Source organism: Neolamprologus brichardi, chromosome 5 (assembly GCF_056152115.1).
Source record: "Neolamprologus brichardi isolate AB-2024 chromosome 5, ASM5615211v1, whole genome shotgun sequence".
Taxonomy (NCBI): domain Eukaryota; kingdom Metazoa; phylum Chordata; class Actinopteri; order Cichliformes; family Cichlidae; genus Neolamprologus; species Neolamprologus brichardi.
The window spans coordinates 6,735,079-7,289,241 of record NC_142108.1 but is presented as its reverse complement, the minus strand read 5'-3'; the positions used below and the strand labels follow the sequence as shown (position 1 = coordinate 7,289,241).

At 41.3% G+C, this 554,163-nt stretch overlaps 19 protein-coding genes across 30 annotated transcripts; 12 read left to right on the top strand and 7 right to left on the bottom strand.

Annotated features, from left to right (window-relative positions):
• The first annotated feature begins 23,441 nt into the window (after positions 1 to 23,441).
• Positions 23,442 to 29,455, top strand: LOC102782500 (inositol hexakisphosphate kinase 2-like). The gene is made up of 5 exons (XM_006784645.3): positions 23,442 to 24,165; positions 25,755 to 25,977; positions 26,588 to 26,772; positions 27,237 to 27,412; positions 27,983 to 29,455. Exons 1-5 carry the CDS (start codon positions 23,907 to 23,909, stop codon positions 28,619 to 28,621), a joined length of 1,482 nt encoding a protein of 493 aa, XP_006784708.1. The 5' UTR covers positions 23,442 to 23,906; the 3' UTR covers positions 28,622 to 29,455.
• A 10,376-nt stretch (positions 29,456 to 39,831) lies between these two features.
• On the top strand, positions 39,832 to 44,263 carry LOC102782792 (protein transport protein Sec61 subunit alpha-like 1). The gene is made up of 12 exons (XM_006784646.3): positions 39,832 to 39,988; positions 40,820 to 40,887; positions 41,022 to 41,087; positions 41,182 to 41,260; positions 41,459 to 41,590; positions 41,751 to 41,860; positions 41,951 to 42,104; positions 42,208 to 42,368; positions 42,450 to 42,647; positions 42,773 to 42,964; positions 43,057 to 43,133; positions 43,226 to 44,263. Exons 1-12 carry the CDS (start codon positions 39,982 to 39,984, stop codon positions 43,410 to 43,412), a joined length of 1,431 nt encoding a protein of 476 aa, XP_006784709.1. The 5' UTR covers positions 39,832 to 39,981; the 3' UTR covers positions 43,413 to 44,263.
• Positions 44,264 to 46,184: 1,921 nt separating this feature from the next.
• chchd4a (coiled-coil-helix-coiled-coil-helix domain containing 4a) lies at positions 46,185 to 49,594 on the top strand. Its single transcript, XM_006784647.3, has 3 exons — positions 46,185 to 46,354; positions 46,867 to 46,965; positions 48,520 to 49,594. The coding sequence occupies exons 1-3, from the start codon at positions 46,333 to 46,335 to the stop codon at positions 48,849 to 48,851; spliced, it is 453 nt and encodes a 150-aa protein (XP_006784710.2). The 5' UTR covers positions 46,185 to 46,332; the 3' UTR covers positions 48,852 to 49,594.
• On the bottom strand, positions 48,884 to 55,819 carry si:dkey-202e22.2 (netrin-4). Of its 2 annotated transcripts, XM_006784648.3 has the most exons (10): positions 55,287 to 55,819; positions 54,305 to 54,795; positions 53,908 to 54,228; positions 53,536 to 53,662; positions 52,653 to 52,841; positions 52,272 to 52,488; positions 52,061 to 52,188; positions 51,900 to 51,968; positions 51,615 to 51,785; positions 48,884 to 50,815 (listed from the first exon to the last, which is right to left on the bottom strand). In XM_006784648.3, the coding sequence occupies exons 1-10, from the start codon at positions 55,363 to 55,365 to the stop codon at positions 50,679 to 50,681; spliced, it is 1,929 nt and encodes a 642-aa protein (XP_006784711.2). In that variant the 5' UTR covers positions 55,366 to 55,819; the 3' UTR covers positions 48,884 to 50,678. The 2 variants fall into 2 exon arrangements, with proteins under 2 accessions (XP_006784711.2, XP_087696710.1); XM_087840584.1 differs by lacking the exon at positions 55,287 to 55,819 and having other exon boundaries at positions 54,305 to 54,928.
• An 8,520-nt stretch (positions 55,820 to 64,339) lies between these two features.
• dnah1 (dynein, axonemal, heavy chain 1) lies at positions 64,340 to 93,479 on the top strand. Of its 2 annotated transcripts, XM_087840582.1 has the most exons (78): positions 64,340 to 64,436; positions 65,162 to 65,329; positions 65,435 to 65,486; positions 65,619 to 65,802; positions 66,023 to 66,161; positions 66,288 to 66,420; positions 66,811 to 66,963; positions 67,084 to 67,339; positions 67,426 to 67,583; positions 67,694 to 67,905; positions 68,549 to 68,847; positions 68,981 to 69,131; positions 70,181 to 70,377; positions 70,514 to 70,736; positions 70,907 to 71,026; positions 71,117 to 71,199; positions 71,291 to 71,432; positions 71,831 to 71,986; positions 72,083 to 72,281; positions 72,397 to 72,650; positions 72,867 to 73,079; positions 73,167 to 73,331; positions 73,430 to 73,551; positions 73,769 to 73,874; positions 73,969 to 74,148; positions 74,226 to 74,366; positions 74,489 to 74,652; positions 74,770 to 74,883; positions 74,955 to 75,143; positions 75,235 to 75,340; positions 75,645 to 75,758; positions 75,853 to 76,002; positions 76,447 to 76,533; positions 76,641 to 76,827; positions 76,902 to 76,993; positions 77,069 to 77,223; positions 77,306 to 77,483; positions 77,573 to 77,767; positions 77,866 to 77,985; positions 78,065 to 78,223; positions 78,348 to 78,446; positions 78,532 to 78,672; positions 78,783 to 78,943; positions 79,045 to 79,202; positions 79,435 to 79,608; positions 80,008 to 80,186; positions 80,493 to 80,723; positions 80,905 to 81,101; positions 81,280 to 81,415; positions 81,572 to 81,780; positions 81,859 to 82,030; positions 82,667 to 82,858; positions 82,962 to 83,072; positions 83,223 to 83,408; positions 83,515 to 83,706; positions 83,830 to 83,997; positions 84,102 to 84,293; positions 84,526 to 84,657; positions 84,855 to 84,980; positions 85,091 to 85,210; positions 85,814 to 85,963; positions 86,062 to 86,222; positions 86,410 to 86,635; positions 86,788 to 86,983; positions 87,095 to 87,246; positions 87,332 to 87,528; positions 87,643 to 87,787; positions 88,239 to 88,397; positions 88,914 to 89,045; positions 89,181 to 89,351; positions 89,497 to 89,676; positions 89,904 to 90,080; positions 90,700 to 90,870; positions 91,054 to 91,184; positions 91,783 to 91,927; positions 92,228 to 92,434; positions 92,621 to 92,855; positions 93,264 to 93,479. In XM_087840582.1, the coding sequence occupies exons 1-78, from the start codon at positions 64,434 to 64,436 to the stop codon at positions 93,383 to 93,385; spliced, it is 12,552 nt and encodes a 4,183-aa protein (XP_087696708.1). In that variant the 5' UTR covers positions 64,340 to 64,433; the 3' UTR covers positions 93,386 to 93,479. The 2 variants fall into 2 exon arrangements, with proteins under 2 accessions (XP_087696708.1, XP_087696709.1); XM_087840583.1 differs by lacking the exons at positions 64,340 to 64,436; positions 65,162 to 65,329; positions 65,435 to 65,486; ... (56 more) ...; positions 85,091 to 85,210; positions 85,814 to 85,963 and having other exon boundaries at positions 85,993 to 86,222.
• A 206-nt stretch (positions 93,480 to 93,685) lies between these two features.
• mapkapk3 (MAPK activated protein kinase 3) lies at positions 93,686 to 110,228 on the top strand. The gene is made up of 10 exons (XM_006784651.3): positions 93,686 to 94,444; positions 99,960 to 100,099; positions 102,782 to 102,846; positions 103,006 to 103,085; positions 103,196 to 103,322; positions 103,479 to 103,554; positions 103,706 to 103,830; positions 107,457 to 107,542; positions 107,637 to 107,717; positions 109,361 to 110,228. The coding sequence occupies exons 1-10, from the start codon at positions 94,142 to 94,144 to the stop codon at positions 109,514 to 109,516; spliced, it is 1,239 nt and encodes a 412-aa protein (XP_006784714.1). The 5' UTR covers positions 93,686 to 94,141; the 3' UTR covers positions 109,517 to 110,228.
• Positions 110,229 to 112,934: 2,706 nt separating this feature from the next.
• Positions 112,935 to 128,470, top strand: pfkfb4a (6-phosphofructo-2-kinase/fructose-2,6-biphosphatase 4a). Of its 4 annotated transcripts, none has more exons than XM_006784654.2 (14): positions 112,935 to 113,153; positions 120,337 to 120,453; positions 120,583 to 120,679; positions 120,772 to 120,838; positions 120,947 to 121,021; positions 121,098 to 121,154; positions 121,235 to 121,356; positions 121,468 to 121,675; positions 121,791 to 121,937; positions 122,027 to 122,131; positions 122,703 to 122,832; positions 124,118 to 124,180; positions 124,277 to 124,341; positions 127,468 to 128,470. In XM_006784654.2, the coding sequence occupies exons 1-14, from the start codon at positions 113,099 to 113,101 to the stop codon at positions 127,525 to 127,527; spliced, it is 1,368 nt and encodes a 455-aa protein (XP_006784717.1). In that variant the 5' UTR covers positions 112,935 to 113,098; the 3' UTR covers positions 127,528 to 128,470. The 4 variants fall into 4 exon arrangements, with proteins under 4 accessions (XP_006784717.1, XP_006784718.1, XP_006784715.1 ...); XM_006784655.2 differs by lacking the exon at positions 127,468 to 128,470 and adding an exon at positions 125,895 to 126,701; XM_006784652.3 differs by lacking the exon at positions 112,935 to 113,153 and adding an exon at positions 119,117 to 119,385.
• A 1,347-nt stretch (positions 128,471 to 129,817) lies between these two features.
• On the bottom strand, positions 129,818 to 132,512 carry arpc4l (actin related protein 2/3 complex, subunit 4, like). The gene is made up of 6 exons (XM_006784656.3): positions 132,266 to 132,512; positions 131,561 to 131,679; positions 131,127 to 131,238; positions 130,938 to 131,033; positions 130,416 to 130,586; positions 129,818 to 130,336 (listed from the first exon to the last, which is right to left on the bottom strand). Exons 1-6 carry the CDS (start codon positions 132,266 to 132,268, stop codon positions 130,331 to 130,333), a joined length of 507 nt encoding a protein of 168 aa, XP_006784719.1. The 5' UTR covers positions 132,269 to 132,512; the 3' UTR covers positions 129,818 to 130,330.
• A 188-nt stretch (positions 132,513 to 132,700) lies between these two features.
• On the top strand, positions 132,701 to 136,531 carry tada3l (transcriptional adaptor 3 (NGG1 homolog, yeast)-like). Of its 3 annotated transcripts, none has more exons than XM_006784660.3 (9): positions 132,701 to 132,931; positions 133,243 to 133,486; positions 133,620 to 133,867; positions 134,023 to 134,128; positions 134,233 to 134,368; positions 134,459 to 134,562; positions 134,684 to 134,790; positions 135,190 to 135,381; positions 135,488 to 136,531. In XM_006784660.3, the coding sequence occupies exons 2-9, from the start codon at positions 133,277 to 133,279 to the stop codon at positions 135,678 to 135,680; spliced, it is 1,296 nt and encodes a 431-aa protein (XP_006784723.2). In that variant the 5' UTR covers positions 132,701 to 132,931; positions 133,243 to 133,276; the 3' UTR covers positions 135,681 to 136,531. The 3 variants fall into 3 exon arrangements, with proteins under 3 accessions (XP_006784723.2, XP_035761122.2, XP_087696707.1); XM_035905229.2 differs by lacking the exon at positions 132,701 to 132,931 and adding an exon at positions 132,947 to 133,142; XM_087840581.1 differs by lacking the exon at positions 132,701 to 132,931 and having other exon boundaries at positions 133,205 to 133,486.
• A 15,254-nt stretch (positions 136,532 to 151,785) lies between these two features.
• Positions 151,786 to 161,159, bottom strand: LOC102780276 (RNA-binding protein 38-like). The gene is made up of 4 exons (XM_035905230.2): positions 160,715 to 161,159; positions 158,560 to 158,683; positions 157,995 to 158,049; positions 151,786 to 153,544 (listed from the first exon to the last, which is right to left on the bottom strand). The coding sequence occupies exons 1-4, from the start codon at positions 160,925 to 160,927 to the stop codon at positions 153,202 to 153,204; spliced, it is 735 nt and encodes a 244-aa protein (XP_035761123.1). The 5' UTR covers positions 160,928 to 161,159; the 3' UTR covers positions 151,786 to 153,201.
• A 1,830-nt stretch (positions 161,160 to 162,989) lies between these two features.
• rae1 (ribonucleic acid export 1) lies at positions 162,990 to 170,761 on the bottom strand. Of its 2 annotated transcripts, XM_006784659.3 has the most exons (13): positions 170,670 to 170,761; positions 169,940 to 170,051; positions 168,765 to 168,869; positions 166,538 to 166,630; positions 166,361 to 166,447; positions 166,193 to 166,279; positions 165,629 to 165,700; positions 165,429 to 165,536; positions 165,174 to 165,280; positions 164,972 to 165,047; positions 163,950 to 164,144; positions 163,772 to 163,857; positions 162,990 to 163,127 (listed from the first exon to the last, which is right to left on the bottom strand). In XM_006784659.3, coding segments are annotated over exons 2-13 (1,107 nt in total). In that variant the 5' UTR covers positions 170,030 to 170,051; positions 170,670 to 170,761; the 3' UTR covers positions 162,990 to 163,126. The 2 variants fall into 2 exon arrangements, with proteins under 2 accessions (XP_006784722.1, XP_006784721.1); XM_006784658.3 differs by lacking the exon at positions 162,990 to 163,127 and having other exon boundaries at positions 163,768 to 163,857.
• Positions 170,762 to 172,658: 1,897 nt separating this feature from the next.
• LOC102785557 (bone morphogenetic protein 7-like) lies at positions 172,659 to 181,568 on the top strand. 2 transcript variants are annotated; one of them, XM_006784657.3, is made up of 7 exons: positions 172,659 to 173,214; positions 176,869 to 177,058; positions 179,922 to 180,070; positions 180,177 to 180,383; positions 180,734 to 180,807; positions 180,890 to 181,000; positions 181,091 to 181,568. In XM_006784657.3, the coding sequence occupies exons 1-7, from the start codon at positions 172,818 to 172,820 to the stop codon at positions 181,238 to 181,240; spliced, it is 1,278 nt and encodes a 425-aa protein (XP_006784720.2). In that variant the 5' UTR covers positions 172,659 to 172,817; the 3' UTR covers positions 181,241 to 181,568. The 2 variants fall into 2 exon arrangements, with proteins under 2 accessions (XP_006784720.2, XP_087696706.1); XM_087840580.1 differs by having other exon boundaries at positions 180,890 to 181,568.
• Positions 181,569 to 182,331: 763 nt separating this feature from the next.
• Positions 182,332 to 188,102, bottom strand: LOC102786628 (uncharacterized). The gene is made up of 4 exons (XM_006784661.2): positions 188,022 to 188,102; positions 187,579 to 187,752; positions 184,936 to 186,112; positions 182,332 to 183,820 (listed from the first exon to the last, which is right to left on the bottom strand). The coding sequence occupies exons 3-4, from the start codon at positions 185,989 to 185,991 to the stop codon at positions 183,449 to 183,451; spliced, it is 1,428 nt and encodes a 475-aa protein (XP_006784724.2). The 5' UTR covers positions 185,992 to 186,112; positions 187,579 to 187,752; positions 188,022 to 188,102; the 3' UTR covers positions 182,332 to 183,448.
• A 2,001-nt stretch (positions 188,103 to 190,103) lies between these two features.
• Positions 190,104 to 203,051, top strand: si:ch211-253b8.5 (dysbindin). Its single transcript, XM_006784662.3, has 4 exons — positions 190,104 to 190,362; positions 201,942 to 202,094; positions 202,185 to 202,328; positions 202,403 to 203,051. Exons 1-4 carry the CDS (start codon positions 190,320 to 190,322, stop codon positions 202,657 to 202,659), a joined length of 597 nt encoding a protein of 198 aa, XP_006784725.2. The 5' UTR covers positions 190,104 to 190,319; the 3' UTR covers positions 202,660 to 203,051.
• Positions 203,052 to 206,460: 3,409 nt separating this feature from the next.
• Positions 206,461 to 212,186, top strand: cdh27 (cadherin 27). The gene is made up of 17 exons (XM_087841269.1): positions 206,461 to 206,481; positions 206,917 to 207,039; positions 207,428 to 207,577; positions 207,934 to 208,075; positions 208,180 to 208,343; positions 208,678 to 208,809; positions 209,319 to 209,501; positions 209,711 to 210,027; positions 210,112 to 210,254; positions 210,325 to 210,549; positions 210,651 to 210,872; positions 210,984 to 211,105; positions 211,194 to 211,358; positions 211,468 to 211,554; positions 211,640 to 211,687; positions 211,768 to 211,872; positions 211,962 to 212,186. The coding sequence occupies exons 1-17, from the start codon at positions 206,461 to 206,463 to the stop codon at positions 212,184 to 212,186; spliced, it is 2,574 nt and encodes an 857-aa protein (XP_087697395.1).
• Positions 212,187 to 217,294: 5,108 nt separating this feature from the next.
• LOC102780846 (cadherin-like protein 26) lies at positions 217,295 to 225,206 on the top strand. Its single transcript, XM_087840579.1, has 21 exons — positions 217,295 to 217,380; positions 217,795 to 217,917; positions 218,203 to 218,352; positions 218,750 to 218,903; positions 219,645 to 219,808; positions 220,171 to 220,302; positions 221,413 to 221,595; positions 221,749 to 222,065; positions 222,150 to 222,292; positions 222,363 to 222,587; positions 222,689 to 222,910; positions 223,008 to 223,129; positions 223,210 to 223,374; positions 223,484 to 223,561; positions 223,644 to 223,691; positions 223,770 to 223,853; positions 223,999 to 224,202; positions 224,310 to 224,381; positions 224,462 to 224,509; positions 224,590 to 224,676; positions 224,765 to 225,206. Exons 1-21 carry the CDS (start codon positions 217,360 to 217,362, stop codon positions 224,984 to 224,986), a joined length of 2,964 nt encoding a protein of 987 aa, XP_087696705.1. The 5' UTR covers positions 217,295 to 217,359; the 3' UTR covers positions 224,987 to 225,206.
• Positions 225,207 to 225,551: 345 nt separating this feature from the next.
• LOC102787227 (protein LSM14 homolog B-B-like) lies at positions 225,552 to 227,630 on the bottom strand. Its single transcript, XM_006784663.3, has 8 exons — positions 227,481 to 227,630; positions 227,189 to 227,352; positions 226,947 to 227,076; positions 226,642 to 226,824; positions 226,460 to 226,537; positions 226,084 to 226,221; positions 225,882 to 226,002; positions 225,552 to 225,794 (listed from the first exon to the last, which is right to left on the bottom strand). The coding sequence occupies exons 1-8, from the start codon at positions 227,602 to 227,604 to the stop codon at positions 225,638 to 225,640; spliced, it is 1,095 nt and encodes a 364-aa protein (XP_006784726.2). The 5' UTR covers positions 227,605 to 227,630; the 3' UTR covers positions 225,552 to 225,637.
• A 2,262-nt stretch (positions 227,631 to 229,892) lies between these two features.
• taf4a (TAF4A RNA polymerase II, TATA box binding protein (TBP)-associated factor) lies at positions 229,893 to 243,055 on the top strand. Of its 2 annotated transcripts, none has more exons than XM_035905189.2 (16): positions 229,893 to 230,226; positions 230,557 to 231,471; positions 231,756 to 231,889; positions 232,141 to 232,260; positions 233,408 to 233,497; positions 234,196 to 234,318; positions 234,637 to 234,726; positions 234,856 to 235,068; positions 235,936 to 236,077; positions 236,203 to 236,305; positions 236,569 to 236,738; positions 238,511 to 238,641; positions 238,766 to 238,891; positions 239,074 to 239,130; positions 239,224 to 239,346; positions 241,667 to 243,055. In XM_035905189.2, exons 2-16 carry the CDS (start codon positions 230,694 to 230,696, stop codon positions 241,829 to 241,831), a joined length of 2,565 nt encoding a protein of 854 aa, XP_035761082.2. In that variant the 5' UTR covers positions 229,893 to 230,226; positions 230,557 to 230,693; the 3' UTR covers positions 241,832 to 243,055. The 2 variants fall into 2 exon arrangements, with proteins under 2 accessions (XP_035761082.2, XP_006784728.2); XM_006784665.3 differs by lacking the exon at positions 229,893 to 230,226 and adding an exon at positions 230,241 to 230,411.
• An 11,373-nt stretch (positions 243,056 to 254,428) lies between these two features.
• On the bottom strand, positions 254,429 to 472,168 carry cdh4 (cadherin 4, type 1, R-cadherin (retinal)). Of its 2 annotated transcripts, none has more exons than XM_035905221.2 (17): positions 471,974 to 472,168; positions 470,591 to 470,702; positions 386,464 to 386,487; positions 331,697 to 331,923; positions 323,153 to 323,335; positions 301,647 to 301,802; positions 296,416 to 296,560; positions 284,952 to 285,124; positions 277,243 to 277,380; positions 272,400 to 272,585; positions 271,827 to 272,080; positions 268,180 to 268,331; positions 264,405 to 264,641; positions 262,031 to 262,264; positions 261,772 to 261,911; positions 258,652 to 258,816; positions 254,429 to 258,152 (listed from the first exon to the last, which is right to left on the bottom strand). In XM_035905221.2, exons 1-17 carry the CDS (start codon positions 472,025 to 472,027, stop codon positions 257,946 to 257,948), a joined length of 2,787 nt encoding a protein of 928 aa, XP_035761114.1. In that variant the 5' UTR covers positions 472,028 to 472,168; the 3' UTR covers positions 254,429 to 257,945. The 2 variants fall into 2 exon arrangements, with proteins under 2 accessions (XP_035761114.1, XP_006784729.1); XM_006784666.3 differs by having other exon boundaries at positions 268,189 to 268,331.
• Between the last annotated feature and the right edge of the window lie 81,995 nt (positions 472,169 to 554,163).

The window sequence follows — 554,163 nt, the reverse complement described above, 5'->3', positions numbered from 1 at the left end:
GCCTGGGACCACAGGGCACCAAATGGGTCACGAATTTGCGTCATTCCTTTTGAAACCGGAATGAACAGCCAACTGGCTCTCTGTGGTGATGTGTTAATCAGCAGCGCAATGATAATGAAAAGACAGAAAGCGGTTCAGGGATCTAACAAGGTGCAAAGTGTTCAGATGGTTTGTGTTTGCATACATAATGTCTGCAGACTCAGAAAGACACTGAAGAGGACTGGTAACAGGAAGGCAGTTGAAGTAGCATTTAGGACTTAGAAGCTGCAGTAATATTTGAATTTCCTCTGAAGAAATGTGACAGTGCTCAGCTGAATGTACTGCAGTTACCAAATATGATATCAGAATACTGAACACTTAAATTATCCTGTAAATAAGATTTTTTAGTTTGTAAGACACTGGGCGACCAATGTTACACTGCATTTTTAATATGGATTGTTATATTTAACAGTGACAATGCTGAGAATACAATGTACACCTTTTCAGCTTAGCCATACTTATTTAAAACCCAAACTTTAGCAGATCATTCAAATTAATTGTATGCATTTTCATTGTCTCTCCTCCCTCATTTGTTGCCATGTAATTTGTCACCACATAATATCCTGTGCTGTTGGTTATGCAAGGTTCCCTCTCTCTTCCTCTTCATTGTTGTTCACACTTTCCACTGCTGTCATCTGGTTTCCTGCTGGCTGTTTTCCCAGTGGTCTTGGAGAGCAACAAAGAATGCCTGGAGAAGCCAATCAAGCCCAGTTCACCAATTCAGTTTGGTGGTTGAATAAAAACCTCACAGGTGGAGAGCGGTCCAGCCAGCCGGGCGGATGGACAGGCACAAGGAAAGGATGTTTTTGCTCTAATTAATCAAAAAAAAAAAAAAAATCTATTCAGTAGCGTTCCATTTTCAAGCAGCTCCCACAGACGTCTCGACTAATTTGGAATGGCTTCAAGGCTTGCATAACTGGAGCAAAGTGACTTCTAACCGACAAACTTTCCTCATTTCTGTGCCATTTGCCAAACAGATTGAACAGGTTGAACTAGAAGCAGAGTGGTTCATGACATACGTCTCGGCAGGTTTTAGAAATATGCTTTCATAAAGTAAAAAGAATAAATGATCATTGTTATTAGACAGGTTGAGAGCATGACATCACGCTAAATTCCTATGATGCACTGCAATCTATTATTGCATTTATTATTTATGGGAAAAATACAGAAGAAGCTGCATCTGCAAAACTGTAAAACTGAATTGGTATCTGTACAATTTACAGAAATGTTTAACAGTGCTGAGAGACTGTTACTATTATGCTTTAAAAAAAAAGAAAAAAAAAAAGACTGGTACTGGTTTAACTGTGTCTGTCTATCTCCAAAAGTTGATTCTGTTCATCTGGACGTAGCGTTTTGTGGGAGAAACGATTTGGTCCTGCAGCTGACCTGCAGTCAGCTGAGACTGAAGAAGTCACTTGGATGAGTGACGAAACGTTTCTCCCACAAAACGCTACGTCCAGATGAACAGAATCAACTTTTGGAGATTTACTTCCCTGGATGATTGAGCGTGCATCAAGATGTGTCTGTCTAAATCTCGCAGATTTCTTTGATTATTTTTCTAGCTATATATAAAGCAGCAGTAACTTTTCCAGGTTTTATATTCCCGTACTATTCAGTGTCCTACTCAGGTGTAGTAGAACAAGCTGTAAACACCAAACATGACACGAAACATGACCTGCCAAAGTTTATATGCTGATGACGTTATCAAATGTCTATTTACACATTTAGCATATACAGAGCATCATTACTGTTCTCTGGGAGTCATGTTGTTGGTCACCGGATTAAACGAAATCCTGTGTTTACACTCTCTCTGCCTTTGTTTATAACTTCAATGGATAATTAGAAAAATCTGTCTCTTCAGCTGCTGAATGTTTTTCTATGTCACCGACTATAAACAGTGATTAAAGGGGGGAAAAAAGAGAGTCAACAGCTGTCATCCCTGTATGTGAGCCGGATTTTAAAATGCACCATGGGTACGACCTACGACTATCATGTGTACCCACATGTTCAGCTTAGCTTAGCTGTTCAGATATTAATTTTATTACTATCCAGTACCACTCTGTGCACATTTGCTTGTCTGTCTCTATTCATCAAGAAAGAAAACTGGAAGCCAGGTCTTGTTAAAAAAAAAGATTGACATTGGCTTCTGTTGTTAATGCTGATAAGACAAGAGACAGCAAAAGACGTCATGACAGAGCAAAAAAGTTAATGACACAGTCACTGTAAAATTAAAGAATAACCTCTTTTATTCCTAAAGGCTTTATGTGTCAGGAAATAATATTAAAACATTTAAATAATCCGGTCCTTACCAAGTCTTAAAGTTGGGAAAACCTACAGAGGAACTACAAAAACCCAAAAGCTACATCTGCAGATGTTTAGGTCAGGTTAGCTTAGGTTTGCAAGCTTGCATCTGAATAAACAACAAGACCTCTAGCACAATGTCCTTTGGACAGATGAGACTGGATGTTTGGCCATGGTGCACAGCACCACATTTGGAGAAAACCAAGGCCGATAAAGTCAGAAAATGACTGATTGACGTTGTTGCTATAGCAATGGAAGTGGTTCTTAAAAGCTACCTAATCATGGAGTTCACACAGCTTCTGCATTTTGGTTTAGTTTTTATTAAACAAATAATGACATGGTGCAATATGTCAAATGTTGTTGTTCACCTCAGGTTGTATTTAAATCATTTTACAAGCTGGCAAGGACCAGATCATTATACATATATAAAACCCTAAAATCTACTTTCTTTTACCATGACTGCAGGTGCATTTTATCCTGACTGCACACTTTCCTGCTATGTCCTTGTTAAGAATACACAAAAAACAATATGTGGTCAAAATGAATAGCAAGTGATCTGAGTGATTGATCACACTGGATCTTGGCAGTTATTTTTAGTGCTATCCAAATGTGATCACTTGGATTACACAAACGTACACATGCATAAACGTACACGGTCGGCCTTTATTATCATTAAAAACTTCCTTTTTTGACAAGTAAAACATATTACGTGACGAGGACATGATCAACTTCTCAGCATTTGTTTACAGTTTCCCCAAAAGTTGTCTTTCTTGTTTGATGGTATGAACAGTCAGATACCTTAAACCACAGTCAGCATCATCCAAGCTGTCAGATGCAAGGCAAGTATTTTTCTAAGGAGGTCTTGTTGTAAAGCTCTTGTGACATAACCCACCATGATCCATACAGTCATAGTGTGACAAGGGCTTGTTATCTGAGGGAACAGTGACTGACCCCCGCTTTTGTCCTTTGAGACAATAAGTAGGCATTGTCTCCTCAGACTGACTGAGTTCAAAGTAACAAACCCACTCAATGTTCCTTGAACGAGCTCCAAGGACATTAGGAAAGCTTGATTCTCTGTGTTAATCTGTGCAGATGTCATCTCATAGAGTCGTGTTGTTCTTTCACAGCGCTGCACTGACCTTTGTAATTGCTTGGGCGCTGATCTACGTCATTATATCAAAGCCGCAATTGAGTAAAGTCTGCTGTCCTTGCTCTTTTGTTCTCTGCTGAACAATGCAGCTGAACTGGCAGCTGGACTTTTGTAATAAAATAAAAAAAGATGCTTCAAATATAATAAAGGTATCTGAGGTAGTTATACATTACTGGAAAAGAATCTCTAAGAATTTTATTTTTTGTTAACTTATGGAAAATAATCTACATTTATCTTGTCTGACTAGACCTTTGCTTTCCTCAGTGTGTATATGTGGTTGGACCACAGGGAAGCTTTGAAGGTTTGTGTAGTTTATGAGCAGGTTTTCATAAGCCAGATGAAGATCATTGACATCATCCACCGGAGACTGACACCACCAGGTGCCCCAGTCATGGTGCTCTGTCTGTGAATCTCCATGCTCGAAAGATTTCAAACACATCACATTCAGTCGTCCCCGTGCTTCTACATTTCACATCCTTTCCCTTTGACTCACACAGGTCACAAAGGTTAATGACCACAGTCGCGGCTGTTACCCAATGCGCTGTGTCACTATGTGCTCTCCAAAAAAGTATTGTCGTCTTAGCCAATCTATCCCTTCCTTCTTCTCTGATGTAAATGTGTGTATGTTTTAGCACGTGTGCTTCACATGGGGTGGTGCATCTGAGGTTTTTCTACCATCTGCCAAAGGCTTAAAAAATGGCCAAATTTAAAATAGAAACTGAGTAATGCATTTAGGAGACGCCCTGAGATTATAAGAGCCAGAGTGGGCTCCAGAAAGCAAACACTTTAAAAATGTGTCCCCATTCTCTCTGTCACTGTTCATAAGTGATCTCTCTCTCACACACACATAGAAAGAGAACATGGGTGGATGTGTCTCTGGAAAGGATTTGTCTATTGATATCTGTCTGGGGCCTGGCTGCCTGCCACCCCTCACCCCCCACCCCCACACTGCAAACTCAAGTTCACGACCTGTTATGCAACTCTGCTCATTGGCCATTGTAACAGATTTAAAACACATCTGCATCTAAAACAGATGTAGTTTCCATTCGTCACTTAAAAGCAAGTAAGTAAAAAATCACTCATTTGACCCTATGCAATAATACTTATGCTCCAGTATTGTAAATATATACAGTGCTGTGAAATGCATTAACAATTTTGTTAATGCATAATTTTTTTTACATATTTGTCACATTTAAGTGATTCATATCAAGTTAATTTGAATTTTAGACAAAGATAATATGACTAAATACAAAATACAATTTTTAAGTGATGATTTCATTGATTAAGAGATAAAAGCTTCAAAACCTACCTGGCGCTATGCAGAAAACTAACTGCCACCTAAACTTAATAACTGGATGTGGCACTCTTAGTAAAAGAACCGCAATCAAGCATGTGTGATAACTGGCAACGAGTCTTTTACATTACTGTAGAGGAATTTTGTCGCACTCTTCTTTGTAGAATTACTTTAATTCAGCCACACTGGTAATGGAGGACCAGCACAATTAATTATTATTATTATTATTATTATTATTATTATTGGGGGGATGTGTGTGAGTCTTCTGGTTCTCCACAGTTTACAGTCAAAGCATCTCAATCTGATTTCAGTCCAGACTTTAACTAGACCACTTCAAAAACTTACATATGTTATATTTCCGAGGTGGACTTGCTGGTGTGTTTCAGATCACTGTCCTGCTGTGCACTCAAGCTTCTGGTTATGAACAGATGGCCACACATTCTCCTTCAGGATTTTCTGGCAGAGAGCAGAATTCATGGTTCCATCAGTTACTCATCCTGGATGAGTCATCGGGCAGCAGCAAATATCTGACTAGAGTTTTGTTTGATGATCTGAAACATTTAAGTAGGACAAATGTACACAAAAGGTAAGAAATCAGGAAGGGGTGAAATACTTTTTTGCAGCACTGTGAATTGTTTTGTCGTGAATAAAACAACCCGCACAAGTACAAACACCACAGTGACATAGCCAAAGCAGTGAAAAAGCACTTTATTTATCGTTGTTTTTTCAGCTAAGATTTAAAGTGTGTTTTTGGCTGGTAAACAAAAGGTCTATTGACTGTTTGTGTATTTCAAAATTACATTTTAATATTAAGTTTGCAAAATATTTTGACGTAGTCAGGTATTGCATTCGGTTTCTTCTGGCCTTAAGTGTGTTATCCTATCTTAAATCTGAATATATCTTAAACATATAAAACAGGAAATATAGCAAGTAAAATAGCAACCTAGCATTCCTCATGTGCCAGCTGTATAAAATTACAGAAGAGGATTAGGGCCACTGGAATAACAAAGTGGGCATGTCTTTTTTTTCCTTCTTTTCCAGAATTCTGAGAAAAAAGTCACAATTCTGAGATTAAATCAGAATCAGAATCAGGATACTTTATTGATCCCTAGGGAAAATTGTTGTGGTTACAGTGCTCCAGTATAAACAGTAACAAAGACAGACAATACACTAAGTAAGAAATAGACCCAATATATACAATATATACATGCATATCTATACACATAACGTATGATGCCTTTCGTATGGCCTGCTTTAACAACGTGCTAACCTTATTTACAATAAATATTGTATGGATGTAATAATGATGCTAAAGATACAGAGGGCTGTTAAAAAATAAAAAGAAAGTTTATCCAGGTCAGTTTACTAAAAGTGAGTGATAATGTCAGCTGAACACAAAAAACTCCTACGGTTCTGTCACTCTAATGGGAATAGAGTGTGTGCAAAAAGGGTGCAGCTATTGCAGCATACAGTGTGTTAAGTGGAAGAGTTGTACAGGGAGATGGCCGCAGGCAGGAATGATTTCCTGTGTCGTTCAGTGGTGCTTTTTGTTAATCTCAGTCTCTCGCTGAACGTGCTCCTGTGACTGACCAGCATGTCATGGAGTGGGTAAAGTCACAATTTTGACTTTTTTTTCAGAATGGAAAAGAAGAAAAAAAAGATGTGCCCACTTTTTTTTTCTTTTGGTGGCCCTAATCCTCTTCCATATGAAATAGGGCTGCAAATAATGATTAATTAAAAAAAATATTGTGCAGTTTTACACTTTAGATACATTTACTGTTTCTCTGTTATAGTCCTATAAATCAGTCACACATTGAAAGTTTCACTACTTTCTAATGAGTATTTCTATTATGCTTGCCTTTTGTTTGCTTTTAACAACTAATTCTTCAGGTCTGCTCAGACTATATATTTTCTTCTTCTTCTGTTTTTGGTATCCTCCCATTCACGTTATGCCTATGAGCATGGACTTCTTTACATCACCTTACATTACCTGTGGAAACCTCTGAGGACTCACTAAAAGCTTAGGTTTCGTTTTAAGCCGCATCTAAAACATGATACAGGGATTCCCCTGCCCTGGGGACATTGGCTGGGAGGGCTGGCCTCCCCTGAGCTGGATAGTGCCTCTGGAAACTGCAGTCAGGTGGTTGCATGTATGATGACAAGCTGTCATCGGACTGAAAATAAATTTCGGAGCCATACATTTCACAGAGACTTCTCGTTTTCATCTCCCACAGTGCTTGCGTGCACGCTTGACCCAGACATGTTTAAACTTTCTTTTTTCTTTTCCCCCAGTCAGATTTACTGCACAATAATTAATCATTTAATCTGTATTTAGTTTCTACTGTTACATCTTTGTCCCATGTCTCCAGGGTTCCACTGCTATGGGTTTGTAGTCTGTACTATGTGTTTCAGGACCATTGCTTGTATTATGTGCTTGAAATGCACATTACACTTGGCTGCTGTATTCTACTTTCTGTCCACAGAGCGCCGAAAATGTGAAAAGTCTCTGCAAAATGACCAGGACCTGAGTGAGATCATGTGCAGAAGCTGTTTATGCAAAGTAACAGGCCAAGTAAAAAGATTTTTTTAAAAATGGTAAGTTGAATGATTCTGGTATATCCTGCCAGACAACTTGTGACATGCTACTTTTTTGGAACTAGCTTTGCTTGAACTATTATTTGTTTGGAACTATATTCAAACAGCTTTAGTAACCCTTTAAAAGTCATTTATAGCTTTTGCATAAAAACCACAGTGCGTAACCTTTCTATTCCGGTTTTTGATTACATCAGAGGCATTTCTCACAAGTCTTACCCTTGTGATGCTCATTCGGTTTGCCTGACGTCTCATACAGAGATTCCTTAAACGCATGCGGTTTTTCGAAGTTAATCTCACTGTCACTCAGCTCCTGTTAATTTGGCAAACCTCTGATCTGGAGGATCTTGTTACACATATCCGATGGAGTGTTCCCTGCGGTAGAGCTAGCTGTGAGCTTTAAAAAATGGGATCTATATTTATGACCTGATTTAACTTGCTTGGGCAGTTGTCATCATTTGTATGCACACTGTAGAAATTTACACATTTGCCTAATATTCAAACGCTTACTGGTTCAGTCTTTGGAGGAGACACTAATCTCTTTTGGGGCTGCGTCAGGAAGGGCATCCGGCATTAAAAAATTGCCAAATAAGGTATGTGGCACTACCTGCTGTGGCAGCCCGTTGTGAATAAAGGAGCAGCCAAAATTAGCTTTACATGCATAGGGCTTTATACTTTGAGTTGTTATGGAGACATCTCACATACCTTACTTCTAATAGGCTGTTGTCACCACAGTGAGGCTACCTGGCCAGCAAGCATTTGTAGGATTGTTTTAATGAGAGTCACAGAGTATTTGCATTATACTGTGTCAGAAAACCTTTGAAACGCTGCCCTATTGCCTCAAGGTGTAAAGCATAGCGTAGTCCACAGCTTTTCACCAGCACAGGGTGATATAGATGCTTGACACCAGATGGTGTTGTTATAGAGAGAAAGCGACACTGCGCTGCTGCTAGGCCCACATATCTAAGAATGGCTGAGTCCTAGAGCCACCAGTGCTTCTTTGACCGTCTTGAATAATTTAGGCGCTTACTCGTTTCAAGCTGGGCTATCGTTCCTGTTTATGGCTGCCACTTAGCAGTCGGTCATCATCTCTCAGTCATGGAAGGTGTGACAAGTTTTAATCCCGAGATTGGCGATAATCTCCCCACCATCTTACTTTTTTTCTGCTTAGTTGCTGTGAGCCCAGTTTGAAAATGGCAAGCGTATTCCTGGAAGGTTGAGCGTGAGGACAGATCCCTGGCCCATGCCAGGGAAACCAGTTGGACAGAGAAATAGAGCGAGATATTTGTCACTGAGAGGACGAAAGCGGTTCTGTTCAGTGCGTCACTGCTCCGAGTAGTTGTGGTATAATGTTGAACAAATGCCAGCTGCATTCCTGTTTCCACCTCACTCTCTGTAGCTCCCACCCTGCCATTCAGGCAGACTCATTAAGTGCCCTTTTGTTGGGGGGGATTACAGAGTTTATATTTAACCTGCGTTCTCACTGTCAGTGGACTGCCGAAGCAGTGGCTGGCAATGCCAGCTGTGGTCATCTGGTGTCTCACTCCCACAAGTGTCTCCACACATTGTCAGCCTCTCTGCCTCTCATCTCTCGGCTCCTGGGACTTTTTTCCCTCTCAACAAATCAGAGCTCCCCATCTATTCCAGTTATTGTTTTATCTATATTTGCCAATACAGGTTCAAGTTTCTTCACGTGAGGGTCCAACTTGGCACATGCAAGACCTGAGCACCATGGAAAATGCCTCTGATTTTAAGCCATTGTCTTGCACCTGATTAGTTAGGCATCTCACGTTTTCTGAAATCTTCCCAACTGCACTGAGTGTGTTTGTGTGCATGTACGTATATAAAGTGCCTTGAGGCGACTGTTGTTGTGATTTGGTGCTATATAAATAAATTGAATTGAATGTACGTGTACACATACAAACATGCATTCACGCAATGCACTTGCGTGAATGCACTATGAGTGTGCACTGTGGCTTCAGGGACATAGTGTGCTCATCATGCTGAGCAGAATGACTCGTTTGACTTCTAATTTGTCACTGACTCATACGGAATGCAGTTTTATGGCTTTAACAAGTCCTTAATAGCAGAAACATTGTAATAGTAGATGAGTTTTAAGACATGGAAGCAGGGTTCTGTTTTGCGTCTCTTTGTGGCTGAGTGTTATTTTGACCCTGATGACTTTTTTAGTAGCATATGCAGAGCGTGTGATAATTCTGAAGTGGTGCTCGTGTAGTTTTTTGCTATTGCACGTAGACCAGCAGGCACTGTTCTTGAAGCACACTAAAGCAGGCAAAGGGTGTTTTTGCTTCAGCTGAGCAACGACTCTCATTGGTGTGCAACAAACACTAAACTCTCTCTCTGGACTTTCTGCCTCGTGTTTCCTCTTCTGCTTCCTCAGGCTCAGTTTCTATCTCTCTGTCTGACTCCATCTTAGGTTTTGTATTAACTAGTCAAGGCATGATAGAGTTTTGGATGTATGTTTTGGACTGGCAGATACAGATCAGGCATTTTGGCTCCTGTGTTCAGTACATAGGTATGGATCTAAATGTTCTTGCCAAGTGATAGGAATTGCTATGTATCTAGGCTCCCCTCTGGCGCCCACCGCGCAGCCACAATTGAAAATAGATGTGCATAATTTGGCTGAGCTCTTACAGGTCTCTTTCAAAGGCTACATGCTGAGCAAATATCCGGAGGCTACTTTGTACCTCGGACTATAGATGGGTGACAAATGGAAAGAAAACCCTTCTTGAGATCTGGTGCCATTTTCAAATAAACCCTTCAGAACCTTTAAACCCTTCTTTCATTGATTTGTCCCTGTTTTAGTGATGATCTGTCTTTTGTGATAGTAATGAATAGTTTGGACTTATTTGCAGATGACTCAAACCTATACTGTGAATATATATATTTGAGAAACCTTTATACAATTTTCTTCTTTTATCCATCTATACTTCCTCGTGAAAGCACAGGATGCTGTCAAAAACTATTTGGTACTAAGTCATAGGATCTACATAAAATACAATTTGTGAAGTTACTCATTATCTGTTTGTGTTAAGGTTGTACAAGGAGGATGCCCTTTCATTATCAAGAAAATAAAATGAAATGTAGTCAAACAGTACTTTGGTTTATAAAATGAGTCAAATATTAATGAGCCCATGTAATAGACTGATTAAATGTGTCTTAGGAAAATTCATAAATTAATACTTTTATCATAAAAATAAATGTATTAATGTATTAATTTACCCTCCCAAGACCCAAAGTCTTTCGTGGCATTTTTAATTTCTCTTTGCTATTTGGGCTGATTGGGACCAGATGAATGTAAAAACAAAGAATTATCTTTTACCTGATTTTGCTCTACAAGGGCCGGACATCCACATATGAGGGCATTTGTTTTAATTTTCGATAGAGCAGTGGCAGAATGTCCTCGAAGCGATGTTCCCTCAAAACTGTGCGTGGTAAGCTAAGATGGCACGTGCGCACAAATTTTTTTAACCTGTATTGAAATTAAAATAAATACGTTAACAATTCATTCTGTTTTGAAGTGTGAGTCAGTAAGTGACCGGTGACTGGCTGCTCCAGCCAATGATGCGATTCACATTCGTATATACGCAGCTAATCAGCGTCGTTGACAAGCTATGACAGCGTCCTTATGTGTCGACACCGGTGTTTTAACTAGGAAAGCTGCTGATGTGGAGTGAAGCCAAGTTTGCAATGTTTGCTTTTTTCCTGAATACTATCATTGTTTGTATTTACTGCGGGAGAAACGGTAAAACGGCGTTTTATAAGGAAAGCACTCGAAAGCACTCTCCGCCTGTGAACAAAAACAAAACCAAAAAAACCCCCCACCCTTTCCTATTGGTCGAAAAATGTACCATGTCGACCAATCAAAAAATGATATGGCAACATGGCATTTAGTTGTTTAGGAAGGGGGGAAGTTTTAGGAGTTACAGCAGTGTTTTGAGATGTGAGAGATTTGCTACATTTAGCACGTTTGGAGTCTAAAGTTAGTGTGTTGTCTTGTGTAGTTAGTGTGTAGTGTAGTCAATAGTTTTGTTGTGTGTGTCAGAACAATGAGGCGACTGCTGAATGTTACAGGTGTTACAGGAGTGATATATCTCCTGTTGTCAGGCCTGCAGGTATCAGGCTGTTGTTCTCCTTCATCTCATAGTGGACAGAAATGATTTTTTGGAGTGGCACAAATAATTTGTGTGGCATCAGATTTGATGCAGAACAGCTGATTGTTCTGTAAATAGTTTGTTTATTTAAAAAAACGCCTTGGCTGCATTTTTAGGTAAACAGCTGCAAAAAACTTTGTTGTTTGCAAAACTCAGTTACTTTTTTTAAGAAGTAACTATTATATTACCCAACATTGGTCATTGTATACTGTATTGTGCAGACAGAGAGTTACAGGACTCTCTCCCAGACCACAGACTCATACTCATAATACAAGTCAGAGCTTTATTTTAAAAAAAGGAGTTCATGCTATTTTTACTTCCAATAGTGTTAACATACAACACAGGTCATGAACAAGACTTTTTAAAATTTTCATTGTAAGTGGGCTAAAGCAGTTAATTAAAAGTAGTCTAACATAAATGTAAATGCTGTAATTTGATTATTTTAATAAACCATGTAACTGGATTTGATGCTGGCGTGACCACAGTGCACACGTCTAATGTTCCTCATAGTGGTCCAAGGGAGTTTGTGTGTTTGCTCAGACACATGAAAAATTAGAGGGAACATTGCTCGTAAGGGATATCAGGCCCTTGTTGAGCAGAATTTAGTATTTTGGTCTAGACAAACCCAAAGTTTTATGTCCACATATGTGGATGTCAGGTCCTGGGAGGTTAAATTAATAAACTAAACTTATAAATTAATTAACAGTACAGATAATTACTAAAGAAATTGCATGTTTCTATAATGGTTAATCCACAGGTATGCACAGGCTCTTTAATCAAAATGATATTTTTAATGCCAAAATATAATTAATGTTTGAATCCATGCATTTTTGAATTAACATTTTTAGAAAAGCTCAAAAAATGAATCAAATAGTAAAGCACATCATTATCTTTGATTAAGATGCAAAATTACAGTTATGTTCATGTGCATCCCCAACCTGTTTGGGAATGTACATTCAGTTTGATGCTGCTGTTTTAAGATAGAGGAAGGCTCATTCTAGTTACTTTCTTCTTAGTAATTCTAATTACCCAGCAACACGCTCAGACAAAAACTGGTTGGTGTTGTAAACCACCGCCTCTGTTCACATGCCAATGTTCACATGTCTGAATGTGTTGTTGGGTCTGACCCAGCAACATACTCAAATCCAGTTTTGAGTTCCCTCCCCAGATGCCTTAACGCCCACTCACATCCTGGGCCATCTGACCTGAGGAATTCGCATGATAAGGTGGGGCCAGGTTTCACAATGGCCAGGTTTCACAATGAGCTCACCCGAAACTCTGGCTGATTGGGACCCACAGCCAGTTTCACACCTTGGCTCAGGCGATTAGAGGATCATCAGGGGGTCCTTTTGTCCCTCTATGGGGGGATACTCCCACTAGGTTTAAATCTGGGACTCTCCACCATTTTACCTTAGAACTGAAGAAGCTTCTCGGATGAGAGGTGAAACGTCTTCAAGCAACTTAAAGAAGTCCAGACGCTTTTCTTGCAAGCTCTTTTGACTAGGGCAGATAGGCTTAGCCTTCAGGCCTGGACAAAGCAGACACAAAACTGGGTTGTAGATTGGGAGCCAGCTCCACCATATTTTGAGGTTTGTGGTGAAATCACAGACATGTACATGCAAATAGTCAGGACTCAACTTTGAATGGTGTATCTGAAAATGGCACCATTTCTGTAGGTTCACACAAAAAAGACCTCAAAGAAGATGTCAACCAAATTTAAATCAGGTACATTTCTTACTATTTTTTGGAGTCACAACTTTTTGATTGCTCCTTATATCTGACATTAACAGTTGCCAAAAGTCAGTCTGGTTAACCTAACAAACTGTCTTTAACCTTATTTGTGAATCATTTACTTTTAATAGCAAAATGCAGTAAACAGCATGTAGCTCCATGGTTAAATTCAGCACAGTGTACTTGCAAAAGTGATGCTAGTTCATATTCTAACAAAATATTTGCAGGAAAGATGAAGTTACAAGTGTAAAAGAGCCACAGGATTGCTATACATAGCTTCCTATTCAGTTTGTGGCCATTCTAGAGAGGATCTGTTTCCTGTTTACATCCCTATATATTAACCTGTTAACCCCCCTACATATATTTTTATTTCTTTATATTCATTGATTCTTACAGATGTTATCTGGCTAACTGTTAAAGATTGGGAGGGTATAATAAGCTTTCTGTTGTACATCACTTAGATTTCCTCTTTTCTACTTCCATGGGCCCCAGGTATTCTCTAGACCCCCTTTGGACCAGCGCCAGGCTTACAATCAGCCCCCACTTAGAGACCATCTTCTGATTCATCAGCCTCCCCACAACCCTGCATATCTGTCACCTCCACTGCTCATTATCCAGGTACAGAGCTTTATATTAGGATAAAAGCAGCCACACTAATGGGTGGAGAGTCCAAAAGGTCATTTCAGTTTTAAATGAAGTGGAGGATGAGAGGTTAACAGCGGGTATTGATGTTTCATCCCATTTTGTCCCAAAATGGAAGTTTCCTTCTCCTTTAGGCATCAGTTTTGTGGACTGAGTATAATCTGTACTGTGTCATCTTGCTGGCTAGTCTTTTGCTTTGAGAGGATGAAGTGCTTATTATGTTGGATAAATGCTGCTGTTTTGGGGGAAGATTGAGGACTGGATGTTCACTTGACAAAGAGATTGAAGTGATGGCTGCATTAGTGCGGGAGGGGGTGTAGTTTCTGTATGGGAGGAGGATCCTTTGGAGGGGGATGTGGATGGGCTCATCTGTAATCCTCTGACATGTGCGCTGTTTCTCACGTGCACACACAACCACTGCAGTGCAGAGCAATCTATGGCACAGAAACATGCTGCACTGCTGCCAGCGCAGCCCACGCTGCTTTGTAGCAGCCAACGTCCCCGCCCACACACACTTGAACCCACAGTGCATTTCAGTGCCTCGCTAGACGTTTCTGTGCTGTTGTACCTGTGCTACAGTGGAGTGGAGTGCATCTTCACGCTGACCTTTTTCTGCCCTGCCACAAAAATCTGCACATTAAGGCCACAGTGATGCTTGTTGGTACATTTTGAAAGCAGTTTCTGGCCTTTGCAATTATGTGAATCACTTCTAATTGACTGCTTCTTGACCTACTTACAGAGTTAGAACTGGTTGTCCTATTTGTGTTCTCCAGTTAAATTATACAGTTTAATACCAATAAAAAAGCTGTTTGGTTGCTTTGGATAAGCTTAATAGGTATTATATTGCACTGCTTTATACTGTTATATCTATACTGTTAACAGTTTATATATCACTGTGAGCTTAATTTAAGAGCAAAGGAAATATTATTATAATAATTATTATATTAAAATCCATTTTTTATAAAGTCATCACTTAAGCAGGTCCAGTAAAGGGTAAATAAATAAACATAAACTAACAACTACAAGTATTTTACAACTGACATCAGTGATGTCAGCGCTTTCATCAGTGTGAGACACACAGAGTTCACATGCAGCCTGTGCTGCAAGCCGTGTGAGCAGCAGTCAAAATATTAGGCAGACTATCACTGAACCACAGCAAGCTTTTGTTTCCCATCACAATAATGTGCATCTAATAGTATGTGCATGTACTTGAGGTCAGTCAGCACCAAGCTTCTAGGTTGCTGTAAGTGGACACCGTATTAGAGTCTGATCTTACCGTATTATGTTTATGCACGTGTGTGGGTTTTTTCCAAGGATTAATATTCATCTGGGCAGCAGTCAGCAAGAGCTGAGACTGTGTGGGCTTTCTTCACGCCGAGTTAGTTTACAGTGTAAAGTGTCCTGGAAGGGTACTCTTGCCTTCAGGGCAGTGGTCACATTTCTTTTAATAAGATGATAGCAGGTCTCAGCCATTAGTATGTCTGACTTTACTCATACTATTATCCTTCAGTCCTCTCTCCACATCTCTCTTTTCTTCTTTTTCATCTAAATATTACTCACTCCACTGTTTCTTTTTTCTTTGTTTACTAAAATTACTGCCTCTTTTAAGTATGGCTCTGGCCCTTCCTTATAAAGACATAAACAGAGATGCACGTGGTTGGACAGTGTGCTGTCACCTCTTGTTATGGTGCATGTCCTTGTTGGGTAGAAAGTAGCTGTATCCAAATGGCTGCATTTGGCTGTGCACATTAGTGTGTAAGTGTCTGCATAGAGCCTTGTTATAAAGATTACACTGAGGACATTCCATGGGGTTTATGTCAGATCACCGCTTTTAAAGGTTTACGATGAGGGATATGTGTGCTATTCCTGTAGGTGAAAGACGTGTGTGTATGTTTTTATTAGTTCTGAGAAATGTGCTGTTGTACTAAATGATGTGTAGCGTTCGCTCTGTTCCGTCACCTCGTGCAAAGCGGTAGATAGCTGGAGTTGACACACTTCGGAGGTGGGATAATGTCAGTAATTCACATACGGTATTCAAACACACGTGCAAACGCATGCGGGTTAGTTGTGTGCTAGTTATTTTTACAGAACGTGCAACAGAAATGGAAACACTTGACCGTGGTTGACTGTGCCGGAAAAACTATTGACACTGCATTCAAAAGTAAAAAAAAAAAATACAGAAATACAAAAAAAACCCCTAATCACTGGGTTGTGCATTTACAACTGCAGCATCTGCAAAATGTTGTTGTTGCCTGTCTTGGAAACTGTTCAAATACCCACACTGTCATGGTCCCTTAAGGCAAAGGAGGAGTGATGAGTGTTGTTGACATGCTACTATGTCAAGAGCCCTATCTATAGGATTAGCAGAATGAGGGCTTCCAGCCACCGTGCAAAGAACAAGTTGACGAGATGCCTTAAGTCCTGTATGACAGGTATTATTTCTCTCAGCATCTTGCCCGGCTCCAAGCTTCCTGGCAAAGACAGAGAGCCAATAATGGATCCATTAAAATGTTTATGCAAAACTAACAAAAGCCAGTAATTTTTTTAACAGCCATGCCATAGAACTGCTGTTCTATCTCTGTTATAATCTTCATTCTTTAGTTTTTGAAAACTAAATCAGAGAGTGTGGGCGTGCCAATGCCCTTTGACCTTTCTCAGCTGCAGTGGAGGAACTCAGCCAGTAAGCCATGGGAAAAGTTCATGCAAGGCCTGTATGAGCACAATCCCAGACCCGGATAAATCCGTAAGGACTATGGGTTCAATGTCACTGATATGCTAACGTTACCAGTTGTGAAAATCTATGAAAACATTATTTGAATAATATAGTGACCTTTTATTAAAAGTATTTCTGGGTATCATAGCTTAATGACAAAATCTGCACTTTTTGACTTACTGTGCTGTCAAATTAGTGATGAGTTGTTTCCTTCAATGAAACTGCTGTGTTCATGAGACGTTAAGCAGCACCCAGGAGTCCATTTGCAGTTCTGTGTCAGACAGGAGCTGGTAACCTGCATTGTGTCAATGGACTGGAGCCAGCTCAGTCTCTCTCAAATGCTTCTGTGTCACAGTGTCTGTCTGTGTGTGAAAGAGAGACACTTTAAGCATGTGGCAAAGCTTAATCCAGGAAGTATGTGACGTCTACGTCCTCATTTCCTGTACATTGCTGAGCTTTACGGCTTCACAAGTACTCCCCTAAGTCAGTGACTCGCCATCCAGTCACAAACTTTGGCAGTACTCCTGGATTAACAGTTACTGGGAAGACTGTATTATACTAAGAAGCATTGTCAGTCCTCTATCCTCTTTTAATTAATTAGATGACCAAAGACAAGTCAGAAAAGAGTTTTGCATCTATCTCGTTAGACAGACTTTAAAGACTTGATTTAGGATGGCATGACATCCTCTTGGCACTATACTGAGACTAAATAATTAGCTAATTAATGCTGGATCATTTGCCACTTGCAAAGGATTGGTGTCTTCTAGAACAAGTTCTAGCTGCCCTACTTTTTGCCCTCCAGAGTTCTTTGTTATTTTCATGCTCCAGCAAATCATATTTATTGCACATCTTCTTGCCCTGAACCAAATACACATAAAAAAATAAAAGAAAATAAATTAGTTCTACAAAAATTGTCCTTTTGAATTTCTTAGTTTTTTACAAGTCAAAACATCTGGTAACATACTATGTAATTGTTTAAAAATTATTTATAAGCCATTTAATTTGGTAATGGAAATATTGATGCCTCATCTTTACACTCAACATGGTTTGGTCAGAGAAACCGGTCCAGCCTGTGTGTGTGTATGAGTGCGATGCCCTCATTGCTCATGCATTTATGTACACACTTGTTAAACAGATAGAAAGAACCGTGCTTATCCCTTAGCTGTAAAAGTTTAAAAATCTTCTTTTATTGATATCCATATACACAAAAAAGAAATGAGCACTAACAGGAATAGAAAGAGAACTCCTGCAATTTTCCCGTATTAGCTTTATTTTATTAGCGCCTTAATAATTACAAAAGGAAAGACGGAGCCAGAGGCCTAAAGGCCATTACAGAGCACGTTACAAAAAAAGATGACAAGAAATTCCCAGTTTTTTGGATGCAAACTTGTAAATCCACACCAAAGGCTTGTGTTTTTGTGAAAAATTTGTCCTCAAAATATGCACTGTGGAAAAAAATAGATATGTCCTGATGTTTCTAAACAAGAAAAGGAAGAACCTAATATTCTGGGTTCAATTTTCAAGAGAAGGCAGCAGCAGGGAGAATTTCATGGTTTGATCTAGGAGTTAAAGCTGTATCATGACCACTTTTGTACATATTTTAGCATTTCAATGGGGAAGTTTGAGCTTTTGTTGGCAGGGTTAGGACATCTGAGGAGGCAGAGAAATGATTTCAGAGAGACGACTGATCCAGAGCAACGTCTAGCTGCGTGTCTGATTCGTCCAGCAAAATTACACGGTTGATTTGAACAGCTGCATTAAGAGTGGAAGAATCTGAAAAATATTTTTAGCACACAAAACATTCACACATGTTTATGCGCCTGGCGTGTAAAAGCCTTTAGACTGCTGAATGCTTCCCATAAGGTGCTGAGCATTTCTCCATTCCCATGTCTTTACATGCTGCTATTGCACGTTATTGAAGTCTGTCTTCTGTGTTGTGTAGTTTGTGTTTTGCTCTGTTAATTATTTGTGTTTATTGTTGCTTCTGCTCGTCTACCAACCAGTTATGGCAGACAGCTGCCTCTGGCAGAATCCTGCTCAGAGAGGCTGAGAGTTTCTTCCTTTATGTGTAATCATTTTGACAGCTTCAGGTTTATTTGCATGCATGACAAAAAGGACAAGACCAAAAATAGACTGTACAGCCATGGTTGAAATTTGACCAGTAGGTACAACGATAAGTCTTCTATGTATGCCCTCACTGGCCATAGTGGCAGCCACTGAATTGTTTCCTCTCAGTGTGATTCCTGTGTATAATTGTCTGTTGCTTTTGGCATGGTGCAGACTTCGTTATATAAATAGCTACTTTCTGTCCTGAATTGCCAACAGCCTGTGGTATTTTTAGTGCTGGATTAGGTGTTTGGTGACCCATGAGGATTTGATTACCAGGTTTATCGGGCTCAAAGCAAGGTGATCAGTCTGAAAATTGACCCTGTAAATCTCCACACAGGTAAGATTATCCTTTTTCCACTGTGGCCATGCCATGTGCCAGATCAGGTATATCAGAACATGTACAAGCTTGTGTAGTGAGATGTTTTGATTGTTTGTTTCGATTGCCTTATCCATGTATGCATTTCTGTGTTTGTTTCTGTCAGCATGCATGACGCCTGGGTTCTGCACACCTGAATGTGAGTCATTGTACCTTGCATGCGTTCATTGTGTAAATTGATCCAGTAAAAATTCAGACGCGTGCCACCTGATTAAGATTATGCACTATGTCTCATCCTAAATCTTGTTAAGCACTTGCAGGACATAAGGTCGACACATCAGACTTGTAATGTAGAACCTGAAAAAAAAATACTGTGTATAAACAATATTTAATGATAAAATGTCCTTGGTTGTATAAAAAAGTTTTTAAGATTTTTAGGGGGTGTTCTCTCTAAGTAAAACCATGCTTCTTGTTACTTTGTACTTCATGTTCTCCACTGATGCCTCTATATTTTTCGTCTGTATGACCACAAGGAAAAAGATCTTAGCCACCCATCCCACCTGAGCTCATTCAAGATCCTTCTCTATAATTTTCATCTTAATAGAGACATCTAGTCCAGACTAGTTTCGGAACAAATTGAGTCTTACATGCAGTTGCGGCATTTCTGGACTTACACAAGGCATTTGACATCCCTGACCACAGATTATTATTGAAAAGGTTAGAAATGTATGGAATAAGGGACAGCAGATAGTTTGTTAAGCAGTTGTTTAGAAGATCAGTATTAATATGTCTATGTAAATAATACAAGGTCACAACTAGTAAGTGTCACATGTGGTGTTCCACATGGTTCTGTACTTGGTCCTTTACTTTTTATGTTGTATATAAATTATTTATGTGGGTATTTATAAATTTAAAATGGATTTTGTTTGCTAATTATAGTATTGGAAAGGAAAACAAGAAAAATCAAAATGCGGTAAAAAAAAAAATAATTTAAATAAATTATTTGCAAAGAATATGTTTTCATTGAATTTAAATAAAATTCATAACATTTGAGAATCAACCAATAATTTTTAATGGTAAATTCAGCATAAATTATGTTGAAATTGGAAAAAAAAGAAGATTATATGTGTCTTTAATTGTTATTAAGTTGGAAATCTCACATAAAACACATAAGAACGAAACTGTCTATGACAGTCACAGAAGTACACAAAGTCAAATAACTTGTAAATCCAGATTTTCTCTACATACTCTCCTGCTCACTTACGCCTCCATACTTGACCTAAAGCCTGCAATGAGAAATACAAGGTGTGAACAAAAAGGTATTTAAAGAACTCACAAACTGCTCATTCAGTTGACAGTTGGCACTCCATAGCCTATCACATTTTTAAATAGTGAAACTATCCAAACATGTCTTCTAATCATAATTTTAGAACAGTCACGTTATATAAAGCCTTGTAAATCTACTGCAGCCTTGAATCGACCCATCAATCACCCAATGTCCTCAGTGACATACCAGCGCTCACTGTATCTTCTGGGCCGCCGTATTTTGTTGATAGATAAAAGCTCACCAATTAAGATTGCTAAGTGAGCCCTTTGATCGTTCTGTACTTGTTAATCATAGTTAAGGATGCTTAGACAGGTGTCTGTATGACTTTGAAAATGACACAGAAGGTGAAGTTGAAAGGGATTTAAGGTAAAGGTGTAAACATAGACGGTTACTTTTCCAGCACAAAAAGAAGAAAAGGTTCGTTTGGTCTTTCTTGAGTACTTTTTGCAAGATCTTCTTGCCTAAGCATTTGCTTAATATGTGTTCAGTCGGGCAAAGGCATATTTATATTTGAGAAGATGTGTTTTTGGAATGAAGAGAAAAGCAAATGTTGTCCAAATATAAATTCCTATTTTTGCAAATAAATATCTATATAAATGTAAGCGAGTCAATTAGTATAAAATACACAAGGTGAGTGTAGCGGACATGGTGTAGGCTCAGTATTTGTGTAATTTCCATGGCAACAGCTCCAATAGTACATATAAAGAGTTTGAACTTGAGCTTCACAAATAGCTTTGAGTGAAGTTTGATGGTCTGTGTGCCTGATGATCGACTGCTGATATTCACTTTGTTCTTCTTTCCATTCCATAAAGGCCCCTGACTCTGTGTTTTGAGTTTACTGGGGATTAAGATTCACGTTTTTGATTTGCAAAGCTGTTTTCTTCATGTTCTGTGGTACACAGATTAAAATCTGGCCTCTTTTTTCAGCAGCGCAAGACCTTATCACCTCATCAAGAGACGTTATTTTGACTGTGCAGTTGTTGAATTGCCCGTACAGGTGAGGGGTTGGATTTGGGACTTTGCGTCACCTGCATATCTCATATCTCAATTTCTCTGTTTGTGACTGACACGTGCACTGGCATCACCGTGAAAGCCCCTGTTAACCCCATGCTGTGCATGGCTCATTACTTTCAAGGTCATAGCAGTCCCTTACACTTGTCTCTCATGTTGACTACGATGACCTGGATGACTGAGAACCTTCACAGACACTTGTCTCTCATGTTTGTCTTTTTAGATTTGTCCTAGTGTATCCTATCATACATTTTAAATTCCTCTGTGTAACTTAAAAAGTAATTTGTTGTTGTGTGAAGTAGATCATGTTTGTTTCTGTTTGTGCTCATTTGAGCTGTTGGAAATAAAAAGCATGCCTGAACTCTTATAGCTTCAAACAGCATGCGTCCTGTAGCTTTAAATGTAAACGAATGCCAGCACGCTGTTTCATGGTTTTATGGCATTGTCAACTGTCGTTTTCATCTCCTGTTTCATGTTAAATATAGTGGACAATGCAAGTCTTGGCACTGATGTTGTTTCGTATTTGAACAGCAAGACCAGTACAGGATCATAAAATTGTTGTTTAATCAAAGATCTCAGTGCCACTGCTCAAATGTTGCTTTAGGCTTCAGTTGACATATAGCATTGTACGATTTTACAATCAAATCTGGATTTAAGATAGCAACCTTTCTCTAAAATTACAAAGAAACACGCCATTGACATTCATTTGTGTTTTAGTTTAGCAGCCTCACTGCTCACAGATAAAAGGAAGATGTGCAAAAGTCGGTGGCTGCCCCACCCTATCTTTTGTCCACAAAAAAAGGTAATTGCACTGAACATACGTGTTTATTTAACTGGGAATATTCCCTGCTTGTTTACCATGGCCCATTTCCCCTTTTGTTCCAGGAGACAGGATTAGAGAGATTAGTGCTGACTCTGTTCCTACAACCCCAGCCAGTCACCATCTCTAACTTAAAGCACACACTGATATCTGCACACAAAACATGTTATGATATGTTGGAGGCAGCAAACGTGCATTTATATGTTTTGGGAATAGTACACTGTGCACTTCCTCGTCAGCAGTTTAAAGTTAGCCTCACTGCAGTTAGCAGTGAACGACTGGTTTAATCAGATGTTGTTTTGCCTGCTACGATAATCTATGTCAAGGAGGTCTGGGAGAATGCAAGATGAGGATTATAGTTTCCGCTCAAGTCAGAGCACAAGCTCTTAGAAACCTTACACGTCACTCCTACCAACGCCTTTACTTCATAACAACACCGCCAACAGCGACTGAAGAAATCACTAAAAACAGTAGAAGATTATGCGAATGGAACCGGCTTTACTATCAACAACGCTTTACTATAGATTGTAAACTGAAAGTAGGGGTCCCCCATTTTTAATCATGCTGTTTGCTACGCTGTTATTACTAAAATGTGAAAGGTGGTTTGTTAAATTGCAATATTTTAAAAGAAATTAAAGTTAACTATTTTATTAGCAGTAATTACAGAAAACCTAAATTTGTGCTATGCAGTAAATTGTATGAGGAACAATTACAAGTATGTAAAAAATCTCCTAAGAGTGACATTAAATTCGAGGCGTCTTCCTTTTTGCATGTTTTCCTGGAAGAGCAAAGCTACTTGTTCATCCAGGAGTCTAGTTTGACTTTTTTACTTATATTTGACTGCCGTTTTGCATTGGATGCCAGTTTGTGTGTTTAACTCCTGTCCTAGTTCCGTGCTTCTCTCCCCCACACCGTACGTCTTTTAAGGAAATGCTGGTGCTTATTCTGCCAGTTTGCTAAAACCCCCGCTGTCGCGCAGAGAAACAGCAGAGTTCAGCTCTGCCCTCCCTCCTTGTTTTTATTCTCCTCTTCCTCTCTCCCTTCACCCAGACTGCCCCCTCCCACCCCTGTCTTTGTTTGCTTGCTTCTCTGGGCTGCCACCCAACAACCTGCTTTAGATGCACGTGATTGGTGGGCTGCCTGTGATAGGGCGGGCCGAGTGTCAGGCTCCTGAGAGCTTTACCAGTAGTGAGCCAGCTCTCATCTGTCATAAGGCGTCGAGTCTGCGGAGAAGGCACAGGCAGGAGCTGTGTCTGGTCGCCTTATCTGCCGCAGCAGGACAACTCCAAACCTTAATATATAAAGGACATAAGACGGCCTTGTTTTTTTTTTCTACCCGGCTACAAGGACTGTAAGGCAAGGAGCCGAAAGGAATTGAATGTTCAGTAAACCTGAGTCGTGTTTTCTGTTTCTCTTCCTCCTTCCTGTCCTTTGTTTTCGAGCAGCAGTATCAGTGATTGTATCGGCACAGCAGATCACCATCACAGCAAAAGCTTCGGAAAGCACCGCGGGAATAACTCATAACAACAAACTGCGATCTTTAATGCAGCGTGCTAGGACTAGTCCTCTGGGGATCTGTAGCCCGTGAGTGTGTGCGAGTCCCTGCCGGAAAGGGCCCCCACCATATTGTTGGTGCGTGCGTCAGGAGTCTAATGCCCGCGGCAGTGTGGTCAGGGCCAGAGGAGGATGAGTCCGGCTGTGGAGGCTCAGGCCCAGGAGGTCATGGATGCGGAGCAAAAACAAAAGCAACAGAACAAGCTGCAGCACCAGCAGTGCTACATGGAGAAAGGAGTGATGCTTGAGCCCTTCGTGCACCAGGTCGGGGGACATTCCTGCGTCCTACGCTTTGGAGAGCAGACCATCTGCAAGCCTCTCATTCCCCGCGAGCATCAGTTCTACAAAAGTCTGCCTGCAGCAATGAGGAGGTTTACCCCCCAGTACAGAGGTAATGACAGCTACTGTGTTTTTTCATGCATGTCTCTTTCTTTACGTGCATACTTCTTTTTTGTGCATACATACATCAGATAGGTATAGATGTGTGCAGAGCCTGCTGGCATGTGTCAAGTGTGCAATTTTAGATTATTAGGAACTAGAGATGCCCATGTCTGCATAAGTAGGCGCTTGCCAGCTTTATGCCGCATTGTGCCACAGGAGGGTGCTGTAGCTGAGGCTGTAATTGGGACAAACGGGCCTTTCAATTGTGCTGCTTGGCTAGCTGAGTGATGAACTGAAGGTAAGTCAGGTGAGCAATTGCGAGCCGCTGTTTTTGTGTTGTTTTACTTTTTTCTTTTTACCGGGCAACACACCAATGAGATGAAAAGGGAACTATGTGAGATTCTTCCTCCTTTGGATCCAGAAATTCAGGCAGTTGCTGGAAGAGGTCACCTGCAAAGGTCAACGTAGGTGGTGACTCACAAAACCACTGAATGGCTTTGTATTATTTCACTGACGTTTGAGTCACTCCCACGTTTTTTTTCTTTTTGTTTTAAAGTTTGTCAAATATGAGGCATAGTGAGTGACGATAGCAAGCAGAAACTGTTGGACCGGTTAGACATACCATCTCTTATTTACATAGCCAACATTGTTCCTGCATTCATCTCATTCTTTCATTCGGAGAGTGTGATGGATTAAAGGGATTAAACTATGAGTAACAGCAGAAAGGCCCGTTCTTTACAGCAAAGCCCTTTGCTACTGTGTCCTTATTTCCCTTCACGTTACACTACAGCAGATCCTCTTTAAATGCTATCTAAGACCCTCCCTCAAAGAGCAGCAGAGCCGGTTCTTTTGTGTCACCAGCAGAGAATTGTAAGGTGATATAGAGCAAACACATGTCTCTGGTCTTCCTAAAAAGCACTGTGCTGCCTTCAGTTTGCTGTCCCATATAATAGTTCCAACAAACCCCAGAAGTGATGAAGTTAAATTCACTCTGTAAATTGACTGTTTTGTGACACCTGTGCACTGTTTCCCATGTCAACAGTTTCCCCCATTTGTATTTGTCTTCACAATGAGGCATACTTGCTTGCAACGGGTGCAGCTGTTTTGGACAAATCAAATGGGAAAATTATGGAAATATATATTTTCTGTTGAAGTTACCGAACTTGAATCTTCCAAACTTTTCCGACTCACTGAAGCTCCTGTTATTTTTGTTAGAATCGTATATTTTCTGATGCTTTCTCCTGTATGTGGCTTTCTGGTTCCTACATGTTTACAGTGTATGTATACTATTGATTAGTTTGCTTTAGATAATTGGTGGTAATCAATAAACTGAATTCTGACCTAAGTTCTTATATCCTGGTGTCTTTTGTGTTTGGCCTGTTATTTGAATGTGTTAGAGCTCAGTGTGCGTCAACCATCCACTTCAGTCATAGTTTTGTATCATTTCAACATACATTTCTTATCCAAGTCGTGCTGCTTAAAGCAGTGAAGAGATTTCCTTTAAGTTTGTCATCCTCTTTGATAGATTCCTGTGAAACAAATTCCCTTCACTGTTCAGTGAGTCTGTGTCTAAAACGTACCTTTCTGTCTCCGTCTCAGGTGTGGTGTCCGTGAGCTTCGAGGAGGACGAGGAGGGGAATCTTTGCCTAATCGCCTACCCCCTTGATAGTGACCCAGCCACAGATCTGGTGAACAATGAGCACTCGGTGGACTGTGACCCCAAGAGTAAGATGATGACGTGGGGGAAAATGATGGCCTCCTCGCTGCTAGCGGACAGCAAAGACGGCCGAAGCCGCAACTCTCGTAAAGACAAGGAGAAAAGGTGAGGCGGAAGGAAATACCCTATCACAGAGAGTAGTTGACTCAGGAACCTGTTAGTCATGATAAGATAAGACGTGTTTGATGCATCAGCAGGTGGGAACAAAGTGAGTCATTTTCACGCTGATCTCACTGCTCATGTAAAAGAAATTAAAGCTGGTTTAGGAGCCGTTATGCACCCGTATTACATCATAACCAACTTTAAATTTTCCGTGAATGTAGCTGTAGAGGCATACCACGACTTATGATGCACACACTGACTGATACATACAATCTTAAGCCTAACTGTCTTTAAATACAGCTGGAGGCTGATCCTTGGGGAGAGGGTCAAAGAGTCATTGTTGCATAATTGCAATAGATTCATTCTAATGCCTTTATACCAAAGCAAAACTTTGACTTAGCCCTGTGCTGGGGATTAGAGAAACAACTAGAGGGATTATTGTGGTTAAACAAGGAAAACTGATGTTTGAATGCATGGATGGTGGTGAGCGAAAGATTCCACTTTGTACCTCTCTCCAGGAATTTTTTTCTTTCTCCATACTTTACTCCCCATTTCCTGCTCTTTAGCCATGTGTAACTACAGTGGTTGCTTTCTTTCCCTGTCTTTCATTCAGTGTTCAAAAGCTGCAGGAGGACATGGAGTTTGAGTGGCTGAAGCAGGCCGAGGTGCGCTACTACCGACTGGAGCACAGCCACAGCAACGCTGTCCCACAGCTCAAACACAACCCTTGGAGCCTCAAGTGTCACCAGCAGCACCTGCAGAGGATGAAGGAGAATGCTAAACACCGCAACCAGTACAGTATCCTTTCTCTGACTGAGTTTTCTTTTCAAACTGGCTCATATGTGACTGCAGAGAAAAGCTACGTAAATTTATTTAATTCTATTTTTTTTGGGGGGGGAGGAGATTGTAATGAAATGCATTGTAGGTTCCAGGCCAGTGTACATGGCATGAGTCCTGGCCAAGTAAGCCACCAGATTACGGTTATCAGTGGATTCAGTACCTGCTGCCCGTTATTGTTGAGCTATTCTGTTCTCTGTTCTATGGCATTGCATTTCAAAAGCACTCTTATCGGTTACCTGATGTTGCTCTGATTTGATTTTACATATTGCATGGACAAATGTTAACGAGCTGAATCTTTCGAGGAAACGCTCAGTTATGTTGTTTCCTCATTCAGCCTCGTCCAGCAGGTTTAACTTAAAACTGGTTAGTCCAGAAGAAGGTAGCGTTTTGTCTGTCTTGTCTTCCTTGACTCATTTTCTCAGAATTCATTCTGCTTGAAAACCTGACCTGGCGGCACACCGTGCCGTGCGTGTTGGACCTAAAGATGGGCACGCGGCAGCATGGAGACGACGCTTCAGAGGAGAAGAAGGCCATGCAGATACGCAAGTGCCAGCAGAGCACATCGGCCTTAATAGGAGTCCGTCTGTGTGGCATGCAGGTGAGCTTTCAGGCAAAAGCTATTATCTGTACTCGTTTCTTACTCTTAAAGAAATAGAAAAGAGATAGAAGATGATATTTGGGGAAATATACAGCATGAAATGAGAGTATTGTCTGTCTATTGAATGCTGTATAAGCTGATTTGTAGCTTAGCGTAAAAACCGGAAACAGACAGAAGGCTCACCCATTTAAAACATTACAGCTGTTTGTCAATTGTCTGAAAACACAATTTGAAACAATGTCTTGGTGGTTTATGTGGGTAATCCAGCTTTAGTGCCCAAGACTGCGACTGTTAAAAGTTAATGCTTTTACCCTACAATGCTACAAAATCTGCAACAGTTCCTATTGTAATCTGATTAACTTGTTTTATAGCCATCTACACGCTGGCCTTTTAATTATACGAGAACACAAGTCTGTCTGTTTGAAAACTTTGAATAAGGCACAAAATATCTAGCTGAGGTGGAAAGATTGACTGCAGATCCACTCTATAGCCATTGTAATGCGGATGTTTGAGAGTCTGTGAACTCTTTTCCAGCTTTTTCAACCTCTCCATGTTTTCTCATCACTATAGGTGTACCAGAGTGACACAGATCAGCTGATGTTTATGAACAAGTACCATGGCCGCAAACTGACCCTTGCGGGCTTCAAGGAGGCTCTGTTCCAATTCTTCCACAGCGGTCGGCGTCTGCGACACGAACTGCTTTCCCCGGTGCTCAGCAGGCTCAGAGAAATGCAGGCTGCACTGGAGGCCTGCGAATCCTACCGCTTTTACTCCAGCTCTCTGCTCATCATCTATGATGGAGCTCCACACAGAAAACACACACGCCGACACACTGAGGACGGGCTCTCTGAAGAGGAAGAAGATGATGATGAGGACGAGGAGGTGGAAGCCGAGCCAGAAATGGACGAAGAGGAAGAGGAGGAGGAGGTGGGTGAAGTTGCAGGTGCGCTTGGTTTTCCACACAGTCCCTCCACATCTAGTGATAGTAGCAGCAGCAGCGGGAGCTCAGGTATCAGCCAGGCTCACCTGTCCCGCTCAGACACTCACAGCTCCGTGGTGGATGTGAGAATGATAGACTTTGCCCACACCACCTGCAGACATTACCGGGAAGACAGCGTGGTCCACGAGGGCCAGGACAGCGGCTACATCTTTGGTCTCCAGAACCTGATCACCATCATTTCTGAGCTGGAGAACCAAAGTACAGACTGAATACTGACATAACATTCATCCGTTCAAACACAGAGGCACAATAACACACTGTCTGAGCCTTGAACGAATGGAGGAAGAGCAGACTGCATTAAAGGGAGAGAAATTTCTTCTCTTATTGTCAAAGTTGGACTTCATTGTAGCTGGTCTTTGATCGGACCCCCTTCCTGTTTCTGCCACTGGTGCTTCTCGATGTGGCCGTTGAGTACGTCCATCCTCAGGATGTGAAACAGACCTGCAAGTAACATAAAAGCCATCTGTGTGAATGATGCAGTGATTTACCCGTTGTCACCGTTCTGTTTTAACCCATTAAGTAACCATTAGAAAAAAGGGTAGGCAGCAAAAAGTAAAGGCAGTTTGAGACAGTAGAAGTGTTTCCTTGCGTCTGATTTCCAAAGAAAAGTGTTGTCATTTTGCACACGCAAACATGCACTTCTGCTGAGTGCGTGTTTAGACAGAGGGCTATCATAGAGAGCAGGAGTAGTATGAGAAGAGAGTCCACGGGAAGAGAGGCGGTGAGCGCACGCCCTCCATTCTCCTCTTTTACCTGGTCATTCTGCCATCCTTCTCCCCCTGTTCATCTATATTCAAAGAGACTATATTCATATAGGTGTCAGAAAGAGGTGAGATAGAGCTATTTATTTATATGACATCTTTCATAAAATAATCTAAAAGTTCAAAAAATGTGAATGGAAGGTAGTACATTCCATGTTATTAATGTTACAATAATGATATTAATAAATATTGTTATTTGACATGTTTGGATACCTCTATCTTGTATATCTGTGCTGTCCACAGTTTGTTCACAGAAAAATTAAAAACCTTGGTTTGTGGTAACATCAGTGTCCTCTTTAATATTCGACGTTGGTTATTTTTTTTCCTTTTTTTTTGTTTTTTTTTTGGGGGGGGGTGTTTGTTTTTCAGACGTTTACAGAGAAACCACATTTCCTGCTCAAACCAAAGGGAAATGTTGGCAGTCAAATCTTATGCAAACGAGTGCTCATTGCCTCTGTGCGTGAATGTATGGAGGCAGGTGACCTCTTTTTGGCGTGCCGCTCAGTACAAGCCCGTGATGACCGACTGATTAATATATCTACCATCAACACTGAAAGTATGAGAGGGCTGCAGACATTTCAGTGCAAGCAGGTGCCGGGGCTTTTCCCCCAACACCACCACCTGCTGTGAAGAATTACTAAGGCACATGCCCATGCTACTGTGGATACTTCTCGTAATATTGTGCAACCAATACACCACCACCCTCACCTCCTCCTTGCCCCGAAACATATTTACAGCCTTACTCTTCGGTCTAGAAGAGTTTCTGTTGCGGGGCAAGAGGATGACGGCATCATGTCCTGCCTCAGCCAGTCCCGGTCATCTACAGCTGGTCTGTGGCAGAGTCATCTGCTCTTGGAGTCACATCGTGTGATGTGAGGACAGCATCAGCAGTGTGAGTGGAGAGGAGCCGTTGCGCAGACAAGCTTGTGTCAACAGAGTGCATGGGCCATTACTGCTCCGCTGTCCTGTCTGTGGAATGTGCTGTCCTGCTAGCACAGACATCCATCTGGCACCCGATATGAAATCAGTCAGAAGTATAAGGCACGATTATGTAACCGAAGTCTTTTATTTCTAAAGAAACATTTTGATATTTCAGTTAACGCACGCTGTAATCATCCACGACCGCACACGCTGTTCTCCTGTAAAATGAGAACCTAAGTATTATAAGACATTTTCAGATATGGTGTTGTTTATAGTAGCATAAAAATAAAGCACAGTGTGTGCTGAGTTACTGCCCGCGAATCACCATCTGTTACATGCTGGCGCGATTTTGAATGTGAGTGGTTTGTCTCATAAGGTTTGACATAGACATACTTCCCTAAACTAGTCATTGTATTTAAATGGGGAAATACAAAATGGCTAATAATAATCTTTTTGAAGATTTTGTTAGCCTCTGTATGTGCGTGTGTGATCATATTAATGCACATTTTAGTCTTTGTTTGGCTAAATATTGAGAATAACTCATGTAAAATATTTTATATTCGTGTGTTATTGGAATTCTGTAGCATAGTGTGATAATCTGCTTACAGCACTGATCCCACTGGTTGACCTATTGCTCTTAATACTGTGTTACAGCGTTGCTTGGCAATGGCAAAAGGGGAGGACGCACAAAAAATTTATTAAACAAATGGAATAAACTTCAATACATCACAAAAGCACAAAATTAGCAGAGTGAAATTTAGGGAAAACGCGTGTCCACTGGGTTGGCAATCACAGTCTAGAACCTTGCTGATTGTAACTGCGGTATCACTTTGAGACTACAATATAAATTCAAACCCTTACAGTTTGAGCAGACAGTCGTGGTAGCTCATTCCTGAGAGTGTCTTGTAATTGTAAAACAAAGGTTTTGTTAATTCATAGAAAATGTGTTTTCAAAATGTGGACTCATTGTAAAAAAAAAAAAAAAAACCCAAAACGAACAAACAAAAACCTGAAATTTCTATGGTAGATGATGGAATTATTATTAATGCAGTTGTTAATTGTTTATCTGTTACTTAATAACTGTGGTGTAGTATGAATAGCCATGGGACAGGTCTTCATTAGTAGGAAAAGTTGTAAAATTTTTTGCAGATACAGTTAAAAGCCCAAAACGTAAGCCGCCCTTCACATTTTCCAAAGCCATCCAGTGAGCTGGATTGGAGTCTTTGGCGGACCAGTTCTGGCCCCTGGGCCTTATGCTTGACACCCTTGCTTTAAAGTCTTGGTAAGAGGGGAAAGATTTATGAGCACTTACTGTATTTGTATTAGCAAGAGTCCATCAGACCCCAGTGTTTGCCATGTTAAATGGAGTGCCAGGGATCCGCTGCGGAGCTGCTGTCAGTTTTGTGATGTTTCGGAGTTGTGTGCATGCAAAGGGATGGGGAGACTGATAGATGAGAGGATGGAGAAGATAAGCTCTCCGTCTCCACTGTGCTGCGAAGAGTGGGGTGGGGTGGGGGGTAACCAGTGTTACATAACAGCCTCAGGGTCAGTGGGCTGCTTTCAACCATTAATGAGATCTCATTCTGTCACTGTGTTGTGAGCATGCGTGTGAGCACGTATATTACACAGATTCACTGTTGCGCTACGCTACAATTCTTGCTTATTTATTTATGAGACGTGTGTGTGTGTGTGTGTGTTTGTGTGCATGTGCATCATTGTGCCCCATTGCTTTGTGAAGGTTGCTGCTGCAAGTGGAGCACTTGCATAACATTGGTTAAAATCACCATGGCAACAGCAGCCTTTGCCGGGAATGAAATAGTGTCAAAGCTTTTTGGGACGCCAGAGTAACAATCCCCCTCCTCATCGCTATATGAATACACGTTCTGTCCCCGTAGGCTTCATTCATTAAATCTGCTCTAACATCTTACGAGCGCCGAGCCTTTCCTTGCACACCGTTCGCTCTCGCTTGTTCTTGCACATTCAAGGCAAGACCTGCTGCAAAGACTGCTTTGAAATTCATACTAAAGTTTGAGGCCATTCTTGTTTTTTCATTTCTGTCAGCTCGTTTCCTTATCTCGGCACCTCAGTGTTTCAGTTATCTAATAACTATAATTATACAACTAACCCTTCCACGAGTCTTCAGTTCTTATGGAGGAAAGCTCAGATTAGGCCTGCTCCACTTTATTCTTGGCTCTTGTTTTATGTTTATAGGACTCATCCTTGACTCGTGCTCAAACAGAGATATGCCTCAACATGCAAACATGAGAGGGGAAAAATAACACAGCTTTTTGCTTTTAATTTCAAGTGTTTGCAGTTTCAGTTGTTGGTAAACGTCCATTAAATCTATTTTGAATTTCCTCCACCTGAGAACAGCGTGAAATCCTGATAGGTTCTACAAAATTTAAGATCAGTCCCTCTGCTAAACCCTACATAAACTCACCCACATGCAAGCGCATTACAGCTTATGGTTTGAAATATAAAATAGACTTAAGGACTCGTCAATTCAAGATTATAATCAATAATGAAAAATGTTAGGTGCATGAAGACTAACTGCCCAGTGACTAACATGTGATCTGCTGCATCATATGTCTCACTGTGCCATCTGAGAATTGCTCCATTGTTTTCCACAGAACTTAGAGCTGCTGCCTCAGCCTGAGGCGAAAGTACACTGTGCTATTTATTTCTCCTATAGGACACTGCACTGATCTATCGTGTCAAAACCAGTTTATTGATGTTATATTGTTAATACCATTACATGTTTTTGTGCTATTTATTTCAGCAGATTGACCTTTACTTGAGCACTTTACTTGAGCAGATTTAGCTTCATATCCTGTTTGTAAGGTTTGTTTTGCAAACATCTAGCCTCATCAGACCAAAAGATACCACACATAGATTCAGATTATACGGCTGGAATTGAATTTAACGCGTGCAGTTCATTTACACTCAGTAAAGTAGCACAAAATGAGCAGCTGAATGAGGACATAAAAGCAAAAATATTTAGCTGTGAGTAGGCAAACTGTGAAATTTTGCCATATTCATGCTCAGATATAGACAGAAACTTGGAGATGCATCAGTCAGAAGCAGGGCCAGGCCTATTTTGACAGGTGTTAAATTAAGCTTACTCGACAGTGGCGAGCCCTGCACAGGCAGTTACATAAACGGGTCAATCATGTTATAAGAGGGAGATGAAAGCAAGGCAGGACAACTGAATGGAGTCGTTACCTTTCTATCATTTCTCACACATTGGGATTATACAGGAAAAAAAAACCATTGTGTAATATGATGATTGTGAGAATTAATCTCCTGACCTGCTTTAAAAAATATACATAAATTTGATAAGAGCTCAGGCAGCAGTGAGGTGTGTGTCTGTGTGTGCACCATGTTTGCATATCTTTGTGGGGACCAAAAATTGGAAGTTTACTGTACTTGTGGGGACCAACAGCTCTTATGGGGACAAAATCCCGGCCCCCACGAGTTTGAAGTCATTATCGAGACTCAAAATGTGGTTTTAGTGTCAGAGTTACAATTAGTTTATGGTTAGGGTCAAGGTAAACAGCTAGGGAAAGCATTATGTCAATTAGATGTCACCATCAGGATATGACAACACAACTGTGTGTGTGCTTGTTTGTGTGTGGATGCAGAACCTGCTTATACAGTCACACAATTTGGTTTCAGGTCAGTGCTGGAGAAAGCTGCCCTTTACTCAGAGCAACATCAGGATTTTTTATTGCTACATAGAAATCCAAAAGGAAAGTTTTTCTGTGATGTGCGTTTTAGATATGCATGTGACGTAGATGTGCTGTGAAATGAATTAACCCACGACAAATGATAGTTAGAAGTTAGTGTGGTACTTTATTGTATGACAGTATTCAGGCATGAAGACCTTTTTATTGCAATGATTAAAAAGGGACTTTTATTGTCAAAATATGGGATCGTGTAATTTAATTTTACCAAAAGATGCTCCCTAAGATCTAGACTCACAGGAGGTAAATTTCTTTCCTTTTCCACACAAGCAAATGTAAAATGGTGTATGTGTGTACTGTATATATGAAAATGCTTCAAAAATTTAGGAATATACTATGTAAAATTTGAGATTAATACTAGACAACAAACAAACAAAAAGAAAAACTGTTCTTTGTCTGGAAATGACATGAAATAATCAGAGTAAATACTAAAAATTGCTGACATAATGGGAGTGACTGTTTATCACAGCATGATAAAATCATGTCATAACCTCATTCCTGTCTGTTTCATTCAGTTCATCTAATCCCAGCTCTTGCACTTCATCCAGCTCTTACACACAGAGCAGCATTAACACTAGCAGAGCCCATGTCTAGCGGGTTTTAACCACTGAATGGAATCAAATGGACTGTCCAGTCACAGAAAGAGCCAGAAAAATGGTTCACACACGCAACAGAGGACAGGCAAAATCGAGCCAAGATGTAATTAGAGTATTACATAACGTTGGCGGTGACGCTGTCTGCCAGGCACTGAGCTGGCCTGAGGCGCTTGTTGTGCACATCCCTGTCAACCTATCATCCTCATTTACACTGACCTCTTAATTACTCTAATGGAGCATCACGGGAACAGATTAACAATAAACAAACTATTTGTGCAAGCTAACCCATGAAGGTCGAATCAATAGAAAGACTTTCTGACCTCTTAAACCAGACTTTGGGTGTCACTGGATTTGTACTACTCCGCTGGGCCTCTATAGGATTAGTCATGGATTACATCAGTTTAGGCTTTAGTTGGAAATTAGATAAATACTGTGAATACATAAAACCATTGTTTGGAAGGCTTTGCGGTCATAGGTGACTGCCAAAGCGAGTCATTCCTCCTGTTGATTTACAGATAGACACCAGACATGGTGTTATAAAGTGAGAATTCAGGTATGGCAGCCAAGGCTACATCCCATTTCTTTCTCTTTCTAACTATGCTTCGATGTGCTCTATCCTCAGTGGTGGGTTTATATAACACCAATATATATAATAGCCTAAATAGCACTGGGCACTGAGGTGTTAATTCGGGAGTATCTATAAAGTCATGATTAAACAAGACTGAGGAGCACAAACTATTGTACCTGTGTGTGAAGGAAGCATAAAAATCGGTTGACTGGACATCACTGCTTTTTATTCTACTGGTTTCGGTCCACTCCCAGCTTCTTTAATGCAATTTTATCACCCAAATCTCCCTGATTTGCTGAGGACAGCTGCCCACTGACTGAGTAAAGGCTCACACATGCATCCACGCCCTTGGGCACAATTCACTGTTAAATTCACACATCTCTAAAAATAAGGATAAAAATCTGTGACTCATCTGGAACAGGCGCAAACTACCCGACCGGCCTCCCACTGCTCAGTCGGGCTGCACGTCTGTGTCACCCTAGACGACATCACTACGTGGAGGCATATGTGTCTGCTTATGTGTAGGTGAATACACCAGGGCGTAATTTATTCTGAAAGGTCAGAAATCATGGATATGATGATACGTGATGTACTTTACAACCGCAGCAGTATGTGAAGGGAAAGTTAAACTAATTAATGGCTTTTTTTGTTAAGTCTCTTTTTCGTCCTGCGATTGAAGAGGGAGTGTTGCTGCTTTTCATCAAGAAATAATTCACTGACATCCAAATGAATGAATTTAATTACAGCATGTTTACCAGCTGTAGAAAGCCAGTAACGTCATTGGACAGTCATTAGCTGACAAAACAGGTAGGACTTCTAAGGCCTTACTTGGCAGTAAATGGGTTTCTCATATTGGTCAAATATCCATACTGGCTGATTAAACATGGCGATGGATGATGTTTATCTGTACCAGATGAAGTGTTCAAAGTCAGCCTGAAGAAGAGCTGAAAGACTTCAGTTATTTTATATCATGAAGATTTTGACATTTGGAAAACTGCTATTTTAAACATAGGTAAGACATAATGTGCAAGAAGTGAAACTTGCTTTTGCTGTAAGGCATAAAAATGTAAACAATTTCTTTCAATGAAAAGAATAAAAATACAAAAATAAACATTTTCTGGCATTTCTTTTGCTAACAATAATTAAAATTCTCCTTACAGTATTGTGCAAAAGTATTGAGCCATCCTTCATTTCTTTATATTTTGCTTCAGAGGAGCAATGTATCCCACGTATTGACTACCCAGTGTCACAGGACCGAGTGGTCTGTACTAAACAGGACTCAGGTGCAGAAACCCAGAGCAGAGACAGCAGATGATGTAACAATGATTTATTAGGCTTAAGTGCAATAAACGTAGCAAGGACAAAAAGAAAAAAAACCAATAAGACGTGGAGTTTGACGTGGCGTGGCCTGGGAAACGTGGCTAGGGCGAGGGAACGGGGCCTGAGATGCAGAGTGGAGCTGAGCAGGGAACAGTCACACTGAAGAGAGAAGACAGTGGAGTTAGGGAGGTAATGGCGGTAGCTCTGAAGCGGTAAGTTGTAAGAGTAGCAATTCTTACTTGCAATAGGGAGTATTGAGAGGGGGGGGGGGGGGGGGGGGGGTGATGAGAATCCAGGGGAGCTGAGTGGCGTGGCAAGGCTGACCTTAGATCCGGGGTCTTCAGATGTAGTGTGATGGCAGGAGGGCAGGCAGGTGAGGCACACAGTGATTTTCAAAATGTTTGCTTGGTATCCTGAGTCCGGAGGTAGAGCGTGAGCCAAGGTGAATCCAGCAACCGCAGCACAAGAAAGTCTTGTTAGCAAGCTAAATCACAGCAAGAACTTGAAGCATAAGGCCTGTTACCAACATGGGTCGATGACGAACTGGCAGTGAATGAACATCAACGTGTGGCTTAAATCCCTCTGGCTTGATTGCCTGCAATAGGCTCCAGGTGTGCAGGAGCTGGAGGAGTTGGCCCTGCCAGGGGCGGATCCCAGGTAAGTTCAGGAGCCTTATGGAAATTCCAGCCACCCACCACAGACCATGACACCCAGAGCCTGGGCCTTAACATTACTGAAACAGCGTGAGGTCATCTTAATAGAGAACAGAGCAAAAATCAGCCAACATCTAAAGAAGAGCTTTGAGTGTTTTTCAAGGACCCTGGAGAACTATTACTACTTAGAGAAATAACCAAGAGAGTTCAGGCGGTGTTGAAGAATAAATGTGGTCGTTCCAAACACTGAACTGTACAAACTCACATTTCACTGCACCTCACATTCCTCTAGCAAAATATGAAGACATGAGGAGTGACTCAAGACTTTTGCACAATACTGTAAGCACCATTTTAATTATTGTTAGCAAAAGAAATGCCAGAAAATGTTTATTTTTGTATTTTTATTCTTTTCATTGAAAAAAATTGTTTACATTTTTTATGCCTTACAGCAAAAGCAAGTTTCACTTCCAAGTTTCATTTAAAATGTTTTTAAATGAAACAAAATTAGGAAAGCAGTGGTAGTTTATCCATTGCGTTATCTTAGTTTTTCCTAAAATGATCTAATATCCCTATACTTTTAATAGGCCTGTCTATATGATAAAAGTCCTGTGCATCATGAGGTGTATTGCATTTTAGGCCACCAAAATAATTTTGTTACCAAAGAGCAGTCTTGATTCCAAATTTTTCTTTTTGCCACAAAAAAGTGCAGCAAAGTCTTTTTTGGTTTCATTAGAAATAATTATCATACATCTCAGCTTGAACTCATATTTATCTGTTTTATAAAGTTTAATCACTTGTAATTTGTTTGACTACACTGACAGGCTTGAATATTTACTTTATAGTTATTTCTGTTACAGAATTTTAAAAGTCAGTTAATGTGAAATTTGTGAGGTCTCATTTGTAAGCATTAAAACATATTTCTACAAGGCACTGTTTGCCCTTCTGGGAGCTTTTTGCTTTTAGCTAAAGAGGAAATCTCGTCAGATTTACTTTCACCAACTCCTGGGTCCAGCCCAGAGGATAGGTTTGACTTTGAGCACCTGAGCCTCTGGCAAGATGCAAATTTAAAATGCAAAACAGTGGACAGAGTCTCTTTGCTGTGGCTTGAGGTTTCATGTAATACATAATTGAAGGCTGCAGACAGCCATCGTATCCTCCATGGGAGCGCATCTTTACTGACTGACATTATAGTTTCATTTGCTTGAAATTTTCCTATTGCGTCTTTACACTGCTGTTTTCCATGAATTTTTGATTCTGTTGTTTTCTATAGGAAAAACCCCCCATGTAATTCACTCCAAAATATATGCACACATACTTGTAATAACTTGTATTTAGTAGATCAAAGTTTCCACATGACTGGCAGGAAAAAATTTAATTTGGATTCTAATAGAATTCAAAGTAGTGGGAAAACCAGAGACTGGTGGGAGGCTGTGTGGAATTTGCTTGTCCTCACCTCAGTGTTAGCTCACTGCTCTGCGGTCATTATGTAACCACATGAACAAATATCTCTTTATCTTAGGGCAGATGAGCAGGCTCCCAGCCACCCTCCACTGTGTGTGTGTGTGTTCGTGTGTGTGTGTGTATATTTCCTGCTGAAAAACAAATCAAGTGATTGTTTATAGCAGGTCCACAGAGTCTGACTGATCAGACGGACAGCCGGCTGAAAGATTCAGTTGACATTGTGCTGTTATTTGAATTTACAGGTCAGGTCGTCACCATTAAATACCAATGAAGACTTCACAAAGTATAACAAAGTGATGACATTCGCACAGAAATTCAGCCCTAAATCAATGGATTTATGTGTGGAGGTTGTTTAAATACTCAATCAACAGTGAAATTTTAAGAAATCATAAACCACACACACACACCTTACATCAAGGCTATAGCAACACTGAGCTCTAGTGGTGAGAACTGATATTTTAAAGCAGGGATGTCAAACACAAGCCCCTAGGAAATGACGGAAATGTTCATGATTCTCGTGATCGATGGAAATTTAGGTTTAGGCAATGAACAACCAGAACTTTTTCTATAATTATACACATCATGTGGAAAAAACAGAGACTGCTGAAAATGCCATTCTTTTTCTTACATTGAGATAAATCTGGGACTTAATGTGTAGTTGCAGATCTTTACACTGACAGAAAGTGGAGTTTCACTTGTCGTCCCACTTAAGAACAAACTGGTCTGTATGATGTAGAAATTAATTAGCTCTCAGTTCACTGCTGAGTTTATTTAACGCCTGCCAAGGACCAGGTGATGATTTTTATTGTGTCTATTATTATGCATAAAAGCTTAAAACTGAAGCAATGTGTACTTTTTTGAAATCTAATTATACTGAAAAATAGGGAAAGTGGGGCCATACCAAATCTACCAGGAGAACATCTTCTTAAATATCTTCTCAAATACCTAAGCTGGGCAACACTGGGGTGGGGCTATTTGGGGGTCTCTGTGCTTGTAGAAGTTCAGGGTGACCAGGAGGATTTATTTCTGTAATTATGAGGCATCGATATAAGAGGTAAATACAAATATGTTTTTAATACCGTCAGCACTGAAACACACGTCAAGCACTACTGATAGTGTGGAAACTACATTTATTGGTGGAAACCAATGAGGGCAGCAAAGCACCTTTTAGCTTGTCGTCTTCTCAACCGAAGAAGGAAATGACGATCGCTGGAGGTTGGGGCGCCCCCTGTAGGGTAGGAGGACTTTGTGGTATAGCTGCTAGAATATAAATGTTAAAAAAATTAAAATCACGCATTTTCCGAGTTAATATTGTTGGTTTATCAGCTCTGGCAACGTGTCTTCACAGACTGAGCTGTGGACGGCCTGCAGCGGGCTTCGTGTCGGCTCTGCTGGGCTCGGAACAGTGACGTGGGGTAGCGGCTCGTCTGGTGACGTGTCTCTACGGCTCCCTCTTTTCTCACGGAGCGGCTGATGGAGCCACACTGAAATTGCACAGCACTCAAACGGATACCAGTAACACGGCAGGAGTCGGACTAAGGACACCATGGGAAGTACGTGTTATGTTTTCTTGTGTATATGCTTGTTTTTGGTGCTCTAAAATACGTGCTATCTTTTTCCTTTTTAAAATCTCGAACATTAAAGGGCACTCGGCGCTCGTCGGAGAAGCTAATTGGCTAACCTTGGCCAGGTTATGTGGCACTTGGAGCTAGCTCATAACGGGAGAAGGTTCACAGCCTAGTTATTTTTCGATTGGATTAAGTACCATTATAGTGATTTATATCACGCTGGGATGCCTCTTGTGTGTCTCTTTGAGCTGTGTGTCAACTCTTCATCTTAGAAAATGATGGCTAACTTGTTCTGTGATTGAACGCCAGTTAGCATCACGCTAAATGAACTAACCATGTACAGCACAGAGGTCTTTACTTTCCCTTCACTTTTATAATGTAACTAGCTTTTAAGTCCAGTTTGACTTTCTGTGCGGCTGGGGAGCAAAAAAAGAAAAGAAAGAACCGAAGCGTGTGTGTGAAATCACTTTCTGTCATAGTCAGTTTCATTGATTAATAGATCGGATCAAGGTGACAAAACATTAGGCAGCTCCACCGTAAGCGGTCTAAAAGTGAGCACACACCTAATATTAGTAACTCCCAGCTGTGCTTACTTTTCTACATCTTCGTTGTTGCATTTTAGCGTGATGACGAGACTGGCTTGTTTGGTTTTGCTGCCAGCTGTTTAGCTGCTGGTTAGTGATGACGTAGCATCAAAGTAGATCTGGCTAAAGAGGAACAAAAGCTCAGATGTTGTCGATACTCATAGTAGAGCTGCTTGATGTGTTGTTTGGTGTAAATTCATATACATTTCCTAACTCGTCACTCTCTTTTTAGTCAAATTTTTGGAGGTCATCAAGCCGTTCTGTGCAGTCCTGCCAGAAATCCAGAAACCAGAAAGAAAGGTAAGCTTTGAGCTATAGTTTAGTACATTAGTACACGGTGGTGATGATTTACACCATGAATGAATGCGAACAACAGCTTATCATCTCCTCTGTTTTTCCTCTTTTTTTAATTTAATTTTTTTTAAACCTTGCAGATTCAGTTTAGAGAAAAAGTACTATGGACCGCCATCACACTATTCATCTTTTTGGTGTGCTGCCAGGTTGGTATCTGTCAGTGACAGCCTTCGTACTGGTTGTGCTTTTGGTCATAGTGCTTTGTTGCATAATTTTTTCTCTTTTTTTTTGTTCTTGCAGATCCCACTCTTTGGCATCATGTCATCAGATTCAGCAGATCCCTTCTACTGGATGAGAGTAATCCTGGCCTCCAACCGAGGTGTTTACTTATATTTAATTGGTTTCAAAAGAACTTTGCATTTTGCGTTCTTTGTGACTTTGCCAAGGAGAAATAATCTAATCCCACTGTCTTGCCATGCAGGATTTAATCTTTTATCACGTGTCGTAAGTCAAAGGTCAAAAGTTGCAGGCACTCTTACATTGTTTTTGTGTTTGTGACGCTGACTGTGTTCTTCAGGTACTCTGATGGAGCTGGGTATCTCACCCATTGTCACCTCAGGCCTCATCATGCAGCTGCTGGCTGGTGCCAAGATCATTGAGGTGGGAGACACTCCCAAGGACAGAGCCCTCTTCAACGGAGCTCAGAAATGTAGGTGTTATTATTACTCATCAGACAGCTGCTATTTTCAGAAGCTGTCACGTACCTTTTTGAAGCTTTAAAGATGTCTTTGATACTCTGATGCTTGCACTTTCATAACAGCTCTCATTTCAGTTGTGCCTGTTTCACATTTTTTGATGTACTTTTGCAGTGTTTGGAATGATCATCACCATTGGACAGGCTATTGTGTATGTCATGACTGGCATGTATGGAGATCCTTCAGAGATGGGTGCTGGGATATGCTTGCTCATCATCATCCAGGTTAATATAAATTACAACTGCTAACACCATATGAAAAAAATGATTTAAACCTACCTACAAAATGAGCTGAACTCCTGCTTTTGTCTCCAGCTCTTTGTTGCAGGTCTGATTGTCTTACTACTGGACGAGCTGCTGCAGAAGGGTTATGGCCTGGGATCTGGTATTTCTCTCTTCATTGCAACCAATATCTGTGAGACCATCGTCTGGAAGGCCTTCAGCCCCACGACTGTCAACACTGGCAGAGGTATTGGCACTAAGAAACAAAAGGCTTTAAAGCTGAGTGATTGCAGAGCGAGGTATTTCTGTGTATCTATATTACACTCACTTAATCTGTGGGTCTTTCCCAGGTACTGAGTTTGAGGGAGCCATCATCGCTCTTTTCCATCTGCTGGCCACCCGTACAGACAAAGTGCGTGCTCTAAGAGAAGCCTTCTACAGGCAGAACCTGCCCAACCTCATGAACCTCATCGCCACTGTCTTTGTGTTTGCAGTGGTCATATACTTCCAGGTGACTTACTGTTTATCTCACCTGATTTTTATTTGACTCTGAGGAATATGCATTGTATTAAATCAAATGTTTCATCATCAGGGCTTCAGGGTTGACCTGCCCATCAAGTCAGCACGCTACCGTGGCCAATACAACACCTACCCCATTAAATTGTTCTACACCTCCAACATCCCCATCATCCTCCAGTCTGCCCTGGTCTCCAATCTGTATGTGATTTCTCAGATGCTCTCAACACGTTTCAGTGGCAACTTCCTGGTCAACCTCCTGGGAACCTGGTCTGTAAGTACATTTAGTCCAAGTCATGGCAGCATAGATATGAAGCAGGCGAATTAAATGTTGCTTTATTAAGAGGAGCCATGGCTCGTCTCCACCCTATTCAGTACAAATACAATATTTGTGTTTAGGACACTTCGAGTGGAGGACCAGCTCGTGCCTACCCAGTGGGTGGTCTGTGCTACTACCTTTCTCCACCTGAATCATTTGGTTCGGTTCTAGACGACCCCGTTCACGCCGTCATCTACATCGTGTTCATGCTCGGCTCCTGTGCCTTCTTCTCCAAGACCTGGATCGAGGTCTCAGGATCCTCTGCCAAAGATGTGAGTGCGTCTTCATGCAAACATGTAGGATTTTCATTATGTCAGAGTCATGTATTAAATATGTCCACCGATTTTTATTTTGTGCATCTCAGGTGGCGAAGCAGCTCAAGGAGCAGCAGATGGTAATGAGAGGACACAGAGAGACCTCCATGGTGCACGAACTTAACAGGTACACACAAAAAAAAGACTTGGAAATGTGCTCTTAGGTTTAATGTTTGCAGCATATTTAAGTCTTTATTTCTGTCCAATTTCTGTCTGCAGGTACATCCCCACAGCTGCTGCATTTGGTGGGCTCTGTATAGGAGGGCTCTCAGTCATGGCAGACTTCCTGGGTGCCATCGGCTCAGGTACAGGAATCCTGCTGGCTGTGACCATCATCTACCAGTACTTCGAGATCTTCGTGAAGGAGCAGAGTGAAGTTGGCAGCATGTCAGCGCTGCTCTTCTAGAAAACACTAATTATTTTTTTTGCAACAGACACAAAAGAATCCCCCCCTATCAATGTTTTTTTATGTTGCAATATGTACAATCAGTCTGTTTTGCAGCTGGAAGACGTAAATTTTATGCCATCGTCTTTGCGCTCCACCACACTGCTCCTGCATTTCAATGCTGAGAAAACTTTTGGCTACGTCCAGGGTTGAGCATGGTATTGTGTCTTTTATTTCCTTTTTTTTTTTTTGTCCCAGTAGCAGTTACCCATCTCTCTGCAGGCTGCCTGAATCCCCACTGACTGTCTTATCAGCTGAAGAAGACCTTAAAAAAAGTTTTAGGTGCTGTCTTTGACTGACCTCAGGCATTGATCATTGCAGCATGTTCAAGGAACACTAACGCAGCATGTTGATGCTTATTTCAAGCTGAAAGCACTGTGCCTGGATATATCAGGGGGAACTGAAAGAAAGCCATCTTGTTCATCACCTAGCAATCATTTTGAGGTTTCTAGGAGCCTATAGTAGGATGTGGAAAGTACAGATAAGATATGTTTGTACTCCTGATAAGGTTTCTGGTAATCTCATACAGTTTACCTTTGCTTTGATTTTAAATCTCATGGACTATGTTTATATTCACTCTGGTCTGATGTAAGGCGCAGTGGTTGTCCTCTTGTCTCTGGGTCCTCAAAGGAAAGTGTTTGTCTGTGTTGTCATGCTCTTTTTATTCCCAGACTGAATCGCTGCACAAAACTGCCGAGATGGTCGGGATGAGGGTGGGTTTGATAGGGATGGAAAAAGGGGTCTCATTTTTGTTTTTACTTTATGTAACAGACATAATTGTGTTATTAAAAAACAGGATTTGTTTTCCAATACACTTGTTTTGATTCTTGTTGTTGTTGTTGTTTTTATTTACAGTAGCAACTATTCTTACCACATGTTATTGATACAGCAACCAACACGTAGATAATGAGTTACTATTTAGTTAAAAGGTTATATCTAGAGTAGGGCATTATTGGGTGCTGTAACTTGTGACTTCCTGTAGAGGTCACTGTCGTTTGAGATACCTGCTCCACATTTGAGTTAAACTGGCAATGTGGCTAACTTAGAGAGCCACACACTGTTGTATGCACACCCACAGTCAATCTAGAGTCAACAGTTACCCTAACAAGTGTGTTTGTGGACTGTGGGAGGAAAGTGGACTTTCCAGGTAAAACCCACAGAGGTGCAGGGAGTCCTCAGCTGAACACATACTTTTAAATCTAGCTGACTCTTACTTGTAAGTGTCCCCTTTATACCCTCATTCATAATTTTTTCTCAGTATAATAGCATATATTAATGAGATATTTAAGTTAAAATTTTGTAATTGCAGACCCAAAACATTAAGGCCCCACTTACCAATGAAAATGCATAATGTGGACTATAATTCCATAAGGAAGTTGGAATCTTTACTTTTTCTATTATGGGATTGAAGTTATTGAAACATTGCTGTGATTCATTAAGTTCAATATTAAGTTTTTCACAGGGATATGTGAGATAGAGTCAATATTACAATCCTTCGTCCTAAGTCACATTTTTTAAGCTTAAGAAAAAGACCAGAAGCTTTAGACAATGATTTTAACAAAAGAAATCTGTGAGTTATATTTTTTAAAAAAAACAAAACAAAACAATGTTGTGTTATTAGCAAGTTGACTAATGAAAATTGTCATTTTAGTGATATTGTAAGATATGTTAAATGCCCTGTAAGTTGCTAGATTTTATATGAGACCACAGTAGCTGAGCAACAACAAGAAAAAGTTATGATGAAATCAAATTGAATGAAATTATGATGTCTGGTGCCAAATTACACATCATATCTGACTGATGACCCATGTTTAACTGTAATACAGCAGTTGGCATTGTTACATAACACTAACCGCGTTGCAAAAAAAATCTCCAAAACCATGCTTTTTAAGTAAATGGTGTAAAAGCTGGTGTATACTTGTGTCAAAGGCCTATCTAAAAAAAATTAAAACAAAATATAGCCATTATCTGGAAGTATGAGTAATCCAACAGATCCAAGGCAAGTCTGATATTACTGGAAATATGTTTGTTAGGTAAAAAGCCAGGTTGCTCATCATCAGTTATTGGTTATAATACCAATGTGATTTTCTGTCCAAAGTCAAGAGCCAAAATTTTGTAATCATTATTTAATAAGCGCATCGGACACCAGCTGTCAATTAAACGCAAATCTTTTTTTTAGGTTTGGGAATTAGAGTAAACACTCCTTGAGTCATACTGCAGGGTTATGCACCAACTAATATGCGTTTATTAAATTTTTAAAAAAAAAAGAGCTAACTGGGGAGCAAATAATTTATAGAATGAGATGAAAGGCCACCTATCCCCGGTGATGTATTATTTTCAGCCGTCTTACACAGTCTACGATTTCGAAGTGATAACGGAGCGCCACATAATTCCTTATCTTCCCGTTTGGAAGTGTTTTGTAAAGAGTTTAGAAAAGCCAGAGCATCACTCTCACACTATTTTGATGTATAAAGTTTTTTTATATAATAAAATGAACAGAAATTAGATATAATTTTATCAGTTACCACTTCTTCTATTCTTAAACGAGTAACTGTATTCAGTTTTGCATTATATTTGCATTATATTTTTCTAACTTAAGAAAGAGGAATTCTGCCCTCCTCTAGCCATCGTTTCCGAGACACCACAGATGCCCCTCCTTTATACGTTGTCTAGTCTTTCTTTTAAATCTTGTTTTGTAACGCTATTATTTACGGAACACTTGAGTGACGTCATTACTGCGCGCCCGCGTGTGGTCGGGTCAGGCGTCTGGACGCCGGGTAGCCTGTCAAATGAAATCGTTTAATTTGCTAAATAGTCTTTCTCGCACTAGTCAACTTTGCTCCCGGAGGACGAGGCCCGACGAGCCGTAGCATCAGCAGACATGTCTTACTGCAGGCAGGAAGGTAATTTTTATCTTCTTTCATTCATTTTTGCTTCCATGGCTGAGCAATGTCACCGAGCGACCCACCACCACCATGCTAGGCTAACGTCTACACCCAGCGAGACCTTACTGTTTGTTACAGTATGTAAGGAAACCGGCCAGCCTCCTGCTATAGTCAATACAGCTTTCAAACAGATTGCAGTACTTTTTGACTTAATGCTGTGATTACTGCAGTAAAGTGCATGTAAAACAGTGACTGCGGTGCTGTTAAACAGCTAGCAGTGTTGCTCTTGGTGCTGCCATGAGTTTCAAGCAGCAGGTGAAAAGCCAGTCACTGTCATACTTATTATAGCTTTTCACCTGTCCTTGTTCTTCAGTCAGCACATAATCTTCTCAGTTAATTTTCAAAGTGGAGCCAGTTGTTTCAGTCAGCAAGCCTTTACTTGTTGCAGCAATGAAAGATTATAAATGAAAGTCATAGACCCAGTAACCCATTTCCTCGTGTTTTTGTGTTTTGCCTTGTTTTCATTTAAGGTAAAGATCGCGTCATCTTTGTGACGAAGGAAGACCATGAGACACCCAGCAACGCTGAGCTGGTAGCGGATGACCCCACCGATCCATACGAGGAACAGGGTTAGTCTTTCAGACTGTATAGATGTGCTTTCCAAAAGACTAATTTGATTTATTTGCTGATGTGCAGTTGTTTGCTCTCCATAGTGTAGTGGCTTACACATTTGCCTGACAAATGAAAGATCCCTGGTTCATCTCCTGAGAAGAGACACAAATCCCTGTGGCGATACATCAGGAAGGGTTTATGATGTGAAAGGATCTACCCACTGTGGCAGGTTCTTGTGAATAAGGGTGTAGCTGATAGTAGCTTGTTCTTATTTAATGATTATAATACTGTGCAAGTTCTAAGCCACCCCTCACATCTTTATATTTTCCTTCCAAGGAGACAAAATGTTTTTTGTTTTTTGTTTTTTTAAGTGGTCTTGATCAATAGTTCTCACAGTTTCAATGTTTTTCTTTGGAAATTGACAGCTTTTGACACTCATCTTCAGTCTAGACCTTGTACCTGACCATTTTCAAAGGGTTTTGTTTTCTTTTATTTTGTATGCTACTTAACAGTAACTTATAACTCATTTGAGTTTAAAAAAAAAAGAACCAGTATGTTCTTTAAAAAAATGAAAGGAAGCTGGACAATTGGAGCACAAAAGAAGAAGTGGCAGGCCTAAAAACCTCTTTACAGCAAATGAACAGTATCTGAAAGTCACGTCCTTAAGAAATAGCAAAAATTCCAAAGACCTGACACAAGACCCGAGAGATGTATCTGGCTCTTCATTTGTTGCTGAAGCTTCATCAGAAGTGGTCTCGGTGGAAAGATCGCTGTCAAGAAGCTATTTGTTAATGAAGGGAAAAAAGTGGCTGAGTCAAATATTCACTTTTAAGCTCATTAGAATTCTGCAAACTCTAAATTTGCCTTAGATGCTGTTTTTCCATGTATGTTTCCACATCTTTTAGTAGGTTGCATCTCCACTGAAAATATGAATTTGGAAGGTGACTGAGGACTCGTGCACAGTACTGTATTTGTATAAGGTTGATGGATGTGACTGAAAAGAACTGAAGAAACAGTTGGACGAGAAAGAAAAACCTGGGTTGTCATTAAAAATAGATTTGTTTATGTCATTGTGCTATTTTTCGTACCAGGTTTAGTTGTCTGGAAACCACATAAACACATTAACCAGAGACCGTTCATTTTTAAAGAAAAAAATGATTAATTATCAGTACCCCCCTTTTCTTTTCTTTTTTTTTAAATTTCTCAGATAACTTTTGTGAAAACATTTATGCCATAAACACAGAAATGTTTCTTTCTCTTAAGACCACCTCATATAAACAACATTGGACCCTCCCTGAGCACTAAATATCTGTGACTAATTAAGCAACAGTCAGATCTACTTTAGGTTATTTTGTAATGAATAGTTAATGAACAAGACTGTGTGTATGTGACTCATTCGTAAAATACCATTTAGGCTTGGAAACTGTGTGGCTCAGTTTTTTGTGATACTGTCCGCTAACAGCTACACATCCAGATCTCTCTTGGTGATCTTGGTAGTGCATGATGCACTACTTTAGTTTCATTAAACATTTAAGGTTTTCTGCTAACCTGCCACGCTCTGGTGTCTTTAGGCCTCATCCTGCCAAATGGAGACATAAACTGGAACTGCCCGTGTCTGGGCGGGATGGCCAGCGGACCGTGCGGCTCTCAGTTTAAGGAGGCCTTCTCGTGCTTCCACTACAGTAAGGAAGAAGTGAAGGGTTCCGAGTGCATCGACCATTTCCGTAACATGCAGGAGTGCATGCAGAGGTACCCCGAGCTCTATCCCCAGGAGGCCGACAAAGACGAGTCCGCCACCCCGTCTGACAGTGCTGCCTTAACGTCCGAGAGCGACTCTACTGCGGTCACCTCAGCTGTTTCGTCTGACAGCACCTCACCTACAGACGACCAGACCACCTGCTAGAGTTGATTAGGTCAGCGTTAGAGACTTGTCCAAAAGGAGCTCCAATTGGTCTCTTCTCCCCAAGCCTTCAGCGAGGGACTATTGATACAGTTCTGACACTCACAGGAAATCGACGGGCCATCAGGAGAAGAATTTCAGAGAGACGTAGAACATGTACACAAATACGAGCTGCTTTATTGGCTGAACACAAAAAACCTAATTAAGTTATCTGATTATTGACAGTGGGCCAAGTGATTTGCTTCAGGGACATCAGCCGAAATGCTCATTTTTATGCAGTGCAAACATCACTTGCCACCAGTCAGAATTTCAGCATTTGTAACTGTATCCCGAGGTCAGTTGTGTAGGAGTATAACTAAGCATTTATATTAGTCCATCTAAGAAATCAGAGGTAGATCTTTTGATTTGAGTGACGCTCAGCTTTATTTTACCTCAGACAGTTTTTTAGCACTTCAACTTGTTTTCCACCACTCGAGACCAAAGCAGAAATAATCGACAAGAAAGCTGTTGAAGCATCTGTGCTGTTTTAGATGTTCTGTTTCTGACTTGTTGGCATCATGTATAAACCTACTGAGTCTCCATCTATAACTGTTAGTTTGGTCATCTCTTCTGTTAGTTTTCTGTCTGGCCTGTCACATTCACCTGTGAATGCATTAATGTTTTTGTCATTTTAATGCAATCACGAGTCTTCACTTGAATGCTGTGGTCACCACTCGTGGTTTTTCCAGATTAAAATGATTGCCTAACATTTTCAATCTCCATTTTACTTTCATTCTAAAGAGAGAGGGCAGTGTCCCAGTTTCTTGTAGGATAAACATTTATATTTATTAGACAGTCGGCTGTGCTCGTTCTTCAATGCTCAGATTTAACAAGGTGCTGGCAGTGTTACAGAGTTTTGCGTTTTTTATTGACATCATAGTTTACGCAGTTGTTGCAGGTTGGTAAGCGCAACATTCACATTTGGCTGCACTCTGGTGGCTCTGCAGGCTACTGACGCACTTACTTCAGCTCATTGTCATGAAAGCAGGCTAAAATTATATGAACTTTGTTGTCCTGCTTAAAGTAGATATTAAAAGATGAGTAAACTGAAACGATAAGGGGGTGCAGGTGGTCAGCAACATTACCGGAGTAGGCTGTGGCATTTGAATTTTGCTCAAATGGAACTAAAAGATATCAATAATCAGCCCCCCACACAGTACACCCCTGAATTATAGATCCATGGGTTCACTTCACGTCAGATCAGCACACCTGGCTCATGTTCAGAGTCACTAAAACCACCTTCCTCTCTGCTATGCTTAAACTGCAGCAGATCTTCCTGCACATCTATCTGCATATCTAAATTCACAGAGTCCAAGCCACATGATTGGCTGATGAAATATTTTCTATATGAGCAGGTGTAGCTGATGACGTGCCTGATGTTTATATGTTAATTGCAGTATTTCACACTTGGTTTTCTGCTAATTAAATAAAAGGAGATGTAGTATTACAGGAAGATTTGTTAGCTTAACAAATCAAAGTATTTTTGCAGTAGCTATCCAGATCCAAAATGAATCTGACTATAAGGGGAAAAAACAAGCAAAAATAAAATCAACTATTTATACAAATTAGGTCTTTAACATCAAGTACAACACCACCTAAGTCAGACCACTTTAACATCCATTCACTCTCTTATGCACATGTTTGATGCTTCTCTTCAGTTATGAAGCCTCAACGAGCTTGACAAGTTTGACTCCTAGATTTTCAGTCCGCTATCTGAATTGGTCACTCACTCATGAGTATCTTGTAGAATCCTTCTGGATTGCATTCCTCCTCATATTTAGATCATATAGATCAGCGGCATCCATTTCTCAGGCTGTTTGATACAATCAGACCTACACGAGGTGTCCATGGAACCACGATGCTCTGCATAGTGACGAGCAAACGGCCCGTTCCACGCTCCTCTTTGCCTGCAAGCAGGTACTCCATACCTGCGAGAGAAAAAAATAAAGATACTGTATATGGATTCAGTCTAAAATGTGAGTATTTTTATTGCAGGGATCTCAAACTCAGTGGGCCACATATGAAAGAAATCTGTCAGCATGACAGTTCGGGCTTGAATTGCCCAGATGGTAATTATAAAGCAGAATGTTTTCGTTAATTAATTGGCCAATTTTATTTATTTGTTTAAAAATGTAAAAAAAAAACCCAAAACAAAACCATTTTTATAAAATGTTTATATTAGATTGTGATAAATGGTAGATTATCTGTCATGTAATTGTTTATGAAGCTTATGCATAATAAGGAACATCTGTATATTCATTACACCATTTCCACTTCCTACTGCTGTGAAACTCAATGCTGACATCGTTGCTGTTTTCCAGTCATCTTTCTTCAAACCAGTCAGCCTCCCCTCTGTGTACTTTAAATTGTTCATTTTCCCTTCTGGACTCCTTCGTGCAACCCACCTCCTCGCCATCTCTGCCTCACACAAGTCCCTTCATCCAATCCTCCATCCTTTCGTCACCACCACTATCAGTGTCTAGACTTCTGGGCATCCTGCATCCTGTGATGGCTATCACTACTGGGATTTCATTCTGCTGTTATTGGGGCATCAGTCTAATCGCCAAATAGCATAATTGGATTCTATATATCAATAAGTCATATTCTTAGTATTGGTATAAGTATTGGAGTCTTCTAGGTTTAACATCCCTGCTTTATTGTTATTGATGGGGGATAATAGTTGGTTTTGCAGATGCCTTTTAAAGATTTGCTTGAAACATTTCTTACCTGGGTTTAATATGGGGCATGTGCAGCCACGGCTGGTCCAGGACAGAGGATAGATAATGGTGATTCCTAAGCGCAGCGCCACCTTACCCGATCGAAGGACCTTGCGAACTTTGACGTGAACTTCGGCATGGCTGCCTTTGTCATGAGCAGACAACACATTGGCCTTGATGACTGTAACAGGCCACAAAGAAAGAAAACAGAGAGATCATTCTGAACCTTAAACCAAACTGTAGATGTATGTAATGTTTTTTTAATCGAGTGAAGGCTGGACCTTTTGTTGCTTACCATAATCATGTTTGGTCTTGCAGAGCTCAGACGCACTTCTCAGCTTTTTCTCTTTACAGCTACACTTCCCTGTGTATAGAAACAGAGTTATGCTCTGTATATTTACATAGGAGAAAAGTGGTTGAACCAGCGTTATTTATCATAATGCAGATTAACATCACCTGTGTAATGCAGAGCAGAGACTGTGAGCTCCTGAGACAAGTGTGTTTCTTCTTCAGTTGGCAAAAAATGATCCAAATCAGGTATTTTCCCACCAATGGGCACATTTAACATTTGCTTATTTGTGTAGCTGTAAAAGTGGAATAAAGCATGTGATTATTACCAATTACTCATCATTCATTAAATTTAGTCTGATAAGTGAAAAATATCTACCTGTGGAGACACTGGCCAGTGAATGGATCACATTGGTGGGGGCATGTGCAAGGTTTGCATCCCTCCCCTCCAAAGCCCCAGTAGCCAGGTAGACAGTGGCTGCAGCTTGTGCCCCCTACACCAGATTTACAGTGGCACTGGCCACTCCTAGGGTGGCACCAGGGTTCCTCCTTTCCAGGTGGAGAAGGAAAAGAACCCTGAGGATCACACCAGCAGCCTGAGTGACAAAAGTTAATTAAAACAGTTAGAAAAGTGCCAGCCAATGGAGCTATAGCATTTGTAAGCTTCCCCAATGTTAAATCTGTTTTACTAATAAAAGCTATAGACATGTCAGCCAACCCAATGCCACAGTAAAACACCCCTCTGCCTTTTGACTCTTACGTGTGCACGTGTGGGGGAAGCTGAGGGGCAGGGATGGGCGGCGGTGGTAGCCATAGCGACAGCGATGGCATCTACGCCCCGCTGTGTTGTGCTGGCAGTCCTCACACACACCCCCACTGAGTCTGCCAGAGGAAAGCCATGCCCGCTGAGAGAAGTGGCAGGTAGCTGCGTGACCATGGCACTCGCACTCTTTGGTTGTGAGGATGTGTGATGTCACAGCGATCAGAAGGATGAGAGAGATGAGAGAAAGTGAACAGGTAACACACTTAGCATGGTCCAATTTAAAATTAAAGTAACCAAGACATTCAACTGTGTATTTAATTTAAAAGGTTTGGACTCATTAATTTTTTTAGGCAAGTGAACACGATTGCACACAAATAACCATGCATGTTACTACCCTCCCATCTGGAGCAATGCTTGGTTCAGTATCTTGGTCAGGAGGAGTTGGGGTTTGCACCACCAACTCTGCAACTAGTAGACAACCTGCATTCCACCACATCTTCCTCTAACTATTCCCCCCCCCCCCCCCCCCCCCCCCCCCCCATGCTTTAAAATCTTCTCTCCTCTCTGTTATTTTCCATCCATCCATCCATTCGCTTCCGCTTATCCTTTTCAGGGTCGCAGGGGGCGCTGGAGCCTATCCCAGCTGTCATAGGGCGAGAGGCGGGGTACACCCTGGACAGGTAGGAGGAAGCCGGAGTACCCGGAGGGAACCCACGCAAACACGGGGAGAACATGCAAACTCCACACAGAAAGACCCCGGCCTGATGCAGGACCTTCTTGCTGTGCGACAACAGTGCTAACCACCGTGCCACCGTGCTTTGTCAGCAAAACAGCATCTCACATACGTAACAGCTGTACGGAGCTGCTGTTGGTCACTTACTCTGGCATGGGTTGGCCTCCCCACTGCTTCCATTGGCAGGCCTCCAAGGTTGATCATTGTAGAGCGGGGCGCACTTGTCACAGTGATCTCCAGCTGTGTGGTGAGTACACAGACACCTACCAAACACCTGGAAGACACATCTTCATCTACATTTGATTTTGTTGCAGATGCCTGCTGTACAAAGAACCATAAAATATGTCAAGGCTGTTAATGTAAAGTGTAAATTTAAAGGACCTTTAACTGTGACCTAATCTAATCTCTTTAAACCAATATTCTGAGTGCGTAATTAATTATTTTTGTACCTTTTTCACTTCAGTGTTTTATCTTTTCCTTTTGATACAAGCATACATACATGCAGGATAAAATGCTCACCATGTTACTGTCCTCCGTTTCCTTGTTTCCATTGTTGTGTGGTACACAATACTCAGCATGTCCATGGCACAGGCAGGTGCCTCTTGCCAGTAAAGTATAAATAGCATAAGGTGCTGAAGCAGAGTTTTCTGAACTGGACGGGGGGGTGTGGACTGAGGATGTGAAGCTTGTCCAGCGTCCTGGGGGGGTCAGAGCTGGGCTACAGGTCTGGGACTTTAGCAGTCTGACACGGAGATTTGTGATGGTCAGGTGAGAGAGGGCCTCTGGACTGTAGGGGTCGAGTGTCATAGCACTGCTGGGGTTTAGAGTACGTAAGATGACCTAGAAGAAGAAACATAGCTTTAAACTGCACTGAATGAAACATTTGCACAATGCATTATATCCAAATATCCTCTACCTCTCCACCCGTGCAGGGTGCAGCATCAGTATAGCGGGATGTACACGGTGACCCTGGCTGATCAAAGTCATCAGGCAAACCGAATTCTAAGCTGCAATTATACGCAAAAACCTTTAAAGCTTCCCACGTCTTTCCAAAGTCCACTGAGCGTTCAATGGCCATGGCAGCAGGCCGCGGTGACTTGAACACCAAAACCAAGTGAGTAAGATAGAATTTCGTTTCCAGGTCTAAACGTATCTCATCATGCTGCCCCCGCATGGTTCTACCTCCACCTGATGCCCACCAGGTATCTGGATGCAAGAAAGGGTCATCAGTCATGTGAAGAGCTGGGTGAGGATCCTGAGAGCAGGCCTGAGGACTGACAGAAGGTTGGGGACACAGAGGATGCTGGGATGTGCTGTTCCCACAGCAGTTGGAGAGGGTGAACAGGGTCCTGCCACTTGCCAGGTTTCCTATGGGCGGACTACAGGCACGGTCCAGGCAACTAGAAACTGAGGCAGAGGGTGAATGAGAGTCAGTGAGAGTGTGAGACAGTAGTGGAAAATGTTTATTCCGTGACTGAGCAATACAGATCGTTCTTTTGATCTGGCGATGTCCGTGCTGCCAGTGCGTTTTCCAACACATGGCATTGCGGACAAAGCCAAAGTGCTGCTCATTACGTTTTCCATGAATATTTAATTTGCCTGACCGCTGTGCTGTCACAGAATCCTGTCCTGCCCTCCCGACTGGACAGCGTTAAGACTCGGGTTACATGTAATGGAAGGACACAAAGCTGTCAGACTATCAAATGCATCAGGAGCGAGCGTAACTTTTGCTTTACGTTTGGGACAAGATCTAAAAACACAGCGAGTTCTTCAGTGTCATAGAAATTTACGTTCTTTACAATAACTTAAAACATAAGCCGAAATAGAGGGCACAAGGTCGCTGCTGATTTTTTTTTTTAGAAATAAGAGCATCACTGCAAACGGATGATGCGCCTCACCTGCTTCGCTGCCGCGCATCACAACCAAAAATAGCCAACCGAGAGCCACCAGCATCAGATGTCGAGGTGTCCCGAGCATATTAGACAGCGTTGTCCTCGTCCCTGCTGTGTTTACAACATGCACGGTGCGTCACACGCTTCCCCGCAGAGGTGGGTCCCAACATAATGTGTGCCCTAATTAACAGTCCAACTCATTTCTTTGGCTAATTACGCAATGCGCAAAGTGTCCAGATAAATCCAAGAGTAAGTAATTTTTTCCCCCCTCGATGTCCTTCCAGGAACAGTGCAGACGTCTGAGGCTCAGTTCATCGTCAGGGACGGCTCTCTCGAACAGATGCGGACTGTGCGTTTCAGGTGCACCAAATGAGAAGTCAGTCTTTCGGCAGCGAATTTAAAACGAAATATTGCTAATTTGCACGTGATAGACCTTCTATGTCCTCCATACTGCTCCAACTAAAATGCAAATAAACTCAAGTAAACATTTCCACGAATATCCATCCAACGCGACATCTGTGTGCACCGCCCAAGTCCAAAGCTCCATGCATTTATGCACAGAGAGGAGTGTGGGCTCTATTTATGGATCTCCTTCACCCACCCACCCACACGCTCACACAAATAAAAAAAACCCTATTTTACTTCAATCTGCCAATCTTTTATCCACATTGTGGTGCGTCGTGCGCTCTAGGGAAGGGACGTGCGATTTCAATGTCAATCAGTCTCACACACGAGCTAAACCAGGTCCCCTCACTAACCTTAATAGGGCTATTTAATTACTTTATCTGCTTCTGCCCCTTTGTTTTTCAGTAGCATTAATTCCAAGTCATAATGCTCTTTGAAGTCTGTAGCGGGAAGAAATCCGAGTGGGGAGCCAAGAATACTCATTCGTGCAGTTATTTGCAGCTTGATGGACATTATGGCAACAAAAGGAACATCCAAATGAGAAGGACAAGAAAAGGGCAATTCTTCTTTAAAAACCGGCTGCCTGGATAGATTACAGTGACGTTTTTCTTTTTAACACTGGAATATAAACACATGTTCTGGTACTTAAAAAACATACCGTACAGTTCTTCGCTGAGCTTGATGCATTTTCTCTTCCTGGCGCGCACACACACACAACAAATTAGGACAATAAACACAATGTCTCCTCAGTTTTATGGCTTAACTTCAAATAAAGGGGCGCTCGGAAAATCGGAAGAGTCGCACAGAATTGGATTGGTTTCCATAAACGTCCCCAGTGACATAGAAAGTGTTTGCAGGACTGCCTGCCTGGTTGTGTGAAGTTAAAAAAAAAATGGAATTAGAAAGATTAGCATGGACCAGCCATGATGTATTATTTTTGTTACCTTCAGAAAAATTACAGTTAATTTTCATTTTACCTCTACAATAAATAATAATCCTTGAAAGCGCATTTCCTGTCCTTTATGTCTGGATTTAGAATATTCGAGATGACATTATTTATGATCATTTATTTACATTTAAGAATATATTTCTCTTTTAATACAAATATAGAGAGCTTAGTCAATATGGACAAAAAAAATCTATTTAAATTTGTTAATGCAAAGTCAACTATGTCACCAAATTTCATAGGAAGTTATTATCCATCCTGCTCATCTGTCTCCCTCAAAATGACTGACAGAGTTTTCCTAGCCCACCTGACTGTGTGTGATATTTTAAACTGGGAGCCATTGCATTGCAATAAATACTTCTAGCCATTAAAACAGTGCAGACCCCCACCAATGTGTTTTGAACCTTGAAGCCAAAATGAGCAGTTAAAGGCAATTTACTTGCAGTGGTGATTGCTTGTTGCTCTTTAAAATGTTTTATAGCTCTGCTGCAAACTTTTACCTCAAACCTACAATTTTCAAGCCTTTTTCAAAATGATAACACTCAGACGCAATAAGAACTTGTGCTAGAGCCAACTATACCACAGCAATGATTTGACTCTGTGCTATATCCACTACCCGTCCTCCTTAAACGCACAAATCCACACGGACACCTGTGAAAAGATGTGAAATCAACTGCATGTGTGCCATTAATGCAGAACCGACTCTAAATTGGGCTAAAGCAGCCATAAACTATAGCGTGTCTGTGTGTCTACAGCATTACCAGAAAACAGCAAATCCCTCAGAAATGGCATTGCCCTAATCTCCCATAAAACTATTCTTAGCATGTAGTGCACTGCTGGAGTAAAACGAAAGGAGAAACCGTGAGATGTGTGATGTGGATGTAGGCCAGCCTCTCAGGCTTTATTGTGTACAGGCCCGCCAGGCACGAGCTGCTCTCAGAGTGGAAAGCAAGAGGAAAGAGAGATGAAAGAGTGAAGGAAGAAATTTACAACAGATATAGATGAAGTGACATCCATCTGAGATTTTTTTTTTACAGCATTTTTTGCAAATAATGTTTTGACAATAAAAATGATCATTATGCTGTTTGTTTTTTTGGTATGTTTGTTGGTAGGATGAGTAGTAAAGTGTGAACATATTTAAACAATAATTTAGAAAAGAAGAAATTAATCCACTGTTTCCAACATGTGCTGCACTCTTTTTTCCAAGCAAATACATTCTCTCAATGTTCAAGATGTATCTTCATCAAAGCTTCCAGCTGTGAGAGGTCAAATACCAGCCTGAAAGGGTCAGGGGGATCTCCTACCTGCCCCATGACTGCTCCTCTAATTGCTCCTCTAATTGCTCCTCTTTCTCTCATTTACAGGGCTTAATGGGGGCCGGTGGGGTTAGAGAGCCAGGGTCAGAAGAACAGGGACCCCCTACCTCTCACCCTTAGTGTTTGTCCAGGCTGTTCATACATGTGTGTGTCAAGCACATGTAGTCCACACTTCTGCATCTCCTTCTCCCTTCATGCTTTATTTGCGATCTACATGTCAGCTCATTTGTATTTCCAGGGATGAAGAGGATTAAGCTCCTTCCTTACATGACTTTACTCCACATGGGCCCAGAGGCCGACATGATCGCGCTTTCATTTGCTTTGACTTTTTTTTTCCCAGCTTAATTTAAAACATCTCCATTTTGTTGTGGACATTTTGCTATGGCAACACACAGTAGGATTTCATGCCATTATCCACTGGCCACAGGGGCAACCAGTAGAAGACATGGTGTGCTTGAGTTAAGCACTCGGGTTAGAATTAATTGGCATGTTGACATTTTTTTTAAACTTTGAGTCAGATTTCTTTTCTTTTCTAGGCTTTTCAAGATGAACTAAATAGGATAGATAGCCCAGTACATCCAATAAATCCTACTAGCAATCAATGACGTTTAAATACTTTATCCTGAAAACACCAGTTGAAATGTGGTAGAAAGATCTATGGTTCAAATATAATGGAGAGATTAGAGGTGTATTTCCCCAGGATTGCAGGACCAAGTCGGTCCATTGCTTTAATTTGTTATCACTGTGAGAATGATAACCAGTGTGGAAAGCTTTCAAAGAGACATCCTTACTGGTGTTTATTGTAACAGTCCTCATGTCGCACATTGACATTAATCGAGCGCAGACAGCGTACAGGCAGACTGCTAACTTGTTGTTCATTTGCACATCTACTTTGCGTGTGTGTGAGACGATGTGTGCATGCTTACGTTTCAGCATCATAGGTTTAGATTACACTGTGCCTCTTTGATGTGAGAGAATGAATGACACAGATTAAGTTGTCAGGCCAGAAAATGATAGATGCCAGATGAGGCAGAATGACAAATAAGGTCCTCTGGGAAGCCCAGGGGCACACTGCCAAAACAATAATGTGTGCATCTGTGAACTCATGGGTGGATTTGTGAGTGTTTGCTCACAGAAGACTTATGGCGATAATCTTACATATGTGTAACCTTAATTGAAACAATCCAGAACTGTTCCTTTACACAGAGAAAATGGTAAAATTAGCCTCCCTGTGAAATTTTATGTTTTTGTTTAAAATTTTCCAAATACTTTTTCATCAGTGTAAGGAATTTTTCAGCATAGCATTTCTAAACATACTTGTTTTCCTTAGAAGCAGAAATCATTTCTGCTTGACACAATAACAGAATTATTTCAGAAAGAACAAACAAATATTACCAAAGCCAGTTGTATTAGCTTCCTGAAAAACTGACCTTTTTATTGAGCCACAGCATAAAGCGCTGCTGTGCAGTGATGTGCTTTAACTTTTTGATGCTCAAATCAGGTTTAAACTGAGGGTTTTCTTGAATTTACACACAGTATAAAAACATCAGCAAAGGTTTAAGCTGTCATTTAAGAAATAATCATGCCAAAAACAAAAGAAATCACTTTAGACTTGAGGGGGAAAAAGATTTGCTGGTGCTCACAAAGCAGGAGGCGGATATACAAAGTTATCACAGCGCTTCCAAGTATCATCAAGAAATTCAAAGAGTGCCACACAGTGCAGAACAAGACTGATAAAGGTAGGAAGCAAAGGATTTCAAAAGATTTCATCTCTAGCCAGTTTTGAAATGTGTCTTAAGATCCCAAAACAACTGCCAAACACTAGTGAATGACTTAGCCAAGTCAGAGAACCGTAGAGAGAACTCCGTAATGGGTGACCTCCAATTCTGCAGAAGTTACACCTTCAAGCCAGACTAAAGTATGCTAAGGACAACCTTAGGAAAGCATATTGGAAGCACATCATTTGATCAAATTAAATAAACAAGAGTTTTTTGACCACAAAGATGCTGCCTTTAATTTAGAGAAAGAAAGGAGAGCTCAGGAGGCGTGTGTGAAACTTGCTGAGAACTACAGCAAACCGCTGCAGGCTGTAATCCAGCAAAAAGGACACAGAACTGATGATCAGCACTGGGTGTGCTAATGATTTTAATCCTGGCAGCTTTTGTTTCTGTGTGAAAAGTGAAATAATGTAATCATCCAAAATAAAACCAGGATATTTGGAAAAGCTGTGCTAAAAAAATCTGTGCTCTGTTTGACAGCATTTGGCAAATACTTAAAAAAAAAGAGGAAATTTAAGAATAATTCTGCTTTCCTCCTCCTATTTGTTACTGCTTCTAAACAAGCATGCTGGGAATGCACCAGTTGAAAGTTGATGGCTTATTAATAGATGAAACTGTATACTGTACACATACACACATGAAAGTACACATTAAATACTGTCCACTTAATCTTTTGTCTCTGATTTTTATTTTTATTTTTTTGGTATATCTGTTTATGATAATCAACTAAGAAACTCACTATTTCCTTATGTTTGTGACTCACATAAACACACTGTCACTCCGACACATGAACATATGCACGAACACATGCATGCAAGCACTGACACAGTCACTTGATAACCTTTTACTTTGCCCACCCACTCACTGGTTTTCTACAACAATAACACACTACATGTGCGTGGATTCAATTCTCTGCCTTCTCGTTCTTCCAGCTCAGATTTACACACCCAGTTAAAACACATGTTTCAAACAGCTTCAGTGAATTCAAAGAAAATTACTTTGGCATGAAAATGTGACATAAATACCAAACAGCGAAATGAAGAAAGCAGCATAATGAAGCAGGGTTACGTGATTAACACTAATTCTAGGAGTTTGGGATAAGTAACCAAATGGATCTTTAGCTTTGAGTATTTTTACTCTGTCCCCCTTCAGAAGTCATGCTTAGAAATGGGGAAAATGAAAAATCAAATGCAGCTGCTTCAGGTCCCAGGACATAAGTTGCAGGCTCTGGGCCGCTTTGTTGCTTTGAGGCCCTTTTCAACTCATTAAAAGTGTTTTTACTGGCATACCAAGTCCACCTGTGAGTCATCCAACTCATGATGGCAACTTCAATGCATAGCCAAGTGCAAAGGTCACCGTTAAACAACAGTAACTCATAGGAGCAGGCAATGTCAAAATTGAAATCTGCACGGGTACCGCGTCATGCATGTGTGGCTCGTATCGGCTTCGCCCTTGTAAAATGCAGAGGAACAAAGCGCGGCCATGTTAATGTGACATTTGCTGCCCTCGTGGTGCGTCTTTTTCATTTACCAACTGACACTCGTGACATTCATTGACCACTGTGGTGTTATCTTCCAGATCAGATGCCCTTTAAATAAGAAAAAGGGCTTCGAAATGGGGTGTTTGTTCTAGGTGTAAATTATTCCCACTGTGTTTCCAGGGGTTTGAGCTCCAGTGCAAAATGTGCAAATATATATAATCCCTTACGAGCATTTGTTAGCCATACTCTCAGGACATTTAACGATGCTCCCTGGGAGGGTATAGCATAGTTTTGTATATTTCCACTGAAGTGTGCAAATGTGAAAAAAATAAATAAATAAATCACACTCTAACAGGGGTGTGTGCCCACTTTTGTGGTTGGATTTGTGGTTTCTCTATAAGAAAAGAGGTATGTGGGAATCTGTGCAACCATTAAGGCCTTCCCGGACTGCCCAACAATGAGGCAGCGAAGGAGGAATAAGTGGTGTTTGATCCTATCAACCAACATCTGGCCTACAGGAGGAGCTAAAGTTAGCAGCCCATGCTGATGTCATTAGGGTAAAATAGCAAGTATACTGGCAAAGGCACAGTGTTCCCAAAATGACAGCACTGTTTGTGTAGTAGGGAGGTGGCAGAGATGAGGACAGATTATACCTGCTGGTGATTATGTAAGTGACTCATCTTCATGTCCTTTTAACAGCTGATCTCTTTTGTCAGTCTTCTGCTCCTAGGCTGCTGGAGTTAGCAGGGAGGCCTCCTGGGAGAGAATGAGAAATACAGGGTGGATCAAGGCTGTAACAAAGCTTTTTAGAGTTTAATCAGTTCCACTCATCGAGAGTTGCAGGCCACATCTGTCCAATCAAGTCCCATTTCCATGGCGGGCTCCTGGCTCCAAAGATGGCTACAGTACTGTCAGCCAGACTTTGACAGGCAACTCTGTTTCGAGGACCACCACCTCATCAGAGACTTGTGGTTCTTGTGTGGGTTTCTTTGGAACCTCTCTCGGCCGGATCTCCTCGCTGATGTAATCAATAGCTCTGGCATGTGTTAATCATTAATAAACTGCTGTGGTCAGGATGATTTAAGCGCTGAGAGCACTCTGATATGATAATGTCATTAGATGTGGGTTGTTTAGCTCCTTAGGGAAGTTTTTTATTTTCATGTCCTTTTTGTGTGAGATCATCCTTTTGGAGCTCTTTTCAGTCTAGGACAACGAAGAAAAAGACTCCTAGCTAAACATTTAAGCAAGCCCATCCTAAATGATAGATATGTGTGGCACAGAATTACAACATCGATAGGACCCATATCAAGTCAGTAAGTCTTTACTCGACCAGTACCTCATAGGAGCTGGGTACAGTAACTTAGATCACCTCATAAACCTAGCTACAACGAGACACTGACCTCCTACACCGTGAGAGAAGAACATTTAGGGTCAAGGGAGTGTGTGCTCCAGTTGCATTCCATTATGTTATCATCACAGACATTATTGAAGCAGCAGCTTCTTTTTTTTGGTCTTTTTTCTTTAAGAGCAGCCAGAAAAGCAGAGCCTTTCCAGCTCGATCCCTCAGTCTAGCCAAGAAAAACCAAGTCTAATCCTCTTCTCCTTCCTCAGTGTCCAACCTCATATACAACTCACAGTAAGGCCTTACCTTTGCCACATCTTTCTTTGCCATAAACCTCACCGTTCAGTACTCTAATTTCTTCATCTCTCTTGCTTTTCTACTCTTCTTCATTTCACTACCAATCTCCTTTTTCTCCTTTTTTCCTTGGGGTGGCTGTAGCTCAGGTGGTAGAGCAGGTCATCTACTGATCGGAAGGTTGGTGGTTCGATCCCTGGCTTCCCCAGGCTGCATGCCAAATATCCTTGGGCAAGATACTAACCCCAAATTGCTCTCCGATGCATCCATCGGAGTATGAATGTGTGTGTGAATGTTACCTTAGAAAGCACTTAGAAAAATGTGCTTGGGTGAATGTAAAAGTTGTGTACAGCGCTTTGAGTGCTCAGAAAGAGTAGAAAAGCGCTATATAAGAACCAGTCCTTTTTCTTCTTTCCTCTGTACAGATGATACACAAAATGCTTCCCTTATGCCACCCTATGTTCCTCCTTCCACCACTATCTGTCCTTCCACATTTCTAGACACACTCTACCACTTCATCCAACTTACTTTAGAATTCCTCTCTCTGTTCTAACTAATATCCAAGATGTGGGGCATTCAAATATTCAAGATTATATCTCCAATTTTAAGCTTCAAACTTACAATCCTATTGTGGTGGGGCGTGGTCTGTGGTGCCGTGCAGGGAGGGCGGACGCACCTGCACGGCATCCGTAATCACGCCCGCCGAGTAAAAACACAGGGACTCAGGTGTGTGTGGTGTTGTGTTGTGGTGAGTGTAAATAAAGATGCATTGAATGATGATCTGTGGTCCCGTCGTGCCTTATTCTCACCACACCTATATCATCACTTCCTCAAAACCCTTCACGTACTCTTCCTTCAGGATTACCCCTCTTTCTTAACTTTCTCTTCCACAATTTGAATCCGCATCCAAAGCTCCTGGCTTTGCTCCCCGTTCACCTGGTCTTCTGCACATAAAACACATCTACCTTCCTTCTCTCCATTATATCATCCACAGACAACTTCTGTAATATGTGAGACTTTTGGAAACCTAAAGAAAGGGTAGCAGATGTGTGCTCTAATGCTAGTTTTGACCCAGGAAGAGACTCATACCTGGAAGACATACATGCATCCGTTGCCACTGCAGGTTAGATTAAATGGATAACTGATAGTCTTTTTGTTCACAACATAGAAAAAAAGAAAATAAATTATAGGGGAAAATTAACATTGTTCTTCCTTTAGCCTAATATTGTGTGAGTTATTAAGGACCCAAGATGCCTTCACATCGCAACTACTCAGTATTTTTATTCCTTGTCTCCCTGGCCCACATCTTGAGACATTGTCCCACATTCTGACTGGCTCGACAGGTCATGCGCTTTTCTAAAATCTGGATTTTACCCAACACATGTGAAGGGAAGGCTTTTTATTATAGGGAAATAAAGAATAACCAGTCTAAAGTTTCCCCACTACTATCTACTATCATCTTCGTCCCCATGACAACCGTTTCTGCGTCTAACAGTGCTTCCACTTAGAAACTAAGCTTCTCTACAGTTCAGTTTCAGCTATGTGGTGGACACACAAAAGACCCGTAACAGCTTGCAACTGAATTGAAAAATATGGTATGTCGTACTTATTTTTTCCCCTTTTGCTTACAGAGTTAAATTACCAAATGCTACTCGTTAATTGTGTTCAGCAAAGCCAATCACAAAGGCTGAATGCTAAGGCTAAGCACCCGGCGTATGTTTAACACCCTGTCGGTTAAAACAGCGGTCCCCAACCCCGGTACCGGTCCGTGAGTCATTTGGTACCGGGCCGCGAGAGTGAGACTCGGGTGTAAAATGTATGGTTTTCAGTGTTTTCATCGGTTTTTAGCGTTATTTTGTTATCGGTTTTTTTTTTTTTTTTTCGTTAACTCGGTTTTCCTGGGTCTTTTCACGTGTGTTATGAATAAATCTTCCTTTTTTCGGTTTTATTTAGTTTTATTTAGTTGTATTTATCCGCGACACCTTAAAGGCCGGTCCGTGAAAATATTGTCGGGCATAAACCGGTCCGTGGCGCAAAAAAGGTTGGGGACAGCTGGGTTAAAAGACTACCTCCAGCTGAAGTCGGGCAAAACGTTTAACGTACATCGTGTATTCAGCGTTAAGTAATGTCTAGTTTCCCTTTTACATTTTGTACTATTATCTACTTTAGTAACGCGTGTATGAACTTATATGTGCAACATATAAAGCTTCAACTTTTCATACACATTTAATATTCGTTAAATCATATCATTGAAGAAGTAGGTGACTAAACCCAGCTGTCATTGCTCACACATACACTTTTTAAAAATCCTGCTTGAAAGAGTGAGAACACAGGATTTCCTGGTTCCGGGGTACCTCATCCACCCAGAGATCCTCCAGAGCCCAAGCTTTCAACTCGTCAGAAATACAATGTCTTTAAAGTGGGGAAAGGATCTATGAGAGATCAGAGGGGAATATTCTCTGAGACAATCTCTACATTAAAATTCCAGGTAAAAGCTTCTCTGATTCCTCTAAAATGACTGATTGTTGTTGCTCTAATGAGAAACTCTTGAGTAATTGCTTATGTGTTTGCGGCTTGTACATCTAATGCCCAGCAGGTGTCAGAGCCTCAGTCCATGGTGACATTTGGTCATAACTCACGGGAGGGTGAGTACTGTATGGCATTTTAGACATCTGATATTTTATTGTTGCATTGATTTTTTTTTAAAATCTCCTAGAAAAAAAATCCCAAAACATTTTGTGCTATCTGTAAAATATGACTTCTGTTTACTTCAAAAGCAGTCGCCAAGACTCCACCTCATCGACCCAGATGGGCTGCTGAGGATTGCCTTGTACCACATGTACAACATAATTCATTCTTCTCGGAGAATCCATACTTTTGCCGGGGTGGAGAAAAACCCAAAGTCCAAATACCCTACAAAACCCGTCCTGGCTCCATTCCCCGCAAATTAGCGATAGAGAGGTGTGTACTATTTTTGTGTACTACACATGGCATCTGCTGCTGTAGTCATGGTTATTTTGAATACTGTAAGATCAGATTCAGTGGTCACGTCTCATATAGTGTGCAATACATGCTCATTTTTCCTATATTGTACAGCAGCTTTTAGTAGAGTCATTAAGTTGTTTTATCTCAAAGTACTGCTGTGAAATAACTGCGTCTTTATATACTGTGTTGCTAACAGATGTCGAAGGGAATACTTACATTTACATGTTGAAGAGCTCCTGGCAGAAAAGGGCATAGATTCTGATCTCTTATTGCCAAGACCATTGAAAAATAACACCATACCAGACGGTCCTATTTCGCTGTTCCTCCCACTGGAGGTGAGCCTGTTACACAACTGTCCAATCAAGTCCCTCTTTTTAGACTTTTTTTTTTCCTCATTGCAATACTTTCCATATTTATATATAATGTTATATACACCAAACTTTCCCATGTTTTTTATTAAGCTGTTTGATAATGAAGAATATGACTGCCGGACTCCAGAAGACTGGCTTGCTTTGGGCAATGCTGAAGGATCACCTGATCGAAAACCTATTCCTGGAAAAGCCCTGCTACCTACAGATGATGAAATTACAAATGGTAAAGTATCATAGATATGTACATGTAGCTGCTGTATTGGAGTTGGAGCTTGGCCTCCTAATGTCTGTAGATCTATGTAGGCAAAGGTCAATTTAAAATCAGTGAATCAATGAATCTTCAGCCATTTTTTAAAAGGGTGTTTAGTTTGTTACAAATGATACATAGGATATAGTTTATCTGTAAACTGCATTTCAACAATGTGTGGTGCTCAAGTTTTTTGGCACTTTTTCTTCCTTTTAATCCTTTTTTGGGATTAATTTAAGATATTCATTAAAAGGTAATGAGAAGCAATTTATAAGTGGCCATACAACAATACAACACAGACACCAGTGAATTTATAGATAAATGTAGTAATGTGTTATTAAATCCCTCTTTTCTGTTCTTTTGCAGATGAGTCTGCAAGCGCAAGCCCACCTCCGAAGTACAGCTGGCATTTAGTTGGAATTCTTGATTACTGTACGGAGAAATGTCAGTATCTGGTAGAGAAGGTCCACCAGACAGACAAAAATGGAAGTCCTGATATAAATGAAGAGCATAAGCAGAGTAAATCCCCTGGTTGTTTTTAATGTCTTTAAACTGTTGTAACTCTAGAGTGTTGTCTCTTCATCTCTCTCTCTGCTGTTACTGACCATGTCATTGATCTGTCGCCCTCTTTCTGCATAGAAACAGACTCTTTAATAGCAGGCAGTAAGTACTGGATACCCAGGATCAGACTGTTATTCTGTGCTGAAGACCCACGTGTCTTTGTTGAGCGGGTCCAGTTTGCCTTGCGCTACAGAGAGGAAACAGAGGCACTTATTTTCTACCACTTTTCAGTGGACTGCATGCCCATCTGTAGGAAAACACCGTCTCTCAATACTGATAGTCTCCAGAGAATCAAACGACGTGGCCTCTCAGCTCCTGGCCTTAAGCTGAAAAAGTGAGTGATATCCTGTCTTATTAATTCTGTATGATCTGCTTTTTTACTAACTAACAGGATGGATAAATGCAATATTGTGTGTGCAGTTTAGAGACGTGTGTTGCAGGCTTGGAGAAGGAGGTCAGACTGGATTATGACCGTACAATGAACCGCTTGATTTTTGACAAAGTAGTGATGAGCTGCCCTGAAGACCTTTCACATATCACCCTGCCACAGAAGGACCCTGAATATGTGCCTTCACAAGGTAAGATATTTAGCATTATGCACTTCCTGGTCACTCAGGTCTTAATTAAGGAAATGTAGCATCTGCTAACACCTTCAGAATCAAAACACTGTTGTGTTTTATCTATGCAGGGTGTGTTCCGGTTCCTTACTCTGCCTATGAGGCGAATCGAGCTGCATTTATTTTCAAGTCCATGCAAACTAGGCCAGAGCTGATCTGTGTGCTTTCTGAAATGTGGCATGAGTGCAAAAAAGTAGAAAACATGAGGCTGTTCAACTTGATGTTGGGTAAACCACTTCCATTGCATCAATTTGAACTTGACCAGTCTCAGACGCATACTCAGGTACTGTTGCACCGAGAGAGTATCAAGTAAAAACCTGTGTTTACCGGCCGGGGTTACTAAATAGGGCAAATTAGCCTGTGAGTGCAATCCCCAAATAGTGCTGATAGTTGTGGTCATTTTTATGGGTAATTTACAAAAGTTGTGCTGTTTGCAAAGCACAGACAATTCAATTCACTATCAAGTGCAAAAAAGTTTCAAATTCAATGTTAAATATTGGCACAAATAGCAATAAATAGTGAGTTGCGAGTGTTAGTAAATCTGTTTGCATACTTGATTTAGATATTCTCTGTGTTTTGCGCCTTAAGAAAAAAACTCCCAGACATCCATATGCAACAGAGCTAGTCACAATAATCTCAGACTTTTCACCTCTAACATGCAATTTTGCCACTGCGTGATCTTTTCAAATTTCAACAGTACTTTGTTTTTACACCAGAAAATGAGTTTGCTCCGGCAAATCTGGCTAAATGTCTTCATATCCCTTTTTTGTTCTGACTTGAAGAACAGTCAAACAAAACATACATCTTAGCCATATAAACAAGATAGCGTCTGTAGTTATTTAATAAGCATATAGGAGATTATTCATTTTGTTACTACAGGTTTACCAATATAAATATCTTAATCTAACCTCTTTTTCCTTATCCAGATAACCCTGTTTCTTAGAGATAACTGGACCAGCACACTGTCCAACAGCATTCGGTACAACCTTGCGAATATGGGCAAGGGAACATACAACATAAACGAGACTTGCTGGGAGACTTACAAGGTTTCTAAGCTGTCTAAACTCCTCAATCTGGTGCATTACAACATGCAGGACTCCCTCCGCGTCCTTGTGAAGAACTCACTGGTCAGCCTGACCAAGGTCGTGATGGATGCCTGCCACAATGTCCTGATGTGTCCTCAGGACTTCGTCTGGGGGAATGACCTAATCACTAGCCACTACAAGTACGATAAAATGCATTTGCACAACTTTCTCTTTTCCTTTTCCCATTTTTTGGACTTTGTAATAATGAATGAAATATAACTGATTAAAATAATTATTATTTATGTCTGTAATATAACAATTATCCATGTCTAGGCCAAAGAAGAATCCTATTTTCCTGGTGGACCTGGTTCTGGATGAAAGTGGGGTTCATTACAGCACCCCCTTGGAGAATTTTTCAGCATCTACAGTGAACCTGTTTGATAACAGCATTATGTGCACACGTAGTGTGCCTCTGCTTAATAGGGTAAATCAAATCTCCTGAGTAATACAGCATACTTTACAAATGAGAATGCAATGAGGCTTCAAAATATAGTACTTTGAAAAAAAGGTTTAAGTATTCTCTCTTTTTGTCAAATTTTATTAGGAAAAATGGGACGGAAACATTCAAGCATAGATGGAATTAAAGTATATAAGACAAAAACAGAGAATTTGTGTAGTTCTAAGGAGCTCGAAGATTAGTATTTACTATGACCACCTTGATTCTCCTGCACAGTCTGCACTCTCTTAGAAAGGCATTCTAAGAAAGTGTAGTGTTCAGGATTAGTTTTCCAGGTTTCTTCAAGGACATTCAAAGCTCCTTGGATGTGAGCTGTCTTTCGTTTCATGACAGAGTCTCCACTGTGTCTTACAGATGGACACTCACTCCATATAACCTATTGTCACTGATTTTCAGTCCAGTTCTTTTATAATTCAGCATGCCTCAGCCTTTTCTCCCTGTTTCCCTTCCATAAGGTTGGTTACTTGACAGCCACCCTTCAACTTAGACCGTTTCTGATGAAGCTAGATGGATTAACTCAAGAGCCAGATATATTTCTCAGGTCCTGTGTCAGATCTTTGTTGTATTTTTACCTATTTCTACATTACGTGACTTTCAGATACTGTTTATCTGCTGTAGATAGAGTTTTAAGTCTACCGTTTTTTCTTTTGTCCAACTTTTCATTGATTTGACTTGTGACAATAAATGCCTAAAGATACAATTTAAAAGTGGACCTTTGCAGCCTTTGAGTTAGGCACCATTTTTATGTTTGAATTGTTCTCTGAAAATAAGTACTAACCCTAAAATTTGTAAAATAAAATAAATAAATAAATAAATAAAAAGCAGCCAGTGTCCAAAGAACTTTGAAAGACCTTCAGAAAGCCTGGATAACTATTGCTCAAGACTACTTTGGGAAATCAGAAGAAGGTCTGGCTCCTTGGAAGTAAAATGCAAAGAAATGGGGGTATATACTCTTATAATGATGAATTTTGAAAGTGACACTGATATTTGAATAGTTTTGCATGTGCCTGTACCAGTTTGTGTTGCAGAAGTTATTTATGGTTGGGGAGCCTTTACTTGAGTCAGTGCGTTTGGAGGAACCACAAATAACCGAGCTGAGGGAGAAGATCCGTAATGTTCTAACACAAGCAACCATACCTCTCAGGGCTTATGCTGCTGAGTATGAGAAGTACTTAGAGCTGCACAATCTGGACATACAAGCTTACATTCTCACGTAAGTCTGTGTTTGAAGTGACGTGCCCACTTTTCACAAGTGTGAGATGTGGGTCTGTTGGATATGTGGCCTATTACTGAATGAACTCGTGCTTTTCTTCTCTGTTTCTCTCATGTCCTCATCATTTGGCTACCAGATCTTGTGATGCAGAAATGACATCCCAAGAACTGAAAAAAGAGGTGCAGCAGCATCTCAAAGAAAAGAGAATAATTGAACAGTCCTTGCCATCCTCCCTAGTGATTGGTCCATTTCATGTTTGTGTTAACGGGGTACGCAAGTCTCTCTCAGAAAAGAGAAAGGCGTTAGCCACGGCACTACTAGACCACCTTGCTCTGAAGCTACGTATTCAGGTTGACCAGGTAAGGCTAAATATTTTCTTCTATTGAGAACATGAATAATAATAACTTTAATTGCTATTCATTTAGTCATTTATTTATTTTTATTTATTTTTAAAGACATCCTTAAATTAAGCTTGAAATGACATTTTTCTTGTTTTTCTCTTAATTTTTGGTTATTTTTTTATGTGTAGGCATGTGAAGAATGTGAAATTATTAACAGAAAGCTACGTGAGAAACCCTTTGGCATCGAGGAACTGAGTGAAAAGAGGCAGTGGATGAAACAAATCCCAGAACAGCTTAAGAGTTACAAGGTCGAATGGGTGAAGTGGGTGTTTCTGTAGTACATATTAAATTAAGAATTACTTTATGAATCCATCCTTCTTTTTCTAATCTGCAAACAGGAACGTCTTGCCAAGAACTTGTCAGACTACGAGCTCATAGAAGAATTTTTCCACTCTCTTCCCAACAATGATGTCAACAAAAAGTAAGTGTATGATTATCGTTAGTTAAAAGGGAATTTGTTTTAGATACCTTGTAGGAGACTTTGTGAGATTTATAGTGACTTATCTGTGCAGGTGGAAAGCCATTGAATGGCCACAAAAGATAATCAACCAAATGGAACCAATAGCCACCCAGCACTTGGAGGATGAGGAGTGCTTCCGCAAGATCCATCTAACTGAGCAGAGCAACTTTGAGGAGCATTTAGCTGATCTACAGGTCGACTCAATCGGCTATATTTTATACTTTTAGCTTTTCTTTCCAAGCTCCTTAGACTACGATGACCTGGATGACTGAGAACCTTCACAGACTCTTAGCTGGAGGTTTCTTCCTGTTAAAACTGAGTTTTTTATACCAAATGTCGCCAAGAGCGTCTTCAAAGGGGGTCATCTGTTTGTTGGAGTTTTGTCTGTATTTTTGTAGGGTCTTTACCTTACAAAATAAAGTGCCCTGGAGCAACTCTTGTTGTGAATTGGTGCTATGTAGATAAAACTGATTTGAATTGTTTTTTGCTTTATTAAGCAGACACTTAGAACAGCGCATGTGTCCACTATATGACAGAGCTTCTAATTATACTGATGTTGCATGGTTCTAAAGTAGTCACTGTATGTTTCTAGATGATTGTTGCTAGGTTTGCGAGCCATGGAGGCATTGATCATGCCCATGAGATGGCCAACAAGGTCAGGCAGAGCAGCAAGCAACTTAAGGAGTGCCAAACTATGGCCCAAACTTACAACAACAGGGAACGCTTGTTCGGCATGACAGTCACAAATGTAAGTAAAACAGTGGCTCGGGTTAAAGGATTTTTGTGTGATTAATTCAAAAACTAAAGAGTATCTATTTATTATGGCCATTAATGTTTATTACAGTATGACCGTGTGCAGAAGCTTGTAAAAGACTTCCAGCCTTATAGAGATTTATGGACCACCACCTCTGATTGGCTAAGCTGGAGTGAAAGCTGGTTCTGTGACCCACTGTCTTCCATTGATCCTGAGCAGGTTGAGCACATTGTCACTGAAGCCTACAAGACCATCCACAAATGTATTAAACAGTTCAACGACATTCCTGGTAGGTGATACGTGTATTACCATTTAAACTTCACAAAGCTGTGCCTTCCATTTCAAAATATGACTGACATTGTTGTTTTTTAATGGGCTTTTCTTGGTGTCTTACACAACTCTAGACTGCCAAATGGTGGCAAATCTAATTCTCAGCAAGATTGAGGACTTCCGTCCTTACGTCCCTCTAATTCAGGGACTAAGGAACCCAGGGATGAAGAGCCGCCACTGGCAGATGCTTTCAGAACGCACTCAAATTAAAGTCATGCCTAAAGCCAACTTGACCTTGTCTCACTGCCTGGAGCTTGGCCTACAGAAGTACGTGGATGACATAGCTCAAGTGGCCGAGGTGGCTGGGAAAGAATACTCTATTGAACAGGTGCTGCTGAACAAGAATCTTTGTTTAAACTGTTTCATATAGTGTTTGTAAAAAAAATTTTTATCATCTGCAAAATGTAGTTTAGAATGGGATGCTTCTGCTGTTTTAAAGCACTAGGGACTCTACTCATTTTGGCTATGTACACTGTCAGTGTGTGATTTGTTTTTAGCTAAAACCGATGCTGCTTCCTCTTTTCTCCCATACCTTTTCACCCAGGCCCTGGATAAGATGGAAAAAGAGTGGTCCACAGTAGTCATTGATGTTTTGCCCTACAAGAACACAGGAACTTACATTTTAACGAGCCCAGATGAAGTGTCTCAGTTGCTCGATGACCACATTGTCATGACACAGAGCATGTCCTTGTCACCCTTCAAAAAAACATTTGAGGCACGAATCAGCTCCTGGGAGAGCAAGCTCAGAATGACTCAGGTGCACAACATAGACACCTATCAGCTGTGGAAGTCTTGTGATTTGTGTTTCTCATGTTGTGCTGCTGCCCTCTTTTGGTGAATACAGGATGTACTGGAGGAGTGGCTGATGTGCCAGCGTTCGTGGCTGTACCTAGAACCCATATTCAGTTCTGATGACATCAATCAGCAGCTGCCTACAGAAGGAAAAAGATACCAGCAAATGGAGCAAAATTGGAGGAGTATTATGAAAAGTGCCTTTAATAATCGAAAGGTCAGAGAGAGGCTTAGAGTTCTGTGTGGAACTAGAGAATATTGGTGGTTCACTAGTTGCTGTGGACTATATATGATTGTTTTTGTGAATGTTTCTAGGTGATCGAGCTGTTTCCAGATGCTCATCTACTAACGCAACTTAAGAATTGTAACGGACTTTTGGAACAGGTGCAGAAGGGTCTCAGTGAGTACTTGGAAACAAAACGAAGTTTATTCCCCAGGTAAGACACAGACAAAATGGATCAGCGTTAAAAATACATATTTTTTTAAATTAATTGTTTATGTTTTTAATTTTATGTGAAGAGCTTTTGTAAATCACCTTTTTCCACATCCCAAACAGTGAGGAAACCCCTCAAAACTGCCTTTTCCTGTTATAAAGATTTTGAGTGTAGGTAACAAAGTAACTGTGTTTGATGCACCCTAAATATTTGCTTGTAGGTTTTACTTCCTGTCAGATGATGAGCTCCTGGAGATTCTGTCCCAAACCAAAGATCCCACTGCAGTTCAGCCACACCTGCGTAAATGCTTCGAGAATATTGCACAGGTTTGCTTTGGCTCACTATTACATGTTAAGACAACATGTGCAAAACATGGCTAAAGTAGTTAAGTAGTGAAGTTGGATTTCTATCGTTTCTTAGCTTCAGTTTCAGTCAGACCTGCAGATCACACACATGTACTCTGGAGAAGGGGAACAGGTAAAACTGTTCTCTCCAGTTTGTCCTACTGGTAATGTGGAGGACTGGCTGAGGGATGTGGAGAAGTCTATGAAAGCTACTTTAAGAGATAACATTGACCGGTCACTCAAAGACTACCATGAGGTACATGAACCTGAATTTTATTGTTTTTCACATGTAATAGGCATTTCAATAAGATGCTATGTGATTTCTTTTCTCAGCAACCACGTGTAGAGTGGGTGTTATCATGGCCTGGTCAAGTGGTGATAGCAGGCTGTCAGGTCTTCTGGACCGCTGAGGTGTCAGACGCTTTGGAGCAGAGAAACTTAGCCACTCGTCTTTATCCCCAACTACAGACACAGGTGTGGATGTGATTTAGACTAGCCAGTTAAAAATATTGCCATTTTATTTGCTCTCATTGCACTGAACACTGTTCACACGAGAGTCTAACAACATTGTTAACATTCTACCTTTTTTTGCGAAGTTGGGGGACTTGGTGAAGCTTGTGCGAGGACAGCTCTCCAAGATGCAGCGAGCTGTGCTGTCTGCCCTTATTGTCATAGAAGTCCATGCTAAAGATGTAGCAGCCAAAATGGTGGAGCAGGAGGTCTCAAGCATCAATGACTTTGAGTGGATCAGCCAACTAAGGTTTCCTTCTTATTTTGCTGTTGTTTTTACTTCTGAACTTTGGAGTTCATTCATGGGGTAAATGTGAAACATTGTAGGTGCAGAAGGAGTGTTACATTTATGTGATGCTGTTTGTAGATACTACTGGGCAAAAGGTGATTTGTACATCCGCGCAGTGAATGCAGAATTTCTGTATGGCTACGAGTACCTTGGTAACTCTGGGCGGCTGGTCATCACTCCACTCACTGACAGGTAAAGGTTACTCTACCCTGTTTTTAACTGAATATCATTCACCAATTTGAACACCAATCTGGCTTTTTTAGATGCTACTTGACCCTGACAGGAGCTCTGCACCTGAAGTTTGGAGGGGCACCTGCAGGTCCAGCAGGCACAGGAAAGACAGAAACAACTAAAGACCTTGGAAAGGCTCTGGCGATCCAGACGGTAGTTTTCAACTGTTCTGATCAGCTGGACTTTATTGCAATGGGCAAATTTCTCAAAGGACTGGCCAGGTAACAGCTTGTTGGTATGACACAATGATTCAGCTGTTACAAAATGTAGCACCGTACATTTGTGATTCCTTATCTGGCTCACACTTTGTAGCTCTGGTGCCTGGGCCTGCTTTGATGAGTTTAATCGTATTGATGTTGAAGTGTTGTCCGTGGTGGCGCAGCAGATCACCACTATACAAAAGGCCCAGCAGCAACGGGTGAGAAGCTGATTGCACTTTTTTACACTTTCACACCCCCTACCTACCAGCTACAGATTTAAATATTGTGGAGGTAAACACAGACGACACGAGAGCTCTCAATTGACACTGCTCGTTTATTACTCATCACCACACAACTGAACACTTTTCCCTCCAAAACACAGCAACAACACTTCCTGAGAACTGGGTGTGAGTGGAGCCCTCCAGTGGTCCACCACAGTATCACTTAAATATGTATACATATATATTATCTAATTCTTTTTATAAAAGATAATTATGCATGTTATGTATGTTATTTTTTTAGGCAGCGAGGTTTGTGTTCGAGGGGGTAGAGATCCCTCTTGTCCCCTCTTGCGCGGTATTCATCACTATGAATCCTGGTTATGCTGGCCGCACAGAACTGCCTGACAATCTCAAGGTTTGACATGATAACTCGAACTTAAGTAATTGTGTCATTGTAACACTGAGGATAAGCTGATGAGGTTCAAAAAATGAGATCACATCTTCCACAGGCCCTGTTTCGTCCCGTGGCCATGATGGTCCCTAACTATGCGATGATAGCTGAGATCTCCCTATACTCATTTGGCTTCAGTGATGCCAAAGTTCTCTCCAACAAGATCACAACAACTTTCAAACTCTCCTCTGAACAGCTGAGCTCTCAGGTATGAACTCAGAGGAGTCTTCATACCTCCTCATAGATGCTATAAATAGCACCACCAGTGTCATTTACAGCAGAAAACTGAAATGATTGTATTTTATACAGAATCTGCCACAGTTGGGAGTGATACACTACTCTCTACCAGTGAGCATTTTTATCACTCATTGGTAGAGAGTCTTCAAAATTTTTGCTTTTTTTCTGGTAATTTTTTGTGGTTTGTGTAGTTTTGCTTTAATATTGATGTTCATGTTGTTTTTGTTGGTAAATAAATGATTAGAACAGCTAACTAAACTGCAGTAAATCTGGTCAATTTGAACAGAAATTCATTTTTGTTTTTATTAGTTTTTGACTTTGTAAAATTGGCAAATAGGACATTAAACTGTATGTACAGTCATAATGTTACAAAGAGTTGAACTCTGTGATGACCTTTGTGTTTTGTCCTGTGAAGGATCATTATGATTTTGGTATGAGAGCTGTTAAGACTGTGATCTCAGCTGCTGGAAACCTAAAAAGGGAAAATCCGAACATGAACGAGGTGCCATTATTTTTCTCTTGTGTGTATCTAGAAGTAGATTTGTGAGCTGTGAAAAATCTTTTGATTACAAATTTAAAAATGATATTATTTTACAATCTGTCCTGTAGGAGCTGATTTGTCTTCGGGCCATTCAAGACGTCAATGTACCAAAGTTTTTACAGGACGACCTGAAGCTCTTCAATGGCATCGTGTCTGATCTTTTTCCCAAGATAAAACAGGAGCCGATCAATTATGGCACACTGGAAGAGTCCATTCGTAATGTCTGCACCGCGAAGAACCTCAAAGATGTCGATGGTCAGTGTTTCTAAAAGTGTTTCTTTTGTCTTTATTTTTGAGTGAGTTAATAACAGAACTGGTGGGCATTCCAGGGTATATTAATAAGTGTATTCAGCTGTATGAAACCACTGTGGTGAGACATGGCCTGATGTTGGTGGGACCTTCTGGATCAGGGAAAACCAAAGTGAGTCATTTTCATGTTGTTCTTGTGTTTAATGTTTTTGTGTTACTTTATCTTAATAAACACTGTGCATTTTAGTGTTATGAGATTCTAGGTGCAGCAATAACAGCTCTGGAGGGCCAGCCCTCTGTGAGCGGTGGTGTCTACGAGGCTGTTCAAACATATGTCCTCAACCCAAAGTCAATTACCATGGGACAACTTTATGGAGAGTATGAACTGCTCACACATGAGTGGTAAGAATGCCCCTTCTGACACGATTTATAGAGGAGTTTTAAAAAAGGCACCAACATTTTGGCTTTTTTTCCACCCCTGTAGGACAGACGGTATCCTCTCGTGTCTTATTCGCCAAGGCGTAGCATCTATGGACCAGAAGAAAAAGTGGTACATGTTTGACGGGCCAGTGGATGCTGTATGGATTGAGAACATGAACACTGTCCTGGATGACAACAAAAAGCTTTGTCTCAGCTCTGGCGAAATCATTAAGCTCACCGACGTAAGATGAAGGTTTCGTTTTCCCAACCTTGGGTTTTCAGTCAGTCTGTTATCTCTTCACCAATTTTGTTTCGCATCTTTCTCGAGTAGGTAATGACCATGATGTTTGAGGTGCAGGACCTGGCAGTTGCATCTCCGGCTACAGTGTCTCGCTGTGGTATGGTTTACTTGGAGCCAAGTATTCTGGGACTCACCCCTTTCACAGAGTGCTGGCTGAGGCAGATTCCTAACGCCATGAAACCATACAAAGAGATGCTCAGCTCTCTGTTTGACAGGTTTCTGCAGGTAAAAGAGTAGTCAACATAACTGAGACAGTACAATATTAAAGCTTCTGGCTGTTACAGTGTTTATAAAAACAGTTTAATTCTCTGTATTTTATTCAGGACTCCATTACATTTGTCCGCACTTCAGTAAAGGAGGTCATCGCATCTCTGGACAGCAACCTTACCTGTAGTCTGCTTAAAATGATGGACTGCTTTTTCACTCCCTTCAATATTAAAAAGGTTTGTGTCAATCTTGGCTGTGTCAGATTGTCTCTTATAATACTCATCCTTCCCTCACAAGTCTTTCATTATTGTTTAGGGTGAGAAGCCACCACCTCAAGTGAAATTGGACCATCTAAAGGAGCTGATTGAGCCCTGGTTCTTTTTCTGTCTGGTGTGGAGTGTAGGAGCCACAGGAGATGCAGCTAGTAGCCAGCGCTTCAGTGCGTGGCTCAGAAACAAAATGGCAGAAGAGAGGGTCAGCTTATCATCTTTGCTTTGGCATCCCAGACACATTGAATATATATTAAGTATAATATATGTCCACTGGATAATTTTTGACAGCAGTTTATTTCAACATTGTAAATGTATTTCTTCTTCAGATCAACTTGTGTTTTCCAGAAGAAGGCTCGGTGTATGACTACAGACTTGATGATGGAATAAGGAATCAGGATGGTGACGATGAAGATGAGGGAGGAAAAGTAAACGAACAGAAATTTTTGCATAGATGTTAGATGAAACTATCGATTCATTTTTTGCTGAGTCAGCCTTTTTTCTGTACTATAGGTCCAGTGGGTCAGCTGGATGAAGTATGCAGAGAGTGTAGTAATCACCCCAGAAACAAATTTTTCAGACATTATTGTTCCAACTGCAGACACAGTGAGAATGTCTTTCCTGTTGGATATGCTTTTAACCAACAAGAAACCCGTGAGTGCAGCTTCCTGTGATTAAAGTAATTTTTAAGGTTTTCAATGGAAAGTTGAAAATGTTGAAAAGATTAAAACAGTTTAATCTGTTTAATGTGTGTGTGTTTCCAGGTGCTCTGTATTGGGCCAACTGGCACAGGAAAGACCCTGACCATGTCAAATAAGTTGCTAAATAGCATGCCTGCTGAGTATATCACACACTTCCTCATGTTCTCTGCCCGCACTTCAGCCAATCAGACTCAAGATTTCATTGACAGCAAAGTAGACAAAAGGTACCGAGATGTGTTCCAAATGAAACCAACTAGATATTTTCAGCAAGGCAACAATATCGCTGAGCCTCGCCTTTTGATTGGTGCATGTGCTTGTGTGTCAGGTGGAAAGGTGTGTTTGGACCTCCAATAGGGAAGTACTTTGTATTTTTCATCGATGACCTAAACATGCCCATGTTGGAGACCTATGGCGCTCAGCCTCCCATTGAACTGCTGAGGCAGTGGATGGACCACGGAGGCTGGTACGACAGGACTCAGATAGGTGAGAGCTTTCAGCCTATTTCATGTTCTCACTTTTACTGTTCCCTGGAATATTTCTGTGTAAACATTTGAACCTTTTAGCTTCATTTTGTATTAATTGCCTAGTTGTACCATCTGAGGGCATTCTTACAACATTGATCGTTCATGTTCCAACACTAAAATTTGTGTTTTATTTCAATATTTTGGATCAGAAATGAATTTTGTATTGAGGTTCTCTTTTTGTTTGTACACAGGGACTTTCAGGCAACTAGTGGATATCAATTTTGCCTGTGCCATGGGACCCCCAGGTGGAGGGCGAAACCCGATAACTCAGCGCTTCACACGCCACTTCAACTTCTTGTCCTTTACTGAACTGGACAATGCCAGCAAGAAAAACATTTTTTCTACCATTCTAGGAAGTTGGATGGGTAAGCAGAACTACCGAGTCCTACCACTGGGTTTGAATTTAAGACCACATGTTAACGTTATGTTAGTGAATGCAGGATAGATATTAGCCTAAAAACCTTTCTGGCTCATTATTTGTTCTCTTTCACATGGAAATATGAATAAAAAGGAACCAGGCAGTGAGTTTAGGGATACAGAAAATGGAAATGTTCCTAATACTCAGTCAGTTTTATACGTGTGTTTCTTTAATACAAAAAGAACCAAAGTGTTTTTGAATTATGGTCAGGTAAAACAGCTCAATTGTTAAATGGAGGATTTTGGAAAAAACAAACTTGGACCAGTGCTTTGTGAAAGTCTTCCAATCTAATGCATTTCTTTATTTCTCTGTGTGTCTCTCTATCTCTCTCTTTTTTTCCTATCAGCACCCGTACCAACAATCCAGCCACTGAATGAGTCTCTTGTAGATGCCACTATCCGAGTCTACTCTACCATTACCTCCCAGCTGCTCCCAACTCCAGCCAAATCCCATTACACTTTCAATCTCAGAGATCTATCCAAAGTCTTTCAGGGCATCCTCATGGCTGAAGCTAGAATGATAGAGGTAAGTCTGACATGATTAGTTATGTTGGTAGTTATGATTAAATAGTCATATTTATAATGTTGAATACATTGTAGGTCTATCCTTTCATTTCCTAATGTCACATGACTTTACTCTTTACTGTAACCAATAAAATAAGTAACGTCATTACATTATAGCACTTTAAGATCGACCTGCAAAACTCAGACAACAGGACTTACAGATTTGAGCGGAGCATTAATAATTCAGTGGCAACTGCTGAGATTATTTTAAAATCCCAAGTCCAAAGTTAGCTTTTTTCTTTGGGGTTTTTTTGCTTGTTTATTTTAGGATAAAGTACAGCTGCTCCACCTGTGGTACCACGAAAGCTGCCGGATTTTCCAGGACCGCCTGGTGTGTGATGAGGATAGAGAGTGGTTCAAAGGGGTCCTGAAAGACTGCATTGAAGAATTTGACTGCTGCTTTGAAGAGGTTGTCCCCTGCCATCCTGTTTTGTACGGAGATTTCATGGATCCCAGAGCTGACCACAAAGGCTATAAACCCATAGATGACAAAGAGAAGGTGAGCGTTGTTACTCCAGCCTTAAAAATTGTTTTTCGGTGGGGGATTTTTTTTTTCTTTTCACCTTTTTAAACAGCTGATTTAGAATCATGGATCTTTTTCTGTTGGCCTCATAAATGTGTTTTTGTCCTTTCAGCAGAACTGATTTTAATCTTGTTTTTCTTTATATGAAATTGTCTAGTTGGTAAAAGTAATGGAGGAGTACATGGAAGACTACAATCACATCAGCATGACCAAGATGAAGCTGGTGCTCTTTATGGACGCCATTGAGCACGTGTGTCGTATCAGGCGGATCTTGCGGCAGCCCCTAGGCAATGCCCTGCTCCTTGGAGTGGGTGGCAGTGGACGCCAGTCACTCACTAAGCTGGCCTCTTATATGTAAGATTCCTATCATTCTTATAGCTGAGATGTATTTGAGATGTAGATTCAGTAACATAAAACTATCAGCATTTGGTTGCTTTTATTTTACATTAAAGTTTAATTGTTATAGAAACATGGAGAATGTGCTCCAATCATGTTGTGGCTCAGCTTTCACAAAGCATTTGTTCATACTCAGATCAGAATATGAGTGTTTCCAGATTGAGCTCTCTAAGAACTATGGCCACACTGAGTGGAGAGAAGATATTAAAAACATCATGTTCAAGGCAGGCCTCCAGAACCAGCAGATCACCTTCCTCTTTGTAGACACACAGGTATACTGCTGCACATTCTTACCATCTGATATTCTTGACTGTATAATAAGCTGAAGAAACTACATGTGTGGATATGTACTTTTACTTCCTACGCAAAACCCGAGTCAATTTTTAAACTCACTGTTTAAAGTTAACTGTTAAATGTCCAATCACCAGATTAAGAGTGAGTTTTTCCTGGAGGATATCAACAGCATTTTGAATAGCGGTGATGTGCCCAACCTGTATACATCAGAGGAGCAGGAGCGTATCCTGATGGGAATGAAGCCAGTGGTGCTAGACCTGGGCCACCAGCCAACTAAAGCCAATCTTATGGCTGCCTACATCAGGAGAGTTCGCAGCAATATTCACACTGTTCTCTGCATGAGGTTAGTAACGCTGAGTTTTAATGTGTAATCTCCCTTTCCTGCTGCTTATATTTCCATTCTTCTTTTTTTCCACTACAGTCCCATCGGTGAGGTGTTTCGTGCACGAATGAGGCAGTTTCCTTCACTGGTGACGTGTTGTACCATAGACTGGTTCAGCACTTGGCCAGAGGAGGCTCTCCTGGCTGTGGCCACATCATTTCTTAGTGAGATACCTCAAGTGGAAGCAAACCCAACTGCCATGGGGGGACTGGTGAGAATCCTGGATTTTGTGTCTATGCATGTAGACAAAGCCAGAAAGCACTATGTTCAAAGTATATGTAATAAAAATAAGACATTGTAGCAACCATGGTGATAGCTTTCACACATTTAAACATGAAGCCAATTTGCCACTGGTGTTAAGTTTGAGAGTTAGCATTGTATGCTTTCCTTTTTCATGGGTTAATTGATCATTTTTATTCCCTATATAGTCAGAATCTGTCTTTATGCTTCCTTTTTTCACATTAAGGGCCGAATAAGTTTTAAAAAAAACCCCAACCTGCTCTGTTCTAAAATCCTTCATTATTTGCAACTATGCACAAAATTGTTCAGACCTAAGAGATAAAAATGAATTGTTTGGAAATTTTAGGGAAAATGTACAGTAATCTGAAAAATGACTCTTAAACTGTTACGGGTTTGTGTTTTGCTGTGCAAAGAATCTGCATTTCTGCTTCTGCTGTTTGGATTTAGAGCAAATGTAAAAGTTTCTAATGCATTAATATACACAAAAAGGAGCTTCCAGGTCTCTACAACACAGTTTTATCCTTTGATTTTGTAAGGTGACACAAATAGCTACACTAGTGACTATATATTTTTTTTTTCCTAACTGATTTTTTTTTTTTTTTTGTAGACAACAATGTGTGTGAGGATTCACCAGATGGTGGCCAGGAAGAGTGAACAGTACATGGCTGAACTATCTCGACGCAATTATGTCACACCTAAAAGCTACCTGGAACTGTTCAAAATCTTCTCAGATCTCATTAGACGCAAAAAACAAGAGCTGTCTGGTGCTCGACAACGCATGAATACTGGTCTGGAGAAGGCAAGGCATTGCATAATAACAAGAAAATTTATGGTTCACGGTTTAAATTCATGCATTTAATGAGAAGTCTTAGTTGAATGACTGTTATATGGTGGTCCTGTAGCTTCTTAGCACTGCTGAAGGTGTGAGTAAAATGCAAGAAGAGCTGGAGACCATGAGACCTCTTTTGGAGGAGGCTGCTAAGGACACTAAAGTTACCATGGAGACCATTAAAGTAAGAAAACATTAATGTAGTTTTCTTGACCACAATGCAGTCAGAGTTAGAGCAACCAAATCTGGGACCAGTTTCTTTTGTTCAGCATTGTATGAGCTGTGTATGCTTTGTATGTGTATGTTGAGTGTAATTCTTACTCTAAATTACTAGAAAGACACAGTGGTTGCAGAGGAGACCCGTAGGTCAGTGCAAGAAGAGGAGGCAAAAGCTTCAGAGAAGGCCCGTGTTGCAGGAGCCATTGCAGCAGATGCTCAGAGAGACTTAGACGAAGCTCTGCCAGCCTTGGATGCTGCCCTGGCCAGCCTCAAGTCACTCAACAAGAATGATGTCACTGAGGTCAGGGATTTTGATAATTACTGGCTAAGATATTTATCACATATCAGATATGTGCAGATGTACAGTATCAGTATCGTTTTAGTTGTTTTTTGTTTGGTTTATATAGGTGCGAGCCATGCAGCGACCTCCTCAAGGTGTAAAGCTGGTTATTGAAGCAGTGTGCATTATGAAAGGCATCAAACCCAAAAAGGTACCTGGGGAGAAACCTGGCACCAAGGTTGATGACTACTGGGAGCCTGGGAAGGGTCTGCTCCAGGACCCTGGAAAGTTTCTGGAAAGTCTCTTCAAATATGATAAGGTGTAGTAAGTATTGACGAGAACGTTATTGTTGACTTTCTCAAATTTGAGTTTATGCTTCAAGTTTCAGTGTTTGATGCTTGCAGTGTATTAAAAGCAGCTTTTTCTGCCTCCTATACTGCAGGATAACATCCCAGATAATGTGATCAGCTTAATCCAGCCATATATAGATAATGAGGAATTTCAGCCAGCTTCCATTGCCAAGATTTCCAAAGCTTGCACTTCCATTTGCCAGTGGGTGCGAGCCATGCATGCATATAACTTTGTGGCGAAGGCTGTGGAACCTAAAAGGGTAAAACTGTGTTAATTATCTATGTGTGACATACAATAGATATAGTAATATGTCTTTCAGATAACAGAGTAATCAAAACAGTAAATGTGTAAATTTGCGTGTAGATAGCTCTCCAGGCAGCCCAAGAGGACTTAGCAGAAACCCAGCAAACTCTGGATAAAGCCAAAGAGAAACTGGCAGGAGTGGAAGCTGGGATTGCCACTTTGCAGGCCAAGTACCAGGACTGCCTAGCTAAGAAAGACGAGCTGGACAATAAGTATCAACTATGTGAGGCTCGCCTCGTCCGAGCAGACAAGGTCAGACAACCGGGAGAAAAAATTAGCATTACAGTTACAACCCACATGGCCAAATCAAGCAGTTAGAAACAACACATTAACTTATATAGTAATGCAATTGTTTCAGTCTATATACTCAAACTGTTTGGAACATATACATAAATATAAAAAAATAAAACAACAGAAAGCAGAAAGGTTTATGGTACCAGTTACTATATGTCCTTAAATGTTAGTCTGTTTTTATATTTTCCAGCTTATTGGTGGATTGGCAGATGAAAAAGTGCGTTGGAAGGAGACAGTACAACATTTGGATTACATGATCAGTAACGTAGCCGGTGACATGCTTCTGTCTGCAGGATATATTGCATACTTGGGACCCTTCACTGTAAGTTTATCATAATAAAATGTTGCACTGTATCTGTCTATATTCCTCATTTTAGCATGTCTCCATCTGGTCCTCTCCCACAATACAATATACTGTATATGCAGTTATCAATGAAGCATAATTTGTGTGTTGATTATTTTTGTTTTTGTTTGTTTGTTTGTTTGTTTTTTGTTTGGGGGGGGGGGGGGGGGTGTCAGGGAGAGTACCGAGCAGCCATGGCTAAAGAATTGCTGAAAGGTTTCAAAGAGCTGGGTGTTCCACACACTGATGAACCCAACCTGGTCAGCACTCTGGGAGATCCAGTGAACATCCGCACCTGGCAGGTTGGAGGCAATTTATTTATAGGAGTGGCTTATTTTGTTTTTTCACCCTTTCTGGGTTAATTTGACTTTTTATTGTGTTAATGTTATTTTTTATTTCTTTGTGCCTGTAGATAGCAGGTTTGCCCAAGGACAACCTTTCTGTGGAAAATGGTGTGATTTCTCAGTACTCTCTGCGCTGGGCCCTCTTCATTGATCCTCAGGGACAAGCAAACACATGGATTAAAAACATGGTGAGGTCAAACTGTGCTGATTATGTCAAAACTTGAGAGAAGAAAAAGAGCAGTATTTGGATATACACTGCCCAAAAAAGATAAAGGAACACTTTAACATACATTTAACTATACAGATATTTACTTGGGAGTGTGTTAGGAATTACAGGATGCCACATTGTTTGATGGAAATGAAAATGATTAACCTACAGAAGGCTGAAAAGATAAGAAGGGGAAGATGTCAGTGGCCTCTACCTGTAAATTATTGCTGTTTTTGCCTCATTGACCCTCCAGTGTACCTGTTGTTAGTGTCATTAACACCAAAGCAACTGAAACTGAAACTGACCCCAACTGCTACTTAACTGACCACATCAATATCCCATAAGTTTAACTATCTTGATGCTATACTCTGATTAAAAAGTGTTTCTTTAATTTTTTTTTAATGTGATATGTAATTATATGATCAAGCGTCGGTATCATAAAGTTTCTAGTGCACATAATTAATATGTTAACAACAACATCACAGTGATGTGTAACAAACTCTGGACATATTATTAACACATACATGCTTAAATAGATGTTTGATTTACTGCTTACTCATAAATGTTTCCTGTGGTCACCCAGGAAAGGGACAGTGGGTTGGAGGTTGTGAAACTCAGTGACCGGGACTTCCTGCGCAGGCTTGAGAATGCAATCCGCTTCGGTAAACCCTGCCTCTTAGAGAATGTGGGGGAAGAATTAGATCCTGCTCTAGAACCTGTCCTGTTACAACAGGTGATTACTCACACACCTGCTGCAAACAAATGGTTCTTTTTATTTCAGTGTTATTCACCTTTCTAACACACCACTATGTTTATTTCACACCTATTAAGACTTTTAAGCAGCAAGGCCATACTTTACTGAAACTGGGCGATTCACTCATCGACTACCACGAGTCTTTCAAGATGTACCTCACAACCAAGCTGCCCAACCCACACTACTCTCCAGAGTTTTCTGCCAAAGTCACACTCATAAACTTCACCCTATCACCCAGGTAACACACATTTTAATTTTAGTATCTGCTGTGATTATAATTTATTTAGTCCATAACTGAAAAGATTGGCAGGATGTTAAAATGTAATTGCTTGGACATTGTCCTGACTCCTGCAAACTTGTTTCTGTTAGTGATACTTACTCATGCCATCTGAATTTGTGGGACTGGGCATTCTATTTATATTCAGTGGTCTACAAGACCAGTTGTTGGGGATGGTGGTGGCTAAAGAGCAGCAAGACTTGGAGGTTGCAAAGAACCAGCTAATCACCAGCAATGCCAAGATGAAGCAGGAGCTGAAAGAAATTGAGGATGAGATACTGTTCCGACTCAGCTCCACAGAGGGCAACCCTGTGGACAATGAGGAGCTCATCCGAGTGTTGGAGGCTTCGAAGATCAAAGCTGGAGAGATCAAGGTCAGGCAGTGGAAAAGTTTTGTGTCCAATATTGTATATCGGGAAAGTGTTTAAATAATTTTCTTTACACCCTTGTTCATAAAATGTTGGTGATGCATCATTAAACTTTTAAGCCACATTTGCTCTGTTTTCGATGTCGGGGTTTCTGGCAGGCTAAAGTGAAGGCAGCAGAAAAGACAGAGCAGGACATTGATGCTGCCCGTCTGGAGTATGTCCCTGTGGCTGTGCGTGCACAGATCCTCTTCTTCTGCGTGTCAGATCTGTCCAATGTTGACCCAATGTACCAGTACTCTCTGGAGTGGTTCCTGGGAATCTTTTTGTCTGGTATTGCCAACTCTAGAAGTGCAGGTAGTCAGCAGGATTATACACTGAACTACATGTGTGAAGATAACAAAATCACAAGAACCAGATGTGAACAATGTTATGGTAGCACCTTTTTTCTTGACATGTTTCACACAGACACAGTGGAGGAGAGAATCTGGAACATCAATGAATATTTCACCTTCAGCCTCTATGGTAATATATGTCGCAGCTTGTTTGAGAAACACAAACTGATGTTTGCCTTTCTCCTGTGCGCTCGCATCATGATGAACGACAACAAGATTGACATGGTGAGTAACGGCAAGAAGGGGATCTGTCATCTTCTATAAGCAGCCTAAATACACGTGATGAAGCTGCATCGCCTCCTTTTGACAGGTTGAGTGGCGCTACCTGTTGTCTGGAGGAATGCCTGTCCAACAGCTGGCCAACCCAGCAGTAAGCTGGCTGTCAGAACGTGCCTGGCAGGACATTTTAGGCCTCAGCACTCTGAAAAATTTTTCTAACCTGGCGCAAAGCTTCCCTGAACATCTGGGGGGCTTCAAGAAAATTTTTGACAGTAGCCAGCCTCACAGGCATGTAAAGCCAAACACCGTGCTAACACATTCACACTTTGCACCTTTATTTGTATGTTGCAGAAGCTGTGAGTGTCTAACAAGCTGTGCTTGTGTCTGTATATTTGCCTAAAGGGAGCCCCTCCCAGGAGTGTGGGATGTCATCCTGGACTCTTTCCAGAAGCTGTTGGTCCTGCGCTGTCTGAGGGCCGACTGCCTCATTCAAGGCCTGCAGGACTTTGTTGCTGCTGAGTTAGGACAGCGCTTCATAGAGCCTCAGGTAAAGTACTTCTCCCTTCTTAAAATGCATAGTAAAGCTCAGTTGTGTGCAGTAACATGACACAATGACACAGTATGTGATAACATCATTTGGGTGGCTGTAGCTCAGGTGGCAGAGCAGGTCAGCCACTAACCAGAAGGTCGGTGGTTCGATCCCAGGCTGCCTCCTGGCTGCATGCCAAATATCCTTGGGCAAGATACTAACCCCGTGTTTGCCTACTGGTGGTGGTCAGAGGGCCCGGTGGTGCCAGTGTCCAGCAGCCTCGCCTCTGTCAGTGTGCCCCAGGGCAGCTGTGGCTACAATGTAGCTTGCCGTCACCAGTGTGTGAATGGGTGAATGATTGAATGTAGTGTAAAGCGCTTCGGGGTCCTTAGGGACTGAGTAAAGCGCTATACAAATGCAGGCCATTTACCATCATTTATGGCTTATTTCTCTTTCCATCTTTCTGCAGACATCAGACCTGTCTGTCGTCTTTACAGAGTCATCTTCCTCCACTCCCCTGATCTTTGTTCTGTCCCCTGGCACCGACCCTGCTGCTGACCTCTACAAATTTGCTGATGTCATGCAATTCTCCAAGAAAATGAGCGCCATCTCTCTTGGCCAAGGCCAGGTCAGTTTTAGAAGGGGGGCCTGGGAATTCTCACTCTCTCTAACACACACACTCTCTGACTCACAGGAATCTGCTGTAAATCACATTTTCACTGAACCAGGCCACTGTCATTTGTCTTGGTGAGAATGAGAGCACCTCTGTGCTAATTGTTTTCACTATTTGTGACCATTCCAGGACAATGTACTCTAGGGGCCATAAATGAGCTTAAGAAGCTTGAATGATAAATGTAGACTCAGTGTCCAAAAACCTTAAACCGCGCTGGCAACATTCTTCTAGCAGCACACTTTAGCCGTTCAATAGACATTAGCATCACATTACTTGGAATTACGTGATCTTGGCTCGTGTCAGGCTTTTTGTATCCCCCCTTCTCAATTTCTGTCTGCATTCAACTGAGTGTCCAAAACCTTTCAGCTGTAGGGAGATGCACTGAGGCCCACAGTAAAAATATTATTTATGAGACCAGCTTCTCCAATAATGATTAAACTTATCAGAAATGCTGTCATTTGTGTGATTCAGGGCCCCTGGGCTGAGAGTATGATGCACGATGCCATGGAAAGAGGTCACTGGGTCTTTTTCCAGAACTGTCATCTGGCACCCAGCTGGATGCCTACCCTGGAGAGACTTATTGAAAACATCAACCCACTAAAGGTGACAACAGGAGGACACAAATATAAACCAGAAGCAAAACAGATCCTCAGTGTGTATATGTTAGACTAGCCAAGGACACAGAGCTTTTTCATCCTTTATATTCCAAGTGAAAAATCTGTCTCTTTTCCTGTACAGGTGCACGAGAACTTCCGCCTGTGGCTCACAAGTCTTCCCAGCAATAAGTTCCCGGTGTCTGTTCTGCAGAATGGTTCCAAGATGACCATTGAACCTCCAAGAGGCATCAAGGCCAACCTACAGAAAACCTACATGAGGCTCACTAATGATTTTCTCTCCTCTTCCACCAAGGTCTGTCTCAAGTACTTCTAGTGTCTCTGATTGGTTTCCCATATTTAGCTCCTGCTGCTTTGGTTTGACAACATATAGTAAAGTCTTCTCAAACCAGTGTGTAGATTTGCTATGAATGGTTCCTCTACTCTTCTTTCTTGTCTAGACAGCAGACTTTAAGTCTTTGCTGCTGTCTCTCTGCCTGTTCCATGGAATTGCTTTGGAGAGACGAAAGTTTGGCCCTTTGGGCTTCAACATTCCCTATGAGTTCACTGATGGCGACCTGAACATCTGTATCAGCCAGGTCAAAATGTTCCTGGATGAGTACCAGGACATCCCATACAAGGTGGAGGCAACACTTCTGTCTCTGTTTCATTACCTATTTGAAGATGATGTTTCAAATTGCTCCTACTTATACATACTGTTTCTTACAGTTATAAGAATGTTTCTTACAGATAGTTGATGTATAAGCTGTAAGCAGAAACACAGGCCATCTAGGAAAGACGCCTGTGTTCTGCCTGTGCCGAGCATGTTCATTTGTCTGTCTCCCATTGCTGTCCTCCACCTGTCCAGGTTCTAAGATACACTGCAGGAGAGATTAATTATGGTGGCCGTGTGACAGATGACTGGGACAGACGATGTCTGCTCAGTGTGCTGGAGGACTTCTATTGTCCTGCTGTCCTCAGCAGTGATCACGTCTACTCTGCATCTGGAGTCTACCGGCAAATCGACACAAAACTGGATATCAAGGTTAGATAAACTCAGAACTCTCTGTTTACTATACATAATTTTGAGTTCATAACAGGCTATTGATTGTGAGACAAGCAAAGTATAAAAGGCAAGTGTGTGCCTTATCAAACTTAAATAGGGGCATATGTTTTTTTAAAAACCAGAAAAGAGTCATGCTATATGCATTTTTTGGAAGTAAGGCTGAGTTAGCCAAGCCTGGGGGGAAACATCAGTCATGTAAAACACCATGAGTCACACAGCCATCAAATACAAATCAGTCATAGAGAACAAAAGTTTCCACAGCTCAGAGAAGTTAAACTATCACAGGAGTTACTGTGCTGCAATGCCACAGTGTGTTTCCCTTTGTGTGAGTTTGTTCTTTAACAAGTTCACAACAATAGAAACTGTTTTCTCTCTTCTTGCTGCCATTCCCAAACAAGGAAATATAACAAGAGAGGTTGTGAGTATTTGCCTGCAGTAACACAGATTGCAGAAAAGCCTGAAAGCTTGTGATTTATGCTTAGACTAGAAATGCAGTCCAATCAAGACATTTTGTTAAAAATGCTGTAAAATGTTAACTCTGATCATGTCAGACACTGACTGCTTGACTGACTCGCTGTCATGGCAATTGTGACCCTAGGGTTATTTGGCATACATTCGTGGTTTGCCCATCAATGACACACCTGAGATCTTTGGTCTCCATGACAACGCTAACATCAGCTTTGCTCAGAATGAGGCCTTTGGCTTGTTAGAAGCTGTGGTTCGTCTCCAGCCCCGAGCTACATCTGCTGGGGGCAAAACTCTTGAGGAGGTACCGATACAGATTCATTTGTCTTTAGATGTCTTTATTATTACTACTAGCATCATGTTATTGATTGCTTACTAATTCAATTTAGCACTAATTGTTATTGATTGCTTTGTAATTAAATAGAGTTTGAGAGGTGCGGGGCATGTGGTGTGTTGTCTATGATCTGTGTTTCTTTCTTCGCTACAGATAGTGGAGGAGATAGTGGCAGGCATCGTTGAAAAGATCCCTCCTCCTTTTGACGTTGAAGGAGTGATGGAAAAATACCCGGTGCTCTACGAGGAGTCCATGAACACTGTGCTCATCCAGGAGGTCATCAGGTAACATTAGGCTGTACTATTAAACAATTAATTACATGGTTAAAAAAATGTCATTCCACTCTGATCTTCATTATAAGAGCAGAGTGGAATGGCAAAAAGGGTTTTTAAAAGAAACACCACTCAAATAGATATCAATAACTATGTAATCATACTTGTGTATGAGCCGATTTAACTGGCGTCAAAAATTTGTCCAGAGTAAGTCTGGAGGCTGAAGGTCCCAGAATCCGACTTAGCATCTCCCGAGCCATTCGTATTGATCAACAAACTTTTTTTTTTTTGTATATATAGAGAGTAGAAATATTTTGTCCATTAAGTGAAGGTTTTTTGTTATCATGAAGAAATTTGAGGAGGAATGAAACATACGGGGTCATTTCATCATTCCTCTGCAAGGTGAATGCTTATCTGTTTTTGTGGAACTATGCACAAAAAGAAATTTTTGCACATTAATCAACCTGATCTGGGAGTATCTCATTACCTCACACATATTAGTAGATTTCTGGTAAGTCATGCCCTGAAAATTGCGTTTTACTCAAACTGTGGGCATGTGGTTATTAGTGCTTTAGTAACTTGTAATTATTATTATTTTTTAATCTTTCAGATATAACAAGCTGCTGGAGGTCATCTCTCTGAGTCTCAGAGATATTGTGAAGGCTTTGAAAGGTTCAGTGGTGATGTCATCAGCGCTTGAGCTTATGGCCCGCAGCTTATTCAACAATGCGGTGCCTGATATGTGGAAAGCCAAGGCAAGGCACACACAGCTGTTACTTTACATGTGACTCACTTTGTAGCAGGGGCTGCACATGTGAATGTATTCTCTTTTTCTCTCTCTGTTGTTATCCTTTTTTTTTCTTCAAATTTTTGTATCACTAGATTGTGCACACTTGTGACTTGAATATTTGAAATGCCATTTCACTGGGCAGAAAATCAAATAAAGTTTTGGTGATATTTCTGTTCTCCTCCTAAAATGTAATAATGTGCTTTCAGAGAATGCACAGAGCATACAACCAATACAACAGTTTGACTCCGCTGTTCTCGTTCTTCAGGCCTACCCGTCTCTGAAGCCTCTGGCCTCCTGGGTGTCAGACCTGCTTCAGAGGATCAATTTCCTACAGAGATGGATCTCTAACGGCATTCCACCTGCGTTCTGGATTAGCGGTTTCTTTTTCCCGCAGGCTTTTCTCACCGGAACCCTCCAGAATTATGCCCGTCGCTTCGGCACCTCAATTGACACGATTGGATTTGACTTTGAGGTCAGACCGTAGGCTGCCTCACTAGCAGCAATGTTTTGAAGAACAGTCTTACAGATTTAGAACGTTGCTTTGTATCTGTATGTATATAAAGTGCTATATTCATAATGACTTTACCCCCCCACCCCAACCCTAACCCAGGTTTTCACTGGTCTTGAACTACTTTTTTTGTGACGATTTATCCTTCAGGTATTAGTGAAGTCAGTGTCAGAGATAACAGAAACACCAGACACAGGCTGCTACATTCACGGTCTATTCCTGGAGGGGGCTCGCTGGGATAACAAGGCAGGTCAGCTTGCAGAGTCCAGACCCAAGGAGCTCTACACCCAAATGGCCGTCATCTGGCTGATCCCCAAACCCAACCGTAAACCTCCAGCCTCAGGGATCTATGTATGCCCTATCTACAAGACACTCACACGAGCTGGTCAGTATATAGAGGAGTGATATAGATTAGTATAGAGAGTATAAGAAATAATATAGATTAATTAGAGTTTTTTGTAAATTTGTGGGGAAAAAACAAAAGAAAAGTCCATGTTTGTGAAACTCTGGCTCAGGTTATGATCGGTAGTCAGTAGGTGTGCCGTCATAGGTTTGTGCGTATCTCTGTTTGCTGGTTTTATTACTCACCCAAAATAGACTCCAGTGAGGGTCCAATTTCATGAAGCATCTGAAAGTGCTGAAAGTGCAGCTCAGTTTTTTCCACTCGCAATGCCAACATCTTGGCACCTTAGGCTGCTCACAAATCCTTCCCTCAGTGTAGCGATGAAAAAACAGAAATGGTTTAAAACACTTTTGTCTTTAAGTCACTGAAGTGCTCTGTGTGCTTTTGCAGGGACTCTGTCCACCACTGGCCACTCTACCAACTATGTGGTATCATTGGAGTTGCCAACACATCACACCCAGAGGCACTGGGTCAAACGGGGTGTTGCACTCATCTGTGCACTGGACTTCTGAACCAGAAATTAGTTATATTAGTTATTGCTATTAGTTATTGCTGCTAATTATTGGTTATCTACTTTAATCTATCTAATAAACTGTTCACAAGCAATATCCTCTGTGTTTATTTACCATCACTAAAATCACTTGGTAATTGGATCCTTTTTTGTGTGTATTTTCTGCACAGCCAAATATACAACCGTTATTACCACTGACTAGTTTCACCTCCCCGCAGCGCTCATTTGATGCTTGAATATCCGTCCTGCTCCTTTAAGGCGGCCGCGTAGGTCAGTTGAGAAATATGACTTGACTGAAGGAGGGTGGCGCTTAAACTACTGTGACAGCGACTGGCCATGTGAATGCAGCTGAAGGAGTGATCAGCGGGAAACCGAGATCAACAGATAATCGTCACTACTGCCTTTTTTTTTTTACCCCCCAAACACGTCTGACTGGAATTTTCTTAAATGGTTCATTTGCGCTCAAATTATTTTTTAGATTTTCTCTCACGGGCCACCCCGGATCGCTAAAGTTCAGAGAGCTACATTTAAAGAATATAATTATAGTGTAGTTTCCCCAAATAGACTCTGACTTGTTAGCCTGTGTGAAGATAGAGTGGAGTCACTGTGGTAGAGTCCGCACGGGACAGGCGGATGCGTTAGAGGTCTCAGCTTTACGCATTTACCGGAGGAGGGCTGGACTCATCGCGTTAATCCGGAGAGTTGCTCACAGTTTGTCCCTCTGTGCACCGCTGTTGACAGCAAGCCGGTGTAAAACATGCTGCAAAATGGAAACGGAAAGCAAAAAGCTCCGCAACCGCCAAATGCTGGTGAGACAGAGTCAGACTCCACGGATGGCAACCCGAAACTGCAGCAAGAGCAGCCGGCAGTTCTCCCAGCCGCCGACAAGAAGGACGCAGAGTCCACACTCTTCCCCATGCCCACTTACCCTAAACTGGAGATAAAGCGAAACGCGGTGACGGACGATTATAAAGTCTCCAATCAGGTTCTGGGCTTGGGGATCAACGGCAAAGTCCTCGAGTGCTTTAACAAGAAAACCGGAGAGAAGTGCGCGCTAAAGGTATCGAAGTCTCATGAGTATATCATAAATTGTCCCCGACCCTCCTGTTTACACTCTCACAGTATAACTGCAGACTTTATAGCTTTTAAGCGATAACTCTAGATCATCCCAGCTGAAAGAACACCTGTTTCTGATACAAGTTTATCTCTCACTTTGTTTGGATGTAATAACATAGATGTCGACTGTCCAGACTGGTCAATCCATTTGGAAAAACAGGCGTCAGTCCATTATGTTGGATTATGGTGGTGTGTCTAGGTATTTATTTATATCACTTGCTGCTCCTCTAAATTTGATCCTAATCTAATACAAGTATGGTTTAAATACCAAACTGTATGGAAACACGGGTCCATAAGCTATCCTAAAGTGTTTGTTTGCACTGTGGGTTTAAAATATAAGAGTGGAAACTTGTGTAGACAAGAATCAAGAACTATGACCTTTATGGAAGTAGGATTTTCTTTTTCCAGGAACATGAAAGGTTAAAGGTTACTAACAAAACCAGTGTTTGACATAGACAGATAGATGAATAGACTGCTGGTTTTGCATGTATATATACCTACTGATCATACTGGGTTTGACATGCACTGTACATGCTTCTCCCCGAGCTCACATTCACATATCTGGTGGTGTTTCCTGGAAGGTCAGCCTTTTGCAATCAGTTCCAAGTTAATGGGTGTGTGGTCACCTAGCCATAAAATATCACGTGCTACACTGCTTCAAAGAGACACGGACTGTGATGGTGACACTTTATTCTGGGAGCGGTAGAAACCTTCACACTCATCTGCACACATGCACAGGTCGTCAGGTTTTCACCTGTCACCACTGGTCCACAGACCCGGAGAGATTTACTGGCTTACAGTAATCCATCTGGATCTGAGCTGCCAGTCAGGCAGCAGTGTCAAAAGGAGAGCAGACCCAAAACTTTGGGATAGAAACTAAAGCTAAAGATTTTAAAAAAAGAGATAAACTGCAGCAGGAAATTGAATATTACAAAAAAAAAGATAGAATGCCAAAATCAGAAAGGGGATACTTTTCTTGATAGCATCATGGGTGGGACCGGTAAAGAAAACAATTCTGCTTAGAAATATGAGCAGAAAGAATTACTTAAAATGAAAAAGACTTCCGATGCAGAAAAAATCTTCAGGCAAAGTGCTAATCTGAATCCAGCAAGTTTTTGTCTTTTGTCAGAAGTAATGACAGAACTGAAACACACAAAGAAAGTTTTGTGTCTTTTAATGTTCTGCCAAAAGACTGTGTATGTGTGTGTGTGTGTGTGTGTGTGTGTGTGTGTGTGTGTCACTGCAACCACACTGTTCCATAGGGGAAAGCCTGCAATAGATCGCTGTGACCCAAGTAGAGAGGGAACGCATCACATTAAACCTCTGACCATCTTCTTCTCTCTGAAGATCTGTTAAAAGGTGCAGAAGAAACACCTCTGATGGCTCAGTCTGTCTTCTCTATTGTAGCTGCTGCAGTTTTTCTTTTGCACTGTGCTTGTTCATACAGCCGTTTATGTAAATTTGATTAATTTTGTTATGTCAAGTTAAATAGTGAGTAAAAGTAAACAGAGGCTAGACTGATGTAGAGTCGGATGACCGGCCCATTGGGTTTTTAAATTAAGTGTTGCTCTGAGCGCTGAATGTAATAGATGACTATGGCTTTAATCTACTTTGCAGCAGTGCTTGAACAAAGCCATCCTTTCAGTGTAATGTAGTTAAAGTTATCTTGGTTCTTTTAACTTGGATTTTTCTTACTTAACAGCAGGGAATGGGAGAGAGAGCCCTGTGCTGTTTGGATGCGTTCGTGACCTCCACCATTAACTGCTTAGACAGAGGTACAAATCTGTCCGGTGATTGTTCCATTTAAGAGAACATTGGGCCTTTTCGAGTGAAGCTAAATGGCCTGCAGGTCTGTTTTACTCATAGTCAAAATCTTATCAGTGGCTTTGGGTTCTGTGGTTATCACTTTGGCACACTTGTTGCACATATGAGTGTATTTCAGGGTGTAAATTTTCCACACCATAAAGGAAATGCCCACTGTTTTGGTTAAAGGCAGCTCCAAAAAATACTTTTGTTTTGAAAGTTTCTGTAAGATGTCATAGGTTAGGGTTAAGCTCCCTCCAACAAGTCAATCAGTCTCTGGGGTCCTCTTGAATGAATGGAAGGATTTAGGCTTTTAAACCTCATCAACCCAACTTCTGGGATCACTCTGATCACTCTGTACCTTTACAGCACAGAGGAACTTTATGTTTCCATTGCTTCACTTCCACTTTCTATATGCAAAAATGCATTGTGAGTATTTTTATACTTGAGCAGTAGAAGTCTTCTAAGAGGTGGCTGTGGCTCAGGAGGGAGCACAGGTCATCTGCATCCTTGGGCAAGATACTGAACTGAAGTTCCCTTGATGTGTTCATCAGAGTGTGAATGTCAGACAGAAAGCAAAGTGTGTGAATGGCTAAGGTTCAAGTAGAAAAGCACTATAGAAGAAAAAGGCAATTTTGAGTGAGTTTTTCAGGCCTTTTAAATCATTATAAAGAAAAAAAAGTGATTCTAGGATTGGCATCATCAGTCTGTGTATCACTTTGGTCCAAAAGCAAAAGAAACAACCCAACAAATCTTTGATGTTCTCTGAATATGAACATGTTAGGATTGCTGACATTAGTATTTAGCACTTACACAGTCTCCTGCTTTCTAGACCACTTTGCTGTAGCCTTTATGAGCAGATCTTTATTGGCAGATGTTGTAAAGATAAACCACATTTTTATGAAGATATACAGACCAGCACTTTGAAATTCACTAATATTTAATAGAGTGTAAACATGTTCGAGCAATTAAAGTGTGTTTGTGTGTGTGCGCGCGCGTGTGTGTGTTAACCAAGGTTCTGTGGGAGGCAGCATGTGGTTAAACTTAGTGGGCGTTATCAGCTAAAGGTGTGTGTCTCAGTGTTTCTTAAGCTTCTGCTGACACAGATCTGATTCGTCTGAGTGTCGAGTCATCGTTGACTGGTTTACGTGCCCTTTCAAATAAGAACAAAATCCTCTTGAAGATTAACAGTCTCGTTCTCTTAGTCCTTCCTCTGCAACCCTTTTTATGTTTTACTACAGTGCTACAGGTCCCTTTTTATTAGAGCCGATTCTGTTTCGCTGCAGGAAATTAAGGAAACCAGCTCATAAACTATCTGCTCTTGATTGGAGTCATAAAGCTATAAATTACATAGCAAAAGCAAAACCTGCCCACTGCTCCGCTTAAAGTCAAGGCAAGTGGGCGAGGGTGAGCAAAATAGGACACATGTAGTAGCAGATCAGACACCGGAAACCCTCAACTTCTTCTTTAACACACTGCCGTCCTCTGAACCCTTTGCTTCCTCTTTGACATTAGCAAGCAAAAAAAGATAGAGGAAAAAAAGGCACTACACAGATGAGCTGTTTCTTTCCGGCATTTTGGGGTTTCCAAGAAATTTCATGTTTACCCACCAGCTGAATCCAATTTGCTCGGGTAGAGCCTTGCGAAAGTCACCTGTAACACACCACAGATTTATGTATGTGTGTCTGTCATACGTCAGTGAGTCAAACTCTGTGTGTGTTGTGTATTCTAGGCGCAGTCTGTAAGCAGACCGGCCTTGTGAACAACAGGGGATAGCTCCATCACTGTCACATCCAAAAATACCCCTTGACTGTGCGCTATGTCAAAGTCTGCCACCTGCTTTGTACGTCTGTGTGTGTGTGTGTATGTGTGTTTATGTGTGTGTGTCTGCTGTATTGCAAACTGTGTGAGTACCCGGCTATTCCAGTATTTATAGGCATCAGTTCTTATACTGACGTTAGAGCTTGAACTACCAATCCACTTACAGTCGTTTTGAAAAGAAAGTACCCTCTTTCCGTGCTTTGGTTTTACATAACAACAAAAAAATCATCTGATTCTCACCAGTTGTTAAAACTATTTAAATGCCACCTCAAAGGAGGAACAGCACGCAGCATGAGATTATAAGTCATTACTTATTAAACAATAGCTAAGCTAAAATACGGAAGTTGTGTAAGCGACTAAGCACACCTCACGATTCAGTAGCTTAGAGAATCACCGTTAGCTGCAGTAACCTTAAGTAATGGTTTTCTGTATGAGTATCAGTCTCTCACATCTTTGTGAATGAATTTTGGCCCCCTTTCTTTGCAATGTTATGGGTATTTGTTTATGCACAGCTCTCTTGGGGTCATGCCACAGCCTTTGCGTCAGGTTTATCTGGACTTTGACTGGGTCAACACCTTGATTCTTTTCTTTTTCAGTCATTCTGTCTGTGGATTTGCTGCTGTGCTTGGGATCAAAACAGTATCATTGACCCAGTTTAGCCCAAGCTGTAGTTGTTGCACAGACGCCCTCACCTTTGAATTTAAAGTACTTTGGTATACAGAGGAGTTCACGGTTGACTCAATGAGTGCAAGGTACCCAGGTCCTGTGGCTGGAAAGCAAACCAAAATCATCACCCCCTCCACCACCGTGCTCGACAGTTGGTGTGGGGTGTTTGTGCCGATGTGCTGTGTTTGGTTTTCACCAAACGTAACACTGTGAAATATGGCGCAACATCTCCACATTGGTTTGTTCATATGAAACTTTGCGATGCTAAGCTGTGCTGCAAATGTTCCTTTTAGATTGAAGAGGCTTTTTTTCCCCAGTCACCTCTCAAAAAAAGCCATATTTGTTCAGTCTTTTTCTATTTGTCCTGTCACAAACTTTAACTTTTAACATACCAACTGAGGCCTGTGGAGTCTGAGGTATAACTGCATTGTCTGACCTTGGGGTCAATTTGATGTCTTGAATGTTTTCCAGTTGTGAGTAATCAGACTAAAACCAGGACTGATGAGCAACAAGATCACTCGTGATGTCTTGACGTTGTGTAACACACACCTGAATGCTGCAGACCAGAGAACTGCCAAAAATCATCTGCTTTTATAGCATTGAATGCATCTGCCTAGCAACACCTGTCTCACCCTTACCCTCTTAACTCCTTTGTAAGCAGTAGGGATGTACTGCTGACTGCTTTTACAGCTTTTGACTGACTTTTTGTTAAAAAAAAAATAACAACACAGTGTAATATATCATGTAATTTTTTCATACAAGTACATATTTGCCAATTTTTAGACCCACGTATGTCTTGACATGTAAAACCTAAGATGATGTAGATTATTTTTACCATCAATGTATTTAGTATTGATTCATCTACTTATCAGCTTGGCTCATGTATATCGCATTATGCAGAAAAAAACAAAAACTGCTTTCCTGGACTAAGATGAATAAATCCCAGGAAATATTTGGATTTTTTTTTTTTGCTGTAAACACAGTTTATAATTAACAGCAATTGATTTTTAACTTTATTTATTGTTTTCTGCCAGCTGTATGGAAATGTTTTGATAAAATGATGCTGCTGCTTTGTTACACTACACCAAAACTATCCATGTTAAAGTTGAATGACTCGTCATAAACGATTAACGTGACATGATCTGTCCTTCTCTCTGCGTCTCTCCCAGATTCTCTATGATAGTCCCAAAGCGAGGCGAGAGGTGGAGCTCCACTGGCGAGTGTCAGGAGGGCCGTACATCGTTCGCATCCTGAGCCTCTACGAGAACATGTATCACGGGAAGAAATGCTTGCTCATCATCATGGAGTGGTAGGATCTCACCAGTCAGTTAGCACTTCCTTGAATCAAACACTTTCTCTGTAATTTCTTATTTAAAGCTTTTCTTAAAAAAAACAACAGTGTCTTGAAACTTAGAGTAACTCTGCTCTCTTTTTGTTGACAGCATGATATTAAAGAAGTTTTCATTCTGTGGGATGTAACGATGAATCAGTATTTTAATGTGAAAAAGAGCTCGGAGTGGGTACAGAGTCCCATAAGTCACAGCTCTGAGTAGGACAAGAGATGGTGTAAGATGACGCCCTTTGAATAAATGACAACACAACAAAGTGATAGATTAAGAATAACAAGCTAAAGTTGCCCTGCATCATTTTTACAGCTTCCACTTTTGCTTTTTTTCTCTCTTTTTTTTAACCTTGCTTCATGACAAACAAAGAAAATGAGCTCAGCAGTGATTAAGGTCTTACAACATGCCCACATGTTTTTCCAACAAGATACTATCAACGCTGTTGTGACACTGTAACTGCACAGATAACAGCAACTCAAGCTCAAAGTGTTAGTTGGGCTAAATATAAACAGAATTAAGAGGCCGTCCTGTATATGGTCTCCTTCTGTCAAATGATAACACTAGTTCTTTACTGAGGTTAGGTTAGGATAGAGCCGGGCACACGCTTACGTCATCTGTGGATTTTATTTGAAATGAGAGATTATGTCACCTTTCAGCACAGCCGGTGAAGCCATTCCCTCGAACGTTATGCAGATGTCACGGCAGCCATGTTGACACGAAGTAACGCAGGTGTTACCGGTGTGATTAACCAGGGAGTCTGATTTATTTACGAGCCTTAATTATGTGATTAGTAACACCTGCGTTTTCCAGCTACGTCATGTCACGTGGCCGCTGGGAGAAAAGGGTCTATTTTTTTTAAATATGTGTAACACATGTTTAGTTACATAATAAGCTCTGCCCCACTGAGCCATAGTGACCTTTAACTTTATACAAGTTAAAGGTCAGTTATAAGAGCTGCTGCTCTGAAGCTGACATAGAGACAGAATTTCATCTGGAATTCATGTGTCATGACAAACTGTTTGTAATGCATTCAACGCCATTGCTAAACAGTCTGTGTGTGTGTGTAAGTGTGTGTGTGTGTGTGTGGTTCAGGTATTACTCATGTTGTGGGGAAGTGTTTTCCTTATAAGGACAAAAACACACAAAAACGCATTGACTTGGACAAAAACACTGTCCAAGTCAATGCATGTTGTAAGGTAGGAGAAGGTTAAAGGTTTGGAAAGAAGCTACAGTTAAGGTGAATATGAGTGAAGGACGCATAACTGTGTGTGTGCGTGTGTGTGGGTGTGCTTTGACACATGTTTGAACACTTTTTATTTCTCTAAGGGAGAAAATGTGAATAATTCAGAGGAAAAAAAAAGGTACTCCATAGGCACGACACCTTTGCTCAGTATGTGGGAATTTTAAAGAGTGATTGTCATCACCGCATTGACTGACATGGCAGGTGGTTGTTATATGTGCGTAGTGACCTTGGCGGTACACACACAGCGAGAGAATGTCTGCTGCTTCCTGTATGAAGGAAGTTGCTCGGCTCGCTGTGGGTAGCTTAGCAGCTCCCGTTCCTCCTTCAGCTCTCAGTTCATTTGTGATCCACAAGAAGCGTGCTGGAGTAAGTGCGCTTACTTAATGCAATTATGGAGACATTTTTCCAAAGAACCCAAGGTGGAGTTTCAGGTATCAGTGATTCTCTATGACACACAGTGAAAGTGGAGAGTGGGAAGCACAATCATCTGGTTCAAGATGTTTTTGGTAGTGAGTCTCTGAACGTTTCTCAGATATAAAATGAAACCAAACGTTTATGTTATTGCAAAATAATGTCTGATTGTGTTACTAAGTCATTAATGACACTACAGAAGTGACAAATAGTGTTTATATCACTCCAAGATGAATTAATAATGACACACTCATTCAGTATAAACACCGTTTTGTTTAGTAGGAATTTGGTGCTTTTCCCTTCTTCCTGTTTTTAAACTGTCTCGGTTTCACTTTCACTCAGTATTTTTATTATTTCACTTACCGTTTCGTCACAGAAGAAACTCCAAAAGATTTAGCAGTGTGAGTAAATAGTTCATAATTAAGTAAAAGAATCCCCACTTTAAAAAATAACACTAGTAGTTTAAAATAAACCTGGTGCTTTTGCTTTGGGGGAACACCAACATTTCTTTTGGTCTTCCTTTCCTTTACTGATTAAAAAAAATGCTCCCAAATGTTGGTGTAAAGGCAAGCGGATCTTTAATGATCTCTAATGTGTAATTTACAGACAACCTTACATGGACAGGCTCCTGTAGCAGAGCTCTAGTCTCCTGTTGTCTGATCAGGGTCACCCATCTGCACACACTTATTTTAAAACCAGACGTGATCACACTTTAGACCCTTAACTTTGGAACAGCCTTCCTTATCAGGTTGGCTGATGGTTGACTCTGTGGTTTGTTTGAATCTTTTGTCTGTTATCTGTGGCTTTTTGTATGCAGGATTGAATGAAAGGCTGTGTGCTTGACTCTGTACAAATATGTACACTTATTTTTAAAGCCTTTTTATCCAAACTGTGAAGCACTTTGTAAAAGTGTTACACGTGTACTAACAGAAATGTGGGTACTATTCTATAATACACCAATCCCTGTTCTCTCCCTGCTTGTCTATGTGTCCAGTATGGAGGGAGGAGAGCTGTTCAGCAGAATCCAGGCCAGAGGAGACCAGGCGTTCACTGAAAAAGGTGAGGACTGATGGAGGGCAGACTCCACGTGATGGATACACAGCAACGGTGACGTGTTAACTAGTTAAAGCGAGCTCTCTTTCATTTGTGCCTCCTGTTGTTTTAACACTGGAATTGCTTCTGGTTTGAGAGAGTCTGCTTACCTGTTTTTCCTCCCAGAGGCATCAGAGATTATGAGGGACATCGGCACGGCCATCGATTTTCTCCACAACATTGATATCGCGCACAGAGACATCAAGGTACGCAGAGATGAAGTTCAGTGCCCAAATCGTGAAGCATGTGATGTCATGTCTGGGTAGTTTGGTGAAAGCTTGGTTCACTTGTTTTCCTCTGCTGCTTCCACCTCCAGCCAGAGAACCTGCTGTACACAAGTAAAGAGAGAAATGCGGTCCTCAAACTGACAGACTTTGGCTTTGCAAAGGAGACCACGCTGCACAATCCTTTGCAGACTCCTTGTTATACTCCGTACTATGTGGGTAAGATGTCTTACTTTGTCCCGTGATGGGTTTGGGCCTTATTAACAAATGAGCCAGATGTTTCAAAATGACAGTAATAAGCTGCTGAGTCACTTTTTGCCTGTTGCCTAATCTCCACTGTTATATTGTTTGTACGTGTGTCTTCCTGTTGATAAGCTCCCGAGGTTCTGGGTCCAGAGAAGTACGACAAGTCATGTGACATGTGGTCTCTGGGCGTCATCATGTACATCCTGTGAGTACTGTCTTTGTGTGGAGGCCAGTGCTGATTTCACCACAGATGTTATTGTACGACACATGTATTTGGGTATTGTTACAAGAAGCGCTGCTTAATTTTATTACGTTTTTAAATGGTTGTCATCATTACGGCTTGTTTGTCTCTGCAGATTGTGCGGCTTCCCTCCGTTTTACTCGAATACAGGCCAAGCCATTTCTCCTGGGATGAAGAGGAGGATCAGGATGGGCCAGTATGAATTTCCTAATCCAGAGTGGTCGGAGGTGTCACAGGAAGGTGAGGAACTCAAACTAAAACACTGTCAAACAGTATATTAGCTTGCAGCCATATAGGCAACGAGCACACATAGTTACCGTCAGGTCTATTTGTCTTTGGACAAGGACACAGTTTTTGTAGGGTTGCCTCTTTACACCAGCACAGTGGATTTTAAATCAAACAGATGATTTAAGTGCAGATTTACATCTTTGACAAGGGGTTTGATAAAAATTATATAATATATAAAATTTTGTATAAACTATTTAGAAAATTAAAGCCATTTTTTCTGCTTAGTCTGCCATTTTCAGAGGTTCAACTGGACAAAGTGGCATCATTTTAAATAAAAGGATTTTTTTTTTAGACTTGGATAAAAAACCTCTGCTGTCAGATACTTTTTGAGGTCTAGAAACCACAGACCAAATGTTGTGCTTCCTATCTTAAGATGCTCTGCCAGGCCTGTACTGCAGCCTCCTTCAGTTGCTGCTTGTTGAGGTTGAGATCAGCTGACCGACGTGGCCATTGAAAAATATCAGATCTCAAACGGAGGGTCGTTTATAAAAAACAAAACTAAAATTTTCTAAAATTACTGTAAATTCCTTAGACGTGTCAAATTGAAGCCACTGTGCTGTTTAAGAAATGCAAAATTCATAAACATGTTTCATTCTTCAAAAATGTACAAATTTTCTACAACTTTTAATTTTGTATGGCAGCAAAAAAAAGTCTGTAGCTTTCCTCTGTTTAATCCATATGAATAGAAACACCTGTAGGCTAAAAGTCTGAGCTTTTGTGAGAGAATTACAAAAAAACCCATTTTTAATATATTTGTCTTTTTATTGTAAACATTTGCAGGTTTTACAAATGTTTACAATCATGTGTGACACCGCAGTGTTTATCTGCATTCATGCGTGTATGGCCTGCTTATCTGCTACCGGTCTCTCTTGTCAGAAACAGGAAACCTTAAACAGCAGGGGCTGCACTCAGGCCAATTCTGCAAATTTACTGAATGTCAATGTATGTCAAGTTAAGATATTATCATACAGAAACATTTTCGAGAATCATATACAGCAAGATATAATCTTGCCCCAGTTTGCATCTTGCTGTTGCCGGCTCTTCAAACTTTACTTACAGTGTGGTTAAAAAGTATTCGGCCCCTTCTTGGTTTCTTAGTTTTATGTATATTTGTGTATATGTGTATATTTTCACAATTAAATGTTTCAGATCATAAAAAATGTAATATTAGAGAAAGATAACTCACGTAAATAAAAATGCAGTTTTTAAATGATGATTATTTTTATTAAGGGAGAAAATACTATCCAAACCAACCTGGCTGTGTGTGAAAAAATGATTCCCTCCCTTGTTAAATCTTGAATTAACAGTGAATGATAAATGATGAACCACATTTCTTTAGAAAGCTGAGTTTAATTTCACCCGTCACACCCAGGCCCGATTGCTGCCAGACCTGTCGAATCAAGAAGTCGCTAAAAGAGAAACTGCCTGACAAAGTGAAACAAGCTAAAAGATCTCAAAAAGCAACATTTCATGCCATGACCTAATTTAAAAAGTCACTGACAACTATCAGGCTTAGAAAGGTTACACAGCAAAATCTCCAGTGTTAAATTGACACTAGAGAGTGTCTATATGGGTCCACCAACCTGAGTGTTAAATATAACACTGTTGAGTGTTAAATGAACACTTTTGACAGTAACCTAGTCAGTTTTGAAGTTTAACAATGACCAACACTGAGCAGTGCTGATTTTCTAACACTGGAAAATAACTCAAAATGTTAGAAATTTTCCAAAAGAGTGTTCATTTAACACTCAACAGTGTTATATTTAACACTCAGATTGGTGGACCCATATAGACACTCTCTAGCGTCAATTTAACACTGGAGATTTTGCTGTCATTTTTAAGGCTTTGGGACTCCAATGAACCAAGATGAGGGCCATTATCCACAAATTTAGAAAGCTTGGAACAGTGGTGAACCTTCCCAGGAGTGGCTGGCCTACCTGAAAGTTCTCCAAGAGTACATCAACAACTCATCGAGGAGGTCACAAAAGAACCCAGAACAACATCTAAAGAACTGCAGGCCTCACATGCCTCAGTTAAGGTCAGAGTTCACGAGGCATCTATGGGGGAGGTCCAAGGAGAAAACCACTGCTGACCCAAAAAAAAAAAACCTCACAAGGGCTCGTCTCACATTTGCCAAAAACCATCTTGATTATACCCAAGGCTTTGCCTCTCTGGACTGACGAGACAAAAGGTGATCTGGGCGACTTGCTGTAACTGATGGAACTGTGAATTCTGCTCTACCACAAAATCCTGAACTGTGGCCATCAGTTTATGCCCTGAAGCTCAGGTGCACAGCAGGACAGTGATCTGAAACACACCAGCAAGTCCACCTGTGAATGGCTCAAAAAAACAAAATGAAGGTTTTGAAGTGGCCTAGTCAACGTGGAGTGAAATGTGATTGAGATGCTTTGACCTTAAACAGGCGGTTCGTAGTCGAAAACCCTCCAATGTGACTGATTTAAAATAATTCACCAAAGATGAGTGGGCCAAAATCCTACACAAACACTTGATGCAATTCTTCCTGCCAAGGGTGACACAACCAGTTATTAGGTTTAGGCAGGGATTACTTTTTCAGATATAGCCAGGTAGTTTGGGATTTTTTCCCCAATAAATCTTGTTCTAATGTTCAATATTCTATCCATTGTTACTGTCTAATTAAAATGCATCCAGTGTTAAATATGTGGCTCCGTTTGCTCCAGTGACTCCTTCTTCTTCTTGGTATTATATTTAAACTCTGCTCTGACCTTTGATTTAACCTTCCTAGATGCAGGAAATTTGTAATGATGCAAATTAAAGTTACAAGGGGTTTTTTTTAGCATAATATCCCTGAGTAATATTTTCCTTTTCCTTCACAGTGTGCTGTTGAAAGTACTTTGACTCACAGAAAATGCACCAGTGAAATATATTGTTAATTCAATAAGTTTGGTTGTGGAAACATCAACAACTGGGGGGAAAACCTTTTTTTTTTTTTTCATATCAAGTCTTATTTATATACAGTACTGTACAAAAGTCTTGAGCCACATGTGATTTCTTTATATTCCGCTTCCACAGAGCTAATTTCAGACAGTGGTACTGGGTATATTTTCAAAATTGATGTCAAAAAAGTCAGATTTTTAAATAAAATGTTTTGAAATAGCTTCTCTGTAAAGCATGACAGGGATCCCAAATGCACTGATAATAGATAATAGAAAGACATAAAACGCTATCAGTCTGTTCTCCCCAGAGCCTGAACCTCGAGACTAGTTGAAGAAATTACAAGAAAGCATGCCTAAGAGTTCAGCCTTTGTTAAAGAATAAAGGGGGCCATGCAAAATATTAATTTCGATGGTTGTTAAAACTGTAAAAACTCTGTTTTTGCCTTATATCCTGTATTTCCCTGTACATTTGCCCATGTTTCAGCAAATCACAGCATATATTTTCAATTTATCAACCAATATATAAAACAATGAGACAAGCAGCTGTTTTAATAGTGACATTTGAATTCAACACATCAAAATCCACTATAAATAGGACATTTTATCTCCAAGGCAAACATCATGTGAAAAGTTGTAAACTTTGCATTGCCTTGTGTCTCCCAGCAAAAGATTTGATCCACCAACTACTGAAGACAGACCCTAACGAGAGAATGACCATCACCCAGTTTATGAACCACCCCTGGATCAATGTAAGCACCCGTACACGCCTCATCTACTGCTTCCTGCTCGTCTGTGCATCTGTTTGCTCACGTCCTCATCTGTGTTTGTGTTTTGACTCTGCAGCAGTCCATGATGGTTCCTTCCACTCCCCTGCACACCACACGGGTCCTGACAGAAGACAGAGAGATGTGGGAGGACGTGAAGGTCAGTAGCACGACAACATCGACCCCCTCTGGTCACATCTTGACATTACAGCTTGTTAATGATAGGCTGCTGAAATGTTCAGCTTGCGGTAGGGTCTCAGTTAATGTTGCAGTGGTTTATAGACCAGTATGGGGGCAAACTCCAAAAATATTGAACTGGTAACTTTCCAGAATGCATGAGAATGTCCCAGTTTACTCTGGTTTCTCTTGAAACCTCGAGCCTCCATGTCCGCTCTGAAATGCACCTAAAGGCATACGTATGATGTAATCAAGGCCGCTTACAATCACATCATTAAAAAGCTCAGAACCACAGAGGACATATACAACAATGTCAGCTGTTGGAGTAAAACCCTAACGACCTCTAAACAGATTTTCATGTGTGAAAACAGCAAAGTGGCCCTTTAAATATTCTAATGATCAAAATGTGAGGAAAACTGCCATCCTCATGTCTTTACATCCTGATTATCTCCTGACAGCCAGCAGGGTGAAGAAGTGTTCGCAGTCTGTACAACTGTATGAGTTACAGTTTAATATTTAACCCAAACACACCTAAGCTTAGCTTACCTTTTGCCATTCCTGCATTTTTTCCTGATTTAAACTACTAAACAAAAGAAAACACCGCTTCCTCATATCAAGTTCATTCAACCATGCAGAAATGTACAAAATGTCTCGCTTAGGCAATCACTTATTTTCAGTCCCTGTAAATAACATGTGGAATGGCACATTCCTTCACAACAGCTGAATGAACAGGTTTGTCATGATAAGGTGTGAAAAGACCATTCAGCAAAATGATACGCTCACAATACACCACTGCTGTGGGCACTGGGTACAGCGTTGCATAAAAGGCCACTTCTCAAAAAGCAAAGAGTCAGGAGGGTACAGTCTGAGCTTTATTCACCGTAAATGAAAAAGGTTTCGTTTTCTCTGAGGTCTGTTCTGACTCATTTTGACTTCAGTCCTTTTTTTAAATCATAAAAATATTTCCAGCCTGTTTCCTTTTTTCTTTCTACCTTTGCTTAGTTCTTTCCCGCTGCACGGATCTTGAACAGCAGCGAACTGCGTGGAAACCCTTGCAGCAAAGATTTTGACATTATAGGAAACGTCCTCCTTTGTTTCCTTTCTAAGAGTTGATGGTGTGAAAAATGACTAATGAGAGGATAGATGTCAGCTCTAATTATTTTGGGGTGGTGTGAAGCCTGGAAACAGCTAACCTGACACCATCCTACAGCAATAAATTCCACTTATCAGCACTTTTAAAGCTTCTCTGGTTAACATATCATCTCTTTTTTTTAAATTCAGACCTATACTGATGTGTAAACAAAAAAAAGTTGCAGGCTCTTTGGGTTTTATGTCCTCACAGTTTCTTGACCAACACCTGCAACTGTTCCCTGCTGAGAAACAGTCCTCACTAAAACCTCAGCTTCTCCTTTTTATACTTTTTGTTTGGAAAATAAAAAGCAGACACATTGCGTTAATTCATTAGCTTTAGCGTGCTTGCTTGTTTTCTCCATTTTGTGTCTTGACGTTATGCTAAGCTAACTGGCTGCTCTTTGGAAACATACATGTGCCACTGGTAAAAAGCAAACGGTTTCCACATCCATAAGCGCCAGCTAAATCCTCCAACATCTGCCTCTTCTCTCGCAGGAAGAGATGACCAGCGCTTTAGCGACCATGCGTGTGGACTATGACCAGGTGAAGATCAAAGATCTCGACACCTCCAGCAACCCTCTGCTCAACAAGAGGCGCAAGAAGGCCGCTGCGGGGGGCAAGAGTGGGTCCACGGTATGCCAGAGTCAGTGAGGCAAGGATGAGCTTTGGTGGAAGGTTCAAGAGGTGCTTTAGACTTCTGAGAGACTCAACTTCAAGCAAGTGCGCTCTAAAATAAGAGACATTAGGAACGCCAGAGTTAAACCTGGATATTTCGGGGACGTGGAGACGTGATATCACCTGTCTGTTGTCACCGCAGGCCTGTCTGTTTTTAATTATTTTGTGTAATAATGTCTTTTCTTTTTTGGGAGGGGGCTGGGCTGTTTGTAAGAGTACCTGTGTGTAGAGATATTTGTAGTGGTATATGTTGTGTATTTGAATGCTGGATTTACCTGTCTAAGGTGTAACTATGCAGTTGTGTGCAGATCACACTCAAAGAAACTAACTGTGGACAGACTGTGAAACTAAAAGGCTCATTATTGTCTTTTGTCTTAATATCATCCTTCGTTTGCTGCCTTCCTTTTAGGATTCAAAATCCTAAAATGTTAATAAAATGTAGCCTCCACAATCGCTTCCATCTGAGAAACTTTTTTTGTACAGAATCACTGCTGCAGATCAGTCTGGTGTCCTGTTAACAGAGCAGCACTCAGACTGTCCTGTAGCTGCAGTGGGCTAACGGCTGATTGTGTTGCATTGGCAAGTTGTGTCAGTTTTCCTGAGAAATTTCTTATGTGTCACTGTGGTGATAAAATGCTTCAGGTAAATTGTGACTACAGTTTCTCTTTAAAATACAACCTTAGCAGGGAGAAAGGAAACCTCTTATGTTGGGTGAATCCACTTCACATAGATGCTAAGATTTTCCACGTGGTGGTTCTAAACACGCTCCTAAACTTAAAATAAGAGTTTTCGTGTGACAGACACGTTTCCTGTGGATGTGGCAACATTTTTCTTTTTTTTGGTATCGTGTATTTCAGGCTTTGTCAGGCTGCTATTAATAGGAGCAGCGAAGTAGTTGTGTGGGACGCAGCCATCTGACATGTCATTCAACTGCAAAAGGTCAACATTTTCATGTTTATGATTGCAACCTTTAGCCCACTTTGGTCATGTGATGCTGAGAGTGTTAAGGGGACGCTGATCATAAAAAGCTACTTGGCTTTTCTGCCTTTGGGATGTTGCCATACTGTCAGTGGGACTGCGCAGCTCTTCTTCGGGCCTCTGTGAACGTAAGAAGTTTAGAAGTTCTGAGAATAAAACAATAAAGTCTCAGCTTTCCCCGAGTGAAATATCACAACATATTCCAAAAGATGTTTTTTTCCTCGTGACATGATTAGGGGAAGGAATGTTTTTGTGCTAATCGCTCCATAATACAGAGACAAGTCCAGTCATGATGTATCACTATGTCTCAATTACTAACATGATGTTGACATGACAGTGTCTTGAACACTTCCCTTTTTTTGCGTAATTCCACAAAAGCAAAGGGTTGCAAACCAAAAGGTTAAAATAATAAAAGCATGCCTGCTTAAGTTAGGAGTCTGTTTCCTCAATGGGGGATCACAAATTACATCTTTGATTGAGTCATTTGGTTGCTGTTATCAAACACAGTTTTTTAAAATGTGGTTATCCTGGTGTACTGTGAGAGGTTTTGGGTGCGAGGCTAACAGCAGGAGCATAGGGTGAGTGGGATGAGTGGTTTGATCTCTTTAGCCTTTAGGGAGGAATGTGCTGAAGGTCGGTGGAGAGTTACGTGACTTTCCACTGTTTCTACTCCACCCCGTCATGAATAGTCTGTGTTGTACGTGAAGCCTCCCGAGTCCTGGTCGTTTCCATTTCCACGTGTTTTTCTGCCCATGCCTCGTCGTTTCCCCGGTGTCGTCCTATCTTATCTTTTCTGTGCGTTCGTATGCGAGGCTGTCTTATTCTTTATTCACAGATCTGCATTTGCAGGCTCCTGCTTGACAATTAGTCTCACCATCACTATTATAGTTAAGGGTATCATCATTGCCACCAAAATAGCCTCAAGTCCTCACAGGCATGTCACATGATGCTTATATTATCTCCAGAGGGTCACAGTGCTTGGTAGCTCAGTGCATGTGTGCTTCGTTTCATAGCATTGTATGGAAGATCGGAGAATTCTTTACTGCAGCTATAACTGATACTTAGATGCGCCTTGACTTCATTTTTTTTCACAATTGTTGTCTTAGAACTTTAAATAAATTAAGTTGGGTTTTGTCACAGAAAAATATGAAAAGAAGCACAAAATAAATGTTAGTACCATTAGAACCACAGAGAATCTCTTCAAGATCACAGGTCTCCGTTTGGTGTGATTCATCTTGCACTGATCATACTGCACACATCATATTTTGTAGTCTTTCTTCCATTCTTTCCGTCACAGGTGCAATAACTCTCCAAAAACTATTTTATACCAGGAGTCTTCCTGTGTGTATTGTCCAATTAAACGCAGCATAGCTGTAAACAACAGGCCCCACCAGTATTGGCTGAGTTACGTCAAGGCAAGGAGGAGCAGTCTTCCTGAGCTACAGAGAACAAGTTCTGCAAGTATGACAGCTCCTGGAAAGCTTTTAAACTTTTTTAAAAATAGGATTTGGTTTTCACATTCAGCAGTAAATAAGTGACATGGTTCAGTTTTTTTTTTTTAGTATTATTTGAGCAGAATATTCTATATGGCTAAGTAGGATAAAGAAATTTTAGAGCACATTCAGCATACACTGGATGATTTTTGAGTTTTTATTGTTATGGTATGAACTATGGAGGCCTGTGTAATTGAATGATTCTTTCTTGAACTGCGCATTTTATAAGCCATAAGTGTCACGTGAAAGCAGATGAGGTGAAGCCCCAATAAGCTGCAGTGTTGTGGACGGGTCCCAGAGGTGCAGACGCTGTACCCCCTGAGCTGGATTGAGAATCAGTTTTACTGATAGTATTTTTTTTAATTAGAAAATCAATTTTACTGTAAGTGAAATTAAGCCATACACTTTGGTTTTACCCATACGTTATAGTAACAACAAGCCCATGGTAATATTATAGTTAACTGTAGCTTAGAGAATCTGACTTAAGAGTACAGTAATTTCTGAGTGCATGGGCCTGTGCAAGTCCAACACAAGTCAGACCTGGGAAAGTCGGCTTCCCCTCAGATATATGACTGTGGAACTTAATAAAAAAAAAGGTCATCGCCTGGTCGCAAGACTGGCTTTAAACCATAATCCCACTGAAGACCTGCAAACCAAACCAACGTACTGCGCGTTTATGGATATTTTCCAAACCGGTTCATGATATATATAGGTTTGAGTTCATGCTGTGCAGGTATTTTTGTTTTTTTTTTGTTTGTTTTTGAATGAAATATCACATCCCCGCATCCCTGTCAAAGTTGGCTGCCAATCCAGTCCTTCTTCTTTTGCTCTGCCTGTAAGGGTTGGGCTGGTAAAGACGTTCCGGACAGTCTAAACGTGGGTGGGGTGTAGGAGGGTCATAAGGCAGGTAGGCTGCTCTTTCATTATACCCATTTTGTCGAAAGCCGTCCTCCTGACTCCAGGTTCCCGCATACGTACACATGCGCGCGCGCACATCGGGGGTGTGTACAGTGAGCATCAGTGGCGCTGGCTGCTGTTGGACGCACGTACACACCGCCAGGCACTGCGCTCCATCAGACGGACGCCCATGATGAGAGGCTGCTCCAGCAGGTCCAAGCTCTCGCAGAACCAGGACAGAGCGGGTAAGAGGCGTCGATTTCCACGCTCCTCGGATCCGTTCGTTCAGCACTTTGAATTGTTCTCCTTTAACAGACAGACAGCGTAGGACGGCGAGGGGCAGCCCTTAAAGACGTAAACAAGAGTCGATGCCTGTTGGTGTGCTGGCGCTTTCACCTTTACCCTACATAACGGCAGCTGGCGACAGTCTCTGGGTTTTTCTCTTAAATAGTTGGCAGACTTATTTGGAACAGCAGCAGCTTCACAGCTACAGCCGGGCGGGTGTTTTAGAGCTGCTGCTAGAATAAAAAATAAAAAATAATAATAATAACAAAACGACAATGTTAAGATTTGGGCGCGTGCGTGCGACACATCTTCCAGGTTATTAGTGTGTGCCATCACCGGGCTGTGATTGCTGTCATGGCCCTACACTGATTCCTGTGGTGCTGCTGGAGAAGCTGATGCTTTGCGTTTTATGGCTGTTTGTTGTGACTGATCAGATCCCGCTGCGATGTAACCGCAGCCTGACGCCCGTGTCTGCTTCATCCTCGATCGTAATAAGCTTCGGGCTCCCCCACACTCCCCGTACGGCCAATGCCGACTTTACTACCAAGTGTAATGTTAATGTCCACTACTATATTAGGGAATGACTTGTCCAGTATGTTACAGGCTACAAGCGGTTAGCTGCAATCAGAGCCTGACAGCTGCTGGGAGGAGGAGGAGGAGCCCGGCTCAGCTCCGTTTCCTGTTCATGTTCTCCAGTGGAGCTTTTTAAGACGACACTGAAAAATGTGCGAGAACCTCCTGCCAAGCAGGAGTGTCAGTGGAGGATTGTCAGTGGCTGATTTCTCATAGGCCGTGTACAACTTTATGCAAATATCCTTCATCTGATGTTCTCTAGCTGACTTTTACGCAGTTTTGCGGTTTCTGTCAAAACTTTTTGCACTGCAGCATGTTTATTTGACAGCTGAAAATATAAAAATAAATCACGAGTTACTGTGCCATTTCTTCGTGGACCTGATGAACCTGACATATATTATAGTCTACTAGCAGACAGGGAATTTGAGCGTGTAGGGCCTATTTAATTAGAAAACCTCCATCAGAGCATATTTAGGTCAAGGGCCCTGTTGCTACCCCATCACGATCGACTCTGTGCTCGAAAATAGTATAACTATAACGAGAGGTGGGTAGGGTAGCCAAAACATTGTACTCAAGTAATAGTAGCACTACCTCAACATAGTTTTACTCAAGTAAAAGTAGCCGTTCAAGAAATGACTCAAGTAACAGTAAAAAATAATTTAGTTTAAAAGAAATGCTACTTTAGTACTGTGTAACTGATCATAACATCTGATTTAATGTTTAAAAATGAGATAATCAAACAGACACAAATATAAAGTTTAGTGCAAATGTTGGTGTTTGAAAGACTGAAAATCAAAAAACAACAACAACTTGACATAAACTGTAGGTTTGTGTCAGTGTCTCATGCATTTTTGATTAAAATGTGTTTATTATTCATGCAGTGAAGTTACACTGAGTAGAGTAGCGAGAAATTTTTCTCAAGTAAGAGTAGCAATGCTTCATAATAATATTACTCAAGTAAAATTAAAAAGCACAGTGCAGTAAAGCTACTCCTAAAATATTTTTTTTCCAAAGTACTCAGGTATATTTAAATGAGTAAATGTAATTAGTGACTACCCACCTCTGATTATAACACATAAGCATAAGAAGCAAACGCGAGAGTGTAAAGAGCTTTGAAAAACATATTAGGTACACCAGTGCAGTGATGTAAACTTTTTATACAGGTCTGATCAGGTCTGCATAAGTTCTGCCTTTGTGAAGCTTTCTGTGTTTAGTTTTTATGTTTAGTGCCTGTGTGGTGTGCTAAGGTCTCTGTCCACTGCAGGGGTTTTGCACTCCCCCAACTGCTTTACTCTGTTCACCTGAGATGAAGAGTACATGACCTAACATATTATTGTGCATATATGACAAAATTGGACTTGCAAAAATTAGTCACCAGTGAGATGTGTTTTCAGGCTGGTGAGTTTGATTCCAGTAGCAAAGTTTAATATACTAATAGACTGCAGACTTACAGATGAGGACAGATGGAGAGCAATACTGCCATCTCATGGACATTGTCAGGGAGTGGAGTGAAGTGTGTGAGCATGTGGGGAAAAAGTTGTTTGCCATATAAAATGTGAAAGAAAAGCAGATATTTTTCACTTTACGTTTGATGTAGTGCAAAAACTATGGTTTTTCGACAGGTCTGTTTGTGAGTATGAAAATAGAATAAGTGGACTCTGACTATGACTAATGAGTTGAAACTCAAAGCAGTGCTGTGGTGTATAATCCCACATAAGTGTCATCTTGTTGCTCCACACCTTCAAGAGTCAGGAGGAGTTAGGAGCAGCAACTAGTCATGGCTATCTCTTGGCCATGACCAGGCTAGTTGCTGCTTCAGGACTATTTACTGTTATTTTATTACATTTTACAGACACATACATCTGAATCGGGAAACACCAAACCCCTGTACTCAATTAAAACTAAAACATCTTTCCTAAACACACACACACACACACACAGTGTTTTTCCTGCTGACTAAACTTATGTGAATCAGGTCAAAGGTTAAAGGTGGAAAGAACTATGCTGAAAACGTGGTTGCCAGGTTGGACAGTGATGAGAGGAATGGATACAAGTGAAAGCACCTATTTGGCTACAAAGGGCTATTGAGGTCCATTTAAAGTAGAACTTTTAGGTTTTCATTAGTGAGTTTATGTAGAAGTTCAAAACTTTAAAAGAAGAAGAAGACAGCATGACTTTTACATACCTGATGTCTAGGAAATGTGTTGTTTATCAGTACTCCGCTGAGTGCATTTGAAATACAAACATGATATGGTTTTATGTGATAACACATATTGTTGAGTCTCCTAATCATCATACGTTTTTTCTTATTGTTTGTTTTAAGCATTATACATCAGTTTATGACCTCTCAGCTAAAAGTAAGCCTTTGTAATTACTGTCTTTTCAGCATTGATTGCTTATAAAATGGGTTCTGACCTTCATCTAAATCTCATTTATAAACCAACACAACTAGAGTAAATAAACAACACATGATCACTTGACCTTTATGAACACATTCACCATGTAACCCGGAGCTCTGGGGTATGACTTTTCCAAAAGCTACCTTGGATTCAAGCGTTCCAGTTAAGGATGTAAACCTGGAAATGTGAGTTAGGCTGCTCTCCATTTAAATACAAGCAAACAAAATTTGTCCTGACAGGGTCTGCTCTTCTCAAGAAATACTAGTTGTGTAAAGCATGCTTCTGTTGTGATAGCTTTTACAGGATCTTTGCCAAATTGTTATTAAGCTTTTCTAAAGACCTGTGCATTGATTAGTCCACAATAAGGTAAACTATACAACAAGAGAAAATTCAAGACTGGTGATCCACTCTTTTTTTTTTCTTCCGCCTGTCCCGTTTGGTTCTTTTGCATCAGAATTATTGTCTAAAGGCAAAGAAAAATGCCCAGTGGATTTACTTTACCAAATGGACCATCCTGGCCTTGTTGTATTGGTCTATTTGATTCACCTTTGCTTTTATTGTTTATTTTATTTTATTTTCGCTTGCTACACATGGGACAGACATGACTGAGGGAAGGAAAAGGGAGAAAGAAAGAGAGGTAGGGAAAGAAAAACAGTGGGGAAGAGGAACGGTGATAAAGGGCAAAAAACAAAAAACAAAAAGACAAAAAAATACATATATCAATCACTGGATCACCTGTTGAGAAAGAAAAAAGAGAAAACGAGCAAAAAAAAGAGAGCAATATAATAAACAACATCATCACGATAATCTATGTGAATATAACAGTAAATACTAAATATTGAATATTATTGTGCAGCATGTAGGATCGACAGCTGGTGATCCACTCTTGAGGAGTGAGTGTCCTGCAAAGTTCACACTGGGGGCATCGCATGCACTCCTGAAATAGGCAACAAAGTAGATAGTTTAGAGAAAAGGTAGTAGACAGTGTTCAATGGTTCAATAGTAACCTTATTGTCCCCAGTGGGAAATTGATTTGCAGTATGTCCACACATGAAACAACACACACACACACACACACACACACACACACACACACACACACACACACACACAAACAAACAGCCCAGAGAGAACAGCCCAAATGTTATCATCAACAAAGTCCAATGTCCAGTAGTGATGGCAACAACGCTTATGGTTTAGTGTTATTAATCATCACAATAGCAGCAGGTGTAAAAGGCACTCTATGTCTCTTGGTTACTAAGGTTACTAAGTCTGGTCTTATTGGTCAAAGACAAATTACCATGCCAACCAATGATACAAAACATTAAAATACATCCAATAAAACCTTTATAAAAAAGGGTCATCATTTCAGAATCTCCTTAAAAAGTACGGTCGTTATTGGACCTTTTTCACTGTAGCATCAAAATGTGACTCAAAGGACAGAACCTTATCAAGAACAACCCCTAATTACTTAAAACTATCCACCAGTTCAGTTGCTGCACCATGTACTACTGTTGGTGCAGGATGGGGGGATGGCTTCCTGAAGTCAATTACCATGTCCTTACTTTTCAAGCTGCTGATCTTAAGAATGACTGATCACACCAAGAAGCAGACTCATCCACAACAGGTCCAAAAGTCTAAAATCCCACGAACAATATTAAAATCCAGTTTAAACTGGCTAAGAAGTTTATAAGCTAAGAGATGTGGCTGGATAGTATTAAAAGCTGAAGAAAAGTCAATAAATAGGAGCCGAGCATGCGCTTTGGTCTCATCCAGATGGCGATATAGGAAATTAAATAAACTGACCCTAGCATCATACAAGGCCTGTTACTGAAATTATAATTATCACTTATTAATAAATGTATTAATTAATGAGTATTGGAGAAAGCATGCTATGAAAGAAGCCAATGCAAACAAAGTCTAAGTTTTCGCTCCGCTGATGTTACGCACTGCTTTTGGGACATGCTGTAGACGACAAAAATGATGACAAGAAAGCTGAAGTTGTGGAGCAAGGCAGATGTTAAACTTCAGTACCAACTGTGAAGCACAGTGGTGGAAATTGTGTTTTGAAACTCCTTTGCTGTCTCTGTGCCTCTGTGCCTTGCAATTACTGAAAAAACAATGAATTCAAAACTGTATCAAAATGTTTTATGGCAGAATGTCAAAGCAGCCCTTCGTTATGTAAAGCTTAGGAGAGGTTGGTTGGTACAACAGTGACCCAATGTCACTGTGAGCACTTTAAGCCAAATGAGATGCTGCTGAGGACCATTAAAAGAGGACCATTAAAATCAAGACCAGCCAGAAATATTTTTGAGCTTAAAACTGTTATTTAGAGGTGGGACAATGCAAATGTCAATGCTGCCATTGGTGCTGGATTGAAACTAGGGCAGTAGGATTTACACTAGTTCTATATCCTCTAGGTTCAGTATGTAGCGCACTGATTTATTTATCTATTTATTTATTTTGCGGAAATGAAAAAATAGACCTCAAATACTGCACTATAAAAGTCCCTGAACCTTTTTGTGTTCACTGTCACATCCATTTTACTTCTCGCCTATAGCACAGTGAAACAACAGAAGTTGACCCAAAGCGTTTTAGAGTTTCAAAATACACGAGAAGCTGAAAGGTGTGTCATTGTGGAGAGTAAACGTCACAGTGATTTAATTGTCATTAAAGTGTGTTCATAAAATGCAAACTGATCGTGATGCATGTCATAAATCATGACACCCTGTTAAATGCGCTGCTTTTATAGGTTAACAATATTGATATCAGTAATACTGGCCCCGTTATTATTAGTTATGGGGTAATCGGTGTAATTATGCAACGATTGTGTTTTGTGGTTGCGCAAAACATATAAAACTTACGTTTGACCACAAAATTGTTTTGCGCCTGTGCTGTGATCATTACGTCCAACTGCCGGTTGTTGGTATCGGCAGATCAGGTCACGTGACAAGTGGCACAGAGAAAGAGAGAAAAGAACGCTCGTGCCGTCTCCATCCCGCCACACCAACGCGGATGAAGCACCGGTCGCCTTCAGAGCAGCATCACGGGAAGAAGCCCCGTGTTCCTGCTGCCGCCGCGGCAACCTCCACCTCACCGCAAGACGGAATGGAGGACAAAGCAGCGACAAATCCGCGGGAACTCACGCAAAACCCCCTGAAGAAGATTTGGATGCCGTATAAAAACGGCCTTCCTGAAAAACACATTTGTCAACGGAAGGGTGCGTATGACGTGGCGACAACAGTTAGCTTGGATATATAACGTTTGTGGTCATATGAGTATCAATGGTTGTGCTTCACTGTTTCTCCGGAACCCTTTTTTCTCTTCCGCGCGTGAGCGCGTGTGTAGAGGCTTCCAGCCCGCCGTGAATAATGAGCGCTGGGTCAGTATGCATTAATATCTGTGTGGCAGTAGCTGCCGTTACCGCGGGGAGTACAGTTCACAGAGGTCAGACGTCTCTCTGCTGCAGCAGCCATCTGGTTCGCCACGCTTATGTAAGGACTCACATGATGCTCGCCGCACATGAAGGCTGCTCGTATCGAGGAGAAAGGACTGGTACGAGGGATGACCCTCTGTGTCGACCGCCGGTTGTAAACAGGAATTGTATCCCCGCAGTCATGCGGCTCATTCGCCGTGTGGCTGTGCTGCTGAGTTTTACCAGCGCGCCGCAACACGGTCAGGGTCTCCTCACTGTGGCCTGACTCGGAGAGGATTATTGGAATGAGCGGAGTTTAAAATAATGAGCATGTGGCGAGTGGTTGACTGCTCTCTGGCCCAGTCACCTGTGTACGCAGTGGCTCAGTGTGCTGGCTTTCTCCAGATGTCTGTTGCAGTAAAAGTGCTGTTTCACAAGACCCCCGATACATCTTACAGCAACTGTGACCTCTGTTATACTTCTGTCACTCCACGTTGTCAGGGTGGTGAGACTTTATCAAGATGAACGATATCAGCACCACGCAGGCACACACATTCTGATAATGCCAATCTAACGTTCAAATTATATCTTTATAAATTGTGTAATATGAAATATAGCATTTTAGAGCCAGTCTCCTAATCTAACCCCAAACCTGGTTGTTGACAGTCTTGATTGAGTAACTGCGTGTTTTTAAATTTGACTTTCGTGTAAGGGATCAGCTCAGGACTGAAGCTTCTTTGATCTCTTTCATTTCAGTATGTATGACCAACTGTCCCACACTCATTGTTACCGTGGGCCTACCTGCCAGAGGGAAGACCTACATCTCCAAGAAGCTGACCCGCTATCTCAACTGGATCGGAGTGCCCACCAGAGGTACATGTGCCATAGAGTTGAACAGAGTGTGTCAGATTTTAGTAAAATTATCCACAAGAGCAGAAGCAGCAGTGAGAGTGTTTTCAGTGCAATTAAATAGCTTTTGCCTCCATTTTTTTTTCTCTTTAGAGTTTAATGTTGGACAGTACAGAAGAGAGTTTGTAAAGATCTACAAGTCTTTTGAGTTCTTCCGTCCGGACAACGAGGAGGGGTTAAAGATCAGAAGGTAAGGGTGCTTTTGGCATCATGCTACCTTAACAAGTTATTTAATCACTAATCATGTAACATTTTATGGCCGATTGTCTGTGATTTTCACAGAAAGTGTGCTTCAGCGGCATTGAACGATGTGCGGGAGTACCTCACAGAAGACGGAGGCCAGGTTGCGGTGGGTCATATGTTAATTATCACACAGGCTGAGATATTTTCTTCAGCTCAGATACGGGGTGCAGTGCTAAAAAGCTAAAAAGCTCATATAATCTGTGTGTTACTACAGGTGTTCGATGCAACAAACACTACCCGAGAAAGAAGGGAGACCATCCTGGAGTTTGCGGAGCAGAATGGCTTTAAGGTAACCTGGCGGACTCAAAGTGAGGGTTTGGGTTTTGCTGGCGGTCACACTGACTCTGTCTTCTGTCTTCCTTCAGGTGTTCTTTGTGGAGTCTGTGTGTGAAGACCCAGATGTCATACAGGAGAACATAGTGGTGAGTGTCTGTGTTTGTTGGCACTGTTTTAACTCGTTAGAAGATGCAGGGCTCACTCCTCTGCTGTTGCTCTACTTTAGCAAGTGAAACTTGGTAGCCCGGACTACACCAACTGCAACACAGAAGAAGCAGTGGAAGATTTCATGAAGCGGATTAAGTGCTATGAAAACTCGTACGAGACACTGGATGAGGTTCTGGACAGGTGAGGTGGAACCTGGTGATGGTGTGTGTGTGTCCCCATTGCAAAACTATGGGAGTAACCGGCTTAAAAAACACATTTTCTTTTTGTATTTTATCTGTGTTCTCCCCTCAGAGATCTGTCCTACATTAAAATCATGGACGTTGGTCAGCGGTACTTGGTCAATAGAGTGTTAGACCACATCCAGAGCCGGATTGTCTACTACCTCATGAACATCCACATCACACCCCGCTCCATCTACCTGTGCCGCCACGGGGAGAGCGAGCTAAACGTCAAGGGTCGTATCGGAGGAGACTCGGGTCTGACGATTAGAGGGAAGGAGGTACAACGAAACTTTACAATCAAAGAAAAAATGTCTTCTAAACCCTTACCTGTCTTCCTCCTGACTGCATGAGCTATTGTGAAAATAAATAAAGGTTTTGTTTTTCTTCCTCCAGTTTGCTAAGAAGCTGAGCAACTTCATCCAGGAGCAAAACATTAGCGACCTCAAGGTATGGACTAGTCAGATGAAGAGAACCATCCAGACAGCCGAAGCCCTCAATGTGCCCTATGAACAGTGGAAGGTCCTGAATGAGATTGATGCTGTAGGTGGTGCTCTCTTGGCTTCCGCACATCACTGTTGACTACCTCTTTGTGCTTCTGTGTTGAAGTTTAACCCGTATGTGCATTTTAGGGTGTGTGTGAGGAGTTGATGTATGAGGAGATCCAAAAAAACTACCCTCTGGAGTTTGCACTAAGAGACCAGGACAAATATCGCTATCGCTATCCAAAAGGAGAGGTCAGTGGTTATTTTTTAACATGTGGAACATTGCTAATGCAGAGAGGATTTTCCTTTGTGGGTATAATGAAGTGCTTTTTTTCTTTCTGATAACCACAAACATGATCTAATTTGATCTTAATGGCTTCTGGCAGCCTACTCTGTGCTAATGAGCTTCAGCTTCTCAGACAGTCTCGGCTTAACACTAGATCACAGTAAACAAAGGCTTCAGCATTAGTCTGTGTGTGTTTAAGGTGCCTGCTGGTCCTTTCTCACCTTTAGTTCATTCCATTACCTCTCCATTAATCTGTAACAGGAAGATGGATATGGGCATTAGCTGGTTGCCCAGTCAGGCGGTGACATCATGCTTTCGGAAATGTCGTTAAATCCTATGTTAGTCTACACAGCCTGTATGGATTTTCCATTTGCTCAGATGTCATCCTGTTCACATGTGAATTAATTACTCTGCAGGATGTGTCAATGTCAAGTGGAAGTCTTATTTTAGACATTCAGTTTTTTATATTGTTTTGGGGATTCGCACCGTGCTTTCTGTCTGTGATTTTTGCCTTTTCCGTTGTTTTGTGCCACTCAGTCCTATGAGGACCTGGTGCAGCGGTTGGAGCCCGTCATCATGGAGCTGGAGCGGCAGGAGAATGTGCTGGTCATCTGTCATCAAGCTGTCCTGCGCTGCCTGTTGGCATACTTTCTGGACAAAACAGCAGGTCAGTCTTCAAACTGAAATGTCAAGAAACCTGAGAGGTGTAAGAGAAAAATAATTTTAGGAAACACAGTTTAGTGTAAAACACACACAACATTTTTATTGTAGATCACGTAGATCCTGGAGCTATCTGCTCAGTTTCATGTTCACATCTATTGAAGGCAGAGTGATAGATGAATTATTGTGCATGTCCAGTCCCCGGCTGCTTCCGCAGCTTCACATGCCAGACTAACTTTTGTGCACCTCACAGACCTTCTTGGTTGGGTTAGAGTCTTTAACTAAGATGCTGGATGAGAGGTTTGTGCGCTGACGTGTTTTGCATAAAGCTCATTTTTCAAGTGAGCAGTTGGAGACGTACGTGGCTGATTGACCTCATTTCTGTTTTTCCTTTATTTCAATAATTCCTCCACTTCAGAATTCTTCACTGTGTCACTGTCGCACACTCACACTGTACTTGAGGGGTATTAAAAACTGCCATATTGTATTTAGCGATTAATGGGTTTTTTCACCCCTCCAAAATAATGATCCACGATGAGTTTACTAGCAGACAATGTCCTTGCTGTTATTTTGAAAGTGACCTTGTTGTTAGCCAGATAGTCCACGATATCATTAGCAACCTCTCATGAGTGCAGCCTGTGACAGCAGTCTTTGTTGTGAGGCTGCACAAACTAAACTGCAGGTCCAAGAACGTGGAGTTGGAGTCCATGTGCTAGAAAATAATAATAATAATGGATTGCATTTATAAAGCGCTTTTCGGGGCCCTCAAAGCGCTTTACAATTCCACTATTCATTCATTCTCACATTCACACACTGGTGGAGGCAAGCTACAGTTGTAGTTACAGCTGCCCTGGGGCAGACTGACAGAAGCGAGGCTGCCATATCGCGCCATCGGCCCCTCTGGCCATCACCAGTAGGTGGTAGGTGAAGTGTCTTGCCCAAGGACACAACGACAGAGACTGTCTGAGCCGGCTGAACCAGTTACTCAATCAACACCGGCTCGAACCGGCAACCTTCCGGTTACAGGATGAACTGCCAACTCTTTGAGCCACAATGGCCCCAAAGAAAGCAGAGAGAACTGATTTGGACCCATTTTTTATTCATCACAAAATACTTGTTTACTACCTGATGAATCATATCTTTTATTAATTCATTTTAAAAAGTGCGCATGTGACTCCTTTAGCATGCACATGCACGAGTACTTGCTCCCACTATGAAAAGAATGTAAATATGTGAAAAGCACTGTGTGTACTTATACGGTGGTGCTCTAATGAACTCATCTTTCCATACAGAGGAGCTTCCATATCTGAAGTGCCCGCTACACACGGTGCTGAAGCTGACACCGGTGGCCTACGGTAGGTCCGCTGTCGTGCCAGTGTGCAATGTACAAACTGAATATACATCTGCTGCCACATAAACTAATCAAACAAACCTTCTTTCTGCACGCTTAGGCTGTAAAGTGGAGTCCATCAGCCTAAACGTGGATGCAGTGAACACGCACAGAGAGAGGCCAGCGGTGGGTAGCATGACACACACACGCACACATTAAACAGACACATACAGCAGAGCCTGCTTTCTCACAGGTAAGGTTGCTCACTGTGGTGCTTCTTTCTGATTTCCATGCTTCCGTAATCGATGCAGAGCTGGCTCGTTTGGCAGATCCTGTGTTGGTTACAGACAGTGTTGGTCAAGTTACTTGAAAAAAGTAATCAGTAACTAATTACTGATTACTTCCCCAAAAAAGTAATCCCGTTACTTTACTGATTACTTATTTTCAATGGTAATTAATTACTTAGTTACTTTTTAAAAACATGATTTACAACCTGAATAGGTGATAAATAGATCTTTCAGCCCAATTCTTCTTTTTCTGCATAATCCATCATACAAAATGTAATCAAATGGAAAAGTCTCTTTTTTTTAAACTTGTTTTATTAGTTTTAATCTTTTAACTTTATGCATCATGCAAAAATTTTATTATATGCACCATTCTCTGACTTGAAGAAATTTGTTTAACATTTAAACCTATTTTCTGCACATTCCAGCACATAAAATAAAATATTTTTTTGTTTTTACACTCAGTTTTTCAAATGGATGCAAGTAAAACACAGCAGAAAATAAATAAAATCAAAGACTCAGCGGTCCTGTTGCTCTATTTTCACCTGTAAAGCAGGAGTGGGGCAGGCGGAGGTGTGCCCTGGTGCAGGTGTGCGCAGAGTTTCTCTGTGAATTTCCCATTACGTCGTAGCTCACTCGGTGCTTGTTTAGGGATTTTTTTTTTTTTCACTGTAAAAAGAAGTTTTCTTCCGACGCAGTGAGCAGCGGACACTAATGTTTTTGTCACTTTTTATGGAATCAAACTCAAAGTAAGGTCAGTACTTCCACGCTTTAAACGCTGCACGCTCATACTCTCTCCGTACTCGATATATTATCCATTGTTGATCTGCACAAAGCTGTTGCCACGAACGTCGCACTCGCTTACGTCATTGTCATGAGACATTCTCGCAAAAAAAATCACGGTTTTAGTAACACAGTAATGCAGCGTGCTTACGGGAAAGTAACGGTAATCTAATTACGTTACAAGTAACACGTTACTGCCCATCTCTGGTTACAGATTAATGAAACACTGACTAACTGCTCCTCACATTCTCCCTCATTTCCTTTAGGTAAATAGTCCTCCAACTGGACCATTTTAACTGTTTTTTATTATTATTATTATTTTCTAACAGGAGTTGATTCTGAACAGCGATGAATTCTGCATAACAAATACTACAACAGTGAATGTTTTATGCTCTGCGTGTGTTTTATGGTTGAGCACTTACATTATTTTATTTTTTAACTTTTGCACTAGATTGGCAAAACCATAAATATGTGCATACAGTGGTTTTCATTTCTTCTTGATGCTGTCACACAAGTGGAAAAACAGATAAATCCACGTGGGGGGAAAAAAACGTTGAAACCTTAAACGTGATGCATTATTCCAAGTCTTTGACATGGTGTGTGCCCAGTGGATTTCATGTCTCCCTTGTGTTTTGATCCCTCCTCCTCTTTGTCTGTTTTTTTATCAAACAGAACGTAGACGTGTCGCGGATGTCAGAGGAAGCTTTGCTAACAGTGCCATCTCACCAGTGAGGCAGTACCCTCCCCTCCCATCACCCCCAACCCTCCCCCCTCCTTTAGTCCTTCATTACCCACACAGAACCCTTCAGATGCACAGTGTACCTTCAGGAAAAAAAAAATCCCTGACTGAGTCTCTTTCCACTCTTCATGTCTTCTATTCTTCCTTCTCTTGTAATAATAAGACGTGATGATGGTGGTAATCGACTGGAATCCAGTTTGTAATTTTTCATTTATTAATCCTGTCACGGACCTTGTGACAAGCTCATTCTCCTATTTTTGGAGAATGAATAAAAAAACAAAACAATCAAACAACAACAACAACAACAACAAATGAAGGTGTTTTTGAACTGATGCTGTACTCCCGACTGTGAAACAGTGACACTCCAGCACCTTCTGAAGTGCAATCAGTGAACACGTTGTTTATTTGATTCTGTCTGTTGAACTGATTTTTAACCACGTTAACTTTTAACGGTGTGCCATCACTTTATATGTTTGTTGATAGCAGTCAGGAAACTCTTAAGATTAGCGCTTTGTGACGTAGCAAAGTGGTGCAGTTTCTCTATATTTGCACATAAGCTCCTGTTTAATTTGTTAAGATGTCCTAACACTGTCTAATGAAAATGCTGGAAATATGAAATTACACTTTTCTTGTGAAACAATGTGAAGACTCTCACAGTGTTTTTCACGTCACTGATCAGAACTAAGAGGAAACTATTTCTGTTGACTGTTTTTAAATAAACTACACTTCCATATCATGTATCTTTATCACACTCTTTTTGTGCTTCATTTTAGAAAGCATGGCATGAATCTGCTTCACTCTTTGATATTAATGAATTGGCAAAGACTTAAAATGGGTGTAGAACGCTGACTTGGGTGTTTCTTACTGATATCAGAGGGAGATCAAACAAACGCTGGAATTTCCTTCGTATCTTCTGTGTACACATGAAACGTTCAGTGCAGTGCAAACCAGGAGACTGAGATCTCTCCCGGTCATTCATATGCAAAGACTCCACTGGGGTGAATAGCAAACAGCTAAACAAAACACTCACTGTGCCAGTCACAGATTTCTGTCTGCACTGACTTCACAAGGCTCTCTGATTAAAATTAAACAAAATAAGAAAGGAAATTTTAAAAAATCACATTTAAAGTAAAGAAAAAGTAGTAACAAGCATTTTAGGTTAGTCTCAGGTGCTGCTGTGAGGTTTAGAGAAACATGTACTTACCAACTTCCAGACACCAATTACTTGGCAGTCTGCTCACGCCAGTGACTGTCATGGTGATGGGGCTCTCCAGATGGTGCCTTGGGCAAAAGAAATGCAAAATGTCGTGGATGGAAAACTGATGGAAGAAGTCACAGCAGCAGCAGACAAAGGCATTAACATCCACTGACAGAGAGAAAAAAAAGGCTTTCTTTTTTTCACCCCAGTAAAAGAAGAGTCCTTGTTTTGGTGACTTCTGAGAAAAGTGGGCTTGTGTTGACGTATATTCACTCAGGACACTGACGCTGCTGCATTCCTTCTTCCAGAACGTGAACGTCCAACGTACGGCTGAAGACGCCTTGCAGACCGTCCCTCCTCATCTCTGATACCTCTGCTGGCTGGAACCCGGTGATGCTGAAAGCTGGACCTTCCTCCTTTTTCTTCCTTTTTTTTTCACCTTTCCAAATGTGCACAACCTCCTCACACTGGTGACCAGCAGGTTAATGTGTCTCCTCCTTCCTCCTCCACCAGCGCCATACACACACACACACACATTTCTCTGTTACCCCTTGTTTAAGTATATTTTTTTGAGGAACCTGCGAGTGTCCGGGCCTCAGTGTTCAGCGCGGGGCCCTCGGCATCGCTGTTCCAAATTATTTATGAATCAAAGTATTGTCTTGCACAGCAGGGAGTTAAACGCTTGGCTCACACAGCAGATTCCTGTCTGCCTGTTACTGTACTCGGTGTGGTTTCATTGTGTTGATTTTGCGCAGCAGTAGCACTAACACTGAAAGTTACTGTGATGTGTCTTGAAGTATTAACCCTGTGATTTTTTTTTCCCCGCTCCATGTTTTTGATATGCAACTGTAGCGTGCAATCATCATCGGATGTGAAGCTGTGTTCAGTGATAATGTGCAATTTGTAGGCTGCAAACCCACTCGGACAACAGCTTACTATTTTTAAAGTGCTGATTCAGTAATAGATTAAAGGACTGGGTCGTTAATTTTTAATGGTAAACAAGTAGCCATTTCATTTTGTAGGGCTGGCTGGTGTAATAGCTTTCCTTAGCTATGTGGTGTACTGTATCTGCTTGTACAGTGTCAGCTGAAACTGATGTTTTTATGTAAATGATGATTCCACACACGGGCCTTCAGTGAAATACACTCACATGCTTTCACTCATTTCTGTGGAGAACACATCAGAGCATTAAACATGCAAAACAGAAACAAAGAACACAATATTAGCTTGAAGGTGGTGTTGTGGGTTAAGATAAAAAAAAAATGTACATCCCAACTACACGATAATAAAGATGTTATTTTTTTAAGCCAACCACTCCAATCTGTCTTCTCACTTGAGATTTTTGTGACTGCATACCTTGTGATGGGTTTCTTTATGAGGGTTTTGTGCAGTACTGGTTCGTGTTGTGGTTATTTCTTGATAATGGGATTCTTTGTGGGCGGCGCGGTGGTTAGCACTGTTGCCTCACAGCAAGAAGGTCCTAAGGTTGACTCCATCATCTGGACGGGGCCTTTCTGTGTGGCCAACATGCTGCGCAGTGTGCTTAAAAAATTTAAGGAAACTGAGCGAGTAATTACACAACAACTGGACTGAAAATCAGTGGCAACAGATCTCCAGGAGTGAGGGAGCCAAATCAAAAACGTCAAATCGTCAATATGTACGGAGGTGTTTACGACAGTGAGTGCCTACAGCCATCTGTAAAACACTGTGGAGGGGCTGTCATGGTGTAGGGTTGCCTTTCAGCCAGTGGTTTTAGAGATCTTGTTAAAATTGATGGGATTTTAAACAGATTAATCAGATTTTGATCAACCAGGAAATACCATATGAAGATAATCTGATTATCAACATTGAGCAGTATGGGATCATCTTTGATGTCCTTCAAGAAGCCTGCAGAACTATTTCTGAAGACTCATTAAAGAAATGACAAGAGAGCTTACCTAAAAGACATCAGGCTGTGATTAAGAATAACAGTGATCAAATCAAATGTTGACTTACAAGCTGTTCTGCCTTTTAAAAAAGTATTTCTATGTGCGTTTATACCTTCCAATCAATTGCTGCATTTCCTACTTTCTTAGCAAAATATAAATATGGGGTGATTTAACACTTATGCACAGTACTGTACAGTCAAACGCATGAACCATGGTATCACAATGGAAACTTAGGAAGTTGCAAAGCTATCTTTCCATTATTGTAAAGTTAATTTGGCTGCGTCCTCTTCGAGCCAGGACAGAAACACAAATCTCTTCCTCCCTGCGTGTGACGGCAGTATCAGCCTCCACGAGTCACAACTTTTGTGAAGTGTGTGTGTGTGTAGTAAGTACAGCTGCTCAAATTAAAGTGGATTTTTATTTTTTTTTATTTTTAGAAATACTTAAGGTTATTGTGAAAATGGCGCTTTCTTCACAGCACACTCAAGTCTTGATTTGGATCGAACGATTCGGATTAAGTTGTGAATGTGAACAAACGCCGTCAGATGCAGCGACTCACACCCTGCCTGCACTTCCCCTTCCTGGCGGCTGAAACGGCGCACAGCAGTTACGCATAAGGCAAAATGTGGTTAAAGGGCAGGCTCAGAACAACTTCCTCTGAAACAGAGCAAATCCATTTATAGGAACAGCAACAGTGCAGCAAAAATGGCAGCTTTCAAACACAAACAGGTATAAACAACTGAGTTTTATTATTATATTTCCGTATCTTCTTGCATGACTGATGGCAGTTTCTTTACAGTGAGCTCTTTCTACGTGTGACTTAACACTTCCACAAACAAGTATGTCCTGAACAGAGAAAATTTGGAGACAAATTTAAAACGACAGCGACAGAACACAAAAAAATACAAAATTCTTCTGAGTTTTATTTGGAACAGCACAGCCTCAGCGCTCCTGTACTCATGGTTATCAACTTGATTAATACTTTAAGGACCCGCCTTTGTTTGGGGATTTGTTCTAAGTGGCTGAAAATGAAACTGTAAATATTTCATTATGTACAGTCATTGATATTCATGAGTACAGGAAGACACTCGGGTGTAAAGGGTAAATAAAGGGCATCAAAGCCAGATTGGTCACGTTCCTCTCCTCTCGGGTCGGCTGCTTACTCCTTTAACTCTCCACTCTTGTGCTGAGTGGCCCTTGGAACATTCCCAGGGTGGCACGGGGGGAAACACCAACACTTCCATCAGAACTGTAAAGACAAGAGAATCAAATTAACACGAGGCAATAATAAAAGCGGAACCGCTGCAGGAAGCGAACAAGTCACTTACATTCTTGAGGAATTCTTCGGCAACGATACGGGCCCTGGCATTAACCGAAAGTTTCATCTCACTGATCTCCTTGTCGATCTCCTCCATGAAGTGGATGACAAAGTCCACCAACTTGTGTTTGTACATCTGCTCCGTGTGGAAGTTGGTAATCAAGAAGCTAATATCATATCCCTAAAATAAGAGTGGAAAAAAGAAAAGACACCATTTGTGTTACTGCATTAAGCTAGTGTAAATACTGAGATATTTAATGTTGTTTCCTTCTTTTGCTTGCTCCAACAACACAGCGGATCGTCTGCCTCCAACTCCCCCATCCCTACCATCCTCCCCTGCTGCACCAACCCTCTTCTGGATCTTCTTTATTGAGGTGTTTACTGTCTGTATGATGTTTCTAAAACATGCATGCATGAAGACCTTTATGACTCATTTAAAAAGTTCCCACACTTCCTCGTTTTGTACGTAGTATTCTTCCTCTGATACTGTTAATAAGTACTGATTTCTCTTTCGTCACTCGCTGTCTCTTACCTCTACTGGCTTCCTCCGCAGAATGAAGAAGTTCTCTGCTCTCATCATCATGAAGCGCATAAACTTGTGGCAAAGGATCTTCTCGATCTCGTCGGCCTGCAGTCAATCATAGTAGTTTTAAAAGAGTGTTAGAATATTCTGGAAAGTCATAACCACAATAAAAGTTAAAACCATGCAAGCTCTACTGACCTGCTTGACAGCAATACTGACTCTGACGGAGTTGATGGATCCCTCAATGAGAACCTTCTCCTTGTCATTACGGCTGATCACCACCGGCTGAAGCAGCAGCTCCTTACTGCTCCTGTAACAACAGCAAAAACAGTCTTTCTAAACACAGTAAAACTCAACGTTATGCTCGAGACCCCGCAACACTGAACGAGGAGGACACCTGCGAACAAGCTGAGGCAAGTCCCTTCAGTCCAACTTTAAAGCCTTGCCCTTGCTTGTAGCCATTTTTCTTCCCTCCTTGATTTTCTTATGCAAGTTTGCACATGACTGAACTCGTCTGCCAGCAGCTGATCATAATACACACATCTTTAGGGCAGGAGAAACATGAGGAAGCATAGGGTGGGAAGCAGCAGGGAACAAACCAGTGAGACTCAATTGAGTGCTGCTAAACATACCTGACCTCCACCTCTGGCTTGTTGTGGCGCTCCACCACCTGAGAGGAGAAGTTCTCCAGACATAGGGCTGCCTGCAAGGTGGCCCTCACAGCGTTTAAGTAGGGGCGCAGAGTCGCTGTCTGAAGAGAAAAGTAATAAAAGGTAAAACCTGGGAGGATTCGGGCACATGCAATGAGATCCTTCCAGTTGAATAAAGGTAAATCGCCCGGCAGGGACTGGTATTTAAGGCTACGCATGACAATAATCCGTGTGCAAGTCTCACTTGACAGCTATCTGTTATCACAGGCAGAATGAACAAGTATCTACTAATGCGACGTAGCTACGTGTAGATCTCTCTGCGATATGAATGCAGAAGAGGATGTGATGCCTTCAGGTGATCGACACTGCAGCTCATCCAAATTATTTACTGTGTTTATGCCAGCTATATACGTCGCTTTTCCACGGTTTAAGGACAAACTGTGGTGGAGCTACAGGTCACAGAAACGAGCAGAAAAGGAAACGAGAGGAAAAGACAGCTCAGTCAATCTGTTTCTGCAAACCGTATCAAGGATGCCCGTAATCTCATTTTGCTGCAGCCAACCAGAAACCACGTCTACAAGGAACACACAGCTAGCTAGCTAATCTTAAGTTAAATGTGGCAGTAGTTACTTGGGGTAATTCGCTAAATAATTAAATATAAAGCTGAGTGTTGTGCTGGAGACTTACCATTTTTGAGCTGTAAAAGACGGAAGTTCCTCAGCCACGCCTGGGACGACTCTTCCGTAAATCCTACATAGTCGAGAAAATCTATGGTGTGTTCGTTTTGATGCAAGGGTTAGTGTAATGAATAGTTTTTACCCACCCAGCGTAAATGTCACGGTTCGCATTTATTTCTCCGCCCAGGTGGAGTGTATTTTTCCTAAAACGAGCACACCCTAGGGTGTTCCCATTCTGCACTATGAAGAGGGGACAACAGCTGTTGTCTCACGAGTTTTTATTTTTACCTTATATGGTTTTGATAGTTAGATGTCAATTATCAAGATTAACGTACACAAACTATACTGTCTAACTTCCAAATTAAAAGCTTGGCAGCAAATATTTTTAATACGCCTAGGTTTGGTATCATCCGATGATACCATTGTGATAGACTACTCAACAGGCTCTATGAAGCGCCAAGTCTCCAGACTCTGTATTCTCAGACTTACCACTTTTTAAATTGCTTTTACGACTTAAAATGCCTGGTTAGGTTTTGTAAAAATTTAATTATCTTATTCTTTCTCCTCAGAATCGTCATTATATATAAAATTGGACATCATTTTAGGTGAATAATTTTCACACACACACCCCTCTTACCACAATGGTTTCACCCATCATGGACGCCATTCAGTGAAGGTAACTATCGCTGCTCTAAAACATTACACACATTATAATTTGTGCGCTATGTTTGTGTGGTGTGGGTTTAAAACGCCCACATTTAAAGCGTCTGTGCGCAAATCATGAATATAAAAGAAACCCTTGTTAGAATTTAAACGTATTCTACAGCATTTCGGGCCCAGCGAGCCTGCGCTCTTTAAAGCAGTCCTGACTGTACGTGCGGCCGTACGTAAGTGTTTCTGAATTTGTGTGTGAGAGCTACAGGCACAGAGCTGGACTCACATTGTATGTCAGTCTGATAATCTAATGAGTATTTTGTCTTATGCCAGTAAAATCACTGTCAGGTCTTTGCTGCAATACATCATGAGTGAGCTGAAGGACTGCCCCCCACTGAAATACTACGACTTTAAGCCCGTGGAGCATGTCAAGGTATGCCCCCGCTACACTGCTGTGCTGGGCCGCTCAGAGGATGATGGCATCGGCATCGAAGAGCTGGATACCCTGCAGCTGGAGCTGGAGACACTGCTGTCGTCAGCTACCCGCCGCCTCCGAGCACTGGAAGAGCAGAGACAGGTAGGAACAAGCTGGTGACCTCTCTTCTTTCATATAACTTTTCTTTTAACCATAAAACTTTCATCTCTAAGCATCTAGATGCAACCTTGTATATTAAAGGCTACCATAATTTTTTCCTCTCTATTTATCTCAGATCCTTACAGACTGGCAAGATAAGAAGGGAGATAAACGCTTTCTGAAGTTGGGAAAAGACCCAGACCCCGCTGCCTCATCTCGCCACAAACCAAAGAAGCAGAAATTGGACAGTAAAGGGGGTCATGGGCCAGGCCAAGGTCCCGGCAGACCCAAAACTAAAAACCTGCAGCCAAAAGTACAAGAGTATGAATTTACAGATGACCCTCAAGACATTCCCCGCAACCCTAAAAATGATGCTCCCAACAGGTCCGCAACAACATACAAAATATATCTGCTTAGTTTATTTTCTCTTTGATGTTTTAATTTTTTTTCCTTCTAATTTTCAAGTTATTCTCAAATGTGTGTTTTAGCAAGTAAAGAACTTTATTCTTATATTACCTTGTAATATTTCTGTTTTTAAGATTCTGGGCCTCAGTGGAGCCATACTGTGCAGATATTACAAATGAAGAAGTACGATTGTTGGAGGAGCTTCTTAAACCACCAGAGGATGAAGCAGACTACTTCAAGGTATGACATAGAGCCATGTACGCAACGTTATGTTACAAATAACTGTATCCAATGCAGTGAATAAGAGTGTTTTGTGGTTTGGGGCTGATCTGTGTTAATGGTAGATTCCAGCATTGGGAAAACACTACTCTCAGCGGTGGGCTCAGGAGGATCTGCTGGAGGAGCAGAGGGAAGGAGCACGAGCCAATGACAAAAAGAAAAGCGTCATGGGAGGGCCGCTTTCTGAATTGGACGCAAAAGGTGAGGGGAAGGCTCACCTGCACCGACACATGACTGTGCATGAACTAGTAACTCCACCTTAACACTAACATTTATCTTCACTTGCTGTAGATGTGGACTCGCTGCTGAAAAAGTCAGAATCCCAACACGAATCTCCAGAAGACGGTTGTCCCTTTGGTCCTCTCACACAGCGTCTGCTGCAGGCCCTTGTAGAGGTCAGACTCATCATTTTGTGACCAGCTTATGCCCTGATAACGCTTATAATAATGCATCATTGTGTTTTAAAAAATACAAATAATAATATACATATAAATACATGAGCATGGTTTCTTCCAGGAGAACATTATATCCCCCATGGAGGATTCCCCTATACCGGACATTTCAGGAAAGGATGCTAACGATGGTGCTGGGACTTCACCCCGAAGCCAAGGAAAAGCTTTTAGGTATAATGTCAGCATCAAATACATTTTTGATGTATTACATGAGAGGACCTTCTGAAATAGCAGCCATTTTTGAACACAATCTCCTCATCCACACAGACCTCGGTATCCTCAGCATGAAACAAAAGACAAAACACATTCAATCTTTTTTAGGATGTTTTGGCAGGTCAGCAGCTAACTCTTCAAAGTACCTCAATTTACTGTCTACTTTCATGCAGCTGTGCCTGCACACACAAACATGGATGTTTATTCCTGTCCATTAAATTTAAAGGGAAAAATTGGTTCTAGATTTAAGGTGGTAACATTTTTTAATATATATTTCCTCGATGATATTCGTTGGTTGTTTTAGTGGTGTTTTCCGCTCTGCATCTGCATATTTCTTATGATCTTCGCCATCTTTAGCGTTCCTCATACGCGCTCCCTGGAGGCTCGAATCAAAGAGGAGCTGGTAGCCCAGGGGTTGCTGGACTCCGAGGAGCGACCTGGCCAGGGAGGAGACTCTGAGGATGAGGTCCTTGCAGAGCTGCAGAAGAGACAAGCAGAACTCAAAGCCCTGACCGCTCACAACCGAGCCAGAAAGCAGGAGCTGCTACGGTGAGGACAGAAAGCAGCAGTGGTTCTGTTTGCCACCTAAGTGAAACTGTACATGTGTTAGAGATCTTTGATCACATGAAACTCTGGATTTGCTGTTTTTTCACAGGTTGGCAAAAGAGGAGATGCGCAAACAGGAGTTAAGGCAGAGAGTCAGGGTGTCTGACAATGAGGTGATGGAGGCGTTCCGGCGAATCATGGCAGCCAGGCAGAAGAAACGTACCCCAACTAAGAAGGAGAAAGATCAGGCCTGGAAAGCACTGAAGGAGAGAGAAAGCATTCTCAAATTACTGGATGGATAGAGGAAACCACAGTTTCTGTGGTGAAAAAAATATTGGAAGAAACCTCTTCAATCTAACACACAGCTCGAACAGCTGTCAGTTGCATCAAAGGCCTCTTTCAGGCTTCCCTGTCCGTTGATCTGCCGGCAACTGGACACGCCGGCTTCATGATAGAACACAGACCATGCTGACTTTTGGGAATTGGAAATGGTCAAAATGACTTTATTCTTACTGTAAATAGAAATGAATATAACTTGTTATTGCATGGTATTTTCTAGTGGGTTGGGCTGAGCAACTCGCAAATATGCACTGTGCACATGCAGTCATGTTAACTCTGCAGCAAACAGTCTCACTTGTGTCGCTCAGCCTGACCTAGTGGCATTACCGTTGCAATGCAGGCTCCTCACTGATGTATGAAGCCACGTGTTCAGATTCCTGCAATTAAATGGAAGGTATGTGAAAGAGGCCAGTGATGTAACATACCATTTATTACAGCTCTGCATGATTTAGGTAGGGACGTTTCTGTAGTTGTTTTTGTTCCATGTGATGTACAGCAGAGCAATCATCGGATCAGTAACATTCAGCATGCATCTCTGAGTTTTATACTGTTGTTTGGAACGTTTTTCTTTGTTGGTTCATTTTTATTATTTTTTTTTTTTTACATTTTTTAAATTTCAGCTGCCATTGTAATGCTGTGAAAAGAATACATCAGTACAATTTAAGAACAGGTTTTGTATATGTTAAAAAAAAACCAGACAAGATGCTGCAGTGTGTGCAGCAACATCTCGTCCCTTCAGTGCTAACAGTGGGTCCGCCCGGAGCAAAAAAAAGACATAGACCATTGCTACTTATTAAAACAATAAAACTGTCACATCTGTTGATATTTGTGCTTTTGCTTTCTTTATGTTCTTAGTCAGTTTATTTATTAGCAACCAATGTTAAAAAAAATGCTGACCACATAATTAACAATACATTTGAATAAAATTAAATAAAAACACAAACGTGAGAGAAACAATGTGATCAACATGTCAAATGGGCTGAAAACCAAGAAGAAGAGGTGAGCCCGATGCTGTAACCTAGCAACGTGAGCTTCTGATTACAGAAAACTGTTCCCAGCAGCATAACGTGGTGCATTATGATTAAAGAGGCGGTAACGTCCATCATCTCTGTATCTCAAAGATATATTTACTGCATGATATTCAGTTTTCAGTTGCTGATGCTGAAATCCAGGGTGGGTGGAAAAGGTTTACCTGATCACATACTTAAGTACTTCTAATACGGTGAAGAACCATTCTATGTAGGTCTCTAAGGAATGATTAAAACTGTCTTCATTTAAAAGGAAAACAAGATATTTTCTCCATTCGGCTGCTGGGCTGTAGAATAAAATACAGTCACATTGTTCCAGCAATAGCAGTAGTAATTAAGAGACAACTCTTAGACTGGAAGTTATTCTGTTTGTCACCAGTTTTTTTGCTGGTTAGGAGGATGTTCTTAAAATCTTTCTAAACTGCTGTACATTAAAGCTACATGTCTTCATTATTAAGCCACATTGCACATTGCAAATCCAGATTTCCTGCAGGGTAGGTGGAAGTATCAGGATCCAGAGGCACCACTAGATGGCAGTCTGTGCCTTTTGGTATACATTGTAGCCCATGGTTGACATAATTGCAATACTGTGTGTGTCTCTTTGTTGGTCATTGTATATGTCCATCTTTCACTTTATGATCCTCACCGATCTGGATTTGGGGATAAAGTAAGAGACTGTTGCTCAGTGTGCAGCTGTGGGTTACACAGTTCATCCTACAGAGAAACAGACACCCAAAGAAATGTTACCAGAAAGAAACAGTTTCCTTAAGAAACTGTCACATGGTCACAGCAAAAACCACCAAACTGCTGTTCACCCAGATAGATTCAGAAAGTATCTTTTGAAAAGACCGCAGCCATGCTGATGTTTCTTTGTCATTCTCAGCAGTTTCAAACAGCTTTTCTGTGATTCTTTCTCCTGATGTGTGTGATAAGAAAAGACTCGCCCATGTGACTTTCAAACTCAAGAGGCTTTGTTAGAAATGTGTACAAAGTCCTATCATTACTGTCTCTATTTCTTTTGTGGTAGTTTCATTTTAATGAAGAGAGGCAAAATATTAAATAAGTATTTGATCCCCTACAACTCAGCCAAAATTCAGGTTCCCACAGATTGCCTGTGTGACCACATGACACAAGATTACAATCAGTCAGTCAGTTATAGATTCTCCTGATCTCAACTTCGTACCTATATAAAGCACGCCTGCGCACAGAATCAGTTTCAGTCCTTTGACAAATCGGACCTAAGATTTGTCAAATCATCAGGGACAAGATTGACCATCAGCTTAATGAGAAGATGACAACTGCTGGTGCAATTATTCAGAAATACAACAAATACAAAATGACCATCAATCCACCTCAATCTGGAGCTTCATGCAAGATTTTGCCTGATGATACGAAGAGGATCATGAGAAAGGCGGTGAAGCAGCACAGAACAACATGGGAGGAGCAGTGACCAAAAACACCACTGTAACACACATAATAGAACTTGCAGACGCTGCAATTTAGCAGCGTCTGCAAGCTCCACCTGCTCATGAAGACACATGTGCAGGCTTGTCTGAAGTTTACCAGTGAAAATGCTGTGGTCATATGAAACCAAACTCAAGCTCTTTGGCATCAACTTAACCTGCCGTGTTTGGAAGAAGAGAAATGCTGTGTATGACCCAAAGAACACCATCCCAACAGTCACCATGGAGGTGGAAGCATTATGATATGGGAGCTGTTTTTCTGCTAAGGGTGCAAGACGACTTCACGGAACTGAGGGGCCAAAAGACCGGGCCATATACCATAAAATCTTGGACTAGAACCTCCTTCCCTCACCCAGAACACTAAATTTGGGTCATGGCTTGGTTTTCCAGCATTAAAGTGACCCAAAACATACTGCCAAGGCAACAAAGACGTGGCAAAAGAAGAAGCACATTAAAGTCATTGAGTGGTTTAGCTAGTCTCCAGACATCAACTCTATAGAAAGTCTGTGGAGGAAGCTCAAGGTTTGGGTTTCCAAACAGTAATAAAAAAAAAAACCCTAAAGGATTTAGAAAGTTTCTGTAAAGAGGAGGGAGCAAAAATCCCTCCTGAGATGTGTGCAAACCTGATGAACAACTACAAAACATGTCTTACCGCTGTGGTTGCCAACAAGAGTTTCTCCACCAAGTATTAAGTCATGTTTTTGGGATCAAGTACTTATTTCACTCAACGACATGTAAATCAACTTGAAACTTTAATGTAGCTTTTAGGTAATGTGTTTTTTCTGGATTATATTCTGTCTCCCTTCATTAAAATAAAACTACTAAAAAAAATAGAGACTGTTCGTTAATGTGAAACTTCCAAATTCAGCAGGGGATCAAATAATAATTCCCCCACTGTAGCACCCATAAAGCTACCTCTTTTAATCTGTGAGGCCTGTACAATCTTATGACACGGAGCTATTTCCTGATGAAACTGCTGTAACTTGGTCAGTCGGTCAAGTCACGATCAAGGCAGTGAAACTCTCTCTGTTGAAACTCTGTTACAAAGCATGTGAAAACCCCACAGATAAAATCTTCTCTTCTCTCAACATGTTTAGGTTGACGTCAGATCCCCAAGCATTGCTGACATGACGGATTTCAGGCTTTGAACTACATCTAGTCAGGTTGATGTTTGTATTTTAAATAGCCTTGAGCTCCACAGTGCAGGTTTGTCAGGAACAAATCAGCTTACATCTTGCGACACTTTAAAACTCGGCTGAATCATTACAAATTTAACAGCAGCCTGTCGGGGGGGGGGGAAGGGTGGCAATAATGCCCTGTTTATTACATTGTGTGAGTGTTTTGCTCGTGTGTTTCCGTGTTTGTGTGTAATGGCAAGACCGTTAATGGAAACTTGCTGAATCTACATTAAAACAACCCAGACGATAAAATCAGGAACTGGCATGTTGTTTAAAAAAAAAACACCTCATGCTCAGAAAGCTGGAGTTTCTAACAATGGGGCAAACAGTCATTATTTTAAAAACTCCTCAGTTTAGGTGAGTGTCCTCTATGCAGATCCATAATGCCATCAGCCCTTGTGTATGAAAGCTTTTAATAACATGCAAACCTATTGAGTCCTCCTCACAGGTGAATGAGAGGCTGAATAGATTGCTGTGGTGGCCCCTCGAGGCCGGGCGTATCACACAGGTCTTTTGTTGCATTTGTTGTCATTAGACCTAAACTGAAGGGCAGGTGGGTTTTGTGTTAATACACTGCTCATACATGCTCAATGATGCTCGTCCTCTGTTTGCTCATCACATATTGAGTCTCTTTTTTAAAAAAAAAAAGAAAGAAAGAAAAGAGGGAAAAAGGGCTAGTTAGACTCCTTTTGACAACCTAGGTGGTGCGTGTGTCCCCGATGCTCACTGGATCAGCGAGGCTCCGTCCCCTCTCCCCGTGTGAAATTCAGCTACGTGGTGAGCTTCTTCACTCCTCTCTGCCATGGCCCGTAAAGTTTTACGGCTGTTTGAAGAAGAGGACCCGCCACTGGAGGGTGTGGGTAAATAAGTTTGGCACGAGATATGCATCTGCTGCACATCAACAGACAGACTATAATAAATATATTTCTGTTATGTGAGCAGACATTGTGCGGGGCGACGTGTGTTTACATGTGCACACATGCACAGTTATCCCATGCTACTATCACCCCAGATCAGAGGAGGGCGTTCTCTCCATTGCCTCTTTGTTTTGCCACTGTGTACCAACCATATTTCTTTCTCTGTGGCTCTCCTACTCCACCTCCATGCCTGCGTTCCTTAGCTGGAACTGAGCATGCATAAAAGGCTGACACACACACACACACACACACAAACACAAGTACGCACAAGCACAAGGAGAGATACATAGAGCTGGAGGGTTTCAACATAAATCTGTTGACTCTTTGTCCTAATGCTATGTCAGCTTTCATGCGGAATTGAAATTGTGTGTGTGACAGAGATACAGACAGAGGTTGAGACAGCTGCTGAGGCTGGCTGGTCCACTGAGAAGACCCTCTGTCCAGCCAGGCCACGCCTCGGCCCTTCTCCCGCACAGAGAACTATTGTCTCCAGTGCTCCTTTCACTGTTCTGATGTCATGGTTTGTCCTTCCCCAGAGGGTTGCTGCTGCTGCTGCTGGTGGTGCTGCTGCTGCTGGTGGTGCTGTTGCGGTAAAACTGGAAAGGCCTTTTAGCACAAGGCCAGAAGCAAAAGCGACTGGATGGTGCACACAGCAAATAGTTCTGCATACCAGTACACAAAACTCTCATATGCTCTCATCTTTTTGGCCACTCCTTTAACCCGCCCTGATTTGAATCTTATTTGCTTCCCATTTGCGTGGCAGTTGATGCCTTTCTTCTGTGACTCCGGAGTTTGGCAGCTCAAATGCAAATCGCTCTCTTCTGCCCTGATCATCCCCACCTGTCCGGGCTCCTGGGCTGTCTGCTCATTGGTGAAGTAGAAATAAATATTCTTGGGCTACTTCTTTCAGCCCTGTTGTAATTCCTCTGGTGTATTTTGTAGAATATGAGCAGTCTACCACAGACTCGCTGCTTTTACATTAAGCTGTGAGGGCTTTGCTCATTATTTAGGTGTACAAGAAGAATTGTTATCAGAGTAGTCTAAGTTTGGGTATATGAGAGATTGTGTTTGTGGTATTTTGGAAATGTAAAAAAAAAAAAATGCATATCTGGTTTCGATCCGAATAAATGACACAAGGTGAGGTTGAACTTCTGTTAGATCCAAGACCTACAAGATAAATCACGATAAAGTGCTGATGCTAAATTCTGCATACAGAGTCTCTCCTCTGAGAGACTCAAGCCATCACAGGTCCATGATCTCTCTCATTCCCTTCTGCATTGGTAGCGAAGTTTCCTAAGTACTGTGACAATTTGTGTTTGGCTGTTCTTTGTTTGAATCACCTAGGCAATGAGTGAGATAGGAACGACAGAGTGTGGAGTTGTTAGGAGGCTATTTATCTTTGGCAGTAAATGTGGACAACAGCATTCAAAGCTCTTGAAGTATGTTTTGCAGTGGAGATAAGGCCTGATAGCAGAGGTATGTAGAGGGCTATGTATGGATAAATATGCACATATTTTCACAGAGATTTAATGCAACGCAATTAAATCTCTGTGATTTAATTTAACGCAACTTCTGGAATAGGGAGACCACTCTTATAGAGGTGGGATTTGGAGAATTGTCACACTCTTCCTTATTGGGCTTGGATAAATAAACATACCACTTTCCTGCTACGGTTCTCCCTCTAAGACTTTAAGCGAGAGGACATCACTGGCAGTGTCGATGATAGTTGTTGAGGAGCAAAGGAGACACAATGAAAAATGCTTCTGTCACCACCCACCCTTTGTCACCCTCTCCCCATGTTTCTTTTGCTTCCTCTGCTCTGTGATTATTATCAGCCAGATCATTATCAGGCAAACTCTCCCCTCACTGTGATGGAGAGGAGGGTCGGCCTCCCACATGGCTTTGGTGAGAGATTTCTAACAGCAGCAAAGGAGGAGGGGATGGGACAGGGGAAACAAGACAAGAGGCCTAATAAAGTCCATCTAAATTTAGAGACAGCGGGGCCTTTTTCCCCTTGTCCTTATAAAGAGCTGCTGGTGAATCCAGGCAGGCTATCCTCCTCGCTGTACTGAGCTCAGATCACTCCCTACAGGATGGGGAACATAACCGTCGGTGCATGAAAACACACACACACACACACTCGTGTGCGCAAACACAGAGGACCATGTTGTTTTATGAGACAGAGGACGGGGAACTTGGAGGGGTATTTTTTTTTTGTCTTTACACAAGAGGGCAAGTTTGGTGGAACATACTAAAATAGGAGAGGTTTGAGGAAACCACCAAAAAGAAATGATGGGAGAAATGAGCAACTGGTGGGGGGCGGTTCACGTGCAGGAGATTGTGAAAGAAACCACAGATGAATTCGTGGCTAAAAATATCTCAGAGGGCGGGTTGTATATTCAGTGTTGGGAAGGTTACTTTTAAAATGTATTCCATTACAGAATACAGAATACATGCCCCAAAATGTATTCTGTAACGTATTCCGTTACGTTACTCAATGAGAGTAACGTATTCTGAATACTTTGGATTACTTAATATATTATCATGCTGTTTACAACTACATGAATGTACTATTGCTGTGATTTATTACTGTAACTGAAGGTCCGCGGCTCCGAACCGTAGTACGTAGTAAAGGGACCTCTGGCTAATACGGTGGGTTCTGTGTAGGGCTCGTAGCCGAAAACTAGCTTTACTTTGTTGTTTGGGTCAACTTTGCTAGCGAGAGACAGAGAGGCGCTGAAAGGCTGCTCCAACGGAACTTATTGTTTTTGGAGGAAAACACGAACACGGTGTACAGTCGAGTCTTAATAGCTTACTTACAACTGGGCTCGTCAGGCACTCTTCTTGGCTGCAGTGGTTATTATTATATTTACATGCTTCCAGCTCCCGTTTTTGCTCGATGACAACTCGTACTTTTCCTTTTTCTCCCTCCCTCGCTCACAGACACATAACGGGTATGGCAGTCCATTCTCCCTGCAGCACGGACTACACTGCCTATGATGCTACATTCTTTAGAGCTATACCTGTAGCATTCTGCCTATTAGCTTAGCACAACAACAACAGGCGCTCTCTCACCCAGGAAACACGCAGAGAGAGAGCGTCACCCTGTAACCATGGCAACCGTAACGCTGCCGCCTGGAACAACAGAACGTAGCTGTCAAACAAAACCCAAACAGGCCTGACCCGCCACAATATGAAACAGGGAAGTACCGCCGTGTAATCCATTTATTTCAACAAAGTAACTGTATTCTAAATACCACCTTTTTAAACGGTAACTGTAACGGAATACAGTTACTCATATTTTGTATTTTAAATACGTAACGGCGGTACATGTATTCCGTTACTCCCCAACACTGTGTATATTTCATCTTATGTTAGCACAATCTCCCTTCCCCCAATCAAAAGATGCCCCTCTTTTGATCTCATTAAGAATCATTGTGTTTTATAAAGTTTTATAAAATACTAAGATCTCGCCTGACCTTTTGGGGATCTGTCCATGGAGAACAACACACATCATCTACAATCATATTAATTAGTGGGCTTTAGAAAAGAAAAAGCAGAGCCAAGCCCTCTCCCTGTTTCCTGCCTTATTGCTAACAGTCTGCATGGAAGCAAATGCAGAGAGTTCAAAATAAGGCAATGAGAAACATACCTTTAAAATGTTTCTTGAACTCTCGGTTTCACTGATGACTCTATCCATCTGAACTTCAAGAAACACCTGTTGCACAAGGTAGGATGTTTTTTTTAAAAATGTAAAATAGAACTGGAGCTCTCCACTGTTTGAAAAAGCCTCGCCGCTTGCAAACGATGAAGCCAGCAAACATAAACGCGACCTTTCCCCTTATGACAAATTAACAAATTCAACAGCTGTGTCACCGATGCAAGTGACTAATGTGATTTACTGCCATATCTGCTGCTGTCTGTCTGAAGCGCTCTTATCAGGAATGGCCTGTCCTGGGTGTGACATCAGCAGCTGCTTCCTACCCCCCACCTTTGATTAAATAACAACCCAAGTGAGATGCAGGTCATGTGCTGGTTCGTGCGGACGGGAGACACAGAACCAGAACACTTACAGTTCACTTTTGACACGAGGAGAGAGATACGTATGATGTTTTGTTTTCGCTGGGCGCTGCTAAGGCAGAAGTCATTTTCACAGCTGCCCTGGTACAGTAAGCCAGGAGTGACAGCAAAGGGTCAAAAGGCAAACAGGGTGGAGGGGTGGGGGTGGAAGTAGTGGTGTTTTTTTTCCTTTTCTTCTTAATTCCTCTTTTACACCTGTTGCTTCCTGCCTCTTGTGGCCTGTTACCACACAGGAAGACACTGGTGGACACACTTTAAACCTACAGACATAGGGACCGTCTGAGCTGATACGCAGAAAGGCAAGCACACAAAAACATTGCATTCATACAGTCACACACTTGTTATATAAGAGCTCCTCCTCTACACACACACGCACACACACATATATAGTGTGTGTGCTTCTGACACACAGTCAGAAGCACAGTCTGACAGTCTAAAGCTAAAGTGGATCGATCATTGTGTTTTGTGTGTGTGTGTGTGTGTGTGTGTGTGTGAGAGGGAGAGAGTGTGTCAGTTTGTGGTCACGAAAGCCCCACTGAGAGAGGAAGCTCAGCTGTCAGTAGCTGTCAGGTGCTGGGCCTCTCTCTCTGTCTGTCTCTCTCTTTATTTGCTGCTCCTGCTGTAGAGACCTCAACCCCCTTCTCTTTCTTACTCTCCCTTCCCTTTTCTGCCCTCCAACAGTGGCAGGCTGGGTTTGAGGTCGAGGTGGAGGCGCTGCTCCCTTAGCACAAGCATGTTGACCAGAGATAAGGAAATATGGCACACAACCAACACCTCCACTCCCCCCCACCAGCCCTACCCGTCTGGGGGCTAAACATGTTACGAACACATACATATATGCACACACATATGCAGCAAACAAGTAGTTATTTTGTGGCGTGATGACCGGACCTTGGTACCACATTACCATCACAGCACTTTAAGTATTTCTTGCCCGTTTACCTCCTCTCTTGTCTTCTGGCACTCGGCTCCGCTGCTCTCTCTCTCACCCCGTGAAGGGTGTTACCCATGCTACATTAGGTGCTCACATGCAGAAAGGCACAGAACAAACAGGCACTCTCTGCAAAGCATGCTCCTCATTCAGTGGGAGTGAAAACATTTCCCTGAGTGTGCATGCCAGCGCTTCTATAGACTGGTGGTTTGGCGTGGTGTGAAATGGACACGGGATGTGAGGCTGGAAGCGTCTGTGGCGCCTCAGCCCCTTGCTTCGCGTTGTGAGATGTGTTGAGGGTGGGCGGGGGGTGGTTGTTGTTGAGGGGGAGAGCAGAGTGGGGGGGGTGCCTGAGCTTGTGATTGCAGATCGGCTCTGATGGGTATCCCCTTGGCCCTTTCTTGAGTAAGACACACTCAGATCACATTACAGGCCTGAGAACTGAGGGAAGACAGCGCGAGTGAGGGCAACAACTACTAGGAGGAGACACACACACACACACATGCATGCAGGGTAATAAACTGCAATCCACATGTTCACGATTGCACAGCACAGCACTATGACATGAACAGTGTTGGGGAGTAACGGAATACATGTACCGCCGTTACGTATTTAAAATACAAAATATGAGTAACTGTATTCCGTTACAGTTACCGTTTAAAAAGGTGGTATTTAGAATACAGTTACTTTGTTGAAATAAATGGATTACACGGCGGTACTTCCCTGTTTCATATTGTCGCGGGTCAGGACTGTTTGGGTTTTGTTTGACAGCTACGTTCTGTTGTTCCAGGTGGCAGCGTTACGGTTGCCATGGTTACAGGGTGACGCTCTCTCTCTGCTGTTTCCTGGGTGAGAGAGGCCTTTTTGTTGTTGTTGGCGCTAAGCTAATAGGCAGAATGCTACAGGTATAGCTCTAAAGAATGTAGCATCATAGGCAGTGTAGTCCGTGCTGCAGGGAGAATGGACTGCCATACCCGTTATGTGTCTGTGAGCGAGGGAGGGAGAAAAAGGAAAAGTACGAGCTGTCATCGAGCAAAAATGGGAGCTGGAAGCATGTAAATATAATAATAACCACTGCAGCCAAGAAGAGTGCCTGACGAGCCCAGTTGTAAGTAAGCTATTAAGACTCGACTGTACATCGTGTTCGTGTTTTCCTCCAAAAACAATAAGTTCCGTTGGAGCAGCCTTTCAACGCCTCTCTCTGTCTCTCGCAAGAAAAGTTGACCCAGACAACAAAGTAAAGCTAGATTTCAGCTATGAGCCCGACATGGAACCCGACGTATTAGCCAGAGGTCCCTTTACTACGGTTCGGAGCCGCGGACTTTCAGTTACAGTAATAAATCACAGCAATAGTACATTCATGTAGTTGTAAACAGCATGATAATATATTAAGTAATCCAAAGTATTCAGAATACGTTACTCTCATTGAGTAACGTAACGGGATACGTTACAGAATACATTTTGGGGCATGTATTCTGTATTCTGTAATGGAATACATTTTAAAAGTAACCTTCCCAACACTGGACATGAATGTAATCAATTCCCTTCAATGGGGGGACCATGCTGTTTCCAGCTGTATGTTTTTTTCTGCCTCATCATTTACTCCTGTTTGACTTCAAGAAGTTTCAGCACAAGCTTGACTCCTGCATAAGGCCATCTCGTGTGGCTCATCTCGTTATCACCGACCTCTGTGGAAGTGCCAGAAGAATCAGCAGGTGTGAGAGTGGCGTGTACAGCCGTCCAAAAGCAGCTGATAGGACGCAGGCCTGCAGTTGGATAAGCACTACTTTCTGCCAGAGCCCTGAAAACTCACACTGAGCCACAAATGTCTCAGCCTTTATCAGCCACAGACACCACGGCCCCCGCGTGCACACTTTCCAAGTCACTTTCCAGAAACACTGTTGACTTTCAAAGATTACCATACTTCCCACCACCTTACACTATCCAGGTATCATCACTTAAGCACAGTGAAATAGAGTATGAACACTATTTCCAAGCTTATGTAAACTTCAGATCGCTGATTCTTCTCAACTTGGGATTTAGTTACAATATGTATGTATAACACTGACTGCTGTTCAGCTATAGTTCCAAATATTCTTTTTAAAGTTCGAAGAAAACATTGTTATATCTAGAAGATAGAAGTCTATTGCTTTAAACCTCTGCTATCTGTGCAGTCTTACAGGTTCAGCAGGCTGAATGCTTCCTTAATTATCTGAACAATTTGAGGTTACTGGCAACTCTTCAATCAGTTGAAATTCTTTTAGTTCTCATTTCCTGGTTTCTGTTTGTTTTGTTTTCATGCATCATATATGTAGTTTTCTTTCACACTTCTTCTATTGCAAACTGGGTTAAAAAGCAAAACAACCTCCAGCACATTACTGAGATAAGCGATCCTTTATGCACTGTGCTCTGACAATGTCACCTTCAAATACGGCTAACACACAGCACGGGTGTCCCAACTGGAGATTCTTCATCCACTCAATTGGATTCTGTTGTCATGAGCTTCTGTTCCCCTTGGTTACAGTTAGAGTGTCTCTCATTTTGGGTGCAACACAAACAATGTCAGTACACCCTGTTTAAACAAGTTAGTGTCCAGAGATGTTTTTCCACTTCTCCTGTTTAAGTCATCTGTTCTGTTGATTGGCCTTTTAGTGCTTTAATACCAATCACTCGTCCCCCACCCCTCACTGACCTGCTGACTGTCTCTGCTTCTAATTTAAACCTGACTCTCTCCAGACCTGTCCATGTTATCTGAATGTGTTGTTGATGTGGGAAAAGGCCACAGGAGAGAACATGTGATGGGTTTCTTGGGTCTGGTATTTTCTTATGAGAGGCAGGGTAAATATAGTAGCTGAAGCCTATCAGACGCCACTGCACCAACACTCCCCAGGCCCAGATGAGCCCATCGGGGCTGCGCCCTGACGAGCATCACAGGCACAGGAGGCTCTATAGACAGTCAGATACTCATTCGTGGTTATATCCCAAATATTAAATAACACGCTCATAAAATGGGTAATTTATGACTCTTATGAAACGTTAACTTTCAAATCGGGGCTGCCTGATTCTCACACTTGTCATATAATTTCTAAATAAAATACAACTCTTACCTTTCTTTAATAAGGTGCAAGTAATCATGCTGTTACACCTTCCATTGATATTTTATTCTATACACACATAGGACTTATGAATTATAGAAAGGTTCTTTTTTTTCATATGGGCGTCTAATTTGAGAGTCATGGTGATGCGAGCAGTTTGTGATTAAAGTTGAGCTGGGGTATGATAAGATAGGACTGTTTTCATGACTCTTCTGAGGAATCCCTTGACGTCAGAGTGGCACAGCAGAGCGAGAAGCAAGCGGAGAGTGAGATTTGACTGAACCTTTTATTTTGTATGTGCATGTGAAAGAGAGACAGGCCGAGAGACAGACAGAGAGGCCTCGTGGTGACTCAGCATAACGAGGTCTGCTGGACCTCCGTGACCTCGTTCGTCAAGCTGACACCAGGCTCTGTTTCTGCCATGTAATTCAAAAGAAGAATGTGACGAGGAGAAAAAGATAAGCAAGGATGAGAACAGACGAGGAGAAAGGCAGAGAGTGAAAACAGGGGCGAGAAAAAAAGGGGGAAACGGCATGTGAGGAGAAACAGAACTGCTAGCACTGAAGTGAGGTAGACGGGGAGGTGTTAGGAGGAGGGGGGGGGGGGGGGGGGGGGGGGGAGAGAGTACAAATGACAAGCAGAAAAGTTGAGTAAACAAATGTGTGAGCGAGTTCACAAACACAGAACCAGAAGGACGGGGGTGAGATAGTGAAAGATTAACTGTGACAAAGTGAAGTAAAGAGAAACGAGTGGGACCAGAGCTGCCTCACTACAGTCGCAACCAGTAAACACAGCAACAGCAGATATAATAATTCTGCTCAACACAAGTGTTTAAAAATCTCTGACATGTTGCAGCTATAAAAACTGCAACTTGTTCTGTGTTGGAATCGCCTGCAGTGTGTCCTAAACACATTGCATGGCTTCTTACTCTGTCAGTACATTTTGATCCTTAACACAATTCCTGAACACAAACTTATTTTGCTATCATCAATTCAATTTAATTCTTTAATAAAGCAACAAATTACACTAACAGTTGCTTCAAGATGCTTTATATTATAAAGACCAGAGGATAATAGGGGGAAAAACCCCAACAATCAGATGACCCCCTATGAGCAAGCACTTAGTGAGAGTGGGAAGGAAAAACTGTCTTTTATCAGGAAGCAACCTCTGCCAGAACCAGGCTCAGGGAGGGGCGGACATCTGCCGTGGCCTGTTGAGGATGACGGGAGGAAGACGGGACAAAATACATACTGTGGAAAATAGCCAGAAAATAATCATAAGTAATGATTAAATGCAAAGTGGTGTATAAACACATAGAAAGTAAAAAGAGGTGAATGATAAGGAAGCCCCCAGCAGTCTAAGCGCTAATATGAGGTATTTAAGGCAAAATAGGTCCTGATTATTCAAGACTTTGCATGAGAAGGATTTGATTTGATTTGATTTGATTCTGGATTTAACAGGGTGCCAGTGCGGGGGAAATATGCTCTAGTCCCTGACAGCACTCTTGCTCCAGTGTTGTGAAAAACAAAATGCTCATCCTCTGGTGCTAACTGAAATGTTATTATGCTAACTTGCAAAGCTAAGATGATGAATACGGTTAAAACACAAAGTGTAGAATAGCAAGATGGAAATGGTTATTATGATGTCACCACCACCGCTTTGCGACCATTACCATCTTTGATTTTTTTGTTGTGTTTTAGAGCCATATGTGACCATATTTTTAGACACTACAGTGGAGTGCTAAGTTATCAGCTAATGCTATTGCTAGCAAGCTTGGCTCGTAAGATGGGACCATAGACTATGTTACAGAACATATTTAGAACAATGAGTTACAAGAAACGCTCAGCTCTCATAGAGTTGTAATGTAGTGTGAAATTTGTCATAGACCACAAAAATGTTTTAAATCCTGCTTTTTAACCATTTTTTAAAAAGTGATAGATGTAACCACTTAAATGTTACCCATGATTTCTGCATTTTAAACCTTCCTCATTCAAGTTTTGGCTTTATAATAATTTACCATATTTAGATGCAAGGGTGACATGCTAGGGTAAGTGCTCAGCAAACTGCATCTATGAACTGTATGCATGCAACCCGCTCCATACCTGCTAATCGATGCTAATAAAATACTACACCTACTACTCATCAAAACTGAAGCTTCTTGAACAGGCTGCACCACCAAAGCTGAGGCCTAGCAGTGACCGGCTACAGCATTATCAGCACACCTGTCAATCAAAGCAGCCACGCTTCATTGAGCCATTATACAGGTGTTATGAAAAGACCAACACTTTTTATAACAGGTTAAACATGGATTTTAATGCTGTTGGGTATTTTAACACAGATGTCTGTAGGGATTGATTCCCTTTTAGCTTAGAGTCGCCTTGAAGGCCGTTTTGGTACAGAGACTGCACTACTTTGTGTGGCTCTGTGATTCTTGCTTGGGTTAAATTTTAACAGTGCTGAGTTAGCATCGTTAAGTCATTTTAGCAGTTCTTTACAGCCTCGGTCAGCCTAATACAGCTACAGTTGTTTTGTATTCATTAATCTCGATGTCATTCAGTGTAGAACGACACTACACTGCATTATTTAAAAGAAACTTGGTGAATCTTTTGAAAAGAAAGCCTAGCCACGAGAGAGAAGTGTGCAAATAATTACATGCAATAAAACTCATACAAAAACAACTTGAAGGTAAACATGTCCAAGTGTAACAGCTCTATCAATAAGGTGTGAATGGATTTCAATGAAAAACAATAGCACCTAAAAAAAAAAAAAAAAAAACATCCCTTGAACTGAGGATGATATTGTAAATCATTGTTGCATGGATAAAATTGAGGTTGAGAACAAAATGATGTGTTTTTGTGTCTTACAACCCTGCCTGCATTTTGTTTTCCCGGGGTTAGCGGGGTTTTAGAAGTGACACATCCCCTAAAGAAGCTGATGTAAGCACAAACAGGGAAAAAATGCTGCTGGGAGACAGTGCTAGGCAGCCTTGTTTAGCAGAGACAGAAAAAAAACAAAACAAAACAAAACAAAACAAAAAACAAAAAGGCCCATTATGCAGCTCAGCATAATGGGCCTCAAAGCACTTTCCGACAAACACCTTTTATTTAAGTTTTATACTAAACTCTCAGCAAGGGAACGAAAGCAAAGTGCACTGTCCAAGGGAACACCCAGCTCTGCTGAGAAGGTGGTGTTGTTGCTTGATAAAAGTCCTGCTCTCCCCCACCCCCAACACTCATATGCAAGACCTGACAGCACTCACTCACACACACACCAGGATGTGTATTTTGTTACAAATTCAATGACATAAATTTGCTCTTTGGTTTTCATCGTTGACACGTCACATTAATAATAAAGACAGAAGACAACAGGAGGCATATTTAAGTACAAATTATTTTATTTTTTGGTATGGCTTCTTTGAAGGAACTGTAAAAGACATTCTTATTGGAGAAAAAAAAAAAAAAAATCTAGAGCATTTCCAGAAAATATGAATGGGCATCAATGAGCCAGCTGACAAATCCACTGACGGGGTGCAGCTGTGTCTCTGCAAGTTAAATGACATCAGTGTCATAACTGTAGTCATAATAACAAAACAAAAAAAAGCTATTTTAACTTAGTACCTCTTATAAATACCTACATATAAATATTGTAAATGTACTTAATGACAGACAACATTAAAATGCTGTACATGAATGTCCTTTTTGAGAGCAACAGTTTGACAATCTCAGTGACAAAAGACAAAGAAACAACACTGGTGTTTGAGCTCAGTGTCAGCTACCTTTAAACATCGATATACAAAGCTCCTGGTCCCCGTACGGCCACATACTGCTTGTGATTATCTACATCCATCTGAAATTATCAAGACCCAAGTCAGATAAATGTGACTGCTGGAAACAGTCAGGTCAGTTTCAAGGAACTCTCTGCACTTGGTTCTCTGGTGTGGGAGGGGCACTTAAGTTTCAAAAAGGAAGTTGTTATTGTTTTTAAATTAAGGCCTCTTCAAATAAAATAAGTGTGTAGTCCTGACATCATCTTGGGACAATGGAGCTCCGACAGTCTTATACTGAAACTTTCTGTTACCTCTTGAGGTGAACTCTCTTGTTGTCCTCCTGTGTGGTGCTGAACGCTGGAGGTTTGTTCATGGGGCCGTGCTCTGCCTTACTGTGTATAGCACCAGGATAGGCTCCCCAATCACCACCGTACACCCTCATCTCTGACTGTTCCCCCAGTGTCCTAAAGCAGCATTGCCCTTCATATCCACCCCAGATCCACGGGAATCTGGAGGTAACAGGGGTTTAACATGTCCCCGACAGCTCTCAAAACATCAAAATGTACCATGGACATTTACAACTTCCACTGATTGAGCAGAGAAACATGCGAACATTGATAATAATAGCATAGAAATAAAACATGGACAAGGACATTAATACAATAATAAAGAAGGATAAAAATAATAATAATAATAATAATAATAATAATAATAATTAAAAAAAAGAAAGAAAAAAAGAAGAAGTGTCAGCTTCTGGAAGCTCTCGGAAGCAGCCACATATACTGCTCAGCTTCTCAACCTGAACCTTAGTCCTCCCACCACTTTTAAGCTTTAACCAATGAGCCAAAAGCTCATCCTGATCATATAGTGCAATAGTCCCACCCTTTTTTCCTGAAAGCTACTTCTGGCAACAGCAGGATCACCCCGTAGGGCATTTTTCAATATCCTCTGTCCAAAGGCTTGCAACCACTCCACCTCCATCTCCTCCTCTTCCTCCTGCACCCCTTCCTCTGCTCCTCAACCTGCTCACTGCATACGGTCTGGCTGGATGTGCTGCTGTGGGGCGTAATGCAGGAATGCTGCACCAGGGCCAGTGGCAGAAGGGAGAGTGGGGTGTACGGTAGGTGGGGCTGTGGTGGCGGTGGAAGGCCCAACAGTGGCTGTGGGGCTGGCGGTGTAGCTGTAGCCCAAGAAGCCAGCCGGGGAGGCGGCGTACGGGTACTGCTGCTCAAAGGCAGCCTGGGCGTACTGGGTGTAGGCTGCGCTGTAGTCCAGGTACGGGCTGGTGCTGACAGAAGTAGAAACCTGAGTGGGCAGCACCAGGCTGGGCTGCACATATGCTTGCGGGTAGATGTAAGGCTGGGCCAACCTGCACACAGACACAAGGGGGGGGGAGGGGTGTTAGACCAGAGGACTAAAACAACTACAAGAGAAATCCAACGCCTGGCTCCATTGTTTACACTGCGACCAGAGGGCGAGCATGTTAGAAATATACACTCGAGTGTCCAGAACTTTGAGAACTCCCACAGAAATCCACTGTTATTAAGGATATTACGGATAATTACACGAAAGTGAGGTGAGGGAGGCAGACTCAACCCTCAGTCAGTGTCAGTTAGTAAAAGCTACAGAACCTGTTGGATAGGCCCTCCTGGAAGGACGGGGGAGGGAGGGGGTGAATGAGAGTCAGCCGTTACTGGCAGGTTTTCAAGCTCAGGCATCAGCAGAGTGTTTTAACAGCTGCTGCACTTCACTTACTAGACACACACAGACACACACAGGGAAGTGCATGGAGGGAGGGCAGAAGTTGCAGTTGCTCTTGTTCTGGCTTAGTTTGAAAATCTCACTACAACAGGTGAACATGTTAGCTGGGGAGGGGAGGGGGATTATGGTGGCAGGGGAGCTCATCAGGGTTGGGTGCGAGGCTCTGCCAGGCCACATGGGCAGACTCTCAGATGTAGCTGATTAGAGCTGTGGGGTCTGGGGACTGTACAGTCTTTGCTTTGCCACTTTATCCACAAAAGAAATGGAAGTGGAGAGGGTTTTAGATTAGTCTATTTTTACTCAGGATTTGAAGTACATCTTTGGAGTTTGTTGTATAAAGGGATTAGTGATGGCAGCAAGCAAAAGAGCCCCCCTCTTTCATATACATGGTGATATAACTGACTATTGAGAGAGCCTTGACCCCGGATCCTGCAGTCGTGCGGTGGGCAGGGCGGGGCGGGCGGGGGGTATCCGCAGACAAAGGCAAGATAGCAACAACAAAATGTCACCTTGACTTACACTCTTCAACTGTATCTCAGTGCTGAATAAAATCTTCCTCTCATGGATTGTTTTCAAGTTTCAGTCTTATTGTTTTCCCCTCTCACACAGATTCAGTCCATTAGATGAAGGTTAGTATTAAAACACAGCTATCAAGCAACCAGAAAAAACAAAAACTCAAGCATGCAGGATAGGGATTTCATCATAGTCTCAATACACTCATTTACACACACCTATCTAATATCTCTGCCCTCCCCATTTATCCACCCGCCAACACACACACACACACCCGTTGCCACTGCAAACCCCAAACCATGCCATAATAGGGAAAGAGTCACAGTACAAATCAGGATAACCTCTTCACTTCATATCACACAGAAGGGTAAAGATAAAAAGGCACTCCAGTCCATCACAGCACACGGCACTTCACTCTCAAGCCATCACTGGCACCTTGGAGAGAGGCTGGCTGAGGGAGGAAGGAGGGGCGGGTGGGTAGAGATTTTCTGCCATATCCCTTCTCGGGACTAGTCCGAGTACTGTGGGCATCCTCTCATCCTCTGCTGGCGCACTGGTCAGCTGGCAGCAGGAAGCAACCATGGCATAAGAGTGATTATTGTCAGCAGTAAAATTAACGTCCTATTGTGTGGTTAAATAGATGCAGGGAAAAAAGAAGCATTTTTCAGGTATCATCTCAAATGGAAAATTCAAACTCCATAAAACTTTTATTGTATTCAAACAACAAATGAGTCATCTGGCAAGTGAAATGAGTCCTAGTGCCAGTGGTCTGAGCACAAAACAAAACAGTGGCTTTTAACAAGTAGGCATAAGCAAATGAGGGCAACCCCCACCCGTGAGCGCAATCTACAGAGAGGCATTCACTCTGCACACAGCTTTCAAAGATAGCCATACATTAATGCTGCATGTATGCCCTTTCACTCGCCTCGGGTATAATGAGTTCGCATGTTCTGAGGCAGATTTTGGCCTCAGGCAAGTGACCTTGTGTAGGTGAAGAGAAATACAAAAATGAGAGACAAAGCAGTCCTGAATTAGATCTTTTGTGTCTGTGAAGAGGAACGGATAGACATACGGTGAGAGTGGGGAAAAAGAAAAAAAAAAAAAAAAAAAGATGGTACTGAGGCAAGTTAGGGACGAGGCCACAGATGCCAAGTGTGGGGGGGGAATGTTGATGACGGCCCGAAGATTATCAGACTGGCCGTCAGCTGGTTTTGTGCTGACGGCCAGTCTGTGTGCGCCTCACATAGTGACACTCTGAGAATGGCAGGCTGAGACACCAGAGAGACAAGCTTACAAGAAACCATTTGATGCCCGTAAACATTACTAATATAAGCAGCTGAACTCTCTGTCATTAATGAAGGCCGCATAACGATGTGATGGGAAAAATCCTGCGCTCGCGTCAAACACTGAGCAGCTAAATATTTCTACATGATAACACAAGTGAAGTTTCAGTGCGTGACTCACCATAACACAGAGTGGGGAAACAGACAGGACTGGATAGGGCGAGAAATTAACAACCCATTTACAGTACTTTGAAGAGGGCATCCACTCTTTGTTAAAAGAAACCTGTTGTTCTTTGAAGTCAGACAGACGAAGAAAAAAAGTGTTTTGTTTGACACCTGTAGAGGTGAGTTTCCAAGGGAGGCACAGTCTCATTAAAGCATTAAGCCTACAACACCAAGCTTCCCATACCCTTCCCCCTCATTTGCTTTTTACCCCGTCTCACAGTCTCACAGAGGTGTCAGTTTTCAATATCTCCTTTTGACACCCCGGCAGTTGCAACACTGTAAGGGGAGAAATGAAAGTTCCAAAAAAATAAATAAATAAAAAAATGCAAAAGAATATACATATAAATTGCGTGATGCACGAGAAGCAAGCACACTGACAACTCATCTCCTCGCCATCAAAACAATGTCCCTGGCCTCAGTGGCCCCCTCAGGCCTTCACACTCCCCCACATCTGCTGACCACAGCTATACACACATCCAGAGCAGCAAGCCGTAACCGGCACACCACCGCCACTGAGACGCTCTGAGTACTGTTTAAAAATCCTACTTCAGATCATGTCCTCCTCGTGCCATATGTTGTCAAGTGAGCGGGGGGGGGGGGCTGAAAGAAAAGCCACTTGTACACTCTGCATCTTAGGGAAGCCTGGGTGCCATACAGAAGAAACTCAGGAGGACAGGTGCTCTGTGTGCCTTTCCACGTCTCTGGGGTGGCGTTCATGGGAAATTAAGGGGGGTGTAAAGACCGTAACATGAACCAGCACCTGTCAGATGCATGCCTCAAACCGGCACTGCATATGGCAAACTCTCAGGGTCTGGTACCATCCATGCGCTTTGTGCAGTAGGACTGTGGACATGGGACTTTTCTGTGCCTTCTTAAGGTCTTGGAACATGAAAGGACCCCCCCCCCCCCCCCCCCCATGGGAATCCTATAATTTAGAATTTGTGATATCTTTCAGAACGCTGTATGGCGTACTCCTCATAAGAGTCCTAAGTCTTTTGGCTTCACTGTTCTCAATAACCACGAAAATATTTCCTACTTTGTCATCGTCCCTGTGGACTGTCCTGGGATTTCCATAAAGCTCGCATATACCTTATAGGGCAGCAACTTACAAATTACTTTTCTATATTAATCCACACTGCTTTTTACTAATTCATGGTTGCTCTTGTTGCTTTTTATAGAAGAGTTCAATCACAACTGAAGCAAACTCCAACCAAAGCCACAAAGCAAAATCTAAAAGCATAAATATGTAGTTAATGCTCATATAAAACCCAGTAAAATACGCACATCCAAAGTAAAAACAAACAAACAAACAAACACAATAATAAAAAAAGAACCCCCAAACAAAAAACAAAACCACATACACAGTTGTGATAAATCACTCTCAAACCACCACAAAGTCCTAACAATAAAAAACTAAGCATCAGGCTAGTTAATGATGGGCTTACAATTTAGCATTTAGCATCTTTTTAAGCCTAAAGCATGGAAGAACTGTTTTTTCCTAATATATAAGCAATTTATTTCAAAACCTGTCCCTGTGTTTCTTGCATTTTCCTCCAGACAGCAGAGTGTTTTGCAGTGGTGTAGCTTTAAGGATGATATCTGAGAGCTGTCGGTTAGAGTAGGGGGGTGGGGGGGTGTCATTACTCTAGTGAAATGCTCATTAGCTGCCCAGCAGACCGTGGCTCCTAGACGCTATCCAGGCTGTTTCTACAACAAAGCCACTTGGAGAAAGTCTTCTCAGTGACAGAGCCCGGTCAGGCAGGTACACGAGTCAACAGGCTCCTGCCAGAAGTTAACAAGTGAGTCACACATTCACCTCTGGAATGCACTTCTATTACCACAGATATGCGAATCATCTCCCGGCCCTACAAAACTCAAATATGCTAATAGGCTACTTGTGGAGTTGCATGTGGACACAGAAACTGACGTGTGCTTCCCAGAGGCCCTGTTTGTCAAAGAAATGGTAGCCTAGCGGCGTTGCGCAGAGCGTGATGCGAGCGAACAGAGCTAAGCGAGCGCCCACTCCCTCTCACTTACCCATACTGCCTCTGGATGAGCGCTGGGTGGATGGGCTGCACTCCGATGGATATGCCTGCAAGAGAGGAGGCTGGCTGTCAGACACACATCTGCATTTACAGAGGAGGGCTAGAGAACAATACACAGAGGGCATGGGGAGACAGAGGCAGAGCCTGTTTCGATCCTGCCACAGAACAACAATTTCAAATGTGTGGCGAGCAACAGTACCAACATGTATGCACTTGGGAAACTGGGTGTCGTTCGCACCGTAAATAGTGGCAAGCTAAGAACACATGTTGCACAGTTAATTGTAGTCTTTAGCCCTCGTGGGGTGGGGTGGGGGGGGGGGGTGGGGTGGGGGGTGTATTTTAGCTAATCAGTTTGTAAAGATGACGTCTAAGCGTTCCCAAGAACTCAAACAAGTATTAAATAATCATTTTTAATAATGGTGACCTCATTCCTGTCAAGCAGTCTGTAGTTCTGATGGGAGTTTGAACCTCACACCCGCTTTCAGTTTTATGGATACTGATAACTTTTGTTTTCTTGCATTTCCTTGCAACAAGTCTTGAAATAAACCTCATCTTACCGGTCTGTAAGCTACGAGGCTTGGCACCCAGGTAAGCCAGGTTGACGTTGGCCTTCCTGCCATCAATGATGGGGTTGGGATCCTTGCAGGCCCTCTCTGCTGCTCCTCGATCTGTCATAGTCACCTGGTGGCACAGTCGGAGGGAAAAAAAACGTCATGTTACAAATAGCTTCATGGCTTTGGTCTGACAAATCAAAACAAAAACAAAACGCGCTTTAAAAATTAAAAAACAAAACAGGTTTTGGTCTTCACGAAACCCCACCCCACCCCACCCCTACAGGCTTTCTTCTGTTATGATCCCGTTTCTCCCAAGAAGGGGAAACTACAAACAAAGCACAATGATAATCTTTGAAAACTGCCCACAACAGCAGTAGCCGGCCACTCAGCTGCCACACGGCCATGGGCAGAGCTGCTGAAATATGGATCTGGGGAGAGCAACAAGGAGCTTATCCAATTAGGGCCAAAATAAGGAGATTGGTATTAGTCCACCCCCCCCCCCCTCTCCCTCCTGGCATTAGTTGAGGCCTTCTGTTTTGATTGCCATGTTCTGCCAACACAGAGTCACCTCTGTGTGAGAAACGAGCAGCGAATGTAGGCCACAGATTGCATTGTTTAAGTGGACCATTTAAAAAAAAAAAAAAAAAAAAGCCTCTTCATCGTGGAAGGATCTGGAACAAAGCCCACTCAGGGCCTGTGTTGTGAACACACAGGAAGGAACGAGGCCGTGTTTACACTGAAGAGCCTTGCTGTGGGGGGGTTCTACTAATCCACCTCTGAAGTGTGTTTAGGAAAAAAAAGAAGAAAAGAGGTGTACTCAGCTTTGGGCAACTCCCCTGCCCTGCTGCCAGCTACCTCTGCTCCAACTGAAACCCTCAGAAAAATAGAGTGAGCAGGTTGCCTCATGCCACACACACACACACACACACACAAAAATGTAACTCAGCATAAAGTGCTCATCGTGTCACTGTGTATCATCCTCGGCAGCACCCATAGCACCGTGAGCCTGTCTAACCTGAAACACCAGCCTCCTCGCGAAGCCGCTCGATACCAGCTAGACTCACAGGACGGGCTTTCTTCTCAGTTAGAAGGCTGATGTGTAAACACAAGAGAGCAATTGTCTTACAATTGTGCCGTTAGAGGTAAACATGAACACATAACCGTTTTCCATTCCTTCTTTGGCCCGAGAGGTCGTTACTTGGGCTGATGCAGCTTTCCAAGTTCTAGTAAATATTTGCATTTCTTATGCGCTTCTGTTCTTTGTGTCAGAAAGAGTGCAGGTCTTTGTCTTGCGAGAACAAGACAAGTCACCTCTTAATGTAGTTTTACACTGGGCTTTGCAGGGGTTCTTTGACACTTCTCACTAACACAGTGTAAATCAACTATGGCCAAGCACAGTTCCATTCAACACAATGCGATGACCTCATAAACAGCAGGTTTAAGCACAAGTCAACAAGTTCAGCTTGCAGAATGAAGCGATCAAAGGGAAACTTAACATACATGTGGGGAATGGGATAAAGCCAAATTTACTGATGCTGGAATTTCTCCCAGCAGCCAAGATGTGATGTAAATCATGTGCTCCGGTCCTTGACAATGGAGGGCAGGGTGTACAAAGTAAGCCTCCCCACTGCTCCAAAATAACCATATAAAGCCAGCAAGAAGTGCAGGCTGTCAACACACACACACACACACACACACACTTCCAAGAGCCATAAGCTGAGGCTGTTTAGGAGTGAATGAGGTGGGGGAGACTTGATTGGGTGGGTTTGGGGGTGGGGGGGTGACATCAGACATATGTTGAATTATAATCTTCTTAGTTATCCATCAACTTGTGTGAGCCCTCATCCTCATTAAGCTAAAATAAAAGCCAGCCAGGCAAAAACGGAGATGCTGCTGTGCAATTGTGCGGTTAAGCCTCAGTGTGTGTGCGCGTGTGTGTGTTAGGGGTTGTGGTGGGGGTGCATTTGACATGTATTTGAATGACTGCATGCTGTATTATGCGGAGTCACAAAACTCAAAGAGAGAGAGACACAGCAGCAAACAAAAAGATCGCTGTTATGTAGACACAAACAGAATTTAGCTGATAGATGATGCGGTTTGATTGCGCTAAATGTCGTGAAAGCGAGCGGATGATAGTGAAAGTTTTGCTTCTACTTACGAAGCCGTATCCTCGGGATTTGCCGGTCTGTCGGTCCGTTATCACCACAGCCTCATCAATGTCCCCAAAGGCCTCAAAGTATTTTCTAAGTGAGGCATCGTTTGTGTGGTACGGCAGCCCGCCGACAAAGATCTTGGTAAAAGTAGTGTCTTTCTGAAGCGCTGTGGGATGCATGACGTCCAGGGCTCCGTTCATATACTGATGAAGAAGCATTGGATCAGCCGGAGACCGGTACTTGGCACGCGGAAGACTTAGAGCTAACAGAGTCCCAGCATCAGAGAAACCAAGCCCAGTCTCGCTATGTTTTACTCGAGTTTATCCGACTCTTTTTTTTATGGTTTTTTCCAAAGTTGCAGCAACCTGATGATATCCACGACTCAGTCCGCGTGAAGTCACGTCGAGGATGCCTGGTGCTTCGCTGCTGAGAGGAACCGTGCTGGGACCATTTATAGTGCAGTTACCCGAGCCACGCCCCCTTCCGCTGCCAGCCAATCGGCTTACAGCCTAGGTGTCGGCCTTGGCAGCGCTCACTGCCGCTGGTTTCCCCCTTCATCCTTCCCCGGCGCTGTGCTGCACCTGCTTTTGTCTTTTACAAACACAAAGAAAAAGCCGCACACTACGGCAAAAAGCGCGGTCCTGCCACATGGTTCTGTAACGAGGAAGTAAAGGATTCAGCTTCTTTCCTAAAACAGCTAACCCAGAGTTTAAAAGCTGCCGTCTAGAGTGCTTATTTTACTCTCGTTTGACTTTGGAATCGTGAGGTAGCAGCTATAGCCTGAGCAGATAGCAAAAGTTAAAGAGTTGCTAATGATTAAACTCTCAATGCTCATGAAAAAAGGGGCCGCTGAAAGAGCAGCTAAGCTCACATACACAAACTCTGGAGCCTTACATGGTCATGATAAGCTCCTGATTTCCATGTTTATCATGTAGTCGACATAAAACAGTCACTCATCTACAGCACATAGAAAGTGCTTCAGTCTCATGATCACTATAAACTTTTTTACATCTCAAAAGGCTGGAATAGCACCGAATAATATTACCATATATAGCCTTTGACTCTTGAGCCAGATGCCATGACTCCAATAACTTTACATGGTTGGGCATTCCGTTAACAGACTGGTTAAGCCATATTTTTTGATAGTATACTGAGAACTTAATGGGGCCAGTGTAAAAATGTCTTCAAAGTGCTTGTCAGATGTTGCATTCTCTATGTACTGCTAATAACAGACCCAGTGATGCCTTCTGCTATAAGTGCTGAAAGCAACAGGTCAGGCCTCATACAATAAGTTTAACTTGCCATTTTGCCTTGGAGTTCCAGTTAATCACTTTATTTGACTTGGACTTTCTGTTCAGCTAATCAAAAGAGTTTGGTGCAGCGGGTGAACTGTTGAGGAACCAGGACCCAGAGAAGTGTTACAAGCATCACCTCATGAAAGTCGAGGTGAGCCGATGAACTGTTGAAGCAGCACATCTTCCCGCCCTCAGTGCCTTGGAGTTCCAATGCTAAGTACCAAGGGTCAGGCTGACAGTGAGGTGATACTCTAATGACCTCAATAAAAAAGGTATTTAATTCACACCTTCTCCCCTATGAACTGCTTCACTTTTCTCGCATGCCCTTTGTAGCTCGTCTTGCTACGTCATTCATATCCTCTTGATAAATCCCTCCCTTTTCCAGCTTTGTGCCTCAGTCAAAAACCCCAGTGTTTAACTTTGATATCATTTGTCCTGCTTAAGCTCCCTGGCCTTTTCTATAGGTAACAGCTGGAATTAAAAGCATACAGGGCAAAATGCTCCACCTGCTGGTTAGCTTGGATTAACACAGGCAGAGAGGAGGAGACACCGTGAGCCAGATGTTCAGTTTATCTTAACTTTATGATTATTCCCAACACCTACAGAGAAATAAACAGCTGAAGTGTTAGAGACAGCGGTGATGTTTGAAGGTGATGTTTTTAGATGCAGGGTACAGTTCCCCAAACTCTCAACAATCGAGACAGCAAAATAGCTGGGCTCTCCCTCGGGCTGGAATAAACATGTTCAAATTTAAGTGTTTACACATATTTATTTATACAGTTTCCGAGTTTCATTAATGAAGCTAAACCATGGGTAACAGCAAATCGCAAGAAAATGAAGAGCTGTAAAAAATAAAAAGAAAAGCCGGACATATTAAAAAAAATTAACCATAACATCCAGATGAATACCAAATAAAGCCCTCTCCCTCTAAGACCAACTGTCATGCAGCTGTCATCAATGCCAGGATGGGTAGGCCCTTCTGATTGGTCCATGCACAGTACACAGCCCAACGGCATTGGTCCAGGTGTTTGTCGTAAGGAAGGAGTCTTTCTCGAGCGTATACACACTAAAGCAGCAGGTCGTCTGAATTTCCCCACAAAAGATGCGACTTGGCACGATGAATCTGGAGACAGGAGGGAGCAGTCAGCGACAGGGAACATTCTGAGGTTTCTTTTTGTCTTTTTTTTTGTTTATTTCTGAAAATCTGCTCCTTTTTGCACATAACAGTCAAGAAATACATCACCATACAGCAGAGAAATGCATCACTACTCATCAGGCATAAATCAACATTTACAATTCATAGTTAATGTAAACCTTTGATGAATCCATTTATAAAAATACATTTTTCACTGCCCATAATTTAATAAATCTCTCAATAACTTAATAAATTAATGAAATTGTCTTTAAATACATTTTTTTTGTGCTGAGGATTACACTGCAAAGTCTAAAGACTTTCAAACTCAGTGCTCTAAAGTAGCCAGCAGGCCTCATCCTGTGCTTTTTTGATTGTACAGGTGCAAAAGCTGCTTCAATACATTATCACAGCAGAAACCACACAAACCTTCAGCAAAACGTATGGTCTGTACAAGCTACTTAAAGCAGTACATGACGATGCTGAGATCTGAATCGTATTAGTATCCTTACTTCACATCCATGCATGCCCTTGAAAGGCCCCTGTGAGAGTCAGAGGAGAACTGAGGAAACAGGGCAGCCGTGTCCAGTGACCACAGTCTCCAGGTTTATAGACATTAACTGCCCTTCTCTCACCATTTCTTGTTCCGAGGCTTCAGCTCCTCAGCGGCGTTCCTCAGGAAGATGTAGTTCTTTTTCTGGGGGTTGTAGTACTCATGGCCCTGAATGATGACGAGTAGAAGTCAGAGTGAAAAGGCAAGCTTTGCTAACTAGAGTACTGATCCAACAACTGTAATGATTTATTAGCGCCTACCTTTGACCAGTCGTAACTGGAAGCATACGCAAAGATGTTGCCGTTATGGTTGAAGCAGCAAGCTGTGATGGGCTGGTCGAGCTGCTCTGAGGTCTTCAACTTTGTGCGGGCATCTTTGTCCCAGAAGCTGAAGCGTCCGTCTGAGCCCACGGTAGCCAGAGTGCCATGGACAGGATGGAAGGCGATGGCATTCACCTGGTGGGAGAAAACATAAAATAGGAAGAACAATTATACACAAATAAAAATGAAAGAGATTCATTTAACAGATATTACAGACCCCCCCAAAAAAACAACAACAAAAACAAAACAAACAAGAGAAAATTGTGCCATTATTCAACAGATAATTAGGCAATTATATAATAATGACTGTATTTAAAAGCTCAAAGCATGGAGATATCAGTCATAGCCACATTAAGACTAAAGAAAGCATTAAATAAAACACTAACGATTGCAGATAATGAAATGTAATATTTTAAATTACACTGCAGTTCTTTCATCATCATTTCTAAACCTTACGTATTAAGATCATTATGAAAGGGAGGACTGTGCAATGATTTTAGTTGTACTATATGCAGACAGGTTGTACTGTATCTTTTAAATTTTGTATTGATCTCACTCCTGCTGTTGAACTTATAATAAATTGAATAAATTCACCTATTTACTAGCATGTTGTAATTACAAAGTTTAACTCTGTGAAATGCATACAAATTCCAAATTTTAATCTCCTGTACTTGTGCAAAATGGAAAACAAAGCTAACATAAAAACTGCACCAATTTACACAAATCTTAGTTGGTTTAACCAAGAGTATATCATTACTAAAACGAATCCTATGTTTCTCCTTTAACAAGAATAATGTTTACAATAAAGCAGAGCTTCATTTAACACTGAAGCGCTTTTACTAAAGTCCACAAACTAGGATAGTCTCATCAAATGATATCTCCTTTAAGAGCAAACAGACTCAAATTCACAAAATATATTTATCTACAATGCCAGCACTGGCCCAGAATTAAGACCAACTCACTGCATAGATGTCCTGCGGAGTGGTTGTGTTGGTTCCATTGGACCTGTGGCACTTGAAGGTGAAGTTATCTTTGGCTCTGAAACGAATGAACAGTGATTCATATTTCAGTTTCAATTATTGAACCAGAACAATAATTTTATAAAGAAAGAAAGAAAAAAGGTGCACACTTGAATTCGAGCAGTGGATTGTATTAGTCACTCACGGGTTTGGAGGATTGATATAGTGGATTGCCACTCGGCCCTCAATGCTTCCCAGTGCAAAACCCGTAGGCTTGTTCTGCTTGTCCTTGAATATGGCCACACAGCGGTGCTGCAAGGATGTCACATTGGTTAAAGAGTAGTAATGCCAATATCTTGACATGCATGTAGCACCGATTAAAAATGAATCTTAGCAGTGTACAAAATTACAAAAGTGAGTGGCATAAGGTATACATATATTTGGAAAAGACAAAAATCACCTGATGTTTGAGAGGAGATTCTATTCGGCGAAACTCAGAGGGCTGGTTCTCTAGTTGGTACACTATCAGGCCTCTCTCAGCTGTGGCAACCACTGCCATGGGGTACACCTACACAGGGCACATTAAACATAAAAGAAAGTCAATCAATAATCAGTCTTTTCTGTGAGCAGAAGAATTTCTCATACTCATAAATCACTTACAACATCTGCGCAGTAGCATCTCTCAGGCATCTGCAGTGACATCATAGGATTGGGAGATCGAGTATCCCAGAACTAAAGAGACAAATAGAAAAAGTGTTGTTTATAATTAATCATTTTCTCAAACAGCATTCAACATCTGTGTCTTTGAATAAATTTCAGCAAATTCAATTATTTGGAATCACTCCACAGGTGTGTATATGCTTAATGAGACATGACTACTTGGCATGTTTGTGTATTACTGTGATGGATGCCACCTAAATGCTAAAAAATTAAGCTTTAAAGCAGAAATTCACAAACCAATGTGCGAAGGCTAGGTGGCTAACTATCAGTCATACGAATTTATACTATTCACTTACCATTAATTACAATGAAAAATAAGCCATTGCAAAAAATATGTCCCATATTTTTTCAAACTACTGTTCATTTTTTTGCACTCAAACTAATGAATCCATTAGACATAGTAAAAACTCTTGGTCATGTTTTAATGCCTTGTCCCTACAGATATTCCATGAAAGCAAAAACTGAATGCTCAAGTTGACAAGCATTAAAAGATGCTGCTTTTACCTTCAGTGTTTTATCCCAACTGCCAGTCATGATGCAGCTGTAGTTTGGGGCCTTGATCCAGTGGATTGCTTTAATTGGGCCATCGTGCTATGGAGAGAAATAATGAGAACTGTAACATGATTCTGCTTAATTCATGTCCACACAGTTGTTCTGGGTTTCTGTTCCAACCTGTGCGATCTGGATGGCTTGATTGCTGTTGAGATCCCACATCTTGGCTGTCTTGTCACAGGAAGCTGTGAAGACTTTGCTTCCATCCTGGACAGAAAAAAAGAAAAGCAGATCATAAATTACTCTACAACCAGACAGCATCTACTGCAAAGATTACATTTTAAACATTAAACCTACATCACTCCAGCAGGCATCCAGCACTGGACCTGTGTGCATCTGTTGGGCCTTGGGAACAGTCTGTCCATTGTCCTGCACCTCCCAACATCGGACCTAAGAGTCAGACGATAAACCACTGTTAGGATTTTCAAAAAGTAAAATATGCACGATGTATATAAAAGTCTCAAAGAGGAAAAAGAAAGAGCAGAAGAGAGCAAATGGGATATACTATGAAGCAGCATTAATGGGTAAGTGTGCTACGTCAAGCTTAAAGTCAGACTTTGTGTCATTAAAAGTGGCTCTCTTTTTACATGGCTAAATCACTGTGATACCTTACGATGAGCACAAAACCTTGTTGGGAACAGGTTATGTTCAGCATTCTTGTTTCAAATCTGCTTGAAGTACTTTGTTCTCACCAATGCTTTTATTTACAGCCATTTTTAATTGTTATATAGACACTCTGCTAGTTGAATACATTTTATACGTGCGAGCTGTTAAACAATGAAGCCCTGCTGTAAAGTTACAGCAGTGCAAACTGTGCATCACATTGCTGCTGGAATGTGAAAGACAAAGTGAGAATAAACCCTGTGCACGAGAAAATGCTAACTTCCTGGTTTGAGACCGGATGTGGGGTTGTACATTTCCGGTAGCTTTACTTTGCAGTCAATCGCTACTGCAAAGATATACTCCAAAATCATGTCCAAAACTCGAAAACGGAAAGATCGCGTTAAGTTACAAAGAGCAGAAGGTGGGAACACTCACCACTGTTGTGTCATAAAAAAATCTAATGATCAATTTTGACGTTTAAAGAGTTTAGATCAATCAGTTGTTTACATCACTCAACACAAGCAGAACTGCATTACAAAATCAGAAGACACATCGTCCACATTCAGAAGCACATCTCTGTATAGTGACAGTTATTATGATTTAAACAGGCAAATGTTCAGCATTCAAACTACAGGTGAAGAATAGTCAAACTAGATGTTTCCCCGTTATGTCGATATCAGCTAGTCAAGTACACACCTACACAGCATGTTAAAAACCGTGAAAAAAGCCACACAAAAAACGAATGATTGCTGGAAAGGGTTTCTATACAATTAGTATTTACGAAGGGTACGTTGTGACTTACCTTCAAAATTACAGCGGTCCCTCGCTATAACGCGGTTCAACTTTCACCTTGCTGTTTCGCAGATTTTTTAGTGCAAGTTTGCATGCTTATTTTTACATCACATTGTGTCCTGCGTCCTGATCGCTGCAGACGATCTCCTCCGCGACGTCTCTCCTGTACAGTACAGAATCGCTGCATCGATCGCTAGCAGTGTGACTCTGAAGTGCAGTACTGTATGTCCACGAAACGTTTTGCACCGTCAAAAAATAAAATTGGCTACTTGATTTCACCTATCGCTGGTTATTTTTAGAACATAACACCTGCGATAAACAAGGGACCGCTGTTTACAGATACTGAGAAATATAACATTTGAATCCATTTTCTCTTTTGCTTTGAGGCGCGGGGGGAAAATATCGACAAGTCTATGAACATCATTTACAGATATATTAGGTAAATGCCCAAGACATCTATAGAAATGTAAATCGCCGCTTGATTCATTCATTTGCTTAACTTGTTTTGGACTGTAAGCAGGGCGCAAATAGGACACCGGAAACAAAGCTCCCCACAGGAGTTTCCGCACCGGAAGTAGCATATGCTAACGTGCACATAGTCTATTCTAATCTGCTGCTTTACTCTTACACTGCTGGAACTGCAGCTACAAGGACACAGAACACACTCAAAAGATACAGGTTTAATCAATAAAAAAATAACATCTCTCTTATTAGGTTACACGACAGAAACCTTTCACGTCTAAATCTACCCAGTTTAGATTTTCAGAGCTCTGATGTTTGGTCATCACATTAGAAATAACTGCAGAAGTGAGTTTTAAAATAAGCACAACGCAGGGCTTAACAGAGACAGTTGGTAACTACCATCATTATACCCATTATATAGGCTTTTTCAGGCCAGTATAAACAAATATTGAAGTGTGTATATTAGGCATAGTGCCTTTATTGAACAATGTTGAATTTCACATCCTGCTCATACATTATGTGTCACTCTTTTTAAAATAGGCTAATTACACATTAAATAAGGACTAGGCAACATGATTTAGCGATTAGTATTAATAAAACTATAGTAATAATCTTTCATTTATTCACTCCACCACAAACAATAAATGCGAGTGAATAAATTACTCACATCATTAGCCCAGGATCCTCCAATGAGGAAGTTTCCAGGCATGGTGGGTGGGCTGAAAGCCAGGCAGCTGATGCTGTCATCTGGAGGTGAAGTCACTTCAACATCCTATAAGGCAAGACAAAAAACAATAAAGAAGTATGAGTAGGACCAGTGACAAAATGAGGATAGAGTTTTAAACGACTCCTTTTAACATTTAACAAAGTTTATGTCATACAACATATTGACAACACTATTGGGCCACCTATACATTTTAGCTACAGCAGCTTTGATGAGATCCCATTCATTAACATGGAGTTGGTTCCCCCTAGGCAGCTGTAACATATTCTATTTTTCTGTGAAGGCTTTCAACAAAATTTGGAGTGCAACTGCAGCTTTTGCCCATTCATCCAGAAGAACATTTGTGAGTTTAAACATTGATGTTGGGTGAGAGGGACTGGGTTGTTAATCCAAAAGATGTTAGCTCGACAGCTATGGAAACCATACCGTGAAGCTCTTGATGCACAGTTTTTGTGTTGATGTTAATGTCAGAAGACATCTGCAGTAAGTGGGTCAGCAAATCATTGGCTACTTTTACCCACTATAATAATAATGATAATAATAATAATGGATTGCATTTATATAGCGCTTTTCGGGGCCCTCAAAGCGCTTTACAATTCCACTCTCACATTCGCACACTGGTGGAGGCAAGCTACAGTTGTAGCCACAGCTGCCCTGCCCTGACAGAAGCAAGGCTGCCATATCGCGCCATCGGCCCCTCTGGCCATCACCAGAAGGCGGGAGGTGAAGTGTCTTGCCCAAGGACACAACGACCGAGACTGTCCAAACCGAGGCTCGAACCGGCAAATCTTTGAGCCACGATTGCCTATGTACCTCAGCACTCAGCAACTTCACTCTGTAACCTTACCTGGCCTGGCTGAGTTGCCAATAGTTTCTAACTGCTTCCACTTTGCAACAATATCACTTACAGTTAAGCGTGTAATATCTAGAAGGCAAGAAGTTTAACTTCTTGCAAGTCAGTACTTGAATTCAGTGAGTATTTTACAACAACTCAGTCTTTCAAAAATGTTTGTAATGGCTAGCTGTTATATCTATGGAATGGCACTAAACACTTCAATTCAAAGATTAAAAGGTGTGGTCCAATACTTTTGGACATATAGTGTATGTTGCCGCTTTACCTTCATGGGATTGTGGCTGTCTGTAGTCGTGCTTCCAAACACCCCGGTCCCTCCAGTCCCAAACCCCGAGCTTGTTCCAAACAAACTCATAGTGCACTAACGTCAGCCACCTCTGAGAGAACAAAGAAAGACAGTGCTTTTATATGAAACAACACGCTAACTGCCAAAAGTTGTCAGTGCATCAAACAATACCATGAACCACTGAGCAGGTGATGAAAACAAGTGAATACTCCATGTGTGAAACACCGGGTAGCACACATTACGACATCCATTCAAGTACAATAAATTAGTTTTGCTTACAAGCGATATATAACTGCACTCAAGTTATCGTTGTTATTATTATTGAGGCTATAACGAAGTCACACATCTGGATAACCAAAATTTAGCATGACAGCTAAAGGAAATGCTAGCTACATCACTTGCCAGTGCTAACTAAATCACGCTACCAGGCTCGTTAATAAAAGGATAAATGGTCATTTAACTTCGATTGATATTTAAAATAGGACTGAACCTATAAGCCACTATTATGACACCTTTCTCTGTGTGAAAATAAATACGTTTGGGGAAAAAACGAGCTCGCTAACATTAGCTAAGCAACTCTTGACAAACCACTGTGCCTCCCGGGTTGGAAAAAACAAAAAAAATTCATGTTTGGTGACAATTTTAAACAACCTTAGTTAAACATTTCACTGTCACTGAAACCTTCTCATACCTACAGGGATATACATACCACTAATTTCCTTCTACTCTAGATGTAATGTCGCAACGCTGAAAACGCTAGAAGTGTGGCGCTTGTTCCTTTGAGTGCGTAGTCGCAGGTTGATGACGCTTTGGCTCCAGCGCTCAAGAAAATGCAAACCGAAAGGTAAACGCTGTGTGGCAGCAAAGCAACAGACTGCATGCAAGCATACTGTATGTCTATGGGCAGCCCATTTGAGTTAAGGTGCCCTTTCAATTTCAGATTTTTTTTTTTTATATGACACGATTTAGATGAAATACTGTACAGATAAACAAAAAGTAAGAAAGTGGCAGATGGTTATTAAGCTAAGTATGTATATAGCATGCAGACTAGGAAGTAAGATGTTTTAAACGTAAAATAAAAGGTTACCTCACTCAGATAAATGTAACAAATATTTAGTTTGGAAATATGAGGAATAGAAAAAGTTATATCAATACTTTTGGAAGTAAAGGTTTGGTTTAGTAAATGTGCCTACTTTCGAGCAACTGAAATTAAATGTAACCTATGAAAAAGGGGGAAAAACCAGAAGAAAATTATGTGGCAATAAAATTTGCTTCAGTCTCCCTTTCACTGGGCTGTGGGCTATCTTTCTGTAGCTTTGAAAAAAGGCAATTGTACAATAAGAGCGAATTAAAAATCAGGTTAATCAATAACTAGGTTTGGTAAATTAAATAAGGAACACTTGTGTCAAATTATGAACCTTGTAGTTATAAGACACTAAATATTCAGTGGAGCTGGATGTATAGCTCCAATGGGAAAAATGGCTTAAATTAAGAAACATGTTTGTTAATTTAACAATTTTCAAAGTTAACCTAAAGGCTTAAATACTATGGCTTTTAAGATTTAAACTGTTTGTAGTTGATTTGGAGGCCTCTGGAGTTTGAGTTTACAGAGATCATGAGTCATGTACAGTGCTCTCTGCATAGGAAAAGCCATCTCAAGGACACATCTGGTGTCTGCTATGCAGCGCCAAATTCATTGTTAGTTAGGTGTTTTGTTTTGTTTTGTTTGAATATATTAATTTAAGCAATGATCCAGTGACTCTCTCTCTCTCTCCCTCTCTGAGGCTGGAGAGGCTATAATCTGTACTTTGCCTAATAGATCACCTTGACCTGTCCGTGGTTTTAATGTTTAGACTCATTGAAACCCGAGTAAATAATCTGTATTTCAGGATCGAATTGTTTTTCTAATTCAGAAATAAGAAGGAATAAATAAACAGGTGAAAATTACACGCAAAATAATAAATTCAAGCAATTAAATAATGTAATGGTTTTATTGAGTCAGCTCTATTTGTGACTTAATGTCATGGTATTGATTACAAAGTGGGGGATTTTGCCAACTTTCCTCTTGGTTTTTGTCGCTTTTATTGAATTTTATTTATTTATTTATTTTATTATTCATGCTCGTCTAACGTCACAGTTTTTGCTCCTTGCTTTAAATATGCAGCTCTCTCTTTGTTTATGATTAGTCATCTGACGCCAAACGGCTCTTTATGTAAACGCGGTTGATGCGGAACACCTGGGCTGATAACTACCGCCCTTATCGTGATTACGGTTGTTAGGTTTAGTTAAGTCATATAAGTACAACGGAGTCGGTGACTGCTGCACTTGCTTCGTAGTACAGATCGCTAATGTGCAAAAGTGCAAACGTGTAAAATAGTTTAGTTTGCACATCAGTGAGCACGACATGGCATTGAAGTACTAAAAATATGACCACAGAAAGAGGTCACAAAGACTGGCTGTCAGGTAAGAAGGGATTACCACCAATGCAATGCTCTGATTGGACCCTGCATTCATAAACACAGGACGCTCTGTAGGTACCCCACACCCATCCGTGTCATTAACACAGAGCACTTCACTGTAGAATACAGCAGCCCCTCACCCCCGTTTTCTTACTCTGAACTGCTCCTGCCCCTCCCCAGACACACCGACCTTAGTAAGATCCATCCCCAAGTTGCCATTAAGACGAGCGCACAGCTGTGGCACACCGAAGACCCACGCGCAACGGCAGATCATCAATGAATGATATTCGGTGTAGATTGGTGTCACCCACACGCAGGAGGTATCTTTATGACGAAACAGCATCTCCAGTTTTATCTTTCGACTAATTCGAAGCGCGCGTAAAAACTGAGCTAAAATAATGTTGACAAGCGCCTTGGCAAAGATAACGTTCCTCCTGTCGTGGGGTTACTTAGTGCTGGCCACGCGGGTCGCGTTCTCCAACTTCTCCGTGGACAATGAAGTGCGCTCCAGCTTTATCCAGCGGCGACTGAGGGGCCAGGAGCGCAGAGAGATGCAGCGGGAGATCCTCTCCATCCTGGGGCTGCCGCAGCGTCCGCGTCCGCACGTGCACACCAAACGCAATGCCGCCCCAATGTTCATGCTGGACCTCTATAACACTATTAGTATAGACCCAGAACAGCACAGGTATTCAAACTACGAGACCGTTTTACCAACGCAGACCTCCCCACTGGTGACCCCACAGGACAGCCGATTCCTAGAAGAAGCAGACACGGTGATGAGCTTTGTCAACCTCAGTGAGTAGAGCATGTGTGACTTTTGAAGTCAGGAAGTGTGTTTACTTGGTTGTTAGCGTTGTATCATTTGATTTAACCTGTTTTCTCTAACGCCTCCCTGCTTAGATATATATTTAAGTACCCTAAGATTATATGCACCCGTCCACGTCGTTCATCCACATCTGAAACTCCTTCATATCCAAATGACTAAGTTACCCAACCAACCTTGTTTATGTGCATGGTTTGATTTAGTCATCTCAGAATTCAGTTTTAGAATGAGCCCTTTCTCTTTTTTTAGTTCCTTTCCGGCAGCTGCAATACAACAGATAGCATTAAATGTTTCTGTCTGTCTCTCTTTTTTCTTTTATAATCTGTTGTTTCCGACTCTTACTTTTGGTGACTTTCTTTAGTTGAAATCAAGCATTATGCATTCCAAGCTGTAAATGTTATGACAACATGTATGTATCTGGTTTCCCCAGAACCCCTTCAAAGCTCTCAGGGAGAGGCTTTAGCATTGATTAGTTTCGCATGACTAGAAATTGAACAGGCATTTCTCAATTTCAAGGGAGTGAGAGATGAGTCGATGAAGATCGAGATATAAACTGCATCTAAGCATGGTTATTGGTTTAGTAATCTTCCAGGTGCCTGTGCGTGCATTCTTCCGTGCTTGCTTGAAGGGCAGTGGGAGCTTGGGTTTATTCAGACATTATTGAATTTATAAAAGGCAAATCCAGCTTTGTTTTCCATGGAGATCGTGTGGAAGCTCCAATATTACTATGGGAAATCAGCAGACCACATGCTGTTTGAGTGTGTGGTTACATCCCAAACCAGCTCTGATCTTTGGGCTTGCACGGTGTTATTTAGGTCAATGTGCAGAGAGTGGGGTTTGGTCACCTGAAATATGTCTCCAAGAAATCATTAACCTCCCTTTCTGATTGGTTGTCAGTGGCATCGAACTGAAGCTTTATATAACAGGGCCTATTAGAGTTATTTCTTTTCCAACGAGCACATAAAGATGTAGTTAATACAAAACATTTGGAGACCACAAGAAAATCTCAAACACAACATTTTATGTCCTCAGTCCTGAACTTTTAACTGACAGTCCTTAGCTAATGAGATCTGGAAAAGCTGTTTCTGAAAACCAACAGCAGATTTGTGTGGTTTCACATTTGAGAACTTTGATTTTAAAGAGCAGTGAGAGGGGGGGACAGAGAAAGAAACAATGAGTGTGTATTATTTTGCTGTCAGGCTCACCGCAGCCTCTTGTGCAGGCTCCCACATCGTGCTAAAGTGACTCTATCTTGGTGGTCTTTCGATGATTGCTTCAAGAGTGAACTGGATTACGGTATTTCCCTTCCAAAGACCACAGCTTCCAATATGACGGAGAGCTGCTGCAACTAATTTTATCCTTTTACATAAATCCGGCCAATCTAATCAGTGTCTGTAAGTGATGTGAGTCGTGTTAGAGAGATGGGTAAAGATTTATAATGCGATTCACAGGTGCAACATCTAAACATGCTTACTGTCACTATAAAAGGCAGCTATGGTGCTCTGCACATTTCCACTGTCTTTATACTGTTCTGCATTTCTCTGCTCCTCATCTCGGCTCCTTGTTTACCACTTCTGCAGTCTTTCCCCTGACATGTGTACACACTCGTCCAATATGCTTTCTCTTTTTTTCTTTCTTTTTTGCATTGACCACAGCACACCTGCAGAGCATGAGAACAGGCTTTTTTTGCACAGAAATGTCACCATGTTTAGATAAGATGCAAGAAACTCTTGTAGTGGGAGGAACGACTGAAGAACAGATGGATTATTGTGTTTTTCGAGAACAAACATGAAGACATGTGCTTTTCCTGCTAAGCCGATTGAACAAAAATAAATTCCATTAAGATAATTTTTTTCCACTCTGAAATGTATTACTGCCTTGTGTGTGTGGCTTCTCTTTTACGTGTTAAAGCAGATTTATGAAAAGGCTTTCTCTTCTTTGTCTTTGATAGTTCTCTTTCAGGGTTGTTAAACATAAAGGTCATGGATTCATGGGTCTCGAAGGAAATTAAGTGTTTTATTTGTCATCACCTTTTATTTAAACTAAAGATAAAATGTTTCTGAAATTAATAGACTAACTTGCATATCCTGGGTTTTTTTTTGTTTTTTTTTAGTGCAGATTTGTGATCCATCTTTAAACTCACATGCTGTGAAGAAGACGCTTACTAGAAAAATTGCAATAGGTTAATAGTGGCTCTGCAACTATGTGGCCCTTTAGCGTTAGGGGTAATCCAAAGTGTTGAAATGCCTCCCAGAGGGAAGTTTGCATATCTGAGGTCTGATCTCTGCAGCTAATGGTCCCTAACGTAAACACACCAAGTCCTTACAAGCAATTATTGCTTTCATAAAATCACCCCTCTCTCCCTTCCAGCATTTAATTGCGGTCAAACAAATGACTAGCAGGGTTCAGAATGCACTGCTCTTAACGATGAGCGGCTTGTGCGTGTGTTTCTGCGCTAAGTGTTTGTAGACGTCTGTGAGTCAAAGCATGTGTGAGAGAACTCTGCAGTGCCATGAAAAAAAAAGTTTCTAGCAGTCGAGATCTTGTAAGGATGGATTTTTTTTGGGTTTTTTTTTGTTTTTTAAACAATAGTGTGCTCCGTCAGTTGGAGTACAGGATGATGTCATTGCTGGTGATGTAGTGTGTACCAGTGAGCAGGATGTGTTTAACATGGCTAATCGCTGCTCCCCTCTGCTGCACACCTTCAGCAGAGACCCCGGCTGCTCTGCTGTTTCCAAGGACAAGCATGTTGACTAATGCTGTAAAAACACGACACTGGCAAGCTCCAGGAAGCTTCGGGGTCTTTCTGACCACTATTCCTTTTTTTTTCTTTCTTTCTTTTTTTTTTTCCTGGAAACTCTGAGTGTTGGAGAGCTTCAGCCGGCTCAGGACTGGGCGGAAACCTTGCAGTGTCACCAGCTACTGCTGCTCCACTTTCTCCTACAGTCAGGCTGAACTCACCGGATGGCAACGTATTGCAAAGCGATCAGGGGGCTGTAATGGGCACAGACACCGGGTATAATGGCACATGTGAATTTGTGTGCCTCTCAATGCTTTATGTGAGCGTGTTTGTAAAAGTACACTAGCTGCTGTGGTTTTCCGGGCTGCGCCTTAACTGCGCTTTTCTTGTGGTCAGCACATGTGTGCAATTTAAACAGGGAGCCAAACTGAGCCATGAGTATTTTTTTTCTTCCTTTCCTTCACATTGGCCTGTATGGCGAACTTGGCTAAAGTGATGTTTAGATCAGTCATTTTACTCATGGCAGCAGGATTTTTCCCATTTCAACCCGAGTGCTTCCGAGCTGCGGGCAGAGCAACACACATCAGAGAACTGACTGAATGTTTTGAGAGACCACAGTTGCTTTACCATCTGATTGCACTAAGTGGTTTGCCTTAGTGCCTTTTCAGTGTCTGTGCAAACTTTCTTTTTGAAGGTCAAAAGGGTTTTTTTTCACCGTTTGTGTTTGTGTGTGTGTGTGTGTGTGTGTGTGCCTCTGGGAGAAAACAATAAACCTTTATTATGGCGATGTTGTAACCAGATGGTCTATAAGGGGGATAATCCTTTTTAAAGCACATCAAAGCCACCACCTGCTCTTCAGGTTTGTCTGTCTGTTGTCGTCTTGTAGTTGATCAGGATCGAGATCTTCTCCTCCAGCGCCATGCTACAGAGTTTCGCTTTGACCTTTCACGTATTCCAGAGGGAGAGGCCATCACAGCAGCAGAGTTCAGGATTTACAAGGATCTTATCCAGGAGCACAGTAAGAACCAAACATTCAGAGTGAGTCTCTACCAGGTGCTGCTGGATCCTCCAAACGGGTAAAGAGAGTTTCTTATTTGCTCCTTTCACTGTTTTTAATTGATATTATCATATATGTCAACCCTTCTTTTTTGAATTCATGATTTCTCTGATCCTTGAGCTCGACTCCATGGTTTGAGTCCTCTTGCTGAATTTCAACAGGCTAAACACTTGTTTTTCTTAGAAAATGGGTTGTTGGGCTACGTTTCCCCACAGCTTATTTGTGCCGATGTTCGTGTCAGTACTGCCTCTGTTGACACAGAAATTAGTGTCAATTACGGAAATACAGTGGCTCTCTCAGAGTGGTTTACTCTCACGCTGTCTGAGAAAATCAGCTCCCAGGAGACCGGTGTTTATATCACACAGCTGAAGCTATAAAATAACACCATCAACACGTCAGTTTTTCTATTACGCAGTTATCTCTCCATCATACCTCCAGGTTTTCTCTGCCAGTGTCTGATATGTTTTTAACTTTCTTTTTATTTTCCTTTTTGAAAGCCGCAGGTGAATTTACACACCAACTTCCCTCTAACCTCAGGGAAAAGTCTGTTTTGTTTTGTGTTGGGAGACTCTAGAAATCCAGCACAAAAACTTCTTGCAGGATTCCTACTGACCCTCATACATGGTGGCAGCTGGCACTGTTGCATTGTTAACACAGATGTCTTGAAACTAACCAGCGAGCTAGACCTGAAATAAGAATTTGATCAATAAATTAGCAGTTTCAACATTTTTATTTTGATAACTTAATCATTTGGATATTTTTTTCCAAGCAAAAGTGACATAAAATTCCCCAGAATAAGCTCTTCACATGTGGATAAAAACTAAAACTCACTACAACATTAAGATTTCCTCTGATACATTGATGTAACTGCATACTTTTCCCTGTGTATTGTATTAATTTTTATTAACTTGTGGTAACTGGCAATTCCTAGAGTTGGTCATCTTTTTTAAAAACTTTATTTACATGTACATCAGGCTTTCTCACTGTCTGAGGCCTTATTGGATCTTTTTAAGGTCGTTATGTCTTTGGCTTTGAGAACTCAAAACTTTACAGTAACAACTATTAAATCACATTTATTATTTAGGCTGCTAATGGGAATACTGGTATTGTGTCAAAACATTAATTTGCAAAGCAATAAGAAATTATAGATACCAGTATAATATAAAATAATGTGGCGTATGTCATAAGATGCCTGATTTACTGATTCTTTTACATTTACATTACATTTTTATACCTTCAATGCCAAATTAATGTTTTGAATCTGAAAATATTTCCATTACTATTCTTCATATTTGTTGCTTTTGAGAAGCAATTTTGGTTTCACAATTTTAAATAAAATCAGACTTTTGGAACCAGGGAAAATCCACAGATTTTAAAACCCTTATGGTGGAAAGTTTTAGAAATTCTGCTGACACAATTTAAGATTTAATAAAGGGGGGAAAAAACCCTCCAGGTTTGTATTTCAGTCCAAACAGAAACTCATGGAAATGATCACAGGCGCAAACAACACCTACATTTTGTTTCTTGACTGACCCCCACAAATTGAAGCCAAAACTGTAAAAGTCAGTCTCTCAAACAATTTCTTTCTTAGATTTGTGGAGCTAAAACTTAATTTTGAGTTTTCATAATTAAAACTAATTAATAAAAATGAATTAAAACTAAAGATAAAGATTCATAACAAATACAGCTTTTATAAAGAAAACGTGTAGCGACATGACAAACATCCAACTGCAGAGGACCAGTCATTAGAAAAATGATTACGACAGGATTTACAAAGAAACTCGTAGGTTTTTATATTTTTTATATATGACTGGTCCTATTGTATCAGCTGAATTAAAGCCGGTCAGCAATGATTTAAAATCATGGGTTTGGATAAAAAGGGGTCATGTGCCAGCCAGTAGGTGTAGATTAAAGTGTTTTATCTGTGAGAGTGGAGCTGCCGGCAGCACCATTGTCATTCAGACACGCAAAAGCCACTCCACACAGACGAGCAGGCAGCAGGACAAAAGACAGACGTCTGAAACTCAGACTATAAACAAAGCAATTCTCTGTTGAGATCTGCCCCTAAGCGGACACACATCAGCGTTAAAGTGCTGCTTTGATAACATTCAAAGTGGGAGGACTGCCTGATTTAGAGGGGTAGCTGTCAGGGAATTTAACTGAGGTGATTCTTAGACTTTTACATTTTAAATTAGAACCGTTTCATTCGCTTCCACTTTGCATTTATTTCCTGAAAATGTCAGCATCATATAAAACGCTGTGCTTTTAAGGGAGTGATAAAACCACACACACACACACACACACACACACAAACTGCTGCGATGAACTTTTCCCTTCAGCTTGGACTTCAGCAAATGAAATGTGTCCACTTAGATTAAACTCGAGTCTCTAACCATTGCCTGGTACGGTTTCTCTGATCCGTCTCCATCGTGGGTTTACCCTCAAATACATTGCTGAAGCTTAGCACTTTAACCTCACTGTAACTGGTGAACTTCAGCTCCACTGTACTGGTATAGTGAGCTTAAAAAAACATAACAAGTGTTCCAGTACTTCTGCACTCTAAGTCGTTCAGGATCTCACATATGCTTTTGACATTTGTGGTGTATTAAATACTGAAAGCCAAACATTTTCCCAAGCATACCACATTCCTTCAGATGTGTTTGTATTTTCAAGAACGTCCCCGGGTTCAATAAATTTCACCGAGGAATGAAATCCATTTGCAGTGAAAAACAACCCATCATGGTGGGGTTTCACTGCATTTTAATTTGTGTTCTGTGGAGAAGTCGATCGACTGAGTCCGCGGGGGAAAGATTTTACTTTGCACTTGGAGCTTTTCTGCACTGAAATCCCTCGAGTGTGTTTACATTTCATTCTGTCCTCAGTGACTTGGAGCTGTTCCTGCTGGACCGGCGAGAAGTTCTGGCTTCAGAAGAGGGTTGGTTGGTCTTTGACCTGACCACCACAAGTAACCTGTGGCTGGTCAACCCTGAGCATAATCTTGGCCTGCACTTGGTTCTTGAGGACAGTCATGGTCAGTGGTTATTCAAAATTGATTCTACAAAACTGAAAAATGGAGTGTGATCCATGGTAGTAATACTAAATAAATCAATCAATAAATAAATACTTGATTTCTGCAGGTCAGAAGAGAAACCCCCAGTTAGCTGGAGTGGCAGTAGGCGGTGGGCCTCAGGACAAGCAGCCATTCCTGGTTGTCTTCTTCAAAACCAATGAGGTGCGACTCCGCAGCGTTCGTTCAGCCAATGGCCAAAAGGGGCGCCAATCAAGCCGCTATAAACCCCAGAGGACTGTTCAAGATGCACTGAGGGCAGCGGAAGCTGCAACAGGTTACTGAACTCCTAAACCCTCTTTTCCCAGATAAAGACGACCTCCCTTGTACCCTTAATGATGAGTTTTGACACCTCAATGTCAATAAAGACGTGATTTGACATTTTTCCAGGGGTAGCAGTAATAAGCTGTATAGGCAGAGCTCACCCTGACTAATATCTGATACACACTCAGTCATTTTGTTCTGAAAACAGGCCTGAAATATAACAGAAACCACTCGGTTCAAAAAAGGAACACAAAGGTTACTCCTCGTAGGCGTCTAAAGAGTTAAAATGTCACTCATGAGCGGAGTCATTTCAGGAGCTGTAAGAACCTGTTGTGTCAACTGATATTTGCTTTTTGTTTTCAGCCAATATCGGCATCTCTAAAGAAGGATGTAAAAAGCACGAGCTGTATGTCAGCTTCAAGGATTTGGGATGGCAGGTAAAAACTCAAATTTATCAACACTTTTTTTGAAAGCATTTCTTCAAAAGTGACAATTAACAAACACTTAAACTCTGACCAGGACTGGATCATAGCACCAGAGGGCTACGCAGCATATTACTGTGAGGGAGAATGTGCTTTTCCTCTGAACTCCTACATGAATGCCACCAATCACGCTATTGTGCAAACTCTGGTAAGCCTCAAACGATCCCTGATTAAAGGCATTTCCTCTGTAGCCTCTGCTCTCCCTGAGGATATATTTTGTATTTCTTCTGTGCCACAGGTGCACTTTATCAACCCAGAGATGGTGCCCAAAGCCTGCTGTGCCCCAACACAGCTCCACGGCATCTCTGTGCTCTATTTTGATGAAGGCTCCAATGTCATCCTCAAGAAGTACCGCAACATGGTGGTCAGAGCCTGTGGCTGTCACTGACTACTCATATTCCCATCTGTGACGCGTACAAATCCAGAGAGATACTGAAGAAAGGCGGAATCGGAGCGACGATTAACTGACTGGTCACCGGAGAGCTCTTGCCACAGAGCTTTATTCTGGGGGTCTGTTTTTTTTTTTTAATTTTTTATATGACCAGCAGCTGAGCCAACTTTAACCACTACCACAGCCCAAATAGAGCCACTGGTCACAAAAAGGGATTTTATGGATTTTTTTTTTTCTTTGTAACGGATTTTATTTTTTTTATATGTGTGAAACTAGAGAGACTGTACCGAAAGGACTTCGAGCAGTGTGCAGAAGTTTCATAAGCTCAGAAGGAACCTGTAAAAAGTACTGGCAGTGGTGTGCGCTATCATACATGCAACAAATATCTCTATTTGAATTCTTTTTAAAATAAGAATAAAGAGTTTTGTCTTTTGTGGTAATTTAACTAAAACAGACTTTACAGCTAAATCTTCCTCTTTAAGCCGCTCACCATCGTTTTTGGATGAACCTGTGTTTAGATGAGAGAAATGAAGGCACTGAGGTAATGCCAGTGGGATAGATTCATAAACATTGCAGTTGTTCAGAGATTTGCCAAAATATTAAACCCACTCGCAGGTGAAGTAAATAACATTTGACCGTGTTTTCATAATGAAATGTTCTGGGAATCGTGTGAACGTGCCACCCACCTGAACATTGTCGCAGGCCTCACCCAGCAGGACAAATCACTCAGGAAAAAGCTTAAGCATCACAGCAGATTCCCTAGATCCCAGTCTGGTTGAGCATCGGTGGGCTGACCTGGAACAAGGCTGGTCAATGACTGCCAACCTGTTCAATCCACACGACCTGCTACGAAATCCAACATCACTCCTCCATCTGCTCTATCCACACTTTGTCTGGTGTCAGAGCAGAGCTGCAGCCGGACTGTATATTTTATCGCATTAAGAAAGTTAATTATTTGAAACTCTAACCAAGATTTCCTTTTTTTTTTTTCCCTCAAAAATTTTCTCAACAGAAGTATTATTCGCATGTTTGGCTTGTAAACGCCTCCTCTGTAAGTACTGAATGTGCTGCACAGTTAACACATGGAATATTTATTTCTTCAGCTTTCCTTCACCTTCACCTACAGCACCTTGTGTCCAATAACTCTGCCATTATTATTATTAACTCTACATTTAAAGATCATCCTATTCACTTAAAATGAACTGTTAGGCGAGCTGTGTACACGCACACTTTCCAGTCTTTTTCACGTCCACTCTTAACAGTGGGACACGTTCAAAAAGGAGCATCGGTACAAAAAAAGAAAGCACAGCATATACACAATACAATATATCCAGGCATTAAAAAAAGGCATTTATACCGACATCACCGAGAAGCTTTGTGCCTCTAACGTAGCATATTACACTCACACATCACAGCCCACGCTTTTAAAAGCACAGGTTAGACCTGTTATCGAAGAAATAGAGGTAGAAGCGTAAAATGAAATCCCTCTCACGTAGCGGAAAAAATCACGTTTGTTGTAAATCTGAAATTGTCAAATTGGTTAAAGTATCCAGTTTCCACTTCGGAGCGAAGTTTCCTTTTGTGATCGCAAGGAACTCTTACATAATACCAGGCAGGAAAGAGAGAAACTATCATGAGCAGCGAAGACCTGAGGGAGTATTTTTATGTGCTTTTCAAGGAACGTGGGCTGATTTAGTCAGAACTCCTAGAAATAATAATATGAACACTTACATCAGAGCCAAAAACTCAAACACGCTGTCCTTTGAACTAACAGGGTTTCCCTCAAACGCATTGTTACTGAAGCGGTTTTATGTGGCAACACAAATTTTACACTTTGGTTCTACATTTCAAAAAGAAAAGGTCTCACATAGCCTGAGTTCTTGCGTATAAGATCTGAATTATGTGCTGCTGCAGACTTTGTGTAGGCTTACAGCAGATGCAATGTCGAGCTCTGACACGATTCATGTTGTCAGCGTGTGATCCCTGACTAACCTTGACAAATACAGCATGTGTTATCACACCTCCGGGGGATCCTGAGAGTTAATCTTTCCTCTTTAAGCGGTTCCTCATTAGATACAATCATCATACCGACAGTCAAGCACAGAAATAGGATTCAGGAGGTAGAATGACAGTAAATACAGGCTGATTAGAAAAGAGCTGAAAAGCAACCAGCTAGCTCCCTGCAAATGAAACAGCCACTGTTCACTACATGCAATTAGTTCCTGGACCTCTCAGCTCAGGGGCTGAGAAGTGCCTCCTGCGGACCGCCTCTGCGCCCCTCTTCGGCTCCAGTGCTTGTTCCCCTGGCCTTGTGGGAAGCAGTGTGCTCGGGCCAGATTGTGGATGTGGTGCTTTTAGGGGCTCACACCCTTCCTCTTCTAACTTCTTGGGTGAGGTTTTTGGCTCCAATGTGGCTGCCTGTGGAGCTAATACAGGTGTGAGAGCCAGGCAGACATCCCCTACGCTGAGCTGGTGGCACTGCAGGCCGCAGAGGCGGGCAGTCCTCTGAGGGCTGCAGGAAGACCAGCCGCGCCCACGCACGAAGAACGGGTACTCCACATACACATCCACCAGCTCCTGCAGGAGGCAGACAGATGCATACAGAGGAAGCTGTGAGACAAGCACGGCTTAGACGTTTGCTCACTAGAGGGTGGTGTTGTTCCATTATGGTGGATCTATTCATAGTTCATGTAACAGCAAGGAGATAGGATTAACAGTACCCATGGATTTCAGGTTTTTATGCACATTATCAATGCATACAAAAAATTCACTTGTTACACCATCGGGTTTAAAAGCAAGAATATACTGATTGAATTTTCTGCAGGTAAGTACACACCTTTTAATTTACCCAATTATAGGTTTTTCTTCATCTTGTGCTAAACATTGCAGAACCTCCAGAAAAAAATGGCTTTCAGGCATGAGGCAGATCTTACTGGATATCTTCTTTTCTTAACTGCCAACAAACTCAGATCATTTCCCTGTTTGCAGCATTCTCCTTTGGCCTTAAAATTACTACTGAAGGCGGCCACAAAAATAGCAACACACATACAGCTCCATCTTATAAAAAAGCTGCTTTATTTCCCAAAACAGCTGGCCACTGCAGTGTTTTGCAGAAGACACAGATACAGGAAGCGCAAATGCTCCTGACTATTTTCAGCTTCAGATTAATACAAGCTTTCTATGCTAGTATTTGTCACAGCCTGTAGTATTTTATTGCAAATCCCACAGCGCACTCAAGGTGTTGCTAACAGTTTTCTTGGCAATAATGGAGCACCACGGCACTGAAGGATGAGCTTGGGATGCACATGCATTACACCTTTAATTCAAGCCATTCATGCATTTGAATTTGCCATTTAAAAATTTCACTAAGTTCAGTTATTATCTTTTATGTACGTGAGTGTGTTTAGGAAGACAGTGATACATGTAACCAGGTAACACAGGAATGTACTCTAATGTATGTCTGGTGTAAGGATAGCAGCTGTTCTGGATTGTAAATACCATTAGGTCTGAGAATAGCGGCTATAAAGCATCATAAATACCATAAAAAAGAAAATAATGGTTTAGAGCTTTTGAGCAGAAGTCAATAAATTAATGTTTTTTACACCATCTAACCACGAGATCCAGATGCTCTTTTTGGTGGGAATACTAATGTGTGCTATGGATATTAACACCACAGTGGGAATTTCTTTCACCTGGCTCTGCTGGTCGTGAAGCATGATGAGGAGGCGGGAGATCGAGGACGAGGAAGTTGAGGGGGAGATACTCTGCACCGTGCAGCAGCTCAGGCGCAGGTCTGGACAGGCCAGTGAGCCAAGCAGGAAGTCTTCAGTTTGCAGGTGCTCTACCCTCCTCAGCCGCCCATCCCTGAGCTCAATCAGAGAACCGGCCACAAAGTGAGGGAGGAGCCAGGGGAAACTGTTAGGAGAGGCGGTGGAGGAGGAAACGTGCTCAGAGGAGGGCCTCGTGGGAGATCTTGAAGCGTCCTCCTTCGTGAAGCCGCCAGCGCTTTTGGAGTTGTTTGGGGAAACTTGTATGAAGGAATGTCCAGAAATAGAGGCAGCCTTTGTTGATCTGTGCGACAAATCAGGTCGAAGTTTGGGGTTCTCACGGGGAGAGTGAGGTAGGCTTGTGCTCAAAGGTGAAGTACTTGCCTTTTCGACCCTGGGAAAATACTCAGTTTTTCTCTCTCCTCTCCTCATGTATGGACCTTTATGCCTGCTGTAGGTCTGCCTCTCTGCGCTCAAACTCTTCTCTCTTGAAGTCTTGTGCTTCTCCCAGCTGTACGCTCCACTCGCTCTGTGGAAACCCTCCAGGGAGACAGCGTTGAATCTGGAAGGATAGTACGGATGGCCTGGGTGGAGTGCAGGTGTGCCAGATATGTGGCTTTGGTGCTGATAGTGGTTAGGAAAGTCCCATCCAGGGTGCAAGGGGTTGAACTCTCTCCACTCTGCCCAGCCATGATGCTCCCTGAATGCAGAAAGAATCTGCGGTTTGGACCTGTTAGGTGTGGGTGTCTGCATCCAGGGCTGGTACAGGGCAGTAACCCGTCTCGGCACGGGCTGGAATGGGCCAGTGTGCTTTGTGGTGAGTTCGGTGTGGCTCTTGTAAGGGTATGGCGCCTTAAAGTTTGCAGCATCGCACTGCTGCTGCTGCTGCTGCTGAAGTGGCGAGCTTGGTCTTTGGTCCCTCTTCTTGAGCGGGAGGCTGTCCCTACCCGGGACCAGAGCCGAGTTTGTTGTGAAGCTCATGGGCTCGAGCTGATCGTCACTCACACCTACACTCCCGAAGAACTACAGGTGGCGTTGTGATCATGTGACACGGGCTCCATTAGTCTCTTGGCAACTGTCGCCGATCCAAGGTCGCCACAATCTGAACAGCAGGAGAAACAGTTACTAATGCACTTCATATCCCCACAGACAAGTTGTCAAGCTGGAGAAAATAACTGCATTTGCCTTCGTAGAGTCTCTCTTACTCTGGTGTTTCCCCTGTCTCTGAAAAATTCACAGAACTTTCCCTCTCTCCCCTCCCGCAAAAGTACAACATGGTGAGATCAGTGCCTGTGAATATCCTTCCACATCTGAACAAAAACTCCTCCATCAGCTTCAAATTACAGCTTTCCAACCACCAATTGCCATATTGACAGGGCTAAGTTTGATGGACACCTACCAGCTCCTTTGTAAAAAAAAGAAAGAAAAAAAAAGAAAAAGTTACTATGGTTACAAAGTGCTGTACACTGTGCTTGGTGGAGGCATGAGTGTAGCGGAGACGAGGCAGAGCAAAATGTTAGTGGTGGGTGTAAACTCAGGGGTTAGATTTTATCAGTAACACAGTAAACTTTGAGGTTAATAAGGTCGGTCAACAATGATGAGGAAAATGTGTGTGTTAAGTGACTAAATGTGAGAGGGATGTTAAACACACAGACCAAGCTTGCATCGTTCTCATAATGAAGAGAACCCCCTCCAGCACCTACAGAAACCCTATCATCCTTCTTACGTGCATGCACAGTTGTGAGTCAGCTCACTGAGGTGGGCTAAATATAAGCAGTCTGTGGCCAGACACACACCAGTTTCAAGACGCTGCAGACATGCTCTTTCATATATATATATATATATATGCATAAAGTGATGCAGGGAGGTAAAGGACAGCAGAGGACTTTTACAGCCTGCCAATGCAAAGCTCATCTCATTATGTCATCATCAAAGCTGAGCGCCGCCGCTGAAAGAACTTCTTTCACTCATCTTGACAGTCACGTCTCTGACATAAAGCTGCTTCTCTGTTATGTGTGCGCGTATCTGTGTGCGCGTGTGGTATCAGACGACACCCACACAGCGACATTCCTGTGCGAGCACCCGGCGTTATATCAGGACGCATAAATAGGTAACTATTTGTCAGCTAAACGCTTGCAGTGTGAATGTAAATTCATTCAAATGGAATCGAGGTGTGGGCCACTCACTCACAGTGACCTACACAGGTACAATCAGATCGTGCGTCCGACAGGCCTGCTCGTGACAGTTTCTCCATGCTCAGTGACCATATGAGGCGATCGTGATCACTACAGGTCGCTAATCTATGGAAATGAAATGTATACACAGCAGCATTTAGTGTGTTTGATGCCTTTATGGTCGAGATAATCTGCGCCGAGGTCAGTACTGTTTGCATATCAGTAGTGGCAATATTGCGCTTAGTTCGCTCGATGCTTTCTTTCTGTGAAGCTGAATAGAATCAGGTTTAACCTCTGTAACCAGGTGAAGCAAAGAGTTTCTCAGACATGCATTCAGAGCACAAAATCATCTCCTTCAAAAAAAAAAAAGATTATCTATGGATGATACACTTACTTGCATGTTTTTCCATTCACCCATTTGTGTCTCCCTGTGCATCCATCTTCACAGAGAATATCCATCCATGTTCATGTCCAACAGGAGCGCCGACTTTCCACAAACACACACGCATGCACACACACACACTCACGCACACACACACACCTGTCTGTCTTGTGTCGTCCTCGCAGGCTGGGGGAGGAAAAAAGCCAAACGGAGCAGAGTGAACAGAGGCATCCAGACAAGCTCAACAGACTGTCTATTAGACACACACTCCTCTCTTCTTTCTCCTCTCTTCTTTTCTCTTCTCCCCCCTCTCTCTCTCTCTCTTCCCTCCTACTCGCGTTTACATTTTACACTCCCACTCTGCTCAGCCAGTCAGTCAGCCCTTAACCTTTCTCAGACTGATTTCATGCCTCTCCCTCCCTCTCTCTCAGCCTCTCACACCTGAACTTGCTCACCCTGTGTTTGCTGCCGAGTGGCACTTTTAGCTTCTCTTCCATTTGTAATCATCCTTCCTCTCCATGTTCCACGCGCTCCCTCTCCCGCACTCTGTGGCTCGCTCTCCGTCTCCCTCAGTCTCTGTTGTTGGGTGTATAATTAGAAATGAGACTGCTGTGCAACTCCTCAGCTGATGGTAGGCGTATGACTGCCTGATGGCTTTGGCGCTTTGCCTGGTGGAGTGAGGGCGGGAAACCATAGCTTTAGCCTGGGCATGCTCACACACACACACACACACACATGCACACACGGGCAAATACGACAAAAAAGAGCCCACAAAACAGAAATCTGAGAACACAAAGCCTTGCCTTGCTGTTAATTCTTCCTGTTTCTCACTTCCTGTTCTTTTTTTTTAATCTTGACTAAAGTATTCAGAGATTCAGCCTTAAGCACACATGCTAACCCTCTGGAAAACAATATCATAACATTTGGTTGTCATGTGGGAAACATTCTGCTTTCTCATCTGACTTTAAAACACAAGAAAGAGGACACGGCTTTTGATGTACGGCTGCCTCAGCAACACAGCAGCCTGCGTCCCAGCTACTGATTGTATTTAATTTTTTTGCAGGGCCTCAGCAGGTGAACCCCCAGTCATGGGAAAGCCTACGCGTAATTCAGTTTGTGGTGAAGAGGATTTCTTACTTTGAGTCACATCATGCTTCCTCTGCCCACTCTCGCTTTCTGTATCTGCCTCTCTTTTGATTTTTTTTCTTCTTTTTTTTTCTTTGTAATCCACTGGTGTACGCACATACGCACACACAAAGAGAAGGTTCACAGCATGTTAAGTGATTGCATTGCATACCTTTGCCACAACCAGCATATTCAGGCTAAACCACCACAACCACTGACATTTAGAAAAGAAATGTTTTTATTGATAGAAATCGCCAATGACTCCCACTACTTCCCAACTGCTACATCTACAGCTTGTATTTACAGTTTCAGTTTAGCGCTTGGCACAGACACCAAGTGTGACTTTCAGTAGTGAAAGTTTCCATGCTTGTGCACAGGGAGTTAGAGGTTTGCAGTTTTCAGAAATGTCATGCCTTTGCACGATTCACACATGACTGAAATATCTTTTTTTTTTTTGTTTAAATATATCTGTTTGTTATCTACATATGCAGACCAGACATATGTTTATATATTTTTTCTTTTGATGATGTTCTCGTTTGTTTGTTTGCTTTTTGTGGATGATCAGCAAGTTAGCTTCTATTGTGCTGATTCTTGTTGTACAGATTCTTGCAATGACTCACATCAGTATCTTTTCCTGCTTGCATCTGAAACCAGACACTGTTTAAAAGCCACTTTCAAGTGCGATGCTGTGTTTTGGAAAAAAAAAGGGAGGGGGGGGAGGGGGGGGGAGAGAGAGAGGCAGTGATGTAATGCTACTCGAAGCCTCTGCATGCAAATATTGTATAATCAGCAAGTCCTGCTTAGAGAACATGGAACTGACGCCTCTTGGCCACTAGATGGCGCTCGGGACACACTAACGATCAGATATAGTGCTGCGTGATGGTTTTCTCTCACACCTGTCCTTTTTTTGCCACTTGAAAACTATAGATAATAATAATTATTATTACTATTAATTATTATTATCGTCACCATTCTTCTTTTTATTATTATCATCCTCATAATTATCATTATTATTAAGTTTACAAAGTATTACTGATAGAGAACAAAATATTCTTTCTAAAGCATTGAATTTGTCCATAAAAACAGTTATTAAAGAACTTTTTGTAACTCTCCCTCTGACTCTTAAGGTGAAGCAGTCAGGTTTAAATAAATAAATAAAATAAAATAAAAGCGCGACAGGGAACAAGAGGCGGACAGGGAAGAGGCGAGAGGGAGGGAGGGGGTATAAGAGGACCAAAAATAACAAAAGGCATGTGCCTGTCTCTCCTCGGTATTTTCCACTCCGTTACATAAAAATCCCTCCTTCCCGCTTCTCAATAAGCCTCCTCGCTTTCTCCGTCTCTGCCAGCTCCTCCCTCCGCCCTGTCATTGGTCAGCTGGTCGTCCTAACAAAGCCGCTGTCTTGATCTCGTCCAAGTGGTTCTCAGAGTCCACTGAGGGAGGAAGGAGGAAGTGAGCGGCAGGGTGGCAGCAGTCCCGCATCAGTCACTTCGGAGCAGTCTGAGTGAGAACTGGAGAGGTGGGAGATGCTCCCCTGGCTCTGTGCTGAACTGTCACAAGGCTGACCAGCCACCGCATACCCGTCATCCTCAGCGCCTCGACCTGTTTCTGACAACTTTCCAGTTAACATGAGCTCCTCGTCAGCCAACCTGCACAACAAACGCCTACCCTGTAAGTGCTTTTATTATTTATTCTCTTATTCTTTGCAGAACCTCAGCTTTCAGGTCAGGTGGTAATATTTTGACCAGAGGTTTGCTCCAGTAACACGGTTTGTTTATTTTTAGATACAAAAATGCAGGGCATGAGAGAGAAAAGGGTTCCTCTCCATATTTGGTAGGCTTGCTTGTCTCTTGTGCTTTTTCCCGATTCGTTGGTTATGTGATGTGCCGCCAGGTTTTTAAAAGTCCATCTTTTAATCTAGATTTGTAAATAAGAAATTAAAGTATCATCATAAATTGATTTAGAGCTCCATTACCAGTGTGTGTGTGTGTGTGTCAGATATAATAGGAAAGCTTGTGGGATAGGTCTGGCTATGAGTTAAGTAGCTGCTGTTGTGATGCTGTCCGAAGTGACTTGTCCAAGTGCTGTGCCAGCCAAAAATCAGTCAGGAATGTTGAATCATCACCCTGAGTAATGGTCCACTAATACCAAAAGAATAGGTTGCACTCTCTTTGCACAAGAACAGGGATGCATCCCCCCCCCCCCCCCCCCCCCACACACACACACACACACACACACACTGAGGCAGCCTTGGATTGGGGCCACCACACAGCCCCAGACAAAGATCTCTTATTTCTAATGGGATTGCGCCTGCAGATCTCATCAGAGTTGACTCACTGCAACAGAGTCTGCAGCTTGTTTCACGGACACACCAACCCAGATAGGATCCGAAATTGAATTAGTCCCAAAGAGATCAGTGATTTCACGAGGCTAAAAAGGATCAGGGCCGTAACTCCAGAGAAGACGTCTCCCATCTGTTGCTCTGACCCGGCCCCGCTTCATCACATTCTGATTTTTCTTTTTCTTTTTTTTTTTTGTGGGGTGTGCTGTGAAGTGAGGGATTGGCCAGCTGTTGAGAGCATGCTGCAGACAGAAATGTGGAGGCTGAAAAAGGAAATTGTTTCTATACTCCATGTTTCATAGCTCGGTCCCCTTGGGCACGACCCAGATAAGATGGAGGAGGTTGATGCTCTTTAATAAGCAAACTAGAGGAGTAAAAACGAAATCCTTATCATGTACTGTGTGTTTCGTTGATTGTTTACTCTCTGAGGGATTCAAACAGTACGCACACCTGTCTCTGCTTTGCTTCCCTGCTATCTAATGGAGCTTAGCATCTAAGCTAGAAGGGAAAGTGGCACTACACTGAACAACCTCTATTATACAGAAAATTGTTGACAGCTACAATTAAATGTTTATGTATGAGAGCACTGTTGAATATCACGTATATGGCTGGGGATGCTAACCTGCCTACAGTGATGGAATTTGCAGGATTTAATGATTGGGATATGTTTACACATCTCTGTGATAGCGTTTCATAATGACCAGCTGGTGAGTCTATAGGGAAATGCTCTCCGTCTATTCCAGTGTAGTAGCAGAACTCACTGACACACTTTATAGCCGTGGCCCTAGAATCACCTTATTTCACACTTCAGAATCTATGTCCACATAAATGGGTTTAATAATAACTTTCTGCTGGCTGCTCTCGTAGATCACTGGGACCAAACTGACTTGAGTTTGGTTTAATTATTGCTTAAGTCTGGATCGCACTGATAAATCGAGGCTAATGCACCAATAAGAGCGTTTCCTTTTTTTCAAGATTCAGAAGCTACGAAGCGAGGCACTCGTAATACCGTGTTATTATTCTCAAACAAGACTCATTGCTCACTAATGTGAGAAGGGCTCTCATGTTGCGAATACACTGATTATTCTCCTGCAAACAATGCTTCTTGGCATGTCGGTGCTTTAAGCTAATTGAATGTTTTTGAGTGTTAGCGTGTGATTATACAAAACACGGATGTCTGAACGGTTCCCATTAATTTAGCGTAAGCCCCGTAGCCCTGAGGATACAGACCAGCTCCGTTAATTAGTTCTCCAACAAATCCATCTCCTTACTTTTCAGCTCAACAGCAGTTTGTGTATCCCTCCAGGGTTCAGAGCCACAACAACCGCAACAGTTTGTCACTGAGAGAAAACAAATTCACACCAAAAGAAAAAGTAAAGTGGATCTGATGACCATTTATGGTATGAGATGGTTCTCAGAAAATATCACACAGAGAAGGTGACATTCACATCACTGCTTTGGTTCAGCCCCCTGGTTAGATTAGCCTAGTTAGTTATTAGTAGTTATCAGCCCACAGTCTTACATGTACATCAGTTTTATATATGGATAACTATAGAAAACATTACAGCATCCCATTATTCAGTATACAGTGCTAATTGCTTTTGGCACACTTGATCCTTTGTGCACCTTTTTGCTAGCGAGAGGCATCCTGACGTCATCCTGAGGACATTAGTTAAAAAATAATCATGATACAGCTTATCTAACGAAGTTTGTTGTCGACTAGTGATTTTTTTTTTTTCCGGCCGGTCTGACACTCCTGTTCACTTTGTTCCTGTTTGCCAAACCAGACTGGTTACTATACCAGACTGAGAGATTGAACACAACTGAGTTTGAACATTTCCCTAATGGTTTACTGTGTAATGGCCATGTTTTTGTAGTTTTCTACTACTGAGTGTTTAATCCATAAATTAAGAACCACAGCATAAAATAAATGAATCGCTCAGCCCTTATCCTTGCTTTAAACACTGTTTGCTAACTGCGCTGCCTCAAATGACAGCATTTGCTACTGGATGTCAGCTAAGATTTTAGCATCTGAAGAATGAGATGTTTCCTCCGATAGGTGGCGGATTCCAAATTGCTTCTTTTCTTTTTGCTTCCCTATTCACAAGGGGCCGATGGAGCCACATGTTTTGATTTGGCAGATTTTTACACCAGATGGTCTTTCCGATGCAACCCCCCCGGGGATTTGTACCTCCTCCTGGTCTCAAACACGGGATCTTTGGTGGACTCCAAATACAGAGCAAAAACACTGTGAATATTGGACTTAGTCATTGATATATAAAAAGACAAGGCACAATAGGACGGCACCTCTGTGATGTGTTTCTCCCATTCCACCAAACCACAAAATTGCTATCAGACAGCGTCAGTTCTAACGATTATTTTTCCTTTTGGGAATATGCTCAGTAAAATCCCAGCCGTTTTTGAAGCAGTCAGACAAGCCTATCTCGTATATCTCATAACCATATTCAAAGTAGCTTGAATCATCTTTTCTTCCCAGTCTGTTGCTTAAACTTGAGCAGATCCTCCTGACCATGTCCGTACGCCTAAATGCTTTGACTTTCTGTCATGTGATTTGCTAAATAATTATTGGCATTAGTGAGCATCAATATAGCTGTCAGTGTTGGTGTTCGGCCTCATGCCAAAGATAATCTGAGCGGTGCTGACAGTAAGGACAACAGAAGACCTCAAGTCTTATATCGCTTTGAGCTCTTCAAGTGCCATTTCTTAAATAATACTATGCAACGATAGATGAGACCTATTTAAAAAAATATTTGGCTCCCAACATGCGCCCTCAGTCAGTGTCACTTCTGTGAGATGAGTGTCTGGTTCTTTCCATGTCCTGGGTAAGATTTCCCAAAGCTGGTGGGAGATGTCACCCACGGCTTGGTTGAAGTGCAGTAGACCAGGAAATCTGTCCAAAGCTGTTTCCTTTCCAGGCTGCAGATAAAGGAGCCAAAAGTCTACATGATATAAATCAGCACTTGCGTGAATGCCTTTTGTGCAGCTTTTGTCTGCAAAGGTTTAAAGCTTAAATACTAAAATAGTGAGAAAACTTGCATGAATTCTTTAACAAGTGTGCAAAAAAGGCAATGATTGGATCCGTACAGCAGTTGGTGCTCAGTACATCAAGATAACGCTGCACTTTTCATAGTTTATACAGAAACTGCAGGCCACCCTGTCTGAGTCTCAACAAACAGACGAGCCGTGTCTGAGAGACTGTTTGGTTTAACCAAACATTCTTACAATTCTCCCGGCTGAGATGAAAATTGCTTCAAACCTTCCTCACAAAAACGAGGAGACGCGGTGAGACTTTACAAGAAGAAAAGAGAGTAGTGTTAAGGTGACTGAAAGAAGAAGCGTCGCTCAATGTTTTAATAAAGACAGAAAAAGAGTTTTTCTCTGTCAGGATGATGATGTGCCCAAAATATTTCTGAGCGTGCCTACAGATTTAATTATCAGATTTTTAAAAAGTGTCTGTTTTCCGAGCTCCGCTATGTTGCCGTGCCCTGATTCAGGCTGTTGACAGTCACTCTACATACACTTTGCCTCTAACAAGCGGAACAAACTCATTAATACTGTTTACTTCAGTGTAAGACCGTGTAATTTGCTGCTGCACTCAACAGAGATTTGTGCATTATTGACTGGTTGGGTTAAGTAATTGAACACTGTGTTGTTCATCAAGAGTGATTTTGAATAAGAGGATTTGTAAATGTTCTGGGTACATCAGTACTTTGTCATCCGCTGAAGCCCATTGTGTCGATCAGAACTCGCGGCAGTCTGCTGGTGGACGTATGGAGGGCAGTGGGTCAGGACGCTGACCTACAAACAGTCCTATTGTGGGTTTACAAAAAAGGGGAAGGAAGGAGAGGGTTAACACTGATGTCATTGTTGGTGGATGGTGCTGGACACTGCTTTGTCCTGGGATGAAGACACACTCATGCACCCAGCAGACATGCAAACACACATCAACAACACTTATAAATAATTCACTGCTCTTGCAACTGGAGTCTAATAAATGTCACTTTCTTGTAGGAGGAAAAAGAAAACGGTGTGAAAAACCCAAAATAATTTGAGAGGTAAAACAGACACTGCACAGCCTCCTTGTTGTTGTTCTCCATTTTGGTTGTTGTTCCACTTCAGTTCAAGGCACATTTGGAAGGACAGTGCAACGTTTTCATAAACCGCAGCGATTCAAACTTTGCTGGGACCACCAGTATGCTCTGATCAGGATAAGAAGAAGCACAACGAGAGGTTTTTAATGTTAGTTGTGTACTTGTGCTGTAATTTCAGACTGCTTCACTGCTCTCACTGTCAGGGTAAATCTACCTGTAGCCAGCCACTGAGTCACCATTAATTACCACAGACACTGATCCACTAATGACCAGCTCTGCACTGTGAACAACCCACTGATGCTGTTAAGATTACTGCTCTGTCGGAAGAGACTATCAGTAAAAATAACAACTAATGAGCCCAGCTATTACTTCCTGTGTCTCTTCATCTCTACAAACCAAACTCTTGCTTTAACTTACTTTTATCTACCCCTTCCATCATATAACACATTTTTCTTTAGACAGCCCACTTCTCAGTTTTAGCCTTTCAGCCTCCCTGACCTTTTCTCCCTCTCGCTTTCTGCCTCCTTTATGTCTGCTTCTGCTCCCTCGCTCTTTCTCTCTTGTCGCAGTCGGGAACCGGTCCATGTGAAATAAAATCTCTCTCCTCTGATAAGCGAAAGTGTGTCTGGGTGGAAAAGGCAGCCAGTCTTTAAGTGTAGCCTCAGACCAAACCAATGTTACCTCACATCTGTCCCACGGTTTTGAAGTACATGGTCGTCACCCCTCTCGTTTGTTAGATAAACAGTGTGTTTGAGGGAGGCAGAAACGGAGCCAAGAGCTGTTATTTGAATTCTTTTGCTTTTCTACTGCAGTCTGCTACTTTCATTTAAGGAGCCAGAGGGCTGAGGGTAGGTACCACCGCTAGAGCCATTTAAATGGCAATATTACAAGCTGTTTGTAAAAGGAAAACACTTCTCAGAAAAAAAAAGCCTCAGCTTGGCTGAATGGAATCAACCAAGTGTTTGGCAAACTGCTCTATAATCAAAGCAAAAGAGGAAAATGTGGTTCTCTCCTGATTTCTGTTTAGCTGCTGTTTACTGAAAAGTTGTAGCTCGTGCTGCTCCTACAACTGGATTGTCTCGGGAGGCCTGTTTCCTCTGCTCTGCTCTGACCTTCCCCTGCCTGTGAGCTCACATTTTCATTTAGAACAGTGATGGGCTAATGGCAGCCTCCAGGCGACAGCGAACCCTCCTATCCCTTCATTTAGCCTCCAGATCAATGTGTTGCCTCTACTATTTGTGCAGTAAACTGCCATTACAAAGTCCTGTCCTTGAGAACATCACGGGGGAACGAGGCACGTGGCATGCAGATGCTAAATAGATACAAAGATTGGCCCGATTTTCTTTTTTCTTTATGCACTCGCATAACATATTATAACACCTTTTTTTTTTTCTCGGAAGTCTAACAAAACTTTATGCAGGTACTTGAGTCCTTACAGTTACATCTTTTTTTCTTAGCATTCTGATGACAGTTTTTCATTGGCTTTAGAAGATGAATTAGCCTAATTTCTAAAGTGATTTCCTGTAAGTGGAATCATGTCTAAGGAGTGCAGGCCCGCCCCATTCTCTTACATTGCTGCTTTTGTCTGAATTTGAATGGGCTCTTTCTCCCATTGCCGCCTGAGCGGAGGATCTGAGTTTGTGTTTATGTGGGAAGCCAGAGCAGTACACGGACATGTCCAGCACGCTCCCTCTTTCTTCATCCTTCTGTCTGTTCCAGTCATTCTGCATGCCCAGCTGGTCTTGAGCCCTGGTCTATGACCTTTTCTTCCTCAAGTCCCAGGGCACTGACAGGAAGGAAGGAGGGGGGTGACTGGAAGGACAGAGGGGACAGACATGAGGAGAGAAACAGAAAGAATGTTATACTGGACAACGATGGAGAAAGGAAAATTCTCCAGAATTCTTAAAGTAATAGTATGGCTTAAAGAAAGAAATTGAGATAGAACAGGATTTTAAAAAAGTTTAAAAAATAGGAGGAAGGAGCAAAGAAGAGATAAAAATAGGCAGAAAAAAATCAGAAATGCCACCGAAGGATGAGAAAAGGAAATATATGACAGTTTAATGCATGTTGCCTCATTCAGCAGCAGGAACTTCAAACATATTGTGGTACATGGGGAGGAAAAATTAATTGATCCCGTACTGAATTTGTACGTTTCTTCATTTGCAAAGACATGAACGGTCTTTAAATTTGGTGACAACTGGTGGCGAGATCATTTGGAAATTGAAGGAATCTAAAATCACCATCAAGCATACTTGGTCTGGCGATCTATGCAAGATGTTACCACACAGGGTGATCATATTCATGAGGTAGGTGGTGGATCAAAACTACAGGAGCTTGTTAATGATCTCGACTTGCTGTGTTTGCATGAAGAGAAATGCAGAGTAGAGGTGGAGGTGGGAACATTATGCTCTCTAATAAGGGTACAAGACAACTTCATCGTATTGAGGGGCCGATGGATGCAGCCACCTGCTATAAAATCTTGGATGAGAAGCTCTTTCTCTCAGCTAGAACACTGAAGATGGGTCTTTCCGCATGACAGTGATCCACCAAGCCAACAATGGCTAAAGAAGAATCACATTAAGGTCATGTAGTGGTCTAACCAGTCTTCAAACCTCAGTCCTGTAGAAAATCTGTGGAGGGAGCTGAAGCTTTGAGTTTCTAAGCTGCAGCCAAGAAACTGAAAGAATTTGGAGAGTTTCTGTAAAGGGTGTGGCTCTAAATACGTACTTCACTCGATGACATGCAAATCAATTTATAGCTGTTATATAATGTGTTTTGGTTTGTTTCTCTTTTTTCCCCTAAATGTTTATGTTGATATTCTGTCTCTCTCCATTAAAATAAAACTACCATAAAAATTAGAGAACAAATAATTATTTCCTCCAGCGTATGAAGCTAAATACTTTGGCTTGTGGAGTGGATGAATTAGACTTGATATGTAACCTGGACACCATGGCCATGGTTTTCTTTCAAGGATTTCCCTGTGTGAGTATTTGCAGAGGTCACTAGGTCATCTGTGGCTACCGAAGCCCACTGATCAAGGTTACCCAGCAGGAAAAAGAACCAGGAGGAGTGAAGCAAAATCGATGTGAGGATATACATCTGTAGCTAACCTTTAGCTCTCCATGTGCCTCAGCCTTTAAGTAGAAACAATCAATGCTGTGATCAATCAGTGCTTAACAGAGTAGGAAAAAAAACTCCAGGATAGGCAGTTTGCTTAAACCTGTTGCCTGAAATTTTGTCCCAGCCTCCAAAAATGCTGTTTATTTTCTGTAAGCTCTCATTATTGTTCAGCCAGCACAAATCAAGTGTTTCATCCCACATGATGTCCTCAGCCGGTCACATTAAATAAGGGTCTCTTTTTACACACACACATATCAGACAAGCAGTGCCTAATTGTGACAGACATCTTGCTTCGTCAGCTCAGCTCCCTTCGCTTTCCTTAAGGCTCTGAGGACAAAGGCATTCCTGATTGTGCAACAGTGCAGTGCGAAGAGAGCAACACAGACCCACGACCTCAAACGTCTCTATGAAGACAGAAATGCTGGAAAGGCAAAACACTGCAAGAGTGACTGATGCGCCAATGTAAAAAAAAAAAAAGTTTTGAAAGCTTCAGGAAAGCGGTGTCGTGTCTGTACCAGCTGTACTAACTATAATAATAATAATAATGCCCATACATTCTTTTTCACCTGTCCAATTCAGGGTTGCGGATCACCAGAATGATCATTATAATTGTTTACTGGCCCTGGATGAACTTTCCAAAGTTTAAGGAAATGATCATCATTGGGTTCTCCTTCTCACGTCAGGCTCTTGGTCAGTGGGGTTTTGAATGTTTGAACAAATTCTCACCTTCTGAAAAACATTAATAAGGCATAAAAATGTAACTGATCTCTTGATGTAAAAGTAAAAATGAGATGAATGCTCGTTCCAAACACCTGTGCTAATGCAGGATATTGTTAGCTTTCTGTTGCCAGTTTGTTTAGAAATTTTTTCAGGCTGTGGAGAGTCCTTTCTTTATTTCTGGGTTCTGTGTCTACACCCACATACCGTAGGTGCTGTCAGCATCACTCTGAGGTTTGAATGGTCTTCTTCCTGTTTTCCAAAGCTGTCTGCCTGTCTGATCCCAAAGCCAAGCCCGGCCACTGTACCCAGGAGGGACTCTATCAAAGAGGGCCAGAGACGAGCTGCAGTGACAGGCTCGTGTCGTTCCGCCACCACAGACGTGACTCATGGGGGGCACTGCGCTGAGACAGCACTCCAAAGAAGGCAACCTGTTGCTGCTTTTACGCTTGTGCTGCAGTTTGGGGATTTAAAGTGATTATGCAACAAGTCTTTATAGTTCATAATGAGGACATAAAGAGTGGCAAAGATAGTCTCCTCACATTGTCAGAGAAAGATTTTCTTTTTTTTACCCCTTCCTGGTAAACATCCTGAGAACATTGTCTTTCTGTTCTCCATCACTTGCCTGTGTATTTATAGAGCTGATTTGACTGCTGATCTCAACAAAGACCAGATAATCTTCACATTACTTCCAGTTTGGACATGGCTTGAAAGCCTCATCCAATTAGCTCAATCCCCTGCCTGCAGGTTGTAAGAGCTCCTCAAAATTCAGACACTGCTCTAATGATTACAACATACTACTGTATGCACGCTGAGAGTAAGTGATGACACGTAGAACACATGCTTTCATCTTTTCTCTCTGAGTCTAGTAGGAGGAAAAGAAGTAACAATCTCATAAGTGTCTGTGGCCAGGTGAAATGTTCCCCTCAGTCTTCTGTTGGCTCCAAATGCATATTTAGCATCCAAACATGTGACCGGTGTCCATCGTCTCATCCAGCTCTTTCCTGGTGTTCAGAAATGCTAAATGACTTTCATCTTAATTGCCTCTGCATTTTTTTGCTTTGTTTTTTGTAGAACATCTGACTAGTGTTGTTGAATAAGGGGGGTTTCCAATACCGGTTCTAAGCGAATAGCGCACTGCGCATCCACACAGTAAAAAATGTCTAACACAGCACCGGGTCTCCACCCCTGGAGTCAAGCTGCTTGGATGCAACGTCTGCTCAGCTACACAGTAAAAGCTTACAAGGAATCACGAATCCAGAGTCTTTACTAAGCATCGAACATTTTTGGTCTGTTTTTCTGCTGTATTTAGTGATCGATTACTTAGACACAACCAAGATATCTGTACGCCTCTACACGCTCATTTCAGCTGTTTTTTTTTTTTTTGTTTGTTTGTTTGGTTGGTTTTTTTTTTTATATATATTTTCATTCGAAGTCATGTGTTCTGATACTTACACTATTCCTTCCTTCCTTCCAGGGTTTTCTCCCCTCCTCCTGACAGCTTTAGATATGTTACATACTAAAAACACTAAAAACTCTATATATAGAGAGAGAGACATCTTTATACAGAAATAGATAGCTATAGTAGCAATCACTTTAACATTACATCAGGTTGGTGGCTTATGATGATAAACTGAAGCTACTTAAGGGCTTCTGCTTACATTTGACTAGTAAATGTCAAGTTAATAAAGTTGATAAAGGATTTCAAATGTTCCACAGCTTGCTTCTAAACTTAGTTTGATCAAAGAGTAGGGATGCCACTTTGATTTTTTTTTTTTTTATAACAGAAACTGATAAGATGATATGAATCACTGCATTAAACAGAATATAGTTTGCTGTACTTTCAGATTTTCATTTGGCTGTAATATACGATTCATCTAAAAGAACATAAATAAAGTTTCTGCTAAAGTAGATACAGTTAGTATGCTTAAAATAGTGTATAAAAAGCATATCTTTATTCAAATGAGACATGTTTGAGTATTGGACTTTGGCTCAGAGTATGTTGACTGTTTGATCCCAGGCCTCTCCACATGTATAGCAGCTCTGCCACCTTTTAGTGGCTGTGTGATCAAGAAACATGGTGAAGCACAAAGCTTAAACTGGTGTTGTTCTTGCACCATTAATTTAAAACAGAACTACAAACATTATACAGATTATATATGGGAGATCTATTTTGCATCATTCTTTCCTTATGAACAACATTCACACTAGTTTCACATTCTTAATTTCTTCATTTTCATGAATAAATCATAGAATTAAGGTGTGTAATCTGAGACATAAAATTTTAAACGAGAGGTAATGGAGGTAATGAAAAATTCTAATTTCTTCCCTTTCCAATCAGCACAGATTAATTGTATAGTTTTTCTTTCATTGGGGTTTCTTGTACCTTTGTAACAGATAATCTAACTATTGAAAGTTGAAAGACAGAAATCCTTCTGCTTCACAGTTCACGTGTGGATTAATGTCTCCACCTACTGGCTACCAATATTGACCCCTGAGTATGTGTATAATGGCTCTCAAGCTAAACAATCCTTAGCTTGAGATGGTCTTACTGACCACCACATGCACCTTCAGAGTGAAAGAACTAGTTTGTGAACTCCACCCTGCTGTGGTGGAGGCCTCACCTGGCCCAGCCACCAAATGACGGGTGGCTGTAGCTCAGGAGGTGGAGCAGGTCTACTAATTGGAAGGTTGGTGGTTTGAGTCTACATGCCAAATATCTTTGGGCAAGATGCTAACCACAAGTTGCTCTCTGATTCATCCATTGAAGTATGAATGTTAGATAGAAAGCACTTCTGCATAGAAATAGTGTTTGTATCATTGTATGAATGGGTGTTTTGTATAAAATGCTTTGAGTGCTCTGGGAGAGTAGAAAAGCGCTCTATAAATCCAGGGATGCGGTGAAAACTTCAGCTGAGCTGGTGTCTGAGTTCCTCTTCTTCTTCTCTTGTGATTGCCAGCGGAGAGCGAGCGCAGTCAGAGGCTCCCAGATGTGGACGCAGCACAGCAGCTCAAGCTGAGAGAGAGACAGCGTTTCTTTGAGGAGGTCTTCCAGCACGATGTGGACGTCTACCTTTCCTCGGCACACCTTTGTATCAAAGATTACAGAAGACGTGAGTTGAACTGTTGGTGTTTATGCATGAACACGTGCCATATAAATGCACAATAGTATTTTCATACTGTTGTTTCTCTTCTTACTGCAGCTCCTATTGGCAGCATCTCTTCTATGGAGGTGAATGTGGACTTGTTGGATCAAATGGAGCTGATTGACATCTCTGACCAGGAGGGTTTGGATGTCTTTTTCAGTTCCGTAGGAGAAGAAGGAATGCTGACTTCCCCGCTGCCAGGTAAAGAACAGAACCTTAATAAATGCACAGGGGCACAGCTGCATCGCTAACAGTGTTTTTCTCTGACGTCCTAGGAAATAACAACCACAACGAGGAAGCAATCAGTAATGGACTGTTTCGACATGTCCTTGAAAGTCTCGACGCCAAGTCCCGCATGTCCTCCACATCTTCAAATTCTTCCTCTGACAGCCAGACCATGAATGTCAACGGGGAAGACACTCCTGTGGTTGGGTCAGACAGCGAGGAAACGCACACCAATACAGTCAAGCGCAGAGCCATGTCCCCAAAGACAGAGGAGGGGAAAAGTCCGAATTCAGCTTCGTCTTCATAGATTACACCCTCTCCTTAGTAGATCTCTGCCCGCAACACAGATGTTAACACCTGAGTGAAGAGCGGACTTCGACTTGAGTTATTGAAACAGACGTTTGGGTCTTTCTTCCATATAACTATCTTTGATCACTATTTACAACCTACCTGTTTGATCAGTTAAGCTTAGGGTTGTTGGGACTATTAACTGTAAAGATGGAGACTTTTTTTTTTTAACCTCACAGATGGCTTAAATTTGTACAGTATTAACACAAAGCAGGGAAGTAAAGCAATAACTGAAACAAAACTATTTGGATAAAGTATGACCTGTGTTCATTTGGTAATGTTTTTTAAAGTTCTGGTATTGAAGTCAAAACTTTGTCCTCTCACAACAAATTAAAGTTTTAACAATAAAGGAAGAGAGAAAAAAACCTTTTGTGTGCTTGTAAGTATCAAACAGTGCGTCCGTCTGGTTGTTTCGCTTCCTGGGCCTAAAATTTTGTGCAAAAGTCTCGAGCCACCACTCATATTCTTTTTTGTTTTTCTTTGGTTTATTCATTTATTTTTTTCACCCATTTTCAGTCCAGTCCTTGTAATAGAACATTTTCAGAGGAATGTTGTGCCTACAAATAACAGACAACTCAGCAGAGAACCAGTTTTAAAACATATCTTTAGACACTTTGTTTCTATGAAAAATTTCCTATGAAAAATGCCAAACTTAATAGTTTTACAGACATAAAAATTTTATTTTGACATTCCCAAATTTTGTACGTCTTGAAATGGTGTTCAATGTGTTCGTTACAAAAAACAGAAAACTGGACAACTGGAGGAAAAATGAAGTGGCCGGCCTAAAACTCTATCTGATCTACAGCTGATGAACAGTATCAAAAAGTCGTGTCCTGAAGAAATATGGGGAAAAGAAAATCCAGCAGTGGCCTGATACATCTACTGTTCACCAGTGCCCATCAGACCTGGTCTCAGTGGAGTGGAGGTCATTCTTCTGTGGAGCACATACATTTGTGAAAGCATTCCTTTCAAGCAATATGATGACAAAACCTGTTGCGCTGTCATTGTATTTCACAGCATCCACTTATGAGGAATTCAGAAGGGAAAACCTGTCCAATACAGGAAACTCTGGGAACCAGGTTGCATAAGCTGGAATCCTCTGATATTCATTGAATATGACAGCACCCACCAGGAAGAACACCAGATAATTTTACCCAAAATCTACTGTTAGTTTACAAGAGTAAGCTTTATCTATATTATTATAAGGAAACCTTTTGTGAGATTTGCAAGAAATCTTCTGCTGCTCACACAAAGTCTTAAAAGCCACATGGAGTCAGTTAGGTGCACTGGTATAATCTTTACACGCATCACACAGTGCTCAAAGTAAGGATATCAACCAAACAGGAAATATCACTACTCATTTGTAAAATGTTCAGTATTCCTGACATATTAAGAAAAGGGTCTTGTAATTGATTAATTAAACATTCTCTAATGTCTATAGTCAATAGTATCAAACAGCAGAACAAGAACAGAGATGAATCCACTGTAAGAGGTGATAATAAGATCATTTATAACCATCTCTAATGCTGTTTCTGTACTATGATGAGCTCTGACGTTAACTCAGTAGGATCAACCAGCAAAAAAGAGTAAATACCAATGGTTTTGACCTGTACCTTATGATACGTCTGTGAGATATCTTGGTGAATGCTCAATCATCCAGGTAGGAAAATCCCCAAAAGATGATTCTGTACATCTGGACGTTTCCAGTAGGAGAAATATTTTGTCACTGAGTGGTGAATTGTCACTTTATTCAGTACAGCACCGTTGATTTTATGTGACCTCTTCGTGACTAAGAGGTTAATAGTGTGCAATGTGATTAGTTTCAAAGTTGGATCCAACCTCAGCATGTCAGAGGGCTGTGGCGGCAAACCTTGTGTTAATACTGTGGACCAAAAGGAAGACGGTCGAGGCAGGAAATGAACAAAAAAACGAGCTGTTTATTGAGGCTGAGAAAAACATGCAAAACAAAGGGCAAACTGGAACACTAAGAACATGGAACATGAAAACCTGGACTTGGGAAAGAAAACCTGAAACATGAACTATTGATAAGCATGATAAGCAGATGACCTGACGATGAACAAAGGCTAAAACACAGAATATATACAAGCGAAGTGGAAACACATGGGGAACACAGTTGGGATGAATAAACATATTGACACACAGGAAGCAAAACTAAACACACTGAACATGACGAGAGACTGTCAAAATAAAACAGGACTCACACTGAAACACAGACTAAGACACACGGTTTGACACGGGGCCGGAGGAAAGAAGCAGGCATGGGGATGAGACAGACAGAAGAGATACAGAGGGTGAGAGACATGAAATGAAACACAAGGAGGGGGACATGGTAACAGGAAAACAGAGATGAAACACAAGGGCATGACTAGGACCTGCAGAGTGAAGGAGCGAGAGACACTGAGGACATGAGGGACTCTAACAGCAACAAGAAAACATGAACCTGAAATTACAAATAAACTCTGGGACATGAAAAGGACTAAATTCAACGCTAAATTGTCAAAATCTAAATGGGCGACCATGGTTCTGGGGGTTGGGAAACTTATCTTGTAACTGGAAGGTTGCCGGTTCAATCCCGAACTCTGTCTGTCTTGGTCATTGTGTCCTTGGGCAAGACACTTCACCTCTTCACTTGATGGCAGCCTCACTTCTGACAGTCTGCCCCAGGGCAGCTGTGGCTATAACTGTAGCTTGCCTCCACCAGTGTGTGAATGTGAAAGTGAGTGAATAGTAGAATTATAAAGCGCTTAGAAGGTCTTGAAAAGCACTATATAAATGCAATCGTTATATAAAACATTATAATGCAAAGAATCACAAACATACAATAAACTCAAAATGCTGGGTCAAATGACCCAGAACTGTGACACGGCATGGCTGGTTTTTAAAACATGAAAGACTCAAATGCTCAACTCAATATGTTTTCAAAAGGCGTTCATAAATCAGTGTGGACTCTGAGGATTACGCGTTTCCTCTAAAAGCAGCAAAGACATTACCAATCATTCCTCTCTGCAGCAAACCACTTTCTGCTGTAGAAACATTTGAGCATTAAGGTTTGAAAAAGTCAGATGACAGTTTGAAAAGTGAAAAACTCCACAGAGAGAGAGAATGCTGAAGTGGATGACTGACTAAAAAAATGGACTTTTACTTTTAGACTGAGTTTGTTCTAGATTTAATTTACATTTTATTTCCAGTTTTTCTGGCCGTTTTAAATTTCAGTGTGATCATTGTTGTCATGTTCTGTTTTAATAACACCAAGTATGTGTTTGACTCTTTGGCACAAAGCCATGAGGTCAAATGTCTCACATATTTCAAGTTTTTTAAAAACTCTACTTCAGAGAATCCTCGATCACCAGATGGGGGTGTGTATCACTAAAGGATTCTGAAGCAGTCACAGTTTGCAGAGATTTTATAATTTTGGTTCGATTCCCAGGATCAAATACCGAAAAAGCGGGAAGATAATATCTTCTTCACACGAGTGATGATTTTTAAGTGAATACACACTGAGGGTCAGTAACTATAAAGCATTTGAAAGGCAAGATCAAAGTTGGCATTGTTCAGTTACTATAAAACGTTCGTGACGTATTAAAGATTATGAGGCTTCTTCCATGGAAAGGCAGGTATGAAACCACACACACACAGAGACTGGATTTTGCACTGGGTGTGGAAAGCAGAGGACCGGGTCTCTTTACTCTGAAAAAGTCAGTCCTCACTCACTCTGAGCTGGATATACTGAACAAGAATCATGCTCCGCTTCATCCTGTTGGTATGTAACATTTCTGTTACATTTTATTTCTTATAAAACTATGAGCTGATTATGGGAGCAAATCTTGTGTGCCGATCTCGTCATCTATCATATGGCCACATAATGACAGATGGCAGATGCCACGTGACAGATGTTATCTGAAATCTTCTTATAGACAACAACAAAAAATGTTTTTAGTTTTTAGATTGCTAAAAATGGAGTTAAGGGTTTGTTATGAGCCATAAAAGTCAGGGACTTCCTTTGAAATGGTTTCATTTTTCTTATTATGCTACACACAGGAAAAAATGCCTTTGCATGTCAATAGAAATATGTGTGTGCGCTCACCTTATTAAAACCTGTTTACCAAATATACAACAAAGCGCTTAAGTTCCACAGGCACATAAATTAAAGCTACAACCTATAGCCATACCTTGACATTCCAGCTTTGTCTTTCAGGTTTATTGTTTGTCATGTGCAGCAAACTCAGAGCTGTTGAGCCGTCACAGAAGGGCGTGGATTATTGATTCCTTTGAGATTGAGGAGGGCCATCCAGGGCCATTCCCATATGAGTTGGGCAAGGTGAGAAATTCAAGCAGAAAATGTCCATTTCCAAATTTTATAAATAAATAATGACAAATCCGAATGACATATTTTTACTTTGGACTTGGTGTTGGCTGCCCATTTTGTATGACATTAGCTGTAGAAATGTAGAACATCTCTTGAATGTAATGGAAATAAGCATACAGCATTGTCCATTTATGATCAGTTGCTTAGAAAAGAAAAATCCACTAACAGTGTACAAGCAGTTTTGTGTTTTAAATGTGTATTTTGTCCTCTCCTTCTTTCTTTAGTATACAAAAATAGTCAATTTAATTTTGGGAGGAATTTTCATTTTAATGTAATTGCCAGAAAATACCCGTAGTATCCACCATAACTGACCTCACGGACATTTGCTGTTGTGTTGTAGGTGAGTGTTGATAGGGAATATCAAATATACTTTGAACTGCATGGACAAGGGGTGGACGAGGAGCCGATGGGAGTCATCTCCATAGACGAACACTCTGGCATGTTGAACGTCCACAAGGCCGTGGACTATGAGAAGTGGCACACACTTGAGGTTAGAATCGACACATGTTAAACTCCAACTTGTAGTGATGCCGCAGAATTTCTGTTCACAGTGACCATGAAAAAATCTGTTATTGTGGAGTCGTCACTGTTAATAGGTTTGCAGGACAAACAAATTAAAGTTCTAATCAAATTATGTATTATCCTCTGTAAATATGAGGTTTTCCCTGATTTCATACACAATATGTAAAATATTGACACTAAAACATCTTTAAAGGACATTTTCTTGTCAGAGAACTGAAAAATATTTGTATTATGATTTTTCACACTACATTCCCAATGTCCAACAATTTATCATGTTCGTCTTTATACTGTAACTAACTCTCCATGGTATCTTTTGACGTCTAGCTAAGATTTGAGGCCAGAAAAATGGACGTATCAATGGACACCAGGTTAGGAATTCAGATTTCTATAAAGGACATCAATGACAACCCACCACGCTTTGAGAGGGATCTGTATGAGATTAACCTTCCTCAGGAATCCACACAAGGTAAAAGTAACAAACAAGCAAACAAAAAATGCTTCTTGATTTGAACTTAATTACACAGTGATTATTAAATATGCTCATTAGCTTGAGTTATTATTTCCCAACAGGCTCCAATCTTTTGAAAGTGCATGCTACTGACATAGACGAGAGCGGAACACGAAACTCAACCTTCCACTATGAAATCAAATCTGTGTCTCCAAATGTTAGAGACACTGAACTCGTCATTGATGAGTCTGGATACATTTCATTCAAAGGTTGTTTAAATCATGAGGTAAGAGACTCTTTTGTTGATATGTCAGGAGTACGAAACACTTTAAAGATGAGTAAGGAGAACGGAGCTATTTCCTGTTTGGCTAGATCTGTAACTGATAAGACAAAGTAAAACTAAGCATTTACGCAGATATGAATACTTGCTTTGAGTGCTTTCTCATGTGTGCTTTTGTTCCAATGAGCAAATTATCTTCCTGCACTTTATAAAATTGCCAGTAAGCTACATTTGGTGACAAGTGGTCCAACTCCTTTGGGAGGAAATATAGAGAATAGTATTAATTCTTTATTCTTCTTTTAGTCTGTTAATGTAAAACTCTCCATTTGCTTGTATTAAGGTGGCTGAAAAGTTTACAGTAGTGGTGGAGGCCAAAGACCACGGTGAAGTAGTCAAACTGTCCAGTTCAACCACTGTTGTAATTCACGTAGGGAATGGCAACAACCACCTTCCAGTCATCAGCGGTCAAATGGTAGGCAGTCAGTTGGTGTTTTAAACTCTAAACAGCACCAGTTTCAGGACTTTCACACCTGTAACCTGATAATGATGTGTAGTGTATACAGAACACAAGGTAAGACCCAATGGTGATGTGGCATCGATTAGTCAAAATATAAACATAAGAAGGAAAAACTGAGGTAAATTGAAAAATTGTGAAAGGTGGAAAGAATAAAATATGCAGATAATATCATATTTCAGTTGCATTTATACTGAGCCTAAAACATGGATGCAGTTACCTTGTTGTTGTTATTACTTGTCCATATTTCATATAATCGCCAAATCATAATTTTATAGAATGATATCTGCCTAAGCCACAAACTAATTACAAGGAATATAAACACTGTTAATCAACCACACTGACTCCATGATTGCACAAATTGTAATATCAATAAACACAGATGAGGAAATTGTATACATTTCATGTTTTGTACTAGTACCAGAGAGTACTTCTACAGGGTTACACACATTGTATTCAAACCACAGGGCACTGGTAAAGTGAAGGAGCTTGAGACTGGGGTCTCTCCTCTGAGGCTGCACGTGACAGACAAAGACACCCCCCACACCTCAGGATGGAGAGCCAGATACACCGTACATGGTGACGAGAGAGAGAACTTTGAGATACTAACAGACTTAGAGACTAATGATGGGATCCTGACAGTAGTTGAAGTAAGTGGTGTTTGACTGCATGCCATACATTACAATGACACCCACAGTTTCTCTGTAATTAATTAATTTATTTATTTATTTTAATATATTTGTCAAACCTGCTTTTAGGGCTAACAAAGATTATACTCTTATATAATGATGCTGAAAATAGCTTCTGAATTTCACAAAGAAGAATTTGGGGATTTTGCAACACTGTTGTATAATTTCAGCCTTTAGACTTTGAGAATGGGGCGCAGAGGGAGCTGTTGATCTCAGTGGAAAACGAGGTGCCGTATTACTCCTGTGAAGTAAAAGAGAGGACGCCCTCAGGCCTCTGGAAAGTTGACACCATTAAAGGCCATGATCCCTCTGGTGCAGCTGAACCTCAGTCTGTGAAAGTCACCATTGATGTGGAGGATACCAACGACCCTCCTAAATTCAGCATGACGGTGAAAGAGGTCGTGATGATGGAGAACGTACCCGCTGGAACCTGGGTTGATAAAGTGACGGCTGTGGATCCTGACTCCAGTTATTCCAAAGACTTTGTGTAAGCGATTTATTTGATTAAACATCTCTGAACGTTGATCTGAAGCTGTTCAGTTCTGTCTAAGTGCACTGAATCTGTCCACAGTTACAAGGTAGGAAATGATCCTGCTGGCTGGGTGACGGTGGATCCCCTCACAGGAAAAATCACAATGATAAAGACGCCCGACAGAGAATCTCCACACGTTGTTAACGGCATCTACACCATCTTAGTGTATGCAGTTGACAAAGGTAAACACACACTCTGACTTTTAAAACACAAACAGCTTTTTTTGTACTACATTTCTTGCATCTTGGACAGGTATACCACCAATGACAGGAACAGCTACACTACATATCCATGTGTGGGACCAGAATGACAACGTGCCACAGCTAAGAGTGGACAGCCTGGATGTGTGTGTGTCTGATGCCCCCACAACCACCAACATCGAGGCCTTTGACCCAGATGAAGCACCTTATGCAGGGCCTTTCACTTTCGAATTATTGGGAAATGTTGAAGGAAAATGGAGACTGAATCCTGACTATGGTAGAAACATCTTTCGTGTATTTAGTGACATATTACAGAAAAACAAGCACAAAAGCCAGAACTCTTAAAGTATCCTATCATTTTCTGATCTTTTCTTCAAGGTTACGCAGCTGGTCTGGTGAAGGAGCCTGGTGTGTCCTCTGGTCAACACACAATTCATCTAAAGATCTCCGACATGCAGGGAGCATTTCAAGTTTACAACCTCAGTGTGACTGCATGTGGCTGCACTGTGACACCAAACTGTCGAATTCGCCAGAAATCTGAAATAAACATTGGCCCTTATGCTTTATGCATAATAATTTGTTCACTCTTACTACTTCTGTGTAAGAAACACACGTTTACTTTAGTGTAGGAGAACTGTGATATGTGTGCTAACATCTCTAAGAACCCAGCATAAGTTTTATTATTATATTTATTATTTCACTCTTTGACAGCTCTGCTGCTGCTGGCTCTCAGCATCTCGTCCAAAAGAGAGTTCGTCACTATGGAGCCTGAAGATTGTTCAGGAGGAATCCTCCTCCAATCAAACACTGAGGCACCAGGAGACAACTGCGAGGTCACTGTTTAGAAACATTTGCATCCATGCCAATGACCCATTTTAAGGCAAATATCAGTAAACCATTTCTTTTTCTTTTTCTTTAAAGATTCCTCCCACTATTATCGAAAAAACAGTTTGTATGGAGCAATATAATCAATCTAATTTCCATATTCCACTGAATGGGATGAGAAATGGGAGATATTCAGCAAGGGTGGGTATGAATGAAGTTCAGACTTTTGGCAGTTTTCGGAGCGTACGCTCACAACCTAGGGTAGGTCATTCTTCCATGGAGCATGTACTTTTGTAAAAGCATCTCTTGAAAGTGTGATAAACAGAATCCTCTATAGATCACCTCCTGCTCTTGTCATCCTTTTGAACAGGATTTTACACAGAGGTCCATCCACCCACGCTTTGGGGATTTCAGCGGAGAAAGCCAATACAACCAATACAGCTACACTGGGAACCAGGTTGTACACACCCACAGAAGATCGAGGATGACTTACAAATGGATCTTAAAATAATAACTATATGTTTGTGTTCTTTAAATTTCAGTCAAACTGGAATTTTCCAATAACCACTGGCTATGACAGCAGCCATCAGGTAGAACAGCAGAGATTTGTGTTTGTAATCTTTTACTTTGAAATCAGAGATAAAGAAATGTGTGAACCTTTTGTGTGCAGTTTGAAGACATGAGCAATATGAACGTCCTCCAAACACAAACCGTGAGCTGTGCTACGGAGTCTAATGACATGAAGGTTAAACTGCTTCAGTGCGTAATCTCTTCAGTACGTTACATCTCCTGTGCTGCATTATTTAAAACATATGAGCATGCATGATTCAAAAAATAATAATTTACGTGTTGCAAAATTTTCAGAAAGTGACCTCACTCCGGAAGAAAGAAGTGGACTTAGCAGACGATGAGCTTCACATCTATGCAGTGGAGGGGAATTTAGACACCACCTCAGCGTTGGAGACAATCATCACTTTGGAAGAGGATTCATTTCAGGACACACTGAAAGATCTGGGTCCAGAGTTTCACCAACTGGCTTCTATATGCAGCCCGACACAAACACAGTACTCAGGATATCCTGTTATGTAGCAAACATTTTTGTTTCAAGTGTGAGGAAGAAGGCATTTAATCCTTTTATTCCATTCAGATTTGGGGTTAATTAAAAAGGGTTTGTGGCAACCACTTCTGCATGAGATATACTACCAGAGAGTGATATTGTTAATCACATGTATTTAATAACTGTGCCACATGCATCTTCATTTTTCATATCAAAATGAGGAAAGAAAAGCAAAAGTGCACAGTTGCTGGATTACAATTGTTCTTCGCTTTCATGTTAGGATCCAAAATGCTAATTTGCATTTGGGATAAACAAAAGAAACCAAAAATCATCTTCACTGAGTGCTCATGCAAAGGGTGGAACTCAAGGTGGTCCCCCTTAAACAAGTAGAAAACTACAGTATTTACAACAGTTTTAAGAAAATGGAAACCCTTCAGAGTCTACCTCTACCACCTTTTGGGAGCGCTCTCTGCTCAGTGGTATTTGGCCCAGGTGGTCCTCGTAAAAAGGCATTTTTTGGGGTGAGGCTGGAGATTAAGGAGGTTGTGGGGTCTTTGTCACAGTGCTGTGCCTAATGCCAAAATAAAAATGAATTGATTATGTGGTGTCCACAGTAATCAGGTTTGAAGAGCTCCTAAAACTCCCTACACCACATACATACTGGGAGTTAGTCATAATAGGTAAAGCATGTCTTTTTTTTAAAAAAAAAAAAGAGAGATCTTGCTTTTGTGTTGAATCTCGAGCATCTGTGGCCATGATAGATGTGTTTTTACTGGTAGTTTTAAAGGTGTTACAGGGTTTTGGACTCAGGGTTTCTGAGAACAGTTTTGATTCTGTTTTGGTTTTGAGGATCATTTGTGTTTGAAGTATTATAATTTGTATTGTTTATATTTTTGCTTTATCTCCCAGCCGCCTCAGTGCCTCTTGTTTAAGTAGTGTTCAGTGTCTCATGTGCGAAGTTAGTCTTCTCTCCCCTGTCACAATCTGCGGGCAGCATGTGGAGCTGAGGGGACAATCCAAATGCAGACACACGGAGAAAAGAAGGCTGGTTGTCAAACATTACAAAAATCATAATATTGGATTGCATTTACAATTCCACTATTCATTTACACACTGGTGCAGGCAAACCACAGTTATAGCCACAGCTGCCCTGGGGCAGACTGACAGAAGCGAGGCTGCCATATCGCACCATCGGCCCCTCTGGCCATCACCAGTAGGGTAAAGTGTCTTGACCAAGGACACAATGACCGGGACAGAGAGGGCTGGGGAATTGAACCGGCAACCTTCCAGTTACAGATGAGCGTCCCAACCCCCTGAACCAAGGTCGCCCAAGAAAACCAAACTGAAAAAGGAACAAATCGTGAAAGCTGGAAAAACACTTGGAAAATCTGGAAACACTAAGAACTTGGAGACAGAGAGAGGGAGATCGAGGGACACAGAGATAAATAAACATGAAGACAAGACAGAAAAGGGAACACTAAAGGAAGTCTGATAACCTACAATCAACCTGAATCACAAGGCATAAACAACATAATCAGAAAACTCATAAGCACAAGAAAACTAATCTATGAACTATAACCCACTGTTCAAGATCAAAACAATAAACAAACAAGATTCATACGCCCAAAACACAAACACTGGGTCAACAACCCAGGACCATGACATCCCCATTCATTTGTGTCTGTCTTCCTGTTTTACTTTGGTGATTGTTGTTGTGTGTTGTAGGTTTTTTTCTGTGGTTTACCAGAAATAAAACTTGGTTTTGAGTTCACTCTTTCTCTTTTCAGTCTTCCAATTGGGTCCACATCCCACCAGCCACACACCCTGACATATAACATACCAGGAGTTACAAATTTAACATGCAAACATCTGAGTGCCTTTAACCAGCTCTGGTTTCTTGGCTTATTTTTTATACTAATGCTTTGTTTTTTGTTTGTTTGTTTTCTGCTTCTGCATCTTTTTCTGTTGTTTCTATTTTATTTTTTACTGCTCTTTACTTGCTCGCATTGGAAATGGACTCAGCTTTCAGATTTATTACAATGATGCAAAGTAGGAAGGAAAATTGGGTCATGTGATATCTCAAACAAGATCATTTTAATAAGAGGACTGACAGCTTTCCTTTGCATATCAATCTTTGGATGAGCACTGATTTAGTACATGTAATGCAGTGGTACAGTGGGATGGGTTGGTGTGGTTGTTGGAAGAGTTTTCAGAGAAATTATTTTTTGTTAATGGAATTTGCTAAAAGGAAAATATGCTCATCAATATTTTGATGCTTATTTTTTGCAAGTGGTTCATTTTCATTACAGTCAAAGGATTGCTTAATCAAATAAATTAAAACAATCAGGCCCTACCTTGACTGTATGCTCACACAGCTTTTAGAACAGAGTTTCAGGTCTCATGGGCTCAAGAGGCTGCTGCTGCTAGCACCAGCCATGGTGAAATGCAGCAGGAGGGACCGTAGTTCCACCAGCAGTGTGAGAAAAAGACAGAGGAAGGTGAGATTAATGTGGTCAAAAATTAATGAATACTTTGACAATCAGACATCGCTAACAGTGAACTGTCACATGCTGAAGTGCAGTGAAACTAAGAAGTGGTAACCCAACAACAGAACAGAAAACCTCACCTACACCCTACACAGCTCACTTGTAGCTCAATGTCTCCCCCTTCTGGCTATCAACTTTTGATCACTAGGCACCTGAATAATGGATCTGTCTCTTTTTTGCCTGTCCCGTTTGGTTCTTTTGCCATCAGAATTATTGTCTAAAGGAGAAGAAAGATGCCCAAGGGATTTACTTTACCAAACGGACCATCCCAGCCTTGCCTTGAATACTGGATCTCAAGCTAAAGATTATATGACATTAGATGATCTCACTACCCACAACCTGCACCTTCATAGTGGAAAAAATAATCTGTAAACTCCACCTTGACGTGGTCCTTGCTTGCCTTTTACCTCCAAAGCTCGAGTGATGTTGTGAAAACTTCAGCATAGCTGGTATCTGAGTTCCTCTTCGTCTCTTTTGACTGTCAACACAGTCTCTTCATTTTTGCCTTACAAGCATAAAGAAATGAATTATATGTTGTGTGTGTACTAATTTTTTAGCTTTAATCCTGCAAGAAGGCCAAGATGAATCTCTTAGCGGAGAATTTTACAGTAACTATTAGAATAAATGAATAATTTAAATAACACATTGACTGCTTTATTTTTCTTTAATTGTTTTGAGTATTTTTTTTGTCTCCATATAAAAGATATCAAAATCTGAGCATACAACTTAAAAGTAAAAAGAATCTATATATATTCTGCAGTCTATGATGCTTAAGGGACATCACTGCTGTGAGCATTTAAACGTCTTTTGAATAAAAACATCAGCATATCAACACAAAACTGAAGAGACACTGCAACCGTATGAAAGAAGACGACTATTTAGGGAAATTTCTACTCCTGAGGATTAACTGCTGTGTAATTTATATTATTACCATCCAAGAACCAAAGTAAGCTCAAATTTCAGTTTTTTCTCAAACAAACTATTAGAATTTCTGAGAGATTTTTTGAGAAACTGAGTACGGCATTTTGGGTCACTGAAAGATGACATTTTTAAAAACTCCTGCCAGGGTGGAGATTTTTGAAAACTACATTTTTGCGTTTAAGTGTGGACGAGGAAAACAGAGATTTACTCAGGCAACGTCAAAAGTGTGCGCCGTTTTTGACATCACGCTTTGGCCACGTTATTGTTTACATGAGATAAATTTCTACAATGGCGGATATAGACAAAATACTGTTGCTGTTATTCTTAGTATCTGCAGTTTTTACACGCTTACATATACACACACAGTTTATGTCCCTCCATTTAGAAAGACAGAGGCATCAGAGTGAACATGCGATGTAGCTTCTCCATTCAACACAGACGCTCTCACGACCCAAATCCTGACGTCGGTTTTGAATAAAAAATAGTTTTAATTAGTTTTATTTATGCTGTATGCATTTTGTCCATTCCAAAGTTGTGAGTCTACACCAGCCAAAATGCTGTCTTTAGTTATTAACATTTGAAATGATGAAGGTACTTGAAAAGTAACACAAAATTAGCTCCCTTTCCAGAAAAACACAAAAACTTTTCAGAAGTACTTAAGGTTTTGTGAGGGCACAAAACCCTGTTTATTCTTTTCCTCCCAGGCTTCTAGACTTCTGATTGGTCAACATTTCTACACGGTTAGGATTTTTCCATGTTCGACTTTGTTTTTAGAATTTAAATGTGGAAGGAGATATTTTTTCAAAACTGCACGTGTGGGCGGGATTTTTTATTTTTTTTTTTTAACAAAAAAGGAAAATTTCAGCTTTCAAAAAATACCCGTGTACGTGTGGACGCAGCCTAAGGTTATCACAAAAAAAGCAAATTCACTGAACATTCTGAGTCTCCTCCTGGAGACTCTGTTGTCCTACTGGGAGACTTCAATGCTCACGTGGGTAATAACAGCGAAACCTGGAGGGGCGTGATTGGGAGGAACGGCCTCCCTGATCTGAACCCGACCAGTGTTTTGTTATTGGACTTCTGTGCAAATCACAGTTTGGCCATAGCAAACACCTTGTTCGAACATAAGAGTGTCCATAAGCGCACGTGGCACTAGGATGCTCTAGGCCGCAGGTAGATGATCGATTTTGTAGTCATATCACCAGGTTACAAACAAAGAATCCAACACAATGAAACTTCTACAAAACACACAGAACAAGGAGAAGCACAGACATGAGGGAGCATGGGACAACGGACAAGTGGAAAATGAGACAAAAACACACCATATAACAAGGGAAGAGGACACAGGTGGGAGGACGGCTAAACACAGACCATGAGAGTAGGAAGGTAGAACTAAATACAAAGCACAAGAGATAACAGGCCATCACAATAAAACAGCAACTAGCACTAGACCAAGATTTAGACATAACAAACCTATCGTCAAACTAAAGCAGTCAAGGAACTAAAGGCACAAAACACGGCTTCTATTCGTTAGACTGAGTTTGTCCTATTTTGATTTTCAGCTGTCAGTCACAGCTGGTTCCATGGAAAGGCAGGTAAACAGGCACACACAGAAACACGCGTGCGCGTACAAAAACAGGATTTTACGGTTGCATATGTGGGTGTGGAAAGAAGGCTGGGCTTGCTACTCTGAAGTAAGTCCTTACTCACTCTGAGCTGACTGCAGTGAACAAAGGTCATGCGCTACTTCTTTTTATTGGTACGTAGCAATTACTTTTGTATTCCTTTGACTTTTCCTTTGTCAGACATGCTAATTATGTGCGCAAATACTGCGCGCCCTACTGTATCTCTTCACCTGTCGTATCACATGGCTACGAAAGGCAAAATTCTTAAAAACGTTTTCTGAAATTGCTTAAAATTGAATTAATGTTTTGTTGTCGGCGAAAGAAATCTGGGATCTCCTTTTGAACAGGTTCATTTCTCTTATCACGCTATACTCGGAAAGCCTTTGCATATCTGCAGAAATACGTGTGTGCGCACCTTATCAAAACTGGTTTACCAACTATGCAACAGTGAGCTTTTAAGAAGTTCATTACCCCAGAGGCATAAATTATAACTTCACCGTAAGCCCATCCCCTAACATTCCTGCTTTGACTGACTGTTTGCCTTCCAGGTTTATTGTTTATCAGGTGCTGGAAGCTCAGACCTGCTGAGCCGTCACAGGAGGGAATGGACTACTGACTCGTTTGAGCTTGAGGAGGGTTATCCAGGGCCATTCCCATATGAGTTGGGCAAGGTGAGAAATGTAACCAGAAAATGACAGAAAAAAAACAAACTTTTATGTATAGGTTTTTATGCTTCAAATGTATTTTTGTGGAATAATGTAGCTACCAAAAAACGAATACTAATAATGCAAAAATAATCAGTTCATTGATTATAGCTGATTTAACACCTGCATTCCTTTGATACTTGCACGTTTCTTTATTTAATCGTGCCCAGGTTCACAGCAATAAAATCAGTGATACATTTAAAATCCCAAAACAGACGTTTACATTTGCAAACATTTACTGTTGTGTTGTAGGTGAATATTGATGGGCAAAATCGACTAACCTTCCAACTCTATGGAGAAGGGGTGGATGAGGCGCCGATGGGAGTCATCTCCATTGACAAAGAGTCTGGCGTATTGTACGTCCACAAGGCTGTGGACTATGAGGAGTGGCAAAAACTTGAGGTTAGAATCAACACTTGCTAAACGCCAACATGTAGTGATCCCACAGTCTTTCTGTTCATGTACAAATTATTCATAGTGACAGTGAACACCTGTTATTGTGGAGTAGTTACTATTAATGAGAGTGCAGATTAAGCATGCTCATGCTTATTGTTAACCAACAGTTTTTACACTTTACGTTTCTGTCAGCATATCGTCAGAAGCTTTACCTGATTTCATACTAGAAGTGTAAAATTTTGTTACTTTGGTTGCATAAAAAAGGCTGAAAAAAATCTTTAAAATTATTTTAACTTCTTGTCACAGAACTTTACCACTTAATGATAATCTTTCCATGTCATAGATCACAATATTTACTATTTATTTTCTATTGTAAGTCTTCGTGGTATCATTTGATGTCTAGCTAATATGTGAGGCCAGAAAGATGGACGTGTCAACTGACACCAGACAGGTTACCAGGTTACGACTTGAGATTTTCATAAAGGACATCAATGACAACCCACCACGCTTTGAGAACAGTCTGTATGAGACTACTGTTGATCAGGAAAACACACAAGGTAAAAAATAATAATAATAATATATATGTACATATAATTATTTGATCCCCGCTAGTTCTGTAAGTTGGCTCACTTACAAATGAATAATTTTTTTTTTATTATAGTTTCATTTTAATGGTGAGAGACAGAATGGCACTTTTGAGTTGTTTTTACTGCTTCCATTGCTGAACAATTGCATCACCACTTGTTACCATCTCAACGAGGTGTCGGGGACATGAATGGGCTTGTAGTCCATTCCAGCCCACCTCCACGGGGCAAGAGTGGACTACAAGCCCATTCTTGTCTCGACATCCTTTGACAGCTCTTTGGTCTTGCCTGTGGTGGTGGAGAGGTTGGAATGAAAGAAAATAATTCTGAGGATGGGTGTACTTCATATACATAACAAGCTGAGATTAGGAGGATCTGTAATTGATTGATTGATTGGAATCTGTGTGCCTACAACCTTTAATGTGATGTGTTTTTTCTGGATTTTTGGTAGATATTCTGTCTCTTTCCACTAAAATAAAACTACATTAGAAATGAAAAGAGGCTCTTCATTTCTAATGTAGTGAGCAAAGTTAAATTAGCAGCAGGGGATCAAATAATTATTTCCCCCACTGTGTCTGTGTGAGTCATGTCTGTGTGTTTATCTATCTAGCCCTGTGTGTGTGTGTGTGTCTGTGTGTGTGTGTGTATGTGTGTGCTTCTTCCTTTGAATTGAATTAAACACTGAGTGCTCCTTAATTGTTTATTTCCCAACAGGCTCCAATCTTTTGAAAGTGCATGCTACTGACATAGACGAGAGCGAAACACTAAACTCAACCTTCCACTATGAAATCAAATCTGTGTCTCCAAATGTTAGAGACACTGAATTCTTCGTTGATGAGTCTGGATACATTTCATTCAAAGGTTGTTTAAATCATGAGGTAAGAGACTCTTTTGTTGATATGTCAGGAGTACGAAACATTTTAAAGATGAGTAAGGAGAACGATTTGGCTAGTTCTTTACTTGAGTAAGTAAAACTTATGGAGCTATTTATGCAGATGCGCATGCTCACTTTGAGCAGCAACAGATTCTTTGCAAATATCACAAAGGTTACAAATGTTTCCTTATTATAAAAAAACCCCATTCGTGTAATACAAAAAAACCCCACCCGTAAGCTTTGTGCATAATGGTCTAACTACCGTAGGAGCCACTGTCTAGGATACACTATGATCTATGTATCCTATGAATACATTGTTATGCTTTTAGCCTATTAATGTAAAACACTCCATTTGCTTTTGTTAAGGTGGCTGAGAAGTTTACATTAATGGTGGAGGCCAAAGACCACGGTGAAGTAGTCAGCCTGTCCAGTTCAACCACTGTTGTAATTCATGTACGGGATGGCAACAACCACCTTCCAGTCTTCAGTGATCAAACGGTAGGCAGTCAGTTGGTGTTGCAAACTCCAAACAGCACCAGTTTCAGGACTTTCACACCTGTAACCTGATACTGATGTGTAGTGTATACATAAAAGAAGGCAAGACACCTTGGTGGTTCATCAAACATAAATATAAACTCATATTTATACTGCATTCACAATGAGTTTACGTTTTAAAGGTGCAGTCAGTAATTTTTTATTAATGACTTTCTATAATAGAAATAGATGCTATTATTCTCATTAATATATAGATTATTGTCTATTTATGCCAAATTAATACTTTCTCATAAACTCATATTTAATCCATTAAAATGCATAGAAGCAGATTTGCTTATTGTGAAAGCTGTGAAAGCTCACTCAGTTTCCCTCTAATAAACAGTTTGAGTGCATTTTCTCATCATATGAGAGTTTATTCACTAAGTGTCAGAGTACAGCAAAGTTACATTCACTTTAAAGAAAGTTTCACTAACGCTGCTAACAGTAGCTAATGAATGCTAATAGCATCACTTAGCGACAGAAAACACCAGCGTATCTCAACATTTCACCTCAGCATGGCTGTCATTGGACAGAAGTGAGCTTCTCTTCTCACTAACTCATATGGAACTCCCTTCACAAAGTTTTAAGGCATCTTGCAGAGTAAATACAAGTAAACACTTCTTACCCAACATCGACATCTAAGCTAAACTGTGAACTGGCAGCCTTCCACAGATATGGAAAAACTCTGGGGTGTATTCAGATCTGCTCCAAAGGGAAGGAGAAAGTTGCTGGACTAAATTTAATGATTATGGACTTGAATTGGGAAGGATAATAAAACAGAACTTAAGTGACTGCAATCTACTGACATCAAGCAATCACAGTTTTACACAGTATTACTTTAATAAACTTGTGTAGTTGGCTTGCTCCATACTTTACATAACCACCAAATCATTATTTTATAAAATCATATCTGCTTAATGTATTACAAGGAGTATAAACATTGTGAATAGACCACACTGACTCCATAATTGCATAAATTATAATAGACACATAAGAAAAAATATATACTTAAAATTGTGTTTTAGCAATGGAAAATTGTTCTACAGGTTTATACACTCTGTATTCAAACCACAGGGCACTGGTAAAGTGAAGGAGCTTGAGACTGGGGTCTCTCCTCTGAGGCTGCATGTGACAGACAAAGACACCCCCCACACCTCTGCATGGAGAGCCAGATACACCGTACATGGTGACGAGAGAGAGAACTTTGAGATACTAACAGACTTAGAGACTAATGATGGGATCCTGACAGTAGTTAAAGTAAGTGGTGTTTGACTGCATGCTATACATTACAATGACACCCACAGCTTTTTTTTTAAGTTTATTATCCTCTTATATAATGATGCTGACAATATTTTTTGAATTTCACAAATAACAATTTACTGATTTTGCAACACTGTTGTATAATTTCAGCCTTTAGACTTTGAGAATGGGGCGCAGAGGGAGCTGTTGATCTCAGTGGAAAACGAGGCACCGTATTACTCCTGTGAAGTAAAAGAGAGGACGCCCTCAGGCCTCTGGAAAGTTGACACCATTAAAGGCCATGATCTCTCTGGTGCAGCTAAACCTCAGTCTGTGAAAGTCACCATTGATGTGGAGGATACCAATGACCCTCCTAAATTCAGCATGACGGTGAAAGAGGTCGTGGTGATGGAGAACGTACCCGCTGGAACCTGGGTTGATAAAGTGACGGCTGTGGATCCTGACTCCAGTTATTCCAAAGACTTTGTGTAAGCAATTTATTTGATTAAACATCTCTGAACGTTGATCTGAAGCTGTTCAGTTGTGTCTAAGTGCACTGAATCTGTCCACAGTTACAAGGTAGGAAATGATCCTGCTGGCTGGGTGACGGTGGATCCCCTCACAGGAAACATCACAATGATAAAGACGCCCGACAGAGAATCTCCACACGTTGTTAACGGCACCTACACCATCTTAGTGTATGCAGTTGACAAAGGTAAACACACACTCTGACTTTTAAAACACAAACAGCTTTTTTTGTACTACATTTCTTGCATCTTGGACAGGTATACCACCAATGACAGGAACAGCTACACTACATATCCATGTGTGGGACCAGAATGACAACGTGCCACAGCTAAGAGTGGACAGCCTGGATGTGTGTGTGTCTGATGCCCCCACAACCACCAACATTGAGGCCTTTGACCCAGATGAAGCACCTTATGCAGGGCCTTTCACTTTTGAATTGTTGGGAAATGTTGAAGGAAAATGGAGACTGAATCCTGACTATGGTAGAAACATCCTTCGTGTATTTAGTGACATATTACAGAAAAACAAGCACAAAAGCCAGAACTCTTAAAGTATCCTATCATTTTCTGATCTTTTCTTCAAGGTTACGCAGCTGGTCTGGTGAAGGAGCCTGGTGTGTCCTCTGGTCAACACACAATTCATCTAAAGATCTCCGACATGCAGGGAGCATTTAAAGTTTACAACCTCAGTGTGACTGCATGTGGCTGCACTGTGACACCAAACTGTCGAATTCGCCAGAAATCTGAAATAAACATTGGCCCTTATGCTTTATGCATAATAATTTGTTCACTCTTACTACTTCTGTGTAAGAAACACACAATTTACTTTAGTGTAGGAGAACTGTGATATGTGTGCTAACATCTCTAAGAACCCAGTATAAGTTTTATTTTACTCTTTGACAGCTCTGCTGCTGCTGGCACTCAGCATCTCATCCAAAAGAGAGTTCGTCACTATGGAGCCTGAAGATTGTTCAGGAGGAATCCTCCTCCAATCAAACACTGAGGCACCAGGAGACAACTGCGAGGTCACTGTTTAGAAACATTTGCATCCATGCCAATGACCCATTTTAAGGCAAATATCAGTAAACCATTTCTTTTTCTTTAGATTCCTGTCACTATTATGGAAGAACCAGTTTGTATGGAGCAATATAATCAATCTAATTTCCATATTCCACTGAATGGGATGAGAAATGGGAGATATTCACCAAGGGTGGGTATGAATGAAGTTCAGACTTTTGGCAGTTTTCGGAGCGTACGCTCACAACCTAGGGTAGGTCATTCTTCCATGGAGCATGTACTTTTGTAAAAGCATCTCATGAAAGTGTGATAAACAGAATCCTCTATAGATCACCTCCTGGTCTTGTCATCCTTTTGAACAGGATTTTACACAGAGGTCCATCCACCCACACTTTGGGGATTTCAGCAGAGAAAGCCAATACAGCTACACTGGGAACCAGGTTGTACACACCCACAGATCGAGGATGACTTACAAATGGATCTTAAAATAATAACTATATGTTTGTGTTCTTTAAATTTCAGTCAAACTGGAATTTTCCAATAACCACTGGCTATGACAGCAGCCCTCAGGTAGAACAGCAGAGATTTGTGTTTGTAATCTTTTACTTTGAAATCAGAGATAAAGAAATGTGAACCTTTTGTGTGCAGTTTGAAGACATGAGCAATATGAACGTCCTCCAATCACAAACCTTGAGCTGTGCTACGGAGTCTAATGACATGCAGCTTCATCAGGTTGGTAGTCTCTTAAGTATGTCACATCTCCTATGCTGCATTATTTTAAAAAATTAATAAAAATGTATGAGCATGTACCATTAAAAAACAAATCACTTCAGGCATATTTGTATTTGCTTTTGACATGTTCCGCTTTTTACAAAAGCTAACCTCTCTGCGGGAAAAAGAAGGGGACTTGCTAGATGATGAGCTTCACATCTATTCAGAGCTAGACTCAGACACCACCCCAGAGCTGGAGGCAATCAGTATTTCTGAAGAGGGTTCATTTCAGGACACACTGGAAGATCTGGGTCCAAAGTTTCACCAACTGGCTTCTATATGCATGACAGCCAAGGACTCACAACCTAAGGTAGGTCGTTCTTCCATGGAGCATGTACTTTTGTAAATACATCCCTTCAAAGTGTGAACAGATTCCTCTATAGATCACCTCCTGGTCTTGTCACCCTTTTCCAACAGGAAATCCACTCACCATGTGAGAATTTAAAAAGAGAAAGCCTGTCCTACCAACACAGCTACCCTCAGAACCAGGTTGTACACACCCATAGAAGATCAAGGATGTCTTACAAATGGATCTTAAAATATTAAATGGTTTCTTTTTCATATTTCAGTCAGACGGGAAATCTCCAATAACCACTGGCTATGACAGCAGCCATCAGGTAGAACACCAGAGATTTGTGTTTGTAATCTTTTACTTTGAAATCAGAGATGAAGAAATGTGTGAACTTTCTTTGTGCAGTTTGATGATATGGGCAACATGAACGTCCTCCAATCACAAAACCTGAGCTGTGCTACGGAGTCCATTGAACTCATGCCACTTCATCAAGTTGGTAGTCTTTAGTCCATTATCCCTTTATGTTGCATTATTTAAAAATAATCACTGCTGGCACATTTGCATGTGCCACCTTTTACAGAAGACAACCTCACTCCCAGAGAAAAAAGGGGACTTAGACAGTGACCTTCACATCTACACACAGGAGAGGGACTCCGACGCCACCTCAGAGCTGAATAGGATCAGTATTTCTGAAGGTGCTTCATATCAGGACACACTGGAAGATCTGGGCCCAAAGTGCCACCAACTCACTTCTATTTCCAGCCCAACACAACGACAGGACTCAAGATATTACGACATGTAGTAAACATTTGTTCCAAGTGTGAGGAAGAACATTCAATTCCTATATTCTGTTAGGAGGAGAGACTAAAAAGGGTTTGTGGCGACCACTTCTGCAGGAGAAATGCTACGAGAGAGCCATATTGTTAATCACATATTTATTACTGTGCCACATGCGTCTTCAGTTTTTATATCAAACTGGGGAAAGAAAAAAAAAACAACAAAAAAAAACAAAAAAAAACAAACCCAAAACAAGCAAAAGCCAAAACGAAACCACAAAAGTACAGTTGTCCATTTTGACAAACCTGTCTTCCAGAACCCATTTGGATTACATTTGGACAGCCAAGTATGTGTAAATGTATACAAACATTTAAAAAAAAAAAAAAAAAAAAAAAAAAAAAAGACAAATTCCACATCGCATGTTTCAAACTAAGTAACAATATTGCTTTTTTTTTTTTTTAAGTGCACAGTTGCTGGATTAAAAGAAACTGCTCTCCCATTTCATGTAAGGATCCAAAATACAAATTTGCATTTGGGATAAACAAAAAACCAAAAAAAAACAAAAAAAAAAACAACTTCACTGAGTGCTGTTGCAGAGGTTGGAACTCAAGGAGGTTCCTCTTAAACAAGTTGAAAACTACAGTATGTACAACAGTTTTAACAAAAAGGAAATCCTTCACACTCTGCCACTACCAACTTTTAGAAGCGCTCGCTGCTCAGTGGCGTTCAGCCCTCTGCGTCCACGCCCCCTGAATCCTCTGCCTCTCAGGAAGCGACCAGGAACTCCAAATGTTTCTATGTTCAACTTTTTCTCCTCAGCCCAGGTGGTCCTCCTAAAAGGCACATTTTTTTGTGGGGTGGGAATAAGTAGATTACAGAGCTTCACAAAACAAATATTACAAATAAACTGTTTAGGTCACCTGGGCTTGAGGTCTGATGAGATGTTATCAAAGAAACACTTGGCTTTGTCATAGTACTTATCTCTGAGAGGCTCCTCCTCCTGTTGAGGAGGGCTGTCCTCTGTCTCCCAAGACTCCTCAACTGCAAAACACATGTATACACTCAGCTCAGTTTATGTCACCGCAAATAAAACTGAATTGATTGGTGATCTTTAAAACATACCAACATTTTGCTTCGTAAGATCTTTAAACTGAGCATTTGCACTTTCAAAATCAAAATCTGACTCAAATGCCAAAGTTGAAGCCTTTGTGTTTTTCACTATTAGTTGGCCTCTACTTCTGTTCCTGGACCTGCGGCTGCCTGCAAATAAGCATTTAGAGGGGAAGGAAAAAACAAAACAAAAACACAGTTAAAACTGGTTCTCAAACCAGTTCATCTAGTATGAGACATTTCATTTGGTAATTTAATGCTTCCAGGCAGATGGGCAAAATATTTTTTATAAATATAATTGCAGTTAATTTTCCCGCAGAAAGAGTCAAGCAAACCTACTGCCATTCAGCAATTAGCAGCTCACAATGCACATTTTAAATGTGGATACCTTGTCGCTGCCTTAGTTTCTGGTTTCCAGTATTTTGGCCTTCAGCTGAGGCAGCACTTGGCTTAGATGGTGCCTGTCCTAAAATGATATGATAATCTTTCTCCTTATTGTGGTGGACTTAAAAGCAGTGCAATGAAGTCAACTGATGTTAAAGTAAATGTTCACTGTTCAAGTCCGCTTACTGGTGGGTATATTCTCTTTTTGAACCTGGGCACCACCCTGTCCAGACCGCTGAACTGGACGCACCAGCGGTTTGTTCTGTGGCTGGGTTGTAGTCTTTCCCTTTTTCTGTGCAGCACTGACCAGAGGCATGGTCTGGACAGCCTGTTCAACCATAGGGGCTCTTCTGGCTTGGCCTGAAAGTCCTACAATTGAGAGAGCACAAAGAAGCCTAGAGGTGCAAGACCATTTTCCATGCTGGAAACCCAGATTTACACAAACATAAATATATAACAAATCCTCTGTTATATTGAGAAGAACTCTGTACCTAGTCCCAGTGCTGCACTGTACTGCTGGTTGAGTAGAGAGCTAGCAGCCAGTTGATTGTAGGTGGGCATCATGTCTCTGTAAGGACTCCAGCGTGGGTGATACATTGCAGAGGAGCTGCCAATTGATGACTGATCCCAAAACAATAAAGACAAAAATGAACTTTTATGAAACTTTCTATCAATTTCAAATAAATCTACAGTGAGGAAACAAAATTAAGTGGAATCTCCTTCACCTACTCACCTGAACAATAGCAGGGTCCCGAGGAAGTCCATGGTGTGGTTTTGGTGGCTCAGACACAGTAATATCTTTTATGTCACTGCCCCTGAAGATTATGAATTCATAAACTTCATCTTTGGGTGGCACTGGTCTGTCTGTGTGCCGGTCTTCAGTGCCATAAGATTTAACTGGGAAAATATATGTTGAAATGACATAAAGCAAGTCAGCTGTTTTTTAAACTCCAGCAAATTTTGTTTAAGACTTAACTGAGGAGTAAACACAGCCTCGAGCCGCATCCTGTAAAGCATCAACCTACCTTTTGCTAAAGCAACTGTGGACCTGTCTGTGTCCACAGAAGACAAAATGCCCTCATAACGAATCTGTGCCTTGGATATTAAACTTATTTTACTGCCAATGTAAGGAGTTCCTCCGGCACTCATGCTTGCAGTAAAAATATGCTTTCAGACCAAACTTCACCTACAGAGTGAGAAGCCACGCCACGCACACCTTAACTAATCCACAGTGTGCATGATGGAAAGCACCTGTGCACTTTATAAGATTGGCAGGGCTGCACCTCTTTGTGGCTGTGTGTAAAACGGGGGTAGTTTCTTTACTCAGTCGGCATACACCGCTAGTTACAAAAGCAAGAGCGTGGAGTTAAACTAAGTAAAACTGGAAGCGGGCTCGCTGGTGTTAAACGCTAAGCCCAAACAGATCTGAGGTGTCCACTAACAAACTCACCAGCAGCTAGCGGTTAAAAATTAGTTTTGCTGTCGTTATGGTATAGGACAGGGTTGTCTAACTTATCCAATAAACATATACATCAGGGGTAGGGGAACTCCAGGCCTCGAGGGCCAGTGTCCTGCAGGTTTTAGATATCACCCTGGGTCAACAAACCTGAATCAAATGATTAGTTCATTACCAGGCCTCTGGAGAACTTCCAAGACATGATAAGGTAATTTAGCCATTTAAATCAGCTGTGTTGGATCAAGGACACATCTAAAACCTGCAGGACACCGGCCCTTGAGGCCTGGAGTTCCCCATCCCTGATATACATACTAATATATACCAGCTTACTCACTGGCCACTTTGATAGGTACATCTGTTCAACTAATTTCATGGCTGCAACCTAATGAATTTAGGCATGTAAACATGGTCAAAATGACCTACTGATGTTTAAGTGGCTTTGAACGTAGCATGGTTGGTGGTGCTGGAGTGTGGCCTGATCTGGGATTTTGCCTCACAACTATCTCCAGTATTTACAGGGAATGGTCTGCAAAGAGAAAATGGCAGAAAATGGTGGCAGTCCTCTGAGAAAAAACAAAAAGGAAGAAACCAAAAAACGCCTTGGTGATCCTAGCGGTCAGAGGTGAATGGCCAGACTGCTTTGAGCTGATGGGATGGCAACAGTAACTCAAATAACCACTCATTGCAATTAGAGTATGCAGAAGAGTGCATGCACAACACACCTCAAACCTCGAAGGGGATGGGCTACAGCAGCAGATGACCACACCGGATGCCACTCCTGTAAACTAAGAACAAAAAACTGAGGCTAGATTACACACACTACAGGTGGACAATGAAAAACTGGAAAAAAACATTGCATGGTCTGATGAGGCTCAGTTTCTGCTGCACCATGGATCTATCTAGCCTTATAGTTGTTTCTGCTGGTGTACTGGTGTGGGGGATATTTTTTGGCACACTTTGGGTCTCTTAGTACCAGTTGAGCATGTTTTTAATCCTACAGACTACCTGAATCTCATTATTTACCATGTCCATTCCCTTATGATCACATACTGAAGGTATGTGATCATAAGTCTTCTAAGTCCCCATTAGAAGATCAGAAGTCTTCTAATGGTTCCAGCAGGTTAAGAAACTGCTTAAAGCTCAAATAATCTCAAACTAGTTTCTTAAACATTGCAATGGGTTCACTGGACTCAGATTGCCTCCACAGTCACCAGATCCCAACCCAATACATGACATCTGGGATGTGCTGGAGTGGGAGCTTCACAGTGTGGATGTGCAGTCTGCAAATCTGCAGCGACTGTGTGATGCTACATCAATATGGGCCCAAAGCCTGAAGGATGTTTCCAGCACCATGTTCAATCTGTGCCACAAAGAATTTGGACAACTCTGAAGGTAAAAACAGGGTCCAACCCAGAACAAGCAAGGTGTTCCTAATAATGGTGATTGTATATGATATGTAATTTATCAAACTGAAAAATATATAAATAAAACTATATAACATTACTCCAGCTGCTTACAAATAATTTAAAAAATTAATATTTTTTATTTTGGAGGTCAGAACAAAATTTAAAATAAAACACTTAGACTGTATTAAAATATTATTATTTTTTTTATAAATTATTCTCCCTTTTAAATTTTGGAGCAACATTTGTAAAAACTTAAATCCTTAAAAAAAAAAAAAAGAAACTTGGAAATAATTATCTTGTTTGAGCCATTGTTAGTTTGCTGCCAAAGTTTCTGAATAATTTTTTGAAAGGAATAAAATAAACGCCTGCACGTCTGGATCTTTATTTCAACACAGAAATGAAAGCAAAACAAACTTTGCTCTTTCGCTGGCATTCATAGCAGTCGGTACGCTAAAAAAAACAAAAAAAGAAGTTCTAAATCCCATGACTGGCTGACTGCACTGTACATTTCCTCTCTAAAGCAGGGTGGGGCGCCCTCAAACGCCTCATCACAACAGCAACTTCACTCGGCTATAACACTGCAGCCATCTTGCACAGCGCACCGAGCGCGAATAACCTGTTAAATTCGGTTTGTTAGCTTGTCGCAAACTCAATTATTCTTCTACCAAACGACACATATTGAAATTCTTCAGCCGAATAGTTATCGTGTTAGTGTAAACACGTCGCTGACAGTGTAACATTTGACGAAAACAGATTATCTCCGATACGATGTTGTTCCGTCTCGAGCAGCCCCTGGAATGACAGCTGAAGCCATTGGTACCGCCTTTTACACGTGGAGCAGCCAATCACAGCTCTCAGAAGTCCCTGCTCGGAGACTTTTAGCTGTTGTGCGCAAGCGCACGTCAGTCGGTAAGTACCTCACTTTTCACAAGCTCGCAAGAGTGTGAAGATGGCGGTTGGCTCTGGCCCGCTGGAAGAGCTCTTGTTACTCACAGGGGTGAATAAAGCGGTAGTTTGTCATCCTGCACGTTCTGTAGACTCACAACTGTCGTTCTTGTGTCACAACAACCACTGGGTTAGGGACGAGGCTGCCGGTAATTACATGGCTATAGTTCCGGGACAAGGGGGTAGCTCGAGCTAATGCCCAGCTGGGACTTGGTCAAGACGATTGCTAAAGCAGGTACGCTGTAAACTACTAATGTTGTTTTTCTCTTTGTCTCTCCTACCGTAAACGGAAAGCGATCGCCGGAGCTGACAGAGAAAAGCAGCAACTGTGACATAGTCTTGCCCCATCGCATTCAAGATTGTTTGTGCGCCTTGTTAAACAAGTTGAAGTGCGGGGGGTCTCTACATAACGAGCTCCCCATGGTTCAGCTATGGACGCATCGACGGCCAGCACGGACTCCAACACGGGACACGACCCTGGCAAAACACTTGTCGTTAGTAGCGGCGTAACTTTTCTCTCTAATCATCAGGGGAAAGTGGGCTCATACTCGGCGCAGACTTTCAATGGGAGCCAAACTATGAACTCTCACAATTCAGGAAACGCTGCCACTCTCAGGGGGACGATAGTGACAAGTGGCACTGGTAGCAGCAGCAGCGCTGCGATATCTGTCACAGCTGTCAACAGTGGACCAGTGTTGTCAAAAGGGCTGGCCGGTGTCACAATGCCCCCCTCTTCAAACAGTGTAATTCAGACCCCGCTCATGAACTCTCAGAGCGTTGTGGCTTCAGCTCAGCCTGTGAGCCAAGCAACGGGACCCACTGTGACACTCGTCAGGACGCCTATGCAAACCGCTGGGTCGGGTGCAATTTTGAATGGGAACAATAGCGCGAGCCCTTCTGTGGCGGCCAGTGCATCGAGTCAGACAGGTATCGGCATGCAAACTCCGCTTGTAAACAACGGCCAGCCTTCCAGTTCTGTGGCCATCAGCGCGGGGACGCACATCATCAAGGCAGAGCCACCCACAACAATAACAGAGTCGACACCGCAGCCTACTGTTACTCCCGGCGCCGTCACCGTTCCCCGGACTTCTGCGGCGGCAGCTGCCGCTACTGGCGGAATCCGCGCTCTGGCACCTCAGATGCTGGCCCCAAGGCTACCCCAGGCTACACCGGGACAACCCAGTATCCATAACATCCAGCTCCCACCGGGTGAGTGGAGTTAGTTGATAAGGCATTTGTTTCACACTTAACTGAGTCACCAGTTTAGTTCCTTTTTTTTTTGTCTTTCTGAATGATTGCAAAAATAACTGAATGTTGTTATCCCAGGACAGTATATATAGTACTTGCATGCCCTCAGACTTACTAGGAGAAGCACACTGAAGTCTTTAAGTCACACTAATTTGCTCATTTGTTATTTGCTGGTTACTGTTATTATGTTGATGTTTATTTTTTGTTTTGTTTTTTCTTTTTCTTTTTTTTTTGATGGGTGTCAGGAATGGTGCTTGTACGGAGTGAGAGTGGACAGCTGCTGATGATTCCTCAGCAGGCTTTGGCCCAGATGCAAGCCCAGGCGCAGGGAGACCTGGCACCTCGGGCCACTACACCAACGAATGTGCCTCCAGGCCAGGTAAGAACATCATTTTCACAACAATTATCTTTCACTTCATATTAGTGACTCAGGCCACGTTCAGCCTGCACACAGTTGATGAAAACACCTGTTGAGCAGACTATTAGATTGCATAACTTGCAGTACATGGGGAGCAGCACTGTGGATCTTATTATTGGTCTTAAGCCTTGTAAAGCTGCAAGATTTATGCATTTTAACTTTTTATAGACTTGGATGTTGCTCGTCAACTTTTGCTTTTTGCCACTTTTTAGGCTCCTGGAAACACTGTCATCAGCAGACAAGTGACTCCCAGCACCATCATCCGACCAGGCTGTCCAGCTCCTGCATCACTGACTGCAACCACTACTCTTCACAGACCACCTATCCTTCAGGTCGGTTGGCAGCGAAACATATTTGATTTCTGATGTGACTGCCTTTGCAGTATTTTCTTTGTAATAGCGTGTGAGCTAGACAAAATAATATTCAGAGCATGATATTTTCAGGCACATAGGCCATACAATGGAAACCTACTTAAGTTACAGTGTTTTGAGAATCCTCTGTTTGTTGTCTATAGGGAATGCTTTTAAACCCCCCAATTGCTTTTTAATTAGAAGTTATTGTGTTTATACAAAATGCGAACAATTTATATGTTATGGATTTTACTTTCAGATGTCTATATGCAAGATTTAGTTTATTTAATTGCCACTTTTTGCCAGAATGACTGCTGTTAAGTCAATATTATATTGGGTGTAAAAGCAGTTAGAAAGCACAATTCTAGTAGTTTGGCTTAATGTTTACTTTCATGGACGGTTACACAAATGCTACTGCAGGACTATTTTTCAGTGATCACGTTGAGCTTTAATAGAGAAAAGAGAGGGAAAAATATCAAGTCATTTCTCTTAAGTGCATTTGAGTCAGAGTGTGAAGTCTTTTTTTCTTATTTTAATGATTACAGCTGTTTCACTGACAAACACGAATCTACAAATGTGACATTCGCTTATTACTCACTTTATTAAGTTTAAGAGAAATGACTTCTGTACTAGGATTACTGTCATTTTACCTTCAGCTTTCTCGTTTCGCTTCCATCTATGTGGGATGATGTACAGTGAGGCTGCTCACCAGTTATAACCAGTTATCACACTGAGTTAGTCATGCATGGCATTGGGAAATCTGGCTCTTGTGGACCTTGTTCGACCTGGGCAAGTTATGTGTTAACACACGTAGAAATATCTCTGCAAATTATAAACTAGTACTGAATGACAAAAAAAGAACAATGGTTATTGGTGTCCAGACTTTCAGTAATATCTTAGTGAAGCGGCAAACTGAAATTATTTTTTAAGGAAGAGCGCCCAGCTGAGACGCTGCAAGAGAAGTGCACCTGTTTCCTTATATAAACCTGAAGATTGAATGATGTACTTGAGCAACTGTGAAATGGCTTTAAATCTCATACTGTTCTCTAATGATGCAAATAGCTGTCTTTGAAACAGTTCAGCAATCCAAATGACATAACTTTATGTTTATTTATATATCCTTTTTCAGAGCTCAGTTGGGGCAGCAGTACCCGGAATGACCTCTAGGACAGTGAGCCAAACAGCTGGGACCACAGTTACCTCAGTAGCATTCAGTAAAGTGAGTTGTGTCAATTGCAATAGATCAAATGGAGTTGGATGACTGTGCTTTGCTGTGTATTGTAGAGTTTATAATACTTCATGTGATGCATTTACTCTATTAGACACATAATTACTGCAAAGGTCTTGAGTCATCCCTCATTTCTTTATCTTTTGCTTACAAAGAGCCAGATTTTCTTGTCATTTTTCAAGTGGTCTTCAGCAATAGTTCTTGGGGCTTTCTGAGGGTCTTTCAAAGTTTTTCTTTGGACATTGTCTGCTTTTCACTCATTCCAGCCCTCGGACTTAATCATTTTAAGAGGAATATGTTTTCTTCTTCTTTTTTTAAGCCACTTAACACTGATTTATAAACCATTCAAGGATTTTTAAAAAGCACCTAACTCAATGGATGAACCAGTGTTTTGTCTTTCAAAGAAGCAGAGAACTATTCCTGAAGACTACTTAAGAATTGACAAGAAAGCTTACCTTAGAGTTCAGGCTGTGTTGAAGAATAAAAGGCGGTCATTCCAAATATTGAATTCCCACATTTTAATAAATCACAGCACACATTTTCCTGGCAAAATGTAAAGAAAGGAGGACTAAAGAAAAGACGACTTGCACATTATTGTAGTGTATATATTTTTAAAAAAGTTACTGTGGTGTATAACAGAATGGTTATTTTTTTAAAATTGGGTTTTTTCTGTGTTTCCTTTTTGGCAGGAGACAATTGAGAATGTGAAAAAATGCAAGAACTTCCTCTCCACACTGATCAAGCTGGCATCCAGTGGAAAGCAATCCACAGAAACTGCAGCCACTGTTAGGGAGCTGGTCAAGGATCTGCTAGTGAGTAAACCTGAGGCTCTCTCCACACTGATATCATTACAAAATGCATCATAAGCTTTTTAAATGGAGAGAAACACCCACTAGTATGAGATTCATTTTCAAAGAGAAGCAGGCAGGCAGGAGGGGATAGGATGGGTTTGATGTGGGTGCATTCATTACCACTTATGTATACAACTCAAAAAAGAGAAAGAGAGACCTTTTGGAAGTGATTCTGAATGTAGTTTTTGTGTAAAAACTCCTGGATTGTGTTTTAGATTGGACGCACAGACGGTACAGTCACCCACATTCAGCTGTCATTATGTTATTGTGTTTTATTAGGAGGGCAAACTGGAAGCTGAAGAGTTCACCAGCAGATTGTACAAAGAGCTCAACTCCTCACCCCAACCTTATCTTGTGCCTTTCCTCAAGGTAAGTATAATTATTGCATCTTTTTACAGTGACCATTAAAATGCGAGGCTTTGTGTGTGCATTTCCTTTAAGTTTGTACATAAGGGTATTGTAAGGGTAATATTTGTCCAACTGTCTTCATGTTTTTAGAGAAGCCTCCCAGCTTTGAGGCAGCTCACCCCAGACTCAGCAGCTTTCATCCAGCAGAGTCAGCTCGCCCAGCCAGCCTCAGGTTCAGTCTCCTCCACCTCTACCACTCCTACTACAGTGGTCCTCGGTAGCCCAGCCCCTCGCCTTCCTACACCAGTCAGTAGGCCCCTGCTTCAGCCAGGCATTAACAAACCAGGACAAATGCCCTCACTGGTAAGTAAAATTCATTTAGTTGTTGACTCAGGTAGCTCTTGTTCCAGTTAAATGTTACAAGATGTTTTATTGACGTTACACCTCACTGAATAAATGCTGTGTTCTTTCTGTAGAGCATTGAAACTGAAACCTCTACACACAGAAATGATGTTTTCTTGACTTCTGAATTCTTGCTTATTCTGCTCTAAAAAGTCTTTGAAGTAATATTGATACTTATTAGATGAGGTGCTAATTAGCAGACGATCTTAAAATCTGGCATTCCACCTATTTAAATGGAAGTTGTTTAAGGAATAAAGGACCAAAGCATTGCCAAGCATGGTGAAGATAAAGTCTCCAAGCATCTGATCACTGCTGATTTGCACACATCATATTTAATGGCTATTTGGTTATTGATGTTGTAATGCACCAATGAATGAACTGGGCAGAAAGTTGGGAGAAGCCACCCATTAAATATGAGAGAGTTCTGCATAGTTTACTCAGACTAGCAGCAGAATAATGTAGAAGTCTCATCTAGAACTGTTTCAGAAATTCTACACTACAAAATGTTCAGTATGTCTGTGAAGATTCTCAGTCTTCCAGGTCATGGTAATCTAAGAAGCTTGGAAAGAAAAGCGACTGGACTTCTTTAAGACATTTCTTGAAGACGTTTTTCCTCTCATGAAACTAAAGAAACTTCTCAGATGAGAGGTTAAACGTCTTCAAGAAATGTCTTAAAGAAGTCCAGTCAGCCACCGCTGCTACATTAGGCTTTATCTAACAGATGTGTGAAGTAAAAATGAGATGGCAAAAAGTTCTGAAGGAGTTTCAATATTTACTTAATAACAATACAGCGTACAGTATAATACTTTTCAACTTTTACCTTTTCAGGTTCTCCAGCCTCAGCAGCAAAGAGCAATTCTGAGACCTCAGGTAACCTTACCGACAACCCCCGTGATGACTCTCAGGAATCAGGCCCCTAGTCACATCGTGCTGGGACAGCAGCAGGTCCAGCTTAAGGAGCTACAACCAGGTGAGGATGTCAGTCTAACAACACTTCTGAATGCGTGTGTTTGTATATGTGCACCTTTTATTGGGTGAGTCGCAGTATTTGTTTTTTTGCGAGTCAATGTACTTAATCTGTTTTGTCCCTGCTAGTTCCCCTGAGGCCAGAGGGGCCGCCTGGTTCTAAACAAGTCCTTGTTGCAGCCTTGACCCCAGCTCAAAAAAACAAGCTCAAAGAGGCGGGTGGTACTTTCAAGTAAGTGACATTTAAATGAGTCCTTCTAGTTTTGTTTGTTATCAACAAAAGGTTTACTTGAAAGATGAAAACCAGCAACTGTAGTTAAGTACTAATTAAAGGTTTAAGTAAATGTCAATGCATCTTTTCATTGCTTCAAAAACTCTAGCTGGCTCTAAACAGGATTAAAAATTGAATTGACAGTATCGAAGTCTTAGTATTGTGCGCCATATTTCATGAATGAATTTCATGATGAATTTTTTTTACTTGATGTTTATTGACAGAGATGATGATGACATCAATGACGTAGCCTCCATGGCCGGAGTGAACCTGTCAGAAGAGAGCGCCAATATCCTCGCCACCAATTCCATTACAGTGGGAGCGGTGACGCATTCCTGTAAGGACGAAGCGTTTCTCTCCTGTGCCGTACTGCAGAGGAAAATGCTGGAGATCGGTAAGACACTACAGGTTGCTCAAGTGATGCTGACATTCTTTCAGCTGTCCACCACATTGGATGTAATACAACCAGTGTTGGGAAGGTTACTTTTAAAATGTATTCCATTACAGAATACAGAATACATGCCCCAAAATGTATTCTGTAACGTATTCCGTTACGTTACTCAATGAGAGTAATGTATTCTGAATACTTTGGATTACTTAATGTATTATCATGCTGTTTACAACTACATGAATGTACTATTGCTGTGATTTATTACTGTTACTGAAGGTCCGCGGCTCCGAACCGTAGTAAAGGGACCTCTGGCTAATACGGTGGGTTCTGTGTCGGGCTCGTAGCCGAAAACTAGCTTTACTTTGTTGTCTGGGTCAACTTTGCTAGCGAGAGACAGAGAGAGGCGTTGAAAGGCTGCTCCAACGGAACTTATTGTTTTTGGAGGAAAACACGAACACGGTGTACAGTCGAGTCTTAATAGCTTACTTACAACTGGGCTCGTCAGGCACTCTTCTTGGCTGCAGCGGTTATTATTATATTTACATGCTTCCAGCTCCCGTTTTTGCTCAATGACAGCTCGTACTTTTCCTTTTTCTCCCTCCCTCGCTCACAGACACATAACGTGTATGGCAGTCCATTCTCCCTGCAGCATGGACTACACTGCCCATGATGCTACATTCTTTAGAGCTATACCGGTAGCATTCTGCCTATTAGCTTAGCACAACAACAACAAAAAGGCCTCTCTCACCCAGGAAACACAGAGAGAGAGAGCGTCACCCTGTAACCATGGCAACCGTAACGCTGCCACCTGGAACAACAGAACGTAGCTGTCAAACAAAACCCAAACAGGCCTGACCCGCCACAATATGAAACAGGGAAGTACCGCCGTGTAATCCATTTATTTCAACAAAGTAACTGTAATGGAATACAGTTACTCATATTTTGTATTTTAAATACGTAACGGCGGTACATGTATTCCGTTACTCCCCAACACTGAATACAAGTGCCATTTGCAAACGAAAAATGTGTATTCCCTGAGTGGTTTGCAAGTATTTCCTGGAAGGTTGACAATGGTCACAAACAGGGTGCTGCACTAAAATCTTTCTTATGATAAGCTACTAGAACGCCAAAAACGCCTGAAGTTTGCTGACTTGTCTGCAAATACTTTCTAAGTACTAGTGAAGCAGACTAGACAATGTTCTGACAATGTTCTCCTTCAAAGTAAAAGGTTGTGCCTTTGTGTTGGAGCCAACATGTTTCAAAAGGTGACATGTTTGCATTAATGCTCTCCATTTCCAGTTACTTTCCACAGTTATACTGTAGCTCGGAAAGTGTTGCGTGGAAGTCTGCTAGTGACCAAAGTAATTGCAAGCTTTTTGCCATCTTGTGAGGTAAATGGTGAATGGTCTGGTTCTTATATAGAGCTTTTCTTTTCTACCAGAACACTCAAAGCGCTTTCGGTTGAGCGAATCATTGTCAGGAGTCATTGAATGGTCTCTAGGGCTGTGTGACTGGGGCTTTAGCACTAGATTTCCCAGGTACAATCAACCTCGAGCAACAACTTTCATCCCGTCTTTTTCCCTCACGATGGATGGCTACCACCACTGTGGGTGTGACTGCGGCCTTATTCACTTTATCCTACACTGTAACTATCAACGTCCAAAATGAAAGACAAGATAAAGTCACGTGGTTTAGCACTCAGATGCCTGCAAAATCCAATGCGACGTTTGTTGTTTTATGAGCCTCATAACACTGTTGTGGTTTTTCTGCTCCAGGTAGGAGGTATGGTGTAACAGAACTCGGTCCTGAGGTGGTGAACTACGTCTCGCACGCTGCTCAACAGCATCTTCAGAACCTACTTGAAAAAGTCTCCCAAGTAGCCCAGCAGAAAAACATCACTTTCAAGGTTTGTAGCCGCAAAATGTTTTTCCATTTGGTTTTAATGTCCAAATGATAGGTATGTCTTGCAGTAAATGAGTTGGGACACAGCTTATTTAATATCAAATCTTAACACCTCTTTCCCCTCCCAGGAGGATAACAACTATGAGCAGAGCAGCGATGTTCGTACTCAGCTGAAATTCTTCGAGCAGTTGGACCAGTTAGAGAAACAACGAAAAGAGGAGCAGGAGAGAGAGATCCTCCTGAAGGCAGCTAAGGTACAGCATCGCTGACAGATATCAGTAGATTTTGTCTACAGGCTTACATTGATGTTGAATGGATCTCAGTTCTTGCACCACCTGGTCTTAGGTGTTTGTTTTTTCCCAGCGTGCAGTGTGTTCTTAGTTATTTATTTATTTTTCTTTGTTTAATTTGTTGCATCTTTCTTTTGTTTCTGCAGTCTCGAGCTCGGCAAGAGGATCCAGAACAGCTGCGTCTCAAGCAGAAGGCAAAAGAGGTACAATAAAAAGACGACTGTCCACAAAGTTTGTTTCCCTATATTTATGTAGAGTATGATGAATTTACGTGTGTGTGTGTTTGTGTTGTATAGATGCAACAGCAGGAGTTGGCTCAAATGAGACAAAGGGAGGCCAACCTGACAGCTCTGGCAGCCATTGGCCCCAGGAAGAAGAAGAGGAATCTGGAATCACCGTCCTCTTCTGCTTCAGCCGAGGTGACATAAAACAAGAAATCCTAAATCCTACCTATACTTTAATTTTCTTGTTATCTTATATATACACACAGGACACTTTTTTTGAGTTACACATTGCTCGTACTGGGTTGGACCCTCTTTTGTCTTTTTCATTTGCACAGATTTAGCAAGGTGCTGAAAACATTTCTCAAAGGTTTTGGGCCATAATGACAGGATAGCATCACATAGTTAGTGCAGGTTTGTGAGCACATCTGGGATGTGAACTTCACGTTCAATCACATGTACAGTTCTACTGTATCTTCCCGTTCAACCTGACAACATGCCCGGTGTGGGGGGAAAGAGACCAGTGTCTATGTTCATTTCAAAGTGTGCAGAAGTCCAGACGTGTGTGCGTGCATCTGTGCACATGCGTTGGTTATATCTGGAGGTGCAAGCTCAAACTGTGGCTTGGTAGATTTAATTTATTATCAATCTCAGAATAATGATATTAAAAATGACATTAATTTATTGCATGAGTTGGGAAATTAGATCATTGATTGATTAGAGAGCCATCGCCAGTCACGACCCTAGTATACAGTGATTGTAAAGGGGAGGACGTGGTGTTTAAATGATGGTCAGTTGGGGCCCTAAGTGTTCCAAGAAAATATCCCCACTCCATTTCACCACCAGCAGTCTGAATTGTTGCTAGAAAGCTGGATGGATCCATGCTTTCCTGTTGTTCGTACCAAATTCCGACCCCACTATTTGAATGATATCTTTTCAATTTTTTGTTGTCCAGTTTTGGTGAGGCTGGGTGAACTGTAGCCTCAGTTTCCTGTTCTTAACTAACAGGCGTGGCACCCGTGTGCTCTTCCGCTGCTGCAGCCCATCTATCGAGGTTCAGTATATTGTGCTTTCAGAGATGATTGTCTACATACCTTGATTGTAACTTACCGTTGCCTTCCTATAAGCTCAAAGCAGTGTGGCTATTCTTCTCTGGCAGCAACAATTTTTGTCCAGAGGACTGGCCTGGTAGAAACCCCAGAGATGGTTGTATTGGAAAATTCGAGAAGATCAGTTTCTGCAATACTCATACCCTGTCTGTCAGGGCTCAAAGTCAATTCAGTCGCATTTCATCCCCACTCTGATTCTCAGTTTGAATCTGAGCAGTCTGCCACATGATTGGTTGATTTAATGGTTGTGTTAGCAAGTAGTTGAACAGGTGTACTTAATGAAGTGGCCAGTGGGCAGACTTGTAAATGTGATGAATAGTTAGAAATTAAACTGAAAAACAAGTCAGTTATTAATGTGTGTATAAATTTATTAATGTGTGTATAAATACCTGTCAGAAAGTCATCGTGGATGTTTATCTGACAGCCTCCTTAATAACAGACCGTGTCATCTTGAGTTTATGTAAAACTTTGGTTTACTCCCTTGTGGAGAAGAGAACCGAGGACCGCACGACTCAATGGCACAGACGTTATGTAGAAAGGTTGGATATGTCATAGCTGGTGCCAGATGGATAGTGTATTACCTTGTGTTCAAATTCCACTGGGAGCATTAAGAAGATTTGCTTCTCCTGATTTATTTTTTTTCTGTATAATATATTTGTCATAAAGAAATGGCTAACATTGGCAATAACTGTCCATTTTTGTCCCTGGAGATCGCTAGAGCCAGACAAAGTTAATTTGGTGACAGGCTGTCACTGAGAGTCCACTCTAGCCTGACAAAAACCTGCTACCAGTTATCTGAGCAACAGAATAAGACCTGTCATTAAATCGGCCAGAGCATTACACTCATGCACAATGTCAACTGATAGATCACATGTAAACAGGTCACTAGATAAATTCATTTAAGACAATGGTACAGTCACTGTTGTTTCTCACACTGTGACTAGTAATGCTGGAGTTGCTCTTATGCTTCCTGCACACAGGGTTTTTCTCTAAAACCTTCTAGCCTGATCTAATCGAGGGAAAAAGTTCTAAACTTTTAACTAAGCAGCAACATCTCAGTTCTTGAGAAAGTCAAATCATTTCTTTACTTTTTTTGTGTCTTTTTACTTTGATCTCTCTTATATTGTCAGTGACTTACAGTACACGATTACACTTTTTTTTCAGTCAAAAAGTTAAAAAAAAAAAAGTCTATTTCTTCTGGTTAATTTCAGAATCTTGCAATAAACTTCTCTCCATGGTTTAATCTGCTTATATTATATTGGTTAACATTATTATTTAACTGAGAAAAGCTTAAAAAATATCCAGATAAATGTGAACACGCGCAAACCCATTCAGTCATTAAACTCTGCTGCCGCCAGTAACAGATGTCACACGCTCCCTTTCTTATGCCCCTCTCCCTTATCTTGCAGGGATCGGGAACAGGTCCCTCTCTGTCTGGTGGGCCTGCTTCATCAGGCTCCAGACCCACACGGCAGCGCATCACGCGCGTCAATCTCAGGGACCTGCTCTTCTGTTTGGAGAATGAGAGATTTACCAGTCGCTCCCATTTCCTCTACAAGGGCTTTCTCAAATAGGCTTGATGTCAAAGAGGAGAGGTGAGGAGGAGGAGGGGGCGGGCAGGGGACAATGAAGTGTATGGAGAGACCAACAGCTCCCACCACAGAGAGGGAGCATAAGAGACTCTTGTATGTGAAGAGGAGGAGAAAAGGCGACCTGGCACATTATAAGGTTTGTCAGATACACCTGATTACCTGAAATACAATAGTAGCCATATTGGATGGCCTCTCTACCTCCCTCCTCATATAATGCCTATTTCCTTTCAGAGCAGTCACTGACCGAGACCCTTTTTATTTAATCTTTTGTCATGATGGTGCAAAAAAAAGAATATGTTTTAAGAAGTTTTTTTTTGTATGAGTAAATGAAATATTGTACAATTATGCACTGTAACATAGTACAGTTTATTTTCTAAACGTTTGTATGCATATTAGGCTTGAAAGCAATGAAATCATTTGTTTTATTAGATCCACCAAGAAATTTTATTGATGATTGATTTTTATGTGTTGGTTTCTGCAGAATTAGTTTGAGCTCCAAACTGTGTAACCTACTGAGTTGCCTTCCTATGTATAAGCCATACAGCCATCCCTAAGCAATCAAGCTGTTACTAACGAAGCCGTAGCTCACTCAATATCTGTCAACTTTACTTGATTTTTTTTCCCTCCACTGTATTTATTTACTAAACTCATGGTTAAATTAATGTCTAGTTATTTATTTAATTTCATGTCACACCTCATTTGCTTCATGTAGCTTAAATTCCAGACAAAATGTGCATTTAGGACATGTTAAAAATTAGTGTATAGCTTTCAGTGTGTGAAGGCCAGGGGTGTTCTTTGTTTTCTTTTTCTTGTTTTGAATCTGCAAATATTACTTTTAAGATTAGTTCTATATGTATTGATTTCTAAAACGTAGATTTCAGAAGGCTTTTAACCTTTATTGCTATACCAAACATCTACCTGAAACTCTATTTTTGTAGTTGCCCACCAACACATTTTTATTCTTCTAATGGTGACTGACAGTGTTCTCCAATCATTTCTTTACCTGCTTTTATTTTTGGTGTGCTACTGGACAGCCCCTTAGGTTTTTGGTATCAATGACTTCAAAAACTGGAGTTTCTTCCTGTATATTTGTAAATGGTACACCTAGTTTTACACATGGTTTTGTATAGAATTGAGAATTTATGCATACAGCAGTAAGAAAATCACATTTTCTCTATTAAAAAGTTTGAATAAATAATGATTTTACAGTAATTGATGTGGTTGCATCTTTAAAGTGATTTCTGAGTCATAAATCATAATTTTCTTATGTACTTTTTTTGTAGGGCACTAGGGGGCAGCATTGCATTATTGGAACTGGCTATACACAGGGTTTGGTAGTGATATTTCTGAGCTAAATGCCTTTAATTCCTTCTTACTCTACCTGTTCACAGATAATTCTACTTAATCCTCTAACATCTGTAAAGCCACATGTACCACACTCTGTGTGTCCCCACGGGGCTATACAACCATCTATTAAGCAAAACTCCCAGGAGCAAAACACTCAGCTCTTAACCCAAAAATGAAATCATGCACACAGTCTGCTACCAGTCTGTCCGCTTCTTTGTGGAGCTGTCTTGTTCGAGTCCGTCTCCATTATCAGCCCACACAGTGCACTGGCAACAGCTGCCACATCAGCTGCTACATTCACTATAAACCATAGGCTGGAAGTAATTAGGCCATTCTGCCACTGGGACAGTAGCCTGATGTTACATTGATTAGGAGCAGCTTTCGTATCTGCGCCGACCAAACGGGAACAATAATATTTGGATCCATCAGTGGTTATGAACCATAGTTTCTTTTTTTTTTCTAATGAAAGTTGATCTGGAAGCCACTAGATGGCAATAGCTCATTTCTTGTCATTGCTAGGCTCTGTGTTCCTCTTAATACTTAAAATCCTGGTTACATTTGGGTGAGTTTAGAGTTCATGTGTTCATATGTTTACACCCGCAATACAGACCTCCAGTTCAGACTGCCATTCACTTGGTGTTTTGCATAACATTTGGCATCAGAAGGAGATGCAGTCTGCTGTTAATAATATAAAAGCACGGCGCTGCTGCGAGAAAGCACAAACGTGGGGGGAAAAAAAAAAAAAGCAGGCTTTTGGCCACGAGTACAGAACCAGTGTGGCGTGACAGTCCCTCTGACTGGTGGCGGTGGTGATTCAGGTAAGGCCTTGCCCCTTGTGCCTCAGCCCAATCCAATATTTTTCCTTGTAATCCCCCTTCCACTCCTCAACACTGCTGCTCTTTCAGAGTTAAGTCCACATAAGCTCCCACTTGAGTGCCAGAGGCAGAGCAACAACAGTGATGGCGCGGTTGCCTAGCGACGTCTCAGTCGCAGCACCTGAGGGTGTTGGGTAAACACCCTGAGCCTGCCTGAGGGAAGAGCAGAGAAGTGACATCACTGTTTCCTTCCATGACATTTATTAAAGGGGGCTGTTATTAATTTCTTACATTGACTCTTGTCATCCTTCTTTCACCCCAGGGTGAGATTACATAATAAATTAAAAACAAGTTTTGCGCGCGTGCATGCATGCTCTTGAATGCTTCACTGTTATGTAGCTGTGGGTAGTTTTGTCAGATTCCAAGATGGGATTTGACTGATCTCATAGTGCCTCTCAGCAGGGTGTTCTTCTTGCACTTTTATGATAAGCCTCCTGTCTAAAAAGTCTGCGCTTGTTTACGCTTGTAGAGGGGCTCAGTTTTAATGATGGTTAGAGGCTGATAAAAGGTCCCCTAGCCCCCATTACTTACAAGAATTTGAAGCCTATGAAATTCTTTACTAAGGTAAGACCCCTATAGCCACATGAATAAGAGGGATGTGAAATTTCTAACTTTGACGTTACTTTGCAGCCAAATGAATTCAAAGTCCCATTCATAATCCGACTGTATTCATGCTGTGAGACAAATGCAATAGTAAAAGTCAGTTAATCAATTTTTTCCTTTTCAACGCCTCCTTGCATAATGTTGATTAAGCTTTGAGCTTATGAATAAAACTCCCTCCCAGGAGGGACATAAAAATGTGATTTGAATGAACTGATGTGGCACAGTGTGATTCAGTCGCCGCACTTTATCATCCATTAGGATGCACAAACCTACTAGCCCATAACTACTTTTATTCTCAAATGAAAGAGATTTTTTTTTATATTTTTAACCTCCCTTGAGGAAAGAAACTTTCCAATGTAACATGCAGCAACAGTTCATTAGTTTACATTTCCTCACATCACCAGTTCATGTGTGTTTGTGCCCTTGGCCCACCCAAGCTAATGCTGGCTTTAAGACTCTTTTGTTATGGGGGTCATGCGGGGCAGCCTGCTTTGGCCCGGAGATACTATAATAAGGCCCGTGTTTATGACCGCTGCTGAAATGGGTTTGTAGGCGAGGCTGAACCTGTGCGGTATTGACGCAGGGGTTAATAGCCTGTTGGCCTCTTTAATGGAGCTGGATCAGGCCAGGCAGCAGGCACTGTCAGCCCACAGAGGAAGAGCCTCTCTGTTTACAAAGTCATCTCTAATTTGAAGAGGAATAGTCACCAAGGGGTGTACATACATTGGTGACTTGCATCTAAAGACGCACTTATGTGCCTTGCCAGACTGTTTGCTGGACAGTTTACAGTGCTTTGCTGTATACACTGATCCACTGAAAAAGTCACAAAGGTAATGTTCATTGTCTTGTTGTAATACAACATTTTGCCCCGAAATCTTTGTTCCTGAGCTGACAGTCATTCGTTTGTTTCTTTGACACTACCACCCACTGCTAGTATCACTCCCCAACAGCAGCAATCTCCCCCAGTAGGGTGATGTACGGCACCACACCACAAAACCTGTGCACTAATAGCTCAGGGAACATCTCCAACTGAGATACTGACCCAGCCTCCAACCTCCCTGATGCCCCTCTGATGGAGCAGCTGCTGGATAGGCCTGAACCACCTGCTGCTGACACCTACTTATTTGCACTAGATATAAAGTAATAAGAGGCTGATGTGACTATCATTAGTTTGGCTGTATATTCAACTTTGCGGATTAATATCTTAATGGCACCCCCCCCCCCCCCCCCAAAAAAAAAAACAAAAACAAAAACAAACAAACAAAAAAACAATCATTCTTGAGATATTAAATTGTAAATCATGATGGGAAGGAGGCTCTGCAAATATAAAACAGAAATCAAATATTAAAATATATATGAATGACCACCAGTCAATTATAGGCACAAGCACTCACCTTTAAGCCATGACTGAATTGTACAGAGGTTTTTTCTTTGGGTAGTCTTCACCATGAAACTTGCACAAATTGATGCCCTTTACATAGTGTAAGTAGTCTGCACATAAGACCTGAAGTGGTAATAAAATTAATGTTATTGTTGTATCTACAAGATAAACTATGTTTCGCATGTATTGTGATCAATTATTTATTCACACTAATGACGGTGCTATACATGCATTATTCATAGTAAGCTCTGGTGTTCCTCAAGTGATGCTGACAGGGGGGAAATGGAGGGGCAGATGGGAATGTAAGCTTGATTGTACCCTGAAGGACACCAGAGACGGACTTGGCTGCAAAGGAATCGTCCCGTACCATTTAGAGATGTAGCCAGAGTCCCGGGGAAGGCACTTAACCTGTGGCTGAGGTGAAGAATTACATCCACTTGATTAGAACAGCTGTTCGGCTTGAGGATGCAGCTCGGATTTCCCACTGCACTTTAGCATGTAATCGCACCGAGACGCTGGCCTGTGCAGAGCTGCTGAGCATCAGTAGCAGCACAAGTTCCATGTTCTTGTACAGTCCACCACATTGGATGTAATACAAGCAGTGTTGGGAAGGTTACTTTTAAAATGTATTCCATTACAGAATACAGAATACATGCCCCAAAATGTATTCTGTAACGTATTCCGTTACGTTACTCAATGAGAGTAACGTATTCTGAATACTTTGGATTACTTAATATATTATCATGCTGTTTACAACTACATGAATGTACTATTGCTGTGATTTATTACTGTTACTGAAAGTCCGCGGCTCCGAACCGTAGTAAAGGGACCTCTGGGTAATACGGTGGGTTCGTGTCGGGCTCGTAGCCGAAAACTAGCTTTACTTTGTTGTCTGGGTCAACCTTGCTAGCGAGAGACAGAGAGAGGCGTTGAAAGGCTGCTGCAACGGGACTTATTGTTTCAGAGGAAAACACGAACACGGTGTACAGTCGAGTCTTAATAGCTTACTTACAACTGGGCTCGTCAGGCACTCTTCTTGGCTGCAGTGGTTATTATTATATTTACATGCTTCCAGCTCCCGTTTTTGCTCGATGACAGCTCGTACTTTTCCTTTCTCTCCCTCCCTCGCTCACAGACACATAACGTGTAAGGCAGTCCATTCTCCCTGCAGCACGGACTACACTGCCTATGAAGCTACATTCTTTAGAGCTATACCTGTAGCATTCTGCCTATTAGCTTAGCACAACAACAACAGGCGCTCTCTCACCCAGGAAACACGCAGAGCGAGAGCGTCACCCTGTAACCATGGCAACCGTAACGCTGCCACCTGGAACAACAGAACGTAGCTGTCAAACAAAACCCAAACAGTCCTGACCCGCCACAATATGAAACAGGGAAGTACCGCCGTGTAATCCATTTATTTCAACAAAGTAACTGTATTCTAAATACCACCTTTTTAAACGGTACCTGTAACGGAATACAGTTACTCATATTTTGTATTTTAAATACGTAACGGCGGTACATGTATTCCGTTACTCCCCAACACTGCTGTTAGCAACAAACAACCCAAACAGTATCCCATGATTCATTCAAGAGATTATATTATATTATACTGTTCGTGCTTATCATTGGTGTTCGGACAGTAATTTCAACTTTTACAAATGTTAGAAAATGTTTTTATTCAGCTCCAAACACCTTGGATTCTCAAAATGCATTTCAGTCCTAAGTCATGTGTATAGGAATTTCTTTTACTTATGTATTAATCACATTATTTTATTGTATAACGCCTTGGTGCCACTGGATTTTAACAAGTCTCACACTCATACATTAAGACAAATGGTGGGGGTGTAGTAAGGAAGTTGGGGGAAGCAGACAGCTCCACAGGAAGAAACTTTTGTCTCTTTGAGGACTCTGGGAGGTAGCAAGGGAGTGTGAACCTTAAGGTGTGAAACAGCTGTGTACTGCCTTTTGTTCCTGGAGAAGGTATTTAACTGAGAGCCATGCTAGGCTCAGAGAGACTCTGCTGCCCGTCTGCCCCGCGGTCTTGTAGGCTCTCCACAAGCTTGGTTTTCTGTTCTTTGTTTTTTGATTAAAGAATGTTAGCTACCGCTCACCGCTCGTCTGCAGGCTTTATTTAAATGGAAAACTTCCACAACACGTGTTATATTCCCTCCACCAAGCATCACCTAGTTAGGTGTAATACAGACTTTCTGTTAAATAATTTAAGTCTCAAGCTCAAACCACGTTAACTTTGTAAGTCCCTTCAGAGCCACAGAAGTCATTCATCGGTTCTTTTGTTTTTCCTGCTGTTATGTTGTGGCAGGGATTTGTCCACCAGGGGGCAACAGTTGTTGGGGAGTTTTCAGTCTGTGGGGCGCATGCCCCGGTTCTCTTAATAAAGAAGTAACTGTGAGTTAAACATGGTCTCCGTGGTTCCTTAGTCCTAGGATATTACATATGGCGACGAGGATAAAGGCCAGGTGTTGCTGTGGAGTTACACCGTGATAAGTGACTTATGGAGTGAGGTTGGCAAGTGGTACAGCGCTAGCATCTGTTGGAAGCGGAGCGTAACCCTCGGTGTGGAATAATGGCTACCACTTTGGGCTCGGTGGCACCGTTCGACAGCGAGCTGCAATCCTGGGAGGAATATTGTGAGATTTTGGATTACTTCTTTGTGGCGAATGATATTAAGGAGGAGGAGATTAGCATCCCAAGGGAGGAACCAATCAGACAGAAGCTAAAAGTAAATGGACAGAATGTGACATTTGAAGTAGACACAGGCTGTGGCTACACTATCATGTCGAAGGAGTCATTTAAAAAACTTTTTGAAGGCAGTAATGCGCCCAAAGTAAGCAAGTGTGGAATCAAACTGAGAACGTATGGAGGCCACAAGGTACCCGTGTGGGGAGCAGCCCAAGTGCAGGTGGAATTCAGAGACAGTAAAAAAAAACTGGATGTGGTGGTGGTTGAAGGGGCTGGAACTAGTTTGATGGGTCGGGGATGGATTAAGGCCCTCCAATTAGATTGGCAACCTGTACATAAGATAGAAGGCAGAGATGATGCCTTACAGCGGATACTGGCCAGACATGAAACAGTGTTTAAGGACGAGTTGGGAACGCTGAAGGGGTTTGCAGCAAAGATACATGTCGCCAGTGATGCCAAACCGTGCTTCTATAAGCCCCGATCAGTTCCGTTTGCTATGAAAAAGAAAGTGGAGCAGGAACTGGAGAGACTGTTGGAGGAGAAGATCATCCAACCAGTGAAATTCTCAGAGTGGGCCGCACCCATCGTACCCGTACTAAAGCCAGACTCCAGCGCCAGAATTTGTGGTGACTACAAACTGACTGTTAACAAGGTGTCGCCTGTAGAACAATACCCCATTCCACGAATGGAGGACATGATAGCGGGGCTGGCGGGAGGAGAAAAATACACCAAGTTAGATATGAGTCACGCATATCAACAGGTTGTACTGGATGAGGAATCTAGAAAGTATGTCACAGTGAACACACACAGGGGTTTGTTTACATACACCAGGTTGCCATTTGGTGTAAGTTCAAGTCCTGCCATTTTTCAGCGCACCATGGAGAGTGTGTTGCAAGGTCTGACCAATGTCGCAGTGTATCTGGATGACATCATCCTGACGGGAAAGAATGACAAAGAACATCTTCAAACACTGGATGAAGTGCTGCAGCGCTTGGAGGAGGCGGGCCTGCGCTTAAAAAGGAGCAAATGTCAATTCATGGAGAAGGAAGTGACATTTTTAGGACATCGGGTGGATAAGACCGGGTTACATCCAGTGCCAGCAAAAGTGAAAGCAGTGCAGGAGGCGCCACCCCCAAAATCAGTCACAGAACTCAAAGCTTATTTGGGGTTGTTGAACTTCTATAATAAGTTCTTGCCAAACTTGTCCACACTGTTGGCCCCACTACACAAGCTTCTGAGAAAGGGGGAACCATGGTGTTGGGGACCAGCACAGGAGAAGGTTTTCTGCAAATCAAAGGAACTGTTGCAGTCAAGCAGTGTATTGGTACACTATGATGAGCAAAAAGATTTAATTCTTTCTTGCGATGCGTCCCCCTATGGAGTGGGAGCAGTACTAGCTCACCGCATGCCAGATGGTCAGGAAAAACCCATTGGGTTTGCATCACGTACCCTGAATGCAGCAGAAAAGAACTACTCACAGCTGGATAAAGAAGGATTGGCTGTAATATTTGGTGTACAGTATTTTCATAAGTACCTGTATGGCAGGAAGTTCATGATTATCACAGATCATAAGCCTTTGATAAGTTTGTTCCATGAGTTGAAGGCCGTCCCTCAGATGGCGTCACAGAGGATCATGCGATGGGCGGTGTTATTAAGAGCCTATGAGTATGTCATTAAATACAGAGAAGGCAAAAATAACAGTAATGCTGATGGTCTGAGTCGTCTCCCTCTTCCAGAGAACCTCCCTAAAGAGGTAGCAGCTGAGGACCAAGTGTTGATGGTAGATCAGGACCAGGAGGGCGTGATGACATCTGAGCAGCTGCAAAGATGGACAACCAAAGATCCCATACTCTCCAGAGTGCGTGAGTATGCTTTGAGAGGATGGCCCACTATGCAGCATCCTAATTTTCAGCCCTACAGACAGAGACAACAGGAGCTGAGTGTGCAGGATGGGTGTGTGCTGTGGGGGGCGAGGGTGGTGATACCAGAACGAGGTCGACGCCCCCTTTTGGAACAGCTACATCAGTCACACCCAGGAATGAGCCGCATGAAGGGCCTGGCCAGAAGCTACATGTGGTGGCCGCATATGGAGAATGACATTGAAGACAAGGTGAGGTCCTGCAGTACATGTCAAAAACATAGACATAGGCCTCAAGAGGCACCGCTACACCCCTGGGAGTGGCCAGAAAAGCCCTGGAGAAGGATACATATCGATTATGCTGGCCCGTTTTTGGGTAAAATGTTCTTAGTAATAGTGGACGCCCACTCCAAATGGTTAGATGTGTATCCAGTCCCATCCGCTACAGCAGCTGCAACCATAGACTGCCTGAGAAACTGTTTTAGCACGCACGGCCTTCCTGAGATGGTGGTCTCAGACAATGCCCAGTGTTTTGTAAGTGCACAAACTAAAGAGTTCATGGCAAAGAACGGAATCACTCACGTCACCTCCGCTCCATATCACCCAGCATCCAATGGGTTGGCAGAAAGAGCAGTGCAAACGTTCAAAGAACTCATAAAAAAGAGTACTGGAGACACACTGGCAACCAAGTTAAACAGGGCTCTGTTTAGTTACAGAATCACACCGCAGTCCACAACAGGGAAGTCTCCCGCTGAGTTGATGATGGGCCGGAAGTTGAGGTGTACTCTTGATCTCATACACCCTGATTTGAAACAGAAAGTGACAGCAAAACAAGACAGCCAAAGACGGTATCATGATAGACATGCCAAGGAGCGCATGTTTGTTATTGGAGACACAGTATGTACCAGAAACTATGGCAGAGGACCCAAATGGATACCAGGACTTATACAGGAGATGACGGGGCCTGTTTCCTACTTGGTGATGCTGGGCAATGGGACAGTGGTGAGGCGTCACGTAGATCAGCTGTTTGCCCGCCTGGAGCCGTGCCTGGCAGCAGGAATGCCTGAAGGCCACCCAGGTGAGCCTCCAAAGGCAGCCCCAAACATCGGCACTGAGACAGGAGACGAGGATGAGAGACACATGGAGGTGCAAGTTACACCAGTGGTGAAGCCACATATGGAGAGTAGTGATTCACAGGAATCACCTGCCACTGGGTTACGGCGATCGCAAAGAACCAAGAGACCGCCGGAGCACCTGAGAGACTTTGTGCCGTGATTACAATAATAAGAAGGAGATTATGGTGAACTGTTATAGGTTACCCTAAGACTGTTGGACTAAAGGGTCATTATTACAGAGTGAAAATTCAATAAAGGCTGGGGACGGGGTTGTTGCAATTTTATAAAGGTGAAGTTTTTGTTTATGGGTATTTTCTGTAGTGATTAAAACTACAGAGTAGTTTCAGTTTAAGGGGGGAGGAATGTTATGTTGTGGCAGGGATTTGTCCACCAGGGGGCAACAGTTGTTGGGGAGTTTTCAGTCTGTGGGGCGCATGCCCCGGTTCTCTTAATAAATAAGTAACTGTGAGTTAAACATGGTCTCCGTGGTTCCTTAGTCCTAGGATATTACACCTGCTGATTAGGAGCCTACTCACTGTGACAACTAAGCAGAGCTTTGTGTGTAAATATTTAAGTACATCCGAGAATCTTACTGCAGTACAAGTGAGTTGCTGCAAAGTTTATCCAAGGATCCCAAGTATAAATCGTATTCTTTCTGCACTGGAATCACAGCAACTGAACCTTTTTGATGCTGTGAGGTCATTTTGTTAAAAAACAATCCCCAAGTACGAGCCCAACACAACCGGTAATCTGCATCCGTGACTGGTTCTGTAATGCTAGCCCGGCGTGTTAGCACTCAGAAACCTGTGGTGGAGAAACTATTCACACCCTTTACTTAATTAATTAATTAGCTCTATCATCAGCAAAGTCCTTCAACGAAAATATACATGAATTAAAAGCAAAAGTGCTGAATGCAGAACAAAGTCCCCTGTGACTGTTTTATTGTTGCTTAATTATCGTTAATCATGCATTAATGAAAAATGCTGTTGCTGTTTGAGGAGGAGCTCATTTGGAACTATTTGGTAACCAAGTGCAACTAATGGTTAGTTTCACTGTGGATTAAATGACTATTTAGCTTGTAAATCAAATTCTGAGATTCATGAGTCTCAAGTGTTCCAAACACTTATCAAAAATAATAGCAAATCCACTGTCAGTTGACTAACTGAATAACTGACTTAATTCAAGAACAGTGGCTACTTCATCAGCTACATGTTTGCTAATGAAAATGAGCCAATCACATGGCAGCTCAGTGCATTTGCACATGTAGATATGGTCATGGTGACCTGATGGAGGTCAAACCCAGCATCAGAATGGGGAAGAAAGGGGATTTAAGTGACAATCAAGAGCATCTCTGAAAAGCACCACACCAGCACTCGAAGCTGATGGGGCTGCTGTAGCAGAAGGCCACACGTTTGAAAGCAAAAGGGGTCCAGCCCTGTTTAATAAGTAAGGTGTAACTAATGAAGTGGCCATTGAATGTATATTTTGTGTACATAAATCCCACTTTACAAAGTACCTACTAATAAATATATTAAACTGGATGTACTTTTAGATGTATTCAGAGCTCTTAATACATCTAAAAGGGAGGTATTGTACTTCCAGTTTACTATATTCATTACTAGGTACTTTATAAATTGTGATTTCTGTACAAAATAATAGAATAGAATAACCATTTTATAGTATTTGGCATAATGAATGATACTACATTAAAAGGATCACCAGTCTGATTACATTTAATCTTTTGGGTACATGAATATCTACCAAAATGACTCACAATACAAATACTATTTGTCACATTTGACATTTCATTCAAATCCAAAGCGGCCAGCTTCACGGTGAACACCAGTGTTAGCAGGATTCATCTTTCAAGCACCTGTTTGTCCCCCCAGGGCCCGGACTACTTGTATACAACATAGCCTTTATTTCTCAGAGGTGCTTTTAATATTTGGATAAATTGAAGTGCCTGCTGTGAAGATTATTGTACCACAGTCTTTCAAATTACCATTTATGAGTTTTGAGGGTTATCATAATTCATCACAACGCACCCTCTTACTTCATTCTGCTTAAATAGCCCATGGATAAGATGTAAAATGCTAATGAGTAACTAGTTGTCGTATAACTGTAATGAAGCGCGGTATATACCTCTAAAATGTGGGCTTATAAAGGGAGTCAGTGCACATAGTTACTCTGTAGCACTCTAAGATATATTTTAACATTAAAATGTTTCTTTTATTTATAAGACATGTTGAGAAATACTGTTTTCAAATGCTGTTTCAAAGTGCACAGTTTGAAGCCTGATTGCTGAGGGAACCATGTCTTGGTAATTGTACAGCGTCTACACTGGATCAGTCATCCGTATCCTACGTGACTGGTTGTAGGTATTTTCTCCCCCACTTAAGCAGAAACATCAAATTTATTCTGCTGCTTTGATCTCATTTTAGACAGAGTCCTGAAATAGCAGCAGGCTCAGAGTGGTGTCAGCAGAAGCACAGCCAACAGAGCCTGCCCGTCCTGCGTGGTACTTCTGCTGAATAACAACATGAACACTTAACTGTGAACAGTTGATCACGCAGCCGGCAACAGAACCAACATCCGGTCATGTTTTTAAGATTGGACTGTTCTCAGCACCTGCCCAAGAGACTCACTAGCTGTATGGAGAGGAAATGAAAAGAACCAGGCTTGGACATGTTTGAAGAAGAGAACTTTATTTACAACACACAAGGCACCGGCAGCAAGCCAGCAGCAAAGCTCTCAGTCTATATATGCCATTTATCAAGGGGGTGGGGGTGATAAACGGGAGTTTGCTTTCTTCTTTCACGCTGCACTTTGGCCACAAGCAAACCTAGTGAACTTCGTCTAAGCCCATCAAAGATCTCTCCCCTGAAGTTAATCATCCTTTCTGCCGCCCGGCTAGGACCAACAGGACTGTTTAACAATTTGATTATTATGTCAGGGCAGCAGAGCCCACTGTTGATGGCTCTCTTATGCACACAGGTCCACAACCCTGCTGGGTTCATAGAGGATTTCATTATTGTACTACAGAAAAAGGTTAACTTAGTTTTATGTTCTCATTACTGGGATACTCAGGGAATCAAAGCACCTCTCATTAACTAGTTCAGCGTGTTCCATCAGCTCTGCTCACCTCTACCTGTCTTCTTCACCTCCTCATTGCCCAGCCCTCTAATTTCTGGCCACAGCGGGCCATGAAGCATCACTCTTTTTAACACCATCATATTTAATCTTTTTTTCCCCTAACAATTTTCTTAATGTTATGCATTGTTCTTACTTGAATCTCACTTCCTCTGCTGACCTTCTCCTCCATCCTACTAATCACCTCTCAACACGGCCTACCTGCATCTTGCCACCACCTCATTTTTCTCGCTCTCTCTTTTTGCCTGGCTCTCTGAGTTCTCTCTGGGTGTCTCATTAAAGGCGCTCTATCTAATGAGATTACGCCGTGGGGATTAATGGTGTGGCTAATTGATAGACACACAGCCAGAGAGGATTAAATCCCTTTAAGTCCCCAGTGGGCTTTTTGGCGCTTCAGCTGACTAATTGAAATCACAGGAATGGACACAAATATACTTCCTGACCCCACACACTGCTCTAACAATCCTTCCTCTATGATGCAATAACGTGTATAGTGGGTATGTTTCTTTTCTTTTTTTTTATTAGAAAATGAAGCCATATCCAAACAATAAGGTCAAAGATTAACTGCATAATCCCCCGGGGAGGCTGGTTTCATGACGCTAACACTTAAAAATACATTATTCCACAGTGAAAAATGAAGTAGGTGTAACAAGATACAAACCAGTCGATTCAAATGCAAATCAAGGTGGAAAAGCAGTGAACTTAAAGCTAGAAAAGTCATTTCATATTTTAAATCATAGTAAAAAAAGACAATCCTGATGAAAAACCAATGTGTGCTGCTTTCAGCGCAACATCAACATCAGCGGTCAGTAGGCATGGGTGCACTGGTGGCACTGGTGCATTGCTTTCTGCCACAGTGCTGTTTTTGGTACTGTTATAGGGTCTTATGGCAGAAATCTAAAAATCCAATATTCACAAAGCACTTTAGAAATAAAGTCATACCAATACTGACTTGAAAGGAGAACTATCATGCTCATTTACAGCTGTATGTCTATATTCTTGGAGTCTAATAAAGCAGGTGAGAGTGGTGCAGCCGCTAAAACCATTTTAGCTCTTCTCTAAGGGAATGCACAACTTTCTTCTGATTGGCTGCCACTGAAATTTAAATATCCTGGTAACGACAGATGGCCGCCCCTCTCTGAGCCTGGTTCTGCCAGAGATACTTCCTGGTAAAAGGGAGTTTTTTTTTTTTATTCCCACTGTTGACACCCGTCCTAAATAAGATGCCTTATTTACCTCCAAAAAATGATGGCACGCTTTCAAAACATGTGTTGTTTATTTTCTGAAGCGCACATTCAGTATCTAGATGAATGAATAAAAGAACTGCAGCACACTGATTAATTGAACAACTATCAGCAGGCGTGGCTAATGAACGTTCCAGTGTCCCAAGGCCAGAAGCCAACAAAAGGAACACGTCTGTCACAGACAATACAGACTGAAACGGAAAGAGCATGTCTTCATACACTAGAAAGAAAAAGAAAAAAAGTATAGATCAAAGTATTTTATGGAATAAAAAAAGAACACCAACAAAAAAAAAAGTCTAAGCAGGCATCTTAAAAAAACAATTATATGCTTCAACAGAAGACAAAAAAACCAAAACATAAATACCCACATATTAAAAACGAATGGGCCAAAAAATCCCTTAAGCTCACCGTAGAGCCACAGAGAGAGAGAGAGCAGCAACTTTTATGTCAATACTTCAAAAATATGTATCTTACAGTATTTTTATTTTCTCAGTGTCTTTTTACAGAGTATATTCATATAGCTTCTGCAGACTATTTTCACATTCTCACCACAGAGTAACAAGTGCTTGGAGTAAAACATTTGGAGAAAAAAAAATCATGCACCTTTTAATACATTTGTTGGGCTATAAAAAACGGGAATGTTCAAGGCGACCCCCCTCCCCCAAACAAAACAAACAAACAAACAAAACCCCCCCCAAAACAAACCAACAATCTTCCTCAGACACCTTTGTTCCAAGTCATTTCAAGTTTCTTGTTCTTACACTGATTAATCAGATCATGCCTACGTAAGCTTTACACTGTGGAGAAAGCAACACAAAACCATACAGGGCAGGCAAGTGTCTCAACATATAGGCTCTGAAACTTGTGTGTCCACAGAGGAAAGGCAGGCATTCTCCACTAAATTAGAAACCCCCCCACATGTATAAAAATGGTCTCACACAAAGTCAGCGTCGGGCGCTGCAGTTGTGTTGACAACTTGTGAAAGTTGGACTTCAGCGGAGACCTTTGGAGAAGAGGGTGCTCTTCCCTCTAGCGACTCTTAGTGGGTTCCTTCAGGCCATAATTTGTTGGGTTACGATATCCGATGGTATGCCCTGGCTGTGTCCTTCCCTCCTGGGACTGGCGGCTGGGGTTGTTTCATGTGCACCACTGTGAAAAAGGAGAGGAGATTGACAGGCAGGGCCGGTTTGAGGAGCGCAGGTTTGGGGTGGGGTTTGGGGGGTGGTCGACGGGAAATGGGGGAAGTGTCTCCACTGTACTGCACGAACGGCAACCGATCCTGAGATAGCAGGAGTCTGATACAAAAAACACACCACAAAAGGCACTTTATAAAATGACAGTGCTTCTGTTCTAAGGAAATTCAAGTTGACAGAGTTAAAGAGAGAGTCAGAGAGCATCTTCCCCAAAAACATACTCTTCAGCGTGAAACTAAAGCGAGAGACATTGTTTCTTTTTAACAATGAATCCAAGCACAAATTCACTGCTCCTGTCTCTCATGACCGCCTTGGGACATCCGGATCCAGCGCAGTGAGAGATAAACAAAAGAAAATTAAAATGAAAAACGAAACATCACACTACAAATTTGCCACAACAAAAAAAAAAAAATTAATATATAAAGCCAGAATACAGTTGCGTTGCAGCGGAATTCATGTTTGCGGGCCTGGTTGCTGTGAGCAAACGGATGCAGCCCATGTATGGGTCCATTCCTCACACGCAGCCTGCGTCGTGTAGTTGGCCGCTCCTTGCTGTTTACAGCAACGTCCATCCAGCCGGTCCCGCCTCTCCCATCTGCAACCCCACCCAGCCCCGCGGCGCCGCTCTCAGTCATCGTCCCCTCCTCCGTAGAGGTCAGCTAGCTTCTTAAATCGGGGGCCCCAGTCGTTGAGGTAGTCGTAGTCCTGGTCCCCTGAGCTGGTGGAGTTGAGCGAGCTGACAGAACCAGCGGTGGAACCACTGCCCTCGTAGTCAAACACCAGCAGGGAGTCGTAGGGAGGAGCGGTGGGGTCGTTGTCTGCTGCCCTCAGACCCTGGAGGCACAAAGACAAGAAAGGCTGAACTCCCACTCTGAGCACCTCCTCTTTATCTGCTCAATTAGTAAAACTGGGCTTAGGCCAATAACTGCTGCTCATCAGAAATATAATGGAGGAGCTCGTTTTTCACACAGCAGCAGGTTAAGTGTGCTAGACTGTAAAAGGTGCAATAAAATGAAAAATAAAATCTCATCTGGCTCATTTGCCCATGAACACTTTAACGTTGCATCACAGCCTGAATGCTATACACAGAGAGCAAGCACGTTTAGCGGTGCCCCTGACGATGCCAGTACAATCAAGTACACATGTAAACCAATAATATGTAATGAACTATTGTTGGCCAGTAAAAAGATTATGTTTCAAACTTCAAAAAAAAAAATGTGTAAACCTTTTTGTAACACATCAACGAGGCTTTGTTAATTCCAAAATAAACACAGGCGGCTATGAGAACACGACACCAGAGCTTCAGAAAAAAGGTTTTTAAACTTGGACATACATCATTTATGAAGTCGCCTATGTCTCCAGGGTGGGGCAAACTGGGTCTGACGGGGTACTGCGACTCAGCAATCACAGGCCTCTCATCCACCCTGCGCACCCCTGTCGGCTTGTTGATGATGTGGTCCAGAGACTCCGGCTGCTGCAGCTGGCTCAAGTCGTAGTCCTGCATAAAATCCACGGGGGAAAACGGGTGAGGATTAGAATAATCATCATAATAACCTGCTTTCTAACTGCAAGCTCATGTAATACTGCACATTTTTTTTATTGGGAACAGGCTCATTGTACAACTTGGATTGTAGTTGTTGGGCAGGTCTCTTTGCCAAGACTTTGATGTACACTCATTTTACATCAGTGAGAGCTGATCCGCTGTGAAACTGTGCTACTGGGCTTTCTAATGTTTAAGCTCTTTTCTAAACCTGCAGCTCGGCAGACTCAAGCTGTGCAAATCCAGACTCCAAAGTAATTCTGTACTTTTACTGCATATTGAATGCCATACTGTACTGTTTTAAGAGCCAGTACATGCTTCACACTGATCAGAAATGATGCAGTATGGCGTCAGACGCCCATCAGAGAGTGACTTTTGAATGTGAGCATTTTCCCCGGAGCGGTTTCCGTTTCTTTTTTTGGATCCAGCTGTGAACTTCCATTGTCAACGAGAACAGCAGAACAGCACACACAGATTCTGTCCAAAATCTGCTTAAATGGAACAAGTAGCATTAACGCTAGAAACTATTCATAGACGTAGCCCCCTAGAGCTATTCATGACGATATACTGTATACTGCTTTATGTGCTACTATCACATTTCTCTGTTAAAGCGTGTTCCCCAGTGTGTCGTCCGCTCCCTCATCATGTAGGTAATAATGTAGGTAATATCTGTTCCTTTGGCTTCATGAGAAACACAATAACTCCCTTTGCTGAATTCATGTGCTTAGTAATCTGAGCACACTGTAAACTTGTAGTTTCAGTTTATACTTATTGCTCATTTCATTGATGATGAACTGGAAAACTAAATGACGCACAGCCGATCAATGGCCTGTGATTATTACAAATACGTTTACAGCTCTGACATTTTCTAGTTTTTTGTTAAGAAATAAATAATTCAGAGCTATAAATGTGAATATGACTGGCTGATAGGCTCCCTGTGTTGCCTTCAGAAGTCTCACACAGGTCTGGGACAAGATAGCTGAGCTTAGTAAAAAAGCATGTTAAAAAAGGCATACTTCATGATATATTTATAAATTAATCAAAGGCTTCATTGTCGAAAGATTTTTTTAATTAAAAATGAAAATCTGATCTGAGATAATGGTGTGGAGTAGGTGTTTATGGGCAAAAAGAAAAGAGTGTCAAGAGTGGAAGGACAGACTGAAAGCGTGACTCACATTTGGAAAAGTGTATTTATTCTCCATAAAGTTTATCCTCTTATCCTCTAATTTTACAGTTGTGCTAGCAAATCTTCTGCGGCCTCTGACTTTATTGATTTTTCTTTTAGATCAAAGAATGGCCCACTTGAAGACCTTAAAAAAGCAAAGAAGTCTTGCTTTCAGTTTTTGTCAGGAAATGCTAAAGTTGTGCTAAAAAAAAGCGCATCAACAATATTTTTATTTTTCCTCAGGACATATTAGTCAGTGGCTTTTGCATGTTACAATCTACTGGATGCTGTCAGAGGCTGAATTACTAATAAGGTTACATCATGTGCTAGAGATCTCAATGAACTCGAGCACGGTACAACAAGTCGATTTGTAAAACTTACTCTCAGATATTTCATCATTAACTGTAAATAGTGTTATTGCAAAGTGGAAGTGTTTAGGAACCACAGCAAAGTGACAATGACCACGTGAGTTACAGGGCAAAGTGTCATTAACTTCCTTGTCATCATAGTCAGCTCAAAGATTGTGTGCTAGGAGCTTCATGGCAGTGTTCTGCTCTGTCGAGGGGTGGAGGGGTTGTAGGTGTGGGTGGTTGGGTAGGCGCTCTGTGTGGTTAGGCTTTCCTGTGTGTGCCCTGGCACCCTCACTGTGCCGGCTGGTGTCATTCCTGGGCTTTTGGTCTATTTGCTGTCTCCCAGCTCCCGAAGAGCTGTGGACTCCTCCTCCTGGCTGTCCGTGCTGCCTGAGTGGGACTGGGATGGGCTATCTGGCATCTGCTGGGTCTCAGTGGGGCCTCGGGCTCTGGTGGAGGCATGTTCCTTCTTCCTGCATGTTTCTGGCTCGGCACACTGGTGTCCGCCACAGCTTAGTGCAGAGTTAGTATAGTTTTGTATTTTCTGATGAATTTTTATTTCTATTTAATTTTGACTTTTTGGGTTTTTTTTGGATCACTGTTGTTGCCTGTTGTTGTGTCCGTTTATTTGTCTAACCCTGCTGAAGTATTTGGTTTCTAAGTTACATTCACCTCTCTTTGAAGAGAGGTGAATGTTGGGTGGCGAAATAGAAACATAGAGACCCTAAACTTATGATTGTAAATATTATTACTTATATTTTCATGAAAACCACAACTTAATTATTCTTGCAAATGTTTTACTGGAAAAAATGACAAATGTTTGCAGGGTTTAACCTCAAATATGAATGCTTATCTTTCTTATGCATGAATGCATGATTTCACAGAATATTTTATTGCCCAGTCATGTTGAAATAACACAAATATTCTGAATCTGTGGTAAATATTCAGCTGTGTGTTGTAATTGTGACTGCCTTTCCCTGTTTTCTGACATTTGCTAGACAACGCTATTAATGATTTAATCAATAAGGCAGGACACAGGATGCACACTCAGTTGCTGTGAATCCACTGGACAATTATCTACGGTGTTCTCAAACAGATGCAACTGGACATCACACAGTGTTTGCACTGTGGAGCTGGCAGGTTAAAGACTGTTTAATGTCTGATCTGACTGCAGTGGACATCTGCACCTCTTTAGTGTAATGTCTAAGGGCTTCTGCACATGCATGAACAGGTCTACAGCTTGTTTCACTTGTTACTTGTCAATGCACTGTAGAGACCAAAGAAATTTCCCATGTGGGGAGAAATAAAGTCAGATAATATAACAATAGATTTCAGAGGATTTTAAGTCAGTAAACACCATCACTAAACAAAAAGCTGAAAATTCATGTTTCACAGTACCTGGTCCTCCTCTCCTCCTCCCTCTTCATCATACTTGAGGATGTTGTCCCTGACATCATCCTCAGGGTCAATCAGCAGGGGCTTCGCTTGCCGCTCCTTTTCCCTGCGCTTCATCCACACCACAAACAGCAGAACCATGCCTACAATAAAAAAAGATTATTTTAAAACGAAGAACAGCAACTGTTTGCCAATAATTAATGTTTATTTTTGTTAAAAACCATGCAGCTCTCAAAGATCAGACAGTATTTGTTGTACTCACTGAGTAGTATGATGATGCAGATGAGTATGGCAATGATGGCCCCAGTGCCAAGGCCAGCAGCTGCCACGGCTCCCGTGGCACTACAGTCCCCATTATCATCACACGGACACACTTTGACCCTGATTACAGAGCGGTTGGACAGTGGAGGGTTTCCCGAGTCTGACACAATTATGGGAATCTCGTACACACTTGCTTCCAGGTAGGGAATCCTAAGCCGCAGCTGAGCATAGTCACCTGCAGAGCAAGAGTTAGCATGTCAAATGTCATAACAGTATAATTAAAAATAAACAAGTGTGGATTGTTTGGAAGGGTTCTTAGGAGAACATGGCAGCACAACTTAGGTTTAATAAACTGAATAAACTACAAGACTGGAGATATTTGACCATAATGCACAGTGTTTTAATTAATTATTCGATCTTAAATATGATCAACCTGTCTCTAATAATCGGCTATGTACCACAGGCCTTCAAGCTGGCTGTAGTTAAACCTTTACTCAAAAAGCCATCTCTAGACCCAGCAGTCTTAGCTAATTATAGGCCAATCTCCAACCTTCCTTTCATATCAAAAATCCTTGAAAGAGTAGTTGTCAAACAGCTAACAGATCATCTGCAGAGGAATGGTTTATTTGAAGAGTTTCAGTCAGGTTTCAGAGTTCATCACAGCACAGAAACACCTTTAGTGAAGGTCACAAATGATCTTCTTATGGCCTCTGACAGTGGACTCATCTCTGTGCTTGTCCTGCTAGACCTTAATGCAGCGTTCAATACTGTTGACCATTATATCCTATTAGAGCGATTAGAACATGCTGTAGGTATTACAGGTACTGTGCTGCAGTGGTTTGTATCATATCTATCTAATAGACTCCAATTTGTGCATGTAAATGGAGAGTCCTCTTCACACACTGAGGTTAATTATGGAGTTCCACAGGGTTCGGTGCTAGGACCAATTCTGTTTACACTATACATGCTTCCCCTAGGCAGCATCATTAGAAGACATAGCATACATTTCAGTTTGGATTCGGGAGACAGACACTATCTCTACTTTTAAGATTAGGCTTAAAACTTTCCTTTTTGCTAAAGCATATAGTTAGGGCTGGACCAGGTGACCCTGAATCCTCCCTTAGTTATGCTGCAATAGATGTAGGCTGCCGGGGGATTCCCATGATGCATTGAGTTTTTCCTTTCCAGTCACCTTTCTCACTCACTATGTATTAATAGACCTCTCTGCATTGAATCATATCTGTTATTAACCTCTGTCTCTCTTCCACAGCATGTCTTTTATCCTGTTTTCCTTCTCTCACTTCAACCGGTTGCAGCAGATGGCCCCGCCCCTCCCTGAGCCTGGTTCTGCCGGAGGTTTCTTCCTGTTAAAAGGGAGTTTTTCCTTCCCACTGTCGCCAAAGTGCTTGCTCATAGGGGGTCATATGATTGTTGGGTTTTTCTCTGTATCTATGAAGCGCCTTGAGGCGACCTTTGTTGTGATTTGGCGCTATATACATAAAATTGAATTGAATTGAATTGCAGCACAAACACCTAATACTGTCATACTCAAGCACGGTGGTAGTGGGGTGATGATTTGTGCTTGTTCTGCAGCCTGGGCACCTTGAAGCCACTGAATCAACCATGAATGCCTCTGTATACCAAAGTATTTTAGGCAATGGGCCAAAGTCCACCTTCAACCTGAATCTTAGGAGAGCTAAATAAATTCCCCCAAACCTCAATGAACTGAACCAACGATGTAAAGTAGACTGGACCACAGTTCCTCCTTGATGATTGAGAATAATAAAGTCATACAGAAAACGATTACTTTAAGGTATTTTTGCTAAAGGCGATGCTACAAAGTACTGAAACATCTATGTTTTTTCACAGGAGTGCAACAAATCCTGTGAAAGCTTTCTTTTCCACATGACTGTACATAAAACTGAAATGTACAGCTGTATAACCTACAGCATTTATCACTCAGTCAAGCTAAGACGAGAGCCTCAGCGGGGAAAGAATCCAGGTATGTGATCAGATTTGTCCTCAAGACAACTGCTGTGATACATCCATCTGGGTGGATTAGGTGACAGATTGGATGCTCGGGGGACAGAGAGATGAATGGATCTCATTTGTCACAAACAATAGATCGTACGTCAACAGCGGATGGCACCCGCATCTCTCACTGTGAGCTTCGTGAGACATTTTGTTAAACTTGGACTTCTCTCATAGCTGATAGCGATCCCCCCGATTAATGCTGCCAGTTATTCTGCTGAGAGGTTTATGGTTTCATTCAGAATGATGATGTGTCATTTCCCCACAGCACTTAAAAATGAACCTCACAAGGGTCCAGTTCGCGGGACCGAACTTTATTAAACACAGTGTATAATGACTAATACCGCTCAGCCTGGAAATGGTCCAGTTTCGTCGAACGCTTGCAGGAAAAGAAGGCAGCTCGAAGACAAACGGCCCTATGTTGGGGTCGGCATCAGCATCGGAAGCTGTGATGTTGATCCTAGAGTTGGGGCGTGCTCGTTCGCACACTTGCGCCTCCCGGGGTATCAGCACGGGCGCGTTGTCGTTTACGTCGATCAAGTAGATCTGGAGGGTTCCTGTCCCGCTGGCTTGGGGCGAACCTGAGGGGAGGCAAGAAGAAAGAGAGAAGACAGAGAGATCAAAGGAGGAGATGGTGAGATAACAACATAGTAGTGAGGCAGAGAGGTGAAGATGAAATGATTGGAGAAAGAGAACAAAGCCCCCCCAAAAAAGGCAGTTTGACGTGAAAGCTACAGAAGACGGCAAAACATTCGTTCCATTTTCGCCTCATTTTTCGAGCTGATTCAGGTGTGGAACTGAGAAAATGAGATGTAGCGCCAAAGAAACAACAAAAGCAAAAAAACAAGACATTTTGTTTACAGAGTGGGTGAACGTAGAGGGACAATGCTGTACACATATGTAGTGGAGAACCGAACACCAAACAGCAAATGAAAGGACATATAAATGTTTTAGTCCTTGTATTTCAGAGAAAAGCCGAGGCGAGACTCATATTGGTGGGGAAAGCGCTCACATAAAGATTGCTGTTATCTGCACTCTGGAAAGCCTACTGGGAAACAACTCAAATGCTAACCCCTTCACTGCATCCAGAAGCACAAGCTCATAATAACTTCTTCTGCTTGCCAGACCAGAACAGAACGGAATAAGGTTAGAAGAAATGTTTTTGATGTTTATTGCATTGTTAACAGCAAAAAACCCTAAACCTTCAATGTGGTTTGATTACAGTACTGCTGTCTTCCTGACTTAGAAATATACTTTTTTTTTTTTGCCACCGTTTCACTTGATTTTGTTCAACATGGTGCTGGGAACGAGCACCTCGTTGTTTTTCCAAGTGTACTGCTTGCTGTCAAAAAGTCAGATTGATTTTGAAGTTGTGCTGTGGTCCGTCTCAAGCTAGAGCAACTTCAAAAGAGTGAAAATGTGTGTAATGAGGTTGAACTCTAATGTGCACGGTGTTAACTCTCAGACTGTATGCACGGCAACTGTGGCAACAGATTAAAAACGATGCTTACACAGGGCAGCATTGCATTTGGACACGTGGACATGGTCAAGACGGCCTGCTGAAGCATCAGAATGAGGAGGAAAGGTAATTTAAGCAGGCTGGTCTGAGAGTTTCAGAAAGTGCTGGTCTCCTGGAATTGTACTGCACAACCATTTCTAGGGTTTACAGAGAATGGGCTGAAAAAGCCTAATCACAACACCACGTTGAACCTGGAAGCAGATGGGCTACAGCAGCAGAAGGTCAAATGGCCTCCACAGTCACCAGACCTCAGTCCAACAGATCCTCTATGGAATCTGATGGAACGGGGACTTTACATCATGGATGCTCAATAAATTAAAACAGTTGTGTCGGCAAAAGAACTTCCAACTGGCTACTAGCACGGTGTACCTAATGAAGAGGCCAGTGAATGTAATTTAGTAATGCAATTCTCCATAGCAGTGCAACCCCCAAACTACAGATGAAGGAAGCACATGCGACGCTCTGTTAAACAAACAGTAATTTGTTGTGGCCTTGGTATTCAATCGACAGCTTCCTGCACAGACTTTCAGCGAACTGAACTAAATGACTAAAGCAGTGCTGCATAGAAAGAGTTTACCCCAGCAGTTCATCAGTGCTGTATTTTAACTTTTTTTTCCCACTGTCAGACAGTAACTTGGTGCATCAACTATGTAAAGGTCTGTTGCTCCGGGCCCCAAGGCTTATCGACCGTCTTGTCTGTTATGATTGGCTGGGTGCTTTGTTGCTTCTTACGCTTCGCTTGAGGAGAATAAGTAAAGAGAATTTCAATCAAAGTGGAATATATCCCCTTGTTGACACTGGACTCTAGAATCGGTAGGCAGTCAACACTTTGAGCTTAAGCTGGTGTGCTTCAGGGCAACCAATCCCTCATTTCTCACTAGAGTAAAAACACCTGGGTCCCTCCTACTTACACCCAGGGCAAGCATCTCTATTTGTAGTGGTTCAGTTCTTTGTCTTCATACATTGTTGCAGCAGCAGAAACAGATACACAGAACCCTCCCTGACAGATCCTTTTTTTCTATAAGAGACATGAGCATGAAGGTCACTGCGGCTTTAGATACTTTATACAGTGCAGTGTATGAATCATTCACAATTTATCTGCACTATATACAGCGTCTGGTAGGAAAGTATCACGTATATGGGATATTTAACATTACAGCTTCCTTTTACTGATTTTCCGTGCTGCAAATTCACAACAGTTTGCTTGTTTACATGAAGCTTTCATTTGATGTTTGCTCATTTTTAATCACCCTTCGCCCCATGCCCTATGCACATCTACATGACGGTGCAAAGATCTTGAGCCAAACCTCATTTCTTCATATTTTGCTAGGAAAATTGCACAGTTGTAACAAATCTCAAATTCAGTAATGGCTGTTTGACAGCCTAAAGATTACTGACATCCAATACTGATATTTGCACACAGAGACTTCTCTAAATTCTCAGACTCTTGATGATATTATATGCATGTATTGTAAATGATGAGATATTCAAAGTCTTGGATTTTACACTGTGAAACATTATAGTGAAACTGTTCCACAATTTGCAGATTGGTGAACCTCTGCCCACCTTTACTTCAGAGAAACTGCGTCTCTGAGATGGTTGTTTCACACAGTCATGTTAATGACCTGTTGCCAGTTAAACTGATTAGCTGAAGAACATTACTCCATCTGTTTCTCTTACTACCGTCTACTTATTCAGCCTTTTGATCCTCTGTCGCAAGTTTTTGAATTCAAGGTGAGTTAATATTTTTAATGCAGCAGTAATCTGATATCTTTACTATGAATAATATGGGTTTATAAGATTTGCAAATCCCTGCATTCTGATTTTATTTCAATTTTACAGAGCATCCCAACATGTTCAGAATTCACTGTGTACCGTGCACTAGTCTGTACTCACCATTTGTTTGTTTTTTCCCTATCAAAGTTTAATTTAGATTGCTTTTTCTTAACCCTATCCACGGTGTAATAGCAGAGGGCGTCCTGAGGCAAATCTGTGATATTGGGCTATGCAAATAAAATCGACTTGACTTGATTTGAGAGCTGCTTTATGCAAGCCACTGCTAAGACTCTGCAATCACCCTAAACTGTTTTGTCAATAGAAACACCTTCCCGGAAGCCAAAGTATAATATGATACAGATGCACCTTAAAGTCTAATGCTAATAATCCCAGTCATAATATCTGATCCCTGCCAAAGAAGGAAGAACTCTGTGTGAGAAAACATTACTTGGTTATGCTGTGACCTGTTCGGGTTGATGATGCGTGATAATAAAACCTTTTTGATATTGTGATCACTGGAAACAAGCAAGACTAAAAATCACAGTATGAAATGGCCAAAGCTCTAACAGTTCATCCTGATAATATTGACATTTCATTCCAGTCCTTTTAAAATTCTCTGAAATATTCCAGTTAAAACTTCAAATCTAAGCCTATAATTCAGGAACTCTCTGGGCAAATTTTATGGGAATTCATCCAACAGCTACCGAAATATGTGAATGTGATAAGATTGCAAAAGATGGTTAAAACATGCCACTGCAACATACTGTTACATACATGCTACTGTTTAGCAAATCATCACAACTCATACAGTCAGCCTGACTTACCAGACTTACCATTGTCGAATGCCAGGAATGTTGCCTCGTACACATTGTTCTTGACATATATGGACTCCCGGTCGAGCAGCGCCATGGTGGTGATCTGACCGTTGGTCCTGTTGATCTTCAGCCAGTTCGCTGGATCTGATAACTTAGAGTACCTGCATGCACAGAGATGAAAAAATAAAGACATGTCATTAAATCCAAAGATAAATACGCACATACAAGAGCCACATAATGACTTTTATACCAACTGTTACTTGAATGCCAGTGGCTCTGAATCTTTTATTTTGTTGATCCAAAGTACCCATTATCAGGTTGAATGTTCATTACCCGAGTAAGCAAAACCAGCCAAGGACCTTTAAAATATTACAGTGACATGGAGAGTGGAACATATGTTCACCGAGCTAATCATAGCTGCAGCTCATTAGCATGAAGACCGATGAAAACCCAAACCCATATGCGGAACAGCCAAGCAGCACTCTTAACAACTTCACAGCTCTTAGTACCCACACAAACGCCACGGCAGCTCTCATCGGAGTCACGAAGCGTCCACAAAACTGAAAGTGACAGCTGCACAGCGCAGGAAGTGCCTCAGGTCTAATGAGAAATGGTTAACTCCGGACAAGAAGAACTCTCGCTAGTTGGTACTGTGAATACGTGTGTGTGTGCGCGCGCACGTGTGTGTATGCGCGTCAGCATAATGACAGGAATTTGGTGTGAGAGACACAGGAAGAAAAAAAGAGGCGGTGAGAGAGATCAGAGGCTTTTTTTTTCAGAATAAGCTTAGTTGGTGAAAGGGGGCTTAATTAAAAGAAGTCTGTTGAGAGCTGACACTAGTTAGCCAGAGGCTCACAGGCATCCACAAAACTAACTCCACCAACAGCTAAAGATGCACACAGTTCTGGGCTGGCACACATATGAAACAGATAAATTAGATAAGCAGGAGGACAGGCAGGTGCGCTCATTATCATTATGCTTTTTAACAGCTTTTTTATTTTTTCCTGGAGAAAAGCAAACAAGCAAATGAAAATAAACATAATTTCTAGTCAAAGAAATAGTCATGCTGTGTTAGCCAAGGTGTGATGTTGCCCCGTAGGTTACATTATGGTATTTGCGCAGGATGCCTGGCACTCTCATTTCCTTCCTGTGCCAACAAGATGTCACCTCCAGCTGGCAGAGCGAAATATCTTACTATACTTCATTGGATTTTTTTCTTCTGACAAGAATCATGCCCTAAGCTTTAACCCTGATGTATTAACATAGCTTTACTTAATACCAATTAAACAAAAAGGCCGTTAAGATTGTTTCTTTTCCCCAATTTTATAAGGATCACATCACACTTCTGCTGCAGCAGAAAGAGTCGTATTACCTCTGTTTGTTATGTGAAAGACATCTGCAGATGACAACTGATTTTTATACCATCCATATCTGTGACTGGCATTGACAGTAGTCTTTTTGCAGCTCTACATCTTCCAAATCCCAAACATGGCTATCAGGATTGCTGTCATGGAACAGCTTGCTCAGAAAATCTCTCACACGGCACTTGCATTTAAGAGGCACGGAGGATCTAGTCTCAGACGTCATGCACGTTGTTGCAGAATGAAAATGTTAGGATCTAACTTTCTAGACAGCATAAGATGAATTGATGAAATACACCTTTAAACCTGGAACCAAGCTTTAAACTAAGACATTTATAAGTGAAGATTTAAGGACATATTCTCAGCTGTGAGGGCTAATATCTAAAAATCAAAAATAAATACCAGAACACACTCCCATTAATTTAGCGTTTAGCTACCAGTTGAAGCACATCAAAGAACATCATCTGGCAAGCAGACATGGCCTCACATCATCTTCATTTTTCTTTCCTCCCGTGAGGAGAAAAAAAGGCATAACATTCAGAAACATTTAAAAAAAAACACACACAATCTGGCTCTTCTCCCAACCACTGCTCACACAGAGGCCTTTCAGTCATACTCGGCGGTTCCTCCTGTGTACTTTTGCGTGTGGCTGTGTGTCTGCTCTTGTGCATTTCTCTTTCTTTTTTGTGCATATTGTGCAGGGGGTTCAAGTGAGGTCACCCAAAAGGAATAAAACAGCAGCGGCGGCAGCAGCATCAGCATCAGCAGTGCAGACGGGGCTGTCGTGAGCTGAGTGTCTGCTGGCACGCGGCTTTGGAGAAGACAGCAGCTCTGAGCTCCCATCAATAACTTACACGCAGACTGACGGGGAAGAAAGCGACAGGGTCGGTCGGAGCGGGAAGGAGGGATGGATGAGAGAAAAAAAGGAGCAAAAGAAGAGTTACTTCTCTCAAAGGGCAGAACAGCTCAGCCCACTTGGTTTGCATGACATGTCTTTTTAGGAGAGGAAACCTGAGATGTGGCTATTGCTCACTTTTCTGTGCAGTATATATAAATATATATATATATATGTGTGTGTGTGTGTGTACATCTCCCACAACCTCCCTCGCTATCAATTCAATACCATTTCCACTGGGTTTCTCAGTGGAAGTGGCCGTCTTACTGACATTAAGAAAAATCAATCTCTCTCGTTGGAGCTGGCGATGGAGTGGAACAGTGCTGCCAGACCTTAGTGAGTATGTGGGAGTTTCTGTCACATAGGGTCAATGCCTGGATGGCATGATGCCCGCAGTGTGTCATCCCAGTTAGGAAGGATGGAGGGAGGGATCAATGAGGAGGAAGATAGGGATCTAAGCAGGGCAGACAAACAGTGTCCAACTCATTACAGGATGACCTCTTCACACCAGTCGCCTGGCAACAGGGAGGTAACTGGGATGTGGGTGGGGGGGTCAGTTGAGAATGTCACCGAAGAGGCATAAACTGTGAAGAAAGCGATTGGCTCTGATTAAAGAGTGGTGACAGTCAGAGAAGACACCTACACAGTGTAGGCAAAATATTGGAGATTTGCATGAATATCAAGTACTCCCTCAGTCTATTGTACAAGACTTGGACACAACTCCATATATTCTGAATCTGCTTATATCCCTAGCTTTGAATGTACTATATAGAAAAGTTGACTTTTCAGTTTGTTTTTGCAACTTTATAGTGGTTAGGTCTGCAAATGCATTTTATTGGGTTTTAGATGCAGAAGCACAGATTTATAAACTGACAAGACAATGTCCATCCGTCCACAGCCAAATAAGATGCACAAGCGAAAATAGCTCAGTGGAAAGAGCGTCAGCCTAGAAGTCCCTGTTTTTGATCCTGGATTTCAGCTGTATGTTGACTTTTTTGGGGGCACAATCCTGAGGTGCTTCCTGATGCATCCATTGCAGTGTATTTGTGCATGTGTGTGTGTTCAGATGTAGGTAAAAGCATTGTGTGTGCAACTGGGTGAATTAGACAGTAAAAAACTCCGAGTTCCCAACGTGAGTAGAAATGGTGTACAAAAACACCAGTCCATTTTGTACCACTTTGTAGTTCTTACATTCTGCATGGAGTTTAATGAAATTCTTAAACAAATAATTTTTCGGTGTTTTTTCATACATAGGTTGATGTGGTAACGGGCTAAAAACCGGGGGAATAAATAGCATCAAAAGCAAAAGAAATAAACAAGTATTAAATGTTGGCATCAGTGCAGAATTTGACATAATTTAAGCTTTTTAAGCTAAAGCGATGTTCTTTAAAGTGCGATACCTGACAGTCTGGTGAATAAAGTGGTCCGGGTCTTGAGCCGCAAACACGGTAAGAGTGGTCCCCGCTGGCACACCTTCTTCAAAGCGAATCATTTTTGGGTTGACGGGGAAGACAGGCGGCTCATTCACATCCTGCACAGAGATGGTTACACCTGCTGTGGACTGAAGCGAGGACTGGATGCCACTGGCCAAGTGGGCCTGGTTGGACACGACCACAGTTAGCATGAAGGCACGATTCATCTCAAAGTCCACGGGCTACAGAAAAAAACAGAGACGGGAGAGAGACGGTTAATGATGAGCGATTGGGGGGAAATGAGCGTGGGTGATTGCAAAATTAGTTCTAATTTTTAACCAATTTAAGAAATGACATATAATTACGCGAAAAACAATGCGCAACTATAGCCCTCAGTCTGGCACTTCACAGCATCTGGCACTTCACAGCAGGTGGAACGGTACAAGATGCGGAGCTGAATAATAAAGGGAACGACTGTATGGCTCCATTTTGAAGAATTATCAAACATTCGGCGCATCAATCAGGGCGGCGTGCAGAGAAAGGAGGCTTATTTTTTTTTACCTTGACCACTGTCACCATGCCCTCATTTGTGATAGGATTGGTGCGGATGGTGAAGTGTCCAGATGGGTCTCCGCTGACAATGCGATAGACTGCGTTCCAGTTAGGACTGTGGGGCTGATCCCGGTCCACCACTGTCAGGTTGGTCACCACCACGTTTACTTTGTTCTCTGGAACCTCCCCGGAAAACTACGCGGGACCAGGAAGGAAAGAAGCATGTGAACCACGAGGGAGGGGAGGATGGCAGAGGAAACATTATGCTAATACTCCTCAAGCAGTCAGCTAATGAATGTTAATAACTTGATTTAGGGAGATTTTAAGCACATTCTGGAGCCATCATCAATCTTTTAGCATTTTACATAATTGTTATTATGAAAACAAACTGCTTTTAGGGTCAAGCCAATAATGCTCATTACATTAAAACATGAACTGAAAGTGGAAGCAAAACAAATGGGGGGGGGGGGGGGGGGGGGGAATTAGAAAGACAAGATAGGGGAAAGAGAAAAAGATAAACCAGGAGACATATTTATTTAAATGTGGTTAATAGAGAATCATATCTTCCATTATGTTAATGCAGTCCCGTATTCCTCCCAACGCTTGCTCGTATGAAACTCTTTATTTAAACTAATGGATTTGTTCAATTAAGTGTTTACCCATTCAATTTAGATTCTGTGCATTCACCAAATCTAGGTCTTAATAAGCAATTAGATAAGTACTGTAATTAAAGCAGCAGTAGGAATAATCTTTGGCTAATGATCTTCATTATATTGCAATCTGAAACAACTCCCCTCTGAACTAACTCTGGAGGAAACTTGGTGACAGCTGCAGAGCCGAAAGAAGACTTTACAGTGCAATAGGATACAGTTCCCCCATCTACTGGGATTGATCTGGCTACTGAGCACACGAAGGTAGTCACACACGCACATGCAGCGAAAGCTCTTATGTCACATGATAATCAGTGTTTCCTCTTGTGAAGCGTTAGCTTGTTTATGGTGTGAGTCTGCCAGCTGCTGTTCACTTTAATGGCTTCATCATCGTGGGATTAAAGCAGCATCCAAACCAACAGATTCCTCTCTTCCACTCCCTCCCACCCTCCTTGCTTCCTCTTCTCCTGTTCCCCCTGCTGGGCTGATAAGCACAAAACAAATTAAATATGCACTCTGAGTCCCCGGTGTATGTGCTCCTCTATTTTCACCCTGGGCTTTAGCCTAAACGCCACCACAAACCTTCCAAGCTTGTTTGGCCACGCTGTCAGAGAGCCAAATGGAATATGCTCCCTTGGAGGCATGCACAATGCTCCTGACTATAGAGGATGGCCCATTCAAAATGGCCACTCTCCGAGATGCAATGTGGCCCTATTGATAAGCCACGAGAGACACAGACTCGAGAGTTTCCGTAGGATTTTTTTTCTTTTTAAGTTACAAGGAAAAGAAGTTATGATACTTTTATTTCAGTTATAGAATAAAAGGTTTTTGTTGGTGTAACTAATTCTGGCTTCATAAGGATTCACACACAAACTTCACTTGCTCTTTCTTTTTAAACACGAATTATTCTTAGAGGCAGATCTTTTGAAGCAAGATAGGCTGCTTCGGCTACGAGTGACAGTTAGCGGGATGAAGGTGAATACTGAAACATCTACAGGTGTAAATTATGAATCACACAGTTTATCCAAACCGTTTGCATTCTGGCTGCATTAAAGATTTATAGTCAATACCTGTGCACTACATCCTCTGATTTTAGGCTAATATGCTTAGATTAATACGTTTAGCTCAGAATAAAAGTAAGTCTAATGGCTCAGCAACCTATTATTTGTAACAACAATATCCAATCCTATCTTTTATTAAGCTCTTACCCAGTATGTGACATACTTTATATTACGGCTAAACAGCGATGCAGTGTTTATCACAGGGATTGAACTACGTATTTGGTTCCTGTCCTTCTCTTTGTGCTCTCCCTTTGCTTGTCAGGAAAACAATGAAGAAAACGTAATGATGGAATAATGTGGTAGTACAGTATATAGTGAAAATGCAAAAATCTGACATTTTAAAGTTACAATGTGTAAGATTGTCAGTAGATTGCAGATTGCGTAATCCTAGCTACGTGCTACAGGGAAAATGTGTTTTAGGCAGCCAAGAGAGATCATAAACATTAAAATAGTTCGACTGTACCCTACAATGGCTGTGGCCGCCCAGCGTGTGTCTGCTACTGCTTGGAAGGCTCTCATTCAACCATTTACCACAGCTATCAGTGCCTGGTGAGACGCCTCCACGTCTGTTTACTCTGGAAGAAGCTAGAAAACGTAAAAATAAAGCAGGTATGATCCTTCATATCTTAGGTTTGAAGGTGCAGGCACGAATTTCAATGTCCCTCCACGGTATGTGAGCATCTACAAGTTCTCTTGTCCTCTACGTTTAACGTACTACTATGTGGCCGGTCTCTACTCACCTCCATAAACACTATTAGTTAGAAGAGAGATATCCTTGCCAGTGACTATATTCAAATATGTGGGGGAACGTGGTGGCTTCCACAGACGACAAACCTGCTACTGCAGTATTTAGTTTTTATAAATCAATTTTAAGTTTGTGAGAATGCAGCAATTTATTGGAAAATACAATTACACACTGTTCTATGTCTATTTATGAGTAAAGTATCCTGTTTTCAATTAAATAACCTAAAAAATTATTGACTGTACATTTAACTTGCAAAGCTAGAGCAAAACAATACTAAAGAGCTCTTTGTGTCCCTGATGGTGCACTGAAAACAGTTCCAAATATGATAAGACATGGTATAGTAGACATATTACATGACTTAAGACAAAACCCTGGCGGCTATGATCTCGCAAGTACAAATTTATACTAAAAAAGGTAAAACAAGGGAGCTTTTGGAAATAAACTACTCAGAAAGTGAAGATGTAATGCTACATGTGCTGCAGTCAGTATAGCAGGTAGGCTATGGAGTCAGAGCCACTCTGCTTAACAGTTTGTGTGGCAAAACACCCATTTGAAATTACCTTAAACATACTTTAAAAAAAATGTTCTGTAAAATTCACACTTCTCCTAATTATTGTTGAGTCAGTGCTTGATCGTGACTTCACAAGGGTGTACACGTGATTAAATTGTTTGATTAGACCTACTGTGGCAATAGCGTTGTCTTTTAGTTCACCACATATTGCCAAACATAGCAGTGACATTACACATTCAGGCACATGTGGTGAAATGAATAAAACATTTTGGTGTTTTTTTTGTTTTGTTTTTTTTTTTTTCCAAATTAGATGCAGTATATCGGCTTGGTTTACACCCCCGTAAGCAATTTCACTTAATTAACGTGCTTATGTTTTCTCTATGCCTCCTGCAGAGAGCAATGAATTCTTCTCGGGTCTGTCATAGACAAATAATTACTGAAGCGCTCTAAGTCATGTTGGGAAGCAAAACAAGTAGTAGAGACTGACAATGTAGTGGAAATGGCATCTGTTGGAAAACAACTTCTCCGCTGTGGCTGTTAATGTGTTAATGTGCTGCGCTGATACATTACAGCACTAGAAACACACAACGAAATATGGTGAGCTCAAGCTTTACTGACAAGCTCAGACATATTTTTGCAGTTGTGCAGGAGTGTTGTAGGCAAACTGTGTGTGGATGTTGAGGTGAGAGTCCGGGTTGGGAAACTTTCTAAACGTCAGATCACATCCTCGCTCCGGCAAACTAAAACAAATTCTGTCCCTTTGTAGCCTTTAAATAGTCCAGTCCCTGCTGAGGAAAAACAACATATATCACAGTTTGTATGGGTTAAAAATGTATATACATGGGCTTGCAGTTTTGTGGTAAAGGAGCCAGAACCGCAGACGGGGAGAAGGGGGACGTAGACCCATTATGTGTAGAGCGGCAGCCTCGTTCATTGAGCTCTACCTCTGACAGCTGGGGAGCTCTTATCAGAGCATGCGGCTGGAACTGTACTGGCACGCACGCTGACGACGGCCCCGCTGAGGAGACTGGGATCACAGTGTGTGACACTGACACACTGTTTGCTCTGCCTTTGAGCTTTGCTGAAAACAGCATCTGTCTCTCTTTGGAATCATAGAAATCCAAATGTTTACATAAAGCGCAGCCATGGCCCTGTAGGTCTATCAGACTGTGGTCAGCGTTTGATCCTGTTCCAGTCGTACAGTCATTCGAACTCTTAAAACTAAGCAAATGTACAACTAACAACACAAGCACTTGTTCTAGAAAAGTGGGCCCGCTGTAGCGTGTCTTCCTGTCAGGCCAGTGTGGCGGTGTAAGGGATTGGGGGTGGATGGCTGCAGATAAATTCCGACTACACGAGGATGTGAGCAGGAAAAGAAAACTGATCTCATTCAGCTCCTTTTCCTGCCTCTCTTTAATCTCCTGTCACTTTCCTGTATTCTGCACCAATTCTCCTCATAGATCTGTCCTCATCTCAAAGTGTTGTACATGGTCGCATTTCCCTCCTTTTTTTTATGCTTCGGTAGCGTTAACATTTCAAGAGCGCTAACGCTGCACTGTGTGGTTGTTGACACTGACCAGACAGTGTGTTTTCAAAACAAAAACGTTTGAGCGCACGTTTTCACTTAAAGGCTTAACCAACAGCATGTCTATAGAACAGCAGGTTAGCATGGCAACTAAATATATAGCTATTAAAATGTCAGATGAGGGTCGAAAGGCAAAGGATGACACCTTTTGACCCAAAGGTTAGCCCCACTGGTGACACACGATATTCTGCATGAAGACAATAGTCAGAAATAGAATGATATTAAGGCTCATACAGCCCCACACAGCAGGCTAATACAGCTTCAGTCTGCAGACTGAAGACGAGTGCAGACAAGACTCACCGTCCTCACTGTCAGTTCAGGCGGGTTGTCGTTGATGTCTGTAATAGAGATGAGGGCGGTGGCTGTGTTGGAGAGTCCAAAATTCAGGTTGCCCTCCATGTCAGTGGCCTGGACAATAATGGTGTACTGAGAGACTTTCTGTAAAAACAAGCAGGAAAAGACAAACGATAGTGATCAAATCCTTGTACAAACCAGTATTTCTCCATCTCACACTGACACTGGAATGAAAGCTCTCTCAGCTCTTGTACATGCATGCCCAACTATTTATTTTTATTTTTTTATTTACAGTAGTTGGTCAGCTGTAAACATTTATTTATTTTCTGCTGACCCTCTACTGGAACAACTGAGTAGCTGGAGTCTGCTCAAAGACTTTACCTGCTCGATACCAGATAGCGAGTAGCACACGTGCACAAACAAAACACACAAAGTTGCAGAAAGGGAGCAATGTGTTGTTAAAAGGCCCATCCATTACTGACTAAAAGTCTTGGCTTTCTGCTGAGAGAATGGAGTTGGATCATCACTCATTTTAATGGTGGTGCTGCCACTTTAAGATGCACCACGGTGCTTTAGATAATACCAGAAGGTGAATGGGCCTTATTTCGTGCGAGCGGGTGTCACCCTAGAGTGCACTGCGGTAAAGACTGCTATAGTACAGTGCCATGACCAGGAAAACAAAAAGAAAAATCAAACACGAAGCTTTCCACAGAGAGAATACATCCACACTGCAGCGACACTGTCCATGGTGCTGAAAGTTCAGACTGTCCCTAGACTCAGCACTGGAAAGAGGTCTCTGTGTGAGTGTGATTCCATCCTGACAGCATATAAGCCTCTCTGCTTTGTGGCTTTGCAGTCTCTTTCCCTTTTTATGAATCCACTCGGCTCAGGCCTCCATTGTGGGAAGAATGAACGTCAAGGACAGGGCACTGTTCGTTTCACAGGGCCTGCTGTGTTGCTGAAGATCCAGAATGAGTTGTACCAGTGCTCTAATGTTCATTTGTTGCTATGCTACCTTTACTATATGTGCTGAGGTCACAAGTTCTAGCAATTTGATGGCCAGTGGCACTTATGACAGACTCTTTGAGGGAACAAGAACAACCCGAGCCAGAGGCCGTGTAGCTATAGATAATGCAGTTACAGATTCCTGCTTAGAAAGCAGTTTCTTTACTTTTTAATTTCTTTGACTCATGTCCTCCCCACCCCACCCCGGTTTATTGTGTGTTCTTTGTTAATGCACACTCCCTGCTTCTTTTGATCTCCTCCTATCTTTTTTTGCTATCTTAGCTTGGTGTATTTTCTCTGCCAGAATCTCACGCTATATCTCTATATCGCCTTCTCTCCCTCCCACTCTTTCTTTTTTCAATAGTGAAGGATGCAGTTGATTTTTAGATCAAAGCATTCAGACCAGCTGGAGTCATTTAGCATCTCTCCAAGTCATTATGAAGTGCACAGACATGTTAATCTGCACCAAACCAAGCCTATTAATGAAAACTCAATACTGGCTGCCCTTTATTAGACTCATAATGAAATATCAATACCATCTCCCCTTATACAGAGCTTCAGTAAATAGAGCATCCAATGAATGTGTCTCTCTGCAGACTCATTTAGATCCGGTCACATACATCAGTCTAGAAATAGCACCAGATGGCTGCAGGAAGCTAATAGGCTTAAGCTTTGATGGACGGTTCTTTCTTGGTCAGGTGAAGAAAAAAAAAAAGAAGCCTGGACCTGAGCCAGCAGGTGGAGCTCTCAGACAGTAGCGGATGATGCTGATGCACTCTATCCTGCAGGGTTATATCGCTCATCTGAGAGTAGCTGTGAGTTTATGACCCTGCTAGCGCGCACATCCTCATCTGTCCACATCCGCTAACGTTCCAGTGAGTGGGAACAGGTGGGACACTCAGACACTTACACGCTGGGCGCGCACACACACACACACACACACACACACACACACACACACACACACATGTAGGCACGCGCACAGCCAAGAGTTTTCTACTGTCCAAAAGTGGCTACCCAAAAAAAAACAGTAAAAGGCTCTCTAATGAGTCCTATGGAAGCACTGAACAGAAAATCTCTCTGTTAGATTAGAGTCCAACACTGGCAGGAAGTACAGCTTGACCAGCAGCAACAGTCCAGACTTCCTTGCTGTTCTCGAGTGTCACTGACTTAATCTGCAAAAGCTTAAAACCATCAGAGGTCACAGAAACACCTGCACACAGAGCTCCGCCGACAACAACAACACTCAATCCCTTTTTTCACAGGGACCAAATTAGGTAGTTTACCATATCGGAGCTTGAGGAAAGCAATGGCTTCAGGCTATCAATGTTAGCTACTCAACATGTCAAGCCAGGCAGCCATCAGGACAAGTGGAAAAAGCTGGCGGCTCTTAGGAGGCAAATGGTCCAGTGGGGCAATCTGAGCAAGAACAAAGTCGAGGAAAATCCTGGTCAGAACTGGGAAGGCAAGTGGAGAGGAGTGCTCCTCCAGCAACACACACGCAGTAGCGAACTGTCCCTGATCTGAGCGTGCAGTTTCACTCAGACATGCTGTGAAGGCACACTTAAAGAGGGTAAAGAGACCGCAACCAGATGAGTAAAGGACTTGTTTTTGTAAATGTGTCGTTTGCGGATTGTGTTCTGGCTTACCGGGCTCTCAGCGGCCACGGTCATTAGCTTGTCACTTACAATCTGTCTCAAATGGCCCAGTACACGCCTAAAACTGCGAAAACCAGCTTCTTTCGTCCTCTGACTACACTCTCCCAGCGACCACCTCAGCAACTCCCTCAGTGTCACTGAACCCCATTACAGTTTCCACTCAGTCCAACTGACATCAATTAAATTTACACAATTTGATTTGATGCTGTTCGATTCCATTTCATTAGATTTTAGTTGGGTTCAGTTCAATTTGCTCCAGTTCACTTCTCTTACACCGATGCCACTGAAAACCAGAGAAATCTATAGTTACAAGTAGACGTGCGGAAACTCGCAGTCCACACAGCTACTCTCCATTTTTACATTTTTCCCCTGTTAGTACCAAAAAACATGCATCCTATTCTCTCTTCCTCACTCACATGGAGGTCCCTCAGGTTGGTGTAAGGACAGGAACGGCTCAACACTGGTTTGAAGACACAAGCCAGCTGAGACTCACTGTCAGCAGCACACAGTGCAACACTGACTCAGGTACATGTTGGTACATGTGGGATATAAACTCTAAAGCTACTTGATTAGATATGCCTCCACATTTACACAATCAGTGCAAATGTCACAAATATAACAATCTGCCAGACTAAAACAGAGATACTGAGCAAGAGGTTCCATGAGTTGGGTTGCACAGGAAATCAGTTAAACAAACAGGAACATGATGCACGTGCTATTGCTAAATTTTTGGCTCCAACATGTTATAAACATATGAAAACAGTTTGGTGGAAATGTCATATTTACGGCTCTTTTTAATCTTATTTCCATGCTTATATCTTGTGTTTTGATTATTTATACTGTTTAGGTTTGTCTCTAATCACCTCTTTGCGCAAACAGGGCAGCTTGACTTAGGTGTATTTGTGTGCTGAGAGAGTGCTTGTTTAGCTGAACAAAGCTGTGTGTCAACATCAAGGCTCGAGGCCGAATGTGAGAATTCAATGCAAACTTTGCAAAATCGGATCTGCGTATCACTTTCAGTTCGCCTTAGGTGTTTAGCTACACACTTATACCTGTGATCTGCACAGGCACAGCGATGCACCCCCAGTGAAAATATCAGTGAGGAGCACGCCATACGTGCGACTCAAATTTACCTTCAAGAGAAGGAAAAAGAAAAAGTCATCAAAATCCTCGGGACACATCATCTAGGAAGCATCAACGTCTGTAGTGTGCAAATCCATCTGACGGAGCTTGAGATATTTCATTACATGAGAGAAAACTCTGAGCTGCTGGCAGTGCCAGAGAAAATGTCAGGGGATCACCAAAGTCAGTTATCCCAGGAGACAATGGATATTAAAAAGACTTCACAACAATCCATCTAGCAGTTGTCAAGATATCTCAGTCTGGACCTAAATGGTGTCCTGACAGGCAGACTGAAAAAGAGAGCAACACTTCCCAGTTTGTACTGGGCAAACACCTTTCATCTGAATCTAGTCTTTCGGATATTGAGACTGTTTATTGATTCAACAAGAACGGATGTGAGAATATTTGGTTCTCCAATAAATCAGGAAAATCTACAGCCGGGAAATACAGAAACATTATGGTGTGCAGGATATTGTTGACATCAACTAAACGTATTATTTAGTACAGGTTTAGCTAAAGATATTATGCACAGGCTTTAAGATGTGAGGCCTTTGGGCTTTTCCTCTCTCAAATCATACTTTCATGGGGCAATTATTGGAATTCCTCATAATGTGTTAATATGCGCTGGGATGCTTCTCAGTCTCTCTAGTCCTCTTCTACCAATTGCAGCATTATATGGAAACAGAGAAACTGCATTTCTATTTCTCTCAAACGCCTTTTCTGTCTGCTTACAACCTGACTTTTTGGGGTAATGTGAGCTATAATGTACGGATGTGTAGGGAACGCCAGTGAGATTTAGAGATTTATCTCTAATAAAATTACCAAGACGTACAGACAAGTCCTGACAGAAGACTAGAGAAGCAAAGAATTGACAAATGTGACCCAGTTCAGCACCGTGTTGCTCCACATAATAAAGCAGATAGCGAGCGGAGCTGTTCTTGATTGAATGTTGACTACAAACTGTCAACATCTACCTACACGCGTCAATACTTCTCATTCAGCATCCAGCTCACAATCTTCCAATGGCTTCACTTTCTGGAGCTCCAGAGCAAGAAGGTGAATTAACATAACTCAGCAACTCAGAGGCGATAAAGCTGCGGGACTATATCGGATGCCAGTTCTCAGCCTACATCCCCAGTTGGGCTTTGCAGATCCTACTGGAGCCAGGCTGTGGGCACTCATGTCCTTGAGGCAGTCCAGGCGATGTCCTAATCGACGTTGAGACGGTCCAATGTTGAGCTGGCACCTGGCAACTCAGCACCATGCCACACCAGACTGTTCCAACCCAGGGCTCATGGGAGACTGAGACAGCCTGGGGTAATGAAAGGAAACAGCTACGCCTGCCAGAGGAACTGAAGCCACGGGGAGAGGGCGCAAAGGGAGAGTGTCCGTGCCAGCTGTGGCACTCTGAAATGGCCCACTCTGCTACCTGCTGCATCTGAGCTGCACTTCATTAGAAGACTGTTTCTTCATTCATATTGTTTTTAGAACAGCATGCATGTACGAAACTGCAAGTGCCTTAAACCCAGTGGACGATGACATAAAAACATTTGCGTTTACTGTATTTATATTTCGCTCATGAGCCTGTGGGCAGGAGTGTGTGGAGGGTTAAGGGTTGTTGTGAGTGAGGCAGAATAATTGGTATACAGCGGTGTCAGAGGCAGGTGATACCGAGCTAACCTCCTGTTCTCCTCAACACGAGCCGCCGCTTCACCTTTTAATTAGCACATGAATATCCTAATTAGATGCCAGAACCAGGGATGAAGATTAGTTAAAGCGCGAGAAATGAGAATGAGGAATGGGCGGGGATATGCGCTGCGCAAACTGTTTATTCACTGTCAATACAAGTAGTATGAACGCCCATGACTCTGCATAACATCAGGTGCCTATACCACACTGGTTGCTCAGACCCCCCCGTGCAACACCTGCGATCTCATTCTTCTGCTTTCGCTGCTCCTCCTTACTCGGCCGAGCGGCATTGCCTATTTACGACACGGGTGTATGCGCGTGTGTGCCCATGTGTCTGTGCTTGTTTGTGTTGATGACCTTGACAGCAGGTGGGTGAACTCCCAGGTGTGTCCTAGTTTTTTGTGGGAGGATCACAGGCAGGTGGGACTGTGCCTGGCTTGATGTGTCCAGATTAATGAGCTTTCCCTCACTCACATCAGCTGCTACTGCCGCAGCCTGGGCCAAGCTGGAAACAGGGACACAGACCTGGCCCGCATTCACTAGACTCATTTATATTGTCCCACAAATGTGCCACGCTATCATGCCATGCCAGCTCCATATAAAAATTGGATAAGGAAGAAGCATTGATGTATTGTCTCTTCTGTTATCAAAACCTGCTTCTGTTCTCGATATTTTAACCATAATTATTCTCTAAATACGCTTGCTGTACTGCTGGTAAAATCCTGTTTTTCATTCTCAATGTATTGGCTGGCCAGGTTTAGCGCTGAGAGGGACCGGTGGGATTTCTCAGAATATAAACATTATGAGACACACTCAGTGGTGCTTTTATGCCGGCAATAAAATCAGCCAACTAAGTTATGGGGATGAGATTATCCCCCATAATGAAGGCATATGAATTTGAATGTTTTTTGCCGATTTTTAGGGCCGGTATAGGGGATAGGTTTGAGCATTTGTGTTTGAGACAGTGTCTGCAACACGAAACGCCTGATAAAACGCGGCTGCCCATAGTAACCGGTTGTTGGGAAAACCAAAAGTTCACCCCCGGTGACCTTTCTCATTAGCAGAATAAGATGGAAGATAGCGCTGTGGTTTCGGTGGTGTGTGGGTTGGCAAAGGACCACAGCGAGCAACAGACACGGCAACAGCGGATGAGGCAAACGAAGGCAATGAAAAGAACACTCCTGCGACCTCGTCAGCAGAGAGGTGCTGGATTTACGCGCCCATTATGCCTGCCCTGCTCTGCGTGCTGAGATACTTGCCGGTCATTTTTATTTACACGCAATAAGCAGACACGCAAATGAATCAAAATTAATGAGGTGATTTTGTGCTCGGTTTGACATTTGTGAAAGGGGGAATGCGGCTGACTTGTTTTTGTTTTTTTTTAAAGGCTTTGTTATAATCTGCGATTAAAATTAGATTTTGGGAATTTGCAGGTGGATTTATTTATTTGGGTCTTTATACATTTGTTTATTCAGAAAAAAAGCATAGTATGCATATAGAAGTCAAGGAAGCTCATTGTAAAAGTTAAGCAACTATTAAACAACTAGTAAAGTCTAGTATGAACTTGTGCAAATCTGGATTAAACAATTGGCAAATTGGGATAACGTAGGTCTCGCCTAGGCCTGCATTAAACAACGAAGCCGCTTACCTTGCTATGTGGATTGAGTTTAGCGCAAACACTAAATGCCATTAAAAGTTGGGGATGGGATTATACTGCCTTACAAAAATGCACACAGACAGGAGGGGATGGTTGCTTTTCTTATTGCACTATTTTTTAATGTGCTGCAATGTGCTGGAGGAAGCACACACAGTCGGTGCCCTTGTAATATAATGGCTGCCTGCCACAACAAAGTGGAGGGCAAAAGGACATCCGCACAGAGCACTGTGTACACACTCTGATGATAAACTTTACATTACATGCACCCCAGTGGGCACCTCGTGTGCTCGCGAATGCTGAATCTTTATTACGTTGCTGTAATAAGTAGCGATAGTCTAATTTCGAGGCCCGTCACTGTTCTGGGACTGTTTTTGACGAACACCCAGAAAATTAGGTAGAAAAACAGATAAAGTAACAACATTTTGTTCTTTAGTAGTATATAAGAATGTGACTCTAAACACAGACTAACGGACGCATAACATAACCGAACCTTCATAATTGTTTTGTTGCGTGGGCACAAATGAGATGCAGAGTGAATCCTCGATGTAAGTAACGGGAGCACAGGACACACAGCTTACACTGACCTCTCTGTCCAGGCCGGCTGCCACCGTAACGATGTCTCCAGTCTCACTGTTGATGGTGAACATGTTTGGGATGGGGCTGTGGGGGCTCTGGGAGAGGATGCGGTAGCGCACCATGCCGTTCGCTGTGGTGGAGTCGTCCGAGTCTGTGGCGGTAACCTGCATCACAGACGAGCCTGCGGAGAGAAAGATTCAAAACTGTAGCGGATATACGCGTTATGCTGGCTTGACTAGAAGAGGTCAGGCTGGGAAAAAGAAAAAGAAAAAGTAAGCAGGCATACATTAAAATAACATTTTTAAAAAAGGGCTTTTCAAGTGCCTTTGTTTGTTAAAGATTTGTTCTGAAGTATCAAAGAGAAGGAAGTCGGGCGTGTGAAGACTCAGAAGACACAAAAAACTTGAAACAAGTCAATCAAGACTTTTCAAATTGCTGTGGCGTACCGTTCTTTGGCAAACATCTTTTAGAGTCAGACCTATTACAGAGCACAGCACAAACACACAAACAAAACTTGTTAAATAAGCTCCCATTTTAAAGCTGCGCTGTTTGGTGGTCTATATATTTCAAACTAGCGGGGCAAAGTTTCCACCTCCGTAGAGTCCATTTAGTAATGAGCACCGGGTCTTCTGCTACTTCCACCATCCATTATTTCAGCCTTCGGCAGCGCTGTCGCTGCCCTTAATGCTTCAATACACTCTCCCTATTTGTCTTAGAATCACAGATAAACACTGCCATTTAAGCCAGACAGCACAGAGGTAGAGAGGCAGAGGGAGTGCTCAGGAGGATGTGTGCAGGAAGGGTGCGTATGTGCCCACAGTTCCTTCCAGGCACATGTATGCATTAGTATGCATGTGCGTGTTTGTGTCCTCTCAGCATGTTTCAGGGTGAGAGGCCCTGTGTCCCTGCATCTTCCCCGAGCAGAATTATTGATTTGCACGAGTTTGTCAGCTGGGCTCACAAATGTGACCAGGCAATTAGGAGCACTTGGTGCTGGAAAGAGGAGAGATCACCTCGCCTCCCTCTCAGGGTTCTGTGAAAATGTCACTTTCCATCAGGCAGCCATTTACAGGCTGCTGCTGCTGCTGCCGTTGCTGCTGCCGCTGAGAGAAAAAAAAAAAAGACTGTCAGCTTGCAGGAGGAGGAAAGCAGAGAGAAGAGATGGCTGAAACACAAACATGCTTAAATGAGAAGAGCGTGTAAGTAGTGGAAAACAGAAAGCGAGGAGGACAAGGACAAAGGAGCTGAAGCGTTAAAAGAAATGAAGGAAGAGTGGTGACACGTTTGGCGTGATGCACGCGGCCTCATTTATTGACTTAACATTCATTTAGATTCTTTTAAAAACATGTTTTCATGTGAGGGGGATCAAAAAAGTAACTTAGCGACTAATCTTACCTCAGTGGGTTTGGTGGTGGGTGGCCGGTGCCGTGCTGAGCAGGCACTTAATCACAAATGTTCAACAGTCATATCAAAAGTGAATCAAACTGGTCACGTGTCACGTATGTTCTAAAGCAGAAATAAAAAAAACACCAAGCTCGACTTGGACTCTTTCCAAAGCATAAATTTAAATGTTTCAGCTGAAGCTGGGAAGCCGCCGGACTAGTTGCAGATTCAGCGGTCCCCTGTGGGTCTGAGCCGTTACAGGTGTCTCCATTCCTGTAATTGGGTCTAGATGGCACCATCATCCCTGTGACACCGTGCATGGACGGGATAATTGTAGCCTCGATTTCTATTTCAAACTTCATTAATTTTCAAAGCAGGATTTGTCACATCGAACAGCAAGGAAAAGAAGAGAGGCAGCGGAAAGACAGGAAAGAGGAAACAATGAGCGATATTCCACCGAGGGGCATCGGTATATAATCAGCCTCTGAAACCTTCCACACAAGAACAGGACCAGAGGAATCACATGTTCACACATGAAGCTTTCATTCAGTCATATGATGATTGCTGGCTTTCAGAAGCAAAAAAGGAAAGGCTATGGCTGAAAGGGTTAAACTCTGAGCCTGCTTAATTCCGATTTAATTTGAACACTAATACCAAATCCTAATTGCCTTCCTGCTAAAATCGTTGGACCTGAAAATTTGGTAGCAGGCGCGTATATTGTTGGCCATTCCGATCACGTGACCAGAGATCACTGGTGAGGTCTATCTGCTGCCTAAACATTAATCAGTCCGAGTCAACAGCCGACTTCCAATTAGAGAAGAGACGGAGTTAAAAAAAAAGAAAAGAAAAAGGGAAAAGGAGGATGGAGATGGACAGAAATAGCAGGACTGGCGAGGTGCACACAAAGACAGGCAGGAAAGGTGGAAACTGCAGGGCATAAAACGAAATAAAAGAGGAGCGTAGTGGTGAGAGAGTTTGTAAAGACCACTAAAAGAAAAAAATAGAGGGGAAGTCAGGGAGCGAGAGGGCAGGGGATGGACGATACAAGAGGATAATAATTCTAATCAGTGGAGGGAAGATAGAGGTTTTGTTTCAGCAGCAAAGAGTGGCTGCTGTACAGTACAGTGCAGGCAGTGCAGGCAGAGAGCCAGAAGGAGAAATAGAGGTTGAGAGGTAAGGAAGGTAAGAGAGAAGCCTTAAGCCTGGTGAATCTTGGCGGGAGTGATGAGCAGGGCTGGGAGTTTTCACACAAGAGCCTCTAATGGTGTCCACAACACTTTGAGGAGACGGGGAATTCAGTCCAACCATTTGAACCATTCAAAAATATTTTCTTTGTCACAGCACATCAGCCGTGTCTGCTGATCTATTCCTGTCGACTTTCATCCAGGACCACAGAGGCAGCAGCCTGTGCTCATGTGAAGGACAGGCAGCAAAGGCTGCTCATTATGCAGGCGAGCAAGAGAATAGCAAAGTGGAGGGAAGTTATTTCAGGCGTCCAGGGATCCAGCTGCAAAAACAGTCAGATTCATTCTCTGAATGCACACTGGTGAGATGTCAGTAAGAGTACTTTCAAAGCTTGGATAGCTCCAAAAGTGTCCTGGCTGAATCATGTGTACTAATAACGGCTGCATTAGCTGGCTCTCAAGAGGAGCGCCACACTGATTTTACACATGGAGATCAGTTAACCTGTCATTGTAAGAACTACTTAACCCACAAAAACAGGGTTTTTTTCCTCTCTAGCAGAGCAAGATGATGTCATCGGGTTTATATAAACTGGTACTGTGAGAGAGCTGGGTGTTTAAAACACCGGTAGGTCAAAGTGGGAGCTGTGGGATCCTGTTCCATCCCACTCTGCTGTTTAAGGTTTGGTTTTTCTTGCTTTTAGGTGCTAATTATTGCTTTCTAACTGTTTACACCTGCCATCTCATCCTGTCACCACGCTTCCTGCTGGTGCTGTCACCTCCGCTGTTAGTCCCTCCCGCGTCACTCTCCTCTCACACTCTACCAGAGCTTTAAGAAATTATGCCCTGTCATCATCTCCCTCACCATCAGGGATCGTGCAAGTCTTTAAATGCTGCACAAGGAATCAGGGAGCGAGACCGCGAGCCAAGATGAGGTCCTGCAAAAGAAAGCGAGGACACTACTTTTGTGGAAATCCTACATCAATGCCACACACCTCCACATGAGGCCAGAGACTGTATTTATATATTGCTTTCACTTTTTTCTTACTTTGTAGTGTTGCGTTAAAAGGATACACAGATCACAGCTCAAAGCTATTGTGTGTGTGACAAATCTTACACAGGCACAGTTTATCCTTACGTAACAACAATGCAATTAGGAAGTTGAAAGAAATTGTTACTTATCCATGCATTAATTTGTTACATTACTATTAATAATAAGCCACAGTTATTCAACTTAATATCTAATGAGTAAAGAATTATTGCATTTTGTAGAGAGCTCTGTGGTTACTTGTACCAGTCACTGTGACAGGTGATCCGGCTGTGCAGCATGACATTAATAAGCGATGTCATTTAAGATCAGCAGTATGGAAACAAAGAATTTCTCATCTGGCAGCGTTATCGCTTCTCTTTGCATCTCCTTCTTGCACCTCTCTCTCATCCTGCTGGGATTAGCTAAAACGCGAGGAAGAGATGCAAGTGAGTAAAGAGAGGAGATGTTAGCGTACTGAAAAGGGCCCTTTACGTTCCCCTCGCTCGGTGCCAGTCTCAGTACCTTTGTGTCAAGTGTTACAGCCTTGTGTTCTCCAGGAGGTAAATTGACCTAGTTACTAGTGGGTTTTTTTTGACTCTGCCTTTTCCCAAAGTGTGCGTCTGTGTGTGTGTTTTTACATACCTTCCTGCCAGATATCTGGACTGATTTGTATGTACTGAGCCTCTGCTTCAAGTTAAAATGTTTTGATTCGATCGAGCTTGTGTTACAGTTTTTCTTTCGGCACGAGCCTAAGAGAGCCAGCACTTTCTCAGCTTGATCCATTCTGGTTAAAGGTCAAGTGGTCTTTGACAAAGCGTTATACGAGCTGCTGCTCACACGTCATTAATCTTTACAAACTGCAATACATTTCATTACAAGTCAAAATAAACAAAGCCGTAATTTTAAAACAGAAAGCACCTCTTGTGACTCTGAAGGCTTTTTATTCACTGCAAACACACATAAGAGATGGTTTATGGGCAACAGATTGCAGATGCGTGCACGCCCTGAATGTCAGAGTGCTGTGTGGTCGATTAAATTACAGCGGAGATTTTGACTTGAAAGAGAAAAGACAAACAATATGTTTAAGAATCTGCTTAAGGCTCAGGAGCATCACACTATTTGAAGCCAGCGGCCATCCCACCGGGTTGGAAAACGTAACATATCAGAGAAGCAGCCGAAAGCTGACGGCTGCAATATTACAAAAGAAAACCAAGGAAATTTGAGGTTTTAGGAGAACGTTTATTAGTCTGGCTGAGAGGCTGAAACATGTTTCTTGTGTTCAAGTACAAAATGATTTTACAAGAATTTTTTTTTACCCATAGCTAGTTTCTGAAGTTAAAATTGAATCTCTACTGCACATCCCTTCCCTGTAAGAACAAACTGGTAAAACAAATAAAACGCTATGTGACACAAAGGCGGAAGTGCTAACCGCAGGACCTCTGTGTCAATAAAAAATTCACATGACCCAGATGTATTCTCTGGAGTGGCACTGTAAACCACCACCTGTGGCCAGTAGGGACCACAGTGTGATACACACCCCAAAATTGACTGAAACACCACTGAGCCCCAGCACTTCTATTTACCTCCATCACCACATCTCCCTGCTCCTATGCCAGTTCCTAATCATCCCCCACCCAGACACAGAGATTTAAGAGGGAAGTTCTCTTAAATCTCGTTGGGGGGGGAAATCCAGCCCCCCCATCCCCTCCCTCACGGGAGGGTAAATCGACTGTGAGAGAAGGCACTCTGCTGCTGGTTTTTGATGTTCCTCTCTCATTTCAGTAGTCCTTTTTGAGAAAGAGGGTCCATAAAAGGGAACAACTTGCTGTCAGAGTCAGGGAGACGGGGGAGGGAAGCAGAAGGACAGAACATCACAGGGCAGATGTTCTGAGTACGCCGCAGCCTCAGAACACGAGAGCTTTCTGAAGAAGTCACGCCATCATGACAAATCTTTATCTGAGCCCACTTAACACGATGTAAGGACTGTCTCATGCTGCAGTCTCAGAGATTTTCTGGAGTGTAAGGCCATTCTAGTGTCCTTTTTTGATGACGCTGGCGTTTGATATGTATGTTGTTGTTTTTTCAATATGCATGTCAGCCTGAGCTTATAGGCATTTAGCCACAGGAGGTGTGCAGGGGATTTCTTTTATTGTATTCTGCACGAGGAGTAGCAGGTTCACCAAGCTTTACTCGATGCCTTCATATTCAGACTCAGCTCTATTCATTCCTTGCTGACATAAGCTGAATATGGAGCACTGCATGAGTAGACTTGATTACCTGCAAAAAATTAATTCCAATACTCACAGGTTTGTTGGGGCTGAGCAAGGTCCTGGTGACAGAACGTGTCAGTTGTGTGGATTTCAGAGCTGATCCTGTCTGGTTGTGCGATCAGATCTCTACCCAACAGGAACATCTGGTGATGGCGATAAGGGCGGTTCCCTGTAGGACTTCCTCTTTGATGGCTTTCGCACAGTGCTAGCTACGAGGGTGTGTTGTAATGCTTCAGAGAACCTCTGATAGCTGCATCTGTAGATGCTGAAAGTGATACACCCGGCGCTTGATGCATTCAGGTGAATTTTTTGCACTTTAGGGGTGGAGTTACAAAACCATTTGAACTGCCTCAAACATTTTCTATTGTGCATACTGAAGACGAAAGGCACACTTACAGACAGTTTAACCTAAGCTGTTTAAAGAATTTACGCTGAAAACCCAACTGTTATGAGGCCAAAGCATCGAAAGACTCAGCTGTGGAGACATCTGTCATTATGGTGATGCAAACTAACTCTTCTTCAGAGCATCAACATGAGAGAAAATATGCCTGCAGGTTCTTAAATTACAGACAAAATTCAGCTTGACTCTGGACACAAAGTGAGTGTGCTGTCAAGTTTTAACCCTGTAATGCCAAGTGTATCATATTTGATACATAGTTACTAACCTCTACATCATCAGTGTACTATATTTTTAACCATAACCACCTCATATCTTTTTAATTTGTTTAAGAGAAGCCAATTTTCTGGCATTTATCTCATAGTTCAGGCTTTTTAGTCTTAACCTGTCACATAAAAACTTACATCATTTCTTTTTGATGTGGCAATATTGTTATGAGCATAACTTTTCTGCACTCGTGGAAAAATGTGTTGGAATTCTTTTAATGCTTTTTAAATGTGCTGTGTGCACTGGGAGGCTGAGATCGAGGCATGCTGAGAGATACTGTGTACAGCAGCACTGCTGCCCAGAGCAGCACCTGTCAGCTGCTGTGCTGTGACAGGCTTCACTCCACCTGTTGCCAGCATGGAAAGATAGTGTGTCACTCTGGGCAACACCTGAGAGATTTCACGGTCTTTTTTTTTGTTAATCACTGAAAATGTCAGTTTATGTAAAAGTGCTCCTCCTCATGATATAATCCACCGGCAAGCAAGAAGAAGTGCCACAAATAATGAAGACAGGTCAAACAGGTGGGACGAGGTGAGAAAATGAAAAAAGGGAAAAATCCAGTGCAAATACACTATTGCTAAACTCACAGCACCTTCTATTTGTATTGGAGATTTAAGTTCTCTTATCAAATGTATGTATTTTAATTTGTTGCCTTAGATTTAGTGATTTAAAGTATTAGTGATTCCAGTGGGTACAAAAAAAAATCCCCAAAAGATTTGAGTCAAACTCAGGATACATATTTCAAAAGCACTTGACTGCACATTCAACTGTCTGCCAGGTTCGCTAATTAGAAATAGTGGGTATAAAAACTAACTTCAGCAAAGCTCTGCAGCACTTAACTGGAATCCTAGACTGGATCTATTAATAGGCTGTAAAAGATTTAACTGGCTGAGGATGTATTAAACGCTTAAATGGGCCAGAAAAGTATAAGAGTATGTCTCGAACCTCTGCTGAAGATAAATCGTTGTTTTCTTCGACTAAACATGCAATTAGACCAACACGCGGTCTAATTTTTCTAATTAAAATCCATCAAATTTCAGACGAATGACTGTACAAAAGAAAACAAAAAGGGGCCGTGCTCCTCCACGTGAAATATGACTGTTTTTTAAACAAAAAACACACACAGCCCATCTTGACACCTAACAGTGTGTGCTCCGCAAACAAGTGTTACTTGGCAGTGATTGCTTAATGAAGGGCAGAGCAATTATATTGTACAGAGTGTAACGTTTTTGTTGTTAATTGGTATCACAGATTTTGCCCGGCTTAATGCAATATTGAATTCAAACACTTTTTGTCATCACATTCTTTCATTTGAAACTACACAGAGAGAATCAGAGTGAAAAACAAAGAAAGTAGCTTTTGGAATGTCTGGTTACCCTCGCTAATTAGGAGCTCTGTATATAGACCCACGCTCCACTGAGGAGTAACCAGCGTTCACGTGCACGCACGCACGCACGCACACACACACACACACACACACAGTCCAACACATACACATGCGCAACATGCGTTCCTATATTGTTTACAAATCCCCCTGAGATTAAACTTGCAGCAGAACAATATCTGAACGCTGTGAAGACAAACACGGGTCCTGAGGGTCTGATTGTTAAAACAGGAGTTCTTCCAGTCGAGACATTGTGCATTCTGCTCTTGTCTCTGGCTTCGCACTGACCGCAACTCTGTTCCCTGATTCTGAGAGAAGCTCTACATCTCTCCATGCTCTGCAGAATCTGATAACGATGCATCCAGCCAAGATGCTGTAACACAAATATCTTGCCGACGTGGCCTTGTCTAAACCAACGGGGAAAAAGCCAAGAGTCACGGTGAAACATTGATCTTATAAGCTAATGTAAAAAGGGCCCATAAACAACAAATTTTTTTGCAAGTCTCAGTAATAATTAATGTAAATATGGCTACCGCACAGCTTCCAATGAACTGTTACATTAGTTATCTTGAGAAGAGCACAGTATGATGACAAAAAGGGCCGTGGAGTCATGATTTTCCATGCAGTGATTGAGATTGCTGTATTAAGTGGGTATTAAGTAATTACAGACTTGTGTTCGCAGGTATTTTATAGCCCCTATAGCACCTATACCCCTCACCCACCCCCAGTCACCAAGTCAAACAATACAAATTTGTGAGGCTGCCCCATTCTTTGACAGATTAGGGTTATTAGTTATACAGTTATTAGCGCTACAGGTAGTTTTTGTATTTGTTATACTGTGTCTGAAGGCCTGAAGGCAGCCTTTTTAGATCAGCACATTAACTAGATTAGTTCAGTGAAATAAAGCTGTGGACTTGACTAAGCTCCTAACTACTTAACCAGAGTTCAGTCGAGTTCCCAGACTCTCCCCCTAAAAACAGATTGTATGTATAACACATCAGTATTAGGGGTGCAAAGTTATGATATGATGGTATGCAAGAAAAAGATGCTAGCAGCTGGTGATGTGAGACAGGAGCATCGCTTGAATGCTCCGTATGACAGGAACAGTAAACAGTGGATGGAAATCACTGACGTGGTTGCAGGTAAAGGAGGGCTTTAAGCAGCTGGTTAAAAAACTCGACCTGAAATTCAACATCTCAAGCAAAAAGTACTCTATGTCCACTTTTCAGTTTCAGTTTTATTATGTGACAATTTTATTGTGCTGAGACGTTACGACGTGAAGTTACTTTAGTTATTGTTCACGTGTTAAGCAGTTATGTTATAGTTTTGCTTAAATTTTCCAGGGAATGCACAACCTTGGCTATTTTTGTGCTTGCATTTGACTTATGCTGCGTCATTGCTATTGCACTATAATGCTGCTGATGGTACTTTGCAGTAATGCACTCATACTGTGTATTAGGTAGTCTGTCATCAAAGCTGCAGTCTTGAAATGCTCAGTATTTCACAAATATTATTACTGTGAATTTTTGAGAAATATGATGATATCATTTTGAGGTTATATCGCCCACCTCTACCATCCAGGTACTGTTTGCGCTGCAGTGCTCTAGCTAAACTTGGATTGCTTCCTGGAAGTGCAGGTCTGACCATTTGTGCCATTGACTGGATCGTCTCCAATGTGTCAGGCAATGACTCCGGAAATTGTATTTCATCTTTAGGAAAAGGATGAAGCTGGAGGGAGCCGCATCATGTAAGCAGGGTAGGTGAATTGTGAAGGTGAAGACTTTGAAGGTGATGGCAGGATATTTAAATCTTGTGTTCTGTTTTTGTAACAGAAACATTTTGCACTCACACCTTGCACTGTTGAAGCAGACAAATAAAACCTTTTCTTTTTTCCATTTTCTCTAATCACAACTGTGAGTGTAATAACAAGTCTGACTGCAGAGCCGAGTACTACTCTTTTTGTCATGTTTTCTAACACTGAGCTGTTCGTATTATTGGGGAGATGTTAGTTGACACTGATTTGATTCTTAATATCTCTAAGGAATATTTTCTTATGATTTCTAAACAGATTTACCAGCATGATGATGACATATATTTCTTGTAAGTCGCTGAACTCAAAACTATGTATATCAATGTTACATTATATCTGTGTATTCTGGGCTCTGGGGAGGCACATCCATGTTGTGTGTTTTTCTATCCAGGTATGCTTTTACTGCACTGGCAGTATGTTTGAGATAATTTTCATGATGAAAAGTGAAGCTTTTGCCAATCAAATGCTTTCCAGATGGTATTGCATGGTTGCTCAAAATATGACTGTACTTTTCTGTGTTCATAAATCCATAAATTTGGACAAGATCTCCAGCGCCACTGACTGAAATGCATCCCTAAGCCATGACAGACCTCCGCTGTGTTTTATAGTAGGCTGTACACACTTGCTGTTGTGCCTCCCTCTGACCTCTTTTTTGAGCATGTTGGCGAGTTGAACCCCATCATCACTCCATAAGGCCTGTTGACTTTCAGTCCAGTTCTTGTAAGATTTGGCAAACCTCAGCCTTTTCTCCCTGTTTCCCTTCTTTAAGAATGGCACCACCCTTCCACTGAGACTATTTTTTGATGATTCAGTCAACAGTAGATGGATTAACCAAAGGGCCATTTGCATCTCTCAGGCTGTGTAAGGCAGCGGTCCTAAACTCTCGGGCCATGGACCGGTATCGGCCCGTGCGTCGTTTGGTACCGGGCCACGAGAGTTGAGAATTGAGTGTGAAAATTTTTATCGTTTTTTTTTATCGCTTTTATAGTTAACTCGGTTTCCATGGATCTTTTCCCATTGTAATGAATAAATCTTCATTTTTTTGGTACCGGTACTGGTTTTATATTGTCGGACATAAACCACTCCGTGGTGCAAAAAAGATGGGGACCGCTGGTGTAAGGTGTTTTTTAGGACTTGACCTTCAGATACTGTTCATCTGACAGTTTTTAGGCCTGACACTTCTTCGTTTGTCCTCCACTTGCCCAGTTTCCTCAAATCATTTACAGACACACTCCATTACCAGTTCAGAGTATCCCAGGTTATTAGCTATTACCTCTTTGGGAAATACTTTGCAAAAACTAATATTTCATGTTAAACTGTGCTGTCTTTGGCGTACCTAAATCTATCCTTTCATATATTTAACTAAAGAAAATGGGACAAATTAAGCTAAAATGCCTGAAGGTAACAATTTAAAATTGGTTCTTTGCTGAGTCGCCAGATATGTGTATAGACAGCACAGGTTCATTCCTTGAGTTAGGTGACTTTTTATGCTAGAAAAATGTATATGTCAATTTAAAATGACCTAATAAACAAACAAACAAGCAAGAAAATCCAGTGAAAATGGTCAGGTACAAGGACTGTCTAAAGAAAAAATGTAAAAGACCTTCAAAGAGTCTGGAGAACTAATGCTTAAAAAATGAGTTGCTCAAGACTGCAGACAAGTTTTTGTACATTATGGCTGAATAATGTACATTTTCACATTAGACTGTATTAGATTCATAATGTCATCACAAGTAGAAATATTTGGTACCTGGTTTGGATCCTTCTGCCACAGAGCCGTTATACACCTGGTTTTGAAACTCGGGTCTGTTGTCATTCATGTCGATCACATAGATGTACAGGTCGATCGGGTTCTCCACCTGGTTCCCGTTCATGTCCACTGCATGTGCACGCAGCTATAAAAAGGCCCGAGTGAAAGAAAAAAATGATATCATTAGCATTCAGTCCAGCATTTGAGGTTGTATGAATATTCCATATATAGCTCAACTAAGTCTGATAACGAGGCATCGGATTGATTCATAAGACACTCTGCAAAGATTCTGCAGAAAGGAAAAACCTCAGTACCAACAGCTTCCTCGACTTTGTTAATTGGCATCTTCATATAATCTGCAAATATTCTTTTTCATGTCTGCCAACAGGGCATGAGTATCCTGTTGGTACCTTGGCACGGACCACAACAGCACAGATAGGGGCAAAGCAGTGAAATGTTCCAAACACACAAACAACACCTATTTTGTTGTTAGCACAGCCAGAGGCCTGAAAAATATCAGAGAGGTGTTGCTGCTCAAGCTGTGGTTTCTTTTTGTTCAGGGAGAATGTTTGTCTCAGTTTGTTCTGACAAAGCCATCCATTTGGATGGATGTCTCCGTCTGATGAGCTGTTCCTTGACAATTCACAGTGTGAGAAGAGAGAAAGAGAGAGGAGAGAGGGAAAGAAAGAAGGGGCGGGGAAAAAAACGGCGAATGAGATGGGACGAAGAGAAGAGTGAACGAGTCCTGTGGAAGCAAATGAGAGATGAAAATACAAAGAGGCAGTGTGGAGGTGTGGGGGCTTGAACAGGCAAGACTGACAAAAGCAATCATCATCTGCAGTGGAATGTCTTAATCTCCACCACTGCTCTTACACACCCTCTTCTCCCCACCAATCCCCTCTAATGATATCTAATATTACGCAAAGCTTTGTAATAGCCCTGGAACCAAACTGGCACTGTTCACCATGACTTACATTACTCTCATTCAATTGCATACACATTCGTATCCTCTGCAGAAATGTTATTCAATCACAGCTTGGCTTGTTAAATGGAGAAGGGCTCTCATTCTGGCTAAAACAGACACGCTGGCAGCAAAATATTTTGTCTGCACACAGTCGAGGAGGGTCTTCCTGTCAGCCTATTTACAGGAAACCGTGATGCATTGTGGGGCGACATGAAAGATTGAATGGCGGCACCTGCCTTTGCCAAAACACCACCGATCATGTCGGCTTTTGTGCCTGTCTGTCAAGGATTCATCGAACCCTAGCCGAACTGCTTGAGCATTCCAAACACCAATTCAGACACATGTTTACACACATTAACACGGACGCCGACGAGCAGGAAGATTACACACTGGGGAGGCGTGCACAGCCAATCAAAAGAGCCCTCTTTAGCCACTTAATGATCCTCAAGATGCTAGTTTTCCATTGGCTGAAGCACAGCAAACAAACATGGAGAGGAGACCCAACAAACAAACAAGCCCAATCTGTTTTCTCAGCTGTGAACACTGCACAGTGTGGAAAGTGTGACTGTGATATGTGCGACTGCGATATGTGTGGCTGCCTCAACTGCACGGGTGTGTATGTGCGACCGCTGTGTATTTTTGTCTTTGTGTCACACTGTGTTTTCGTTTGTGTGTGTTCTGTCCTTTCTGCTTGCGGATTTGTGCGTGTGTATATTCCTGCACGTTTTCCTTTATTTCTATATGTGTCAGCGTTTATATATTCACATTTCTGCATGTGTCTTCCCGCGTATGTTCTCGGGAGTCTGTTTATGTGTCTCTGCGTTTGTGTGCTCAGTGGCGGGGTTGGAAATGTGATCACAGGGCCCGGATGAGTGTGCCTTGTGCAAACTGCAAATGTATGTGTGGAAAGCAACATCAGTATTCTGCAGCGTGAGCTTTAGGACGACTAGACCAACCACAGAGGAGAAATACAGTTTGTACTTTGCACCATTGGCTCCCTTAGCCAATGTATAGCTATACTAGCATGGTGCTTCAAGTGGAGTGTTTATTTTTTCTGCTAAGATTCTGAGGCCAAGGTTACCTTGTAGCTTTAGCAGCCTGTCACAAAATCACATAATTTCTTCTCTTTAGTTCCTTCACATACTCTTTCTTCCTATATGTACTCTTTGTACAATATATGTATGTATACATGAGTAAATAAACTGTATATACTCACTCCTTGTTGTAGTGTGGCTGAGAATAGTGCTACACTTTAGCTAGCAACAGTCCGCCACGATAAAGACTCATGTAGTGATTAATGACTTCTGGCCAATGCTCATGTTGAGAGTTAATTAGTAATTAACTTGCAACACTCATGCCTCAGTCCAATGTATGAGGCGTGAGCGTCGCAAGGAAAAACTTAGATCTTCATCTCATAACATGTAAAATTAATATTGTGAAGCGCTATTCTTATCTCGCCAAAAGAAATAACCAGTAGGCTGTTCAGAGGTGATTTATTTTCAAGTCATCTAAACCAAATCCATTGCATTAACTTAAAATTAAGAAGCGCTCACTTAATTAGGCATGGAATATTAAGCCCATGAGTTATCCTTTACAGATGTGTCACACATAACCTCACATGAACATGAAGATCAAGATATTGTTGGAGTTTTTTCTGTCTCACGTGCTGTATGGAACAGCAGATAGTGTAGATGAAATATTTAGTTTGGATTTGGTCAGCTTGCTGCATGAGTGGCTCTTACAGGAAGCAGGGCACAGAGCAGCTCCCCAATTGCTGTATATTTAGTGGGCAGTTACCTGTGCTAGTTCCATATTGTTGCTATGCCCATGTTGGCAAACTCTACACAGACACTCTGTATTAGGGAGCTGGCAAAGAGTGTTTACTGTTCGCTTGACTGTGTTGGATCTTCGCGTGCTCACATGACACGTAGTTAGATGAGCATTTACACTATTTTAATTATACCTCGCTCACAATAACTCACACTTATAACTTATGATTTCAGTTGTAATTTAGCTTAGACTTACTTTTTGGAGACCATGGGTTTCCTGATTTGTTTAAGACAACCTAGCTTAGAAGATAAAGTCTAATGAATCTGAATATCTTTTGATTTTTTAAAGTCGAGTTCCAGCAGTTGGTCAAAGTTTAAACTTATTTGCTGAGACATCTTAACATGCTTTAGAAGGAATGGCATAAAAAACGTGTCCAGCTCGTTGATTTAACTCCAAATGCTTGCAAAACTAATTACATTACCATTAGTGTCTATTTTTAAAGCCATTTAGTACACGTTAACATAATGGCATCACAACATAAACATGTTAGTATTGCCATTTCAAGCCTCACAGGCTGTTACTGTAGCTGAATGCAATATCAATATAAATACAGTAATAAGCATAATGGTTCCAGAAAATGACTTGTATTTGAGGCCAGTTGAAAAAAATGCTGTATACCAGCTGTCCATGACCGGATCTTTTAGATGATAACCCTTCCTGTATGCTTAAGTGCATGCATTCATGCAACAAAAGATGGAAAAAGAAAAAAAGCACATTTGGGTTTTTATTTCTTCTTGCAATTCTACGTGTGCCCTGCTTCATCACAGTAGGTCTGTATTACAAAACTGAAGCTCAGGCTAACATCCACTCTTCTCACCTCACAGATCACTTCCCCCTGGTGCTAGTCTGTCAAAAACAGCAGCCTTGTCTCTCTTTTCTCTTGAATCCAAAACTAACAAGCAAAGTTTGGCCTATGAGGGCACACAGTAGTGCTGGGAACTTCCTATCAAGTTAAAAGGAGGAAAGTCATGGACTAAATTTCCCGTGGGTCGATCACTAGCTACATTCTCCTGCAGTAAATCATACATCACATCACAAGCAGCATGGGTCCACGGTGTCTAAATAGGAGGTTCATTCAACTTGAAGTGCTCTCAACCATACATGCTGTTTTCACTACAGGTTGTGTCAAATAAGAACTGTTTACTGAGCGGCTGTCCTTTCCTAGGGACCAATAACCTGCCTGCTTTATTGATCCCAATTTGCTGGTTGAGAGTACGAACAGGTATGGAGAGACAACAATCACATACAGTCAGCAGTGACCAGAGTCTGAACGCAGCAAGTGAGGGAACAAGAGGATCATCTGCATGAGAAAAGCAAGACAAACTAATCAAGAAGACAATCACATAGAGCTTTGTGTAATTTACCAATGCGTATACAGGCTATGTGCGTGCCTGTGTGTATACATTCAAAGTTTGTACTGTTGGCATAATGCTGAGTGTGTGCAATGAAGGCACCCCCTCCCCTCTTTCCTGAAGAGACAGGAGCATGCTTTTGAATTAGCTCTATCGGCGGCTCAGCCATCCATCACGCTGACAGGCGCGCAGGAGTTGTGACTCTGACACCGGCGTTCACCTCAAGTGGAGGTGTTAGTCTTTGCTGAGATAAATTGAAACCTGTAATGTGGGTATATGAACCAATGGCCTAGCATTAGCACAAACCTCATGTGGCCCTGCATATTTAATTCACACATATGCAAAGCTGTTTAACCCAAGGTTCCAGAGAGACCAATCATCTGGTTTTCTCTGTGTGCATATGTGTGCGTGAGTGTGGTGGGGAATCACTAGGCCACATGTAGGCTAACTATACAGCTGTCAGCCTGCCCCAATGAGCAGCGCAGCTGCTCAGAGTGCATGAGGTAAGTTTGCAACAATGTGTGGGATTGAAGTGCAAAAAGGAAAGTGGGACACGAACAGAAAGTAAGAGAGGTGGAAAAGAAGACCTGAGCCCACTAACGGTAAATCAGCTATCAATCAGCATGCCATACACAGAAACACACACATATACCAGCTCATACACACATATGCCAAGCTTGTTAGCTCTGATGGCACAAACGTGCACAACAATTTACCTGCACATCACTTTGCATTTGTGTGTTCAAATCCTCCTAGTCTGCACTGCTAAACCCAAATCCATATGGCAGTTTCCGCGGCAGTGAGTTTTGTCAAACCGTTCTTCATTTCATAGCTGATTTCAGCTTCAATTAACGCCTGGAGCGGCTGATGTGAAGGTACTGTACATCAGAGCAGTGATTGCTCTGAATGCACCCTGACTTGTCATTTAGTTTTGGCAGACAACATTACTTGTTAAAAGGAAAGGTAGATGGGGAAGAGATGGGCCCCGGCACATTTCCTCAGGGATAATTGGGAGATAATGAGACAGACATAACTGGAGCTAGAGAGAAAATAAAAACAGGCGAGTAGAGACGTTTCTTTCTTACATGGAAGGAGGCTCTTTCTTCTCTGTCCAGAGGTTGGGTGACAAACATGTTGCCGCTGATGGGATCTATGTTGTAGATACCACTCGGGGGCTGATCAGCGCCTGCTCCGGTGATGCTGTAGCGGATGCCCACATCCTTATCCTGATCGGAGCGGATCTGAGGACAGAGCCAGAGAAGCGAGTTGAACAGAGAGGAAAATCTTTTTTTTTTTTAGTCCTTTCAAGCTTTGCCTGCAATTGCAACAAAAAGTACAAAATGTTCAGAGCAGAACAGTATGTGACATAAATTGTCAAAAACACACTATGACATTAAACTAAAAGTTTGTGAGAAAACTAACAGTATGTGGAATGTTTGAGAGATATGTTGATGATGAACATTTTCACAGAAAGCTCTCTTTTGTGTCTTTGAACCTACAGCCCAGAGGTGAAAATGGAAGATTGAACAATGTGCACTGAGGGGAAATAGATGTACTCCCAGCAGATTTTTGTCCGATCTTTGATTTTCTTTACTTTTATGGCAGATTTTATGGCACGTGTCTGAAATATGGCAGAAACCTTGAAAAAGAAAAATCAACATGACTTCATGTCTAACAATGACAGTATTTCTGATGGAGACTTTCCTGGACTGCGTGAAACTGATTAATGACTTCATTTTACATTTCTGCTCATTTCAGCTTTTACACATTTAGTCACAGGCAAAGAAAAAGGACGTAGCATGACACCACTTCCTGTGAGATAGTATCTCTAGCACTGAAAAGCTACACCACTGGTACTCCATTTTTCTCTGATCTTTAATTTTGCTTTTTATTAGCTGTTTTAGGTTAAACTTTTTCACTATCCGGATATCAACACTGGAAATCCCAAGAACTGACCACCGCCCCCAGAGGCCTAGCCATCAAAAGATTCCTGATGGGTCCCCAGACTCCACCATACTGAACTGCAGCTGGCAATGGTAGATTGCTGCAAGCGATCTCCCAGGAAGCAGAACAAGGTCTACCATTGCCAGCAGCAAACCAAGACTGTGGATTTTCTGTGCATCTGCAGGACAAGTCTCACAGATAAATGATGAATAACCTCGAAAACCAGATCAACAGCAATCCGGCCAGTTTGGGCCTGGACTAGCAAACTTTATAAAAATAAAATATTTACACATATCCCCTATAACTCTTTCTCTCTTGTTGTATGTTTGCAGTTACACCTTCTAGTAGTATGAACAGGCTTGGCTGTCTGTGGACAAATACTTACAGATACTAACCCTAAAGTACAGTTAAATATACTTATATAGCTAATTCATACCTTTTATTTGAAAGGGGCATTTCTATCAGGGATGGACATTTGAGAGCTCACGTTAACAAAAGATGTTAAAAAACAGCCCACTTGGTTTTCACTTGATTACTTGTGTGTCTCTGTAGTGTAGAGGCGTCCACATTCACTAAACAAGCAACAGATCCCTTGTTCAAGACCAGGAGGAGACCCAAACGCCTCAGAGCGACCTGTCAGGAACTACATCTGGTGTGAAAACCTGTCAAATCCCACACATTGTGCTACCTGCTGTGATGAATAAGGGAGCGGGAGGAAGAAGCTTGTTTCCATTTAATTGCTGCACATTACAACAAAAATCAGCTAGTAATCATAACGAATTACCACTGGTGATGTTTAAGAAATGACATCCTTTCCAGCCAATTTCTCAGTATTTTTTAACCTCTTAAGCCCCAACGCCCCCTGATACGGGGGCAAAAAGCAGGAGATCGGGTAGGCTTGGGGCTTAAGAGGTTAAATAACTTTATGGGAGTAAAGTGGTTAAACTAAATAAGAACTCACAACAAAAAAACCCCAAACTGTTATTAATGTGAAACATAGCAAAATGATGTTTTTTTGTTTTTAAAGATTTTTGTGTGTTTGCGGTTGTTGTCATGTTGTACAATAACTTTCAGCTAACTGGATGCCTGCTTGGTAGTACTGGGTGAGAGATAAGAGGCTAAACATCTTGATTGTCTCAAAGCAGTGCAAACGACTGATTACAATAGTCAATAACTAGCACACCTTGACTTTTCCCTGGGATTTTACAGGGATTATGGGTGGGCTTAAGTTAAGTGGCCACACTGCTGATTATAGGTTGCAAAGCTACAACTGACAATACTGATTAAAAGTGTTAAACAATGAATTAATTAACCATTTTGTTCATTAAATTCCTGAAAGTATTACAAATGGCCCAATAATTTGTTCTTCTAATTTAATCTATTATGTATGACTGTGATAAGTTTGCATATGCAAGTTTTACTGTAGACAAACAGAGAAAAACGGAAAATCATTAACTGTAGTGAAAAAAGCTGCAATGCTTTATTCCAATAATATATATTAAAAGAGTAGAACAGAGGAAAAAGTACAAATACTTCCAAAAATGTCAGCAGTGCAAGAGAGTGCAGTGCAGGATGACGCAGGCTTTGAGTGACCGTAGTGAGGCTTTAGTGAGTGTAGAAGGAAAAGGGTTTATGGGAGGCGCGGAGCAAGAGAATCAATCAATAATCGGGATAGCTGCCAATTAAATTCGGTGCTGGTGTTTTAGCTCTGCAGCGGTAATCAAATAATCTTTCCTCTGACTTCAAACTCACGTTCTAAACACAACGCCGGGTTTCCTGGTTTTTTTTTTCTACTTTATTGGGACTGAACCATCACTATGGTTACAAGTCAGAGGGAATAATGGAGAAATGAAGAAAAGGGAAGTCTTGACTCTTTTTTCTCTCTATCTTTCTCTTCCCCCTCCTATGCAATTTTCCTGGTCTGTGGGGCTGCAGATCATGCATGAAAATGAAATTACTTCATCCGTTCAGTGGTGACGGTGGCTGCTGCATAAAACATTTCTCTGTTTGAACATGATACCCTCTCTCTTAATTTCGAACGTGGTGCTCCCACACCCACGGTGCAGCGCTCCTCTGTAGCTTTCACAATTTTCATTTCCTGAGCTCGCTTCGCACAGGATCCATTTGTGGATGTTGCAGGTTCAGGTGTAATGTACAATATTGTAAAAATTCTATCAATCTGTGCACTTAGGCGGTTCCATTTGGCATTTAATCACTGGAGCACGAAGATACTGTAGGACTAATTGCATTTATTATTCACAACACCCACTATCTGCCAATCAAAGCAGGATGAAATTATGGCATAAACAATAACATAATTTGATCATTCACCCTCATCATCAGTGTCATTTGTTTGGATAACAGACAGATAATGTGGAGCAGATCAGACGCATTATGCATTTCAGTAATGAGAACGTGCCTGTGAAATCCTCTGTCTTATCTGTGAAGGAGACAAACACGTTAAGGACTCTGTGCTCAAAACCAGAAGAAATACACACACGCGCAAACAACAAACATCTGCTCAAGCTGCAGGGACAGCCAGAAAGAAGAAGAAGAAGATGAAGAAAAAGAAAAATTTACCACCCCGAATCGTCTTTTTCTTTTCTTTTTTTTTTTTAGCATAGACATTTCCTGGGTGGATAAGAAGCAGCTTGTAGTCATGTATGTGAGTTTAGTGAAGTGTTTGACAGGTAAGAGATTCTCTCTGTGTGCACCAATGCGTGGATCAAAAGGACCAGCTCAGTTCAATAATTCACAAGGCCGTCATGAGGGAATCATGAAATTTTCACCTGCCACGGGTATGCGAGTCAGCATGCGGACTTGTGCACGTTTACTCACCGACAGTGTGTGTTTGCGAGCAATCTGTTTCTTCGGCGGAACTTCAAAGCTCAGAGAGTGCAGTTGGCAATTCAGTATAATAGCCCCACGAGGAGACAAAGGAACTCTTACACATCATGCGGCCTTTTGCTCTTACGCCTTCTTAAAATTCCACATCAAGGCCACATGAGACCAGATGTCATATTTGTTGGTGTCTCTTAATGAAGAGTCTTTATATCAATAAATTGAATAAATGAAGAAGCACGGCTTCTCGGAGCCCCGGGAATCCCATGAGTGACAACTGCTCAATTGAGCCATTTGAATAGAATGCTAATGATGAAAGCGGGGATTTCTGTCCTCCTCTTGCTTTCTCGCTCAGTGTCTATCTATCCCCATCTTAAATTCTCCTTGTTATTTCAGTTCCTCCTAGTAGATAGAATGGCTACTAATCACACTTAAAATAGCAGGGAGAGGCAGATGCAAGGGACTTAACTGGTTGTCTGTCTCAGTCAGATCAGACCAGACATCAGATAAGTGACCTATTTGTAGCTCTTTGAGAGTGATTTCCTTGATTACTGACAACTGCTAGGATCCTGGGAGACAAGCTATCAGCGTGAGAAGAAAGATGGAGAGGGATGGAGGCAGAGAGACACAGAGAGCAATGGGAGTTGGAGAAAATTAGATGAAGAATTAGTGTTCTGCTTAAACTCCTTGGGGTGACACAAGGCACGCAAACACATAGAAGAAAAGAAACGGAAAGGAATACATTTCCATTTATTTAGCATAGCGGCTGGCTGCCTAATTAGCGCACTGTGAAGTTTCAGTCTGTCCAAATCTCCTTTAATTGATCCAACCCTGTATGATCGCCCTATCTGCATAAGTAGTTTGATGCCGACATAAACAGGGACTAATTTGGTGTTTATTTGATGGCACTCTGTGTTTCATCTATTTACTCCGAGTCTAACTTATTTCTAGCAACGCTGCAAAATGAACACAGCCGGATTTTGCTGTACAAGGGACAAGCACGTGCGCAGCTATTCTTCTCTTTCCCAGGAAACAACTATCCTTTAACCAGGAAGTCATTAGGACAGCGTGCTGCAGGCACCCATGGGATCATTAAGGGTTATGTGTGCCATGGGCTAATGTCACACAATAATGGGACTCTATGGTTTACACGCTTTGATGGCCTCTTTTATGTCTCATCCATGCTTTCAGGCCTGTGTTGTAATCCTTTGGTTTCACACATTCCAGGCTCGCTCTATATTTTATTGCTCTGGGCTCAGTCACCTCGCTTTGCCTTCTGGGCACATTAAAGGGCCCCCCACAGGTTAGGGAGGCTTAAAAAACACTCTCCTATTAATATACTGTTATTATGAGGACAATGGTGCGTGCTGTTTGCCACTAATGATCACTTTTTTAATTGAGCAAATGCTTGTCCAAAAAGCATACCCTGTACTCGTGCAAATGTCCCACACATACAGGGAACGTACAGTGGGCGGTTAAATTAGTGCTACTCATCTTACCTCTGCTGTAGTGGTTTGGAGAGACCAAAAGAGAATAAATTTGGAATCAATAAAGTTTTTTTTAATTTTAAAAATGACTGATTTAAGAAGAAACGCTAGAATAAATCAGCGCTAACAGTTCAAGCTTGCGCATCACTGCCTCCACATCAGATCAGAGCTCATTCATAATAACCAGTCGTTGCATTCTTACTTCTATCACATATATCTGAACGGATAGCAAATAATGTTCACGTGTAAACAAACCGGCATTCACAGATAAATAGGCAGCTTGCTTGGTCGGCTGCAGAGCTACTCCCCCAAATAAGCTTTTGTGCAATGAGCTACAACACAACAGCTAAGCCAGGTGACTAGTTATGTGTTTAGCACTGTGTAATTACATCCTCCAAGGAGGTCATGTTTTTGGTAGTGCTTGCGTGCATATCATAACTCTGTCTGTAAACATGACAGCACTAGAGGTTTTCAATGACTTCTTTGTAGGGGTGTAGAGTGGAGCCATGTAAACAATCCATTATATTTTGGCATAGATGCAGCAAGATCTTCAAGTTCAACTTAATAATTTTGTTGAAAATTGACATAAAGTCTTTATAACTTATTATTGTAAATGGACTGGTTCTTTTCTAATCTCCTTGAGGGTTTCACTTCCCACAACTTACCTCATTTAGCATAGCACTTTTTTCTACGCCTAAATGCTTTTCTTTCTAAGATTCACACTGGAGAGCAACTTGGGGTTCAGTTTTTTGCCTACTCTAGTATGCAGAATGGATCGAACCACCAACCTTCCAATTAGAAGATGACCTGTGCTGATCTCCAGCATCTTAATCTCATAGTACAAGCCTGGTGTTGACAATCAACATATAGTTGACAAAATATCATGTCACATATGACCTTTGACCTCTCCTTCGAGGTCAACAGATGGATCTGAAGGTCTGAATAATGCTGACACACACATATATCTATATCTATGAATCTCTCTGTGTGTACATATATATAAGGAATTACAGACTCTCTATTTCTTGACTCTGTCTCTCTAAAATAAAAGCTTACCATGACTCATAATTAATAAATTGATTCAGCAGTGACAATAAGACTGAAAAACATCTAAATTTCCCTCTTGTGTTGGGCATCTGATGTTGCTGTATCTAGGTAACGATCAAATGCACTGTAAATTATGCAGCGTTGTTTTCCCCCCTTGAATCTTAGTTTTGTGACTGCCTATGATTAGTTTCATCTCTTTTGTCTATGCTACAGCTGCGTCAAATTAATTTTTTATATTTAACTCTCTTATCTATGGGGCTTGCGCTCCAGTTCTCTCTCTTGATCCCTACCCAACGCAGGCACATTTAATATTCTGTGCTTAGTGGTAAACATGTCAGTGTCGTCTATTTATAATGTTTGGTAGGAGTAAATGTCACCGATGCCACCAAAAGTCAAATATGAAAACACCTACTGCACAGCAGTTATTAGAGTTTGGTATAAAGTCTGTAAGTCTGAAGGATGGTTAATATGAAGTAGTTAAATGCAGGAAAAGCCAAAGTAATGACATTTCCATGCTGAGATGCATTATGGGGGGAGATGATGCCAACCACTCAGGGCACAGACATGCTATGACTAAGCTGTCAAACACGGTTAAGACAACATCTGCCAAATATCAGGATTCCTTTAATAGAACCTACTTACTGTCTTCATGCCTCGTAGGTATATAGTGACAAGTCATCGTTGCTTTTAGTCTCAGTTTGTAGCCAAAGTTGTACATAGGCACATATGTGCACACAGGGCACATATTCACACAGGACATAACAATATAGTTTTGTCATCTAAAACTGAAATAGTGTAGACTGGTGCTCTGTTTTATGGAGCTGATGGATTCAGCATAAACGGGAATCAATCATAAGATTTCGAGCATTTTCAGCCAGATTTTAAGAGATAATTAGATCTCATTTGTTCGCTGATGGTGTTGCCGCTTAGTTCACATTTCCCTGAAGTAGAAGTGTGAATATGTGGTGGGTTCAGCTGCAAGCTCATATGTCTCATTTGTATTTGGTTTACTGCGCCTTTTTACACTGCTGCCCATTGACTTGGGAAATTGCTGGCAAGCTATTTAATTTCTTTTAAAATATCCTTTCATTTGTTTCCCTTTCCCTTTTTTTACACTCTCATTGCAGATTCATTGCATGTGTGGCAGCTCACTGAGTGGTTTTAAGGAAAGAAAATGACACTGCCACGCTGGAAAAGACAATTGATTTTCTTATCTTAAGCAGACTGACTTTGGTGTCACCGCTTGGGTTAAAGTATTCCGATCTGACAACAAACCTTTGCACTCATAGGGGCGCGGGAATGGTTCCCAACCTGCGTTTCTGCGAACGGACGAATTGCTATGTTAAACGGCATTATCAAAAGCATCTGTGCATCTGAGAACTACACAGGCATCCTTGAAAATCGCTGTGTTTGATAATGTCTCATCTTTGCCTGCTGTTATACAGTATCTGTTTTCTCTTTGTTGAACATGAGGGAAATGGCAAAACTACATGCTTTTTAACTTCCTCTTAAATTTCAGTTTTGCATTGCTTTGATCCCTCCTGGTGTGTGCTTGTCACTCTTCAAAGCTGATGTACCCTGCTTTTGATGGGGAAAGAGGAATTCAAATAGTGTGATAGGCCATCCACACAAACATCCAACAAAATGAAATAGGAGGGAATAAGAAAGTGAAGGATGAAAGAAATGGAAACATGGGCTGACAAAATGGAAACAAAATTTCCAATTAGAGAGAATGTAGGACCTCAAGTTTTTGCCAGCCTCCCAACTTTTCTTCCTGCGGAATACAATAACAGCCTTGCGCGCGCGAGAGTGGCGACAAATGGGGTAAAACCTGTCAGTTAAGTGGCGTCATGAGAAGGGAATGGTGCAGATGATTTTAAAAATAGTCACATAGGCGCCCTGTGAGTGGAAAGCTGCAGAGAGCTCAGGTTTAATATCTCTCAAGCGAGAGCCACTGACAGCCACCGTCGCACACAGTTATCCCTTATACTCATAAAGAACAGCACAAAGGCAGGCTAGTCCATTATGGATCGGAAACTGAATACGAAATGAACTAAGCTCCTACAGCTTTGGAATATGGTGTCTTTTTTGCCTTACACATCCTTCCTTTCGTTTGATGTGCAGTCTGTATTTGTGCTGCGTATTAGTTTGTCTGTCTCTTTCTGTCTCTCAGCCCCATGTGACCCATTCTCCCATTGCTCCCAGTGGAAAGGAAGCAGTGAGAGTCCCGTCAATACAAACGAGCTGGGTTGCCATCTGAGAAAGGTTAGTCTGCTCCGGTACTAGCACTGGTCTTTTTTCACTTTCTAATACAGTCAATTGAATTGAGTCCTTTGAATTCTTAAGGTTTCCTGAGGTAACACTTCTGTGAGAGAGATTTGGATTTAAAGATAATAGAGTCAGTTTTTTTCCCCTTTTTTGACAATTTAAGAAAACAAGGCTAAAGCCTTTTGGGGGTGATGTTTTTTCCCTCCAGAGGAACTTTTTCTTTAATGTGATATATAAGAGAAAAAGACAATCCAGTTAGAGGTGAGTGTGATAAGAGCGGGGGAAAGCTTAGGAGAAAATCTCTGAGAAGGCAGAGGCATCGTCAAGGAACATGTCTTTTAATGAAAAGCAGAAAGCATTCAGAATGCCAGCAGCATATCCAACAAACAACCTTCAAACAGTGTTTTTTTTTCTTTTTCCTTAAGATAGGAAGTCTTTGGAAGACAGATATTTCTCATCCTTAGTATACTTGGATCATGAATCTGGGGGTGGTTCCACGAATTTGGAGTGTGAACTTTTCTGACATCTTCCTCTTAAACTCCAATATCCTCCATAACCATCCTGCATGCCATTCATCATTAACCAGTGAAGAGAAAGAAGTCCCACAGCTTTAACATCGTGTACCTGCTCAAAAATAGATTAGATGTTCTGTCAAGCGCACACACTCGCGCGCACATCACTGCCTCCACCTCAGACCATTAGCCAGACCGAGGAATGAAATGTAGGATAGGAAAAAGGGGCAATTAGAGGGAGAACAAATATTAATGGAAGTTAAGAAGTGACTCACAAACCCAATTACAGCATTAGCCAGGCAATTTAGATGAGCTCTGCAAGAGGCGAGAATCCTGTTGAAATGTACCAGTGGTCTCTCTGCATTAACAATGGCATTAATTCCCTGATTCGCAGCGTGGGAGAAGAACAGAGCAAATACAACTATTCTGTCTCCCTTAGAAAGAAACTCTGCAATAGGAATGAAACAGGCGGAGAGGTTGACGTACTTGTCCTACCCCACCCCAAGCAGACCGCAGACCCCCAGAGAGATTTAACTCGTTAAAAAGCGACAGTCTCCTACTCTACGCTAGGCTTTTCAAAATAAGGATGATAGGTAAAGCGTATTATAGGTCTTCCAAGCAAAGAGAAATTTGCCACAAAGATAATTATAAGTGAAGCCATGACTGGCTGCTGGAAGGCTGACTAAAGGGAAGGAGCAGAACAAACAGCAAAGAGATGTACGATAGCAGACAGAGCTACAGATGGAGGGAGGGAGGAGCAGGGAGCTTTTTGCTGCTCTTGCACTTTTCCTCTTCATCTACCTCCTCTGTCAAATTGCATCCCATAAACCCAAGCTGCTGCCACATGCTCCCACAGGAGACCTGCGTCCGTGACAGCCTAGCCAATCAGCAGCACCCTGAGGCCAGTTGAAAGCCGTTCTGGCACGCCTAAGGCTAGCAGCGTCCAACCAATCAGTTAGAGGCCTGCCTTGAAAGGAGGGCCACGCTTGGCTCAGGGAGCTGCCAAGGCTGCCAATGAGCGCCCAGAGGGGAGTTCAAGTGGCTCAGAGGGAGGCTGCCAGAGGGGTCAGAGTGGACGAGGGCAGACTGACAGTTATTTAGTGAGAGGCTGAGCTCTGTGTCACTCACAACAGCACTCAGCCTTTGTACTAGCGGGCCAGCTCTAATGGGACTGTCACCTTCTAATTGTCCGACTGGGGATGCTGAGAATGACAGACACACACTTTCACTCAAACGCACGGACAATGCAGAGGTACAGACACGCATCTTCAGACATAGAGCGACAAACAAAAGCCCCCTGTGCACAATTTTCCTTTGTACACAAATTCTCTGCACTTATCATGTCGGAGATTGCGTTTCCTGAATCTCACAAAGGCAGACTGAACTGTCCTCGCACCAAAAAATCTACGGCTATTTCAAATACTATTCGGTGGTGATTGTGTGCACCCAAAGAAAAAAGAATGAAGCTGTGATGTTTCCTCTCATCTGCCTCTTTAGCGGGCAAATCTAGCCAGCAGGTAATGCTGACTGCCTGGTGGTCTGGTGTCTGGTTCTAGCTTGAAACAAGGTTTATGAGACTGGTGAGAGAAAATGTAAACATTAAAGATGCAGGCTATAAAACAGGATGCTAAAATGCTCTGCAGAGCTGAGTGGAACTGAGGCTTTGGGTGGTAATTCTCGGTGGGTTAACCCAATTACAGAAGCAATGTATTCCACTGCCCGTACAAATATTGATTAAATAAGCATTACAGTTTCTTTTATGGGATATTTATCTATTTATATGTGGCCACTTCTAAATCACAGACAATGATTTTCCATGTGAAAGTGCCGAGAAGAAAGCAAAGCTGCAACATTCTTCCGTAGCATGCATCATTTCATGACAACGATTTCTAGTCCTAAACTTTTAAAAGTTACATTATGAGCTGAACACTCGTGAAAGAGTTGTTCCAAGAGCAGAAAGCAGTAATGAGGCCAAGAAGGAACAGGATCAAATGGCGCAAACAGTCTAAGGCCTCTAAAATTTAATCATCTGCCAGAGCTGAAAAGTGCATCATACTTTCAGGACAGCTCAAAAGGGAGGACCTGTACTCTAAGAAGATGGAAACAAGCGAGCTGTTTTGGCAGATCTTTTGGAGAAGCTGGGTTAGACAGCACTTCCCCATTAGGAAAAGGTAAAGTATGCAGAACTACATTTAAGGGAACTTTATTTCTGGAAACTGTGTGTTATCATTATGGATGAAACTCTGGGATTCTGGGACGCAATCTGAGGAATTGTGTCAGGGGAAAAGCGAGTGAGCGATGTCCTGATTTAAACCAAAGAGACATGTCAACAAACTCTGCCCCTTGAAACTAAAAACTGAAGTGAGTTTTTATCACCAATAGACAGGCTCGAGAAAACAATAGTGGAGACATTTCAAATCTTTGACCTCACCTTTACACTTACAGGATAATGCCGTGATGTTTGTTGTTCCATTCAATTCTAATTGCATTATATAAAAATGTTACACAGCCGACTGCTGTGGGGTAATAATTTGGACAGATAATGTGATGACTGGGACTCAGGAAGCACTCTGTAGGAAACTGCAAAATCGAACCACTGCAGCACTTAAAGAGCTTAAATCCAATTAGGCTCTACATTTATGCAATCTCAGAGTAAAACTCAAAAATGCTCCATGTCTGAGACGAGTAGAAATCTCTCCGGATATTAATTTATTTTCACCTCATTAGTGTAACCTGGAGTCAGCTGACAACTCTTGTTAGCACTGTCCTCATAAGAGGCGCTAACAGTGTAAATGAAGACATAGATATAAATTACAGTCATAGTGTATTCAAGAACTAAAGTTCATACGAGGTGTGACTTCTCGCCAACCAGCCGAAACCCGCTGATTTTATGTACAGTCACCAGAACATCTGATTCTTGAACACTTCGTGTTTTTGAACAAAATGAAGACAAAATGCAGATGTGAGGTATGAAAAACTTAAGTACCCCGTTACCACTTCCTGAGGAATTAATAGGAAAATAGCTGCCAAACCAACGCACTTGATTATTTGGCTCATTAACTGTGACCGACTCTATAAAAGCAGATGTTTTCTCAGTTTGCTGGTCTGAAGTGTTCATGTGTATGTTAACATAATGCCAAGGAGGTAAGACTTTAGCAATGATCTTGAGAGACAATTGCTGCTGCTCATCAATCTGGGAAGGCTTAAAGGGCCATTTCCAAGTCCATCATTCCACACTGAGAAAGATTATTCACAAACGGAAAACATTCAAAACAGCTGCCAATCTTCCCAGGAGTGGATGTCCCAGCAAATTTACTCCAAGGTTAGACTGTATAATGATCAGAAAAACTGTAAAAAAAATAACCACAGCATCTCAGCATATCATACCAGCAACCATGCATGTGGTGGAGGGGTGATGGTTTGAGCTTGTTTTACAGCCACGGGCACTTTGTAGTCATTGAGTCCACCAAGAACTCCTCTGTATACCAAAGTACTCTAGAATCAAATGCAAGATCATCTGTACAACAGCTAAAGCTGTGGTTATGCAACAGGAAAGTGATCCCAAGCACACCAGCACATTTGCAGTAAATGCAGAAGAGAATCAAGGTGTTGCAACAGCCCACTGAAAAATCTCGACCTCAGCTTGATGCTGCGATCAGGATCACGAGAGAGCTCTGAACAAACAAATGCCTGCAAACTCAAAACACAGAAGCACCAACGTGAGACTGATATGTCATTCTGAAAATGATTTCTTTCATATTTTAGGGTTTTGCTACTTAAAGTGGCTCTACAAGCTACACGGTGTAAACTTTAAAACCGGATGAGAATCATTATTATTATTATTATTTTTGTCATTATACACAAAACCTTAAAATTAAAAGAGGGTGCACTTTTTTCACCATGGCTGTTGTTGAATATATAATACTTTTGTAAATCCTGATGTGTTTGAGGTGCTAAAGTAGGTAATTTGACAAGTTTGCCTTAAAGTTGGTTTCCTACAGTATCCTTGAAAGCTCCCACCATCAGCACCGGCAGCAGCAGAAGTGAATGGATGTAAGTACAAGTGATTTCCATCTAGAAAGTGGGCTGCAGGGAATAAGTAATCAGTGTGCAAACTTTTTGGGGATGTGAGGATTTCTGCCAAGTGTTAAATTTAGATAAACCAGCTTTTGAATAATTTAATATACAGAGGTGCCTTTTGTCCCACTAACGCAAACAGCCAAAAGCTGGATACAGGGATACTGACACACACAATGGTGTATACACAAGGTGTATGCACACACAAAGTAGACACACAAAGTAGACACAATGTATTTCAATGCACAAGAGATGCAATAAAACTGCAGACAACACAAGCGCATCCAAAAATCATATTACAAACTCATTATGAGCTGTAATGAAATACACTGAGCAACGCGAGGTTGTAAATACACCACCGTGTTTTCATTTTGGGTACTGAGCAAACAACTGTACAGACATTACAGTGTCATTACAAATGAGCTAACTCTCTCCCCTGCACATAAAATATAAACACATAAACACGTGCAGATTTTAGTTTAAAAAAGCAGACATTCCTTTGGTTTTAAAAGTAAAGGTCACTCGGATGTTGAAGTGGTTGGCACATATAACATTTGTTTACTTTTAATAAGTTCCTACTGCAGTTATTCAGTCTGTGACACTTATGATACTATGCTATATTACAATATATATTTTATTAGAATATATTAGTGAGTTATTAAAAAACATAAACTAAATCTTACTGAGAAGCTGGTTTAGACAAGATCTTCATTTTACGTTCAAATGTTGCCGTGCGATAAGAAGATGTAATAAACGTATCATTACAGTGAAATTTAGTGCAATAATAAATGGTATAGAATAATCCGCCATAACAGAAACAGCAAATACAGACATTTTTCTGTCATGTTTTCTCTTGGCTTGTGCAATCACATTTAAAAATAACTGTCCACACTCGGCCCAATTATTTCCAACTCATTGTCCTAACCGTGGGTCAGGGAGGAAGCCAATATTTGCAGCCTGGTTAAATGAAAAGGGGAATTTTTTTCTCTCCTATATTCAGACTGCTTTCCATCAGTTTTGCCTCATTGGCCCCAGTGTAGGTGCTGCAGGAGACGGTTGAGATGAGAATGCCACAAATGGCCTGAAACTAATGTTGGCCTCTCTCACCCCGCAGATTTACAGCACTCTCGAAAGACTTTCCATTTTTTTCTTTTCTTCTTTTTTGTTTCAATCTCAGCCTGTCCCCCATTCTCCCTTTTCCATCTACCGTCCTCCCCGCTATTCAGTTCCTCCAAAAAAAACCCCGAGTAATTCTTGCTATCTACCTTGGCATCCATTTAACTCAAGCTGTTTTTCAACCTCTCCATTTCCACTGCACTTACATCTGTCATGTCAAATAATTTGACAGCGAAAGCTTTGAAGCATATTCCATTTGAACACAATGGTAAATCAATGCCATCAAAGCTGCACCACTTGAAGTTCTTCATGACTGAAACGCACACGTCAAGGTAAATATGGCCTGCAGTAGAATGGAGCTCCTCTACTCCACTGGTGTCTGCGAGCGAGCGAGCGAGACAGAGAAACCGAGAGAGCCATTTCCATTTGTTTCAAAGAAGAAAAATTGGCTCTGAGCAACTGAACCAGGATATTGCAATCAAACCTTTAACAGTGTGATGGTGTTGGCAATGAGAGAATGATATGAAACACAACATGAAGAACTAATGAGTGTATGTATGAATGATTAACTAAATAAGACTAAATCCATTCATCCATGCTCTTCCACTTATCCTTATCAGGGTCGTGGGGGGGGGGGGGGGGGCTGGAGCCTACCCCAGCTACCATAGGGCGAGAGGCGGGGTACACTGGACAGATCACCAGTGTGTCGCAGGGCTAACACACAGAGACAGACCACCAGCAGGAGTTTCCATTGTCAAATTTTTAGCAAGCACCTGCATTGTGTGGTTTACAATAGCATGAACACCCGAAAAACAATGCTGCTGAGCACTTACAGAAGGAACTGCTGATTTATGTGGATTTATTTTGAAGAATAAATTTCTGTTTAGCTTGGATTTAAATGTAGCACGTCCCAGCATGATGTACGTCTGCTATGAGGAATTCTTTCTAAATATTTATTAAGATTTAAACTAGCAGGGACTGGATCTAAAGCGGTCTAAGGCAGAATTTATGATCCTGCAGAGGTAGCACGTTCACTGTCTGCTCCAGTCCGAGGACTGCCCGCCTGCCTGCAGAAAGCTTTGTTGCCAGATCAAGGCAGTATAAAAAGTATGTGGTACAAGTAAGACTGGTCTGTTGGCCTTTCTTGCTTGTGCTGTTGTTGGTCTGTCAGCAAGTCGCAGAGAAGAGTAAAGTTATGCAGTGACATAAAAACTGCTGAAGAGAAACAGAGTAGTAAACACAACAAAACGTGTCCACTGTCTGCTTTTCATGCTGTATATTTTATTTTTGACGTTTTTGATTGCGATTCCTGGTGAACTCCAATGTTGCTGCCTGCTCTATTCCGGCCCACTTGTCAACCAATTAACATTCAGCAGACACTTGCGTGATCTGCGTTCAACTACAGAGCAGTCAGGGTCTTGGAGGGCCGCGTAAACGTGCATCTAGTGGGTAAATAGCCCCCTCCTCCCTCTGTCAGAACAGAAACGTGTATACAGATGGTCTATAAATTATGATTAACTGGCACAAACCACATATCCTAGTGCAGAGGTGTCAAACATAAGGCCTGGGGCCCACAATCGGCCCAGCAAAGACTCCAATCTGGCCTGCTGGACTAATGGCATATATTTTGACTGTATTTTGAAGCTTTTTCTAATGATTAAGGCCTCCCTGTGGCCATTTGCATGTATATTAAACCAATGTAACTGATAGCTAAATACACAGTTAACAAATGTATATTTTACAGTTAAATCTAAGCTGTCATGCTGACAGATTGCTTTTGTTTACTACAGAATAATTATTTTATCATGTACAAAATATGAGACAGTCTGCTGAAATCGCACTTCTTTTAGTTACATTAATTTCTTTACACTGACCGAAAGGGGAGTTTAACTGGGCCGGCCCACTTAAGATCAAAGTGGGTTGTATGTGAGCCACAATGTAAAATTAACCAATGGTTAATTGGTCTTTCCAAGCCCGATGAAGCTTTACGTGAGAGCTTGAGTGTAGAAACGCGAGAGGACGAAGATCAAAGAGAGCGAGTGTGTCCTGAAATCGAGTGTGAGAGCTTTAAAGGTTGTTCTTGGCTACTTCTGAGACCAGCGAGATAAAGCACGGAATCCCCCCTGCTCCTTTCCTCGGCAGCCTGTCAGAATGAAGAAATATGTTGCAGAGAGAGCCGGGACAGACAAGCGCACAGACCAAGAGAGTCGCATCCCTTATGGTGCACTGCTTTCCGCTCCGGCCAAGGGATAAGGCACGTCTATACTCTGGTGCAATGTATGTAAGAGCATGATCAACCTCAGCACTGACGCGGTCAAAAGTATGCAGAAAAGCCTTAATCCAACAAGAAAAGGGGATAAAAGAGGGTCCATTTCTCCAGCAGGGCAGCACAATTTGGGCCCTCCTGTGACACTTCACGGCCCCGTTTTGTGTGTTTATGTGTGAGGCTGAGGGCTTCCATGCTAGCTGACACGCCTGTGAAAGGCGATTTCCGTAATCCTGAAGTGTAAGCCTTACTGTACAAATGGGCGTAAGGGACTTTGTGTGTGTTAGTGTGTGTCTGTGTGTGTCAGAAATGGTAGTAAAAGCTGCATCTCTGTGTTGGTGACTGATAAGAGGCAGTGAGTGAGGAGAGATTAGACAACCAGCAGACAGCCACAAGAGTGTGACACGTCCACGAGAGTCTTGCTTTAGATTTTCCTTATTTGTTTTGCACTGGTCGTATTAGGGACCGGTTACATACCAGTATAGTCAAATTCTCTCCTTTTGATTGTGAGAATTGTGCCATTTTACTCAGAGAATGACAGAGTGGTAGATGGGCTCCAGAGTAAAATTGAATTCTTTCGAGTCCCGGGGCTATAACAGCAAATGTGCTCTGAAAAAAATGCTTACAATTCAAACTAAAACTGGTATTATTGAAAGAGAAATGTGTGACTGGAGTCATTACTTCAGACCGGTGACACACGCCTTATTTTTCTAAAATGTGCTCAGAGTGAGAGAAGTAAAAATTTAGTTTTGAATTTTAAAATCAATTACTTTTTCATTTCATTTTTCATTTCCATGCAATTTCGCCGTTTCCTTTTCATGTTCGACTTCATAACAAATTCAGCAGCAAAGGTCTGTTTGGAGGGTTAAAAATCAATTTGACAACCAACATGTGATTATGTAGTCTAGGGTAGTGGTGGAAAAACCTCGGCAATCCTATTTGGTTAAACGGCGCTTTGTTTTTGTCATTGTTTGCACAGACAGAGGTATCTGTAGTGTACGTATGACAGAATTCAGCACTGGAATAAAGTACTTCAGCACACAAGCTAACATTCAACCAGAATGGCCTGAAGCGACCTCAAAGTTTTAACAGTAAAAGTGACAAACTGGCAAAAGTCTTCACAGAGCTCCAGTTTGAATCACAGAATAGACATTGGACAGATATGCAAGAGCTGATACTTCACGATCATAAACGTACCTCCTCGTGTTGTTATTGTCTGCTCCCTCCTCTCTGTTCACAACTCACACTGATCAAAGTCTGTAATAACCTTAAATAACCTGAATTACTGTGAAGCAGCATTACTCATGCCTTCCACAAGTGTATTCCCGACCCGCTTGTTCGTCGATGGCCTGATAATCAAAACCCACATCTTCCTTTTCATTATTATCAAAACATTCCATGTGACAATTCAATTTATTCGTGTATTCTGGCTCTGATAACACTTTTATTACAGCTGCCGAGGAGGTTATGGTTTCGGTTATGTTTTTGGTAGCATTATTCATTCTGTCTTTAAGCTTGGCAGCTTGAAAAGTTTTGACGGGAAAAAACTTTGTAAGGCTGCAGAGCGGGGTCGTGTTAACAATCCATTATAATTTGGCTTACATCCACCACGGGCTTCAAGGTCAACTCAGTGATTTATTGGTCAAAATCTGACAGAAAGCCTTAAAACTCAGAAACTATGCTTCTTACAAATGTGGTGTGTATGCTTAGCAAATAGAAAGTACAGTACGAAGATTTAAAATATCATGTCACATTTGACCTCTGACCTCTCCTTCAAGAGAGAAAGATCACAGTGAGAATAATGCCATATGAATCTTTTTAAATCATAGGTTTTTAGACTGACAAGAACATGTTGGCACTGGATACTTTTTGAGTACACGATGTACATGTACCCCGTTCCTGAATACGTATAATTTCTTGTTGTTTTCTTGGAAAAACTTGTGATCAAAACTTTTTTCTCTTGTTATTATAACTAAACATTTAAACACATTTAACTAAACAGTGAAATGAATGCTAAAAATGCACTATAGCCACATAGTAATATTAAAAAAAAATAGTACCTCAAACCCTTATAATTATGTGAAGTATATTTAAAACAGGTTTAAACAGGACAAATAACAACAGCTTGTACTTTGCATTTGGTTTTACTGCACACTAACTTCTCAAAGCACACTTAAAAAGAACAAAGAAAACAAAATCAATATATAAAAGAATTCTGTTCCCTTAAAAGTAAATACTGCCTGGAGTGTGAGCTGCCTTGGTGGATATTTGCTCTCTGGGTGCTGTATATAAACCCTTAATAAATCCAGATGTCCATGTATGTAAAAGAGTGGGGATCAGTGCAGCAGCCAAAAACCACGACCTGGTTTACAAAAACTTGTCAGTTCTGCTACATATTCAAATAAGGCTTTATTAGCACAAATTTCACAAAGTCTATTTTATAGAGACCCGAGCTCACGCACAGACAAAAACAGGCTGGAGGCTGAATTGATAAAAACACTGTTAAAGCTCACAGCATCATAAAAGGTAAAAATGTCTTAAAAATGAAATTGTTTAAATATGGACACTTGGCTTTACTGTTTGCATTCTCAGTGTTTTATCCACACCTTTTTACATGCAAAACTTTGCATGGTTTGTATGTATTCCCGTGTCACAGCTAAAGAACTGAAATGTGCACAACACCGTCCCAATAACAAAACAAAACTGACTGCATCTTCTTCCACAATCCATCCTTAAAAAAGTGTTTGGGCTCCCTGTACACTCAATAACAACATGGATCTATAACCCACAAAGAGATGCACTGAGATGTAGGGCTGCCACAAACGATTATTTTGATAGTCGACTAGTCACCGATTATTTTTGCGATTAGTCGACTAGAGACTAGTCGACTCAGATCATCATCCATTGGACGTAAAACTACAGCTTTTTGCTCCAGCAGCATCTGCTCTTATATAACTATCATTAGCTTACAGCTTTAAGTGTTTAAGGTATGTGCTAACTAAAAATAAAGAAAAGATGATAGTTTATTACATTTTAATGAAATTTGCAGGTTGTTTCGGTGAAGTTTAATAAACTCCTTGCTATCTAAAATATAACAGGACACTGGAGTATATTCTCGAGCATCTCACACTTCTGATAATCAGTTGTCTTCTTGAAGTTTATTCAGCTGTGTAAAAACTATAACTTTAATATCAGCCAAACCGATTCACTCAGGAAAAAATAAAATACTAAAAAAAAGCCAAACAATAACATTTTTAAGTTATCTAAGTGACTTATATATGTTTAACCTGAGTAGCGAAAGACAGCAGTGGGTTTGAAAACAATTTGCCGGGAGTCCGGTGTTCTCACGTGCTCTAGTGAGCCTTGCCCCCGGCTAGCTATCGAGCTAGTGGGTAACAGACGTCTCCGAAAACGTCGGAGCGCTTTTGAAAATATGTGGTGTCTTGATAAACTGAGCAGATATTTGAGGTTTACACAGTTACATTCCCGCCTGAAAATATGTTAAACGTTTATTTTGTGACCCAGAAAGAATAATAAGAGTAATATTAAAACTAACTAGCTGCCGCCATTGTTGGAAACTGAGCTGGGCTGCGCTATGAATTCTGGGACACAGCTTCTTCTTCTTCTTCAGGGTTTAACGGCAGCTGGCATCCTTGTACATGCAGTGCTGCCATCTTCTGCTTCAGTCCGTTATTACACTCTTAAATCCTACTACTTATTCCTGCGTCTTTTGTGATCTTACAAAGCTTCAAACGACACGTCGACTATTAAATCAGTCGTCGACGATTTTGATAGTCGACGTAATCGTGACTAGTCGACTAATCATGGCAGCCCTACTATGATGTGAAAAAGTAGTGAAAAAGCTATATTAGAAGATGTAGAAATCTCACTGAGAGAAAATAAGTATTCTGTAGCTCTGCTCTTCTGAAACCAAGCAAGAAAGTTATATTTTTGCTCATTTCAAAAAGAGCTCGACCAAAATATTTTGCAATTTGATGTTTCTTTCATTGGGTAGATATTGGGTTAAGTCACCTTCTGTTACAAGGTTGTTCACAAGTTATTTAGCACAAGGTTCTCCACAAACGTGAGTGTGCGATTGAAGAGGGGACATTATCATTTGGCCGTCCCAGTCATGAACGGCTCCACAGCGCTGTGGATATCACTGCATCTAGGCAGGATTCTGACTTAGAGGCTTTCGGTCACAATCCTGCAGATGGTAGCTTCGCACCATTGGCTCCTCAGCCAAACACATACATGAAATGTTTAAACTTGCAATTCCTGTCGTACTGAACAGGACTGCTATAGCAACGACACATCTTTAGCAGGGTAAAACTAACCTGTCTCACGACGGCCTAACCCCAGCTCACGTTCCATTTAATGCCGCTCGTCTTAGTCTTCACACAAGTCAACAAATGCCAGATCAGCACTGTTTTCAGTTTTATTCCACTCTGACCTCGAGGCAGAGGTCTTGCTCTCCTCCCTTGACTTTTTCTTCTGTTACCTCTCTGACCTCCCTATGCCTCCTGCCCCGTGTGAGAAAAACATACCGCTTCTAAGTTTCTCCCAGAGTGATCACTTTAGATGTAAGTATATTTGACTTACAATAGCCCTAAAAACTTACTCCTATTTCCAAAGAAGGTATTTTTCCCCCTTTTTTAATTTTTTTTTTTTTTTTTTGTGGTCCCCAGAAGCACAGCAGACAAATCACCTGGCATCATAACTTAAATCAGAGACAAGAGCTGTGCTTTTTTACCCGCTGGGCGTGCTTGATAGAAAATCTCAAAATGTAGAATCTCTCAGCCTCATGGTGATTGTAAGAGATACTACAGAATATTCCCCAGTCTTCTCTCTTTCTTTGCTTCGGTAAGTAGTTTGAAAGAAAACATGTCTTCTACCTGGCTCTTCTTTCAATCTTAGCTTTTCGCTGCAAAGATAACTATACAAAAGTTACATAAAAGTTTGTGGTGCATCAAACATATTTCACATCAGAAAAAGACACATTGTTTGCTGAAGTTACTCAGACTGTCACTTACTCTGACAAGCATATGAGGGAAAGGTCCTCTGGAGTTTTCAGGCACATTAATAGGCGGGATGACCCAGTCTCGCTTCTGTCGCCTCAGCCCGTTGGCAGAGGAGCCTCTCTGATGTTTTCGAAGGAACTTGATAACCCTGGGTGGCGAGTCCCAGACTCTTGACAGCATTTCCTCAATGCCAATCTGAAAAGAAAAGGCCACACATATCATAATATATCATGCCATTCTATGTCCTGCACGGAATAATTTTGCGCAATCTTTCATTTGATATTATTTTTGCCATGCCGGGCTTGAAGGTGATTTTACAAAGTGCTGTGAAATGAAAAGTTTTCTCTGCTAAAAGTAAAATACCTGGTGTCAGTGTAACAACAGGTTCTAGGAGAGTGATGGAGGCAGGCACTGGGAAATATAAATAAACATTCCTATGAATGCGGCTGCATCACAATTCCTGCCTTTGGCATGACACCTGAGCCTGCCCAAGTCCTCAGCTTCTGCCTCAGAAAGTGAGATTTCTCCCCAGGCTGCATAGCTGGGTTTTGTCCATAGAGCTGCTGTGCTTTGTCTGCATCCCAGCACAGATTTTTGCAGACAGACATGCTTTCCTCCCATCCCTGTCCTCCCATGCAACACTTTGCCCATACACAACTCTGTCATCAAATCAAATAGCAAAACACTTTTTTCTTCGGTTTTTTTATCGTTATTTTCGATGTTGTCGAGAACAGTCCACACATATACGGTAGCGACTAAATCATGTCTATGCTCTGGACTCGTATTCTGTTTCTCAGACAGTGTGTGTTCTCTTATTTTTGATGCACTTTCAATAATCATAGAGACCACAGTGGTGGGGACAAGTTGTACATTGCAGTGCATGGGCGAAGACACCCCACCACACTGCACTGACCTCCCCCAGCTATGTCTGCGGAGAGAAGATTGTGTTCTTACTCATCTTGCCTGGTGAAATAAGGGTTAGAAGGGTGTGTAAAAGACTGAGTGTTTTTCCCAGGATCCTCTATGGTGTCCTCCTGTGTAATATGGCTATATTTCTGTAATCCACCTATAATCCTATTGTTGTCTCTGCACCCCGCGTACACACACACATTCACTGGCAGTGTGTCGCTGTCACCTGAAGCACAGTGGAAATCCTCCCGCTCGTCCCACCTGGAATACACACAACACAGTGGCACGGGCACGTGTGCGCACGAGCAAACACAGACGAGTTACCACGCCAAACGCGGGTCGGCAGTTCATCCTATCAGCGCACATCTGCTTTCCCTGCGAGGGAGGCAGACTGTAAGCTACACCCGAACAAACACAGTGAATATTTTTCATCTTTTGTTTTAACTCTTCCCTCATTCACAGCTCAGAGAACTGGACCGTGAGCTCAAGCTCAGGCTCGGAGGCAGCAGGGGCTCAGGGTTTAGCCGGAACGCCACGTAGGGGAAGCGGGGCAACCAGGGGTGAATGGTTAGGGGACAGAAAGAAGAACGAGGGGACCAGATGTGTTTCCCAGATAAGATGGCTCTCATTCTAGCTTCACTCATCCAAAACACTCACAGGTACCAACTGGCACAGTGGAGGCAGCGTGTGCCAGGCCCATCCACGGTAGGCAGGTGGAATTAGTCTCTGTCTGTGAATTTGAGAGTGTTTCTGTGGCTGAGTGTGTTAGCAAATGTCTGTTAAAAACAAAAACAAGGGAAAATAGGCCGGCATATCAACATGACAAACATACAACAGAAAAAAAGCCCGACTCTCTCCAAACAGAATGATGATGATGATGGAGAATATTTATACATGCGTATATGGACAGTTATGACATGTGCCATAGTTCATCCTCAGCTATGTTCAGTTTGGTTTGCTGCTCCTATGATAAAACCCTTATCTGCTTTCCCGGCTATCAGCAGAAAACACAATAAATGAATGGATACTCTTTATCGATCTGCCTACTGATGAAGGTCGGATGATAACAAGGTTGAAGAATTCCAATCGGTCGGAACTCAACATTCCTTGGAAGGAATGAAGAAGTGAATAAGATACAGTCAGGCAGAGTGACAAACAACCAAAGGGAGATATCCTTTATTGTAAGCCTGCTTGTGGATGATATCAGTATAGTGGCTGCATGTGACTGTCACTTTCAAACAGCATAGCAGATGACAGGCTGCTGGCATCCTGACAGACCCGAAATTACAAAGAAAAACTGGAACACGCTCTCGGTGGGCTTGCATGGAACTAGGTGCACATTAGGTTTGGGATTTTTCTTTTTTGGTCTGAATAGTGAGTTCAGTCATGCCTGTGTGCACATATGGAGAATTGTGTGTCCCAGCCTTAATGCAATGTGCAATGCATGTGCGCACATGGGCAATTGTGTAAAAATAATGCATGAACATATGTGCGTGGTGAGTTGTCTGCGAGTTTGCACGTCTCAGTGTGTGTGATTGTGCGCTCGAACACATAACAAGGAGTCAGTTAGTGTGCCTCTGATGTGCCGGAGGCTCCTGAAACCCAAAGGCATGCAGGGCCAGCTGGCACCTCTCTGCTCCCAAGGCATGTTTCGTGTTGCTGGGGCAGTCTTCAAGCCCGCAGTCCCTGAGCCCTGAAGCTGACATCTGGAGGTTATCAGTCTGACAAACAGGCAGAGCCATACAATAAGCGTGTGTGCTCACTGATATATCTGCTCTGAAACATTTGAAACAGACCTTTCGATTTTTTTACTGCAGCAGTTTCCCTTCTAGTTTTCATTAATACAAAAAGACATCAGAGCGCTAGTCTTCAATAAGAAGAACGTTCTTTGATCTTTTATCAAAACCTAAATTGAAGAAAAAAAGACATTTAAAAATAAATCTAAAAAAACCGAGAAAAGAAAACAAAAGTTGAAATTTTAGTTGTTTCTCTTTGACTGTTGAGAGTTGCAGAGGACTGTCAACATCATCAGGCTTTAATCACAAAGTTAAAGCAGAATGGAAAAAAAAAAAGCAAGCATCCAACCCTGACGCTGTTTTCAATGACCGCTGGACCCCAGGGTCCTACGTTCCAACCTGCTCTCGGCATTCGCTGTAATCTACCTTGAACAGGTGAGGCTTTCTGAGGAGAGTGTGGTTAAAATGCAAATCAAATAAGCACTAAAACCTGTTCCGGCAACCGATGGACTCCAAATCCAGTGGTGCATAACTGATGGGCTCTAAGCTGGTGGAGAAGGCAAACCAACGTGCCATGAAATCAGTATGAGTTGGAGAGCACTCAACGAGAGGCCCTACCTGTGTGCGGTGCGATAGCTTGAGTACATAAACACAGCAGAAAGGGCTTTCAGGCCAAAGATGCTCTATACTTCAATTGCTCCGGTATTGTACACTGGGAAAATTAAATGCTAAAATTAACGGGTGGAGCACATTCCTGGTATGATAATTTCTGCCTCTGAAACAGAACAGAGATACTAAGGTGGTTATTAAAAGCAAATCGGCGCACTCTCGCTGGTGCTATACAACAAAGAGAGCACAGCAGGAGAAGAAAGCCAAAGTATATTCAGCGATGAAGCCAGATCATCCGAGTGCAGATGAACCAAGAGCACGATTTGTTACACTAGTGCACCTCTCAAAACAAAACGAGCTGGTGTTTGAGGTGTGTGTCTTTTAATCGCCATTGGGATAAACGAGGATATCTCGAGCTTTTTCTATTCTTTGCTATTGTTGCCACCGTTTATTATGCAGAGATAGGCTGCGGTTAGGTGATGTGATTATGATAACCTCTTTTTCTAAAATAACTATTGACTTTCAGAACAAAGCCTTGGGCTCAGATAACAACTGCTTTCCTATGTGGGTATTTATTGAGCTAGAATAGGAAAATGGGCCACCCAGTTCAACAGTACTGCTCTGAACTGAGAAGTTTTAACGTCAATTCCCAGACATCATGTGAAGTCACGGCACTGAAAACTGTACAGTGTACAGTAATTACACAAGTGCTAAAACCCTAAAGTTCATTTTGACAAAAGAAACAAAAAAAATTTATAGCATCTTAAGAAAAGGCTAAGACTTTTGTACTGGTGCCACGGATTACACGGCTAAATATACTGCACTGTGATTAGTGTGAAATTGTACATGGTAGCGAACTACCTTTTTAAGATTGCCAGGTAAATTTAAATTATTAAATGAAATCATTGTCTCTGTGAGCATGTCAGTGAGTGGGTTCTGCTGCTCTGTCAGGTGACACTGGAGCCGCTAAACATTTTGGCCTTTGCGCCTTGAAATAACAGCCCCCCCTTTAACTCTTTCCCTCTTGGACGCCTACTAGAAATAAACCTTGTATCTCTTTTCTGAACTCAGCGGTTTCTGTCATATATCAGGCCTGCTTCCAGAACAAAAAGAGTGGGTGTACGTCAGAACTTTGTGAGGGTAATCTCTGTCTATCCAGCGTAGTAGAGCTACCCTTGGAAAAACCTGGAAACTATTCAAACGGTCATCAAATCAATATATACTGAGGTGTCAAAACCCATTGTTAGGGCACAGGGGCGGTCGTCAGATGTCATCTTTATGGGGAAAAGAGTTACAAAAACTGCAATTTCTCACAATAGAAAGACTTGTTTGGTTTTGCTTTGTAGCTTCACTTGCTGTTTAGGTTTAGGAAAAGATTGGTTTGCATTACAATATGTTGTTTTACTCACCCTGCAGACTGAAAAGTGATGCTCACCCATTGTGTTCAAACATAATGCCAAAGGATGCTTTACGAGTATCCATGTGTGACAACTTGGGACTAATAGAGCCATCTCGCTCATGCCTAAACTCAGAATAAAACTAAAAACTAGAGTGCCTATGGGCTCTCAGTCTTGTTGCATAAATTTCTGTGAAACTGCTTCGGGTAACAGTAATGTCATTATTTTGTCTTTCTCTTAAGTTTTGAGTGTTTCTGCACTAGTTTGCTCGAGCAAGTTTTTGCTTAAAGGAGTGAAACTGGACAGCGTGACCTCGCCTGCAGTCAGAGCATCAAGCAGGGTTGTGTAACATCATAGGAGACCACTTTCAAATCAAACTGTCAGTTACCTGGGCGAATTCTCTACCTTCTGTCTGTGTGACAGCTAACACTAAAACCCAGATGAGTCCTTTCTGATACCTGCTAGTCAGAAATAGTAGATGTCAGCGAGGACAAACAAGTATGACGTGTGTGACAAGTACTGAAAATATATCATTTCTTCTTCATCTTCTTCTTTTTCTGGCTGCTCCCTTTAACCCTTTAAAGCCTGAACCACAAAATAATTGTCAGAAAATACAAATATTTGAGTGTTTCTTAAACATTTTCACAAATTTAAAAAAAAAAAAAATACATATCTACATCATCATAATAACAATGTTGGTCCAGGATCAACATCGCAACTATAGCAAATCTATGACATCACAACAAGATGATCCTGGACCAACATTATTATGATGATTCGGGAACAACACCAACATGGGGGGATATCAGGTACACAACTCACCCCATCCTTAGCATCCCCCTCTGAATACATGGAATTTAAATAGTGAAAATCATAATCTTTTCCATATTTTTGGTTCATTAAATGGGAATCCCTTCACCTGTGTGTCTGTTATTCAAAGTTACCCTATAGTACACACCTTATTTAAACAAATACATTTTCCAAGACTATGCTATTGATGAAACAATTATTTACTTTAATTTCTCCTCAGGGCGCAGGAGCAATTTCCCACTCAGGAGACTGGAATTTAATTTTACTGTTGCACTGTTCCACCCGATTTACATCAAGTGAGGAGAAAGTGACAGGAACACATGTAAACACGGCTGCAGCGAAGAATGCACACTGTACTGATTTTCAAATTTCCATGTGATTAGAGAAAACACATTTACTTATTTTTTTGTTCAATTATTGAATCCTTCTCCAGCTCATCGTTGCAAAGAACATAATTATACGCTCAAACTACATCACCTGGTCTTCGCAGACTCCACCAGAGTGGAACATTAGCTCAATCAATGTCAATTATTTCCCAGTCTCCATTATTGCACTGCCAGGAGTGGGCAGAATTTTAATCCCCACTCTGGAATTGCTTTAGCAACATGAGTCTTTGGGCTTTTTGTCATGATTAGAAACATGACTGAACATTAAGCCCAGTGGCATTCAACAAGTAGTGCAGGAAAAACGATAATGGGTTCGTCGCTCAACAAAGTGCAGCCTAGCAGTGGAAGCCGGTAACAGTGGCCATACATTTGCCCCGTCTAGCTTTACAGTCTTTGTTAGCAAATAGGGCCATGTGTCTACTTACAGCGAGGCACTACATCTTTACTGCTGTGCATAAACTGTGATTAAAATCTTACATTAGAGACAGCTGGAAACACAAGATCTTGCATTTCACCCTCAGTTTAACCAAAGAAACCTTTATCACAGAGATACTTTGAAATAAAAGTCAAATGAATAAAAATCTAATGAAAAAAAGCATATCTGAGCAAAAAATAAACAAATAAAAAAATTGGATTGCAGGCTGATTGCATTTTATTGAGACCAACTCCAGATTCAAATCAGCTTATGAAATCTAAATCCTTTCAGAATATTTTTTTTTATCAAATATAGTGAGGTTTAGCTCTCAACATTTGTAAGCCATTAAAGCTGAAAACTAAAGCAAAGATCTGTAATCACGGTTTATTGGCTGATTAGACTGAACCAACCACGTTAATTTCCACAAGTCTGTTGCTCCAATCTTGAAATTAGACGAGCAGCAGAACATGTTACATGAAATGTTTATTAAACATCTGTTGCACGCTTACTTCCACGATTCGTTTTTTTTATAACCTGCTTTCTTCACGAGCACTCTACATGCAGAGCTATTAAGTCAATAAAATACATTATTTGTTGGACAATGACACAATTCTTGCAGTTGTGCCTCTGAACATCCCCACAATGGGTTTTAAATCAAACAATCATTTTGGGATTAAAGTGCAGACTTTCAGCTTTAACTCGAGGGGTTTAACAACATTTTTGTTGCATGACCTGTTTCTGAATTACAGCCATTTTTTATGCACAATCCTCCTTTTTCAGAGGCTCTAAATTAATTGTACAATTGACTGATTAAGCAGTTTCATGGCCAGCTGGGTCCTGCTCCCTTATTATTTCATGGCAAATGAAGCAGACATAATATCTGAAGTTGCCTCAAAGAGCCAAATTTGTATTTTATAGCTTTTTGTGGTGATTTATGTAGGAAGCTCATCATTAGGCTGATATAAAACCCCAAAATAAAATAAACCTATTCGAGAGTTTCCAAAGCTGGTGTATTTCAAAGGGCCTCAAAGACAACAGAAGGCAGCTGAAGTGGATGATCGCAGAATTATTTTTGTGGTCAAGAAAAAGAACTTCATAGCCTTTTATTGAGTCAAAAACACCCTTGAGGAAGCAGGTATATGATTTGTAGACTTTGATAGAAACCCCCAAGTGAGTCTCTCAGTTTTGCAAAAAAAAGGTCTGTGCACAAATGAAATGAAGTTTAACTTGTATCAGAATGATGAGAGAAACAGCTTGTGGTCCAAAGTATACTGCATTACTTATCAAACATGATAAACACTGATGATGTGGCTGTTGATAGAAGTAGCAGGATAAACTGTAAAGTGTACAGGACTGTACTCTCTGCTAATGTTCACCCAAATGCTGCAAAACTGTTCAGCACTTCACAGTCCAAATGGATAATGACCCAAAGCACACTGCAAGGGTAACACAACCTGAGCCTCTCAAGGCAAAGACATTGGATATTCTTGATCTGTGACCTCATGTCAACCCAAGGAGCTTTTCAGTCTCTAAATACAAAACTAAATGCAGAGACCCACAAACAAGTAAGTGAAGGTGGCTGCAGTAAAAGTCTAGCAGTGCATCTCCAGGGAGGAAACACAGTGTAGTGGTGCCCGTTGGTTCGAGACTTAAAAACAATCCTTATAGTTACAATTATGGTAGCTTGTCCAATTAATCTTGAGCCTCTGTCGCTAGGGAACTATGTACAAAAATGACTGTAACTTTTGAACAATTAATGCAATTTTTTTGTAAAACCCCTTGAATTAAAGCTGAAGGTCTTCACTTCAATCACTGTTTGATTTGAAACCCAATGCAGTTATATAGAGAGGCAAAACTGCAAAAATGACGTCTTTGTCCATGGCCTTTTTTGTGCCTCTAGAGGTGCAAGAGATAGGAAGGAAAGAAAGAAAGAAAGAAAGAAAGAAAGAAAGAAAGAAAGAAAGAAAGAAAGAAATGTTGCTCTTTGCAAGTAATAACTGTTAAAAATAATCACTGGTCAAAAAACACCCATTAAGGCAACTGACAGACTGTTTAGTTTTCACAGCTTACAGGTGCAGCAAGTACCGATTGCTAACTGAATACAGCAGAGTAAAACGAGCCATCCAAATATAAAAGTTTACTCAAGCCCAACATTTTCACCTTTGTTTTGTCCTGTTTCGTTCTCTTTTGTTTTTGTCAATAGTCAGTAGTCAAGCTTGTGATAATAACCCACTTCATGAGCCAGTGTAATAGAAGGTTATGACCCTGTATTTGTCTTTGCAGATTCTTATTACCTTTGTGAATGGCGAAGGATGCGGATGTCCAGCCAGGGCCAGTTTAACAGTGGTCTCCCAGATGTGTGGGTCATGGAGACCCCGGGCTGTTACCATGAACTGGACAGGCTCTGACAGGTTGCCCACCTCCTGCTCGGCATACACAGTCCCATCGGGCCGCACGCTAAAGTTGGGGTCGCTGCTGACGAAGCAGACCTCTCTGTTGCGCTGGCAGTCCTCAAACTTTACTGCGGAGGAAAGGCAAAAGAGGTGCAGAATTAGCGAGCAGCACAGTGAGATTTACTCCAAGAAAGGTGTTTGCCAATCCTTGACACATCTGGCAGGCTAAAGATTAACCGGCACCCGTCAAGACGTATCTTGAAATATCCCTCCTGCTGTCACTTCTGATTCCCTGCTTTGACATCTTCGGCAAAACAAACAGCTTATCTGCTCCTGAACTGGAATACATGGGGAAGAGGGGAGCCTAATTCTTCTTCGTATTCTTTTTCCAAACTACGCAATGTCAAAATAGCCTTTCCCTCTGCTTCTACAGGGGGAAACAGGAGGATGAGGTCGAGATACATTAAGCCGACTAGACTGAGTGAAATGCTCACGTGGAGCAAGGCTCTTTAATGACATTTGGTGGGTTCTGCTTCACTGAGACAAAAGAAAGGGAGCTTATGTTTGCACGCACACGCACATGCTACTATCCCTGCATTCAGAGTAATGTACCAATGTGCATTATGGGAGGCTGGATGGGATGTTGGGGTGTTTACATATGTAAATGCTTGGCGCAGATCAGACGGAGACACAGAGAAGAGATGCTACTGGGTTGCTGAGTGCATGTGCGGATTCTCCAGTGACAGCTAACATGAATATGCCATTATACTACACAAAACACAAAGAGAAACCAACAGACATAACAGTTTGGAAAATCCTTTCATTCCATTGCCAAATTCAATTAACACTCAAGGCACCAATTCCACTTGATTCACAGCATGAGGCAATGACACCAAAAGTGAGAATGACTGATTATTATTTTCAACATGTCTATTACTTTATCACACGTGTGCGCGCGCTCACACACACACACACACACAGGCACGCCATCCTTTGTCTCTCTTTACCCCCGAGTTGAAATGCATGTGCTATGATGTTATCAGCAAAACTCTGGCTGTTGATAACAAGACAAATTGATTTCATAAATCACCCAGGGAACAGATCATCTGTTATGAGCGATGGCAGTGCGATTTCTCAAAAATCCAGCATGAAGAATTCCGCACAGCAAGCTTTTTATCAAGCCATCTATTTAATTTATCGCCCAGCTTCCTGTCAAAAGCAGCTCCCAAACAACAGGCTAATAAAGCATGAGATCTACTGAGCCACTGCAGCTTAGCATCACACAAATGAGGCCGCTTGTTTTAAACCTCTGAGTAATTGCATGCGTAATGGGACGGACGGTAAACACAGTTTTGACAATGTGTGCATCTGTCTATGTTGGCAAATGCAATCCATATTTTCATTAAACACACACACACACCAGTAGAGAACGTTCTTATGTGACTGATAAGCTTTGTTCGAAATGATTGCCTCGCTTTAGGGATCATTTATCAATGCAGGGGATATTTAACATCAGGTTGTGACAATATGACACAGACCTGCTTGAATTGTGCACAGATGAATTGTGATGGCAGACATGTATTATGTAAATGACTTCAATTAGCTTGAACTGAGCAGGCTAATTGTTGTCACTTAGACAGGTCTCTTGTGGTGCAGCTGGAGGAGAGAGAGGCTTAAGGACGCGAGCAGCGCAAGGCGCCGCTTATGAATTTGCGCGCGTGCGTGCGCTCCTGTGTGTGCGTGCACGTAGGAGTAAGTTCAAAGTGCAGCTAGTGTGAGAATGTATGTCCTCAGCTGGTGCATATATTAATTTTGATGTTAATGCAATAAAACCGCTGAGGTCTCTAAGGGTCTGCTGAATCTGCTGCCTTTTGTGCTGCTGTGGTGGTGCCAGTTGGCATGGGAACACACATGTGGTCTGTGAGGCACTGCCATTGTGGAACACTATTAGAGCTGTATCTTTGATTCTTTTTCGGGGGCACCGGGCCAGCTCTCAGTTTACCATTCAACGCTGTGTACCCGCTTGGGGCTGGAACTATGACCCTGATTCCTGACACATCTACTAAGTGTGGAGATATTCATAAATGGTTTTCTATTCATTAAAATTCCTGTTCACAAAGCACATTCAAATCAGGTGGTGGGATCTGATCTGCCACGCTGTTAAAATAGAGATGAAAGCGGCAGCAAAGAGACAACGCTGCAACTAGATAGTGGTAGGGAAACTCAGTGTGTGTGTATGTGTGGCTGAGTGAGAGAGGGAGAGATTGTATCATAAAAGCAGAAGGGGGGAGAGGAAGATACTGTTGCATGCAAGAAAAAAGGAAGATGGAGATATTTAGCAAAATAAAGAAAATAAACCCCCAGTCGGAGCAGTTTTCACAGCTCCTAAAAGAAATCGTTAGTTTTTAAGACAAAAAGAGTTAATGTTGCATGTAATTTACTTTGTCATTTTACGCTCGGAAAACAGCAGCGTCCCTTTGTATGAAAAATTGGACTCCAGACAAATAAATGTAAAAGAGGCTCGAGGCTTTTTTCTTAGTTTGATGACCCTGAAACACTATTAATTAAAGAAAACCTACATATTTACAGCAGACACAATCAATTCCGACTTTAGATCAGCTTATGTGGAGCACCGGGGTTGAGTGGAGGAGACGGAGAAGACGACTATATTAATGCACAACACAAATGGGCAATGACACCGATGGGTTTTGGCTAATGCACTCTGTTAGACTCTGTTGGACATCTGGTAGCGCCGCTTCAAACAGCCCCAACACAGGAGCTGCAAATCAGCGAGCAAAAGAAAACTGCAGGAAAGGGACCATTTTTGTGCCTTGCTGGTTACAGCAACAACCCTCTGATTCAAAGATCTGTTGCGTCAATTGCCCTTTTTTTCTCTCTGTGTATATGAAAGCATGTGTCCTTGTACTTTGCCTTGCTTCCCTCTACATCAGGGGTGATAACCACAAGCCCAAGGTTGTGTATGTTTGCCATCTGTACAGTGCGTTCGCTTCTCTTTTCTTTTTCTGTTGGCTTTCTGTGCGAAAGCGTTACGCCGTGCATCCCCATGTAAGCTTCTCTGAGTTCATGGGCACAAATTGTGCCTCCCGTATATTTTAGGGCATCCACAGAGATGTTTGGCAGGCTGCTGAAGTTGGTGTCACTGTGCTCAGCTGCTTTTCTCTGGACTCGCATGGCAGAGAACATGCTGTCCAACAGAGCGGATGCAGCACAGAAAAGGGTAAAACAGAGCAGGCAAGCAGCCGTGACCACCGACCGCTGAGTCCTCCACTCAAACACTCACTCACACACACACAGGCACTTATGCTCTTTGTCTCTTCCTGCTTGTAGCTCTACCGCAATCCCGCAGAGGAGCCCAATCCAACTCTTGTATGGAAACATTACATGCGCATAATGCGGATGGCAGGTCACTCTGCGCATCCACATGCAACCGCCTACACCGTGTTCACCTGTCAACCGTGAATGCCTCCCCTCACATCCTGTCACTGTCTCCTCCCTCCTGCGCTCCCCTGCAGTCCAGTGTCACAGCTCCTCATTCGCCTTTTCTCATTGTTCTTATTTCCTCTTCGCTGAACCTCCTCTCACTCTTCATCCATTCTCCACTCCCTTCTTGTATTCCCCGCAGACTGAGGTACTCTCTCCCCGGACGCAACGAGGGACAGCCAGTCTGTGCCAATATCCCAGCCAGACATAAAAATGGGCACCGTGGTGGGACAGTTATTACCATTGTTAAAGCGAGCTGAGAGAATGGGGAAAGAAACAACAGAGCTAAAAGGAGGTGCAAAAAAATAAATAAATCACAATAAAGGTCGCGGCAGTGTGAATTTAGCATTTACAAACTTCATAGCTGGGTTTAGAAGTAATTATGACTTTAATGATCCTTTTCTAGAGTCTTTTATAGACGTGCTTTTACCTTTATTATCCTATTGTCTATAACTGTTGCTTGTAATCTGCATGCCTCAGCCCATATTCACAGCGTTTGCTCCTGATTTGATCTGTGCTGTGCTTGTAATAAATACAGATTTGCAAGAGCATAAAAAAAAATAGGCCACTGGCAACAAATGCATCGTGCATAATAGATGGGCCTGACTGCAACATACTGTAAAATACCCCAATGTACACACTTACACTTTTTAATCTCATCTGTGTCACCTGAGACCTTCTTGACAGTTTGGTCTGCTGTGTGTAAAGCTAGTAAACAGGCCCAGACCGAGCATATGGTTCTGCTTTTGTTAAGGTGCTGTTCATCACAGTCGTGGCAGAGTGCTAAGTAAACACTCCCTCCGGTACCCCACTGTTTTCCTCAAGCCAACAGGAAAATCAACGCCACCCACTCAATTTGCAAATAACAGTATTTTTGCCAGGCTGAGGCTGTGATAGACAGGAGCACAGAGCCCGCTGATGAGTAAACGAACACTGGTAAAAACACGGAACATACTGTATGTGCGCAGTTGAAAAGCATGCCAAAAAAAATAATAATTTCAGCTCAAAGAAACAGAAGAAGACGGAGGCCTATGTAGCTTAAATTGCATGTGCTCGCTGCGAACGATTAAATAGGCCATGCGTTTATGAGCTGAATTTCGTGACTTTTCATTTTGGCAAAAGTGCAAAACTTCATTTGAAGCGATAGCTCGATTTTTTTTTTTTTTTAATTGCCAGCAAAGCAAAAGGTATAAATGCTAAGATCGCTGAGCATTTGTTTTCAAGTACGCTGATAAAGCCGAGACACTACCAATAAACTAATTACACTTTTAATGATAAACCGCGTTTAATGTGCCTCCGTGAAATGAAATTCAAGAGGCTTAAACTGCCAGCTAAGAGATTATGCCGTTAAATTCCACATAAGAATCACCAATGGCCTCAGAAGGAAAAGAAAAACACACTTCATCCGTAAAAGGTCAGCTCTCATCACCTAAGAGAAATAGCCTTGTTTTCGGCTTGACTGCTAAGCAATTTTAATTGTTCTCATAGGAAAATCTTTATTGAAACAACCCACAGAGGTGCATGTAATCCTCCAGCGTAAGTTATATATATATATATACATATATATGCGTATATATATATATGTATATATATATATATACGCAAAAGAGAAAGACTGAACTACTAAGGTATTTACCTAAAAGCTAAATTATATCCATCCAGAGTAAGTTACTAGAGAAAAATCTGAGTTGTAATATTCTTTCCACCCACAAGATTCAGGGAATGAGAAAAGTTTACATCGTTCAGTGGGCGGTAAAGTATCTGCAGTGGAACCGACATGATTGGCAAGTAAAGATGCAAAATATATTTTCTGATGTGGTGATTTATCCCTAAAGTGAAGCATCTTGTACATCTGTACTCCAAAACCTGAGGCGCCCCATGCAGTACAACACAACCCTCGAAACTCTTTTTGAAATCCAGCCCACCGTGCCCCCACAGGAATGCTTATAACTAATTCAATTTACATGCTGCTGTTTTTAAAACACTGCAGGTACAATGTGACTTTCCTGAAAAGGCTTCGTTTTTTTTTTTTTTTCCTGCCGCAGTTGGAAATGAATTTCTCTGCCTCTGCAGTTCTCTGTTTTAACAAAAGCCCACACAGTTCCCTCTGACAGCTCGCTCTCACAAAAGGAAACCACAGCGACTCAAGTGTGTGTGTCGCGGTGTGTGCTTATGCGTGAAAGGGAGCCAGCGTGAGAGAGATAAAGAGACGGAGTGAGAGAGAAGAGGGACATCGGAGTGGGAGTGTGCGACATGAGCTCTTTGCATATACGATTATTACCGCTGATGCATAAATGGGTATGGGTGTCGTTGACTGTGTCCCGCAAAGGTGTGAAAGTGTGCGCGTGGGAAGAGCAGGTGCTGTCAACCTGTATTTGTGCCTGTGCTCATGTTTCACTCTTTAAACACGGCATCCCTGTTATCTGCTGTTGCTGCTTAGGGAGCTGAACCAAACCTTGTTGCATTCAGAGCGCACCGTCTCATCGGTGTGGCCAAAAAGTCCGCCCACGACTCCGCCCGCTCTGGTCCCTTTCCCTTTCACCACCTCTACCACTACACCTTTGCTTATCTTCTGTAACCTCCCACTTCCCACAGGTGTGGAGAAACAGATGTAAAAGAAGGCCTGTCACAATACAGGCTGTGTTTTTAATGCAGCTCTGTCGGTCATGCATCCACACATCCAATCTGGGTGCTGTGTGGGCCACCTGCTCTGCGCTGTTTCAATGATGATGGAGGTTTCCTCACAGATATCCGTTTTCTCCACACACCGCCTCGCTTGTACGTTAACATTTTGCACGGTTAGCCTCACTTTGCGATGGAGCGGAGCGGGGGCTACCCGCTTAATATCCCAGCATGTCAAAGTGCTGCTACATTCGTTGTCCAGTGAGTTTTGGCAGGGTGAACTCTGGCTAGAGCATTGAGTTTTTGCACATCCGCAGCCCTTCCTCTTATCTTTGCATTAGTCTCCTCTCATGGGCACAGGCATGAGGAGGCTTGAGGAATGAGAAAGGGGAAAAAGGCAAGATAAAGAGGGAGAGTGAGAGCAAAGCAGAGCGGATGCAATTAAAAGACTGGGTCACAGATCGCAGTGCCAGGCGTCAGTGTGATTAATACACCACCATTCAGCCCAGGAGCTTTTCTCCACTGTGGAGACGTGTGTGTGTGTGTGTGTATGTGGGGTTTTGTTTGTGGATTTGGTATTATCTGAGCATGCTGCAGCTAGGGGGCACCAGTAAGTCTCCAGAGGTGTACTGGGATTAACCCTTTCAATGGTTATGCCAAGATAAAAAATAAAAAAATAAAAGGATGCCAGGTTGCTGGTGTCGTCAACACTGTGCCGACCGCATTCTCAAGCAGTGCATGTATATAAACCTGTACATAAACTGTTTCAGACATCCACGATTCACCAATATTTTCTTAGCTGAAATTGTTCGTTCTCTACAAACACAAGTAGAGCTACTTTTAAACTAAATACTGCTACCACTGCTAAAAATGATGGTAATTATTACTGCAATGTCCACACAGAAAGGTCCCAGCAGGCCAGTGGACTTTTAGCCATTACTGTGAGGTGACAGTGCTAACCACTGCACCATTGTGCCACCCTCTGTGGGTTCTCTCCAGGTACTCTCACAGTCCAAAGACGTGCTTATTAGGTTAATTGGCGATTCTGAATTGGCCACAGGTGTGAATGTGGTTGTCTGGCTCTCTGTGTTAGAGAGCCCAACCACTCCCATTTCTACCCCCACTAACCAGCAAGTCTGTCCCTACTGGGTTTCACCAGAAACAAAAAAAGGTCCAGATATTTCTGAACTGCCTAGTGATCATGGATAGTTTTAAATGCTTAGCATATTTAGACTAAACACAGAAATATAATAAGTTCTGGAGGTAAATAAATAGATCGATTCCCATTTAGTAAATTTTGCTTTAGTCACTGCTGGATGTCACTTACAGTCTAATTTCTTGGCTTTATTCAAAAGATTATGGATGACACAGATGTTTAGTGGCTTTAGTGCATTTCTTATCTTGAGCGTTACAATCAGCTTCCCCAAAATGTTGATTCAGTTCATCTGAACTCTGAACAGAATCAACATTTTGGGATTTACTTACCTGGATGACTGAGCATGCATCAAGATTTTAGGATCAGCTACTTCTCGTCTTTCTTTCTTTGTTTTTACTGGTCTTTAATTCTTTTTCTCACATCACCTTTGATGTCTACACACACCAGGAAACACTTTTTGTGCCTTTCCTGGTTTCCTTCTTGTACTGTTTCAGTTTCTTCAGGTAGAATTTTTTAGCAGCCAGGCGTCTAACTGAGGTCGGGCAGCAGAGATGGGCAGTAACGCGTTTCTTTTAACGCGTTACTGTAATCTGATTACTTTTTTCAAGTAACGAGTAAAGTAAGGGATTACTATTGCAAAAACGGTAATTAGATTACCGTTACTTTCCCGTAGGAACGCTGCGTCGCTGATTTTTTTTTTTTGCGAGAATGTCTCATGACAGTGACGTAAGCAAGTGTGATGTTAGTGACAACAGCTGTGTGCAGATCAACAGTGGATAATATATCGAGTGCGGACAGAGTATGAGCGTGTAGCGTTTAAAGCGTGGAAGTACTGACCTTACTTTGAGTTTGATTCCATAAAAAGTGACAAAAACATTAGTGTCAGTTGTGCGTGGGAAGAAAACTTCTTTTTACAGCGAAAAACCCCCCCTAAACTTCCAAGCAAGCACCGAGTGCGCTACGACGTAATGGGAAACTCACAGAGAAACTCGCGGATTCTTCCACTGACCGCTGCGGCACACCTGCACCAGGGTAAACCTCCGCCTACCCTGCTCCTGCTTTACAGGTGAAAATAGAGCAAAAGGACCGCTAGACCAAAGGACTTTATTTATTTTCTGCTGTGTTTTACTTGCATCTATTTGAAAGAGTGAGTGTAAACACACAAAATAAAATATTTTATGTGCTGGAATGTGCAGAAAATAGGTTTAAATGTTAAACAAATTTCTTCCAGTCAGAGAATGTTACATATAATATTTTTTTGCTTGATGCATAAAGTTAAAATATTAAAACTAATAAAACAAGTTTTAAAAAGGGACTTTTCCATTTGATTACATTTTGTATGATGGATTATGTAGAAAAGTAGAATTGGGCTGAAAGATCTATCACTTTATCACCTATTCAGGTTGTAAATCGTGTTTTAAAAAGTAACTAAGTAACTAAGTAATTAATTACTTTTGAAAATAATCAGTAAAGTAACGGGATTACTTTTTTGGGGAAGTAATCAGTAATTAGTTACTGATTACTTTTTTCAAGTAACTTGACCAACACTGTCGGGCAGATGTTTAAATTTCACACTGTTGTGTTTAATGAGCACACACTGTCCTCAATTTTTTATTTATGTTTTTATTTTTTGCACACCTTTTGGCTGACCATCTCATCAGTAGCTTCCCAGTAATTTCAGATCAGACCAAGTCCATGAAATCTGTCTCCCAGTCAATCTACCCTCTGCAGAAAACTTGCATCGAGGCAACAAACAGCGCCTAAAAAATTCCCCCGATTGAGCTATTGGCCCTTACCAGAGTGTTATGGTAATGAGAAATGTTCCTTTTTGAACCGCAGCAAGCTGCACAAACATATCAACCGATTCTTTCTTTTATTTCTTTCATCTAGCTCCCACTCACCAGACCTCGCCTTCAAGGCTTTCCTTTCGATTTAGCGTGAGCAGAGAAAGAACCATGCTTTATCACAGCAATATCGCTTTTAAGGAGGTGAAGTGAAGAAAGTGCCTCAAGGCTACATCGCGTCTGTTATCTCCTGGTACAATATAATAATTGCACATAGCCAAAAGTAAAGGCAGTGGAACCTCAGCTGGGCCTAGTGACAAAGAAGGAAATGTGAGCAAACTAGGGGCAAGGATCAACGGGAAAGAAGAGGCTTCTGGGAAATATCAGTGCTGCTCACTCAACCGGATAACGACGATAATGAAATCCTCAAAGAAGAAGTTTTGTCTTGTCTTTCTTTGTGAAATAATATCTATGTAACTGTGGCATCTCTTATCTGGTTAGTTTTAACGGGTCTTCGGCCAGTTTACCTTCAAGCACCTTTTTAAAATAAATAATCTAACTACCTCCGCACAAGCCCCCACTTACCTCATCCACTCCCCACCCAGCTTTTCAGTCCCCATAGAAGCCAAAGACTCACCAGGTAATCAGCTTTTAATTCTCTACCTTTTTTTAAAATGTTCTTTCATTTCCTCTCTCTCCCTCTCATCTCTCTCTCTCCACCTTCAACTGCTGACTGAGGCGATCAGCAGCCATTTCTTCTCCGTGGGTCCTTTTTTCTCTCTCTCTCTCCATCTTTCCCCCTCTTTATTAGCATAAAAGTGTTTGCATCCTTCCCTGGTGATTGTTTAGCTGCTGTGTTCAGCATCTTGATTTGATTCCCTACAACTGCCCTAATTAGCATTACAAATATACACTTAGAAAGAAACAGAAATCTCTGTTAGGCCTGACAGACTAATTTTGGGGGAATGGAGGCCAGAGGAAAAGGCAACGGTAAATTTGTGTGATAAAAGGTGTATCAGCACATCTCAATAATGAGGTGTCTCATCCAAGTCTAACGAAACTACACTTTCACCACATTTATGTAAATTAAAGGAGAAGGTGTTTCGCTTAGACGGAATAAAACAGCACATGGAGCAGCTTTCAATGGGAACGCGCTGGATGTTCAATTGTGGTTTAAAAAAGAAAAGGGTGTAATCACAAGAAGAAACTCTGCTCTTATCTTCTCTCTGCACCTCCACTCTACAACAGATTGTGCCTTTTAAAGCCAATGATTAGACTTAAGACAGATCTCCTTCATTATCCACAGCTCTCATCCATTTCTCTCTAATCCTGTTTCCTACTCCGAAGCCCTTGGGGGCAAACGATAGGTCATGGCCAGCCATTACTCTGCCGCTCCTGTGACCAGGGAGGAAATATTTAGACAAGGAGATCGAGACCCTTTCAAAAGTTAGCTATGCTGACTGCCATCGTAGCTGCCACGCTATGTCGTGTACTTTCTGTTAAAAGAAAGATCTTTGCCATTACAAAAGCTTTTCACCTCATTCGATCTAAGGAGTGATGGAAACATAGAGCCTAAGATAATAATTGTTCAGCTACTACATGAAACTGGAGAAGGTCATTCTGTGAAAGCAAAACCTGTTTTATATTTAATAAAAACAAACAAAAAAATGTAACACCCACTTTACATCTTCCTTTTGTCTTTCCAAACAAAAAGAACTCCTAGGTGTACCTGCTAATTTTGGCCATTTTTTCAAGAGCGATGGTGTTACAGCGTTATGAAAATATGGTATAACCGTGGTAGGCAGCTGTCTGTCAGCTGTGTGAATTTATATCCACACTGTGACATTTTTCAGTGCAAACAGACACTGTGAAACACCTGCCCAACACAGGGTGGAGAAGCCAAAAATATCTATTAATTACACATAACGCAGCACGGCTTTGGAAAAAGTTTGTGAAATCGGAAAAACACATTTTTTCCCTGGCAATAGTACAGATGTCAGCTGCCTTTTTTTCAGTGGGTTTACTTGTGTTTGAAAAGCTTATGTCAATTCTGGTGCACAGGAATTGAATAATAAGTATCCTGTTGGTCATCCAGCAAACAAATGTGGGTTCTGGGTTTAACCGAGCCCGCAAAGTAAATGTCCCTGATCACAGACACGTGGACTATAAGAGCAAATTGTTGTGAGCTGGGTGCTAATGTTGTCATTATTGAGATAATTGCTTTTTCAGCCAGTAACACTGTGCCATAAGCCTCAGAGTTAAAGTCAAAACAGGAATCAATGCCTTGCGCTTCAGGCTCAAAGAGAAACCATTTTACGTTTAATGTCAGTGTTTCTAAAGGCATACTCGAGTGAAGACCAGTAAAGTTAACACGGCAATAAATAAATAATTAAAAGGAATTTTAGAAAAAAAACCCACACACAAACACACACAGACTGTAAGTAAATCTATCAGTTAGTCAATAATCTACTTTGTTAAAGTTACAGTATTGATCTTTCTGGCATTTTGTAAGGAGAAATTAGCGTGCAATTAGTTTGTAAGACTGTGTTCACAAACACAGCTGCCAATTGAGTGTATGCTGGGAACGCTGCTTATGAGAACAACAGAACAGCAAAAGAGCAGGAACAAAGACAATACAGCTGCTGACTGCAAAACCAGAAGCAACAGGCTGAAAGAATAAAACACATGAGAAGCGAGGGAAGCTGCAGAGATGGTTGACTTTGTTTGAGGGTTTGTCACTTTGAGCGACATCGCCGTACACAATCATTTCATCCATTGTTCATATAAAATTACTATCTCGCGCTTTAAATGAAAGCCAGCAGCAAATATACAGTACGCTGCTTCGTAAATAGCGCGGTGGATGATAAAAGCAAGCGTTTATGACTAACCACACTGTAGCTAAAGTATTTTATCCTGTGTAATCAACATTTGCACAGTCCCAGTTTGAGCTTGGATTTGCATATGTACTCGAATAAAAAAAAAGAAGAAAAAAAAGCTTGAATCTTCCAGAGCACAGCCTTCCTTTAAAATTTAAGTTTCTTTCAACAGCTATTTGCTTTGAAGTCACCCTGGCCTGTTCCAGAAAACTCAATTAAAAACACGCCTAATACATTTGCACCTAACATTTTCCACTTTCCTCTTTAAAACGTTTGATGTCCCCGGCAGCCCAACGCTGTGCAATAAATGCGGAGATCACAGTGATAGTGACAGGCGAGTTTCAACAAGGACTCTTTCACACTCATTCATTGCTTCAAGTGAAGCTCTGACCTAAAGTGAAATTAAATAATGAAGGATATCAGTAGACTCCTATTGCGCCTTTTTTCCCCATTAAAGAGAGTCAACATGTCTCAAAATCCCATCACAAGAATGGTACAATCCAGCCATAAAAGTACTTTTTCCTGTTAAGTCTGTACTACATTTTTCTGCTGCGTGATTTATAAATAATGTAGCCAAGTGTCTTTTTTTCCCTCCAGCATTTCCCATATAGGTCCCCTAGTGACAGTTATCAGAGATCTGCAGTGGTCCTCAATATGAGCATAAGAGCTGTCCCTTAGGTGGCCGGTATTAAGCCTCGTCGCTATAAATGTAGAAGGCACAATAGGAAAAAGATGAACCTCTCTTTTCAGCTATCTACTAGGGTGGAATGGGAGGTCGGTCTCCCCGGACCATGGCGCCAAAACCATTATTCTTATCACTGCAGGACAACTCGCCGCAGGTCAGAAAAAAACTCGTCTGAAAGGTCAAATGAGAGTGTCTCAGTGTGTGTGTTTACCTCCTCCCCCGCCTCTCTCGCACCAGACATTTCTGTATTTCTCATTAACTGATAATACATCACTCATGACCTTGTGATAAAAAAACATTAGCTGGAGACAAGTCATTAATCATTAAAGAATCAGGCTGTTTAGGTTATCAGGTGAGAATGGGTATATGCGTTATCACACAAGTAATGGGTATAGGCTTAATTGCTCTTCTTAAGCAGCTCGCCATATAGGATGTGGCTATGCTTGCCTCGCCTGAACGTGCTTTTGACTGTCATCAAAAATCTGCTTCAGGATTGGCCATTCGCAGCAGAAAAAAAGGCAAGTGTACTGGTGCTTGTTGGAGATCCGGTCATATTCCTACTTAGTTACTAACTACTCAGTTACTGCAATGAGCTTTATGGAATATTAGGGCTGAGTGTATCTGACCCATGAAGCAAAAAATCAAAAATGCTGTACAATAAATCCAATACCAAAAATATAACAATAAAACTACATTTTATAAATAAGCCATCATGTGTGAGAAGTTGCTCAACTCACCTCCAGAGTCTCCAGCTGCGAGATGAGACTCTCTAAAGAGGCAGCTGAATGACAAGAAGCAAGTACTGTTTACTTGTGCAGTGTCGAGCTTTTCAAGGACAAAATTCACAAAGCGCTTTACAATACTGAAACTGGTAAACAACAATTAAAATGGTACGAATAGATAAAACTAAATAAAATCTAGCCTTTAGTTTCATGTGTGTCCAGTCTTAGGTCCAGTTTGGCGTCACAACCTCAAAAGCACAGACACTTTTTGTCTTTAACACGGATCTAATAGACCTCAGAGATCGATGTTTTTAGTAGCCTACTGATGTATGGAGGCATTTAAAAGCGATAACCAATTTATAAGGGGAGCTGGTGTGTCCCGCTCAGCCTGCTGACTGGATGTTTAGCCGTTCCTAAACTTTGAAAACAAGCAGGACATTTCCAATCGATCTTGGATGGAGTGTTTCTCTTGGACGGATGAAAAAAAAATGAAATACTAAAAGAGGTTGCCAAATATACTTTGGCATTTGTAAATGCCTGTGGGCGGCCCCGTCCAACAACAGTGTGTGTACAAAATACTGATTTTCTTTTATTGTTAAGTTCAAATATCAAAAATCTTTTTTATTCCCCTGTTTTTTTTTTACAAAACCACCAACTCCATCACTGCTGTGCTGTTGTTGTCTTGAACGCTCACTATCAGTGGTAGTGAGCTTTCAGCACGCACCGTACTGCAAAAACACAGTAATGTCATATTTGTTTATTTATTTATTAGAAATTTGTAAGTGCTGTGACATCCGAAGTAGATTTTGTACGTTCCTGAGAGTCAGGAGCTGCACGTGCAGCATAGCTGTAAGTAGGTCATACCGTGGACATGTGTTATCTGTTTATGTTCTCTGCAGCTATAAGCCGAATCCATTATCTGCTCCCGACTGAACCTTCAGAGTTTTACCTAGCATATCAAAGCCACTGTTTGGCTTTATTGACAATTTTCTTGAGAAATCCTGAGTATCTTTTCGCTTTAGTATATCTTCTGCCTAAGCATTCAAGAGTGCTGCTGTTTAATGGATTATCGCTCTTACAAACAAAACAAAGAAAAAACCTGTGGAGGTAGCTCTGTTTGAACATAAAAAGACGTTCACATGGGAGGCAAGGCAGCGTTGATGAACCGCAGACAGAAGCGGTCAGTCCACCAGATGAAAAATTAAATGAATGAAGCTCCATTTTCAACAGAACCGTTTACTACATTATCCAAACCGAAAAAATAAGAAAAAAATCTTGGTCTTTCTTACTTGATGTGCTTGATAAAATTTTAATTTAATCCATCTCCGAAGCAGGTAACTGTTTTTTAATTTGAATTTATAAATGAAATTCTAATTTAATTTTTCACAAATTGATACATTACTCTGAAAAATTCCAGCGTGGAGTCTTCTTGATTTATTGTCGGTTTAAAAATGCTGAAAACACGTCTTCTAAAAAACAAAGAAAAGCAGCAGGACACAAGATTAGAGATTCAGAAAGCTCTCTAAGTAAGATATTAAGTAAAATATGTTTTAATTATCCTGGTATCATTTACCATTCATTAAATATAGGCTATAATTACACAGAACAATAATCGTTCCTATTACAATTAATATGCACCATTCATTCTGTTGTTTGGCAACCATAAGCTGATGGCTGGTTGCCAGACTGGCAAACCACTTCTAAAATTTACTCTGGGTCCCCTGGAGAAGTTGGATAGGTTTTGTTTTCACTAGCTAAAGCTCGAGGATCTAAAACCAACCAACCAGACAGAGGAGTTCTGAATAGACAACACAACAGCACACTAAGGACCCGTCTCTCAAAGCAGCAAAATTTAATTAGCAGTTTAACAGCACTGAAAGCAAGGAAGAATAAGGTTTCCTTTCATTTCAGTCCGCGGTCAGTTTTCTTTATTCGGCTATCATGATTATCCCATTTTCTTGCCACAGGTCTCGAGTCAAAGAAAAGCAACGCAGACTTAAAACACGGATCCAGAGGAAGCTGTTTAGAAGGCGCGGGTCTTCATTATGCTGACATACGCTGCTGTAATTATCACCTGGATAGTCTTGTTCTGTTTATCTGCCTCCCCCCCCCCCCCCCCGTTCACCGTGTTTACATGTTTACAAACATTGCACATTCTCGCAAACTTTCAAGGTGAAATTAAGTGCTGCGATAATACAACAATATCAAGCAATAATTGTAAGTGCGAAAAGTATATTTAGACTTGCAAATCACTATGTAAACGAGGTCTGCGGTGGAGGAGTCAGCCGTGCAGCAATCACAGCTTCGGGCTTTAAAATACCAAATTAATTGCTGAGCTTTACTTTCATGCCAAATCCAAACTGAGTCTGACTCTCTTGCCAGCATCTATTTGTCAGTGTAGGTGTTAAACTTTCCAAATGACGAACGTCTCAGACGCGGATCCTATCCGAGCTGACCAAACAGCGTTGTGTTATGCGCTGTAACTCGCTAACCTATAACGTATGTCTGAATTTGGGATGTCTGCTTCGCGTAAATCTCGCCGGCGTGCTGCAGGCGCAGAGGTGACAGAGAGGCAGATGAGGACATCCAGTGCAGTATGAAGGATGGTGGCAGCCGTTCCCCCAGGCCACAGTGATGGCACTACATCGATCCAGCCACTCCGGAGCCTGAAGTGCAGAGCCTTTTGGCTTTGTCAGCACTGTTCAGCTCAGCGACGCTACAACTCCCCTGATCGCTGTCAGAGACCCAGGAGAAAAAGCCCAGGGAATGGCAAGAGAAAATGCTGATGTATCTGGAGTGGGGCAGGTGGCGCAGGACGGGCTCCATAACTGCTAAGCATTCGACGTGCAGTACTTCTTTATAAATTCCTACCTGTTAGAGAGTCAGGATAATTAATGTTTACTGTTGGGGAGGGGGAAAGCGGGAAAACAGAGGGGGCTTTTGGAGTGGTTCCTTCTTCATCTACCTCTAAACAGAAGCACCTGTTTCTCCTACTCAGCCTGCCAAATGCTCCTCCAGGAAACTTAATTCTACTAATCCACTTTATATTTACTCACATGGAGGTGTGCCGGCACCACTGAAGGTATGCGTGCATGTTATCCTCTTTGTCTCTATTTTATATCTTGTGCCACTGATCTCTCAATGCACTTTAGAGACTTTATGCTTTCGCTTTTTTTCCCTTTGCTGAAGGAGTCAATGTAGGCCAGATTTTGGTCTTTCAGCCTTCTGGTTCATTGTTAACTCTTTTTAAAGTTTGCCTAGCACAGACACGCAGGAAACCTTGGTACTGAAGAGACCTTGACATGCACAGGCCGAGAAATTCAATAAAGATGTAGACAAATGTTTTAAAAATCAAGACATTTTGATTTGGACGGCCACGGTGGGGAAGAGATTTAAAAATGACCTCATGATCAATAATACGGGAACACAACAAGCAGACAGTTGTCGAAAACAGTGAAAAGCACACTTTCACATTTGAAATGTACTTCACCTTTCTGTTCGGGGTTAAATAGCTAAATAAGTGCTTGTATTTAGTTTGCATAAGAATTGGAAAACATATTGAAACAGGTAGAGAAAAACAAACACAGCAGCATCGTGTTTAAAGCTTGCTAATTAACACTTTCTATTAATACAAATGCTGTTATGCAAAGGTTTATGTGATATAATTTCCTGTTTTTAGTAACTGATGCTTTTATACTTTTCACAAACAAAGTGTAACATGCTGGATAATAAGCTGTACAGGTGCCTGCAGATTCTGCCGCCTTTGGGCAGAAAGGTTCTTTGTTGTTGGTTCCCATCCCAGTGCTTAAGCAAGCTAACTGGGCACTAGTTGTTGGTTTATATTTACCATTCGAAAATGAGCGTGACACTTGTCCTCTAGCTTATAAACCTATGCAAAACACATAGCTTTCGTGGCTACTTTTCATAAACATTATGTATTGGTCCAGTCATCCATTCATTCTCTCCTGGTTATCCAAACCAGAGAGGATGGAGTCTATCAGGAAGAGGTAGAGTACACCCTGGACAGTCACAAGTCCTAGGGCTTGTGACACAACCAACAAAACTGACACAAATTGTTGCCAGCATATATTCTGGTGTTAGTGCATTATGTGTTAATTACCTGTTGTGAACTTGGTGTTTTAAATAAAACAAATACAACAAATAAATCCAGGGACTTTTTTCCCTCTTGGGTTGCCTCTTTGAAAAATAAAACAGTCAGTTGCTTCCTCCACTTCTGTACCATTGATTCATTAATGCATAGGTGTCAAACTCTGGTCTGCGGGCCAAATTTGATTACTGATTACATTTGGCCCGCCAAGCCATACCAAATTACTATTAGAGCTGGCCTGCTGGTATTATACAGCTAATATATATATTGTTTAGTATTAAGCTTTGCTTGTTCCATATTCAGTTTTCCAGCAAAACTTATTTGAGTCCATAAGAAAAGATTCATTCTTATATCTGGAGGAAGATTTTGTTTTCAATAAATATTAATGTTAACCTGCGACTTTGTTCCAGTTTTGAATTTTGGCCCACTGTGTATTTGAGTTTGACACCCCTGCATTAATGCTTTATTCCCTCGCAGCTGCTCTATTCCCATGTTCTACTGCCCGATACTGATAGCCCTCAGTTTAAAATATGCTTTATACGCATGTCTCTTAACAGGTGCCATTTTGGGTCCTTATACACACACAATACGGTAATATTATGTTGACGTATTACTCCGTGAGGGTCCTGACTACGGTATCCGTAATGCTCCGTCAATCCATGAAGCGGCGTGGCTTCGTAGCTTACCAAAGTTGTACTAAAACATTTTTTGACAGATTTTTGAGCGTCGTGTGCCACATAAATTTGGTTTGAGGTCAGTAAGCACAACCAGAATTCATACATACGGCACACCAGATTATAAGGTGCAGTGTCGATTTTTAAAGAAAGTAAAAGGCTTTTAAAAGCGCCTTATAGTCCGAAAAAAATATGGTAATAAGGACGGCCCAGTTGCATGTTCTACAAAAAAAAAAAAAAAAAAACTTTGGTGGCTATCTGACGGACAAAAACCAAGCCAGTTCCACACCACTGAAGTTGCAGCATTTTTACAAACCAATTCTGGTTCATCTGTTTCATTCACTGACCCGCTTTCGCCCTTCTCATCCTCCGTCGCCGCCATGCTTTTCCCACCATGTGCGTAGGAAAACAAAGGCACTGCGCATGCGTGTTTTATCCATATTCTATCGCAATATTTCATTTTCTTATCATTGCCTAACATTATACCGGTATTACCGTTACCACACAGCCACAAGGAGAAAATGCAAACTCGACACAAAAAGACCCCAAACACTGATTCGATGCTGCTGGTCAGACTCACGACCTTCTTGTTGTGAGGTGATGGTGCTACCCGACGCTCCACTGTGCTGCCCTCATCTGAGCGATACGTATACGATCAGAGGATTTTTTCCTCCAGCAGATGCAGCACAGGAGTTTGGGGCCGGCGCCTTGATAGACCCCCATTAGCTTTTGACACATCTCTTCTCACTTCCAATCAGACAACGAAGGAATAAGCCTCCAGGAAAAAAACGTTTACAGTATTGCAAAAAAATGAAATCAAATGATGCTGCCAGGAATTGTAAAACTGAACTTAAGCTTTTTGCTGCGCACAGAAGAAAAAGGCTGTCTTTCGCCCCGTAACTATGTGTGTGTTCAGCAATAACAGAGCAGTGAAATCCATTAGGCGCTATTGCAATGCTGGCATAGTAACTGTTTAGGTGGGATAAGCAAATTCTTGCACACAGGCAAATTTGCAAGGTTGTCAGATGTGAAGAGATGACAAATATTCATCTCTTCACTTGAGTGTCAACATAATCAAGTTGGCTTGTTTTAGGCTGAAGAGAAATTTGGATTTTCCCGGGGGGACCTGCAGAATGATGACATGTAAAGAAGCCTATTGCTCCCACCAACCTGACCCACAGTTTTTCTGCTCTAAAACTGCCATCGCAAAAGTCAAAATCTTTGTGATATTATGTGATTTACAGTACACGAGTTGATAAAGTGTTCATAAAGGTTTAGAGACATCATATGATGGAAAAAAAAATGGGATGACATGACATTTGTCTCTGTTGTAGAGGGAGAGGGGGGGAAATACAATTCTGACTATTTCGCATGAAAAGCTTGCTGGGAAATGTCAAGCTGACTGTCATTAAAGACTCAGTGACATTTTTATTCCATCTTTTAAAGCTATGATTCCATCTCTGCCAACAGAGGCAGTAATCTGCTGCTCCCCAACAGACAGACGTCAGACAGATTAACTCAATTACTCTTTGACTTGAGTGAATGAAGGAAACAATACATTTCTCATTTAAGCTTAATCCTGTGTGGGAGCAGCGGAGGAGGAATATAGCAGGTGGAGGAAAGGCAGAGACGGGGGAGAAGGCGGGAGCGCATGGGGCTTAAAAATGAATTCGGAGACAGCCGGCGTGTTTGCTCATCTTTTTTCATGCTCTTGCTTAGTTGGCGAGCGGCAGAGGGAGAGAGAGAGACGGCAGAGGCAAAGATGGAGAGGAGGAGAGACGGCGAGCGATGGAGAGATAGACATGATGGAGTGACAGACAGGGAGACAGTCAGGCGCAGGGAAGAGAAATGAGAGAGACAGAATGGGGTTTACAGCTTCAATATGTCAGAGTTAGTTTGCGGTATGAAGCAAAAAAAGAAAAAAAAAAAAAGTCAACCAATTTCCACCGTGCTGACACACCCGAACTAATACCCTGCACGGGGCATTACAGTCAGCCTTGTGTATGAAACACGGTGTGACACATGAGGTCTCTGTATTGTCTGCAGCATCTGTTGCAGGGGCACAGATGGCAATGGCCATCCTCGCCGCTGCTCCCTGCCTCATGGGAGAAGTGGTCTGTGATGACGTTTTACTGACAGTGCGGGGGTCATCTGGCAACACATGACACAGGGCGTGTGTGTCTGTGTGTGTGTCTGTGTGGGGAGGGGCATTTGCGATGTGAAGGATGGATATTTGTACGGTGTGTATGAAAAGGTCAGGTCTGGGCGCTTACTGCGGCAGCAACATCATTGAAACCCCGGGGCGGCAGCAGCGGTGAAACCCGGGATCCTCAACAAAGCTCTGTCAAGGCTGCAGGAGAAAGCTGTCAGTGCAGACGCCTAAACCTTTACCGCCCTTCCCTCTGCCTCACACTCACTCTCGCCTCGCTCTGACTCATTGTGTCAGCTCTTCAAACTCTCTCCATTCTCTCCTGCCTTGAGCGAGACGCGGAGAGCAAAGGGAAGAATGAGTCCATCTTTGGCTGCTGTAAACAAAAAAAACAACAACAACAAAAAAAAAAAAACAGGAGCACTCTTTGTGGTGTGTGAATTTTCCCCGTCTCCTGTCTGCATGCCAAGTCAAACTTCCCCTCTGTTCCTCACACGCGCGCCAGAAGGAATTCTTTTGCCCCATTTTCCTCAATTACTGGCCCCTTCGATTACTCACAGATAAAAATAAATTGAAGGAGGTGGAGATAATGAAAAGCACGGTGAGAACAAGGCAAAGACAGTGATCCAGGAATATTGAAATTGACTTGAGCGGCTCCGGCGCTTTTTCTGCTCCTCTATTCTGAATGGTGATAAAGGCTCATTAAAAATTCAGGGCTCCACTATCAAAAGAGCAGACGTCGGCATTTGGCCGGAGTGGGAGATAGCCGACGGTGTCTGGATGGTTTTGCTGTATAGCATTAGGTCTGTTTCTATAGATTTGGACTTTTGCAAATCCAAACCAATTTTTTGACTAAACAAAAAAGGATTAAGTTGTCATTCAAACACTTTAGTTCACAAATGTCGAACACGCAACAAAACCAAGCACAAACTGATATCTCCATGTTGATTTGATTAATGCTTCGTTAGGACTAAACTCCACTGTGATGTCACAATTTTGCGACTTAGTATAAAAGGGCTCAGTCAAGTAGTTTGGTTACAAAAACCTAACACAAACAGCACCTCTCAAAATAATATGTAAACATGTAATATATATGTTTATAGAGTACACAGTTTTACCCATTTGTCCACCATTAACCTGCGCCCACATGTACTTTTGTCAGTTTTTACACAACCTCTGTTGACTTACACATAATGTTGATGCTACATGCAAGGCAGAAGATCACCAGTGTTACTGCAGTTCCTCCTGGGGGAGACATAAGAGCCTGAACCAGACTTTATGGCAAACCATTCAGCATTTAGCAGTAAACACCCAAACGTGAACGTCATTGGACGGACAATCTTATTGGGTCGTTGGGAACTATAAAAGATTGAACAACAGTTAGAAAAAAGTACTAACTGCAGATCAGGACAACAGCAAATGCATGATTATTTTTGGCCATGTTTTCAAAATCTAATAGAAATAAACATCAGATCAATGGTGTACATATCATAAAAGAAAACGTCACCAAATCTCCAATATTTGTAAAAGTGACAGCTGATAGAGATTTACACATACCGTTCTGCTCTGTCAGCACTCAACTAGAGCAAAAAAAATGGTGTTTCATACGCAGACTGTAGCAATCATGAATTCAATTAATGACCACAAGAGGCCATGATGCATTCAGCGCATAGAGGACGTCTCGTATTTATTTCGCTTCACTGTTTAAACTCTTTCCAAACTTCTGAGGCTGCATTTATCTTCTATTCATGTGAAACTATTCAAGAGTTGTGGCGAGGTTATTCAGTCGCATCAAAGATCCAAATATCATGCAGCTTATTATTCCATAGCCATGAATTAACCATTATTAACTACTTAATGTATCCATTATACTGTTGGTATACTATAGTACTAGTAGTGAGCATTGGGTGTAGCCACCCTGTAGCGCCTACAGTAGGTGTACATGTTACTAGTTCCCACATAAATCTTTAAATATTATTTTTTCCACTTTTCTTTGACATTTTTTTTTTCCAATATGATGAAAAAAAGCAGAGGGATCTGTGTCCAAAGACAAGGACGTCTCTACATGAGAAAAGAAATTGAAAATGTATTCAAATGTCCGTTTGTCTGCACTTAACATTGAAAGTTAGTGTGCTTATTCACAGTCTCTTTGCTTTATGTTTCAGGTCGAAAGCAATGGGCCTAAGTGGTATGCTAGTTAAATCTGTCTACTATTTATATTTTATTCCGGCACAGTTGGTGCATGTAAATAAACATGGTAAATGGTAAAGGCACTTTCTCTATACTTAGTGCTGTCTACATTCACACACATTCATACTCCGATGGCTGCATCGGAGAGCAAATTGGGGTTAGTATCTTGCCCAAGGATACTTCACATGCAGACTGGAGGAGCCACGGATCGAGCCACCAGCCGTCCGATCAGTAGGTGACCTGCTCTACTTCCTGAGCTACAGCCACCCCAACATGACGACAAATGGCTAATTTTCTGTTATTCTTCTTAATGTACTTAAACACTGGAATATACCTTCCATACCTGCATTTGATGGAATCGTGTCACAACAATTTGAAGAGTAATATTTTATAACTGTAATTACCCATCTGTGTACCCAGATGTTCCTGCATGATATGTTCAGAGTAATGCCAGCCCAGCTCGTTAGGACTAAACACTGGGGATTTTATCTATTGATTCCATATTATTAGGTTTTCTTCAAAACAAGCTACAACTCTTTTGGTTGCAACGGCTTGAAAAAGTATAATTATATGTTTAAAGAACTATAACCGCAAAGATTAGTAAAAGGGGTCAAGCAATTTCACTACAGTGATTTTTTTATTTATTTTTTACTTTAACTTCAATTGTGCCCATCCTTACATCTGCTAATTACAGTTACCTAGCTTATTCAGTGTTAGACAAGGCTGAGGTTCACCATAGAAACTCTCCCTCTCCTGCAGCAGTGTGTCTGCACAGATAAAATAGCAAAGCGGGGAGCTGCAGCTATGCAGCTGTGCTATGGGTTGGACATTCAATATCAAATTTGTTGTAGATTAACATAGATATTTATTAAGGCAGATTCCAATGTGCTTTCATCGTACACGCTTCATTGTTTTCAGGGATGTTAGGTAGCTTAAGAGAAACGGACAGTAGGCTTTACAATATACAAAGATAGAACCCTGCTAATAACAGTCTCTTTGGCAAGGTCTCCTGTAGTGAATAAACATCAGCTATATAATTTCATTCGTGTATATCCATTAGGGAATCATTGCGCTGAGACTTTAAATTTGTTTCCTGTCAAACAGGTCAATTTGGCTGAAGGCAAATTAAGGTTCATAACCTTGCAAAGGTTTTGCTTGGACTGTTTTTACTAAGCACCAAAGGTTTTGTTCCCTCCATGCAAACTAAGTGAAAAGTGTAGATGTTCCCCACAGCCATGACCTCAAGCTCCTCTTGGGGGATGCAGAGAACTTCCCAGGCCAGACTGAAAGTATAATCCAACCTGCATGTTCTGAATCTGCAATCTGAGCTCTCACTAACTGCAAATAGCCAAAAATATATGGAAGGTCTGCTGATGATATGCCCAAAATTGCCTCAAATGGCTGTATTTTCTATCTTTTTTTGGACACTTTAGTCTAGTGTCAATCTTTTGTCATTACTCTGCGATTGAAATAGTTGAAATTTAAAATGACTTTGGGTGTAATTCTATAAGGGAGAAAAGTGTGATTTATAAATATTTCAACATGCATTCTCTGCAAGGAGCATCGTGAGGTGATGCGTGAGATACTTAAGCAGGGAAACCTAAGAAGGTAAAAAGTCACTGACAAGAAAACTGGAACAAAGTAGCTAGACATAAAAAGCACCTCATCTGCTTCCTTGTAAATTCCTTCCAGTAGTTGAGTTAAACTGAGCATTAAGTCTTACATAAGTACAGAATAAATGCATATGTACCTTTGCTTCAGAAACATCTGACGTGATGTTTTGTTACTGCTCTTGCTCTTTTCTGTTCACTCTGAATATGTCTCCATGCCAATAACGTTGCTGAAATTATGTTCTACATTTACTAGCAAGGGGTTTTCATAAAGACTTTCAGAGCACTGTAATTATAACATATATTGAGTAATTATTGTAACTACTGCTTTTAGTATTATTGTGTATTGCAATTGAGGGGGTGCTTTGTCTCATTCTCATTCCCAAGTCGTCACAAAGAAACACTTGGTCAAAACGCCTCCTGCATAAGTTTTGAGATGCAGTGGAGTCTAACAGTTTCCTTAGGGATTAAATAAGTATTATGATTCTGAGTCAACTGAAGATCCTCAACATGAAACAGATGTTTTAAAACCTCCACTGCTGTTGCCACTGTCAAAGGATGTAACCAAGGAAACGTTGAAGCTTATTTGAGATGGAAGTTGAACATTTAACATGTTAACACTGTAAGGAGGTATTGTAACCCCCTTAGTTTTAGATCCTAAACCTAAACACACAACTTTTTAGTTCCCAATTTAAACCAAACAGTGACAGAAAAGGAAAAGTCAAAAATAAAAGAGTTTAAAAAATCCATTCCCAAGTAAGACTAGTTTGTCCTTGAGTTGGAGATGTGTGATTAAGTGATTATCCCACCTGAGCTGGCTCCTAACACGTGTTTTTGTTGCTTTTTGTTCTTCCTCATGGAGCTCAAGTGGTACCACTTTGCTTAAAAGAAGAAGAGGTTCCTGATAAAAGTGTCAATTTGTAACAAGTCTGGGTTGAGAATGCTCTGATGTGGAGTAACCCCCAGCCCAAGCTGCTGCACCATTGCTATGGGAAACATTATTGCCAAACAGTGTGGAGCTTTCAATGTGCAGATTTTCATTATTTTTGAAAATATTAATTACATATGTTAATAGGAGATTCACCATAATATATTTAGTAGTGGTACATTATAAGAACTAGCACATACCCATATATAATGCATGCTACTCTCATTAACTTACATTAAAATGACACATTACTTTTATAAGGTGCTACAGCTGCATGAATGATAACAATACGCCATTTTAACCCATTGGTAGATAGTTACTAGGCAAACATGACAACATCATAATAACATAGATAAAGACCTTCAGATGTGTGTGTCAAGGTTGGTTGCTGAACTCCTGACTGTGTATTTCACAAACAGACACACAGAGATTTTGCATACTAGAGTAAGATTCTAATTCAGCGGCGTTTTCGTTGCCACCTTGTTATCTAATCTTTTAAAACTTGTTAATAGAAGTTTAAAAGTTTCCATGTTTATGAGGGCTAATTTGAGACAAGATAAAGCTGAGGGGGGAAAGCTAGAAACAAGAAAAACTCATCTTTGAAAATGTAGTGAACCGGGGTTTTGTCTCTGACTGCAGCAGGAGTGTTTACAATGTCAACACTGCTCATTAGCAGGTTATTGCGAGGAAAAAAACCCAGTAATGATTAGGATTTTTATATCCCTCCACTTAACGGGTCAAATATTGAAACAGTATGTGTTTAATTCAATATGAAGCAACCAAAACACTTAACTTTTTCCAGTGCAGCTTCTGTGCCGGCAGACAGCCTCACGACACTGTTGTACTGTTTGCCTTACAACAGTGTGCTACAGATGAAAAGAAATAGACTTGCCTGATATCATTTTCTAATTAGGACAAATATGTTGGATCAGCCATTTCCTTCCTGTCATTGTTTTATCTTTGGTACAAGATAAGCTGAGATCAGTGAAAAAACGAGAATCGGACAGAAAAAAAAATACAACACTGGTGCCCTTATCTTGTGGAGTACAAGTAAGAGAAATAAAGAGGAAAACACAAAAAAAATGGGGTCATGTATATTTTAAGGACAAATATTCTCCCCTCTGTCCCCACTGTCAGTTAATAGGTCACAGTTATTAACCTCCTAGGACAGGGGTCGGCAACCTGCGGCTCTTTTGTCCTTATACTGCGGCTCCGGGTGGTTTGGGAAAATAAATTAGAAGTATTTAGCTGAAGTGTATTTTATTTGTGTTTAGTTCTTTTTTTAACTTGTAGTTCTAAATTGGAAGATTATTGTGATTTTGAAATATAAAAATAAAATTATATCTTATTATTTTTTCAACGCTCAAAATAAGAGTCACACTCGCGGGAGCCGGTGTACCCGCCAGAACGCCGTGCATTTATCGAGACTTTCGACCCCAGGTAGGCCAGTTATGGATCTTCGGATCCACATTATGTCAGCAGCTCCACCATGAACTGTGTTAAAAACAAACACCGCTCACGCCTCACAGATGACAGCTTACAGTCCTGCGTAAAGATGAAAGCCCCGATTTGCAGACGCTGTGCGCAGAGGTTCGGGACCATAAGTCTTATTGTAAACATATCACGGCAGACCCGACGATGTTTGCATGAACATGCTTTTCAGCATCTCTTTACTGACCACTTTTCACACGGTTGCTGTACGCATACAGCCGGCTGTAGCTTTTCAGCCCACAGCCCGACAACACAACAGCATAGAGAGCACAGACTTTAAGGTGGCGAGGCGTGATTGCGGGTGTCGCTCAGGTGCGTCCGCCACCCCTGCAGCGGAGGCACATTAACCAGGTAAAATACATATTTAGGCAGAATTTTGCAAATATTTATTTTTCCTTTTTTAGCAGCATAGTGCTTTTTTCCAATTACTTTTTAAAAGTCAGGTAAAGGCTCCAAAAGCCCAAAGGCGATAAAAGGGTGGCGGCTCACAACAGTTTTTGTTTGCTGGATCATTTTAGTTCAGCTGGGTGTCTTTCCTTTGGTTATATTTCTTTAAGAGTTCAAAATGTGTTAATTACATAAATAAAATGTAATTTTCTCTGTAGCACTTCATGGAGTTCATAAGCAACACAGTTCCTCTGTGGATTCGTTTAAAAAGCAGTTAAAAACTTTTCTGTTCAAACAAGCCTTTTGTTGATCTACGTATTTTATATTCGTTACATTATTTACATTTGATCTTTTACATTGTGTATAATGTCTATTGATTGTATTGTTTATTTTAATATTTGTGTACAGTGCTTTGTGACTGCCTGTCTGTGAAAAGCGCTTAATAAATAAACTTTACTTACTTACTTTAGTTGTTCACACAAAGCATAAAGGTAAAAAAAAACAATATATACAGTGTTATCTTCATTTTAGATGTCAAAAAGTATTTGCGGCTCCCAGTGTTTTCTTTTGCGTGGAAACCGGGTCCAAGTGGCTCTTTGGGCGTTAAAGGTTGCTGACCCCTGTCCTAGGACCTGCCGTCCACATATGTGGACATCACATTTTGGGTTATTTAGACCAAAATACTCAATTTTGCTCTACATGGGCCTGATATCCACTTACGAGGACATTATAGTGCTTCTGTTCTATCAAAATTTTAAATGAATATCCTCATTTGTGGCTCTTATTTTTCTTAAAAACAAAAATAAGGTAAAAAAAAAATCTGGTAATTCTTTGTTTTTACATTCATCGGGCCCCAATCTGCCCAAATATCAAAGAGAAATTAAAAATGCATGTCGTGGAAGAGTTCGGGTCTTAGGAGGTTAAAGAAACTCTTCCTGACATGTCAAGCACAATTTTCAAGGCAATAATAAGGGAGAGAATCAAAAGTAAAGAGAGCATGGACAAACAGGACGAAGAAACTAAGAGAGATATGAGAAGGAGATAAAAAGGATTCAGAGAGAGTGAAAGGGAGGCAGGAAAATCAGTGTTCGTGATCAGGCACAAAAAGAAGGATAAAGAGGCGAGAAACAGTGATGCTGACATAATGAGTATTTGCAAAAGCATCAAATATACCAGAGTGAGTAAAATGGTATAATGAAACACAACACTGGTATAAAAAGAGTTTGAAACATTTCCTTAACCCTTAGATGATCCTTAAAAATCCTTTTTACAGTAAGGACAAAAAATGCCACCTTCCCAGAAACTGCTGTAAAAATATAATATAGTAATATTTGTTCCACTTTAAATGACTCAGTCTTTTAGACCACTTCAGTCTGAAATACATATATCAAAGATTCATTATAATTCTTTTTATTCTAACTCTTTAAAGGCCATTATGTTTACGTGGCTCCACTGTTTTATTGTGCTTTTTCTCTAGTGTCAGATTTTTTAAAAACTCATCCTAATGAAAATAATCCAAAGTATAGTTTGTACATTGTTTGTACACAGTCTCGCACAGTCTTTTAAAACTATTTCACCCTGTAATATAAATACGGGATATTCTTTATAGTTTTTTGACCCTTTAAAGAAGAGGAACTCCAGCTGAGGTGGAGCAGACGCTGCAAATGTAAAGACTGTGGTCTTTGCATGTCAGCACCCCACATGGTTCTGCCAGCTCTTTTCTATTCGGTCTGTGCAAAAGTCACACTGCCCGTACATTCGCTGATCCAGATTTGAACTGATTAATTATTTGACCTCTAAACACCACACAAAATGAGCATCTCTACATAAACCTGCAGTTTCTCTGTGTCCACATAAGCCACTAAGTGTTTCCCATGCAGGTTTGTCATTCTTGCTGCGCGATTTCATCCATCAGCAGCAGTGCATATCTGGTGGCATGGTGTGTAGGTCACAGGATCACACCTCTGGCTGCTGCGAGTCTTTGTGGGAGACCAAAATATGGAGCTGCAGAACCCCACTGCTTCAACCATCTCCTCTCTACTCTCACCTTCAGGTGAGTCAGAGTCTTCACAAATTAGTTAAACGTGATCAGCAAGCTGTTAGATCATGGTCAGATCCACTGCTGATCAACTTTTAATGAGCAACCGCACAGCGGACTTGAAATTCTCGTGGTGAGGTAATTCCTGTGGCATACAGACAGCAGGGATCTTAAGAAAGGCACAAAGGTAAGAAAAAAAAAAAAAAAAGAGCAAAAAAATAAAACAAATCTAAAAACTGTTAACATTCCGAGCTGTTTGTGCTACACAGACCATAATGCTCTGCTGCTTTGAAAAAAGAAACAAAGAGCTACATTTAAGCTGCTGTGATTGCTGGAGGACGGCTGAAAGAAAAATCACGGTGGCAATTCTGTTTCAAGACCCGAGTAACAAACATGCCATACAATCACAGATGCAGATAGAGAGTGGACAGTGGGCACATGCATATCCACATGTAAACACAACAGTCATGGTTACAAAGAGGCATTAAGTGCAATTAACAGGTAAAAATAATTCCTGATGAAAACACTCAAATAGGGCTGTGCGATATGACCAAAATCTCATATCGCGATATAAGAATTCTATCGTCCAGATAACGATATAAATCACACAAATGTAACATTTTCTGTAAATTCTGTGAATCTCGGGCAGCTCGACTTGCGGGAAGTGTTTCCAGCTGTGCGTCATGTAGCTGGAGTCGAGTGTTTTAACCGATGCATGAAACGATACATTTTTAGACATAAGTTGTAACAGCCGCCGTTTTCTTTGTGAGTATTTATTAGACGGCGTGCTGCGGGGAAAAGCCTGTTCTAACGTTTGAGTCTAAGGTTTATTTTTTTAGCACATGGGGGCTCTTTTTTACTTCTCATCCGTAAATAATCTGCTCTTTCACGTGATTCAGTTTATTTTGAAAAGTCTCAACAGGATCTTGAGCTTTATTGTGAAAGGTTTATGTGGAACATAAACAAGCGGACACGCGAAGGTGTTACCGTCGTTGTTGCTAACTACAATGCATAAAAACAGGCGCTTGTCCGTCCGTAGTGTGGTTATATTAAATATAAGAGAAAGAGAGAACTTTAAGAAATTAATATAGCCACTACAGTGACCATCAAAACGATGAAAAAATATTGCCGTAAACAGTTTATTTTGCGACACCACGAAACAAACGATAGCATAAAATGAAACGATAGACGTTTTTATATCGTCATCCGATATATATTGTTATATCGAACAGCCCTACACTCAAATATGCATTTGAAGTAGCTGAAACTGCTGTGAATTTGTCCTCTTTAGCTCATCTGAATCAATAGATAATAACTTTCGCTTTTATTGTTTGTAGTGTAATGTTTTTCTTTTAATTATTATTCTGACAGTCTGCCAGGTTGCCATTCAACAGGCGATAATGTCATCCTCTTCAATGTCTCTGTGTCAGTTGAAGAGAAATGCAGCCTTTCCTCTAAAACTTTCCAGCTGCGTTGGGACTTCTTGGGATATTTTTCTTAAGGTGGGGAACTCTTATTTAGCTCATTGGTCTGTGTTCCCGTTTAATCGCTGCTATAATTACAAGTTTAGCTTGTAGATGATGCTCATCTGCCTGAGATGAGGCAAACACGTGTGTGAGCTGAATGAGTCAAAAATGCCTGCCGGCATCTTGACTTAAATGCGAATGGAAAAATGATTAATTTTGACTCAATATCTGCCAAATTATGTGATTTCCATTGTGAAAAAATGTCCATAATCCACCGAGAAGCTGCACAAAAAAAGAGAAACTTCAGAACTTAATTTGCAATACTTATGTTTTGAAGTTTCTCAGTGATAGCGGTTTATACAGCCGAGGGTACGCTGCAAATATTTAATTCTGTATACTTGACGGTGCAGATTTTCTGCACAGACATACAAATGTGAAGACAAGCATAAAGGGAGACTCAAAAGACAATGCCAGTGCATGTTGTGGTACTTTTTATGGGGGCTTTGTCTCCTCAAAGCTTGAACATTTCTTTCATTCTTTTGTTTCTTAAATAGGATTGTGTTTTTCTTTTATGTATTCATCTGTCAAACGTAAGGATGCACACCGCATAATAATAACAATGAGCACAAGAAGAAAGAGAAGACGAATTTAAGAACTCTTTAAACACTTTACGTTAATTGTAAGCAATCACAAATAATAGAAAACCATTTGTCTGACAACATGAATCACATGCTAAATGCACTCCTGTAATGGGGCGTTTGGAGTAGTTCTCTGAACAACAGATTGCTGCAGTCTAGGATGTGTTTGAGGAGAGAGCTCCAGCGGGAGGGGGCAGCTGTAGAGAATTCTCTGTCGCCCCAGGTCTGCTGCTTAGTCCTGAGTGGTGTTGACAGGAGCTTGGCATGAGAGGAACGGAGGCTGGGGAAGGAGTGTGGTTATGGAGCAGGTCTGTTAGGTAGGAGAGAGAGCTGGTTATGGAGGAATCTGCGAGAGAAGTGAAGGACTTTCAAAAAGATCTGTTATGTGAAGGAACAGAGGTGATGTGAGCGAGCAGGTGTGCAGCAGAGTTCTGGTGTTTACATTCGACTTTGGACGATTTACCATAAAGATTTCTCATGGACAGAAACTAGCTGTGCTTTTAAGTTGGTAAAGGCACCTCAGGGGAGTTGACTGATGCTATATTCGAAGGAGAGAAGGAAAAACCCCAAAGTTGAGGATGTGTAGAGTTATCAGTGGTGATGCAGACATTATGAATGGTTTAGGTGAAGGATTTGAGATCAATGATTTATCACAGCTGCATCCACGGTTCATTTCAGTAATGCAGCTGGAGAAAAAGTGGACTGAGAGTTGGATGCTGTCAGTGTAACAGTAGTGGGTTCAGAGGGGGAGCGTGTACAGCAAAGGATGGCTAGAAGAGGAAACACGCACATCCTGGAGGAAGTCTTATAAACTAGTACAGTGCTACAAGCTGTTGTCTGTTTGTCAGATAATACTTTAACCCAGAGAGGGCAGTACCAGTGATGCTGAGTAAGGACAGGAGCGGCATTGGCTGTTTGTGTCGAAAGATGCAGTGATGTCAGGAAGGATTAGAGGCTGAAGCAATGAGGAGCAGGTTGTTGGTGACTTTAAGGAGAACTGCTTCTTTACCATGTAGTGAGCAGAAACCAGATTTAATTGGTGTGAACATGTCATTGCAGATTACGCTTACGTTTGAGTTGGAAGGCAACAAAATGTTTCTGCGATTCTGACAGAAACGACGTATTATAAATGGGCTGGATAAAAGCTCATAATATCAGGTATCTCTGTTTTTATGAGGATTAGCATGACAACAGCCAGCTTTAGTGTTTTTGGGGTCTGAACGTGAGCTGACAGATGAGCTACGGATTATAGAGATAGCGTGGAGACAATCCGTGACACGATTACATGGCATACAAGCAAAACATCATGATACAGTTCTGATATGAAATCACCAATTTTCCCATTGAAGAACTTTTTAAAAGATCGTTTGAGGTGTCTTGGTTGGCAGGGTGAGACCTCTGTGGATCATGCTCGTCTGAGGTCTGCGGAAAGGTTTAGACGATAATGTCATATGACACATATGAATGGTTTTAATGTCATGGCTGTTCAGTGTAGAGCGGTGTGTTATGATATGCATTGTGTGTGTTTTTTAATCGAGTAGCTCGTGTTAAAAATGTGATTTTAATATGTTTCCTGTCATCTGATTGGTTAGAATAAAACCTGGCATGTCGCTGATACTGGGATTTGCCAGACTAAAGTAGCAAACCTACTCGGAGCGTAGCATCACAATGAATCGCATCGTTCAATAGCGTTAGCTCCTCTCTCTCTCTGGCAGAGTCACGCTTTTCAGTGGAACCTGTGTGTGAGACGCCTTGTTTCAAATCGCTTAAATGTGCTGCAATTTTACACTCAAAAAACAGCTTTTCATGTTGGTCTCCTCAGTCATTTCAAGTTGTTTCTATTCCGATGACCTTGCTGTTGCTTGGAAGTGTGTCTCCATTGTGCACATTTTTTCTTCCTCAGTTTTCACGCTAAAGCCAAATGTCATACTGAGTTAAAAAACAAACAAACATAAAAAACCCCAGACAAGACCATGGATGAAAAGTAGCCTTTATCGCCATTGTACACCTCACACAGTATGAACGTGTTTGAATACAACTGATAAAGTTGAATCCTTGCCACGTGTAATGTGATGTGACACTTCACTGAATGGAGTTTGAAACTAATGTGCAAAACTGCAGTGAAGGTGAAAAGCTGCCAGGATGCGATGCAACAGCTTTGTCTCAAAGACTGAGAACACTGGAGTGTTTATTTAGATCCAGTCTTTTCAAAGTAAAGCACTTTAATTATTTTTAAGGAAATGTTATGTCTACAGTAAAGGTGTGCTCTCACCCAACTCATCTTAAGTTGGTATTTTAGCGTCTTTTATTTAAGATGGCAGTGAGCAAGTCAGTGATGGTGAATGTATAGTAGGAATCGGGATGGGTATCGTTTAGGTTTTATCCGATACCAGTACCAAACTGGTACTTTTGAAACGGTGCCGGTGCTTAAACGGTGCTCGAACCGGTGCTTAAAGAATAGAGAACACAAAATTGGTCCAAAAACCTCTCATGTTCAGCTGGGTTTTTTTGTAAAAAGATAACAATGTTAGCCTTTTCTGCAGATATAGGGGATTTATGGCATCACTCTTGGCTGGAAGCAGTGCTTAATCAATGGAAAAAACACAAACTTTGTCCAAAAACCTCTCATGTTTAGCTGTTTTCCACTTTTTCTTTGGTCATTTTAGCCTTTTTGGCCAGGGTGAAGGGAGCATCTGCCATCAAACAAGAAGACAGCCGCATGTAACTACGACAGTGTTTGCTAGTTCACCTTAAGTTTGAATTCACAATTATGACTGCGTTGGCATTTTACAATATAAGGTATAAGCTGACTGATATCCATACATATATCTCAAAGTAAAATGCTTGGCAAAAATGATTTCAATCAGGCAATTTTTTAAAATTTTTTTTGAAAACACCTCCTTTTAACTCATTAATGGGTCGTCTTTTTCTGTCATCGCCCTGATATAGGATGTTGTAGGTTGTATGATGCCAGCTAACCTTTCTAGTGTATATATTATGTGCATTACAGTGTTCACTGTTGAGCTAATCGTTTAACAGATCCGCTGAGGGAGCGTGCTCGCTGGGAGCCTGCACTCAACACGGGCAACTAAGAGGCAAGGGTTGTGTGTGCACTGTTTGTGAGTATCTGTGTGTATGTGTGTGGGCACTGTGGATGACTGAAGGGTTCTGGCAGAACGAGGTCACTCTGTTCTACCAGGTGATTTTGTGCGGGGGTGGACAGGATAAGGAGGCATGTTTGTGCATGTGTGCATGTGTGCGCATGATTGCACTGCAATGCATGGGCTCTCCAAGTAAAAATGCAGCATATAAACAGCTTTTTAAAAAATCTTTTAAGCAAAAGACTTCACTTTCCAAGAGAAAGTCTTTTCTTACAGAAGCACTTCTGTGTATTAATGCGCATGTTAGTTTTATCTTAATAATACTGTCAAGAAATGTCAAATCTATTAATATTTTTATGCGATGGTGTGGGACTTTGTTGGCTGGAGAAAGCTGTCTGCAACGATTTCCGTTACTGTGCTATCATTTACCATCTCACAACCACCAGTAACCAGGTAAGGCGCTGCTTATTTTAACTCTTTGAAGAGACCATTTAGGCCCGCTATTAAGCCCCGCAAGGCAAATATTTGCATGTGCATGGAGTGAAATATAAATAAGCAACAAACGTAGCCCTTTGCGGACCCAAGTAGCGATGTGATGTGATGTGAACACCGCGCTGCTTAATGAGTGTCTCAGGAGAAAGCAGGTACGTGTCTTCTATCCCTCCAGCCACCCCAGAGCGGTGCCCTTCTCTCTCAGCATCATTAACTCCAACAGTAATGATGACAAAAAAAACACCAAAAATTTACATGTTTACGTGCTGATATAAATGCGACGCTACGTATTGCGTCAACAGAAAAAGTCATCAAAATGAAGCGTCACAGTGGAACACCACAAAAACGGTAACAAATCCTCAACATGACTTTTTTGGAAAAGCAACTTGTTGGAAAAAAAAATCCCTTCCAGTGAAAAGTAACTGTTTTTAATCTTGTAGTTATATTTTTTTTTAAAAGGAAAATATATATATACATTTCATTCTGATGAACAGCAGTTTTGAGGGTTTAATCAATGCCATAAAAATGACTTATCGCAGTACTCTGAAGCAAAAGGGAAAATGCATCTCGGAAGTTAATATTGTAGTACTTAATTATGTTGTTAATGAGTGACTAATGGAAGAGTTCTTTTCATGAAGGTCTCAAGAGAGCACCTTTTTACAATCTGATTAATCCAGTTCAAGACGTCTGGAAGCGGTGTGTTGTTTTTTTTTTCATTTCTTTCTTTGTTGCCCTACAGGGTGCATTTAATTTTCTGCTCCAGACAAACAGCTTTTCATTTATCACATCCCGGCCAGAAAAGACACCTGTCGCAAAAGCTGGCACCACAGAGAAAGAGAGGAAAGCAGAGCCTGGGGGAAAACTAATGTTCAGCGTGCTTCGTCCTAAATATTAACCAGGCGCCTCATGCTCTAAACCTGCTGATGGTAGCCACTTTTGGATAGACCGAGAGAGGATGCACCCCAATCCTCTACGGACAGCGCTGCCCTACTTGTGTGGAGGTGACCCCCCCCATGTGTTCTACAAGGCCCTAACGCTCACCATTGTTATTTATGAGCTCACAAAGGTGTCCTTTTTGCAGGGAGAACAAGTGCCACCTGTTTTAGCAGGAGGTTAAAGTACGGCATGGTGTGCTGTGCAAAGGTGAAAGAGGGGATGAAAGAGTGGAGCAAAACAGGATGAAACATTAGAAACTAGGCCGCGAGCTTTCGGATTATCTCATTACTCTGCGAGCAGCAGTTTTATCGGACTACTAAAGGAAACGGTTTTTAACATCAAAGTAGTGTTGTCACATTATTAGCTATGGCGATCATTAATATTATACAGTGAGGTCGTGTATTGTTATCTCTCGACTTTTGCAAAGTTCCTACCTGTCTCCCACTCAGTTGATATTGCACTGCTTGCATTACAGCAATGCTAGTGTGGAAATTTGCTTTTTCTTTTGTTGAATGAGATAAGAAAATTAAAAGCTGTGGTAAACATATGTATTAATTAGACAAGATCATGTATACAGCAACCGAACCTGGAGCTCTGCCACTGTATACGTCTTCTATCTAATCAGTCTATTTTTTTCTTTGACATTTTTTTGAAGGATGGAAAGACTGAATTCAATATTCGTCCATAAAGCTCTCGCCCTAGATGTTGACTTTAGAGCAACATGCAGTTACAAAAAGTTCACATATCACAAGGTTCAGTGTCTGGAAATGTGTTGACCAAGCTAGAGGCTGCTAAACATATTTTTTTTTGTTATTGCTGACAGCATCCGTAGTATTACCTTCACGTTTAAACACGCCATGTTTAATGTTAAACACTAAAGCGTAGCCGGAGACAAACATTGTGAGAAGCCAAGGTTAATTTCTTCACATGCATTTACAGTTTCGCAAAACGGCACGACTCCTTTGTTCTTCCCTCTCAAAGTGCTCAAACACACAATACAGAACAATGCGATTTTATGCAGGTCTGGCTAAATGTCGGGCCTTAGAAGGAAGCCAGGTGCAGAAGAACAGACCTTTGTGAAGAAAAACTGAGCAATGCCTCACCGCTGATTCTTTTATTTCCCATTTAGACTGGCACTGAAGCAGAGGATTACGGATATAATCAGAACTAAAGATAGTCATCTGGACTGTATTTGTGATTAAATGGAGAGGACACAGGTTGCCAATTTCCCTATTAAGTGGTGTTGTGCTGAATAAGGGCCCTTGGAGTTTATTATCTGTTCTTTAAAATTCATGACATTGAGCAGAAAGACCACAAAGACCCTAATCAATCAGCAGAAGAGGCAGCGGTTCTATGTATAGTCAGAGATGACGGGGGCTGTCACTAAATTTATCCTCACAGAAGGTAAAGCAGCTTTATGCTAGGACATATCTCCCTTCTTCCTTCCTATTTAAGGACAGTGAAGTGCTTTTATTTAACAATTTATTGTGCCTATAGTGCAGAGGCTATACTTCCTATGCACGTACCCACATAGGAATTCCTGCTCAGGTGTAAACACAACGAAAGTAGACATGGTCAATGGACTCTAAATGAACTTTTGCACCACTTCAAAGCTTTAAGGTTCAGCAGAAGACTCTCTTTCCTATAATGAAGATGAGAGGAGATAATCTAGCATTAACAGTTGGCTTCCCATGAGGAAAAACCGTGATTCATTAAGTGTGAAGAGGTCTTCAGTATGCATACACATTCCCTATCTTTCTCTCCCTGTGTGTCTCTCTGCTTCCTTTTTTCCCCCTTCCTTTCTCCATGGTGATACAGACACACCACACAGAGAACCTAAATGAAAGGGGTGTCAAAAGAACATTGATTTCTAATAGGGGAACTCTCTGGATCAGCATGGGGCTTGGCCTAAGTCTGTCTGCTCTTCGGCCAAGGACACCGTGTGTGGGAGCATCAACCGGACCTGTCTCTCTCCGCCAGGCACCAAATGAACCGCTACAGCAGGACACAGGGATCAGAGAGCAGTGGGAACCTTCTTTCATCTCCTGGGGATTAGCACTCCCATAGGAGAGAAGTATATGTGTGTATGTGTGCGTTGTAACACTCTACTAGAAGTATCTACCTTTTAGCCACAGGCTGCATGCTTCCTGTTTTTGCCGCATGCTGAGAAAACCCCCCCAAGGCCACAGACACACAAAGTTCCACAGGCAAGAGTGGGATGAAGGAGAAGACGCCTTCCCTGGGCAAGTTTTCTTAAAATAAATATGAAACTCTATGAGCTTTTTCCTCATGTGCAACGGTGATGTTTATAGACCGAGCTACATCATTGGAGGTTGATTATTTTTAAAATATTCAGCATTGGAGGAAAAAAAATACTGTTCAAAGCTCCCTGTTATGTTCAAGAGAGAAACTATTTGTATATCGCTGAGTACAGAGGAACTTTAACACTAAAAAGCTAACACGTGGGCGAGAGTAGTAATTCTAGTGAAGGCATTAAACATGCACGGACACAGAGAAGGACTTCTGGACAGTAACCAACTGAGTTCTATTGATATATTAGTGCTGCGGCAGGAAAGGGCGAGGCAAAGAGTAAAGCAACCTGCAAACCACAACTGTGTGATGATCTGCAGCGTTCTTGAATCATTGGCCACTTCACACCAGGCAACGTCTTTGGTGCCGCTGATGCACAAAAGCTCACGGAGACTCACAAGTAATAGAAAACTAACAACATCAAATCATAGCAGACACACATGTTCTGGTTATTTTGCAATACTCGCAAATTAATCGCTGTCATTTGATGGTATTCAGCATCATTCATTCTACAATACATATGCAACAGATACTTGCTGTTTTGGCAGAGTTACAAAAAGATTGAAACTACTTACTAATTTTACATAAAAGAATTTATCTTATCCTTTCAGGTTGACAATAATAGTGCAATTAGAATAATTCTTTTACTGACTGGTTGTAAAACATACAATAAAAAGAAGCCATCAGAGAGTACAAAACTCCGCTGAGAGCATCTCACTCTCTGGGCAGTATTTACTTTAAAGGGCATAGTATTATAGTTTGTATATATTTTTCATGTAGGAGTAGGAAATGGCAGGTATTGATTTGCAATCTGGAAATAAATAACTTCAGCTTATTATATAATATCATACTACAGTATATTTCCAACTAACTAGGCAACTCATTTTCTCTCTCTTGACAACACTTTCTTTAAAGACGTAACACAATATCAAATGTAAAAGTGAGGTCAGAGGACAAACAGGACATCTACAATGTGATATTTAGAATCCACACATATCAGTATCATTTCCTAAATGCTGCCAATGCAAAAAGCAGTAGAATTTTAAGCATCGTTTTAAAGATAAAATACATTTTATGAATATTTGACCTCATTTTACCTTGAACAGAAGGTCAGAGATCCAAAGTAACATGTTATTTAGAATCCCCATATCATTTATTGTATGTCTATATGTTGTCATTGCAAACAATAGCTCTGTATAGCATTATTATCACTTTCACCTTCAGATTAATCTGTTGACCTTGAAGGAGAGGTCAGAGGTCAAATGTGACATTTTAAATCTTTATACGGTACTTTCTACATGCTGACAATACACACCACAACTTGTAAGAATCATAGTTTCTAAGTTATAAGACTTTTTGTCAATTTTCAACCAATAACACAGGTCTGCAACCAAAAAACTGCGTAGGAGTTTTTGTCTATTTCTTAGAGATTTTTACTCATTGAAACCGGGAAAATATTTTCAAAATTCCATCTCGTCAGGTTTTCTTGCAAAACTCATGTTTGTGTAATTAAGCGTACAATTTCCCTTTTAAACCTAAGTCTGGTATCCTATACTTGAGTCAAAAACCACATCGAAAATCCGAAATGATTTCTTACATTAATTTAATATTTCTAAGAGCAAGATTCAAGAGAAATACAAACAGAAAATGCGACAAATTGAGATGATCACGTCCCAACAGGTTTATTTTGTTAATAGCAAAAAGTAAGGGATCTCTGAAATATTATGCATCCTTAATTGTAATTTACTGTAACTTTTTAAAAATGTAAATTCCTCATGTTTTGCCAAAAAAAAAATGTACATGATGGAGGGAAAAGAAGATCCTTTTGGATACAGCACCCTAAAAAAAAAACCTATAATTTACCAAAAACATCCCATGTGGCTGAAAGAAATGTTGTTTTTTGCAGACCTGTGTAATTCATTAAGTTAACCTTGACGATCTTGGTGGCTGTAAGGCAGATTTTAATGGATTGTTAAAATGACTCCACTCTGCACTTGTACCGTTAAGTTTTATCAGAATTCATTCAAAACTTTTCAACCTATCGGGTTTAAAGACAGAATGACAGGCTACTAAAAACATAACCTCTTTGGCACAGGTAAAGATGAACACAATGGATGCCCTCACAAAATGAAATGACCAAAATATTATAGAACACAAATACGCTGGACTCGACCTGCTCTGACATGCACGCCACAGGAACACAGAAAGCCTACCCAGTCTTGATAACAACACTGCGGTGCGTCAGTCCTTGCCCTCTTGTGCAAGATACTGTACCAAACTGTCACCGTCAGCTTCGAGAAAAGCACTGCTTGCTTGTGACACACTGTGTTAGAAGTGCTTTGACTTTATTTTCTATCTCTCCTCGCACACATACTGTATACTGTAACAGGTCTCGACACGTGTACAGCCCATACTTCCCTCCTTCATTAATTTCTGCCTCACAACATGACACTGAAAGCAACCCCGTTGCACACCGTCAGGAACGAGTGTCTGCGTGTCTCACTTTGCAGAGGTTCTCTCCTTCATTGATGTCGCTATACTAAGAATAAGGATGACTCCTGCTGCGCTCTGTGTCCTGGATACGAAGAACCAGCACTCAGCTCTAACTGTTCAACGCTGCCTGTCTGCGCATAGTGAGGTACTTAGTCTCACCACGAAGGCAATTTTGCAAGATTTATGTCCAGCTTCAACAGGCAAAATGTGAATACATCACATTATATCGCCCATTTACTGAATAAATATTGGACAGTTTTGATTTGATCTTACGTGAGTAAATGCTCCTATTAGTTCTGATGACTGCTTTGTTTTTCTAAATGTTGTGTTGTCACTTCTCCTATTATTTTCTGTAAGTACAACATCACATTTGAAGCCTACTACCTCTCCAACCCTATTTCAGACAGCTGAGCACAAACCAAAAAAAGCTCCACCTTCCAGGCCAGTTCTTTTTAAAAACAGACCTGCTTCTGCTGCTTCTGAATGCCCTGGCACAGCTGTCCACCTGCAGTGTGCACCCGCAAGCAAGCCTGGACCTGGACACCAAGCCCTGGGCAGTGAGCAGGGAGCAGCTCATAAATGAGTAATGGCAGTCACATTAACATTTGGTGGTAGGGCAGGCTAAGGGCAAGAAGGAGGGGGGGGGGGAGCAGGCTCCCTCTGTCTTATAAAACAGCAGCTGATTAATGTTTGATTCTAGCTGGCTTCATTCTTCCACCGGTGCTGTGCAGAGCTAATCTACAGAGGGTGCATTTGAGATGGATGGAGCTGGAAAAGAGTGGGATGAAGAAGAAAAAAAAAAACAGTTTGTACAGGTGCTGTTTGGAAAGGTTGATCCAGCAATAAGCTATCTTTCCTCTGGCTCTAACATGAAAAATATCAAGAAGGCGAAACAGTTAAATCAATTCCAAATGCATTCGGGCACTGGTATGATAAGGCGTGGAAAATGGTGACGACAAGGAAATGTCAAAACAGGTTCATTTTGGGTAGTCAAGAAGAAAAAAGTCCAACTTTCCCAATTTTAACATAAACACAAGTTATGGACGACATCCTCATTTCATGTGTAGCATTTCATTCATTTTTATTGAATTGGGGATGTTAAAGGAAGTTTAATATAACAAAAACTATAACCTCATGGACGATTCACATGTAATTCTACACTAAGTCGGTCTCGAGTTTGAAGCTGTTGAATCAGACCGATTTGGCTTGTTTGTAGGTGTTAAAGTGGAACCTCGCTGCTCAGATGGTGTGTGTGTGTGTGTGTGTGTGTGTGTGTGTGTGTGTGTGTGTGTGTGTGTGTGTGTGTGTGTGTGTGAGTGAGAGAGGAGAATTAGCCGACCCAGGAGAGCCATCAGCTAATGCATCTCACCCGGGCCTTTCATCTATAAAAGCTGGCCTACTTGTTTAGTGTCTTTCTCAGCTCACACCGATGCTCTTTTGGAGTTTGTGCTTTTGTTTGTCTATTTCTAAAGAAATTCTCTTCGATTCAGGGCAATTTCTACTTTTCGATTTCCACCTTGTCACTTTACCTTGAGTCACTTATTGACAATAACTACCCAGTGTAGAGTTGCAGTATTGAATTGCAAACAGAGACAACATTTACACAGAAGGAACCACCACATGGCTCTGTTAGTGATTAGTGCAATTTAGTGTGCAAGGTAAAAGTAGAAAAAATAAAATCGAGCACATTACAACTTTATGTATGTTGCCTCTTGACTCCAGTACCTCCTAATGGGGTTTATGGTTTCATTTCACTTGCTAGTTTAATAATTTAAGGATGTGGCTAACTTGTGAATTACGAGTCTATGGTAGTGCAGTATTTTTGGCGACAGATCCACCACTCTTGACATTTCAATAAACCCTGATGGCACTGACTGAAATACTTACACCAAGGCTTTTAAAAATAATCCACAGCTTGTAACATCTCTCTTTTATATCACACACTCTATGGTGGCTGCGGTCGGCAAATAATTTTCTTCATTTCCTGGGAAATATGTTGTGCCTTTTTACTAGGGGTGCAACAATACTCGTATCGATATTGAACCGTTCGATACAGTGCTTTCGGTTCGGTACGCATATGTATTAAACAATACAAAATTTTTCATTTATTTTATCAACTTTCCTCCTGACGATGCTGTCTGTGTTGAGCGCTCAGTGGATCTGCACTCGACAGTAGGGTTAGGGTTAGGGTCGACAGCAGCCTAGGCGGAGTAGTCGAATGCAGATTCACTGAGCGCAGGGCAAGCTAGCGAGACAGAAGTTAAGCTCTCCTTGCAACATGGCAAATTGAACCTCCCCCACCCTCATTCAGATCTGGCGTTTGGAACTATTTTGGTTTTCATGTGAAGTATGACCCTGATGGTAAGTGCGTCATAGACAAAAGTAAAACAGTATGTCGGATGTGCCACGCAATGCTCAATTACATTGGTGGGAACTAGTGCGTTAGCGCAGTTAGCGCAGTTAGCTCGTTAGCGTGTTGACGCCGTCCATCCCCACGCACGGGGCGATCCGCAGTAGCTCGTTAACGGAGATTTGCCATGTTGTGGCGTTAACGTAATTTCAACGAGATTAACGCTGACAGCACTAGTGGGAACACAACGAATATGACTGCACAATTACGCCGACATCATCCTAGTGCAAAGACAAGTGGAAGCAGACAAAAACAACAAGCATGCATGCTACAAACTTTACCCGAGTCATTTAGACAGCCGTTAGCACATGATTCTCCTTATGGGGACCTGATATGTTTAATATGCTGCTGAGAATATAGCCCAGAAGAAGCTTATAGTATAGCTTTTATTTTGGAAAGAGATATTTCTCCATAATAAACTCTCTTTTCCAAAGATGAGTGATTTCTTGATCAGATAGATTTATTTTTTTTATTATTTTGTTGTTTCAGCAACATTACATTTAAAAACTGTACTTTTGAGTTAAAATATATATTTATAATTTTAATAAATTACAAATTAAAAAGGCATGAACATGTTTTTGTATCGAAAAAATATCGAACCGTGACACCAAAGTATTGAACCGAACCGAACTGTGAATTTTATGTATCGTTGCACCCCTACTTTTTACATATCACAACCCAGAGTTATACCTATTTCACAAACACTAGTACTGATGTTTCATCATCACACGCAACAGTGTTAGCATAAAACATAAACATAAAATGATGGTAATATTAGTTTTGGATGTATTGGATCATAAGCCAATGTATGTGGAAGGTTTTACCTGACTTACACGTTTTGACCTAATGCTGGCACTAGAGTTCAGATCAGGTGTGATGTTAGAAGTCAATCTAAGGGTGGCATCACCATATTTTGCAGAACTGCATGAAAGGGCTGTACAAGGGTTCTGATCAATTGTTCTCTGGTTTTAGTGACAAAAGTGTTTTTGTTGCACTGTCACATAAACATAACACTGCTTTAACATCCATACGCTGCTACATTCCTGCTATTGTACAAATGTTTGCATCAAAACAAAATTGGTCCTTGCTAGTCACCTAAATGGGTGCATCTCATAATAGAAGCATGAAAAATATAAATGATGAAAGAAAAACTATACCAAAACTTAAAAGAAATTAAATCCACGGGACATATTATTCACTTTTAGACTGTTACTGTACATGTTGTAGAGGTGGGAATCACCATACATCCCACGATACAATATTATCACAATACTTAACGCACGATACGATATTATTGCAATTTTTAAAAATATTTTGCGATATTCAGATTCTGTACATAAAGGTAAACTTTATCAATATTCATTTTATCTAATATCAAAGTCTCGCACTCAGTCTCTCTCATTTCAGTCAGTTTTATTGTTGACAAATTGAACGGTTTGTATTACAGTCTAGTCCAATTTAACTGAATGCAACCATCTGGTGCAATTATAGCTATTCTGAACTATGCAATTTATGAAAACTATGCAGCCCCTTCAGCAACTGAAGAATTTGAAAGTAAATTAAAACAAAATATAATTTTACATTAAATAAAAAAAGTTTAAACTTAATTAAAATAAAACATGTTTATTGCTGCCAAAAAAAAGTTAAACACATTTGGACAGTGAAGGAATGTCAGGATTCTTGCTCAGAAAAAGGAGCTGATCAACATGCTCTGAAGTCAGAGCACAAAAACCTTTTTTGTAACAAAATATCGATTTCTGCTGTCCCTGTATCGATACATTAATAGCAAACAAAATATCACGATACTACACAGTATCGATTTTTCCCCCCACCCCTAACATGTTGGTACATGTACTGTTAATCAAATCATCTTCGCGTACAAGTAATTATGTGTGTGTATATTCACCTGATCTAAGCACATCACTTAGAGGCAAATGTAACGTCTGTTATGGAATAAACATATATTCTTAGTGCTCATTTTCTAAATATATATTGTTTTATGTATTTTATAATAAAGGCTTGTAAAGCAAGGCCCCTTTTGACTCACAAACTAAGTGCTCAGCCAGACTGAAAAACAGGAAGTTAGTGTAGAGCTGTACAAACATATGAATAAAACAGGAAACCAGACAGAAAAAAGAGGAACTAGTTACATATAAGGAGTTGTTTGTATCGAGGCTGTGTGTGACGTGTAAAGTACCAAAATAACACCTATATGAGACACATTTTTAGCTTCTAATGTTAGAGATTCTGCATCTGCCTTTGGTCTGTGCAGGGCTCTCTCTTCCGGAAGATGATTGAATAAAGAATTATAAATGTTTTGACCACTTCGTCGGGTTTTCTCTGTTCTATCATGGGGATCAAAGAATCGGGTTTAATACGTCTTTCACTGCATTCCCAGTACCCGCAAGTAAAGTGCCCAACACATTATTTGTCCATTACCATTTCCCAAAAACCATCAGTAGTCACAATGCTTGGTGGACACTTATCTTTGTCCAAATGGAAAGCGACTGCACTGGTTTAAGAGCAGCTGTATGCACTAGATAGATACACAGAGCTCACTGTTATGTACTTCTGAGTTGATTTTGGATGATTTGCTTTAGCAATCGTTTCAGTGCTTTTCTTGGCCTTCATGCATTAATTATGCTGCAACTTGTGGTGTATTTTCATTTGTTAGAATACGTTAGCTTTATAGCTTTGCAGCACAGAGACAAATCTGCAGCACTATTTGCATTTGATTTCTTCTTAGTTAACATCACTTGGCCTAAACCTGAAGAATTTCCAAACAACCGATGATAACGGCACAAGCTCTTAACCTTCTGCTCTTCCAGACATTTCAGTTTTGTTTAACATAATGTTACCCGTCTAGACTAGCCCAGGAAATTTCAAGCTGGTCGCTGCAGGGAACGGTTATGATTGACACATGCAAGCAACGCTGCTTTTCCTTTGCATTCTAATGGCAGAACAACCATTTTAAGTATCACTCAATCATGCTCATTAAATTGTGGGGAGCCAAAATCATAATTGAAAATAATTAAAATTCAATTACTTGTGCAGCAATTGCATGATAACCCATCTCACAGCTGTCAAGACATCTGAGGCAATTGCATCAGTGTGAACATCATAAACGTTGCACTGGCATCCACCAGACACACACAGACTGGGGCTAAATAGCAAGATAGTGACTTAAACACAACAACATTACACAAGTGCTCATCACAAAAAGTGCATTTTGTGTCACACAGCTCCCTGCCGCCTCCTGAACAGACTGCTCCATCCAGGGATGGTTTTAAAAGAATGGCCAATGGGGATCTATGAGAAGCAGAAACAATAGAAGCTGATGTTTGGGCCTAATTCATCTATGCTTAAAATGTCAATGGCCATTTACTACTCGAGTGCCTGGTTCACAGCTGGATAGTAAATGTGCTGTTTTGGATGATCAGGGAGAAAACCGTAAGAGCACAGTGATCTTGACAGTTATGTGACAAGGGAGCAAAGGAAATTTGAATTTGTCATAGGTGAGAAAAAACAGACGCCTCTTCATACTTCAGAGAAAACACCAGTTTCATTTTTCTTTTCCAGGGAGAATACTTTACAGAGTGTTTCACAGTTCTTGCTCTGTCTCAGTTTAAAAAAAAGAAGAAGAAGAGAAGTGGTAATGCTTTGCATTCCAGTACATTGTAGTCCTGGAGCTATTTCAGTGTCTACACCCTCAAGATTAAAAGAGGAACATCTTCTCTGTGGTGGCCGTTCTATTGTAACAAAATGGATAGATTAAACATTTAGTAAGATTAGTACACTAAAAGCATATATTCACGTTAACAAAAGTGTAATGTGCTTAACTGTGGCAACATTACTGATGAATTCTATCGCTTTAAATGGCGTCTACTTTCAAGTGCAGATGAGCAATAATTACACGACAACGTTATGTCGTTAATGGAAAAGGGCCCAGTGAGACTGGATGTGCTCTACATACCAAATTTGCCACTAAATGGGGGGAAAAAGTCCAGTAAAGCAGTGCGGAAGAGAGCAAAAAAGAATTGAAATGATATTAACGTGTCAAGTTAAGGTCGATTAAAGTCGTTTGGTAACATGGAGGGAAGTGCAGCTACAATAAACGTCAAGGAAACAGGAACTCAGCAGGTTCTGTCAGCTGGCATGTTGACATTCTCCGCATGAAGTCAGCTCCAGCAGTAATCTTATAGAAGTGATAGATTAGTACTTATAAAATTCCTGGCATGTATACACACATGCACACCCTATCTAACCCAGAAACGTGCACGCACACAGAAACCCACAAGCATGAACGCGGCATGCGCACTCATTTGCAACACCCGCGTGTGCAGATTCAGTGCATCCTCAGAGCAGGAAAGTAAGGAATACTGAGATACAGTTGTGATTGACAGGCAAATCGTTGTCGCCGAAATACCCGTTTGACAGAGAAAAGCACCAAATGCAAGAGCTAAAAGCCAGCCACAGCAATCACCTCAGTATACGTCACATGAAAGCAAACTCGAGTATTTCGTGTGTCTTTCCGAACCTGAGTGTCTGAGGTAAAATGCGTAGCAAAATATTAAGACTTTTATTTTTTCCGAAACGAAAAACCTAATGCTCTTTGCGCAAGCCCGGGTGCCAATCACGAGCGTGCCTCTTTGAGGTCCAGGCTTCATCCGAATGTCAGCTCCGTAACACATTATAATTCCAACCCAGAACTTGAATGACACAGTTCCACCGTGCAACTCTGCCAGGGAGGGGGGAAACAAAAAAAGGTGGGGCGAGGAGGGAATAAAAACTGCTCGCCTTTTATTTCAAGAAACAGCGTAACCTAACTGCTAGTAGCAGGCATCGGCAATTGGCTTTAATAATGGTTTCTCCTTTCTAATTTGCGTAGGGATTTGCCCGGACCAGTCTTGTCTCACAGGCTCTTAATGCTACTGTGCTATTCAGCGAGAGAAAAGCAGGATGTGCCTCAAAAGTACCAAGCAGAGAAGAGGTAAGAGACAGATAAAGGGGTGGAGGGAGAGACGGAGAGGGGAAAGTCTCCCACTGTGGGAGGTGATGATGAAAGGGGGAGATATTAAAGCGTGCTTTGCCATTTCCTGTTCCCCATAATATCACATAATGTTGGTATAATTAACCCCAGGAAATGTGGCTTCATTAGTCTCAGACTGGATGTTAAAATGAAGTGTGAACTAATTGGTCAAGTATACGCGACGGCAGACATTAACAGAGGCGCAGATGCGAGCAGGTGCAGAAATAGAAATGATTCTATGGCAAAAGCACGACAACGTTCACTGGCTATTTTCACATGTGCTCTTACAACACAAACACATGTGGCTATAAAAGTAGTCAGACTGCACAGTAAAGTGGTCTGACCCTGGAGAAAAGTATTGTGTGTGTGATCTATTTTTCCTCCTTTGTGTGCTCTAAACCTCAGCACATAGCCTTAGACCCATTGGTTCCAGCAAGTTTCCTGTCTTCTCTCATCTGCATCACAAAAAGAGGCTTTTTCTCCATAAAAATACTGATCAAGCCTTATCTTTTTGAAACATGTAATCCAGTGGGGAAAGGCGGACTTGTAGCCATTAGGCACTGTCCTCTGTGCCTTGAGTCTCTGCCGTCTCCGCCTTTGTAGCAAAAGGCCAGAGCAAAGCTAGTTTCCATTCAGCTGGGAGAGCTGGTCAAAGCCACAAGATCAAGCAGCTCCCAGCACTTTCTTTTTATCTTGCTTTTTTCTTTTCTTTTCTTTCTTTCTTTTTTTTCTCAACTGAGAAATACTTGAGTTGTCTCGATAGTTTTTAGAAAATGGCGTGCAACAATTCTCCATAGAACGGGATCTTATGTTTTCCCTGGACTCCTGCAGGTCTGACAGCAGTTTTGAGGAAAAGTTTGAAAATTTGGAAATGCTATGTCTTAAATTGGGTAGAAAATAGGAAATTCTCGATGGAGACAGGCTGCCATTTTTATGCTTGTTTGTTTCCTTCTCTGCTGCTTTCTCTCTTTGCACATATTCTTGCACAAACCATCTGCTATACAGGCCCTGTGTGACTTTACTTCAAGAGCTCTTAGTGGCTGTCTTCATCAGCTCAAGATCTGCTGCAGAAAAACAGCTTTAATTGGTACTGAGGGGGGAAGAGAAGCAGAAGGGGCTGCACGCTTCACCACATTTAAGAGAAAATACTTGTGAATGATCAAGAATTGCATTCAACCAAGCTTCTCCTCGATACAGGCATTTATTACTTAGGATAACGCATCAAGGTCTTTTCTAACATCACGTCTTTTATACAATAAAACCCGTACAAGCTCGGCATGTCATTAAATATGCTTCCATTTAAATAAACACATGTTTCAATTAACACAAATAAGGAAAGTTGTGAAACTGCATCCCTTAGGTTACAAAGCAGTGGCTCTCAGGTTACGTGCAGGTAAATCGGCCTGTCTCAGTACAATAGCACACTGTAGGATTTCACAGCGGCCCGTCGGTAACAGACTCTTGAATTTCGCCTACTAAACACAGTTGCAAGATTGAACTAGCAAATGTCAGAGCAGCTACAACTGGGACACTACAATGTGCAGCCAACAGTGGAGTCCAATCCTTTCCAGTAGGTAATTACGCCATTTTGCCAAAGCCACTAGAAAGCTTCACTACAATTAGAGTGGCAAAAATGGCCTCTCTGACACATTAGAGGAAACCAGGGATGCCCCCCTTTCTTCTCTGCACTGTCAGGGTTCTTCACTGTTTGTGATGTTTCAGAAGAGCTTTGAGACATTAGCTCCTGTTGTTGCTCTAGCTTTGGAGACATTTCGCAGCCCATTAGGTGCTCTTTCAGCCCCAACCACCACTCAAAACCAGTGAAAAAGGATGAGGGAGAGACGGAAACTATACACAAAGGACTTCAATAGGCACATCAGTTACATATGTAGTGACTTTCCATTTTTAAAAAAAGGAAGAAACTGTTGTTTAACTTTGGGAATTAATTAGGCTTGCTTGTTTCCCAAGGGTTAGCTGAAAAGATGATAGTGATCTCTGTGATAAACTGCTCTTCCACCCATGTTTTTCACTTTGGTTTTCTCTCCTTTTTGGTTCGATCACATCAAACGTGAAGAGTTTAAAGACTGTTCGCCTGCTTTAAAACAAACGGTAATAAAGGTAACACACCAGTTTATCTCACCTGTATTTTAGAAGACAATTTAAGAACAGTAAGCATGCTAAAGAAGCAAGATATACACACTTCATACTTACTTTAAGGGAAGGTTTTAAAAAGGCAGTCTTGTTAGAGACAGACAATCAGAAAGCATTTGGCTTGAATCAAATTAGAAATTATTCTTTGAAATCTACTAAGGCTCCAGTCACGCAAGCTTAGCGGCAGGCTGGCAACCACCAGTCACTAGGGGAAAAATAAGTATCCGCTGACTGGTTTTGAGTGGTTGCTGGTGGACACTGACAGTCATTTTGAAATCAGTTGCTAAAGCACCATTCATGTCGGCCTAGAGACTGATCAAGGACTCCCTGGTATCACCGGCTGCTAGGGGAAAACGCGTACACTCCTCAAAATGTGAAATTAACCACAATGACGTATAAAGTGCTGTAGCGAAAACCTCTTGTGTTTGTTTTAGTCACCCACAGGTTTCCCTTATCGCCCCTAGTCTGGACTGATGATGCAAAGACTTACCAACTAGTCTCTAAGTGGTAGTGAAACTATGAAGAGTGCGATGCAAACCAGAAATGGAGACTGTTCACCTTGAAAGTAGGTAAGTCAGAAACGTGTTGGTTTAAGCAACAAGGCACGACTTCAACTTTAAAGATGGCTGCTGTCAAATTTGACTTAATTATTTAATTAACAAGTGTTTGCAGACAAGCCGGTGTCTTCCATGAAAGCTACAGGAAATACGGGTGGGTTTTGATTATCGATTTATCGATTAAAATCGATTCTAGCTTGGATAACCTGATATCGATTCATTAAAATCCTGAATCAATTTTTAATATAATTTTTTTTTTTTGACCGACACCGCAGAATCTCAGGTTAAACTTCACAAAATTTCAACCACCAAACAGCTAAAACAGTAAACGAGAGCAGGTACACGGATTCGGCACAAAGACGTAAACACAAAGCGTGGACCCGTCTGCGGATCACAATCAGTGAGATGTCGCCTTTCTCACCCGACGGCACGGACACGGTCGGGGCTGAAAGCCGACAGCTCGCTGACTCTGATGTTTTGACGGGTCCGCGCTTTCTGTTTACGCCCTTTTTGCGCTAGTTTCTGGAGCTGCAGGTTTGATCTCTCTCCAAACAATATTGACTGAACCAGCAGCAAAAGAAGATCCAAACTACGCTTCACATAAACATCGTCATGAATTCCCTCTGACTTTTGCTGTTTTGTTTCCACCATGACAAATTCGCACTTCATGCACAGCTCTCTCTCTCTCTCTCTCTCTGTGTACTTCAAGAACAGTTTCCCATCTAAAAATCTTTTTTCCACATTAAGTCTACCGTTGTTTACAGCGCTGTCGGCCGCTGTTTTTTCCTTTTACTTACTTCCAAAAAGAAAGCCTGATTTCTGCTGTTCAATGGGCTACTGAAGAAATTTTAACTTTTTAAAATTATGCAAAATTGCAAAACGCGTTGCTGTGTCTCTAATAAAACCGCTGTAACTTTGCTCTGCTTCACTTCAGCAGCATCACGTAATGTTCATATGTTGATTAATGGTTTTCTTTCGTTTTTGATCTACTGCAGAATATTTCTATAAAATCCCAGGCCAGGAAAATCACCTTCATGTTTTTCTGCTTTATCCTCAGTTACTTTGACACAAAAGCATCTGCTGTGATGCTCACACCTTTGAAGTCTCGCAAGTGTCAACTTCCTTTTTATAGATATAAAAATATGGAAATGTACTGATGCATGATCTGAATTATAATATCTCTGACTGTCTGAGGCAAAATTTCCCAGATTCAAAATTTTTCAGAGGCAAAATTTCCCTTACTGAATATTTGTTTCATCCCCCCATCATACGCTGCTACTCCCTTTATTCTAATACACAATACTATGTCGCTTTCTAGAATCGCCTGCACTGATAGTTAAGTTATTTTTTATTTATTATAGAGTTATTTGATACTATGTCTTGCACTATCCTACTACTGTATATTACTATTCTTATTGTATATATTATATATCTTATTCATCTGTTCCTCTGTCTCTCCTGCTGCTTTGAGCATGTACATGACAAAAGAATTTCTCTCGGGATAAATAAAGTTATTCTTATTCTTATTCTTATTATTCTTATTCTTATTCAAATTTAATCGAATTGAATCGAATCATGGATCGAATCGATTCAGGATCTTCTGAATCGGAACTGAATCGATTCTAGAAATCAGTGACGATACCCAGCCCTAACAGGTAACCAGGGAAATCTGCTAGCAAGCAATAGCAGTCACAAGGAGGTTTTTGGTGCAGCACTCTTTTGCTATCAGTTCAAGAGGTGACATCTTTAGTCTCCACTCTCCAAGTGTTTGTGGAATACACTTTTTTCCTTACCAACTGGTTAGCGGCTTACATATGGGTCTTTAGGCCAATGTCACTGATGTCTAATGTCTGATTTTGTAAACTGGATGATCTGCAGAGACCAAGAATAAAAATATAGAGTTTTTAAATTAACAAGAAACTTTTTTGCAGAAAACATGGGTTGAAAGGTAGCCTGGCTCTGTCCCATGGGAAAAGAAATCCACTAATCAGCAAAGTTAAAGTCCACATATTCAGTTATATCTGGATTTTGTTTTGATCCTTTAACAAAACAGGGAAAATAATACGCTGCTTTCTGTTTAAAAAAAACAATCAAATCTTCTCAATTAAAATTTAATTTGAACTCCTTAGAAAAGAAAAACATTGATTTCTTAAGGCAAACAGGGAAATATAGCCTTGTGTATTTGGCCAAGAAAAACAGATTCACGTAACATTTTTAATCCTGATACCTGAAAAAAAAAAAAACCCACACACACAACTAAAAGAAATTACTTGAAAGTTCCAGATTAATATCCAGATTAATTAATATCCAGATTAATTAATACAAATGTGTCTTGCTCTGGGCATGACAGAGTTAAGGTGGCTTCTAGTGCAGTTTATTGGGATGAACAATTTGCACGGCTGGCAGAAAAACCATAATCAATCTGGAGATTATAGATAAGGGCACTAAAACCAGCCGAGCACAGCGTTTTCTCTTATCACAATTACACCTTGCCCTCTCGCCTCAGGTACAGCCAATTAAGTTAGAAGAGGATGTGCGAGCAGGCACTTGATGTTGAGGAGGCCTATCAAATGACTAAAAACACGCCCCACCCTTGCTAGCGACACAGGGCGAGCTTGTTAAGCACAGGTAGGCACAAGGATGGAGCTCAAGTATGACTTTGCACCGCAGTTACATGTTACGTGTTTGTGTTCATCCAAAATCACACCTATATGAAAACAACTGAATGGTTTGAATGATGTATTCTTTGCTGAGTGATAAGCAATCTGCTGGCTGGCTTTCTGCTGACTGCACTTCATAAAGGTTCCAAGGGCACACGGACCTTGCCTTAAGACTGCTTCCTCTCTCACTCTCTCAGCTGCTTTGGAATCCATTCATACTTCCCTTTTACTTATTATTTTTGGGGGTGTTTCATTGTGAACTATCATTCACATTATGCGTCCACTCAGCAGTACAGAAAAGAAAAGTGTTGGTGCAGAAGAGGAAAGAACCTGTGCGTTTCATTTAATGTAAAAGCGGCAGGGCGGTTAAGAGAGGCAGAGATGAGGTCAGCATCAAGGATTACGCTCAGGACGAATACAAATCTTTACCCATTGTGACTTCTTATTCCCCGCTCTTTGTTCAGGCCTAACTGGATTGGGGGAAGAAGAAGAAAAAAAAAAAAAAGCACTGCACGGTTGCTAGCTTGGCAATGAAAAATTGATCACACAATCTTCTCTGTGCTTCATATCATCGTCTCCTCCACCAGCAAATACAGGTTAACCAGGCACACAAAAATAAACCTAAAGTGCTTGATCAAAACCACAACTTTGCAAGTTCTCTTCCCTCCTGCCACTTTGATGTTTCAAAGACCAGACACAGTAGTTGTATCTATATCGCGTGATGTCACTGCACGGCTTTGGCTCAACATTTTTAAGTTATAAACGATACGCTGGAGAGCAAATGTGACATGATGACTTCTTGTACTAGCGATGTACTCACACATGTACAGCGGGAACAACTAATGAGCATAGAAAGCAATGTTAGAAAAGACAAGTGGCCGACACAGGTGACCCAAAACTGGATATAATGCCAGAAAGTGCACACACACACACATATATATTTATATGAAATATAAACAAAGCTAGTACTGCAGATAGACTCAGACATTCAGCCGATTTGGTAAAGAAGCGAGACATTTTACAGGGAGACATTAATAATGGCACAGCGGGGACTTCTATCCACTTCTATTTCACCTACATGGAGATGAGTTCCACTATAGCTGGAAGGACGCAAAGTAAAAAAGATGCTCCTTACTGGCTCCTTATTGAGTACTATTGGAGTCAAAAGGGGGTAAATTGACTAAGTAGGTCGAGGCAAAATGCATGCAGGGAAAATATGCAAAATTCAAAGTGTGATGGGCCACATGGGTCTGAGGATGCTGCTTTCATAATTGCTTTCTCTTGATGTTTCTCTCCTCGTTTCAACATTTGCTGTGACATGCAATGTGATGGAGAATAGCTTCCCAATGATGCAAATGATGTTTATGGCTCGTCGCTCCCCCACTGAGACTAAAATCTGAGAATGGTTCCTTCCACATTAACGCAAACAGCCACTGCTCTGTCGCTGGCGGAGTCCATGCACAGATGGCTCAAAATCACGGGAGCGTGCGGCTGCAGTACTTACCACGTTCACTGGACAGGGTGGTATCTGTCAGCGAGAGAGAAAGAGAGGGAAGAAAAAGGGCATGGGGAAAAGAGAGAGGAGACGATGATTAGAACATAATAGGTTTCAGTAAAAGTGGCATTGCAAAGTCACCGTTAAACAAGAGAACAAAACAGATCAATTTCTCAGGATTAATGGAAAGTCACAGGCAATAGCCGGACAGTGACATATACAGAACGTAAGGCTACTATTGGAGAAAATTTGCTGTCACAACTGCGTAGTCTCTCACATTTGTCTCTGTCTATTATCCAGGCGGCACCATTTACCCAGAATACAGTTTGTTTTCTTTCTTATACCTCTTGTCATTGCCTCAAGCAGTGGGATTCATCATTATCTTCAAATGCTTGTTGTGATGTTTATGTTGTTCTTGTGTTCACTCAATGAAACACAGGGAAATTACAGAACACGCAATGTCATTGTGGGCAATGTTTATTCAGACGCTGGCACCTGGTGACAGATAGACTGGAAACAGCCATGGAGTCTCCTGTTGTTTTTCCTCACAGTTGTCTCCCCTCCCAGTGTCCTCAAGCGGGGTTTCTTAGTGAGATTTGATCGCCAAAGCTCAAATTTGCATTCCTGGCTTACAATTTTAATTTGGAGAGCCTTAAAGCTGAATATTCTGAGATACAACTGGTTTCTTCATTCCAGCTTTAAGGACATCTCACACACAATGACTAATATTATCTATCTGTACAAAGAATAAAAAGAAAGAAGGTGACCGAACAAGAATGGGAGAACACTTAACAGTAAAAGTTGCAGCTTTTGGAAAGATGTTGGTTTCAGAGACAAGGCGCAACTTTTACAGCAACCTTCATTAACCATTCATCAAACCGTTAAGAGAATACATATTTTTCCCTCAATCAAAAATGCACGGACCAGCCTAAAGGCCTTTATTACAAAAGCCTAAGGTAGATCTATGTTGTCACATCTCCCTAAAGGATCATTTGAAATCAAATGTGAACCTCCCCCTGTGCAAAAAACAAAAATGCCCAGACAACATACTTTCTATAATGATGGCGCCATATTAAACAGTAGGACACAACATACGGTACAGGGCTCACATCCTAAATGTAATCACCTCTTGAAACCTGCCAGGATGCATTTTTCACACTTAGTCTAAACCAGCTGTTGAATGCAGCTGTTATTTAATGTCTTCCAAAGTACAATTTATTGCAATTTGTTCCCATTTTTAACATGAAACCTTGAAATGATGTACAAAGTTGTAATGTATACAGCTTAAGCATATGAGATAAAATATTTTCTTCTGGTCCTTCACTCCATTAGTAATTTACAAGGAATGGGGTCTGGAAAGTATGAGAGCCTATAGGGTTGTTTAACTGCTGAATATACTTGGAGCTGTTCGGCAGTAGTGTGTCTGCTAAATTATTAAAACACGAAACACACTGATGAAGTTACAGGGATTTCTCGTGTGTGTTTTTTTAAAAATGTTCAGTGAGACTGTAACACTAACATGTTAGCTTTGGTTTTGCTTTATATGATCACAATACACAGATGCCAATGGACTGTGCTTTTTTCCACTTTCACATCTCTCCATAAATCCATTCAAGTCCATCTAAAATCTCTGCAACTTTTTGACATGTTTACAAAAAAAGAAAAAAAAACCCACATCAATATCTAAATGAGAGCTTTGCTTGTAGATGGTCTGACTGTCTCCATTCCCTTTCTCCATGTATAAAGGCACCCTACTCCATCCCAACAGAACTTCGCTTCGCACATGTTCAATTATTCATCTCCCTCTGTCAAGAATTCAGCCTTGCTAGCACTTGCCAGTATCCCCCACAAATTGGCAGGCAGTCTCATATTTGGCATATGGTGCAGAGCAGTGCTGCTTTTCCTTCCGTCTTCAGTTGGCCTGCTAGCACTCCCTAGGAGCAGAGTAATACACACTGGCGTACACACACGTGTACAGTCACAATGAAGCACCGTGTCTGTCAGTTTTGTGAGACAACCTGCCCCACTGTGCTGTTGGGGATTTGCCCACAACGTCTTTGCAACAGGTTTCAAGGTTTTCAGCAAAAGTACAACGGCAACGATTTCTTCCTGGAGACTTCAACATGCGTTCCCATTCGCGGCTCCGCAAAACTACACAACTGTTCTCACTCGATCGCTTTACAGACTGAAGCTGAGAACGCCAGATTGCTGAGATCGCCAAACTGTGCATTTCAATAATGCAACAGTTAATTGTTGGTTGGGAAGATGTTAATCAACAAGTTTTCCCTGAGAAGAGTATCATAGCCGGGCAGATTAGCTCAAAACACTTGGCAGAATTGAATACCTAGGTGTCTTTTGTGTAGGACTTTTCCAACAACGGCTCAGTATCTCACAGTGCAAAACAATCACTTTGGCTGAATTCCAGAATAAGTTTCAGGATGCTGAAATGTCACCGTGCTTGGAGAGAACAGAGCCTCTCTTTCAACTAACACCTGCGCCTATTCTATCAAGAAAAAAAAACACGCATGCGCATTATTAGTAAGATTTCAACAGCACTTTACAACCTGCTTAGATTGTGCATCTACTGTAACTGGTTACAGCCATGGAGTCTCCCATGGAGCACACTACCTTGTATACTAGCACCATGTTATTCATAGCAAAATGAAAACTATATACGAGTTTCACCTTGTGTGATTGCGACAGATCGATTCATGTTGTCTTCTTTGGTCACTTGTTAGCAATTAAATATAGACAAACTTAATAGAGAATATAAAGTCATTTGTAGTATGGACTGAAAAATGCTTGGAGTCACGTTCACAATTTAAAATAAGTTCTTTGTTTTCTTATCTCCAATAGCTCGAACGTACACTGCCTGAAGGCTGTGTCTAGCTAAGCTGATGCGCCAAATGTTGTGACGATAATTTAGACACGCCAGCATGGTTTTAAATTGTCCTTTGTTAAATGCCAGTAGTTGGGCACTGACTAAATGGTAAATAAATACCAGGAAAAGACTATTTTTCTACCAGGGCTCTTTTTTGATTTCAAAAACAGAAATACAGCAGCAGCACGGTGCATATGTGTTCGTTCACAGTGACGATTTGCCCTCCAGCCAATAAATTCAAATATGTCACTAACACATTGCTCTGCCTGTATTTTTTTCTGCGTTTCTATGGTTTTTTTTGTTGTTTTTTTTTTTTTTTAACTTATGCAACACATTTGACCTAGCTCTTTATGAATCTCACTGCGGCTGTGAAAAGAATTCATCAAAGCAAGCGATAATGCAAACTCCCACATATTACAAAAACTCATCCAAAAGGTCAGAGTTACACATTCCCTTTATCAGCGACATAAAGAAAACATTTTGAAGCCGCACAAAAAAAAAAAAATCTAATTACACTGGCATTGCCTAACATCTCCGCACTAGTCTGCAAAAGTTTTTTTTTTTAAGGTTAGCATGTGCGATGCTTTTTCTGTGGAAAAAATGGCTTTGATTCTCAGGTACACTGATCAGTCTAAAAGAATGACGACGGCAGGTTAATTACCTTTTATGTTTAGAGTTAAAAAAAGCACACCTATAAGCCTTGAAAAAGATGCAACGACATGCTTAAAGGCAGTCATTGGGTTCACAGCATCTCAATGTGTCAAATCACACACACACGCATACACTGACACCCTTCCACCTTCTATATGACTGACTGTGAACGGATGCAAGCATAACTGTTTGCATGCAGATGCATCCTTATGCCAAATCTTCTTGTTGCCCTTGTGATGACTAATAACCGAAGAGCAATTGCAGCTAATAAATAATACATTTAAGAGTCTAATCAAATTCAACAAATGAATATGTCTAGAAAACTATTAATCAGAGTGCAAACGTGTATTTACAAATATAACACTGGCACAAACAATCAATTATTCATAAAGTGAATGCTGCATAAGTGGGCTTCTTCCCGGGTGAGATGCTGCCATAATTGGAGTGGGACTACAGGAGTGCTGGATGTGTGCGCGCGTCTTTATGTGTGTACATGCGGGAGCATGTGTGCTAATGTGTAACACACAAACACACACTCAAACACTTCTCCCCATGCGCCAAAGTTCCCCCAAACACGACAAGAGCAGGCAGAGTCGGCTCATTAATGCCTAATGAGTTGTCTGATTAGTGCTGAATATAAAAGCCTTATTGTCAAGCACTGTATGTTTATTTTGATTAATTATTGTACTGAAGTGACTGAATGGAAGCATAACGACATGGAGCATTAACATTTTGTGGTAATAGGGCCTTTGTGGAGACTGTAGCTGTATTTTCAACTCTCAGTGCAGCGCATAAAGCATTGCTACCACCTAAAGAGGTTTTATTGTAAACTAACAGATATATAGGGTTATATTACATTCACTACAATTCACCATTAAACTCCTGCCAGCAGATACTTATCCCCGGTAATGGCCAGCAGCTTGTCTCCACACAGGTGGTTACACAAGAAGGGGTAAGTCTTCGTACGTGTTTGTTTGTGATTCTTCTCTCGTTTGTTCTCAAAATAATGAGAAAATGTTCATAATAAATCAACGCGGATTTAGAGAAGCTGTGCAAAACTCTTGCTTCGCTGGGTGTGTGTGGCTGTTGACAGAGATTAGTATTAAAGTATCCTTGACAGCCAAGGGTATTGTAAGCAGCACCAATCAATAATTTCAACTGTGAATCAAATGAGTATGTGTAATAGTCAAGGAGTCCTTTATAGCGACCAGCACACAGGGAATCATTACCTGACTCTGCTCTGTCCCTTAATAGTCTCGCATCTGGCTGTATGCCCTCCAACGTTCTTGCTTTGATGCACTGTCGCCACACCTGAGCATCATTTCGGCAGCTGTTTTCAGCAAAATTGCTGTAATAATGGGGCTACCTGCCTAATACACAGACAAGGAAAGTTAGCTAATAGGAAACACTTGATGATATCAAACAAATGCTAATCTGGGTCTGTCTGTTGAACACGTAAGCGACCATTTGCTAACATGTTTGCTCTATCAGCTTTTCAGGTCATAATGCTTTATGTCAGGGTTTAAAGATTGAAGCACTTTTGGCAAACTTCTTGTAGAGCAAAAAGAACTTTTCACAGGGTTATCATATAATGTATCTTTGGGTTTTTGTGGGTTGTTGATTACTATTGCTTTGAGAAGTGATTCATGTTCAAGCTCAGTTTTATTTGTAGTCTTTTGCTTCAGATGGTGTTAACTCTCTTCCATTGTGTCCAAGTCTCATTTTTGTTGTGTCCATCAGTCTGGTGTTACCCCCCCCAGGCCTAGGGGAAACCAGGCGTAACACAACAAAAATGACTCCCCCCTTCGTGCTCCCAAGGAAGGACCAATGCCACCCTCAAATTTGCAGTTTCACAACAATTGATTATTTTATTTATCTTTGAAGGTAGGAAACGTCAGGGTGGGCACGGTCAAAGCAACAAAGAAAACATTCTAGAAACATCCTAGAAAGGAAACACAGCTAACTCCTAGGAGTGCAACAATACTCGTATCGATATTGAACCATTCGATACAGTGCTTTCGGTTCGGTACGCATATGTATCGAACAATACAAAATTTTTAATTTATTTTATCAACTTTCCTTCTGACGGTGCTGTCTGTGTTGAGCGCTCAGTGGATCTGCGCTCGACAGTGCAGCCTAGGCGGAGTAGTCGAACGCAGATTCACTGAGCACAGGGCAAGCTAGCCAGACAGAAGTTAAGCTCTCCTTGCAACATGGCAAATTGAACCTCCCCCACCCTCATTCAGATCTGGCGTTTGGAACTATTTTGGTTGGTACTTTGTTGTTTCAGCAACATTACATTTAAAAACTGTACTTTTGTGTTAAAATATATATTTATAATTTTAATAAATGACAAATTAAAAAGGCATGAACATTTTTTTGTATCGAAAAAATATCGAACCGTGACACCAAAGTATCGAACCGAACCGAACCGTGAATTTTGTGTATCGTTGCACCCCTACTAACTCCATACCGATAGCTTTACTGGTGGTATAGCTATCTGTATTTTTGTCTTTCTTGTTCCACTGTTAAGTTTTGTCAAGTTAATCTTGTCTCAAAGGAACTTGCAAAGAAAAGCGTCTGGACCTCTTTAAGTTGCTTGAAGACGTTTCACCTCTCATCCGAGAAGCTTCTTCAGTTCTAAGGTCAAGGTCAGGTGTGACACTGGGTGTGGGTCCCAATCAGCCAGGATTTTGGGACCCACACCCAGTTTCACACCTTGGCTCAGGCGATTAGAGGATCATCAGGGGGTCCTTTTGTCCCTCTGTGGGGGGATACTCCCACTAGGTTTAAATCTGGGACTCTCCACCATTTGACCTTAGAACTGAAGAAGCTTCTCAGATGAGAGGTGAAACGTCTTCAAGCAACTTAAAGAAGTCCAGACGCTTTTCTTTGCAAGTTCCTTTGACTACGATGACCTGGATGACTGAGAACCTTCACAGACTTAATCTTGTCTCCCTATTCAGTTGTGTTTCTCTTCCTGTTTTACTTTGGTGATTGTCTTGTGTTTAGTGTAACTTCCTCTCGAGTCTTTATATGTGTTTCCCTCAGCTGTGTTCCCACCTGTTTCCTCTCTCCTTGCTACATTGTATTACTTTGTCACATATTCCCTCAGGGTTGTCTGTTTCCTTGTTCCATGTTTCCCCAGAGATTCCAAGTTTTTGAATTGTTTGCTCCTGATCAGCTACCTTTTATACAGTTCAGCATTAAAGCTGGCCTTTAAGTTTATGTTCTGTCTCCCCCAGGCCTGCATTTGAATCCTGCCACACAGCCATAGTTTGACAATATCATGTCGTCCATGATTTTTATGTGAATTTTGATGTGAAATTGAAGTGTCATCTTGTCATATCAATGATACAGCGATGCTTCACATCTAGCTCCCCTACTGCACAACAATAAGGCGAGCCCTGACATGTCTGAGAGTGAGAGCCACATTTCAGCCTACAATAATGTTTTCATAAAAAATAAGCTACTCCAACAACCTCTAACACAAACACAATACTTTGTAAAATATGCAAGAAAATTGTTCCCACTAGAGATGAAAACAGCGAACTCGTTTCACCGATTGAAGCAAAAATGCACCATCAAGCACAACCAGGCTCACTGAGCATCGCTGGCTACACTCCATATGAACAGAAAAGCAAACGGTGGATTGAAATAACTGATGTGGTTACATGGTGGAAAGGAAGTAGTTGAAGCAACTTGTTAAAATACTCAACCCAAGACACACTATGCCCTACTCTATCGTTTAATAGTTGACGTATTTGCCCCGTATACAAATTCCCTTTGGATCGAGAATGGGTGAAGACATAGATAAGCTATGACAGTCAACCTTTGTTGGTTAGGTCTGTAAACATTTCTTTAATGAAAGTAGTGCAACGGGCAGTTAAATTAACAAACTGAATAAAATGTTTAATTCTTCACCTGTAAATTTTACTTATACAAGTCTTTATACAACTATAAGTTTTATAAAATTATACTTTTATAAAACTTGTAATGAAAAAGCAAGAAATGCTCAAATTTAAAATAGAGGTGACAACCTGTAACAAAAGAAAATCTATTTTTTGATGGTGTGAGTGTGTGTAACGAGTCATGACTCCCTGTGGTTTATCAAAAAAACACAAATGCTGATAGTTCAGCCTGATGTCACAGATTAGCAGAATGTTTGCTCAGTGCTATTGTTTGTGAATCAAGCTTACGAAAGCTCTCGGTGCTTTGGTGACAACATGTGTTTTGCAGACTGGCAATAAATCTGTATACGGCTGCAGGAGATGGGATGATTAATAAGTCTGGGACAACCAAGAGAGTTACTTTTTCTCACCAGGTGTGACCGCACTCTTTCAGTTAAAATAAGAAAGAATGAATGTTAAGGATTGGTGTTGTTCACTTGCATTCAACAAATAGAACATAGAAAAATAAGGTTTTCAATTGAAGTAGTATTTTTTTTCTCCGTATTGGATCTAATGCAGCACTCCTAAGAACTATTTTTACTGATCCACTGACCACATCCAGATATAAAAATGAATGCATTAATCCCAAAATGTTATTAATGGTAGAATAATTTGTGTCTGCTTTTGAATAAGTCCTCTTTTCTCTCTCATGATCTGCCTCTCTCTCTTTCTGCTGCCCTCCTGTCCGTGAGCAGAATGCTATTAGTATTGTCAGAGGAGGGACTGTATTGCTTGGCCTGTTGCTCTGTACACATTTTAAATCAGAGGTAATGGGGCACTTCAGGAGACTGCTGTTTCACACACCCAACTGCCAATATACTGTAATCACTAAAGGCCCCTTTTCTTCAAAGATAACCATTGGTTACGTGCGCTGCACTTAAAACTACAAAGCTGCACTGGGGATACATTGACAATAACTTAGTGAACTGACAAGCACCAGGTCTGAGTGAGATCACAACCTGTAACACACATTACGCGTCATTGCTAACTAATGTATCTGCACTAATCTTTTCTACCACATCGTCTAGAATAAAAAGCTCCAGAGAGACTGAGAGTATTTCTATAGAGATGCCAGAATCTAAGTGCGCCAGATCAGAAGTGCCTGTCACGAGCTCGACTACTACATTCCTCATCCTCATACCTCAAACATGGCAAAAGTTACGAATAATGAGGTGAGTGTATGTGCCATTAATCCATGCATGTGGAAAGCTTGGGTTTAGCATGCTCTGCTATTGGCTCTGTACAGTATGACGTAAACGAGGGGTTGCACCGTAACCCAGGATAAGGTAAACAAATATGTATGTACGTCATGTAGTGATACTCCAGGAGTATCAGTATAAATATGGAACAAGAACTGAGTAAACAGTGTTATAATAAATAATTAAAAATATTTCATTGAACAAAGTAACTGAAAAAGTAAAAAGTACATCCGCAGTAGGAGTACTAACAAAATGAAACAAACATTCCTCGTTTACAAATATTTGGCCTTTTTAGCCTTGGTGATATTTCCCACCTGGCCAGCAATCAACCTCAGAAGCCAGATGAGTCTTGTAGTGCAGAGTGCATGCATTAATGAATGCTGCGTGCTGTTACATCCTAAATATAAAATGCATCAGGTTTGTATCAAAGGTATTTGTGCATTCTTCAGCTAACAATAAACCACTTTCCCCTGGAGGATAAATGCATTAAATGGGGTGACTCAACCTTAATGTTAATGCACTGCTAGCAGCCCATTAATTGCTCTAGCCCAGTGGGTGGTTTCATTTCAGCATGTAAACATCTCCTGTGTGAGGACGTTTGGCATTTGTGGGTGCACGCTGGCTTGCATTTATTTTTGACATCCAAACTGTTCATATTTGTCCAGTCAAAGCCAGCCATTTCAACTTCTGCCTGATAATTAATCCAAATGAATATGCATGTCTGATGCTCACTCATACACACTGGGCTACGGTGAATCACATTGCGCTTTGCACGGTTTTCTCTATTTCCTCGGCAGATGCAGACACAGGCAAAAGAAGGGGGAGTGGGTGCAGGGGTCCCTACTGTGATGAACTGGTGCTGACACAGCCAGATGTTTAGTTAATATGCAGAGCCCCAATGTGGGATGATGGGAGGAGTTGACATGCGCTTCAGGGGCTTTAGGCAGCCAAGTGCTCTTCTGTAGCCGGCTTGTATCTCTGCTGGGAGAGTGTGTGTATGCTTATCACATACAATTTGCATTTAGCTGAGTGTGTGCATTTATGTATAGCTCTGTGTTTTAATGCAAACGTTTGGCAATTCAGAACACAATAATCACTCCACGTGTGTATGCATGCTTTCCCTTTTCACAGTGGCACACTGAGCATATGTCTGAAACAAAGTCTCTTGTCACAGCTTCCTCTCAGTGAACTGTGTCAGAGCTGGAGGGCAATTGACTGTGCTCACACAGAGGCGAGCAGAGCTCGCACACAAGCACACACTGCTGTCTGAGTGTTTCCACGAGCCCGCAGAGTCTGACGCTGCTGTTTGGTGGAAACCAATGGAAGAGCCGCAAACATAATGAAGTAAGAAGCAGCACTGAAGAAGCAATCAGCCACATTTTGTTGATGCCATCTAATTACCAAGCATCGACATCAACAGCCTGTCATCATCATTACTGATTTCCATCAGCATCATCTTTGTTGCCATTTTCCTGAAACCTCTACGGACCTCTTGTAGTAAGGACGGAGTCAGTGACACAATGACAAGCAACTGGGTGCAATGGCATTAAACGTGTTGTAAAATACAGACACACACACTTGGAGCTGAAGAAGCAGGGAAGTGCAAAGACACTCTTTCTCCCTCTCATTTTCTCTGGCTCCACTCTACGTCTCACTGTCCTCCTCTATCGACACTAATCTAATTTCCAAGTAACCTGAATTAAATAAGCGAGTGTCATTAAGACCAGTGAAGGATGGCCGAGGGCCTGGGGAGATCAAGAGTTGGAGCTGGGGAGGATAAGAAGGTGCTTAGTTACACCTCGTAGATCCACAGAGTCTGTGAAGTTGATGAAAGGGTAAAAAAGCAGATGCAGACAACCTTTCTGCTTTCCCCCCCTTACTTCTCCCTCTTCCATTATAATCACATGCTCTACATATTGGGAAATGAATATATTATTTAGATCCTCAACTGTTATGATGAGAGATAAGACAGAAATTACCCCTCTGCAGCAGCCGAGCAGTCTTTTTCCATTTTTTTTCAAGGTTATCACTTCTTTCTTGCCCCAAACTCATTTCCCTGAAACCCCATTTAACCATTAAGCCAACACTGTTTTCCACTCACCAAGCAACCAACCCACCTCACATACCCATCATATCCTCTGCTTTCTATTGACAACTAGCAGCTGGCAGGCACTGTGAAGTATTTCACATCCACCTAGGACTCATCCTCGCAGTTATATCTGTCCAACGTGTGACTACTGGGAGGCAGCTAAAGACTGCCATCAATCCCTTAGGTGTGTTTTTGATGATCCCCACATGGGAATACTTCACTGCTAGCGTTAGCTAACCCGACGCACTATTTTAACAATCTCCCCTGGGTCTGTTAGAGCTCTATTACAAGTCTGCTGAAGGAGCTGCACAATACATTACGAGATGCGTGCCGTCATGTACACACTGCTCTTTCAAAGTGCTGCTAGAGTGGATCTGAAACAGGTTGTTTGGCTTTGTCTCACAAGTATTCAGCAAAACAATAAGCACTGCAATGGACAGTTTAAAGGAGTCTGTGAGTTCAGCCTCTTTATGGCTGTAAAGAATCTTTGCTCTTCAGAGAGAACAAAATGTGCAAGTTGTTTACTGCAAGGAGATAATGATTTAAGACATTTCTTATATTGGAATCCAGGGTCACTGCCAATTGTAACAGTGGGGCTGGCTTTGATTTTACAGTGTGAGTCATCAAGATATGGGCCCAGTTGTACTGTAGCAGGAACCACAACAAATGGTTGATTTTTAATTTAGTTTAATTGTGTTTAGTTTTATTGTGTGATGGCTGTGTGCAAGGTGTAGTGAAAAATGTTACAGGTCTGTAGCTGGCAGTTTGAAAACAACTCTGTCCTGACCAATGACTAGGCTCCTGATTCCAAGGATTTATCGGGCAGGATAAAGTCTTGAAGTTACCTACTAAGTGGAAACTTCCAAGAAAGGTGGTTGTGAGTACTTTGGCAGGTGTTCACAGAGATCAGCCACACTGAATCCCCCTGCTGTATTGTGCTGTTAAAAAAAAGTTCTGGCTTCCACAATACCTCAAAAGGTGTCCAGGGACAACCTTTAGAAGCAAGCACTAAAGGTTATTAGATGGGGCGTATAAGGACTGGACTGGTTTTTCCAGCTCAACACACATATTTGTCATTGCACTGAGATTTTGTTTAGTTTGGATTAAACACATTGCCCATCCTTTCACCATTACCATGAAAGGATGTGCATGGTTTAAAATGAAAACGACAAAGAAAACATGATTCATCAGACCAGCAGTCCTTGCTTCTGGTTCCAGTTCAGACAGCCGTGCCTGTAGCCAATTTAAGAAGTGGACACGGGTCAGCAAGGGCACATAACTAGCTGGCAGGAATTCGGTCCGTTACACTGATGTTTGAAAGGAACGTATTCTGACATGTTTTTGCATTAAGGCAACCTAAAGACTTTTAGTAATGTGTGACAGTTGCCAGAATTTGCTCCCCTTAGGCACTCATTTGCCTTTCACCAGTTTACTGGCTGTCCTTTGTTGGACTGTTTTTGAAAGGTACTAATCACAGTATACTGAGAAAGTGTCTAGCCAACACTACTTGACTCTTGTCAGAGTCACTCAGACAAAATCACTCTATTCATATCTGCCCTGCTCTTATGATTGTCTGTTTATCCTGCTTTTAACACATCAGCTTCAAGAGCTGACTGCTCACATGTTGCCTAATACATTCAAAACGTCTCAGGTACCTTACACATGAGATAATAAATATTATTTACATTGCCCACTGATTTTATAAACGTTTGACTTGTAAGATATAGACTTGGGAGATTACCACAGCTGGTCTGTACACTGGTCCATAAGAGGAATGGTGAGAGAATTTTGACAGGTGGAAGCTTTTTTTGAGAGAAAAAAAAACAGGTGGGAAGATTGTGAACTTGCACTAACCACTCTATTTCTCATCGACCTGTGTAGTCTTGTAAAAAATGGTTTCTAAACATCATGGCTTCATACTATGTAATCACTAATACCGTTCATGATTTCTCAAATCTTGTTTTGTTGTAATGATCTAAGTGTGTAACTGTACAATGCTATTGAATAGAAAGAGTAATGAGTTTATTTCTGTAGTTCTCGAAAAGCATGGAAAAAATGAATGACCACAAAATTCTGAGCTTTTGCACTTACAGGTTTCAAGTGGGTCTATAGTGATTTGCTTTAGGTACACCTCACTGTTTTTGGCTAGAGTTCAAGGAAAATGGTAGCATGCAGTTAAACCTGAAAGAGTTGGGCGGGGGCGGGGGTTGGGGGGGAGAATAAACTTGCTTCTGGAAAGTGAGACAGTGGGAAGGTCAACCAGAGCACTTAGATAAGTGAAAGCACTAAGTGGACAGAGAACGCATTTCAAACCCCTCTTGTAAAGGACTAAGGCAGCACTTAAGGGTATTTGCTTTTTAGCACTTTCTGTGGCTTCCCCACCTGTCTCAAGTGTGTGTGTGTGTGTGTGTGTGTGTGTGTGTGTGTGTGTGTGTGTGTGTGTGTGTGTGTGTGTGCGCACTTGCAGGGATGCTATATGGAACTCATTCGGATAGCATCTTAACTGAATGTTTAAAGGACAAAGCTCTGAAAGACCCCATCACATGTACATTCTGATCCAGTCAAATATGAATATACCAACTTTTTACAAAAGAGAATAATCCTCAATCCTCTCCTTTCTCTTCCTCCACGACTGCATTATGTCCTATAAATGTAAATGTAATGTTAGTGGCTTTCTTCTTCTGCTGTAGTGCGAGTATTAAGTTTGGGTACACGGCACTTAAGGCAGCTCTTGTTTTTATGGTATTTATGTTTTCAGTGTGTCCACATTCTGTCCAACTGAGTGACATTTACAAGTTGATCCACCTCATCAGCTAACTTTTGCTTTGCTTCGGTTCACTTTTCCCGTCATAGGTTTTTCCTCAGATTGGATGAACGACATATTCAGCAGCCAACAGCAGGTCTGTGATGATTCTGTCCCACTGACATGTGATCACTCTTCTCATTTTTTCCTTTCTCTTTTGTTCTCAGAGTACCTGCTCCTTTATTTACCGCTCAGTGACTCAGGCGTGTTCCACATGTGCAGTATTTGCATTTTTATAAGATTGCAATTGACTTGAAAAACAAACACAATAAAAGTACAATGCAATTATGCCCTCAACTAAAGCTCGCACAGGGGGCGGAAGGTTACATTTGTGCGTCAAGCTGTCATTTGTCTGCATTACCTCAGTGAGAGGTGCTTTTCAATAAAACCACCCTCTGTGGAGAGACGCAGGAAAGCAGTAAAATTCCATCATCTCCACAGTTTAGTCTTGTACACCGCCAATAAACAGCAAAAACCAGCCCACTATTTTGCCACCACAGAAATACAGTTGTCATCATGCAGAGCAGAGTGACACTGCCATTCCCTCAGATAAAAATCAAAAAGTCCGACTTTTTCTTTACAAATCTCTCTCTCTGATGCACACCGTGTAGAACTGGTGCGCAGTTATCCCGCCCTTCTGAGAATTTTTTGGGAAAATCTGACTTTTGCTTTTTTGTGTGTGTGTGCTTGGGAGGGACATCAAAGATAAAAAAAAAAAAGCACCCAAGCAAATATGAGAAAAAGTTTGTCTGCTCCCATGTCTATTTACCTCTGCTGCTCTACATTTCAGAAATCATCGAGCAGACTGCAGCACAGAGGCACTGCGGTGCTGCTTCAGTAGCCACAAGTGTGAAATCCTCTATTTCTTCTTTAAAGTTTGAGCCACGCAAACTTTAATCGTTTTGCTTTCTGTGTCTGGGAATGAATTAGCAGTTGTGCAGGGCTGTGTAATTTTTCTTCAGCTTGCTTGCTAGTTGTACTCGCGCATTCGAGCATCAACGCAGGACAAACGAAGGGAGACAAACAACAGTTCCAGCCCATCTAATAACACAGGGGCTTATCAGCCGCCTCTGCCTCCCCTAATTTTCATCAGTTTTGACAAGCCCATTAAATGAATCTGGGACCAAAAATAAACATGTTTGTGCTGAGCTGAAGTGACAGGCAGTGATCACACCTCCCAATGTTGTAGAGATAGCTACAACAACTTTTAATTAAAAATGCGGCCCCCGTGCACAACAGCCTGGACATGATAAACAAGACATTTGCCTCCAGCACAGAAACTCGTGCAAGGATAGCAGGACAGAGTGTGATCCAACACGCAGCGCATCGCTGGTGCTGATCATTAACAAAGAAGCTGGAATATTGCGGTAGATTCATGGTGTGAGGGTTGGCAGGAAGCTTACAAAGCAACGCTTTTCTCTAATTCTGCTCTAACATCATTGAGTTTGATAATCCTACACCTTGAGTGCGTTATCTGTGAAGGACTGAATTCACAATAATCAGGTTTTCTATCTTATGCTTCAACAGTGAGTGACTTCACATTCATCATCAATTATGAAAGGCACAACTGCATCTTTTTTGCCACAATTGTGACATGTCATGTTTGACGACTTTTAGTGTCTTATCTTAAACAGGCGCCATGGGAAAAACTCTTCAAATTCAAACACAATGAACGAGCAGCTTTTAGAATCCTCGAGGGGACAACCCCGGACAATACGGCTGCAGCAAAAGCAATGTCAGCACTCAGGTCCATTGATGGCCAACACCTATTTTTCTCAGGATGACATCTTTATCGGTGGGCATTGTCATCCGCAGGAAAAAAACACCCGCCTGTCAGCAGTACAAAAATCAGTTTCCATGACAACGCCGGTCTCCAAACTTCCAAGTCATTTCTGTCACGGAGGCTGACAGAAGGTGAGCTATCATTACTTTTTTTTTTTTTTTTGCCTTCTCCATCTTGCTTGTGCTGCTTTTAGTTCGACTTATTTGCCTCCCGTTGAGTTGTCTTGTAGTATTACTGCCCCTATCACTCTTCTCAAGCTCTTTCTCCGCCTCTCTCTCATTTTCCTTTCTTTGATACCTATTTATTTCCCAAAGCCGCACCCCTGGGTTCAGATGGGAAACATAAGAGAAGAGATAAAGAGACTGAAATCCAGTTTACTGCAAGTTAAGTTTCTATTTTTCCAAAGGCGTGAAGCAGGATCACGACTTTAGATTTTGCCTCTGTGTTCGCGCAGTCTGTAATGAATACAGTAGTTGTTATGCAAACGCTCTTTTCTGCACTGTACTGGACATCCTCTGGACTCTGAGATGTTTTGGAGAGGTCCGTAACATCATTTCTCTTCATCTGTTTGCCAGGGGTCCCTCCTACTCACCAAAGAAAAACAAAATACCTAGAAAGAAAAAAGTTTTAGTGCAAAAAAGATATGAAAAAGAGGGTGACATTGGGAGGTGGGGTGGAGCAGGAAGGGAGTTGAAGATCCTTAGGCAAATATTCTGGGTTTTTTTTTTCTATCCTTATTTGCCCTGCTCTGAGCAAATGTCAAGCTTTGCTGGGAGCTGGCAGAAACAGCTTATTATAAAAATTTGAACCTGAAGCATCTTGCCTCTTCTGTGTCAAAATACACTAGAAGCAAAATATAGGGAATAAGCTGGTGTCTTGATATGCGTCCAAAGCCATAAGCGCCTGGCCTGCAGTTGAGTTTTTGCCACATCAGTCCACATGACTGTGAGCAGAGTAGAGGCTGTTGTCCAGTACCAAAACCTGCAATTACATTTAGTTGTGTCTTGTAGGATGAAATGAATCATTACCACTGCAGCATGGAAGAACACAATCTGGCCTACTCCCAGCTATTCCCCTATGGGGACTGATTTGTGATCGCATCTGAAGATAGACTGTGCATTCAATCAACAATGCAGCTTTCAGCTTTCAAGCCGCCCTGCTGAAAGGCTTGAGGTATACAAGGGATCAATAAAGATAAATTAATTACCATGCTGCCAAATGGGAAGTCTGTGTGGCCCGAGTTTCTATAGAAACACAAAACTACATGGCAGGCCACACTGAGCAACTGATTTTGAGGTTTATATGTGAACCGTTGCTACAAAAGAGGTCCCGGAGTTGCCCGTGGCGTGCCCTGATGATTTGCTGAACCAATGACATTAACAAATACACACTGGTTTGATGCAGATGAGCAGCTGTTTCCATGTGAGACATACATGACGTTTTTCTGCAGCTTGTATACTCTGCAGTTGGTCGAGTGAGATAATGCCTGCATGCCAGAGAGCTTTGTGTCCCATTTATGTGAGTTCAGCCCATACAGATTCATGACGTGAAAACCATTATGACAAAAAGTGTACGAAAAAGACGAGAACAACAGGCAGACACAGTGAGCTCCTCTAGCACTTATTTCAACCACCCACTCCCCTTTAGCTTGGACCAAAGTGAGTCCGCAGCAGGGCCGGACTGCAAGCGTATTTCCTCCTGGCACGCTCATCTATAAAGAGCAGCGATATGCCGGCTGCCCAGCCTGCCTGGGGGCTACATTTGCTACAACACTAATATCATAGAAGCAACCAATGAATTCCTAAAGAGTACAATCAGAGGGGAAACAACCCTTGCCACTGACATCACCCTGGCACTTGCCTCCCTTCCTGCTTCTTACACAAGCAATATTCCAAGTTGTTGTTTTGCTTCCATCAAATTTTCCATTAAAAGTGACATTTCATCTAAATCAAGCCCTTGGGGTGGGAACCCAGACAAAAACTAAAGGAGGTGAAGGATGGGGGAATTCTCAAGTACAGTTACACGCACAGCAGTTGTGTGCACACAGCCTGGTGTGTATACCTCCAGCACCTGACTGACTCCATAATCATGGGGAGTGCTATTATTTCTAGCCATCAGAGCAACATCAAAGCAATTACATGTGTCTCTGCATTCAGTGTGGTTATTAAAGCAAACAGCACAGTCATTTATCTGAGATGTGTAAACATCCCAGCTTTCTCTCCCTCTCTGGATCCTCATATGCTACTGGCTTCACACCACTGAAAAAAATGCACAACTGTCCTACAGCAAGGTGGGTGTATGTGTGTTTACGAGGGGGGGTACTGAGTTACTTCAATGAGGCTCACAAGACATTTGAAATAGCTTCCAGTCTGCACTCCGTGAATATGAATCATTGTTCAGTTGTCACATTGCCAGTGGAGCAAGAGACTGAAAGAGACACCAAAGAAGAGAGGAAATGAGTGTAGGCAAGGAGGTACGGGAATAGAATGACTAACTGCTCTTGACCAAACACTCTACTTCTAGGAGGACTGAGTCTGGGAAATATTCGTTCCCTCAGGCACTGGTTTGCACAGTTCACTGGGACTTATCGAGGTCTGGGGTCTTTTGACAGTCAAGAACACCCTGGACTCCCTTGAAGACTTCACCACATTTTCTACCAGAAATGAAAAACTCAAGACATGATATCAATAGTATATGGATAGCCACACACTTCAAAAAAGTCAAAGCCAGTCTGGCCTTGAAGTGTAGTAGCTGCAAGTGTCAGCTTGTGCCAGTTCTTAACATTTGGTGAGACCCTGCAATATATGAACAACTGATGAAATAGGCAAGAAAAGTGGAAACTGCACTCGCCAGGTAAAGAGATATTATCCTAACAAATGTAGCTTTGTGGCAATCAGTTTGACTCATTTGTGTCTATCATCGCACATGCATTTCTTCTCAAGGTCTGTCAGGAATGTGCCACAGCATGCGCTGGACAAAAGCAATGTGAACACACTGTGGATTTATCACTGGTAGGCTTACATTTGCACGTACGTTCACATATTTGGACACTGTGTGGTCTGAAATTCCTTAAAAAACACATTTTTGACCCATGTCAGGAAAATGAAGCGTTCCAAGGGACACATTTACATTCTATTCAGATGGGAAAACAGCAACTGAAAACCACTGAGTGTTGTCTAAATCTGTTTTGGTCCCTAAATCTGCATGGCTCTTCTGATGTTTGCAATATTTGTAGGTGGATAAAGTGAAGTGCGGGTTAAACTTGACCTTTTTCTGGGAAACAAAAGCTCGTTGGAACTTGAAACTGGGTTATGGCAGACATAAGATTCAACCAAGAGTTAAAAAGTGTCCAATAAAAGTGAAATAATGAGCTGAAAACCACTTTACTGCACCATAAAGCTGATTTAGCTGATAAATTTCCCTGATTCTCATCAGTGCAAGGGATATCTGTCACATACGTTTACTGGCCACTTTATTAGGTATACCTATTCAACTGCTCATTTATGCAAATGTTTACTCAACCATTCAGCTGACAGTATGTTATTGCATTTAGGCATGACACGGTAGACACGGTTAAGGCGACCTGCTGAAGTTAAAACAGCATGAGAATGAGTACTTTCTTAAGGGACATTAAGTGACTTTAAACATTTCACAAATGGCTGATCTGCTGGGATTTTCCCCACAACCATGTGTAGGGTTTATCGAGAATAGTTAGAAAAAGAGAAAATTTCCAATGAGCTGAAATTCTCTGGGAGAAAATGTCTTGTTGATACCAGAGGTTAGAGGACAATTCTCAGAGTACGGTCAGAATTTGGTGTAAACAACATAAAAGCATGAAAGTCATCCTGCCTTGGTTCAATAGTTCAGACTGCTTATGGTGTAATAGTGTGGGGGATATTATCTAGCTACATTTCAGGACCCTTAGTACCATTTGAGCATATTTTTTTTAAACACCACAGTCTACCTGTGTATTGCTGCTGACCGTCTCCATTCCTTTATGACCACAGTGTACCCATCTTCTGATGTCTGCTGCCAGCAAGATGATGTGTGCTATCATAAAGCTCAGACCATCTCAGACTGGTTCCTTGAACAAACTGTAAAATCTAATTAGTTCCCAGAGCTTAAAAACATTATGCAAACTCATTGCCTTAAACAAAAATGAAGTAAAGCTTACTTAAAACAATGAAGTTAGGCAACGTATTCATTATGGGTACACTGTACAATCCAATTAGTTCCCAGAACTCATTGCCTAAAAAAAAAAAACAAAACTAAGCAAAGCGTACTTAAGATGACCAAGTTATCTTCGGTTTCCCAGTTCAGGCATTACTGCCTGAATGACTGTCATGGATTTAGGTGATCCAAATGTAAGTGTGTGATGAAAGTCTTTAGCATTGTCCCAACTGATGCAATGTTGGAGATGCAATGGCCTGCATGTGACATTCTTCATTGAACAAATCATCTGTGACGGAGGACTCATTTCTCCTGGTTTCCTTAAAGGAAACAATCATATTCTTTAAAACACAAAGTTGTAATCAAGCTACATTATTACACTGTTGCCAAAAAATACTATAAATGTGATAAAAAACAATTATGTCACCCATCCATCCACCCATCCATTTTCTTCCACTTATCTGCAGCCAAGTCGCAGTGGCAGCAACCTAAGAGAGAATCCCAGACTCCCTCTCCCCGGCCACCCTCTCCTGCTTATTCAGGGGAACTCCAGCATGTCCGGGCTCTGCTCCGGGGCCTCCTCCACAAGGGACATGCCTAAACCACCATAACTTGCTCCTTTTGATGTGAAGGAGTAGCAGCTCTACTATGAGCCCCTCTTGAATGTCTGAATTTTCAGTCACTATTTATGACTTAGGTCCATAGGCAAGGCTACGGATGTAGATCCACCAGTAAATTGACATCTTCACTTTTACTCAGCTCCCTCTTCACCATGACGAATTGGTACAGCGTCCACATGACTCCAGCTGAGGCTCCAATCTGTCAATTTCTCATTCCCCTCTCAGTTCACTCCTGTTCATGATCCTAAGATACCGAAACTCCTCCACTTGGGGCAGCAACTCGTTCCTGACACAGTGAACACTGTGAACGGCTCCATTGAGAGATGGAGGCCACCACATGATGGCAAACCAAGCCCAATAGGACTCCTCCTTCAGCTTGATGCCTCTTTTCAGGCCTTACCACCACAACAGGCACCAACCACCTTGCAACCAGAGTTCCTTGCAGCAGCCTCAACTATGGAGGTGTAAAATATTGTCCATTCGGACTCAATGTCCCCCGCAACTCTAGGAATGCTGTTGAAATGGGAGCCAGATTTCTTGAACTAGGGCCTCTACAAGGGGTCCCCAATGCACCCTATACGCCTGGGTGTGCCAGGTCCGTCTGGCATCCTCCCCCAGCACCTGATTCAACTCACCACAATGTCGTGATCAGATGATAGCTCGGCTCCTTTCTTCATCCAAGTGTGCAGAACATAGAGCCACAGAGAGCCCAAGCTTTTTAATGAGGTCAGTATCCCTGAACTTCACGCACTAACTCTTTTAAGAAATGTAGACCAAATTATTGTTGTTTGTATTTACTTATACAGCATGTCCTTTAGAATTTCCTGGAGTCTACACCAAGCCCTACTGGAATTCCTTTGAGGACAACAGCATAGTGCAGTCTAATAACAGAAGACAGGAAAAGATCAGTAAAGAAACACTTTCCCCGAGCCAAAGCAGAAATCAAACGAGAATTAAAACAGGTTGGTCTAAAGTATAATTAAACTTCCGCATGATTAATATAAATGGCACTGAAGATTACTAATATATTGGAAAACCAAAATAGTTACCACTCAGTTGACATCTTTCTGTCCAACAGCTCCTTTTCTAGACTTGCAAGAATTTGATGTAGAGAGCCCCAAAGAAATCTCAAAGAAACAGTCTAATGACAATTCTATAAACTCAAAAAATCTCTGAAAAAGTAAAAGGCAAGGAGACAGAGAATGAACAGCTAATTATTTAGCAGCTGATTTGATTTTTAATGGCTGTGCAATCACTATAGCTTAATACTTAGAAAGTCGATGTACATCTCATACAACCAAATTAGACTAACGTATACAGTACTTATGAATAAAAATAAATAATAATAAAATAATAATAAAAATGTTTCCAATGATTCAATGTGGACTTCAACCTGTTTTTGTAGAAGGCTAAATTACTTTATTGTCAGCTAAAACAACCTAGATTGTAAACACTTAAAAGGCCACTAATCTAATTTAAGGATTTTTGTTTTAATTTGGCTTTGACTTTCACAACAAAACTTGTATCAAAGTACAATTTCTAATAAAATAAATAATAATATGACTACTATTATTTAAAATGCATTGAAATAGAAATGTTGGTTGGTTAAGTGTGAAAACAGCTTGCTTATGTTGCTAAAGAATGGCTAGATTTGACATTAACAGATGCCACAGATGTTCAAAATCAGCCACAACAGTACCAACCAACAACAGTAAGTTTCACTGAAAAGTTTTTTTAAAGCATTGGTGATAAGAAAGCTAGGCTAACACTAGCTAGCTAGCAAGCAAGCTCACAAACCTGGTGTTAAACCGAAGAAGGCACAAAAACAGTTTGCATGAGAGTAAACCATTTACTCACCAAATCAGCGTGCCATGCCAACAATAACCACTTTAGCTGAAGCTTCTCCAACTGCAGCCAGGTTTGCTCAAACTATTCCAGAAAGACCAGTACTAGAGGCAGGCAGATCGATCCAAATAACGATAGTATCGATAAAAACTTATTTTTATTGGTATTGGTATTGTTTCGATACTAGTGTGGGTCGATACTTTGTTTCCAACAGTGACTATAGAAAACTTTCTTTTGGTTTCTGTCCTCCACGTTCACTATGTAGCACAATGAATTGTGTGAAATAACAGTTTAATTTTATTTTTTTGTAAAATGAAAACATTTACCTCAAACATCGGTTATGAAAATGATGACTATCATGTCTGTTTTATTTACAGCCCACTGCACATTTAAACAACATACGTTGTGACAGAGACAGACAGACATTTAATTTTCAGGTCTCCAAAAAAAGCAAAAAACAGTTTCACAATGCATGAAAAGCTGAAAGCTGTGTTTTTTTTATTGTGTTAACTCATTATTGTAGAATCACAGTGATTGAGTGATCATTAAAATGTGCTCAGAATTTGAAAGCCTATGATGATTCATGTAATAAATCACGATAGACTGCTCCTACTTTAGGTGCATTTATAGGTTAAAAACATCAGTATCAGTATTGGCATCTGCAATACCGGCCCTAATTTTTTTTTTTTTAAATCAAATTAATAATAATTAATGGTGTAATAATAATTGATTAACTAATAAATAATTTTAGCTGTACCCATATGCACAGCTAGGTGATTTATTGGTATGTTTTATATAGATGATATACAAAATTCCAACAGTAATATAATCTGTAAGATAATGAAGTAAAATATAAAATATAGCGAAGCAGAAATACAGAGAGGCACAAACGGGAGCCAAAAGCTCAGGTAATGCAGGCTACTTGTGCGTTGTAAACTCCTTAAGTACAGAATAGAGTAAATGTACTTAATTACATTCCCACACTGAAAAGCCAAATTTCCAGCTTACTTAGTTTTTCTATTGTAAGCCAACTCTAATAATCAGCTTTTTGAACAAAAAATACTGGTAACTTGTGCTGAATGCTAATAAGAAGTTGATAAAAACTAAGTTCAGTCTACTTAATATTTTTTATTAAGCACAACATTAGGTTTTACAGTGCATCCAAATGGGTTCACTGTCCTCAGACGGCCTCAGCAGTCAGCAGATCTCAAGCCAACAGAGCACCTTTGGGATGCGGTGGAACGGGAGATTCTCCTCATGGATGTGCAGCCAACAAACCTGGAGCAACTGTTTGATGCTATCAAGCCAATATGGACCAAACTCTGAGCAATATTCACAGCACCCTGTTGAATCAATGCTATGAAGAACTGAGGCAGCTCTGTAGAAAAGTACTAACAACGTGTACCTGATAAAGTGGATGGTGAGTCTATATGTAGCCATTTTTGACATATAGAAATATTGATTCATGCAGTAATGCTACAAATCTGACTTTGCAGTTTCCAATATCAGTGCGAACCATGAATCAGCCCAGCACTTGTTCTTGTGTCATTAAAATTAAATCCATTCAGATAAAAAAGCCTCACAATTTGTGTGGTTTAAGTGGTTTGTATCCTTTATGGGAGTGAATCACTGTGTTGTGCAACCATTTCTGTGACAAATACAAGAGGTGGCAGCATTATATCACTACATCCGCTTGGAACATTCTGGCTTTGTAAAGCAAAGCAAACTTTGGTTTACCTCACCGCAAACTCTATATATCTCAGAAACCACATAGAGACTGTGTTAAGAACCACCGGGGCATTCGTTTACACATGTGCTGTGACCTTTACCTTCCACCTTAATGAGATTTCCATTGATTCACTTTCTCTGAGAAAATAAATCAATCAGAAACGCTATCAAAAAATTGACACAACACCAGTGAACGCATCGACGGTTACGTCTTCAATGAGTCAATTGCAGGTACTATGCAACATCACGTAAACAGCCAGGTTATTGTGTTTGCTGATGAATAGTGTGTGCATGACTCTTTAAATGCTGTTTCCACGTGTGCTCTCCCAGGTGAAATCGTGTGCCAGAGAGGAGAGCAGAAGGGTGAACTTTTCACCTGTCATGGTCAAATTAGCCCAATCTTCGCACGGTTCATTAGAGTTTGGTTGGGTTACAAGCCCGGGATGAGCAAAATCAATAGGAGTCCAAGCCACGTCAATGCTGTTTATTTATTTAAACATCTATCACAAGTGAGACTAAAGGAAGCTCACTGGGAAAAACAAATGAAAGGAAAAAAAGAAAAAAAACAAGTTAGAGCTCACAAATTAAATACCAAAGGCGAGCTAATCTTGTCAGGGATATCCATACTTAGCGCTACAAGCAAACTTAGAGGCAGAAGAGGTTAAGAGTGGAGAGGCTCTCTAATGCCCCTTTATTAATTAAAGGATGTGGCAGCACATTTACCCGTGACCGCGACTATGAAATGAAATGCTCCTCATCAGTTGCATCACCTCCTGTCAGCGCACATGTACACTTTTGCTCATCTTTCTATATTTCACACTCCAAATGCATGTGGCATGTGTAAGTGAATCCACAAGGAAGCCCTGATGCATCACAGTCTCTGACTTTGTGTGTGGGTGTGTGTGTGTGTGTGTATGTGTGTGTGTGTTTGTGTTAGGGTGTGTATGAGTGCCTGATTAGGCAAACAAAAGAATGTTTTGGAAGGCAAACGAGTGGGAGCTCAGCAATTAGATGTTTCAATTCCACTGATTGGGGATGACAGGGGCAACACACTGCGTTGAGCCTAACACAGTAAGATACACACATGCTCATACACACACAGGCTCACACACGCACAGCAGAGAATACTTTGCTTCATTTACTGCAATCCCAAATTGGATCTGATAAGCAATTAATGGTGTAATTGGCCGTTGGAGAGGTTGTCTTCTCCCTGAAGCCTAGCTGGTTCCAATGGGTGGTCGAGCGGAGAGGGAAGGATGCGTTACTGATATGGCTGGGTCAATACGAAAAGAAATTTGCAACTTGTTAGCAAGCAGAGAAGAATAATGGCACATCTAATAATTGTCAGCTGAGCTAACCAAGAATTTAAACTGCAAACAGAAAGAAAGACATCTAATGTTCTGTTTTTTTTTTGGTTTTCTTCATAAAAGTCTGTTTAAGGTTTTAATAAATTAGGCCAATATATAATACCATAATACATGCAATGTTGGCTAAGTTAAACAAGCAATGCACTGACTGCATTAACAATACATCAATAAAAGGAAAGATAACAATCATAGTTGGTTCAGCAGTCTTATAGATGCATATTAGAACACTTGCACTGCTGGATAATATGTTGCCTAACTAATACGCAATTTGGGTGTAGAAACTGAATTATGTGCTCTTAAATCATGAACACACTCATGGTGCAGGAGTGTAGGAGATGCATGCATTCTGCTGGCGTGTTATTGTTAAGCCGCTTCCCAGAGGAGATTCACATCAAAACCTTTTACACAGATGGAGATACTCATGAATTCAAGCAGCTCTCTTTGTGTCTGCTTATGCTGTCTGCTAGAAGAAATAACTGACACCTGCTATATTACTGGGAAATATATATCATAACATATAATATGGTGTATACTTTTATTGGAAAACAAAACCCGTTATTAAATATATGCAAATGACAATTCCAGGCCAACATATTATATGATCAGACTATAAGTCAACAAGTGTATACAAAGGCTTAATTTCCACACACTACAGCAAGATAATAAAGCTGGTGTTATTTGAAAATTGTTCTTTAGAGCCACAAATGGCATTAAAAAATAATCTGTGTTTTATTCCACAGCGCTCAATTCCCACGACTGTCTGTGACAGAGGTAATTCCTTGAGCAGATGTAAGGGTTTAAAATTGTCACATAAAAGTGACACATTTTAACTTAGAATGCCGAAACAGGAGTAAATAGCGAATTTGATGAGGACTATTTTCAGCTGGGGATTAATACGGCTGGTGTAATAAACGGTAGGAAAATGGTGTGTAATGTGGATTTATTTTTTTTATTTTTTTAAAGAAAAACTACAATGCCCATTTTTATGGTAATGAAGGAACATTATTTTCTGTTACAATGTTGCCACTGCTGCTACTAATAATAACCAAAATATTTTTGTGTATTTTTCTCCCCCTCCTAATTTGTCATTCACTTAAGTCTTTCAGAAATATGGCAATAATCCAATCAGCTCTCCCATACTTCCATAAAAGTTGGTGATTGATGAAGGGCACGCCCCAACATGCCCGGCAGCTGTGGCCCATACATTCATCCTCAGGCATTCTTAATGGGATTGACCTTGTAATAACCCCACCCTTTCACTTTTCATTACTTCTATCACCGTGCTCGGCTATTCAAGAGTCTTTTTCCAACAAGGAAAAAGAATTTAAATAAATAAATAAATTACTAAAACCACAGATGTTGCCCCCTGCTGCAGCGATATTGTATCTCAATGAGTCAGCAGAATTATAAATGCACAGTTCATTATTAATCTATCCAGAGTCCCAGGCGCTGTTCCAACTGGGAGAAATGTTTCTTCTCCATGCAGTGGAGCCATCAGGTTATCACATGCTCCTTCTCTCTCTCTCTGTAATTAAGCCCTCATTCCCTTTTCATTTATGCATACACAATCTTGGACATGTATTCACATTTATGAAGGCTTACCTACCCACACACACACACACACACACTGCTGTTCATTCATGCACAAGGAAACCAACTTGCCAGATTCAATCCTTGGTAAGTAAATAAAAAATAAATAGGCTATTATTGGTTGCGCCTGGGTGTGTGTGGGTGATATTTGACGTCGGGATGTGTTGACTGCATGAGTCCGCGTCTTATTGCTCTGATAGTGTAGTCATGACATTTATTTGCTCAACAATATTAGTGTCAAAACAAATCTGATAGCTAATAGTCCTGCTCAACCTTTTTAACCAGGTAGGAAATAAACCCTCAGCGTTAAACCAGTGACTTCCTGTCGCTCTAGCATAGCGAATTGTTGTTAGTAAGTATATACAAATATTTTGTTTGTTTTTTTGTTTGTTTCACATTTTCTGGGGCTGTCCACAGAAACAGCAGCATGATGCATACTTGATGTGCAGAGCAAATATCCTTTAGCCCGCGGCATGTCAACTGAATCTCCCTGGAGAAAAGACGAGAAGGAACGCCACAGTCTAGGCTGGCAGACAGAAAAAGGAAACAAAAAAGCAAGCAAAGACAGAGAGAAAGGGGACTGCAGCATAAGGAGTTGCACTTCCCAGAGCAGACATTTGACCACTTTCCTTTGATGTCCTCTATAGAGGCTTTTTGGTTCTATAGAATTCCCCGCATCACGATTTCTTTAAGCTGAAACACCCACAGATGGGCTTGTCTGCATGTAGACCTTACACAGTAGGACATCTTCAAAGCTTAGCTGAATTTAACTGTCACATTTAGAATCATGTAACAAAATATGTTTCACCTGGGTATCTCTTTTAGTGTCAGGAGAGCGCTCTGGAGGAGCATACAGCCATATAAGCTTTACCCACAACCATCAGAAAACTGGCAGTGCGAGAATGAAAGGACTTTAACCATTAAACAGGTGAGTTCAACCTAATTCTATTACTAGATATTTGATCTTAGCTGCTGTTTAATTAGACTTAGGAAAAGATCGTGACTTGGGTTCATACTCTTTCAAAACATCTGCAACAAGCCTTTCCTACATTTTCTTTATTAGCACAGTGGCAAGCCTCAGAAGAGTGATGACACCGGCAGAAAATATTTTGTCTTGTGCCACCGAGGGCCTCCAATAAAAGTCTAGCCCACTATCCCCCTCAGACATTGAAAATTTATGCCAAAGCTAAAATCTGGTGGCCCTCAGCCACACCGATCAAACTTCAGAAAATAGTTTGTGTGTTTAGAGCTACACATACATTTATACAATAACACTGTTAGCTGAAAAAGCTGGTGACTTTAGGTCTTGCTTCTTCCAGTTAAATCAGTAGCAGTAACTTGAAGTCCTCAATGACGAAAGCTTCATCGATTGCGAGAAAATGAAAACGTTAAAAACACAAAAATTGCTAGAATTTAGAAAAATAATGACCTAAGTTTAACTGTCGCTATAAGCTCACATTGCACAGTTTAAAAGTCGTAAAAAGGAACAAAACCATGAGCATCATTTACATGAATAATGTTTTTCCTGGAGACAGACTTTATATATTTTATCAAATGCAAAAAAGGGGTAGCTCTTTAAAAGCCGTGTGCAGTAACCTGTGCTCTGTGCACATTGAAGAGAATGGCAACCTCAACATCGAAGTTTACCAGAAGCCCACACACACGGACCAGTACCTCCTGTTTGACTCCCATCACCCTCTGGAACACAAACTTGGAGTGATTAGGACCCTACACCACCGGGCAGAACATGTTCCCTCTAAGCCTGAAGGAAAAAAGAAGGAACACACACATGTAAAGGAAGCACTCAAAACGTGCGGCTATCCTAAATGGGCGTTCTTAAAGTCAGCAAAGAGGCACAGAAAAGAAGATCAGACACCAGCGAGGGAGGATAAGAAGGACAGACGCAACAACATTGTCATCCCCTATGTAGCCGGTGTATCAGAAAAACTCAGGAGGGTTTTCTCCAAGCATGACATCCCGGTGCATTTCAGACCCAGCAACACACTCAGACAGAAACTGGTTCACCCGAAAGACAAAACGCCAAAACACAGACTTAACAATGTGGTGTATGCTGTACAGTGCAGCGAGGAATGCCCAGACCTCTACATTGGAGAGACCAAACAGCCACTTCACAAGCGCATGGCACAAAACAGAAGAGCCACCTCCACAGGACAAGACTCAGCTGTCCATCTGCATCTTAAGGATAAAGGACACTCTTTCAAGGATGCCAATGTTCACATTTTGGACAGAGAGGACAGATGGTTTGAAAGAGGAGTGAAAGAAGCCATCTATGTCCACTGTGAGCGACCATCTTTGAACAGAGGCGGTGGTTTACGACACCAACTCTCTGCCATCTATAATCCAGTTTTGAGATCCCTTCCCAGACGCCTTAACGCCCACTCACATCCTGGGCCATCTGACCTCAGGAATTCGCATGATAAGGTGGGGCCAGGTTTCACAATGAACTCACCCGAAACTCTGGCTGATTGGGACCCACACCCAGTTTCACACCTTGGCTCAGGCGATTAGAGGATCATCAGGGGGTCCTTTTGTCCCTCTGTGGGGGGATACTCCCACCAGGTTTATATCTGGGACTCTCCACCATTTGACCTTAGAACTGAAGAAGCCTCTCGGATGAGAGGTGAAACGTCTTCAAGTAACTTAAAGAAGTCCAGACGCTTTTCTTTGCAAGCTCCTTTGACTACGATGACCTGGATGACTGAGAACCTTCACAGACATACTCTGAGAGCTATGCTTACATTTCGCTACTGTTTAATGAAATTTTTTACTACTATCTATATTTAATATATTATTTATTTCTGCAGTTCTTGTAAAAAAGGATACATTCAGCTATCAGATTTACTGCACAAATATAATAGACAAAAAAAAACAGGGGTCAAAGGTGCAGTAATGTTTATGCTTTGCGAACACTTGAAAATAACCGAAAAATATTTTCTTTTCATCATTAGCTGGAAGGCATGAGTAAGGTGCCACGAAGCAGCAGGAAAAGGTGCTTATTATACACCATTATGCATACTTTAGTTGTTTATTGCTATAGTGAATAACAGCAGAGTTGGTTCATATTTGACGTTTCTGAGAATGTCGAGTCATTATCGTCTCCTCAGATGTTCTGCTTTGCTCTAAATGTGATTTTCTAAACAATATTTGACTAATTAGAGCTAAGTAAAGATCATGAGGACAGCTTTAGTATGTGTCTGAGACATCATCACCAAATTAATATTTAATATACTAATAAAATGTCAGTTTGTATTAAGAGATGCTATTTTTTTTCTATAATCTCTTTATTGAGTGGTACAATGTTCAAGAAAAATTAGTAGAAGCAAACCATTTTCAAAGCTGCAATGGCGTGAGTACATGACTACTAATCCCTGTGAGCACCCAGGTCCCATCTTTCCTTTCCTGTGATAATAGTTAAATTTGTGGAAAGAATGTTGATGAGTTATCCTACTGAGAAAGATCTGAGGATGAGCCTGCCACCGCCACCACCTGCTTCCATAGCACTGATGCCCAGACTCGTTTCTTTTATCCCCAAACTTTCCCCTTTCTCTCTCTTCTTCTTCTTCTCCCTTTTAAGGGCTAGCACGGATTTAGTAAAAGCCTTGCACTTTTTCTGCATTTTCCCCTGTTCTCTATTTTTTTCCGTCTCCATCAGATGTCTCTTTTCCTGCCCATCTGCCTCTTTTTGTGACAAATAAACTCACCGCATACCCTTCCCCCTCGCTCCACTTCTACCTTGTTTCCCATCCCCACCCTCCTGCTAGACATCTGAGCCAACAATCAATGCCATTTCATTCCGGTGAGGGGACAAATGGAATTCCAGCTGAGAGCGCGGCAGCAGGCGACGACTCCTCCTGCCCTCCCCTTGTTCTGCTGCAGAGACCCCAGATTTCACCAGGTCACTACCACCTCCTCACACATGCACGAGGGGCTAGTCAAAGATGCAGGCGCACTATGATCCATTTGCTATTTCGATGCTGTGGAGCTGAATGCGCTAGTGACCTGAAGAAGAATTGATTGGATGGGTGGAGTTGCTAATAACTCCTCTTTTTGCCAACTGGTTCTGTATTTTCATCTTTTTTCCTAACTATTGCTAGTAAATAAAGATCTTAGACTTTCTGTAATATACATTTATCTAACATTGACTCTATATATTGTAGTATCTGAAGGTGAATAGCATTTACCTCAGTGACGAAAATGTGGTATGATTATCTCTTGCTGCTTTTAATATAAAGCAACAGCAGTAGGAATTGTTAGACTGACATTAGCAGTAACTTAATGCAGCAGTAACACAGTGTAAATAGAGCAATCAAATAGGTAGGGAGGAAACTGAATCTAGTGTAGGAACAAAAGACTGCCACAACTAATGAGATTTGATGTGCAGTGAGATATTGACTGACTAAGTATAAATACCTGCAGACCATAAAGTAGAGCCTGAATGATGAATTATGCTATTCATAAGACGGATACCGATACTGATATTTGGTCATTTAACAATCCTATATTCTGATATACCGGACACTTTTCTTATTTTCAGACAAATGAAACAGGAGCAGATTTCCCCAACATTTGTTATGTGTAATTATTAATTCACTCTTTTACACTCTGCCCAACACTCATAACATATCTGAAAGGTGGTTCTCCCATCTCTTAGTTTTTTTAGTTTTCATTTACCAGCATTATAGATAAATAAAATAAACATTTAATACTAACTGATAATATCAACACACTGATAAATGTCTCAGGCTCTATTGAAAAGCTATGTTTTAAAGTTCATTTTTACTTTTTTTTTTTTGGGGGGGGGGGGGTTGTTGTTGTTTTTGCTACTTTTTTCTGTTACATTTTTTACTTTCAAAAATAAGCAAATAACCCCAATCCACATAAATAAATGATAAATGAGAGATGAAGGTGAAGTAGAAGAAATTCAGCAAGTTCTGTGTCTATTTAGCAGCATTTAAGTTCAAGCATTTAAAATGTCTCTGAGTGAATAAATTGGCCTTGACTTGTCCTGGTTATTTGTAAGCGTCCTCAGAACTCGGTGTTCTTAGTAAGGAGGAGGACTGCGAAGAAACTGCACAAGCTACTGGACTCGCTGATTGACTCACTGAGCACAGAATCACAACAGCAATGAGGACTCACTGTGACAATTAAAAGATGAAATCAAAAGCAACCAGGAAGGTGCAAATTACTACTTTCTGTGACATTTTGGGAGTGTTCAGCTTTAATACAAATTCTCTGCTATTTACTGAAGCACTAAAAATCTTTATCTAAATTTACTAGCCCAAGTAAAAGTTCTGGGTAAATTAAACTCTAACCATCGCAAATGATATCTGCAGCAGGTAGAGCCCAGATGTTGACTACTGTGAGGCTCGTGTCCACCTCTAGCTTCAGCTGTCAATGTTATCTTGCAATAACAGCGAGACAGACTAGTCCATTTCTCTGCCTGACAATGAATGAACACAATGGGTATTATAACGTATTAATAGCTGGCTTCCTGATTCACAGCTCAAAGATGTGTTTCATTAAACCCAACCACAATGTGCCAACCAGAAATAGCACTAAATCGAAGCAGCGAGAGGAGAGAACACGCCTGACAGAAACATCGTTGTTAGAGATCTCAGCACGCTCACAAGAAATTACATGTGAAAATACAGTCAGTCTGCACTAGGCTTAGACTTACTGTCAAGCTACTTTTTTTTTTTTCTTCCCACATGAAAATTGCCACAGTGGGTTTTTATTGTTATACATAAATATAGACAAGTCCTTGCAAAACAACTCTAAAGTGTGTTTTCTGGTTCAGGCAGTGTTTGTTATGACAAAAAAAAATAATTCATAGCCATTTTGTGTCTGCCACCATCTCATCGTTAAAGCTAGGGTATGTTTCGGCAACTGTATGGTCCAATGGGATCATTGTTTCTGAAACTGCAAACCCTCCCAACCATCTAATACATCTAAGTGCATGTAGGTGACACGAGAGTGTGTAACCACAACTGTACGGAACATGATATCAGCATTACATATGATATATTTTGAGTATTACATTGTCACTACACATTTGCTGTTACACCCCTGTTTACACAGTAGAACTATTAACTTAACAAATGGACACAAAATGAATATCACCACATTGTTTTTCAAATCTCAGCACCACTCAAACCCCCATTGTCCTTAATCTCTTTACGTCACCCCAACACTTCCATTACTGCACCTCACTATCCGCCAGCTGCGTGGGGCTCCCTCAGGCATAGCTCTATGTGGATATCTGGCCAGCTGTGGCCTTCTTCCTAAGCAAAAGAGAAATAGTGATGAAGAGGAGGGTGGAGGAGAAAAAAAAAAAAAGAGGCCAAGCAGAAAGTGAGTAAGGGAGAGAGTGAGTGACTGACCAGCTGTGAGGACCCATTTCCCTCTTTTGTAACACTGCACAGTCTATCGAGAGTGAACCCATAAAGAAGTAAGGAAAGAAATAAGAGGTTGAACACACTCGAACACACATTATGAGCACACACACAAACACATACACACAAACTAAGAGACTGTATAACATATCCTGGCACAGAGAGTGTCATTTGGTACAGCAATTGAACAATTCCAAGATGCCCGATATGACTGAATAAGCACAGTGAGCGCAGCAGTACTCAGTGGAATTATTAATGAATGCACTGACATTTCTTTTAATCACCATGCCCTGTTAGATGCAGTCCAGAACTGTGGGAGGTGTGAGCGAGTGAGATAGGGAGAGAGGGAAAGGGGGGGGGGGGGGGGGGGGGGGGGGGGGAGTGGTAACAGATAATGAAAAACATAATGCATCAGCATACGGTGGATTGTGCAAAGGATGGCAGAAATAAGTCGGTGATCCCCGAGGGAAAATTCAGCCCCGTGTTAGAGCAGCCCAGGAGGTCCAGCTAACATTAACACACATTATACGCTAGGCCAGATTTACAGCAGGACACCCATCACACGCTGTTAGCATCTCTGCTCCTTTTAGTCTGTTGGTTCAAATTTTTATAACCAGGTTTATTTACGTAAACCTGGTTATGAGGCTGATGCATTCTAGTCCAACAATTCCTAATTTGCGTAATGTACATATATGTGTCTGACGCACACGAAATAAGCTGACGTATAAGGTAAGTAAATGACCACAGGTGGTGTTTCTGCAGAACAGGCGCATTTTCCTCCCCTACTGGCTCCCTTCTACCTCCCCTTTTAAAGGCATATGCTTCAAATATTTGCATTATGCATCACAATGGCCGCAGATTAATCTGCTCCTTGATTTAAATTAGTGGCATTCAGATATTGAATTAAATCACCATCTCTTTGCGAGCTGCATTAAGTGCAATCAACAAGGGGGACTGGAAAATTACATTTCCTTTAACAAAATTTGCATATTGCATTGGCGCTGGTAATGCATTCAGCTCCCTGGCAAAGAATGAGCTCACTCGGTTCCAACTGTTAAAGTCAGCTGAGTAAAGTCTTCCTCGCTTCCTCTGTGCTCGTAGCTGCTGGGTTTTTCCTCGAGGATCCATAATCCACGCGATTTGCTGTCATTTCGACAAAAGTCAAAATTAGATTAATTTTGTTTTGTAAACCGCAACGCGACAAATATTTGGGACAAGCATTAGAAACTGCGGCCGCACGGTGTCTGTTGGTGGTGCGATTGTGAGATTAAGTCGAGCCCTTTACCGCGTTCACACGTGTACACACGCTTCAGGCGGACTCACAAATAATTAGGAGGGTGCTTACTAACACGTTAGTGACTCACATGTAAGCGATGTGTTATGCCGTCAAAACTTCTGCTACCTTTTCCGTAAGCGTTTTAATTCTCAATAATTCTGACAAGCAAGCAGAAGTGCTGTCATGTCTTTCTGTCACAACCAATTAAAATCCTTCTTCCTTGAGAGTGCAGAATTTAGGCCCCGCGTCCCCAATCGCTGAACCGCACCTGTTTTTTCTGATTCTCCCCTAAGCCACGCCAGTCAGTTCAAATGCACCTGCCGCCATTAAAAGAAGCCTCAAATTTCCTCCCCCCCTCCTCTCCTCTCACCTCTTGCTGTCAGCTTGAGTCCACTCCTCACTAACATCGCCATCCACAAAGCCTACTACTCACTATACTCCATAGACAGTTGAGCTGACATTAAGGCAGCTGGATTTTCTCTCAATCCGCTTAAGACATCAGACGCTGAGTGACTTTGTTCCATTTTTTAAAGAAGCATTTTAATACGGCTGCTTTCATGTCTGAGTGCCTCCCCACTGTTACAGATATTGAGTTGGTAGACTGCCGCATGACAGGTAGTCAGACATGTCGAATAAGAGCGATGAAGTGCTTCTAAATTTGTCCTACTTACTTTAGTTTGATGGTCCCAACATTAATGAAGTCTGATGATGGATCGCTGTATATCGATATTAGCTGGGAGGTTTATAGTGTGAATTGAAGAAATATCATCCAACAAGATGAAGAAGTTTAACTTAAAGAGTTCCACACACAAAATATATGCAAAGCTATAGTTACTTGTATTAGGCAAATTAAATATTTATCTGAAGAAATGCAATGCCTACTAACTAAGGTTTGGACTGAGCTGAAGGTCTCATTTTGCATGCTAAGAAAAGTAAATGGAAAAATATATCCTCATGCAGTTTGTGGCAGTGTTCACGTTCACAAAAGGTGCCTCTTCACCCCACAAAACCTTATCGGTCCAGATGAAGGGACTGTCCTTTCTCTTCCAGGACTTGAATTTCTTCCAACCTCATTCCAGCGCAGACTCGGGGGCTAGCAAATCCAAACTTGTCATTTTCTGACTGTTTTTCTATTTCAAAAGAAGTAGGGGGAGAAGAGGAGTGGAGATAGTGGGAGACCAGGGATGAGGCAGCTTGTCTGATGTGAATGTGTTTTCTGTGTTATCACTCTGAGTGGCTTGGTTCCTATGCTGGTCTGATAACACGCTGCCTCTCTTCGGCTTTTTTCTTACTGTCTGCCACTCCAACACACAGTCATTTTGTGTCAACGCTGCTCGGCGCCGGATTGAACAAAAGTCAGATGCTGTCCGTGCTGCTTGGTCAGAGTTCACAACTCTTTCTGCTGTGCCAACTTTTCTACAATAGTAACAGGTTGAAAGACTTAACCTATCATCACCTCAAGGGTATGACCACCGGGAACAGTTTGTATGATGCAACTACTAAGAAAAGAGAAGCATACTGTAACTGTATGAAAATGAGCTTTGACTGATATTTCTCTACCTGCTTCCTGCAATGCAATTTGCACTTTGCCACAAGTCTCTCCCTCCAAGCTCTCTCTCATATTGCTAAAAGTGAAAGTCCCTTGAGGAAAAGTCAAGCGTGTTTCACATAAAGACAGCTCCATTACTTCAGTACATGCAACATGAGCTTGAGTGATGTATAACCATTGCCGGTGACATCCATCAATGGATGGTAGCTGCAAATCACACACTTGGCTTACCTAAATCTGACCTTTACAGGTCATAGTTTCCCAATACGTAATCCAATATGAGATATGTATGGGGTAAACGAACCCTCCGCAACACAGGAAATGGTTAACAGTGCCTTTAGCCTTTTAGTACTTCCATATAGTAAGCGCATGGGACAACGCAGAGAATTATGTGGGGATTAGGCTCATAATCAATCAAATAGATTAGAGGCAGTGACAACAGTGCAAGCAGTGGTACCATGTAGGGTCCACAGTCAGCCATAGCAGGAAGTGTTGAATGTTTTGACTGTGATTGGCTACAGAGGGGGGTCTGCTTGAAAGAAGCAGCACTGCAGTCAGGCCTACATCGTAAATCATGCTCCGTGCTCCCTTAGATTGGTTTAAATAGAACTTCTCTTTTGGGCCTCAACTGGGTCCCTGGGCTTATTAGAGCCTCATACTGAGAGAATAACCAAGCTTGCTATTCATCAGAAAGGCCTTAAAAAGGAAAGCCTGGCCAGAGCCATTCTTTTGCAGCATCCATTTAGATCTCTTTACATACCCCTAAGTGCAAAACACTGCACATTTGTAGCACTGCACACTGGTTTTGTTTTGAGAATGCATTTGCTGGGGGATTTGGTTCAGACTTACAGGAAAATATCTTTCAAACTAGTTTTTCATCACACTGAGGTTAGGAGTGCCATGTTTGGCAGGGGTGTACATGCTCTGGTCTGTATTTCGGAGGCTAGAGCCACAGGTAACTTTGCACAACCCCGATGCAACACAACACAGCTTTACTTTGGCTTTTTAAGTGAAATGGAGCGTCAACAAAATCAAATTTACACATGCTTTTCTATGGCCTGTAGTGCCATTTGTCTAACCAGCCTTTTGGCTGATGGTTATAGACAAGAGAAAGAAAATAGTTCCAACATGAAAGTGGTCACAACAAGGTTTGAGAATTGTGAGAGTAACCTGGTCACGATTTCCAGGAGGAGCAATTCCTCCCGGAACTCATTTTTACTGAAGTTTTTCCAAATACAATGTTTAACAAATTCATTAGACCACCACCAACAATACTGGTAAGTGCCAAAATTATTTTTTCACATTTTTAGACGCAAGCTCTTTAATCAAATTGAAATTATTTAGCTTCATTCCCGAACAGAAAAATGAGTTTTAATGGTTAAAATTTTTGCTTAATTAATTTCTCACTTTTCAGAGAAGTCCAGTGTGGGGTTTGAGCACATATGCTGGCCACAAACTTCAGATCATTCAAAACAGCAGACATTGAATGTGTTTTCTTTGTGGTTTTTGGTAGTAGGCAATTACAAAAAAGACTAAACCTATTTGCCAACAACTGTGAGTGAATATAAAGATCAAGGAGAACGTACAAGCTTAGAGGAAAACAACGCTAAGGCTGTGAAGAGCATAGACGCTAAACTATAGCAACAAAAGCCGAACAACAACAACAACAATTTTGTTCAAACTCAGTCCTGTCTACACAGCCGCTCTTTTATCTAATCAATATAGATGGTGCTTTGAACAAATCCAATGTACACATAAAGACAGTCTCATAGGGGGGGCTTTTCAACTCAGGGCATTTTTTGAATCTTATCTAAGTGGCACACTACCCTGTCCAAGCTATTTATGACAGGTTATTTCATCTCAGTGTGTCACTAACAGCTCTGAGATTACTTAGACACCTCCATTATGTTACAGAGCTGTTTTACAGCCAATTACCCTACCAATCTGCTGTGGGGTTTTTGTGTTTCAGGATATGTAGTTTAACACTATTGGCAAATTGTGGTTATTTTATCAACAAGAAATCAAAAAGCCTTTGATATCTGATAGCGCATCATGTAGATGCAGCAGCTTGGCTTATTGCAGCACGGGAGTCACCTATAAACACAGGCAGCTTTACATCACTAACAGTGGCTTCAGCTTAACTCTGCCCCGTCAGCAAAACCCAGAGGACTACACCGTGGTGTTCTGCAGAATCTCCCAGCAAGACTGAAGAAAATGTAAAAGTGCTGCTTTTGTGCCTTTTTGGATGTGCAAAGAAGAATATGCTGACTCAATTTGATAAAGTTTTATCAACTTCCTCAACATTGATGAACTTGCTGAAAGGTGCAAATATTGTGGACTTAGTTTTTATTGTTCTGTTCACATTAATAAACTAAAGGATGCTTGCTACTGCACATCATGCAGCCCATATTAAAACCTTTTGATCAAATCCACCGCTGATTAAACTCGACCTCGAGCTCGACAACGCATTCTGGTGAGACATTATGCTGAATGATGTGCCGAATACCTGTTTCTTAAAGCGTGAGAGCCCACTGATGCAGCTCCTATTGATTTTTCCTGTCTATTTATTTCTCCCTCATGCAGAGTGTCCTCAAGCCTAACCTGCTCCGGCTGATAAACACAAGCCGTCAATGCAGGGTGAGGTGGCGGGATTAGGCGGGGACATCCTTCAAAAGGTCTCTGTCTTGTTCACAGAGGCAGGGTCAACAGGAGCACCGGGGAACAGCCGAGCTCGTCCTGAATCTGAGACGAGGTGACAGGGGAGGAGTGGCAGGTGATAAGCCTGCACGGTGAAGGGCATTCGTGTTGGTGCGTTGTCAGAGATAATGGGTTCAGAGGTAGGCCAAAAGGTCGGACAGAAGACATGCACGTGCATGGATGCAGTGCTAAACTCAACTGTACACACAAGACACAAACACCGACCCCAAAGACAAAGCATCATTGTTATGTGTATCCAAACATACTGATAATCTTATTTAACTTAATGACTGAATGACCTTTTTAGTCATTTAGGGAACACATATGCAGATGGTAGTGCTGGAAATTTTTTTTCTTCCACTGATATTTGCATTTTTATGGTTTCCTGATTAACTTTTGCAACACAGAAGAAGAGAAAGTTAAAGATGCTCCATTACCCAAAAATGTAATACCAGTATGGGAAGTGGCACAGAACATGCAGCACATTAAACTACTTTCTTGTGTTAAACAGGATGAGTGGAGATGAGGTGGCTAGCCAAAACTGAAGAAAACGTTATGGGTAAGCCTTAAATAACACTACTGGTGCAGTTTTTAATACTCAAAATCACAGACTGTGTATAATAGTAGACACGGTGAAATCTTAAGGCCTTAAGCTGAGCGTTTTGACTGTTTCCATCATTTTTTTAACATAACATGACAAAGGAGGTGTGGCTCTAAAGCTTGATTTAGACTCCTGCAGGAAATCTACATCCTAACTGATGGTGCAACTGGAAACTCCTTTTATCCCTCCATTGCAACCTTCCACATCAATCAAGTCGAGGTATCCGTCAACCCGATATGTAGTTACATTTCTCAGGACGTGCACATCAGGTAGAAGGTTGTGGTGTAGAGTTAAAATAGAGTTATGACATAAGTTACAATGGTTTAGATCTGACGTAGAAGTATAATTCATGTGTAACCGATCACAAGTTAGCCCTTTCCTAAAGTCATCAAGAAAGTGTTAACTGAGGTCACAGCCAAGCGAGTCCAATGTGGGCTGCTTGTCATCTTCACAGCAGCTAGAGGTCAACAGGGTGCACGTCCACATTGGCTTCATTTTTCTACCTTGGAAGCTACTTAGATCTTTTACATACAGTCTGTGCTTTCAGTGTATTCATCCTGCATGACAGCTTCACCTTCACATTCCACACAGCAGCAGAGCCGAGTGGGAATTAAATCATTTACCAACCAGTCCCTGTTACTATCATTGTCACCACCTGCTGCAGGGGCTAACCAGCACGCGTCATATTTCCACAAAGAGCCTCACAGACATCAACGCAGGAGTTTAATGCAGCAATCTAGCGTGTGTTTTTCAATTAAAGTGCATGGATATGGGATAGGCAGTCGGGCTGCCTCCGTTGACAGGTCAATAATTATAGGTGCTCCATTTGAGCTATCACTCTTACGTAATGGCAGACCTGTCACCCTCACAGCTCCGATGATACATGCATTCATCACCACAACTGTCTGGACACTCCAACTGCACAGAACACGCTCGACTTTGCGCTCATCACAAGTCAGTGGCAAAAGCTGCTTGGAGCTGAATCATCGTGCTCCATCACAAAATGTTGCAACGTGTGACAAATCTACTGCTGTGGTCCAATTATCATTACACATCTGGAGACTTTCACTTGGTGACAGATGTCTGTTTCACTGGGATCTGTTCCATTAAACTTCGTTTTAGACAGATGTGTTACACTTTATCTCCATGTTTAAAATTAACCATCAAGACCATTAACACTCGAAACACAAAGTGTCAGAAAATGATGGAAACCAGATGTTGCGGCAGATCGCTTCTCAGTGAAATAAGCAAACTAAAAGAATCATGATCACCATCTTATTATTGTGTGGTGGGTGCTGAGGCACCTAAAAGGTAGCGTTTTTAATTCTAAATCAGAGATTCAATTTGGTTTTAATTCTGATGCATAAATATTTTTCTCCGAGTAACAACAGGAGGAAGTTTGCTGGATAAGAGGAAACTCCTCCAACAGTGCAAATCATTCAAAGGATGAAAAAGCAGACATAGCTTTTATGGGCTTATTCAGATAATAGTTGTAGAGGTGAGTTAGCGTAACACTGAGCATTTTGTAAAGCAACCGCAACAAAGCAGAATAATGCATCCTCCACTGTAGTGCAATAGTTCAAGCTCCGGGATGAGAGATGGCAAACCTCTCTTTTTTTTTTCCTCCAGAAAAATGACTTGAGCAGAATGTGATGAATTCAGCTTAAGATGGATGACACTGCAGAAGGAGAAGACTCCTGTGCACCAGCTCCTCTTTGCTCTGCTTTGTTTTCCTTGAGCTCCAGAGTCAATATTCTAAAACCTTACTACACTCTTTCACCCTAAAAATCACGGGAGTGGGGGGGGGCGGGGTGGAGGGTGGGGGGGAGGATTGAAAAATCTGTGAAAGCTGGAAATACCTGCACCAGTGGAATCAGAGGCACTTTAAAGCATCAAACAGAAGAGCTGAGTCTCCCAGCCGGGCAATTTGAGAATAATCAGTGTGAATTGTCGAGGCGCTCCTTCCAGCAAGACAGAGGCAATGGTACCATTGTTCATGTCAGCAGTGCTAAACATGCTACCACAGGACTGCACAAGAGGAGAGAGGAGGAAAGGATGGATGCATGCACGCTGATGGTGCACGGAACGGTGGGGAGCAGAAAAGTTTTGAACCGAGTTCAACCCCACCCCCCAAAAGACACAAAACAAAGCAACTTTTGTCTCCATATTAGGTTTCTCGCATTTAAATTGACCGCGGAGCTTTTGGTCGATTGCCTCAATGATTTGCTCTGTTGCCCGTGTTCTCAGCTCGCCACTGAACACTTAAATTTCCACAGGCTGCTCCTACAGAAATCCATCTCAATCAATCAAGTCACAAATAGCCAGGCAACTTCACACCACAGCCAAAAAACTGTTTGATGCATTTAGCCACTGTAACCGTGTGGACAGATTATACAGGTAACTACAAGGAAGATTCCTCACTAGCAACATTTGATAATACCGAAGAGTCCCTGAACTCATTGCATAACTGGAAAAAGAGGCCAAGGCCATGGGGAATAGTAGCAGAGGAAGCCTTCACTATCTCCCAATACCTAATTTAGTACACTGACCAGGGCATTAGAACCTGTCAGACTGAGTTTAACTTGGGCAGGTATCCATCCACACGGCACAGGATACTTCATTTCATCCATGAGTGAATGGGCAACAGCAGGGAAAAAAAACTACTGCCACAGAGAGGAGAGAGAGAGGTGCTGTGAGTGTGTAGGTGTACAGAAACAGTTTTTCCAGTCAAAAGACAGTCTTCAGGTTTAGGCTGCAGGTTGGCAGAGACAAAATTGCATGTATGCATACGGTAAAAATTCCTAATGGCTGTGATCCCTGATTATGTCTAAGAATCCACTCTACTTCTGAGCACTTTTAAGAGTGCAAAAGGTCTCAGTAAGTAGAATTACAGGATTCAGTCACTTGAAGAAACTCTACCTACTAAATGCAATAGCTGCCTTGTGTAAGGGCCTCCATTAGAAATGTTATGTGCACATTAAGATCCTCAAGATGAAAGAAGGTATAAAAAGGGAAACTCTTCTGGGAAGTGCGTCATTATATACAATAGCAAAAAACCTATCTGTAACTACAGAATAAAATTTCCAGTTGAAAGAAGTAGAGTACAATAAATAAAAGGTAATACTTTGAGAAATAGTTTAACCTGTGCAAGATTTAAAAGTTTTGCTACTCAGTTATAGCTCACTCCAGTAATTAAACTGCCTCTGACTTTAAATGCAATTAAAAGGTGTCAAAACATCATTCTGGGTACTTCACAGGTTTACCTCGAGAACCTCGAAAACATTACTGAAGCTCATTAAAAGCGTTAGCTATATTATCAACCTCAGCTTTTCTGTCATATTTGCTTTGCATATTTGCTAAATTTGTTTGTTTGGTCATACTGAGAATAAAAATCGTTGCATATACAAGCGAGCCATATGTGGTTATTATATTTACGCACATGGAATCTGATTACAATGAATCTTCAATCATAGCTCTCGTAACATTAGTGCGCGCAAACAAAAGAAATTCCTTGTAGCGGTTCTCATTTCAGTGCAACGTTTCAAGTGTTACGCAACCATCGCAGAAAAGAATACCTGTTGCTTTTCATTTTCACACACTCTTCTGTGGTAAAAGCCATGACAGGATTTAGACTTTTTGATCAGACACTGCGGTTTCACAGTACATACATTAATAGTAGAGACGTAGTAGGCAGTAGCTTTAAACTTCTTTTGTTTTATATAATTTACAAAAAACTGCATGGTTACTTTTTCTTTATTGTACACCTAACACAAAGCTACTGTGAGAAAAATGCAGGGTGATGGGCAAAAACATGTGTGTGCATGTCTGTGTGTGTGGTTAAGGCATGTACAGATGGATTACGAATGGAAACGGACTGGCATTAACATATAGCACTTCTCTACTTTACCGACCACTCACACTGCCTGACTACAAGCCACATTTATCCATGCATTTGTACAGTGCTTTATTCTATGCACTTAATCTACCTCACATCCACAGACAAAATACCTCCGCATGTCTTTGTGACTGTGGGATGTGGGAGGAAGCCAAAGTAGCCAGAGACGGTCAGCAGGTCTCTCAAAGTGTTTGAAGGTGTACAAACACCACGGGATCCATACATCCGTGCACGTGTATTGCGCTTAAGCCCAATACACATGTAGTGTGATCACTAATGGCAACCAAAAACAGAACTCCAACACTTTCTTAGTGTTAGCTGCTTTTGTGAAAATGAGTTAAATGTCCCCAATTAACTCACAAAATGTGGAAAATCCTGAAGCTCATATTATGCAGGAACTCTTATCAAAAGCATATGTGTATGTCTGTGTGTGTGTGAGAGAGAGAAAGTGAGCTAGAGAGATTCTGAGAGAGTGAAGTTGAGATATCGAGACAATCTGAAGGGCACTCAGGTTTGGATCGTTGAGCGCAGCGTGAATACAGGTCAGCAGTGGAGTAGGGACAATGTTTGGACCCAGTGCAAGCCAACTATAGCTAGTATGAGTAGACACCAAGTTTTCCCTCCTCACCCTCAACCAATGTATATCTACTAATGTAACTACCCTCATCTAATGCATATTTTTGTCCTTTTCCTTTGAGTAATTTAATTTATAAAATAAGCAAATCCCCTTTTGAATTTGAATCCCCTTTTGGAATTTAATTCATTTTAATTCAGGTTCATTTATATAGTGCCAAAGAGTTTTGTACCGTAAGATAAACCCTCTACCGTATTCGGGAGAAAGCTCACAATCAAATGGCCACCCTATAAGGGATCACTTAGTGATGACGGGAAGGAAAAATTCCCTTTAAACAGGAAGCAACCTCTAAAACAAGGTTCAGGGAGGGACAGCCATCTGCCGGGGGCCGAGGGAAAAGAGAAAATAAGAAAGTGAAGATAAAAGAAAAAGGAGAGCACAGGGAGACAGGGCCAAACACAAACTGTGGGAGAGAGAAGATTAAATGTAATGACATGATGTAGTGCTATATAAGCATGTGGGGAGCTTTAGTTCCTGCTGCTACATCTCTTAAGTGTCTGTTTATAGCATAGAACACAGGCAATCTACAATGATAACAGAGGCATAGCTGTCACTTAAAATTGAATAACCTTATTATTAGCTAATTACATTAACAGGTCCATCACTTGATTTAAAACACCATCTCTAATTGACATAGGGTATAAACCATGTAAAGGGGTCTTAATTAGGTTTTTAAAGGGATTAAGATGACATTATTCTTAGTGTTCGGCGTTTTAAAGAGACACATACTCTGGGAAATCAGCCACAATAACACGTATTCTTGTATGTGTTTTCATTTTTTCAAGAGAATAGAATTTGAAAATGAGGACTAGGTAACTAATTTGTTTGGGGTTGTTGAGTTATAAAATTCTCTCATTCCAACCAAGAGCAGGGTGGGGGGTAATGCAAACATTGCACTAAACCTCGACATTGGGGTTCCCAGACCTGAAAAGAGCTCTCACTGCTATAATCTCACACAGTACTTAATACTGTAAGTTGGCCTGGCATATGATGTTTGCTGTATATGTTGCAAACATCCAAACATAACTCTACATGTGGAGAAATAAGAAACTTGGCAGCCCTGCCAACACCATGTGGCATCTAACGTCCTATGTAGGACATTTATAATTCAAATTAATGTGCTTAACATATTGAAACATTTTCAAATGCACACACTTGCTGAAAAGCTTCTGGACATCCTGCAAATTTGAGGCAGTAAAGGGTCAACAGAATCTCGTGGTGTCATCAGGTGAGATTCCATGTAGATCGAGATTTTTTGTTCAGGCGCACAGTCATCACAGTCCATGTTTTTCACTTATTCAAAACTCTTCAAGGAGGACCAGTGTCCCACGCATTTGAAGCAACATTCACCATCATCCCAGCAGGACTTACGAAAATCAATCTGGTAACCATCACAGTGTTTCTCATGAGCTCACAGCTGCTTCTCATGCAGCCTATAGCCCTGCCAACACCATGTGGCATCTAATTTTTCATCAGTCACTCCAAGTAAATGTATCCTAGCTACTGATGAGCCTTTTGGATCTGCCTTCAGGAATTTTACCCCTTGTGGGCTCTCTCGCATGACCAAGCATTTCAGATGGATTTAGGTCGATTCCAAAACAGAGCGGAGTTTAAGACACACTTCAAAAAAGGCTAAAGGAAGAGCAGGGCTTTAGCGAGACACAGGTGAAGATAATCAAAGACAATGAGACACATAGGAAGTTAACCTAAACACAAAGTAAAAAAGGTGGGTGAGAACTATAACCAAAGGGGAAAATGCAGACACAAGAAAGAACATAACATGGGGCAAATGACAGAGGGGGATAAGACGGGAAGCAGTGAGGGAATAAAGTAAATGGTAAATGGCCTGTATTTGTACTGTATTTGACCCCAAAGCACTATACACAACCAGTCATCCACCCATTCACACACACTGGTGATGGCAAGCTACATTGTAGCCACAGCCACCCTGGGGCGCACTGACAGAGGCGAGGCTGCCGGACACTGGCGCCACCGGGCCCTCTGACCACCACCATTAGGCAATGGGTGAAGTGTCTTACCCAAGGACACAATGACCGAGACTGTCCAAGCCGGGGCTCGAACCAGCAACCTTCCGATTACAAGGCGAACTCCCAACTCTTGATGCTACCTTGAAAAAAATTGCGTCCCACATCCATGTTTGATTGTGATAAACCAACGTGGAGACTTTCTCTAGAGGGACGATAAGGAATTATGGTCAAAAGTATTATTTTTGACAAATAAAATGTAATTTTGGTCTAATCTGACAAGAGTAGGTCTTAGACCCTCGGGCTTGCCCAGATGCTCTAAGGCAAAGGCCCTGTTCCTTAACAGCAAAAGTTCTTCTCGGCTCCCATTGCGTAATTGCCATCTCTATTCACCCTGGTCTTTGTTACTGATGGATGCACAATGACATTCACTGCAGCCACAATAGTTGAAGGATCTCTTAATCCCCTTTCATTTTTTTTCTTTTGCTACTTTTAATGCTTTGCTTTTGGCTCTTTGCACTGATCTATTTTTGTTTTGCTTATAATTTCTCTCAGTGGACTGTTACAGCCCCAAACTTTATAGAATGACTTCTTAACCTTCCTCACACTGATGCATTGTTACCTGAGGTCATCTTAAGTCAACTTAGATCGTGTTTTTGTTTGAACTGCACAAGAAAAACAGAACTCACCAGCTCTCGCGAATTGTTCCCTACAACATTATTTACGTAATATTTAAATTAGATCCATTTCTGTTAATTAGGTTAGCTCATTTTTTATTAAAATGGAAGCCGCTTTTGTAGATGCAATATTTAACAATGACTCGGGCAACAAATAAACATGAGAAAAATAAACTTGATTTAATGACTTGTCACTGTATAATTCTGCTGTAGCTGACGATTTCAACACTTCTAAAATTAACGATCTACTTCCAAATTTAAAAAAAAATTTTTTTTACGATGAGTACGTGTGACATCTTAAATCATGTCAAAGTGATTTTTTTGATATCTGAAACCAGTGTGATGTGTCCTTCACCCTAACCCCTCCTCCCGATCAGCCACAGACATCAACATGACAGCTACTTACACTGTAACCTATTCTGCCTTTGCCACAGAGGCTATGGGCAGGTCACAGCCAGGTGATAAGTCTAAGTGGTCCACCTGATTCTCTTTTCATTTTCTGCTTGTGTGCACTTCGCATTCTCTGACCTTCCCAATTCTTCCCCTCTAGCCTCAGAGTCTGCTTTACAAATGCAGGGAAGGGGAACCGCTGTGTCTGACCAAGGACGACTAAAGCCTCGCAGTAATTTCTCAAATTTTCTAATCACTGATCAACAGGGCGAGGATTGTCTTGAAAGAGCTAAAGAGCTAAAATGTTTTGTGATCTACAAGACAGAGGATTTTTTTCATTTTTTTTTATATCTCTAATTACAGAATGAACTCCATTTTTTGGTTTTGAGCTTCACACCAAATCTATATCTACAGGAATCATTTGATTTGGTGCACAGTCCCACCCTTTAACATGATGTGCATTCATTTTTATAATAATCTGATCAAACACTATGATCAAGTCCAAAATTTACATACTGTAAGTGCAAATCTTGCTAGTGTGGTTGCAGAATCTTTTTTAGCACACATACTTACTTGGATTTGAAAAATATTCCTACAACTACTAAACCTAAAGGATGTTAATAAAGAAAAAGTGCTTTGATTTTGGAGGATAGCTCTATTTTGAAACTATTAGTGCTTCTAGTTTGTATCCTGTTGCACATGCAGAGTAGGAATTGGACTATTAAAAGGAACATATTCTTCTCAGCGTTCCTTTTTCTTTTTCTGCTTTGTAGAAGAGGTCCGTGGGGACTATACGACTACTAATGACGAAGACACACACAGGAAATAAATTGCTGTATGTAGGTGGACAGAATGAAGCAGAACAAACAGATGAACCGAGGGAGAAACAACCAGGTCAGATGTGTGAGCACTAGTCTGCTTCTCAGAAGCCAGCCAGCCAAAGGCAGCCTAACGTGATCTGCATCTCAACCGTGCGCAGCACAGCACTTGTCCTCTGGCACGCTGGCAGCTCACTGCCTCCTTCAGACCATGTGCCAGGAGAAAGAATGAGCCTCTAAAGCTTCAAGGTCAGATATAAGATCTAGATGGGGAATAATAAACATGTTTAAACTGGCAGCCTCACGCCTGAGCTGGACAACTATTCAATTACAGACTGACAGTGCGCTAATTCAACGCTAGACCTGTGTGGCTGATTGAGTTTGAATTGTTGCTGCTTGTGGGATTATGAAACATGACAGGCTTTTTATAAGGTGTAATTAACGCTCTGATTTTAATGGGGACATGACAGATATTAAATCGGTTTCAGATCTCAGCGTTGGAGAGAGACTGCTAGGGACGTCGTGTGTGCGCGCGCGCGTGTGTGCATGTGTGATAAATGTTAACATTTTGAGACCCATCAGCTGTCATCATTCGGAGCCTATTTTTCCAAACATGATCAAAGTTTTGACAATTACCAGAGAGCTAACGGTAACTAAAAATTAAAAACCCAAAAAAGCATTTATTCATCATAATCATCAGAATTTCGCACTTAATTCTGATGATTAAGCCGGAACATACAGATACAGGTAGCTGATTTGTAAGGTTCAAAACACTTTTGAAAAAAACAAAACAAAAAAACAAATCAACAAGTATGTTCTATTCAAAGCTGTTGAAACTTTTAAAACAGGCCTCCTCAGCCTTAATGATGTCTCTAGGTACCTAACTTTTGTCTTCCTATTCAGCTAAACAGCTTGCAACAGGGCCCGACCATATGGCTCAAGCAAAAAAGCAACTTCAACAAAAAAATTTCGAAGGAAATGCAAAAAACTGGGTCTGTTTTCTTGGCACCGAGATGAGAAAAACAAACTCTAATGAGCGCTGACACTAAAATTTCAGAGTTTACATATCAGCAGTAAAAAGACAGTCCATACTGTGACTCGTAGATGGATGTCTAGTCAAGAGGTTTCGTACCTGTGTTTCAGTGGCTGCATATCGTTGCATCTTCTAATCCTCTCACTTCTTTGTCTCGCTTTTACACCCTGTTGTTTCTCTTCTCTTTAATTCTAAAGCAACACCTGAAACAGCAGTTATGTGCAATCTTGCAAGACATACCATTTCTGTCCCGTCTCTTCAAGCACCAGCTGTCGCTTTGTCTTTCTAAGTCATAAATACTGACAAATGGAGTGTACCATAGCCAGTAAAAACAAACAATTAGTAAACACATTTCCCTGAGGGACTGACTGTCAGAGGTATTTGTGCCTATCAACCAGATCTTTCTTAGCACTTTTCGCTGAGAGGAGATTGCTGATGTGCAATATCTGTAACTGTGTGAGTGGTTTTCACATCTCAGAAGACTCTGTTAACCACTCAGGTAAGCAAATTGTATCTCAAATCTCATCTTCCAAGTCCAGGATGAGTTGTTACACCAAGTGTAAAACTTTAATTTTAATTATTTTTTTTATTTTTTTTATTTTTTTGGTGGGGGCTTGTTAACAAGTGAGGGGAGAGTGCAGTGCAAGATTGATAAATAGATGGTCCGGCAACCCCGGATGCAGCGAAGAGGGCTGAGCATAAAAGTGAAGCTGTCGATTTACAGGTCAGTCTATGTTCCTACCCTCACCTATGGTCGCAAGCTCTACCTAAAAGAATGAGGTCGCAGATACCGGCAATGGAAATGAGTTTCCTTCAAAGGTTGGCTGCCTCCCTTAGGGATAGGGTGGGGAGCTCGATTATTCAAGAGGGGCTCAGAGTTGAGCGCTGCTCCTCAATATCGAAAGGAGCCAGTTTAGTTGGTTCATGCATGTGATTAGGATGCATCATGGATGCCTCATAGGCAAGACGTTTTAGGCATGCTCTACCGAGAGGAGGCCCCAGGGCAGAGCCAGGTTCTCACCGAGTTGGAAACAACCGAATGAACGACCGAAACGGATGGATAAAATACTAGAAATATGTGCATGTTTTCAAATACCCTCAAAGACGGACATTCAAAAGAGTCACATGTTACATTTGACTTGTACTGTCAGCGCTGTAGCCCTCACAGTGTGGGAATCAGGAGCATTTAAACATTAGGAGGGAATCACCATACATCCCACGATACGATATTATCACAATACTTAACGCACGATACGATATTATTGCAATTTTTTAAAATATTTTGCAATATTCAGATTCTGTACATAAAGGTGAACTTTATCAATATTCATTTATCTAATATCAAAGTCTCGCACTCAGTCTTTCTCTCATTTCAGTCAGTTTTATTGTTGACAAACTGAACGGTTTGTATTACACTCTAGTCCAACTTAACTGAATGCAACCATCTGGTACAATTATAGCTATTCTGAACTATGCAATTTGTGAAAACTATGCAGCCCATTCAGCAACTGAAGAATTTGAAAGTAAATTAAAACAAAATATAATTTTACATTAAATAAAAAAGTTTTAAACTTAATTAAAATAAAACATGTCTTAAATTAAAATAAGTAAACTGTCATGTTTATTGCTGCCAAAAAAAAGTTAAACACATTTGGACAGTGAAGGAATGTCAGGATTCTTGCTCAGAAAAAGGAGGTGATCAACATGCTCTGAAGTCAGAGCATGTTCCAGTCCACAAAAACGCTTTTTGTAACAAAATATCGATTTCTGCTGTCCCTGTATCGATACATTATTAGCAAACAAAATATCACGATACTACACAGTATCGATTTTTTCCCCCACCCCTATTAAACATGTTCACTTGGATAGAGATGTATTCACAGAAACATTCCTGGAAAGTCTGCTGCTCAACTACATCAGTCATACATAAATATGTCAGGCAAATTATGGCCCATTTTACTGCAAAACCTCGCTGATTGTTCAACACTGCAAAAACAGGGCTTTATATTTAAAGTAGCTAGCAGATCACACACTATTAAGACAATACACAAGACTTCACTTTTAAAACCGGGTGATTATGGTTTACTGACACATTACAAGGCACTTTGATTGCACAATCAAGTCATGACATATAATGTGTTATTTCTCACAAACTGGCTTTTAGTCGTTTACATATAAGCTGAACATCTATATATATCTGTGAAATCTGAAACATCGGATGAATCACTGACAAGCCATTAGAAAACACAATAGATCTGACAGCATATCAGATCACATGTAACAACGATCTTATCCACATCTTTGCGACGGACCATTAGATGAAATCGATAATTAACTCAACACGTAAGCCATCTTACATGAGCGTTGGTCTCAGCTTTCTCCCTCTGCTTCCACCCATGTGAAGAGTTGCATCTATTTTCTCTCTGGAGGGTTCAAGGCTGGAGGGCTGTGGCTTGTCAAAAACAATTACATCGCTTGGTCTCTGGGAAGGCCTCCTCTTAATTTGAACTGATAAGCATCTCCTTGCATATTAGCAGTGAGGCCCAGCGGTCATCCTGCTCCCACAGATAATGGACTGGGTTGGCAAACAGCATTTGTCAGGGACAGCCACTTACCTGGGTCGTGCACGACATGTTGAGCAATGCTAATAATAGCCACTCATCCAGACTAGCAGTTAGCAGGCCACGAACCCCAACCCTGCGGCTGGCCAATCGATAGTCATTTACTCTCACTTTCCTCTCAGCTCAACAGAGAAAAAGATGCATTACTGAACCCCCTTTTGGTTTCTTTAAGGCTGGATGGTGAGAAAACACTTTTTAGTCACCCTTTTGTTTGATGAAGTTACTCAACAGTAGTACCTGAGCAGCTTTTCCCAAGTTTGAGTGTTGATCTCAAGTGTGCAAGTTTGCTAATCATCTCATGGCATACAGTGCAAATCCAATATAAGTTTACAGGAGCATGATGAACGCAAAATTGCATTAAGCTGCTTGAGGGAAATGCGATAATAAAACTGGGCATTTTTCTTCATCTGGTGGCAGTTTGTATGCCATACAAGCCCAAGGCTTGTAATATTCTGGTAGAGTAACTAACGCCGATCTTTAATACAGCCGATGTGTTTTCACATCGTTGCTCTATCTCTGACTATGAGGCATTATTACAAGGAAACAGCCGGTAATTATAATTGATGAACTGGTATGTGGACAGATTAGTGATGGGAGAGAGAGGTTACAAACAATAACCTCAGAAATTATGGAGGCAGACCGGCCGGCTATCTCACAGCTAAAAGGAGACTCAGAGACATCCCAACGCAAGAAGTGAATATCAACAAAAGGTACGCGTGTGAGACAGAAGGAGGAACTAAAGAAACAAACACCAAAGTCTGGAGGAAGGCTGTGTGATTAATTTCTGTTCATCATGACCACTCATGCAGCACACAAGTAATAATAGCACTCATTTGGCTTTCAAGTCAGCCCTAGCAGAACGCTGTTTTCTTACGGCCGCAGGTTGGCATTAGCCCAACACACTTATATCATTAAATCACTCATTAGAAGCGGAATAAACGACATAATTTGATTTACAGTGCCAGTATCACTCCCCCAGCAAACAGGTGAGTTGCGCAAATACAATTACATGGCAACAATGACTTCAGGGTGGCAGAAATTATCAGGAGGACCCGCCGGCTCTCTTCATGCATAAACGCACATTGACATTTACAGGAAGCCTCGGAGCGGCTCGGCTCGTACATGTTTGCATTCAAATTCTGTCTCCTATTTGTTTGATGTGGGACATCAGTATGAACAAGGATACAGCTGTCTACACGGATCCGCATTATTCTCTACAGGCCTCATTCGCGTCTACTTCTGGGCTGACCAAAGGTAAAATATTCATCATGCTGTATGTACTACACAAATGACAAATCAAAACAATCGCAAAGGTTAGGGAGGCCAACTGCTCGTCAGCAATGTGGTGTTGACAGAATAATAACGACGCGAATGGCACAAGCCGGGTGTGTGTGTGTGTGTGTTTGCGTGTGTATTTGTGTGACTACCTGACAGTACCGGTTTCATAATAAATGTATTAAATTTCACTGCTGTTCCTCCCCAATAAAAAATAAATAAATCAAAAAAATTGCCAGAGACAATTAGATCAAAGCTAACAGCATTGATGTCACAAGCAGTTAGAGCCACGATACGGCAGACAGTCCATGAGCCAGCACTTCCTTTAAAGGAAAAAAAGCTGCACACAGAGGGGAGGCGAAGAAGTAAAGGACACAAGGACACAGAGGATGGATTTTTTGTTTGCACACCGCTAAGCATCTTAAATGGAATATGGTTTGTCATTCTGTTTGTCTTCAGCTAAATGCATGTGTATCTAAATATGTCACTGTGAATGAATAATGCACACACATACACACACAGACTGGTACTTTTGTGCAGTAGAATATTTCCCCAGCAAAGAATAAATACATATTCAAACTAAGCGATTCGGGAATCCTGTGTAATGTGAGGGGGGAGGGGACTTGGATACATTCCAAAACAGCCTTTGCTCATTTGCATCTAAATGGTCATCGCTATTAGTATGGTAAATGTGTTGTAACACATGATAAGCGCATTTAAGAGGGAGCATGCACCAATTTAGAATCAAGAAAGGGTTACACAAAGAAAGTTGCGCGTTCCCACACATGCAGGCAGACACACAAACCAGCTAACGCTTGCCGAAGCCTTTTGTACCTGTATTTCATCCTGGTCCTGAGGGGCATTTGCCTCCCCTCTGTGTAAGCAAAACTGACATCTTTTATAAAAGATTTATGAGCCAAAGATGCAAACGATAGAGCGTGAACTCCCTTGGGTGTAGCCTCTTCCATCTGTGAAGGATCACCTGTTCTTAGGTGGGCTAAAGCGCTTGTTCCCTGCCAGTGTACTAACAGGCATCCAGGCTATAGGGAGTGGGCAAGGGGGCTGCAGTGGGATATTATGCGAGTCTACGGCCTCCTGGCTAAGGCTACAGCCTGGTTGAGCGATTCGGTAAATATTATTGAGTTCTCAAACAGCTGACAGAACGTCCTACTAGCTGTGGCGTTGCTTAAACACGTGGCCAGAGGCGACTAGAAAAAAAAAATCTGCCTTTGATGTAGGAACAACAGAAGAGAATAATTCAGCAGTATTCACCTGGTGTTTTTAACTTCACATTGACCTGGAAATTACTACTGCTTCAAGGATTCACTGTCAGATGTTTTCAAAGAAAATGCAACAAATCAGCACGCTGGGATCTATCAAAAAATATGAGATCACGTGTGACTGCATCACAGTGTGTAGTGCATGTAGGCGCACCAAAGAAAAAGCCAAAAACAAGAACAATTGTATCGCACAAAAACTGCATAAAAAAAAGGCCTAAAAATCTATAAGTAGGACAGCTCCTGCTGTGCTGCTGCCAGCCTAAAGTAGACAGTGAGGAGGGCCAGGGAAACACTAGCCAAGCCAAGAGGCTAAAACAATTTGCAACATCAACAGGATCTAGAGTGAAGGATGAGCACTGAGGAAAGCTCTTACATCAAATCCTAAAGAGCCCCAACAGGATTACAGCTTTGCACGTCTTTATAACCTCGACACTGGTCTGAGTAAGACCAACGCTGCCGTGTCACTAGTGGTGACACATGTTCAATATGTAGTGTCATCTGTTAAAACTTCCTTGTCAGACTAATCATTTGAGTCTGTGCAGAGATGCCGTTTCTCACCGGCGCCCATTCTGCTTCGTTCTCTGACTCATTCTACTTGTTTTTCAGATAAATGAATGGCTGAGCACTGTTGCCTTGACTGAGTTTGTGCCCCTGGAGAGATGCATTCAGCCAAGTCTCCCACAGGAGAGGGAGGTCCACTAAAATAATGCCAGGCTTTGTGATGGTATTCTGCTTCACCCCCTCTCCCTGCCTATTTACCGTCTCTTGCTGTGGCCTTCCAGGGCTCCTCTTCTCACCTTCCTGCCTCAGTCTGAAAGATGAACGCGCCATGGCTGAAAGTGGGGTCACACTTGTTGCTTTTATCAAATTTTCTATTCATCCCCTGTATAAACTTGATACTCCTCACCCCGACCATCGCCTCCAAGGCTGCTGCAGGCTTAAACAATGAGAGTGGTTGTCTCCCAGAGCTGCTTGGTAATATGGAGGGAATGTATTTAGTCTCTTCAGACAGACTTAATTGCCGGCCTTGTTCACACGCCACACCCTTGGTGCTTTGTCCCTGGTTTATCTCCATTGCTCTCAGCGAGGAAAACAAGAAATACTAAAAAACACTGACCTAAAATTGAAGATGGTGCATTAGGTAGTGTTTTATGTTGCGTCACAGTAACAGGAAGCTGCTTACATAAACTGCACAAGACATTTTAGAGCACTTTCTTTCCCCAAACAACTACAAAATGCACATTTTTAAATTAAAAACAATTTGAAATGTTCGATTTTTGAGGTTTTTGTGTGTGACAGAAAAGCAAATGTGTCTCCCCCGAGTCTCTACAAGTTAGATTCCCCTTCCATCACCTTCTGCTTTCTGTGGTATGGTTCTGCTTTCAGAACAGCTGGCACGATCTATAATTTGTAATACTGACATTCAAAATGAGCAGGCGCATACTAGAGGTGTCAGAGAAGTTCACGTCTCCAGGCTTCACCGACACTGCTCCCCGACTGCAGCTGTGATGACGTACGTCATCGTTTAGGGGGGGGGGGTAAAAAAACCCAAACAAAAGCTTCATCATCATCCACACTACAACGTGACAGTGTCACAGTCACCCCTTCTTGTGTTGAGGCTGTTTTGAGGCCCTGAAGAAAAAGATGTGTTTTAAAGACGTTGTCAGCTCAGCACAGATATAGCGTTAAATTATGCCTCATAAAGAGACATTTCCACCTTGAGAAGACATTTTGAGTCTCAGACAAAAAGGAAGCTCAAGCCTGATAAAAGAGAGAAAATTGGCCAAATGGTCATTATCATGCTAGACAGCTGAAAGAAATTCCCACTGTGGCCTGAATGAAACGAGTGTCATTACCGAGCTTTGCTTTGCAAAGCCATCAGATTAGGAGGAAGGTGGGAGGTGGGAGCCATTATCCATTTGTAATTGTGCAGGCTAGTCATTACTCATCCACCTTTGACCTTTCAAGTTTCTAGAGGAATTCACTGTCAGTCAGTGATAGGGCAGAACTGGTTTGACCTGAGAAGTAAAGGAGTCAATCTACCCATTTGGATAATCTGTTTTCCCATGTCCCTCCCATTTGTGTGCTCCTTTAATATGTACCACATTTACTCCCATTCACCCCTCTTGGGTTTTTTCTGTTCTCTCGTTCAGGACTGAACCTGTCATTTCTTAAAGGCTAACATGAAATTTGCACATCGAGTTCAGAATGCATATCATAAGCAGTACTTATCCTGCGAAAAGCATGGTATTAACCCCCATCACCAGGCGTATTTGGTGACAAGTGATAGCCTGCCTAACAAGTCGCTTTAAAAGCAAAAGCCTTTCGAGAGGTGTGAAGCAGTTCAATTTATTTATTTCACTTTCACAACAGTGTTTAATAAATACAATTCAAATCTTCTGTTTACAATATAATTTATATATATTAGTGACAGTAGCAGACGTTATGAAACAGTGGCTGTTGAATGATATCGGTTTTCCGATTCAGAAAGAAAAGCTGGATTATGCTGCTTTACAGCTATGAGTTTAATGAGCAAAAATATTGATTTGATGGATAAAAGGTTTCACTGAGTCTGCTGTATTTAATTTAGCGCAAGCAGTTGATCGTTTTTCAATATAAGAATCTTCATTCTGTCGAAATATTGAATAGCAGATATAAAACGATGTAACAAAGCGATGCGTCTTTTCTCCAACAGCCTTTGTCGGAGTTCACAGAATCTCCATGTGAGCGCATTAATCAACAGACTACAAGTTTAGTTTAACTTCTACAGGATTAAAATCAGCTGTCAAAGCTGATGTACCACCGATCGTGTTTGTCATTTTAGCCAGAAAAAGTAATGGTGTGCAGCAGTGATGGTACTGTGCGAAAGTGTTGAACCACACCTCCGTCCTTCATGTTTTCCTAGTGAAAAGGAAAATGGAAGTATAGCATGTAAGTCAAAAACAGTTTTTCCCATTTTAACAGGCTTGAAAGTCATGTGACCACCTTTATTCTTCAACACAGCCTGAACTTTTCTAGACAAGTGTTCTTATCATTTCTTTAAGTAGTTTTCAGAAATTGTTCTGCCAGTTTCTTGAAGGACGTTTAAAGCTCTTCTTTGGATGTTGGCTGCTTTCTGTTCTGTTCTCTGTCACGATGATCCCACACTGCTGCAATAATGTTGAGGTCCAGGCTCTGGGGAGGCCAGTCCATGACTGATAGTGTTCCAGTATGCTTTTACTGCACTGGCAGTATGTTCAGGATCATTGCTGTGCTGAAAAATGAAATTGTTTTCAATCAGATGCTTTCTAGATGGAATTCCATAGTGGATCAAAATCTGATCGTACTGACCATATCAGTTTTGACAAGATCACCGACAACTGACCTTCTCCTGACCTCTTCCGTACATACTGTTGAAAATTTGAACTAAAAATTCCAAATATGGATTAATGTGTCTACAAGGCTTGTTCCCAGTTATTAACAGTTCAGTTATTGTATAATCTGGCATACCTCAGCCTTCTTTCCTGTCCTTAAAATTGGCTTCTTGACAGTCACCCACACTGAGACCATTTCTGATAAGGGTTCAGTGAAAGTAGATAAATGGTCTGCATTTGTATAGCGCTTTACACTACATTCAGTGATTCACCCATTCACACACACATTCACACACTGGCAATGGCAAGCTACATTGACAGAGGCAAGGCTGCCGGACACTGGCGCCACCGGGCCCTCTGACCACCACCAGTAGGCAAACATGGGGTTAGTATCTTGCCCAAGGATATTTGGCATGCAACCAGGAGGCAGCCTGGGATTGAACCACCGACCTTCTGATTAGTGGCTGACCTGCTCTGCCACCTGAGCTACAGCCACCCCATTTGGGGTGGTCAGATGCATATCTCCTTTTTCCTTAAGGAGATGACTATAAGATACTGTTCATCTGCTGTAGAGAGTGTGTGTGTTTTAGGCCTGCTACTTCTTCTTTTGCCTTCCAATCATCCAGTTTCCTCAAATTTTTTAAGCACACACTGCACAGCTTGCCAAGACATGCCAGGTTTTTGGCTAATAGCTCTTTGGGAATGACTTGTTAAAGCAAAAATACTATTTTATGCCTGCCAAAATGTGAAATCTTCTGATTAGATGCAGCTTAAGAAATGGGAACAAAAGATGATGTGTTTTTGTGACTGAACTGTCTGAAGATACAATTTAAAATGATTTCTTTGCAAAATTGTTATATGTAGGTACAACACATGATCATCCTTTGAGTCATGTTCCTTTGTTTGCTTTGTCAACATAAACCAACTTTAAAAATGGGGGAGGGGGGTAAATTAAGTGGGGGGGAAAAGGAATGGTCCAAAGAAAAACTTTGAAATACCTTCAGACAGCCGGGAGATTTATTGATCAAAATCACTTTAGAAATTACAAGAAAGTCTGCTTCTTTGGAAACAAAATATAAAGAAATGGGGCTTGCACAAGACTTTTACACAATACTGTATATATATATATATTTGTTTTTCTCTGGAGACAGCTGGAGAGTGGCGACAGCTGTGCATGTGGAATTTCACAGTTTCACATACTGTTGTGTCACACAGTATGCTTTATGATGGGCAAAAGGTGCTACGTTAAACCCCTGCAGCAGCCAAGCCTTTTCAAAATCAGAATCTTTTGAGTTCGTTAATTTTTATAAAAGTATAAAATCGCTGAAGTACCTTTTTCCAGCTGTTTCAGAGCTCCCACCTTCAGCTACCCCAGTTGCCCTAAAAACGTCCTTTTCTGTTTTCTCTAACCAACCTCTTCCAACACGACGAGGAAAATTTTACAGCTGACAGTTGCAGCAACCCAGGTGAGTAATGACTTCCCTAATGAAACATCATCTGGCAGCCCATCGCCATTCCTTTAATCCTACTATTCTGTTCTCCCCTTCACCACACTCACTGCTCCTAACTCAATAAACCAGCTCGGCAAAGTCCCAGGATGAATCCTTACAGCCGTCTTGACCCTTTGGTAGTACCACCGTTCTGCAAAAGCACTAAATGAAGGTGTCACTATGCATCAGGGCTCTTGAGTGAAAAGCTTTCCTGTGCTCTGACACATTTTTGTATGAACACACACATTCACACACTGCCTCACACCTCATCAAAGATGCAGAGCCTTTTAGAGGGCAGCTAACTGTCCAGTTATCTCTTTTCTTGTAACACTTGCACTTGTGTGCCGTGTTTCCACATTTTTCCATGTGAAATATTTTATTGCACCACCCGTAACGCTTAGTTTCCATTAAGCTGCCTACTTTCAACAATGAAATAAATATTGTGTTTGCCACATTTAAATATTTGTGTCCTTCACTATTTGCATTTGCATTGCTCTTGGGTTGCCCCAGCGTTCCCATTTATTCATGTTCTGATCTTCTGATTTAATGAGTCAAATCTCAACTTTATGAATCTCATCTAACTTTAAAGAATAAATTGTGCCCCTGAGCCTTCACACTACCTATGAGAAAAATGTGAGTGTTACATTGTGGGAAGAGGAGACATGCAGTGGGGGAACAGGTGCTACAGGGTAATTACAAACACAGCAAGCTTTTAATTATGCTCTCTTGTATGAACTGTTAATGAATATGAACCTCATGCAAATAACGATGTGTTTCCACTGTGCCTGTGCACATGCAAAATTACGCATGCATGCACACACATATACACTGGAAGTGTTAAGAAGGGGGACTGGTAGTGAATATCTTCCGCGCAGTGCCTCCTCATGGCGTGAAGCAAACCTGACTCTCACCTCACTCCCCACTCAGAGTTCACAAATGACACAAATGGTGACAGCTGAAAACTCGCTGGGCTCAGCCTGGGCCCTTTCACCTGGCATTACCAAAAGCAGCACTGCGGCTCACCATGCAGTAACAGGAATGTAAAGGTGTTTTTTTTAGTTTGGGGTTTTTTTTTAATGAAAAAAGGCAGCATGCTGTTTTCACAATGTGACCTGTCTAAAACATCCCTTTGAGGACTGAGTCATCCTTCTTCTTATGTGACCATCTTGTTCCTACTGCACCTTATTGTCTGCTCTAATCCTTGTAACCTACCATCTTTCCAGCTCACCTAGAGGAATGATCCGGCTTGACATGGGTGGAAGCACTGATAATCCCCTGATATGATTTCTCTGTAATCTTTCCTGTCCCCCCTTTTCTTCCTATGGGTTCTGAACACATTTCCTTTACAGTATGCAATGGTATTGTCTGTTGGCATGTATTCCATTTTTCATATGAATGGCAGATAAATCATTACTTAAGCTATTCAGTTTAAGCTCCTCAGTCTGGGAGGAAAAACAGCAGCAATGGAGAGACTGTGGCATCTGCAGCGGCTGTGTGTTTGCATGCTAGTTAAATTCTCTGCCTCTACTTCTCCATTCTCCATCCCAGCTGTTCTTCTTCATCACTGTGATCCACTTTCTGTCCCTCTCATGTCATCTTTATCTCCTAGATCTATGATGTAAAGAAAAGAAAAACAAAAAAGAACAGGCTAGCCAAGCCAAGCCAAGCAGTAGACTTAAAGGTTTTTAAAAGGCAGACTAGGCTGTAAATCGGATTAGGGCAGAGGGGAGGGATTCTTTTATATTGAAAATCCTTTTAATGAAAGGATGGACATTGGATGTACAATGACAGGCAGGACATAGACGTGCCTCAAACACTGTGAGGGTGATAAGAACAGAGAATGTCCCGCTCTCTATAAAAAGAAAGAACGCTTTTATTTTGAATGGATGTTGTTGTATTCCATGTTTGCGTTGAGGACTTTCTCAGCTTCTTTGTGGTTTATTATCCAAAAGATAGAGCCAGAAGGAGTGAAACAGTGTGTGAGTTCACTAGAAAATAACAGTATAATTATATGTACCAATACTGTGACTTCAAGCCAGTACCATAACAGAGATGATCTCTGATACTGTCAGCAAAGGCAATAAAAAAAAAAAATCCGAACCAACACATCTAAGCCGAACATCAACATTTAAATCCCTCAGTCTGTCTGTGGCGCTCAACTCGTTTATTTTAAAGGACAACGGCGTGAAGATAAACCATTAAAAGGGGTGGAAAATGCATACTTTAACTTTCATAATTATACTTTAATCTGCCTATTGGGCAAGTTAGCAAATATTTACAACGGTAAAGAAGAAACATATCGCCTGAAGCACAGTCTAGCAATGAAATAAGGAAGAAGCCACAGCGTGTCAGGCTTTGACTAAGCATACAATAGCAATACTTCTAAGGGTAATTAATTTACTGTTGTTTTAAGTTTCTTAATTGAATTTTGTTAAGATGGAAAAAAAAAATAGACTAGCCCCATACTTATTTCTGAAAACTGCAACCTGTGTTGAAAATCTACTAAAATGCAACATCAATACATGTAACCACAGCTAGGGGTGTATTAGTGTGCATCTCTATCGGCTGCACACCACATGTGACACAGCAGCCTGCTGAGATACACACTTTCCATAAAGAGAAGCACGAGAGGGTTTGAATGGACCCCTGTGGTCTCCATCTCTATTGTCCTGTAGTGTCTTTGGCTTTCCTTTGGCTATAAATGTGTTTCTGTACAGAGAAGCCAAGAACGAGAAAGCACAGAGCGTTACTGGGCTCAAAGAAGAACGTTATCATCACTTGAGAATTTCTGCTTCAATAAAACATACGGTAACCAGGACTGAGAATGATACATAAACTGTAATTATACGCGGTATTTCCAAAAGTATTGTACTGCATTAAATGTCACTGAATCTGGTGTGTAGAGAACGAGCTCCTTCGAGAGGAGACTCGAAGTAAAATGGGGAAGGCTGTGACTTGTCAAAAGTTTCCAAATGCAGACAGTTGATATTTTGGTTGCTGGCTGCAATGCTCCAGTGCTCCGCTGAAGCAGAGCAGCCTCCAGTTGATAATCATCTGCTTTGTGGCGGGAAGCAAGGGGAGATGGGGCAGATGGCACTAGTTTTATTTTGCCATGGATGCTTTCTCTGAATAAGGAATGCTCTACTGAATGCCAAGCTCTGTGGGAGAGCAGAAGCAAATTGAAGCAGTCCTGCACCCTGCTTTTCGTTAGTCAAAGGGCTATTGTTGTGTGCGCGCTCCAATTCCAGAGCGACGGACGAGTTCTGCTCATTCATTAATGTGCCGAGCTCGTGGACGGACAAGCCAAGTGGGAATTTCATTATTTTGCTCGCTCGTCCTTTCTGCCGCTCGCCTCTCCCTCATCCCACCAACCCCCCCGCCCTCGTCCTCGTTCCCTCACTGATACCCTTTTTACAGCAAAATTAGAGTGTATGCAGGCTTTTTAAATGCAGTTAAACCTACTAAAAGGGCATCTAACCCCTTTTTCCACTGCCAGTAGTAGCCTGTTAACCCTCTGTTCACTGGTGCCACAAATGGGAGAAACATTCCAATTACTGCGTCCACAGACAAACCGGCAGACTATGATGGGATAGCTTCAGTCAGTGTAGGAACTGGACAGTTTGGTCTATATGTTTTTGCACACCAATGCAATGTCAAGCAATCAAGATGCGACTGAAGTGCAGAGTGATTTAGCAAAAGTATAGCATTCACAGTCCCCCTCAAAAGTAACCCAAGTAGCATAATTTAAAATATAAGGATTGTTTCTCAGGATCGACATTTTATGCAGCCAGTGACAACCTAAACTCTAGACCTTTTGTCTGACTTGGCCGTGAAAGAATATCCCATTTCTTTGCCTTGGAAAACTTTTGGTTTGCTTGTGCAGTATGTTTTCTTATTCTCAAGTTAGAGCTGGGCGATAGAACGATAACGATATGTATTGCGAAATAACTTTTTCTCGATAACAGCACAAGTGCCAAGCCATGCCAAGTGCCAAACAGAGTAGCGCACACTGTAAATTGTGCCGAAAGCAAGTCTGGAAATACAATAAACCTGTGCATGCTCAATCTCTGACTGAAAGCGCTAATTCGTCATTCGGCTTTTGTCAGACTAAAGTAACTGTTAAAACTGTTTGAAAAGCTAAGCTATACAACAAGGAGAGATTGAGAATTTCCTTTTAGTTCTCAGTTTATTTGATATTGACAAAAGTTAGTCAATTTTGTCTGTTCTTCTGTAAAACAAACTAAGATTTATTTTTAGAATTAATATTTTGTTTCTAAGAGGAATTGACAATTTAGTAGCCTGTTTTGTTTGTTCTATTTTGAAACTTAAACGCTTTAGCGGCAGCCTTTTGTGTAGTTTGCAATATTTGCCTTTATTTATCTGAAAAAGTCTCATGTACCTTAAAGTACATCTACCCTGTTGAACTTATTATGGAAAATAAATATTTAAATCAAAACAAGCTGCTGATTATTTCACATTTTACTTGTGAGCAACAGCACATTTAAATCTTACAAATATAGTTTACTTACTCAAAAATCCACCCACAAGCTCCAACGCGTCCAGAACTCTGCTGCCCGTATCATCACCAGGACCCCTTCTGCCCACCACATCACTCCTGTCCTGCAGCAGCTTCATTGGCTCCCGGTCAAATATCGCATCAATTTCAAAATACTCTTGTACACATTTAAGGCTATCATCTCTCCCCTCCATATCTCTCTGACCTGGTAAAGATCACCGCCCCATCTCGTTGTCTCAGATCTTCTTCTTCCCTTTCACTCTCCGTCCCTTCCCCCCGTCTTGCAACCATGGGGAGCCGGGCTTTCAGCTGCTCTGCTCCACGACTCTGGAATTCCCTACCTCCTGATTTAAGAAACATCTCTTCCTTCTCTCTCTTTAAGTCCAAACTCAAAACCCACTTGTACAAAATAGCTTATCCCACATAACCTTTCTACTCTCCTATTTTATTTGTTTATGTCTTATGCTTTTATGATTCTGTAAACTTCTTGCTTTTATGTTGCTTTTATTCTACTGTGTACAGCAACCTTGAGTGTTTTGAAAGGCGCTTTCAAATAAAATGTATTATTATTATTATTATTATTTGGCTTATATCGTGATATATATCGTTATCGCCTGAAATGAAAAAAACATATCGTGATATGAAAAAATCTTATATCGCCCAGCTCCATCTCAAGTGTAACCAGCAGTTTGGACCTTATTGTAAAACCTTCTATTATGTCCGTTCAAGAAATCGTCTCTTGAATGTAGACTTTGAGAATTACTTTTGTTCACAACTTGGTCAGAAGTTATCAGTTTCAGTTGGATATCAACAATATCAGCTGGAAATATTGTTGTCATGAGATTCTCTGATGTGTTTTTGAAAAATCTATTTCCTCGGCTGTGCACGCTCCTATAGCATGAAGACCAGCTTTAATTAACACGCCCCCCTTGGTGTAATGTGTCAATCACAGCTGATTGTAGCAGGGTCTTTTCTTCCAGACTACTGCTTTGAATTGACGAAAGCCTGATATAGTGGATGTTAGTTCATGTTAATGAGAAGTGATTCCAGTGTTCTAGCAAATAACCAGGAAAAACAGTACAACTTCAATTCAATTAAAGAGTAATGAATTAGCGTTTCAGTTATAGATGTTTTGCCCTGAAAGGGACTGCCGTTCCAGATTCAGCGCTTTATGGATATAAGAGCCCTCATAAGAACACGGCCAGAGATTAATCATATAAATTCCAGATCCTTTCTACGGAAATGAAACAGCACTTTGAGTGGTCTAAATGTCACATTCGGTGGCATTTCACTGAGCAACCGTAACGGGTCCCAGAGGGAATTCATATCATATGGAAATAAGAGCTCGCATATGAAAGCTCACACGTGAATGTCCTTATGAGAAATTTTAGGAAGTAATCTGAGTTCAACACAGTTAACCTTAACAGACTGCAAATTATCTGCTTGAAGTAACTTGCTGTTAATGGAATGTGTTTATGCAGGGAATATGCCAAAGGTCAAAGAGCATCAGTGAACGGAGCAAGAAAATTAAAGAGAAAGTGGGACTGAGTTCAATCAGAAAAAGTATTAACACTCAGATCATTCGTTTTCAAAGTGTTTGTGAATAGTAGGCTAGTCCCTCGGTGTTTTGTCTCGGGACTATTTGTTCAGGTCTGACTCTGCACCCCTCTGCGCCTCTCTCGTTTCTTTGTCTCCTCTATCACACAAGACACAAACCCCCTGCACTGTATGCACATGCTCACTAATACAGTGCTGACTCTGACAGCTGTGCCACTGCAGGCCCGTCGAATGAGCCGACCGTTTTGCTCAAACAACCTTCTGAGAATCTACTGTTATCATTTGTTATCAATGGAGCACCCGTGTGCAAAAGAAAGCAGGCCACCGTGCAGTTTGGATCTCATTTCGCTCTTGTAGCAATCAAACAGAGGTAACTGCAGAAGTTTCCTCTTTGGTAATGATGCTGAAAGGGTTTGATGGATCAATGCTATCTGACTTAGAGAGGTGCAGAACTGCATAGACAAAATTTCCAAAGATTTCTAAAGAAATATTGTAATACACAGCACATGGGATTTATTCAAAACCATAATGATTTATACCAATGTATTAAGGACATCTGAGGAGCAGGCTGCTGCCCCCACCTTCCCCCTCCCCGTGTGCCATCTTTCGGTGCTGGACACCAACACTGGCCAGCATAAATGATTGAGTTGGATGTAAGATGTACAGCTCTTGCCAAGAAGCCACTGCATCCATGCTAATGTGCTGATGGAGGCTAATCTTAATAAGTGTGAATTAAAGGGCTTTTACTGTGAGTCCTCACAACGAATAACATCGAAACGTGCTGGAAAATGCTTCATCGCCATCAAACAGCAGGCAGCATAGAAATTCAATTATTTCACTTTCACCGTTTAGCTTTTACCTTGACGTCAACTATCGCCGGGAGAAGTACGACGGTGCGACAGCGTGTGTTTGTGTGTGCAAAACGCTTCACGGGCATCTCGTGCGTACCCCGTTTGTTTGTTTCGTAAGTCCTTAGTCTCATGAAGCCCATCTGAGATCAATCACCAGACCGAGCATGATGGAGAGGCCTGTCAGAGCTCACTGTTGTGGCCTTGATTCAGTAAAACAAATAAAACAGGCAGAGGCATTACAGGATGGTTCAACACAAGCTAGACAGGAGACCACACCAAAGAGCATTCAAGAGAGAGGGGTGAGTAATGAGGAGGGAGGTAAATGTCAAAGAGCAGACCGAGAAGAAAAATGATGTTGAAGACACTGAAAAAGCAAAGGGTATACAAAAAAAAAAAGAGCGTGAAAGAGGCTGGATAAAGGAGCAGGAATGCTGAGCAGCAGATGCAATGCTGTTGTCCGCCTGTGTTAACCCAGCTCAGTTCTTAAACTCTGTTTCTATTCGACAGCATGTCATCAGCTCAGCCCTCCTCTGTTTAGACCCTGCTGTGGATGGCGCAGTGCGTGGCCATGTGATGAAAGGGAGGTGCCCTCTGAGATTTTTTAATGCAACTTCCCTCACATATCCTTATGTCAGAGCGCATCAGCACAATGCCGGGCTGAATAGTACCGTTTCTCTAATGATTATGTTTGCCGTGTAACCTGAGCACTGCAGCACTCAGCCTCAGCCCAGCTGGATTTGATTCAACAGCATTTACAAGGCTACAAATGACAACGCAGCACAGCTCTTTCCCCAAACATAACATAACCCGAGGAAGCCATTATACATAACTGTCAGCACTTAACCTTCCCCCAGGACTTCAAAAAACGACATTCAGGAGCAAATGGTTCAGAGGTGAAGCTCCCACGGGAGGCCGCAGCCAAAGCCCAGCCCCCACACTCAGCACCATCGGATATATCACGCGAAGCTCTTACATCAAACTACTTCCCATGGTTCCACTCAACCTCGTACTGTACATGTGGAAGAGACAATGATGTGAACCCTGCTGGCTCGCCTAGTCAGACAGAGGTAGAGGTCAGAGGTCTTCTCTGCACCAGCTGTGCGAAACTCTGCAGCCAGATGAAACGTATTCCTTCCCTTGAACAACTGTGTGGCAGACAGTGGTTGAAGAAGCTTTGATTAAACTACACAGCAGTGTACGGCTAAGAAAGGACAGTTATTTTCTCATAATAATGACACAAGGTTACTGCAACATTTAAGTCATGATAAGAAGAAACTTTTCTAATTAGAATAGAAAACAAACTCGTCACTGTGAGATTCTGAGGGCAGAGGATGCTACCGCATGTGAGCACAAATAAGAAAGGTAGAAGAATGAGTGGTTTTCTGAGAAGAGTCTGATCTGCCGTTACTCTGAAATGAAACTGTGCGGTTGGGTTCATACATTTTTTTTTACAAGTTTTGTAAAAGCTTTCAACAACTTCAGTGAAACCTTTTGTTTACGAAAAAAGCATCAAGCTGTGGCTCTACGAGTTTTCTCTTTAGCAGTATTTTCTGTCCAAAAGCCACGTTTCAACTGATTTCCACAAAACTCAGTTAGGCTTTGACTTTATCTTTTATTCATAGCAACACTGGACGGTTTCTTGTGATAACATCATACCTGCCTATTTTCTTGAAATAGAAGTGTCTCGTCTTTATATTCCGTATAAATGCAAGAAATACCCGCGATGCATCATTATCATAACGCAAAGCCGGATTATTACAGTGAGCTTTTTCATTTGGACCTGATGAAAGTCATGTGCTACTCTACAGCTGTACACAAGTTTGCTTTTCCTCTGTGTGGGAGGGCTTCTTGACTTTCTGTGCCTTTTCCCTCCCTCTGAAACATGGTTTCTGGGTTCCAGTCCAAGCGAAAGCAATTTGTTCTCCACTTTTGTCTTTTTCCTCTCAGAATTTTGCATATCTTTGAACAGCGAGTTTGACTTCTGAACTTTTAAATTGCATTTAAAATATGACTTCAAAATGAAAAAAAAAACTATCTGACAGGTGAATGTCAAATATTTTTAAAACTTCTACCACTGAGGACATTTAGGCTGCATCCATTTGCATTTCCATTTCATTCATGTGCAACACAACGTGAGCATAAATGCATAAGTAAAAAAATAATTAGCAAAGCTAATTATGAAGACTAGCTGAAAGGACTGTTCTTTTAGAGCATTTAGTATGTAGGTGTGTAATCAAAGTACAGTTAAACCGACAACAGCTCCTCAATAAGCAAAGAACACCAAATGCATTCATTTATTATCCCTGAGGGGTCTAATTAATCGTAACAAATTCAGTCCTTATACAAAATAGTCACAGTTCAGGCTCACGCTGCAGCCGAACCAGCGATATAAGAAGCATCCTTCTCTATCAACTTCCCTTCATCCCTGCACTTTTAGGCGTGTTGTCCTGGACCTAACACCTACTCCACATCACACTGGAATATGCTCAGACAGCAGGGATGATGGTGCCATCTGATTTTCCTTGATGTACATTTCATCTGTGCGCTATTTGCGTAGGTCACACACTCTGAGCTTCAGTTCTACGTGGGCTGGTAGCTGTTTATTAAGGTCCCATGTTTGATGTGTGCTGTGCCGTTAATGACCCAAGGCCTTATAAATACATACGGCTGATTGCCATGGATTAGCAAGATTTTCTCATTAAGTCTTCATAGGGTTGTTTGCTTATTAAGTTTACTTTTGATATTTACTGTGCCTTTAAAAAGGCGCAATATCTGTTAAGAGAAACTTGACGACACAAACGCACAAATCCCGACACACGCACTGACGGTGGGAGAATGTCATCACCCCGACACGAAGCGCTCCGTGTGAACGGATGGAGGTTTGGCTCATCTGCAGTGCGTCGGAGTCTCACAAGCTGGCAGGGTTCCAGTCCTCTGCTCGCTTATTCATGACTTTTTCCCTACAGCCAACATAGTCCAACACACACGCATATGGCACAAACTCGCCCACCTCACAATACCACTCCATTCACAGAGTGCCATTAATCTAAAACAAACCAAAATTGACAGGTACTGTGTGAGTACCACAGAAGAAATTATGCTGACATTTCACAATGAATCTCTTCACCAAGCTGAGTACAACCTAATGTACAATCAAAGTCCATTTGAATTTCAGGAGTGCACCAATTCAAATATCATTCCCAAAGGTGCAGGGAAAAACGCACTAAAATTGGCATCCTAAAGAAAATATTCAGCCACGAGAGTAAATTATGCAGACAAATGTGCCACAGGTTCGAAAAAAAAAATGCTATGTAGATTTGCCAGTTAGGTGGTTCAGGACGCGGAGGAAGTAAATAAATAATCCTGTTTAATAATTCATTGAAATTCATGTTGCTTTGCCTCCAGCCTTGAGAGTATTTAGAATGCAGCCTGCTAGGGCCCTGCTCCTGACTTGTGGAGGTGTGTGGCAAGATTATTGAAAATAGGGGTAAGATCAAGCATCCAAGCGCACACATATTACGTGTACACGCAGAACTATACACAGTGTGCGCGTGCCATGTGTCATATATTCAATAGAACAGTGAAGAGGGACATCCCCTGTCAACATCTTATCCCCTTTTTGCTCCATCTCCCCCCGGAATGACAGATACAATCTCTAGAGTGTGAAGAGAAGTTCACACAGAGCTTCAGGCTGGTGAATACGCTGAAGCTAGGAGAGAAAGCAACAAGGGCACAAGACGACTGCAAATTGGATCTAAAAGGTTTCCGTGGGGAAAGAGAGGAGAGGAGAGGAGAGTGCGTGACCCATGTGTGACCCGTTTCTGATGATGCCTTTGCTTGATAGAATTACAGCAGTAAATAAAATCATCCCGTCTTGCTTTCTCTCTGTCTCTTTGTCTGAGTGTGTGTGTCTATTCAGCGTGGGAGTGTCTCCAATTTAGTAGCATCTTCACACTTCATTATACTATGCCTTAATTCATTAACATAAGAATCTGTCTGCATGTCTGAGACGTCCCTGATTTCTCTTGCATGCTTTTAAAATATGGTGACAAGTGGTTTAGGCTTTTGCATATTAAAGCATGTAAATGATTGGAGGTGATTCGTGATTAAGAGAATATTGTGAAAAGTGCATCGACAAGTACTGGAAGGTTGCAGCTCACGTTTTGTCACCGTTAGCGCCTATTAACAGGACAAAGTTAGCGTTTTGCATCTACCCATTTAATGGCAGATGATAAATAAATGCTAAAGATTTTGCTAATATGCACCATGAATAATTGACAGTATTGAGAGTGAAAATATTCCACAGAGCAAAAATGATTGTATTTGCATTTTGGAATGTGTCAACCTGTGTAGCTGTAACAGGAAACCACGCATGCTAAGCCATTAGCCAACCTGCCTTATCAATGACGCTACTGATGTAAAGCCATCAGGTGTGGATGAGATGCTATCAGCTAATTAAAATTCCACCAATTGATCTTATCAGCTATTACTTACAGACTCAGAAGCTTGTCTCACTTTGTTGGGGTTTTGCATGTTGCTGGAAACGTACGCGAGAAAGGGTGTTTACTCTGAAAGAGCAACTAATGTTGCTTCCTTGTGTTTTTAAGTTTTTAAGTTAAAGTAGATTTTATTGTTATACTGGTATTCTTATAAATAATCTAGTAGAGAAGCTTTGAATGATTCACAGCTCAAAATAATCCTTATTATTTTAGTCCTCATTACCGTGCAGTTTCACCATTTCTTCCCTTAACATTGGCCTTCCTTTAAGCTGTCTTTCATTTCATTGGCTGCTCCTCGCAAACTGAATTTGTAAACATTAAGTTGGGGTAGGATCGGGTGGAGCGGCAGTTTTGGGGGGGCTAAAATATATAGTTTCACCTTATGCTTAGAAAGCTCCATTTTCTAGGTTGCCAGTGCAAAATGCCCCGTGGAGATTTAACACGCACTCAATCACATGATCATAAGAGATGGGAGTGATAACCACTCGTAACAGCCATTTAATGAGATGATAACATTCAAAGAGGATGTGTAAAAACCCAAAGTAGGGCTTTAAGTTGAAATTCTAATACGAGTAAAAACTGCTTAACTTTTCCACCTGCAGCTGTTTCCTTTAATGGCTTTGTGCACGTGTGCGTGTGTGTGTTAAAACGACACCTAACCCACCCGACCTGTGTGAAGAAAAAGAAGCTGGGAGGATAAATGTGAATGGGGCAAAGTTCAAAATCTATTAACAGCACAAAAAATATATATATAGTGGTGATTCACAAGCGGCTTTATCAGACATGCAAATCTCACTCTCATAAACCACAGTGCAACCACGTCTCTACATGCACGTGACTCGAATTAGCACTAAAAAGGAAAACCATGTGGCGTCAACAATTTTTGTCTTATTTTTTCAACGATCTTCTTTATACAGCCGTCACACTGAAAACTGGAGGATGAGAACAAGCCAGTCGTTTACTCACTGTCAGAGTAAACAGTTGTGCGGCTTGCTATGTGGATCACATACGACTGCAGTGATGTTCAGGCCTTCCTCCGACATCCTCCTCGTACTTCATCTGACACGCTGCAGGGCTGAAGTGGAAGAGGGTCTTGATTTGTTGCCAACATCCACCCTAGCTCTACAATAATGAGCTCTACGGGCCCCCGAACCTGACCCGAGCATGTAACGCCATCAGTTAAAAATAACAGCCGTGACCATCGCTGCGGTCAGAGCATCACATGGTACTTCTGTAGTTTAATATAAACTTGGAAAAGCATAACGGCGATGCAAATCGAGCGGTGAATCATAACGCGAAATCAGGAGACCCAGCAGAAAGCCATGGATGGCGCATGTTTATTCATGACAGGTGAGTTATGCGCAGTAGGTCTACAGCCCTGCAGGGCAGGAGAGCTTACTCAAGCAGGACGTTTAACTCTCCGCTTCATAATGATACTTTGAGGGAGCCGTTCAAAGCCTTCCATGTCCTCTGGCCTAGAATTCAGACAGCCAGATTAGAAAGGACAACGGTAACCTGTAGGCTACAAATCACAAGGCGACATGCTTAAGAAGAGACATAAACTGTTTTTATGCAAACTACAAGAGTGTAATAAATACTGTGCTTTGAACAAACAGGAATATGAACAAACTCCAGTGCAAGAACATATTTCCTTATCTGTGGCAGCTCTGACGTGTCACCATTCGGATTAGCCTTGATGTTAAGACTGGTTTGCACAGCTATAAACTTGACACTGGATTTAAATAGCTGCCTGGATGAAACAGCCATCATTCACTTCGCCACAGCCCTGTGGTGGCTGTAATCATGATGACACAGTAATATCCGTTTTTCTTTTACCCAGGCTAAATTGCTGTTTGTGGCAATAAGAAGGCTTCTATTCCCAGAGGCCACAGTTAGTCAGAGTGCCTCTTATTGTCTTACTGCTGGGTTGTGGCGCAGAGCACAAACACTGTCACCAACACCACCGGCCCCTCCTCCTCCTCCTCCATCCCTCTCTTCTCTGTTGGTTCTCAGAGCTATTATTTTTATCTGAAAACCTAAACGAGGCTTCAGAGAGAAAAGAGACAAGAGAACGAGAACGAGCGAGGAAGAGAGGCGCACGGAGAGACGGAGCAAAGCGAGAGAGGAAAACTGTGATTCTTCTGAAGCGGTGATCGATGCTACCAGCGTGTGTCTGCAGTGCACGCTGCCAGAAAAAGGAGGGCTATATTGATTTGCTCCCGCATTTCAATCAAAAAAAGTGGGTTCCCAACCCCAGATTTTCCCTCGTTGCGCCGCAAATTACCAGCCTCTCTAAAAATAAAGCATAAATTGCCTAAAGTCAAACTTAAACATATTGAAACACTACATTTTGTTATGCAGAGACAACTAAAAACATGTTTATGCGTGAGCCTGGGACATTTTTAGCATGACAATGATTTTCCATGTGGATTTCTGACTGTTGAATGCTGGTGGCTTTAAACTGCTCACAGCTTTAAGCCACTAATTGTGTGTGCCTGTCCACATAGCCCACAAACATACATAAAAAATGTGCAAACAGTATATGTAACAGTAATGAATTGTTCTCCACAGAAGAATAACAAATTCACCTGCATTATTGCTGTGTATAAAAAAAACAATCGGGAGGTCAAAGCACATTTAACATTTCTGCAAACATCTACAGGGACCTCTGCACTAATGAAATAACCTCTGCAGTACTGTACGGGAGCGAGTTCGTTTGTGTATGTGACCTGATCCTTTTGCTTGACGCCGGCTCTAAATATAAATCAGGCACGTAAGTTTTGAGAAATTGGATTCACAAAGGAAGCAGTAATAGCAAGATTAGCTCCCTCAGATTCTGAGAAAGAGGAAATCAGACAGATAGACAGCAGAGATAATGTGTTCACGGAAGGAAAACAAAGTCAGTAATAAAAACAAAGGAAAATATAATTCATCACTGACATTAACACTGGCAATGAGGGCATACAGGATACAGAATCGATTAAGTTCTTTTGTTTGTTCTGGTCAGCAAACCATATTTGCAGATTCATCAACCTCCCACAATCCAATCTGTATCACAACAGGAAGGAGCATTTCTTCATACTGGGATTTCCAAATCAGCCACTTGAATCTAGGACAGAATAAACTCTTTGAAACATTCTGCCTGCAGAAAGTTCAAATAAATTCTCCATGCTGTGGCAACATTATCTTTTCAGCAAAGCAAGCCAGTCACAGCTATAAAAGTAGAAGATGCCACAAATTTAGTAGAAACACACCTTGACACTTTGTCTGTATCGTGACTACAAGATTATACGCAAGTGCAAGTAGGAAGGTGTAAAGTTTAAATAAACTTAACCTGAGACAAATGCATAGCTGAAGTACAACCCATGAAAAATGTTAGAATAAAAGACAGATGACAGGGAATGTTAAATTAAATGAGAAGAACTATGTGAGGAATAGTTCCCAGCAGTGGGTATTCACAGTAACTGTGCAGGAGCAAATAAGCCTTCACAGAGCCCTCTTTTTTAGATCAAAATAGACAGCAAATTGATACAATCAAATCCAAAACGCGTCACCACCATAGGAAATGTAATTTCCCCCCTTCCTTCCATGATGGAGTCAAGATTTGTGTTTCTATTTTCCTTTTACGGTGCCATCGTTTCCCAAACTGTTTCTTTTATGTGCCTCAGAGCCTGGTGAAAAATAGTTTGGATGCTGTATATCTTTTAACTCTGAGGCTAATCTACAGCACGCACACACACATACGCGGTGTGTACATCAACTGTGAGTAGCGGCTACGGTGAAGCAGCACTCAACATTAGCGACATTAAAACCACTGACAGTGAGGTGCGTAACACTGAACATCTTGTTATAAAGCGTTCTGCTAGGAAATCTGGAGGGCAATTGGCATTTATGTGGATGTTACTGCCAAACCTACATGTTGTTGCAGACCAAGTTCCCCCACACCACCACCATATGCAGATCAGCCACCTCCTCTCAGCAGGACAATGCACCACACCACAGTGCAAAAGCTGCTGAGGAAAACCACAAGTAACTCAAGTCGTCAACCTAACCTTCACATGTAACAGAACACCAAAGTGATTAAGAGTGAGATACACCAGAATCAGACACCCCACCCCGAAAATCCACAGAACCCGCTGCCAAAGTTCCAGTGCCAGACAACACATGACACCAACAAACTATATTAGACAGTTTAACATGATTAAAAATTAGAGCCCAGCTAATTTATCCGAATATTATCAACTAATATTTGCTATTTGAAGATCTGGATTGCATTTCTGACAACTAATAAAAAAAAATGTAAAAAGTAAAGATTGTAGAAACACCCTTCAACCATGTTATCAGTGTAGATAATGCATAGTTTGTCCACTAGAGGGCACTCTGCAACCTCCTTTTTCGTAAAATGTCTTTGGAGCAGCTGATCCGAGCAGAGTAGGGCAGAACATAAACAAATCAATAAATAAGTACACATAGCAAATGTCAGGAAATATTGTTTATCGCTGAAACCTGTTTATCAGTATCGGTCGTAAAAATCGAACACTTTCTATTCGAAATGTCACAGCCTGTGTTATTTTAATTTAGTATATTTTACCAAATATGCAAAAAAAAAAAATGTTTTCACATTTGCACAGCAGGTGACAAATTGAATTTTGCAGTCAAAATCACAGTGAAAACAATCCTTCTTTTTAAAAGGTAATGAAAAGCAACGAAAGTTGTTAATTAACAGAAAAACGCAGACAACATTCCTTTCTGGGTGACTGTCAGATTTAGCGCTATAAAACAGGTATGCCTCTCTCACAGTGTGCTGCATATCTCTGTCTCTCCCTCATCCCTCTCCTTTGCTTACTAATGAGCCATGAGATTGACAGCTGGATTACAGGGCTGATTTGTAATCCTTTAATTTCTCCATTTAAGATAATCACCCTCTGGATGGAGCGCTGCCTACAAACACACAGACACGCCAGTACACAAAATATACTGTGTGTTTACCCATTAAACAAAAAATGAACCAGAGAATATAGCAAAAACAAGACCATGCGAGTGCCCTGATCAAATAGAGATTCCAAGCTGAATTAATCCAAAGGACAAAGTAGAGTGCAAGCCTCTCTCGGGCGAGGGACCTTTTTGATATTAGAGTTTGTAGAACAAAGGCATCTTGACAGTGTAGTCTTTTAATTAAGCAAAAACCCTATAGCTTCTGAAATGGCTGTACAGAGCAATACAGACTAGCAGCTTAGAAGGATCTATGCTTTTAATCTAGCCCGACGTAAATCACTTTGATTGGGCCATGTTCTTCATCTCTTCCAGTGCTTTGGACTGGGGATATGACTGTTGGAGGACATGTGAGGTCAAGTGGTGGCACAAGGTCAAACTTCTTGGCCATAATTCATCAAGAAACTGAGAAGCCATAAGTCACTTTGAGCCCCTGATGCAGGCATGAGAGTGGAGGAGGGGCAAGAAAACAGGGAGGCATGGTTGTCTGCCTACCAGACAGTTCTGGTTGGTAGACATCAGTAAACACATATTCTAAAACAGCAACTTGATCCATCTATTCGCTTATCCTTTTCAGAGTCGCGGGGGGCGCTGGAGCCTATCCCAGCTGTCATAGGGCGAGAGGCAGGGTACACCCTGGACAGGTCGCCAGTCTGTCGCAGGGCTAACACACAGGGACAGACAACCATTCGCACTCATGGGCAATTTAGATTGTGGGGATAGGTTAATTGAACAAAGTGCATGTCTTTGGACTGTGGGAGGAGGCTGGAGTACCCGGGGAGAACATGCAAACACCACACAGAAAGACCTGATGTTGGAATTGAACTCAGGACCTTCTTGCTGTGAGGCAACAGTGCTAACCACCGTGCCACCGTGCTGCCCTTCAGCAACTTGATGAGGTGATGGAAATGTTATGGTGTCCTTCAAAAGTGCACAAAAAGCTCGTTTGAAAGATGGTGCTTAAGAATGCTGTTTTTCAACCTCCTTCTCCTTCTCCTTTATCTTTCTAACTCTCATCCTCCACTTGATTTCTTGGTGTCCGGGAGAGGCGCTGAATGAGTGCGAAGACTGGCGAATCATCTCCTCTGAACGAGATCCACTCCAGAGTAATTATAGACATACACAATCTCAGAAGCGGCACAGACGACGCTAAACATTCAAGCACGACCTCACAGGGGTCAGCTAGAGAATATATGTAGTCTACAGTACGTGAATTTCAGCTTTTTTATTGCCAAGCGGATTTCATTTCTAAGGAGGAAAAGAAAAGAAAGTTTGTCATGACTCAAAGCCAATCACGACTTTGAAAAGGCACAATTTCCGACGGGTAGCAAAAACAGAAAATCGGTTCAAACTGAGCTTTTCCACATTATTTTCAAGCAGACAAGGCTTGCACTGAGCTCTCACTCCCTTCTTTTCCGACTCGTTGGCTGGGTTAGTGTAGTATTAATTGTAATCACTATTATCTATCCAATAATCCATTGAAATAACACTCAAGTGTTCTTTGTCATGATAATACAAACAAGCATAATAATATGCAAGTAAATAATTTCAGCTAAAGAATCACCGCTTCAATACTGAACACCTGATTTGTATTTAGATGAATGTAAATCCAGCAAGCCCAGAGGGCAAGAGGGGGAAAAAACCTCAGTAATGAACTGCTACATTCTGGGTTACACTTGCAGCTAAAAGGTGAAACAGAGGTCTCCTAGTGGGATAATGGTTCATTTCTGCCCTGCAACAAAAAGGAGTCTTAATCAAGGCCACAGATCGTTAAAGTGCACTGAGATGCAAAGGGCTAATACACATTGATTGTGAGCGAGGGTGGTCAATTAAAAAGGTTTTCAATAACAAATGCAAATAGGATTCCCAGAAGACAAGGAGATGAGCAATGGAGGTAATGTTCACGTCTTCAGAAAACTACTTTGATAACGAGCGAAAAACCTATTGAGGAGGGTCAAAGTGTAATCTGGAAATAGTTTCTGAGAAATACTTAAAACTTCCCATGAATATTTTTCTGTAAATCTGCCCTTGTCTCAACTCCTGAAATACAGTAGTAAAGTCTCCAGTTCTCCATTCAATGCAGCCTCATTTCTTATCCGTTAATCCCTTGCCAAGGACTTCTTTTTGGCTAACACCATCAGAAGTGCCCAGTTCTTCCTTTTTTTCTTTATAATCACTCTATGATTTAACCCACGGCCGCCAGCTCTTTCAGATGCAATCACAGGTCTGATAATATCGTGGTTAGCTCCATTTGAAGGTCGGTATTCAGGGCACAATTAGCTCACCTCTATTTTGTCAGGAAATGTAGATCTACTGCATAACAGCACCAAACAGACTGCACGGTGCTCTTAAAATGCAGCAGGAGTCTAAGGCGTTGGGTTTGTCTCTGACAGCTTATCGCCATCTAAACACAAGGAGCTCGAGGTGAATCGCGGCCGTCTCTCAGAGGGCATCATACGGGACCGCAATGAAGCTATCTGTGTTGTAATGAAACTCCATGAGAGTAGAGGCCATGACCCAGTGACTAACCACAAGACTAAACAAATAGTAGTATACAGTTAAGAGGGGCACAGTCAAGATCAGCCCACTAGCGCTATTAAAATTCACAAATAGGCCCTAGCGGTGATATTTCTGCCAACAGCCAGTTTCCTATCTATCAAAAGCCCCTTTTTTACTTACTACCTCCGAAGAGAAAATGACTACAAAACAGGATAAAAAGCATTGTGCTGTGGCTTGTACTTTATCTTGGGTGGTTTGCTTGATGGAATTGGCTCAGCGTGTATGTAGGAAGTTTGAGGGATATAGGAGCGTAGCTTGGTTTGGTAAGAAGGCAGGCGAGATAAAGAGAAATGATGTGGCTCATCTTCTGTACCTGTATTCTATCAGCTCGCCACAGACTGCAGGTCCTGGCTGCAGAGATGAAAGACTCTCCGGAGGACAAGAGAGACGTTCGTGAGTCAGAAGGAAAATGGCATTCCGCTTATCAAATGCCTGGAAACATAATCCCCCCCCTCTCCCCCGACTCACCCCCAGTTCTTGGGTCTGGACGTACTTATGAAAGCCTTGTCACTTTGGATAGTGGGTTAGGAGTCAGAAGTTCTCCACGCTAGAGTAAACGCTGAGCTGGCTGTTTCAAAGCAGATATGGCTCCTTGCCAGATTTTCCTGCTGTAGTCTAATTGGGGTCATGTTACAAGCCATTCTGTATGTGTAACTTTTAGAGATGGAATTAAACAACAGGAAATCCATGCTGAAAGCGTACAGCTGATGAAGGCAGAATCCTCCTTAAATTAATCTTTTAGATTAAAGGACGGTGTGTTTAATTTTTCTCCTGTACGCACTGCAAGTCCCAATTTTAAATTAAAAACCCAAAGATTAAGGAACCAAGGAAAGACATCTTATTGTGGATTATATTTTTTCATAACCGAGTTCATCTCCGAGTTCATCGTCTAGGGGAAGTGAAAACATGCCAATGACATTATAAAGCGCACGTCTATCCTGATGTTTTTATCCCACAAACAGTGAGTTTTCATCACTGTGCTTTTATTTTTCCTTTGCCCACAATAAAGTGGTCTTCCTCAGTGTGAGGCTTAAAAATATGATTTTTTTTGGAATCTACTGAATCAATCAAATCTTGCCAACACAGGGAGAAATATGCGGTGTTCACTGAGCTGCTGGAATGGCAAAAGTCATCACTATTGTCTTTTCAAGTATGCTCTCACAGTGACTTAAAGAGACAGCGTCCTGACCGAACTGTATTTCAAATCAATTTCTTTTGTGCTGAGACCACATCCCCCTTGTGCGTGTTCCTAGGTGACTGGTCCGGCTCTCAGAGCGGGGTGATGGTTTACACAGTGATGTGCAATCACTGGAATATTTCTTTTCACGGCTTATCTGCCCACAGTGGGAATTTGCACGGACCACAACTCAGGGCCTGCCTGTCTGCTCGCCTGGGTGCCACTGCCTTCCCCTCCAATCCTGACCCTGCCTCAGATAAACCTATCCACGGGAGCATGGGATGATTTATTCAGCACAACTTTGCGGCAGCGCAGAGATTTGTGATTTAGTTAAACAAAGGTCTTCTGTGGTCAACCTCAAAGCAATAACAGCCTTTTTAACCTATTCAGCCAGTGAAAAATGTTTTTAAGAGGACACTGAATGATGCATTGCATTTCTACAATGACCTTTCAGTACTTGAGCAGACATTTCACTTTACCTACAGTACTGTGCAAAAGTCTGGAGGCACCCGTCATTTCTTCATACTTTGCTTCCGAGGAGCCAGACTTTCTTGTCATATTTTCTTGAGTAATAGCTCTCCAGGCTTTCTGAAAGTCTTTCAAATTTTTCCTTTGGGCATTGGCTGCTTTTTTGCTCATTCTCAGTCCAGTCCTTGTACCTGACCATTTTCAGAGGATTTTGTTTGTTTGTTATTTTAAAGCCACTTAAGACTGAAATATGAATCCTTTATGAACTAATTTAAAAAAAAACCTAAACTCACGGGATTTGTGCACACATAGCAAACAAGCTGACAAAGAGCCAGATTTAAATTTTATCATCAGGCACTTTGCAAAACTGAAAATCAGTAGCCACGGGTCTTATGGAGTGATGAATTCAAATTTGGAATTTCTGAATTTTTGTCATTGTGCAAGGAGGAGGTCAGGACAGACATAAACAGTGAGGATCTACAGCCATCTGTAAAAAACTGTGGAGGCTCTCTTTAGGGCTGCTCAATTAATCGAATTTTAATCACGATTACGATCTGGGCTTTCAACGATCATTAAAAATGACTGAGCCGATTATTAGCCCCTCCCTCGTGCTTTACTCTTGCGCTGCTCCGTGTGGCAAATCGAGCGCACCTCTCTGCATTTCGGACACGTGTCACAACAATTAAGAGGACCCCAGGGAAGCTCGGAAAGCTAAGCAGAAGTTATTTGGAGAGGAGAGTGACTGCCGTTGGTTGAAAAGAGAGGTAAAAAAAACTTCAGTGGTGTGGAAACATTATGGGTTCGCGGAGTCAGACGTGGATCAAGTAGACATAGTGTGTAAACTTTGCTACGGTGTCGTAGCTGCACCACAGAGCAACACTGCAAAGTTCACTAAACATAGATGTTTACATTTTTCATTTATTTTTTATATTGCAAACATTTGCACTGTTATCAGTATTTGCACACTATTTTATATTATTTTTTGACAATCTTTAAAGTCATTATTCAATACATTGTTATTGTTAAATAAATATCGTCAAATAATCGAGATCTCAATTTCAGTGAAAATAATCGTGATTATCATTTTTGCCATAATCGAGCAGCCCTAGCTCTCTCATGTTTTGGGGTTACATTTCAGCCAGTGGTTATGTGGATCTTTTCAAAATTAAAGGGGTTCAGAACACATAAAAGTAAGGTCAGGTTTTGATCCACTATGCAATACCATCTAGAAAACATCTGACAGCAATGGACTCAATAGGATTTCAACAAGATAATGATCCCAAGCAAACAGTCATGAATCAGCTCCCCAGAGTCCAGATCTCAACATTATTGAAGCAGTGTGGGATCCTCTCAACAGAGAACAGAACAAACAGCTGCCAACATCCAAAGAAGAGGTTTGAATGTTCATCAAGAAGCCTGGAGACCTACTCCTGAAGACTACATCAAAGGAGAGAGACTTTTGCACTGTACTGTACAGGAGGAAGTACAGAAAAGCTGCAAGGATATTAAACCATACCAATAATAGCAGTCACTGCTGACAAGTTTTAATGGCAGAATGTGTTTAGAGAGTGTCTATTGGTTTCTATTTTGTCAAATCCAGAAAAAATCATGCACTCTACTGATTCATTCTCATTCCCAACATAATAATCATGACCAATAAGGATAAATCTGAGATATCATAGCATTAAGAAAAGAAGGGTTTTACTGCAATACAAAATATTATTATACCGTCTTTATTTGTGAATATTCCAGTTTTACCTCTGCAGGACTCCACAAATGAAAAAGAGTGAGGAGGAAACATGACACTCCTGAAGACTCTCTGTGAGATATAGGGTGATGCCAAATAGATTCCTATAAAGAAAGGGTTACACAATCCTTTGTGGCTTGAGAAAACTCCCCTCCCTCATGGACTCTTAAAGCATCCAATGCAGATAGAATTGCAGCTCGGAGTCCCCTGATAGGCTATGGCTTAAAGGCATTAAATGTGAACTCTGCTGAACTGCCAGTTCAAGTGTGGCTACCTCACTCAACCTTTACTCTGTGTTATTTCTTTAATCCTCACAAATAAAATAGACTACATGTGCGTACAGATGAGTGAAACATTAACAGAGCGTAAGATGTTCTAGGACAGTGTTGGGTCATGAGATGATGCCCTCTCTTGGAAAGGTGGAAACCCCACCAGACCCTAAACTCCAATGAGTGTGTTTGTTTTGACAAAGGTGGGAGAGAGCGCTGTCTAACATGTTGGTCCGATATCTGGTGATCACTTAGGTTGCGATCTGTTTTTGCCAATCCCACAGAATATGATATATCCCTCACACCCTATGTATGGTGTCATTTTCATCCTGGAAGAGACCGCAGTGTTTCTTCACAGGATAAATGTTATCACCCTGAATATCTTTGTATTGATTAGCATTGGCCCTGCAAGGGGACAAGCGGATCCAAATCTTTAAAAACAAACAAACTTAAAAACGCTACAATTTATATTTTTGTTGGTCTATGCTGAAATCGATTTTTAAAAATCAGTGGGTTCCTTGGAGGTAGCCCATTCATTTTAATTACTGCATGTGTGCATTTCAAAACTGTCAACAGTAACAGAAAGTGTAACAGGACACCAGTTTGGACATTTAAGCAAACGCTGCGGGTCTTGGTCAGACGTAAATGGCCACATGCATGCATCTACGATATAGAGAAAAACATTTCAAAAGTCTTAAATAAATGCAGGTTGTTGTTAATGAATTTGACAGGAAAATTCTGTGTAGCCCTGCCAAACTACCCACACACCATCAAAACAATAAACTAGAAGAAAGACAACTCCCCCTGCAACCTCAGCATGAAAGGAGGTGAGGCGCACATATTGTTCAGTGACTGGAAACAGAAGCCTGGTTCACACTGCACCTGCTGGGCCAAAGCTTTTTGGTCCTTTCCTCAACTGCTCACTGTCCATCTCTCCAGGGAGACAGCAGCCACACAGACCTCAGTAGTCCAGCAACCCCCATAGCCAGCTCTTGAGCATCCCAGCCCCTCCTTTAATTTCATTCTACATCCATCCATTCTTTTTTTTTTTGTTAAGTGACAGATTCAGGTTATACATATTGTGGCATTATTATGAAAGACTTCCTCCCACGTTGTGTCCCACTGTATAGAATGCAAACCTTAAGCAACGCTAGCCACTTCACATTAGGCAGTGCATGAGAACTTAAGCTGCTGCAGCTATATCCTTTTGAATGGCAGTTTTGAGGAAGACAATATGGTTCTCAGATTGATTTTTTTACCAAGAACAAACGCAGACAGACGCAGTGAGAGACGGAGACTCGAAGCAAAGGCAATATGGATCAAAGCCGGAGCTGACGCACCACGTAAGATACATCAAACTAATGCAGCTGAGCGTTGCTGTGACATTTTCTCAAATTCAAGCGTCAGCTAATATGTACACCAGGCCGAATCGCATGCATGTAACACCCCCGCACCCCGAGACACCCACAAGCATAAAGGAGGAATCGACATACAATATCTGTCTGGATACATATCACTCTCCGTTAATACTGCTTGGGTCAGTGAGGATGCATGAGCCCATTTCTAAACAGGCTGAAACCTTGAGCCCCGAGCCCCTTCCGGCAAACTGGCTCCCCACTGACCAGCTGCACTGTCCTTGTCAGCTACCTAAATAACAAAATAACCTCCAGAATAATTCAGTTGTTTTCCTTGCAGTCAGAAAATGCTCGAACAGCTGTTACAATGAGAATGTCATTTCCTCCTGGCAAATAGCATTTCACATAACAATAGACAAATATTCGGCTATAAAGGCAAAGTGTCAGGGGAGAGGTAAGCTTATTGTACACTGCTGTTGAGCTGTTACCCACAAGTATGAATAACAGTGATGTAAGTTGCAATGGGTGAGAAAAAAAGAGAAGAAAATGTGAAACAACCTAAATATTGCGCCCAATTTAAAAACCAAGTCCCTGAACTCTCATAGCGGGAACTTGGTGCAGCTTCGCAATGCTCAAAATACCAAAGTAATATAACTTCACGGCCTCCTCTCTTCTTGGGGGTAATTTCATCATCTAGAATTTTTGAAGTTCTGTTTTATAGAAGCACATCCAGCAAATGTCAAAGGTGCTGTTTATCTGTCAGTTATGCAAATTGGGACACAGGAATATGGCCGGGGGGGGATTCATTTCCAATATGGTTAGGATGCACCAGCAAACAGAAGAGACACACTGAAGAAAACGCAGCATCCTTTAAATGGCAGGAGATGAACTTCTGTAGATTCAGTACACTGCCTCCGCTGAAAAGAAATGGAGCGAGCAACAACAGAATTGAATTCCTCTAAAAAACAGAAAGAAAAAAAAAAGGACGGAAAACATATTACAATGAAAAGTGGAAAGAAAAGAAGAAAGTTTGGAGCATTCCAGCTGCAACGTGCAGAAAGGGGAAGAAGCTATTTAGATTATTTTGCTCTGTGAACTCGCTGCTCAGTCAATCAAACAAAGAACAAATGTGTTGTTTTTACTACAGCAGTGTAAAGCAATTGTTCATTTATCAATACGCCGTCACACCACATGGAAACTCTTGAACAGAATGCGTTACACACACACCGTCATCATTTTTAATGGCATGGCAAGTTTTTTTTCCCCCAAGCCTTCTGCTTAATTATAAAATGATATCCCTGTGCTCGAGATGGGTTTCTTAGGTTGCCCAGGCAAGTTTGCGTTGTCGGAAGTCATTCGCGCACCATAATATATTCCTTCTACCACTCGCAAAAGTATACGCAAACCTACTCATTCGATCACACTAGTCAAGAAGAGAAACTATCATCAGACGGTAAATGAGATCCAGCAGCGGCAGGCTTACCTTTGAGAATGCTCTGGCCGTGCAGTAAGTCTCTTGAGACAATCACCGTGTAGAAGTTCTGGGAGAAGCCTGGTCTGCACGGGGGTTTGAGGGGCTGGCCTGCCTTACTCCCCTGAGGAATAAAACAAGGCAGCCTGTTAAGATTGGCAAATTGACTTGCAGCCACCAGGGTCACAAGCTGATCTCACGGCCTCTTTGAGTTGATATTGAATCTCACAGTCTCTCTTGCCACAGTGAATGATTTGTTTCAGACTACAGCACGTTGAAATTCAGACCGTCACAGTGTGGAAATCTAACTCTGGAGCTGCAGGCACCTGCTTAGATTCACTGTAAAGATACATCAAGCTTCACGAGAGATACTTAGATTAGGAATTAAAGGGAAATAAATTACTTTAATCCATCTTTACCTACTCTATCGTCTACATAGGATTTCGAGAAGCAGGAGTATAAGTGGACTACACCCTGCATGCGTGACACACTATTTCAAGGACCATAATCATCATGATTAAGGCAATAATGTGATCCACACATTCTGAATATAATGAAACTCAAAGAAAAGTAATATAAGTGGCAGGACTAATGAGCATTAGAAAGATGGTGAGAATGACTAGCTGGAAATGTTCAAACATGCAATGTATACATTGCACGCTGATTGAAGTCTGTGCGCATGTGTGAAAGCCAAGTGCATTTAAATATATAGCTGACATACAGACATAGCCGTAGGCTCACGTTATCCAGAGGGGAGGAAGAATGCACTCCCAGGGATGCACCTTATTCATCGCACCATCAATGCTACTCTAAAGAAATTATACTGCGCTCCCCCCCTCACCCCTAACTCGGCTTTGCTATCAGCACACCTCAACAAAACCCCATAATAATAAGTACATCATTTGCCTGAGTTTGGATATTTAAAAATATATATATATATAAGCTATTTATACTGTTGCTCATTTGCCTCTTGAATCGAAGTCCGTAATTAGGCGCTAAACCCTTAACTCACAACAAAAGAAGACATTACAGCGCGTAAACGTGCGTAAACGAAGTTGATCGCAGCAAGCAGCACGAGAAGCCCCTCTGGAAACCACTGTCCTCTGCAATAATGCACTGCAGTTTATGTGGACGACAGGATGTGGAGGCAAGCGAAGAGTTATCAGTGACTTTTCCACTGCAGTGAGAGCCGACATAATTACCAACTTCAAATGGGCCACACGGGATTCTGTTACACAAATCGCGTTGCCATCATAGCGCAAAAGCTGATCCGTTAACGGCCACTTTCGAGCGCCCCTGCAGCGCGCTGCAAAAACCGAAGTAAGCACTACAGCAGTGCAGCACTTCCACCGTACTGTTAGGGCGACTATGCGTGTAGAAATTAACTCATCTTACCGAGGATGCGCCCACAAGTAAGGTGCACGCCAAGATGACGCAGCCAGCGTTCATCTTTGCAAAACCCGCGTGTTGTTGGGGGGGTAAAAAGAGGAAAAGATTAGTCTTCTTCGCCAAATACACCTCAGTAATTCCCGGAGCGCTGTCTTCCGCTTCTCCACTGCTGAGTGAGACGCCGACCGTACTTGTCTAGCGCAAAAGTGCCGCTGAGACAGAGATGCTGCGCTCCGTCCGGAGGAAGCCGGTGCCCATTGGATAACAGCGTCACTACAACCCCTCCTACCGCACGGCGGAGCAGGCAAGGCGGTGTGCACCGTCTTTGCTCCGAATGACTCTGTGTGATGATGCCCCGTGCCACTTCTGGGATCTATTGGTAGAAAAATGCATTTTCCAGCCAATTTACATTCATATATTTTTTTTAAAACTTCAGATGGAGCAAAAGCGGTTCTGGCTGTGTGAGTGACAATCAACCATCCGAGCCCTTTCTTATGTCCATCAGCTAACTGGAGTCTATTTCACACACCACTTACCCCCTCTGCCCCTGATCCACAGTATAAGTATAGCAAGAGCCCCCGAGATATTAGCTTTTTATTAAAGCAGCTGTGATAGGCCACTGCGGGATAAGACTTTGATTGTGAGTGAAAGGTTCAAATAAATAGTACAATGAATCAGGAGCCTCTGTGATCACCTACAGGAAATATGTCTATAAGTCTATAAATCATTTCCAGTTATAGGTCTTCATATTTTATTTTATTTTAAAAAAGGGTGACTACTTTAGCCTAATGACCATGTTCCATAATAATAATTTGCAACAAAATAAAATTTGGCGTCAGGATTAAACGTCTCACTCCATTTTGGGAGCTTATGTTATTAATAAAGTTTAGAATTTACATACAGTATAATAAACTTATACATATTTAGCTTTTGTGCCGAAGTCAAAAAAATGCAGGAGAAATGACTTAACTGCACCTTTAAGTGCTTTAACTGGTTTAATAATGTTGACATTTCCGAAGCCTCACATTGGTGCCTCAATTTCCATATCTGAGAGGTCATGACAATTTAATCTCATCAAAAGGAATAGGACAGTATTGCAGTGTCAATCAACACAGCCCCTGTCCCTGCCATTCATTTTCAGTTACTCCTTCCATATTGAGAAAAACCTGGGTTTTTTTTTTCTTCTTCTTCTTCGGTTTCTTTCCTTTAAATGGTAGCTTCAAAATAAACTGCTTGAGGCTGATAATTAGGAAGTACTCCTAGTGTAGTTGACTACAGCTCAGTTGGTGTTTCTGTCCAGGGGGCAGGATTTTGTAAGGTCAGAGATATGAGAAGTACACTCCACTCATCTCTCTTCGGGGTATTGTGCTTATGCGTTTATTATACTCTGGAAATCTTGGCAGAGGAACTGTATGACAAGGATTTAAACTTACACCCTGTGCAATAAACAGCAAGTCTTACTTGTAAAAAACACAACAACAAAAAAAAAACCCAAATCATAGATGGTCCTCCAGGGAAAAATACTTTTTCCCCCTGAAGTCTGAGAAGTTTCCCTTCATTCAGATGGCTGACGAGGCTACATGTCGACACTTAAACCTAATCAGTCAAACACAGCACTGTTCGTAACGTGACCATGGCCCGACCGTGCGACTTTCCCTCAGAATGACGCAGTGAGGAAGATCACATCCATCCTTCTGCTCACATTATCTTACTTATGGCTCTACAAAGCACTAATTTTCAATCTGCTTCTGTGGCATTAGCACAGATACACCCATGAAATTACTGTTTTGGTGAATTAGGACCCTTAAGACGTGCACGACTGATTCTCCTCACAGTGAATTCCTCATGGCTTGAAGGTACCCCTGCTAGTTTTGGGAGGTGAGGAAATTATTTCTTTCAAGTATGGAGCATTTGCCTAATAAAAATACCATCTGGGCATTTGAAGTGAATTGGTTTAAGGCCGTGCTGAATTATTAAACAAATCTCACAAAATGGGTCCCCGCTCTCTTTTACAGTAGGAACACCTCGCAGTAGACAAACTCTGCTTTCCATTTGTTATTTCATGAATTGCTTTTTCTCCCCTAGCGCAGTCATTTGTGACGGGTTACATTTATATGCAAACGTTCGGCCTGCCCTCAGTTGATTTTAAGAGGTGACAAGACGTATATACAGACCTCGCAGCAAAAAAACAAACACTGGGAAATTAAATCCCATCTGCGGCATTTGCAAAAGTTTGGCTCTCGTTTCGCTGTAAAATTCTTAGAGGTTTATTATCTCATTTGGCCTTAATTGATGAATTAGGACTTGAAAGGAAAGTGAAGAATTGTCAGCTTTTGGCAGGTCCAAAGCTGGTAAGTTCTGACTCTTTAAATCCTGTGGCAACACTTAACAGCCATGGGATCCTCTGAACAACTGAGGATCTGAAAATGAGGCTAATTGATGCCTACAAAGCAGAGGAGGTCTATGAAAAGATTTCAAAGTGCTCCCAGCTTAAAATTTTCACTGTCCAAAATGTCATTAAGATACGGCAGTTTTGTGATATCTGCTGCAGGCGGGTGGTGATGGTGGGTGGATTATTTTCATGAAATAATAAAAATCAGCGCAGCAACATTTGAACAAAGTCTCATTTTAATGTATGTTTGCTGCAGGGTTTGTATTTTCCCTTACTTTCCCTTTTCAAAAATCAACATAATACTCTATGTCATCTGCCAGCCCACTCTCACAGCAAAAGTGTGACGTAGTAATTCGCACTGGTCTGCGGCACAAAATGTAATGTTTTTCCACAACAAAGGCTGTAAATTTGTGAGATGGCTACCTACATTTTTTGGGAAGATCAGTGCATGTATGGCATTATCAACAAGGCGAGATGGAAATTAGGCTTGACTAATAACCAAAACTATGGTTTTTCTCCAAAGCTGATGAAATCGTCTTAAACATTGGACTGAACCAAAGAACAAGTGAAAATGAAAAGAAAAAGACAAAAGAAAAGAACCTTTAATTGTGCCACATGAGAACATACATCAGTTTCCTATGGGCTTATGTTTCTTAAAGAACGGTCATATGACAGTAAATGGTCCTTAAATGGCACATTTCTACTCAATGTGGGTACCTAAACCAATTTTCTTTGTACGAGCTTCATTTAGCAATTCACACACACTCATATGCCTAAGCACTAACGTTCACACTCTCACGCAGCTATATCAGGGGCAACTTGGGGTTCAGTATCGTGCCCAGGGATACTTTGACACGCAGGTTGGAAGAGCCAGGAATCAAACCACCCACCTTCCAATTAGCAGAGGCCTCATGCTACATCCTGAGCCACAGCACAGGTCAAGATTAAATAACTCCCAAACTCTGAGGACCAGTACACCACCTTTCAAACATCTTTCTGTGAGACTGAGTTGATTATCTCTCCTCTAGTGTCTCTCTCTCGTGGCTTTCTCTTACCACAAGCCAAATGCTCCAGGAGACAATACTTCCACTCAAATCTAATTTTAAGAACTGCACATTTAAAGCAACACAGTTTTTTCTGTGTTTTTTTTTTCTCTTTTTTTCTCACATTTATCACTGAGGCACAAAATTTGTAAGGGCTCATTGGGAATTTAATGATCCTGCCTGCATAAATTAGGACCAACTAGTACATGATCGCATCTGACACCACTAAAATAATTAGAAAGAAATTTAATCCACTCAAGATTCATTTTGCTGATACAGCTGATCAGATTTTCCTATCTGTAAAGACTACAGTTACACACAGCATGCATTCTATACAAAAGGTTCCGATCATGTAGATGTCTGTCAATTCACCCACTGGTGGAAGATGTTACAAAAGGTTTTACAGCTTTTATGTCTTGATCCTTGAACCCAGAGGACAGACAGTTTAGTGGTTTGGCCCCGAGTGAAGAACAACAACTAAGAATTACTTTGTGTAAATGTTTTAAGACTGTAGTTTACAGTATACAATTTATATATATATCTTGTTCTTAATCCGTAACATTAACAGCTGTCAAATTGTCATGCAGTGTTATAATGTGTCAATTCAAACACATACTTTGGCATTTATTAAGGCCATAGTTGCTACTGCATCATTTGTGATGGGCCAGCCAGCTGCCAGTTATAACTACCTACTAGAAGGACCTCCACTATAAGCCTACATATTCACACAGTAGAAAAGCATTCATGCCTACGCAATTCACAGGGATGCCACTGATCTTGCAACAAATATTGTCAGCTTTGGGGAAGCAGTGAAACTTTCCTCTTGCTGACCAAAGAGAAAACTTCACAGACATTCCCCGAATTATGTGACAACCCGGTAAAAATCAACAAACCCTTCAGATTAATTAACACTTTCACAAAGAGGAGAGAATAGCATTTCAAAAATGTGTTATGGCATGACGCCTTTCTAAAATATTTGGAGGGTTTTCAGGAAAACAATGTTGCAGCTGCTGGCAGTGTGTATCTAATAATGGCTCTTGAATAATTTTAGTGTGCAGAATATTGTTGAGAGGTTATTATTTTGTTCTACACTCTGTGCAATTGCGCTGAGTTTAGGTTGTTGTTATGTGTAATCCGCACAATATCAGTGGAACACACTATATAACATCAGCAGAGGAAATATTAAATAAACTTTGGCGTCTACATTGTTAGGAGTTTTGAAAACAACACCATATAGTGAGCAGGATGCTGTAACAATAACTTATTCCCTGAGGAGTCGAGGCTGGTGGATTTTTCTGTACACGGATATCAAATTGATGGACAGCAAGAAAATGAAACGCTGCCGAGATAGGCAAGCTTCATTAAAATGTAATCCGTTCTGTAAGACAAAAAAAAAAATCACCCGTACAGAATTTTTAGGAGATTTTCAAATTGGAAGCAGGAATCGATGTTTTGTTTTTACGTGCTGCTCTTGAATGAATGAAATATTGATATGTGCAGAAGAGAGACATCTGAAGATCACAGGAAGCAGATGATCAATCAGTAAAACAATGTCGGGAATGCCTGCACAACACCTTAAAGCAAGCAGAAGATGTAAAATGAATATAAAGTCTCTTCGTGTGATCTGTCCCCACAGGGGCTTTACTATAGATTTCAAACATTAAGGAGACATCCACAAAAAATGGGTCAGTTTTGACAATATGACTGTAGCTCAAAAATAACAGCACAATGCTACGGGCTACTCTCAATATTTAACACAAGGCACGAGCCCCTGCAGATGCCTGTATCGCTAACCTTTTGACTGCCATTTCATTATATGCTACGATTGCTTGATAGGTGCGCAGAGAGCGGTCCGATGGTGATGGATGACAGTGGATGTCATTTGATTTTTCATTTGAACCGGAACATCAGAATTTACTCCACCTAATTAACCTCTCTGTCTGTTTCCACTTGGCAGACTTCCACTGTGATGTGAAGGAGGAGTGGAACCTCTGCACCGGCTTGCCCATAATACGTTTCACCTTATATATTTATATTTACACAGAATTTGACCTAATTAAGATTTGTTAAAGTCTAAGAAAGTTTATAGCTACTGTTTTTTTTAATTGCTTAGGTTATTTGTGTATATTTTCATGCAGAAATGCAATTATGTTTCCTGCCAGTAAAGTCATGCAGTATGAAAAGTTTAATTTATGTACCACTTACTAGTTGTAGGGAGATGGTCGGGATGGAGACCAGAGTTCATGTCCTGATTCTCGTATTTCAAAGAAACCAAATCACTACTTTTTCAGCTAATTTAAATAACTGAAAATATGTTGCAGATGTTGCGATGCAACAATGGATGTTATTGGGAAGACAAAATAAATGAATGTGATATAATCAGTATTTACATTTTACTTGTGTAACAGTATGTAACAATAGCATTTTATTTAAGCCTCTGCAGCAGGGTGAGACTTTAAGATGGTATTTTCTTTTAGGTGAAATTATATACACCTACAAATATTGGTGAGCCCGCTTCTGCCAGAGGTTTCTTGCTGTTAAAAGAGAGTTTTTCCTTCCCACTTTCACCAAGTGAATTAGACAGATATTATATCTTAATCTTTATTGTTAATAAAAGTACATGAAATATAATGAGATTAAGTGCCTCGCTTACTGTGACAGTCATTCACACAATACACCATTGCACGTAACATATAACACTATTTGCATGAGAACACCGCCACATGTGTGGCATTACTGCACATATAAATAATCTAAAATGCCTTGAGGCGTATTCAAAATGTAATTGTCTTGAAAAGCACAGTGGCGCAAGGCTTAGCACTGTTGCTTCACAGCAAGAGTTTGACTCCCCCACCTGGCTAGGGTCTTTCTGTGAGGAGTTTGCGTGTTCTCCATGTGTCTTTGTGGTTTCCCCTACTGTCCAAAGACATGTAGTTAGTGGAGTAAGGTTAAATGATTATTCTAAATTGCGAATAGCCAGGAATGGTTGTTTGCACTGCAACAGGTTGGTAACCTGAGGGGTTTGTTTCTTAACAAAGCAGAGCCATTGATGTATCACTAGTGATACAGTGCAATGTTAAGTCGGAGTTGGTGGGGACTAGACTAGATGTGGTGATACAGTTGGAAATTCTGACATTCATTCAAAGCAGTATATAGCTCTTTCACCAGCTGTTTCTATATATATGTTCTCTGTATATCTGTATATGTAGACAATGCTCTGTGTGCTGTGCAACGGCACTGCCTAGAAGTAGACTAAGGAGGCAAGTTGAGTTCTTTCTAACTCTACACTCTTATTTTTTCACATTTAAATGCAAACGTTTAACTTGAGTAGCTCCATAGCGTAGTGGTTTACACATTTGCTTATCAAGCAAAGGTCACTGGTTCAACTGGAGCTGATAACACAAATCCCCTTGGGGTGTTGTGTCAGAAAGGTCATCTGCTGTAAAACTCCAGCAGCACTTCCTGTTGCGGTGACCCTTTGTGGAAAGCGAGCAGTTGAAAGTAGCTTCCAGTTTTAACTCTAAGTTTCATGAAGTATGCTGACTCAGTAGCCAAGGTTTTAGTACTTGGAGAGTTTCCATTTTCTGCTGGACAATAACATTTGAAGAGACTTCGGCATCATGCAGTGAGCAGTCCATGTAAATGGCTCTTGTGTAACAGTGAGTTATCTTTTCATTAGCTTTATTTATTTATTTAAGTAAAAAATAAAGGATGATGGAGGAAGTCTCGGCCTCAGTGTACTTATCTTGGAGTCCTGACTAGACAGGCCCAGATTTTTGTCCTTTGCCCCCTGAGGAGAGGTCAGCAGATTAGCTGATTCAGTTCCAGACTGAACAGACACCGATTTGCTGATCTGTTGAAAGGCTCAATGTGTTGAATGTATTGTACCCTGGAAAACGAAGGTGCATCACTGCCGTGTGCATGTGTACACATTAATATTTCAATGTTTAAAATGTTTGTTGAAAGCTGATGTACTCTCAAGAGCCACTAATTACTCTTATTACACGCAGCACAGTTACATTAAACCAATTCATACTTGCTTAAGCAACCAAAAAAAAAATTGCAAGCACAGCTTTTACATGACTGCATTGTGTATTACTGCAGAACGAGAGGGAGGGGGGATTAATTAATAAAAAAGCAATCTTGAGGGAGGGCATATTCAATAATGGCAGCCACGCAAGTTCAAACTGTCTTCGAGAAAGAAAGAAAGAAAAAATACAATAACACATAAAACTGTTATGTGAATAATTCAGGAGCACAATGCATAAATAGTGGATTAGGGTTGATTTAATTATGTCTGTGTGAAAGCACAGCCTAGCGTTAAACAAACAAACACAGGCAACTGGAATGAAGCAGTTCAGCACCCAAGTGGCAAGGCCTTGCAAAGGAGCCAAAAGCAGGCGTCTGAGATCAAACACAACCAGCAGCATTTAACCGGGGCCAGACAAAGACAGGTACAATAGACTCTACTCCTCTTTTCATTGCTGTGTAGACAATTGCTTGTGATTCTCTTGCAAAGAGTGTATCCAACATCATTTCATGGGAAGATTGTTGTATTGTTTGCTTCACAGCACTGTCCTCGTATTCTCATTTACACGCATCAGGTGATATTTATTTTTACTTTGACAGAAAATGAGTATACGATGCTGTGTTAGGCATACAGTATGCCACAGTTTCCCTGAAAACCTTTATAATGTCATTTCTATATATGCTGAGTTCAATGTATGCATGCAAGCTGTACATATTTCCAACATTCTTTGTCTGCAGTTGGCACATGCTCCTTTATTGATTTGCTATAAGGAAATATTAGAAAAGGCATATGAATAAGTGCATTATCATAGAAATAAGTCTGCGAGGCGCAATCTGGTCACAACATTAACATCTTCACGAGCAGCCGTGATCTTCAGACTAAAATCGATCACATCACATCATTCAGAGCTGATATCCCGTGATACTGATAAGACTGTAGTTCATTTATGAGTGGCAAAGGGATGAATGAGAGCAGATGTAGTCAACCTGAGAGGGATATGGGAAGGAATGTGAAGTGATTGCAGAGTTATTTTCTGGGCAATGGAAGCCAATATGTGAAGCCAACAGTAAGCTCTATCTACATGGGCTGAATGGCTGATTGAGTTCAGGTGGAAGAATGGGACTTGGCAGCGAGGCAGGGAACACCCCTTTCATCCCCAGCCATCCACTTTCATTACAACACACCTCTGAAACCACCGGCACATAATCACACCCATAGTCTGATGGAGGGTGGGGGGGTTGCTACTATTTACAAGAACAACCAAAGATGTAAAAGTTTGACTATTTGATTTATGCTAATGCGGCTTCACTTTCACTGCTGTCCTTGAGTTCCATTTTTCATTTGCTGTGCTGCCAGTGTTGCCTTCTTTGTAGGAACCACATTCCATTTGCAAATGTTGAAATTAATGAATTTGTTGTGTCAAGCGCTGTCAGCATTTTCCATTGGCAAGATGCTTAAAACTCTATATGGGTGTCATACATCTTGTCCTATTAGAATTTGCTCTGCCCTCTGTATCTCCTTCCAGGTGGAGATATGAAGTATTGACTGTTCTCATCTGGGTCTGAAGCCCCCACCTCCCATTAAAACTGCCACCCCTGCACCTCATCTGCTATCAAAATGCTGGTGCAGCAAAGCAGGAAGAGAAAAGAAGGCGAAAGAGGCAGGGGAGAGCAGACAGAGAGACGTGCAAGAGAAAACTACAGACGTCAGTGAGGAAACAAATTATTTGTAACACTAAATTATGCGTTTCGCTATTAGAGCAAAAAGGCCTATTATAAATGTGGGAATAGAAAAATGCGCAAATAGAAAGCAACTGCCAAAACAGGACAAAACCTTAGAGATGTGTCTAAGAAAACAAAAACTGTCTTCAGCAGTTCCAATGTGAATCTGAAGAGTTCTGGCACCGATTGTGACAAGACAGCTGATTGTGCAGTAAGTGGTAATTATACACCCCAGTCTGCAGTCTACTGCTGAGTGACAAATAGTTTTCTTACCATCTCTAAAGCTCAGAAGGGAAGTGCCAGCGGTGAGCTTGAGACTGTACGGCCATTCTGTGAGAAAAAAAAAAATCATGCTCAGTCTGTCATTAAGATGTTCTTAGTACAGTAAATTCTGCAGTAGGGACAAAGGAAGTTGTTAGCAGCTGAGCCAATTATCTGCGCCCCAGCATTGTTTCCAATAGAAAATTAAAGGGGACAAAGGTAAAACTCCACAGGGATGCTCAGCGAAGATGACAGGATATAAACTCATAAAAAGCAGCTTAGGGCACAAAAAGATAAGTCTGAATAGAGCATAAAAAGAAAAGTTGCTGTACATCAAACCCATCTTTCTTGAGAAAAGAGGATAAAGGCAAAAAGCACAGTTAGCTTCAATTCCATGTCAAAGCTTTTCAGCTTAATACACAAAAAATGAAAGTGCTCTGAGTGCTCCAGGAGAGTAGATGGCGCTATATAAGAATCAGTCCATTTCCATTTTTATATATAAACTTCCCAAACAGGGATAATTTAACATGAATATTAAAATTTGAGTTTATAAAATGATTACATTATACTAAAATTAATAAATTATAATTAGTTATTAGTTATTAAAAAATTTCTGAAATGGGCAAAATGAGTCTTTGTCTCAGCATCCAGGATAATACGAGACAGCATTTTTACTGATAAAACTAAACTAAATAATGGACTTCACTGCTTTACTTTCAATATCTGAAGCAGAGCAGTCAGTCAGCTGAAACACATCAGTGCACACTTTGGGTTCAGTTAATTATGTGTATTAGAAGAAAAAAAATCCCAATTTTAAAGCATACTTTACATACATACATAAAATCTGTGGAGATCAGCTATTAAATAATAACCTCTCACACATATTTGCATAACATTCTCAATAAAACAATGTAGTGCTAGTCAAAACATTTCCGCAGCATACATGCATGTACTATTTTCACTTATTCTAGCAGATGATATGTTTGGAAGAGCTAGGATGGATATTGCGGGTCACAAATCATAAAGATTGCTCATTGAAAAGGGTCAAATTTGAAAGACTGACAACCAGCTACTAATTAGTTTCAAGATCATTCTGACAGTATCCTTGTACGGCAGTTCTAAATTAATGAGCTGTAGGCCTTCTTTTTTCTTTTTGAGTAGGCTGTGGTTTCAAGAGATCAACGTGTGCATACATCAGCAGCACTGACAAGCAAAATATTTCCTTGCACAAAGAAAGGTCTGCAATTTAATTAAAAACTACTATAGATGTAAACAGTAGGCGTATGAGAGCTATAATATGACAAATTACATGGTCTGTTCTGAATATGACAGCGTGCAAATGATTAGCTGATGACAATAAAGGCTTTCTCTGGTGCACTGTGCATGAATATCAAATAGACTATCAAAAATAGCCACTCACTGACATTCAAATCAATTTATAATTTTTATGTAACATGGGTTTTTTTTTGTTTGATATTCTGTTTTTCTCCATTAAAATGAAACTACCATAAAAATTAGACGGTTTATAATTATTTCTCTGACTGTAAATGCTGGAGATACTAGTAAAGGAGAACAGAATATTAACATGGACAACTTATAGTATTTTTAGCATTTTTCATTTAACCGGCGTTTGCTGATATTCTAAAATATCACACTGCAGACACACATTTATGTTACGCTGTTGCTTAATAAGAAAAAGTGGCCCCACAGAGATAGTAACTGGACTGTTTTTTTTTACTGTACTTGAGCACTCAAAGCTCTTTATACAGCATGTCTCGTTCATCAATTGAAACGCATTCATACAAACACACTTCCATAGATGCTCTACCTGCTGCTGTACCTCCTGAGCTACAGCCATTGCACAGCTAGTTTGCATTACTTAGCAAAGGCCCAGTTTGAGTTTGCTTAAATCATACTAGCTAAACATCTAAACTTAGCTTAGCTGCTACTCTAATCTAACAACTTTCCTAATTAAAGACTATGTAATAGACTGAAAAGTTAGCCAATGTTAAAAGCTAACTCCAAGTACATCGGCGCTCCCATTCAGCCTTTCTCATAATACATAGTCACTTAATTCTCCACAGGTCATTATGATGTTATTAGCTACGTACAAACCATCTAATCAGTGTACAGGTTATCCTTTTGAAAATAATTATATCAAGGAGAGGTATGTTTTTCCAGCCAGGCTTTAAATGTCTCCACCCTTTCTTCTAATATGGTCACTTCTGGTTAAAAAAAAAACCCCAATGGGTGACAATATTATGACTTCAGCGTCATCCCTTATACAGTATAGAAGTCTCATAAGCCTAAAAAATAAAGTTAAAATCGACAAAGGTTGTTCTTGTAGTCAGGCCAATTTATATTCAGTTCTAAAACAAAGTAAGGTCTCTGTGACAGTCTGAGACCCATTTGTCTTCCTATCTTGTCATCTGGCAGTCTGACTGACAAAAGAGGGGCTTGATCTGCAAGGAGGATTTTAGGAAAAACAATGACTGCATGAACGGGAAAAACCCTTTAAGTATATTCAAAAGTTGCAATATTTTACACACTCTTCTCTATTAATCTAATTAGTCTAGCTTTGTTAGACGTATTACTGTAACTGAAAATCTAAATGATTAAGATAGAGAAATATTAAAAGATACATTTTTAAGAGGGTTGTTGTGAGTTTGAGTGATCCCTGATTTGAAGAGTGATGTGTCAGAACTGAACCTCAGACAGCTCGCTTTAGCTCCTCCTGATAATGTAAAGCACAGGAAGGAGGAACACAAGTGTTTAAAAACTTGCTGAAAATTGAGGGACTATATATAAAATGGCCAAACCGGTTGTGCAATATTTTGGTAAACCCCTTTAACTAAAGCTGAAAGTCTGCACTTCTGTCACATATTGACTGCGTCCTTGCCCAGATACTTATGTGCCTAACTGTATAACCACTTTGTGAAATGGTGGAGGTTGAGTCTGTGAGAAAAAAAAAGTTGTTTTTTGTTTGTTATATTTGGGTTTTTTTGTGTGTGTGTTTGTTTGTTTTTTGGCTCTAATTTTGCTCAGCACCGTGCTCATCAGTAGAGCTGAACGTGTGGAGGGATAATTAAATAGTCCTCTGAGCATTCAAGGAGAGCCAAGTCTCTGTCAGTAGAGTGTATAGTGGTAAACCACAGAAAAGCAAAAAAGGAGAGAAAATAAATCTTGACCAGAATTGAGGACAGTTCCAAAATAAATGCAGCAAAGTGCCATCATTTGATTTCCTTTTATAACAGACTGGAGACACAGGAGGCTAAATTTTTATGCAACGTGACCTTAGAATAATGACAGCAGTGAATCACTTTGAACTGAATTAGCCCACGTCTGCTGTTTATTGAGCAACCATAAATACAGGAAAGTGCAGTATTCCATATTTTATCAGTAAAGTAATCTCGAAATGCAAACAGCCAAGAGACGAAGTCTTTGTTATTCTTCTAGTATCATAGCGATAGAGTTCATGGTTCAGGGATTTTGTGTGTGTGTGTGTGTGTCCTTTTGTTTTGAGATTAACAGACATAATTTGTTAAACCTATTGAGTAAATCTGTTCCTTGACAGAATTTGTCTTCAAAGCTCAAATGACTAATTGAAATACAGCACTTAGCTTATCCGGGTGTGCTTTTGAGAGCTGCGGTCGCGATCACGGCTTAATTGCATTTCTTCCGTTGCCACTGTTAGCATGTTTCAGCTTATTTCTTGTCTCAGCATCAGTGTTACATTCTGTGACACCATATGTCATACTGGAAACTTAACAAATTACTTCCTGATCCATGTTTGTTTTTGTTTTTTTTAGTAAAGGCGTCAAGAAAGTCCATCTACTCATTTCCTCTTGCTAAAAAAAAAAAATCTGTTTCTGTGAACCTTTACTTATGAGACCTTATGTTCACAAGTAGCATGTTTTTGAAAGCTGTTTGCAAAATGTGTTATACAAACTGATAGACCACAACATTAAAATCACCGACAGTCTAGTCAATGATGATGTTACACTGAAAAGAAACCTTGTGTCCTGGGACCTGTACTACAATTCAGATTAAACACACGGGATATCTCACACTAGGCTTAGCTTAGCCTCACATGATCAGTCACGCTAAACAGTCACATCAAGAGAAAATCAATCAAGGGTTATTCAGTCTAGCTATGCACAAGTTTAGATGAAAGTGCTGATGTTGGATACACATGAGCAGTCATAAAAACGATAGGTTTAATGGCATATTTTGATCTAACTATAGGAGTAGAAAAATGCAAAGAAGCTAAACATATAGTACAGGCTGAAAGCAGCCAAGGATGTGAGTACATGTGAGATGTTAATGAAAAGTATTATTATAAAAAGCTGCATAAATGTGTGGCTGCTTCTGCAAAACTGGAAAGTTCTATAAAGCATTAATAGTCTACAACTTGAGACATTAAGACTTACAATTGCTTATTGCGCTTGATGTGCATGAGACACTTTCATCTTTATTCTTTCAGCTGCAACTCCAGCAGTGCAGTGATCTACAAGTGATCAAAGAACAAAATTAATTACATTAAATAAACCCTGAAAAAACTTGCCTTAGTCTACTTAAAATTGTTAATATAAGACCACAATCTCTAGGGCAAGACCCAGGGTTTTGAATATTATAAAGTTTCTCAGTCTTTGGGTTTGGTGTTAAGTTTGATTTTCTACAGTTGACAGGCTAACAAACCCTCCTGTGTCAGTGGCAGCTGAACATTATTCGACCATGGCCTGCAATGACTTCGCCAAATTCTTCACAGACAAAATCCAAAAGATTAGACAAGCAATTGGTACATCAATACCATATTCAGGATATGTCCACTGAAAAACTGTTTAAACACTATCAAACAGTTTCACCCTGTTAACAGCAAAGACCTGGAGGACATCTTAGGTCAACTGAACTCCTCCTCTTGCTGTTTGGATGTCCTGCCAACAAGTTTTTTCAAAAAGGTCTCAAAGACTTTGGAGTCAGATCTGTTACAGATCGTCAACTTTTCTTTAATGTCAGGTGTGTTTCCAGAATCACTAAAAACTGCTGTAATTAAACCTATACTGAAAAAGGACAATCTTGACAAGACACATATGAACAACTACAGGCTGATCTCAAATCTCCCATTTTTAAGCAAGATCATTGAAAAAGCAGTTTCTCAACAGCTCAATTACTTCTTAAAACAGAATAACTGCTATGATGCCTTCCAGTCAGGTTTTAGACAGAACCACAGCACTGAAACCGCTCTGACCAAAGTGTTTAATGACATATGTCTGAACACAGACAGTGGAAAAATGTCAGTCGTGTAAATATTTTTTACACACACACAAATTCACAAATTAGTTGTCCTCTGTGACTATCTAGTTTTGCGTCTCTTTACTTTTCATTATCTTTATTGTTTTGAGCTGGGTTTAGTTTCCGTCCTGTTTCCTCTCCCCCTGTTACCTTCGGTATATTTATAGTCTCTGTCTTCATTTCCTTTTTTGCAGAAGCCCCAAACATCATATTGTTTGGGGCTTCTGTTCAATCAAATAATTGTCTCACTTAAAAAAAACAAAAACAAAACAACAACTTTGCCTTGTTCTGCATTTGGGTCCTAACTCCTTTCATAAGACTATAACGTTTTATGACAGTACAAGGCTTAAGTGGTAGGGTGGTAGGTAGGGGAGCAAATAATGAACTTCTAAGAATCTAAGGAGCTTTTCATTAAAAGACAAGACTTTAAAATGCCCTCTTACTATTCATACACTAAGGTCCAAGAGATTTTTATGGAATGATGACACCATTTTCCAGTGATCTGACTGGTCAGCACGTGTTGGTTTAATTATCTTGTCTTATCTCGACCATAAGTGTCTCTGGAGCATGTTAGCCCTGGAGAATAGGTTATCATGGTAATATAACCTGGTAAGAAGTGAATCACTGAAAGCCCGGTGTTAAACCTGAAGTTACCTCACTAAACCAATAATCTAGCTTTTTAGTACATGCTTTAGGTCTACACACTGATGAAAACAACACACCCCAACAGCAGCAGCCATTTTTGTGATATAATTGCTTTCTTCTTCTTCTTCTTCTTCATAATAATAATAATAATAATAATAATAATAATAACAGCTCTAGCAATAATAATGATCTCAATAAACCATGTCCCATAAAGTGGGTCAAACTCACAACCTTCATTTTTACTTACTTTTACATTCTTACTTCCGAAAAGAAAGCCTCATTTTTGCTGTTCGATAGGCTACTGAACAAATTTAAACTTTTTAAAATTATGCAAAATTGCAAAATGCTTGGCTCTGTCTCTCATAAAACCTCTGTAACTTTGCTCTGCTTTACTTCAGTAGCATCATGTAATGTTCATATGTTGATTAATAGTTTTCTTTCGTTTTCGATCTACTGCAGAATATTTTTAAGGTTATCTGCTACAAAATCCCAGGCCAGGAAAATCGCCTTCATGTTTTTCTGTGTTTTATCCTCAGTTACTTTGACACAAAGGCATCTGCTGTGATGCTCACACCTCTGATAAAGTCTCACAATTGTCAGCTTTCTTTTCATAGATATAAAAATATGGATATATACTGATAAGTGATCAGAATTATAATATTTCTGACTGTCTGAAGCAAAATTTCCCCGATTCAAATTGAATCGAATCAATCGTGGATCAAATGATTCGGGACCTTGTGAATCGAATCGACTCGATTCTGGAAATCAGTGAGGATACCCAGCCCTAGTGTCCAGTTTATTGTCAAATAATTGTGCTTAAAAAAATACAGACACATGTTTTTTCCCCCCTCATAGCAAATAGATGATAAACATTTCCTGGTTTGTAAATGAGTCTGACTGGATGACTACTGAAACTGTAAACAGCATGACCGTCTGGATACTCATCTTATAATAGTGTATGACTATGTTGCCCTTCTTGGTTTTTGACCCCCAACCATTTTTGGCATAATGATGTTTGCTGGGCTACAACCCAGCAGATCCAGTGCCAAAATCCTGATGCCAGACACAATGGGATACCAGAGATCTTGTGTCCAGACAGTCACACATCACTTCCTGCAGTTAAAGGCATCTTTTTTCAGTTAAAATTATTTTCTATTTCTCAACCCCCCCCCCCCCCCCCCCTCCTTCCAAAAAAAACAAAAACAAAAACAACAACCCTGAACCAAGCAGTTGGATATGTTAATCACAAGCAGCATAGTTACCATTATAGCTTCCCGTTTCCCATAAAGCCTTAAAACAGACAAGATAGAAATTGAGAAGTTAATTGTACTACAGTATATTCTGTGCACATTCAAAGAAATCTATTTCAGAACTACTTGAGCAGAAAAACAAACCTGATTTATTTTGCTCAAGAAAATACCTTCCACTGTATATGTCTCACCACAAACGAAACAATTTAAACAGGTGGATAGCAAAATAAAATCATCAGCAATCCACAGAACCATACAACAGACTATACAGCAACCCAAAAGATTTGTGATCTGTTACAGGAGACCACTCCATGCAAGGATCTGTTGGCAGACTCCTATTATTTCACAAAAGCAGCCCCACTGCCTAAAAAGAAAAGTTCAACTTTGCAGTGCTCTCAGAATATAATGCTGAATATCAGCCTCAAAAGATCAAATGATTAGCTACAAAATGAATAATAACAAAAACCCAACCTTGCAGTACAAGGTTAAATACAACCAGTTAAAGTATATCCTAAGTAGCATGTGTAAAGCAACATTACCAAAGCAACAGTCTGGGCAATAAACCTCAAAGTTAAAACACGGCATAAGTATATTTTATGAATAAAAAAATGTACCTCAGAGGAACTATCCCTGCTCAAATTACCTTGCTCAATACAGAGTGCCTACTTTTAAAGCAGGACAGGAAAATCTGGCTGGCTCTGAAGTCAAACTGAAACAGGGAAGATGGAAACAAGATTTTTTTTATAGATTAAATGTTATCCAAAGATAGCCACATGCTCCACACTAAACCATAAACAAAAGGTGTTTCCATGGTGTACCACTTCAGCAGGGGGCCGGAGAAACCAAGTAAATCTTTGTTGAAAACAGCCACACGACACGCGTGTAACGTAAATAGACAAAAACTCAAAAAGCCTCAAACAAAGGGGCACTAATTACTTACGTCTCTCTAAACGGTTATTCTTTTAAAGGGTAAAAAAAGCCCCTGTAATTTTGTAATTGGTGTTTTCAATTAAGCATAGCATCATTAGCTATTTGATACTATAACTCTGTGAATAAGGATTCTCAGGAGTGAAGCTTGTGTTAAATCCCCAAAATGTTTAGACGTCTGATCTCTGACAGCAGATTTAAAAGTCTGTTAAAATCACAGTTTTGCAGGTAGGGAACTTTAATTACAACTTCTCAGGAACATAATATTCTTCAAAACTGTCCAAATCACATGAATGGGTTCACAGATTAAATATTCCAGTATGAGGAAAAACTATTTCATCCAATGTCAGTGTTATTTTCACCATACACCAAATCCAAATCAACTTTATTAAAAAGTGTGAGTTTCTCTTGATATTTTATGCAAAATATGCCTCTTATTTTCACAATATGAATTTTTTTAAAGGCTCATTTGTAGAGTGCAGCTAAAGATTTCTTTGGAAGCAGAGCAAGATCAGCAAGAAGTTTTTTTTCTGGTCAAGAACAGAGAATGCATGCTGTGCCACTTTGTTAGGTACAGTTTAGTCCTGGGTTGAACCCCGTTTGCCTTCCTAACTTCCTTCATTCTTCCTGTCATATAGTCAACAAGGTGTTTGTGATGAGTGACACGTTTTCAAGTTTAATCTTGTGCCAAAATCAAAACAATGCTATCATTTTAGCCCAAGGAGTGTTTTTTTTTTAATTACAGTTTTTATTTAAGCATAGCGACTTTAGCTATTTGCTGAATGTGTCTACAATTGTGAATGCACAGCACACGCGCTGCTTGTTGTCAGTATGTAAGGCTGCAGGTGCGGCAGTGGGCATGGCTGGTCTGATTTGGGAAGATGGGCTCATGTGCTGGCAACATAATGTGGATACAATAAGGAACTGGGAGTGTTTCCCTGCTTAGTCAACTGGCAGCCTTCATGTCCAAGCTGGTTTGACCCACTGTCAGGTGTTTATTGAGACATCACTTCATTAGCCGAGGATGATGCCGGACACACATAAGGGCCCACCATCTGTTCCCTGAGCTTCGCCAAGGTTAAATATTCTCTTGGCGAGATTGGGAGAAAGGAGGCAGTGAGATATGTGTGAGCAACAATGGATGGAAGGTTGAATTAGAGCAAAGTAATGGAGAAAAGGGTAGTTTTTCATATGCCCTATAATGGCCTCAGGTTGTCTCGCTATAAAGACGAAAGAGAAAAAGCATGGCTATTCAAACTACTTTCAGAAAATGGAGTGTGAAAACAAAAATGCAGAGTGATTTTATTTCTTACACAAATGTCACAGAGACGCGGATAACAAGTGCAAAACTGCATAAATAAAATGCAACAAAAGGATTGTTTTGTGTTTATGTGGCATTAACACAAGCCTACGTGCACAGGCTAGCTGTTGCTACGACAACTGTATTTGGGTTTTTATGTATCTATTATTTTTAAAGTTTCTTAGTCACGCAGGATCGAGGACTGAAATAAAAAAAAGCCACTAATTTATCTGTCAAAGCATTAATACGGTTTAATGCGTCAGAATGTCATGACATCTGCCTTGATCTAAAAAGCGTTCAAACTCATTTGGTGCAAACATTACGGAATAAACAAAGCCAACAAGGCCAACAGGTACGGCCCCGCTGGAAGTCAGTAATTACTGCAGAGATTCGCTGCACATCAAACGCTCACCCCAACACCAGGGTCACCTCAGAGATGAGAGGATTGGCTAATTCGGCTAATTACCCCAGCACATACTGATGAGTTCTTCCATTAGCAGGGTGACCCTGCCTTCCCTTGAGTATGTATGTAGGAATGCAATCAGAAATAACTCCACAGCATTACAAAATTCTGCATGTCTTCGTGCTGACATTTCCTCTTTTGCAGAATGCACTGAAATAATGGCGCTGAGCTGGACACGGTGTGGGAGGAGGGGGTTGAGCTGAACATTAAAGGGCATAATTTTATCTTTCTGAAATATAGAAATATTGTGAAAAGGTGCTTTCAAAACACATATATCTGAAAAGTGCTTTGGGGTAGGAAGACGTCTCTTTTTCCTCCGAGGAGCTCACTGCAGCACCACATCCATTTTGTTCATTGCCATGTGAATGGTGAATGTTCCTGCTAACCGTACACCTTTGTGCAGACTGAGCCATCAAGATGCTTTCATCCTGCCCTGAATGGACAGGATCACATATTCAAGGCCATTATGCTTTAGGGGTGAGGAAGATCAAACATCAAATTAAGGCTGATTTAAGGCCATTTAACTGTCTCTGTCTGGACACAGAGGAGTCAACCAGATTTTTTTCCCCCTCTCTTGAGATTGAACAATTTCCTGGGACCTCCACTGTGATGCATTATAATGTCTGAATTTCAACTGTCATCTCAGTCCTCATTAGGAAGACTTCCATGGCAACGGTCTAATCGTGCTCGGGTAAATGTGACAGTGTGTGTGTGTGTGGGAGACAGAGTGGCATGCGTGTAAGTGCGTTTTTACACCTGTATTCGTGCCTTTGCGAGGGAATGAGGAAAAACCATGCGGAGGTAATCTGCTGATCTCCTGACCGATCTCAATTTACATAAAAATCAATTACAGCCGAGGCCGAGGAAAGTGTCTCACTCTGCAGGGAGAGACAAAAGAGACGCAGAGGAACGCATCAGAGTGAAAAGGCAGCTCTGAAGGGATGAATGCTGAGATACAGTGCAGTGGATCAACTCAGGGCGTGTGTGCTTTCATTTGACTAGCAGTTTCCTTTTAGATAAACCACAGCGCCTGCATATGAAGACCCTTTCCTGCTGGGAGAGATCACAGCAAATGAAAACGGAACCGGCAGAACTCGTGGGATCCGGTCTGTAGCAAAACTTGGTCTCATTTATAATGATTCTGCTGTAATGAGGAGTTGTTACACAAACACTTTCTCTTTTTGTTTTTGTGTTTGTTTTTTGACCTTTTACTATGAGATTTGCATTTTTGATGAATGTGAGCATTTTGTTGCATACAGTGAAGAATATCACAAAACCACCTTGACAAACAAGCAAATGACCCAAATATTTCTCATGAAAGCTCTGCAAGAGGCACTGAGGGCACATCTTCATGGTCCTTTCGTACCTGTACCTTTTTATCTTTACACATTGAGAGACGTCCTTCCACCATTTATTAATCCATAATTCAATTTTTTTTGTGTTACCTTTAGCACAAACACATACATTAAAACAAAACCAAAGAGCAGACAGAGAAGCATTGGTGTAAAAAAGCTTGTCTGCAAAAAGCAAGCCTCCATTTCTGGCATTATGTTTGCCCAGCAGGAAGGTGGGTGGGGTAAGCTGAGGTATAAAGCAGTGGGGTTCAGGTCAGGGGAGCAGAAAGGAGGAAATGAGTGGAGACAGGCACTGTTCTCTGCAGTGAGCCTGTGACACTGCCTGGCCACCTGTCAAACCGAGTTTGCTGCCTGTCAGGCAGCAGCCTGCGTTGGGACAAGCAGGCGTGGGGCTCAAACGTGTAGATGAGAGCTGGTGGGGGAGGAGACTGTGAAGGTTTTACAGGCTTTACAGTTCTTTTTTTGTTCTACACAGTAATAAAATGGCAAATAAAAAGATGTTTGACATATGACCTCTAGCGGGTGATCACCAGACCACCACCAATGAAATGAAGTTATGTATGCAAAGCACAAACTAGTGTTTCAGTCAGGACTACTGCAGTTAAAATGAGTGTTATTTTCATCTGCAATAGTTTACATTTGGTGGTATAGTTCAGTTTTGCTCTGAGGATATCTGGAAAGCCTGAGGTAGGGAGAGCAGCAGCAAGACCCCCAATATAAAAAAAAATCATCATCAGTGATAACAGACGTGACAATGATTAAGTCAGACACAGCATGAAAAGCAGGAACTGGGGTGGAGGTGGGAAAAAATGGCTTCCAAAATGAAGCAGGGACCATGGGTGGGCTAAAGCAACTTAAAAGCTTTGCTAATCCCATATACAAGAAGGACAAAAGCTCATGTGGGTTTGTATTGAGATAGCTTGATCTGTGTACAGGGGTTTGTAGGTTGGCCTAGCTGATCTAAGGCTCTGTTTTTTTGTGGGTGTTTTTTGTGTGCATGCGTGTTATACCAGTAACAAAGATCCCGAGTCACCACTAAAAATTATTTTCAGTGATGTGCTGAGCACTTTGTAGACAAACTAATTAATTTTCTGGTCTATAAAATGTTGGAAAAACAATTTTAAAAAAATCAATTTGCACATTTTTTTTCATTCGGATGAACACAGAAAAGCTGAAATTCTTACATTTGAAAGACTAGAACACATCGGGTGGGGGGTGGGGGGGTATAATAAGGCCAAATTGTTAGCATTTAATTTTTCCCACATAATTATTTCAGGTCTGAAAATAGCGTGGACAAGATGTACCTTAAGCTTATACGTCAACAATAGTAATAACATTAGCACATCGCTGACCTTTTCATATTTATGTCTAAGCTACAACATAATTTCAAAGTGATTTCAATCATTTCTAATTTTAAAAACAAACCAAAGGGTGTTCTTGTTTCTCCTGCTGCTTTATTACATACATCATGTGCAGAATAATACAGAAAAGCAACCTTAAAGTGCAGCAGCATGACTCCACTCCACCCCATCACTCCCCTTTATAACAACCATCCTTGGTCACCGGGGGGAAGAGAAATGTTGAAAACCTGACATGTTATATTCTGTTTGAGGATTGCATTAATCCTCAAGTCATCCTCAAGCTAACCTTCGCCACATACAGAAGATAAATATTGAATAGCTGAGGAAAACAGTGCGCAAGATAGAGCAGCTACACACATATACCGTACATCCACATAGAAACACATGGAGGGGGGGGGGGGGGGCAACCCAAACTTGTTACATAGAGCATGTGCACCCGTCACACACTTGTAGTGTGGATGAAAGCTGATATCAGGCCCTGTTTTGCAGCAAGGTGAGGTAGGGGACATACCGTCGGACTTCTTTAACACCACAGGCCTGACAAACATCAGGAGCTGAGAAGGTAGACAGCTTCTCCCCATACACACTCCAGCTTTTTTTTTTCTTTTACTCTCCTCCTTTCACAGTACTCCACATATGCATACACACACAGATGCACACACACACACAGAATCCCTGACCTCTGTGGTGTGAAATGGAGGGCTACAGAGGGAGGTACGGGTGCAAAGTAAAGCGAGAGAGCTGTCAGAAGAATGCATCCAGCACAGTTTTACAGGACGACGGTTCACATGCTAGCCTTCATCATGCAAGCAGAGCACAAAGGGGGAACATCTCAATTCAAGCGAGTCAGAAGCGCAAATCAACAAACATTCTCCATATGTTCGCTGTCTGAACTCATACCGCTGCTAAATCTAGAAACAGGAAAATCTCCTCGTCAGGTGTTTGAAGGAATTATAAGAATCTGCCTCTTTCACGATTTTACATTTTTTCACTGTGCGGGAGAGAAATTGTTTTCTTGTTTTGGACACGTCCGTGAAGGCAGCACTTGATAAACACTTGGCTGTGGGGTTTTGTTTGTGCATAAATGTTGCAGTCATGCTTTGCTGCAACAATAGACTGCTTGGTCATGATTAATGGTATCCAATCAGGTTGCTGCGCGGTAGTCTCTCACCACCCAGGGGGTGTCTATGGAAATTATTTTCATATCGTGAAATTGATACCCACTCTCTTCTCTGCCTGGATTTCTCTTTACATCTGACTTAATCAAGTATACAAGATGAATATGGGCTGGTCATGTGATTAGATCTTGATCATGTTTACTCTGTCTCTTTCTGATTTGCAAAAGATTGCTAATCGGCAGTGAGTTATGGCAATAATAACCAAGCTTCCTTATAATATGGTAATCAATTCAATCTACTGTCAATTGCCCAGATTAATGGTGCATCTTTGTTCCCAGTGGGGGCGGGGGGGATAATTGAAGGTTTCTGTGACTATTGACTTAGGTTGAGTAAACATCTGTTCTTTAATATTCTTTGTTGAGTGCATCCATTAATTATAATTGTGGCCAATTAACAGAATGCACATTCGGAGGAATATATCGGGATTCAGTTTGCTCTCTGATGAAAGAGGTGTCAGCATTACCTTCAACGTCAATCGCAAGTACTCGGCCCACCAACCACCAGCCCTCGGGCAAGCAAACTCTGATCTTCAAGCAAAGTAGGAAATTTTGATTATCAAAACAATCACACAAACCACCTTTGACATTTGCACAGCATGCTCATTGTTAAACCCAAAGGAAACTCCGGGTTTTTGCATTTGCATCGAACACCCACATCCTCGGCCTTTTCTCTCTATGGATATACTGCAACACCGACCCTTGTGAAACCCGCTGTGGTTCTGTGGGTAAGGGTAGCTGAGAATTTGTAAAAGACGGAGGAAGGAGAGAGATCAGAGCTTCTCTCCTTCCTTCACACTAATGCAGCTCTCTCTAAAGAGAAGAAACCAGAGGATGGGGTCAGGCAAGGATATTGAGCAGGGCTTCAGACAAGTCTGAATTTCAGGATATCTATGCTGACATAAAACCACCAAATTAAATTTAGTGCAATTGAATCCCCCTTTCTGTGCTCTAAAACCCCCCTCTCTTTCAAAGCAAGCAGTGAGGAAAAATCAATAGCGTACGTATTGATATTAATGTTCGACATTATGCGTCTAAATGAAATCATAGCAGTAGAGAGGAGCATAAGGCCTTTATCAACAGCATGTGCTGAAATCAAATTACCATGTAGTTTTGTCTCTCGGGTGGCCCTTGTCCAGGTAAACCAAACTACTGCTGCCTTGTACTATTTACCTTCTTCACAATTGGGCCTTTTTTTTTTTTCAAGGAGAAATGCCTGTTGCACTAAACTCGTTGAAGATGAAGTTACCAGATGGAAAAGCAAATACTCAAGAGTGTTTTCTGTTAGTTGGCCCAGTTGTATAGTTAGCTGACCATAGCAAGAAGCTAAACAGCACATACATTTGTGTTTAAAAGCTGCCTTCATAAGTGCGTCCTGATTTGACTTTTAGTTATGCACTGACTGTGCAGGAAATACAGAATAATTGCAGTGATTCATGCATAACATCCCATTTGTAACTGGATCACAGACTGGGCCACGATTTTACACTCAAGCAATCCTAACGTGTTTATCGTAGTCAGTTACTTATTGAAATGTTGTACTTCTGGAAGAAGCAAATTCTCATTTGCATATTTTTTCTTTTTGTACCACAAATACCACAAAATGAATCATGTTGCAGCACTTAGACAGCAAATGGGTGTCACTGAGATGACAAAATATGCTTTGCAAATGTGGCTTTTAGATTACCGCTGCAGCTCTGCATGAAATTCCACTGATAAACAAGCTTCCAGTTATGCAAAAAGCTTCACGGGAGTTAAGGAGATGTGTTTAGTTAAAAGGAGATGAAAGAGATGAAAATATAACTAAATGCTAATCTAGGGGAAAAGTAAGAGGATCCAGCCACCTTGAATGCATGTACTTGTCGGTTAGCTTTCAGTTTTGAGCTTTGAATCAAACACGCTGGGATAAGTAAAATCAGACAACCCACTGTTCCCTGAACACACCCCGTCAATAGATTTGCTCCAACATACTTTAGCATCTGCTTATATTTTAATTTTCTGCGTATTTTGAATTCATTTAATCAAGGATCATTAAATCTTGAAGATGTTTTTTGGGGGAGAAAACACCATGTGAAATGAGGGGGCTCTAAGTTAACTGAACTTATGGACTCGGTAGACTGTAACAGTGCATTCCACAAACTCTGACAGCCACTGTTCAATACTAACATACACACTGTAAACTCTATTATTTGTCAGGTAATCATAATAAAAATGTTCTAAAAATCATAAACATCACAAATCTCTTTTTTAAAAAAGAGATATAAAAATCAAACCTGTTACGGTTGTTATGACTGAGGAAATTAGCTATTAAAGGTACAGTAAAATATTTTTTTTATATATGTGGCGTAAGACCAGCCACATTTATTTTTGTCCATTTAATATTTGTACACATGTTTTCATCATCACTTCTCTCATTATGCCTTTCTTCTGGTCCACCACTGCTCTCTCCTCCCTCATCTCTACCTCATCTTCTTCCTCCTCACCTCAACAGGTCATCTCAGTATTGCTGTCATTGTTCAGCAATATCAAGTGATCTTCACTAACTCATTGACTTGTATCAGATTCCTCTCACAAAGTTTTACAGCCTCCTCCAGACTAAATAGATGTGGGCACCCGACTTGTTGACACCTGAGGTAAACGCGGACTAACAGTTTACACTCGCTACAAATGAAGACCCGTTTGTTCATTATGAATCATCCTAACTGGGATTATGCACTTGAATTGGTAAACTAAGAAACAGACTGCAGAACCTACTGACATCGAGTGGTGAATTTTTACACACTGTACCTTTGAAGATCACAACAGTTTTTCAGACATCTGGACATGTTAATATCTACTACTGACTGCTTTGTGGAGCCAGCCTCAAGTGGCCGTGAGAGGAACTGCAGTTCCTTAGTTCCTGCCACATTCAGGTTGACTTCATTTCTCAGCCTTTGCTGCAAAATGTTGCAGAAATGTGTGTAATTATGCTGCTTGAAACGCATCATGACGTCTTAGAGTAACTGATAATCACTGCTGAGCTGAACCTGTGCAGGGACAACATTCAGCATGCTTTTCTGTATAACATGAAACAGATAACATGCCTACATGTATGAAGGGAACAGGATTTTACAGTTAAATAGAAAGCACACTAAGTTTCTCACAGAGGGATACTGTAATCATTTAGTATCACGTTCTGCAGTTTCTACCTAGATTTGGGTGGCATGTGTGGCCCATTTATTCTCATTTTCAACCTCTAACATGCCGATCGAACAACAGAGATCTACTTAAGATGATGCATTTACTCAGAAGACATATTTATCATGCCATTTTACAATATCGCTGTTTGAAAATGATCGATTTTAATTGAGATGAATGTTAAAATAAATCCATGTCGACCAATTCAGTGAAGTCTTGGCAGATGAAGAGGACTCTTCATCCTTCAGCGGATGGCTGACAATGACAACATGGTCCATTAGGCCTTTTTCAGACCAGTGTTTGTTGCTTGTGAAGCAGGGTTTTCAATATTCATATTGAATCTGAATAAAAGCACGAACTCGTTAGGTCTGGGTGCATTTAAATATTGAGAAGCTTTCCTTCATTTCTTTTCTGGGAACAGCTCTTGAGATGAAAGGTAAGAGAGTGGAAAGGCCAGCCCTGGTCAAGCGATCTCAAAATGCTGGTATCTGCATCCCTTTGAAAATCAAATGCATTGCCTTTGTCATTGTGGCCTCCATCTTTGATACGTCTTCCTTTTCCTCCCCACTGTGTTCAGCGTTCAGCTGTGCTGTGGGTAAAACAGCCCCAGTATCAATAGAACTGCCTAGCTTCATGTTCATTTGATCCTAAGAGGAACAAGAGAGAAAGATATATATTCTGTGGAACTTTTCACAAGAAAGATTAGAGAGGAAGCCAATGGAAGAAAAATTAATGAATAACAAGCGAGGGTGACACATCAGTACACGTATATTGAGGAGACAAGGACTGCAGTAATCTCCCGTTGAGCTCTGAAAAAAATTAGCGCTGCTATTTCTGTTTGACAAAGGTGCCGGGTGAAAATATGGTGTTACATAAAACCAGTGAAAGAAATGTAATTATTAAATTCATTTCCATTGTGTTAATAAAGTGGCAAATCACAACAACAGTCACCTCAAGGTGCTTTAATTCATAAGGTAAAGACACTACAATAATACAGAGACACATTCACACCTGCTTTACAAGACAAGAGCAAGCCTGTAAGTACTTTGACCAGATTTATAGGATCAAAAAAAGCTGAACACACCCCTGTTTCTTCTTTTTACTTACTTTGACTTATTCTTATTTGATCCGATTGTGTTTATTTAAACTGGCTGCTTTGTATTTCTCCCGTGTTGAGGATTAATAAACAGCAGCTTTGCTTTGGGCTGTTGTCAGGATTCACTCAAATCAGATTTCACTTGGGGTGGAGCATTTAAAACCGCTTTGTGTTTGTTTTCAGATAAATAATGACAGCCGAGATGGACACAAACATTGACAGAACAGTACTTGTTTTAAAAAAAGAAAAAAAGGTTTGAAGAAGGGTTTATCAAGGATCTGAAATCTGAAATCTTTCAAACATCTAAGGCTGAGAGAACATGTTGTAGATCCAGCTCATACAGAAAGATTGAGACCTTCCAGTGGGGCTGCTCCATAATCAGTGGGCTTGCCAGCAATCATAACATGCCATCTGGGATCTGGATACAATGATTTCCTTAATGGCAATCTCTACACGAGATGAAGAGGTCAACTGGGACATGAAGCAAAGGGACTTCCTGCCAGGACAATGGTCCAGAGGAGGTCTGAGCAGGTGCCAGTCCAGACCCATCAACTCCCATGAATAATGCTGGAGAGGTGCCTGCAGCCATTTCATGGCAGGGGAGGGTGATGAATTGTGTGTATAAAAGTGGCTTTATGTTTGTGCGTGTGTGTGTGTGTGTGTGTGCATTGGAGTGCTTGTGCAGCCATAGCAGGTGTGAATGTGGCCTGCGTATTTGTATTTGGAGTGAGGAGTGCTTAATTAGTGCCTCAGGTGACACTGTAGACATATTTTAAAAGCTGTGAATCCTCACTGGAAGAGACAAGAGCTATTTCAAGCCATCAAACTGGACATGTCATGACTGACCACGCTGCTGGGACCAGTCACACGCTAAGAAGACGTGTCTGTGTGTAGGCCGCCTCTCGCGGGGCTTGTTTCCTCTGTGATGGAATATGCCCATACCCGTCGTCAGTGCAACAATTCCCGTAGAGCTTAAGTTGCGGCATGTACCACTCAATGATCTGCACAAGCTTTGTCAAACCTCTTGCACTTCAGACACACTGTCACATCTTAAGAGCTTTGCACCTGTCAGATGCTTCAGTGAAGTTAATAATCTGATTTAGAGTGAGTTCAAGTGAAGTGTCTTTAAATGTACTTTCCCAGAATGATCCATTAAACATTAATAAGACAAGATTGACAGATTTATTTTTTTTTATTCACATGAAAAATGGGCACTTTTGTGTTAGTGGGACTTTGAGACCTTGAAATTGATGAAAACACTTCTTAGGATGATTAAGTACATATAAAGAACTGTCAGCATATTTGGGAAGTGCAAAACTGGAAAAAAAGAGGAGAATATGTAATATTTTTGTTGTTTCTTTAAATGTAAATCATAAAAAGTTGTTGTAATTTAGCATTTGCACATAGATGCATTACAACAGATGTTTACACAGCAGCTGCGTACCGGTAGCTCTGGGCATGCTTAGACAAGGGCCATTTAAAATTTTGGATTCTGATTAGTTGGAAGTTGCAACAGTAACAACCAAAACAAAAGGATGAATAGGTTTTCAGAGAGAAGCACTTGAATGTAATTTTACTGTTTCATAGTTTTATAGTTGAGTGAATATGGAAGTTTAAATCAATGGGAGAAAGAGGAATGTGGGCCTGCATGAGGACATAAATATATTTAAGTTGGTAGCAGTAAGAAGCCGCACAGATTTCTTGAAACATGAAACCATGTTTCCAGTATATAAGACAAAATCAGAGTTTGTATAATGCTAATGAGCTTGGAGGTACATTTTTGGTATGACCACTTTTGTTCTTCAACACAGCCTGAACTCTCTTAGTAATTTCTTTAAGTAGTCTTCAGGAATAGTTCTCCACGCTTCTTGAAGGACATCCAAAGCTCTTCTTTGGATGTTGGCTGCCTTTTGTCCTGTTTTCTGTCAAGATGTTCACACACTGCTTCATTAATGTTGAGCTCCAGGCTCTGGGGATGCCGGTCCATGACTGATAGTGTCCACTGTGTGTGTTTCTATCTTTTTACTCCATTGGCAGTGTGCTGACAAAGGAAACTGTTGATTTTTTCCAGATGGTATTGTATGGTGGATCAAAAGCTGTGTGTTGTGGACCCAAGTGCAGGAGAAAGGCAGCTTTATTGCTGATACTTAACCCTTTAAGACCTACCATAGAACCAAGTCCACCAGAGCTGATATTATATTTTTACATGCTGTAGTGCCATTTTTGGGAGCATTTCAAGTTGCTATACATCAATACAACCATTATAGCCCAGATTTTAATAATATGTATGCATTAAGTGCATAGTAATAACATAAATTGCAAAAAAGTGCAATAAACTACAAAAAAATTGAAAATGGTTTTTGCTTTTTTAACATATATTTCTAGTTAGAAAAATTTAAGAGGCTTATCCCTCAAAACTGTAAATACAAAAAAGTTGCACAAAATAGTTTCCCATCACAGGAAATTTATTTTGAGTGTCTTCATAGTTTTATTTTTGAAATACACCAATTTTTATATACTGCAGGAAAAACGAAAATAAATATTATAATGCAAACTTGCAAAAAAACAGCATATGCATCAAAATAAACTATTTCCAGCAGTGCAATATGAGTCCTAAGCATCCCAGAAACGACACAGAAAGTAATAAAGTCAAACATAACTTAGGCTTAAGTATAGGCTCATGAGGCCCTGATGGTAAAAAACTACATTTTAGCGAAAATGACGTCACTTCCGGTTTCGGGCAGGTAATGGCGGACATGCAAAAGTTCGCACTGACGTCTATTCCAACGTAGGAAGTGTTATGAACAGCTGATCGGATCGGCAAAGCATGTTTCTGGAATATTATGTTTTTGTTGCTGCAAGTGCTTTTTATGCAGTTTTTGCAAAGCTATATGTGGAAGGAAACTGTGACAAGCTGATGGCATAAGATGTAAGTACAACTCCTCCGGTTTCATATGCAAAAAAAATTATTGCGCTAGCTTATGTGGTTGCAGAGCTACCGGGATTTAAAAATAGTTATGCAAAACAGAGCGTGCCCGCTCCGACCGGCTTTAAAGGGTTAATATGAAATACAAAACTTGGGGAAGGAAGGCGCTAGGAACTGAAAAACATATGAGGAGAGAGTGCATACAGTAAAAGGGACCACGTGACAAAGGACAAAAAGATACTAAGACAATATATACACACACAGGTAACAAGGGAAAGAGGAAAAGGGTGGGAGCACAGCTGACTCTAATCACAAGAAAGAAGACAAGGAAAGTTAAAGTGAACATGAAGTAAATGAGGGACTATCAACGTAACACAGGCAACTCAATCTCTCAGACAGAGACTGAGACATACAAACTCGACAGGGACAGAAGGGTAAACAGAAACATGACTGACTGAGGAAACAGAAAGGGGGAGCAAAAACAGAACATGACTGAACAAGAAACCATGGTTAACTTGACAAAGGAAAAACAGGACGACTTGCGTTTGGCTATTGGCAAAGGCGGTCGCACTTTTCTCCTCTCCTCCTCTCCCTTATCTTCCCTGCTTAGCCTCTTATGTCCTTGTCTAGTCTCGTGTTTTTTGTATTACTTTTCCCTGGAACACTCTCTCACAGTCTGTTTCTAAAACCTAAAGAGAATTATGGATTTGATCAACTGGTCCCTGAATGCTATTGACACCCTTTTTTCAACGAGAAGTCTGGGCTCGGGAGAGCCTGAGTGTCATGGAGGGACTTTCCCTGCCGGATACACGATGGACAGGTGGCAGAAATGGAGAATCGTGTGCCTGGCGGGACTGTCGATCGAAGACGCTGAAGATATCTACCTATCTATTCAGAACCATGATAACAGGGTTTCTTGCTGATCGGAGCTGGCTTGGCCCTGGCTTATCAAAGAATTAAGAAAGCGGAACCGGCTGTTCAAACCCCCACAAGGCTGCCCGCTGGGATTGAAACGATGGGATGAGGCATGACTTCTCAGAATGGGCTCACTGAGTGAAGCATGGATAAGATCTTGGAGAAGCTTACGGCTGCTTCAGAATAAGACCTCTGAGCGCAAGCTGGATCACATCTTGGAGCAGCTCACTGTGGTCGTGAGTTCTCAGAATCTGCTCTTTGAGCACAAGAATGACAACACCACGGAGTGCAAGTTTGATAACATCATGGAGAAGCTCGCGGCTCTCCAACAGGAGATTGAGAGACCAGTGTCGGACTGTTAAGAACAGCTTTGAAATTCTCATGAGTTGGTCGCACTAAAGAAAACCACCATCATAATGCGGCTATCCCTTCGGTGCCAGCTCCGGGCTCAAGGCTGGAGCCGAACAAAAACTCCCTGATGATGACTGTGTTTAGACTGTTCTTCCCATTCTATGCAAGGCCACCTGGGCTGATAAGCACTCACTCATTCCCCCCCCCCCCCCCAAATGCCTTCGATGCTTGTTCCCTCCTGGAGAACATGGCGGGTCTGGGCCCACGCTGGAGAGACGGCGCAGTGGCAGGATGGCTGCTGTGTTTGCTTAGGATTACTCCTCACCCCCTACCCAACCCCGTTGCTTGTCGCGTGCTCCATATTGTTGTGCTGTGGACATTTATGTGCTTTCTGTGCAGAGGAGTTTTTTTGTTTCCTGTTCTCATGCTGTTCTCCCATAGGAGCCCAGCATGAGTAGAGGTCTCTTTTTTTTCCTCTTGTACTTTCCCATTGTTGTGTACATTTCAGTGGTTTTCTGTAATGTTACCGTTCTCTGACCTGTATCCCCATGTGATGTCTGTGTTGTGTGTGTAAGGTTGGGGGGCGGGTCCATTCCACTGCAGGGCAACCTGCATGTGGCGAATAAAGCTGTTGACTGTTGTTGACTGTTGACAGGGGACAGGAAGGGGATTCTACAGCGAACTAATAAACCATTTCAAAAACCAAAAATCAATCATGAATTCACAAAACTGAAAAGTTTAAACACAAACGCTGGCTCGCAGACCCAGCACCGTGACAGACTGTACTTTTCTGTCTGCAATTCCATCAATTTTGACAAGATCTCAAACAGAACTGGCTGAAACACAGCCCCAAACCATGACAGAGCCTCAACTGTGTTTTAGAGACAGCTGTAGGCACTCAGTCTTGTATCTCTCTATCAATTTCCTTCATATGTATTTACAAGAATTTCAACCAGAAACTTTAAATTTGGATTCATCACCCTATAAGACCTGCTACCACTGATTTTCAGTCACGTTCCTGTGTAATGTGGCATACCTCCACCTCCCTTTCTCCCTGTTTGCCTTCCTTAAGAAATCCTTACAGCAATTCTTCCACTGAATCTACTCTTATGACGTTTCAGTGAAGAGTAGATCGACTGAAGGGCCAGACGCATTTCTCGAGTCCTGTATAAGGTTTGTTCAATATTTTGCTATTTCTTAAAGACATAATTTTCAGATGCTGTTCATCCTCTGCGGGTAGTTTTTAGATCTGCACCTTCTTCTTTTGTCCTACGCTTGTCCAGTTTTCTAAAATTCTTTAGAGACGCATTGCACACCATACCAAGATATGCCAAGGGAATCAGCTTATTGTTGGAAAAATACTATTGTATGCCTGAGAAACTGAGTTATGTTTGGCATTTTTGATAGATTCAACTGAAAAAACAGAAACAAACGGTGTGTTTTCTTCTCAGGCTGCTGGTATCAAAGCGCATAAAGATGAAATTTAAAACTGGTTCTCTGCTGAGTGTGTTATGTGTAGACATGACACTGGTTCATCCCTTGAATTCGTTTTTCTTTATGCTCGAATACCACATAGATTTGTGTTAAGGAGCTTAACATCCAAAAAGACATTACTTTGAAAATGGTCAGGTGAAAATGAATGACAAACCCCGGAGAACATTTTTAAAATGACAAGAAAGTCTGGCTCCTTGGAAGCTAAGTTTGAAGAAACGATGTGTGGCAGGCAGGATGCTGGCAGAACAGCAATCAGCAACCTTTACTGGCAAAACAAATCAGATTCAGATTTGTCAGCGGCCCTTCTCTTTAGCGAGATATTGTCGATGCACCAAAAAGGACTTCAAATTTAGCACAGCAATACAAAATCAAAATTGGTTTTGAATAACCAGCTGTTATATGTTATTGCAGAATAACAACCTTTACACTGCAGCTAAGCTATTAAGCACATTTTGTTTTTTTCTTTATTAATCACAGTGAGATGGAATAAAAACACTTTTCAGAGCTGATACTCTGTAGAAACAATTACATGTAGTCAAAAGACCAGGTCACAGTGGTGAAAAGACATGAAAAACAACCGCAGAGAGACTCAAATGACTGTAAAGAGATGCAAATTGCTTTACAAATAGGACATCCAAAGTCTTAACACATTTTCACTTCTTTAGCAATGTTAAAAATGCACTCCCATTCCGTTTCTGAAGTAAAGAGAGCATATTAATCTGTATTCCTACCACGCGAAATAAAGTGGTTTCCAGGGACTGTGCATGGTGCCAACATAACCACCACTCTGACTCCATTTTCTCAAGTATAAAGTAACCCTTCGTTCTCTCTCAAAGGTATTGAAAGCCTGCTTAAAAATGCTCAGTTTCTGTGGTGGCTGCCAATAGTGAGCTCAGCTCTTTCCCCTAATGGAGCCTGAAGTTGCTACAATAACTCTGGTGTTACAGCGGAAGGTGGGATGGTCAGGAGCCCTGGTGCACACCCTGCACATTCACCATTTGTTTGTCCTGGCAGGAATACATTCAGTACACAAAGTAGCTGAATGAGGAAAAGATCAATATCCCTCTGGCTCCAGGAACACGTTTTAGCTCCAATTAGATTTCTAGCTGTCATGCTTGAGATTATCTTGTTTTGACAGAGTTGAGGATGGAAAGATCATTAGCAGATGCATTAAATGAAAGAGCTGTACAACACTGAACGGGTTCAGGATGATATCCAACAGCAGCAACAGCAACTAGATGGGCTTTTTTTTGTTTTGTTTATTTGATATTTGAGATTGCTGAAATTGATTTCCTTCTCTACAAAGAAGTTCAAAGAGGAGAAAAGTTTGCTCTTCACAACATCCAAATGGTGGCTGCGCAAGCACTTCTTGCATGGAGCAAATCATTTGCACTGACAGCTGATGATTTCATGTCTACTGCACACCCAGCTCTTACATCTCACTAACTGTCCTTCACCACCACCCGTTTCTATTGCTTTTCCTCTCTCTGGGCTGAGGGTTTTCACTTGCTGTCGCCTGTGTAGAAACAGCAGAACAGAATCATTCAGTGTTTTCTTCCCTTTTTGCCTTGGGTGAACACTCCAATTCCCTGTATGGATGGAGACCATTACAGATCAGACAGCATGCGGGGGAATGTGTCATGCTGGATCGTCAGCCCGGAGAGTCACAGGTGGACACGTGACAAGTCATTAAGTCTCAGCTCTGTCCCTGTATAAGAGGGAGTGCCCTGGGTCAAATGGAGACAGTGACTGTAGAAGTGTAGCCGAGACAGACAGCGATCATAACAGGCCTAATGGGCAGGACTAATGGTGCAATGGGCTCCAATTACAGGCCTCTCTGACAGCTGCTCACCACCACTCTGGCTTCACCTGCACTGGGAGCACCCAGCAACCGATGACCGGCCGGTTGAGGACATTGTTAACTGGCATAGAGTTATCTCCACGGACTCCCTGCAGGAAACGATGGTCCACTGCACACAATTTAAGGACTTTACTGTGTATGGAAGAATTTGGCTTTATGAGGGCTGTATTCTTTATCTGCAGTTGACAATCTTGAGAGAGAAAAAAGGGGTAATATCGGGTCACAAGACATTTTTTTCTGCCTTGGGCTGTTTTTAAATTTAGTTTGTTTTGACCTGAGATTATATTGTTTCCTGTCCTTCCGGATATTGTTACCGAGCAATGCTGAATTCAGGCGCACGTGATCTTTTAGGTTATCACTGATGTCAATACGTCTGGAGAAAGCCAAGTTTGGCCCATCAGCTGACAGTGGGGATAAATCATTAGATATTACTTTTCCCAGAATTCTAATCAAAAAAATACCTGTGCTTCTGTGCTAAGCTTCGCAGCTTCAATCCATCTGAGAGGAGTATATTAAATAAAGAGTGGGTACTTCCTTGGAAGCTCCTACTTGCAAATGTTCCCCAGCGTTATGCACACACATTTGTCTTCCACGAGGGGAGTTTGTCCAGCTAGTGAATTACTCTCCGGCGCTTAAAGAATATTCATTCACTTACTGCTGGAGAAACTTCCCTGCTTCCTGGCCTTCTAAATTGCTGTGGATCATTATCAGTGATAGAGAGGGTGTGTTTTTTTTCTTCCCCGTTCTGTGTTGGCAAGATTTTTGTTTACTGTATGTGTTCAACTAAACCCTGCAGCTCAGCATTTGTGTTGATGGATTAAAGCTTGTTGCCATGGCAGAAGCCTTTCAGACCATCACTGAGGCATGTCACTCTTAAACGCATTAATCATTTATTTTGGCTGGAGGAACTTGTTAAAAGGAAAATTTTGATTTCATACAACTCGGGGGTTATTTTCATATGCACTGCTTATTATTTCAGTTGTTATGTCAACTTTTGTAATTTTGCCTCTGTAGATCTTCACAGCGGATTTTAAATCAAAAAATCAATATGTGACTGTGTGCAGACATTTAATACAGGGGATTTAACAAAAGTATTTCTTTAACTGTTTACAATTTACAGCTATGTCACTCTTAAACTCACACTCTTAATTGCTTAATTTGGATGGAGGAAGAGGTAATAAAAGGAAAAGAAATAATTTGATACAACTTGGGGGTTATGTTTGTCTGCATTACTTATTATTCCAGTTGGCTTATTATTCAATAACCTCTTCCTCAAAGTAACTGATGGTGAACAGGGCAAAAAAATAAAAAATACACAACTGAATACAAGGAGAAAATAAAATACAACCAAAATATTTTTTCACTCAGTAAACATGAAGGAATAATTGTGAGTAAAATTAGGGCTGGGCGATATGGCCTAAAATTCATATCGCGATATAATTTGAAGCATGTGCGGTAACATTATATATCACGATATATTCTTTTCTTCTGTATAATGTATTTTCCACACTATAAGGCACACTTAAAATCCTTTAATTTTCTCAAAAATCGAGAGTGTGCCTTATGTATGAATTCTGGTTGTGCTTACTGACCTCGAACCGATGTGGGCGTGCATAAATCTGTTAAAAAATGTTTTAGTACAACTTTGGTATGCCGCACTGCTTGATGGATTGTCAGAGCATTACGGATGCCGTAGTGAGGAGCTTCGCGGAGTAATCTGGGTCCAAAACTCCGTCCATTCAGGTCCCAAAGTCAAACGAACACTAAGAGTTAAAAACAGTTTAACAAAGTTTAACATCCATGCATCCATGAAAACAGAATTTATTAAATTTAACAGAGTTAGAAGTTAACAGGAAGTTAGCTCGCTAGTTTACACCTAAACATTTCATACCATGTTCTGACGGAGAGATTTTTGAAACTAATTAAAACGTACAGCTCTGTTACCACAGACAGAAAACTAAACAGCAGTGGCGTTTGCAGGGTTACTGAAGTTGGACTACCTGGTATATAATGTTGTGCTACGTGATTGCTAGCGACACAGCTATGTTAGCATAACATTAGCACAGTGAAGCTGGAGGATGAACGCCAACTTTTTTTTCCGCTCGATAAAAGTTAACATGAAGGATTCTGGTGGTTAGGAACAAATGCAATCGCATAGCAGGATGCTATACACGGGCCAAACTTCAGTCAGGAGAACAACTGAGATTATTCATCCACAATACAAGGTTAGTTATTAATATACTGCAACAATATGGGAATAGAACAGCTGCGAGATAATTCAGCATTAATGAATCAATGTTACGGAAGTCTAGGAAGCGCAGTTTTTGGCTTTCTCCATATTTCAAAAGTGCTTCATCTCTTTGCTATGACTGTAATTTGCCATAATTTGCAGATGATAATGGTTTTAGCTGCTGCGATGCTTTCGACCAAAACAGGCGCAGCATGATGACATCATCAATATGCGCTATCGCGATAAAGCGATATAGTCAAAATCTCTATTGTTGGCCAAATTGATATCGTTTCTATTGTATATCGTTTCTATCGCCCACCCCTAAGTAAAATGCAAACAAAAATATTTAAAATCGAAGGTTTATTCATCTACTGAAACAATTTATCATGAAGGGAAATCAAGCACATTTCCATTTCCTCTAACAACAGTAATCAAATTACAGTACCTAAATTCAGCATTTTGGCATAAATGGTTGGTTTTTTTTAGCGTTGAATTAATTTATTGTTTTGCTACAGCGTCTGAATATTGATAAAAAAAATTTGTAACTCTGCATCTGTAGACCTCCACAGTGGATTTTAAAACAAGCAATACATTTATGACTGAAGTGCAGTAATTTAATTTTTACACAGCTCAAACGTAATTTGACAATTGACTGAAACAAACCAGGTGACCAGATGAGGCCTCACTGTTCCTTGATAAATTAAGCAGATAAAAGATCTGGAGCTGATTTCTGCATTTGGCAGCTCCAAGATATTAATGCCAATGATGGAGGATGTCATTAGGTTGAAACCCAAAAATCAACCTTTCAGAGAAATCTTTTTTTTAAATAAAAAATCTGACGTTTTACAACAAGTTGAAATCCTTGAGAGAAGGCCAGATTAGACTTTGCCAGAAAACATCTAAAAACCAGGATTAACTGCTGGTAGTAGCAGCAGGGTGAGTTGTGAAGTGTACAGGGCTACACTCAAATTCAACCAGAACAGTGAGTGAGTCAGTGCAAATGAATACTGACCCAAGCAAACTGAAAAAGCAACCCAAGAGCTTCTAAAAGCAAAAAAAAATTGGATAGCCTCCAATGTCCAAGTAAGTCATCTGATCTCAACCCAACAGAGCAAGCAACTAAAGGCAGCTGCAGCAAAAAAATCCTGGCAGAGCATCTCGAGGGAGGAAACACAGCATCTGGTGATGTCTGTGGGCTGTAGACTTTCAGACAGTCATCGAATGCCAACTATTAAAAACAGTCATCATATTAAAAACATGTTGGTGTTTCCAATTACTTTTGAGTCAATTCCCAAATAGTTAATGCAATAATGTTACTAAACCTTTTGCATTAAAGCTGCAAATCAGTCACATATTGATAGTTTTGAAATCTACTGTGGAGGTTTAAACTGGTGCCTTTGCAAAAGATGTGTCACTACCCAAATACATATGGTGGAGTTGTCTGCTGCTTTCTTCCCGATCTCAGCAGGTCATTGTCTGACTCCCCTCCCCCCAAGAAGGTGTGTTGGGTGTATGCATGTGTGTATGAAGCAGTGGAGCTTGCATGAGCTAGGTTGCAAGGGTTCTCTCTTTTCTTCTCTCCTTCATTCTCTTGTAACTAGAATCTTCCACATCTTTAAATACGATGATTTATCCTCTAGCTTCTTGCCAAACCCAATTAGTCCTGCCCATTAGGCCTGTTATGATCATTTCATTTTTAGGGGTCCTATTAGTACTTTTAGCAACACTACAAATTAAACTGTGTTTCTGCAATTCCAGAGGCCCAAACTAGAAGGTGCATGCATGCATCAGGTTAAAACAGAAAGAAGCAATAAGCTTGTGCAGTTTAGGTAGTTTGGTGAAACCAATAAGCCTTACCTTTTCTTTCTTAAACTGTGTGGTCTAAAATGTCAAAACACCAGGGCCAAAATCCTAAAAATAGACCAGGTCTAAAAGTTTTAATCACACCCAGATCACACTATAACTAGTGCATAGTGTTTTTGTATGCAGCCCTCTCAGCGGTAAATCTGTGTGTCTTGACCAGAAACCTTCAGTTCAGCATTCCTCACCACAAACTGGACCTCTGCATGCCAATTACTCAACAGATAATATCTGTGGTGACTGTGTGACGGGTGGGTTCATTACCACATTGAACCTACACCAACATTAGCTTCTCCTAAGTAAGGTTATATACATACTCAATATTGCATTTCAATGGGTTGACCTCAGCCATTGTGGTTTAACATGCTAACTCTCAGAGCAGTGCAGAAGACTTTACAGTTCTATTATAAAAGTCAGTGGGTCACACTCTGCACAGACATTATTCTCATATTAAACAGTGATTTCCTCTCACATACCATCTTACTCAGACCATTTGGTATTCCACAGGCAGCCCCGTACTCCACACGGGGAGTCTAGAAAATCAGACTGCACTTTCTTTATTCATTATTTCCCTCTTTAATTTTTATTATTCTTTTTTTTTTATTATCCTGAGTGGCCATGCTGGTGTGAAATGCAAGTGGATGGGGTACCATGTGGTGGATAATTAAATCCCCATTGTGCTGTAATAGCATGTATAAGTACCTGTGCTAAAGCACAGTTGATTGTGTCACGTAAAAGGAGCTCTGTTGTCCAGTAAGTGAAAATGTACTCAAATGAACTTGACAGCTCATTCAAGCTTTATTTCTGCCTCTGAAACAAACGTCATTTGAATTGGTGGCTGTTTGCTATCCTGTGTTTTTGTTTTGCTTTTTCTCCATCCCTGGTGTCAGTCAGTCAGGTCCAAAAAGCACCCTGGACTCACTCCCCAAAGAAGCCTCGGAAGTGAAGCTAGCCTAGCCCCTCATTCCTTTTTAGAAAAGCATTTTTGCTGCACGAGGGATCTCTCCTCCCATGTTGCATGGCTTTTGTCTGATAGAAAGGGAAATAGACAGGTAAGTCTCTTCTTCCCTCCTCCAAGCTGTATCTGTTTTATAGGGAGTCTCTAGAACTCAATTTCCATGTCATTTAAAGCTTGGCCGAGGGAAAAGTGTCAGAGGTGTAAAATTTGCCCTTATCTACCCTCGGCACACACACATATGCAGTCGCATATTTATCCCCATGCGTCTTTACAGCACAGTCATTTACTGCCAAATCAGCTCATAATGCCGACACACTGTATTGCATAAATATTGAGCAGATCCTTTAAGGATGTTTGTTTAACCACAGAATTGACTTCATATGTGTATCTGTGGAAACAGTGTGGATGAATAGAGTCAGACGTTAGAAAATGTCATTTTAGACCCGGTAAGGTCAGCGTACCTTAAGGTTTATACAGCCGCCTGTAACCACCAAAGAAAGTCAGCGGTTACGTGTGTTTCCTTTATTCCCGACACAAGGACAACGGTAGAGAGGGCTCTAAAGCTGTATAGCTTTTTCTCTACAGGTGAACTACCATATTTGTTATTTTTCCACTTGTTACACAATTCACATTTCTTTTCTCCATTGCCGTTCTGTTTGACAGCTGCTTGCCTACAGTACTGATCTTAAATAGCTTTACATCACAACGTCTCGCCTCACACTGATGAATCATTGTAGCAGCACCTTCAGAAGGTAGAACAGAGAATGGAGAGATGTGGTGATTTTCACACCAAGTCCCCTTTACATCTGGGGTTTTGGGGGCATGTCACAAGCACATTTTTGAGCAGAGTTTGCTAAAATTTTCAAAAGAGTAGCTCACTCCAAGAAATTATAACTAACTTTGAGGATATTGTATTTGAAGGATGGCGGCCTTCTTGGTTAAACTGTGTGGGTGTAGTTCATCAGGTGTTGTGGGTGGTAGATCTCTCTCTCTTTCTCTGTATGCGCAAAGGGTTCCTGTATGTTATCAAAGCCACAGCAAAGTGCAAGGTACCGAGTTATTATTGTCAATGCAAAAGTGTTCAGATGAGCTGAGGTTAAAGCATAATAGTTTTAGAAGGCCTTGTAAATTGCACGCTGCTACACAGGAACATTTCAGCTTATGAATGTGACCACAGTTTCTCTCTGCCTTACTTTATAACAAGAGTGCTACACACTGCTAAGGTCTGTTACAAGCTATAGCCAGGTGCACTGGTCGAAAGAGAAACCAGTGCTCTCCAAGTTATGGTGGGAAAGATGAAATCTGATCATATTCAGAATAATTGATGACGACTCACACTTGACTCTTGAGGTCCTGGAGGAGTTCCTCTAACAGAGAATAGAGAAAGTATGCAGCGTCAAAACAACAAGGCAGTTTACCTTAACATCAAAGGGTAAGGTTGATAAATTATTTTAAGTTTGTCTTGCATTTCTAATGTTACTCCATATTATATTTCTGACCATTATCACTGGGCTGGCTGCCATGCCCAAATGTTTTTTTTACTGTAAATGTAATATTGGTGTTTTCACATTGATATGTGGCATGTGGATGAGGGTTACTTGTTCTAATGTTGCAGTTGAGTCAGGTTTAATGCTATTTTTATAGTATTTTTAGGTTACTAAGTGAGTGTGTGTTTTAAGCAAGCATTGCCTAAATGTTTTATGGTAAAAGCCATTTATCTTTGAGTTTTCTGAACTTATTGACTGCTGTTGACTTTATTTTATGTGAGTATGAGTTCTGGCTACTTAACTATTTTTTTTTCAGCTACCTAATTACATTATTACTGTAAGAAAAAAATAAATACAATTCTTGCTTTAGTGCTATGTATTTCTACCTTCAAATAAAAGAAATTTATTGTTAAATAAAGAGAAAAATTCTAGTGTGAATAACATAAAACCATCCCTTATTTTTTGCATATTTAGCATGAGAGATGTTTTTACTCCAGATGCAAACCTTCCACTTATCCACTGCTTGAGACGACGAGCTTGGGTTGAACATTAGCTTGTGATCTCCCTCCAACTGTGTCTCCTCTCAGTTGTGAACCAAAGACTTTTCACTTGTTAGGTAAACATGCTGACATTGAAACACACAGCTACCTTTCAGCTGTGTCCTATTTATTTAATTTTTTCAGCATTCCTTGGATACAATCATAGCAGTATAAATATCTTTGAAAGGTTAATGGATTTTGAGATTGTAGGGTTGTCACAGTTCTCTAACACACAAAAAGTCCCCAGTTTGCAACCACGAGGAAATACAACCCTAACCTCATGCAGGGGAGTGACAAACTGCCATACTCCCACTACTGGTCCCCACCCCATGGGAACAGGAAGGTTTCTTCACAACATTATGCTAATTTGGTGAACTAGAAAATTAAAGTTGCCAGAACTCTTGTGAAATCGGTCAAATGTAAGATAACTCACCCCCCCCCCACCCTTAACATATAATTATATTCTTTTCATTTCCCAGAATTGAATTTCCATGTTGTACTGCCAGCTTTTTTTGCTAGCAGCATGTGTATGTGTATTCCATTACAGAATACAGAATACATGCCCCAAAATGTATTCTGTGACTGATTCCGTTACGTTACTCAATGAGAGTAACGTATTCTGAATACTTTGGATTACTTAATATATTATCATGCTGTTTACAACTACATGAATGTACTATTGCTGTGATTTATTACTGTTACTGAAGGTCCGCGGCTCCGAACTGTAGTAAAGGGACCTTTGGCTAATACGGTGGGTTCCGTGTCGGGCTCGTAGCCGAAAACTAGCTTTACTTTGTTGTCTGGGTCAACTTTGCTAGTGAGAGATTCGTGTTCGTGTTTTTGGAGGAAAACACGAACACGGTGTACAGTCGAGTCTTAATAGCTTACTTCAGTGTTGCCAACTTAGCGACTTTGTCGCTATATTTAGCGAGTTTTCAGACCCCCCTAGCGACTTTTTTGCTAAGAAAAGTCGCTAAAAAAAGACGTGAAAGCGCATATGGCTTTTACTCTCAACAAGCAGTGGGTGCTGTAACGCAGTCAGTTCTTCTTTTACTCTTATGCTGTTTTGTGGATCAGGTTTAAAACTACTTATAAACACACACACACACACACAAAGTAACTCCACCAGAGTGCCTATTTCAGGTCACTTTTGCCGGTCCAAGCCCGGGTAAAGGAGCAGGGTTGGAATTGTGACATTAAAAAAACAATAACTGCTAAAAGAAATTTAATTTGTAGTTCTAAATAAACTCTAAATGCATTTAGGACATTTTTGCTCACTTTATGTCTCGTCCACGATGTCCTTTCTCTCTCCAGCAGTGTAGGTTACAATTACATTAGCATGACCAATTATGCAAATTAGGTGATGACGTCATTTAGCGACTTCTAGCGACTTTTAGGACAACCAATAGCGATTTTCCTTACTGAGGAGTTGGCAACACTGGCTTACTTACAACTGGGCTCGTCAGGCACTCTTCTTGGCTGCAGTGGTTATTATTATATTTGCATGCTTCCAGCTCGTACTTTTCCTTTTTCTCCCTCCCTCGCTCACAGACACATAACGTGTATGGCAGTCCATTCTCCCTGCCTGTTAGCTTAGCACAACAACAACAAAAAGGCCTCTCTCACCCAGGAAACACGCAGAGAGAGAGCGTCACCCTGTAACCATGGCAACCGTAACGCTGCCACCTGGAACAACAGAACGTAGCTGTCAAACAAAACCCAAACAGTCCTGACCCGCCACAATATGAAACAGGGAAGTACCGCCGTGTAATCCATTTATTTCAACAAAGTAACTGTATTCTAAATACCACCTTTTTAAACGGTAACTGTAACGGAATACAGTTACTCATATTTTGTATTTTAAATACGTACACTGTATGTTTATGATCAAGGAGGTAAGTTGGGAATGGACATGAAAAATAAAATTGTAAGAAAGCTGAAATGAAGGGTTCCGAAGGCAGTGAGTGTATTTTTCATCTTTGTGGGAGCATTAATATGGACATCTATGTAAAAACTGTTAATTTGTCCTTTGTTATGTAAGCATAACAGATGAAAGGTAGCTGTGTCATGAAAATTAGTCTCTTCCATGAAATGAATGTGGCATTCATTTCATTTGTGTTCATTAGTGGCATTCATTGGCATTTTGTGCACATGCATAAAATATTTAATTTAAATCACTCCAATTATTTAAGTGCATTAAGAAGCTGCAATGTGTTATACTTTAGGCTTTACTAAAACAGGCAGCCATCATTTATTGGTGAAAACAGCATGCTGTCATTTTACACATCCACTCAGACCTCATATATGTCAAAGTTCCAAATGCAAATAAATCAGATTCAAGTCATCATTAAATGTTAGTTGAGTTATGACTGTGAGAAGCGTGTGTCATTTCACCCACCCAGTATGAGCCGGAGCTGCAGTATGATGTAGAACACAATGTTCTCATTATGATCAGTGGAAATGATTGCAGTATCAATCCATCCAGTCATTCTATTTATTTTCTAGTTATTCAGTTTTCATTTTACTAAGCAAACGTGTTTCTGCTCAGGGTCACAGCATGCAAATAGTGACAGGATAGGAAAAACAAGGGAGGCTCACATCTGCGTGCATTTTGGGTATAAGCTGTCCATGAACCCAGAAAGACTTTTCCCCTCCATACACATTTGTTATTAAAGAAAAGACTGTGAAAAACATTTTCAATGCAGCACACACATTCAAAACCAAGCCTTTGAGTCTTCAAAGTTAGAGGAAATTCTTGAAAGCAACCAGGACTCAAGACCATTCATGTGCGGACAGTCAGCCAGAAAAAGAGACTAATACGAGGGAGAGAAATGTCTGTTTGCTCAACTTTTATAAACACTCCGGAGAAAAACAGAACATGTCACATTCATTTTATTTGAGTTATTTTAATCACAAAGTTTTAGTTGAGAGACAACTTTTTTTTTAAAGTGGCAGTATATTTTACAAGGCGCTTAAATTTGGAAGAGGCAAAAAATGAAGGCTTTATGTTAGTGGCACAGCTCGTTTTGGACTCTTTGTTCTGATTTACCCGTCTCCACATTGGATGGAATAAATTGGCCAATTAACAAAAATATCCCACTTGTCATTCTTTTGTCGCTTATACTTATGTATAAGTGGATGATGATTGTAGCCGTGATTAGAGAGTCACCTTTTATCACTTTGGCTGTAGACAAGTTCCAGAGAGTAACAAGTCAAATGTCTTTTGTAGAGTTTAGCATGGATATTTCTACCCTTTATACCTTTATATTGTAAGGTAGACCCTACAATAGTACATACAGAGAAAAACCCAACAATCATATGACCCCATATGAGCAAGCAGTTTTGCGACAGTGGGAAGGAAAAACTCACTTTAACAAGAAGAAGCCTCCAGCAGAACCAGGCTCAGGGAGGGGCGGCCATCTGTTGTGACCGGTTGAGGGGAGAGGAGGAAGACTGGACAAAAAAACCCACTGCGAAAGAGAGCCAGAAATTAATAACAAGTATGATTCAATGCAGAATTTAATGCAGAAAGGTCTATTAACATATAGTGAGTGAGAAAGGTGACTGAAGAAGAAATACTCAAAGCATCATGGGAATCCCCCAGCAGCCTACACCTATTGCAGCAATACTAAGGGAGGATTCAGGGTCACCTGATCCAGCCCTAACAATAAAGAAAACGGAAAAGTCCAGAGTGAGAATCTGGTTAGATAGATATTTCTAAGATTTTTAGGACCGAGTATATAACCTCAGTTTTATCTGAATGTAGAGGCAGAAAATTTGAGGTCATCCAGGTCTTTATGTCTTTAAGACATTCCTGTAGTTTAACTAATTGGTGTGCATTATCTGGCATCATGGAAAAAGTTGTGTATCATCTGCATAGCAGTGAAAATGTATGCCTTCTGATAATACTGCCTAAGGGAAACATGTATAATGTAAATAATGTAATTGTTCCTAGCACTGAACCCTGTGGAACTCCAAAATGAACCTTAGTGTGTGAAGAGGACTCTCCATTTATATGAACAAATTGGAGTCTATTAGATCTCCATGATACAAACAACTGCAGCGCAGTATAATACCTACAGCATGCTCTAATATATGGTACTTTCTGTATGTTGGCAATACACGCCACACTTTTAAGAATCATAGTTTCTAAATTATTATGTTTGTTTGTTAGTTTTGGACTAATAAATCATTAAGCTGACCTTGAAGACCTTGGTGGATGGAAGGCAAATTTTAATGGATTGTTAACATGACCCCACTAGCACCCTTATAACTTTTTGTTCGAATTCATTCAAAACTTTTTGAGCCATTGCATTTATAGACAGAATGACACGCATGTAAACACTACCTTAATTGTAATAGTCGGTACAGTTTAAAACTCGTCTTTCTTGTTACAGTCATGGATTTTAATATCTAATCCGCTATTAATTAACAAACACATACAGTCCCTTTGTGACTACAAAGAGCAATTTGCTCGTAGCAAAATATATCAGTAGCCCATAGGGCAAACATGGCACTGTGACCTCTGGATACCAGACATTCATCAATACTTCATAAGCCAGCAAACATGTATGCCCAGTTTGATTGTATCTCTGTGGTGAGTGATGGCATCTCTCTATTTTTCATCAACCAATCTAACGGAACAGGAAATTAAGAGAAACAAGAGCCAGATAGAGATTCGTATCATGTGTGTTTTTATTTCCACTGTTTGAAGGTTAACTGAGTGTTATCTGCTTTTTAGGTGAAATCCGTAAAGAATGCCTGTCAGGCAACTTGAACGTACCTTGATATTAAATTCCCTCTTCTGTGATTAATTAAACCACTGAAACTCACCCGTCTTCATTGTGATTGGACTTTTAAAATCACTTTTGTAAAAAAAATAAAATAAAATCTGTCGTCATCTTAAAAAGAAAAAGAAGCAACAGTTTTCTTTTGCCTCCTTTAATATGCACAAATCTATGTCGAGGCAACTTAATCCCGACCTCCTCTTTATTCCTCTTGACTACAAGAAAGCTCCACTTTCTCACAAAGATAGACAGTGCTAAACAACATGCTTAGGTTAATTAGGAGACTAAACGTAGAGGTTCTTGGTCTCTAATACAGTAGCTTTGCATGATTCATAATTCAGTTATTATTTATCTTAAACTGGGTCATGTTGGAAGTCCTTAGTTTAGTTTCTATTCCTTTCCTTTTAAGGCTATCCTCTCCTTTAGTCAAGGTTCTTTTAATTGGCTTCACCTCACAAACCCCAGGTGTAAACGACAGGTAGGTGGAGTTTTCTGCTCAGCGAGAGGGGTGTTACCAAATGACCGTATTAAGAATTGCACCTCTCTTTGACATTGCATAGATCTTAGAGTAGAAAAAAATAACTGAAACCAAGAATTTGGAGCAGTGTGAAGCCTGAGCCTGAGCTTTTGGGTCAGAATAATTATTTGTGTATGTGGTGACTTCTTCCTTTAAAAATTGACCACACTTAAAATGAAAACCCAAATTGCAACAATATATAGCAGGGGTGGGGAACTCTAGGCTGGGCAGGAGGGCCAGAGGTCCTGCAAGTTTTAGATATCACCCTGGGTCATCACACCTGAAGCAAACGATTAGTTCATTACCAGGCCATTGGAGAACTTCAAGACATGCTGAGGATGTAATTTAGCCATATAAATGAGCTGTGTTGGATCAAAAACCCCTGATATATAGAGATGAAAGCCAGGTGCTAGTTGGGGAGAGATATTCACAGGTGAATTTGCAAAGATCCTAAAAGGGGCGTCTTTTAGTGTGAGCATTTTAGAGTACATGACACTAAAATGCTTACACTAAAAGATCTCTTTTACCATATACCAAAAGAACAAATGAGCATGTTACCACTGAGAAAAAACACAATTTTCAATAGACAGGGCCCTAAAGGGAAAAAAAAGTTAACTTTTACTAGTCTTTAAATAAACTAAAAAAAAAAACGTTGAAAGGAAGTAAATCAGAGAGGCGTTTTCTTATGTTTTCCACAGATGCGGACACATTTGACCGCTTCTAGTGAGAGAGATAAAACACATGCACAGAGCGTTTGAAATAAGAACATTCTGTTCTTTGATAAGCTTCATCCTTTCCACAGCATTCTTATCTATTTCACTGTACACCTTTGCTGTTGTTTGGTTTTCCTCCTTTTTATGATATGTCAGGCTCTTGATTCTTTCCCAAACATACCCTGCAGGCATGAACAAAAATTCGCCTTTATAATTGTTCATGTGTATTTTCATAACACGCAAGAAGTACAACATCTAGTCCTTAAAGCTTTGTAATTTAATTCTATTTAATTTCATTCTTTTCATTTTTAATTTAATTTTTCTATTATCATATCTAACAGCCACCACTTAAATATTTCTGGTAGAATGAAAAAACTTCTTAAATCTCTTCTAAGATAAAAAAAAAAAAAGAAAAAGAAGAAAATATGTAATCTCAGGCTAATAAAATGTGCTTTTTTTTAACTGGGAAAAGCACTTAAGCTACATTCGACTGTGTTTGTTGCTTCAGGTCCATTAGACCTGGGTAAGAGTTCATCGCCAATACAGTAATGAGAGAACCTGACATTTTTCAAATGTTTCTGCATCCATAAGCATCACTGTAAAGGTCTGTAATAATGCATATTTAATTATATTCCTCAAATCATGAAGGTCACTGCTGGTGAACTCTTTCCATAGATCAATATGTGTGCATGACCTGGCAAGTTAATATGGTTCTCCCACTGCAAAGTTTCTCATTGCACATTGAGCGCTGATCATCATCATTTCTGATGATTCTTTTCCATTATCATTTATCCACAGCTAAGAAAACATAGCAAGAATGTATGACTGAAATGAGATTTCTCCTCCAGACCGAATGCGCTGCAGATGTAACTTTGTAATGCGAATGCTTGCTTTTCTCTATAACTGCACTGTGAGTGCGTCCATAGCAAGAGATCGGGATTTTTGCAGTCAAATATGGAGGCTTAGAGTGACCCCTTGCATTGCTTCTTATAAACATCTCAGAAAAGCATTTGCAAAGTCCTTCTTTTGTAAAACTCATCTGCACAGTGTGACTGTCATCAGTCATGAAGTGGCTCATTTTCTATGCCGCGGGCAAAAAATTACCTGACTGCTCTCTTATGAGAGATGGAGGTTGTTCCTTCTTTCAATGCAGTGATGTATGATTCCTCTGCAGAGTGTGCATGTGTTACCTAAAGACTATAGGGGAGATCAATACTGCAGCTACCGTTGCTTACATCCAAATTATAAATCTCTACGACGTCTGAAGAATGGAGCAGCAATACTCTATCGGAGCACTAACTCCCTCCTCATCCCCTGTGATTCACCTCAAAGTCACTACCTGCACACATACATATACACGCAGACAAGTACTGCTACAATCACTGCTCCCACCACACCATCCTCCTTTGACACAGAGTAAGAAATAAGATCCAGTGTCTTCCCAAGGTCACCGTCACAGTCTCTTAGACTCCTGTGATGATACGATACACTTCACACTGTCTCTGAGCGTTAAATGAATCTTCAAGTGCAGGCATACAAGGGAGAGACCCAGCGATGTTCCAGACTTGACAATAAACAACATATCAGATGGTGAAAGAAATCGAAGATATTGATAGCTCTGTCTGGTTGAGGCTCTGCGCAGGAGCTGCTGGGGGAGCCAGCCGGTTGTTTTTTTTTTGTTTTATTTTTACATTCCCAACAGCAAGGAGGCAGAAGGAGTCTGCTATTAAACCCAAAGTCAACTTTTTAGTTTTTAATGTCAACAGTGTTCAGCCAGGCCTCGAGTATGAGCGTCACCCAAACTCAACCTGAATTATGAACCAGCAAGGAGGAGAAAGCATCTGCTTGAGGAAAGTGTTTAAAAGAACACCAGTGCGGACTGGTTTCCATGAATATTTGATGACTCAGTCCTTGAGTGCAAGAGTGCAGCACATTATTTAATGTCCCTAATGGTGTTAACTCCACATCTGCTGAGGTGAATGTGAGATGCTTGTAGTGGAGCGTCCATTACTATTGTTTAATAGTATTTATTCATAATATGACACCCACTGCTGCTTTTACTCCTTATTCTTGTATAATGGACGCAACAGTAAAGCGTTAAATTGAAACTGAACAATAACGCCGTTAAGTCTCCTTCAGTAATCGTGAAAAATGCTTTCAAATGTGCAAATCGCTCAACTGTAGTTAGCGGTGTCTTATTACTCTAGCACATTTTTTTTGCTTCTTTTAATTAAAAACTTTGGTTCTGCAGCAGGTTGGAGTGACTTATGAAAAGCAGGGGCATATACGTCACCGGGAGGATTAAGACAGCCTAACACAGGAAGAGAAAGGTGCTTAACTGTGGAATTACAGCCGAAATGAGTTTTTAATCGTGCAGTTAATGTTAGGGAAACGTGAAGCCTGGAGACACAGTGCAAATTGCCTCCATGAAGGAGAAGACACCATCAGGGGAGCCAACTTGACCACATTACCTTATATCAGATTGCGTCTTTGTTGAGATAATAGAATTTAAGTGTCTCTTTGTATATACTTTAGCCACTGGTAGTTCCTCAAATCTAAAAACGCATTTCCTCGTGTGAGTTAACTGTCTCAAACTTGAGATTTGCTTAAGTTGCAGCTTCTGCTTTTTGTATAACACGAAAGGTCACTTTGACTATTTTAGTCTTTACCTTTTGTATGAATTTATCACAACATATTTTTATTTATTTATTTATTCTTAGGCCCGCCTGGAAGAGCAGCGGAGCTGAATGTGCTCCTGTTAATGAGATACTGGTTATCTCTATAGCACACTGCCTCCCGCCCTCTGCCAGCACTGCATTATTGTGCATCAGACAGGAACTCTCAGTGTCATTAGTGCTGAAAGAGAGTAATGGAACAGAGCCTACCAAGTTTCACAGGGGGTTGCCATGACCGAGTAGGAGTAATAGACCTGGATGGAGAGGTTTGATTATTTGGGATCTAATATTATTTTTTAAAAAATAGCTTCATGTGACTGGCACTCCCTTACTGTTTTTTTCTTTTCTTGATTTAACCATCACCTCAACGAATAGATCAAAGTGGGCTGTTAACAAAAATATCCTCCTTGTCATTAGCTTTGGACAATTCTCGTTCTAAACCTGAGAAATTTTAAGGACCATTTCCTGCAAGTGCAAAATCCAGTGGCCATCATCCTCGGAAGCATGCCCTTCTTATGCATAAATGGATGATGAATGCAGCAGTGATTAGAGATTCATCTTTCATCGCTCTAGCTATAGACACCAAAGTTCCAGAGAGCAACAAGTCAAATGGCTTGTGTAATCTCCAGCGTGAAGGGCTTGTTTCCTTTTAATTCAGGCAGAGAACGCAGGAGAGAGCAGCCCCGTGATTGTAATTCCCCAAAGCATTTCATTATTTCAGCCAATGCGATAGCATCTTTAATTCCATTTTAAATAGGTTTATATGTCCATCATAAAATACTCCCTTGTGGGTTTAATTATTGCTGTGAGATAAGAGACGCTATGGGAAGAGAGCAGGGACAAAAAGGAAGAAAGTTATTTCTAAAGATGGAGACACAAATTATGTGCCTCTCAGTGTCTGATGGTGTCCTTGTTATTGCTTATCGCTTGTGACATCACTTCCTGTAGCTTTCATTTCTGTGGCTTTATCTTGTCATCTATTCAGCACAGACAATGGAAGCGCAGCATCACTATGAGGCTGACACAAAAAAGCTTATTACGGCAAGATTAAGTGTAATCTAAAACATCCCTGATTCCCGGGGCTTTTGACACAGACACACCGCGACTGGTGTGTGTACCCAATTATGGATACACACACCTATGCCTGTTTTGCACTCCATCCTTTTGTGCCTAATGCTCGCGTATGTAAGTGCACAGAAATGCACACATGGCCAACAGCAAGATACTGTTTTCTTTCTCTCGCTCTCTCTTTCTGCAGTACTGTCACCTTCAGACTAGACACTGGCTGACCAAAAATTGCTATGTCAACCATAAAATTACCTTCAATTCATATTCCCTTCAGCTACTTGGAAATTCTATTCCATCCAGCACAAACGTATCCCAGTGATTGAGCTAAATTCTATATTTTTCTCTTTCATTCTTGCATGTAAAAAAAAAAAGAGAAAGTCCAGCAAATGTGATGTGGTAAAATGGATAATCTCTTAATCTGTCTTCTTATCCACCCATTATGTTTTTCTGAACTATTCTCTCTTGACTCCCGGTAACCTTCTCCACTCCCACATCATCTCGAACAGTTAGGTAAGCTGCATTTACCGTTTTATCTGCAGCAGGAAATTATCACCTCTGAAAGTCTTCCTTAGCAGACAAAGCTGAAGTACTTAAACTTCACCAGCGGACTGAGATCTTAGTGTAAAAGACAAAGACGTGGGCGAGAGCAGATCTTAATCACCGCCTCCTGGAGTTTCAGCAACAAGACAAAGTGGTGAGCGAGCGAGATTGGCAAATGATATTCCATTCAAGCAAAAGGTTACAATTAATCGCGAATGTCCTCTGAAGTTTGAATTTCTCTGAATGGATCGATTTTGCGTCAGCTGAAGTCAACAATACTGATGGGAGCTTTATTAGCCCACTTAATGAATGATGTTTTATTAATGGCCATGTAATAAGATTACCTTTATCTCAGTGGAAGCCATCAGTCTTTGCCCCCTGCTGTGCAGCTCTGTGAACACTCATTAAGCCCTGAATAGATCTTATTGTTTGAAACTACGGTCCAAGAACAGTGAATTTGTTAGGGTTTTTTTTAACATAGCTTTAAAAAAAAAACATGGTAGTTAAAGCCTCAGGAAGAAACCCAGCTGTGAATGTGTGTGCCTGGCTGAATAGTACAGTCAAAAAGCATGCATGTTAGATTAATATTTTTACTCTAAATTAGTGGGTGTGAGTGCGTGCTTTCTGTCTCTCTGTGTTAGTCCTGGGATAGAATGGTAACTTTTCCTTGCTGATACCAGCCTTATACTTTGTAACAGCTGGGATAGACACAAGGCCTTTTATGGGATGGGACTATGTCTGATAAATGGTGCGATGGATGGATGTCCAATCTGTAACATTCACAGATTGTTCTGTAATGATGCATAAAGTGTATTTCCTTGATAAAAGCGTTTTCTTTCTCTTTCCATCTACTCGTGTCATTAAAAGTACTAGTGAAAATTGTAAACGACCACTTTTGTAACTTGGTGAGCTTGCATTTTCTACACTTTAGAGTTGAAAGGCTGTTTGGCTAATGTAATAGTTTTTCTAAGCACACGAGGCATAAATATTAGGGCTGTAAACTCCCCATCATAGCTCTATAACAACAGTTTGATCAGCATTACTAATGCAGGCTTCTGCAGTGCACTGATGCCTGCTGAGTGATATACTACACAGAGAAGGTTTACAAGGGCTCAGTCAATAAACACAATTTAGCTTGATCAAAAGACATGTGAACGTAAAGCCGGTATATTTTCTGCATAGTAGACAATCCCGACTCTGCTGAGGCAGCAGAAACAAATCATTAGTGTGATTTAAGCACACATTACTATAAATATTTCAAGTGGTTGCTCCAACATGTCTTTTAACCTGCACGAGACAAAAAAAAAGCAATGCATCATGCTGCGCTTTCATTGACGTGCATGGGATTACTCTAAATTCCTCGAGTTTGATTTTTTTTAAAGGGTTACAGTGGGGGAACTGCAAAAATTCAACCAGTGGCCTTGGTCTCTGTGGTAAAAGCACTGCAAGCAATGACAGCCCCTCCCTCTCTCCCCCTTCATCTATCAGAGGCCCGACACAGGTCGGAGAGATTGATCTCTCTTTCACGTGGGCCTGACACCCGACGAGCTCTGGCGAGGCTTGTTTAACAAGCGCCATCCTCTCCACCAATAAAAAGCACCTTTCCCCCCCTAAGGCATCTCACAGGGTGCACTTGGTGTATATATTAGCCATAACTTTTTTTAAAAGCAGGATTTACAGACCCCACAGTGGGGATATATGACAGCCCGTGGTGAATTAATTATTCTAAAACAATTTGATATATCTGATTATTAATTCTGGGACACAAGCTCGCTTAGAGCTGAGACTGCTTGTAAAGGTTGGATTTATCATGTTGACATTTTGCTACAGCCAATGCTCCTCTCTCTTCCTCGCTCTCTCTCTCCCCCCACCCCCCCTCTCTCTGTCTCTCGTACAATGCAGTTGTTCAAAGCTCTGTCCTACAGTTTTTTTCTCCCTCTGCTGCACAAAGTGGCAGAACACAAATATGCCCTTTTCGTCTGTCTTCTGACTCTTTCCCAGTGTGAAAGCAACGGATGTTTTAGTAAGCGATTACAGCGAGCACACAAACATATTGCTCGCACACACCGACTGTTGACAAGCATTCTCTCCACTTGGATGGTGGTGCACGCAAATGAAAGGTCAGGCCCATCAGCATCCATCTCCCCCTCAAACAGCAGAGACACCAGCCTAATCCAGCCGTACCGACAAACAACAAAGACGCGAGAAAAGCGAGAACTCCAGTAGATGCATCAATCCGAAAGCATTAGAGAAGGTTAAGCTCCTCAGTTTGTTCAGCAAGCACTCAACACCGGCTATGCACTGCCAGCGCTCAAATGCATGCAAATGAACAAAGGAAAATGCTGTCATGGGTTCTGCTTTCTGTTATATTTGGAGAGTTATACTGACTGCATGAAAGACTGGCTACTTCTGTAAGCTCAGCAGCCTCACGGGAGAGAATACTGACCTGCTGAGCCATCAAAAACGAAGAGCTGATCTAACCAACCCTTGACATTGACCAAATGCCAGGCTTTGGCTTTAGACCTGGGCTCTGGGTTTTGAATAAATCAAACCACAGTTTTGAAGAAGGAGGAAAAAAAGTTGCATCACAAGAATCCGCATTATGCTCTCAGGGTTTTCACTTTGCTTTAGTGTTGTATATAAATAGGGATGAAAAATCACAATACCCAGGGTCTACTACAAGGCTCTTCCATAACATATCTAAATCATTATGTAACGTATATTCATATCCAATCCAAGTAGCTTCCTTCCACACATTCAAACAAAGAAAGTGAACTTTTTCTTTGCTCGCCTTTCTATGTACTCGGCAGACCTCCTTCTCTAACTCTAAAACGTCTCGACCACAAGCAGAACACACCAAATGTTCTGTTATTGACTGCAAGCTCGAATACAAGAGCGTCCGCAAAGTCGATTACTTTCATTTTAGATGAGTGTCCACGCAACAATAGGGAAATCTTACTGCCGGCTTTGATTAGATTACATCCACAAGTCTGCGCCGTTCTGACCTGAAAGACAATCACAATGTTTGCAGACTGTTAGCCCAGTCTGAAACCACGAGAAAGGAATGGCTGTGAGTTGTTGTGTTTTTGGCTTTCTGGCTAAAGTGCACCCTGAACGCAGCCATCTTTTTGTTACCATTTCCTGACACATACATTTGAATAACAAGAAGATACCCTACCCTCTGATTGGGATCTGCACTAAAATTAAGCTTATTTTTCCCATGCTGCACCTCTTACCAAGTTTTATGACTGTTTTGTTCACAGAAACACGAACAGCTCTGAAAACAAAACTTATTTTGCTCAACAACAGCACCTTCTTTAATAATGAGAATACAGCTAGCCTAGGGGAGGGGAACATACATGTTGAAAATATTTTAATAAGTTTGAAAGCAAGAAGCATTTAGCAGCCAGTTTGACACAGGGGGAACCATTCAGACCTATGGGCAATTTAGAGTCACCAACTGCATGTCTTCATGAGGAAACTGGAGGGAACCCACCAACTCCACACAGGAAGTAGCCAGGTGGTGGAGTCAAACGTAGGACCTTCATGCCATGAGGTAACAGTACTAACCACTGTGCCACCATGCTGCCCACTATAGAGGAAAATGTATTACAAATGTAGTAACTGAAATGAAGACCACAGAAACATTTAAATGCTCAAACCAGAACCATGCTGTCTTACAGGCTCTGTCTTGTGTGCTGTAGGATTTGTTTTTAATAATATCTGCATACCGCAGTGTTAGTGTGGGTCTGTGGCTTTGGGCCAGAGTCAAACAGACTCTCCTAATCTCCAAAATAACAAAGGAGTAGTGAAAGCAACAACCCAGGGACACAAAAGAACATCATACTGAAACAAAAACACTCTAAAGAGATCAAAAACTACAGCAAAGAGATGCTAAATGAATACAGAGGTTCCACTACAAAGAGACAACACAAAGACACGAAATATATTAAAGGAAAGCAAGACAAAGAGGCGCTAAATAGCTGCAAACAGAGTCACAATAACCCTCAGCCGTGTTGTTTGCAATCATTTTATACTTCTGTCAGGACGGATGGTGGGCCTTTTCTGTATTTGTGCTCAGGGATTCATTTTCTCATGATATGTCCGCGGCGAGGCAAGAGTGTTGCCTACACACCAGGACGCTAACACAAGTGACCTTGAAAACAAATTTCAGCTCTTTCTAGTGTACCATTAAAGCAAGCCAAAACACACACACAATAGCCATTTCCCCAAGCACTGAGTTTCATTACACTTTGGTTTCTTCAGTTCTATTTTGGCAGGCGCTCCATGTGCCCTTGATGTGATGAGAAATGTGAATTTTCACACCGAAAAATACTGTACAGCATACAGCACTGCGCTCACCTCTCAGACACGCTGCCTCATAGTCATAATTTACACCCCACTTGAAACATTTCTCTCTGTCCTCTCTGCAGCTTGTTTTTCCACGCACTCCCTCACACATGAGCAGGCTAAAAGCACTGTCATTACTCCATCACGCTCTTAAAACGGTGTATCTGACCCATTAGAGTGTGCTGGTGGGAGTAGGGCTGTGAAATAATGATCACTAAGAATTCTATAAAAAGAAGGCGGTAGCGCGCATTTGTTAGTCACAGCAGAGGAGCGATTAAGGCAGACTGATTGGAAGCGTCCCGTGTGAGCAGACATGTCAGACACGGGGAAAGTTTTTGCGATCGGCGTAATGGGCCAAATATCTGCTCCGCTCGGCTCCTCTCTCTTTCTCTCCTCAACTCCGTAATGCTCTGCTCAATTAATCCAGAGCCTCTTAATGACCCTCGAAGGTGACTCGCTAGATAAGTGCAATTACACTGGAAACAAGGGTGCTGCCAATTAGTCCTCAAGTCTCCCTCCATCTTTGCAGAGGAGGCTGGGTACGTCCCACTGGGTCAGCCTGTTTGTGACTTCATTAACGGGCTTCTAAAAGGGGAAAATGAACGTGTGGCCTAGATCACACTCCTGTGGGCAGGGATCAACACTGTATAGGTTGCTTTTTTTTTCATGGTTTCAAAAGACAAGGGAAGATGGAAGCAGCAGAAACTGGGAAATCTCAGGCTGCGTGTGTAGATTAGTCGCTTTTCTGCACAGTGGCACCGGTTTCTGTGCATGTTAGGCATTGATTCTCAGTCTGAGTTTGTTATCGTGCCCGGGACTGATCACAGCGACGATGATGATAGAGATGATGATGACGATGTCTCCAGTGACACTGGAGAGGAGGTCTCACTCCTCATCCCTCCTCTTTTTCTCTCGAATGCCTCTTTGCCCATCTCTAATTGCTCGCCCATTGTTACTTCCTGAGCAAATTGTTAATGAGAATTTCCTGCTATGTAGACGTCAGGGGCACATGCACTTGTTGTCTGCCAGCACAAAGTCTGTGAGTAATGGGTGTGACTAATGCTGCTTGGCAGCTTCCACTCTCGTCCCTCCCTGCCATCTGTCCCCTGCCACCCCTCTGGGTGGACTGGGGTGCTCTCAGTGGGTCTCAGTAATCATACACACGCTCTAAATACACACAAATACACACATGGACAAGCAGTTCCAGCCATTTGACAACTTCCAAAGATTTCAGATTTTATGTTTTCTAGCTCTGAGTTCCACGCACGCTGTGCCTCTGCATCATGAGTCACCTTCATGAGTTCGTTAGCTAATTATTTTTCTTTAAGTACGCTCACCGAAACTGGAAGTGAGTCGTTTTAGGACCAATTCGTCTCAATAAGCCGACAGCTCCCTCCCATTTAAACCGAGTAACTTATCCCCTTCGCCTTCTCCTTGATAGAAAGTATTGACGCAATTTCACAAAATATTTGTGAGCATTCCTTTTGGCAACACACACCTTAATGTAGCGATGCGCTGGCAAATGAGATGTGTGAGGGAGTGTGGAGGATAAATGTAACCAGGATGTTAGTGCTGGCTTAAGATAGGGAGAAGCAGCATGAATCTCATTACAAGGGCCCCTGGACCTGCCCCTGCAGCCAAGTGAATCACTCTGAGTGACTTTAAATTGGTGTCCAATGAAGTAGGAATTGATCCTTGGCCCTGTTCTGGTTCTCTGAGGCAGTTTGGACTGTAATCTTCAGAAGCTGCAGCTCTGATGGATTTGTGGTATCTGTTTAGTTTCCATATAGCTGAAGCTGTTTTATAATTGCAATTTATATACAGAGAAAAATTGTATCCTCCTTCGTGACTTTGGAGGCATTCTAACTGATTTTGAATGATTCTGAAAAAAACACAAATATCTTGGAGCAGATGTTTTCAGGTAGTTGAGCTTTGATTGTGAGTATTTATTTTAATTGACTATAATCATATAATCACGATTTATGTAAGGACTGGAAGAGAAATTTAAGGTCTTGGCACTGCACCACTGGCACTTAAGTAGTGGGGGGGAGGGGGCATTACTGGGTGTTTAGTTTGCACTGCTGCTCGTACGTTGGGGTGTTTTTCGCTCTGTGAATAGCCAGAGGCACAGTCGCTCTCACTCTGTCTACCAGTCAGTAAATGAAAGCAGCTTTGACAGCGAGACTGTCACCTCCAAAAATAAAATTGCCAGTTGGTACCTCTCAGCCGCACTTTCATAATGCATGAAATTAAGTATTTCCAGGCCAAATGTAATCTTTGAGCAGCCTTGTGCACTTAGCGTGATTGCTGCAGCAGGTATTTCAGTAACCATTGCAATAATTTAGCTGCTTGTACTATCTGTAATTCTTCAAAAACAGCACCTTACTGTTGAACAGACAACAGCTGCTTGTGTACATACACGTGGCTGACTTGGGTTCAAACTAGAAACTGATATAAGGTAGAGATATTGTTAATTGATAATAGGGATGCACCGATACCGATACCGGTATCGATACCACATTTTCTAAAGTACTCGTATTTGTTAGAAGTCCCCCGATACCGAGGACCGATACCACGGTCTGAGACCAGTGTTGCCAACTCTTCAGTAAGGAAAATCGCTATTGGTTGTCCTAAAAGTCGCTAGAAGTCGCTAAATGATGTCATCATCCAATTTGCATAATTGGTCATGCTAATGTAATTGTAACCTATGCTGCTGGAGAGAGAAATAACATCGTGGACGAGACATAAAGTGAGCAAAAAACGTCCTAAATGCATTTAGAATTTATTTAGAACTACAAATTAAATTTCTTTTAGCAATTATTGTTTTTTGTAATGTCTTTCACGTCTTTTTTAGCGACTTTTTTTTAGAAAAAAAAGTCGCTAGGGGGTCTGAAAACTCGCTAAATATAGCGACAAAGTCGCTAAGTTGGCAACAGGGGCGATTCTAGGATCAGAGCTTTGGGGGTGCTGAGCACCCAGAGAGCTGCCCATCCAGGCAAGGTAAACTTTACTCATCACGATGAGACTTCTTCCCCGTCTCTGTCAGTCCCTGCATCCCTAAATGCCTCCAGTTGTCCCGAGTTCTCTCTGACTGCCTCCTTGGTGCATTTAAACCCCTGTTCCTCCCTGTCCTCATCGTCTGTTGTCTTCATCTCCATTATCAGTCATCATAATTTTCCCCTCTCTGTGCAAGTCTGCAAATTTCTTTATTAAATCATAAGTTTCTTAAATTCATCAAGTCTCTCTGTGCCTGGGTCCTCGTCACAAAACATGACATCACTGTTTTGTACATTTTAACACAATTTAATCCCCACATTTTTGAAAGAATAGCAAAACACTTTTTTGAAAAGTCTGTAACAAAACCATCAAATCTGATCAAGGTTATTAAATTGCTGCCAAAGAAGAATGGATTGGAATTAAAAAAAAAATACATATCCTAACCTTAATTACTGGGGAAAAATGATAAATGATGCTCATAGTGAGTAAAAAGTAAACTCTGTGCATTTTTTGGACAGAGATTCACTTCTAAAGTGTATGTATAATACAATACAGATACATAAAAAATACACTCCAAAAATAGAAGAGTCCTTGAAATATACAAAATATTATTAGAAAACTGAGACACCTTGGCCTATGGTACAATGTATACAAAGTATGAAAATATCTTTACTGCAGATACTACTATGGCTCTGCAGATTTTTTCTTTTCTTTTAACCTATGTCGCCTCACCTTGAGGTTGGTAAATCTGTCTATCACATTTTGATGGTCAAGTCTCTCATGCATCTCTTTCTCAACTGACATCACAGCCAGGTGCTGGAGTCTGCTTTGACCCATGGTCCTTCTCAGCCAGGTATGGAGCTGACTCAAGACACTAAAAGACCTTTCACAGCTACAGCTGCTAACTGGGTTTGTTAGGGCAACCTGAATAACAGTTTTCAGTTTGGGGAAGATCTGATTATCCAGAAGATTTTACAATGTTAACATATCTGGAATGGCACCAGCCTCACTCTTGAGCTTTATAAAGTCTTTGGCAACCGTGACTTCCTCTGACTGAAGCTCAATATGGTAATGCAGTGCCAGGGCTGACAACCCAGTTTGTTTTGCAGATTCTGTATAGCAGCTTTAATATAGGGAGAACACAACTTCCAGATTGTATGAGTTGTTTGTATTAGTTGTTTGTCTTTCTTTTTCTTTGCCAGTTAAACAGTTACTGTTTTGCCTGTTAGTACTCCCTGTCTGTTTTCTTACCTGGTACTTCCTGATCTTGTACTTTGTCCTCATGTTCCCCTCTTTCCTCTCTCCCTCTTTGGACTGACAATCTGTACACACACACACACACACACACACACACACACACACACACACACACACAACAGGAGTTATAAGGTTAATGGGCATCCAGTCAGTTAGCTAGTTAGTACCTTGGGTTCAATATCGGCACATGCACATATGGCAAAATAACCAGTTTCTCTCATTACATTTCAAACAGGACAGTGGTAACAACAGCAGGCTACGGACAATGTTAAGTTTTAGATTTTAAATAGGCTGTATACATTTCAATGAGATCAACAGGGCAGTCAAATATCGCTAATTTTACTACAGAGCAAACATCGTCGGAAAACACGTTTTCAACTAGGGCTGCCACACTAGTCACCGATTATTTTTGCAATTAGTCGACTAATCAGATCATGCATCCATTGGATGTACAGCGTACAGCTTATTGCACCAGCGTGCATCTGCTCTCATATAACTATCATTAGCTTACAGCTTTAAGTGTTTAAGGTATGTGCTAACTAAAAATAAAGACAAGATGATAGTTTATTAAATTTGAATGAAATTTGTTTGTTTGATTGAATTTATTTGATTGAATTTATTTGATTGTTTCGGTGAAGTTTAATAAACTCCTTGTTATCTAAAATATAACGGGACACCGGAGTATATTCTCGAGCATCTCACACTTCTGATAATCAGCTGTCTGCTTGACGTTTATTCAGCTGTGTAAAAACTATAACTTTAATCTCAGCCAAACCGATTTACTCAGGAACAAATAAAATACTAAAAAAAAGCCAAACAATAACATTTTTAAGTTATCTAAGTGACTTATATATCATGTTTAACCTGAGTAGCAAAAGACCGCAGTGGGTTTGAAAACGATTTGCCGAGTCCGGTGTTCTCACAGGCTCTAGTGAGCCTTGCCCCCGGCTAGCTATCGAGCTAGTGGGTAACAGACGTCTCCGAAAACGTCGGAGCGCTTTTGAAAATATGTGGTGTCTTGATAAACTGAGCAGATATTTGAAGTTTACACAGCTACATTCTTGCCAGAAAATATGCTAAACGTTTATTTTGTGACCCAGAAAGAATAATAAGAGTAATATTAAAACTAACTAGCTGCCGCCATTGTTGGAAACTGAGTTGGGCTGCGCTATGAATTCTGGGACACAGCTCCTTCTTCTTTTTGGGGTTAAACGGCAGCTGGCATCCTTGTACATGCAGTGCTGCCATCTTCTGTTTCAGTCCGTTATTACACTCTTAAATCCTACTACTTGTTCCTGCGTCTTTTGTGATCTTACAAAGCTTCAAACGACGCATCGACTATTAAATCAGTCGTCGGCGATTTTGATAGTCGATGTAATCGTGACTAGTCGACTAATCGTGGCAGCCCTATTTTCAACACAGCAGGTTACCTGTTGTAATGTTTTTCAGTTAAAAAGAAACACGGTCTGACTCCTACCTAACTATATAAAGAGTAACTGAAAGTTAAATGCAGCTAATATGTCCTGTTTTAAGCCAGGCACTTCCACCTCTGCTCCGCTGCGTCTCAGCCACTATCGCTCTGGTAGCAACGGCGCTAAAGCAAGTAGGAGAGAGCCGAGCTGGAACAAACCATTTTGGGAGGGGGGAGGGGTTATCTATACTTTTGTTGTTAAAATGTTCCATCTCAATTAAGTACTGTATGCTTTTTATACTTTTAGTAGTGTGTCCCACAAACAGCACATATTTTCAAAAAAAGTAAGACATCTTTGGGGGTGCTTTGATTCATTTTGGGGGTGCTGAAGCACCTCCAAAACTGGGCTAAAATCGCCCCTGGTTGGCAACACTGTCTGAGACCTGTCTATGTTTGAGCGGCATGTAAGGGGTTAATCACCGGCGCCGAATGCCCGCCCCAGGCCCCGAGTGCCCGCCCCCAGGCCCCGGCTGCAGCTCAGAGCTGAGAGAAGGGCAGGCGAGTAGTGATGGGATTTCCGGCTCTTTTTAGAGATCCGGCTCTTTCGGTTCAACTCACTAAAAAGAGCCGGCTCTTTCGGCTCAGAGCCGGTTCTTTCGGCTCCGATCCGGCTCTTCAGGTTGTTTTGTTGCCGCACAAAAGGAATTACTAATGTAAAAAAAAAAGTGGGTTTATTTATATATGTTTATATATAAATATATGCGGTGGCCCCTAGAGACAAAACACGTACAAACTCCAAAACACATTTCTAGCATGAACTGAACTTCCAAAGCAGAGCTACTAGATCACTTAAATTACACAATTGAAAGCATGTGTGTATTGTTTGTGTATTTATACACAGGCACTCATGTATATTCAAATAATTAAAAAAAAAAGTTCATTTACCTGTTACTACCACACACCAAATCCGGTCATTGGTACTTGCTGGCTTGTGTAGCCACTAGGTAACAAAAGCTCAACACTGCGCCCAGCATCCTGGAGCACTTCTGTTGTCTTTTGTACGTGCTTTGGAGTTTTTACGTGCTTTGGAGTTTTTACATGCTTTGGAGTTTGTACGTGCTTCGGAGTTTGTACGTGCTTCGAAGTTTGTATGTGCTTTGTCTCTAGGGGCCACCGTAAATATACTTTTATTTATTCACTCCACATAAAATGTAATAAATAAATCATATAATACAAAAACCAACTATTCACATTTCAACTTTTAACTATTTAAATTTTCAGCTTTTTCCTTTTAAACAAATTTAAAATGAAACAACACAAAACACTGCAAACCACAACACAATTAAATATAAATTAAAATATGAAAACAAAAAGAAGATGCATATTCTCTGTCATATGGGCCTGCATGAATAAACTTTCTGAATCCTTTATCATCTGCAACCGAAAATAGTTGTGGATGATTACTATACCTTTCTAATGTGATGTTGTTGTCCCTGGCTCTCTTTCTCTCTCTCTCCCTCTGGCTCTGTTCCTGTGCTACTGAGTGTAACTACCGTCCCTCCCCCCCTCTGCCCAGCGTAAAGCACAAGGCTCGCGTGTGGAGTGAAGCGAAAAAAAGTGCGAGAGAGAGAGAGAGGCTGAGAGAAAGAAAAAGAAAAAACCACGTGACGGCTCGCGATAAGGAGCCGGCTCGCGTCGTTCACTTCAAAGAGTCGGCTCTAAGAGCCACTTCGTTCGCGAACGACCCATCACTACAGGCGAGACATATCAGCCGTGTGGAACTATTTCAAAGTGAACGAAGACCCGAAAACAAAGGCGGACTGCAAATTGTGCTCAGCAAAATTGTCCAGAGGAGGCTCTAAAGGTAGCGCATTTAACACAAGCAATTTAATCAAGCACCTAAAATCCCAACACAACAACGAGTACAAAGAGTTTACCCATGCTTATTTACCCATGGTTATTAGCACAGAGGAGCATAGCTGATGCTATAGCAGTGGGCGGAAAATAGTTGGGCATTTTAAACATTCCGCCTTAGCCTACTCCCGCCTCGCGGACATTCAGGGACAGCTCAACCAGCCAATAAAGAGACTGCAGCAGGACGTACAGACGCGCTGGAACAGCATGTATTACATGCTCCAGTCCCTCATTGAGCAAAAGCGAGGGCTGGGCGTGTCCGAGCATGAACTCCCTGACTATCTCACCGCTCACCAATGGGCTCTTATGGAGAACTGTTGCCATCCTCGCCCCCTTTGAGGAACTAACTAAAAAAGTGAGCAGCTATGACGCACTAGCCTCTGATGTCATCCCAGATGTGACTGTGCTAGTGAGACTTCTAAACAGAGAAACAGACGAACAAATTTAAAATAAAATTTTGTTTTTTATAATTATTTATTCTGTAATATGTTGCATACAACATGCTTTTCATTTTAAATAAATGTTCTTAATTCCAAACTAGTCCCTTGTTTGTTTGTTTTTTGTTAAATTATAGGACTAAAGCTATTGCCTGCAAATTTAAATCATGTTTTTATTAAGTACTCGGTATCGGTATCGGCGAGTACTGAAATGCAAGTACTCATACTCGTACTTGTTTCCAAAAAAGTGGTATCAGTGCATCCCTAATTGATAACAGATAGTGACATCTCACAATGCATTGCTGTCAGTCAGATAAAGAAACTCTAAGTAGCAGCAATTACTTGACATGGCGTTAAACCTGCTATGTGAGTATCACAGTAAAAAGAGCACTTTTATTCTCCACCTTACGCGCAAAACACAGACTCTGCCATGCATCAAGAAATGGATTTGCCAAGGATATTCTCAGGGTCACTCTGTTGGTCCATAATCTCATTTGGAGTGAATGAAATAAACATATCCGTGGGAATTGGACGCAGTTAATTCTGAGGGGTGCAAATTGATTTTCGGTAGAGCTGAGCATAGAGGGAAGTTGTGCAATGCGAAGACACTCCAGAGATGAAAACCTCTATCTGGGTTATTTCTTCACGAGACAGCTTACAGTAGAGAATGGTGGAGACTTTTACTTGCTGAAAGCAACGGATGGCTGCACTCTTTTTCTGCACTTTCTCTCTGTTGGGTTTTGTATCATTTGAAAGAGCAACAACGTTTGAAATCCATCTGCACAGTTTGAAGTAATGGCAACGTGTTTATTTTACTGGTGAATGAGAAGCCTTACATCAATATAATAGAAAGGCCAGAGAACATCCTCTGAGAAGGACGTTTGTTTTTAATAGTTTCTGGGAAAACTGTCTTGTACTTGCACAGCAACTGAGAGTAAATCGATGCAACCAAATCAAGCACAGGTTGTTTTTTTGAAAAGGAAATATTCAGTTGAATGACTATGTGCTTCTTTGATTCAAAATATGCTTTTAAAAAATGTGTTGAATCTCGGCAACCGGTCCCCATCGATGGAGTGGCTACAGTTTTGCTCATTTCACTTCCCTCGATTATATGAAGGCATTTCTGAACAATTAGCACTTCATTTTAAAGTTATTAGTCATTGTTAAAGTGATTGTAGGAAGGCTGCCATGGCAACGGGTCTAGTGCAACTGCACTTCAGTCCTCACAAAGGCAACAGCTTTCATGCATTGTTATGACAAGATGTGAGGTAGGGTTTCTTTGTGCTTTTGCAACGACAAAACTCAATGCAGCTCGTTTCTAGCATTACTAATAATGTGGCCCATAGGACACAGACCAGTCAGAGATTAGACTGAACCTATGGTGTATTCAAGGACTGCTCGCCCTGCCTGTCTCGCCATCCATCTATCTGCACAAGCTACTCTGTTTAAAAGAGCTGTTAAACTTCTCACATTCATTCCTTAGCTCCATAAAATCCTCGATGAATGGTTTTATGCGCTCATTAAGCTTCCAAAGTCTGACGATCTCGAAGCTGAAAAAACACAAACGACGAGTTTATGACTTTATAATCTCTTTGCATACACAATCCCGCAGAGAAGAGCTTAGGCTGGTTCTTAAGTTGCTGGAATCAATAGTAATTCAGCAGAAGCCAGAGGGAAGAGAGTTAATTATCTCGAGGTTCTCAGGTATAATTGAACAGATGTGTTTTGAAATTGGTCAACTCACCATTGCAATGCCAGTGGTAATATCCTCCCACACCGCTGTGCTCTGCAATGCAGAAACCAAGAGAGAAAGAGGGAGGGAGAGGAGAGATAGAGACGCAGGATTACTGTTCAGTTTTCATGAAACACAATTCACCGAATACAACAGTCCATCAAACAGACTGCTGCAAAGGTAATTAACCTTTGGCCTCTTTCATGCGCTCGCCATATGCCTTCTTAGACTACCCCAAAACTTTTAACCTCAAATAACCACAAGTTTTAGCAGTTTGAGTCTGTTTTGACTTTGAGTTAGCTCCGCTCAGATGTCATACATCATTCATACCCTGAGAATGCATTGGTGGACGCCCTATGGCCACAGCACCACCAAAGTTCTCATCTGTGTGGGGCCCTCCAGCCACGAGCTGCTTTTGGTGATAAGAAGATGGTGGGGCCAGGCCTGATGAGTGGCATCTTCCTTCCATCACTTATCCTATTTCATTTCCCCGCTTTAGAGAGGAGACATCAGGATACGGTGGCCTCGGGCTGCTACCTCCACTTTGCTTCCATGAGTTAGTCAATATTAAACATGCCTCTCTGCAGCTCAAAGGATGATGGTTGTTCAGAAATCCTCAGGTTTATATGAACAAATACGCACATGCCCTTTCCTCACTCACATACCTACAACAACTGGGAGTCATGGACCACTAATGAAAACTCAATCAATAGGGTAGCCCACAGGTCAAACAATACCAAGAGACAATCCAAGGACCAATCCACACTATCCTCACACTAAAATAACTCTGTTTTTCGTCTTTCTCGGTGGAAGCTGTGGCATTTACTGTGCATGTATTTTTAAGATGCTGCATCTAAGCTCACATAAAATAAATTAGGAATGTATGAAAGAAGAAAAAATGATGCTTCAGCGTCTCCCCATTGGAAGATGAATTACCTAAAAGCAATACAGCCCAATCTCCTGTCATGGGATGAAGACGAGGAGGACATATTACTCTCATTATGTTCACTGTTGCCAGTGTTAGCTACTACTGGAAACATGATTGAGAGATAGAAAATATACAGCAATATGTTGTAAATAAATACAACATTAGAAACTAGTTCAGAAAATAATGAGCATTGGTGCAAAATAGCACACACCGCCTTTCCATTTACACTCCGTAATTCTGCAGAGATGTAAAATGGAAAAGCAATATAGCAAAAATACAGAGTGACTCTGTAGCAGGATGAAAAGCACACGTTGTTTCACTATGTCCAGTCACTTGTGTGTGTGTCAAATCGAGTGTGTACAGAAAACAGGGCTGTTGGCCAAATACTGACGCAGTCCAGGCTGGCAGGAAAAGTCGAGTCAGTTTAATGACAGACAGGTAAAGATGGCAGGCGGGAACAGGTAGAGGCAGTGACTGGATGATCAGAAACTCTTTTGACAAAGCAGCATGAAAGAAGCTGGTAGAGTTTAAGTAGTGGCTGAGCTAACACTAACAAGGCAATGGGAACAGCTGTGTTGGCAGGTCTTAGCGCTCAGGTGATCATTGCATGTCAGGGTAGACTGAAGGCATCTAGTGGCTGAAATGGAGAGCAGCAGACCTCGGTGTTGTACGAGAATGTGGTAACCAAGAGAAAATCACTACAGAGTGAGACAAGAGCACTCGGGGCAAGGCCTACTCTAAAAATGGGATATTTGTGAAATTTTTATTAAAACATACTAACTTGAGTCTGTTTTTATTACAATATGATGACGACAGTCTTTTACAGCATTATTGTCAATTCTTTATTATGACATTATTGTGTCTTAATGAAGAAATAAAAATAAAAAGTGTGTTGTACAGCTCTCTCCACACCCTTTCATATGATATATTACTAATTACTTATTCTTCAAGGTCAACTTTGACCTTGGGCATCAGCAATTAAGGTCAAGGTCAAATGCTTAGCCAATCTAGGTAGTAATGCCGGCCCCAAGGTCTAATATATTGTTGTAAAGCTTGAAAACAATCCATAAAAATTGTGGGTAATATAAAATTTTTGTGATTTCCACTGATTTCTCCCAACTTTGACCTGATTTTCACCAAAATGAAATCAGCTCGAGCTGTTATTGGTATTTACCATCACACAAAATTTCAAAATGATATCTATAACAACTGTGGACACTAGACTGTTAATAAACAGTCAGACAAACACACTGAACCCATTACAATTTCCCTCCCTTCAGGCGGCGAATAAAGGATAACATCGTATTAACGTAATTCCACAAATATTGATAAGCAAAGCCACATCACAAATCCGATTCGCTATATAAATGTCTCTGTTTAATATGTAAGTAATCAAGGTGCAAATGTTCAGGCATGGGCTTAATAGACGGATATTGTGTTGTTACATTTGCAACTTTTTTAACTGCTTCCAAGTGGCCAAAAACAAAAAAATCACAAGTTTTTCACTCGCTCATGTGACCATTTACAGGTTGCAATTAGAGTGTAATTAGCCCATCATGACAAAGATCCAGAGCAGTCCTCTGCAAATATACCCTCTCACCCTGTGCTCAACGCCACCCCCACATGTTAGGGAAGGCAACCAGCTGCCTTACCATATGCCTTTGCCTTTCCTTCCAAATGGAAAAGAGTCAGGATTACTCCCCAGTTGGTGCTCCTGAGCGTGCTTCAAGAGTTTTTTTGTAATTTGAAAGTCTGGCCTATTCTTCTTCTCTTTCCTCTTCTACTGTATATCACCTGTCTGAGGTGTACATTTCGTCCTCTGTATGTTAGCTATTCGACGGTATTCTTGAAGTTTCCACCCAAGCAAAGGACGATAGCTCTCTGAATATTTCTCTTTTTAAGGCGCACTCATTCCAGCATATGCCACATAGTACTGATGTGCCAACATGTAGCCTACTGTAGAGTTTGTTTTGATCTTGGCTTTTCAAAGTGGGGGCATCAGTCCTCCTTCATTCCAAAACCACAAAGACCCTCTAGACTGCAGCTACTTTCACCTTGCTCCGGATCAAGTGACACTGATAAAAGCTTTCAGAGAAGGAGTGAGGATGTGTGGGCTGACGCCTGATGCACAGCTAATGCACATTCATCTGTGATAGTCAGTGTTCAAGGTCATCATATCAATGATATCTCAATGACAAGTAAAAAAAAAGTTATTGGAACTTGGAAAGGAATGTGTGCGTGGAGGGTGATGTCTAGAGGAAATGTTACACACCAGCATTACTGCAGGTTTTGTACATCTTTTGTTGGGCGACTTTTTAAATGTTAGGAATAAAAAATGTCTGAATTGTGATGATATCAAGGTTTTGACAGACTTCTTCAGCTTTCATAATCTGTTTTGCTCCTTCACACCTTTTCTACTTTGATTGTCTTTTATGTTAAGACACTCTTATTGAGCAATTATCACAGCAACAGAATTACTCCATGTGTTTTTCAGGTTGTAGCCTCAGTAACACAACTCGCTTCACTGATCGTTGAAACAGCCAAATAGAGAATAAGAAAGTACAGGAGAGTGGGTCAGGAGTAACGTCAGGAGCACAACAAAAAGCAAAACCCAGGGGTCACATCGAAAAAGTAAGGACCAATTCCACCCTCACAGAGGTCACATGTCCAAAGAATACAGGGTTGTTTTATCAGCATGAGGTTGACCTGTACAACATTATACAGATGGTTTTAATCTTGTGGCAGACAGTTGTGTGCGTGCAGGTGTGTAAGAAGCACAGTTTAAGTGTCAAGTTTCTTCCCTCTTTTAATTGCTAGTACAGAATCAAGCAGAGGCTTTCAAAGTATCCTGTGTCCAGACAAAAACATATGTCCACAAGCAGGGGAGTATAAAACCTCTTCTCTCTGTGAACAAACTCGATTTTTTTTCTTGCTCTGTCTCTCCCTCTGTTGGTTCCTAATAAGGGTGATCAGAGCTGAATGGCCTAACAGCCTGACCCTCATTATAACCAAAAGTAATAAGGATAAGACACTAGTGAGCAGGCCTCATTAGGTCTATAGCTAGAATACTCTTCTAGGGTCATCACCCTGGACATCTTGCACTGCTCGTGGCGCTTCTGTTTTCAGACTGTTACACAGCTACCCAGAACCCTTTTTTTCTCCACCCAGCGGCATCTAAATTAAATAGACCTGTCTGGTTTCTGTTATTCTCCGCTTTCTGCTATTCTTATATATATTTTTTTAACCCTATCTGGAATTATTTGTCTTTAAAAGGCAGGAACAGTTACTTTCTTTACTGTTTCCAACAACAACAACGGTTCAGGTTTTCACCTCACTTCTCAGTCTGACTGTACACACTTTTATTGTCCTATTATTGTTGATTCCATGTAAATAAAATCTGTAAAACCTTGTTTCGGTCTTGCAAATAGAAAGAGGTATTGCTGACTTTTTTCTTTTAATTTTCAGAAGACAGTAATTTTCCTCAAACACTCAGTGCTCATGCAAATAGCTTCCATTCAGAGATTGCAGTTTGCAACAACAAAAAACCAAAACAAGACAAGAAAAAAACCACACGATTCATTTATGTAACATAATTTTCCATCAAAATGACCTTGAATATTGAAAAAGCAAGAAAATCTCCTCTATGAATATAATTACACAGTTTGCTGGAGTGAGAGCAGAAAGGTATTTTAATAAACTCGTCTGTGCCGTGGGTGGGAGCCAGCGTTGCACTGAGCAGAGCAGATCTTTACCTGCGAATAATGATGTTGAATGTTCACACAGGACCACATCCTTGAAATAATAGCACAGCCTATTTCGGTTCTAGTCATATGTTGACAGGTCAGGGATCACCCAATTTGCTGTGGTTTTAAACCTTTCACGCCACACTATGATACAGTCACAACCATTACTTCGTTTGCTTTTTTAATGTGCCGTACTGTGTGCCACGTGGACCCCTACAGACCATTAACATACCGTTAAAGTGGACTTTATGATATTCAGTGTTGGGGAGTAACGGAATACATGTACCGCCGTTACGTATTTAAAATACAAAATATGAGTAACTGTATTCTGTTACAGTTACCGTTTAAAAAGGTGGTATTTAGAATACAGTTACTTTGTTGAAATAAATGGATTACACGGCGGTACTTCCCTGTTTCATATTGTGGCGGGTCAGGACTGTTTGGGTTTTGTCTGACAGCTACGTTCTGTTGTTCCAGGTGGCAGCGTTACGGTTGCCATGGTTACAGGGTGACGCTCTCTCTCTGCGTGTTTCCTGGGTGAGAGAGGCCTTTTTGTTGTTGTTGTGCTAAGCTAATAGACAGAATGCTACCGGTATAGCTCTAAAGAATGTAGCATCATAGGCAGTGTAGTCCGTGCTGCAGGGAGAATGGACTGCCATACACGTTATGTGTCTGTGAGCGAGGGAGGGAGAAAAAGGAAAAGTACGAGCTGTCATCGAGCAAAAACGGGAGCTGGAAGCATGTAAATATAATAATAACCACTGCAGCCAAGAAGAGTGCCTGACGAGCCCAGTTGTAAGTAAGCTATTAAGACTCGACTGTACATCGTGTTCGTGTTTTCCTCCAAAAACAATAAGTTCCGTTGGAGCAGCCTTTCAACGCCTCTCTCTGTCTCTCGCTAGCAAAGTTGACCCACCGTATTAGCCAGAGGTCCCTTTACTACGGTTCGGAGCCGCGGACCTTCAGTAACAGTAATAAATCACAGCAATAGTACATTCATGTAGTTCTAAACAGCATGATAATATATTAAGTAATCCAAAGTATTCAGAATACCTTACTCTCATTGAGTAACATAACGGAATACGTTACAGAATACATTTTGGGGCATGTATTCTGTAATGGAATACATTTTAAAAGTAACCTTCCCAACACTGATGATATTTCATTATATCCAACACACTTAGATGTTATGAGTCAGCCAGTGTTTTATTAAATGAGATGTTCTACTTACTATGATGAAAGCAGTTCAGCCTATTGATTACGATATTTATTCAGAGCTGAATCTGTCATACGGCGTAAAGCTACAGCTCAGGTTCAAGGATCTGTCCATGGTGCTGAAGTTGATGCAGACTTCTGCAGTGTGATGAGCTATGCTGGCAACTATTACAGCAGTCTCCTTATAACAAATCAAGTCAGGCTGTATAGCACTCAGGCTGGCCGCCTAGGACTCCTTCTTTATGGGGTTCCTAATTAAATCTTCCAATAAAAATATAAAAATTTAATAAAACTTTGAAAGTAAAAATGGAACCTTCTCACCTTACCTTCTTCCCTACAGGTCTCTGCGCTGAACTGTCATTAATAAAGTGGATCCGGTGATTGGCAGCTTACATGATTCTTTGGCTTCTAGTCACTATCACAGAGACATTTGGCTCATATAAATTCTGCTTGAGTGCTCGTGTTGGCAGGATATGCACTTCCCTGGGTGAGCTAAATAATCGACCGAGTGGATCTCAACATACTCCCCTCGGACCAAAACCAATTCTGACGTGACAGAAGTCAATGCAGGTGCTCACTGTTGACACACACTGTCCAATCAGCAGCATTCTTCCAATAGACTTTTTTAAAGACAATCATACAGACATAAACACACACACACACACACACACACACACACACACACACACACACACACACACACACACACACACACACACACACAACATGCTATGGTTGTACAGTTGTAAGGACCTACTGTGGATTCCCTAGCTTTTTAACAATGCTTAATAAACCTTAACACTTAGCCTAACCTTAACATAAGTCAGCCTTGTTTATCTTACTCTAACACCGCCCACACCCACACACCCATACACCCACACACCCACACACGCATCGTCCTGAGTAAATCTCCTCTGAAAGAAATGAATAAATATCTTCCAAACCCACTGAGCTCAAAATTCTACAATGTATCTCACTAATTAATAAATAATTACTGAGAGTCATTTTTATTCATTATTTGAATAAATCAGTCATTTATGAATGCAATAATAAAAAAAGGCTACTTTACTAAGAATATAGGAAGCCCTGCTCTCATTGTCCTGGCTTTCTTCCAAGCTACCTACAGTAACATTTCTACTTCTTCAGTTTTGTTCACTGAAGCTGAAAAAAAGTATCATTCCATTTGTGTTCTCAATTCTATTTACATCTCTCTCCACTAATGCATTTTCTGAAGCACAGCTACATCCACACAGATAGTACATTTGTAAGAGGCCCCGTGATAATTTGCCAGGCACTGTGAGCGTCTCAGGTAACTAAATCAAGAGGTTTCCAAGCATACTCCAGCCAGCAATTAGTCACACTATAAAAAAGAAACAGTTGGTTGTTTGCATTTTTGTGAGCGATAAGACAACAGTGTTTTGTTTTTTCAGCAGTAGCATTTTAATTAATGTTTGGAAGGAAAACATACAGAGGTGAGGCAGTAGATTGAAAGCAGCAATGAGAAGCATGGGCCTGTTTTCTGTTTCAAGGCACAACTTTTAGCATAAAAATGGGAATTTTTGAAATTCAGTTTCAGTTAGTATTCATTTTTATGTCTAAGCTCAAATGCAAATTTACTGTAGCACTGCACTGTGCAAAAGTTGTGATCCACCCCTCATTTCTCTATATTGTGCTTTCAAGGAGCATGATTTTTTTTAATAATTTTTGTGGTGTTGAGAGATAGAGAGATAGTTCTCCAGGCTTTCTGAAGTTCTTCAAGGATTTTCTTTGGGCATTTTCTGACCAGTTGTTGTACCTGACTATTGTCAGATTAGTGAATTTTTTTATTTTTACTTTGCATAAGCCAGTAACACTGACCTATGTCACTTTGCTTGGTATAGTGTGTTCCTCAAATATCTGAGGAAAGATTACAAAGAGGACAAAAGAAGAAGTGGCAGCCCTGAAATCGATCTGCAGAGGATGATGAGTATCTAACATGTCCTTAAGAAATGGGGGGGGGGGGGGGGGTGGAGGAAGGGTGGCTGTTAGGAAGCTGTTTTTAAGGAACAGAGGCAGGGAGAAAAGGCTGATGTATGCCAGTGAGGAGGTACAGAGGAGGTCAGGAGAGAGGAACAAATGTTGGGCATCTACATCCATCTGTAAAATGCGATGGAAGCTCTGTGTGGAGCTGCATTTCAGCCAGTGGTGTTAGGGATCTTGTCAAACTTCATAAACACAGCACTATTCCTGAAGACTATTTAAAGAAATTACAAGAAAGCTTGCCTCTGAGAGTCCAGGCTGTGTTGAAGGATAAAGGTGGTTGTAACATATATTGACTTTTAAGTTTGTAAAAACTGTACAAACTCTGTTTTTGCCTTATTCACATGTAGGTTTGTACATGTGAATGGGGGCTCTAGACTTTTGCACAGCACTGTTGCCAGATTTCATGTTACCATTGCCTCAGATTGCCTTCCTCTTCCTCTAACGCCCCACCCCCTCCCTCCCATCTTCAGAGCTGCTGTCCCACAAAATCACTCTTGTACCTGCCATTGTTTTCATGATTGCTTCTTGTAACTCTGAGTTTGGCCTCAAGGATAACATCGATTAGGAAAGGGCCACACTCAGTTTATTATTATTCTGTTTTTGCCCTTTTTTTCCCCCCCTCGCTGCTGTGCTATTCTTGAACCACACGAGCCAATTAATGTCCAAACAGATGTGCAACGCCGTGAGCTAAGCTTTGCCTCAGGGTTAAGCAGCCTGAATCCAATCTCCTCAACAGAATTACATTTCCGCCATCATGGCCCCATACCTGCTGACCTGCTCACAGGCCACAAGAGGGCTGGCAGCTTTTGCGTAATCACTTGTCGTTTTTGCAGTGGAATAATTCGACATGACCTCAGAGGACAGCAGTTGGTTTTCATTTTGTGTGCGTGTGTGTGTATTGTCACCGTGTTGTTGACGGCTGTGCAAATGTGACTGCCAAAAGTGGAAAGCATGCAATGTTTTAATGAGGAGAAGTGCCATTTGATACTTAATGTGTCATACGATCACGTCTTTGATGTGCATTTCCGTGTCTTTCCTCTCCTCATTTCACTCTGATTTGTGTTTGCGGAGAATGGAGGGAAAGATGCAAACACAGGGAACCGAAATACCTAAGGCAAAAGTGGGACTTTACACTTGAAAGTAGAAAGCATTACTTATGCATTAGGTATGTCTTTGAAGAACCCAAAACATGCACATTTCCTTATTCCTTCCCCCAAAATAATACAGATATAATCAATTATTCATTTGTAAATATTTATTTCACTTCAAAACAAGCATGACATGGGCCTTGATGTTGGAAAAACTGTTCCTGCAGTAACCCACACCCACAATGCCCCCATTGGAAGTTTCCACTTCGGTTTTGAAGTTACACAGAACTGTCCTACAGTGGGGAATAAATAAACAGCAATTACCAACAAATGCATGCTGTCAGTCCGTGTTACAAATAGTGTAAAAGCTATCCAGCCAACATATTTATGTGGAGGGGTAATTGCTCCCAAAAGGGAAAACAGTGGACCTTTTGGAAAAGCGGTTCAAAAGTTTAAGCAAGAACTTGATTGTTTTGCAACAACAGCTCAGCCCAAATTAGCATCTCTTATGTCGACATATATTTATATAAGGCTGGCTATGAATATCATGAATCACTTATTTGGAAATGCCTGAGAGAAGTACAAACAATATAGTGAACAATAGAGCTGCAAACAGCCATGAGTGCAGGTCAAAAGAGGGATTTGGCAGGTGGGTGAATCCTAAGAGCAGGCGTAGCTGTGCGGCGTGGGGGAAAAGAATTACTTGGAAATAAGTGATATAGCAACTTGTTTGTGAGCTGCAGTTGATTTGTCTTTGTGTACAGACTGTGATCGTCTGACCCGTGCTGCTGATATTCACTGCCTTCTTTGTGGATTCAGCCAAACTGAATTCAGCAAGATATAAGCAGATGTTACGTGAGCTACATCGCTGATTTCCAACTCACAGAATCTATAAAGCTTGAATAAATGATCAAATTCAGTGAGTGAATCTTGCCAGTATCATCACCTTAAATATAAATTGGTGTCTGCTCCGCTTGATGTAACAGATTACGTCAACGGGTGACCGGTCCAGCATAGTGCATCGCTGCAAACTTTATCACAGTTCACTCATTCGGTGAAAGTGCTGGAACAGTGTCGAAGTGTTTCACAGCAGCAGAAGGTTAAAAAATGACCTCTGTAAACAGAACTGCTGATGGTGCTCCAGGGCTCGGGGCACAGACATGAACTGTGAAAGAGATTTACGTCATTATCAAATGATTTGAACTATTAAATTCCAAACCTTGTAATTGTTAATTTTATAAACTAAACTCCATAATCACCATGTGAACTGTTGAACTTTTGCTTTGGCATCACTGTGCTGATTTATTTAGCAATATCATACAATAAATCTGCTGATGAGGTCCTAATGGGCCGCACAGACAAATGAAAATACATGTGTGAGTCAAAGGCCTGATGCTTTCTGGAGCTACATTTTTATTACTTTGAATGCTCTTGGCGCTGTACAGCTTACTGGTTATTTAGCTTTTTAATTTGTAATTTCCAGCTCTAGAGAGAAGGCAATTCAGCAGCCGAAACTCATGATTAAGTTTGATCTAGACTACACTGGATGCATTACCATTCAGGAAGAATAGGTGTACTACTCAGTATACATGTGCATATCACTATCACAGTGTTAGCCGCTGAGCTAAAAGTGCACACAGTGTCTTCACCTGTCTACTCTGACCTAACTCAGCATCCTTTTTTTCCTTTTTCCTTCCCCAGTAACTGAATGAGTAATACAGCATGATGAAATAGCAGTTCTGCAATCAGCACAGGTCAGCCAGTCAGCACAGAGACTGTCTGCACAGTCTGCACTCTGTTTGTGTCATAAAGAATGTATTTGTTCAGCTTCAGCTCCCTAAACCTGTGTAACCTGGTAAAAGGCAAAGCCCTGTGAAATAGAAGAAATAGGTCTGCACTGTAAACTCAGGGGGAGCTATGTTAGAATGCAGCTGATAATTACTTAATGCTGGTAATATTGTTTAATCTGTGCTCAACAAAGAAGTGATACGTAAATAATACAATTTATTCTGCTTATTCATGGAAAGTATTTGTGTAATGAAGGAATTCTGTTTATTTGAATTCGATTAAGCAACTTAGCAGAGCAGTGTTGAAACAGAATAGGACCTACAGAGAGTGGTGGCTTTGGGGAAGACCCACCTAAAACAGACAGGATAAGGTGGAACTGGCTGTACAATAAAAGAAGCTGGAAGGCAATATGAGAGAATAGAATGGGGAACGGAGGATAGGGTGGCATGGTGACCTCGCCTCACATTAGGAGAGTCCTGAGCCACCTTTCTGTGTTCAATTTGCAGGTACTCCCTGACGCCATTGTAGGATCTCTCTGGGGACTTCAGCTTCCTCCCACAGTCCAAAGACATGCATGTTAGGTTAAGTGGTAAGTTGGCTGTAGGTGTGAATGTGAGCATGAATGGTTGTTTTTCTCCCTTTTTTTGGAGCTAAACTGGCCATCTGCCCACCCTACAACAGCTGGGATACACTGGATGGATGGAAAACAAGGAGAGCAGAAATGACAAAAAGAATAGAAGATCAAGGAGAACCCACTCATCCAGCAGGCAGACACGGGCCAACAGATGTGCCGCATTAAACCGATGCAAACGCTTAAAGATGATTCATTTATTTAATATTTATTTATTTATGTGACTGTTTGAGTATACAGACATTTAAAACTGTTTTTTTCGGTGCCTTCTGAGAAACAGCACAAACCATAAAGATATTTAATGAAATAAGGAAAACACCATATTTTCCCACGAGAAACTGGAAATGTTTGACGCTGTTCTTAAATGTGACTTAATGTAATGAAGGGTGATTAGTTCTTTGCTGACTGACTAATCAGTTAATTGACCAGATAATTTAGGTCCAGATTCAGAGGACAGTCACATCTGCATGTATCTGCATGTTTCCTTTTTATTCTGTATCAACCGTGTATGTGAGTCACTAATGGACACGATGGTGATTATTATTGTTATTGGTAGTACTAGAAGGAGTCCAATGTAACCCTGTGGAGAATCCTCATATCAGAGATGCTCAGCAAAGATATTCCGGTGAATTGAATAAAAACATAAAGGTAAAAGGCATGTGTACCAATTGCCTTCATATCCAGTTATTTGAAGCACACTCCCAGCTGGGAGCACAACTCTGACATTGTGATTGTGTTTGAGGTATTTAATAACATGCAGGTTTGGTACAGCAAGGAAAACTCAGTTTAATTCTAAAGAGAAACCAAATACATATGCAGAGGCCTCATTAGAAGACCCCACCTGTATTTATGGGCCCAACTTGTGCACTGTTACAAAAATCAATGTGCAGCTTTTTTGTTAGCGATGTGATTGTATTGTAATTTCTGCATATTGGTGTGAATATAGGGAACTTGGTGCAGTATCCCTAAAAGTCATCTCGAATCTGTCGTTAGCAACTGCTTTATCATTTATTATTATTAAAACAACCGATACTGTGAGAGTAGGAATAGCAACTAAATACCAGAGATGGAAGTTAGCAGATAAAGTGACACAGTTGGCCATAACGAGGCTATTTCAGTCGGCAAGACAGTTCATTTTCTCTGCAAATGCTTCATTCCGCAATTCATCTCTGACACATTAATTGTATTTGAAGCCGGATCTTCCAAGGGCTAAAGTGAAGTCCCTCCTCTGCAATGTTAAATGACCTCTGGAACAATTTGATTATGATGTCTTGCTGACAGACAGATTTATCACAGGAGTGGAGTCGTGTAATGGATATGAGCACAGCTCTGGTGACAGGAGGGAAGACGGTGGGAGTGAGGGATGAGGGATTGTGGAGGAGCAGTGGGAGAGAATGGACTCTAAGCCTCGGCTATATAATCCATTTACATGTGTGTCATATGATAAATAAATGACAAATGAGTCTCCGTTCCAAAGCCCTGGTAAATGTGAATTACGGTTTTCAAGTAACAGCGGCATGTTAACTTCACTCAGAGCAAATGGATCCTGGAGGAGCACTTTTACCACAAAACTGTAAACACTGATTACATTTATGACCCCGCTGAAGCCTGAGCGCTAGAAATCAGTCCTAGCAAGTTCCTTACTAAAATTACTAATCATATTCCCAGTCAGCGCGCCTAATGAAGGTGGATGTGTTTTCTTTAGCTCCGGTGCGCGAGCTTGACACATTGTTAACGCCGCTGACATCTCTGCAGACACAGCACAGGGGTCTTAAAGGTTGGATGAGCCACAATTTCAGACTGCGGGCCAACAACAAAACAAGCATTTTCAAAATGTCAACACTGAGGCTTAACTCCTCTATATTCACAGTGTCTTCCTGTCCGCACCGACTGTCTGTCAGCACTTGGCAGAACTCCATAACAGCGCACACAATGGAAATACAGGGAAGAGTGACTCTTGTGACATTTGTTTGGAGACCTGTGATGTCTGGAGTCTCTCAGCGATGGATGGAGGACCTGTGTTAGCTCTGCCACTGATGGAGACCTCTGCCAGGCAACAAGTGCTGACAATATTCTTGCGCCTGCACTTTTCTATCAATCACAGGTTTTGAGTGTTTGCACGGAGCCTGGGGAGGACAGAGGTGAGTTGAGGAGGGGAAGTGTGTAAGGACAGCTTATCTGTCTGCAAGTGCATCAGGGCAGGAGAAATAATTTGACTGGCCCTGACAGACCTTTCACTTTGCCTTTCTCTGGCATAGGCTGCTGTCAAGCTGACAGTGCAGCAGATTTGTTTCCTCACGTCAGGCCCGGGAAAGTCACTGTCAGACCGCCGGTTTACAAAGCTGAAATGGAAACTGATCTCAGTGGGAAAAAATAAACTTTGAACATCCTAATGTACAAAGGCTTTAGGAGGTATACTGTATGTTATTAAAATTTACATTTTTTTTTACAGATATTACAGCCAGAGGAAATGTATGCATGTTTGCATGGTTTCCATATCCGTATATTGGTATGCATCATAGATAAAAAATAAAAATAAAAAAAGAAATTGTGAAAATCTAGATGCCAGGACAGTGTGGGTGTTCAATTCTTATGCAAATAAAATCAAAGAAGGCCACAGACATAATGCAGCCTGCCTTGAGGCCATAAACAACAACAAAACCAAATAGCTTATGCAAACATGGCTCCGTCAGAGTCATGAGCAGTGTATTTGAGCTGTACATGGTTTTATTGACCTCTTCTGAAAACAGGACAGAGAAGCTTTTATGAATTTCAGTGCAATGCGATTCCAAATTAAGTTTGCCTTTGCTCCACAGTGACAGAATATAAGGGAGGATATAATTTAAAGCGCAGCAGGTCTAGTAGTTGTTGACTACTAGACTACTACTATAGTTGACAAAAACATAGCTAAATGCACGTTTCACTGAACTGTTTAACTCTTCACAGCAACCACTAAGCTACGTTTTTTCACTGCATTTTGACACAGCTTGGCAAGCTCAAGTCTATTAATGATGCATTCATCACACTTAGTGGATATCCTGCAGTTGCTCATGCCAGTACATTATAATGACTTACCTGCCCCTTCTTTTTCAAACATTCACTGCATGTTCTGTGCTTCGATCTTGGTTAATCCCCCCCAAGGGGATTTCAGCACCTGAAGAAATATCTCTGCACATTCTGCACATTCAGGTAGGTCTGAACATTCCCCTGTAAAAGTACCGGGCATACACTTCTCAGCTCCAGCACTTTACTAGCCACCCTGCTCTGGAAGATGCATCAAGAGCACAGAACAAAGATCTGCCACCCCGAGGTATCCTACGATGTGTACAAGCAAGTCAAGGAAAAGAGGAAGAGAACATTTTATCTACACCTCATCGCTTGCAAGCAAACTTCCCCCGGGGTTACTGAACAGCAACTCGCAGAGTCTGCCTGTACATTCCACAGCAGTCCAGTGGCAATGAAAGTGAAAGTTCCCGGAAGGCCTCTCTATTGTCTTGCGTACTGACCTCTCTGCCGGAGAAAGATGGTGTGTGTGCGTTTGCATATTTCATCGTGCTAGCATTCTAATTAGCTAGCAATGTTTTTAACTTGCAAGCGCGGTACGGGCACTGGATTTCATTGAGTCGCAGGGTGAAATAACCACAGGTGCAAAGGCTAACAGCAGAAGAAGTTCCCACAGCCCAGACGCGAATTACAGATCCCCTTACACATGTATTCTTTGCTGCAACAGTCAGCTCAAGCTGACACTCCTCTGTGAGTCCTTCTTCATAGGAAGTTTGTCTGATGATGCTGCTTCTCAGTCTTGGTTTAAATGTAAGTGGTGGAGGGATGCAGCAGTAAATTGTGGTGTGACAGCCGACAGGGAGAATTTGACAGAATAACTGCTGCCAGCTGAGGTGAGTTCCATGATCCAGAATGTCTGTGCCCTGATCACCAGCTCTTGGGAGGACAGGTACATCAATACATATCCATCAAAAATGGCAACAACCTTCTACTGCTCACAGATCTACAGGATGAGGCCTTGTGTTGGGTGTCTTGTTAGCCACTGCAGATGGTGTGATAGAATCATGAAGTTGATTAAATGTTTCTCCTACTGAAAATGCTACATCCAGATGAAGAAAATCACCTTTTTGGGATTAAACTTGTGGCTTTGCTCACTTGCCTAGTAAGCTGTTTGGACTTACAGGTACATGTCTGAGTCTTGAGATTCGTCTCTGAGAGCACTCACCTTAAGTGGTATCCATCAGCAAAGCCTGTCAGAGGAAGGAGCAATCA

What these genes read in the sequence shown, in the direction of transcription:
- LOC102782500 (XM_006784645.3), top strand. Translation starts at nt 23,907, where the DNA reads ATGAGTCCGGCTGTGGAGGCTCAGGCCCAGGAGGTCATGGATGCGGAG. An exon ending in GTTTACCCCCCAGTACAGAG is followed by an intron (nt 24,166 to 25,754) that starts GTAATGACAGCT and finishes TCTCCGTCTCAG; the next exon opens with GTGTGGTGTCCGTGAGCTTC. An exon ending in TAAACACCGCAACCAGTACA is followed by an intron (nt 26,773 to 27,236) that starts GTATCCTTTCTC and finishes TCATTTTCTCAG; the next exon opens with AATTCATTCTGCTTGAAAAC.
- LOC102782792 (XM_006784646.3), top strand. An exon ending in GCTTGCTCATCATCATCCAG is followed by an intron (nt 41,861 to 41,950) that starts GTTAATATAAAT and finishes TTTTGTCTCCAG; the next exon opens with CTCTTTGTTGCAGGTCTGAT. An exon ending in GACTGTCAACACTGGCAGAG is followed by an intron (nt 42,105 to 42,207) that starts GTATTGGCACTA and finishes GGTCTTTCCCAG; the next exon opens with GTACTGAGTTTGAGGGAGCC.
- chchd4a (XM_006784647.3), top strand. Translation starts at nt 46,333, where the DNA reads ATGTCTTACTGCAGGCAGGAAG. An exon ending in GTCTTACTGCAGGCAGGAAG is followed by an intron (nt 46,355 to 46,866) that starts GTAATTTTTATC and finishes TTTTCATTTAAG; the next exon opens with GTAAAGATCGCGTCATCTTT. An exon ending in CGATCCATACGAGGAACAGG is followed by an intron (nt 46,966 to 48,519) that starts GTTAGTCTTTCA and finishes TGGTGTCTTTAG; the next exon opens with GCCTCATCCTGCCAAATGGA.
- si:dkey-202e22.2 (XM_087840584.1), bottom strand. Translation starts at nt 54,928, where the DNA reads ATGTGTTGGAAAACGCACTGGCAGCACGGACATCGCCAGATCAAAAGA. An exon ending in GGAGGCCAACCCATGCCAGA is followed by an intron (nt 52,842 to 53,535) that starts GTAAGTGACCAA and finishes TCACAACCAAAG; the next exon opens with AGTGCGAGTGCCATGGTCAC. An exon ending in CTTCCCCCACACGTGCACAC is followed by an intron (nt 52,489 to 52,652) that starts GTAAGAGTCAAA and finishes TTTGTCACTCAG; the next exon opens with GCTGCTGGTGTGATCCTCAG.
- dnah1 (XM_087840582.1), top strand. An exon ending in TTACCATGGAGACCATTAAA is followed by an intron (nt 83,073 to 83,222) that starts GTAAGAAAACAT and finishes CTAAATTACTAG; the next exon opens with AAAGACACAGTGGTTGCAGA. An exon ending in CTCATCCAGGAGGTCATCAG is followed by an intron (nt 91,185 to 91,782) that starts GTAACATTAGGC and finishes TTAATCTTTCAG; the next exon opens with ATATAACAAGCTGCTGGAGG.
- mapkapk3 (XM_006784651.3), top strand. Translation starts at nt 94,142, where the DNA reads ATGCTGCAAAATGGAAACGGAAAGCAAAAAGCTCCGCAACCGCCAAAT. An exon ending in GAGAGAAGTGCGCGCTAAAG is followed by an intron (nt 94,445 to 99,959) that starts GTATCGAAGTCT and finishes CGTCTCTCCCAG; the next exon opens with ATTCTCTATGATAGTCCCAA. An exon ending in CCAGGCGTTCACTGAAAAAG is followed by an intron (nt 102,847 to 103,005) that starts GTGAGGACTGAT and finishes TTTTCCTCCCAG; the next exon opens with AGGCATCAGAGATTATGAGG.
- pfkfb4a (XM_006784652.3), top strand. Translation starts at nt 119,181, where the DNA reads ATGAAGCACCGGTCGCCTTCAGAGCAGCATCACGGGAAGAAGCCCCGT. An exon ending in AAGACGGAGGCCAGGTTGCG is followed by an intron (nt 120,839 to 120,946) that starts GTGGGTCATATG and finishes GTGTTACTACAG; the next exon opens with GTGTTCGATGCAACAAACAC. An exon ending in TCCTGAATGAGATTGATGCT is followed by an intron (nt 121,938 to 122,026) that starts GTAGGTGGTGCT and finishes TGTGCATTTTAG; the next exon opens with GGTGTGTGTGAGGAGTTGAT.
- arpc4l (XM_006784656.3), bottom strand. An exon ending in AAGCCAGAGGTGGAGGTCAG is followed by an intron (nt 131,239 to 131,560) that starts GTATGTTTAGCA and finishes CTGTTGTTACAG; the next exon opens with GAGCAGTAAGGAGCTGCTGC. An exon ending in TGCGGAGGAAGCCAGTAGAG is followed by an intron (nt 130,587 to 130,937) that starts GTAAGAGACAGC and finishes CTCTTATTTTAG; the next exon opens with GGATATGATATTAGCTTCTT.
- tada3l (XM_087840581.1), top strand. Translation starts at nt 133,220, where the DNA reads ATGAGTATTTTGTCTTATGCCAGTAAAATCACTGTCAGGTCTTTGCTG. An exon ending in CACTGGAAGAGCAGAGACAG is followed by an intron (nt 133,487 to 133,619) that starts GTAGGAACAAGC and finishes TATTTATCTCAG; the next exon opens with ATCCTTACAGACTGGCAAGA. An exon ending in AGAAAGCAGGAGCTGCTACG is followed by an intron (nt 135,382 to 135,487) that starts GTGAGGACAGAA and finishes GTTTTTTCACAG; the next exon opens with GTTGGCAAAAGAGGAGATGC.
- LOC102780276 (XM_035905230.2), bottom strand. Translation starts at nt 160,927, where the DNA reads ATGCTTCTTCATCAGTATATGAACGGAGCCCTGGACGTCATGCATCCC. An exon ending in AATCCCGAGGATACGGCTTC is followed by an intron (nt 158,684 to 160,714) that starts GTAAGTAGAAGC and finishes CTGTGCCACCAG; the next exon opens with GTGACTATGACAGATCGAGG. An exon ending in CTCATCCAGAGGCAGTATGG is followed by an intron (nt 153,545 to 157,994) that starts GTAAGTGAGAGG and finishes GTCTGTGTGCAG; the next exon opens with GTTGGCCCAGCCTTACATCT.
- rae1 (XM_006784658.3), bottom strand. Translation starts at nt 170,029, where the DNA reads ATGAGTTTGTTTGGAACAAGCTCGGGGTTTGGGACTGGAGGGACCGGG. An exon ending in GATGCTACTGCGCAGATGTT is followed by an intron (nt 165,537 to 165,628) that starts GTAAGTGATTTA and finishes TGCCCTGTGTAG; the next exon opens with GTGTACCCCATGGCAGTGGT. An exon ending in TATATCAATCCTCCAAACCC is followed by an intron (nt 165,048 to 165,173) that starts GTGAGTGACTAA and finishes CATTCGTTTCAG; the next exon opens with AGCCAAAGATAACTTCACCT.
- LOC102785557 (XM_087840580.1), top strand. Translation starts at nt 172,818, where the DNA reads ATGTTGACAAGCGCCTTGGCAAAGATAACGTTCCTCCTGTCGTGGGGT. An exon ending in GGTTCTTGAGGACAGTCATG is followed by an intron (nt 180,071 to 180,176) that starts GTCAGTGGTTAT and finishes TGATTTCTGCAG; the next exon opens with GTCAGAAGAGAAACCCCCAG. An exon ending in GGCAGCGGAAGCTGCAACAG is followed by an intron (nt 180,384 to 180,733) that starts GTTACTGAACTC and finishes TTTTGTTTTCAG; the next exon opens with CCAATATCGGCATCTCTAAA.
- LOC102786628 (XM_006784661.2), bottom strand. Translation starts at nt 185,991, where the DNA reads ATGAGCTTCACAACAAACTCGGCTCTGGTCCCGGGTAGGGACAGCCTC. An exon ending in TTCACGACCAGCAGAGCCAG is followed by an intron (nt 183,821 to 184,935) that starts GTGAAAGAAATT and finishes TGCCTCCTGCAG; the next exon opens with GAGCTGGTGGATGTGTATGT.
- si:ch211-253b8.5 (XM_006784662.3), top strand. Translation starts at nt 190,320, where the DNA reads ATGAGCTCCTCGTCAGCCAACCTGCACAACAAACGCCTACCCT. An exon ending in TATCAAAGATTACAGAAGAC is followed by an intron (nt 202,095 to 202,184) that starts GTGAGTTGAACT and finishes TTCTTACTGCAG; the next exon opens with CTCCTATTGGCAGCATCTCT. An exon ending in GCTGACTTCCCCGCTGCCAG is followed by an intron (nt 202,329 to 202,402) that starts GTAAAGAACAGA and finishes CTGACGTCCTAG; the next exon opens with GAAATAACAACCACAACGAG.
- cdh27 (XM_087841269.1), top strand. Translation starts at nt 206,461, where the DNA reads ATGCTCCGCTTCATCCTGTTG. An exon ending in TGCTCCGCTTCATCCTGTTG is followed by an intron (nt 206,482 to 206,916) that starts GTATGTAACATT and finishes TTTGTCTTTCAG; the next exon opens with GTTTATTGTTTGTCATGTGC. An exon ending in TTCACTCTTACTACTTCTGT is followed by an intron (nt 210,873 to 210,983) that starts GTAAGAAACACA and finishes ACTCTTTGACAG; the next exon opens with CTCTGCTGCTGCTGGCTCTC.
- LOC102780846 (XM_087840579.1), top strand. Translation starts at nt 217,360, where the DNA reads ATGCGCTACTTCTTTTTATTG. An exon ending in AAGGTTGTTTAAATCATGAG is followed by an intron (nt 219,809 to 220,170) that starts GTAAGAGACTCT and finishes GCTTTTGTTAAG; the next exon opens with GTGGCTGAGAAGTTTACATT. An exon ending in CACCAGGAGACAACTGCGAG is followed by an intron (nt 223,130 to 223,209) that starts GTCACTGTTTAG and finishes CTTTTTCTTTAG; the next exon opens with ATTCCTGTCACTATTATGGA.
- LOC102787227 (XM_006784663.3), bottom strand. Translation starts at nt 227,604, where the DNA reads ATGAGTGCCGGAGGAACTCCTTACATTGGCAGTAAAATAAGTTTAATA. An exon ending in GGGACCCTGCTATTGTTCAG is followed by an intron (nt 227,077 to 227,188) that starts GTGAGTAGGTGA and finishes TTTTGGGATCAG; the next exon opens with TCATCAATTGGCAGCTCCTC. An exon ending in TCTTACGAAGCAAAATGTTG is followed by an intron (nt 226,003 to 226,083) that starts GTATGTTTTAAA and finishes TGTGTTTTGCAG; the next exon opens with TTGAGGAGTCTTGGGAGACA.
- taf4a (XM_035905189.2), top strand. Translation starts at nt 230,694, where the DNA reads ATGGACGCATCGACGGCCAGCACGGACTCCAACACGGGACACGACCCT. An exon ending in ATCTTGTGCCTTTCCTCAAG is followed by an intron (nt 234,727 to 234,855) that starts GTAAGTATAATT and finishes TCATGTTTTTAG; the next exon opens with AGAAGCCTCCCAGCTTTGAG. An exon ending in GAGGAAAATGCTGGAGATCG is followed by an intron (nt 236,739 to 238,510) that starts GTAAGACACTAC and finishes TTTCTGCTCCAG; the next exon opens with GTAGGAGGTATGGTGTAACA.
- cdh4 (XM_035905221.2), bottom strand. Translation starts at nt 472,027, where the DNA reads ATGAACGCTGGCTGCGTCATCTTGGCGTGCACCTTACTTGTGGGCGCA. An exon ending in GCATGGTGACAGTGGTCAAG is followed by an intron (nt 272,081 to 272,399) that starts GTAAAAAAAAAT and finishes TTTTTTCTGTAG; the next exon opens with CCCGTGGACTTTGAGATGAA. An exon ending in CTGCATCATCATACTACTCA is followed by an intron (nt 261,912 to 262,030) that starts GTGAGTACAACA and finishes TTTTTATTGTAG; the next exon opens with GCATGGTTCTGCTGTTTGTG.